The 506,323-nt window shown below is 43.3% G+C and overlaps 13 protein-coding genes, 1 long non-coding RNA gene, 2 other non-coding genes and 8 pseudogenes across 69 annotated transcripts; 10 read left to right on the top strand and 14 right to left on the bottom strand.

The window, feature by feature from the left end:
- Positions 1–5,332: 5,332 nt before the first annotated feature.
- CUNH20orf173 (chromosome unknown C20orf173 homolog) lies at positions 5,333–12,670 on the bottom strand. The gene is made up of 4 exons (XM_036229487.1): positions 11,798–12,670; positions 6,789–6,964; positions 6,321–6,372; positions 5,333–5,691 (listed from the first exon to the last, which is right to left on the bottom strand). Exons 2-4 carry the CDS (start codon positions 6,947–6,949, stop codon positions 5,545–5,547), a joined length of 360 nt encoding a protein of 119 aa, XP_036085380.1. The 5' UTR covers positions 6,950–6,964; positions 11,798–12,670; the 3' UTR covers positions 5,333–5,544.
- Positions 12,671–12,770: 100 nt separating this feature from the next.
- ERGIC3 (ERGIC and golgi 3) lies at positions 12,771–25,946 on the top strand. 4 transcript variants are annotated; one of them, XM_016126439.2, is made up of 14 exons: positions 12,771–12,916; positions 13,054–13,124; positions 13,227–13,314; positions 13,535–13,654; positions 17,838–17,931; positions 18,751–18,916; positions 19,060–19,117; positions 22,773–22,787; positions 23,498–23,529; positions 24,352–24,448; positions 24,526–24,590; positions 25,267–25,403; positions 25,481–25,536; positions 25,732–25,946. In XM_016126439.2, exons 1-14 carry the CDS (start codon positions 12,829–12,831, stop codon positions 25,809–25,811), a joined length of 1,167 nt encoding a protein of 388 aa, XP_015981925.1. In that variant the 5' UTR covers positions 12,771–12,828; the 3' UTR covers positions 25,812–25,946. The 4 variants fall into 4 exon arrangements, with proteins under 4 accessions (XP_015981925.1, XP_015981924.1, XP_015981926.1 ...); XM_016126438.2 differs by having other exon boundaries at positions 13,535–13,663; XM_016126440.2 differs by lacking the exon at positions 22,773–22,787 and having other exon boundaries at positions 13,535–13,663.
- Positions 19,638–19,754, top strand: LOC118610494 (annotated as a pseudogene).
- Positions 25,947–27,317: 1,371 nt separating the features above from the next.
- LOC107500781 (fer-1-like protein 4) lies at positions 27,318–54,664 on the bottom strand. Its single transcript, XM_036229832.1, is given in 46 exon segments — positions 27,318–27,924; positions 28,045–28,145; positions 28,236–28,274; positions 28,276–28,517; positions 28,978–29,172; positions 29,175–29,218; positions 29,454–29,552; positions 30,751–30,836; positions 31,361–31,521; positions 32,101–32,193; positions 32,196–32,254; positions 32,670–32,840; positions 33,029–33,156; positions 39,101–39,217; positions 39,320–39,454; positions 39,531–39,631; positions 39,723–39,765; positions 40,409–40,540; positions 40,629–40,680; positions 40,722–40,891; positions 41,333–41,506; positions 41,631–41,765; positions 42,195–42,319; positions 42,473–42,626; positions 43,427–43,579; positions 44,269–44,385; positions 44,463–44,550; positions 46,642–46,742; positions 47,158–47,278; positions 47,374–47,542; positions 47,734–47,842; positions 48,268–48,626; positions 49,384–49,570; positions 49,658–49,841; positions 49,959–50,118; positions 50,361–50,445; positions 50,526–50,588; positions 50,860–50,991; positions 51,096–51,156; positions 51,697–51,861; positions 52,158–52,199; positions 52,383–52,474; positions 53,594–53,693; positions 53,791–53,879; positions 54,248–54,312; positions 54,586–54,664. Coding segments are annotated over 46 exon segments (5,676 nt in total). The 3' UTR covers positions 27,318–27,725.
- LOC118610231 lies at positions 45,362–45,480 on the top strand (annotated as a pseudogene).
- Positions 54,665–57,342: 2,678 nt separating the features above from the next.
- SPAG4 (sperm associated antigen 4) lies at positions 57,343–61,835 on the top strand. Of its 2 annotated transcripts, none has more exons than XM_016126436.2 (12): positions 57,343–57,746; positions 58,237–58,341; positions 58,604–58,670; positions 58,865–58,926; positions 59,151–59,194; positions 59,493–59,518; positions 59,657–59,765; positions 60,006–60,081; positions 60,255–60,370; positions 60,777–60,944; positions 61,467–61,556; positions 61,669–61,835. In XM_016126436.2, the coding sequence occupies exons 1-12, from the start codon at positions 57,437–57,439 to the stop codon at positions 61,816–61,818; spliced, it is 1,323 nt and encodes a 440-aa protein (XP_015981922.1). In that variant the 5' UTR covers positions 57,343–57,436; the 3' UTR covers positions 61,819–61,835. The 2 variants fall into 2 exon arrangements, with proteins under 2 accessions (XP_015981922.1, XP_015981923.1); XM_016126437.2 differs by having other exon boundaries at positions 57,655–57,727.
- A 2,527-nt stretch (positions 61,836–64,362) lies between these two features.
- On the bottom strand, positions 64,363–97,712 carry CPNE1 (copine 1). 9 transcript variants are annotated; one of them, XM_036229462.1, is made up of 18 exons: positions 97,548–97,702; positions 92,245–92,297; positions 89,438–89,580; positions 69,624–69,752; positions 69,347–69,526; positions 69,130–69,204; positions 68,966–69,037; positions 68,746–68,826; positions 68,487–68,576; positions 68,279–68,365; positions 68,050–68,136; positions 67,898–67,957; positions 67,685–67,818; positions 67,528–67,582; positions 67,227–67,278; positions 65,246–65,379; positions 64,864–65,100; positions 64,364–64,684 (listed from the first exon to the last, which is right to left on the bottom strand). In XM_036229462.1, the coding sequence occupies exons 4-18, from the start codon at positions 69,750–69,752 to the stop codon at positions 64,544–64,546; spliced, it is 1,614 nt and encodes a 537-aa protein (XP_036085355.1). In that variant the 5' UTR covers positions 89,438–89,580; positions 92,245–92,297; positions 97,548–97,702; the 3' UTR covers positions 64,364–64,543. The 9 variants fall into 9 exon arrangements, with proteins under 9 accessions (XP_036085353.1, XP_036085356.1, XP_036085354.1 ...); XM_036229460.1 differs by lacking the exon at positions 89,438–89,580 and having other exon boundaries at positions 64,363–64,684; positions 92,245–92,329; positions 97,548–97,705; XM_036229463.1 differs by lacking the exon at positions 89,438–89,580 and having other exon boundaries at positions 64,363–64,684.
- Positions 97,713–98,456: 744 nt separating this feature from the next.
- On the bottom strand, positions 98,457–114,295 carry NFS1 (NFS1 cysteine desulfurase). Of its 2 annotated transcripts, none has more exons than XM_016127265.2 (13): positions 114,141–114,295; positions 113,414–113,523; positions 112,625–112,741; positions 112,039–112,122; positions 109,148–109,300; positions 105,355–105,448; positions 104,807–104,941; positions 102,507–102,664; positions 101,982–102,087; positions 101,820–101,901; positions 101,088–101,171; positions 100,584–100,673; positions 98,457–100,188 (listed from the first exon to the last, which is right to left on the bottom strand). In XM_016127265.2, the coding sequence occupies exons 1-13, from the start codon at positions 114,235–114,237 to the stop codon at positions 100,125–100,127; spliced, it is 1,374 nt and encodes a 457-aa protein (XP_015982751.2). In that variant the 5' UTR covers positions 114,238–114,295; the 3' UTR covers positions 98,457–100,124. The 2 variants fall into 2 exon arrangements, with proteins under 2 accessions (XP_015982751.2, XP_036085368.1); XM_036229475.1 differs by having other exon boundaries at positions 114,156–114,280.
- On the top strand, positions 114,261–115,670 carry ROMO1 (reactive oxygen species modulator 1). Its single transcript, XM_016127266.2, has 3 exons — positions 114,261–114,401; positions 114,587–114,717; positions 115,484–115,670. The coding sequence occupies exons 2-3, from the start codon at positions 114,587–114,589 to the stop codon at positions 115,590–115,592; spliced, it is 240 nt and encodes a 79-aa protein (XP_015982752.1). The 5' UTR covers positions 114,261–114,401; the 3' UTR covers positions 115,593–115,670.
- Positions 115,671–117,338: 1,668 nt separating this feature from the next.
- On the bottom strand, positions 117,339–143,305 carry RBM39 (RNA binding motif protein 39). Of its 14 annotated transcripts, XM_036229470.1 has the most exons (19): positions 142,987–143,304; positions 142,320–142,383; positions 142,021–142,093; positions 140,505–140,554; positions 137,182–137,253; positions 135,930–136,124; positions 133,476–133,541; positions 133,326–133,379; positions 131,542–131,659; positions 131,016–131,168; positions 129,179–129,316; positions 127,809–127,874; positions 125,820–126,024; positions 125,338–125,415; positions 121,839–121,889; positions 119,727–119,808; positions 118,861–118,966; positions 118,385–118,463; positions 117,339–118,292 (listed from the first exon to the last, which is right to left on the bottom strand). In XM_036229470.1, the coding sequence occupies exons 9-19, from the start codon at positions 131,602–131,604 to the stop codon at positions 118,192–118,194; spliced, it is 1,122 nt and encodes a 373-aa protein (XP_036085363.1). In that variant the 5' UTR covers positions 131,605–131,659; positions 133,326–133,379; positions 133,476–133,541; positions 135,930–136,124; positions 137,182–137,253; positions 140,505–140,554; positions 142,021–142,093; positions 142,320–142,383; positions 142,987–143,304; the 3' UTR covers positions 117,339–118,191. The 14 variants fall into 14 exon arrangements, with proteins under 14 accessions (XP_036085363.1, XP_036085362.1, XP_036085360.1 ...); XM_036229469.1 differs by having other exon boundaries at positions 140,505–142,093; XM_036229467.1 differs by lacking the exon at positions 137,182–137,253 and having other exon boundaries at positions 140,505–141,077.
- On the bottom strand, positions 126,443–126,561 carry LOC118610325 (annotated as a pseudogene).
- An 11,970-nt stretch (positions 143,306–155,275) lies between the features above and the next one.
- On the bottom strand, positions 155,276–155,381 carry LOC118610150. The gene has a single exon (XR_004953808.1). It is a non-coding gene; the product is annotated as a U6 spliceosomal RNA (small nuclear RNA).
- Positions 155,382–156,775: 1,394 nt separating this feature from the next.
- PHF20 (PHD finger protein 20) lies at positions 156,776–261,633 on the top strand. Of its 5 annotated transcripts, none has more exons than XM_036229452.1 (19): positions 156,776–156,895; positions 172,600–172,714; positions 190,766–190,937; positions 192,093–192,177; positions 199,683–199,762; positions 202,872–203,259; positions 206,753–206,866; positions 207,551–207,736; positions 208,276–208,455; positions 229,989–230,267; positions 236,188–236,286; positions 237,018–237,182; positions 238,124–238,299; positions 239,899–239,964; positions 244,378–244,477; positions 247,350–247,545; positions 252,597–252,990; positions 254,718–254,901; positions 259,102–261,633. In XM_036229452.1, exons 2-19 carry the CDS (start codon positions 172,632–172,634, stop codon positions 259,242–259,244), a joined length of 3,090 nt encoding a protein of 1,029 aa, XP_036085345.1. In that variant the 5' UTR covers positions 156,776–156,895; positions 172,600–172,631; the 3' UTR covers positions 259,245–261,633. The 5 variants fall into 5 exon arrangements, with proteins under 5 accessions (XP_036085345.1, XP_036085343.1, XP_015982732.1 ...); XM_036229450.1 differs by having other exon boundaries at positions 238,121–238,299; XM_036229451.1 differs by having other exon boundaries at positions 156,846–156,945; positions 238,121–238,299.
- LOC118610259 lies at positions 193,298–193,416 on the bottom strand (annotated as a pseudogene).
- Positions 212,697–212,815, bottom strand: LOC118610117 (annotated as a pseudogene).
- LOC118610529 lies at positions 217,444–217,563 on the bottom strand (annotated as a pseudogene).
- LOC118610142 lies at positions 244,863–244,968 on the bottom strand. Its single transcript, XR_004953801.1, has one exon. It is a non-coding gene; the product is annotated as a U6 spliceosomal RNA (small nuclear RNA).
- A 987-nt stretch (positions 261,634–262,620) lies between the features above and the next one.
- On the bottom strand, positions 262,621–263,677 carry SCAND1 (SCAN domain containing 1). Its single transcript, XM_016127256.2, has 2 exons — positions 263,553–263,677; positions 262,621–263,442 (listed from the first exon to the last, which is right to left on the bottom strand). The coding sequence occupies exon 2, from the start codon at positions 263,385–263,387 to the stop codon at positions 262,866–262,868; it is 522 nt and encodes a 173-aa protein (XP_015982742.2). The 5' UTR covers positions 263,388–263,442; positions 263,553–263,677; the 3' UTR covers positions 262,621–262,865.
- Positions 263,678–266,335: 2,658 nt separating this feature from the next.
- CNBD2 (cyclic nucleotide binding domain containing 2) lies at positions 266,336–326,423 on the top strand. Of its 4 annotated transcripts, none has more exons than XM_016127254.2 (12): positions 266,336–266,423; positions 275,957–276,094; positions 278,427–278,480; positions 282,384–282,547; positions 286,419–286,575; positions 287,098–287,252; positions 289,109–289,247; positions 295,867–295,981; positions 303,551–303,728; positions 305,589–305,709; positions 312,245–312,408; positions 317,610–326,423. In XM_016127254.2, the coding sequence occupies exons 2-12, from the start codon at positions 275,972–275,974 to the stop codon at positions 317,926–317,928; spliced, it is 1,689 nt and encodes a 562-aa protein (XP_015982740.1). In that variant the 5' UTR covers positions 266,336–266,423; positions 275,957–275,971; the 3' UTR covers positions 317,929–326,423. The 4 variants fall into 4 exon arrangements, with proteins under 4 accessions (XP_015982740.1, XP_036085347.1, XP_036085348.1 ...); XM_036229454.1 differs by having other exon boundaries at positions 275,957–278,326; XM_016127255.2 differs by lacking the exon at positions 266,336–266,423 and adding an exon at positions 267,369–273,261 and having other exon boundaries at positions 287,101–287,252.
- On the bottom strand, positions 319,086–333,969 carry LOC118609991. Of its 3 annotated transcripts, none has more exons than XR_004953620.1 (3): positions 328,713–333,969; positions 324,581–324,888; positions 319,086–319,351 (listed from the first exon to the last, which is right to left on the bottom strand). It is a non-coding gene; the product is annotated as an uncharacterized LOC118609991 (long non-coding RNA). The 3 variants fall into 3 exon arrangements; XR_004953621.1 differs by having other exon boundaries at positions 324,712–324,888; XR_004953619.1 differs by lacking the exon at positions 319,086–319,351 and having other exon boundaries at positions 323,969–324,888.
- A 23,495-nt stretch (positions 333,970–357,464) lies between these two features.
- EPB41L1 (erythrocyte membrane protein band 4.1 like 1) lies at positions 357,465–474,805 on the top strand. 17 transcript variants are annotated; one of them, XM_016148356.2, is made up of 25 exons: positions 357,465–357,610; positions 423,005–423,195; positions 424,113–424,277; positions 426,315–426,419; positions 426,988–427,030; positions 430,183–430,258; positions 432,678–432,896; positions 435,527–435,614; positions 436,126–436,278; positions 437,522–437,619; positions 437,899–438,074; positions 440,760–440,908; positions 441,706–441,741; positions 444,100–444,282; positions 446,989–447,093; positions 450,407–452,389; positions 452,898–453,005; positions 454,063–454,473; positions 456,287–456,388; positions 457,978–458,061; positions 462,588–462,674; positions 463,526–463,609; positions 465,623–465,703; positions 465,999–466,115; positions 471,436–474,805. In XM_016148356.2, exons 2-25 carry the CDS (start codon positions 423,019–423,021, stop codon positions 471,442–471,444), a joined length of 4,839 nt encoding a protein of 1,612 aa, XP_016003842.2. In that variant the 5' UTR covers positions 357,465–357,610; positions 423,005–423,018; the 3' UTR covers positions 471,445–474,805. The 17 variants fall into 17 exon arrangements, with proteins under 17 accessions (XP_016003842.2, XP_016003844.2, XP_016003841.2 ...); XM_016148358.2 differs by lacking the exon at positions 357,465–357,610 and adding an exon at positions 376,249–379,381; XM_016148355.2 differs by lacking the exon at positions 357,465–357,610 and adding an exon at positions 406,841–407,428.
- LOC118610267 lies at positions 424,747–424,864 on the bottom strand (annotated as a pseudogene).
- Positions 474,806–477,957: 3,152 nt separating the features above from the next.
- On the top strand, positions 477,958–493,980 carry AAR2 (AAR2 splicing factor). Of its 3 annotated transcripts, none has more exons than XM_016148347.2 (5): positions 477,965–478,027; positions 478,302–478,368; positions 480,684–481,492; positions 484,776–485,005; positions 493,645–493,980. In XM_016148347.2, exons 3-5 carry the CDS (start codon positions 480,736–480,738, stop codon positions 493,810–493,812), a joined length of 1,155 nt encoding a protein of 384 aa, XP_016003833.2. In that variant the 5' UTR covers positions 477,965–478,027; positions 478,302–478,368; positions 480,684–480,735; the 3' UTR covers positions 493,813–493,980. The 3 variants fall into 3 exon arrangements, with proteins under 3 accessions (XP_016003834.2, XP_016003833.2, XP_016003832.2); XM_016148346.2 differs by having other exon boundaries at positions 478,213–478,368; XM_016148348.2 differs by having other exon boundaries at positions 477,958–478,368; positions 493,668–493,826.
- On the top strand, positions 492,924–493,042 carry LOC118610115 (annotated as a pseudogene).
- Positions 493,981–506,323: the final 12,343 nt, after the last annotated feature.

Raw genomic sequence — 506,323 nt, 5'->3', positions numbered from 1 at the left:
GTGGTCTTCATCAGTGGTTATCGTGTATTCCAAAGACTTCAGGTTCCCCGCAATCCCCACTACATAGCAAGGGACTGGCATGGCTGTGTCTCAAGGTCTGGCTGTAGCCCGGGAACAACTGGAATAGCTCCTCCCTGGTCAGCTGGAATCGGGTTGCTTCCTCGCATCAGTGCCTTTGGAAAGGTGCACAGAGCACTTATCACTTCACTCCCGTGTTCTAGCACAGAGAGGAGGCTGGGCCTCATTACTGTAGAGAAAGGGGTCAGGTTCAGGAGCAATGTACAGACCTAGCTTGCGTTGAAAGCTGCCTTGTTGCTTTTGTGGGTCTGCTTACCGGGCGCCACATCTCTATAGCCTTGCCTCCACCAGCAGGGTGTCTACCTGGTTTTACCAGCACTTCTAGTTGGGCCCTGGAGCTCCTGATGGAGTTGGAAGCCCCCCTGTCTCCAGAGGTCCCAGACACTGTGAGAAGTAGGAAGCTATGGTCACAGACTCCACCAGAGCTCCACTGCCCTGGCGGCCTCCATCGCTCCCTCAACCCTTGTCACCACACCTCCTGCCAACACTTCTCTTACCTCCACAGCCTCCTGGTGAGCCCTACAGGGTGCTTGTTGGAGGCTGAGAGGAGGCAGTGGTGGGGTGACATCTGGTGTGTCCTGTGACCTTCCTGGAGAAGGGGGTTGATGCCCAGTGGGTTCCTTCATGCCAGCACAGTTACATCAGGGAACCCACCACACAAATCACAGTGTGAGTTCCTGCATGTAGGCCTTGTGGATAAAACTACCTTCACCTTGGCATTCAGCCCAGGGTCCAGCTGGTAAGGGAGAGCTTGGAAATCAAGAGTAATGGAGACGGAAATAAAAAGAGCAACAATATGTGTCAAGGCTGGTGCTGGGCATCTCTGGGAGGGTGCCGCCTCTTCCCAATGAGCGGATATTAAGTATGAGGCAAAGAGGGCAAGGGAAGAGCCTTTTGTCCCCTCTTGAGAAAAGAATATGCAGGAAAATTTTGTAATGTGGTTAAAAGTAAATTTGTATCCAACCAAACTTTGTTTTTGATAGATTTTCATTTAAAGTGAAAACTACATGCACAAAGTTAAAACAATTAAATAGAAAAGAAGCCATCAATTTCCCACTCCATTCTTTTTCAGCTTCTCTCTGGGGGCAACCAACTTTTTTACAGTCTATTTTTGTAGTGGTTAACTTTCTCTAAATCATATGTGTATGTGAAGCCATAACTGTTTCAGTATCTGGAATGTGATGGTGACGGGTAGTTGCACTGGCCACACCTTTGGGGATTCTTGGACCCTGGCTCCAAGCCAGACACCCAGCATACCTCAGTGCCCTTGGAAGGCGGTAAACGTGTTCTCACTCATATGAGTGATATTGCATTTTTTGTTATGTTGCATGTGTTTGTTGGACGTAGATATTTGAGTTTCAGAGTCATTGACACAGCAACCCCAAGCTTAGGTAACAACAGGGGGCCCCAATATCCAGCAATAGTCTCTTTAGTCCCCACTGTCACCCACTACAATGCCCCACCTCACTGCCATGCCCGGGGTTTCTCAGCTTCCAGATGGCATCCTGCTCATGCAGTGCTTTTATGAACCACTTCAGACCAGATGCACTTAAAGGAAGCAGCAGCAGTTGGGGGTGCCAGGATCCTGAGTAATGGCTATCTCGGGGTACATAGCGTGCAGATGGTGGTCATGTTCTCCACGTGTCTTAAAGCCTTGGGCAGAGGCCTGGTTCATCCTGGAAAGTGGGGCAGGATGGACTTAGGGAGAGGAGGAGGAGTTGGCCTCACCTTCCTGGTCTACACCTCCTATCGTGCACCCACCTGAGGACTGTGTCATGTTGTTTAATCCTGAAGCCAAAGCCAGAGCCTCATAGGAGCCTTGAGTTTCTAACCACTGGACAGGTCAGGCAGCTGGACCTTAACATGGCCCAGTGGGTGGCTGGGAGACATTTTAATTGGCTGTTGCTTCTAATTCTCAAACTTCTCCAACTTGATGCCCTGGAGTTCATAGCATAGAAGGGGGGAATTTAGGGCCTCATCCCAGACTCTCACTACCCATGGAAGGTTAAGCCAGGGGCCATGGAAGGAGAGATGGCCAGGGCCTGGGGCTGGGTATGGGGACTGGGCAGAGACCAAGATTGTGTACTGACCAACCACAGTATCCAAGCCTCAGAGGACATGGGTTCTTCTGACTTTTGCAGGGTTCAGTGGCCCTTTTGAAGCGTTCATCAAACTAGTCAGAGTCTCCGGGTATGTGGAGGCAGCCAGAGCACTCACAGATGCCACATAAACACATACCCTTTCTGAAAGTGTTCCTGCGGCAGTGGCAAGTCCTTAAGCATATTCTGTCCTTCTTATTGAGGTCATTCTGACTGTACTCCTGGTCTAGGAAGAAGGCCATCAACCACAACATAAGCATACAGGCAGCTTACCAGACCCAGCTTTGAGACTTCCATCTCTGAGCCCGATGATGGTGCCTCACCAGACAATACATTAGCTTTGATATCTGGTACTGGGAAGGAGGAGGGACTGCAGCCAACAGACATCTCCAGTGGCCCCCGTCCTGTGGCTTCCATTTCTCCCCCAACCCTTCACCCCACACCTCCTCCCAATACCTCACCTCTGACCTTCCTAGCCACCTGCTAACCACTAAAAAAGACCTCTGCCAAGCCCTGGAGCTAGAAGCTGTGCCCTGTCCTCTTCCAGAGGAGACTGATGCCCAATGAGGTCTTTCATGCCAGCCCAGCTGTATCAGGGATCTCATCATAAAGACCTCCTCTATGTAGGCTTATTGGCAAGGCCCCTTCCACTTTGGCATTCAGCCCAGAGTCCAGCAGACAAGGGAGGCTTGGAAGTCAAGTATCAAAGAGACAGGAGGGTAAGGAGGGAGTATATGTGCCAAGTCTGGTATGGACGAGCAGGAGACAGAAAGGAGAAAGGAGGGCCACTTGGAACCTCCTGGGCCAGAGAATTTATCGTATTAATAAAAATTAATAAAAAGTGAATATGTGACATAATCTACTCTTAAAACCTCTCAGAGGTTGAATTTCTTTTTGAAAATTGTTACCAAGTAAATAGATGTAAATTGTTTTTTCAAAAAACCCACATAGTCCAGAAAGGCTTTTAACGAGGAACATCAGTCTCCTGCTCTTCCTCACTCTTTACTTTAAGGCTCCCATTCTCACTATTCTTCTGGCATTTGCTTCCATATCTCTAAGCAATATGCTTATACCACTATATCATGACGTTATATATAGACTACCTGCTATATATATAATCATATCATTATACTTAGTGATAGCCACTTGGTCATTTTGTAACTTTACATAATGGACCTTAACCTCTATTTCTTATCCTGTCACTTCAAGCAAGGTTTCATGAAGCCCTTTCTCTAAGATGAGAATAGTGTGTCTATACAGTTCTGTCTGCCAGTTATTTTCCCTTTACACTTCCCCATATGGATACTTTGAACTTTTATGTAATCACAGATAACATGTACATTCTGTTATGTAAGCGTTCTGCTGCATCATTAAGTTTCACATGCTTCGTTTATAGCAACACTATCCACAAGAAATCTGTGAGCCACGTATATAATTTTCTAGTAGCCAAAGTTTTAAAAAAGGAAAAAGTAACAGAGGAAATTAATTTTAATAATATATTTAACCCAGTATGTCTAAATATTACCATTGTAACATATATTTGGTATAAAAATATTACTGAGATATTTTGCATTCTTTTTTGAAACTAAGCCTTCTAAATCTGAATTGTATTTTACACTCACAATATATCTAAATTTGGACATGTAGTTTTCATCAGAAATACATGATCTATAGATTTTATAAAATTTTACAATCTAAAAAGTAGATTTATATATCCAAGTTGTCATCAGAATACTTAAAGGTTTCCAATAACTACATCATGCTTATTTAAAAATACAGATTAAAATTAAATTAAAATTTCAGTTCCTCACTTGCACTAGCTACTTTTCACAGACTCATCTACCATATTGGATGGCTGACTCTAAAAGTAAAAAATCTATTACAAGTGTCTACATTATTGTGACTAGATAAATATTGTTTCCTGTGGAATCTAGTACTGAACAAGGACCACTTTCCTTTTATCATTCATTATAATTTCCAAAGAAAAAGTATTTAGGAGATAAACTTTCTGAATCTCCTGTCTTTAGAGGGTAGAATTCTGTCCTCCAAAATACATTCAAGTCCTGACCTCTGGTACCTTTTCTAGAAACAGGGTCTTTACAGATGTAAAATGAGATTGTACTCAATTAGGATGGGCCCTGATCCATTAGCTGGTATTCTTATAAGATAAGGCTAATTTAGGAATAGAAGACAAGAGGGAGAGTGCCATGTAAAGATGGAGGCAGAGATTGGAATGATGTGTCCACAAGCCAAAATATGGCAGAACTTGCTAGCAACAAGCAAAAGCTAGGAGAGAGGGATGGAACAGATTTTCTCTCAGAATCTACAGAAAACACCAACCCGAATTTTGGACTTCTAGCCTCCAAAACTATGATAGAGTAAATTTCTGTTGCTTTAAAGCTACCTATTAGTAACTTGTTATGGCAACCCTAGGAAACTAACACACTGCCCTTGGGCTTGACCGATAGTTTGGTTAGATATACGGATTCTAGGTTGAGAAAATAGCTCCAGAGCTTGAAGACATGTTCCATCATCTTCTAGCCATCAGTGCTGTTAACAAGAATGTGACTTTTAATCCATATTAACTGTGGTGATTAGAATTCTTGGTCACAGAAACATCTCTGGTAAAGTACTTCTAGCTGGCCTGGAATGTCACCCCTGATGCCACCACCACTAGACCTGTAACACTATGGAATACTAAGGGGGTTTAAATTTGGCCACGAATTCTTTTCAGCTCCTTCCATTAGGAAGAGGAATCTATATCCTCACTTTTTGAATATGGGATTATTTTGTTACTTGATCTAACCAGTATGCTACAGAAGTGAAACCATGTGACTTCAAAGCCTTGGCCTTAAGAGAGGCCTTGTAGCTTCCACTCTCACTCTCTTGTAATATTTCCCCCATCACATGAAGAAATCCAGGATAAAGGATTACACGGAGAGAGAGCCCTAGCTGTCTAGCAATTCCAGCCATGCCAGCTGAGGCCTAGACAGGTAAGCAAGGCAATGTTAGAGCATTCAGCCTCAACTAAGCCGCCAGCTATCAGCAGTCACATAAGTAAACTCAGGCAGAGAAAGTAATGTAAATTTGTCCCCAAGATCTGGATAGCAAGTCTGGCCCTTCCTCCCCTGACACTGTCTTTGCAAGTAAGAGAATCAGTTCAGGATTTTATTCAGTACGCAAATGATGTCCACACAATATCTCTTGCCCTTTACCCCCAAAAGTCCTCGGAGTCCTGCTGCTGCTGCTGCTGCTGCTGCTGCTGCTGCTGCTGCTGCTGCTGCTGCTACAATTCCAAGACTCCCCTGCTTTCAGACCCAAAGGGCTAGAATTTGTGTGGACTTGCCAGGGTGTCACGTGTGGATGGTTAGCTTGCCCACACACTCTCTCTGACTTCTACTTCCGCTTCTGTGGTAGGCATGGACAGAATCTCCTTAGAGCCATTCTGATTTGCATCCTCCCAGTCATGGGACAACTTTCCTTGCTTCTCTGATCCAAATCCAAAGCTGGCATCCTGAGGAATGACAGGGAGGTATGTGTCAGCAGACGGAATCCTGTCCTTGATCAACATCAAGTGTGGCAGGCTGCCTCCTAGAGCTGGGAGGAAAATGGAGCTCACCTCCTCCAGGGAAGACAGGATCTGAACACACAGTGTGACCCAGAAGCCTGGAAAAGAGACCATCAACTAGCTTCTCCTCCTCATATTGGAGAAAGAGAGATGATTCCCCAAGGAGACAAGAGAAGGGCATTTTAGGCAGAGGGAGCAGTGTGTGAGAAGGCACCAGATAGCTGGTGTGTTTGGGGGATGCCAAGAAGCCTAGTGCGTGAGCCTGGGAGACGGGAGGAGAGGGGAAGGGTCAGGGTATTGAAAACCAGGCAGAAATTTTTAGACTTTTTGATGAAGGCATAGGGGAGAGAAGTTTTAAGTGAGTAAGGGATAAGAATCTTAACTGGGTCACAAATGGACAAGGCACAGAACAGAGCCACGAGCCCCAGGGCTGGTACTCACCCTGGTTATCCAGCCTGTTGCCCTGGTTGTACCTGAGGAAGGTTGGGCTGATCCCTAGGATCTGGGGGAGAAGGGGAAGGAGCCTACATGGTGCCCCTCCCACAGCCACATCTTACTCCCATCCGTCCCCTTACCTGGTCTTTGCTATCTTCCATTCCAATAGGGAACTGGATCATGTTCCAAAATCTGAGAAAAATTAGGAGGTGGGGGCATTTCAGTAGCCCCTGAGACCCGGGAAGGTCCTGTAGGTTCCCCCAGTAGGCCAGTAAAGGGTCTCTCTGGAGTCCCCTGTCTTCTCCTGCAGTGACCACCTCTCACTCTCATACTAAGAATGTCTGGGTTCCCAGACCATCACCTCCTCACTCAGAGTCTCCGAAGTCCATGACAGACCAGAAAGCTTCAGCAAGAGTAGCAGGAGCTGTCTCCAGGAACCCCAGGCCCCAGCATTCCTGTGGCAGATGAAGTGTCCTGTGGTTTGGTTCCCCACCATCTTGAAGCTATGAACAGGGGCCTGGTTCATCTTTGGAAGGAGAGCAGAAACTGACAGAGCTCTGGGGACAGGTCTGTATCTTCCTGCTCCCTGCCCTCTTCTCAATGCTTACCTGAAGACGGCGGTATGTTGAGTGATGTTGTCAAGGCTGGAGGCCCGCAGGATCTTCAAGTTCCCCACCAGTGCATAAGTCCCACAGCAGAGGTCAAAATGTCTCACCGAGGGTCTGTGAATCACCGTTAACAGCTTCTCCCACACTTTGCCCAGTTCCATTGCTGAGTTTTTGCCCTGGAAACAGCCAGAGGGAAGAGTAGGGGCTGGGACCCAAGCATCAACTCCCAGTGGAAGGAAAACAGACCTGGGTCGATAAGAGGGCTGAGGCTGTGAAGACGGGAGGTACACTAAGCCAGGGCCAAGGGCAGGGGTTTGGGCTGGAAAGTGGGAGGTGGGCTAGGCCTGGGAAGAGCAGAAGATGGGGTTGGGCCCAGTGATGACCACTGACCAACTATCAGAGCACAGCATTGGGGGGCATGGACTCTGTTGCCCCCATTAGGAGTCCCATCGTCTTCTCATAGTATGCATCAAACCAGTTCTGTTCTCTGACTGTGTGGTTGCGGAGGGAGTAGTTGAGGGTCCCAGATGGGCAGCCACACTTCCTAAATTTGAACCAAATGCAGCTACAACACCTCGGTACCAAGTATATCAGTTTTCCCTGGGGTTCCATTTCTGGTTTCTGATCTAGGCGGGGGCCATCAGCCACAAGATGAAAACCCAGAGTACCCACAGGACAAAAATCTGCCATACGCGCTTCATGTCTGCTCTAGGCAGTGGCTTCTGTGGCAGGCAGCAGACTGGTTTCTTTACCCAGGACTGGGAAAGAAGAGGAACAAGGCCACAAACAACCCCACAATGCTCTGTCCCGCTGGCCTCCATGGCTCCCCAACCCTCCATACCACACCTCCTCCCAAATCCTCATCTCCTGCCTCCCTATCCATTTACTTACCTCCATAGAGGAATCTAGCTGGGCCTTGAATGGAGGTGCAAGAGCAGAAAAATAATACATGGGGTATCCTGTACCCTCCCCATAAGAGGAAAGCTAGGCCCTTAGTGCCGCCCAGTTATATCATAGTTCTCATCACAAAGTACACATTGTGACCTCCTTCCTTTAGCCTGCCTGGACAATGCCACCACCCTTATCCTGTCTATAATATACAAGCTGCTACACTGAATGTAAGATCCATGAGAACAGGGACTGACCTTGTATGTCTTCTTTACTCCTGCATCCCTGAGACTTAGGATCACTTAACAAATATTTACAGGATACATGAATAGAATTGAGAGGGAATTTAAATACTATTTATGTGTGACATCTCCTCTCTAATTGTGTAACTTTGGCTCAGACCTCTCTTCTATTCTCTGGACTCCCTATCCGACAGCCTATCAAACTTTCACTAAGATGTCTCAGAGACTTCTCATGCTGAACAAGCGTGAGACTGAACTCACAATGTTTCCTTTAAACCAATTCCTTTCTAAGACTTCTCTATCTCAATAAATGGTCCTGCCATCCACCGAGTTGTAGAAGCCAGAAGCCCATGTGTTATCCGTGATTTCTCTCTCTCCTATGATTTCCAAATCTACTTTTTAATCCACTTGGTTCTATTTCCAAACCACCTTCTCTTCGTCTCCACTCTCATCACTTTAACTCAATCCTAGCATGTGGAAGATATTAAAAAACAAAACGAAAAACCTTGAGTTATCATTAATATTTCAGGAAAAAAAGAGAGACCATTTTTTTTTTTTAAATCAAAATGTTTTCTTCCATGGGATGAGAATGGTAAAATAGTTCAACTTAACTAGTGGAAATCTGCACTGGCTATTTCATAGCTTTTAAAATAACTCACCAGGGCAGGTATATGGGGTAAAAGGGGTCAAATATGTGGTGAGAGGAAGACATCTAACTATGGGAGGTGAACACACAATGTAAATATATATATATATGTCTTACCGTTAAAATGTACAGCTAAAACCAGATTTCGTTAACCAATGTCACCATAAAAAATTAATTAATTTAAAACATAAGAAAATAAAATAACTCATCAAAAAAATCTGAGTAAGGTCTGTAGTCCAGTCAATCGTATTGTACCGATGTCAACATCCTGGTTTGGATGAAGTATTATTGGTACTATATGGTAAAATGCTACCATTTAGAGAAACTGGGTGATTGGTACACAGGACTTCTCTTTATTATTTTTGAAATTTCTTACGTGCCTGTAGTTATTTCAAAATAAAAAAGGTTTTAAAAATCATCTAGTAAAAAAATGCACAGTAAGCTTTATTGCTATTTTATTTATATCAACTGGTATAATCATTTTTATTGTTATAAAACACTCAAAAACTTTACCATTTTAACCATTTTAAAGTGTACAATTCAGTGACACTTTATACATTCACAATGTAATGCACCCATCACACTATCTAGTTCTGGAACATATTTATCATCTCAAAAGAAACCCCATACTCACTAAGTACTCATTCCCTATTTTTCTTTTCTCTAGCCCTTGGAAAGATGTGATCTTTTTAAAAGTTAAAACTGTTAAAAAAAAAAAAAACATTAAAGATGTGATCTTTAAAAATGTTAGAAAGTTTAAATGTTTGTTTTGCTTTATCAAGGCACAATTCACATACCATAACATTGACACGTTTTAAGTGTATGATTCAATAATTTTTAGTAAATTTAAACAGTTGTGCAAACATCACCACGATTCAGTTTTAGAACTTTTCCATCAGAAAAGTTCCCTCATTCACATTTGCAATCAATCCCACTCCTCATTTTAGGCACCTACGAACCTATTTTCTCTGTAGATTTGCCTTGTTTGATCATTTTGTAAACGAAGTGATTTCATTTGATCATTTGGTAAATGGAGTTATACAGGAGCATTTGAGATCTTGCTCCCTGGCATGTTCAGTTTGGCTCAAATAAACTCTTGTAAAAAATTTTTAAAAAGTAAATAAATAGATGGAATTATACAGTATGATTTTGATGTCTCGTGTGCTCACTTCGGCAGCACATATACTAAAATTGGAGTGATTATGATGTCTCGGTAATGTTTTATTTTTGTTTTTGTCTTCCCGTCCAGTACACAAGTTAAGACAATCTCAAGCATTCTTTCTCTTCCTGTATAATTTTTTTCTAGCCTACTTTTTTCAACAGGTCTAGTTCTGTCAAGATTCCATCTTTTTGTTGAAGCCTCAAAATATCATCTCTTCTTCCTAATAGGCATTAATATTCGATACCCAAAAAAGAACCACCACCCTCATCTATTTTGACAGTGATGATAAGGCAAGTACAATACGATTATGGGGGAGTTTAGGTTATACTAATTAAAAAATACTTTGTGAAACCATTTTCTTCCCATCTATTTGATTCCAATAAAAAAGTCACTTCCTTCCAAAGCCTTTCTAAACTAATATAACATCTTACTAAATTACAGCTCCTAACGTGTATTACCCTCTAATAGACAAAGTTATTTACATGAAAGTGCTTTGTAAACTGTAAATATCTGTTAATATGAATTATTATTGTGCTCAAAAAAAAAAAAAGAAAGAAAGAAACACCCTTGCTAACACATCAGCTCTGTTAGCCACCACTCCCTGCCCCAACCTCAGAGCCACAAAGTCGGCTCACAAGTTCACTGTTTTAACTAACTCCTTTACCTTTAGCTCCTGGGAATTTCTCTTTTTTTCATAAGTCAGCTATATGTTCAAAGGGAAATTTGTTATTCGGCATTTCAAGATGCTTTTCAGCAGGAAGGTTAAGTCTGCATATTACTGGAACTAGAATCTTTATAATTAAATTTTTCACTGGTCATTGTTTTATGATTTGTGCTATTACTTAAATAATGTTCTACAAATATAAAAAGAAGTTTCTTCCTGAGGTGGATTGTACCCTAGTGCAAATAAAAAGTATTTGCCTGAGACTTTTCTTAGCTAAATGCTTCTTCAACTTGAGTATGCTTTGGAATCACCAGGAAGGCTTAATAAAAACAAAGTACTGGGCCTCATCCTCAGAGTTTCTGATTCCGTTTTCTGAGGCGGAGCCTGAGAATTTGCATTTCTAGCAAGTTTCCAAGTGATGCCAGTGCTGCTGGTTCAGGGACCACACCTTGAGAACCATTGCCTTGGCCTCACCTATCTAGCCAGCAAAGTATTTTACACAGAAAAACTGATTCCTTTATTAAAAATGAAAGCTCATATTCTATTTTTCCTTTCAAAAGAGGTGTTTATAATGTTTTCCTTCCACAACAAGAAGCCTGCAACAACTTCCTAATCAGTATTTTTGCTTCTGTTCTGTCTATTCTTCATCCATTCTTCACCCAGCAACTAGCATGACCTTAAACTAATTTCCTGCTTGGATCATTAAAATGGCATCCTGTTGCACTCAGAATAAAATCCTAAGTCCTCACTCATCTCACATATTTTCCAGCCATTCTGGCCTTTTCCTGTTCCTAGAACTTTCCAAGTTCCATCTTGCGTCAGAACCTTTGCACATGCAGTTCCTCTTCCTGGAATAAATGACTCTCTCCCACTCCTACCCTCAGCATTTCACCTCCTAGTTCCTTCCCTTTCTTCAAATTTCATTTTAAATGTCACTCATTATGGGGTTCCTTTCCCGACCTTCTGTATTATTGAAGTCCCTAAGGAACTCTCCTCATTGGGCCCTGAGGCCCCATGACACGCTTTTATTCGTCATGGTATTCCCCAAACCCAGAGAGACCTGGGAAATAGGAGGAGCTTGAATAATATGTGTTTAAGGAGTGAGTCATTTAATCTGGAGCCACAGGAAGGAGGGCTTGGAAGTCAAACATGGTTGGACACAGAATAAACACAGTCCAGAGAGGAGAGGACAATTCCTGTTTAGTTTCTGGGCATGGATCTGAGAATAGATGCCTTTCGCACTTGGTGGTGGAAGCTAATGCATAGAAAAGATCCAGGCTCCAGATTCTGAAAAAACAGGCCTCAAATCAGCAGCTTTGTCCCATTAATTACCCCTGCAAATTTGGGCAAAGTCAATTCACCTCTTGGCTTCCTCATCTATAAAACGGGGTTTGAAATAGCACCTACCTCTCAGGGTTGTTCTGATAGAATGGATTACAGCAGTTGGCATATTGTCAGTTTTCAGCTAATGAATTCGTTCTTTCCTTCTCCCCTTTCCTAGCAAACTGCAACCTGAGGGCAGAAGGGGCACTCTGGCATTGTTCAGCTTCTCCTGAGTCAGAGTGTCATAAGGCACCCAGCTCCAGTGTTCATCCTTCTCTTCCTGGAAACCTTCTCTAATCCAGCATGTCAGTCACTTTCTCCTGTAGACTCCCAGTCCCCTGAACCACCACTTATTAAATTTCTGGTCTTACATCACTGAAATGATTTGAGTCATGCACTGCGATGAGCCATGCGCAGCATTAATGAAACGCTGTTTGAGTAAAACCGACCCAAAGGCCCTGGCTCCCAGAGTCCTTTGAGGTCCAGAAGAAATAGGTTGGAATCAGGCCCCGCCATTAACTGGCTTAGCAAGTTACCTAGCTTCTCCTGGCCAGTTCCTCCGACAGGAAATGGGAGATAAAAGGTCACCCCTAATTCATACAGCTGTGATTTTCAAACTGTAGCTGCAGAGAAATCAATCACCTGGGAGCCACTCCCAGAGTTTCTGATTCGAGTCTGTGGTGGGGCCCGACGATTTGCATTTCTAACCAGTTCTCAGATGACAATAAGGCTGCTGGTTGGGGACACTGAAAACCATTGTTTCAAATTGTTCCAAGAGTCTGATGTGAAACTCTTGGCGCAATTCCTAGCATAAGCTAGGCTAGCGAAAGCTACTATTACTGTTTCTATCCCGCAGAGACCTCCTCTGGGCATCCTAGTCCACACAGAACCACCGCTACTGAAAGAACCCTTGTCCGCAGTCGGTTTCCAGACAAAGACGTAGGAAGCACCCGTATGCTGGGAAACCAGCGTGAGAACACGGGTGAGAGGTGGGGCCAAGCGTGCGCGCTGCTGCGCCTGCGTGCGGAAGAGGCGGGGGCGTGGCTCAAGCTCTGGGCCGGAAGCGGGAGGCTGCAGGGGCGGGCCGGCTGGCATCCCCTTTCCGGCCGGTCCCCATGGAGGCTCTGGGGAAGCTGAAGCAGTTCGATGCCTACCCTAAGACTCTGGAGGACTTCCGGGTCAAGACCTGCGGGGGCGCCACGGGTAGGCGGTGGCGGGGCCGGGGTCTCGGGGAGAGGGGTGCCCAGGAACTTGCCCGGGGCTTCTACACTCTGTCTGGCCTGCCAGGGGCTGAATGAGCTGAACAGAGGCCATTCTGACCCTCGCTCCCTGCCCTGCAGTGACCATTGTCAGTGGCCTTCTCATGCTGCTACTGTTCCTGTCCGAGTTGCAGTATTACCTAACCACAGAGGTAAGGGGCGGGGCTTGACTTTCTAGGAATAAGATCTTTAGGGATGGGAGTAGGGGCAAAAGAGGCATGAAGCCAAATATTACAGAAGTAGTGCTGCCCCAGGTGCATCCTGAACTCTACGTGGACAAGTCACGGGGAGATAAACTGAAGATCAACATCGATGTGTTCTTTCCACACATGCCTTGTGCCTGTGAGTACCTCACTGTGGGTGGGAGTTGCAAGTCCCAGGGTTCTCAGGTGGGCTTCCAGATTCACACCTCCAGCCTTAGGTTCTGGACTGGTTTACAGGACAGCCTCTTTCCCCTAACCCACTGCTGCCCCAGGACAGGCCGAGCATCCCCTTACCCTCCAAAACACCTATTCCCTTGCCCCTAGGATCCCAGTACCTTATCCTGACTTCCTGCTTCCAGATCTGAGCATCGATGCCATGGATGTGGCTGGGGAACAGCAGCTGGATGTGGAACACAACCTGTTCAAACAGCGGCTAGATAAAGATGGCATCCCCGTGAGCTCAGAGGCTGAGCGTCATGGTAACTGGGGTAGGGGACCAGATCTCAGATCCCAGAGCTGGACATACCCAAGCCCTACATTCTGGCAAGTCGGCTGTGGCTGGCCCAATGACCAATGAAGAACTAAGACCCAGAGAATTCGGGTGGCTTACCTAGGATCTCCCAGCTATTAGAGTGAGCTTCTAACCTCTATACATTGAGTAGAGTACTCCACCTGGCTATCATTTGCAAAGGTCCCCAGCCCTTGCCTATCATGGTTTCAGTAACAGAAGTTTGAGGATGGGTTCTTTGTGCTGTTGCCTTGACAGAACTCCTCTAGATGGACCCAAGCTTCTCTGGATGTTTGTTTTTCCATTCACATATAATTGTAGGATCAAATGAGGTAATATGTGTGCAATGCCTAATACAGAGTGGCTGTTCATTTTGAGCTTCTGCCTAGGCAGCCTCCCAGTGCCTCTATTAACTCAGTCTCCCACCATACAAAACCCTCTTTAAAGCTGTGATTTTTCATACATTAGGGATTGTTCTGTTGATGAGCTTTATCATTCATTTTTTTCAACGTATGAATGTTGAACACTAGTAAAACCAATAGAATTTGCTGTAGCATTGGATGTGGGGTGTAAGAGCAGAGTCAAGGCGTTAATTCCAAGGCTTTTGGCCTGAGAAAATGAATGACTTACTGTAGGAATGACCAGTGAGGAGGAAGAGGATTTGGGGGTGGGGGGATATTAGATGTATCAGTGGCTTAATAGAACAAACATTTGTTTTTTTCAGTTCTGTGAGTTCAGGAATTCAAGAGTGGCTTGATTGGGTGATTCCGGCTTAGGGTCTTATGAGATTGCAGTCAAGCTGTTGGCTGGGGCTGTAATCATCGGAAGACTTGACTGGGGCTGGAGTGTCTGAATTTAAAAGGACTCACTCACACATACGGCCGTTGGCAAGATGCCTCAGTGCCGTCACCACATGGGCTTCTCAGTAGGGTTGCTTGAGTGTCCTCACAATACTGCAGCTGGCTTTCCCCTGTGCAAATAATTCAGGAGAGAGGTGGAAACCACAACTTCTTTTATGACCTAGCCTCAGTAGTTGCACACCATCATTTCTGTATTATACTAGTGGATATACAAGTCAGCCCTATTCATTGTGGAAGGGCTGGATAATATTCCACTTATATATATACCAGATTCTCTTTCCCATTCATCAGTTAACAGTCACAAGGATGTGACTACCAGGAGTTGGGCATCATTGGGAACATCTTGGAGAGTGGTCCCACAGGGGAAGATCAGGATTTGAGGAGAGATTTCAGGCTTGAGGCATGTTCAATTTGGGTTGCCCATTTTATACCCTAGTGGTGTTAAGGAGTCAACTAAATGTACTCATCTAGACTTTGGATGAGGGCTGGAGAAATAAATGTAGCTGTTATCAACATGTAGGTGGTATTTAAAACCATTGGACTAAATGACAAAACCTAGGGAGTGAATGTAGGTAGAGGAGAGGTGGAGGGACGGTACCCAGAGGCCCTCCAATATTTAGAAGTCAGGAAATGAGAACCCAGGAAGGAAGATTGAAGGGGATTAGCCATTGAGGTAGAAGAAAATCCAGAGATTCACTGAAGGCCAGGTGTAGGAAGAGTTTCAAGAAGAGAGAGTGAGCAACTGTGTCAAAAGCTACTGATAGTCCAGTAAAAGGAGGAGCGAAAATGACCTTTGCAATTGGCAACACTGAGGTCACTGCGGACTTCAAAAGGAATAATTTTGATATTGTTGGAGATGAAAATCTAATCAAAGAGCAAAAAAAAAAAAAAATGGTGACATCAAGTACAGATGACCCTTTCAGGAGTCTTGCTCTAAGAGAGCAGGGAAGTGGGGTGGGGGCTGGAGGAGAGGACAGAAGTGGGGGTAGGTTTAGTGGTGAAATTAAGTGAGGTTCTGTTGCTTCTCTTTTCTTAGTGGAAATTGAAAGCAAGGTCATTAACTAAGAGTGATGAAAGAGGAAGGGATTTTGGAAGCCTAAGGAGAAAGGAAAAGATATAAATTAGTCATCTCAGAATGGGAGAGTGAACTAATTAGTGAAATGAAGTAGGGTGACCAGAAGTCTTAAGGGAGGCACAGGCAAGAAGTAGTCGAATTTAACTAGGGTTTGGGTTTTGTTGGGCTTGTCCAATGAAGGGAGAAAGGAACTAATGAATTGTGGTTGTTTGTGTGCAAGAAAATAATTAACAACAATGGACCATGGAATTTATTTTCCAGCTTTGTTGAGATATAGTTGCAATATAACATTGTATAAGCTTAACGTGTGATTTGATATATGTATATATTATGAGATGATCACCACAATTAGGTTAGCTAACACACTTATCACTTCACGTAGCTAACATTTTTGTGTGTGTGATGAGAACATTTAAGACCTTTTGGCAACTTTCAATACAAATATACAATAGAGTATTGTTAACTATAGTTACCAATAGATCCCCAGAACTCACTTATAACTGAAAGTTTCTAACCTGTTTCCCCACCCCCCAGCTCCAGGCAGCCACCACCCTACTCTCTGTTTCTATGAGTTTGGCTCTTTTGGAATCTACATATAAGTGAGATCATTCAGTATTTGTCTTTCTCTGACTTACTTCACTTAAAGGTTTATCCATGTTGCAGATGGCAGGATTTCCTTCTTTTTAATGGCTGGATCACACACACACACACACACACACACGATTTTCTTTACCCATTCATCTGTTGACAGGTTGTTTCAAGGTCTTGGCTATTTTGATAATGCTGCAATGAATATGGCACTGCAGAAATCTCTTTGAGATACTGATTTAATCCTTTTGGATATATACTCAGGACCTTCAGTACTGTTTTCCATAATTGCTTTACTAATTTACATTCCCACCAACGGTGCACAGGGTTCCCTTTTCTCCACCTCCTCTCCCATGCTTATCTTTTTTTGGTTTGTTTGTTTATTAATAGCCATTCCGACAGGTGTGAGGTGATAGCTCCTGGTTTTGGTTTGCATTTCCCTGATGATTAATGATGTTAAGCACCCTTTCATGTACCTGTTGACCATTTGGATGTCTTCTTTTTAAAAAATGTCTTTTCAGGTCCTTTACCTGTTTTTAATTAGGTTTTTGGCTTGGGTTTTTACTATTGAGTTAAATATTTTAAATCTTAACCCCTTATCAGGTATATCATGCACAAATATATTCTCCCGTTCTATAGGTTACCTTTTCATTTTGTCATGCAGAAACTTTATTTCGATGTAATCCCACTTGTTTATTTTTGCTTTTGTTGCCTGTACTTTTGGTGTCATATCCAAAAATCCATTGTCAAATAGCTCTTTCCTTTTGTCTTCTTCTAGGAGTTTTATGGTATCAAGTCTTATATTTAAGTCGTTAATCCATTTTGAGTTAATGATGTAAGATAAGAGTCTTATTTTGTTTTTTTTGTTTTGTTTTGTTTTGCATGTAAATATCCAGTTTTCCCAGCATCATCTATTGAAGAGACTGTCCTCTCCCCATTTGGACCATAGAATTTAAGTAGGGAAGTGAGGACATGAGGGGTACGAGTGTCAGTGATCTCAGAGAATTGATGGATTCTGTGTACCAGAATAGGAACTAAGAAAATAAAGATAAGTGGTTGAAGATTGGGATACTTGAAAGTGAATTTTGGAAAATTTGCAGTAATTGGTAATGACAAGGTCTAGGTATGAGCATGGAAATTGGTGGCTGAGGTGGGATGACAAAATAAAAAGACTGTGGGAGGACAGGTCAGGGTAATAAATGCTGAAATTGCCAATTATGATGTATTAGTTAGAGAGGCAGGGAGCCGGTGCAGAGAGAGAGGTCTGAGAAGTACCATGGCAAAGTGGTTAAGGGCATGTGCTTTGGAATTAGAGCTGAAATCTGCACTTACTATGTTGCGTTGCGCAGTCACTTATATCTGAGCCTCAGGTAACCTCACCTTCACAGAGTCATTGTGGGAATGAAATGAAATGATGCATGTAAAGTACAGTGACCTGTACCCAGCTGACATTTAATATTTGTATAGAAGTGCTTAGTGCTTGACACATAGTATGCGGTATGTAAACATTAGTTGTTATTATAACTTTTATTATTACCAAGTCACAGTCCAGAGGGCTTGTGCAGAGCTTGAGAATACAGATTTCATTGTGTCTGCCCTCAACCGATGCCCCACCTCTGCCCTCTCCTTAGAACTTGGGAAAGTTGAGGCGAAGGTGTTTGACCCTGACTCCCTGGACCCTGATCGCTGTGAAAGCTGCTATGGTGCTGAGACAGAAGACATCAAGTGAGCCAGACCCCTGGGGCTAGGGACTCAGGGAAGTGGGGTGAGCAGGACTCCCATCAGGCACTGTTTGTCAGCCATCCTCAGTCTCTTTGGCAGGCGGGGAGGTTGGACCAAGAATGTAGAGGGGATGAAGTGTGTGCCTCAGTCACTGATCCAGGTGTGAGTGACTGATGCTCCTTGCCCAGGCCCTGTCTTGGGCCTGCAGACCTGAGGACGAGGCTGAAGTGGTCCCTGCTCTGGTTCAGAGGTGGTCTCTGGAGTCCAACAGCCAGGTTCCACCCATGTGTCCTTGGGCCAAGCCACAAAACCTCTTTTGTGAAGGGGGATGATGATAACACCTTTTTTGTAAGAATCACATGTATGTTGTATGTAGAGCACTGAGATGGAAGGCTCAGTTCAGACTATTAAGCTTTCTGTATATGGCACCTGCTATTTTGTTGCCCAGGCCCTGACCCCTGAGAGGCTGATTCAGCAGGTCTGGAGTGAATCCTGGGAATATGTATTTGAAAATATATGTGACATAAAATTCGCCATTTTAAAAACCATTTTAAAGTGTACAATTCAGTGGCATTAACTACATTAATAGCGTTGTGTAATCATCACCACTATCTGTTCTAAAACTTCATCACCCAGACAGAATGGGATGTATTTTTAATAGTTCTGCTGCTCCTGAGGAAACATGCTTTGAGAACATTCGCTGGTCAGAGATGAAGTTGGCAGAGGCTTCATTAGTGAGCAGATCTCAGGCTTTATTTCTTAAGGTGCCAGCACTGTTTTCGGGACTCTTCTCCTCTGTCACCCCGCTCCCCTCTCCTATAGGTGCTGTAACACTTGTGAGGATGTACGGGAGGCATATCGACGTCGAGGTTGGGCCTTCAAGAACCCAGACACTATTGAGCAGTGCCGGCGAGAGGGCTTCACCCAGAAGATGCAGGAGCAGAAGAATGAAGGCTGCCAGGTGTATGGCTTCCTGGAAGTCAACAAGGTACAGGAGGAACTAAGGCCGGGCAGGGCCAGCTGGGCTGTGGGTTGACCCTGCTGCACTGTGAATCAAGGGCCCACTCAGCCCTCAGGAGACAAAGGGAAGGGAGGAAACAGCCAGATACTAAGAGGGACTGTTCCCTACAGGTGGCTGGAAACTTCCACTTTGCCCCGGGGAAGAGCTTCCAGCAGTCCCACGTGCACGGTGAGTGATCCTCCATCAGCCGGGGAAGCTTTGACCCTGGGCACCTTGGCAAGTTTGAGTGCCTCTTCACCTGCCTATTGTTCTTTTATCTTTGACACAGAATAGACCTTCCTCTCAGTTTGGTACAGTAGTTGAGAGCTCAGGCTGCGGAGCCAGACATCTGGGTTCAGATTTCAGTTTCAGATCTTACTGGCTGTGTAAAACGTTGAGGAAGTTTCTTAACCTTTTTGAGCTTAGGTTTCCTACTTTATAAAATGGTGATGATAGTCCTTATCTCCTGGGGTGTCCATGCAGGTTAAAGAGTATGGCTTGTGGTAGACACTTGTTTTAAAGCTCCCCCCACCCAATCTCAGATGACCTGTGTGTGAGGCTTTGAGAGAAGCAGGGTTGGGACAAAGGTTCTGCCACTCCTGAGCTATGTCAAATTTCGGAAGCAGTGAGCCCTACTCAGTTTTTCTTCTGGGGCTGAAGATACTAGAAGCTACCTCATAGCATTGTTCACAGGGAAGAAAAGTGAGATTTCTACAGCCATGCCACCCTGAACATCCCCGATCTCATCTAATCTCGGAAGCTGAGCAGGGTCAGGCCTGGTTAGTACTTGGATGGGAGACCACCTAGGAATACCAGGTGTTAGAAAAAAAAAGTGGAAAAATGAGATTTATGCTCGCTCATTTATTCATTCATGCATTCACTAGGTATTTAGTAATCACCTACTGTGTGCCATGTGCTAGTCTAGGTGCTAAAGACACAGCAGTGAACAAAATGAAGTTCCTGCCCTCAGAACATTCTAATAAATAGACAATAAACAAGTATATAAAATATATGTTGTATTAGATGCTATTAAGTTAAGTAATATGAACCAAAAAAGGCAGGATAGGTGATGGAGGTGAGGGCTAGGGTGAGATGACGTGTGTGTGCTATTTTACATAGGTGGTCAGGGAAAGGCTCTCTGACAGGGTATTCTAAGTAAAGACTTGAAGAAAGTGAAGGAGCCGGCCCTGTGGATGTCTGAGGGAAAGTGTTTTGAGCAGAGAGAACAGTACATGCAAATCCCTAAGACGGGAATGTGCTTGTAGAATTCAAGGTACGGTAAGGAAGCTAGGCTGGCTGGAGCAGAGTGAGCGGAGCAGTGTGGTTAGAAGATGAGAGAGGTAACGGGGCCATGTCGTGTCGGGCTTGGAGGGGCACTCTAGGGTCTTGGGCTTTTACTCTGTGTGAGATGGGAAGCCCTTGCAGCGTTCAAGAAGCGGTATGTGCTCCGACGTAACTTTGACAAGATAGGCAGCACTCTGCTCTAGTCTTCACTGTAGGAGGAAGGACAGAACCAGAGAGGCCAGTTAGGATTGCAGTGATCGGGCCAGGCACAGGTGATGGGGCTGGGCCAGAGTGGTGGTAGATGTGGTGAGCAGTGACTACATGTATTTTGCAGGTAGAGCTCAGAGGAGTTGCAGGTGGATGTGAAGGGTCAGGGAAAGAGGAGTCAAGGTTTTGAGTAGCAAGGAGGATGAAGTTGCCATTTAGTGAGAGGGGGAAGACCCAGAGGAACAGGTTTAGATGGTTGGAGGCAAGGGGTGTAAAGCAAATACTCAGCTTTTGACAGGTACAGATCATTGGCATTTGGGTGTCCTTTTAGACACCCCAGATGTCAAGTAAGCAGTTGGCTATTCAAGTCTGGAGTTCATGGGAAGAGGTCTGGCCTGGAGATACAAATGTTGGAGTCATCAGCATATTTAAACCCATGAGACAAGATGAGATCTCCATGGAGGTGAGGGTAGATGGAGACAAGCACACAGAGGACTGAGTGCTGGACCTCCACTCTTAGAGGACAAGGGCATCATGAGGAAGCAGCAGGGGAGACTGGGCAGACACACTGGTAGGTGAGAATGCAAACCAAGAGTTTCGTCCTGACAGCCACGGGATGAAAGTGTTTCCAGAACGTATCAGATGCTTCCGGGCATCAAGCAGTAATTGCCCATGGATATATAACTTTGCAGTGGTCTCTGTGACCTTGACAGAGCAGTTCGGCTGGAGTGGTTGGGAGCACCTGTAGGAGGGAATGGGAGAGGAGTTGGAGCCCGTGAGTATAGACAGCTCCTTTGTAGAGTTGGCTCTAATGGAAACAAAGCGGGCTGTAGCTGGAGGGAAATGCAAAATCAAGGGAAGGTTTTGTCAGATGCGTGATGTTAATATGCCATCAGAAATTATCTGCTAAGGAGAAAAAGTGATGCTCCAGAGATGAGAGAGACAATTATTGGAGTGAGGACCTTAAGAAGGAAAAAGAAAACAGAGTCTAGTGCCTCTGAAGTGTAGAACACTCAAACCTGCAACAGGAGGAAAGGCAGACTGCGCAGGTTTGGGATCACAAGAATCATGGGAATCACCAGAAATTGTGACAGGGTCACATGAGAGTGACTGATGGCCAGTGGCTAGAAACTTTGAGAAACAGTGTGGGAGGAATGACCTGGGGGTTCTACGTGGAGCTCTCGGTGACTAAAACAAGTAGGGCTAATTAGTGGTAGAGTTTGCCATGAGCTGCAAGTCTGGGGATTTTTAGGGAAGATCAAAGGACAGTGATCTGTAAGTGGCATCTAGGAGCAGGCAGGCCCTCTCTTTAAACCAAGGAGGAGGATGGGTATGGGAAAGTAGTCACCACTTGGGAACCGTGAGAGAAATAGTACCTTCAAGGGAGGGCCAGGCTGTGGTTGGAGCAAAAAGGTGAGGGAGCGTTTGGAGGTTGAAAACGTCCGATTGTGCCGATGAGTGACAAGATCCATGGGAGGTCTGGGAGGGATAGGAGTCAGGACCATATTAGGGTATGTACAGAGCCACGTGGTGACAAGAGTTAGGGCATGAAAATGACCTGGCAGTCCCGAGCTCTGCCCAGTGACTAAGGTGAGCAGGAGTAACAGGCCCAATGCAGATAGCCCTGCTGGTCTTTAAGGCAGTTTGTAGGGGTGAGGCCAAGTGTTGTGGAGGGTCACGTAGGGTCTAGAGCCCCCTTTTTACTCAGGAGGGTGCCGGGCGAGGGTGGATTCACTGGGATTGTGGGAAACCGATCAGTGTTGAGCTGTTGGCACAGGGACAGCAGGCACTCAGTAGAAAGTGATGCCAGAGGTGACTGCAGCATCTCTGCCTCTCTGGGCTGTTGTCAGAATCAGGGAGCCCAGGACAAAGGATATTCTATACCCTGTAAGGATGTTCAAAGCACGATGCTGCTGTTACCCAAAGCCAGAAATCTGGCTGAGTTGAAGGCCAGGGAGCTAGTTCCTGGCATCCTTGTTGACTTGGATTGGGGAGGAGGAGAGATTGTAAAGTTTACCAAGTAATTTTCCATCTTAGATCTTAACCTGGTCCTTGGGGCAGCCCTGTGCAGAGATCACAGAGGCCCAGAGAAGGCAAGTGATTTGCCCAAGGTCACACAACTAGAAAAGTGGCTGTTTGGGCTCTAGGTCTTTTGTTCTTCCTAGTCCCTCTTGCACTCTTCCCTGCCAGGGAATGGCTCCTGTGGACCAGGAGGAGGCTTGTTAGCTAGGTCCAGATCCTGCTGCAGGAGGAAGAAGATGCCAGCCTTCTACCACCTATTCTGCTCCATAGTTCTCATTGTGAAGCTCTGAATCTTTTTTCTCTTTCTCCCCTTCCCTCCTCCATGCTGCAGTACATGCTGTGGAGAGTAAGTGGCTCTGTTCCCCCGGGAGGCCAAGCCTTACTTCTGGGGCAGCCTACCCTCCCAGGTTGGGGGAGATTTGGATGGACCTGGGATTGGGACCTTCTCTGGCCTGGCTGCTGAGTGACTATAAAAAGCACTGGGACATACTTTGAGTTGGGGTTCCGTGCAACAAGAGGGATCAGGGTCAGAGGGCTGGAACAACTTATTCTGGAAAAGGTGGTACAGGGTACTCATATAATTTCCTTTTTGGGGGCTCTGCAAGTAGGGTCAGGAATCAGGGAAAGAGCTTAGCATTCACAGGTTCCACCTTACTTTGGGGTTCAGTGATTGGTCATTGGCTCTAGTTAATAACAGACCAAGTTGATGAGTTTTGTTTCCTAAGATGCACACAGAGCCTTGGTGGGAATGAAGGCCTGGAGTGATGTCCATAAAAGGGCACCCTATATATGTCAGAGAAGAACTGGGGCCCGTGTTTTTAAGACCCTTGAGGAGGGTATGGCCTCTTCCCACGGGTCCAAGGCAGGCCTTTTCTGGCTTCCCTTAAGCAAGGCCAGCCTGGAAGGGAGGGGGCAAGGGGCTGCTGAGGAGGTCAAAGAAGAACGGGGCAGGTCACATTCTAGAGGGAGGAGTGAGGAGGCCTGAGCAAGGACTCTGGGGGAGCCAGGTGGCCGGTTCTGCTCCGCCTGGTGACACCTTCCCTCTTCTCTCCCCAGTCCACGACCTCCAGAGCTTCGGCCTCGACAATGTACGTACCGGGTGGAAACCATGGAGGGCGGGTGGGGTAGGAGCCAGTTGCTACATTCATTTCTTTGTAGAGACATGCTGGGGTTGGGGAACATAAAGGAAAATATGCCACATCTGACAGGGGATCCAGTCTTGAGGGTCGAGGAACTGGGAGTGACTTTTTAACAGATCTGTACAGGCTAGAGACAAGATGAGATTGGACAACAGCATTTCTGGCAGAGAGGATCTTGGGCAAAGTCCGGAAGGACTGGCATTTTTCAAGAGCCACAAGGGCCCATGTGGATGGATGAGGCTGGGAAGGTTGGTGGGCACCAGACTGCAGGACTTGGGGGCCATGCTGAAGAGTCAGGCCTTTGTCCTGAAAGCAGTGGTAGGCTGTTGGCCTACTTTAACCAAGGTCATGGCACAATTTGTATATTTTTTATGATCTCTCTAGTGGCTGTTTGATATAGACTGGAGCAGGACAGGAGCAGGAGCTGGGCAATCTGGGGCCACTCCAGCCTATGCTTCCCTAGCATGAGACCTCAAGGAAAGCTAGCACCTGCCAAAAAGGGCCCTTGCCCAGTCCGTTTGCCTAATGTATGGATGCAGCCCCAGGAGGCTGCGGACCCTGTGAAGAAAGAGTTCCTAGGTGGGGAGTAGGGGCGACTAGCTCGGTCAGATTTTCCCAAGCAGGGCCCTTCCCTCCCTCCTCCATCTCCACACACCCACTCCCCAGACCCAGGCATCTCTGTCTGCCTCTGTACTGCAGAGCTTTTGATGGGGTAGGGCCTGCTGGGGCTTCGAGTGCTATGAGAGGCCCAGGGACTGGTGTTGCTTGCAGATCAACATGACTCACTACATCCGGCACCTGTCATTTGGGGAGGACTACCCGGGCATTGTTAACCCCCTGGACCGTACCAACGTCACTGCACCTCAAGGTACCAACCTGGGAGGTAGCCCTCAGCTACCAAAGCCCTGCCTGGCACCCATGCCCAGTGCTCTCTTCTCCCTGCAGCCTCCATGATGTTCCAGTACTTTGTGAAGGTGGTACCCACAGTGTACATGAAGCTAGACGGGGAGGTGAGTCTGCGGGAGCTTAGGTATCAGAGTCCCTCTCGGTACCAAGCACTTGAGTCCCTTCAACCTGGGAAGCGAAGTGCTGCTCTTATTCCCTTGTGATAGGCGATAAACTAAGGGTCAGAGAGGGTAGGTGATTTGCCCTCACAGCCCCAGGCAGGCCTCGGGCTGTCACATTTCAAAGCATTTGCTCTTCCTACTTACTCTAACTGCGACCATCTGTTCCTCCAGTGCCCACTATCTGTTGGCCTCACTGTTTCCCATGGTCTGACCTGGGCTGGGGGTGACTCTTCCTGGTTACTCCCTTTTCTGCTGTGGCCTGTGGAACATCTCAGCAGACTGGTAGATGCATGGGACTGAGGGGCAGAGGAAATCAGGCCCTGCCTTGCCAGGAGCTCATGGTACAGACTTGGAAAGTTGCTTCTCATCCATGGACCCCCATTGACAGGATCCACCAAACGTAGCTGGGATTGGTAAACTATAAAGAGCTGGGGTGGTTAGGCTAGGAGAGGGCATTTAGGTGGTCCCCAGATCTTGCAGTGTTCATTACCAGTGTGGGGACTCATTCTCTCCTCCACGACACTCCAGGCAGTATAAGACATAGGACAGGAACAGGGGTGAAGGGGTGGTTGGGAGTCAGGTCGTAGACTTGGCTCTGGGCCTTCCCCTCCTGTTCCAGGTGCTGAGGACAAATCAGTTTTCTGTGACCAGACATGAGAAGGTCGCCAATGGGCTGCTGGGCGACCAGGGGCTTCCTGGCGTCTTTGTGCTCTACGAGCTTTCGCCCATGATGGTGAAGCTGACAGAGAAGCACAGGTGAGGGCGGGGAGAGGGAGGGGCCTGGGCCTGGTGGGAGTAGGGTGAGCCTGCTGATCCCCCTGCCCCTCTGCCAGGTCCTTCACACACTTCCTGACGGGCGTGTGCGCCATCATCGGGGGCATGTTCACAGGTTAGAAGCCGGAGGGCATCTATTTGGGGTTGGGGTGTGGTGGGGAGTGTGAAGCCTGTGCCCCACCCCAGGTTTTGGTCGTGGGAGGGGAGACACCTCGAGGGCCAAGGGGAGATGCTGGCCTGGCCGGTAAGGCCCTGGAATTCAAGCCAAGGGCCAAACTGGACTGGCGCCACCCCTCATCTCTCTCCCCAGTGGCCGGACTCATTGATTCACTCATCTACCACTCAGCACGAGCCATCCAGAAGAAAATCGATCTAGGGAAGACAACGTAGTTGTCCCCTTTCCCCCTGTCGTTCCCTCTTTCTCCTGTTTCTCTGGCTTTGTGGTCATTTTCCCAGTCTCCCCCTATTCCCTACTCGGAGAGGCCAGTAGAGCCCAGGTTAATAAATCTGTTGGTTGTGATAGTAGTTGCTGTTTTCTGTGCGGTTTTGAGTCTGGCTGGAGCTTGGGAACAACCCATCATCACAGCTACTCATTGAAGGCAATCAGAACTGACATCAGGCCACATGCCCCCTGGGAGCCCCACTTGGACATCTCCTGGTTAATAAATTGGTCTTTATTCAAACCAGACTATCCTCAGTACTTTCTCCACTGTGGGCCTTCTGGTTTCAGGCCCAGGACTGAGACAGACCTTTTCAGGATATGTCCTGGAGCCACCTTTGCCCCAGGTTTATGTGTGCCCAACCCCAGTGATAATTGGGCCCTGGGTGTAGGCTAGGGCTTGTCTCCTCTGCAGTGACAGCTAAAGCTGGGGCCCCTGCCACTCTGGACTCAGTCACCTGGATCTCTGACTTTGCTCTGTGCCAAGCCCTTGTTGCCTCTTGGTGCCGAGAGGGGTTCAGCCAGTCTCCTAAGTAGAGGAATAACTGAAGAATAGGGAGAGAAGGTAGCAGTGACCATTCTAGAGCAAGGCTAGCATCAGACCCCAGCTCTAGACTTAAGACTTTCCATTTTAGTCCTTAATAGATGCGGAGAACCAGGCCCCAAGACCTCACCATTCCCCAGCCCAGGGAACCAGGGATGTCACCAGCTGGTCAGTTCATAGTAGGGTCATTTCTCGGGGAGTCGCAGTGTAATGCAGTAATAGGAGAGAAACGGAGAGAGGACAAACAGCAAAGCAAGGCAGTGATAGCAAAACATCTGGAGGCAGACCTGAGATCTGGCTCTGATGTAATCACTAACAAGCTGTTATTTAATCTCTGTGGGCACCAGTCTCGTCCATAAATTGTGGGTAATGGCTGTAGTGAGCCTCGTTTTTTTGGTTACCCAGGAACCATTCCCACAAAAGAGTATCCTGAATTTCCTCTGAGAACCTCCTCATCCATCCTCTCAGCTTAGTGGTTTGGGAGGAAAGTCAGTTTCCTACCCTGAGCTCCAGTAGAAGCCCCATCAACACATCTCATCACCCTGACCTCAGTGACCCAGTGCAAGCCAGGCCGTCAGGACTAGGAAAGCTTTTCTTACAGATGTGAATATGGGGAGACTTGCTGCAGCCATCCTGCAGTCTCGAGGGAAGACCCTGTTGGCAAATGAGCTGCCCCCTGAGGACAGCAGAGCTGAGCCCAGAGGCAGAGAATGGGCCTTAGTGTCATCGTTTAAACCCTGTGACAAGCTGCACCTGAAGCCAGCCAGTTAAACCCTGGGAATTATAGCTGTGCAAGCCTAATACCCCTTCTTGCTTAGCCAGTTCAGGTTGGAATTTCTATTCCTTGCAAACCAAAGTGTCCTGACTGATATGCCTGCTCTCGGGGTTGGTAAAAGATAAGCAAGTTAATGAAATTTGTAAAGTGCTTAGCTGCCATCGAATGGCAGAAGCTATAAGCACGTTAGGTGAGAGGGACCCCGCCACTGGCAAGAGCAACAGGTGGGCTGCTCAGAGGGCTTGACACCTCTGCGGCCATGTCTCCTTGGCCCTGAACCTCCTGCCAGGTCCTGCTCTTAGCAGTGGGGCCATGTGGGCAGCCTTTCATCCCTGTGTATTCATTTGTCCAGTGAGTCCCTAGCACCTGATGTCACCCAAGAACATCTGTTCTCTGCTCCCCGTATTATGCAGCATGTATTCAGGCATCAGCGTGGGGGCATGCTAAGGTTTATTCAAAGAAAGCAGTGAACTCAAATAGCTCATAATGGTGGGAAGGACTTCCAAGAACTGGGGGGCTGAGGCTGGGCACTATGATGGAGGTCAGTTAGGGTCGGGATTGGTGGAGGGGACGGAAGATGACTTCGCTGATCTGGCCGGGTATGGTGTAGAAGACGAGGAGGAGGAAGACGGTGATCAAGACCAGCAGCAGCAGCAGCACGAGGATGCGCCAGTACCGGCGCCAGATGAAGAAGATGAAGGTCTTCAGCGGGTTCACAAACCAGTCGAAGGAGGTTTTGGGGCGGCTGCGGGAGGGATGGGTGGGAAGGTGGTGTGAGAATGATCAGGAAGCCCTGGGCAGCCACACCTCCCTCCCTTCTGGCTCTGACTGCTTCCCCCCCCCCCCCCCGCGCCCACCCACTCACTTGGGCTTCTCCAAGGGCTCAGGCTCCTTACGCCCCTTCCCCACTGGCTGTTTCTGGGCCTCCTCCGCGGTCAGCAGTTCAAACTCTGCCTCCACCTTCCCCTAGAAAAAGGGGAAACAAGCTCAGCTCTTCCGTGGCTCAGTCCTGGCTCCACACACGCGGGGTCCCTATCCTATCCTGGCCACACCCACCGTGAGGCGGTAGACCTTGCCTCCCGGGTCTGTGAACTCTTAAGTCCTCAGGCCGTCCCTTCCTCCGTCTCCTCTGCCTCTTCTTGGCAGCCTGAGCCTCCCGCTGCTCCCGCTCCTCGTCCTCAGGCTTCCGCAGCTTCACTACAGGCCACCAGCCCCGCAAGCGGCGGCAGCGAAACAGGTTGCACCTCGGCCCTGCGCCATCGCGGGCCAGCCGCACCGAGCAGAACTTGGGGTCCCGGGCCCCCCGCACCATGTCCGGTAGCTGCAGCTCCAGGGATCCTGCAAGTCCAGAACTCTCTGGGTTAGGCAGGAGATCAAGATCTATCTGGGCGAGGTGGAGGGGGTGCAGCAGAGCTGGGCTGTAAGTCAGGGCATCAGAAGTTAGAATGTGGTGGTCAGGCCACAGCTATGGACCACACATGAGTCCCGGATGAAACAGGGCCAAGAGCTGGACCAGACTGTCAAAGCAAGGACTAAAGGCCATGCACTTAGTCCACAGCGACCTGAGCTGGGGTCAGATCAGAGGGCTGAGTCAGAGACTTTGAGTAGGAATGGAGGTCATGGAGCTCAGGACTAAGTAAGTTCAGTAATTAGGCCAGAGAGCAAAGGTTAGTGACCTAAGGTCTGAAACCCAGGATCCAGGGCTGGGTTAGAGAAGGGAACCAAGGTGGGGCAGGGAGCTGAGTAAAGAGGGCAGAAATCGGGACTAGGCTGAGGTAGGAAGAAGGCTATGCAGTACCGAGGAAGTCGTTGGCAGAGATGTGGTCATAGTCCCAGACCTGCAGGACCAGCACTGCCGGCTGCTGAAACTCGGCCTCCTCCAGGGCGAAGGGTCCAGGCCGGCACCTGACGCTCACCTCCCGCTCAGTAGGAAGGTAGTCGAAATGGAACACGAAGCGCCAGTTGAAGTTCCCCTCCCCAGTCAGAGAGTTGAATGCACATCTGTCTCCTGCTTGTCATGCTCCAGCCCCTTCACCCAGCTGGAGTCATGGGAAAGGTGCAGGCCAAAGGGGCATCAGCTGAGGCCAAGCCCAGAACATGGTTCCTTACCCAGCTTGCCCCTTGGCTCACCCACCAGGCCACTCCCTCCACCCAGCTCCAGGCACCTTATATGGCTTAGGGGACAGGGCTCTGGCTCAACCCGAGGACCCAAGCCCCTGTTTGCAATATCACCTCAGTATACAGCCATTTGTCCGGCCTGGTCAGCAGACCTACCTCTTCACATAGTTGCCACTCGACATCTCTCCTGTGAGTGGGTTCACATCATCCAGAACCACATCCTCCGTGTTCCAGATGATGACTCTGAGTTCATAGCTGGGGAATATATTGGAGGAGAGTTTTCAGACCCTTGAGAGGAGTCCTGGGAGGGGCTACAGGAAGCAGGATCTGGGCCAGGGTCACTGACATTCACTGAGCACCTGATGGTGATCGGGAGGTCCATAGTCCCTTGAAAGGTAAGTACCCCTGACCACACCAACCACAGTGGATGATACCAGGAATGGTCTGTTGACCCCACTGGGCCAGTGAGGTTCCCCCTGCCACAAATTCGGAATCAGAACCTTGAAAGGTTGAGTCATGTAGCATCAGATACAGAGTTGGAGTCACTGTAAGCCAAAGTGACATGCAAGCTGAAGTTTGGGGGTACAGAGGAGAGGCAGGTGAGCAGAGAAAGCCAGTCTGCAGAAAGAAGTGGGAGGAGAGAGACAGAGCGGCGATGACAGTATACAGTACCTAAGGGACAACAAGGAGCAGCAATGTACTTGAACCTACTCAAATAGCCTTGTCCTTGGTTGTCATAGTATTTCCTGGATATCTGTTTTCTCTTGCCCAGTATCAGTTTCCCCTCATTAACTGACAGCACCCTGAGTTTCTGTTGGTGACCCCCACTCCCATCCCCACTACTGTCAATCCGAGTGATTCTGGTAGGGCAGACCAACCCCTACCTGGCTCTAGCAATGTGTACATCACCCAGAACATCACGCAGAACTGGCCAATCAACATACTACAGTCCCCTGACCATACCGATTGGTTCAGGGATCAGCATTTGACACAAGCTGATCCAATGAGAGTTGGCTCTAACTGAGAAAGAGGTATTTTTCTGCTCAAGTAGTCTAGTTGGTCAAATGTAAACCTGGCACTATTAGAAGCCATCTTGCCCCCAGACTGTGAAAGTCTCTCTGAGAGTGACACCAAAAAAAGCAAAATCCAGAGGTGGAAAGTGATAGATCGTTGACATCTGAAATGAATTAACCCTACTCAGAACTCCACTCTCACTAGCTCAGTGCCGAAGGGGGCTTATTGGTATTTGAACTCTTTCAGTTGCAAGTGACAGACACTCAACCCACAAAGACTTTTGAAAAAGGGGGGATTTAATGGCTCACTTAACTGAAAAGCCTGACTGAGTCAGAAGCCTCTGCCTTCTTCACTGGCGGCCCAGGTTTTCAGAGGGCCCTTGCGTGGCAGTCCAAGATATGCCCGCCTCATGGGAGGCGGGGCGAGGACTCTCTCTCACCTGATTGGCTGCCGAGGCTTGATGGCCACTGGGGGTGGTGCAGGCACATTGCGGGGGAAGATGTCAATCCACATGTGAAGAGATCCCTGGGGACACTTGCAAAATAGAACCAGACTGAATGGTCTTGCTGGGGTTCCCACCTCCCCTAACAGCCCTGTGGCCAAAGGCTGCGCATTTCCCCCAGGTGGATAGAAGGGCTGAGGTCAAGAGGGCATGTTCGGAGGTATCCAGAGGAATGAGGACGAAGGTGGAGTCTGAAGTGGAGCTTCCAGGGTTGAGGTTAGGTTAGGTTAAGGGTTCAAGGATGAAGGTTCAAAAATGAAAGTTGAGAGCAAAATTTAAGATCTGGTGTTCCTGAGTTCCACATCCTAGGGACCTGGGGTCAGGTTGGGAATGCCAAGTCTGAGCCTTGGAAGCCCAGAGATGGGACTCCTGCAGGACCAGAGTCAAGGGAGGGGGTATGAGGTCCAGGATGGAGGTCCAAGACTGGAGCAGGGTTGCTGAGGACTAGAATCAGGAGCCAGAATCAGAAGCAGCGGTGCAGTGCTCAGTGGAAGTCTTGGGGAATGGGTATCCTGGGGTTTTGGAGTTGGATGCTGAGTTCCCTCACCTGCAGCAGCCCGGGGCTGTGGGGATGGTAGAGGGGTCGCGTTTCTACATGCTCAGGTACCAGCTGGATCCCAAGACCTGGCATCTCCTGCCAGCGCCGCAGCACCAGCAATGCCTGGGCCTCCTCAGGGACCTCACTTGCCACCTTGGGACCACCTCCACCTGCAATAAGAGGTGTATGAGCCTGGGTTCCACACAGCTCCCAACCCTCCTGCCTTCCTCCCCGCATCCTTCAAGAGAAGCTTTAACCTGAGGCAACTGCTGTTGCCTCATGGGGTGGGAGAGCAAGTCCACGATGCACAGAAAGTGGGGGAATGCTGCTATAACAACCTTCACTGGTAAAAAGCCAGCAGTCTGGGGGACAGTGGGATTGGAGGGGCTGTGGCTTTTGCTCAGATCCTGTTTAGAGACAGATCACCAGCCATTTATGAGGCCTGAGCTCAATTCTGCAACCACATTCTGTTGTATGAAATCCCCTACGGGCCACCCTGTGTTCTGGGAACTCAATTAGCTATGGCTCTGAGGGGTCCACTTTAGCTTTTTGGGAGTCTCATGCTCACCAACAAAGACCACTTTCTCCTCACCATCCAAGAACCTCATCCTTACTCAGCCACACTCACCTCCTCTGTTTTCAGGAGGTAGGCTTTTGGGGGGACACACCAGACTGGGCACCAGGGGCCCCCTGTACCTCGTCCTACCATCTTGCTCTCTCTGGACTGTTTGGCAGAGAGGGTTCGGTACCTGGAGGCAGGGTCTCAGGCGATGTCAGAAAGACTTTGCTGCCCACCTTGACAGCCCCGTCTCGGTATTCAGGGGCGGGGAGGCCACAGCGTTGCACAGCCCTGCCAGGATCTGTGAAGGACAGAATGCATCGTGCCAAGCATTGTACCCATTCCTGCAGGCAGAAAAGGAAAATGCCTCAGTCAGGGACACAGCTGGGCACAGGGGCATGGATGAGAACCCTTGAAGACCTGGCATCCAGGTTTATAACTCCAATGGAAGACAGCCTAGTCATCACTTACGGTAACCGTGAAATCCAAAGATGTACACCAGGTACTCCTATGAAGGAGATGGTGATATTGTTACCTCCATTTTGCATAAGGAAACTGAGGCTCAGAGAGGTCAAGTGACTCATGAGTTAACAGAATCCCAACTCCCAAGCCTAGGTCTTGATCACTAAACTCTAACGTCTCAGTCATGTGGAGATCCCCTTCTATGAACTCAAAGGATCTGGATACATCCATGGGAATGTGAACTCGAATGTCTTTGGTCAGAGTCAGAATGGCTCCTGAGGGCCCTATCAGACTCACACATCATACTGAGAGGCCAACCCACAGTTTGCCCTGTGGTGGCTATAGAATCGGTTTTCCAGATCAATGTGGGTCTCCCCGATGAGGTCATCAGAACCCACGAGGTCATGATCAAACACAGCCACGGTCAGCTCCGGTTCAGCAGGGAGAGAGATGGTCAGCTCCAGGACCCTGGCCAAGAGGGAGAATAGCTGAAGACGCTCCATGCCCTAGCAGGTGATCTTGTGGGGGTCTGGATTTCAGGAGTCTCAGCAGCCTCTGTTCATTCCCCACTATCAGTATGCCTGCTGAGTCTCCTTGGGCCAAGGGCCAGATGGCAAAGTTGCCCCTCATTTCCAAACCCTGGGGCCCAGCCTCACTCTCCAAAGATGGGGTTTAGCTGCTTGGGGATGTAGCGCTCCTTGGTGTCCTGCCGCTCCCGGCCAGCGCTCACCACCACATAGGGGTCTGCTTTGCCATTGGGGTCTGCAGGAGCCAGGTTGGTAGCCTAGAGGGAGGATATGGAGTGGAAATGAGAGAAGTGTCATTGTCATAACCCAAGGTTCCCCTTGCTGGACTTAATTTCAGACTGTGGAAGCAGGAGATTACCAAGGAGATCTCCCACTGCAAGGAGTTAACTGAGAGGTTAAACAAGACGACTTTTCTTTTAAATTACTTGTGACATACTTAAGACATACAAATAGGTATAATGAAAAATATAATGAAACGGAAAGTATGTGGAAAGATGTGTAAGGGCCTTATGATTCAATTTATAACTTTCCATATTGTTTGACTTATTTTTTACAAGCATATTTTACTTTTTAAATTAAGAATATTTTAACTAGATAAAAGAATAATACAATGAACATATGTGCCCAGTTTAATGAATAAAACACTACCAACAAATGGAAACACTGAGTGCCCTTACCTGATTAAATTCCCATTCCATCCCTGAAGTAGAACTTTCTTTACTTGGGATTTATCCCTTACACACACACAAAAAGTAAAAGTACTTCTACTGCATATATATATATATATATATATATATATATATATATATATATGTATCTCTAAGCAATATAGGGCACCATTTTGCATGTTTTTAAACTGTATGTATTACACTTACTTTTTCTATTTTAATCAGTATATAATTGGCTAAGTATGTAACTTATGCTTAAGTTATTGATATGTAATTTATATACAGCAATATACTTTTAGTGTTTTTTACTCTCCTATCTGCAAGGTATGGGAGTTCCAGATGCTCCACATCTTCATCAACACTTGGTATTGTCAATCTTACTTTAGCTGTTCTAGTGTATGTGAAATTGCAGCTCATTGTAGTTTTAATTTGCATTTCCCTGATGACTAAGAATGTTGACCATCTTTGCATGTTCTTGTTGGCCTTATGCAATTTTCTTTTGTGAAATGACTGTTCACATCTTTTGCTCTACCACTAAGTTTTTCATTTCAAATATTAAACTTTTAATTTCTAAAAATTCTATCTGGTCCTTCAAATTGGCTATTTATTTTAAATAGTCTTCTGTTCCTTGTTTATATTACATTCATACTTTTATTTCTCTAAACATTTCATATATAGTTATTTTATATTCTCTGTCTAGTCATTCCAATATTAATGACCCTGGAGGTCTGAATCTGTTATCTTAGCTAATTTTTATTCATGATGGTTTGCTTCTTGGTAGTTTGGTATTTTTGATCGGGACTCATATTTGGTTGAACTCATCCTAAATTGCAGGTTGCTTTCACTTCCACCAGTTTCCCGGGCAAACTACCAACCTGCAAACACTTTAAATTAAATCCTCCAGTTGAGGTTCTGGGGATCACTCAAAAGGTGGGAACTCAGGCCCAGACTTGCATTAGAGTCAGTTTGCAGACATGAATGCTTAATGGAGATTTTTTCCCTCTCTTATCAGTGCCAAGGTTAAGACAGGCAAGTTTCCTTGGTATCCCCTTCTGCCTTGCAGGTTCGTGTTTTTGCTCATCTTTATGCTGAGGGTATTGCTCTTGGGGCTGCACTTCAAATGACGCCTTTTGGTCAAACTCCTCCCCTGGGTCTCGAGGGTCAGCAGTAACTGTTGAGTGAAAGCCAGCTTTAGCACTCACTTCTACCCCTAGGTCTCTGTATTAACTCTATTTTCTTATTGTCTATATTCTCAATTTTTTGGTATCTGGAGCCTTACTGATCCTGGAGAGACTCCTCCCCACCCCAGGGCTAGGTAATTCCTGGAGCTAGCAAACGAGGCACCTGCTAGAACACTTTCATCTGAAAACCAGCCAATCCAGAGCCCATGCTCTGACCCACCTCTATTATCTGGCTCTTATACTTCAGGAAATAATATTTCTCTGCCTTCATCATCCATAGGGCCAGGTACCAGAAAACCAGAGATGGCGAGACAGACTCTGTATCCCAAAACCTATAGGAATTATTTAAACTACTCAATCCTAAACTAGTTTACCCTGCCTTGCCTTGCCCATCCTGCACAAACCACAATAAAGGCTCTTGTCCTGGCAACTCCCCTCACTCCTGCCTGCAGACTGACCTTGATGTTCCCCATGTCACCCTGCCTGGGTGCAGCATGCTCCCTCCTCTCGTGAACTGAAACAAACAACAGGCTAGTTTCTCAGTGTCAACCATCTCCTGATCTACTGGCCTCACCATACATATATAAACAAAATCCTCTGTAGATTTTCAAACAGTTCCTGCTTTTACTTTTTTATTTTTCCCTCTAAAATACCTTACTGTCTTAGAAGCTCTGCACTGCATCTAAGAGTGTTTTAAAATTTTTTTATCCAGCATTTTTAGCGTTCGCGAGCAATGCAGGCTTTAACCCTCGGGGTGTGCCCTTCTCCTTTGAGACACAGGCTCTGCAACCCCCTCAAGCTCTGCTGAGTGATGTCCTCTCCCCCATACCTCAGCACAGACTTCATCTGCACAGCTCTTGGAAGCTCTTCCAGCCTTCCTGGTGGTTTGCAATTTTAATGAACATCCTGATTTCACCATAATTGGAAGCTGGTTTTTTTGTTTGTTCTTCTGTTTGGGGATGATTTTCAAGATGAGAAAAGGGAAGTGTCGCGTTGGTGCCATCTTCCACAACGGAAAACTCTCCAACTTGCTTACTTCATCCAAAGTTATTTTGGGATATTTATCCTTATTGATACATGTTACTACTGTCGTTTGTTCAGTTTCACTGTAGTGTCTGTCATATGACTGACACTCCTCTGTCTCCCTCATTATATACATTCTCGTACTCAGCAACATTTAATTTATTTCTAAGTTTTTGTCATTACAAATAATGCTAGAATGAGCAGTTCTTATCTGTTTCTTTGTACACATATGTAAGAAATTCTCTAGGATTATATCTAGAAGTGTAATTACGAGATTGGCTGCGAAAATCTTCAATTTCACTAAATATTGCCAAATTGTTCTCCAAAGTTGTTCTAGCAATTTACATTCTGTGACAGCCAGAATAATGACTCTCCCAAAGACATCCACATATGAATCCCCTAAACCTATCAATGTGTTACCTTACATGGCACAAGGGAATTTGCAGATGTGATTAAATTAAGGATCGCAAGATGGAGAGATTATCCTAGTTTATCCAGGTAAAGCTAATGTAATCACAAATGTCCTTATTAGTGAAAGAGGGAAAGAGGAGAGTCAGAAAGATTTAAAGATGCTACTCTGCTGGCTTTGACGACGAAGAGGCCATGAGTCAAGATACACAGGCAGCTTCTAGAAGGTAAAAAAGACATGGAAACGATTCTCCCCAAGAGCCCCTAGAAGGAATGCAACGCTGCCAGGACTGTGATTTTACCCCAGTAAGATCTATTTCAGACTTCTTCAGCTCTTCAGAACTGCAAGATAATAAATTTGTGTTTAAGTCACCAATCTCGTGGTAATTGGTTACAGCCGCAAGAGGAAACTAACACATTCCCACCAGCACCGTGGCGGCTTCCACAGCCTCCCTGGTCCCAGTCTGGTAGCGCTTCTAAGCTTGCCATTCGAAGGAAAGAAGGAGGACCTAGTTTCTCATGGTTCCAATTATTTGCATATTCTGATTGCTATTAAGATTTAGGATTTTTAAAATATGTTTATTAGCCATTAGAATTTCTTATTTGGTCAATTTTCATGTTTTTCTCAATTTTTTTTTCTTTTTTGTCTGCTTCATATAGATTTGCCAAAGTTACTTATACATACTGTGGATATTAACCCTTTAAAGACTGCGGATAAGGTAGGCCCTTTACTCCCATGTGCGGCCAGTCCTATCACATATTTTAAAGTGTTTGTGGATGGCCAGAAACTTAATCTGAACTTGCGCTATTTGTATATCAATCACTAGTCTTTTATATATTAATAAAACTTCCCCCAATCCAAGATCACAAAGATATGTTAATATTTCCTTGGAGTTTTGCTCTTCATAATTGAATATTTGATTTAGCAAGATCTTTTGTGGATGCTATACGTTAGGAATCTAATTTGAGTTTTTTCATATGGATAATAAGGTTTCACTGGGTCGCTTATAGAACAGTTCCATTTCCTCCCCCCACTGATCAGCAGTGCCAGCTCTGGTATGTTTCTATCTGTGTCTGGGTCTGTTTTGTGAAATCTCCACTGTCTCAGTGGCCTAGTTACCTGTTCCCATGCCAGAACCACATTGTCTTAATTGCTATAGCTTTATCATAATTCTTGTCTCTCTACATTGTTCTTCAAAATTGTCTTGGCTATACTTAGCACTTTGTTCTTACATAGAAATTTCAGAATTATGTAGATTCCAGAGTAGCAGCTATTAGCCTCATGCCTGGCTTGTGGATGACATTATACTATTTGAATGCTACCCTGATCCCATTCTCCCTTTCTTTCCATCCCTATACCATTCACCCTTTTATAGGGAACCAGTCTCTTGAGTTTCTAGTTTTTCTTTTCAGCATTTCTGGTGTACAAAGGAGCAAATGTGTATCTTCTTGTATCTTCTTCCTTACGACAAGAGTGGCATACTAAGGGCACTGAAATCACTCCATATCCGTTCATGGAGATCTTCTTCATTCTTTTTTACAGCTGCATAGTATTCTGTTGTGTGGACATACCATTCTGCTCTGCACGAGCATTTAATAAGATTTTATATTTAATGGTCTTCCGCTCTTAGAAATTTTATTTGATTATTTTCAAAACTTCCAATCACTTTTGATAGCCTTTTGTTCCCTGCTTGTGAAATAGTTTAAACAGTTGTTTTACAGTTCTAATATTTAATAGTTCCAACCTCAAAGCCCTTAACAGTCTAATTCTTTGTGTTTTTTCTTTTCCGGAGAATTTTTCCCTATAGATTGTTTTCTTATATGTTTTATAATTTGGGAGTTTGTGAACTTGGTTATCTACAGCTATGGAACCAGTCTCTCAGCTTTGAATTTTCTGGACTAAGCAGATAATATCAATTCAGGTCTTAAATCCATGTGAAGGCAAAACCTAATAATAAATTCTCAGGGAAGACTTTTTTTTTTCTATTTCTCCCAATTAGAACGGAGGCTGAGATAGACCATCTACCCTACAGACTCCTCTCCTAGGGGGTAGGCTTCCTGTTGCCCACCTTCACTGAGAGCAGAGCCCTTTCCGAGTGCTGCTTCTTCTGAGGGTCTTGCTTGTGGCTCCCACCTTGAATCAGCTATAAGAACCCAAGGTTTGGGGTCCAGTTATGAACAAAACCTCTCAAGACAACCTGAGCTTCAGGGCTTATCTTGGACTTCCTGCTGACTCATAGTCTTGGGCCCATTGAGAATTTGCTTTCCTATAAGCTTAGCATTCATTTAAAAGATTGTTGATCTAGCATTTCTAGGTGTATTACCTCAGGAAGTAATTTCAGTCCATCTGGTCTGCAGGAAGCAGAAGGTCAAGATGACTCCTCCTATGTAATTATGCACTAGGATTCTTGAATTTGGGTAGAATAGTGCCACAGAATGTTTCTTTAAATTACATCTTAGTCAGAATTCCTATATTTAAACCAGATATAAGTACAGCATCTGTTCTGGTGCTAGGAGTGAAGGGGCAGAGCAACCCACTCATTCCTCTCACTCCCTGAGATGCCTTTAAGGAAACTTCAGGGCCCCCACAAAGTGCTGCGTGGAAACTGAAGCAATGGAAGGACCTGTACAAAGACTTGTGACAACAAGCCATCATGAAGCTCTTTCTGGGATTCTACTTCCCACTCTATGAGACTAGAACTATGAACGAAGGAGTCAGGAGACAGCTCTAAATTCTGGTGCTGCCATGAGCAAGCTTTATAACTCTGGGGAGTCCCTTAATTTTGTGCCAAAAATTTCCCACCTGAAAATGAAGAAGGTGGACCTCGATCCCTGAGTTCCTTCCAAATTTGTCAGTCTATAGGTTTCACATATGTTACCTTTGCTGGAGATGGAGGTGGGCTAGGGTGATGGATGCTCACCTTTACAACATATACTCTGACCAGGAGCTTGATGGGCCGGTTCTGTGGGATCCCCCGGGAGATTTGGGGCTCAGAGAATGACACTGCCTCTGATTCAGGGTAAATGAGGAAGGAGCCCTGGAGTTGAGGGAGGACAGACAAGGCCCTGGTAAAAGAGTCTTCCTCCTGCATCTCCACCTGTGTTCCCTCATCCTCCCTTTCTTCCTTCCCCAAACACACCTTGAACTTGCCCACAAGGTGCCCAGACCCTTCCTCTGCATCTCCATTCTGACCCCGATGCCCTCGGTACAGGGGAAACACATTCAGCCAATCTTCAAAGTGATTAAATTCTTCCTCCAGGGTGCTGTTGTAGATCTGAAAGGCAAGGTCCTCAGTGGCAGCCCAATGTCCAGAATCCAAACAGAATCCCCTCTCCCTGACACCCAGTCACCTTCAGAGTGGTGATTGCTTTTTTCTGGGACACAGACCCTTTGACTTCAGCCTCAACCTGGTCTTGGGCTTCACCATTCATGGAAGTAAGGTTGGCCCCATCTGGGAACAGCAGAAACGTTCTAGTTAGAAATACTGGCGTGTGGGGAAGAGGGAAGACAGAAAGCAAGAGCAAAAAATCCAAATCTCTTACCTGAATCCCCAGGATCATCCATTTCATCCTCTTCAAAGTTGGGCTGAAATCAAAGGTCAGGTCAGAGATTCCTCTTGCCCCTCACTTCCTTTACCCTCTTTTCAGGATAAGGAGCTGGGAAACTTCAGTTCAAGTTCCAGCTGGGTAAGCCACTTGCATTTTCAAAGCTTCAGTTTATCATCTAGTTCTGCGTTGACCAAGACAGTAACCTCTGGCTACATGTGTCTGCCTAACACCTGAAATGTGGTTAGTCCAAACTGAGCTGTGCTATAAGTGTAAAATACACATTTGAAAGACTTAGTATAAAATATAAATGTAAAATATCTCATATTAAGTTTTATAATGGTTACTCATGGAAACAACTTTTCAGATATATAATAAGATATATTTTTAGATCTATTAAGTTAAATAAAATATATTTAAATTAATTTTGTTTCATTCCCTTTTCTAAAGGTGGCTACTACAAATGTTAATTACACATGTGGCTCAAGGAAATTTCTGTTGGACAACACAGCTCTAGATCATAGACTTAATAATCCCCCGCTTTTAGAATTATCACAAAGAAAAGAAAAGATGACCGTAATGAAGAGCTCTCAAAAAGCTATAGAGTTCCACAGTCAAAGAGATAGATCCTTCTGCTTGCCATTTACCCTCCTCTGCCCCCCGGGGACCCTCCTCTCCCCGACCTGCCCCTGGAGCCCCTGCAGCAATGCATGGTATTTGGACCACCAGTCGAGCTCTCCAGGATCTGGGATGTCCTCCTCCAGCTCTGGGCCCCGATTCAGAAGGCCTCTCAGGGGAAGCTTCTTCAGAGGAGCCTGAGGCAGTGAGAACTCAGCACCCCTAACCCAGCACCGTCCTCAGCCCTGCCAGCCCCTCCTCCACGCATCTCCCATACCCTATCACCTTTAGGAGCCGTCTGGGCATCCCTGCTTCAGCCAATAAGGGATCCAGGGACCTAGGGTCAGGAAGTAGGAGATTGAGGGGCCTGCAACTTACAGAGGGGCACTCAGTTGTGGGGAAAAAAGAAGTATCTGGGTGCCCAGTGTTACCTCAACACGGAACTCCCTGAGGACCGGGCGCACATTGGGTGGCAGGGATAGGTGTCTGGAGAGGGGGTCAACCAGAGGTGTCAGGTCCTGGGGCTCCACATCACTGGGCACTGAGGGCTGCAGAAGTCAGAGGTCAAAGGGGAATCAGACCGAAGAAGGAAAATTCTGGGCTCAGAAAAAAAGGAAGAGCCACTAGTGAAATATAAATCCAGAGGACCTGGGCAAGGCTAAATTGGCAGGAAGGGTTTGCCTAGGAAACAGCCATGTACAAGAAGGGTGGGTGTCTGAGGCATGAGGATCAACTCACAGCCTGCATTCTCTAGGGCTGGAGGCCTGGCAAGGTGAACCTAGGGTATGTCTACTTCTAATGCTACCTGGAGTCAGGAGATCCAATGAGGTGACCCCAGGTCAGATATGCAGCCCGCATTCTCTGGGGATAAGGCCTTGGAGGGATAACCTTGGAACATGTCCATGTTCTATATTCCCTGGGGCTGGACAACCTGCTAGAACAACAGGAGGAATCCACAGCCTATGCCAGCTAGGCTACCACGCTCTGACCTCAAGCTGGCCACTGTAGTCCAGTTCAATGAGTTCGAAGGTGGCGATGAGCTCTCCAACTGCCCGAGGCCCCTTCCTCAGGGTGAAGAACTGCAGCTCAGGGCTTTGGTAAGGGTCTTCCATCAGCTTTACCCTCGGGGCAGCCAGCGCCCTGCCTAGAAACACAGGGGGACCCTGCAGGGAGCAGAACAGTGAAGACAAAAGTGAAAGAGGCTCAGGAGCCAGGGGAGGGGGCATCAAGACAAGGAGTGGGGGACACTTGAGGTCAGGAACCAGATGGGGACCAAGTCGCACTCACAAATTTATTATGGTCTAAGACATTGACGACCACTAATGGAGGCTCTTGCTGTAGGAGCTCCCTCCTCCCGTCCACAATCAACTGATCGAACACCAGGAGCTCATCCCACAGTGGGCTCAGCGTCTGCTCCAGGACCTTGAGGGCCATGCAGGGAAGGAAGCAATGGCAGGCCTCAGAAGAAGGCTCCCAACACACATCCCAGGTGAGCACCACTCCCCTAAAGTAATACTTTAAATAACTTTATCAACGAAAGAAGCAAGAACGTGAAGAAGATGAAAGCACCTTCCAGACTGGTGCTGGAGCCCGCCATCCCAGCCTTGGCCTTTCCTCACTGCAATCTGCCACCCTCAGAACTAGTCTTAAAGTCAATCCCAGAAAACAATTTCTCACCCTTAAGGCCCCCGGGTTCTACCTTACCCCCTAACTCAGGGCAGTTCGATCTAATATCCTGTCCTGAAAATCCAAGGCAGGAAGAGAGACATAGGGCCTGGGGGAAAAAAGCTCAGCGCCCACCCTACCTTATCTCCCAGCACCCCTCCGCCCACGTCCCAGCCCAACCCTTACCCTTGTGGTCTGGCACTGGGTAGAAATGAGGACTTGAGCAAAGGGGTCCGAGAGCCCACTGTCATCTGCTGCCAACACACCTCGGGCCTGGTACAAGTGAGCCCGGAGCTGGAAGTAGCTGAAGTCTGGGGCGGGGGAAGAAAGGGTCCATGTTTGCTTAGTAGACTCCTTGAGTCCCTGACCCAGACCCTACTGAACCCCCAGCTGAGCATCTAACCCCACATCTTGGGCAAACAGGGAGCTGGGCACAGTGATCGCTGGCCCCACCCCATACTCACCATCCTGGTGCAGGCTGTGGGGCAGCCCGACTGAGGGCTCAGGCAGCAGGTCCAAGGGGAGCTCTGAGGTGCAGGCCCTGGCTTGCTTGCCCAGCCCCAGCCACAGGAAGAGCTCCAATTTGGCAGAGACCTCACCGGGGGCTGCCCCAGGTGCCTGTTGTGGGGAAAAGTGTAGGGCCCACTTCTTATCACCCCAGCTAGACCAACAGCCTTGCTCCCCAGGGGTGTGCCCTATACTCTGTACCACCAGACTATACCCCAGCACCCTAATCCTAATAGCATAGCCTGTACCTTACCCTTATACCCCACTTCAGCCCTCCACTCAATATCCCCATTACCCTCCTACCCAACATTGCCACTTCCTATATTCCAAACTCCATACCCCAAAACTACACCCTGAGCTCCACATCCATACCCTACCCTCCACCCCCCCCCCCTCATCCTCAGCACAGATTCCCTATCCCTTATTCCACTGGCCACAGCTTCTCACTAAGCACAGCTTCTTACCACTGGGGAACCCTGTTGGTATCTTTTCCAGCGATATCTCATTTAGAAAGATTTTGTCCCATACTGGCTGTACTTACAAGGAACTAAATAATCACTCTCCCATTTTCATTGCCTTGCCCATTTGTCAGCCTAGTCAGCAAAAGGGCCAGTACAGGGCTAGAAGTGACAAAATTTGGTGTTTATCTCATGTCAAAGCTGACCTGGGTACATGCATAATTTCCTTTTGGCTTCTGGATAATTGAAAAGACTTTGGGTACACTTTTAAAAATAATAATTTAAAAATAATTAAAATTTGTAAAAAAAAAAAGTGTTAATATTTTTAAATGAAAGCAAAGGAGTTTGGGGACCCCCAGTTAGGAACCACAGGCCTCTAGCTCATGACCCCCTTCCCTACGAGCTTCCCCCCAACTCCAGTCCCCAGCACCCTCACCCCCAGGCCCCACTCACTGTGAGCAGCAAACTCTGAATCTTCCCACAGTCCTGGCCTCGTTCCTCCTCGACCACAGAGAACAGCACATCCTGGGCTGGGATCCGGGCCCAGGCCACACGGCGCTGCCCACTGAGCATCCACACCAACACGTCTGGGAGGGGACACTGGGGCTGCAGACAAAGAACTGGGTCACTGAGGTGGATTTGCAGCTGAGACCACCTGTTCCCACAGCTTCTACCGGATGGACAAACCAAATATCCGTCTCCTGCTCAAATTACCCATCTTTTAACTCTGTGTACTTCCCCCACTAGATCTTTGTGGCTTGGAGGTAGCAAAATTTTCTTAGACAGATAACAGAAAGTAATAAACAAAGGAAAAATCAGATAAGTTAGATTTGAGGCAGAACTGGTTTTAAATTCCAGCTCTTCCACTTAACTGGCTAAGCCTCAGTTCCTGTACTTGTCAAATGGGGTAACATCTTCCCAAGGTTGTTGGAAGGATCACACAAGATGACATATGCAGACGCTTAGCAGAGGAAGCACTTCAAAAAATGCGAATTCCCTTCACCCTTCACACAGGTAGTGGTCAGAGCTTCAGACCAGAGAAGTCAACGCCAAGGAAACGTACTCTCCTGTCTTTATCCAAAGATATCCCACATGTTTCTAGATCCCTCCTGGGCCCCAGAACGCTCTGCATGCTCAGCTGCTCCAAATGGAGCTTGGTCCTACATCCAGAGCAACGGGTCCCATGGCCTGGCTTCGACCCACAGGACAAATGTTAGGTCTCCCCTGCCCAGAGGCCTCTGGAAAGCTTAGAGTAAGAGTATTCGGGGTGGGGAAATCAGTGGGTGAGTCATTACCTCCTGGGCCAGGAAGCGCAGTTTTGCCAGGAGCTTCTTGGCCAGTGCCACCTTCTCTTGCACGTTGTCCCGTCTCAGACCTCGTAGAAGGCGCAGTCCTTGCTTTGCCAACAAATTCTGGAGGGGCATGAAGAGAGGATGAGTGGAAGGGCCCTGCTGGGTGCCCCTGATCTCCCTTCCCCGGCGGCCCATACCAGGCTATGCACCAGCAATTTCCCTCTGCATCGATCCAGAGCATTGGGCCGGCTCATTGTCCTGCGCTCAGCACCTTGGCAAAACTGTCTGCAACATCAGGGTTGGGCATGACAGGTGGAAATCAAAGGAGGGAACACTGACCCTTAGGACTACCTCCCTCAGAGAAGGCCTCCCACACCCAGACTCCCACATAGTCCTTCTCAGTCTTGTTCTCAAAGGGGCACTCTTCCTCAGCCAAGGATGATCTATATTTGGACCACTCCTAAATTCACTGAGGCCTCACCTTTGAGCCTCAGGACTCTTTAGTATAGAACTATCTATTACCCTGGCTACTCAAAGTGTGGCCCAGGACCCACAGAAGGGTATCACCTACTTAAAAATGCAGAATCTCAGCTCCACCTCAGACCTGCTGCCAGAACCTGCAGGTTTATACCCTGGGAGATTCATATGCATGTTAAAGGCTCTAATGGGCTGTTTTTGACATTTCCAACAAATTGACAAAAATAGCTCAAACAGTTACCTGCCGAAATCAAGTGCATAACTTCCAATGACTGACCCACTTCCCAAAAAAATCAACCTGCCAAAACCTCATAATCATTCTTCACTGATCTTTCTTTCTCTCACATTCTATATCAATCCATCGACATGTTATTTAGGCTCTACCTTCTGACCACTTTTCTCCTTTCCCTGGACCGCGCTAGTCCAAGCCATCATTTTTCACCTACGACTATTGCAATGACCTCCTAGCTGCCCTCCTTACTCCTACTCTTACTCCCTCTCCTACAGAATATTCTCAATACAGCAACCACAGTGATCTTTTCAGTGCTTCCCAGATCATTCCACTCTTTCCAGAGGTTTTTATCTCAGAATAAAAACCAAAGCTTTAAAACGAACCTGAGTCTACCACCATGCCACCCTGAACATGCCCGATCCCATCTGATCTCAGAAGCTAAGCAGGGTTGGGCCTGGTTAGTACTTGGATGGGAGACCACCTAGGAATACTGAGTGCTGTAGGCGTATTAAAAAACAAACAAACAAACAAACAAATAAATAAATAAATAAAACAAACCTGAAAGGCCCTACATGATCTGGCTCCCTTTATCTCTCTGCCCTCATTAACATTATCTCTGCTCACGAACAACCCTACAGTCACACTGGCCTTTTTGCTCCTCCATGAATAAATACACCAGATCCATTACCACCTCATGGCCTTTGCACATGTTGTCTCTGCTGCCTGGAACACCCTTACAGACATGGCTTCCTCCTTCTTCTTCTTCATGTAACCTTCGCTGTGGCCTCCCCTCGCCACCCTTTCTAAAATTGCAAGACCTCTCTCTAATACTTCCTTGCTTTATTCTCTCCTTGACATTTATCCTTATCATGCTTCTTAAATTTATACCTTTTTGTTTACCTGTTTTTTTGTGTGTCCCCATCCAGTCCCTATGACCAGAATGTAAGTTTTAGGAACTTTTGTGGGCAAGATTCTTTTCACTGCTACTTCTGTGCCTAAAACAGTGTCTGGCACAATAAGTGTCATAAATATTTATCAAATAAATAGATTAATAACTCTTTGGAGAAGAGGATCAGAAAGACGCTGAAGGAACTGGAGCAAGTATGGAATTCAGGTCACCGAAGGTCAAAGATGGACATGTCTAGAAGTGTGTGGTTACATAATGACCTTTACCTAGGGACCAGTTAATACTGCAGAACGGAAAGTGCCCAATTGCAGAGGTAATTCCTCCAGTAGGTAAGAAGAGATGACATCAAGGTCATAGCTGTGGCTATAGGAGCAAGGACACTTCTTGTGCTGTAGCAGGAAGGAGATTAGATGGATGCAGAAATTGGCAAAGGTGGTAGACTGGGTAGAGGAAAGTAGGCTTCTATTTTCTCCATGAAGTAGGAGAGGAGGTCATAAGCTGAAACAGGAAAGGGTAAGGGGAGATTTGAAGAGAAGGGAAAAGGCATAAGATTCTAGGAGCGCAGGAAAGGGATTTTTTTGGAAGGGACTGGCCTAACCCCAAATAATTTCCATTAAGCTTCCTCCATATGAACAATCACCTCCTTCTCATTCTTACGTTAAAGCTAAGTAAATGAAGATTCCATTTGCCCTTGGAACCAAACTGGCACCACGAATCTCCCTCACCCTGGAGTCAGCGCAGAGATAGGCTCTCAGCTTACCTGCTCCCAGCCACCAGCTCTTCTAGCGCCTGCTTAAGCCTTGGGCAGGCGCCTGGCCCCGGCCTGCGCTGCAGAGTCTCAATCTCCTGGAGCCCCTGGTCCTGAACAACGAAGCGAGAGAGTCAGAGTCGTAAGAGGACCAGGCTCCGACCTTTTTTAGACCATACCCTCACCCAGGGCCCCGCCCTTCTTTGCCTCCAACGGGTCTGGAGATCCTTTTTTCTAGCACCCCACTGTGTCCACCCCTCTGGGGCCAGACCGCCAATAGCTTTACCCATATCCTTCCGCAACCTCTTCACGCGTCCAACAATTCTGGATCCCTGTTCTTCCACGATTCTAGCTTCCTCAGGGCTCCCAGGAGCTGTGCTCTTTGGCCCTCGAACCTTGCACCAGCCACGCGTTGACTCCCTGGTGCTCTACCCATTAGCCGCACTCCCGAGCTCCTTTCAAAGGCCTCAGTCTCCCGGATGCCCCAATGTCCCAGCCCCTCCCCGCGGGCGCCCGCCACATTCTCACCAGCCTCTCAGCCACTTTCCGCACACAGTTACTGCTCTGCAGGCGCCACGTGTGATCCTCCCAGCGGCTCCACACGCACACGCATGGCTTTCGGTGACGCAGGGACAAGCAGAAGTATGGCCTGCCCCGGGCGGAAAGGAGCAGAGGCTGCGAGGAGCAGTCCTGGACTCCTGGGGATCCCCCAATGCCCTCCTTTGATCCACCAGGAACACTCACCCGCTGCCATCCATGGGCTCAGGCCGCTGGGCAGGGGTCCCCAGCTCCCCCACAGGCCTGACTCCCAAGTCCGACTCCAGCAGAGGCTGCGTCTCCCCTGTCGCACCCTCCATTCTCTCCCCAGCCCTGGACCCTTTGCTCAATTGCTCCTCCTTGCGGCCAGCGCTACCTGCCCGAAACAGCAAGGATCAGCAGGCACCAGGCTGAGCGTCTGACCCCTCCTTCAACCTCCTCTGCCTCAATAGAAGTCTGAGGCCGTCCCTTCCTGAGGGTCAACTGTCCCTTCCGAGGGCCTAAGTCCAGAACAAGAGTGACCACCCTCAAACCCATGACCCTCAGGGATTCAGCTAGGCCACACACCAATGGAGATCTCCAAGCTGATAGGCTGGGAAGCCACGGTGGGGTCAATCATGGTGGCCTGGAAAAGCACACCAAAAAGCAGGAAATCTTCGCAGGGTGCCAGGGAGTTCTGGGGAAGGTGGGTCAAGCTGGAGTCAGCCCTCGCCCTCCCAGCTGCAGCCCAGACTATGCTTGGCCACAATGCCCACAGAAAGACATTGCAACCAAGGCCTAGAAGAGTCGTTGTAGATATCCTACTTCCTACCTCTCTGCCCCTTGCAGCACCAACCCACTGGACCCAAGGCTTAGTCCTCTCTGTCCCACTTCTGATTGGCCAGCCCCCTTCCCCTCACATGTGTAAATACGCAAGAACACATGTACACACACTGCAGTCTTCCCCCAAGCCCCTAAGTTGAGACACATAACACACACACACACACACACACACACACACACACACACACACACCCCACTCCTGTGTTTAATGCCTCGGAGCCAGTTACACACTCCGGAGCTGAGAGTGATCCTGCTCCTTTGCTGAACCTCAGCCCCCACCTCTGGCAGGGGCAGCAACTCTTCCACCTCCACCTCCATCGCACTAGGAATCTCAGGCCCATCAGTGCTGGAGCTGGCATCCGGATGCTGCTGAATCCCTGTTGGAGTCTGGCTTTGTCTGGTTTTCTTCTTCTTTTTCGTGAGCCGGGACAACCTGGACCCCTGTGGGGCCTGGATAGGCTCAGCTTCAGCTCTCCCTTCCAACACTTCCATGGACACAGCCATGAGCAGGCGGCCACGGAACCAAATGCCTTGGCCAATGCCTTCGTTGAGACTTTGAAGACCATCCCGGAGCCCCCCACTGGGGAGTGAGCCATAGAGAGGCACCCAGGCTGGACCGAAGGTGGGATTAAACCCCGCTGTGGGGGACAAGAATAGTGTTTTCAAACGGAACATGGGGCAAGTGAGTACGAGGTCAGTCTATACACTACACCCTTATTTCTTGCCAGTTTGAAGAGCAAGGATGTCAGATTGAGCACCCGCTGCTCTGGGAGGGAAGTCTGCATACAGCTGCGGACAGACAGCTATGGACCAGGCCCTGGGGGCACTTCTAAACCCCTTTTCAAAGTCCAACTCAGTGGTTTTTAGCATATACACAGTCGTGCAACCATCATTACTATCTAATTCTAGAACGGTTTCACTATCCAAAAACAAAAACTAAACCCAAAACACCCCATCCCCATCAGCGGTCACCCGCATGCCCCTACCCAGCCCCTGACATCCACGAATTCAGCTCGGCTCCAAAGGTGCCTTGCACCCCTGGCGTCAAGACTCTAGGGGCGGAGCCAGGGACGGGGAGGTGGAGTCAGGGTTAGGGCAGAGCTACAGGTGATCTCGCTACAGGGCTGAGGTAAATAGATAACGTGGGCTTGTTTCTGTACGTGTAAACCTGTACGGAGTGCAGGGTGGAGTGGTTACTGAATATGCAGCTGTGGTTAGAATTCTGTCAACTGAGTCAAGCCAAGGGTGGTGTTTTATAGCCTGACACAGCAGGTGAAGTTCCGAACGGGCCGGCTTCGAGCGCGGTTTGTCCTGGGGGCCGGACCTCACTTTCTAAGCGGAGCTGTGTGGCTAGGATGCGGTTTGCCGTTGGGGGCGTCGGCCAGATGAGCTCACCCGCGCGGCCCGAGTGTGAGATCTGCCTCAGGTCCAGCACGTGCGTGGCGAGGGCCGCGTCGACCAGGGGCGCGTCGTCCCGCAGCTGCAAACGCAGGCCGCGCGTCAGCGGCGGGAAGAGCTCCACGAAGCCCCGCTGCTCGTTCCACTCCGGCGCCGCTGCCTCTTCCCGCACCGACGTCTCGCCCTGAGAGCGGCGGCAAGGACAGACGGACAGGGGTCAGCGGCGGATCAGGGCCTGAGCCTGGGCCGAGTGAGGACCGGAGGGACCTACTTGCTGCCCCAGAAAAGACACCCGCACATAGGAGTCCAAGAGGACGCGCTGGTCGTTCGGGGCGCGGGCCAGACTGCCCAGCAGCCCGGGGCGCAGCGCGGGGAGCCCCTCCGCGCGGTACAGCCGCACTCGCAGCCGCGCCCACGGCCTCTCGGCTGGCACCCCGCGCGGCAGCAGCAGGTTCCTACGCGAGTGAGGCTCTGAGCGGCTGAGAAGCTCCACTCCCGGTGCTTCCCCATCTCTGTGCCCCGGAGGCCACACCCCATCCTACTCTCCCCTTCTCCACCGCACCCCAGCTCACTTCTCAATGTCCGAACTGTGTCTCGGGGCCGGGGGTGTCAGCGGAGGTGGCAGGTCCCCGCGCGCCCTCGCGGACAAAGTGACCTTGACGAAGCCTTTGGTCCCGGCGCGCGTGTCCCGGGGGTCGTGCAGAGGAGCCCATTTCTGGTAGAAGTGGCCATCTGAGGGCGGAGGGGCGGGCCGGAGGTCAGGGGAGATCGCGAGGCGGTCGTGGGCTATGATCCGAGAGGCGGGCAATGGCCGGGACTCATCACGTCCGGTTCAGAAGGGAGCAGCGGGAGTGCATGGAGGTTAGCCTTCGGAACAGGTTGCTGTCTCACAAGTTAGTACATTGGGATCGGTGCGCAAAGAGTCATTTTCCTTGTCCATGCAGATGAGTCTCAGTGAGGGGTGGGTTCGGTACCTGGCTGGTCGAAGATAAGGCCCAGGTCCATCCTGAAGGTGCCGATCCGGGTGGCCATAAAGGGGAGGGTCTGCGAATGGAAAGCCTGATGAAGGTGGCGTTAGTCCTGAAGTTTCGGCATCTCTCCTTCTCTGACAGAAACCTCTTCCCCACAACCCTCCTCACCGTGATCTCCGGCAGCAAATCTTGGAGGTGAAGCCGGGTCTCATGAAATTCGAACAAGAAGTACTGGATTGAAGTGGGGAAATGAGAGGTGAGAGGTTATATGCGAAGGGTTCACACCAGCCGACCCCTGCCTCTTGCAACGAAAATGTCCTTCTCCTCGCTCCCCACCGCCCCCTCATGGCGCCTTTTTACACCTTTCCCTCCAAGAGGCCCTCTTAGCCTCAGACCTCAGACTTGGCTCCAGTCCACCTAGGCCACGCCCCCATCGCGGACAGTTCTTATTCTGGGTCGCGCCCATTCTCTTAGGCCTCCCTCAATTTGGGTCATTTCGTACCTCGTTGTAGAAGGGGCAGTTGGTCCCACGCTGCGTGGAAGTCATTCGGCGCTGCTCCCCAACACGCACAGCCACATAAGGGTTAATGTTGACTCCCACCAACTTCTGAGCCTCCAGCACTGTGACCCCCACCTGAAGGGTGCAGAAGGAGAAGAAAAGGAAGCCAAGCCTGCCAAGGTATGTGGCGGAGAACAGGTGGTATTCCCAAGGGTTAGGGCCTAGAGGGAGAGAGGTACCTGGAAGTCCTGGGCTCTGGGCAACTGGAAGGGATCACGGGAGTCCAGGCCCCGGGCTCGGTTGTGTGAAGAGTTAAGATCATCTCTCACTTTATTTTCTCCCTTCATCACACACACACACACACACACACACACACACACACACACACACTTGTTTGGTGCTGGGGATAAGTTCTCTCCCTCTGAGTCCTTCCAATCTTATCTTGCCTCCATCTCAACCCTACACCCAGAATTCGACTCATTCCTGGAGCCCTAAAACCATTAAATCATGCAACAAAGATTTATTGAGCACCTGTGTGCCTACATCTTCTAGGCACTCGGCCACTGCAGTGAACAAAAGAGACAAAATTCCTTGCCTTCATTAAGTTTTCATCGCCTGCATGCGTTCCATAAACTGTGTATGAGCCATTGTAATTGTATGTAGCAGTGTGGCAGTGTCTGCCTAGGCGTGAGTGATCCTTGACCCCAGGATATCCAGTCCTCACCCATATCCTGGGACCATGTACTTGTGAGGGTGGTTAGACATTGGGCCTGCGTGTGAGTGAGTGAGGTTGACACACTGGTGGGGTATGGGAGAGGGTGTTCGATGGGTACTAGTTACCTCTTGAGGGGGCTGAACACAACACCAGAAAGCTCCTCGTCAGGTTCATCCTCCAGCTCCAGGTCCAGCTCCAACTCATTGTCCTCATCATCCTGGTGAGCTAGGCCTTGAGCTAGCCTGTGGCCCAATGCCACTGCCCGCCGCTCCAGCTGGGCTTCCCAGGGCCTGATAGGAAAGGCCCTCAAGGAACATGTCTGGGACCTATCACCCATCTCTGGACACCCTTTGAGTTCTCTGACCCTAGGACTGACCTCTGATCCACCCTTGGACTGACCACTGATTCCAGGACTGACCTATAACCTAGGACTCCTCTAATTTCAGAATTGTTTCCTGATTCTAGGACTGACTTGTAACCCTAGAATTGATTTAGTACTGATCCCAAACCCTGGTACTGACCCCACATCACTGGTTCTTAATCTAAAGACTGACCCAGTGACCCAAGGTCATCTCCACATACTTACTCCAGCTCCTGGAAGCCCACATTGGATACGATTAGCTCTGAGCTAGGGAGGAATAAAAATAAAAAGAATGAGAAGACCCAGCCTGACTACAGAGCTGCAAGCGGGGCAGCGTGGGTCTGAGGGTCATCATATCCAACAGACACAGGGTACTACTTCTCGCTTCCCAAGACCTGCCTGGGCTGGGACCTCCAGGCTTTGTTTAGGTTGAGGACAGGGAGTGATTACCTATCCCGGATGGGTGCCCCAAAGTCCTCCTCTGCCCAGGTTCCAGTTGCACCCTCTGGGAGCTGGTACTTCAGGTCAAGCTCCACCTGGATCTGAAACCAGATACACAGTGTGTCCAAGGGCTCCTCAAACTGCCCTGGGGCTAAGAGAAGCCCAGGGAAAATGCCTTTTATTCTACCTATAATGAGAGACCCTCTTGGCCTGTATCTGTGTGACTTGTTGTTCCTCTCTGATCTCTAATAATATTGACTACTCACAATCTATTAAGAACTTACCATGTGTAGGTTACCTCTTGATGGGGCCAAACAGGACTCTGAAATTCTCTTATTGCTCTTGGAAATCCATTACTGTGGCCTTCACAGCTCTGCATGGTCTGGCCCCTGCCAACCTTTTCGGCCCCATCCCCTATGGGATCTGCTCCTGTCCTGTACCCCAGTGATGCTCTCTCAGGGCACATAGGCTTTTGCCTATGCTGATTCTTCTGCCTGGAATATTCTTCCTTCCTATTTAATTCACTCTTATCATCCTTCAGTTATGAATCTCAAGCACTAATTCCTCAGGGAAACTTTTCCGACCCCCCAAATAGTTCACATCTCACCCACTGTTACTCTCCCATCCTCCTACCAGCTCTTTTGTAAGACCCAGGAATGGCAATTTTACATTTATTTGTGTGAGTGTTTAATGTTTGCCTCTCTCTTTAGATATGAAGCTCTAAGAGAGCAAATCCTTATCTGGCTTTGCTCATCCCTCAATCCTCATTGCTCAGCATAGCACTTGGCTTATAATGAGAGTTCAACAAATGATGATACTGAATGAAAAGATCACGTTGTATGACTCCACACAATATAAATGAGGGAACAACCTAGAGAAGCTAAATAACTTGTCCAAGTTCTTAGCTGGGAAATGGTGGATCTGAGATTTTTAAACCAGGTCCATTTCTACCAGGCTATACCGACCCTCCATAACACGTCAGGAAATCTAGCCAGTTACAGGGTCAGGGAGCAGCATGAAACTTCTTATCTTCCAACATTGCCACACCCCTTACACTCAGAGCTGAACCTGGTTCTTGGCCTGTGTGATACTTCAGCAAGGGCTGCAATGAAAAGTGCCCTGGCTGGGAAGCCTTGTTGTCACTTCTGTCTGGGACTTGGATTTTCCCTCTGAGAAATGGAATCCTCTATTTAGAGGTGGCAGCCTGGGGTGGGTCTCACCGGGGATACCCGCAGATTCTCATCCACTAGGGCCTCCCGCAGCACCAAATGCCCAGTACTCTGTAGCTGCTGCAGGGAGATCACCAGAGTCCCAAGAGACCTAGGGTTGTGGCATGGAGCAGAAGAGTGACCCAGGGGAATGGTCCCAAGCCACCCCTAACCCCACCTACATCCTTGGCTCCCCCAGGCCCACTCACCTGGGGCTGAACACACGGCTGCAGTTGACCACCTGCACAGACAGACACTCCTGGGCCAGCGGAGCCCCATAGTGTGGCCAGCGGAACAGCTAGGGATAGAAGGAACCTTGTGACATGCAATGCTGGGCTGACCTTGATCTTCAGTCCAGAGCCTCTTCCCAGTGCTGAAACAGGAGTCAACCCTCCAAACTTGGAGGTAACTCTGTGACTAATCATTCAAACCTAGAACCAACCCCCCAGCATGAGTTTAACACCAAACTAGGGCTGATCTGGGATAACTACTGATCAAGAACTAATCTTCCATCTTGATTCTGACTTACCCCAAACTGTGTCTGACCTCCCAAGCCTGAGACTGACCCCACCTCCTGAGACTATACCTCTTAAAACCCAGGAATGAGACTCCTAATCCCAGGATGGACTTAGATGGGGCACAGATCAGCTTTTCCCTGCCCAGGACCCCACTGAGCTCATTGATATCTGCTTCTTGTCCACAGTGAATTCTCCTCGTTTTCTGGGTAAATCCTGCTCAGAATTGAATCTAGTCATTTATCAGCCCCTCCCCACACACAAAATATCATTTCCCCCAATCCTTGGCCCAGAGCTCAGTCCCCCTGGACTCATCCTTAAAGAAAGGTAGATGGGGAGGGAAGGAGTTAGAGAGTTGGGGATACTGAGCTGGAGGAGAAAGGGAACAGGCTGTAGAGATGCCTAGAGATGAAGTTGGGGACTTTGGGAATGGAGGAACTGAAACTCTCCCCATTCCAAAAATCCTTAGAGCACTCCTGCAAGCCTTACCCCGAAAGCTGAGCCTCACTTGTCGGTCATGGGTGCCCGGGAGACCTATCAGTTGCCGCACACATACGGTCAGAGCCATTGTCACAGGGCCAATGTCTCTACCTCTGCCCACTTGCCTTCCTGCTCACCTGCCCGCACACCTGAATCACCTCTGACGCACTGGACTCACCTAGCAGGTTCAGCAATCCCTGTCCTTTAGTCAAACACACAGGCCTGGGGGGTCATAGGTGGAGAAGGAGCCAGAGGACTGAGATAGGGTAAGATTTCCTATGGTCAGCTCGGTCCTCCCTGCCTGCACCAGCTTCAGCCTCTATCCTGCATCCTTGTGCAGTAGGAGCTGGGACAGGCTGGGGATGGAGAGAATGGGAGAGGACAGCACCCCAGTCTGGTCCAGCTAGCTTATGGGGCCTCATGTTGTTCCTTGTTCACCTCTCTGTCCTCAATGCCAAGCTCGGGGTCTGCTTACATTGTAAACTGTCAAAAACACTGGCTGAATAAATAGATGAATCCCTTAGCCCCCAAAATTAGTGCTGTAGGCACTCAATATATTTATTGAATTAGTGGGTGATTGAATGTGTGTCCCTAGCTGGCACTTAACAGGTGTTCAAAATACTTCTTAAATAGAAGCCAGAGGTCCTTAACTTGGGCTTTACTAGTGGAACCAGAGATGGGCTCCCAGGAGTCAGCAAACCCTTGAAATTCTCTATAAAATATTGAGTACATATGCATTTTTCTGTACATAGAACTCCTGGCTAAAGTTAATAACCCTTAAACAGATGTGCAGTACTTTTACTGAATGTATGTAGGAATGAATGTATCTAGCAGTCTGAACCCATAGGTGCCAGTAACTATGTGTTGAGTGCATTTCACAGCCATCTACTTAATTATTCTACTTAATGACACCTCCTGTGCAGGCCTTGCACTGTGCCATTTTGGGGGAAGCAGGGCGCAGCCACACAGATGAATCAGACATGTTCTCCATCTTCCAGTAGCTTCATGAACTCTAACATCAAACAAAACTTAGTAAGACCACAATCCCCATCAGAACAAGCAAAAGTCAGGCTGGGTTGCTCAGAGGAAGGAGGCTAGAGGGACTTCCCTGAGGAGGGAGTGTTTAGAATGGGCTTTGAGGACAGGAGTTGGGCAGAGATGGACACCCAGTCAGTGGGGAAGAATGCAGAGCGTGTTTCCGGGACCTGTGATTTGTTCAGTTTGGCCTGTGTGCAAGGAATGTATTGAACGGAGCAGCGGATAAGATTAGACCGTCAAAGGAGCTGGTCCTTGCTGTGTGGCCTTGAGACAGACGTGGTCCCTACCTGTGCTTCAGCTTTTTCATTTCAGTACTGGGGCTGGCCCTATTCTACTTATTTCGCAGGTGTTAGGTGCTCAAATGTGTTTTGAAGTCTATAAAACACCTGACAAGAGGCATAGGTTGTTCTTTTTCTAAGCAAGGCCCAGGTTAGACTTCAAGGCCTCCAGTTGTTGGGGGAGGGCTTCATTTCCCCATTTGACAGATGAGGACACTGGCACCCAAAGAAAGGCAGATGGGGGACCAGAATTCTATGCTTGCAGTGACTTGGCCTTTTCCTCCCTCCCTAGAGCTCTGTGGTATCTAATTAAGCAAGATATTGATGCTGCCTCTCTGGAACCTAATGCTGGCACCTCCTCTCTGGATTGGAACACAGCCTGACTCATTCTCTCTGGGCCTCAACCCCTCCAAATGCTGCCACTATGATGGTATGTAGAGGAAAGAGTGCTGGGTTCAAGGGCAGGATTTTGGAATTCTAATCTCTATCACACAGTGTGGTTTTAGAAACATTTCCCCTCTCTAGACTTGTTTGCCTAGTGTGCAATGTGCACATGATGTTCTCCATTGCCTTTCAAAGTGTGGTCTTTAATTGGGATCCCATCCGTGGTTGTTAAAAAGGCACATTCTTGTACCCACTCCAGAACTGCTGAAGTAGAATCTCAAAGGTGTGCCTGGGAACCTGAGTTTCTAACAGCTGCATTGGTATGCTGTTGCACAGCAGGAGTCTGTGAACCTCTGATCTCTTGTCTGTGACCAACTGTGATGCTTTATTCTCTTCTTGGTGACTCAGGCAGTTGGTCTGAGTGTGGGTATGGTGGTTGGTGAGTACTGAATTCTCACCCCACAGACCCTTGGTGAATGTGGATCTGGGAGAGGGACCCACAGGTCAGAGTTCTTGGCCCCTCTGACTAAGAGGGGCCTGAAGTGTTTACAGAGTAAAAGAAACTAAATGCTTTTTAGAAGTGCCATGGATGATCCCCTGCGCCTGCTTAATATTCATTCATTCACAAATATTTAAAAATCTATTACATGCTAGGTCTATCTCGCCCAGGTCTATCTCGACGCAGCAATGGACAAAACAAAAATCCCTGTCTTCATAAAGTTTACATTCTAGTGGGGGTGACAGGCAATAAAGAAATAAATAAGTAAAATGTATAGCATGTTAGTATAAGTACTGAAGAGAAAAAGCAGGAAGGGGAATAGAAATTCGTTTAAGCCGAGTGCAAGTGTTCTACGAAGTGCTGTGATGTCGTTGCTTGCTTTAACCTGGGAAAGAAAAAGAGAGACCGCCATGGCTCCTAGTGACGTCACGACTAGCTCTGTGACACCGCGTCAGGATGTTCCGTAGTGACCTGGTCTCCTCTATGACGTCTGCAGACAAGCCCAGAAACAGGGGAAAGGGTTGGGTCCCGCCACGGGGCCTGCCGGCTGCATTCAGGTTCCGCGTGGTCCCAGCAGCGCGCACCGGCTGAGGGAGGGCCGAGAGCCTGGACCGCTGCGGAGGCGACTTTGGCGTCCGTGAGGGGCCCGCCGGGAGTCAGGATGCGGCGGAGCTCCCGCCCGGGCTCGACCACGTCCCCGCACAAGCACACGCCTAACTTCTACAGCGACAACAGCAACAGCTCAGTGAGCGTCACCTCGGGGGACAGCAGCGGCCACCGGTCAATTGGGCCGGGGCCCGGGGAGCCTGAGGGCAGAAGAACCCGGGGCTCGAGCTGTGGTGAGCCCGCCTTGAACTCAGAAGTGCCCGGAGGAACCACATGGGCTGGAAGCTCTCGGCAGAAGCCGGCGCCTCGGAGCCACAATGGGCAGACCGCCCGTGGCGCGGCAACCGTGAGGGGCGGGGCCTCGGGTGCGGGCGGGGTCGAACCCGGGTAAGCTGAGGGAGGGGGCGGGGCTGGGCACCGAATCGGGATGAAACTATAGCAGGGCACCTCCTAGGGGGCGGGGCCTATAGGGTAAAGAGAGGCGGTACTAAATGCGATGTCTTAAGGGGCGGGGCCTAAGTGTGATGGACGATCCTGGGAAGGGAGGAGAAAATCCTGTGATTGGGCACCACCGAGGAGGCTCGGCCTCGATGTTAGCATGAGTGGCTACCTGGAACTCCCGGCCGCACCAAGACCTGAGGCTGGGGGCGGGGCCTTCTCTTGGGTTTGGGAGTAGTCTTGAGAGCATCCCCGAGGGGCGGGGCCTTAGAATGCTGAGAGACCTGGGATGCGGATGCAGTGGACCAAAGGCTGAGAGGGTGCCCGCTTCTGGGCTCGAAAACCTGAGGCCGGGTCCGGGGGAAAGAGTGCGCCTGCTGTGAGCAAGGCCCCAATGGAGCCCTTGGGCGCCTGCAGAACCGGCTGGCTCTCCTGTTGTCTCTGAGGAGCAGTTCGACCTTCTCTCGACCCTGGACCTGAGGCAGGAGATGCCTACCCCGCGAGTGTCCAAGAGCTTCCTGAGTATGCGCCAGGCCAGCCTGAATCCCCTCTGACCCTCCAGCTTCCTTCCCCGAATTCCAGTCCTCACCTCTGAGACCCTGTTCTCCAGTCTCAGACCCTCGCCTATGCCTGAATCTCCAGGCCCTTCCCTGAGCCAGATCCACCACCTCTGAGCTTCAACTCATTTTCCTTGCCCCCATCTAATTCTCCTAGCCCACTCCTCTCCATCACTCCCCCTCTCTGAGCCGTATTCCCATTTCTGAGACCCCTCTCCTCTCCTCAGGCCTACTTTTCCAGGTGCTTAGCGTGTTGTTATCCCTCCTAGGAGACATGCTGGTCAGTGTGTACAGGTCAGAGGGGGGGGAAGTGGAAAACTCAGGGTCTGCTCTTTGGAGGAGGTGGGGGGCAGGGCCAGACCTGGCTGAGGCTTGAGCCGATTCAGACCTGGTTGAATTGTGTTCACAAGAGCTGGGTCTAGGAGCCTGGGGTGGCGGCTGTGGGTTCACTAGGGTCCTGGGGCCTCAGCCTCCCTCTGGTTCTTCAGGGAGGTCTGTTCCATCCGCTTCTTGCTCACCGCTGTGTCACTGCTGAGCCTCTTTCTGACAGGTGAGGGGGTGGTGAATTCCCTGGGGCCCCAGCCCTGGATGCTTTGGAGCCAAACTGGGCGCATTTTCACCTATGTCCCTCAAGGCACTCTGCCTTTTCAGTCCCCCATAGTCTACTTCAGGGCACTAATCCACCCCCTCAGGCCTCTTCTCCCTCACTATTGGTTTATACCAGGGAAACCCTCCCCGCTCCCTCTCCTTGAGACCACCCTCCTCTTTCTCCAGCACTCTGGTGGGGGCTCCTGTGTCTGGTCCCTCCTTTGGAGAATGTGAGTCACGGAGACTATGTCCCAGGGTGGATGGTTGGCAAGCTATGAACTTGGAGATTGTGGGGGATCCCCTGGGCTGCTGGGAGTGGGCAGTGCTGGAAGGGCTGAATATAAAGAGATTTCTGCGAGATTGTGTCCAGAGATGCTTGAGGGTCTCTGAGGGGTTCTGAAGGTCAGGGGGAAGGCAGTCCTCAAAAAGGAGATCCTTTGAGTCTGACTGCTCCCAGACTGAAGTCGGACAAGGAGATGGGTGGGAGCTGAGCAGCCCTTGTACTTTGTCCCTCTCTCCCTCCAATAGGAACCTAAGGAGATGCTGACTCTAAGGTGAAAGATGACACTTGGGGTGGGGAATGGGGGGTGCTCAAAGGTACCTCTGTGGGGGCCTTATGGGAAGTGTGTGGGGGACTGGGAGCCAACCACATGGTGCCAACCCCCCCCAACTCCCCCCCCCCTCGCCTGCAGCGAGTACCACGAGCGCGTGCGCTCCCAGGGACAGCAGCTGCAGCAGCTCCAGGCTGAGCTGGATAAACTCCACAAGGAGGTATCCAGCGTTCGCGCAGCCAACAGCGAGGTGAGATCGGTAGCTGTGTCCTGCTCTCACAGCAGGACCCCAGGGGTGTACAGGAGCCACGCCCGCTGCACAGTCCTCAACCACCTTGGATACCCCTTGCAGAGCCTTGCTCCCCGGGTCCTGAGCCCCAATGTCGGGATTTCTCTCAGGGCCCACAAAGTTCGTCCCAGAAATCTAGTTCCCAGAGAACTCTGTCTCCATATAGGACCAGCGCGCAAGCCCCGCCCTCCCTCTTTTTAGAGAGTAGCCAAGCTCGTATTCCAGAGGTTGAATGAGGACTTTGTGCGGAAACCCGACTATGCGCTGAGCTCTGTAGGTAAGACCCAGGACACTGAGAGCGTGAGACTCAGAGACATGGAAAAAGACAGAGACACTCACACAGACAGACCTGTTCACATGACCAGCCCAAGGAGTCCCACCTCAGACAGACCCTGCCTCAGCTGTCGGTCAGGCATCGGTGCCACTAAGTGATTGTTTCTCCCTCTCTAGGAGCGTCCATCGACCTAGAGAAGACGTCCCATGACTACGAGGACGCGACCACTGCCTACTTCTGGAATCGCTTCAGCTTCTGGAACTACGCGCGGCCACCCACGGTTATCCTGGAGGTGGGCTTGAAACCTGGATCCTGGAACAGGACCGGGGGCAGTGGGATGCTGGGGAAATGACTCAACAGCTCCTTGGAGGTGGGACCTAGCTGAGCTGAGGGTGTGGCGCTAGGCGGGGGTCCTGCTGGACAGAAAATGGGCCAAGTTAGAGGTGAGGCCTGGCTTGGTTGGAATGAGACTCTAGGCGAGGCCTAGGACCGCATTAAGCTGTAGGAGAAACCTGGCAGTGCTAGAGACTGGGGCCCTGGACGGAATCTGGTTAGGTTGGACCTGGGTTAGGGGTGGAGGACTGAGTGGGACCAATATTGAGGTCGAACTAGGGGCCTACCTAAATCAATGCTCAGATTGGGGAAGGGCCAGAGTCACTCAGTGTCCAGGTTCTGACGGTCTATCCATCTGCCTGCAGCCAGATGTGTTCCCTGGGAATTGCTGGGCCTTTGAGGGAGACCACGGCCAGGTGGTGATCCGGCTGCCAGGTCGCGTGCAGTTGAGCGACATCACCCTTCAGCATCCACCACCCAGTGTGGCGCACACCGGGAAAGCCAACAGCGCCCCCCGCGATTTCGCAGTCTACGTGAGTAGGACTACGGCCTAGGTGAGGGATTTTGCCTAGACAGTACCAGGCAGTCATGAAAACTGATGCCACTACCTGAGCTTTACTTGCTCATCTATAAAATGGAGACACTACCACTTGCCTCTCAGAGCTGCTGTAGGTTATAATTATAACCATATCCAAATATTAGTTATGGTTTATTGAGTGCTTACTCTGTGCAGAGTATTTAACATGGATCATTTACATGGATTATCTCCTTGTGGCCACAATTCCGACATGCTATTAACTCCCCTTCACAGATAAGGGAAGTAATCGTCAGAAGGGGGGCTTTACTTGCCCAAGGTCTCACAGCTAACAACTGGCCAGACTCAAAGTTGCAGCTTGGTTTCATTGAGCCCACATTCCATACTACATCAAATACAACACCAAAAAATAAATGAGAGCATGAATATAGCTACTGAACACAGTAGGTCCTCAACAAAGTTGCTTTCTCTCTCCTTCACCTGTGTCTCACTGTTTGTCTATTCACTTTTCACCTACCAGGGCCTCCAAGTTGATGACAAGACTGAAGTATTTTTGGGGAAATTTACCTTCGACGTGGAGAAATCTGAGATTCAGACTTTCCACCTACAGGTGTGTTTTTCTCTGGGAGTTAGAGTGCTAATGGGGTGGGACGGTGAGGGAAGATCGGGGAGGAGGGAGCCCTTGGGAGAGTGGACTTGGCATGATCCATTTGTCTCCCCAGAATGACCCCCCAATGGCCTTTCCCAAGGTGAAGATCCAGATTCTAAGCAACTGGGGCCACCCCCATTTCACGTGCTTGTATAGAGTACGAGCCCATGGCACAAGAACCTCAGATGGGGCAGGGGACAGTGCCACAGGGGGGCCCCATTAAACATGCTGATTGTTGGAGTAGAGTGGAGGTCTGTACTGAAAGAAGCTGGATCAATGCTGAAGGATCTGTTGGGGGATGCTCTGACTGCCTTTGGTATGTAAGTATGGTGATGGCTGCACCCTCTTAAGTAGCAGCAGCTCATGTTTACGCAGTACTTCATCATGTACTCTGGACGTTATACGCATTACCTAACTAATCCTCATGATCACAGAGGGGGAAACCACACAGGTCAAAAAACTTGTTCAAAGTCACACGGTTAGTGAAGAACTGTCACAGCAGGACCCAAGCCCACCTTCCTCCAGAGGCCACCCTCTTTAACTGCAGAGCTGCCAGTCAGCCTGAAGCCGAGCTTGTGTATCTCAATTCCCACCCCCAAATTCTGGGAAAGTCACCCAACTCCTACTAGGTGCAGCTGGAGGGAGAATTACCCCTCTTCCTTATATAAACACTCAAACTAAGCAAACTTGAGAACTCTAGGAACTATCTGAGTCACAGCTGATGTAGGCCTGATAGTCCCTGCTCAGGTTGTCTTTACTGAGACCAGAGTGCCTGACTCTATGCTAGGCACAGTACAGATAGTCTAGTGTTCATCAGTCCCTGCCCTCAAGGAGCCTGACAGGATAGAGAGGATGCTCTAGGAAACAGGACAATTCATTCACTGATCTAAGAATTCTTCACTCAAAAGTAGATGGAGGAATAAAAGACGAAGGAGATAGTTATCAAAGGAGTCATGAGTTCTACCTGGGCAGAGTAGAAAAGAGGGACCAGCATGAACAAAAAAACTTGCAACATTTTGGCTGCTAAGATCCTTCCCCAGTGTGTTCATGTTTTGGGAGCATATACACACTATTCACAGTGGGTATACCTGTAGGAAGTTGAAACTGAGTGTGTCAGGATGGGCGATGGGCATGTATCTATTTGTTTAAATTTTGGGGATATTACACTTTTGTAATTTGAAGACAAAGGAATAATATTCTCTCATGTGGTCTCAAAACCTAAGGTTATAAATGTGAACAAATACATCTTTTTTAGGAACCCAAAGCCTTAAAACTATTTATAGTCTTTGATCACAGCAATTCCATTTCTAAGAATGGATCCAAAGAATACATGGATGTAATCAAACATAATACTTTTAAGATTATACATCACATTTTTAAAAAAACTGGAAATAGTATCTAAGAAGATAAATTATGCTACAAAAATAATATGAAGCCAATAGAAATGGTAATATAAAAGCAAGTTTAATGTCATAGAAAGTAATTAATGTATATGGATAATTTCTTTAAAAGTAAGCTAGACTGGTATACATAAAAAATTTAAACTTCCATATGAAAAGAGTTCTATAGACAAAAAGATACTATATATGAAAGGACAATGGCCTGGGAGTAAATATTTTCAATATGCATAAGAAATAACTGAATAACTGTAACAGAATAAAGGCTATAACAATGGTAAAAACCTATAAATCAGCTATTTATAGAAATAAAATTCACAAACACATGAAGTGATAACTAGCTTTCATAATTAAATAAATTCAACGAAAAATGATATTCTTTCTTTTTTTGCCTGTCAGATTAACAAAAGGGTTAAAAAACTGTTATAAAGGGCAATTCACAATATCTATTAAAATTTTAAATATTTATACCCTTTGATTTAACATTTTTACTTCAAGGAACAAATCCTTCAGAAACATTCCTGTAAATGCACAGATAATGTAGAAGGATATTCATTACAGCACTGTATATAACAGAAGAAAATTGGAAGGGGCCCAAATCTCAGTAAGTAAGAAATTGGCTAAATAAAGTATAGTGCACTTATATGCATACTAATATATAGGTATTAAAAAGAATGAGGTCAGCAACTAAGTTCTAATGGGTAAGACACCCAAAATATAAAACCATGGTGTAAATAGTACGTATACTATCCTATTTAGAAAAAAAAACTCAGACTTAGGAAAGACTGGGGTTCTTACCTGCTCCATTATCTATTTTAAAGCATGCTAAAATAGTGTATATAAAATGATCTCACTTTTATAGAAAAACATGTATAGACTATAAATACTATGGATAAAGAACTAAAAAATATGCACCTAATATTTTATTGAGATATGGAAGTTTAGGTGATATTTCTCCTGTATTCCTACAATGCATATACATATTAATTTTCTAGCAAGAAAAAAAAACAACTTAAAAATTCAAGCCTGTAGCCTATTTTTAGGACTAGAACTACCACTGCTCCCTCCCCAAGAAGTCTAACATAGCCCCTACTCCAACTTAAAACTTATCCCTCCCCTAGCACTCTCCATCTTGTCCTGTGTTTGCAGCTCTGCCCAGCTGAGTGTCTGGCTTACATTTAATCTTTGTATTTTCAAAATAAAGTCAGCATCTCCAGATATATGGCCTGGAATACATAATTTCTTTGAGTGGGGCTATTCTGTCAGAAGCATCCTTCGCTCAACAACTCCCAAGGTCAATAAATAGGCTTGGAGAAAAGTAAACATGGCTAACAGCAGATTCCTATCCAAAAACAGAGTGGTGGCAAAGCAGTGGTCATCATTGGTCTTTATTGAATGAAGGGCTCCAGGGGGCAAGCAGATGGGATCAGGAACAGCAACAGCAGGAGCAAGTATAAAAGTATAAAATGTATAACGTGCTAGACTGGGGAGCGTGGTCAGAGGCAGGGACACCGGGCTGAGGATTGGCCATAACCTACGCTCCAAGGGAATCTAAGCCTGAGGAGCCTGTGCAGGGCCCTTGGCTGGAAGTGGAAGAGGCTTGAATGGGGCCCAACCTTGGGCCTTGAAGTAGGAGACCAGTTGCATGGGTACCTCTGCGAGCACAGTCTGCGCCAATGCCTCCCGCGGGGCCTGCCAGGAGAAGAGGAGCAAGGTCAATGGGGGCCTGCAATAGCTTCAAGGGATATGAAATCTAACACCTAACCCTGCCCCAGACTTAGGTAAAAGGGTGAGTATCCCCACTCCCATCAGGTAGAGGTGGAAGGGTGAACTCCCAGATCTGGTCTGCCCCCACACTTGTCCCCACTCACATTCTGAAAGCGGCGGTAGGGCACAAATTGAACTATGTCACGGGCAGCTCCCTCCCCGGAGCGTGTACGCAGGGGTCCACCATCAGCATCCAGCTGCTCCATGGCCTCGAAATCAGCACTGCCCACACCCACGATGATCACTGACATAGGCAGGTGGGAGGCACGAACCACAGCCTCACGTGTGGCCTCCACATCTGTCACAGCACCGTCGGTTAGCAGCAACAGCACAAAGTATTGCTGGGGGCAAGTCATTCACATACTGAGGTAGACCCTCTAAACATCCCAGCTACATAGTCCCACATTGACAAGAAGTCCCTTGTTACATAGCCCTCAAGGCAGCCCTGGACTGAGACCACCCCACTACCACCTCCCATACCCTTACCGAGGCAGTCCTCTGTTGTGCAGCCTGGGCTGCAAACCTGGCCACATGATTGATGATAGGTGCAAAATTTGTGGGGCCATAGAGGCGAACTTGGGGCAGGGCCTGGCGGTAGGCATCCACAATACCCTGGATGCCTAGAGAAAAAGGGCAAAAACACCGTAAAACACTGAGTCTATTGGAATTGAGCCAGTCCTGACATCACCCCACCTTAAAAGAGGAGATTTGGGAAGCTGGGTGCATTTCATTCAATCACCCCTGTAACCCAAGGTACTTGACCTTATTCTACAGATGAGGAAATTAAGGCCAAAGACAGGAGGGACACCTGTCCTAAATCACAGCTTGAATAAAAACCCAGATTAGGGGATATCCTGAAGAACCTAGGACAGTTGGGCACCAGATAACCCATTCAATAAGATAATGAATTATAATCCATTTAATAAAATAAGAATCCATAGAGCTATGAAAGCTCTTCCTTAATATACAAAGAAGGAGGAATTACAAAATCAGTCAACAATCACAGAGATAAATGATTCAGGCAAGGATCATCAATGGATGCTAAAACTAGGGGTTAAAAGATGAGCAATTAGATAATTATATAGCCTCAAAGTATCTTCCTAAAAGATATTTATTAATTACAAAGAGAAAAACAGTACTTGCATAGTACTGCATAGAAACCTGATAGGCTCTACCTTAACCAATGATCAAAGTTAACATGGCTGGTAATAGGATAAATCAATGTCATGTGACTCCTAATACAATGCACTGAGAAGAAAACAGCATCATGTCTGTGGTATTCCCACCAAAAATGCATAATCTCAACCTAAAGGTAAAACCAAAGGTAAAACCAAACTGTGAAACATTCTATAAATTATCTGGCCTGTAATTTTAAACAATGTCAATATCATGAAAGAATGAAGAACTACGGAAGACAATAACTGAAGGCAACATGTGATCCAAGGTATCCTTTTGCTGTAAAAGAACGGTTGGTAAGATTTGAATAAAATCTATAGATTGGATAATAGTATTGTACTGATGTTAATTTCCTCACTTTGATTTTAGGAAACACACATTGAGGTATTTAGGGATAAAGGGCCACACGAATGATAATAGGTGCAAAGTTGGTAGGCCACAGAGGCAAACTTGGGGCAAGGCTTATTCAGTACAATTTTCAAACATTTCAGAAAAAAAAAAGTGTGTGTGTGTGTGTGTGTGTGTGTGTGTGTGTAGAGAGAGAGAGAGAGAGAGAGAGAGAGAGAGAGAGAGAAAGACATAGAGAGACAGAGACAGCGATGGGGCAGGGCGGGGAGAACTTGAGAGAATAATGAAGCAAATGTGGCAAAACGTTCATGTTTGAAGAATCTGGTTGAAGATAAACACCAGTGCCTGTGACCCAGGCCCTGACTCCTGAGCGCCAATGACCTGAACACCTATAACTAACTATTCCTGCAACTTTCCTCTTAGTCTGAACCCGTATCAAAATAAAAACCCAGGTCAGGTAGGGTCAAGTTTTCCACTTCAGCTTATTGCCCATGTGGGGGTGGCTGGAAAGACAGGAGGTTTTGCCCTCTCTAAACGAAAGAGCACAGGGCAAAAGTACCCTGAAAAGAGATGATGCCCAAATTAAGTACTTGTGAGCTTCTCAACAGAGATAATAATAACAGCTACCATTTTTTAGAGAGCACTTAGTATGTACCAGGCTTACTGTTTCAAACTTTATACACATCTTCTCCTACAATATCAATATTCAATATCCTACAATACTATAATCCTACAAGCACATAGAAGCAGAGCAACTTTACAAATCACATTGTTAGAAAATGGCAGGATGAAAATTTGACTCCAGAGGCCTAGCTTTAAAATCCATTCTTCTGAACAATGGAGTCAGGAATCTGTTCCCCCATCCCCACTCTCTCTTGCCAGCATAGGTTTGGCCCTCTAGGTATGAAGAGATCTGCCTTATGCTGGAGGATGGGAGACTTACCTGAACAGTAGGGGTTACTGGGATTGAAGTTCAAAGCAAATTCATGGGAGACCTGAAAACAAGAATGAAAATGAGTTTCTTCCCTCATGGCCACCTTCGTATTAAGAAAGAGGGCACCATGGTATGTACCAAGCATCTTATAGGAGCTATTTAGTCGTGAGCACTTGCTGTAACCTGCCTATAGGGAGGCATCCCTGCCTCTCCCCACAAAGCTGAATGCCAGGCAGTGAGTCCACTGCATTTGCCAAATCAGGACTCTGAAACTGGAAACACGAGTATAGGAAGGGAAGAGTGCGCTCACCTGCCAGTCAGGGGGCACCTGGGCCCCAAATCCAAATGCTGGGAACAGCTTGTCCCTGTGGGAGGACAGTGAGTTGGGGAAAAGGCAGTGAGGGAACTGTGAGCCCAGAGGCTGAGGCATCTGCAGGGAGTGGGGATGGCCAAGAGAAGTTACTTACGAATCATAGTCTTGAACCACGCTGCCCACACTCCACAGTGCTGCCAGGTACTCATTGATCCCTGTTGGGCTCAGGTAGTGCAGGGAGTCTGGTGAGGAGGGGTCTCCATTGGAGCCTGTGAAGTCCACACCTACCTAGAAAGATAGGAAGAAGGAAGCTGAAGGTCCCCTTGAGCCCCAAATCTGTTCTCTTGCCCCTGGTAAAGCAACTTACAGTAAAGTTGATTTGACAGCCTCCCATCACATAGTCGAGGAATGAATACTCTGTTTCTACCTGCAGATGAGACCAGGGTCATGTCTAGGGTGAAGGGATTGGGGTCATGGAGCTCAGGGATCAGAGCCTGGTCACATGGGCTACTGTCTCACCTGGCAAATCTTGACACGAATAGTTCCAGAGTTCTTGTAGCTTTTCTTTTTCTGCTGTTTCTCAGGGTGGATGCATTCAAACTCAGCCTGGTGAGGAAAGAAAAATTTGGGTAGGAAATTCCCACGGCATCAGTCAGGACTGGAGTGTAGCTGCCCTGCTCTCCTCCTCTCCCTGAAGCTACAGCACTCTAGGCCCACCACAACACCCCTAAGCAGGGCCAGCACTCACTGGGGCTGCTTGCAGCTGGGCCAAACTGGTGTGGAAGGTACCAATGAGATCATGTGAACCATCACTGTCATAGTCTGAGCATCGTACCTGGGAGGGAAGGTGTATGAGCATGATATAAAGGTCAGGAGGAGGCAGGTTGCAAGTGAGAAAAAAATCCTTCCCCAGGTTTCTACCCCCATTCAGTCTACTCAGGAGGCAAACACCTTACCTGGATAGGGGTGCTAGGGTCTCCCCCACAGAAATGCTGAAGGGGAACAGAGAAGCGCTTCCACGTAGGGTTCAGGTTGTTCTTGATTACCTGAAGGTAGAGGGCAAGGTGTCCAGTGAGTTCTGGGCTGGTGTGTGGGGAGCTGCCGTCCTTTCCCTACCCATATGTAGTCTCTTTCTCTGTATTTCAAACCTGGGTAGTCATGAGTCCTAGGAGATTCCCTCCTACCCCACCTACTCAATCCCAGGGAGTCTCACACCTCAGATCTGTATGCCAGGTGCCATTTCCCATCGCCCTGGCGGAAGAACTCCAAGAATGGATCAGATTTCCCCAGGAAGTCCTGTCAATGCCACAGAAACCTGTTATAAAACTCAGGTAGAAACAACTACTATGTCAGACATCTGTCCCCACCCCTGCCCCCAACACACAATTCCAGTCCCCTTAATTCTTGAACCCCAAGAGCCCCCTTCTACACCTACCTTCTTATCTAGGTTTCTGGCTTCCACCTCCATGGTCACTACACGACTATCCTTCAATTCCTGAGATGAGACCTAGGTAAGGGTAGCAGGAGACTGTATCATCTCATGAATTCCTCAATGATCCATAGGGCCCTCCACCCCACCCATACAGAGTTCTTCCTTACCGTGATGGTCCCCTGCCCAGCAGGTTTTCCAGGCTTCAGCATCAAGGGCAGAGTTATTATCTGGCTGGACACAATCTGGGGCAGAGCAGTAGGGGTGGGGTGTCAAGATCTCAGGCAGGGTTAGATTCTGCTTGACCCTCACCCTCCAACTCCAGGCAGGCTGGGTTGTCTGACAGGGCTCTTACTGAACCTGTGTCTAATCCCTGGTACTACATACCTGTCCTAGGGAACACTCAGCCCCACCTAGGAAGTCATCATCCCCCAGCTCAGGTGTCTTATTGTCTATGTCATAGATGCCAAATCGGAGCTTCTGGACTGTTTCAAAGTGATATTCAAGCTGCAGAGTCTTGGAGAACTCAGGGCTCGAGCAGTTCCGTACTCGCTCAGTTCGGCCAAGCTATGGACAGAGGCCGATAGCATTACAGTCACGCACTCACTACCCCAAAACAGTCCAAGGCTGCCTCCACAACCCTAACCCCGACGTTCCCTCTCACCTCAACCCAGTTGCCCCCTCCCACATCCTGTAAAAGGACACAGAGTGGGTCAGACTTGGAGCCGATGTCCTTATCAATGAGGTGGTCACAGGAAATGGACAGTTGAACCAAGGTCACGCAGTGGGCCATCTGGGGAAAAAGGTACAAGTCAAACACAGAGGGAGCGTCTCTACCCTTCCCTGACTGTATTTCTCAGCTTGGGAAGGCCAGCAGGCTTCACCCAGGCAGGGCTGAGCCTGTGTCCACCCCAATGACACCTAAGGAAGAGAAGGACCTATAGCCTCCATACTCCTTCAATGCCCTTGGGTGAGCTCAATGGAACAGGAGGTGGTGATTACAAACAACCTTGGTCCAGCACTATAATGGGAAGACCCAGACTCTAATCCTGATCTATTCAGAGACTAATGACACACCTCCGACCCCCTTACTGGCTCCAGATCAGACCCTAATGCAAATTCCAATCTCAACACTTACCTAAACACAACCACGATCCAGAAAGTGCTCCCCTAAAAATATCTTGCTTCAATGATTTTCCACTAACCCTGGGGCCCTGCATCTTGAGGAAGAGTTGCGGTCCTCCTGATGACTCTCATAACCTCTAATCAGCTGCTTATGTCTCACTCCTGACTATTCTCACTGCCACTACCCAGTCCGAGAAAGCATTTTTCACCAAGCTTATCACATTAGCCTCTTTAATTGATCTCCCTTATCTTACGCCACCCCCACCTCCATTTCTCCATCCTCACATCTATAGACTATTTTCAATACAGCAATTAGGGTGATCCTGTTAAAACATGTCAGGTCATGTCACACCTCTGCTCTAACACTCTAATGATTACCCATTGCTTAGAAAAAAATCCAACTCTACCATGCATAGGTCTTCAAAAACCTAGATCTAACTTGATCTCATAACATCTTTTCTCTTGCTCACTACATTCTGGCCACACAGGTCTGCTTGCTTACCATTCCTCAAAAAAACCTTGTTTGTACTTCAAAACATGAAATGTTCTTCCCTCATATTATCCACATGGCTTGCTCCCACTAGGGCTTTATTCAAAATCATCTTTCTCCATTATGACAGAAAAGGCTCTTTTCTAGTCACTCTAAAATTTTAACCCGAAACGCTGCTGACACATTACATACCTCTTTCCTCTTTTTACTCTTTAGCATTAGTCACCCTCTAATATTGCTATTTATATAATTTGTCTTCCCCACTAGAATGTAAACTCCATGAGGGAAGGGTTATTTGCCTGTTCTGTTCATCGCTCTATCCCAAGCATGTACACAGTATCTGTTGAATGAAATCCAAAAGGCTACATGCAGCCTGAGCTCCCAGCCTGCCATCTCCAAACTGATTGGCAACCAAGTAGCACCAAGCTTTTCCAATTCATCCACTTCCTCTTTTGGAAAAACTATCTTCTTACATGGATCACCATGACTCCATGTAACCCCTCCTCCTGCAGTCACCATAACAATTATCCTCAGACCCCTTGCTATCCCTATGTCTGTCCCCCTGACCCATACACCTACAAACTATCTGTACTAGGAGTATAAGCGAGATTGGATCTCTCACCTAGCTTCCCACCCAGCATGCCAGGTTTCCCAGCATTATACCCCTGGATGCCTCCAGCCTCAGCATCCCCTAAACTCATCCTCAGTCAATCCTTCCCCCAACCCAGCTGAGTTAGTGCTGTTGCCATCTTGGTGCTTCATGGTCTCCATCTGGAAGGCTATCAACCAAAGTTGGAGTAATTCCTAGGGTTCCACTTGTTTCACATACTGCCCCTCCATAGCACCTAAGCAAGCCTCTGCTTGAATGCATCCAAGGATGGAAAACCTACCACTCTTACAATCCATTCATCAGAAAGTCCTGCTTCATATAGTCCTACCCAAATCAACCCAAGTCTATTGAATTCTCACTTCTACACATTAATCCTTTTTCTTCACAGTCTAAAATTCCACAGAAAAGCCTTATTCTATCTCCTTGAGAACCCATCTGATATTGGAGGTGGTGAACATTCCAACTAAAATCGGGAGAAACGGCTCCAGTCCTTTTGAATGTTGCCCCTAGAATGTGGCATGTAGACTTTTAACCAGCCTGATCATCCCTGTAGAGGTTCCACAAGGAGAGATCCAGAGCAAACACATATTCCTGAGGGAGTGGGTCTGAACTTCCCCCAAGTCACAATCTGACTCCTGCTTCTCACCTCACATGTTCTCTGACGCAGTGTTTGCACAGTACAGAGACAAATGAAGAATGCTCATTTCACTAAAACTAAGTGAAACACCTTAAATGTCTATCAATTAGGTGGTGACTAAATTATGGTACACTGAAACAAGAGAATCTGAGTAGCAGGTAAAAAAAAAAAAGGCAGGACTATATTGCATCAGTAGTATGTGAAATAACAAAGTTGCAAAACATAGAGCACGATTCCACTTTAAACTTCAATTGTATGTGTATATACAATAGAATTGAATACATACACAAAATAAATACACTAGAAAAAATGGAAGACGCAACTTTTATGTATACCTCAGAGGAGTGGAATTAAGGTAAGACTTCTACATACTCTGTACACTTCTATATTGTTTCAATATTTTATAGTTTATTTAATATTTTTAAAGGGCCTCATTAGCTTTTTTCCTCAATCCACACCTGAAGTCCTCTTGACTATTCATTTTAAACCCAAAGCCTCTAACTCTAGTTCAGCAACCCCCACCTAACCTCAGACTTCACTGTCTCTTGCTCCCTGGTTTCTCCTCCTTAACACTGAGAATCAACCCTGATGCTGGCTTCCAGGGAGTCAATACCCTAATTAGAAGCTCTGGATAGCTGCCTGCAGCCCTTAGATTCACAGCCAAACTCTCTAGTAGGGCCACCTGTGGCACAACAACGGAGGGCACATCTACAAAGAATTCAGTAGTTGTATAATACTATGACCCTAATTCAACCTTCAAAGCCTTTTTCAGTCTCCTCTATCTCCTGCCATTCTACCACCCACCCAACTAGTCATCCAGAGCTATTTCTGGTTACTCAAAAATATCTACATGCTGATACCTCTAATTTTCCTGCCTAGTAAATGCCTTGTCATCCAAGGTTCTGCTGACATTATTCCTTTATGAAACCTTGCCCACCTTCCCCAGGATTCTCTCTCCTCTGAACTGGAACTGTTTATCAGTTTTTCTGTAATCAATCTCTCTCTCGGAAACCAAATCATACCATTTCTCTGCTTAAACCTCTGAAATGGCTTCCTAAAACTTGAAATAAAATCCATATTTATCATGGTCTACAAGGCCCTGCCAAGACCTGACCCCTGCCTAACTAATCGTCTAGTCACACGAGTATGTTCTAGCTGGATTTCATTTCTGATCCACATACACACATCAATCTCATTCTTGATCTTAGGACCTCTGTGCTGTCTTCCCTATTTATACTCCAAATAATAAGTTGCATTAGAGTAGGAACTATGTCTGGTTTGCTTATCTCTATCTCCTGTACTTACAGTAGTATCTATTCTATAGTAGATACTAAATAAATAGTGACTTAATGTTGAAACCACTACATCCAAATTTTGACTTTTGTCTGTCTACCCTCATAATCTATGGGCTCCTTGGATTTAGGGCTGGCTATTATTTCTCTATCCTTAATACTAGTGCTTAGTATATAGATTGTACTCATAACCATTTGCTGAATAAACAGTAAATGTGCTTTTGCTCAATTCAAACCTTCAGGCTTTTTTCATTTAAACTAATGTCCAGTAGTAAATCTTTCCTATCCTGATCTTGTACAACTAAGCTTTAAAATTTAAATGCAGGACTCCTAGAACTCAATATTAAATGACAGTCAACTAAAAAACTGGCAAAAAAAAAAAATCAGATAATAAAATATATGAAACAAAAATAAACAAAGGAAAAAGTGATCAACAGCACTTAGTCATCAGGGAAATGTAAATTAAAAGCACAATGAGATACTATTACATACCCACCACAATGGCTAAAAGTAAAAAAACCCACAATGCCAAATGTCAAAGACATGGAACTCTCACAAGTTGTTAGTGAAAACATTAAATGTACCACTTTGGGAATGGTCTGGTGGCTTATTAGAAAACCAACAATACATTCAGTCTGAGCAATTCTACTCCTGAATTTTTATCCAAAAGAAATGAAAGCATTATGTCCACAAAAACATTTGTACAGGAATGTTCATAGCAGCTTTATTCATAATAGCCAGAAATTTCAAACAGCCCAGGTGTCCATCAACATGAGAATGGATAAACAAACCATTAATATGTTTTTATATGACATAGAACACTACTCAGCAACAAAGAAACTATTAATATCTGCAACATGGATGAATATGAAGCATAAATACACAGATTACACTTATAAAGGGCAAAACTAATCTAAGGCAAAAAATTTCAGAATAGTGGTTGTTCTTCCCCTGTCCCACAGGGGAGGGGAAGGTATTAACTGAAGAGGGAGATAACTCTAGAGCCAATAGAAATTTTCTTTACCTTCATAGGCATGTGAGTCACAGGTGCACCCGTTTTTATCTAATGGTACACTTAAGGTATATATATATATGTAAATTCACCCCCTCAAAAAAAAAGCCATAAACAAATTCTGAACTCACCCAAGTTTATGGGTGAAGTATACTGATGCTTGCAACTTCTTTGAAATGCACCAAAAAATAAAATATTTTGGTGTATTGATATATGGTATAATAAATACAGGAAAAATTCAAATGATAGAATCTAAATAGTGGATATGTGGGTATTCACTGTACAATATTTTTCAACGTTTCTGTATGTTGAAGGTTTCCATTATAAAATGTTGGGGAAAATTTTAAATGAATTATAGGTTCACCCCTGATAGACTTTTATTGTGAACTACAAAAGTATTAGCAATATTTATCTGTGGTGGCGAGATTACAGGCAACAACTGAAGCTGCTGCCTCTTTCCTCATTCCATGACTTCTGTCAATGATCACAAAGAGGCTTTTGCTCTGGACCAAACACATGCAGTATGCTAGGAGCTTTTTCCTGTGCTAGGCCTCAATTTCTGATAAGACCATAGCATTCTTTTCTATTAACATTTGTATTTCTTTTACCATTTCCACTACTTTCTCCACAGCTGGTTCTATTCTATCCTTTTTCAGTTTCTTCTCTAGCTAGACTAGAACCCAAATCAGAATGCTGATGGGCCCATGTGTGTCTCAGTAGCATACGGAGTTGGATTCCATTCTGAGAAATCAGAGCTTCCTGTATAACCTGTTTTGTTTTCTCACTGGATTAGCAACTCTTTATAAGTAAATCTTTATAATAATCTGTAGTTTTCTATCCTTTGAGTCATATTCTCTTTAAATAATCTAATGCATGAGATTATCAAATCCTATTTATCTCCTTTACAATCTACCTCCTATCTTACCTGTTTGGAAATCTTCAATTAAAACTGGTGTAAGTCACTCTTCTGTCCCATATCCCTTGAACAACTACATACTTTAAACCAGACTTCTTATTTTTCGTCTAGTTGTTAATTTTAAGGGACATGAAGCCTCCTTTACAGGACTGGAATTTCACAAAACCATATTAAATATCACATTTGGGTCAATGAAAAAGAAGTCAGCAATTCTCTTTTATTTTTTAAGAGAGGTCTGGCTAACACTTGCCAGCTCTTTGTGCACTCTCCTCTCAACCAGCATATCCTGCCTGGATGTCTATAACAGTCTCCTAACTGGTCTCCTCATTTCTACTCTGTCCCCTCCGATCTGTTCTCTATGTTGAAGTCAAGAGACTTCCCTTGATTCCAACCCAACAAAACCCAGCTTCTCACAAACCTATGAAAATATATAACTTCTTTACTTGCATATTATCTATTTCCCCTACTAGACTATAAATTCCACAAAGTGAGGAACCAATTAGTCTTGCTCCCATTCATACATGGGCAGGTACTTTATAAATATCTGTTGAATTAACACTAGAAAATGAGTGATTATCTAAGCATCCTCAGGACATGACTCAAATCTAGTCCTGGCCTGCTGCTGAAGCCATAAAGGGAGAAGTGAGCTTTCTAGGAAAATGGAACATAAAAAACTAGTTTGCTATCTGTGTCCCCTCACTACCTTCACCTTTCCATTTGGTGCTACTCAGGAATTGCCAATGAAAACAACTGAATATATAGCACCAACCTTTTCTGCTTTTGTTTTCTATCAGTTGGAGTCTCATTACCCTTGTAAGTTGCTTTCCAAGCCCCATACCCTAAAAGGGCACTTTTCTGCACTGTTCCTTAAAGAAGCATGCTCATTAATTTAAAATTCACAAAATGTCAAAAATAAAAAGGAACGGAGTGATCACTTAATCCAAGTCCTTCAATTTAAGGCAGAGGGAAATGTGATTTGGCTAAAGCCACATACATAATTAAGTAAAATGAAGACTAGAACTCAAATACTCTGATTCCTATCTGGTCTGGACCTTTGGACTGTAGTTATACCCTTCTCTCCTGAAAGAACATTCCTTCTTATATTCAAGCACAATCTCATGCAGTGGGCAAGAGTATGGGTTCTGCAGTGAAGTGGCCAGGCTCTAAATACTGGCCTTACTCTTTCCCAGCAACAATAGGATACTACTACACACCTAGAATGATGCCTTACCTATGGAGGTTGGCCAAAATGCTTATTAAGCCAAGGTTACAAAGGTGTAATGTGTGTGTGTGTGGGGGGGTATTATCTAGTTCTGAAGATTTATATAAATAATGTATGCAAAGTGCTTAGTACAGAGTCTGGTATTAGTATTACCAGTGTTAACTATTAAATTATTATCCTTCATGCCTAGCTTTCGTACGCTCCCCTTTTCATGACCTCTCCAGCACTCAACAACCTCTTACTCTGGACTACTCAATTCACACCACAATTGTATTGTCAATATTTCCAGCTCCTTGCCTATCAATGAAATAACAAATTTAAAACAAATGCTGCTTCAGTATCTCGTGTCGCACAGCACAGACCTGAGCACAGGAGAATTCTAAACACTCTAGGGAGGCTGGCAGCAATGTACTGAAATAGACTTGTATGGTTTGCAGCAGACGACTGTTAAATATTAAGGAAATTTGTAAGCAGCTTGGCCTCGCTAAGTTTTACACCTTAGAAATAGTGCAAACGGTAAAATCGGGGCTTCTTTTCCTCCAACTAGTCAGTTTACCAACATACAACTGTTGATAAGGAACCCACTCTCTGCCAATAGAGAGTAACTTGCTCTTCATTTTCTATGGCATCTCCTCCCCTGCCTCGAGAGATTCCAAGATGTTTATGGTGTTCATAAATCCAAGAATAGATCTTTTCTCCTAGATCCATTTGAATCCAATTCAGTGCCAGTTGAGCTGAAACTTATCAGTCCTTCACACTCAGGAGTTAACAGTGCCCTCTTCTATTCCCAAAAGCCTAAGATGGAAAGAGGTACCAGCTTTCAATCCCATTTCTAGGCTGTGAGGAGGATGAACAGAGCACCAGTGTCTGGCTGGCAAGATCACACTTTCAAAAAACCAAAGCCATACTCACACTCCTGTAGCCTACCTTGGCATGCTGAAGCAGCTCTGATGCTGAATCAAATCCTGAAAGCTAATCAGGAAATTCTCCATAGGCTCACAACACCGCCCATGAACAGTCTTTTCCCATAAGATTGAAAGACAAACTACTCTCACCATCATTCCCCCTTTCCTTCTGTCTCCTCAACCGACATGGAGAGTTTTTTTCACTCCTGCTTCTCCCTCTACAACTCAGGGATTCCCCAAATTTAAATTGGTACCCCTCACAGGTCAAAGTGACAGTCCTCAAAGGTCACAAACTGAAGCAAATAGGCAAATACTACAAAACTACAATTCTTTATTCATACATATGACTAATAGCTACTAAAATTGTTTATAGACTAAAATTTTAAACAATAATTTGGTTTAGAACTATATAATACTAAGAAGTCCAGCTGCCACACCATTATTTGGGCAATGCTATAAAGCTTAAAATATGCATATTCACATAAAAAGTGAAAAATGGGAAAATATGATAAACTGTCATAGAGTTTCGCATCCTGTTATATTCTGTGAAGGTCAAAAAAAGTTTGGAAGTTAGTGAGCCGAATCCACTGCCCCCAAAAGACTTCTCTAAAGTCAAACAAATCCAACCTGTGTCCAACTCTTCAAAGAGAACCTAACTCAAGGAGAGAATTGGATATGCAGAAGCAAACCAACCAAGGACAAATACATGGCCTTCACGCAAGACAGGACAATATTGGAATGGAGTTTATTTCCGCCCTATGACTGAATGTGCTCGCACAAGGTCTCCACCTGCCTACCTCAAAACAAACACTGGAGCACTAGCAAGGCTAGAGATTCAACAGAAAAGTACTGCCAGTGGCCTCCCACATCTTCCCCCAAAAGTCAGGGAGCAGCAGGGAACAGTTGAGGGAAGGGCCCTGCTTCTTAAGTCATGCAGGCAGCCTATGACTGATCTGTTCATCCCTTCCCATAAGAGACCTTGGGTAAGTTACTTTGCTATGCTTTGCCTTTATTTCCCCATATGTAAATTGGGGATGACAATAACAATGCCGACTTTACACAGTTATTGTGAGGATTAAAAGAGCTCAACCATGGAAAGTGCCCCTTGCCTAACACAAAGTACCCAATGTGTGTTAACTGCTATACTTTTATGGTGCTCATAGACGGATCCTTTTGTGATATCATTATCTACTTGTCAGTTCATAGGACACACAGGAGGAATAGCTCTGGTCTACCTGCTCCAGAGGACCTAACTGGCAGAAAACAGACAGACTCCCAAAGAGGAAGACTCTTCCCCTTTTTCTCTCGTAATGAAATTCTCAAGCTACAAAGTGGGACTATCGCACTTAGAAGAAGCAGTAGAGCAGTAGTAAAACCAAAATTTTAAGTTCCACTGGCTAGTGAGTGATGAACCACAACCTGATTCCCTGAGAACGTGATTTCTATATTCACTCATTTTAGGGTCAGCTCAAACCTTATAATCCAGTCCAATATGGCCTGACCACTAAAAGAACAGCGAGGCTCACGTGGCTTTTTCTCATGACCTATATATACTAACTAGTTTTGCACAAAGATGGAAAATACTTCTGCATCCACCACACATTCTCCCTACTTGATTGCCAGGGCAGGAGTGGACAAATTGCTGGACTCCACATTTATAGGATTTTAGCAAAGGAATAAGCTTTAAATAACAAGCGCAAATACTGCAAATAAAGTAGAATTCACCTCAAGAAAGTGTGATTTTTACTAAACAATTTCAAGAAACATCTACTAGACAATCGATTCTACCCCTGCCCTGCTTTGCTGGGACCTATTCTTTCAATCTGGCTTCTTTTAATGAGACCTCTGCCTCTGTTGCCTGCAGTGTCCAAGCCAACAGTACTGGACCACCTTCCTGAACATCTATCTCCACAGCATGGGCATCAACAAGAACTTATGCATCTTCAGTGTGCATTGTGACCTATGACACAAAAGGCGCTCAGTGAATAAACAAAAGCAGCAGACCAGAGCTGTTAGAAAAGAAACCTACCTACTGTTCATAATGCCAGCCACCCTCACTAGAGTACGTATTCTTGGGACACATGGGAGATCTTAAGAAGGATTGCTCTTTAGCATTTGTATATTCGGAAGCCCAGAAATAAAAAAGGCAGGGTTTCAACAGGGCAACTGTATTATAGACACACTTATTTGTCCACTTGCCATTGTGGATGGGGTGTGGGGTGGTGAGGAGAGGTTCTGGTTCTGCTACTTCTAGTGCAGGATTAATAACTTTACAATATAAAACTGGCACCTAGTTAACCTCCAGTATGGCCCATGGAAAAGGTAACTGAGTTAAGTTCTCCAAAGCACTGCAAATATATCAGGAGGAATGCAACAAAATCTAAATACTCAAAAGTAAAGAAATAGCTAAAAAGATGCAGCAGAAATAAAGAAGAAACGACAGGGAATAACTTTAAATATCTGTGCTGTCCAAAAAGGATAACTCCTATCCACTTGAAATGTGATTAGTTCAAATCACAATGTGCTATAAAATATGTATACTTTGAAAACTTAGTGCAAAAAAAATGTAAGCCATCTCATTTTATATTGAGTATATGTTGGAAAGGCTATACTTCAGATCTACTGGGTTAAATAAAATATATTATTAATTTCATGTTTCATTTTACCTTTTTAATACAGCTACTAGAAAAATATGACTTCAAGTGACTCTTATTTCTATTCGACAGTGTTGCTTAACAGAAAACTCCAAATTGTCCAGACAAGGAAAATTTTCTGTTGCTGTTAAATACAGTAGCCACTACCCACACGTGGCTAAATTTGATAGTAGCTGCATGTAATTACTGTATTAGTGTATGTAAGAACATTTCCATTGAAGAAAATTCTTCAATTTTCTAGACAGTGTTGGTCTAGAACAAGAACCAAGAGATTGACATTTCATAAAGAAAAGCTAAAACTCTATATCAGATTGATCCCAAACTAGAAAGGAATTTCAGGTTGTCAACTATGCATATAACTGGTTAAACTGATAAGGAAATTCACATAATTCTGAAGAATTTATATCTTAGAGAGTTTATAAGTGGCATCTGGAAGCTACTCAACAGATTATTAAAAAGATGAAATGTCCTATCCCTCTGCTTGGCCAGGACACCCCTAGAATCAACCCTTGCCTGCCTTCCCTACTGACCATTCGGCTTAGTCATGACACTCAGGCTGTGGGAACCTCAGGCTATGCTCTCATATGCACTTTCAAGAGCTTCCAGGACAAGTACCATTTAGAGAGTGCCACTATGTTCCCTCACACTATTAATCATTTTGTTTTACTAAATTAACATATTGCTTCCCCAAGAACCTTGGTTAGAGATCACACTTTCCATCGGGTTACACACAAGGTTCTTATTACACTTGTTTCTGACCATTTAGAAATTGGCCAGGAATCCTTTATCCAGTTTCGTGTGGAATATTAAGTGTATCTTGTATGTGTAAAAGTACAACCATGCGTTTGTGTTAAGATCTTAGTCTTGAAAAACAGGCATCTTATTTTGCTTCCTTTTCTACCAGTGTGTAAGTGCTAGGTGAACAACATTGCTCAACAAATTTAGTTAACAAGGGTCACGGCTATGGCTAAGCTGCATATCCATGTGAAATTGTCTTAAAACCTTGGAAGCAACAGATGTTTCCAATTCTGACCTGTCAATTCAATGGTCATAGAAGCAAAGGTAATTGGCAGGATCTACTTCAGCAGAAAGTGGTGCTTTAGTTTTCCCACCACTTTAGCCAGACCCATAGCATTAGAGACCCTGTTGGTCCCATAGGCCCACACAACAGGAGTTATGTATAAAGGACATGATCCTCTCTGTACTGCATCCCAATGTATGGGGGAGTGTAGTGGGGGATGGTATTAACTTACTTCCAAGTGGAACAAAAGGAAAATGAGAAAATCAGCAACGGCACCAGTTGGTATGATTTAAGACACCTTAAGTAGCTGAATTCCATTACCTTTCTTAAACGTTTTCCCCCCACTCTGCGAGGACTTGTTATAACAATGTGGTTGTTACAGCTGATATATAGCACAAATGTGTGACAAATCTTATTCACTAATCAAGAGATGTAAGTGAATTCATGCCCCCGTGACCCGTTAGGAAGTTACAGAGATAGCAGCGAGGGGGGCTTCAGTCTAAGTAAAACTCATAGTCTTGGTTAGCAGCAGACTTACTATAGCAAGTGAAAGGGGGAAGCTGGAAGCATCAGAATGGAGAAGGAATGAAACACCAATGGGCAGCCTGTTTTAATTCAAGATAGCTCACTCCTGGGATGTTACACTTATTCAACATCTTTGACTCCGCCCATATTGTTCTCTTGCTGGTCATGGTCTATTTTCCACAAAATTGTCAACAACTCTCAACACGAAATGGCAAGCTGTCAGTTGGTCAGGAAAAATGACTCAAAACTGTTATGACAGAAGTCTGGAACAGTTGGGATGCCAACTCCGGTGCTCTGCTGTGCCGTTTAACCACTCCTCTACAATCGGTGTTTGCTTAGTCTCTATGACCTGTTAACATTTTCACTGGGGCGGGAGTGGAGGGAGGTCCCTGGGCCTCTGGACAAAATTCAGGGAATATGGTTAATGAGACTTTCCCCAGCACTATTTCTTACCCCCAGATTTTTAGAGTGCTGCCCTTCTATCCTCGGGGCTAGAAAGCTTGCATCTGGTGGCGTCTGGCCCCTTCTAAACTCTTAGTAGAGCAGTATGCAGAAAAGCAGTGCCACCTTAGTTGCTTGTTGTTGGTTATGTTGATCCAGAAAAGGAGCCAACTCTAGGATGCTTATGAGTTCTCTGGCACAAAGTATCAAGGAACCAAGAACAAAACCAGGAATGGCACAGTAAAGAATTAACATTTACGTGAGCAGGCACTAAGAGTTGAACTTGCTTATGTTGTTACAAATAGAAGAATTTTCTCAGAAAAGTCACTAGAGAATTGTGCCACCACCAGAGTACTCTTTCCAGAACATCTTACAATAAATCAATGTGACCTATCAGTTTTGCTAAAAAGATGAAACTGAAATCGAGCAATTTTTTTTAATTAAAAAGAATAGCTGTAAGTTTAGATTCTTCCATATCTCAAAAAAGCTCTACTTTTTGGGAATAAGGAGAATGATGGTGATGGTAAATTGATAAATTATTTCTTGCTGTAAAATGTTGAAAAGACAACAATGAATTGTAGGAGTGATCTCTCCTGAGCAAAAAAATGACTTATTAGCATACAGTCCACCTCTTTAAGATGGTAAAGGCCATTCTGGATCTCTGCAGGCAGCTGATTTCACTCTGTGATTTTTCAAATGCTTAGTAAAATCTTCATAATTTTAAAACAGAAATTAAGTATGTCTAGTCTAAATTTCTCAAATACGAGCTTAGTATTCAAATTCAAATATAGGCTAAAACTCTTTCATGATAAAGAGTTATATTTTTCAAGAGCTTTGGTTAAAATACCCCCACTAATTTCTCTGCAACTCCAATCCAGATTTTTTTTAAAGGACTCTGTGGAGTATATCGAAACTTTCATTTGCTAATTTTTTCAGAAGACGAACAAATGTGGAAGGAACAAACCAGAGCATCAATGTCAGAAAGCAGTAATATTTTTGACTCCTCTCCCCTCTTCCCCACATCAAATACCTCACATACTAATGCACAAATAAGTAAACAAAAAAGACAAAGCTTTAGAGGTACGTGCAACTGATAATGTATTCTGAAGATATATCTTTTCCCATTTCTTAATCAGTTTAAAAAGACAATTCACGGACCCCTTTACGGCTCCTGGGAAAAGGAGCATCGGGTTTCCAGTTCTTTCTGAGTCCATGTACTGAAGTGGCTTACTAGCAAAACACATATAATAAAAGTCTTAGAGGGTGAATACCAGATTTCACCTAGAATCAAAATTCCTCCCTGCCGTTCCAGGTATCCTCTTCTTTCCACACTTCAGCATTTGTGGACAAAAATAAGCAACAATTGTTACCTCCAAGATCAACAAATCCACCTTTCCAAAGGCAAGTATTTTCAGTTTAAAAAAGAAATACTTGATTGTATAGCTCAGTAGAGTACTCTTGTGCAGTTAAAGCATTAAAAGCATCAGCCTGTTTTATTTTGTGACATGTTTATTGAAAAGTATCCAAGACTTCATCTTTATAAACAAAATCCTCTGCCGAGGCAGTATTTGCTGGCAATTTCTGGCCATATTGGCAACGAATCACTTTACTGTGTTTGGTTTCTAAAGTTTGGACTACTGTAGAACTGCCAGTAAAACAATTTAAAAGTGATCACTGCCAGAAATTCTTTCCAGAAGATTTGACTAGCAGCAATTTCACATTTTCTTTACTCATTTTTAAGTGTCTTCAAAATTGATAAGTGGATTTAATTTTAAATACTTGACCCATAACTCTACACAATGACAGAATCCAATAAAAGGGACCAAGAGTTTGATTAAGGCTTTCATGCATCCTTATTTTTATCCAAGGTACTTGCACCCAAAATGTATGTTTGCTTACTTCCATGCACAACCCTATATGTTCATCCAGTGGGTTAAGACTGATCTAATTACACTGAATATTACTCTGAAATTCTGAATAAAGTTTCCTAATGAAATTTTCACTGTTGTTGCTTTCAACTTGGAGCACAAAGCTAGCAACATTCCACTTAACAGTGTTGCATTTAAAAAGCCACTAATAATTGTATACCCAAACTACAGTGTAAATACAGAACATACCTCCAAATTTTGCTTGTGAGCTAAATGTTTCACTAAAGTTCTGAAAAAGTTTACAACCTTGCTTACTTATAAAACACATTTTGTAGAGTTCTCTAATCCTTTAAACTAAAAAATAAAATAAAATAAAAAAATAACCGCAGCAGGGAAAAAGAAGAAAAAATTAATGGAAAAGATTCTCTTCCATTAATGTCAGTCGCCAAAAACACACAATAAAATTTACACATAAAATTGAAAATATCATGATAGCATTTACAAATGCACACAACTTTGAGCAAAGCTTTACAAATCCTTCATACCATACAAAGCAAATAAGAAAATAATGTAAATTTATTATCACCCAAAACCTAGTTCTTATGAGAAAATTTGTAGGAAAAGAGGTATGAATAGTTTCACAGAACTTATTTTCAAGAACTTTTTAAAAACTCAAACTCCAGTGCCCAGAGCAAGATGAACAGTATGCTTAACAGCACTATGTAATGTGTAATAAGTCTCAGATACACAAAAATCAAGTTCCAGAGGGCAAAGCATTTAATTACATTTCACAACAAGAAAAGCACTGTTGTGATTCAACCAAATATGAAACACAGTCCTCTCCAATTTCTACACAACCACTATTTTCTTAATTTATTTAATTTGATGAACAATGAAATCAAGTTTTCCTGTTCAGCGTTTACCTAAGATGTAGAAATAACAAAATTGTTGCAATAAAGTAGATAAAATATTTAATAAGAATGTACGAACACATAAACAAAATAAATTGTGAAAAGATAAGACTTCCATCTTCAAATAACCCATTTTTCTAAAATAAAAAATCAGCTTTCCAATAGGGAAAATAATCTGCAGTTGAAATAAGACTCCCAAACAGCGCTGAAGTTTTTTGCACTCTGTCCTTGGAATGAGAAATTATTACTTAACAGAAAACTTAAATTGAACAGCATATACAAACATCATATTGCTTTTTTAGTTGAGGAGGCAATTTCTAGTGATGTCAAGGCAAATTTGTATTCGTGAATTATCAACAGACCCACAACACAGCCATATCTTTTTTGAAAGTCTATCCAATCTTTTCCCTAAACAATAAATCCTGTACTTTCGATCCTCTATAATGATGAAAAGACTTTCCAAAATAACACAAAAATGAAACTGTTGCCACTCTTAACTCTAAATTGCACGACACATGACTCTGTATTTCAGTGTTCCACTGACTTGCAACACCAAAAAGGCACTATTTTTTTTTAAAACAGGAAATACTTATCTTAAAAGGCTGACCTCTTTGTAAGTACATTTGTAGGAAATGTTGGGGATGTTTCAAACTAAGACAGCGGTCCATGTAAAAGACAAATTTTTTTTCATAGTTATCTCACCAATCTCCCATTTCATATGTTTATAATATGTGAAACATCTTTAGGGCATTTTAACTAAGAAGGAGAGTAGCCATACGTAGAGCCTTTTGTGGCAGTGAGCAGGACATTGTAAGGCAAATGTTTTCATGACAAGGACACTTACCAACCAGAACCCATGTGGTCCTCCTGCTTTAGTGTCCTGAATGCCAAAGAAAAGAGTATGAAAGGGCAAGGAATCTCAATTCTCCCCCCTCTGGCAGTTGCATTTTTACTCTGTATGAAGAATTTTTGTAAACAGGCTCCTGATCATACAACTAGACCAAAAGCCTCCAAGGATTAAATGCACATCAATCTACAAACCAGCTTATGGATTTTTTTTAATTCTACGACACTATTGCTAACAAAGCTAACAATTTCAACTTGTTTTAAAAACCTCGATATAATGCTCTTTCATGAGTGGACCCTCTTTGTTTACAGGCCAAAATTTCACACAGATTTGGGACAGAAGGAAACTGCCAAAACATTAGTCCATCGTGGACAGGACTTCAAATCAAGCAACTTAAACAATGATTATTAAAAGTAGTTTCTGGTTTTCTATGCCATTCAAACAACATGAACAATATTTTAATGGTCTGAACTAAAAAACTTGGCGGTCAAACCAAAAAGGCTCTGGTAAGTAGAGAACTCCATATTTTATTTTCGTGGCAAGGTCTTATTCCACACAGTAGTAAGTGTGACATCAGAAATTAAAGTTCGAGGTTATAGCACAAACCAAGTGTGGAGTTTTATATTTAAAAAAAAAAAAAAACAAAACAGTTCTGCTCATTTACAAATGAGTTAATTAGGCAAACAAAGCAGCAACTTCAGAAGCAAAACTGTCTATACAGCAAGAACCCTCAAGAAGCAATAAAGGTACATACAGTGAATCTGTATACAGAGATTTTATTCAATTTTAAAAGAAAATGAGGACTTCAGACAAAGGCTTTGACCCTATAACAAAGCAAATCTGTCCAGCTTTAAACCAAATTCCAAGAGTAGCCAACTTCTATTTCTCAGCAGCTGGCAAGAGCACCCTTAATGAGCTCTATTTAAACATTTCTATTTTCTTCATCCCATATAGTATAAAACAAAACCAATCTAGACTCCTTGATAAGCTTTATGTCATCATTTGAGTATTACAAATCATTTCTCTAATGGTATGCCAAAATCATTTTTGTGTTCTCTCCAGACAGCTTTACTGTAACATACAGCAATGTTTATCCTGATAGTGAGTCTTCTTGTAAACAGTCAACCAATACTCTATGTTATGAAAACCAATCTATATGCAATTGAAACAATCCACAGGTTCTAACCTGGAAATACTAGGAAAACGATCTGGACGCATTAATCACAGCACTATGAAGATCTATCCTATAAAGAATTAATGTGAACAGCTATCCTAATACAAGCTTTACTTTCCTTGAGCCTATAGGTCTGTCATTTAAGTCAATGACAGCAGCCGTGGCTTCATCCCGAGATTCAAAGGCCACCATGGCTTCCCCTGTGGGCATACCTTTTTCATTATATTTTAAACAAACTGAGCCTGGGATCACTTGATAGCCATAAAAGAAATCTAAAATCTCATCAATAGACACAGTGAAGGGCATGTTCTGCACTTTAATTACTGTTGGTCCTGGTTTTCCAGAACTAGACCCAAAGCCAGGCGGACCACCAATGTGGATTGGACCAGGCCCAGGCCCTGGCCCAAAGGCTGGTGGCCCACTCAAATGGCCAGGGGCATTTCCAAGACCAGGAGGGCCACTTCCAAAGCCAGGAGGGCCACCTAAGCCACCAGGGCCATTTCCAAAATTCTGAGGTCCCCCTCCAAATCCTGGCCCACCTAAATTATTTGGTCCACCTCCAAAACCTGGAACATCCAGTCCTAGACCAGGCAAACCACTATTTCCAACTGAAGGCATACCAGGCCTAACATCACCAAAGGCCCCTCCTAATCCTGGAGGAGGCAGTGGTGGCCCAAAGGCATTCGGCCCACCAAAATTACCAGGAAAGTTAAATGGAGGCCCATTATTGGCTTCCTTAGCGCCTACAGTCAGGAAGGCATGCTCTTCACCTCCTGCACTAGGCATTCCCGCATTGGGCATTCCTGCATTGGGCATTCCTACACTGGGCATTCCAGCATTGGGCATTCCCACACTGGGCATTCCGGCACTGGGCATTCCAGCACTGGGCATTCCAGCACCGGGCATTCCGGCACCAGGCATTCCAGCACCGGGCATTCCGGCACCGGGCATTCCGGCACCGGGCATTCCGGCACTGGGCATTCCAGCACTGGGCATTCCTGGAACTGCAGGATTACCTGGCGCAGGCATCTTTAACCCCTTTTTTCCTTGGGCAGGGGGATTTTTCTCAATCTCTCTCATATCTTCTAGAGTAACTACATGAACAAAAGCTTCTCTCCCATTAAGTTTTTTGCGGTGTAAGCGTTCAGACTTACGTGCATCATCTTCATTTTTAAACTGAACCAATGCCTGTCCTAGACCTTGCCCATTGTTATCAACAAGAACATGTACAGCATTTTCATCCACTGGGATTCCTTCTAGGAACTGAAGAACATCCATCTTGGTAATGCTGAATGGAATATTTGTTATGTGGGCACAGACTTTGGTAGAGCTGACATCTCCCTCTGTATTTAAAATCATTTCTCTCTGGTCATAGCTGAAGTTCTGTAGTCTTTTTCTAATCATATCTATCTTTTCTAGCATACCTTTCTTAGTAATTGGATGAACTTGAATAAAGCGATTACCCATGTATTGTTTATGACGACACAGAGCAGCCTTATAGTCAGCCTCATTCCTGAACTCTACGAAGCCTTCACCAGTTGCTTTCCCATTGGGTCCATAAGCAATATAAATACTATCTTCCACAATATCCAACTTTTTAAAAAAATCAATCACATGTTTGTTTTCAGCTTCAAATGGTAGCCCTTTCAAGTAAACACAAAATCCGGCCTCATGTGGTGATCTTGACCTTGACCTTTTCTGCCCACTGGGCGATTTTGACCTGGGAAGTGTTTGAGGAGGGGGATGGGTTTGTCCCGAGGGTCCTATACTTTGCTTAAAAGTGATATGGCCTCCAGCAGCTACCCATTGTCTCTCTGTTGCAGGGCTAACTTCCACATAGCGTTGAATCATCAGCATTCTGTTTCGTTTCAAAGCTTCAAATGTATCTTGAGGGGAGAGAAATTTAACCAATCCATTCCCATTATTTCGACCTACATGATCTTTCAACAAATGCACTGCATCAACACGGAGCCCATGGAAAAAATCTCGAACATCATTTTCCATTGCAGAAAAGGGCATTCCATGTACACTGACATACAGATCATCAGGGTTGATGGGAAGTGGTTTCACACTGCTTTGAGAGTTCACCTGGATAGGATTAACAGGATTCAACGGACCCAGAAACACAGGGTTCAGATTATTGTTCAGATTCATAGGTGCTCCAGAGCCATTCATTCCAGCAGGTAGAGGTGCCACTGGTGGTGGGTTCAAGGGTGGCATGCCTGACATGGGTGGCAGTGGGGTCATGGGTGGCACAGAAGGGACTGGTGGTATTGGGGGCACAGGAGGCACAGGAGGCAATGTAGGTACCGGAGGAGGAACTGGTATTGGGGGAATGGACGGCATTGGTGGCAAAGATGGCATCGCTGGGATTGGAGGAATTGGTGGCGGTGGGACTGTGTTCATTGGAGAGGCTGTGCTCGAAATGGTTGAGCTAAACGTTGGGCTCCCAAAGGAAGTCCCCATATTTGGAGGAGCCGTTCCTATGCTGGCTGTGGAAAATGTCTGTATGTTTTTGTTGCTTTCATGAACAGAAGTGGCAGCAGTAACTACACTGGGTGAAGGATTATTAAAGTTGGGTACTGTTGTAGGCAAGTTAACCCTGCCACTCATTCCTGAGCTAGGTGTTGGTCCTGATCTACTAGCATTTGCTGGTGGTATATCTAAGTTGGCAGTTTCAAAACGCCTGCGACTCAGTTCAATCATATTCTGCATTTCTGTTTTACTACTCAACAATAGTGTTACTTTTGACCCTTTAATTGTACCACCTGTGCGCATCATACCAAGCCTTGCATCTTCATCAGTGGCAAAAACGATGAAAGCCTCACCCAGTTCACCCCCTACAATATGTACGCCCCCATCAGGAATGGTCAATCCAGAGAAGAAGTGGCGAATGTCCATGGTCCCCGCCACAATTGGGAGACCTTGCAAACGGATGACCACAGCCATGCTGCGCTGAAACCACACACACCTGCAGATGAGAAAAGGCAACGGCCAGGTCAGACTCCTGTTTATCACACGAAGAATTTTAGCTACAAGAACGACCAGATAACCATATTAGGCCCTCAAATAGTTCCTCAAACTATCACGAGCGATGTTGTTTTTAAATTTGGATATTTTAAAGACTGAATATCATATGCCATTTACAATGTAAAACCTAGACAATTTCAACTTCCAAAAGGAATTAATTCTGGAAACAATTAGAAGTTCAGCCCCAGGACTCAAAAGTTTCAGGAAAAATACAACCATAGGACAGTAAAATCACTAATACATCATTCAGACCACCATTCAGCTAGATTTAAGATGAAAAGAAATGTGCAAGTCAAATCAGGAAACAAAGTTTAACAATTTATAGGGGAAAACATGCAAAAGATACATCAAGTATTTAAAACTGACTTAGCATCTTCCTTATAAACCTGACAACTTCATAGAATTTTGTGTCATTTCATATGGCTCAATCTCAAAAATCCAACAGAAACAGAACTAATTACAAATAGTACCTAACACCAAAGTAGATTCAAGCCTCAAATGAGAACTGATTCCATATTTCACACTAAAACTCTTCGATCTGCCTTATGGCTTTATTTATTTTAAAAAAAAAAAAGATATAAAAATTATTTATTACAACGTTAATACATACTAAGAATCCAAAAGAAATACTGACTAAATTTGCCAAAATTTTAGTTAACCTATACTCATCACTCCAAAAAGTAGACCCTGGTTAAAGTGCCATTCATCACAGCTGTTTTAATTAAAATTCATGTCTCATAACTCATTCTCAAACCCTCCATTGGAAAAAAAAAAAGTCTTGTTTTCCTCATAGGGAATGAAACAGAGGTATTTCTTTTTACTTTTGTTTTAAAAGAGGTAGAATATGAACTTTATTCAGTGACTATTATATTCTCTGGTCCAACATAAACTCCTGTGGAATTTCTGGGTGCTCACTCATCTCCTTAGATAATGTCCATTTAGATCTAATAAAAAAGTTTCTCCTAGATTTAAGTAAAATTTCAGTATTTCGATTCTTACAGATTCTAAGAGTAAATGCAAGGACAACCTTTTGGAAAGAGATAAAAAACAAATTCCTGGCACTGGGAAAAAAACAATTTGAATCTTATGTGGTCAACAACATAGGGTGTTTCCCAAGACATCTTAAAAATCAACTTTTAAATATAAACCTATTAAACTGGCTCTGTGTCCTTGGGGAAATTATAAATGACTTGAGCTTTGGTTTTATCTTATCAAATAAGAACATCCGAAGAGCAAAGTTTCCTGGAGCAAGCTCTAAGAATTCCATAACTCCATGAAAGCAGTTTTATGTTAATGAATACTAATTCAAAACAACGAAATCTGTAATCAGAGCTCAGTGTTATGATTGCTTTACCCAACAAAGAAATGTTGTTTGTCTTTGACAGTTTCTCTCTCTCACACACATACACACACACAACACTAAAAGCCACCTTCAAATTTAATTCTGAAAAATGGACTAGTAAACAAAATGCTTTGTGTGACCTTATAAAAATACCAGAAACTGGGCAGAGGGAGGACATTTTTAGTTTACAAGAATGAACAAGAAAAATTAATACTGAAAGATAATCACATCAATAGACTCTTTTTCTCCTTATCTACTATTTAGCAGTCTATCACAGAAAGTTTATCAAGAAGGTTCCAAATCATTAAATCAAATTCTCATTCCTCACTGGCTCTAGAATACTGGCTATATACAAAATTGAGATAGCATTCCTCTTCAACTTCAAAAAATGCGTAATCATTTAATCACAATGTGGGGGAAACATCATCATGGGTAATCTACGTACCCAAACAACAACCTGAGATGTTAGTTTCATTGGGACAATTAAAAGGGGAACATGATATGGTCCCAAGAACGTGAAAATTAAACACAGGGCTAAAGTGATATACACAGTGAGTCTTCAAATCACCTGCTGCTAAAAGAAGGGATTTAGTTAAAGTCTGTGCAAGGTACACATGGAAACACGATACTGAAGTTCTGCCCAGATTATCAGGTAGAAAAGGGTTTAGGATTAAACCGAAGTAGAGCACAAGATTTATTCATAAAACCATCTAAATAGGAAAAGATTTTAGGTTCTGAAAAATATGAAGATCTGTTATTCTGCTGCTAAGTACCTGTTTGACAGATAAATCATTTCAACCTATCTTGAGACTACCTTAGTTACTTAACAAGAGGGTTAGATTCCAATCACTGAGGTACCACTAAAGCCAAAGTTCGTATTTTAAAACATCTGACTCATTATCTCTACCTATATTTCTAAGGAATATTAAAAAACCATACCAATAACAAGCACCTGCATTTGTAATTAGTCTAGAATGCTACTGAGGAAAATAACAGCTACTTATTGCCTAATAATCAAGAATTCAGCAGGAGACATGCATCCATATAAAACTGACCCCCAAAGAAAGCAACAACTGTTCATCTATGATGGTACCCAGTCTATTCCACCCCCATCCCTCAAATAAGCTTGTGAAAAAGCAACAACAACAACAAAAAAGAAACAAAAACCCCCACAATTTAGTTACTACACATATTTTCATGTTACTTAATAGCTATCTCATTTTATTTTGTGTAAAAACAAACCCTCTATTCAAAATCTCTTACCTGATAAAACAAGAGATGTATTTTCTTAACAAGAAGTAGAGGTCAAGTCAATCCTGTGGGCAACCAATTAAAACCAACTTTTAGACTGCAATAGAGAATAAACGGAGGCAAAAATCAATGCAGGAAACACAAAACACGCACAGGCCACACTGAACTGTACATTACGAAGGCGAGTCTGAAACCACCAGAGTACTTCATTAGAATGCGTATCAAAAAAAAAAAAAAAAAAAAAAGAAGAAGAAAAAGACATGTATCAAAATCCCACACAGGCTTATTACTTGGCATTGCTTTCAAATATGCCAAGTACAGAGGTATGTCTCAAAACATTACATATTTACATACACCAAGAATATGTCATAAATAATCCAAGAATGAATCAATTGAAAACTAAAAGTCATAAAGCTCTCAGCTTCACAGCTGGTAACTGCCTTTATCACTTGATGATTAAATCAGTCCAGAAAATTCCATAACACAAGTCCAACTATATTACCTACTTCTTCAGGTTCCCACATTTTTGATGAAAAAGCACAAATTCTCGCAATAACAGTTCCTGGACAAATTAAGTCATCAATTCAAGGGTATTTATGAAAATTATTAATCATTCTTTCAAAATATTCTCCTTTGTACCAAAATACCATCAAACATCAAAAAAATATATATGAAGAGAAAGTTCTGGCTATAAGGGCTAATTTCTAGTTCACACCACTGAGGTTCAAAATATTAAGGCAAAGTACTTTTTCTCCTAAATCTGTAACAGTCCCAAGAAACATATATATATTTTTTAAATCCCTAAAAACATTTGCATATTAAGAATATTTCTCAATGTAAATATGGGGCACTCATCTTTTACTGGAATTTCTCCCAAACTGGTGAAGTTAAAATAAAGAATTCACAAGCAACATATATGACCAAATGATTAGACAACTATACTCAAAAGGTTATTTTTTAATTCAGAGAAACAGAATTGTCACTGTTAGGTAATAAGACTGCCAATAGAAGACTATTAGAAAGATGTTCATTTTCAACTATCTTTCAAGATCAAGATACGGTGAGCTTAATATCACCAAAAAGTAAAACATTTAAAAATTTCAGTGTTACTCCAAACTTTTCTGAAGGACAAGCTAAATATCTTCTAGACAACTACTCAAATTACTCAAGAACAGTGAAACTGTTTTGCCACAAAAGCTATGCAAATGTCATGAAAATCGCTTTCAAAAGCCCAGAGCATAGTGTTAATCTTTTATGTTGTACAAATTGATCCTAATAGAGTCTAAAGAGTTTCGAACTCATTTTAAAGCTACATCTCATAGTTTTAAACGGATCACGAAGATAAACCATGAAACAGAAAAAAAGCTTGTTTTATGTAAAGGCTATGGTCAATGAAGAAGAGCATGGATTTTTGCAATATTTCTAAATGTACAGGTCTGACTCTATGAGCCAAGAATCAAGGTAATTTTCTAGTTAAGCACTTGTGATAAACAGAAGATCCCCTACTAGAGATTCCAAGTCATACTATCTGGCGGGGGCCAGGACATGTACCCTAAAAGTAAGATTCTTTAGGCTCTTCCCTTCCAGACCCGAAAAGGACCCTCATATTCATCTGGAGAGGAACAAGTTTCAGGTCAGCCTGTTAAGCCCAAAGGGAATATATACTAGATCACCTGTCAGAAATTTCTACAGGATTGCCAGAAATGACCATAACAAGGAATAATATCTCATTCTACAAGGAAAAACTGAAAGGCCCAGCTGAATTTGGCAAAAGCCTACTTCAAGATTTACGTGTTCGATTTAAAGTACAGAAATCAATCTAGATATAATTTTGTGAATTTGTATTTCAGCAAAGGAAAACCCCATCTCACCCCATACCAAAGAAAAGTACACAGAAAGTTCAGTCTAGAAGCCAGAACTTCACAACTCTAATTGTTACACCGCTTCCTTCAAATAAGCAAAGTAAATAGAAACTGAGAACTGAAGTACTTTTGTTTTCAACACCTCATTTTGTAAAGAGCACAATAATTTAATAAATGCATCACTGTTTTCCAGGAAACAATGCAGGATACCAAAATGAAAAGCCACTCCAATCACCTTCAGCTTTAGTGAACTTTAGGATAAGACTGAAACAATTCTGTGCAACGTAACATCTAAAATACATGTTTTACCTTATACATAAAGCATAAAGGTAGAGGAGAAAATGAGCCTGATTCACCATTAAGTCCACCAATACATTTCAGAAAATCTAAAGAAGTCTGCTTTAGTATATTCCTCCATTTTATGTTAGGAATTAGTCTTAACATAGAGGTCTTAGTTCAGCTTTACAAACACCACATACATACATGTGTAAATTACAAATATCTGCTACCAAAATTTAGCATATTATTATGACAAGACAAATTTTCTTATTTACTAGCCATTCCAATCACTTGGAATTTCAGAATAAAATGTCTGACGACAATCCTCTTTTATCAGGAAACCAAGGCACAAACCAGAACCTGTTTCCATTCTTCATCTGGTAATAAACATCCAAAAGTAAACTTGAATTTTATTCTGTAATGTTTTTAATCAACAAGAACCAGGGTACAGCAGAGCTAAGTTCTTCAGATTCAAAGGAAATAAAAATCACCCCTCAAATGTCTGCCTCAACAGATGAGCAACAGAGAATAAATCATAATGGGTTCAACACTATAAGCAGCATAATCACATTACGGTAGGCTTTACGAAAAAAAGAACACAGCTTCATCCACTTGGTTTTGTCACCATCCCCCAAATGGATCACATTTCAGATTCTGGAATCATTCTTAATGAAACAATTCTGACACTGAGGGAGATGTGTCCCTTTGATAGCAAATAACTCAACTTTCCCATTAACCTCTAGTCAGTACTCGACAGCAAATCAAAAGGTATTTCTTCCTGCCAAAAAAACTGTATTATTTTCCAATCCCCCCAAATGCCAACGAAAAATGTTCATTATCTTGATTTAAACTTTAAATTAACAATACTTCAACCTAGCTGACAACATTCACCCTTACTACTGGTATTAAGACTTAAAAGCTGGCTTTAAACTTAATGAATTAAACTCTATGCAAACCAAAAGATGCATGGGTGGTGGTAGTAAAATCTGATAAACTATAACTTAGGTGAAGTTATATTTCTGCTTAGTTGACCTAAAACTTTTAACAGTATTCATTTATTCCATGAACATTTATTAAGCACTTGTGAGCCAGGTAGGAAATACAGAAATGGAGAACAGTCCCTGAATTTGGGGGAGGGATATCTAAAAGTATCTTCTGTGCAAACAATTACTGATACTTAGAAGTTCTTCCTATATCATCTACAGAATATTCATCTAAACTGAATGATGGTGTGGCTCTCTACAAAATGGAATCGTCACTGGATTCCAGCACCTGGAACACACTGGCACACAAAATCAAGTTTCACATCTAAAAATTGTATCAAAACCCCCCAAACTCTCAATATGCAACAATCAAAACATTTGGCATGTCAAAGAAAATAAAAGAAGGCTGAAATATACTGGTATCATTAGCACATAACAACATGTTCCAAGTAACTACCACAATGGTTTCTAAAGCTTCATATTTTTCACCCTAAGAGATATAAACATAAGAAAAATTGAAATCATGCATAATCCACAAAATAATCAAATATATGATCGAGCATATAAAGGTTATATAAAAATGCATTCCATTTCATTAGAAAAAATTTTCCAATACTAAACACATCCTCACTTTATATAAATACACCATTTTCTTCAAAATTTACCATAAAATTATTTTAACTACCTGTAAAAGTTCCAACTTTTAAATATTCTTAGAAAATGCCTAAACACAATTACTTTCCACAAAGTCCAGAAATCTTCCATTCTATCAAAACTACCAAATTTCAAAATCAAGTACAACCAGTCTTTCGTTATATTTCTATAATTAAAAAACAAAACAAGATCGACCTACATGTTTTTTCAACTGCAAATGCTCTGAAATGCATTAACAATTAAACTAGATAACAAGGTCCAAGGCAATTCATGTTGCTAATACTGCATTTTACAAAGAAGATACCATTTTAAACCATTCAAACAAGAAGCTCTAAGAGAAATACTCCCGTCACAAGTCTCAACAAACCTGCAGTAGTAATCACGTTTCGTTTTTTGGTTTTTTTTTTCAGTATGTTACACTGACTGGCACTACCCTAACCTTGATTTAAACTTTAAATTAACAGACTAGTTCCTGCCAACTACTCAATTTACATCAGATCATCTCTGAGAATTCAGGAGTCAAGGAGGATTTTAGGGTCCATAAATCTCCTACGGAGCCTTCAACTCTCAGTATACAACTCCAGGCCTACATTTGTACTTTTGAAAAACCCAGAGTAACCCTCACTGGAGACCCTCCGATTTTCTACTATAAAGCACACTTGGGTGGCACGCATAACGCCCACATCATCATCTAGCAGCTATTCCTCGGCACTCGTGCCCATCGCCGTTACTAACCTGTAGATCCGCAAAGCTCCTCCCACCCATTTCACGTGGCTGCAAACTAGCATTGCCAACCTTCAGGAAAACAAACTCAATTCATTCTCCATCAAACGCACCCAACGTCCACATCCTACTGGACCACCTCCTTCTTCAGTGCTGAAGGCTGTCTCCCAAGGGATACCTACGAGGGTAAGCCCCGCCCCAACGTTGGGCCTCGGAAGCTTTTCACAGCAATCCCTCCACCTTCAGGCCGCGCAAGCGGCTGGTTCTGAGACTTCCTAGCCTCATAGGAGTGTACCGACTACAGCCTCCTCCTCACAGGTGTCTTAATTATAGTTCCTCTTCTCCAGCTGGCCACAGTCTCCCTTCCACTTCGGGTGGAGGGTCCTCACTACGATTATCTCCCTTCGAGGCACAGACGTGTACTTATAATCTCTGCCCCATTTGGAGGCACAGAAAATCTTGCTCACTCGAGATGTAGGTGCTGTTTTCACTGCAGCCCCCGTGAGTTTGCAGGCCGCTGGCCACCCAGCTATGGCCTCCTCCCTCTCAGACCACGGGGGCGTCCTCGCTAAAGCCTCGTCCCCACTGCGGTATGCAGGCTCATCTTCTCGTGCGTTCTTGCACATTCTCAGGACTCAGAGGCGAAAGTGGCGCCCCAGGCCCTCCGCAGCCATACCCCGACCCTTTTGTGTGGGGCGTTCGCTGCGGCGGGCGCAGAGGCCTGCGGAGGCCTCCGAAGGCCCCGCCCCAGGCCACTAAGGGGCGGCTCGAGCCCCGCACAGCCCCGCCCGTTCCGGGGCTGCGGGAGTCTTACCGGGGAGAGCTGCGCGGTACCTGAACCCAGACCCGAGTTACCCCCCGCGCGAGTGCCTTCGCCCCGCGGCCGACAGCCCCTGCGCGAACGGCTTCCCGGAGCCCACAGGAGCCACCACCTCCTCCGCCGCTTCACAAAATGGCCGCCGGCCCGCTCTGCAGCTCCAGGTTCCAGAAGGGGCGGGATAAAGTGGTTTACGTCATGGGCGGGACGGCGCAAGCGCACTGAGGTTTTCGGGCATATCCCGGAAATTGCCGGTGTTTGGGGCGAGAGAAGCTTAGGGTACTTTGCATGCGACTTTTGCGTACGAGCCCCGCCTTACGGGAGTGACGCTGAGCGGCAAAGTGGATACAGTACCTGGCTCGGCCCCTTTCTGCAAGACTGTGCAAATTGCTTCATTTCCTCAAGCTTTTGCAATAAGAGGAAAATAGTACCTACCTCGCATAATTGTTTTGAAGATTAAAAGGACTACAGTGTTGCCTAGTCCTATTGATGATTCCCTGATAGAACCGAAAGCTGATGCTTTTTTTCATTTACAATTTTCAATCCAGGGAGCCTTATCCATCAGTCTTCATTAACCCCTCCACAGCTGCACGTGGAGTATTATTATAGAAAATATTTTATTATAGAAAATCTTATAGGAAATATTTTATTATAGAAGAATTATTCTGATGCTGCTTTGGTCCAAACCTCCCAACTGCACTGCCCCTACCTATACCCTATATCTTGATGACCGTCACCATAATTGAACTAATCTTCCAAATCAGAAAGCCAGGAGGAGTCAACTAACAAAATAAAGGACTAAATTCTCACAACTCTATGAACTACAACTTTTGAGGAAATTTGTGTAGCAGACTTGCCTGGTGCTAGCCCAATGTGCCAAAACCAGCAAATAACAAAACAAGGCTATACTTTAAACCAAACCCATACTTTATTAAATATACTCTTTGTAAGTATAATATGTAGTTCATTAAAAGCAAAAACTACTAAATGCAATGTAGTATGCAGGATTGGATCCTGGAACAGAAAAAGGACATTAGTGGGAAAACTTGTGAAATCTGAAAAAAAATCTTTAATATTAATGTCTAGATGTTGATCTTAGTTTTGACAAATATACCATAGTTTCACATAAGATGTTAAAATCAAAGGAAATTGAGTGATGGACATTTTGCAGCCTTTTTATAAATCTATTCAAATAAAAAAATTTTAAGAATTTCTATAATTTCCTCTCTTCCTTCCCCTGTTCATCTGCATGTACCATACTTTGGCCTATCTTTCAAACTGTTTTAACTATCATCCACATAAATACATTTACAACTTGGCAATACATTCAAATATATAATCAAAATAAAACACTTTAAATATGTATGTGTGTATGTGTGTGCTGATAATTACCCAACTATAGTTTCAGATCTATAAATGGAAAAAAAAACTACTGTAGTTGCACGGGCCTTCTGTTGGTTTCTCAAGCACACCATGATTTTTCATACTTCAGGCTCTTTGCTTTTGCTGCTCCTTCTCATCCCTCACTCATCTTTCCATGGCTCGAAATTATGTTTTTACATAACACATCCTCAAAAAGCTTTCCTAGTACACTCGTTATTTCTTCTTACCACTCTACTTTTTCCATAGTACCCATCACAATCTATAATAGCCTTATTTGTTTACTTGTTATTTTCTGTGTTGTTACCAGAATGAAAGCTCAATGAGTGCAGGGTCCTTTTTAGTCCTGTTAACCAGTGTATCTTTAATACCCAGTACAATGTCAGGCTCCTGACAGGCACTCAACTGCTGAATAAAGAAATATGCGAGCAGAATGAGTCATCTGCAGAAATCAAGTAGAGTAGTAGTGTGCTCTACGATTCTCAAGCACAGCTTGGAATTTTCCTTGAGCCTCTCATAAAGTCACAGAGTAAACAGAAGAAGGTGATTTTATTTCTATTATCTGCAAATTAACAAAAATTTTAAAAGAAATGAATTAGAATAATGTGTAGAGTCATAATTCTCACTCCACTAGGCCAAAAGAAAGAAAGGAGGACAAGAACAGAAAGGAGACAAGCTTTCTAAGAAGTTTTTTGTTCGATCTACAGTCAATATGAAGAGGTGGCCTTTGGAGCCAAAAAAAAAAGATTAAGTCATAGTTGATTATGCTCGTTTCTGAAGGGAGTCAGTCTTGCTGAGCAGCAATAAGCAACAAAAACGACCATGTACAGCATCAGGATCCCCGAATGGTGTTCTTTCAGTTCCTCTGGCCTTCTCCACCGAGGATACAGACACATCCAGCAGCAATACCATAACAATGTCCCTCCTGTTTCAGAGTGAGACACCCACTCACTGTAAGACTTGAGAAGGACTCTTGGAGAAAAACGGGGAGTGTTCTCCACCAAAGAAGCTGAGGCTGGGGAAAGAGTTTTCTTGTGTTTCTGTCTTGGAGGTGGGCTGATGCTGAAGTCAACTGGGCTCTACTAATTCTGGTTTGAACATGGAGCATCCACTGGGTATAACAAGGTACCAGGCTTTGCATGGGTTGATGAGGCAAGAGCTGCCAGACCAACACAAAGTCAGAGGACCATATTGCTAGTGTTGGGTCCACTTGATACTCTTAAGGTCAATGCCATCCTGCACCATCTCCCAGAGAGGGCTGCCAAAGAAAAGAGGTATTGGATGAGTGAGGGCTTAGGAAGCTAACATTGTCTCCTACGCCAAGGATCCTATCTAAAAGGAAATTTTCCTATATTTAATCTATAAATAACTAATTTTGTATTGATATTGCTGCAATGACAACTATTAATAATATCAGCAACAACAGAAAAACATCTGATTTTATGTAGTTCTTCAGTTTTTAAAAATACTCTTTCCTAGTCTAAAAATAAGTAGCTAAGGAGATCTACTTTCTTTCTTTGTAGAACTTGTAAGTCTTAAAATCCAAGTATTCCCAAACTTTGGTTTGTGGCTGTGCGAACACGGAGCCTGAGGACAAGAGAAAAGTCAGCACTGCAATTTCTTCCAAAGAGTCTCTGGTACAACAGTGCATACCTCATTTCTCGAAGACGTTTCACATGATGAATGCACTTCTCTACTGTGTAGTCCACTTCCTCCTCTGTAGTGAAACGGCCAATGCCAAACCTGAAAAATGCACAGGACAAGAACTTTGCATCAGAGCTCTAGCACTGGGGAAAATTCATTTGGCAAATACTCAATGAGGATTTATTCCGCAAAAGACCTGAAGCGAAAATGGTCCCTCCCTTCTAGATCAGAGTTTCTCAGAATATGGTTTGTGCACCAGCCACATTAGAATCATCTGAGAAGAAATTTCCTCCTCATCCAGACCGAATGAATTAGAATCTCTGAGTGTGGAACTCAGAAATCATCTTGTACAAACTTTGTAGGTGGTATTCAATGAAGTCCAAGAACCACTGCTCTAGAAACTTTCATGAATTCAGAAGGGACAAGGAAATACAGATTGAGGGATACCACAACAGGAGGTGAAAAATACAAAAGAGGATGCCTTTCATAAATGTTGCAGCTCAAAGGACTAACCTGATAGAAGAGTGAGCTAAATCCTCATCAGTGCCAATTGCTCGAAGGACATAAGAGGGCTCCAGGGATGCAGAGGTGCAGGCACTGAGAAAAAAGATACAGAGCCTTGCTCAGTTCATCATCAACATCTGTTTTTAGCACCAAACCCCGATCTTGCTCCCACCCCTCAGGTCTTTAGAGTCATGCCATGGAGACAAGACACATTCTAATCTGGCAGAGCTATAGGGCCTGATGCTGCCTGCATTTTCAGGATGTAAACCCAGCACCTCTGGCCTCTATGGAGGATAAATTCCTTGAGCAAGGACACTACCAAAGCATGACATCTCATGAGCTGGTCTGACAATAAAAGGCAGCAGAATATGTGCTCACTCACCTATGACTGAATGCACCATCTTGTACTAGCCTGAATGACCGCTAAACCCTTAGTGGCCTTCGAAGCATACTTTAATTCTGAAGGCCTGCAACAGAACTGCTAATATAGTACTAGAACAAATACAGGCATTTCCTGGGACAAAAAAGGCACAAAATTCCACCCTAGGAAGCCCTCCTAGGGTGGCAAACTTCAGCCTGTGCCCAGCCAGCTAAAGAAAGGCACTTACAAAATGACCCTTACTCTTAACCAAGAGCTCTTGTGCCTGTTATCTCCACACTGAGAAGCTTAATAATCTGTTATAACTTAAAAGCCGAGTTAATCGTTCCCGCCACAGTCCCTGGCTATCCAGTCCAACTTACCTCCCTGAAGATAAGGCAACATCTTTGAGTGCCATCAGCAGACTCTCCCCTTCCACATATGCAAAGGAGAGGTTGATACAGCCTGGAAGAAAGAATCAGTATAAGAAGAATCTCGGAGTCTCAGGCTTTTTTAGAATGGTGATAGAAAGGGCATTTTCATACCTGGATAATGGTGCTCAGGGTCCCCATTCATCACCACATCTGGAAGGTTCTTCATTATCTTCTGTATTAGCCGCTCCGCTAACTTTGAAATTCGCTTATGGTCATACTAAGGAGCAGGCAAGGCAGAACTAAGCACAGTGACTATCAACAGCTCAGAAACACAGGACATGGAGCCCTTCTGTGCCCAGAAGTGACTGCATCAGACCCACCTATCGTCCCGTGTTACTCACAGAGACCACTGTATCCCCGGTACTGAGCATAGTGCCTGACATGCAAACGTGCTCAATAACTAGACACATGGTTCCAATCACCCAGAAATAAACAAGCTGATAATTCCTGAAAGGGCCTGAATTTTAGAGCCCATAACACCTCCCTCAGAACAAGATGTTAGTGGCACTGGGTCAAGGACAGTGTTCTTAAAACCTCCTCTTCTGGCAGAGATCTGATCCAATCATGCCGAGAAGCCTCCAATAAGAGACCCAGTACAAGGGAAGAAGTTGAGGGAGGGAAATGCTCTCTCCATACCTCCATCTCTTGCTGTGCCACCTCACACGCAGCCCCCAGGCCCACCGCCAAGGGTGTGGGCACCGTCCCAGACCGTATACCCCGCTCCTGTCCCCCTCCACTCTGCAGGGCCTCTACACGCACGCGGGGCCGGCGACGAATGTAGATGGCACCAACCCCTGGGAAACAAAGTTTGTTACAAAAAAGAGAAAAAGAAAAATGCATATGAAACACAATATCACTTTCTGAAAAGGTGAAAATATTCTTTAAACTTTTCTGTAAGCTTAAAATTTTTCAAAATAAAAAAAGTTGGAAGAAAAGAAAAAACAGCAGTTAAAGCATAATACTTACCAAAATTATTTAACATCAGGGGGGTAACTACCAGAAGTAATGACCTTATGGTCATTTTAAGTTTAAAGTAGCTCCTTATGTTAAATGACATCAATGCAGCATTATTCATAATATCAAAAAAAGAGGAAATGACTTAGACGCCCATCATTAGGGGAAAGGGCAAATAAACTACAGTACATCCATACGATGAAATATAAAGCAGGTGGGTAAAAGAATGAAGAAGCTCCTATACTGCCACTGTAAAATCTCCAAGATACATTGTTAGAAAACTGGTGAAATCTTAATAAAGTCTATATATCAGTTGTTTTTAAAAGAAAATGTACGTGTAGGTTAAAAAAAAAAACACGACAGAGAACAATGGGTATAGTATGCTATCTTTGGAGTAAAAAAGCAGAGGGGGAGGAGAGGAAGTATATATGTGTTTGCATATAGAATAATTCTGGAAAAATACTCAAGAAACTGCCTCCCCAAAGGGAAAACTACATGGTTGGGAGACGGAAGTGAAAGACTTTCTATCCTGTGCCTTTTTGTAGCTTTTGAATTTGGAACCATGTGAATACGTTACCTTGTCTAAATAGAATAAAAATGGAAGTAAAAAAATAGCACAATCTCCCAGGGTCTATCAAAACTTAAAAATACATATGGCCTGTGATTTAGCAAACCTACCTACTGGAATTTCATACCAAAATATGAGCATGAATGTGCAAAGATATTCACTAAGCAATCAAGGGTTTCGAATAGAGTGAGTCCTTGATGAAGTTCATCCTCTCTCACACAGAACAACTATTTAGGCAGAGATTAATAATAATTAAGGCAGTGGTTCGTAAATTTATTATGAAGGATCTGAGTTTTAAAATAATTTATGTTCATTTTCTCATTAAAAAGAATCAAATTCAAGCATCCTATCTGAATCTCTGCAGTTCCCAAATTCAGAGAGCAAGTGCTCAGATTCCATGTCTAGATAATGAAGGAAAAAAATGTTACCTAAATCTACTTAGATCCTGAGTTCAGAAAGCAAGAGTTTGGATAATCAATGATACCTGTACACATTTAGGCACAGATTAGAACTCTGCTCAGTATGAGTTAATTGATTTTATCAAAATAGATAGATCTTCAATTAGAGCCAATAAAGGCAACATTTTAGTTAAATATAGCATTGCTCTTGAGCTTTTTAAAATAACAGTTCACAAAAACACTTTCTGCAACCTCTGGGAACCTTTAGAAAAAGCCATCTTACATACTTCCAGGTGATATCATACCTTTTTCCACAGGGTGTACATATACCCAGATGACACACCCTTCAGACACAGAAAGTGTACTGGCATACCAACCAACCACCACAGGCCCTCACCCCAAAGACAGAAGAGTAGTTGTTTGTTTTTTTATGGATACCTCCATAAAATAGAGAACAGTATCATCACAAAGGTTGAGGCGAAGAGGCAGAATTCTAGCTAGAAAACATCCCTAGGCCAATAGGACCATAGAGAATGGACAAGTATTCTTGGGAGACTAACAGGAGCATGGACTACAAGTCTAGGAACAAACACCAAGAGATGTAAAAACCCACACGATCTTCCCGTAGGTTAAAGTAAGATACTGGAGGGTGTAGGTAGGGGGTTTAAAGGACTAAAAAAATATTGCTCTACATATTACAGGGGCAGACAAGGCAGCTGGACTTATGTAGCTAAATTTGATGTGACAAAACCCCCTGTTCCTAAACTAAATGTCTACATGCTTTCTAAGGATTTTCTAAAGAGAACAAGGTAGAATGGTCTGCTACATAGTAACCACAAGGATCTTCAAATAGGCACGTATCCCTGGCTATTGCTAAATGACATCTGGATTCTGCAAAGTACTCTGAATTTACGACTTCCTCTGAGAACAATGGCAGTCCCAAATGAGTTGAAGGAACATGTGTCAAAGGGTTTACAGGGAGTACAGAGCAGAGGTACTCTAGGAGGGCTTGGTACCTTTTGGACCATAGATTTTGTGACCACTGATACTCATGAGATCAATTTTCATGTTGTTGACATCAAGTGGAATTTTTCCAACAGCCTGGGCTGCATCCGTATGGAAATATATCTTTCTGGAACTGCAAATCTGCCCTGAGGAAACGACAGAGGGAAAGAACCATAGCTCAGTGTTGGGAAGTCAGCTGGCAGTGATCTCACAAGGTACCATGAGTTCTAAGACAAAACTGCATCTGGCATTAGCATCTAGTCATATAGTAAATTACTCTCTCAGCTCTAGCTTCCTTGACTAGAATAAATGAGAGCAAGTTCAAAGAACCAAATTGAAACACCCCTGATGTAGGGATGCACAACTCTTCTTACCTGGCCTTTCAATAAATCAGATTAATTTATAGATCTTTTTTGATTTAAAAGAGGAAGATTAACAGATTTGCTAATGTGACTAAGAGGTTACATGGTGAGTCTCTTGCTCTAATTGAGCATAATAAAGAGATGTTCTGATGAATCCCAGTGCTGGGTAAGCCTCAGGGTCCACCCATGATACTCACCTATTTCCGCAATGGGCTGCTTCACTCCAATCTCATTGTTCACAGTCATGACAGAAACCAGGCTGGTATCAGGCTGGATGGCAGCCTCTAGTTCCTAAAAATATCAGGAGTAAGAAGACTATAGTACCATCAAGTTCCCCTTGACTTAGAATATAGGCAAGCTTAGTCTTTGAAAGGGGTCTTTTGCTATACACCTATCAGAATGTTTTAAATAAAAATAGTGACAACACAAAATATTGGCAAAGATGCATTCATTTATGGGAATATAAAATTATATAGTAAACTGGAAAACACTGACAGTTTTTGTTCTTTATAAAAGTTGTGAACAAAATAGGACTGCTGTAATAAATAAGTGTCCAAAAGTAACCTCACAGGGTGATCTGATCATAATTCCTAACTGAGTAGGTCATGGTGGGTAATCACAGTTTCAGGCCTAAAACTTTATTTATTTATTTATTTTAATTAGTTTAAAGTATACAGTACATTGGTTAGACATTTACATAGTTTATAAAAACCATCCTCCTAATTGTTCCTCTCCTCTGTGTTAGCTCTGCGGGAAGCTGCCTGGAGGCTTCCCAGCTTGACATCGGGTGCCACCGCCCTAATCCGCCACCACCCTAATCCAGATGCTCAACTGACATTCCCCATTCTATACCCTACCCCCACATAACCCTATAAAAACTACGCTCTCCTGTCCCAGGGTGTGACTTCTATGGCCCCCTTTCCTCTCGAGACCAGAGAACCTCGCCCAGAAGCCCTCTCCCAATAAAGACTTCCTTTTAAAACTTCTCTTGGCATGTCACGCATTTTTACCTTACACTCTGGTTTTCCACCTAGCCATAAATTTTTTTTTTTAAATTAAGTTTATTGGGGTAACATTGGTTAATACAGTTATATAATTTTCAGGTGTACATTATAATTTGACATCTGTATATTCTATTGCCTGTCTACCACCCAAAGCATAAATTTTTTTTTTTTTAGTAAAAGGTTTATCTTCTCCTTAAGCAAGCCCTGCCCATTGTTCTTGTGCATCTGGGTTATCACACCTTTGAAATGCCAGAGTAATCATCTTTTTCGGAAATCTTCAAAGGCCTTCAAGGGAACGCATAATCTTGTTTCCTATCCCGTAATCCAATTAGAGAGCTCCGTGCTTTAAGCTTTCTCTCTTCTTCATGTAATCTGCTGTAGTTCCCCCCTTAATTCCAAATGTTTAAAAGAAAATGAAAAAGTGTCACTCTCCAGAGCATTTCAGATCTTGCTTCCTGGCATGTCATCAGTTTGGCTCAAATAAACTTATATAAATTCTCTATAGGTTTGGATGTTCTTACATCGACAAACTAAGTATGATACGAAATCACCAGATGACCCAGTAACTGCACTCTGTGGCATTTATTTATATTAGGGAAGTGAAAACTTATAAATTCACACCAAAAAAACTATACATAAACATTCATGGTATCTTTATTCGTAATAGCCAAAATCTAGAAAGAACCCAAATATACTTCAACATGTGAATGGTTAAACAAATTGTGGTACATCCACATATGGAATACTAGTCAGCAATTAAAAGGAACAAACAACTGAGACACACAACAATGTAAATGACTTATCAAAGACTTAGGCTAAGTGAAAAAAGCCAACCCCCAAAGGTTACATGGTATATGATTCCATTTATGTAATATTATTGAAATGATAAAATTAAAAAAATGAAGATAAAATTAGTGGTTTAAAAGAACAACATGAAGCATCATTGTAGTGATGAAATTGTATTTTGACTGTGGTAGTGGTTACTTAAAACAACACCTGATGAAATTGCATGGAACTAAATACACACACAAGTGTATCCAAGTAAAACTGGAGAAATCAGAGGATGATTGGTAGATTGTATCAATGTGAATATCCCAGTTGTGATATTGTACTACATTTTTGTAAAATGTTATTATTGAGAGAAACTAAGGGGTACATGAACTCTTTCTGTGTTATTTCTTACAATTGCATGTGAACCTACAATTATTTAAAAATTAAAAGTTTAGTTTAAAAAAGAGGAGGAGCCTTTCCTACATTAGGTTGTCAAGAGTAAGCTGCAAAGAACAAAGTAAGTAGCAAAAAACAAGGTTACTATTTGTAATACCTAGGTAGGGACCACATCTAAAACATTTATCTTAAAGGAATTATTAATCACCTCCCAACATCAATGTTTACCCTGACACTGGTCTAATGTAGGTTCTCAATGTTGTTTCTCTCAGTTTCTTGTTTGCTTTCTTAGAGCATTTATCTCAATTCATAATTATTTCATTTCTGTGTTTGTTTACATGTTAACTGTCCCCTTCACTAAAATGTAAGCTCCCTGAACATGGGCTCTAGGCTTGTCTTGTTCATCCCTCTATCCCCAGTGCCTAGAACTATGGCACAAGAAATACTATGAAGTGAAAGACACTATGTTAAGTATTATGAAAAATAAAAATACAGAAAATATGTGCTTCTAGCATTCAAGAAACAACCTAGTAGAGAGATAGACATATGCATACAACAGAGCATAGAAGTAATAATAAGCCTTTAAGTAACTGAGAGAATTTTGAAAAGAGATTAAAAAGGGTTGGAACAGCCAAGGAGATTTTATGAAGGGGGGAGGGGCTCAAGTTTTTAAAAGAGGAATATTAAGGTAAGTGCAAAGAAAAGGAGAATAGATCAAAGGTGAGGGGATATGTAAGATCAGGCCCAAAATAGGACTGGCCGGGGCACATGAGAGAGATGTGAAGGTAGTTTGGCTGACATGGAGGGTTTTGTGAAGGGTGCAGTGGTCAGTAAAACTGAAACAGCAGGTTACAACCATGTCTACTCTGAGACAAATGTTACCCTGATAGCAAAACCAAGCAAAGATATCACAGGAAAACTACAGATCAATATATCCAGCAACACATAGAAAGGATCACACACCTTGATCAAGTAGAATTCAATCCAGGAATAAAAATTCAATATACACAAAAAAATCGATCAGTATATATACCATATTAACAGAATAGAGAACAAAAACACATTATCATCTCAATAGACACAATAAAAGGCAACTGATAAAAATCCAATAGCCTTTCTTGATTAAAAATAATTTAAGAAAAGAGAACTTCCTGATAAAAGACATCTATGAAAGAGCAGCTATGTAAAATCCACAACTAACATCATACTTAATGGTGAAAGCTTTTGTCTAACATGTAACATCAGGAACAACCACAAGTTTTTGCCAGGACTTTAAGCAAAAAAAGGAAATAAAAGGTTTCCAGGCTGGAAAGGAAGAAGTAAAAATACCTCTATTTGCATATGACAGTGTTCTGTCTACAAATTGCATCTTAGGATATGCCTAGGAATGCTTATATCCAAAATCTGGTAGATAAGATGCTTGGACTTACTACCCAAAATGGACAAATAATGATATGGGCCCAAAAGGGAAATTCTTTTAAAAAACTATACCACTTTAGAGGGAAGAGAGATATCAGTGTAGGGGAGGCAGAAGCTAAAGCATTGCCATGGTGAGTATGAGCTCCTGGCATCCTGCACACATGCCTGATGACTCCCATACAAACCAGTAAGCACCAACAAAGCTGAGAAACACACCTTCCAGAGAAAAGGAAGATGATACATATTCAACAGGAACATACTTTTGGTTTCTCTGCCAGGCCTATTTCTCTAAGTCCCCACCCTCACCATTAGATCTAATCCTTCCAGCTCGAAGAGAAAGATTTACAGGGTAAAGCCAAGCTCCTCTAATTTTAACCCTCTTGCCAAGATCCACTCCTACCTTAAGGTCAATGATCCCACTCTTCTTCACTGGGAGGTAGGTGACCTGAAAGCCCTCAGCTTCCAATGAACGGCAAGAGTCCAAGACACATTTGTGTTCTGTCTGGGTGGTGATCAAGTGCTTTTTCCGTGACCTGTAGAATCTAGCCACCCCCTAGAAATTGGTGGTGATGGAAGGAAGAATACATTCAGAGAGATAACAATAATTTTCATCCCAATTTTCTAACACCAATTGGGTGTCCTACAAATCGATTTAATTCTAATGCTAATTACCTAGAGTTAGTGCAAATCCCACAAATTAAGGGTCTCCACAAGACTGACCCCACTTTAAATGCCAGCCTGGGTGGCACAAACCACCCACCCATACTTCTGGCCAGATGGCTACAAATTCAGGGCTTCCCACAGCCCCCTAAAGTTCAATCATTCACAAGAACAACTCAAAGAACTCACTGAAAGCACTGTACTTATGGTTAGAATTTTAGTATAATGTATACAACCCAGGAATGGCCAAGTGGAAGAGATGCATAGGAAGAGGGGCACAGAGCTTTCATGCCCTCTCCTCATAAAATCTAGGCACACCACCTTCTCACACCAACCTGGAAGCTCCTCTGAGCCTCGGTGTCCAGAGTTTTTATGGGGGTTTCATTACATAGGCACAACTGATTATATCATTGGCCACAGGACTGAACTCAATATCCAGCCCCACTTTCCTCCCCAGAGGGCAGCAGAGCTCTAATCACATGTTTGATCTTTCTGGAGTGCAGCCTGTCCCTTGAAACTGAGGGCCCACCATGAATCACCTCGTTACCATAAACCCAAGCATGGTCCAAAGGGGTTTGTTTTGAATAACAAAAGACAATCTCATTATTTAGGAAACTCCAAGGGTTTTTGAAGCTCTGTACCAGGAACAGAGGACAAAGACCAAATACATAGAAAATAGGGAACATGCCTAGGACCCTTGCATCCCAAGCAAAAGCCACTCTCTTTTATTTCTATTTAACAGTAAAACATGCAAATATGGTAATACTGACACACAAAGCTGGCACTGTAGAAATAAAACTCAGAGACACTTATACCTTGCTAATGCCAATATTTATGCTATAACTCTTTAGAGATGAATTTAGAAAGATGTCTTAAAAGCTATATTCACATTCTTTAACTGTGATTCCTCTTTTGGGAGTTTATCTTAGAGAAATATTTCAAAAGCTAGATAAAGCCACAGAGACAAAATATATTGTAGTTATACTTACGATCCTTAAAAAATGGAAAGATGAAATATAACCAATAAGAGAAATGAATAAAACAATGACTATTGTGATAACAATTCCACAAAAAAGAATGTAGTTATCTTAATAATGGAATTTTAAATGGAAGAATATAGGATATGTTATAAATGGTTACAGAAAAATAACTATAGCATGCTACAATTTGTGAAAATATTAAAAACAAATTTGTATATATGGATAATTTTTCTGGAACAATTTTAAGAAGCAATTTAGAATTGACGGAATTAACTTTGCAGAGCAAGAACAGGGTCAAAATAGGAGAGGAAGAAGAAGAAGACTTATACTTTGTTTCAGACTTTTCTATAGTGTTAAAAAATCTTAACACAAATGTATGAATTACTTTTTAAAAATTAAAAGAAATAAAATGTGTAACCCCAGCCCCCTAGAGCATGTAATACTCACTTTAGAAGCAGAATGTAAAACTAATTAGGCCAAAATTATAACTACATAAAAACTGTATGTTCTCACGGATGAAAAAAATAAAAGGAAAATTTTTAAAAGTTGCCTCCCCCTCTAATCTCACTTACCCAAAGTGCAGAATGCTCTAATAGTAGAATGACATTTACTCTACTCATCAGGAAACTAAAGAAAACACCATCACAACTATTTTTAGCAATCCCTGCCCTCTAGGTTTGGGATCTGTGGAGACTTTAAAAACAAACATTTTCATAGTTTTGAAACCATCTCCATCTTTCAAGGGACCTCCACCCTGGCTCTGTGGTTTCTGCAGTCCCAAGGAAGGACACTTTCCTGCTAACAGGACCAGGAAGAATGTTGATGATTCTGGAGCTTCTCCCAGGCCTCTTATAGTCAGGCCAGGGTCAGAAAAAAACCAACACTGGAAGCACAATTGAAAGACAATGGTGGGAGAAGATGAAGCCAGAATTGAACATTTAGCAGCCCACAATTTATCAGAGCCTGGGCATTTACATAGATGATCCTAGCAACCAGGCCCAAACAAAGATGATTATGTTCTGTGAAACACCAACATGACTACTAAGGGTGGAATTTTAATTTTTTAAGTGCCAAAGTTCTGTATGTCCCATGGACACTGTGACTGATCTCAGAATGGGTGACCAAGTGATGCTGGCAAAAGGCACCACAGCAATGAGTACTTGAAAATGGGGACATCTTAAGAAAAAGGAGGAAGTTGGTGCAAACATATCTGAAAAGAAAAAAAAGGTATGGCTGACAGGAAGGTAGCCCTGAAATCATATATATAATGGTGAAGCTGAGAAACATGCCAATTACAAGTGCATTCTGGACTTCATGGTGACTAGATCAAAAGCATAGGGAAAAGGGTTGAGTCACCATAAGCCACTCTCTGAAGTAGCTGCCATCCAAAACACCAAATGGTTAATGGTTCAAGAGCCACCTCCTTTCCTATCTAACTCCTTACTATACTCAGTTCAATAGGAGCAAAGACTTAAGTTAGATTGCAAAGGGTTGAAGAAAGACGCAAATCAGAAAGAGTGTGTTGTGTCTTCTCTTCACAACAGGGCGGGGAGTGAGTGGCTGGGAGATCATATATGAGCCCAAATGATGGAAGGACATCATCTCCCAAGTCAGGAAAGCCCAAATAAGCCCTCTAGTTCCCTTCTCTTACCTTAATTGCTATATTGTTGGACTCAGTAGCACCGCTAGTGAAAATGATCTCACGAGGATCAGCCCCAATGAGAGATGCTACTTGCTGCAAGCCAAGAAAGAGATAGGTAACATCAGTTCCCTAGGCAAGTACTTGGCTCTAACCAGGACAGGGCTTCTAAGCAAGAAGAGCTCCACCGCATTCTATCAACTGCCCAAAGAAGCTTACAGCCCAGATCCCAGGCTCTTTTCCAGTCCAATATAAAATAATGATGATGATGGTGATGTTTTTAAGAAAACACATCACTAGCACTGTCTCATTTAATCTACTCAGTAACCATAAGGAGTAGAAACTATTACAATCTCACCTGCAATGTGAGGAAACTGAGGTCTAAAGAAATTAAATAACTTGCCAAAGGTCATTTAGCTAGGAAATGTGGGAGACTAATCACATGCCTTCGGAGGGACTCCAAGGCCTGCTCTCTTAATCTCTTTCTGAAAGAGCCCCAAACCATTTCTATTTCCACCCACACCTATAAGGAAGGAGACACCTCCCACAGGCCACTGAATCCCTGACATCAGTGCCTCCTAAACTCTTCTGTACTAACCTGGCGAGCATGTTCCATGGCTGCTTCACTCTCCCAGCCGTAAGCATGTGTCCGGGAGTGTGGATTCCCATAGTAGTTAACTAGGTAAGGGAGCATGGCATCAAGCACCCGAGGGTCCTGAGCACGACAGAACAGATCAGTTTCCTTGAGCCCATAGTTAACTCAAGACCCACTCCTTCCCTCAGATCTGTCTCAACACACTTCCCTTAGACACTGCCTAGATCAGGCCTCAAACATTCTTCCAGATCCTCAGGTACTAACCAAATAAAGCCTAATATACTCTCAGTCCCAATCTATCCTAAATTAGACTATTCTACCATCTCTCCAGGTAATCTACAAACATGGCCTTGTCCTGATAGCCATTTCTGCAAGTGTTCCCATTCCAATCCGGAAATGTGATCTACAAGGGGCCAGGACATGACAGAATCCATGATGGTGAAACCTTGCATTAATATCATGTGCCAAGCTGCTAAGAGCTGCTTTATGTCTTTTAATTAATTTACTATTTGCCCAAATTCACATAACTACTAAGTAGCAGTTTGGCTAATTCCAGAGCCCAAGGTTTTAAATACTACTACAGTGCCTGCTCTGAAGTGATTTGAACAAGATCAACAGCTGGTATGTAATTGGGCCATTTCTAGTGGTCTACAACTTCTGGTTCATTGCTTTTCCCAGTACACACTTCTAAATGGCTTAGTCCAACAAGGACCCAGACATTTCTGTACACTGTCACTTCTACAATATAATTCCTACAAACAGCATTGGGAAAAGCTGTCCTTCCATCCTTACCAGAGGAGTTGTAGCTTGCACATCCATATACAAAGGTCGCAGCACCGACTCCACCTCCGGAGCAGTAGCTGTATCTGAGGGAACAGCAGACTGGGGAACATGGTCTGCAACTGACAAAAGAAAAAAAATAAAATAAAAAAGAAAGAAAAAGAAACCTAGTGGCCAAGTGAAAGTTGGGATGCAACTACGGACACGGTATCCAAGAGAGCAGAGGGTAAAAGTTGGTGGAAATGAAGTAAGTTTAAGGCATGCTGGAGTTGAATCTCAATGAAAAGAGCAAAAAAAGAATTTGAGCAAACTGTAAAAGGAAGGCATAGAGACAGGGTTCTTGGAAGGAATGTTGGGACAATATTCATATTGCATCGTTGGGAGTGGGGAGAACTCTGAAAGGGCAAAGGCATTTAGAAGGAATGGGAAGACAGAGTAGGCAAGATCATCAAAGGTTACTGGCTGGACGACTAGCATCTCTAAAAGTTGGCCGCAGACGTCTGAAGGCCATGACTCAACGGCTGAGGGTCTGCAGGACAGGATCTGAGGCGCAAGCGGCGAAGTCAGCCGCTCTGAAGGCCAGCCTGAGAAAATGTTAGGGGTACAGACTCGGGGAAGGGTGAGAGGGTCTGGGAAGCGAGCGGAAGAGGGAGGCTCGAGAATATCAAGGTGCGTAGCAGCGCAGAGGAGAAGGGTCAATGTCTTCAGAAGGGTGGCAGTAAGCGTAACCGAGGCATACCGCGCAGGCACAGACCTCGAGCGAGCGCCACGGGTTTCGGCCCAGGAGCCGAGAGCAGGGGCTCGGCCACCCGCCTCCAAGCTGATCGCAGCAGCATGATCCCGGTGGCACAGCCCCTCGCCACAAGCGGCTGCAGTCCCCAGTTACGGACTCCCGGAAGTATTGCTCAGCGCCCCGGAAGCGATTCCTCAGGCCACGAGCGGCGCTCCGCGTTGCGTTCCTTGTGAGACGTGGAACTAAGCGACCCAGACAGCAAGCGAGGTGAGGTCGGGGCTCGGGGGTCCGAACTCTAAGAGGGTGATGGAATCGGGCTACTGCTGATTTTCCTTCCCGGACTTCCCCGAACCCTTGGGCCCGCCCCGCCCCCCACCCCGCTTCCTCTGGCCCCCGCCCGATTCTCGGGATTGCGGCTAGGCCTCCATTTCCCTAACCCTCGAACCCCGCAGATGCCGGTGGCCGTGGGTCCCTATGGACAGTCCCAGCCTAGCTGCTTCGACCGTGTGAAGATGGGCTTTGTGATGGGTTGCGCCGTGGGCATGGCGGCCGGGGCGCTCTTCGGCACCTTTTCTTGTCTCAGGTGAGGGGCGGGGGTGGTAACCTATGGGCGGGACTACCGGACTTTCCCCCTCGCTCCACTAAGGCCTGCGCCCGAATAGTCTGCCTTGTTCCCGTTCCCTCGCTGTCCCCTAAGGAGCGAGACTGAGTTCCTTAACCACCTTCAGTGTGAAAGGACAAGTTGGAAGCTTCAGTACTTAATAATATGAACCCTGACTCAACTTCCTCTGGCCTTTACTCGTTCTGTAACCTTAGGCAATTTGAGCCTGGGTTACCTAAAGTTTAGAATGAGGTCAGTAACATCACCTTAAATGTCATTTTCACATGTAATAGACTATTTCCATTTTTTCATTTAAATTACCATTTACTGAGCACTTACTGTGGCAATCATTGTCGAATGTTGTTAGCACAACCTGTGAATGTTATGATCCTCATTTTACACTTGACACAACCTGTACAGATTCATCATTGAACACTAAGAAAAACCGTCAAGAAAACAGCTGTCTTTGTTGAATCACATATACCCTGGAAGTAAACCCAGCACAAAAACTGGTTTCCTTGTCCATGTACTTTACACTCTATTTGGTGCCTCCCACAAACTGAAGGCAGTTGTCTTCTAGTCTTCTATGGATCCTTTTTAACTTGCCCTAACCCCAGGTGGGAAAGGATCATGTACTGCAAGCCTTTTGGAGCATGTAATTCATTAACACATTGGAAAAGGAGAGTTAAGGTTATCTCCCCGTGTAGTACTTTTGTTCACAATTGGCCCCATCTTGGTTTCCTCTCAGGATCGGAATGCGGGGTCGGGAGCTGATGGGCGGCATCGGGAAAACCATGATGCAGAGTGGCGGCACCTTTGGCACATTCATGGCTATCGGGATGGGCATCCGATGCTAATCAGGGCAGTGGATACCCTCATCAACCCCCTCCCATCAGTCTCAGCCCATGTACTATAATAAAAAGACTTTAAGTAGTCTGAGTGTGTTGGAGGCATTTTTTCTTACAGCCTATTAGCTTGGTTAGAGATTTTCTAAGATGGGCTAAGTAGGTTTGTAAGATGTTAAATTCAAAGTTAGAAAAAATTTGCATGCCTAGCACTTTTCATAGATCCTAGTAAACCCATGTTACTCAACCTTTTAACACTGATGCTTTTAAACCATTTTGAAGTTGAAAACAAGCTATGAAGTCTAGATTTCCTTAAGCTTACAAGTGCAAAAGGGTTTTAACCCCTAAGTTTTATTTCCAATGATATGTTGTTCATCCAAAAATTGTCCAGCAGTAGCTGTTGGTTTGATCAAAGAACAAATTATCCATGAAACAATCAAACCATTACTTTTGTAGCTTCTCAACTGAATCCATCCCAGATATTCTAGCCAGTCGGCAATGAAGATGTAAATTGTATAAACTGATTCCTCCGTCCCTACCCCCACCCCACATCCCCCACAAAATTTAGTTGGCTTGATTAGGCAGGTTCAAAGAACCTGCCTAATCAAGCCAACTAAAGTGCCCCTCACCTGCTCAGGCCACACAGCGCCCTTGACAGATGGTGGTTTAAAGTGCACTACCTGTTACCTAAAAGTGGTATAGACGCAGCCAAAATCCAGGACACCATCATAATTCTAACAGCATCTACAGATTTCCCAACGACTAGAAGCTGTCTTAAGATTTTAATTACTTGAAAGATGTCAATCAGAATAGCAATTTGAACTATTTTCTATGGATCACATCATTGGTTACCAAACTTTCTTACATTTGCATTAATCATTTACAACCCAATTGTCAATCTGTGATGACTGGCCACCTCTGTTGACCCAATTCAATTCCCTAGAAAAGAATGACCACCTGACTGGACTTGATTCAAGAATTAGAAAGTTTAATTATGGAGATACTTTGGAAAGAGAACATTGTCAGGATAAGTCAGCTCTAAGAAACTGCTGCCCAGTGTTGAAAACTCATTTTTAATTTTAAAATTGTTCAAATTAACTGAAGTAATTAATTTTGGATTTAATGTCAAAATGGTTGGTGGAAAACTGATGCCACCATACTCAAATTGATTAAATATCTGAATAAACCTATAAAACTTAAGCCTCAGTGCTATCAATACAATAGAAAGAAGGTGAGGAAATCAGTATTTGAAAGTAATCATTCTATTTAGGAGCAACATTGCACACTCCAAGTTTCAATGTAGAACTGGAAGCAGAGTGCAGAGTATAAATGGTGAAGACTCACTACCCAAATTAAAGATCAAAATTGCATAATAAAATAAGATGCAATTAAATTTGGGAAACCAGTTTGAACCTGGAACATTTTTTGTTCACTATTTAAATAGTAAAGCATTTTTATTTTTTTCACCAAGATGCCCAGATAACACAGGAGACTTTAAGTACACCCAGGTTTAAGGCCTGGGTGAATTCTTTTTATTTTTGGTAAATTCCTAAGTTTTTATCCATTGCCCTAAGATAACTATAGTATTATAATATAGTGATATGGAGCAATTTACAGGGACAACTTGAGGGCAAATTTATCCACACTGTGCATGCTAAGGATTTTCCCAAAGAGGCAAATACCGAGTCAAAGAAACGAGTATTCTATTTTCAAGTTTCTATGACTTTAAAACATTTCAAAAATGAAGATTTTCTTATGGCCTTTTTAAGAGAATTTTATTTGAGTGGTTCTTACAAAGATTGTTGCAATATGAAAGTCATTTGTTTGATAGAAATATCAAGCTGTCTTGTCAAACACACTGAAGTAACCCAAAAATATATTTCAGAGCTCACAGAGCTTAAAAAGAGCAAAGATATGCAACCAGACAAAACCTATTTCTGCATTTCCTATTTCTTTGCTTACCAGACTGTCACTAAACATCTTGAGGAAATGCAGGGATCATTTTGTTTGGAATCTTAGACACACCAGAACACATATTTACAAAGAAACTTTTACAGATACATTAATTGAAAAGATACCATCCAGAAATGTTAATTTTGAAATCTCCTTTTCTTGCCAATTGATCAGAATGCAAGATGAGATGTTAATCAACAGCCCTTTAGCTGTCTTGAATTTCCATTCACTAAAAGTGTATTCCAAAAACCTCTCTAAACCATTAGCCAAATATCAACATTAGTGAATGAGAAATGTAACTGCTGTGTAAAAAGTTAGGCTTCTGAAACATTAAAAACATCATTACATCCCTGTCTGCCTTTTTACATTAAGCACATTTGTTCCCCTAGAGCTAATTCTATAGATCCTTAATGTAATTTTCTACATGTACATTTAAAAGGCAGAACTAGAGAACAGCTTTGTATACAGTGGGAATTGCTAGTTAGGGAGAATGAGCACACTGCATTCCTGTTAACATTTTTATTTTTTCAAGATAACAGGAATTGTATACAAATGACAGTAGACCCTTGCCTCTTTATTTTTATCTAAATAAAAGATAACTCAAGATGAATTCTCAAGAAAGAAAAAAAGCTATGTACATAAGGGACTATATCTTCCTTCATCGTCTACTTGGAACCAGTAGTTGTGTTGCTGTCATGGAATCAGGAAAGAGGTTGTGATAAGTTGGAAGAGGTACATATGCTGCTGTTATCATTTTACCTGTTGAAAGAAACAGATGTGTAGTTTAACATTCTCACTTAGATTCATTACACTCTTAATAATCATCACTCAGAAAAAAAGATCAAACTCACCAGCAAACCACCTGCCATGCAATGCATTGACAGCAGCAATGGCTGCAGCAATTGATGGGCACTTCACATACACGTTGCCCTAAAGTATAACGGGGGGAAAAAAAGGCATTGTGATACACTCCATGGAATCAAATAGTTGTATTCGAATTGCCTATAGCAAACCTCACTGCTCTATAAACACATAATTGTTTCACCAGCTAATATGCACAGCTAGAATTTTACTGAATATATTTTATTCTCCCAAAGACTTTAAAGTTGAAGAATGAATCAAGAGGCCAGGATTTCATGACAAGATTTCAACACTAACCAGCAACACTGCTACACAATGGCCTGCTCTAATAATTATATTGAAACTGTCTTTGTTTTAGAGGGTATGTATTTAGTTGGTATGTTAAAGCGAATTCTTCAACGAAAAAACACTCAAGACGAAAAGAGTAACAACTGCCTATCTTTGCTTATTAAAAAGATCACAATACCTGAGCTGAATTTTTGTCAACATAAATATGAATAACTCCTCCATGTTTATTACATTCTTCAATCACATCATCCTTAATCTCTGTATCCCATCCAACTTCTTCTTCTCTGTAAGAATTAAAACTTTATTAGATACTACTCAAACTTAAAAACATGTTACATACATTCTTATCCATATAAAAAATTTTTAATATGCATCCTTTCAATTAAAATTTTTAACACTAATATTTAATTTATTGGCATTTTTCAAATGATACTCATATCAACAGTTTTATCATCATCATTTCATAGACACAAAGCTAACAGAATACAAGAATCCAATGTTGTCTATGATAAACCACAAGTATGAATGCAAATTATTCAGGTATATTATTAGGAATTGTACGAAACATGTTTTATCAAATATGGTTGATTTATCAAATTAACTGAACAAAAAATCCTATATATATATTAGAATACATTATAAACATGACTTAGAAAACCAACAAGATGTTAGACTGATTAAATGAATGGTATTCTAATCACTAGCTAAACAGTAGAAAAGAATTATTTCTGATTCACAGCAAGCACTAATCAAAAGAAAATTTGAATACTCTTCCGCTATCATATTGAAATAAGCTTAAAGTTTCAAAGTGAAAATCTGACGAACTGGTAATCAAAATAAATACTGATACAAACTTCACAAATATAAATGGAAAACAGAATCTGGAAATCATTAGCAATGTGCATAAAAATTGTGCTAAGACAATTAAAATGTTTGCACTGTTTGAATTAAGTATATCAGAATATCCTGAGTTAATTTAGAAAAGTTAAACATTAAAGCTTTTACAGTATACCTTTCTAAACTTGACCAAAGTATATTACTTACGTTTGAGGGTTAAACATGTTAGAGAGTTGAAAACACTGTGTTGCAAGAGGTTGAACAGAGGCAGCTGCAGCTAAAGCTGAAGCTAAAAAAAAAAAGAGAGAGAAATTAGTTTCATGGAAAATGCATCAGTATAAAATAAAACCAAAACCCACTGACCCAAAACATTAAATTAGGGTAGTCAAGTCAGCCACATTACTAATTTATCTTACTTAATAATGCAATTGAAGTATATAACTACTCCATTTTAGTTGCCAGAAAACCAAGGCAATGTATATTTAAAGTAGCCAATCTTGAGAAAGTAGGGAGTTTTGTTTTTAGAGGGGTAAGCTCTACATGCAATCAAAATTCAATTACACAAATATCAATATAAATCAATCCCCAGAAAGGCAAAGTATGAAATGGAAAAAATGATTTTGCAGGACTGCTGAGTTTATACCAGGAGAAGCAGGGGATGACAAAAACATGATCTTTACATGCCAAATAATCTATACCCTACTTTATTTCTTAGGTTCCTGCCCATGAACAAATAAGTTACATATTTTTAATTTTAAATTTTATAAAATAATTAAGTTTTAAAACTAAGATGTATTAAATAACTGATGCATTTAAGATTTAATATCCTATGATTATAAATCCTATTATAAAATCAAATTAATAAATGATTAGGTCTGTTTGAGCACAAGTAACACTAAAAAGATGACTACATCTATAATAGTCATTTTTTGTTAAAAAACTACTACAGACTTTAATGTTTAGGAGCAACATTTAAAACCCATATTGATTTTAAGTTTGAAGAGCATTTTCCAAAACAGTTGCTCCATTGTTTTTATGTGATTTATAAAACATTAGCAGTAGCTGTTATATAACTCACCGTAATCTTAACATTTGATCAAATTTCATTCCAATACATAACAACAACAAACAAAGCTAAGGATAAAACAGTGCATTAGAAATTATGGTAATTAAACATTCACCTGAGGAAATATCAGAAATATTCTACTGAATTAAAATTATGGCTGTGCATGAAATACATCATTAAAAAAATGACTTTGATAGAATTACAAGTGCTTTGTTTTTACTTTCATAAAATTTTATATTAAAATAAAAACGCTAAGTTAACATGTCAGATTCTATTGGGGAAAGTTAACAATGCAACCATACCTGTATTACAATTAAAAACTGAAACCTGCTTATGTACTTTATCACAAACAAATGAAGTATGCTTGAAACAACCCTAGATAAATTATACATCAACTGAGAACTTTATTTTTCCACTTTCTCAACTATGATAATGTACTATGAATACTGAAAAATATTAAGAAAATGTATGATAGAAATATTTTGGCTCAACCTAGATGAATTCAGAACACAATGAATTCAGCACAGAAATGTAGTTAATACAAAACACACTAGTTCTACTTTTTAAAATGTCAGAGAAAAATGATCGAGTACAATTGTCCCATTTGCTGGGAAAATTATACATTTAACTCCTGACTATCAAGGAATGTGGAAGACCTCTCTCATGTAGAATAATTTTGCTAAATGACTTTAAATTATACTCTATAAAATTGATCATTTGCTCCATGGCAAATTGCTCTAAATAAATGACAGATATTCACATAGTAATTAAAAACAAAGAAAAAATTACATACTTTAAAAGTTGTTGCAATATCAGAAACCTGCATGCAGTTTAGTCTAATTTTCTCATTACTTGGTACTGCTTAAACAAACCACTGCAATTAAGAGTCAGTTTTTCCAAATTTTAAATTAAGTTCACAGACTCTGTTTTGAAAGTTGTCTACTAAAACAACAAATTTCATTTTCTGACTTCTATATAAAACTTACTAACAATCAGAACACAAAAATAAGTATACAGGGCTGAAAATAATTCTAAGCAAGCTAAAGCAAAAAAAGCACACTTATCTATGCAACTGTAATAATTCTGATTAGGCCTTCTGACACATACATTACACCAGATAGCTTACTGTATATACACACTGTATCTCACTCTTCCAAACTGGGTTCAAAATAAAAACTACCATAATAAATATAAACAACTATGTCTTGCTACATTTACATCTACTTGAAAGACAAATAAAGAGCTCAACTCACCTTCAGTCTGTTGGGAAAGTCTTGTTTGCAAATCTATAACAAAAGAGAATTCTACAGCTCAGTGCAGGAACAATGAAGAGCCTCAACTAACAGGGTAAATGTCAGGAAAGCATTAATAAAAGAGGACTACAGTAGCAGGGTTTATGAAAATGAACTTATAGTAAAACCTGGCAGCCAAACCTCCTTCCCCATTCCTCATTGACAAGGCTTTGGGGCCTTATTTCCTCCTATCCTATGAAACTTACTTATGCCTCTCTCATCCTATTCCTAGTACTCTTCCACATCTCTAGTATTCCACTATACTACTCTGCACATGGGAATAATGGGAAATGGGGAAAGGGAAGCACACCGGTCAGAAAATACATGAAAACCCTGATCTTGAGAATTCAATTCCAAGTACTTGGGATAGTAACTATTTATTGCTTGAAGTATCAGTGGCAATAAGCATTTTAAACTCTCAAAGTTTATTAAAAAACAGTAATCCTTGCAATAGTACACATCAAACAGCTGTAAACACTTTTACTAATCTACCAATTCAGTAGCAGGAATATCTCCCAGCGGGAAAGACACCATTCTAACTGTATGTATTCACAATTTTTTAAAGTGCTTTTAAGATTTAAACAGTCCAAATGGACTAGTGGTTACCAGAGGGTAGGGGGTAGGGGAGGGGGAGGAGGGGAGAAGTAGATGGAAATTAAGGGAGTAAAAAATATGGGGGTGGGGGAGGGTGAAGTGGGTATAGGGGATCAAATATTTGGGATCTGAAGGAAACTGGACTTTGGGTGGCAATCATACAATAGAATATATAAATGTCAAACTATAATGCACACATGAAAATTATAATTGTATTAATCAATGTTCCCCCAATAAACTTAATAAAAAATATTAAAAAAAAAAAAAAAAGATTTAAACAGTGCAGTCCAGCCCAGATGTGAGTTTTATTTGGGTCTGGTTTCATGGCCTAGTCTGGAAATTTATTAAGGCAGGAAAAATCTAATTGGGTTTACCACAATCTGTGAAGGACAAGAAAATTTAAGCCATCTATAGTCAGTACTAAAAATAAACAGGATGGAGATTTTTACCAATATGTTTTGTCATATAAACACTTCTATATTGAAAGGCAAATTAAGGGTAAACTGCTAGTAAATGAAACAGCAGTAAGTCTGAATAGTAAAGGATATGCCAGTGTTGAAAAGCTATCTTAAAATTCAAGTTACAGAAATATAAAACATAGAAATTTAGATTCAGTATCTAATTTTCATTAACATGTAATTCAACTGCAACACTTTAATGCAATTTTGGTTTCTTGCTGAGTAGAGAAAATGATCATAAATCATGGGTGAAAATGAAAAGGGATCTACACCCCAAGTAATGTTGGGATATAAGTATACCTGGGTCCTAGGTGCTCAAAATTGGCATCTCAAGGATTTGAAGAAATTTAACTGGTATGTATTGAAGGAACTTGAAGATATGACCATAGGAACATTGTCAATAAACTTTAAATTATAACACAATTTGTCCTTTCTATTCCTAAAATGGGAAAAAATGTATAGGTATCAGAAATCCATGCTTTTTTAACTGTAAATAAATCCCTATCAAAATTTCAAAAATGATTTTTCAGGTCATTTGTGACAAGTTAGAAAACAAAGCATGGGTTTCATAAAGGTAAGGATCCTATCTTAGAAAGGTGCTATAACTTACAGATTAAAGACATGTGGTTATAGTGATGACCCACACTTGGTTTCAAAAAATTGCTTTAAAAGACTCGGGGGATAAGGGCCTCAACCACATTAACCCTCAGCAATTTATTTAATTTTAACAAGGATGGTTTTACCAATGACTATGTGGAGGAAAACACCCATTACATAAACATTTTACCTAAAAATTGAGTGGTTATTAACTCAGTAGCAATCAATTTATGGGAAGTACAAAAAAACATGTCAACAAATCATGTCAACAAACACTGAAAAGGGGTAATGATATGTAAATGGCTATTTTCAGAACCCATGTAGACCTCTAGAATTTTAGTTGATCACAATAAGCTACACAATTGAGTGTGCCTAGAGAGATGTTGTCATATATCATGAATCATAGGAGAAATGGCTAAGGATAAAAATGTCTAACATTGAAAAATCTTCAATTAGGTGAATGTATTGTTTACGAAGACGACCATACCAATATATTTGATACAGCAAATTGGGATATAACCCAAGATTGCTTAGAAACCAATAATCATTAAGTCACTGCGAAACATCACTGAAGGCAGGTAACCAATCTTGTTCACTAGGCCTTTCGTGAATTACCTATAACATAGTACACATTCAGACATTTTCTAAATCATTGAAAGAATGACCTGAACAATGGGAAGCAATATTATCACAGCTTTCAGATTAAATAATTTTTGTAATTTTCAAACTACAGACTAAGGTGTATTTCCTTTAATACCTTCAATTATACCAAGTGACATCTATGACTACTTGTTCACTATATAGAAATTAGATCTCTAGTACTTGTTTAAAAAGTCAAAATAAATAGTGGTTATAATTTTTCTTCTCATAAGGATACACTTGGCATAGTTTTGTTAAGAAATTTTAGAGAATAACTACCTATCAGATTTCAAAATAAATTGTTCAATTTGACAGAAGTACAACTAAAGGCAAGTTTTCTAAAGGTACTCAGAAACTCGAGTGCCCACTAAAAAAAAAAATTAACACACACACACACAATCCATCATATCTATTTTTTACAGTCTCACTTTATAGATAAAATCAAAGAACCAATTCATAATATAAACTGCCATATTTTCTTTTCTGTCAAATTTGGTCCACGACACAGTGCTTAGATGTTCTAAAAGCAAGTCTTCAACATTTCAAAATTAAACGTTATTCTAGCCTGTAGATATGGACTATCATAAAGGTTTATAAACAAAAATTCACAAAATTAAGCTGTAAAAAAGAAAAACAATGCGTTTCAGAAACCAAACCCCGTTATATAACCGTAATAAATTCCATTCTCTCCAACCTTCCTGCCCTCTCCAGGAACTTTATCCTGTAACTTCAACATCTCAAAATAACAGATACCATTTAGGAAAGCAGTTCACTCTGCACTGTTGATTCTACACTTCAATAAAGCTTGATTTAAAGGCCTCTGGGTAGGTTTGTGAACTTAAAACATTACGAAAAATTTTTTTCCTTAGAAGCAATATAAACTCCTTGGGTTTCAGTAAAACTGATGTATTTTGAAATGTCTAATTTACTGCAATTTCAACTAAAAACTGGTGTGCAGGGTTCAAGAGCAATACCCTGACAGCTTATGATTACTGGTTCATTCTGTCCTGTATCTCCACTTCCTTACATGAACTCTTGCAATTTATAGGCTAAGAAAAGTACTTGATGAATTGAATTCTCAGTTAAGTCCTTTTAAATGCAAAAAATTTGGCAAATTTTCGAATTAGGTGAAAAAAACAATGATTTCAAATTAGAAAAGATTCAATTCCTACCTGCCACAGCACCAAATGCCAAAGAGCCACTCATCTGTAGAGCTTGCTGTGCTGCTGGTGGGATCTGCAAACCTGTACCTGTAAAAAAAACCAGGTCTCAAAGTCCTTACTATGTTAAGAGCAGAAAAGCCTATTTTTCTGGGTGATTACTACAAAAGCTGCTTCACTAAATTAAACTTCAAGCAGCACATGCTATTAGAGCTACAACAAAACTTATTCTGAAGTGTAAAGATATAATATAAAAGATATAATTCTTACAGAAAGCAAAATAAATGCTGCAATATATGTTGTAGTTCTCAAAATGCACCACCATAGATTCCATTAAAACTTTAAGGCAAGGAACTCCATTAACTACACATAAGTGCTGCCCAAGGACATTGTCAACTCCAAAATAAGAAATCACTTTCCATTTAGTAGTCCACATGGTTACCTTTCTCATTACCATACCCACTCCTCCCCCCAAATCACTAAGAAAAACTCACCCTCTGCCAGTCTTGCCATTAATTGGAGACGACCAGTTGTTCCCAGGTCAATTCCAGTCCTTTCCAATTCATCACTGTCCAAAAATGAGCTAGCACTGGAAGCATCAGTACGTTCAGTAACATGTCCAACTTTCATTGGCCTTCCTGCCAGCTCAAATCCATTAAGTTGTTCCAAAGCCTTCTTAGCACATTCTGAATCAGAAAACTGTATAATTGAGAGGAAAAAAAAAAAAAAAAGTCCAGTATATTTATTAACTTACATATTTAACCAAGATAAGGAAATACATACTTGTTAAGTCTAGAATATTCAATAATTATCGCTGGGTGGATGACAAAATAGAAATTGCAAGCTATACATAATATAACCAACCTGGCCAGACCATTAAGTCCATGCAAATAGTTACTGATGTAGTTTAGAATGAAAAGATGTTAAGTAATAACATCTATAATTAAAAATAAGGAATCTTAGTAACAAAATGTGAAAAGTAATTTTTTTCAAACATCAAAACCCCTTTCGATGTGCTGGGATAAAGCAGTGGTTTTTCCCTCATAAATATTAACTATTCAGAAAAAAATTAAAAATTCATTGATGTTATTTTTATTTTTACTATTATTGTTTTTAATGCCTACAGCACTTGGTATTCCTAGGTGGTCTCCCATTCAAGTACTAACCAGGCCCAACCCTGCTTTGCTTCTGAGATCAAACAAGATCGGGCACATTTAGGGTGGCATGGCTATAGACCACATGTTATTTATAACACAAAATCCTGGACCATGTTTCCTTGACAATGAAATTGTGAAAATTCTTAATTCCAAGATGCAGATAAAATCAGACTCGAATTCACATGCTCTGGTTTTAACAGAAGAAACCTATACCCATCGATTAATCTGTCAACAGAATGTTCACTGTTAAAAAATATAAAATTTCTGTTACTGAAATTGAAACAATTAGTTATAAAACAGGAAACATTTACACAGCACCATGTATATTTACATAACCTAGCTTTGTATACAGATCACTAAATCACAGTAAATAGTTAATACTTAGCGAATACTAAAGAATTAAAACAAAATGCTCTGCACGGTACACCTTTATTGTGCATGTGATGTTTAATATTATAGTTGACCAAATATTTAAGCGCTAAACCACATATAAAACACTAAATACTTTTAGCTATTAGTCTGCAAACCTTGATTTAATGTTACATGTAAAATCCCCTTTAAAAATCCCACACATCTTTTTATAGGGGGACAACCACACCGTTATCAGAAACGAAATAAAATGGTTAAGTTTTCTAAGTTTTCCCCTTTACTAGCACATTCTAGGTACATAAAAATCCCTAGATGACCTAAAAAGTATTCTCTAACACTACAGAACACGTTTACACTTTATGAAAAATTTAGATATAAAATTATAATTTGATTAAAATTGGGACCTATCTGAATTTTAAAGTAAAAATGTTCCAGAATCTTCCAAGGTTATTAAGAGCATACATTTGGAAAACTGCTATGTAACTGGAATGTACCATGAAGTAATGCAGAAAATGTATTTTCTGTTAAAAGGACACTTCCATTTGCAATTTATCCAGCTGCCACCTTATACCCTAAATCAGGGACTGGTCTTTAATAATTAGCCAGAAACACTTTTAAGTAAGCATTCCTGATCATTGTGGCAAGGTATATACATATAAAAAGAATTTTAAGTAAAAATAGAATTGCAAATCTTCAACTGAAATCATATAAAGGAGTCAGACTTCAATTACATAAAGAGTTGGCTACGCAAATTCACCACATACAGGATAATGGTAAACTAGTTAAATTTTCACATTTGGGGGACACATGTATGACTATACTCAGTAGCTACTAATGGCAAGTTAATTTAAATATTAATAATGCCTCCTTCCCCACTATCAATAACTAATGAAGTTTTACTATACTACTTAGATAAACAACTTTTAAGTCATAATGTTATTCATAGTAATTGTTTACCGTAATAAATCCATATCCCTTAGATCGACCTGTTTCGCTATCCATCATGAGCTGGATACTTTCAATCTAAAAATAAAAAACATTGTCATGTAAGTGAAAAGGATAGGGAAAATTTTATTCCTGGAAACATGATGGAAACATCTCCTCTCCCTAAATAATAATTGAAAACACCCCCAAAATCATCTTAAAGCCTAGAATCTTTCCAAACAAAAAGTCATGCAATAGGGAGTAGGAAACAGTCAACCATGTTAGTTTTTGCCTCAGAAGCAAATCACAAAATGACAGTCCTTTGTAAAGTACAATCTGGAGTGAGAAATGAAATCACTATCTTTGCTTCCATTATGCTGAAAACACCAAAAATTATTTCAATACCAGACATGACAAATTGCCCCAAACAATGGAATATTTATAAACAAGACTGGATGTCGCTGATTACACAACTCTGTAAATATAAAAAGCAATCATCTATTCACTTTAAACTGGGTGAATTGTATGGGTTGTGAATCACACCACACTAACTCAATAAAGCTATCCATACATGGAAAGCATGAAAAATTACAATACAGCACCCAAGTATCGTATTTCTTCATATTCTGGTGGTTTCCAGAATGCATTCATTTTGTAATGACTGACCAACCCACACAATGAAGACCTGTGTACCATTTGTATGTGTATTATTGCCAATAAACACCTATATAATCAACACTCTACATTTAACAATATTGAAAAAATAGTCTAACGAAGTGAAAAAAAGCAAATAAAAGTGAAAGAAGTGGGGGGAAAAAGCACTAAAAAGTATATCTAAGGGCAATGAACATTAGTAGTGAATAAGGTACAGCAGGAACCAAGATTTTATTTATGGCCATACAATGAACCTTTTAAACCAGAGCACAGTCTATTAACATTTATTTTAAAATAAAACGTCTATTCTGAAAGTGAAGACCAACTAGATAAAAATAAGAGTCTAGCTAATTACTTTTTAATTTAGTAGAGAAGCTTCTCTACATATCCCTAAATTTTCAGGAAGCAGAAAGCATCACACGCACACACACAAAAACTACCAGAAGGACAAAAAAATTCTCTTGCTCCAAACACATGGTACATTTTTATCATTCACATTGAGTTTTAAAAAATGATTCTAACATTCATTATGCATTTCACTGCAGCATTACAAATAAAAACATGTTAATAGTCTATCTTCAAATATTTTTTAGGGAAATTATCAATCTGTCACAAAAACCTTACAGAACCACCCTCCTCCATCCTAAAATTAATCTTATAGAAACGTGACAAAACGATATAAAAAAATTATTATGCAGTTTTATTGGTTTAAGAACTACTAGGGATCCACTGAATAAATTGAGACTTACCCTGCCAAAAGGTTCAAAGATCCCCCGAAGCATATCTTCAGTTATGTTAAAGTGCAAGGAGCCCACATAAAGCCTCATAGGTCCAGCACTTCCCTTTTGTAGATTGTTTGCCATTGCTGCAGCTCTGTTTTTTTCCGCCTACATAAAACAAAATGCACATCACACAGCAATAACACAAATCATTTAGAGTAGTGAATTCCATTCACACCTTAGGTTTGCTAAGAACTGACGCCAAAAGCTAGTGACAAAATTATGCTGAGTTTAACAGTCATCCACAAAAGGACAAATATTGTATAATTCCACTTACATGTGACCGTGATTAATGGCACTGAATTATACAATTAAATGGTTAAACTGTCAAATTTTAAAATAAAAATTGTTATATTAATTTACAATAATTTTTTTTTAAATTTTAAGAGCATGCACAAGTCATAAAGAGCCATCAAACACCGCATTTCATATATAAAATGAAATCATAAAACTACAGTATGCCATCTGATGCATATCAGACACGCTAATGTAGAAAAAAAGACTGATTCTTGGAATTGTTAAATACTTTCAATATTCATTAAAATGTACTCTTAAGATCACTGTTACTCAAAGTAAAGTTCACCAAACACTATCATTAAGGGGTTTATGACACTATAAACCAAATCAAATCTTCAGCTCAGCTGTAATTTTTCCCAAAGCCAAGTTATCAAAATTGATAGTTCTCAATTCCCATTCTAACGCAAATTCTTTTTCTTGTAACAGACTTGCATACCTTGAGTAGTACAGCTCAACAGATTAAAGTTACATGAATTCAAAATCACATGCATTTGATGGTTCTCAGCCCTGTGTCAGGTCAAACTACACACTATTAGGCTTGTCTTCCTTCATCACAAAAAGTGAACTGAGTAATGATTTCCCATTTCCTAACAATTATTTTCCTATTATTTATATTAAATAAAGTGATAAATAGCCAATATTAAGTACTCCTAAAATATTAAATAGGACCTCTGATCACCTTTTAGAGGTGATAGAGCTAGTAAGTAATCTCATCATAATTACATAAATGTTAGCAGTGAAAACAGAATTTCGAGTTTCATCTGGCTATAAAGATTATGCATAACTAATGTTAAAATTAAGTTTCATGAAGTAACCAGAATATCTGGTAAGTTATGGGGTGTTTATTTCGGCAGTTTCAAAAGCAACCAATATGACTATTCAGATATTGATGATGAATTATAAGAGTATATACTTTCAAGTTATATACTCAATATATTGATACATCCCTATTTTTTCACATCTAAATGAACTAAAATATTGTCAATTCTGTAATCAGCAAAGAATAAATCACAATTTATCTTAAAATATTCTCAGAACTAGTTTGAAATCTTTTTTTAATTCCTTTTTTTAATGGTGACACTGGTTAACACTGTTCACCTTTGAATTATCTTATTTTCAAGAAATGTTAGAACTGATAGCTGTTCAAACTACTCATAAAATCCTGTGAATAAATTTATCAAAAATGACAAAATCATTCCATTTTAAAGATTGGAAAAGGAAAACATGTTCTGAGACGCTTATATCCCCAACAAATCACAAATTAATAAAATTCTAGATTAAGTTCTCAAGTTCTTTTTCGTGAAAGTTATTTACAACTTATACTAAAATGGAACAGGATAGGATTGAAAATACACTATCAAAGCATTCGAAGTTAAAAATTAAAAAAAAAACTATCCTAAAAACATCTGACTTCAGGTCCTTAATGTAAAGCACAAGACACTGTACAGCACAACACTAAGCAACAGCAAGTTTCCAGTATGTTAATGATCGAATTCTTAATAAAAATTACCTGTGATGCCTGTACTATGATTGGCACTCCTAAAACACGTTGGCCAGTTAATCCTATTGCTAGAGGCACTGAGCTAACATCGACAAACTCCACATAAGCAATGCCCTTGGAACGTCTTGAATTTCTATCAGATATCATCCTTACATCTCGAACCTAAAAAGAGAACACACACTTAATACAAGATTGTTTATTTATGCAACCATCAGCATAAACCATTATATTTTCAAGGAGACAAGCAGCACATTAATGATGCAGCGAAGGTAGAAACCATTATAATTTTTAAAAAATAAGTAAACTTTTAAGCCCACATTTCTATCTTTTGACAAATACATGGTAAAATTTATCAACTCCAACATAATTAACTTCCAAGTGAGGCAAAATAGAAACGTCACCGAAAATAAAATCCCTAAATTCTACTAAATCAAGAGGTTTGATGTCCAGATGTCTTATTTTACCTGCTGTATTATTATTAAAATATTGTTTGCTATTTCCACTTATTTGAGCTCTCTAAATAGACTAAGATTACCTTCCCAACTGTAGAGAAAAACTCTTCCAAATCCCTTGGCCGAATTCTTGCTGCCAGCTGCATGCAGAAAACTGTCCTTGCATCTCTTTCCTCAGGAGTTAGATTATCAATTGGTTCCCTAGCAAGAGTAAAAAAATATATGATTTTATAAGTTATTCTTTTTAAAGTGTATTTTTTAGTAAACAAAGTTTTCTGAAACTAGTTTGTCACTATTCCCAAACCAGGTTTATGCAAAATGTCAATGAATTTAATGTGACTCAATTCCTTGAACAGGATGACAGTTTACCAAATGTTTCTTCTGATATTTTACATGGTGTTAGAACAAAAGTCCAGTGGCCTCTCAAACAGTAATTCCCCAGGATAATAAAGGGCCAATTAGAAGCCTGAGAGTTTAACAGTAAGAGGAAATAACCTGACTACCTACAAATCAGACTGGTACGAATTTAGTAGAAAGGAGGATTTCCCACAACAAAACCATAAAACCATAAAGTGAAATTAGTTTGATAATCAGAAATGGTAAACTTGAAAGTAAAATACCAAATGAAAAAACTATTTTGTTTTATTTATCAAATTGAGATGAACATATTAAAATAGTAAGCTGGCTATTAGAATAATTTTTACTAATACTGCAAAATAGTAAGCAAAGAAATGTTTCTTAATGGATAAAAAAGACAGTATCCACAAGCAAATCAAAACTGAAAAGAAATTATCTAGACAAGTATCAGTAAGGGATTCAATTTATTCATTTTTTAAAATAACCTAGCATTTCCTCCTAAATTTACAGAGGGAACTAAAGTGCCCTTAAGAGAGAAAAGCACAAAAGCAAAATAGATTAAATTTAACCACAAAAATTACAAGGAAAAGTAATAATATTATTTCAAAATATCACTAAGGTTAAGGTTCTAAGTGAATCTTTAAAGATACAAGCATAAACATGCTCTTATCCATATTCTAGACATTGTCTGGAAGTATTTTTGAAATACACTATCTGTAATACTGTAGTACATCCCCTTAAGAAATGAGCCAGTGATTTTCAACATATTACTGTAAAACAGAGGTATATAAAGCTGAACTAGATCCAGAGAATGAGAATTAAAAGGGGATTTTCTTATGAAAGCTAAATATTAGAACAAAAACCTCAATATGTTGCAAGGAGAGGAGTTTTTAAAATCATTAAGGTTTTTACCAAATCCTAGAATAATTAGAACATACCAAGGAACAGGACAAACTCAAACTTAAAAGTGCCCTTTAAGGAAGTCAGAATCTAAGTAAAGATCAATGCTAACAAATGTTGCTTGACCAAAATAAGTCTTACGTTTATTTAAGTGGAAAATAATTCAAGCACTAAAGAAAAAGTACCACTTAAAGACCAGTCAATTTGGTTAAGACTTAAAAAATTTAATAAATACTTTTTCTCAGGAAAGAGCAAAATGAGAAAACTCAGGATTGTTATTACTACTTTACCACATGAAGCCATTTCAATAACTCAAATTGACTAATTCCAAAAGTCAATGAGTGAAGCCTATTTAAAAAATTTCTAGTTACCATTTAAAAAAGGTAGTTTATATAAGAGAAATAAGTATTAAAATGGTAATCATTGCTCCACTTTGTTACATGAAATCAAAATGAAAGCTAAAAATTTAGAAATACACTAGTACTACACAAAAGGAAGATTGGTTAAGTATAGTCCAAATTAATTGATGTCATTAAACAGCGGTAGCATAAACTGCAAAAGCTTTATAAATGCTAAAAGCTCTAAAGAAATAAACAGGGACAACAGCTACCTCACAGGACTCTTGTCTTTTCTGAATGGACTTTTGCTTCGGGAGCGTCGTCTGCTGCAAAGTTAAAAAGTTTCAGAAGTTACCCAAACAAGTACATCACATTAGTTCCTTGAAAAACAATTTAAACAATTCAGAAGTATGTTTAAAAACCTTAATTTGATGCTATGAGGCAACCCAATCTTTCCTCGGATGGCACTGTTAAATTTTGGTCCGGAGCTAAAAAGGAAACACAAAATTACACTAGTTACAGGTTTAGGGTCTTGCTAAGATCACGTTCATGTGCTCTCCAGCAAGTTTAACATTGTTTAGGCTGCTTCTTTTCCACCTCAATTATGAAGAGGAAACAGATATTTTCTCTTAATTCTATCCCAGGCAAAACTGCTCTTAAGAGTTATCCATACTGGACCACTGAGAGGTGCCAAGACCAAAGGTTATTTACACAGCCTCGAATTTTTTTAAATTCTAAAAATGTTCACTTGTTTAGTTCATAGTCTTTAATAAAAAATTACACATTCATGAATGCATTCCTCAGGTTAAAAAAGTGAAAATAAATCACCCAGAACTTCTTTCACACTGGCAGTATCTATAGTTAACAATTTGGTGTGCATCTTCACACACTCTTTCTCAGGAACACATTTACACATGTTATGTTTTGTTTGAAGGACTTCTTTTAAAAAATAAGGACTAATTATTTACATAATCATGAAACTCCAACTTTTCTGTTTAATAAGTCTCAGGGATTACCTTTAGCACATCATACTTCATTTTCTTATGGCAAAACATTCCATATTTACGACATAAAGTTGTTCACCAATTGTTCAAAAATTGTTTTGACGATCTAACATACTAAAGTGTTTTCAAAGAAGACCAAAAAGCCAACTACTGTAAAAGTTTTATTCCATAGTCTAAAAAATTCTTCCAAGCCCCAACAGTTTTGGAGCCTTTTATTTTAAAAGACCAAATTAACATAGGACAGTCCTATGTCCCTTAGTGCTCATCCTGTTATATTTTTTCCAGTAGCAAAATGAAATAAATATCTATCCAAATGTGGTCTGTGACCCACATTTGGATTCACTTACATGAACTCTACATGTACCTTACAACACCCAAACAGTTCCAAATAAATTGTTTTGTATTGTGTCCTTTGCACTTCAAACTAAGTGATAATTAAGAATGTACATTTACTGGACAAATTAAAGTTCACATAAGAATCTATAAATACTTTCTTTCTCCTTTAATTATTAAAATCCCAATTTTTGCCTTCATAGTTAAAAATCACCTAAAACCAAATGTAAAAACCAAATCATCATTAATCAGATGGGATCACAGGTTGACATTAAGTATTCCTCATTCAACAGAGAAAATAGTATTCAGAATTAAGGTAAACCTTTTTCCTATTTATTTCATTCTAGTAAAAAAGGATGCAGTAAATTTTGATAAAAAGGACAAAGTACTTTCTAACAGCATTCAGAATTTAGAGAACATTGTGGTCCCTTTAAGCTCTTAAAAAGTTTATGAAATAAGCAGCTAGGAGGAACAAAGTAAAAAGGGAATTGAATTCTTTTCACTTTAAAGATTTAAAAACCAGAATCAACTCAAAAGTGATACTAACTTTAGTGGTTTCAAATACCAAAACATTTCATGAATAACAGTAAGTGTGGTGGGTGTTTTATTTACATTTTCTTCTCATTCAATGCTCATTAAGTTTATCTGTCAATTGTTAACACTTCCTTAAAAGTTGAGAAAACAAAAGGGTAGGGTGGTTAACTTGTCCAAGTGAAAAGAGCCAAGGCTCTCTGATTTAGCCATTTGTCTTTGAATTACATCTTGAACCATTCAAGTTTTAGACAATTATATCTCAGTTTACAATAACATATTAAAAGAAAAGAACATCATAAAGCTCTAAGGACTACTACATTTAATCCTTAAGAATTATAGGTAGTCTCACCAATTACTAACACAGTTGAAGGTTTTAATGACTACAAGGAAACTTATTTGCAACTGAAAACCACCAAATCCAACTTTCCATGGCGATTTAACTTTCAAAGCACCATTTAGTGCTTGATTAAAAATCCTTAAATACAAATAATGTATGAGCCCGCAAAATGATCATTATCCAAGAGCACATACCAAATTCATAAAAGGTCTGTCATTTCAGCTGAAAACGGCCACAAATAAGACTCTTAACTAATTACACATTTGGCTAATTCTACTTATTTATAACGTATCTGTCTGAGCTTTAAAATTTTAAATAAATTTATGTTCAATAACTATCAGCTGATGTACCTTTAACATTTCCAAGTATTTGGCACTACATAGGAAGTTTTTTTTTTTTTTTTTTAAAGCACTCTAGTGCTTCAATATAAATATAGTTTGGACTGGCATACAAAATTTTTAGATGAGATAAAGTATCTGTATGCCTAGTATTAGTACGTTAAGAGGAAAGTTTTCCATTTTACTAGTCTTTTCAATGCCAATATCCTTAACATCTTTACGTAATCACATTAAAAAATAGAATTTCACCATTCAAATCACTCAGGTTAAATTCCTTTCTGGATATTCAGAGAATGACCCTCAAACCAAATCATAATTATAGTTACATACTAAGGACTTCTGTAGCGGCCTCTGAATCTGCGATCTCGACTTCTTGAGCGGCTCCGTCTCCTTTCTTTGCTTCTACTTCGCTTCCTTTCACGACTTTTGCTCTTTTTCCTTTCTCTATCCCTGCTTCGCTTCCGTTCCTTACTTTTGCTTCTTTTTCGTTCATGACTACGACTTCTGCTCTTGCTTTTTTTCCTCCTGAGAAGAAAAAAGAAATCACCATTATCTTGCTGGTTTTTAAGAATCTGCCAAAATACACTTCCTTTTATGGTCAGAAATTTGATCTTTTTGTAAATTTACTTCACTATTTTTACTATCTTACAATGATACATAAGCTTACTTATGGACAATTCTTAGGTAAGGTAAATAACACCCAACCTTTGCCTTCTACTACTGAAAATCAGCAGTCTGCTTACAAAGAATTATTTTAGAGAGCAGGGACGAATCTCCTGGGAGGTAGCTAGTTTTAACAAAGAAAGGACTTGCTGGTAGGTACTGATCAAAACTTGAACTTTTAAATAAAGTTTGGTCATCATACAACTGGCCAACAGGTATCATCGTAATCCACAAAATAGTAATAAAATCAAAATTATAACAATGTTAGCATTTGTGGTATTAGTGCTGGATTATACATACACATACTTTCATTAAATACTTATTTCCCTTCAGCTAATTTTGACCCAATTTATACATATAAATATACTTTCAACAAGCCTTTATACAAACATCATTATTTTAGTTTTCATGGGCAAAACTACAAGTAATGGCAAAGGACAGTAAACTAATGCAGTGAAATGCATTCTGTCACTCCCAGACTTTATTGTGACCCTTTCAGTTACTGCTATTTAATGAGTACACCAGAAAATGGAATATGCCACTTTTTATGGTTTATACAAGCCTGTGGGGGCAATCAAAAACAAGAATCAATGTCTATATAAATCTTTATAAAATCTCAAACTCTGAAAGGTAAAAAAGCCAGTCAGTCATATTTTCTGTTCATTTCTATATTCTTCACAGTATACAACCCATTCATTTCAATATTAAATCTTACAATCTATACCTCTGTGTCATCACCCAAAATTTAGAGGTGCCTTCAGATATTAACATTTGACAACTCTACATCATTTGGATACTTAATTAACTGTTTAGTCCTTATCAAAGCAAAGTTAGCACAAGAGCAACTGAAGTCTGCCTCAGAGAACCTGTAAGCAGGTCATCTTAGAGTGCATTGAAAATAGAAAATGAAGACACCCACCTTCTGGAATCTTGAAACCCACACTCCAATCACAAGGAGATGTAGAGCTTTCCAAGGAGGCAGAAACTTTGTCTAAAATTTCAAGATAATCCACCTGACTGTCAGAAATGTATATGCTAGGTAGCACATGACAGAAAATTAGGCTACACTCATTATTTATATAGAAGTCATCAAAGCAATGCCCAGAAGGGCAACAGATAACATTCCAACTTTGTTGCCTGCAAAACCTGACAGTTATCTTAGACTGAAGAATTGTGTGATATCTATAATCCAAAGTCTTAATCAGGGGAAAAGTGAAAAAGTAACTCCATCTCCCACAAAAAAGACAAAGTTTTGTTCTGCTCATAGATGGCCCATAGCAGAGAGGTAGCCAAACTCCCTATTTACCTCTTTTTAGGCCCAAAACTTATTTCACCAAAGGAAAGGACTCAAAAATTAGAGAGCTAATTACAATTTGAGGTCCCCACCCACATCTGAAGGCAACCCCAGACAGGTAAAAAGACAGCAACATACTATAACATTCAGAATATAAAATCCTCTGCATAAAAGCTCAGACAAAAATTTAAGGGTGCAAGAAAGCAGTATACTTTTCTAACAAATTACAGCTTCGAAGAACATTAAGTTAACTAAGTAAGGGTTATCGAAATCCGTATTAAAATAGTCAAATCCTGTTACAACTTAAAAGGGACTTTTCCAAAGTCTTTTTGTACTGTGGAATTTTGTACTGAACATCATTGAAGTAAATGGTCCACTGGGCTGGGCCTTTGGACTTTTTGGTTATATGGCCTCTGCTGTAAAGGTGTTTTGCTATAACTGGATTTGACCTCTTCCATGTAAGAAGATCTAAATTTTAAATGCAAAGTACTCTGGAAAATAAGAAAAAAAATAGAAAAGTCATTTATTCCAAAATTTATAGATAATCCACACCACAGTAGCCAATATATTTCAACTGTGTCATTTTATTGTTATCCTTTTTTGAGTAATAAGAGCTTAACTGAATGGATGCTGGTTTAGATTTTGCAAAACTGGTTACACTAACAAATAACATTCCCAAAAGGCAAGCTCAGGCACTTAAAAGATATACACTTAGATGTCTTGCCAAACTCAGGGTTATATAATAATATGTAACTCTTGAAAGTAAACTAATTGGTAACCAATTTGTGTTATCTTAAACTTAGTTCCTTTCACTAGCAGAATACAATTGAGTAGATGTATTGAGAGAATCAGAATTACTACTTTTGGGGAAAGAAAACATTTACTAGTCACTCTCAATTCCTCAGAATGTAAATTTTCTTATGACCTTAAAACTACATCCCAACACTCAATAGCTTTTAAGACAATGAAGTTTTAAGATGAAAAAATGCAACATGAGACTTTCCTTTGGTTAAGAGAATTCATACTAAAGACTAAAGCACAGAACACTTTACTTGTTTTATAGTATATTTATCGTTCAACACCAAAATTTTCTTCTATATAAGTTTGGAATTTAAATAATAATTTCCTTTAAAAAGTAGGTGAAAAGTTCCCAATTCAACAAGGGAGCCATTTGTTTAATCAGCTATAATTGAGGGTGAAGGGTTTGACAGAAAAATAATTTGTGTATTTTAAAAGATACTAGGTAGTAACTGGGAATGTTTCGAAGAAAAGTTCTTCCCTTAAACAAAGGACCCTACGATCAAAGAAAATTTTCTATTCTTCTATTTAGCCCCGTAAGACCCTACATTAGATAAACAAAGACCACTGAGCATCAGTCACTGAGAGCTGGATGCTAAATTTTCTTGTGAAAACTTGGTAGCCTTTAATGAGCTTAGATGCAGGATGAAAACAAGTATAAATTGGAGATGGTATTAATAGCAAGGAACGACATCTGAGAATGGTACCAAAAAGGTCTGTGCCCAAAAGTGTGTGTTCTTATCCTTTTGGCACTTAGGCTGAGATCTTTTTCATCCTCTAGCCCTCATACCTAGATTAGACCACTTCAGTCACTTTATATGAATACTCCCTTCCCAGGTTTTCTTTGGATTACAGAATTAAAAATTAGAACCATTAATTAGAAAACAGTTACCATGGTAAACGTCTAAAACCAGGTAACATTAAACCATGCGGTGACTGGTTGGTTGCCTCACACCACCACAAAACTAAACTCATAATCTGTTGGGATGAGTGAGGAACTGTTAACAGATTCCCACCCAAGCTTGTATCAGAAAAAATGTAGAACATTTTCTACAAATTATCATCATTTTTATCCACTACTACTACATTATTTTAGGGGAATTACAATAAAAAAAAGTTGGGGTAGCAAAGCCTGAATAATCCAATCCAATCTGACAATTTTCTCTTTTTACAAATTATCTACCTAAGTTGTGAGGATGCTGAAGTAATGTACTAGGAAGCACTGTGAACTCTCGAAGGAAAACAGCCAAAAAGAACCAAGTTAAATGGCTATTTTACCACCATTTTTCTATATGAATTATAGGGTCACAAACATGAGAAAATGTTTTACTATGTCATCAAAAATATATGCTAATAAAACGACTTAATGTTTATAACGTGACTATTTGATATTAAGAATCACTAACTTTAGAACTGAAAGGAAACTCCAAGAATAGGATCCAATCTTATAGATTTGATTCATACTGTTCCTTTAGATTTTTGCATACTATAGTCTATACACAAGTCTGTAACACTAAGTTCCTATTTTGGTTTACTCATTTCAAATAACTCCATTACTTAATTTTTAAAAATTCCATTCTCACTATTAAGTCTGTTAGAGTTTAAAAAGCTTAAGACAACAAAAGCCAGGAAGAGAAACACAAGTAGTACTTAAGTATGCCATAGCATTACAACAAAAAGGGTCTTTAAGCAGCAAGGAGCTTCAATAACTTACAGCTCTGACTTGGTGATTTGGAACAATACTTTCCACTGCCTAATTATTCACTACCTTTTCTCCTTCCTAAGCTATCTTCAGCGGATATGATAGTTTAACTGCTAACATCACATGACTAAACCTTAAGCCTAAGTTAATAAACTTAAGACAAAAGACAAGCTCTAACACAGTAACTCTTAGCCAGATTGTTACGGACTTCGAGGGGAAGGTGTCCGAAAGGTCCCTGAAACCATATCCTAAAATCTAGGGAAAGAGTCCATAGTTTTTCATACTCAAATAGTTTCTTGTCCCAAAAGGTAAAGAACCATTTTTCTAAAAGAGGCAAAGAAAAGTCAGAAGAGCACCTTAGTTTGATGCTTTAGCCACAGGAACACAACTTTAAAATGTACCAATCACATAAAGTTCCCCCCACCCCAGGTCCCTTCTTAAAACTTACTTTTTGCTACGTTCTTCATGGCCATTAGCACTGCTCAACTTGTTCTCATCCTAAGCAGGGTTGATAGAAGAACATCATGAGGACGAAGTGGTAACATTTCAAGTTGTCAAAGGGTAAAGGGAACAGGAATAAGAAAATACAAAACAATTTTAAAACTAATTACTTATTTATGGTTTAACATGGAAGGCTATAAAAAAATTTAGATGGGTATGTGTTGTTTAACCACTTTGTTGCTTACATTTAAGTCATCAAAATACAAAAATAAAAATGCGTATTAACATGTTAAATTTTACTTTCTTATATAGATATTAAGTAATCCAGATTCAGTGTTGAAGTGGTTAAATAGAATTTCTTTAAAACATGAATGAAGTCCTGTTTTGAGTTTTATTCCATGTGCTATCGTCCCTTTGGTCAGTACCATGGCTCTATTTCTGCCTAAGCCCCAAGTGGCCATGCTAGCAGCCAGCCACTATCGATTTCCTGTGACCGATGCCATTCCTGAGATCTTCGCCCATTTCCGTTGGAGGGTTGGGACTGTAAGAGCTTGATGCCACCTCTGTCACACATCTCGCCCTGAAGCAAACAGGGATTCACACTGCTTTAGTAATGTTGACTCCCAAGAACCCAAGAAAGTCAATTAATAATCCACCAGTCCAGCCTAAACATTTCCTACTTCCATACCTGTTTACATGGAATTACATCCACGTTAAACTAAGACACAAGAATCTTAACATTAAAATAGAAAAGTAGCTCTTCAAGAGTCTAAGCATTACAAATCTATGTACACTATTTAAAGCTACAAAGAATTCATCCAAATTGGTACCACATGGTCGTGCTATACACTCCAAAACAAATGTATTATTTTTAAAAGGTTTAGCGCAATGTTTATTAAAGTTTGATCACATCAGTTACAGGAGTATAACTGCTAACTTACAAAGCTTAGTTTGTGACACCAGTGACAATGCATGCATACTGCTATTTTCACCACCAACTGGTGAAAGAATGAAAAGACACTTTACTTTTACTGTGATACTGAAATGGGTCAAAGGCTATATTAGCCAAAATAATTCCTTTGTAGTTTCTAGTGTGAAATATTATGGCAGGGACTAACTAAAAATAAAACAATATGGAGAACAGTAAAACAGTCATCAAGTGACTATAAATTGTGATACTGCCTTTTTTGTTTAAATTTTTTCTTCTTTTCAGGGATCCAAGAATTTCAGTAATTTTTAACTTAACAGCAGATCTTCACCTGCCTGTTTTAATATTTTACTATCACCAGTCTTTCATAGATAGAGAAAAAATTTTAAATCTCACCCATTTCTTCTTGTAAGACTTATCTTATTTAAAGATTTGCTTGCCACAGACTGGTTGTGCTTTGTTATTCTTGGACCCCTGCTATTTTCCCAAACCACTACATTCACCTTTTTGCTATACCAAACTGGAGCTGGTAATTCTTAGTTGAGTCATTTTACCTAGGGGACCACGGTACAGCGATAAGTCACTCAATTACTACCTTATGATTGACAGTTCACACTGGAATCAAAGGTGAATTCATGGGAGTAGAGGTGAGATATCGTTAGGCAAGTCTACAAAGAGAGATAGATGGGCATTTATTCATCACGCTGAAGTGAAACTACTGCACAATATTATTACATCAATAGCATATATTTACTTTTGTAAGTTATACGTAATGCATCTGTGATAAGATAAATCAAGAGGGCTCCGGGGAGGTTAGTTTACATTTCAGCAGTAGTTTCGTGAATAATGCTAAATTAAGAAATAAATAAACCTCACCGACATGTTTTTTCTCACCTTCTTGTAAGGAGCCTCAAGCATTGCTTCAATATCAATATCGTCTGCCATTTTCTCTAAACGCCTATGAAAATAAGAAAGGTAATTCTATTGAGTAAACGTTTCAATTCTGCTCAATTTTACTTGAATATCCAAAACTTCAGAAAAACCTCCAAAAACGCTGGATGACTAAAGTGGCGCACTTTACCAAGCTTCACAATTAAATCTGAAATGCCTCTGAGACCGCGCACACGAAAGTAGATTAAATGTTCGATTTTAAAAAGCCTGCGATGAACTCAAAAGACAGAACTCGGGCAGGCTGGAGCGAGCGCGCCTCTTTCCGCGCAAAACCCGCGCTGCCATTTTAGGGGTAAGGGAAACTCCCTCGGTCGGGAGGGGTTGTGTGCCATGGCAGCGTTCGGCTGGCGCCATGTTGGGAGGTCGCGGCCGGCCCAGGCCTCGAAGGAACAGGTCTCCATCTGACCGCGGCTCCCCTGAGGTTCATACCACCCAAGAACCCTGAAACCTAGCCGACCGGAAAATAAGGGCGCGGTCGCCGAAATAGGGCCGATTTCTCGAAAACCACCCCCTCATCGCTAAAGACCGCTTAAAGAGTGCCCCTCAAACCAAAAAACAAAACTGAACCTCAGAAAAGCTGACAATACACAGGTCCGCGATGCTTCCTTACCTGTGCGGGCTTCCGGGCCCCTGTGATGCTCGTATTCAGAAAGGATGAGGGGCGGCTGCTGCTGCTGCTGCTGCTGCCGCCGCTGTTGCTACTGTTAAGCCGCTAGGCCCGGGCCGCGGTACCACCCAGCCCGAATTTCGGGCTCCGAGGGCGGATAGGCCCGAGCGAATCTAAAAGAAACAATGGGATTAGAGAAGCCCGCGCGGGAATGCAGGACAGCGGCTTCGGCAGCTCAGGATCAAACCCTGCGACAGCGTCCGCAGACTCCCTGAAATGGCGGCCGCTGCTTCCCCGTACTCACATTCACTAACACATATACACACACACAAACACACGGGGCCTCACAGAGCCCGCAGCACGGGCTCTCGCGAGAAGCTACCCTTGGTTCCAGACCGGAGCACCTGAAGTATCGCGAGATTCAAGTATGGGGGGGCGGGGGGCCCCCAGCGACCAAGGCCCAATCTCGCGCAATGATTGCGCCACAGATATTCCCATCCCCCATTCAGAGAGGCGCCTTTAGACTCCTCCCTCTAGTAGGTATCCCAATCTCGCGAGACCGCCCCCGTTGCTAGAGCAGAGACAGTTGGTACACTTCCTGTCAATCTCTTAGAAAACTCAACGCTGAGTGGAGCTCCGTTGTAGCCACCTCCTCGTGGCGTCTCCTCACAGCTATCTGAAGGTTTTATCATCAGAACCGACCGCCCCTACCATCCCCCGGACCTCCCACTTACATGTCTGTCAAGGTCGCAATAAGGCAACCTAGTCTATATGGCGATAGAGTAAAACGAAAACGGTCATATGTAGATTATCCGCCAAGGGTGAAGACGAAGTGAAAAGCATTCATAAGAGAGAACGCGGGAGAGAACGTACAGGCGTAGGGGGATAGACCTGTAGAATAAAAATGAGAGGTTTCAGCCGTTTGGAGTTAGTGAACTGTCCAGCTTCAAAACACCCTTGGAAGTAGCGGAGAAAGGCAAAAAAGGAAAAAACAAACTGCTTGCTTGGGCAGTGCATCAGTTTTGTGCCCTTTAATTTATAGTCTAGCCTTGTCTACGGCCATACCACCCTGCACACACCGTGTCGCCTCTGTGATAGTCTGGCCTTGTATCAGGGTTGCTATTGTTTCTTCAAAAATGTCCCCATTCCTCCTGGGACTTGGCTCCCCGCCCCTGAAGTCTCCCAGAAGCGTAGCAGTTAAGTATAAATTCACCACTCGCTCTTTGGTCAATACTGTGAAAAAGAAGGGAGCGGAGAGGTCATTAACTATAAAGCTCTTCCTCCGAGAGAAATATGTTTGAAAAAAATTAGAAAATTAACCTATAAGCAAAAGTCTTTAAAAGTCTATTAACAGCTTCATGATTGAGGGCAAAGATTTGAAACGAGATGCCTTGGTTTGTGTCGCTATTCCAACACTGCGTGACCTTGGACAAGTAATTTAACCTCATAGAGCCTATCCTCCATTTTCTCCTATAAAGAAGAAGGTAATATAATTACTAAGCTAAGCTTCTTGAGACAGAGAAGGCGAATGATGCTCACTACTGAATTCTCAGCGCTTAGCGGGGGGTGCCCAGCCAAGTGGACACTAAATAGGTGAATGAATGAAGACCTAGTAGTATCTTGAGGATTAACTGAGACAGTGATTAGGTGGGTCTGTGGTGCAATGGATAGAGCGTTGGACTTCTAAATGAGACAGTGTTGGAACATGCCCAGCAAATATTTAATTCTCAAAAAAGTTAACTTCTGTTATTGCTAAACAAAAACAAAATTACTTAGAGAATATGTAAATGTAAAGAGGCTTTCCATTTTGGTTAACTTTCCACATAGTTTTTTCTTAGAGGCTTAACAGATTTTTTCATAGTAATGTTCCCTTACTCCTTTTCTTGAAAATTTAGATCCTCTCTTGTTTTTTTTTTAAGGGTTTAAAATCATCAGAGAATACTGAATTGAAACATACATGTTAAAAAAAAAAAAAAAGCTAACCTTTGCCTTCTCTTTTCCCCTCTTTAATTTCAGTGTCGTGACTTGTTAATGTGCAAATATCACAACATAAAGATGGCCCTTTATTTTGTCTGGGAACATGACAGTGCAGAATTTGATCTTAACCTCTAGACTTCTTTTTTGGGAAGAGGAAGGTTTTAAGCTCTAAGTCACTTGATGATTGAACGGTCCTTAAATTGTTTTCTGCTCAAGTATCATCACAGTGAACCTGGCAATTTAGCACACAATCAAGAAATGCCAGCTGGAAAATTGTCTCTAAAACAAAGTTTTTTTATATTAAAAAATTATGTAAAGCAAAATATGCTTTTCATTCACTTTGCAAAACCTCTCTGAGTACCTAAGTCGTGGAGTTTCTTTGTAAATTAATTTCCTTTTATCATTTTGTTCTCAAGCTATTTACAGCAAAATAGATGTCTAATAGATGAGTTTTGACGAATGCATATAAATTGAGTAATATTAATTCTATTTAAAGTGAAGGAATGTTCGAGCCCACCCAGAAGTGCCAAAAATAAATAAATAAAAATAAGTGAAGAAGAGCGGCAGAAGCAGGAATAGAGGGCTAGAGAAAGCAACATATTTTATTACAAAATATCCTGATTTGACAACCAGAGAGATGGATAAAACATTGCAAATTAGGAGGCAGAGTATTGTTTAAAAACATCTGCTAATGGAAGCAAAAAGAAATGCAATCAAACATAATATTGCAAAAGATTTGGGATTTAAGCAAATCTAGCCACAGAGAGGAAGATCCTGTTGACAAGGCATTACAAGATGGAGATATATCTTGAAAATGATGAATGGAAAACAAAAGAAACATCAAGCCACAGTGATGGGGTTAATGCGATTCCATGATAAAAACCATATGATTTAATGGTATGAGTGAATGACCCTGTACAACGAAGAATAGCCCAGAAAGATAGTATCTCTAAATGTTTGTGGCTAAATAGACTCAGTTGTTTAGGGAGCTGGGAAGAAAAATAAGTTCTTTAACAATAATTTTCTGGAGGAAACACAAAAAAAATATGACTTATGCAAACATCCCTAAATAACCAGGTTCTACATCAATATATAAATGAAGCATCAGAGTTGAAATATGTGCAACACGAACATGACTTGCACGCAGTGGTTGTAAAAGAAACAAGATGTTGCCAGCAATGTGGAGAAAGTGGAAGCCTCGGACATTGCTAGTGAACATAAAATGGTGCAACTGCATTGGCAAACAGTTTATTGATTCCTCAAAAAGTTAGATATAAAATTACCACATTTCTAAATATAGATAAAACAATTGGAAACATGTTTCAAACAAATACATGTACCTGAATGTTCATAGCAGCACTATTCAAAATAGCCACACGCAAAAAAGGACACCACCCAAATATCCATCAACTAATGAATGAATAAACTAAATGTGGTATAAACATACAATGGAATATTACTGGGCCATATAAAGGAATGAAGTACTGCTACAAACCAGACACAAAAGGTTGCACATTGTGTGATTCTTTTTATCTGAAACATTCAGAAGAGGTAAACCCATAGAAATGCAAAGCAGATGAGTGGTTGCCAGTGGGTTAGGGGAGATGACTACTCACTCAATGGGTATGAGATTTCCTTTTGGGGTGATGAAAGTGCTCTGGAATTAGTGGTGATGGTTGCACAATGTTGTGAATGTTTTAAATGCCAAAAATTGTACACTTTAGCATAGTTAATGGTTAATTTTATTTCGTATTATATGAATTCTGCCTCAATAAATAAAGAAAAAAGAAACAAGGAACTTTCTAAGGACTTCCAGAATCCTAGAGCAAAATGAAACGAGAAGCCTCCAAATTCTTGTTTTTAAATAGAGCTCTCTTCTTATATCATGGCTTCATTCCTTATTTTCAGGGTATCGAAATAATTCTTTAAACAAATACATATTGAATTTATATTATGTTGCAGCCACTAAACTAAACACTGGGAAAGTTAACAATGGAGTATAAAAACAGTCATGGCCCCTGCCCTCCTGTTGAAGAAGGCAGGTATTAATCAAAACACCATATCAATAAATAAAGATGTACAACTGCAACAAGTGCTACAAAAGAGGTTAATGGTATTATTCAAACATATAAAAGGGAGACTTGGTGTAAGGAAGAGCATTTAAAAGGTGAAGAACATCCCAGTCAAAGAATAAAATGTGCAGGAGGCCTTGTAGTAGGAGGAAGTATGGTGTCTTTAAGAACCTGCAAGAAAGCCATGTGGCTGTAACAAAGAAGCAGAAGCTTCTAAACCATGTATCACAAGGTGAGTCAGTTATTGTCTCAGCTCCAGATCTATCCTTCTGCTTTATAATTTGGGGGCTGGGACCCTACAAACAATATTTTTCTGTTGAATAGCAGCTCTCTGCTAAGTTCTAACAGAGACTTCTAGGGTATACTGCAAGGCTGGAGGAGGAAGGATGGAAGTCTTTTTCCTATTTGCTTCCTGTTCCTACCAGTGGCATCCTGGCAAAGCTTCTTAATTTTGGCAGTGGCAGTATCTTCCCAATACAGCAGCTGAGTCAGTTTGCTGTCGCCCAACACTTACAGAACCCATCTTACTATCCCTTCTTCAGAAACACCAGCACCAATCTGTCCAGTGTTCCCTACTCACAGGTATGGGTCCCCAATTCATTGGGCTGTTCCTCTGAGTTCAGAGACCCAAACACCTGCCAAGCAGCAACCCCTCTTCAGAGGTCTGAGTTTCAGCTCTGTTTAGCCCCTCCCCTAAGTTTCTGTGTTCTAATCATTTCAGCCTCTTTCCTTTGTTCCTTCAGCCCTAGGGTCATAACTGTTTCTGCAATTAGGACTTCCATATCTTCTATTTCTCCTTTTACTCCTTCAGTTACGTGGTTAAAAATCCATTATATTAAATTCTCTCTTCAAGTAACGTGGTTTCTACCTCCTTGCCTGACCTTGACTGATATATAAAGATCTAATATTAACTCTTAAGATTCAGTTTGAATTGAATGTGATCTCTGCATGTTTTCCCATTACTCTCAGTCAAGATTATCCCTCCAGTTAATTCCTAATGTCTTTCTTAAGGACCACAGGTTGATGTTTTCATAATCATATGCAAAATCACATCCAGATGCCTACAATTACACTGAAAATCCTTCAATCCCCTTTCATACTTTATTTTTCTCAGTAACACTTGTCATCATTTGAAATGCCAGCTATTTTATTTATTTATTAATTTCATTGACCATCTCTCACCATTGTTATAGCCTCATAGCCTATGATAATATCTAAGACTATCAATGGTCTGCTGATAAACTTGCTCTCAAAAAAAAGTCTGATATGTAGTGTTTGTTAATATACTTAGTATAAATACTCCCACATTTCTACTATGGCCTTTTTTAAGCAACCAACTCAATATTTAATAATCGGTACTTACAAGCCAGTACAAGCTGGCTCCAGCACTCCATTGTATGTGTGAGTGAGTTATTTAACCTGTTTTAAATCTCGGTTTTCTCATCTGTGAAATATCTGTAGGATAATAATAGAATCTAATTTACAAAATTTTGGCGAAAGTGAAAGCTGTGGCTGACACATAATGTTAATTTTATTTATTTGTATATTTGTATATTTATATATTCATCATGTTTACTTTTCTACACGAGATGTAGAAAATTGCTTTGTCATTTGCAATGATTTTTGCTACATTTTCTGATGTTTATACTGATTGAAACAGGTCTCTCAAGTTCTGTGGCATTCTTTGATCTATCAACAGAATACCTAGTTTGCTGGCCATGATTTGCTGATAACCAGTAGGTATAAAATTTTGGCATTCTCAAGATGTTGACTGGTTGTTGTATTTCCCTCTTGTTTGTTTGTGATCTATTCATTGATTTTTACCACTTTCCTATGGGAGATTCTGCTATAATGGAGTTTAGTAGAGTGTCCTACTGAGAGTTTGGGGAGCACAGAGGTGTCTAGGAAGCTCTATTATGTCTTACCCCACTTTCTTAATCTGTTTCAGATTACCTTTATGTCCCTACCTAGAGTATGTCTGTTAAAGATATTTCTGTTTTACTTCCTCTGGGAAGTTGGCCTTAATTCTGCTCACCCTTGTTAAACTCAACAAAGCTCTCATTATTGGTCTTCTAGGTCATAATTCAACTTCGTTTCTTACACATTTACCTTCACTACCAGATTGTAAAGCAGAACATCAACTTTACTTTCTCCTTTATCTTTATTCCCTCAGCGCCTAGCATACTGCCTGGAATGTGCTAGTTGTTTAACAACTATTTGTTGAATTGGTTGGGGTTACTTTGGAGATGCATCAGTACAGAGGCAGACTGAAGAACAATGAAAGAACTCCTTAGAAATAGAGCACATTGTCTAGAGACAATTGACTATACACAAGCAGGGGAAAGTCTCACATAGACAGGAATTCCCTGTGATTTGAAAGTGGGTTGTGTAGGTGAGCATTAAAGGAGATTCCATTGGAAAGATAGATAAGGGCTGATTTGTGAGAGGTTATCTATGCTTTGCAGTAGCAGTGGTGTGCTGAGGTGAGCTCATACCAGCTCAAGAAATGATTAGCAAATATTCAGGAATTTTGTAAGCCAGTTGATCTCACATTGATAGTTTAAAATCAGCCACAAGTGAGTATTTACACCACAGATATCTGCAAATGCTACAAATCACCTTTTCCTTTTTTCTCAGCAAGTTGTTGATAGGCCACAGAAAAGTTTTGGACATCACATAGAAAGGGTTAAATCTCATAAGTTTGTTATAAAGATTAAATAAGAAAATAAATATCTAAAGTACTTGGAGTGCTGGGCAAAATGAAAGCACTCCAAAAATATTGTTTGATATTATCATTCATATAAAATATAAATCTCCCAATTTACATTAGACATCATTCCATGCACTGAAGATATAGCAGTGAATAAAATGAAATTCCTGTCCCTTAAGAATTTTAAATTCTAAGGGTATGAAACAGATAATTAACAGAAAAAGTTTTGATATATCAGGCTGTGATAAGTGCTCTGAAGAAAAATAAATGAGGATAAGGGAGATAGAGAAGGACAGGACACTTTAATTTAGGGTGGCAGGGAGAAGAACTTCTATGATAAAATGACATTTTAAAAAGAGACCAGAGGAAATTAAGTGGTTGCTCTTGTGATTATCTAGGGGTAGATCTTTCCTGGCAGAGGAACAGCACATACAAAACCCTAGGTAGAAGTATGTTCAAGGAAAAGCAAGGAATTCTGTGAACCTGGAGTGAGCAAAGCAAAGAGTGGAGAATTCAAAGTCAGAGCACCAGGGAATACAAGAGGCAGATCAAGAAGGGCATGTAGGTAAAATTTTGGATTTGGTTTCGGTTAGGAAGGAGACAACTTTAGAGGGTTTTGTGCACAAGAGTAGATGGATCTGATATGTTTTAGAAGATTACTTTGCTTATGATTACTATTATATTAGAATGGGAACTTGAATATTTGGGCAAATAGGCCAGATCAGAGAGTTTGAGAGCAGACTCTATTGAGAATTTGGTTAATTTAGAATTAAAAAGCTTGAAATCTAGAGTAAAACTGTCTTGCTTAAATTATTCTTAGCAATGTGAAATGTGACCTCAGACAAGCAACTTAACTTCTCTGGGTCTCCATATCTTCAGCTGCAAAATGATGATAATAAATAAGACCTCTCAACAGGGGTTATTGTGAATATTACATAATTCATGCAAAGTGGTTAGCATAGTGCCTGGCAAACAGTGAATGTTCAGTAAATATATTTTTTTTTTCTAAAAGGGGTAAATTTTGAAGTAGAATATGAAGGAGAGACAGGCAAAGGTGAGTGCCTAGGAGTAAAAGGAAAACTTGGTAAATCCAGAGAGACTATATAACTCCCCCCTCAACACCTATCTTGTCTCTGATAAGTCAGAGGTCTGACACTAAGGCATGTGGTGGGAGGACAGAAGCCCTCTGGGAAAGGGAAACTTAAATGTGGGCAGGATCTAGCTCTTTCATGTATTTATGTATTTATTATGTTTCAACATTTGGGCTTTTATGGTACCCTTAGTGTATAATTTAGCTAGGGACGCACAGGTCTCTGCATCTATTTTACCTCCTGCAATAAAAAGGCTTCCCTGAAAATAAAAGGATATGAGTGGGAGAAGGGGTGATGAGTTCGTAACTAGGATAAGTAAACCTTTGAAAAGCATAAGGACCTGAAAAGTGCTTGTAAAGTAGTAAGGGGGGCAGGGAAAGAGAATGATTTAGGAAAGAAAAGGAGGGAAAATGGAATTAGGTGTGAAAATGCCTGTGACTGTTTCTCTATAACTGTCACCCAGTGAATTTCTTTGGTGGTGCTATTTAGAGTCTGGGATTTGGAATCTAGAGTAGACTTCAGATACTGTTTTAGGATCCAAGGAACTGTGGGCTAGGCTGGATAGTCAATGAGGCGAGATCTCAAACCCACAAAGATGGGACAACAGAAAAGGGGGAGATAGTTTTTGGGTCTATGGGTGAATAAGCAGGTGAGAAGGAGTCCAGTGGGGTTTGGACTGCAGGAGATTGATTATCAATGTTCTTCACCAGCACCACCTACTTTTTAAAAAAAATCCCGAATGCACATAATTACGCTGATACACTCAATCACACATTTGTTTCTTGGGCTACAGTTTCCATTAAGCCAGACACAGCCCCACTTTTTCTCTCTTTTTCCTTTTTTGACTGTAGGAGGCTTTTTATTGAAGCATTGCTTATAACCATTGTAAATGTTGTGAATGACCAACGATAAGGGAATTATTGCAACATTGTTTATAAACATTGGGAAGAAAGTGAATGGTCTCTCCTTGTTTAGTTACTCCTCTTCAGCTTCCTTCCATTACCTGTTTCATTTGCTTGCCTTCCTGAGATCACCCATGTATATATGTACAGCCACGGATAGAATATTTTTTTATGTTGTTGAATATGTATTTTCCTTAATGGCTTGTCCTTTCCATATCTTAAGGATATTTTGCTCTACATCAATATCATCAAGATAATCTCCAATATATCTCTTTTAAAGACACATGGGGATGCCATTGACATGTGTGACATGCATGGTTGTGCAGTGGGTTATAAACATGCCTCAGCAGAAAAATTACTCAGTTTTCTTCCTATCAGGAATTCAAGTTAGTGAAAATAACAAATGGGAATAATATTGAAACCACTTCTATTTCTTTTTTTCCCTTTTTTTTTTTTTTTTTTTTTTGCAGTAGAAAAGAAAATTTTATTAGAAGAGAAAGTACACACTTCCAGAAGTGGAAGCAGGCCTGAGCAAGAGAAAGGCTCACTTCTATTTCTTAAACTATAAATAAATGGCTGGATTTTAATTGTTACAAGTAACAGATTACTTGTGACACATTTTGCAACTGTGGAGTTACATCTTTGGGAAATCTATATAGGATATTTACAACTTCTATCAAAATTATAAGTGCATGTACCCTAGTGGCTCAGAACTCCCTTTTCTGAGAATTTAGACTACAGTTTTGTCTGCACATGTGTGCTGTACTATTTGTAAATGGAACATTGCTTTTTTTTTTTTTTTTAATTGCAAAGATTGAAATAACCTAAATGTCCTTCAGTACGGGACTGATTAAGCAAATTATAGTACATCCACACAAGAAATACTATGCAGCAGTAAACTAAAACAAGATGATGAGGAAGTTATTTTTATACCATTGTACAAAATATATTATAGGGTGTCCAAAACATGTTGTTTAGTGATAAAAATAAGGTAGAAAACTATATATAAATGCTTCCTTTTTTTTGTGAAAGGATCAAAATATTTATAAACTTGCATTCAAATTTGCTTACATATGCATAAAGATATACTGAAAGAATTCATAAGAAAGTAAGGGTAGTAGTTACCAATGGAAACAGGACCAATAAGGGAGAAGACTTTGAGGGAGATTTTGTACTGTATACCTTTTATATAGTTTCTGTCATTTGAACTCTGTGACAGCAGTAACTATTTAAAATTAAATTACAAGAAGTTTGGGGAGCAAAGTAAAGTACCAGTAGATTTAGAGACTGTTTATTAAACTGACTTCTTTATAACTTCCATTCCCTTAGTCCCTGGGGCTAAACACCTCCCCCTTTCTCTTTATAATTGGGCTGGCATAAGTTTTAACCCACAAGAAACATGTATTAGTATACCTAAATTACAGGGAACAGTGCTAGGTACTAGGGCTCCCAAGGGACAAAGGAGAACAAAGCATAGTCCCTGCCCTTGAAGTTGTCCAGGTGGACTTTATCATTCTTTTTAGCAGCTAGAACAAGAATAAAAACTGTTCTCTCCTCTCCTTTTTTTTCCTCCCTTCTTATAATCTTGCAAAATGCTGGAAACATATTAGAATTCCTCCTTAATTCTCCTCCCCTTCATTTGGGGAGTACTATAGCTTGGGGAGCTCAGGAACTTTCCATCAGGTTCAGACTGGAAGATTTCAAGCCAAGGCCAAGGCTCAAGTGGCTTCCCTTGGGCCCCTGATGCCTTGTAGGGGTTCTTGGACCTCTCAGATACTGCTGTGACTGTGGTTTCCGGCTTCCTGAGTTCTCACACTCAGCTTTGTGCTGCAGATATAATACTTCAGTTCCTGCTTTGGAAACTGACATGCTCAAGCTTGATGATATTCTGAGTACGTGGAGTCTGTGGGTCACAGCTAAGAGGCTTGCTTTTCTGTTTTAGTTTTTCTCCCTTCCCTTGACTCATTATAAAAGCCTTGGGGTTACATAAGGACAGAATATAAAGTTTGCTGGGTAGAAGCTGAGAAAGATCACTTTCTAATTGAATATCCTATCTCATGTTAGGTCTTTAGTTCTGCTTCTCTGTAGCTAGGGACATTTTGAACACTCTCGATGACAAATCTAGCATGAAAGCAATCAGAAAATCATTTACACAAAACTTCGCAGTTTATGTTATTTAACTTCGCAGTATCATGTTATTTAACTTATATGTGGTAGTTCTGTGAGTGAGGGTAGATATTTCAGAGTTGACAAAAAGTGATGCTTAGAAAGGGAAAAGATTCTTCCATGCAAGTATTGAATGCCTCTCATACTACTGTATACCTTGTGTGTATACAGGGTTTTATTGTGGAGCTATCTTTTAATGTAATGAGACCATAGTTCTAAAATTGCTGGATACTTAGCAAGAGATATTCTACTCTCTGTAGTCAAGGCTGCTATATAGTCCTTCTTTCACTCATTCACACAATCAGAACTATTAGTTGAATGCCTACCCTGTACAAAGAAAGCCTCTAAGTAAGAAAGAATGGAGACATTGAGACTCACTACTAGTGTGAGATGCTGGGGAGGATCTTAATTAAGGCAGAAAGGTGGATGCTGCTAGGAGGCAGTGGTAAGACCTGGGCTTTAGACCAGAACTTTGCAAACTGGACATCTGCAGGTAACAGTCAGTGAATGTCCAGTTTAGAAAAGCTAGAAAGCCCAGTTTCTGCAGTTTTTTTTTTTTTTTTTTTTTTAAATCAGAAAGAGCTTAACTCCGAAGGTACTTTATTCATATCTGTATCAAGTTATTTTTGCCTGGCCAGCATCAATTCTTCCTTCTTTTCCCATTTGGGGGAATATCTGTAGGTGTTCCTTTTTTCTTCCCCTGGCAGCCTGGACTAATCCATGTGACCTGAGATTGACCAATCAACAGTGTCTCCTGGCCAAGATTTTTGCCTCTTGAGTGAGTGACTCAAAGACAAAGGGATGTTAGGATTGAATCTCGGCTGGGGTGTGTGCTGCTGCTGGCAGCAGCAGCTGCTGCTTCTTGCTTTCTTCTTGGAGTCGCTGTTGTGCCCGATTATTTTCCAAGCTTGCCCTCTTGTCAGTGCTCTGGGCCCCCAATATCCTTATATTTCTGTTTTGCTTGTACTTGCAACAGTGTCAGTGCTTGTATTTGCAATAAGTAACACAATTTTTTACTTACAAATTGTGATGATTTATTTACCAGGCTATGAGCTCTTTGAGAGCAGGGCCTAAATTTCATTCTGCTCTGTTTTTGTTGCCCAGCTCAACCTGGGTCTTAAGACATGCAGGTCGAATAAATGAAGAAACATGTTATATTTATATGGAGCTATTGAGTCTAGGATTCTTGGCATTACTGTGGTCGTGGGGCAAAAAAATCTGTATATTCTACAAAAGCCACTAACATCTGAGCAACTTCATGTTAATAAATGTAAACTGAGAGGATCCTGCAAAGGTCCTTTCTTCCTGTGTTTGAGCACTTAGCTAGGTTTATGTAGGTGGTTCTGGTCCTCAAGTTTCTGAAGTTTTCATTTTTTTTATACGGAGCGTTTCTCTAATTTGCATGTCATCCTTGGGCAGGGGCCATACGAATCTTCTCTGTATGTTACAATTTTTGTGTATGTGCTGCCAAAGTGAGCGCAGCTGAAACTTTTGTCCCTGGTTTCCCAGAACCTCTTCCTAAGCACTGTCCTCTGTCTTACTTCAGCCGAGATAAGTCTCCAGCCCTGAGCACCTCTCCTATGGTCTCAGGACATAAAGAAAAATATACCAATATTCTCTTTCCTTTCATTACTTCCCCAGATACAAACTGAGTATATATCAGGTTCTGACAATTCAGTAGGTATAAAGAGCCCCTAACTCAAATTCCAGAAATAGACAAATACAACCAAGAGAAATAATAACAAACTATGTTAAGTGCTCCGTTGAAAACTGAAGTGATAAGGTAGAGAGTAATTGCCATGGGAGAGGCATGTGATCTAGGGAAGCACTTCTAGGTGATGTAGCCAAAGAAAGTCTCAATGAGAAGACAGAGACCTGCATGATGAAGAATCACCTTTGCAAGTCTATTTAATAGCCAAGCAGCCGGAGAGAGCTTGAAAAGAACCACAGGAACTGACAGAAAATCATTGTGGCTAGAGGATGAGCAAGAGTGGAGAATGCAGATAGAGAGATTGGTTATTTTAAGCTGGGCAGTGACATGATTACATTTATGTTTTAAGAAGTGTAATCTGGCTGCTGTGTCACCTTTCCAATGTAAAATAAAGTTGTTATTGTCCTCATAAATTACTAACATTTAACATTTCTCCTCGGGAATTTCCAAGTCTCATTGGGAAAACATCTCAGAACCTTCCGAGGTGGCTGCAACTCCGATCATGGCCCCTGGGAAATCACAGGGGCAATTGGAATCCTGGGAGTTAATGAGGCAAAGTGGAGGAGGGGTAAATACAAAGGCCCTGAGGGAGAAGGAACCTGGCTTGTTTGAAAGAGGCTGAGAACTGGGGAAGCTGGTTGTGTTAGAATTTGAGAGAGGTAGGTTAGTTCCAGACTTTCAAGAGCCTAGTAGTTAAACTTACAGCAAAGATTTAGATCTTAATCCGAAGAACAGTGGGAAACAGGCTTTGAGCTGAGGATGCCTGTGATTTTATTTGCGTTTTGAAAAGCTCCCACTGTCTGTGTGTTAAGAATGTACTGGAAGGTGGAAGAGTAACGGGCTGCTCGAGACCACCATCATTTAGGAGAGAGGTGATGGTGGCTTAGACCCGGGTGTTGGCAGTGGGATGGAGAGAAGTGGGAGGTTCGAGATGCATTTGGGAGGCAAAATTAACAGGTGATGGATGGTGTTTAGTCATGGACTTCGTGTGATCTCAGTGGTTGCGGGTGAGTGGTGCTTCGAGCTCTGGATCAGGGCGCCCGCGGGTTCCCGCGCGTCAGGGCAGTGGGCGTAGCCCTCAGGAGCCGTCGCCTCGGTGATCGGGTTGGGCGGGGCCGAGGGCGGGGCAGCTGGGGAGCTGCGTCACTCGGTGGTGGCGAGGGTGCGTGTGTGTGGGGGGCGGGGGATACGCTGGGCGCGTCCCGAGGGTCACGTGGTGCGCAGCACGCAGAGTCCTTCTGTCGGTTGGTCCTGGAGCGGCGCAGCCGGAGCGGGGCTGTGAGGTGAGCTCGCGGTGAGGCGCGGCAAGGCGAAGCCGGCTGGCCGAAGCCGGGTAGGGGCGGGCCGGCGTCGGGCGCGCGCTGTGCGGGCGGGGACGGTGGCGGACGCTACCGCTGCTCCGGTCCCCTGCCCGGCCCCGCTCCCCGCCTGGCCGGTCTCGCCCAGCCCGGAGGGAGGCCCGGGGACCGCTGCTGAGAGCGTGGCGGGCGTGCGAGTGATGTCCAATCCCCAGTGCCGCCCTCAGGAGTGACGGCGGCCGCGGCCAATCAGCTCCGCCCGAGGGGGCTGGGCCGGGGGTGCGGGCCCGGGGCGCGGAGCTGGCGGTGTTGGGGGTGGGGGTAAGCGCTAGGGCCAGATCCTTATCTGTGTGGCCCCTGAGAACTCTACCACCAGCCCTTGCTGTTGGCTTGTGGTATGGGAACGCGTTTTTTAAAATTGACTCTTTTATCCTATTCTGGGGAGCACACCCCTTTCTTAAGACCCCGACTGTGGGAGTGTCCCCTTTCTCTAGTTTTGAAAATATGGGTGGCGGACCTTCTTTCTTAAGTTCCAGTTCTGAGATTTTATCTGTTTCCAAAGCCACCCCCAGGCAGGAGGTACCCCTTTCCCAAGCCCCCCAAACTGGGAGGACACTTCCTTTTTCCAGCCTTCAATCTGAGCAAGCACTCCCTTTCAAATTTGGTGTCCGCCCCATTAACGAGCCTCTCACATCTGGGATGCAGTAACTAAAGTTTTGGGGTACTTATATTTCTACAAATCCAAGGAAGAATCTCTTTTCTAGGCCTCAAATCTGGCAGCATGCTTTCCAGAATTTCTTAAATTTTCGAGCCCCACTTCCTTTCCCCCAACCCTTCAAATCTGGGGTGCACCTCATATCCAGAGACAACTGAAAATGAGATCCAAATCCTGAAGTTTAAGGGTACATATTTGCCATGACACAAATAAAGGAATACACTGCTTTTTCCAGTCACCTTTTTCATGAATTCTCCAAATCGATCTACCTTATTTCCTGGGGGAGACTCATTTTCATGTCCGAGAGTATATTTGTACACCTAAATGTACAGAATGCACCCCTTTTGGTTATACAGTTCTCAGGGTGCAACCACTTTCCTGAAGCTTCTTAAATCTGAGAGGACACACCTTTTTTCTGAGTCCTCTCATTCCCAGAGGATGGTGCGTGGTTCTTGAGTTTTTCTGCCATCCAAGACATTTTCTTTCCTCAGTTTCCTTCCCTTTTTGGAACCCCATTTCCCTTTAGATGCTCTCCCTGTTTGGTCAGTGCACCCATTTCCTCCTCTTCCTTTGATGAATGGATATTTTTAGCACAGCACTTTCTCTGCTTCTTTGGCCTTTTTTTCTGAGCACACTTTCCTCCAGTCAGTCACACCTGAATTCCCTTCCTAAAGGGGTGCCTGCATGTTTTCTGTCCTCTATCTACTTTATCTTATATTTTTCTGCTAGCTGGAATTCTCTCTTGTCTTGCCCTATCCCCAGGCATTTTTCTGGTTTCGAACTCTATTTGGACACTGCTCTACTTGGTGGCGATAGATATTTTCCTCTTTCCTTCCCCTGGTGCCCGAGGTGGCTTCAAGTCCAGGACTGCCCGATGCCTCAAGCGCTGGATTTAAACTGGAAAGGAATCAATCCCCTCTCTTTCTTTGGTTATTCACAGAACTCAATCCTCTTGGTAGTTGGCTTCCTATAACATTCTGCTTAGATGGGTACTGTTTTCTCCTTTACTTTATTTCCCTCAAGATTCTTCCAGTCTTTTATCAAGAAAAGAGGTCATTTGGAGAAATCTCTTAGTCACTCCTTTTGTTCTTGTCCATGGGATGCAGGTGGGGGAAGGATGCTTATCTATCACCCCCTCACATGTATCTTCCAAGCCTTGCTCCCAACCCCCATCTTAAAATCCACAAATATCTGGCCCCTCTTCTCTCTTAAGAGCCTCTCAGTAGGTTCTTTTGTATTTGCCTCTGCCTTTTGAGATCTTACTCAGGGCTGCTCAGCCTGAACCCCTAACTAGATTAATTTCTCCACAGCTGGAATCCCAAGTGCTTACGGGATAGTGACACCTCTGACCTTTCTTCCTTTTGGGAAATACTGGAGTGTGCAGCTGTATGAGGCCTCAGTGGGGGAGAGAGTTTGGGCCTGAGAAGCTACATTGGCAGGACAAGGCAGGGAAATACTGCATTTTTAGGACCACGTCCTTCTCACTGTCATTTGGAGATTGGGTGTTTGCCAAGCACCTGCTTCTAAGAGATGCTGGGGGATTTAATGATACTCCCAGGAACCTGTAGGAATTAATGGGGCTTGTGGAGAAGTGTTCTGAACCCAGTGTTGGCACTTGAATAAAATTAACCATTATTGTATTTTCAGGACAACTAAACTGTTTTATATTTCGTGTTCAAGAAAGCCCTAGAGCTAAGTTGTGTTATTTCAGGAAGTGAAATAGATCCCACATTTAGATCGTTTGGTCATTAGTAAGTACCAAATTCATTAAAAAACATTGGAAGTCTGTCTAAGAAGGACCTAATAAAATGTGGTATACAGAAAGTGAACAGGTACTTTGTCTCTTTATTTGCCTGTTTGCTACTTTATCTGTGTACTGCTATGTACAGTGCACTCTTAAAGTATTCTACACCACTGCTTCTCAAACTTAAATGTGCATATAAATCATTTTGGGGGAAGTCTTGCTCAAATGCTGATTCTGATCCAGTAAGTGTAGAGCGGGGCCCAAGCATCTGCATTTCTAACTTTCAGGTGATGCTAATGTTATTGATGCTAATGTTATTGAAACGTACTTTGAATAGTGAGGTTCTATATACAAAACCAAAGCTTTCTCGGTGAAAATAGGAAAGTGGTGGTTAGCTTTAGGCTGGGGTATTATTTTCCATTTTCTTTCTATCCAGACACATCCCTTAAAGTTTGTACAAGGCCATCCCCTTTCTGAAGACTATTAGTTGTACTCGATTACAGTTATTCTAGCATTTAGCTTTTAAAATTATGGCTAAAACTTCTCCACGAGTTTGATTTGATTCATTCAAATTTAAATGCCTAAATATTTCTTGCTTAAATAAGAACATAATTCTTGACATAGAATCATTCTAGTAAATACTTCATAGCTGATAATAATAATCAGCCAACTTGTCTTGCTGCTTCCTCACCTGTCATCCTACCATGGTTAAAGAGTCTGACATACCCTAAGTCAGGAGTGTCACAGGTGTTGGATTTTCCAAGGAGTCCTTGGTTTTCTAGGTCCTGGAAATGGGCCAGGGAAAGGCAGGTGCCTGGACCTTGAACGGAAGCTGCTGGCTTATATCTGTATGGGAGCTTCATGAAGGTGAATGCTGGTGGGAAGATGATGAAGATTGTGCCTTATGATGATGCTTTCTTTCCCTCGTACCCACATCTCTAATCTCTAAGTCTCGGTGGGTTTTTCCTTGCTAAATGTCTTAGGTCATCTGTACCTATTTCCCTGGCTGTTACCTATCACGGCCCTTTTCCATGATCTTATTCTGGACCCTAATCAGGATAAACCTGAATGACTAGACTATTTTGTGTCCTTGCCCTCCCTCCTCCCTCCCCCATCCCTCACATGAATGTCAGATTCTCTTCAATAACGGATTTGATCTGCATTTGGCTCTACTCCCACCTCTTCCACTCACTGTGAGACCTCAGACAAGTCATTTAATGCTACTGGGCCTCATTCTCCCCATTTGTAAAGTGTGGGGCTGATTATCTCCAAGGTCTGCGCTGCTCTGGGTCTTTGTCATTACCTTGCTTAGAAACCCAGTGTCTGGGAGCTTGTAGCAGATCTGATTTCCTTCACGTGCTCTGTTGGGCAGGCTGCCAGTCATTCTCTTGTCCGAGTCACTTCTGCCACTGTCTTTTTCTAGCCGAGGCAGCCAGCTTGTCTTTACACCCAACTTCAGCATTCTTCTGCCTCCATGTCCTCTGCCAGTTACATGCTTTATTTCATTCAAAACAATCTAAATTTCTCAAGGAAGTCTTTCTTGAATTCTCCAAACGTTAGCTCCTTCCCTGAATCACTAAGAGGGAATCCGTATCTACATACATGTTTATTTGTAAGTTTTCTTATCTGATGTATATTTAAAAAATGTTTTCTTCCTCACCCCAGCTTACTTTTTTGCTTCGAAGTAGCAGGGTGGGTAGAATGAAATTTAAGAAGAAGCAGGTAATTTGTCTTTGGCTGGAGTTGGGGAAAGTGATATGTAATGCTTTTAGCCCTCTTCTCCTAAGGTCTTCCATATCTGTGGGGAGTCAACTTCCTGGTACTTCTTCCTGGATTTTAAAGGTGCTTAAATTTTCTATCTGAAATTTGAAAGTATATTCTAAGTGAAAAAATCATTTAAAAATTACTTCCAAGTGCTTTTCCTCTTAGGAACATACTCAGCCACAAATATGTCATTGCTAAGGACAGTGATAAGAAATCTAAATTTTGAGAAATCTCATCAATGAGTAAAAGTAAGTCATTTGAGCACATCTGATTATACTCAAAGGCAGTTGCTGATGCTGCCCAGAAACTGAGGCTTAAAGGCATATATAACCTCCAACCTCCCTCGGTCATCTTTCTAGGATGTAATGGGGGGAGTTTACATTTTTCTTGATAACCATTATTTAAACCAAACTGAGTACTTAGAACCTCCTTGGTTAGATTGTAAACTTAGAGATAAAAGGGAGGATGCTGTCCTTGCTCATCACTCTCAGCAACTGTGCCTTTCAGATTGTTGACTAACCTTGGGGTAACCTGTGGAAAATTGAGACCCTGATTTGTAATGATGCTGTGATAACTTTGCTAGATCTTGGGCTAGGTATCCAGCTGTGCTTTGCCTTCTTTGGCCCAATATTGGAAGCAATGAGCTTGCAGAAATCTTATAAAATTTTAGGAGCCTGGTATGAGTCACCAAGCATAAATAGTGCAGTTGTGTGCAAGGGATGTGGTGCCTGAATCAGTGGACTTTGGGAAAGGAGGGAGAGTAGGGGCCTGTGGAAGCATTTAAAATGACGGTTTTATTCGATGAGAGCTTATCCCATGTCAGAGACATAATCCTGGGATTTAAAAGGTGGACTGCAGGCATCTTAGATGACTATTTGGGTTCTCTTTGTCCTAGTAGAGACCAGATTTTCAAGAGGTCTCTTTTCCACGTGGAAAAAGTACATGGCTAGGTGGATTGATATGCCTTCTCTTGCTTCCACAAGTGCCGGAATTTATACGTGGTGGAAACCTGGTCTAGAAATGTGGGCATTTTACAATAATAACTATAGCCAGCCGTTTTAGGAGTACTCTATTGGATTTTATTGAATCTTTACAATTTATCTATTATCCTGTAATGGCCGAGGGAACTGAGATTAAGTAACTTGTTCAAGGTCATTTGGCTAATAAATAAGAGTCTAGGTTTCTTTGGCTGCAGTCCTGCTCACACATCTTCCTTTCTACAGCTGCCTTAACAATCCCCTCCCCCAGGTTTGAAAAAGTCACTTTAATCACAATATCAAGCAGGCAGCAGCCTGAAACCCGGGACTGAGGCACTGCTGAGAGAAGCAGTGGCCTTTCCCCCTCACCCCAGATTTCATTCCTTACTATGCAAACATCTTTTAATTGTAGAAGCCCCTCTCCTAGCTCAGGCTGCCTTGCCTTTCTCCCTTTCTTGAGACTCCTGGGCATGGATGGTTTGGGCTGCTTGACTGTTCCTTTGTCCCATGGAGTGGTGAATGTTCTCCAATATGCTCTGATGAATAGGAAATCGGTCATGCTGTGATCTCTATGAGAATTATACATCTGCAGTTCAGAAAGGCAAGATAGTTAAAGAGGCCACCTTTTGTGTCCAGACTGCATGGTATGTGGTGGTTAGAACCAGAACTGGAGGCAGAATGCCTGAGTTTGAATTCCAGCATCTGCCACTCTCTCGAGGGTTACATGTAGCTTGGGTATGTGGCTTAAACCTCTTAGGCCTCTCACTGTGGTGTGGACATTGGAGGTAGATATTCAGTGTGCCAAGTTACTTAACCTGTTTGGACCTATGCACACACTCAGGTGTCATCGAATCTGCCTCTCATAGATCATTTGAAGTGTCAGTAAATGTTAGCCTTTTCCTACATTTTTTAGTCTATAAAATGAGAATAAGAAAACCTAACTCAAAAGGTTAACAAAACTTGGTGAATTGTGAAGAGTTGAGATATGTTACTATTATTTTTGTTTTTTTCTTACAAAGTGTTTGGAAAATCTCTTCATGGCTCTTGTTAGTTTGTATTTCATCTGTAACTATATTAGTAGTGTTTATAAGACAGAAAGGCACTTACATTTTTCCCCCTCATTTTCACACTTAACAACTTAATAGTACTCTTTTCATATCATTAGTGTTTAGATATACCAAAGGTGTTATTTTTTAAAGCAGTATAAGTATAGTGGGTTTTGGAGGAGGTCCTATTTCTCAAATATTAGCTCCTCCACCTAGCTGGTGACTATGGGCAAATTACTTGCTCTAAGTCTCCTTACCCTTTTCGGTAAAGTGGGATAATATTGCCAATTTCTCCACATTGTTTGGAATGAGATATTGTCAAGGATTTAGTGTGTGGTGAAGACCCAGTAAATGTTAGCCATTTCCTGGTGTTAATAATAAAGGCCAGGATAAAAGTTAATACTTAAGAATAAGGTTACAGCTGAAACTTAATGGATTTCATTAACCAATGTCACCATAAAAAAAAGCAAAAAAAGAGAATAAAGTAATTAATGTATTGACTATTAAATAATTTATCTTTAATATCCCATATGCAGTGAAAGGGTTTTAAAGATAAGTAAAGGCAATTCAGGAAAATGTCTTTGGAGGCCCCATGGAGTAATGACTACATCTCCAGATTGTTTTCCTTTGTAATATAGTGATACCTCAATTAAAGAATCCTGTAAGAACAGCTTAGTCAGATATGTTTTAAAAAAGACACCCTTTCCTAAAAGGAACCCACACAAACCCACTCCAGAGCTACTGACATTTATAGACTAGATCCTTTCTGTGACTGAAAAAGCGACTGAAAAAAATGAATATAGATCTTCTTCGGCCCTAAGGGTAAAATTATGGCCTGTCTCCAGGTGCCTAATTCTCTGTGCTTTGCCTTCTGCCCCCTGTCTCCAAGGAGTTATAACAGTTCCTATGAAAGAGCTTCTACATGAGTGTCTCCTGGCGTCCCTACATCTCTCCAGGGGTGGTCTCTTTCCTGTTTTTATTTCGATTTTGCCAGTGAGGAAGCTGAGGTTATCACTAACAAGCATCTGACTGCCATGGGCACTACTTATTAGATGATGGGGTGCCTATAAGGAGTATAGTGCCTAGGGAGAGATGGGCTCAAAAACACAATTTCAGCATAGAGTGCTGAGTGCCGTGGCCCAGAGGGCAGGCCATAGGAGAATATTGGAGTGGCCCGTAACCTACTGAGCCCTTCAGGGAGGTGCTGACTGTTGAGACCAATCCTGAAGGACCAGAGGAAAGCAGCTTGTTTGAGCAAAGGTCTGGAGGTTGGAACTGTGAGGAGTCTAGATATGAGGGCTGTAAGAGCAGTAATAACCTTGAGAGTTTATTGTGTGCTAGATTCTGTGCTAAGTAATTTTTATCTTCACAATGCCTATATGAAGGTATGAAGTAGGTACTGATACTTGCCTTGTTTCACAAATCAGGAGCCTGAGGCTCAGAGAGGAAATGACTTGTATAAAGCTATTTGGAAAATGATGGAGCCAGAGTTCTGGCTCATAACCACTGCGTGCCACTGCCCCTCTGCTGAGCTTCCCTGCTTCCTGCCTTTTAAGCTCCCATTGAGTTTGGTTTGGTCATAATGGCTGACTCACTGATGCCACACTGCATAGCTTGAATTTGGTTCTGTAGGGAAACTATTGAACTTTTTTTTTTTTTAATTGAGATATCATTAACATATAACCTGAACTGTTTTAAACAGAGGCAACTTATAATCAAATTTGTGTTTTAGAAATATTATAGTAGTAGTGAGGAAGATTAGCAACAGTAGTAATTGACCAGAGTCAGACTACCTAGATTTAATTCCTTGCCCCAATCAATACTTGCTAACTTTATCGTTTGGGAAGCTTACTTTTTGAACTTTAGTTTTCTCATCTGTAAAATAGGAATAATTATAATCCTCATTACAAACCTATGAGGTACACACTAAATGAGATGATATATGTATAAAGTCCTTAGAATAGTGTCTGTCATAAAATAGGCAGTCAGAAAATGTCGGCTTAAAAGACAATATCGATTTGGATCTGGAGGGTATGGCTGGAGGCTTTGAGTTCCATGAGAGCTGTTACAGTAATTGGATTAGAACTGATTGGGGTGGGGAGTTGCTGAACCTGGCAAACCACTCAGCAATAAGAGACATCTAGAAGTAGTAGGTGTTAGGAAGAGAAGCAAGAGCAGTGCCCTTGTTTCTAGTTTGGCACATTGGCCAGTCTTGGGGCTTTAAACTGTGATGGGGAGAAAAGGAGAAGGAAGTTGTAAGGGTAAGATGATCAGCTTAGTGAGATTGAGCAATGTGCCAAAGGTCATTCAGCAAATATATTCTGGAGCCAAGCCTGGGCCCTAGGCTCTTTCTGCTGCTTCTGGGACTATTCACTGACTTAACCAACTCATTCTCATTATTTTGAAATGAGTAAACTCAATCTCTGCTGTCTGTCTGAATTTTAATTTGGAAGGAAAAGCTGGGTTCTTGGAGAAAGCATTTCAAGTATCTGGGAAGAGGGTAAAGGAAATTTTTTTTTTGCCTGTTTCCTCCCTTCCTCCTTCCCTGACTCTCCTCTCTCCTTTGCTTCCTTCCTTAGCCCCTCAAGTAAAAGAGGCTAATTTGGCTCTTCTAGTGTGACCCGGGAAAGGTCCTGAAGGAATGCAAATGGTCTTTGCTTTGGACCCTAGTCTTCTAAGTCCTTGAAACTTGAAGATGATGGTGGAGAGGTTCATGTACCTACTTAAATCAACTTATTGCTTCGCTAGGATTGAATATGTGCTCTTTATGTTCTTTAGTGTATTGGATAATATGTGTTAGTATTTCATAATAATAATGACTAATCATTTGTGTCTGATGTCCTTTTTGCTAGTACTACTACTATTACACAATCATTTGTTCACCAATACTAAATATTTAGTGTTTACTGTTCTAAGCACTTGACATCCATTATCGGACTCATTCCTCACAATAACCCCAGGAGATAGGAGTTATTAATCTCATTTTACAGGTGGACAAACAGAGGGCCACTCAGTGATTTTTCTCATCTTTACTCATCCACCGATGAGTGGAGCCAGGATTGGCCAGAATCTGAGTCTAAAACCCATCTGTACTCCCTTCTCTGTACTCCCTGGCCTTCCTCCAAGACAACTTTGGCAGAGTCCCCTTGGAAGCTTCCTCTTGTGAGACTTAGGTGTCACTGGACCTGCTGATATTGTTTATGCTTTTCTGGGACAGCAGGGAGAATCTCCACCTCCTAGGCTCAGGGCATTGGAGGAAAGGGGAGCCCATTCCCTTCTGAGGCACTATGCCTCTAGGACTTCGCTTCTGCCTAGAATTCTCTTCCCCTAGATCTTCACATCGTTGTCTCCTTGTCATTTAGATCTTTGCTGAGACCTCAGCTCCTGAGTTCTTTTTATCAGCCTTATCTAAAATAGTCCCCCCACTTCACTGTTTTAAATTATTATTATTATTATTTTTCCTCAGTACTTGTTCTGCCAGAAGTTAGCTTCTTTGTGTATGTATTTATTTTGTGTTTGCTTACCTTCCTTACTAGAGAGCAGAGTTGGGGTTGTCTCATTTTCTGGTATCTATCTATAGCACATAGCAGGCACTCAGTAACTATTGGATGAAGGAGGCCTAAAGATTTAAACAGGTCCTTCACTTAAAGTGTCCCTCAACTGAAAGGGGGTTGCATTAAGTTTAAAAGGCACCATCACCCTTTAATGGAGGTTGAATGCAATCCTGGTAGTAAGCATTATTAGGTTATTATAAAGCCTGCTCTGTAGTTTCTAGTGATTGACATTCTTTTTTTGTGTCCCAGAGTTTGTTTTCCCCTAACTTGGTCCCAGAGCTGAAATGTCTTGTTTCATACCCATCTATCACTTCAATTCTTTATTACTTCGAGCCCTCAGTCCCTTCTCCCAGAGCACAATAGGGTTGCTGAGGGCTGGACCTCCAGTTACCATGGCTACAGTATTCTTTCACCTCTCCCAAAATAAAACCCAAGAGTTCTTATTGGTATATCATTAACTGTAAATGTATTATGAATTCAGAAAATTCTGCCATTTTTGAGTACCTGTTTTATGCTAGAAAAATAGGGGCTTTGCAGATTTTTTCTCAATGAATCTTTATAATAAGCTCCCAAGGGCCATTAATCCTCATTTGATGAGTTAGGAAGGAGAAGTCAAAGATGTTTACCATGCTATGGTAAACACGTGGTTAAGAATAAGGAGCTTGGAGCCTATGGGTCTAGATTCAAATACTGGCTCAAGCCCTTACCACATAGGTGTCCTGGGGCAGAGGTCCCCACCCCCAGGCTGCAGATGCAGTAAGATCTATGTGGGGACTAGCTAGCTAAGCTTCATCTATATTTACAGCTGTTGAGCTAGCATCACCGCCTCAGCTCCACCTCAGATTATCAGGCGTTAGATTCTCATAGGAACGCCGGTCCCTGGTGCCAAAAAGATTGGGGACCACTGTCCTGGGGTATCCTTAATTTTTATTTGTTCCTCTGTTTTCTAATCTTTACAACGAAGATTAATAATAGTACTTACCTCTGTGGTTGTAAGGATTACATGACTTAATATATATATAGTTAGCTATTATCATTATAAATTTCTTTTTGTAGATCTTGTTAGTCTGCATAGGGTATTTGATATCTACTCTCCTTTTGTAAGGTTAGTTCACATCCTTGTCATTTTAGTAGCTTTCTTAATTTCATTTATTAAGCATCTGTTGAGCACCATTCCTTTCCCTAATGGAGCTTATAGTGTAGTCCCACTTACATTAAGTTTTGCTTAAATATTTTCTTGTTCTTAAACATGTGAACTATATCTAATTTCCTCAGAATTATATGTAAATAGCCATTGCTTTTTCCATTTCACAAATGATAGATTTATTTTTAAACTTATTTATTTAAATTAGTTTCAAGTATACAGTACATTGGTTAGACAGCTATATAATTTTTAAAAATTTATTTAAATTAGTTTCAAGTATACAAATGATTTATTTGTATCCTGGGCTGTATTCTGCAGATTGAAATTGCTGAGTCCAAGTGTATAAGCAGTTTTACAGCTTGTTCCTTGTTTCTAGATTGAGATGTAAAAAAATGGCCGTAGTTAGGGCTCCAGGCAGTGATTCAAGTATTCTAGTTTCTCCACAGCTGGACCAGTCTTAGGTTTTGTCTTTTCTGAAAAATTAAATATTTCTGCTTGTTATATAATGGTGTGATAATTCTGACACAACATTTGAAAAGTGCCCAATTGCTTAATCTTCTTGTATTCAAATTGTATTTATCTCTAAAGGCATGAGTATAAGCATAGCAACGACTTGGGTAGGGGAAGGAAGGGCCTTCGAGAAATGGTTTGTCTGCCTCTCTGGGAAAATCCTATTACTTACAGTAAGAGGTTATGTCTCCTGCCTTGGAGGACCTTGAAAGCTGCGAGCTCCTCTGTACCTCAGTTTCCTTTCTTTACCATGGGGGCATCACATTTGGTCTTAATACATCATTTAGTGGTTGTGAAGATCCAGTAAGATGGTATAAGAATGAAAGGACTTTTGCATGTTTATTTTTAAGTAATTAATTAATTTTTATTTTTAATTTTTTTTTAGTTTTACAAATCTGATGAAGGCCCAGTGGGATATGCATTTGGGAAGATGCTCCAAATCTGGCCTGGAAGGCTCTTCCTGAGAGAGGCCACTTCTTAGCTGGGACTTTTGCATGTTTAAATAATGTTTTTTAAAAATATAAAGAAATAATCCAAAATTAAAATCTTACCAAACTACATAATTCTCAGAAGTGCATTCTTAAGTTTAGAAAATGGTAATAATACAGAAAGATAAAAAATGGAAAAGTCAAATTTTCATGCTCTGTTTCTCTCATTTAGAGGAACTACTTAAGACAGTTTCTTCCACGAAATAATTTTATGTATATGTTATAATAGATCTGCCTATATTTATGTCTCTTTGTTTATGAGAAAAGGATAATACCATACACGTGCCTCTACACCATGCCTTTTTTACCTGACAGTATATTTTGCAGATGGCTTCATATCTGCATCTGCAGATTGCCATTATTTCCTTTAATAGCTGTATAGCATTCTGTTGTATAGATGAACCCTTATTCATTTAACTAGGTCTCTTTTGGTGGACAGTTTAGCTGCAGAAATTGCAAAGTTAGATTGATTATCCTTACAGGCATTTTGGCACACTCTGGGGGGATATATCTGTAGGATGAGATACTGGCAGTGAGACTGCTGAGTGGCAGGTATGTGCATTTTTGTGAATAGTTTTAAGTTTCCTCTAGAAAAGCTTTTCCAGTTTATGCTTCTACCAATAGCATATAAGCAGGCTCTTTTCTCCTCATCTCTGGAAACACTGGATGTCCTACCTGAGAAGGGAAAAATTGTTATTTTGATTTTCTTTAATTTAGTGCAAGGTATGTGGATATAATATCACATGCTTATTAGGCCTTTGTCTTATCCCGCCCCCCCCCCCCCGGGGTAATCTGCCGGTTCTTATATTTGGCCCATTTTTAAGTGAGTTGTTTGGCTTTTTTGTTCTTGATTTGTATGAACTCTTTGTTAATAAAGGAAGTTAGCTCTTTGTCATATGTGTTGCAGTTATTTTCTCCTAGTTTGTCATTTGTTAAAGTACCCTTTAAACTGTGTTACACAGTGTACAGTTAAAGCTTTCATTATCATTGATACAGGGGCATTGACTGCAAATACTGTATTTAAAGAAATAAACTAGGCTCCCTGTCTCCTGTGTAGCAGTGGGGTCCCATTGTAGGGAAATTTGAATGTAAAAGAGCAATTTGAAGTCCTGCCAAGGTCTTTAAAATGGAATCCTATATAAAAACGGAGTGCATCAGATTTTTCTTAGTTTTTCTCAATGTCCTTATTGAACATTTTCCCTTTTCCTCTTATTCTGGAAGCTGGAGATTTTTTGAAGAAAAGCTAAAGCCCTAAAGAATGGATAAGTTTAAAGCTATAGAATGTTAGACCTCTTGTATCTTTAGAAAAATTTGTGTTTAAAATTAAATATGAGTAGTACAAATGTACTTCTTATGTAATTTTTTTTTTTTTTAAATTCCTGCTTCTGTCTTGAACTCTTTTTTTCCTTAGCAAATGTTGTCAAAATAAATTGAGACTTTCAGATGATTTCTTGGTGTCCTTCTTCTTGTCCTTTGTTAGAGTTCGTTCATCTCTTCTCAGTATTTGTGTTTGTATTCCTGGGTGGACCGGAGTTGGATATTTTATTCCCAGAACAATGTTTTACTGAAACTACTCACTAATGGTTTGTTGAATGAATTAATGTGAAATTAAAAAAAAAAAAACCCAAAACCTACCATCCCAGGGGAGTGGAGGGAGGATTGGGGATGGCACATGAAAGCTAGATTAGTCTTTAGTCTTGTTCTGTGTAATACCCGAGAATGAAACTTCAAACAAGTGGGTCAGAGTTAAAAATGAAACAGGTTTTAGTTCATGATAAGGAAAACTTTCTGACGGTTCAGCCTCAAAAGGAATTGGTTCTGTTGAACCAGTGGGAATAATTTGCTCATCTTCATTCATTCAATGCCTTGCTCCCACACTCCTATATTTTAATGGAAAGTTTCCTGGGGTACCCCAGGGGGAAGTCGTGCAGTGAAAGTATTAATTTGGAAATCAAGGAGATCTGGGCTTTTGTTCTGGGGCCTGACATTTAGCACCTGCACCTTAGCCAAATTACTTTAAGCCTAATTTCTTCACTTGTGATAGTACAATTATTAATTGTTACTAACTATATAGTCCTTGCTTTATACTAGCCCTGTGCTCCTTAACTGGATTATCTCATTTAATCCTCTCACACCCACTGCTGGCAGATAGGTACTATTATTATCACCAAACCCATTTTCTAGCAGCTTAGTGAGTGTTCAGTGCCACTCTGCTTTTCTTCTTGTTTGACACCACCTTTTTGTATAATCTGGGAGGCCAACTATTAATCTTAATATTACTTGATGTACATGAAGTCAGAGATAAAAAGACAATTCGATGTGGTATTTTGGGCATGCCAGAATGAAGACTTTTCTACTGATTGGATTTACTTTTATCAGATTTGATGTCTTATTTTTCTGTAGAGTTAGGTAAAGCCAGTCATACCTCTGACTTCCTCCCTAGGGTCCGTATGAAAACCCCTGCTTTAACGTACCTTTTCAGTTTATTGGGTTTCAGCTTCCTTAATTACAGCTGTCAACCATTCCTGCCTTAGTTTGATTTGCTTTGTACATTCCCCAATATCAGCCCTTTGGAATGGGTTGTTTAATGACTAGCTCATCCTTCACATTACATATTATTTTTGTTATGGAAAATTTCTGTTGTGAAAAACTTTATAAATTTAGGAAACTGTTTAAGAGGAAAAGGACAATCGTCTACAACCTGTTTTTTTCTTTTATTCTTTTTTAAGTGCACATGAGTTTTAATGTGAGCTCAAAGTGGTGTAATTTTGCATCCTATCTTTTCATGTAATATATTGTAAACAAATTCTTCCTAAGATGTGATGGTATTACACATAAGATATGAGGACCCACTTCTGTGTTTTCCACTTTCATCCACTGCCAGGATTGTGTTCCTAGTATGAGGCAGATGTTGCCCTGGCAGTGTTTTGGCATTGCTTGGGCATTAGAGGCTGTTAAGATCCAAAGTTTGGTGGGAGAGAAGTTAGTGAGGGGTAGCCTGCTGTATGGAGGTGGCCTGCTCCAATGCCTTGAGAACTCAAGAGTGGCTCCATCTCCATCAAAACCACCAGTAGCTCCTAATGATAGAATTTACTCATGTAGAAAATGACCAACAGTCCTAGTACCCAAAGGCTCGATAAAGAATTAGGAAAGAATAGAATTTCTGAATGGACTTGGGAAGTAGAAAATATAAATAGATCAAAGAAAGTGTAACTACATCTTTTTTGTCCAGTCTTCTAAAAGTTGGGCCAGAAAATCAGTGTCTCAGCTTTTGTTTGCTTCCTTTGTAGCACTTAACATTCATAGCAGTTACAGCTTGCAATTATTTATCTGTTTACTGGCTACAATTTTTGTCTTCCCCGATGGACTAGAGGCTTCATGAGGGCAGGAACTGTATCTTGGTCTTGACTTTCTTAAATAGTCTCTTTGTAGGTATTTGTTGACTGTGTCAGCAAATGATTAAATTTAACCCTGAGAATAATTGTTCTCTTGGAGTTCTGAGGGGGGCCCCTTAGAGGTGAGTCCTTTCTCATAGTTCCAGGGACTACAGGATGCTGCATAATAGTGGAGGAACCAGTGGAAGGCACACCTGTGTTAGGATGAAGGCAGGAGTGAAAGGGCACAGACAGGGTTTCCTGGAGCTTTGTGTTTTGAATAATGCCTGTTTGTCTTTTATGTGTAGTGAATGCTGCTACACTCTGGGCACACTTTGCCTAAATTTCATAAATATTTAATTGGCTTTTTCAGGAGAATAAAGGCAGCCCCGTTGATGACTGAAAATGACAAAGCATCCACCTAACAGACGAGGAATCAGCTTTGAAGTGGGAGCCCAGTTGGAAGCCCGGGACCGATTAAAAAACTGGTACTTTTTCATTCTTCTGTTAATTAAATCCCTTCAGTAAAGGACTTTTGCCCGCACTGATAAAGAGGGGTAGCCTGGGCTTTTCTGTAGTGTTTTCCTTCTCCCTGACTCTTGGAAAGTGGAAGTTTCCAGCTGTGGGAATGTCCTTTCTCTTTGGTGCAAGGGTCCCTTTGTCAAGGGGACCATTCTGTGACCCCTTGTTCACAGTCATTTTCCCTTCTGCCTTTTCGTCTGAAGGAGTTAGGAGAAAAAGATGTGCAAGTGGCTACAGGGAAGGGAAGAGTTAATAGTGGCAGCTCTTGTGCTTTTGGCTGCCTGTCTGGAAGAAGAGAGTGAAAGACAAGGATGGAAGAGTGAAGGAGAGGAGTTGGATCAAACAGTTCAAGGGTTGTGGAAAACCCCTTCTGTTTTCTGGGTGTGTTGTGTGGTTGAAATTTAGTCATATTGTAGGGGTGATTAAATTCGGAAGCTGAGGGATCGTAGACTTTGTCATTGACTTGTGACCTCACTGGTAATTAGCCACTTTGAACATCAGCTTTATCTATAAATACAGGTAATAGTAATATCGATCTCAGACTTTTTTTTCTGAGAATCAAGTTATAGATGATGTGGAGAAAGGCCCTAGAAAACTTTAAAATGATGGTGGTGGTTCAGGATATTCTAGAATTCGGTTATTTGTTAATGCTTAAGGTGAATTGGGGCTTTCAGAACTCAAACCTTTCTAAGTTTTCCTAAGAACAGTATTGCTCTTTGGCGGGGCAGTTATCTCAATAGGCACTTTGAACATCTAGTTGTTTTTAGGTTGTTTGTATTATCTATAATAATTATTATTTTTTGATTTTCCTTAGTACTTTTAAAGGCAGCTTTAATAAAGGGAAAATTCTTTTTAAATTTGGAAAAAAATTAAAATATAGAAAAAGTAAAAAGTACAACTCATGATAAACTTTGTACTTATCACTCAGAATTAATATTAACATTTTTGTTTTGTTTATATTTTTAAATATAAAGGACATAAAACATTTTTGATATAGTGGAAGTACCTTTTATATGCTTCTTAAATCAGTTCTTCTCCTGCGTTCCTTAGAGGCAACAAGCATCCCGAATTTAGTTATCTCCTTTCTGTCCTTTCTGTCCATGTTTTTACATTTTTACTATATATGTGTTTCTATAAAGAATTTCTTTTGGGTGTTTCTAAAAAAATTCATATAAATGATTTCATATTGTTTTTTTTCTGTACCTCATGTTTTTCTGATTTACCCATATTGATATATAAGATATTCATCCTAACTTTAGTACAAAGTCCACCATATGACTGTACCATATTTTGTTTATCCAGTCTCCTACTGATGGACATTTAGATTTTAATTTTTACTTATGCATGGTACGACTGTGAATATCTCTGTAAATGTTTCTTTGTGCACATGTGCCAAGAATGTTTCTTGGGCAGTGGCTTTCAAATGTTTTTGGCCACAACCTATATAATAAGAAATATATTTTAAGTTCAGTGTGGCATCTGCCCATATATACATATAAGTTTAACTGAAGCAAAGATCTTATGGAACCGTTCTTAATCTTATTACATGTATTACACTCTGATATTTTTCTTCTATGTTGTGTGTATATTTCTTTAACATACAAAAATGCTGGTCAAGAAGAATTAATTTGATTTTAAAGTCTACTAATGGCTGAATTGCAGTTTGATAAGCCCTGCTCCAGTGAATTTGTTGAATAATGGTATATACATTTTCAATTTTACTGGAAACTGCCAAGTTGATTTCCAAAATGCTTCTGCTAAATTATATTCCCACCAGTAGTACATAAAACTTCCACATCCTTACCAACCTTTGCCTTTGACAGACTCTGGTTTTGCCAATCTTTGTTGTTGGTTGTGAAACTTTCACAATTAGTATAGTAATTGATCAGACAAGGATTATTAATGGATGCTAAAATCATTACCTAAATGATGTGGGTAATGATTTTAAGTAATTTATGGGAGTACTTTGGTATATATGTCACGGGGAATAATATACCTTTAAAATGGTGAGTGGTGATGGTCTTTACCTTATCCAGGTGATAAAAGAAACAGTGGGATGACCTAGCTTTGTGTTCTGGATGTGATGCAGTGTGAAGCACAGTGTTACCTTTGAAACATTCTGTAAAAAAAAAAAAAGTTTAATTGAAATGTAGACCTAACTTCCAGTTTATAGGAAATATAAGAGAATATAAGAAACAAGTGAAACTCACCATGAGAAAACAATGTGACCAAACAGAAAATGGAATGTTTTACAGAACAACTGTTCAGAACTCTTAGAAATAAAAAATGCCATGAAGAGGGAAAGAGTGAGGAGGAGAAAATTTTCATGGAATAAAAGCAACTAAAGAGACATAAAAACAAAAATGTAATGTTCAAACCTTTGGTTGAGTGTCAATTTTGGAAAAAGACATTCTTGGGACAGCAGGAAAATCTGAATATGGTCTGGATATTAGATATTATGGAATTATTGCTAATTAGGATTGGTTATATTACGATAAATATATAAAGCAAAAGAATAGTGATTTTCTAACTCTCATTCTGTTTTATTAGCTGACGTTCGTCTGTGAGAAGAGTTTTTTTTTTCCTTTTTAAGGATCACTAAGGACTCAGATTATTCAGAGTGGTATTGTAGTCAATTACATTTATTATTCTCTTTAGTTTTAAAATTATCCCAAATTTGGCCAGTGGGAGGTCCTTTAAATCATCTCCTTTGTTTTTTTTTTGACATGCTCATATTAGTCCTTGAGCATTTTCTTGTTTTCTGGCACTACTAGAAGTCCCAGATTTATCTTGCGCATGTCCTACTCCAGACCCTGGAGTCCTCCATTTCTTCAAAGAGGCCTGGTTCTTTTTAGTTGCAAGTGGTATATAGAAATTAGGCTCTGGCCACTGGATGTGTTTATTGCTTTGAGAATCTTTTCTTTTATCCCTTTTTCAGTGAATGAACTAATAAATTATTTGAAATATTGTGAGTTCATTTCGATATTTCCAACTTAAATGTTTTGTAATTTATATTTTTGCCTTTTATATTGAAAATCTTTGTTCCTAATCACACTATTAACCAGTTTTACTGTCCATTGTACACAAAATAATTTCAAAGTTACAGTACCAAAATTACTACTAACAAATCTGCTGAGTGAAGTTTAAGATTTTTCTCGACATTGAAAAAAGTATACATGTGTCTAAGGATAAATTATAACAAATTTGTATATTTAATTTATGTTAAAAATTAAATAAGAGTCCAAATTAAATAATGATGAATTCCTTTTTAATACTCTTATAGTATAATTTTATTTCTACATTTAAAATTATTTTCTAATATATATACAGTAAAATTCCCCCTTTTTTGCTGTATGTACCTATGAGTTTTAACACATGCATAGATTCTTGTAAGCATCACCAATAACAGGATACAGAGCACTTCAAAGAATTCTCTCATGCTACACCTTTGCCAGTCTATAATTTATTTGCTTTGATCATTTTGTGTATTTGTTTATCTGTCTTCCCCACTAGAATACAATCTTAGTTAGACTGGATTCCCCAAGAAGCAATGCAATTTATTTATTTTGAAACCACCTGTAGGTGGAAATGGGGAGTGAGGTGAAGAGGCTAAGAGAGCTATCAGACTGCCTTGCAAGTCTGACCCCTGTGGAGAAGAGAAAAGGAATGCAGTAAGTATCGGACTACAGTGCAGTTCTCTAAAAGTTTTAGCAAAGGAGATTGAGAGTCCCTCAAGCCACAGTTGTTGTCAGAAGAGTCTTGTCTCCTAGAAGAGCTTTGTCTTAGTATCCCTACTTACTCAGTCATTGGCTGGGAGTAGTGTTGAGATGGCACAGAGGTGGTGATGGGTTTAAAGCTGCTTCAGCTGCGGTCAGTTACTAGCCACTCATAAGGATGTGGTAGGTGTATTTTCAAGGTAGCCGCTGTGTCAGGACAAATCTAATTGCTTTAATTGCGTTACTTGGGCTATTTTGTTCACTGATATATCTCGTGCCTTAAAATTGCACGTGGTATATAATAAGTACTCAAAAAGAATATTTGTGGATTGAGTTTCAAGTGATTGTAGGAAAACACTTTCTAGGTTGTTTTGATTACTTACATCTTAAGCCTGAGGGGAAAAATTTTTTTTTTAATATTGCAGATTCAATAACAGTTATGTAAAGGACTGACTCTATGTCAGGTTCTCCCATATGCAGTTCTCCATTAAATCTTCTCAACAAGCTATTAGGTTGTTTACTTTTAGATAAATGAGAGAAGAAACTAAGGCTCACATAAATGAAAGTCCTTTGTCCCAAATTTTATAGCTAGTGGGCGATAGAGCTGGGATTTGCACTTCTGTTGATTTGACTCCAAAGGCTGCCATGCCTCCCAATTAAGTGATTCCTTTCCCTGGTGATATTTTTTGGGGTGCTCTTCCATATTTTCTTGATTTGCTGCTAGTTGCAAAAACAAACAAACAAACAAATGAACAAAAACAAAACCCAAAAGCATGAAAAGGGTTAAAGTATTTTTAAAACCCAAATGGCAGTAGAAGTGTATGGACACAAATGTGACCCAGATTGGGTGAGTGGGTTTATAATAGGTCTGTGTTTTAATTTATTTTGTCCGTGTTGCTTGTAGAGAAGCCTAGTTTGTTCCTCAGTAACAGGATACAGAACACCTAATATACTCCTGTTTAACTACAATAGCAGTCACAGTTAACATTTATCAGAGATTTGCTGTGTCAGGACAAATCTAATTGCTTTAATTGCGTTACTTGGGCGATCTCATTTAATCCCCATTGCAAGTCTATTTGGACCTGAAGCTCAGAAGAAAGGTGACTTGCCCAAGGCGCAAATTAATCATTGATGAATTTGAGACTTAGTTCTGTTTGATGACAGTGTTCTGTGTACCTTACCAGAATTTATTTGTGAATCATTCAAGCCAGTTTTTCTTCAAGAGTCCCAAAGAAATCATGCAATTAGGATTTTAATTTTTTGAGCAGGGAGTTTGTAAAATACAGATTTGGATTTTCTGTGGCAATCGTTAGTTCTTAAAGTATCTCACCAAATAGACTGGAATAGTGGTAAGAATCCATGTTCTAATTTTGGACCTACCACTTTGGGGCAAACTTTCCACATAGCCTTTTCTTACTCCATAGACAAACCTACCTTCCCTCTTTACCTCTAGAGTTGTGTAGATGAACTGACTTGTAACAACATGGGAAGAGAGGCTGCAGTTTCCCTAGTAATACTTGGTGGATAGAATGGAAGCTGCTCTGCTGCCTTTGCCTTCTTGTCATCTGTCAGGAGAGCACCATCTGTCCTGAACAGTAGGCCTGGCCTTTCCTGTTCTTGCTCTGAACACAGTGAAAAAAAGCTCCTTCTGTTTGTTGCTTTCCTGACTCTTTGGCACATTTTCACTACTTTGTTTCTATTTAAGTTGATCACAGTCTCCTTCCATTTCTTTTACAGAGGATTTTAAAACCTGAGTTTCATAGTGTCCTTGGCGTCTTTTCTGTTTTTTTTTGTTTTTTTTTTTTTTTTTTAAATTAGGATCGTGTACACTGATGAAGTCTGAGTTCCTGGTTCATACTTCTTCACTTCTTGTATCATCATTTTTTTCCCCCAGTAATATTTCATTTCTGAGCTTTCTGCATTCATGTATTCAGCTGAGTGTCTTCTGTGATCAGGTGTTATGCTAGGCACTGTGGAATGAAGAAAAATTATATAGGTCTCTTAAAAAATTTAGAGGCTGGTGGGATATTTGGCTTTGGCTTTTAGCATTGCCAGCCAAGGATTGTTAATCATATATTCTTATGCTTATGTCTTTGCCAAAAGCTCCCATTTACTGAGTGATTTACTCTGAGACAGGCACAAATCTAAAGGCTTTACATGTTATACCCCATTTAATCCTCACAATACTTTAAGATTGTTATGCCCATTTTATTCATTAGCAAACAGAGGCACAGAACAGTTAAGTTGCCCAAAGAAGCACAGCTAGTAAGTGGTTTGGGATTTGAATTCAGGTAGTCTAGCTTTTGATCATGACAAGGTATGGCTTTGATCCCCATGTTGTATTCTGTACCTAGGAAGGAGAATAAAGTCCATGAAATTAATTATATCATGAGATGATATTTACACATGTACAAACTCCTCGGGGAGAACAATTAATTTTACGTGTGGGAATTTCAGAAGGCATCACAAAGATGACTTGATGCCAAGTCATTCGTTCAGTGCCAGATGCTGGAGATAGAATAGTGACTAGAACAGACATAGTCTTCGATCTTTAGGAGCTGACATTCCAATGGATGTGGATAGGCCATAAATAGATCAATACCTGTAAAGTTAGGTGTTGATATATGCTGAGAAAAGGAGTAGGTCTTAGTGAGTAGATAGGGAGTGACACTGTATGTATATGAGGGATGCTTTTTTATTTAGAGGGTGCTTAGGGAAGGTCTGTCTGGCAAGGAGACATTTGAGTAGAGATCTGAAGTGAGGGAGTGATCCAGGTGAATATCCACGGGAAGAGGGTTCCAGGCAGAGGCAGCCAAGGCACAGAGTGCTGGACATATTCAAGCCATAGAAGATGGGTAAAGAGTGAGGGGTCGGAGGTAGGAAAGGAGTCCACAAATGTCAGCAGGAGGTTTGGACTTTATTCTAAGTGTAATAGGAAGTCATTGAAAGATTTTAAACAGGGAAGTGACATCTAATTTCAGGTATTAAAAGTGGCTGTGGTTATTGTGTGTAGAATGTACTGTAGGCAAGCATAGGCAGAAAAAGGAAGAATCACAAGGAGTCTTTTGTAGTAGTCTGGATTAAAGGTTGCTTGAACTAAAAAGCAGCGGTGGAGATGATGAGAAGTGATCAGTCAGGGAATTTTTTGAAGTTGCAGCTGACAGATTACTGATGATGTTATGAGAGACAGAGAAGAGTCAAGGAAGACTCCAGGAGCTTTTGGTCTAGGAACTAATAAAATAAAAATGTAAGGTATATTTGTTACAATTAATGAACCAAATATTGGTATTTTATTATTAACTAAAAATTCATACTTTATTCATATTTCCCTAGTTTTCCCCTAATGTCCTTTTTTTTTGTTCCAGGGTTCCATCCAGGACGCAACATTACATTTAGTAGTCATGGCTGTCTCCTTAGGCTGCTTTTGGCTGTGCCAGTTTCTAGATTTTTCTTGTTTTTGATGATCTTTTATTTATTTCAGTATGGACTCATATTTATTTTAGACTTTGAATACTACTTTATTTATATTTTGCTCCTGTTTCATTGGGAGCGTTTTCAGTTGGCTCTTGTATCCTTTTGACAAACTCTAATCATTTTGTGTGTGTAACACTTCCTTATTTCTGGCATTGCAAAATATTCCAGGCTCATCTTGTATATTTCCTGCCTTAGTCCTAGATTCAACCATTTCTCCACAGAGCCCTGGTTCCTTTATTTTTAAATTTATTTTAAAATTATAGTTGACATACAATATTATATTAATTTCAGGCATATAACATAGTGATTAGACATTTATATGCCTTACAAAGTGATTGCCATGGTAAGTCTAATAACCATCTGTCATCACATATAGTTATTACATTACTATTGAATATATTCCCTATGCTATATATTTATATCCTGTGACTAATTCTATAAACTGGCATTTTACACTTCTTAGTCACCTTCAACTTTTCACCCTCCTCACCCGATCTGGTTCCTTTTATTGGAAAATGATATTAGACCCTAGGATCTGGAGGCTGGGTCTGCACCTTGCTACTGAGGTATGGTTGTTTCTAGACACTGGATTGATTATTATTTATTTGGAAAAGATGACATCTGTATTGTTTTCCCATTACAGTAGTGATATGTACTCATTTTAAAAAACAACTAAGGGAGGTGAATACACAGTGTAATTATATATATGCCTTACTGTTAAAACGTACAGCCGAAACTTATTGGATTAAAAAAAAAATTTAAAATAACAACAACAACAACAAAATAGTCAAGTGTCACAGAACTCAACAGGCCAGAACCTTTGGAGCCCCCTTTGAGCTTTATTAGCTCCTCTCTTCCACCCCATCATATTGTCCATCAGCTAATCTGTCAGATCTACCTGAAGAATCCATCTTGACTCCAAGACTGGTTGTCACCCCCACCCTACCTCCTTGGCCCAAGTCCCCATCATGGATCTTCTGGACCCTGGAAATAGCCACCTAACTGGTTTCCTGCATCCTTCTGGACTGTGCCTCTTCCTCAGGCTCTTTTATACTCAGCAGCCACTGTTAGTCCCTGGATTTTTTTTAAAAAACTTTTTGATATTTTCATGGCTGTTTACAGTTTTAAGGCATTGAATTAAGAAAGCAAAGATGTTACTCTTCGTTAAATTTTATTTTTGAAAAATCTTTTATTGAGGTATAATTTATATCAGAGTGCAGAAATCTTATGTAGCTTGAACTTTTTATATATGTATACACGTGAGTAACCACCACCCAAATCAGGATATAGACATTTTGGGTACCTCCGAAGACCAATTTTTCTATACCCAGTCACAAAGCTCCCTCCAAGTCCAAGGGAACCACTGTTTGTGGTCATGCATTTAAAGTGAGACCCGTTAGCATGTTGAATGTATTTACCAGCTATAATCAGCTGTCTGGATGCAGAAGTGGAGAATATCTACAATTTGATTTACATAGGATTAGTGTTAACCCAGGAAGGTGTGTGATCGAGGGGCCAGGGTGAGAGTGCGAGTGAGAGCCGGCAGAGGGAACAATGTCAGCAAAAGTATTCAGGGCTCAAAAAACATGTGTTTTTAGAATCTGGAGAGGGGATGGCTTAAGAGTAGTGGGATATTGGGCTAAAAGGGGAGATTTTAAGCAGGAGAGATATGTGGTCAGATCCCTCTTAGGAACAGAAAAGTTGTGTTCATTCAGTCACCAAATATTTACTGACTGTATCAGGTTGCTGGTACTGATAGAGGAGTATAGAGGTCGCCTGATGTAATGACAGTCGTTGCTGATGAGAAATGATCAGGTTAGAGAGGAGAGATGAATTCAAGATATTTTATGAGTTAGAAGTGTCAGATGTTGATGAATGGAAGTGATGAAGGAGTAGGGAAAGAGTTAAGGCATCCAAAACAGCAAGTTTTTCTGCAGCTTAATAGCCCTTTGTTTTTCATTAAATGCAACTTCCATCTCCATCCCCTCTGGAGCAAAGGCTGGGGATGGCTTAGAATGTTACTTTTGTGCATAGAAGTCTTTTGCTTCTGGTGTGTGCCCTGAGCCAAGAATAGAGAGGCACACTCTGATTCTTGAAGTAAATGAGTGCATGTATTTGCAGAAAGACTGTTCAAATAGGGAAGAATCTGGAAGCAGCCTGAATGCCCAACCCCTGGGGGTAAGTTTAAGCAAATTTGTGGTTAAGGCACCTCTGTGGATCTGCGTCGCTACAAGGATATTTACTCGAGAAGTCGAATTAAGAGGAGCAGACTCTTCCCTGGGTTTAGTCAGATTTGGATACTGATTTTGGTCTACCTCTTCCTAGGCGTTTTATTTGAGACTCTATGTCCACAAATGTAAAATAGTTGCAGTGATAATACCAAGTCCTTAAGTCCTCACAGGATTGGGTAAAGATCCAGTGAGATACCTTATGTAAAGGCAGTTTATAACTCCTAGAGTAAGCTTACACACATTAGTTATTAATAGCCACATTAGTGAAAGCTGACAGGTCAGAGTGGGAAATCAGGGAAATTGTTATCCTCTCTGGTTCTTTTTTTTTTTTTTTTTCCGTGTCACATTTCTTCAGTTTGTATTTCTGTGGTGTGTGTGGGGACCCAACAGACACCTGCCAGGCACTGTCTAGGTGCTCTAATTTAATCCTGTGCACAGTGTATATTGGGCAGCTTCATTTTACTCAGAAGCGGCCAAGACTCTGAGCAGCAAGCCTTCCTGGGACTTGAGGTCATGTGCTATGGACGAACAACATTGTATCCTTGTGTTAGACCTGTTGTGTTCTCTGCCTTCCTGAATATGTGTGTGGAGTTAGCTTCTCTGGCCCACAGTCCTCTCCTTTCCTTGGTGGAGCTTTAGGGTATGTTGGCTTATCTGGTGTATCAGAGCAGTGTTTCTCAAAAACATGAGGAATTGTGCCTCCAGCCTATATACTATCTTTGGATCCTACTTTTAGTAGCATCAGAGCAAAATGCTCTTATGTTAGTTACTCATTGCTGTGTAACGACTTTTCTCAAAATTTAGTGGCCTAAAACAATACTAACCATTTATTATCCTCTCAGTGTTTGTGAGTCAGGAATTTAGGAGCAACTGAACTGAAGGATTCTGGCCCCAGATCTCATGAGGGTTACCATCCGAGGTGGCTTCCTCATGACCCTGGCAAGTTGGTGCTGGTTGCTGGCAGGAGACCTTAGTTCCTTGCCATGTGGATCTCTCCACAGGGCTTCTAGAATGTTCTCATGACATAGCACCTGGCTTCCCTCAGAATGGGGAATCTAATAAGTAGCAATGCTCTGTGTGTGTGTGTTAAAATATACATAACATAAAGTTTACCATTTTAACCATTTTAAGTGTACAGTTCAGTGACATTAGGTACATTCATATTGTACAATCATCATCACCAGAGCTTTTTTATCTTTCCAGACTGAAACCCTGTACCCTTTAAACAGTCACTCCCTAGTCTTCCTTTCCTCAGCCCCTATTCTGGATGTTTCTTATGTGTGGAATCGTATAGTACTTGTCTTTTCTTGACTGTCTTATTTCACTTAGTATAATATTTTTAAGATTCACCTATATGGTATAGCATATTTCATAATTTCATTTCAAGGCTGAGTAATAAATATCTCATTGTTTGGTTTTATCACATTTTGTTTATCCATTCATCTGTCAATGGACACCGGGTTACTTCTACTTTTTGACTATTGTAGATAATGCTGCTATGACCATTGGTGTACAGATATCTGTTCGAGTCTCTGCTTTCAGTTCTTCTGGGTATACACCCAGAAGTAGAATTACAGCAGTGTTTTTTATAACCCAGCATTGCAATCCAATACAGTCATTTCCACCACATTTTATTTGTTAGAAAGGAGGCCTCATTCAAGAGGATGATTAGGCTCCACCTTTTAAAGGAAGGGGTGTCAATTGCAGACATAGTTTAAAGCTACTATAACTGCCTTTTTGAGAGTGATCATATAATGCTAGGTTAATTGCAAATACACACACACTAAAATTCTTTAGTAGTACTTGATTATATGGTTTTCATCTTGATCAATACATCCCAACCTTTTTCATGTCATTGCTCACTTGTAATCCATTTGTATCCTCTGGGCTGGGAAGCTCTGATACGGATGGTCCAGATTATGGAAAGGCACAATAAAACGTTCTTCATGGAAACCTGATGGACCATCAGCTCTGTGCTCAGCAACACCCAGTGGTCCATGAAACTGCTACTGGGAAACACTCATTTAGGGCATTTGTACAGTAGCTGTGGAATCCATAAGGTTCCTGTACAGCTCTCGGCGCAGAGTTACTGTTTCCTTTCTCACCTTCGGTTTCCCGCACTTCCTTGTCTTTTTTTGTGCTTTCTTTCCTCTACCTATGCTGATTTACTCATATTGCACACTTTCCCAGGAATAGTCTCCAGCCTCACTGCCTCCTGGATCACCTGGAAAATGCCTATTCATCTTCCAGAATTGGATTATTGCCCTAGAACTAGCCTCTGGTTCCTCTGTACCCTACTCTGACTTTGTCTGTTGTCGTATGTGTAATACTTTATTAAGATTATTTGTGCATGTAGACATGTTTATTCTCCCTGAGAATACTGAAGATACACATGTCTTTAGGGGATGTCTGTTGTCTCCTACGGAAGCAAGATAGAAACATTAGCAAGTAAACAGAAACAAGTGAAATAATTGCAGATTGGAGTAAATGCTATGAAGGAAGCAAGTGGGAAACTGACACAGACTGGAAGGAAATGGGAGCTACTTGAGACAGTGTAGTCAGGGATCCTGAGGCTGCAGGAGGGGAAGGCTGTTGCCTGGGAAGAGTGGGCAGGGGAAGTGTTGCAGGTAAAGTGAGGAGACTAGGTGTGGTAAGCTGTATGGTATGTCTGAGGAAATACGTCTTGTAACAGTCTGTCTCCTTCTGCCAGCTGCTGTGGTCACACATCTTATATATACTTCCTGGCCCATACACTTCCTGGCACAGATTAGGTACTCAGAAAATGTCTGAAATTGATGAATTTCTCTTCTAATTTTTGTCTATTCTACTTTTCTCTTTATGTTTGATTGGCTACACGGGCCATCTGTGGCTTTTTGGTTGGCTTAATGACCATTTATACCACTTGCTTAAAGTGTTACCATAGTAACTGAATTTGCTGTGAAGTTGAGATTATCTGACCTTTCCAAGTTGAACTTTGGATAAATATGAGTTCTTGATACTTTTTGGGCTTTGAAAGAAAGCTCTTTTGTTACTAATTTAATTTTATCATGGGGATCTCAGCGCATGTGCATATAACCCTTCCAATTTGACAGTTTTCTTACTGGGATCTGTTTGTTTGACATCTACAACATGGATATCATTGGTTATTTTGATGATTCACCTTGGTTTGTGTGTGTATTCCTATTGCTCTTTTGTGGCTCTAGGTAATCATAATCATATCTTCTTAAAAATTACATCTGATGAACATTTATTGAATGCAGAACACTGGAAAAAATTTAAACATTTAGCAAACACCTGTCTTTGTCAGGTTCACCACAAGTGCTAAGTCATTTTCTCTAAAGCCACTTTCCCATTTCTCCTCCAGTACCTTATGAAAAAATTTAAAGCAAGTTTCCACTAAATTGCTGCCTCTGAGGAAGGCGAGCATAGGAATTATATTTGGATAATTAAGGAAGAGATTAGGAAGTGAGTTGTAGGAAATGTACTTTAAAAAGAGAAGAGTCCATTCAGGTGCTTTAGAGGGGCTGGGGGAGAACATGCAGAAACGTAGACTGTCCAGGCCAGGTGTGCTGTGGAAAGACAATACCTCTCTCCCATCTGATCCTGGTTATGGAGTATAGGCAGGCCAGATATTTCCAGGGCTATACTCATTTACTCTTTTCTCTTCAGAGATGGAGTGTTCTTGGTCTCTTTACTTGCCGAGAGGGGTGGGGAAATTCTGAGGATTCCACTAAACTTCTCTTGGGCTCTTGCCACTCTAGATGTCCTGATGTTTGGTCATCTATTTTGTATCTCTAGCAGTTTGTCTCAGAAAGCAAACTTAGGAATGTTTGTTGAATAATGGAATCAATAGGGTGTAGATTCTGCCCCATAAAGTGCTTAGCAATCTAGTATTTTATTTGTATTTGCCATTTAGTCCTGTTTGTGACTTGAGTTTGAAATGTTTTTGAGTCTTAAGCTCTTTTCTTCAAAGGAGAACTATTGATTTTAAATACTTAAATTATATCTGATGATCATTTCAAACTCTTGCTAGTTTAGGCAAAATTAACTCAAGAATAGGTAGAAAAGTTGACCAGAGTAGTAACCATAGAAGTAATGGAAAAGGTAGATAAAGAGAGCTAACTTATGAAAAGGGCCCAGAGTAAGTTGTTTCACAGAAAATGAAATAAAACTTCTTAGTCTATTCTATGAGGTTAGCATAGCCTAACACTAAAACTGGGCAGGATGGGCATAATACAAGTCTTACTTATAAAAGAGACAGCAAAACTTGTCAATAATATACTAGAACCCAAGACAGACACATGTTAATGAATGACACACACAACCAAATATGACTTATTTTAGCAGGGTAATGATAACAAATTTAGGAAATCTGTTATTTTCGTATAGGATAAGAGAGAAAAGCTCTGTAATTATCTTGACAAAGTCTCAAAACCTATTCTTGATGAAACCTTGGTAAATTAGGTATAGAGGATAACTTCACAAACTTTATTAAAGTTCTTACACTTAACGATGAAATACTGGAGACATTTTCATTAAAGAGAAGGATGCTGATGATCTGCTAATTTTGAGCATCATCTTAGAAGCAATAATCAATATGATAACACAAGAAAAATAAATGGCAAGTATCAATATTGAAAATGAGAGAGTATCATAATTTGAATATATGATAGTGTATGTGGACAGTGCAAAGGAATTAACTGTTAAAACACTGGATAGAGTTTGAATTGTTTAAAAAATAGTGTAACAAGGTATACAATGAGAATGATTGATTCCATTTTTTTAATCTATCCTATACCCATTCTACCCCCTATAGTAACCAGTTTTATTAGCTTCCATCCTACCAGTGTTTCTTTATTTAAATACAAGCGAAAACATATACTTTTATTTTCTTCTTTTGTAACATAAAAGGTATAATAAGATATGCACTTTCTGTAGCTTGCCTTTTTAAACTTAATAAATTTATCTTAGGAATCTTTATCAATTCATAGCGTTCTCATTTTTTTTAAGGCCACATCATATTCTATTTTGTGGGCATGGCATATAGTGTATAAACCCAATAACCATTTAGCTATTGATTGATATCTGCCCATTAAATACTTTTCAAAACTTTAAATTTAGAAGTATTTACTTTTACTTAGAAGTATTATTAACTAATTCCATTCTTGTTAACCTTGCCACATCTTCTCAAGCTCCATTTATAGTTGTCCGAGTATTAAGTTGAATCAATAAAATAGTTTTAAAACTTAATTTATGTGTCTTGTTTTCCTCAAAGGCAGGGGGCAGAACACATATGTCTTATAATTCCTTGTAAGACCTGGAAAGTCACTTCATAAAGTTCTGTTGACTGATGAAGTTGAGCTGTTCCCAAGGCAACTAGCAGTTGTGATCCACCATGTCTTAATTGGGTTGATTTCTAAGATCAGCTGTGTCTGTTTTCCGAAATGCAGTTGAGTTTCTCCATCCTCTATGAGTGACTTGCATCCTTGTCATACTTTAGGGAAGTAGGAAGAACCACCTTCTTAGAAAACCTTGTTGGCCCTTGGTTACTGTTGATCCTCCTGGAGAGTTTTGTGTAGTCTGCAGGTAGTGGGATGCCTATGCCCTGTGGATTTTTTTGAGCAAGGGAGAAGCTTTAGGGTACCGAGGGCCCAAAGGTCCTTCAAATTCCGAGTGTGTGCAGTAGAGTTGCTAGCTTAGGAATTTGGAATTGATTCTGTGGATCCAGACTTACCAGACTTTTAAAAGGCACTGGCAAGTGCAAGCTCAAAAGAATTTTGGGTTTATCCTGAGGTTGCCAACTTTTTATTTTGCCCAAGTAAGGATATTTAAAATAAGTATATAATTATATACATTTTATAGTTAATACATGCTCATGGTACGGCATTCAAAACATACAAAAGGATATACATTGAATAAAATAAGTCTCATACTTCCTCTCCAGTTTCTTAACTATCCAGTTCCCCTCCCAAGAGGCAAACCGGTTGCTTGATCATCCTTCCAGAGATAGCCCACGCATATAAAAACAGGTACGAATGTATTGGCTCTCTCCCCTCCCCCAAATAAATAATAGTGCATTCAGTACTGTTTTGCATCTTGCATCTTGAGTTGTTGGTCCCCACCCCCACCACACTTTTCTTATAATTAAAAAAAAACAAAACAGTATATGGAGAGCCACCTCATTGTTTTTTTAATGGCTACATAAATTTAGTAAGGGTATTAAAAATAAACAATTACCATTGTTTTAATTAAAAAGTACATTTAAGTACCAAAAGTTAGAAAGAATGTGAATTTTGTATAAAGAAGAGTTCTGTAAATTAAATAAATTTAATTTTGTGAAAAGTTAATTTTGTGCATTGGTCCAAAGGCCTGTTTTTGAAAACTATTACTAGAGATAGTGAATCATTAAAGAAAGGGCTTTGAATAGGAGTGTTTTAGGGCAGGTCGTGTTATCTTTAGGGAGGCTCACCAGTCTCTGGTAGGCTGAATGATAGGGCCTGAGGAATATAATTAAGATATCCATGTCCTTCTCTCCATTTTACAGAGGAATCTCTTTTGTCTCCTGCAATGGTACTGTTCAGTTCATCAGATCGTACAATTAGCCATTCTGCTGTCAAGACATCCTGTATTTATAGCAACTGTATGTCAGTTGGTTTAGAGTAGGGAGACTAGTTTCAGGGCTGTTTATTCCTTCTGTTGATATTTTTGAGCAATGAATGCATGCATAATACAATTAGGAATATTGAAAAGCATATCTTATCTGTCCTATGTGAGAAATACCAACATGAAGTGATGGAGGCCTAAACTCAGAGAGTGACTGAAATTGGAATGGATAGCTAGAGTTTGAGAGCCTTGGGATTGAAGAATTTTTAGGACATGTAACCTTTGGGAAGACTAGGAAGAGTGGAATTTATATGCTGAACATTTATTGAATGCCCAGTATCTGCAGACTACTGTGATTAACACCAAGCAAACTGCCTTAGAGGATACTAGGGTAGGATTGAAGAGGACACAGTATACAGACACAAGGAGCAGGCCTATTCATGTAGGTGGGACATATTTATTATGCAGGGTACTAGGTGCTAGATACAAGAAAGGAAGGAAATGTGCAAAATCCAAGTTGTAGGGAGAAAATATTGGTAGGATCTAAATTTTCTCAGTCTAGAATAACAGTCTAATTAATATAAGAGAACCCTTGCATGCAATATATATTTTTCTTTACTTTTAACCTTTTATTTATTTTTGGAATAAGCAATATATTTCTGTGATTGAAAAATGAAGACGTATTGAAAGATATACTGCAAAAAGTCTCCCTCTCACTTTTGTCCCTCCCTGCCCCCATACCCACTTCCGCTCTTGTACCAGTCTAGTTTACAAATGCTGGAAACAGAAACCACTCTGGGTACTTGAACCACAAAATGATTTAACCCAAGAAATTGGATACTTAAAAAATTGTTGGAAGAGGTGGAGGAATGGAGCTCAAAGGGACTGCTCTTAGAGTATCAGTTTGGAGAACCTACCCCTGAAGCTGTGAATTGGAGGTCAGGAAGCCACTACTGCCACTGCCACCTCCACCACTGCTGCTTAATACTCAGGAAGCCAGTGACTAGACATTATCCCCTTGCTACTGCAGACCAGCACATCAGTGTTACTTGAAGTGTGTTTAGAGTTCTTCAGCTCTAGCTTCACCTACTGAATCAGAATCTGCATTTTAAGATGTCTTGATGATTTGTATTACATGAAAGTTTGAGAGGCCTTGCACTGGAGCTTTGGGTTTCGCCATTACAGTTGCCTCCAAACCCACAAGTCTGTGTGACCTTGACTACCATTTGTAAAGGAGTTAGGGAAATGTAGTTGTTGGTTTCTTCAGCTGTCAGTCCAGAAGGAGGGTAGAATGGAGATTGAAAGAGCCCATCTTCTGAACTGACCATACTTCCACAAGTAACCGTTGTTAAGTTTCTTGTGCATCTTTCTAGATATTTTATGCATATTTGCACAGATACAAATATATATTTTTCATTAAAAAAACACAATAGCCTACCATATTCATTGTTCTTTACCTTGCTCTTTTCATTTAATAATTCATCTTGGGAGAACTTCCCATATCATGACATAGAACCATCTTGTTCTTTTTAACAACTGCATGGTTTTCCGCCTTATGGAATACAACATTCTTAAAATGAGACTGTCTAATACAATCTGGTTGCATGATCATTCTGATTTATTGGCACATGTAAAATATAATGTTTACTTCCTGTCTCCTTTGTGCTCAGGTCTTATGTGTTTTGTCATCTTGTTTAACTTGCACTACAGCTGAATGTGCTGGGTGTCCTTCCTCCACTTCTCATGAGAGAACTTTGTAAGGTTAACTTAATAATTCATAAACTAAGGAATAATAGCAAGGCTGAGATTTGTACCCCATGTCTGTTAGCCTTCATAATTTATGATTTTACCCAGTTATGCAGAGCTTCTAAATGGTATTGTTTATTTAGTACTTTGTTAACCTACTCCTTTGGGAAGAGGTTTGGAAGGGTACTGTTTTAGATATTTTGAGTGGATATTAAAGGCATTTCAATTTTTTTTTTTCCTGACTCAGGTATCCAGCTCACATAGAAGATATTGATTACGAAGAAGGAAAAGTACTCATCCATTTCAAGCGTTGGAACCATCGCTACGATGAGTGGTTCTGCTGGGACAGTCCTTATTTACGCCCGTTAGAGAAAATACAGCTAAGGAAAGAGGGCTTACATGAAGAGGAAGGACCTTCTGTGAGTAACTGATCTGGGAAGTTCTGTAATGAGCTGGATCAGTCATTGGGTACTTTATGTTTTAGCCTTTGATGTTGAGTGTGAAAGTCAGTAGCAGCTGGGGACTGATCTTTATTTAGGCCTTTCGTTGTAACCCTGAGATCTCTAGGGCACCTGGGGCTCTTAAAGAATCTCAGTTGTCATCTGCTTATATGATGTTATTGATGTGACAACTGATAAACTAATTTGGTTAAGACTGCATTGATGCTGAACAGGGACCTTATATCTGTCTTTGATACCACTGTGTCCCTTTAGGTCATTGATTAAGCTGATCTGCTCTTTGATCATTGATTAAACAATCATTCCACATGGAGTACTGTACCAGTTTTATATCAAGGTCTTTTATAAGCCCTTGAAAAACTTGAAAGCGATTGGACTCTGTTCCTGTTTTCTAAATTTCATCAGTATGCTTGGAACTTTTATTGACTTCAGAATAAAGGATGAAGTATTAGTTTTGAGTTTTCTAAACAGACATTGAGACATCTGTAGAGATCCTGCTGCCTTTGGATCTGACTCAGCCCTGGATTCTGTTTTCCATTATAAGTCTGACCAGGGAACTTGAACTCTTGCTAGTTCCCCCTCCCCCCCTCCCCCCCTTCCCACATTTAGGATTATTCACTGTTGTCCAGTTTGATTACACAATATTTATTCTTCAAAATATATCAATGCAAACTGTGTACTGGGAAAACAGTATGAAATATTAAAGATGAATGGATGCCAATGGGTTCTTTGGCAAAAGACCCTTTCAAAGTGTGGGTGGCTTAAATGGCATGAATGCTACTTTCCTCAAAATGAAGTAGCCTCATTCCTTCCAGCTTATATACCGAGTTTGTTCCTGGGTTGTCCTGGGCCCTTAGACTCATATTCATGGACAGGGTAGGATTATCATCAGTGCTGTGCTGCACTGCCCACCCCTCCTAGATGACGTCTCCTAGGAAGAGTCTTATGTCCAGCCCTTTTGTTTTGACGTCTAGTACTGAAATGCAGAAATGTCTGTCTTCATCCCAGTAGCCATCTCCCTTTCCCACTCTTGTGAATCCCAGTCTCTTTTATGAATTCTGGTACCGTGTGTGCCGTGCGAAATTGAATTGGTAACAGGATCTTTTTTTTTTTTAGGGATTTCAGATAAATGAGCAGGTCCTTGCTTGCTGGTCTGATTGTCGTTTTTATCCAGCCAAAGTCACTGCTGTTAACAAGGATGGTAAGGCATTTGAGTTGTAATTATTTTTACTCATGACTTGGGGAGTTTGTATTAGAGTTTGGTAGTATATTTTCAGTATGTATGTATTGCCAGGGAATCCTCTTTAAGTTAATCATTGTGTCAGGAGTTAGGAAGAAATTACAAATGGAGAGACAGCTGGGTTAAATATGGTATTTTTAAGGCTTTGCCTCCTAAATTTTAGTCATATTTTTCTAAAATAGTCATGGTTCATCTGTCACTCTGCTGGGAAATGTGTAGGTTCTTGCTGTCTAGGAGTTCCTAATGTAATTGACAAAGTAAGCCCCAAATATTTCTTTTACTTATTTGTGAATAGCCTATATTTTAAGCCGTTTCTATCAGTATGATTATAGTATATTCATGATCTCTGTAGTGAATATTTAGGTTAATCAGGCCTCTTAGTTCTAATCTTAGGAGTGACTGTAAGGCCAGAATGGCTTTTTATTCAGTGAAGTCGTTCAAGCACTTATTCACCACTCTGCTAAATTCCAGACCTTGGCCTGACTAAGAAGTTTTGTCTGAGAATATATTAAAATGGTCAGAGATGAAAATACATTAGCATGTAGCAGAAATTTCAGTTTCTCTGTTGCTACATTCACCCCTACCCGCTCCCCACCAGCCGTTAGACCAGTGTGGGTTAATAGATGTGGGCTAACTCGTGTACCAGATGTTGGTTATCCTTCAAGCACAGCCCTCTTGCTTTTAGGCCTCTAAAGCAAGGTTGTATCTTCTAAGTTATCTAAGCTGTTACTACTCTTTCAGTTCATGGTTGAGTAAATCTTTGGATAGTAAGTCTTTTTGTTTCCTTAAATTACTTTTATAAGCTTGTGTTCAAAGTAGAATCCTGTTACTACTATTCCTATGTATCATATTAACCTCAAAACTTATTTAGAGAAAAGCTTATATGTTATTAAACTGCCTCAAATCATTTTAGTAAAAGACATAGTTTACTTTTTTAAAAAAATTTTTTTAATCTTATTTTTTATTTTTTTAGGCGAGGCAACTCTTGGTTGACCTCACAGATTGCAAAGACCTTGTCAGCTTACAATTCCTTATCTATCTATCTATCTACCTACCTACCTACCTACCTATTTATTTTACATGCCTACAGCACTTGGTCTTCCTAGGTGGTCTCCCATCCAAGTTCTAACCAGGCCCAACCCTGCTTAGCTTCCAAGATCAGACGGGATCAGGCTTGTTCAGGGTAGCATGGCTGTAGACCATAGTTTACTTTTTCAGTCTCATTTTCAAGATTAATAATTTTTTCTGCTCTTAGTGGATTTAAATTATATAATATGAAATACGGGTGTTCTTCGCACACATAGGTGTGTTTCTGAAAGTCTATTAAGTTGATTTATTCTGATCAAGTCATGTTTCCTTTCCAGTAGAATCCACTGGAGGTGTGCCCCCTTAAGAAAATGGCTGCCCCTTAGAGCAAATGGAAGTTGTGGTTAGTAAATGGGTGACACTGTAAGACAAAGGAGGTAGCAGAAAGGAAGCAACATTTCTCTTTTGTTCCAGTGATGTTCCAGAGTCACATGGAGGACAGATAAGAGGAAGGGAATTGGATGAGGGTGTGACAGAGGGGGCAGATTGAGGAAGGAGGTGTTGGAGGACCCCTGGGAGCTGTGTCACATGGGGAGGGGAGTATCTTGGTGGAGGCAGTAAAGGCTTAGGAACCTACTGTTTGTATCTGATATCTGCAGAGCCCAGAGGTTAGCATCATAGATTAAAAAACAACAACAAATCTAGTTCAAGGCAGAATGAAGTAGATATTGAGATAGAGCCACCAGTAGGAGGCAGGGCAGGAGCAGATGGTGCCGATAAATAATAAGGGGAGTAGGGAGGGACCCCTGTCTTCAGTTAATGGCTTTTTTTGTGTAGGTGAGTCTGAAATCTTTTGAAATAATCATTTAAGGACTAACAGTCATTGGCTACATTATTAGCCATAGTTATTTAAGATTTTTAAATGTCTTTTAAACTAGGCAACTAGAGCTGTACCGTTGTTTAAAGAACTCTTTTCAGATTATTTCCTCCATGAGCTAAAATTATAGGAGGAAGAGGCTTGAGGTAATCCTCCTTCCTAAAAGGTCATTTGCTGCCCTAATGTGTGGGTTCTGTAAGCTCTGAATTCTGTCTGGTGAATTTTGGTTAATTGAAGTGAGTGGAGATTTCTGTTAAGACCTGTTTTCTTGCATTCTTGACTCTGAAGTTCGATATTATGCTCTAACCCCTTACTGGTTCTTGAGACTAATTGGAATGGGGGAGGAGAGGAAGAACTAGGGAAGGGGAAGTTCTAAAGGTTAGTGGACTTGTGAGGGAAAGCTTGTCTTTGTGGGAGCTCAGATATTTTGAGATGAGATAATGACCCTTAGGTGCTGCTTTTGGGTTAGATTCTATCTATGAGAGCTGGCAGACAGTTTCTAATTCATCATGATTTATTCTAGCAATTGCAGGATTGGGAAGGACAGTGTTGGGCTCTCTTTTCACTCTTTCCCTGGTATTTTCTGCCCTACCTCAGTGTCATCTGTAGCAGGAGCCACCACAGCTTAAAGGCGCTGTGAGTAGAAGCTCTGCTGGCAAGGTACCCCTTTATTTCTTGTAAAAGTCATTCTGTCTTGTTAGTGCTGCCAGGATAGTGAAGCCACATTCTGTAGATTCATCTTTGGAAGGCTTGGTCTGGTTTTCTTGCCACTCTGAACCTCTTTGGTGGTTTTGCTGAGGCTGAGCGTTCACTGAGCAGGTTGGTGGGTGGTGGCTCCAGCTGGAGTGGAGAACAGTAGCTGCTGGTATCAGGAGCCTGGCATGATTGAATTACAACTGAATAGCAAACTTAGAGTTTTTTTTTTTTTCTCCTTAGAGATTTTTAAGGGGATTATTTAGCACTTGGAAACTGAGGAAGGCAATGCCATGTTATTTAGCTCTTTTCACCTGGAATGGCTCTTTGGCGGTGGTAATTAAGCATCATTTAGTGGGAAGGCAGCCACACCTAGTAGACCCTCAGTCTGTGTCGGAGTAAAAGACGGGCTTCTGCTTCCAGGGAATCTTTATTTGGAAACCACCTCTGGTGAGTTCACCTCAGCTCTTTGCTGGGGCTACTCAGTTCCCACTTTTTACAATGGGGATAGCCAAGTCACTTTTCTCTCAGGGCGTTGTGCCCCCAGCTGTGGATGACGCTGCTTTGCAAGGCATTCTCTCTGGGGGAAACTGAAAGTAGGTTCCCATTTACAGCAAAATGAGGAATTTGTTCCTTCCTGTTGATCTGTGGTTCTTTATCTCTAGTGAGCAGGCTAATCAGGTCCCTCTTCCTTCAAGTTATGCATATTCTTAGATTATGTGTCCCTTACCCCCAGATCAGTCTCTTTGAATCAGTGCCTAAAGTCTATGTTTAAGGAGATTATATGGAAATGGGCTTATTTCTAGGGTCTCAGGTTGAAGCTGCTACTATTTTTTGTTTTCTCCATGCTATAACTGATCCTGCATTTGAAATGTGGGGATGTTGGGACTATGTGAACAGCTTTGCACAGAGATAAAAGGAAGATTCAGGCCCCCACATATAAAAAGCCAAGTGCTAGCTTGGCTTTTCTGTGGGGGGCAGGGATTGGTGCTTCTGTTTTAAAGTGAATTGGTAGATGATGGTAGTTAGAACCACTTATTGAACCCTTTGCTCTGTGACAGTCCCTTTGCTATTAATATCCATATCTGATTTTGTTTAGTTCTTCACATAAACATGGAAAGTTTGTTGCCATCAACTCTGTCCTCATTTTAGATGAAGAACTAAGCTCACAGGAGAAAATGCTTGAGGGTACAGAGCACATGCGTAAATGGCAGAGCTAAAATCTGAATGGAGGTCCATGGGACTTTAGAGTTTCCGAACCACTGTTCCCATAGTACCAGGCTGCCTCTCTGGAGCAGGGTTTTTCTAAACCGCAGTAGTCATCAGAGCAGATGTTCACTGAGGGAATGTTAGTGTGTGCACACACTCATGCGTCAGAGATGATGGTAGGGTGGGTGTAGATGGTCTGTACTTTCTGGAGTTGGCAGCGCCTTAATAACCCTTGATTCGTAGACAGTCTCTGGTCCCAGTCCCTGGTTGGTGATTATGGATAGTTCACTGCTATTGCTCTGGACTCATTTGAGTTAGAAATTGAAGAAGTTGGAATAAATGAACATTTTTGGAAATTGTCCACAGAACCTAAGCCTATTATGTAAAAACTGCTAAGAAGAAAAGACTAAGAGGGAAAGGGAGGCATGCCTGTAGATATGTGGGTATCCCTCTGCCCACCCCTTGAGACACATCTGTGGAAACCTCAGGACTTTGAGAAGCCATATTTGAAAACTTTTTCAAGTCTTCTATTTATGGCATTCTGGAATTCTCTGACTGCTGGAGAATGAGTGGGATAGAGAAAAGGCCCTAGAGTCACAGTTATGGTAGATTTAAAGAGCAACAGAAATCTATCCTATTCAGAGTGACCTGTGTATCTCTTTCTTCTTGGTCCTAGAGAAGATGAGCTTTCTGTGGATCTCTAGTTTGGCTCCTACCTCCCTTCTGCTGTTATTGGCTGCTGTAAGGTTGTCGGATATGCTGAGTTCTTAACTCCCAAGAGGAGAAGGCCAGGAAGCTTTGTTTCACCTGGCAGTATAAGGACAGGGGCTTCTTACGGGAGCCTGAGCTAGGAGGTCTTTGTGTTGAGGATGCGCTTATTTTGAATTCTGTCATTTACATGTTATTGGTTAGATGTTGTCTGTGGCTGTGGGAGAGCTTTATTGTCAGCTACCCATGGGAGAATTCAATGGGAAGATACTGTTATATGTGAAACCATTAAAGAAGATTTGGGAAGTCTATCTAGGCCACTGTTGTCCATGAGATGTATTTTGTTCCCACTGATTTATTGAAGTCCAAGTTAGGGTGTGTACATGATCAAGGGAGGAAGTTTCAAGATCATCCCTTGTAATCCTTTGGAAGTAAGAAGGGTCAGGGCCAGGATATTGATTGCAATCTAAGGACAGTGGCCCCTGAGCACCTTTGGCTGTCCTTTGGGTCTTTTCAGGATGGCCGGTTGTGCTCTGCACCTATGGTTTGAACTTTAGGCTAAGGAACTTGGGGAATAGGCAGTGTGGGATGATAGGATAAGACTTGGTCAGAGGTCAGCAGACAACTCGGGTTCTAATCCTAGCTTTGTTTTAAAATTATCATGGAACTCAGGGCACAGCCCTTCATCTGAGGCATCCAATTGAGCTTGTCATCAGGGGTAAGGTTCAAAATTGACCTCAAATAGCTGAAAATGTACTGTTGGTTATATTAACATTGTCCTTCAGGATGTTTGAAATGTCTATAAAAATGGACAGTTTTCATTTTGATGTAACTGATGCTGAACTTTCTTTGTCGAAAAACTATTGAAAGTGTAGGTTTGGGTGGCTAGTCAGCACTCTTAATATTAATGATTTCATGGGAATTGGGTCCTTAAAGTCCCCTTCCCCAACCCTCATCCTTAGGCTGGCTACAGCTGCCCCATAGTTGCTTGAAGAGGGGTGATTGGGAGTTCACAGCATTGCTTATCATTGCTCTATTGCTTGTCAACACTCTCACAATGGAGGCAGGAATACAGGAACCCAGAGCTTTGTTGTCAGTGCTCATCAGTCATTACTGAGCTGCCCTGTGTAGAATCCTTTACCATAGTCTGTCATCTAATTGCTTGTTTTAACCATCCAAGCATCATTATATATCCTTTTATCTAGCTTGTGTGCCAGCCATTTTCTTTCTGTGTTGATGACACTTGTGATAAATAATCACCTTTATAATTACCAGGAGTGTAGATCAGTGAGTAATTACTAATCGTTTACACTAGTGGTTTCAGGCTTTAGTGTGTACTAGAACATCTGAAGGACTTGTTAAAACACACATTTCTGTGTCACACTCCTAGACTCTGATTCAGCATATTGTGGGTGGGTAACTTGCATTTCTAATAAGTTACAGGAGTTGCTGATGCTGGTGGTCTGGGGACCGCACTTTGAGAAGCACTGGTCTACAGTGAGCCAGGTGCTCTGTGAGAGAGCAACTGGTTTGAGATATGGTCTGTGGCCTTGGAGAGCCTACCTTTGCTTTGAGATCTGCCTTCTATATTAAGGTAGACCTAAGTGTGCAACTCTGCAGGCCAGGAGCCAAATGAGTCTTTGAGAAATTCAGAGCAGGGAGAAATCTCCAGTAGCCAGAAGTCAGGAAGCTTTACAGAACTATTGTGGTCATTTGGGTGGGGGGGCTTAAGGATCAATGAGTGGCACATTCCAGGCAGTAAGTAAAATATTTGAATAAGACGTGGCGGTAAATATGTCACAAGGCAGTTTCAGTGGGTGGCAAGTAGCTAGTAACTTTGAGTTGGTAGGTATTGTATGCAGGAAATGAGAAATAAGATTTGGCAAGTAACTGGGCTCAGACCACATTGGACTTTGAACATTAGAGAGGAAGGCTTTCAACAGAGGTGGCTAGCCATTGATAGGGCCCTTTTTAGGACTGGAAGAGCAATGGGGTGGGGTGAGACAGAATGTGTAAGAAGGAAGTAACCAGCCAGAAAGTTTTAACGTCCTTGTTGGATTCTGCCGTTTTCATCAGCCTTCGTGTTTTTTTTTCTTTTTCCCTTCCATGTTAAGTGGGAAATTGGTCCTGACAATTGACCTTGTTTACCAGTGGTAAACCATTACGTGATTACCAGTGGTTCACTGGTAATCTTGACAAGATTAACTATGATTATTTTTTTAATCCCTGGGAAAATTAAAAAAAAAAAATGAACACGAGTGGGTTATAAGATGCAGAAGTTGGAAAGTGTTGGTTTGGGTGCAGCTAATGAGAACTTTTATGGTCAGATAACTTATTTGAGAAGATAAGATTATTTGGATTTCCAGCTTCATCATTTTTCAGCAGAGAGTGATTTTTGGTGGATATTTTTTTTCTAATGAAATAAAACTGGTAATGTATCAGGCACCATTTAGTGTTTTGGCTAAGTCTTCTATTTTTAAATATTGTAACATGAAGGTAATTCAGATGGATTTTGATATTAATGTGAACTCTAGAAACATTATACCTTTAGTAGATAGTCATGTTTCTTTTAAAGTCGAAAAGCTATTACTGTACCTAAGCCCATAAAATAAAGATTAAATGATAAAATTTAATTTACCCAGAAATAAGTCTGCGTTTTCTTTACATTCTTGTTTTACTGCTCTTTGTTCTAGGTTTAAATTCAGTGTAAGTTTTTACTTTAATGAAACTTCATAAAAATGAGGGTTTTTAAAAATGGATTTTGATCTGTATAGATAAAAAGAAAGGCAAAAATATTATTTTAGACATAAGTAAGACTTAAGACATAATTCTTAATCAATTTTTAATTACCATAAATTTATTATTGTGGTTGGTCTCCCTTGTTTTTATGCTTTGAAAAGTTTTGTCATTTTCATAAAACTGCAACTTAAAATGATATCTTTTTGAATTCTAGGTACTTACACTGTGAAATTTTATGATGGAGTAGTTCAGACTGTCAAACATATTCATGTCAAACCTTTTTCCAAAGATCAGGTGAGAAATGTGGTTTTGTGCTTTGTGGTACAAATAATGCTAACATCGTAGTTTTGTTACTCAAAGACATTACATTTATTGATGATGGCAAATCTTTGTTTCCTCCATCTGACAAAATTTCACCAGAAAATAGTACCCAGATATTTGGAAATTGTAAATATTTGTTTCTCTCGCCATTTCCTTTTAACACAGATTCTTCTTTTCAAAAGCACTGCATACTTGGCTACCATTGCTTGTTTCTGTTTTTCTCATTTTTTCTCGAAAGCGTCAGGTTATTTTTATTTCTCCATGTGCCCTGCTGCCAGAGCTGTTTATCCGTCACGGGGAATTTGCTGAACTGCTTGAGGAGATCTAATTATATTTTCTCCTCATCTGACTTTGTCTTTAAGCTCAGGACTATGACATGGTGGTTACGGAGCTGCAGTTTGGGATTTGGCGATCACTTGCGCTAGATGTGCTTGGTTAGAAAATTTTGTTTCCTTTTGTCCCAGGCATATATTTACCTGAGCATGGAGCCTGAGTTTTGATACTGGAAATAATGATGCACACAGATGCAGGCCATCTAGAATATTGCTTACTTTCTTCATGATTTTTTCCCCCTTTAGTTTTTTTTCATATTTGCATCTTAATGAAGTAGTTGAGGGGAAAGAGCAAAATTTGGATATTGATGTTTTTAAAAACTCTATTTCTAATTGTTACTCATCTCTTTGGTGTTTATTGAGGTGACCGTATTTGGTAATGCTGGAGCCTGTTGCATCTTTCCTTGTGATCAAATGCTTTTACTTATCACAGATTTTTGTAAATTTTTCTGTAAATATATATTTAGCAATGTCAAAGGATCATGATATTTTTGAAGATAACTTCAAGATATTTTTGCTTTTTACTGGTTTTCTTCAGAAAATTGACAAAATTATAAAGCTTTAGCCCCAGTGATGTTTCTCTTTGATCATTTGTCTGTCAGGAATCTAAGGAGGTACACAGTACTCTAAAATGTTATTTTGGTGTTCAATTTGGCGTTTTTTTCTTTTCTTTCTTTCTTTTTTTTGTGTGTTCAGTTCGTGGAATGAGTTAGTGTAGATAGAGGACCATATTAAGAACTTGTCCAGAATTGTCACATAGTATCCAGAACCTCTCCAAATGGAAGTCCAGGGCTCCAGATAACACATAGTTGAACTGTTTATTCTGTTGCCCTCAATAAACTGATTGATGGCACTCATGGTGCTGTAGGTTGGAGCTGGGCACCTTACTCAGTGTGGATTTGGGGGTGCTTCAGTTCTCAATTCCCAAATGCCTCCAAGTTTCTTACTTTATTTCAGACCTGGCACATGGTCAAGCACAGGCCCATGGTGCTTGTTTTTCTTTTCCAAGAAGATGTACTAGTTTAAATAAATGACTTTTCAGCTCTTTTCAGTCCTAATAATCTAGGATTTTGTAACAGCCACTTACAAAGCAAAAATTAAAAAAAAAAAAATCAGACAATTTTTAAAGCTTTTTTCATGTAGTATTAGAATAGATTGAGTTTTTTTTCTATGGAACCATGCTGTCCTCGATGTTTTGGTAAACTATATTTTAGGAACATTTATCTTTTTTTGAAGTTATAAAAACTACATGTTTGCTGTAGAAAATTAGGAAAGTACAGAAAAGCACAAAAAGTAAACTGTAATTTTATCATCTAGATACAATTGCTGCTAACTGTTAACATTTTGATGTATATCCTTCTCTTTTTGTTAAATATTTATGTATATACACATTTCTTTTCAAAATTAGGGTAATGTAGTAAATTACTGTACTATAGCTTGCTCTTTTAAAGAAATAACATTTTCCCAAGTTCCTTAATACTTTATGAGAATACAGCTTTTAATGGTTATGTAGTATTCTATAATACGTATGTAATCCTACTTTGTGTATCTGGCTCCCTAATGGTCATTTAAGGATATTTATAAATCTCGGTTCATAAGTCTGATTATTCTTATAGCAGATTCTGTTTCTAGGAATTTATTTTAGTTCAAAAGTATAAACTTAAGTCTTTTGACCCAAACTGCCACCACCACCTCATTCCCAGCTACCCACCCCCAGCTGGTTGCAATTTATACTTCTGCCAGCAGTTACTGAGGAAAGCTTGTTCTCAAACCTGGCTGCTTTCGGAAAAATTTTGACACTGGCAAAATATTTTCTTCCAGGCTATAATCACAAGGATTCTCCTTGTTTATTATTTTTCCCTATGGGACAAATTAAACTTTCATTCAGTGAGTTTATAGGCACTCCTTCCTGCTTTGAGCAAAGATCTGTGTGCCTAGTATGTGCTAGGTCTTAGGGATCTTATATAAATGTGATATGATGGACGTCAAGGTCTTGAAAGAGAGATACGTATACAAATAAAGTAATTGTAGTTTTGGAAATTCCAGAGCTTTTTGAGAATTGGCTTTATTATGAAACAGTCATCTAGGACACAAGATTTTTAAAATGAATTTTAAAGACAGTAATTGTGGATGAGGGTAACCAAGAAGCAGTATTTCTTCCTGATGGACAAAAACTCAGTAGCTCAAGAACACAGTAGGTGGTTTGTTCGATTGACTGAGCACAGCCATTACCAGGTAGGGGAAGCAAAGAGCTTGATTTTAGGTTGGAAAATCTTTATAGCTTTCCTTTTCCGCCTCCAGTTAAATCAGTTGAGGTCTTTTCTACACAGGGAATTAGTGTCCCCTGGCAAACTGAGCCAGGTCTCTGAAGGGCCCTAAGTCAGTATAATCATGCTTGGGATGAGAAGGACAGGACGTGAAGGCATTTTCTTAGAACACCTCTGTCAGAAAGATTGCTTTCCATAAGAGGTCCCTGGGTAGTTGTCTGTCCCTTAATTATTTTCTACTAACTTATTTTCTACTCATAAGGGAGATAGCCCTGTTTCAGAAGTAATTGAACATGACTGTTGTTTTCTTTAAATTTAGGATTGGTTCTCAAGTCTCAGAGTATGGGTGGATATTTTCAGTGGTGTTTTCTGTTTTGTGACCTGGCATATGTCCTCTTCATAAGATTGCAAAAAAAAAAAAAAATGATTTTATATTTGCAAGTAATCACAAAATGTGTTTAATTGCTATTTTGCTCATTTTAGAATATTGTGGGTAATGCTAGGCCTAAAGAAACAGATCACAAAAGGCTTTCATCATCTCCTGATAAACGAGAGAAGTTTAAAGAGCAGAGAAAAGCCACGGTCAATGTGAAGAAAGACAAAGAGGACAAAGCCTTAAAGATAGAAAAGCGACCCAAGCAGCCTGATAAAGAAGGAAAGTTAATCTGTGCTGAAAAGGGGAAGGTGTCAGAAAAAGGCCTTCCCAAGAACGAGAAAGAGGATAAGGAGAACATTTCAGAAAATGACAGAGAGTATTCTGGAGATGCTCAAGTGGATAAGAAACCGGAAAATGACATTGTGAAGAGTCCACAAGAAAACTTGAGGGAGCCAAAAAGAAAACGAGGGAGACCGCCTTCCATAGCTCCTACGGGTGAGTTTCTCAAGCGCAATGGGCAGAGTGTTCTTCTGTGGCCTTTGTGGTTCTTTTTCATTTCGTTTTTATGGCTGACTTTGAATGGTCCTATGATCTGAAACATGTCTGTGAGTCAGCTTCTGGGATAGTTGATAATTGTCCATTAGATACTTCAGCTTATATGATACAACCTAATAAGCTAAGGCCTTTCCTTGCATCTATTTAAATGATCTCAGTTTAAGTAAGTTTAGTAGAATCTGGGGTCAGGAAATACGATTTTTATGAGAGACATGAAAGAGTAAAGGAGAAGTAAAATAGGTATGGGTGTCTGAAGGGGGCCCACTGAAGGAAGTGGGGCTAAAAAACACTGAACCTAAAAAAGGCACGGGTGCATTTGAAATTGAGCTTTCTGGAGAGTGGTTATTGACTGGAAATTTCCAGTCTACATAAAAAGCTAAGATAGCTAATTGGTAAGAGTCAAGGTTAGAGTGTACAGATTTAGGTGGGAATTCACCATTCTTAAAAAGAAGTTGAAATTTGAAATTCTTTTAGAGTAACCGAGAATGAAACACACCCTGAATATCTTTCTCAACCAAACATTCCTTCTCTAGATTGAGTCAGTGGCGGAAAGAGCCCCCAGCATCTCTAGGCTGAATGCTGCCTGTGATTATCTGGCAGTGGTCTTTCAAACATTATTGCTTGTATAGTCTCAGCAAGAATTTTGAAAAACTATGACTTTCCTTGCACATATTAAAGTATATCTTTTTTTTTCTCATAAGCTTAAGTAGTCACTATATATGTAAAATATAAAATTTATTTTTTATCAAAACTACAGAGTTAGCTCTTTCATTGTTTCCATATGGTATAGAATACAAAGCTAGTCCTTTAAATCCAAACAGCTACATCAGTCCATCAGACTTAATTTCTATGGCAAAAAAAGTCTACCTAATTTACTTCAGATAAATGTATTAGTACTCATTCCCAGTAGATAGCCTTCTCACATCCGAGTTCTAATTTTAAGATAGGAAATTGGATAGATTGATTTCTTCCCAGATGAAATAAGGCACCTCCCAGTTCAGTGGTTGTAACTGGGTTTCTTCCTCAAGAGCTAATCATGCTGAAATTGTTCCTAGATGAATCTAAGGCCTAGACCTGTGCTGTCCAGTATGTGGTAGCCGGTAGCCACATGTGGCTATTGAGCACTTGAAATGTGGCTAATCTGAATTGAGATGTGCTATAAGTGTAGAATACACACCTGATTTCAGACACTTAGAACAAAAATTTGTAAAGTATCTCAATAATTTTTTATATTGATTGCATGTTGAAATATCCTTGGATGTACTGGGTTAAATGGAATATATTCTTAAAATTAATTTCACTTTTTTTAAAACTTCTTAATGTGACGACTAAAATTTTAAAAATTACATACATGACTTGTGTTTGTGGCTCTTATTTTTTTTTTTTTTTTGTTGGATAGCACTGGCCTAAGTTTACTCACTGGCTTTCTCAGTAGGGTTCTGAGAGAGAATCAAAGCCTAATGTCCAAGGCATCTATGATCTATAATGAACTGACTTATCTCCTGAGCGTTGAGAATGGTGCCAGTTATAATCTACCGTTTGGAGAATTGAGAAAATAGCCTATGTGTTTGGTGTGTTCAAATGAGGAACCCTCAGTTGAGAAAGTATAGGGGTTTTAGAACTCTGGAAAACACTACTGAACTGGGAGGTGCCTTATTTCATCTGGGAAGAAATCAATCTATCCAATTTCCTATCTTAAACATATTAAGATGTGGGATGAGTGAGAGGCAGGCCTTTTTATATAAGTGGGAGAAGGACAGTTATGCAAGGACAGGTGGAAAATGTGAACTGGCAGAAATCTAATGTGTCCCTATCCCAGTTTAGGAAAGAGTATATGTAGAAATTCAGTGTTCTGAAACTCATTCCTCTTTAGCTATTCATGCTCTGGCTGTACCCTCTGGAAAGTGTGAACTAGGGCAGTCACACTGCTCCAGTGAAGCCACGTGACTTCACTCAGATAAAATACAGGCCATTCAGTTTATTGCTTTTATTTTGTAAGTGTAAGATTTTATACTAGGGTGGATCAGTTTAATAGAGAAATGGTGTTTTCCTAGCTTACTGTTGCTGCTTGCTTGAGGCTTTCTTTCCTAGTCAGAATCTCTGGAGCAGGGTTTGAGAATGTGAATTGTTTAAACAACCTTCCCGGATGAGTCTTACTGTAAGAAGAGTTTGGGAAACACTGAATTTCTCTACAGGGCGCCCTAGTTTGTATCAGAGTGAAGAAGGCTTGCCAGATAGCTTATATATAGTTCAGATCTCCTTTAAATAGTGCTAAGAATAGGTTCATTGACTCAGTGGAGCCTTGAGCTCTCTAGATTTTACAGACTTTATTGGAACAGGATATGAGTTATTTAAGGAGGGTTGTTTGTCTTTGTGTTTAATTTGGAGTGTGTGTGATCTCCCAAGTTTCCACCACTTGGAACAAAATAATGTTGGCACATTGGGACAAGTAAATACAGGAAGAGCTGAGGAGTTCAGCACTCTCATCAGGTTTGCCTTCTCAGAGCTCAGCCCTGTCTCTTGTTTGGCCATTTATAGTGGCAAATCTGAAGGTGTTAGATAAGTCTATTTTCCCCCACCCCTCTCTGCCTTTCCTCTTGTGCCATTTCCCTCCTCTCCTTCCTCTTCTTTTCTCTCCTCCCCCCTTCAACCTTCATCACATACCTTTCCCCCAAGTTTCCCAATGTTTCTTGTTTGTTTTTTCTTCTGCATGCCTTTTGGATTCTCATCTTTACTGATCAGGGGAGAGCTTCTTAAGTATTAGATTTAAAAATAATGGATGCTGTCCAAGGTTTTAGCATAGGCACCGCTATATTATTCCAGAGCTGGATTTGCTAGTGATCAGCAGCCTTGCCTGGAACACTAACTGTCAAATAGCATAGTCTCCTGAGATTTTTCTGGAATTGTTTTTGAGAGGTTATAAATGTTGACATCCTTTTTGGTAACTAATTTAACAAGAGATTGAAAACAGTAATCAAGCTGTAGTTCCATGGTATACATTTTAAGAATTAGCCTGCATGGTGTGGATTTCTTGAGTATTGGATATATCAAATTTTGATGAAAAAATTTGATGGTGATAAAAATGAGTTTTCTATTGCTCTTGTACCTTCATATTTTAAAACAGTCACGCTGAGGTAGAGTGTTTTTAAAGAGAGGGTTTTAGGAGAGAAGTATATGATGAGAGGTGGGTCATAGGTGAGATCAAAAAAAGAGAATCAGGATATCAGTCTCAAAGGTTTCAGTATCTCCCAAAAGGAAGTAATTTTTTTCATTTTTTTTTTCCTTTTAGCTTAAGAGTGCCTCTTGGTCTCTATCATGCAAGGGGTGTGTGTGTGTGTGTGTGTGTGTGTGTGTGTGTGTGTGTGTGTGTGTAATGAAGATTAGACACTAAGAAATTACATACTTTTTTGGTGTGGTTTTATTTACATTGTAGCTGTGGATTCAAACTCTCAAACTTTGCAACCAATTACATTGGAATTGAGAAGACGGAAAATATCAAAAGGAAGTGAAGTTCCATTAAAACGTCCTCGGCTTGACAAAAATTCATGTGAGTCTTCAGTTTGTGTATGTCTGGCTAGAACTTGACTTTGGTTGGGTTAGTCTCCCTGACATCCATGTTTCCCCCTAATCCCTATAGACTCTGAGGCTTGTCCTTGATTGCAAGGAGCTAAAGTCAGTAGCATTTGGTTGGATTAGAAGTTTTGCTAGAATAAAAATAAATCTCAAAGCATAAAATCCATAATGTTAGATTCAGTGGTATCATCTACATACCATAAATTACATTTGATTTGGATTCCACTGGAAATTTAATGGCTTAGAAAGGGATGGATTTCATATGTTGAATGGAACTTTAAAAATACTGTTTATAGATTTTAAAAAAATATCCCATTGGCTCCAAAAAGGATCTATGATGGATTTAAGGCCCTATAAACCTTATTGACTTTGAAAGTTAGTACATAGACTTTTATGTTGGGAAACCCTAACGTAGAACTTAGTTGTTAAGATTGGGACATAACCTTGGCATGTATTTTCAGATCATAAATCCTTAAATAAAATTCTGTTCTGGCAGAGGGACTGTGTCTTAACTTAAAACTATAAACAAGGAAAGGATATGTCCTTTTATCACTGGTCTAGAAGTCTCTGTAAAACTCTTAGGACAGCGAGTGCAGAAATCTGTAGTAGCAATTATTTCTTCTGGTGTCTTGACTACAACTCTCTTAATGGTTTATAGCCCAGGAAAAATCAAAAAACTACTCGGAAAATACTGACAAAGACTTATCGAGGAGACGGTCCTCCCGGCTGTCCACTAATGGGACCCATGAGATCCTAGATCCTGACTTGGTTGTATCAGATTTGGTTGATACAGTTAATACTGATTCTTTGCAAAACACAGCATCCAGTACTAAGCAATCTGAAGGTGAGTCAAAGTCTATTCTGGAATCGTCTTGCCATCCTGATGCCTATCTGGCGATAACCAATCTAAATTTTTGTGTACCGCCTTCTGCAAGTTTTAGATGGTCTTGAAATCAAGTTATGAATGGGCCTCAGTGTTCCTTATATTGTTCTTCACTGATGATTCAATAGACCAGTTTTCTGTATACAGTCGAGATTCCTTTTGCTTATATATGTCTGAATGTTGAGTGGGAGATAAAATGCTTGATGCTTGAAGAGCTCTGCCCCTCTCTCTTTTTCTGGTGCTATTTCATTCCAGTGCCTATGCTTCTTTGTTAATGCTTTTGGCAAGTCTTCCCTTAACTTTGGCCTCTTATTAGCCTCTTTCTTTAGGATGCTCACAGCCCTGGCTATATGTGCTGCAACCTGTGGATATATTCTTGTATGCTGCGACATGAATGGCTTCCTCTAAAAAGTCCCTGGCTTTCTTAGTCTGTTGAGGTGGTTTTGTTCCTAGATTATATATGTGTGTATGTTTCCCAAGTTTTCTTTTTTTTCTTCTAGGTCAGTTGAAATCTCCTTTGGAAGCAGGCCAGGTCTCATCTGCACTAACTTGCCACTCCTTTGGGCATGGATTGGGGGCTACAGGCTCTGCGTTAAACTGCAAGTCAATGGGAGAAAACACTATGAAAACGGAACCAGCTTCTCCCCTTGCTGAGTTACAAGAGATTTCTACTGTGGCAGGTTCATATTTAGAGTTAACATAATTCTCTTCTAATATATACTTTTGCTTCTGCTTTGATTGTGAACTACAAATAATGGACTTTTCTAATGATGTTTTTCACCTTTTATTAATAATACTCCCTTATTTTAATGTTAGAATCTTTTCACATGTTGCTAACTCTGTTTTCTCTTTTTCTTGATTAGTATTGCTAGAGATTTAACATTTTTGTTGATAGCTTCAAAGAACCAAACTATTTAATTTTCCCTATTTCTCTTTTTTAAAACGTCATTGATTTCTATTTGACCTTAATTGTTTTCTTTCTTTAAACTTTTCTAGACACTGAGGTTATTGATTTTAGATCTTTCTTCTTTTTCAGTATGAACATTTAAAGTTATAAATTTCCTACTAAGCATGGCTTTAGCTACATCCTACAAATTTTGAGATGCTGTATTTTCATTTTCATTCAATTCAAATATCTTGTGACTTATTTTTTGACTATGGGTTATTAAGGAAGTGTGTTTCATTTCTAAGTATTGGGATTTATGGATACCTTACTGTTATTGATTTCTAATGTAATTCCATTGTGGTCAGAAAATGTACTCTGTAGGATTTCAGTCTTTTAAAATTTGTTGAGATTTATTTGTGGCACTGCATATGATCTGTCTTGGTAAATTTTCCATATGCACTTGATTAAAATGTGTATTCTGCCATTGTTGTATATCTGTTCTATTTCTGTCAATTAGGTCAAGGTGTTTGATGGTATTTTTCTGATATATATCTCCATTGATTTTTTTTGTTTATTCATTTAGTTCTGTCAGTTACCAAGAGATGGGTTGTGGATTTGTCTATTTCTCTTTTTAATTCTGCCAGTTTTGCTTCATGTATTTTGAAGTTCTGTTATTAGGTGCATGTCTATTTATAATTGTTATGTCCTCCTGATAAATTGCCTTTTTTTGTAATATGAAATATCACTCTGTCTTTGGTAATAGTATGTGATTCGAAGTCTACTTTATTTGATAATAGTACAGGTACTCAGGCTTTTTTTTACTTAATGTACGCATGGTGTATCTATTTCTGTCACTTTCTGTCAACATAAATATGTCTTTAAATTCAAAATGTGTCTTTTATAGATAGCATATAGTTAGGTTTTGCTTTTAAGTACAATGTTCAGTCTAGTTACATTAAGTGTAATTATTGATACAGTTGCTTTTAGGTACACCATTTGCTTTTCTCTATCCTCTCTATGTTTAGTTCTTTTCCTCCTTTCCTATTTTTTAGGTTAATTGAATATTTTTTTTAGAATTCCATTTTAATTTACCTTTTAGCTTTTAGCTATACTTCTTAGCATTTGTTTTAGATGTTGTTGTAGGGATTATATATTTTAAACTTTTCACAATTTAATTAATATTGAATCACTTTATGTAAAATGTATATTTCCATTAACTCCTCCCTTTATGCTCTAGTTGTTACTATTATACCTACATATGGTATGAAATCCACAATAGAATTTATAATTTTTGCTGTAAACAATTATATATTTTAAGATAAGACCAAAGAGGTAGTCTTATTTATGTGCATATTTACATTTTCAGTGTTCTTCATTTCTTCCTTAAGATTTCTTTCCAGCTTGAAAAATTTCCTTTAGTTTTTCTTGTAATACAGGTTTCCTGGTGACAGATTCTTTTGGTTTTTGTTTATCCGAACATGACTTTGTTTAACTTAATTCTTGAAGGATGTTTTCACTGGATGTGGGATTGTGGGTTTATAGTTTTTTTCTTTTAAGTATTTTAAAGATATTATTCATGGTCCTCTGGCATCTGTTATTTCTGAACGGAAGTTAGTGATCATTTATATTATTGTTTCCTTGTTTGTAATGTGTTGTTTTCTTTTTTGGTTACTTTAAAAATTTTTCTCTTTGATTTTAGCAGTTTGCCTATGATGTGTTTAGGTTTGTTTTATTTTTGCATTTAACCTTGAGTTTTACTTAATTGACTATGAAAATTGATATCTTTCATCAAATTTCAGCTATTATATCTTTGAATATTTTTCTTCTGTGCCATTCTCTCTGTCTTCTAATTTTGGGGATTTACATTAAACTTCTGTTAGACCTTTTGATAATTGTCTCACAGGTCACTGGGACTCTGTTCACTTTTTTTTTTTTTCCTGTCTCCCCCACTTTTTCAGATTGAATAATTTCTTCGATGTTTTCAGATTCTTCTTCTTTCAACTCCAGTCTACTTTTAAGCACATCTACTGAATTTTTTATTTTGATGCTTTTTAGTTCTAGATTTCCTATTTTTTTCTGGATACTGTACTGAGATTTTGAATCTCAGTTTATTATTCATTATGAGCATAGTTTTAATAGCAATTTTAAAGTTCTTGTCTTATCAGGTCCAACATCTAGATTTTTTTGAGGTTAATTCCCATTGTTTGACTTTTGACCATAGGCTACATTTTCCCCGTTTCTTCATGCCTAACATCTTTGGATCATATCATATCCTGGGCATTGTGACGGATTTGTTGTAGAGTTTGGATTATGTTTGATTCCTTGGAAAAATACTGATTTCTTTGTTTTCAAGGGCAATTAATTTGACCAAACTCAAACTCCAAATTCTTTCCCTCTGCAACGGGCAGCAATTGAAACCTCTGTTCAGTTCTTTTAGCGTTAGTTGGGCTGCTTGGAACTCTGTACATTCAGAGATCAGCCAGACATTTAGGTAGAGTTTTATTTTTATTATTTTTTTTATTTTATTATATTTTTAAAATTAAGTTTATTGGAGTAACATTGGTTAATACAATTATATAATTTCAGGTGTACATTATAATTTGACATCTGTAGATTCTATTGTTTACCACCCAAAGTCCAGTTTCCTTCAGCTACCATATATTTGATCCCCTTTACCCACTTTTCCCTGCCCCTACCTATATTTTACTCTCTTTACCTCATCTCCCTCTCCCCTCCTCCCCCATCCCCTCCCTCTGGTAACCACTAGTCTATAGTCCATTTCCATGAGTCTCTATTTGTCCTGTTCATTTGTTGCTTTTAGGTTTATATCCCACATATAAATGATATCATGTGATTTTCAACTTTTTCTGTCTGGTTTATTTCACTTAGTATGATTATTTCAGGGTCCAAGTTGTTACAAATGGCAGTATTTCATCTCTTCTTATGGCTGGGCAATATTCCATTGTATATATGTTTAGGTAGTGTTTTAATGCAGAAATTGGGGTCACCCTTTTGTGGCTCTTCCTTCCTGGATTTTCTCCCTCATTTTCCAGTAGTTGCACTGAACTCTTCTGTTTTTTCAACGCGTAAGACTGAAAGCTTTAAAAATGAGAAACTCACCTAGTGCCCTTCTCTCATTCCAAGTGCCTGACTCCTGTTTCTGCCTGCTTTCTGTTGCTCTCCAATGCCTTTAGATATTTGTTTTTAAAAATATTTTTTTCTAGAGTTTATAAGGGTTGTATACAAAAAAGGGTTGTTTCAATATGAGCTATGCTACCATATTGAAAGAGAAAACCCTATCTTATGTTAATAGCTTTAGGAAGTTGTGCATTCATGACCACATAGGGATTTTTTTCTCTCAAGTAGTGATTGATTATTACATTAATAGTTATTTGGATATAATTGGTAATGTACACTCTTAGTTTTGCTAATGTTTGTGGTAAATGGCCAGAGTCCAGAATGGTGCTGACCATGATTGGACTTATCAAGTGAAGAACATCTGGGCCACTTTTTTTTATGTGTATGTGTATTTATTTTTAAAAAGCAGTCTTTTCAAAAAGCAATCTGAAGTAATATATACAGATCTTAAAAAAGGCAAATAGTATGGAGGCATTAGGAGGAAAAGTGAAAAGCCGCCTCTGTCTTGCTCCTTTCCCCTGGGGTTAGCTTTTGATTTTTTCCCATATCCTTTTTTATACTTTTACATAGGTTGGGAAGCAATTAAGATTTTAGTATTTTAAAATGTACTGGGTTCTTTTAGTTGGGTTAATTCTAGGCTTACTGTTCTCTGATTTATTTTTATTTCTTGAGATCTATCTGTGTCAGTATACCTGTCTCATTCTTTTTGATAATTGAGTATTTGTATTTCATAACAATATGACATCATATACTTAACCATTTCCTTTTTGACAGACATTTAGAATATTTCTAAGAAGTGAGTATTTTAAAACAATGATGCAGTGGTATTCTTTGAACCACTTGGTGAATAGCCCTATAAGATAAGTTTTAAATGAATACAACTGCTGGTTTCAAAGGTACCTACAGCACCTGGTATTCCTAGGTGGTCTCCCATCCAAGTACTAGCCAGGCCCGACCCTGCTTAGCTTCTGAGCTCAGACGGGATTGGGCACGTTCAGGGTGGCATGGCCACAGACTGGGAATGCACATTTTAAATTGTATTGACAAGTCACCTCCAAAAAGACCATTTCACTTTATAATTTGATCAAGAATATGGCAGAGTACATTTTCCCTTACATCCTTGCCATATATGGATATTACTCATCTTTTAAATTTTCTCTAATTTATGTTAGCATTGGAAACAAGCTTATTTTTTCAGTTCTTCGGTTTTTTTTTTTCTTACGATGTCAAACTTTTTTCATGTGTTTATTGAATATTTTAATCTATTTTTCTGTGAATTGTTTCTTTTTCTTTGCCTACTTTTTGTCGGGTTGTTTATGCTGTTGATTTTCTTTGTATATTACTGATACTGATCTTTTATCTACATTGTACTGTATTTTCTCTTGGTCTGTCACTTGTCTTTTACTATTGTATTTCACCTTAGTGAAATTAAAAATTTTAAATCTACTTTCTCTTTTTCTCAGTATTTAAAAAAGAGTTATAATCATAATATGTACCATAGATATTAGTACGTATTTTTCCATACTATAAACTTCAAATTTAAAAAAAAAATCATTTTAATTCTAGTATGACACTCTAAATATTTTGATGAGATCAAAATATGTCTCCTACCCATATAGCTCATGACTCAAGGTGCATGATCAACATTAATCTTTAAAAAGTTTTGTAAAGTATGACATCATAAATTGAGCGGAGTAGGGTCAGGGAGCAGGGAATTAGTGTAGGTAAATTCTGGCATTTCCTAAATATCTATGAAGTCTTAAGGGCTTTTAGGATAGCCCTCTTCTAGACTCATCTGTATTTTGGACTAAGGCCGATTTAACTGGGGGAAGACATGGCCTTATTGGAGTTTAGTCCAAAGCAATCATGGAATCAAATCTCATGAGATTTTATTAATTACATGGTTCTAGGCCTGGCAAGTACTTCTTTGGTAAACATGGATGGTCTGTCACTTTTTTTCTTCCCTGTGTATAGAGAGCTTCTTGGGTACATAAAAGCCCAGAGGGAAAATGAAACAGCTTGTGGAGATTTTTATGGGTTGCTCCTTGTTCCCTGGGGAAGAATATACTGACAAGTTGTTTTACAGAGTAACTCGGGGGAATAGTAAAGGTTAAATGAAATTGTCTTCCTGCAGCTAGGGCATCAAATATGAGAGGAGATGCTGTAAATGTGGATGTGGAGGCTGTAGTTGCATATCTTTTTTTGCTCAGAGCATCCTGTGGACTTGCTAAGTACCAGGCCCTGTGCTAATAAGCACCATTGATATGAGATCATTCAGATTTAGTGCCCACCTAAAGATATGTTAATTTGGGAAATAGGACATTTAAGCTAAATCTTGATGGGTGAATAGCACTGTCCCACGAGTAACAGATGGCACTAGGTATTCCAGCAGAGGAACAATAGGAGCAAAGGTGTAGTACATCTCCTATGAGACTATTTCAAATGGAGAGAAGGTAGTTTAATATGTAGTGATTCTGTGTTTTGACACTACATACTTGTGGCTTTATTTGATATTAGCTGTCATGAATTCTGTACATTTATATCCTCATTTGAGTTATACAAATGTAAATCTAATTTATGTATTTAACGTCTGTGAGATTTGAAATTCTTTGTCTTCTGGAAAGGCAAATTGTAAATATAAGAGTAAATTATAAATAGAAAATCTTACATCGTTAAACAGTTGGTGACATTTTTTAATTTTTAAAGATTAATGACATTTAAATAGTTTTGTTTTTAATATGACCATTTATAAGACTTTTAGACCATAATGTGTGTATGTCTACACAATTGTTTACTTCTTTTTGGATATAATTTCAATTTTGAGGGGGGGAGGTAGATTTTTTTTTCTTTTTTTCTTTTTCTTGACAAGATGCTATATAGTTATCATAAATACTGTAGTAGAGCAGATCTTTGAAAATAGCAAACAGGAAGTTCTTAAATATTCACTCCTAGCTCATCCATGGTGCCATTAGGTTGGTCTTCTGTTCCACTGGGTCCAGAGAGTTGTACCTCAGCCTCATAGGCTTGTGAGTATAAGTGATGCCCCTTTTCCTGCTGAGCCTCCGCCCAGTGGCAGGGCTCCTTGCCTCCCAGGCTGCTTTTCTGTCACGTGGGGATAATTAGTAGCGTTGATGTACAGATGAGGTGGAAATTTATTCTCAGAACTCAGTTGTGTGTTTTGGCAGGGAGAGCTGTAGATGACAGCCATGTCCCTTACAACACCACAGACTAAGCTCTTAAGTATGTTGTCTTAAGGCTGGTGTTATGTTAGACATCACTCGAAAAAGGCTATGAATTATTCCTACATCACTAGGAAATACGGTGTGCAGATGAGATGAATGAAGTGACTAGGTTAGAGGCTAAATCCAATGCCATTTAAAAGTTTACATATTTTGTGTTGTCTTGGGCTACCTCTTTCTGAAATACACACACACACACACACATTCAATCTCTCTTGGTTAATTAAGCGGTGTCTCTGGTTAGTATAGAGGACACAAAAGATGAAGTGAGGAGGGTGGGACAGCCTTGGGAAAGGGTGATCGTAAGATTTTCTTTCTTTTGCTTTTTTAGGTTACACAGAGGATTTTCTAGGGAATAATACCGAAACCACTACAACTAACTGAAGCACTGCCCATTTTCCAAAAGAGATTTTAGTAATGGTAGAGGTTAGAGTACTTTGAGCTTGAAAAAATGCAGCATGGAACCCATTATTGTACTTTTTAATGTGCTCTACGCTATTTGCTTTGATGATTTAGAAGCTAGAGAAGAATACAGTTGAAATTGTTTTATTTGTGTAGGCATTTGTTTATGCTGTAAAACAAATTAGAGTTGATGCCCTTAGATGTTCAGAGGTCTCAGATTATTCTGTAAATCTGGGCTGCAGTCCATGCATTAATTTTAATCAACAAATTTTAGTGCCTACTAAGTGCTAGGCTCTATTCTAAGCTGTCTCATTCATGAATACTCTACATGAAATGCAGAATGAATAAGAGAGAAGACCTAACATAAGTATAGGCTTAGTGGGCTTTTTTTTTTTTTTTTTTAAAACTAAGTACGCATTAGAAATGGGACACTTTGCCACGTTGTCTAGATTAGTGATTCTAACCCATGGAGTATTGACGTGTTTTCAGTTATAAAATGAATAGGAAGTTATTTGTCAAAGTATCAAAAGTTTACAAGTGATTTACTTTAAAATTAACCAGATTAGTTTCAGAGTAGTGTCTATAATAGTTTATTATGAACAATTTATTTTTAAAGTAACCAGGTCAGATTTAGTGTAATGCCGCAATGGTTTAGCTTTCATGTACTTGTGTTCTCTGTGCTTTCTTGAGGAAGAGAGTCATAGGGTTATAGCCATTGTAGTTTGGGAGGATGTGTTGTCTGTGGTCTGCCATCTGGTACGTGCTATGGTGGAAAATTGGGTGAGAGTTTATTGTTCTAGGAGTTAGATGAATGAGAAATGCCTTCCTAGGTCTTTCTGTTCAGGGGAATGAATAAGAATACCTGTACCTGTAACGTGAGAGTGAATGAAAGATGGTATCATGAGAAATACTTAGAACAGAATTATGGAAGAGAATATTGACATTGATAATGGGTGCCTGCTGCATGGAACTTGAACTCAGGACTCACTTGTTTTTATATTCCCAGGAGCTCTGCTACCTGTTGAGTAGAAAAGGATGAATGAGGCTCTTTTGGTCCTGGTATTCATTAAATGCTATTTGGATCTAACTTTGCGAGAGAGGTGATATTTAGGTCAATAGTTTGGGGGCAGGAGTGGGAGAGGATGGTACTCGCACAGGGCCTTTAAGGGTGAGTAGTAGTTAGGCATTAGGAGATGGACACTGAGCAGCATCAACAGCATAATCATAGGGTCTTTTCTAAGACTGTTAGATGTGCTTTCTGATTTACTTGTAAGTTTTCTGAAATGGGTTAAGGCTGAGCAGGTACATTGCTGCCAAACTGAGATCAGTTGCTTTGAGGAATTCATAGAGCTGCTGAAAATGCTTTGTCTGCAGGATAGGGGAATAGATATGAAATGTTTGCTTGGCTCTCTGTGTTGGTAAGGTTGCTTTCCTCCTACTTATCTCTTTTGTGGCTTTAAAATATATTAAAGTATTTTTTTAAATTGCTTGAAAATAAGTTGCAGACTTTTACCCTTAAATACTTCAATGTATATTTCCTAGAAACGAGGACATTCTCTTACATTACCACAATATAATTACCAAAATCAGGACCTTATTTAAACTTTACCAGGGATTTTTTTGGTACCTTTTACCTCAATTATGGAAGTATTCTTTTCTTCATTCATTTACCTCTTTCGGTAACTTCCTTTTTTATATTCATAAATTTGAAAAGAAATCCAGAAAAGTACAAGAATAATTAAACTAATATTTATGTCTCCTACTTCCCAGAACTTTTGGTATTTGATTATGAGTACCCCAGGTCCTTACACCAGGCTACAGTGGGCCTGCTTCTTCTGGCTGCCTGCTACCTCTCCAACTTAATTTTTCCTCATTCTCTCTCCTTTCTTGCTGACTCTGCTCTAGCCACATAGCCTCTTTGCACAGCAGATTAACTCTCACCTCTGGGCTTTCATTTCGTACACTTTTATCGAATACCTTTATTTATTTATTTATTTTTTAAATGCCTATAAATACCTGGTATTCCAGGGTGGTCTCCCATCCAAGTACTAACCAGGACTGACCCTGCTTAGCTACTGAGATCAGACGAGATCGGGCACATTCAGGGTGGCATAGCCGTAGACTTATTGAATACCTTTTATTCCCAACCAGAGGAAGTAGATTTATTGGAAAAGTTATTATTTCATCAGTTAGATTGTAAGTAACATATAATTCATTGGGTTATTCATTCAACAATTATTTGGACATTTTTTATGTAACACAACTGGAGGGGGTTAGGAAAACACACAAAGATGAATAACTTATCTCCTTGACCTCAGGGAGGTACTTACTTATAAGAATGGATTGTCCATGATACTTCCAACTGATAATGGTGAATAACATTATTGATCGATCATTTCCCAATTTAACTATTTCTAGATCTTTCATAATGTTGACAACTATTTTTTTCCAAACAATTTCAAGTGAGTCCTATTTTTTGATGCAGTGATTCTTTTTCCAAGATTCCTGTTGGATATGGGGATTAAAAAACTCAACACATTTGGCCAGATAAAGAGTGTTTTGAAAATTAGTGTGAAAAGGTATTTTTAATATGTTTTCTAAGGTATTAAAAGTTAAACCATATCAGTTGCTCATTAATTTTCTTCATTGAAAAACATAACATGGCAGAATTTAAAGTCATCCCAGACTTTGTAGACTTATAAAGTCTACATTTGGTCATCATTTTTGAGTCATGAACAGATGGAAATGAAAGGTTTTGTTTAATGTGATTTTTAAATGAAATTTGATTTTTCATAATCTGAAAACTAAGGAATACTAAGTATTAGTTTTTGATGAATTTTCACAACTATTCTCTAAATTAAGGCATCTGGGACCCCTATTTTAAAAAGTATTTCATAAGGAGTCATGTTGGTATTTTTAATTTTTTTAATAAATTTCAAAACCAATACATGCTAGGAAAAATTAAACCAAGTAAAAGAAAAAAATGTGAAAAGTTGTCCTTTTATTGTCTTTTTTTTTGTTTTCTCACTCTTGAAAGAACCATGGTACAATTTGGTGTGTGGCTTTCCATCCTTCCAGACATGGTTCTCTGCATATACAAACATAACATATATACATAGAGCTTTATAAAAACATAATAATGAAATCATAGTCTCGTATTATTCAGTGGCTTGCCATTTTAATTTATGGTGTTTTTCCACATCAGTTCATATTTCCTTTCACAGTTGCATATAATTTATTTCATTGTATGCGTATTCCATAATTTATTTAACTCTTCTCTGCTTAAGTTATTTTTAAATTTTCACTATTCTCCCTGTTTTATAGACAAAGAACCTGATATTTGGCTAAAGAAGGAGCGACTTAGAGCTGTATACTTCCTCATAGCTGGTGATGCAGGGTCTGTGACTCCCATCTACCAAAGGAGTGCCTAATGCCATCTTTTGAGATGCTGGGTGCTATGTAAATCAAGTGAAGTGAACACAGTCCCTGCCTTTAAGGAAGTTGTACAGTATGTAATGCAAAACTCCCACTGCTCTTGAGGGCACTTATTAAAGCATTGTGTACACTCTGAGTAAGAGGCTTATTGGTAGGGTGGCCAGGCCTGAAGAGCAGTGTGTGGTATAAGTGATGTCAGTACTCCGGAGACGACGGTGCCTTTGGAATTCTTTAATTTGATTTGGAAACTGGTGTTCCTGGTGTTCCTTTTGGAATAGGGCTTAGTGTTGAGTACAGGATGATCCGGAAAGATTCCTGGGAGAAAGGGGGGTTGTTGAGAACTCATTCATCAGGAATGTGTTACGTAAGTAAGCAGGAAGAAGGGTGGTATTATCAGAAACATCCAGCAAGGCCCCTGGAGGATAGGATGCTTTTGTGTTAGTCATTGTTCAGTAAGTGCTGTCCTGATCTGGTGCCAGTCTTGGAATTTCTAACCTGGAATGGAGTCATGATCTGAGGAATCAGTGTGAAGGAGGCTCTTGGACAGCAGGAGGAGGAGCAGGGGAAGGCAGCATGTTTGTTCCAGAGCAGAGGAGAGGAATAGCTGCTCTAAACCCAGCTCTGGCATTTGGGGAAGCTCTGCCATCTTGTGGAATAAATGCTCAGCAATTTTTGTGAGGGCCGAGTGCCAAGATTTGCCATCTAGGGGATAGCTGTGGCAGGGTTGCTTTCCTCGTACTTGAATATTCTGTGGCCTCCAAGTATTTTTTCCTGCATATATATTTTTTCCTGCAGATACTTTAAAGAAGTTTTTATTTTGAAATAATTTCAGACTTATAAAAAAGCTGCAAAATAATACAAAGAACTTCTGTACAGACATACCTCAGAGATATTGTGGGTTCAGTTAAAGTAAATAAAGCAAGTATCACAATAAAGTGAGTCGTAATCCTTTGGTTTGTGGAAGATCTTGCCTTCAGGTTGTAAAAAGTGCAACATCTGTGAAGTACAATAAAGCGAAATGCAATAAAATGAGGTATGCGTGTATATCGTCAACCAGATTCCTCACTTGTTAGCCGTTTACCATGTTTGCTTTGTTGTCCTGTTTTTAAAAGTATTTTTTTCAGAATTGTTTGTAAATAAGTTGTAGACCTTTACCCTGAAGTACTTCAGTGCATATTTCCTAAAAACAGGACATTCTCTTATATTACCACAATATAATTATCAAATTCAGAATTCCATTCAAACTTTATCAGTTATTGTAATAATGTTCTTTAAAGCAAAAGTGGGAAAAGCATTTTTCTGTTTGTATCCTGGTTGACACGTTGGATTTAATTGTCATGTTTCTTTAGTCTCCTTTTTAGTCTTTTTAGTCTTTTTTTAGTCTTTTGTGACCTTGACATTTCTGAAGAATATGATGTTCCTCAATTTGAGGTTTTCTGATATATCCTTATGATTAACTTGAGGTTAGCAGAAATACCATGTAAGTGGTGTGTCCTTTTCATGTACATTATATTAGGAGGCACATGATTTCTGTTTGTCTCATTTATTGGTGGTGTTAACTTTGATCACTTGGTTTAGATAGTATTTACTAGGTTTCTCTACTGTAAAGCTATTATTTTTCCCTTTATAATTAAAAAATTTCTTGTGAGAGGATACTTTGAAACCATATAAATATTTTGTTTCTTTATTAAACTTTCACCTACAGTTTTAGCATCCGTTGATATATCTTGACTGAAACAACTTTACCTATGATGGCTGCCAAATGGTGATTTCTAATTCTCATCATTCCTTCTACATTTATTAGTTTGTGTTGTAATGTAAGGAAGAGCTTTCTCCTCTTTTTTTATTTATTGTATTTATAGCCACATGAACTCAGGGATTCTGCTTCATTTAATTGGTTATAATCTGTTTCTGTCATTACTTCTTTTAATATCCTTTTGTCCCAGATTCGGCAAGTGAGAACCCTTCACACTGGTTCCTATGTCTTCATCATTCTTTGAGCACTTATTTACTTTGGCACAAGATGTTCTAAGTTCATTTTACACTTACCCAACCCTGGAGTCAGCTCTTTCTCCAAGAAGCCCTATTTCTTTTAAGTGGAGAATTGTATTTAGAAACCAAGATCTGGATGCTAGGTGTATTCATTGTTTTTGGTGTATACAGAGAAAATGTGAAAGTTTCTCTGTACCACCTGTCTTCCTCGCCCAGGCCCTTCTCCAGAGGTAACCACTGTCAACAGATTGATTTCTATCCTCTGGGTTCCTTTCTGTGCATTTTTATAATATCTTATCCCTCCCCCCCATAACTATGTAGGTAGTGGGCAGATTCCTGTTTTCACTTAGCAAATTATTCATATCAGTAAGTACAGAGCTACTCTAAGTGGCTGATTAGAATTACATAACACAGACTTCCCATAATTTTTAAAATTGTTCCTCTATGGACATTTCGATTCTTTATTTTTTTATTCTAAGCATGTGGCTGGACTTGCTGTGAATATTTCACTCTGTTCATGTTTCTCTTTGATTGCTTTTGTTGCTTCAAACCTGAGAAAGTTATTCTTTCACAAACCTGAAAAATGTTTTATTTATTATATATAGTATTTGAAGTACATGTCAAAAAAGTATTAAACTATTAGGTTCCCATGATGTCATTGCTTGACTAGAATATTGACTGCATTAGGGGCTGGTGCTGAGGGAACACAAGACAATGCGAAGTGGCCCTTCTCTTCTAGCTGGAGAAGTGACAAATAACAGGATCCAGGAGTAGATCCAAAGTGCTAAAGATGGTGTGCAGCAGATAGTCATTTGTGCCAGGAGTTGATGGCTTGTGGTCTCGAGAGCCAGGGCCATCTGGATACCGTCCTGCATGTGGTGTGAGATGGGTTTGGATGGAAGTAAAGACTTGGCGAGCGCGGGAGGAATGGCAGGGAGGGCCGAAGTGTGATCTATGGAAACATGAAGCACTTGCTGGGGCCAGCAGAAGGCTGGGAAGATGCTGAGGCCTCACTGTAGATTAATGGGAGATGAGTTTGGAAAGATGGTACTTAAACTGAAATGGGCTAAAAATGCAACACTGAGTATTGCCAATCAGACTGAATATCACTATCATAGTCATTGAACTGTGAGGTTTTGAGGTACTGGCAATGGATATACAAAAAAAGGGGGGGTGGAGTTTAAGAGGACATTTATTTTCTAAGCCAAGTTTCAGAAAACGTAGTTGAGAACCCTTTTTTAGTATAAAGTAATGTATGCTTATTGTAAAAGAAAGTATAAAACATTACTCAAGTATATAGAAAATGAGAAGCCTTCTGATCCCACACTATATTATCTATTGCTGTGTAACAATATCACCACAAACATAGTGGCTTCAACCAACACATTTATTTTCTCATCATTTCTGTGGGTGAGGAGTCCAGGCACAACTTAACTGGGTCTTCTGTAAGGCTGCAATCAAGGAGTTCGTCAGGGCTGTGTTTTTGTTTGAAAACTACTGGGGAAGGATCCACTCTAGGCTCATGTGATTGTTGGCAGCATTCAATTCCTTACCGGAAGTCAGAGTGAGGGCCAGTTTTTTTTGTTGGCACCCTCAGTTCCTTGCCACATGGACCTCTCCATAGAATAGCTCACAACTAGCAGCTTGTTTCATAAAGCCAGCAAGGGAGTGTGCCTTCTAGTAAGGTGGACATTGACAATCTTATATAACATAATCATGAAAGTGATAATGCTCTCTGTCACCTTTGCCATAGTCTATTAGAACCAAGTTACTGATCCTGCCCACACTCAAGGGGATGGGATTTATATATGAGTGTGAATACCAGAAGGCAGGGTTTATTAGGAGACATTCTGTAGTCTATACCCGGCCCCCCCACCTTTATTCCCCCGCCCCCCCCCAATAGAGAAAACATTCCTTAGAGTTACCATTATTAAAAGCAAATTCAAATTCTGTGGACTATTTTTCTCTATACAGTAGTAATTTGGGAGAGGCAAGGGCAAAGGGAGACTTTTGGGAGCCAGGGGAAAGCTCTATGCTTTGCCTTGTTTCCTCCAAACAAAAGTCTGTTAAACAGGAGGAAGAGCACAGAGCATTTAAATGGTAATACCAGTAACTATTTGCAAACATTGGTTTCCATTCTGCTTTCTAAACCAGGAATAAGTTAATTTCTACGCCTGGGTTAAGTTGATACTCCTAGCTTTTGAACCAGGCTCCCACAAGGATTTTATGTATGTATTTTCTGCCTTCTCTGTCCTAGTTACTGCTCCTATGTTGACAAGGACTGTAGAGTATCCCAGGAGTGGATGATGTCACTTAGCTGATGCCATCGGTGACATATGTTCCAAATGACCTGTCCTCCCCTTGGGAAATACATATCTGTGTGTGAGACTTGGAATTTATGTAGACAGTGGCCAGCAGGCTTTTTTTGGCAATCAGTGGCTCTCCTAGTTTCTTGACTGTGCTCCCATCACCATGTTTCTTTTGTGACATATAAACACCTTTCCAAGGGGGGTATAATGTGAAAATATACAAAATTTTTTTTTCTACTGTGAAAATAATATTATAAACCTATTAGAAAACATGGAAAAGTTGAGAAAATGGATTTTTAAAAATTTCTCATAGGTTTGTCTTTATTTTTTAATTTTTAGTGGTTAGAAATTTATATAATTTATGACTTGATCTCCCAAATAAGTCTACTACCCACCTGACAACACACATAGTTATTACAATATTATTGACCATATTCTCTATGCTGTACATTATATCCCCCTCATTGTTTTGTAACTGTCAGTTCATACTTTTTTTTTTTTAAAGCTCACAGTACCTGATATTCCTAGGTGGTCTCCCATCCAAGTACTAACCGGGCCCAACCCTGCTTCCTTTTGAAATCAGACAAGATCCGGCACGTTCGGAGTGGCACGGCTATAGCAATTTATACTTAATCCCTTCACGTTTTTCACCTAGGCCCCCAACACCCCTCCCAACAGGACATTGTGAAACTGATTCTTTTAAACATGAAATCCTGTAACTAAAAGATGGCCATTGTTTACATTCTTACAATTCTAAAAAATAACATATACTATTATATATTATTCTTATACATATTCTTATGCTTTGCTCATAACATAATTTGTGGATATTCTTGAGCATAGTTATTCTGTGCATATTTTATTTTTAATTCTTTTTAAAATGTAAAACATTTTTTCTGGTTACTGTTCCTATTGTGCTTTTATTAATTACCATTAATATAGCAGTTTTTTCTTAATAAGTCAGGTGTTTAGATGTTAACATTTTGCAGGTAATACCACTGATACATGGACCCCTGGCTGGGGATTATGCATAATTTTGATTGTTTTAAGTAAATTACTGTGAGGTCAGTGACAACCAAGATGACAGCTAATGTTCAAATAACCTATTGCAGTTAATAAGAAATTTTCTCTTCTATTACCTCATGGAAACATGTAGGAGCCTTGTGAAATAAGTATTTTTATTCCTTCTTAATGATGAGAAAGCAGTCTTGGAGAGGATCTTTTGTTTGATGTAGTAGTACAGTAAGATAAGTGCTATAAGAGAAAAGAAAGGAACACATTTCCTATTTCAGTGTTTTGGAATAAGGAGTGAACAGAACCAACCAACTGTAATACAAATAGAAAGGGATGGATACTGCAAGATTTATTTTCCATTAAGTACTTACGGAAATTCAGAGAAGGCAGGACAGAATCTTTACTGCTGAGAAACCAAGGAGAAAGCATTGTGCAAGGAGGTGCCATTTGAAGGACGAGTAGCAGTTGGTTTTCATATGGGAGTAAGTGCCAGAAGGAACCACACTGACTATCCTGGCTGAACTGGCAGCTTTCATTGTGCATAGAGAGTTTGTGGTGGCTGTAAGGGAAAAATAGGATAAAATTTTAAAGTCTGGAAAATTTGTCATACCTCTAAAAATTTGTTGGGTTCAAAATCAGTGCAGTTTGCAAGTTCTTCATGAAAAAGGAACAAATACTTAAGTCTTGGGTTGTATATATATATCTTTTATTTTGCTGTTTCATTTTAATTTAACAATTCTCATCATTAAAAAGTTAGCATAAACAATTTTGTTACTATAGAATTTTTTTAATCTTGATCAGTGAGTTATACTGCACTGAGCTGAATTTGTGGGTCAGAAATTATAGCTAATAGTTTAATCTATCAGATTTTGTCACAGGCTATTATTCATAGCTGATATATACCCTATTTGCTGCTTTTGTTACCGTGATGCTTATATTGATTGCTTTTTCCCAACAAGATTACCAACAGGCTTATACTCAGAAGGGCTTGCACATTAGTGAGTTATACTGCACTGAGCTGAATTTGTGGGGCTTTTACTTCTTGAACTTCATGGTTGAAGATTCATAATTCTCAAATCTTTCTTCTTTTAATGTTTACTTTTTCAGACAAAAACCAGTGACTCAGTTTTATCTTACCAATGTTGCCATCTTGAAAGGGACTCTTGGTTTGGCCAGGGGCTTCATGGCAGTGATATCTGGGAGTGTCCTCTCCTGGGCAATTTATCTGTTCACTTGATCCTCTGTGATCCTAGTACCACCTCTCAGAGGCAGGTGGCCTACCTGCGTGCCGAGATTGTTCATCTTTGGAGGGCCAGCTCGTCTCATCTTCTGCTTAGCTGTGAGGAATCAAGGGTTTTTGCTTTAGTGGGGAGGACTTTTTATCCTTCCAAATTAAACTCATTTCCTTTTGAGAGGCTTATGAAATTGATAGATTATCTGTCTTAGTCCATTTGGGCTGTTACAACAATACCATAGACTGGGTGGCTTATGAACAACAGAAATTTATTTCTCACAGTTGTGGAGACTGGGATGTCAGAGATCAAGGCTCCAGCAGATTCAGTTCGTATAGTTCTCACTGTAAGCTCATATGGTGGAAGGGGCAAGGGAGCTCTATCTGGGGTTTCTTTTGTAAGGACACTAGTCTCATTCATAGCCTAATTACTTCTCAAAAAGCCCTACCTCCAAATACTATCAAATTGGGGATTGGGGTTCAGCATATGAATTTTGGGGTCTATAGCACTATTAGATTATTTTAGCAGAAAGTTTGACCACATCTCTTTTGAAATAGATCTTTGTCCATGGAGGAGATAGATATATGAGCATGTTGGTAATCTGCATAGATGAAGTTGAATCTGTTCAGGCAGCTCTAGCCAGAGTGCATAGATTAATTGATTGGTGTCAGCCCGAAGACTATTCCAGAGACTGTCCTCAGCTCTCTCTTACTGGACCTTATCGATGACCTGGAAAAAGATCTAAGAATATAGAGGATTATAGAATCGAGAGTTCTAAAATTCTCGAGTTAAAAAATCAGATGGAGTTTAAGGTTCAATGTAACTTCTCATATATAGTTTGATAAAACTATTTGGGGAAAATGTAACTGCAAAGACAAACAATACAAAATGCAGGATTTTGTTGGCCTAAGCTTGGTATAGTGTAATTATTTTTTTTAAAAAAAATCTTTGGCTGCATTAGTAAAAGTAAGATGGCCTAAAAGGTGGGTGTAGTAATCCCACTGGATAACCATACTAGAAATTTTGTGATTGGTTTTGGATTTCACACTTTCGAAGGATGTAGACAAAACTGAGTGCTTACAGAGTGCTGTGTCTCTCAGCAAGAGCTTGAGGGCTGGCGAAAGGGTGTTTCACCGTGGTTGATAATTATAACAGCTGTCTCCAGCTACACTCCATCAATGACATAAGCCTATTTACTAAGATATACTTTATATTCAAAATGGCCTGCTTTGTGCCATGTACATATGTTATCTATAGCCCTCTTTTCAACTCTTTGAAACAGATAGTATTATTCCTTTTTATAGATGAGAAACTGGATAATCAGAATAGTTAAAAAATATGCACAGCTTATTTATACAACTAAGGAAGGGTAGAGCTGGCATTTAAAGTTGGGCCATTTCCATTATAGCATACTGCCTCTGGCATGAGCATCTAGTGAAGCTGGGAGTGGTGGGGACTTCTGTTTTCCTGCTAACGAGCAGGTTAATTCCTGAAAGGTTGTTCATAAGTCCCATTTGTTCATAAGCCCAAAATGATACTGTATAGTAAGACACATGCCAGACACTTTCCTAGGATCTTTGCATGTAATTTATTTAATTCTCACAACTCAGTGAAGAAGTTATCTCTACCCTGCATATGAGGAAACAGGTAGGAGAAGCAGAAAGCCAGGATTTGAATTAGGCTGTCCAGCTGTGGGTTTTGTTGTTTTAGATTTCATACATAAGTGAAACCATACGATATTTATCTTTCTCTTTTTGACTTACTTCACTTGGCATAATACCCTCTAGGTCTTTTGATGTTGTTGGAAATGGCAAGATTTCATTCTTTGTTTTTTATTGCTGAGTAATACAACATTGTATATAAATGCCACGTTTTTATCCATTCATCTATCAAATGGACACCTAGGTTGCTCCATATCCTGGCTATTGCAAATAAAGCTACAGTGAGCCTAGGGTGTATATCTTTTCAAATTAATATTTTCATTTTCTTTTGATAAATACCCAGAAGTGGAATTGCCGAGTTGTATGGTAGATTTATTTTTTATTTTTATTTTTATTTTTTCGAGGAATCGCCATACTGTTTTCTATAGTGGCAACACCAGTGCACAAGGGTTCCCTTTTCTTCACATCCTTACCAACATATATTATTTGTTGACTGATAATAGCCATTCTGACTGGTGTGAAATAGTATCTCATTTTGGTTTTGATTTGCATTTCCCTAATAATCAGGGATATTGAGCATCTTTTTATATGTCTGTTGGCTATCTGTATGTCTTCTTTGGAAAAGTGTCTTTTCATGTTCTCTGCTCATTTTTGATTGGATTATCTTTGTTATTGAGTTGTGTGAGATCTTTACATATTTTTGATATCAACTCCTTATAGATATGTCATTCGCAAATATATTCTCCCATTCAATCTTTTGGTTTCGTTGATGGTTTCCCTTACTGTGCAGAAGTTTTTTGGTTTGATGAAATCCCATTTGTTTATTTTTGCTTTGTTTACCTTGCTAGAGGGGTCATATCCAAAAAGGTATTACTTAGGCTGATATCAGATAGTTTACCTATGCTTTCTTCTAGGAGTTTTATGGTTTCAGGCCTTATTTTTCAGTCTTTAATCCATTTGAATTTATTTTTGTATATGGCTTAAGAGTGTAGTCTAGTTTTTTTTGTTGTTGTTGCATATGTCTGTCCAGTTTTCTCAACACCAGTTGTTGAAGATCATTTTCAATTCTTAATATTTTTTAAAAATTCAAAGATGTTTGTATTTTAGCATTTTTCTTTTGCATTATAAATAACTTTATCAAAAATCCGGACTTCACATGCATCAAAGGATGGCTGAGTTTACTTGAACTTGACTATTGTAGTTAGGTGGTGGCAGGCATTGATACTCTTTGATCTCAGACCTTAGCTTTGTTCACGTGGTGGTCAGTGGAGCTGTGTTCAGTGATTTTTGCAAGAAATTGTATGGAAAAGGAATTATTAAGTTGAACTATATGAAATGGCCAATATTTTACCCTTTTAACCTGCAAAAAATGGCAGATCCATTTGGTTTAACCTAATAAGTCCAAGAGGATGAAATTCCAGAGAAACTATTTGTATTTGGTTTTAAGCAAGAATTTTAGGAGATTAGAGTTTTGAATTTCTCCATGATATGCTCGTCTTATATAGCCATTACTTTATGTTACTTTTTCTTCTCTTAACTTCATCTAACTGATTTGAGCTCTTACATCTCATTATGGATAGAAAGTGATTTTGAAGCATTCTGCTCTGTGTGTGAGTGTAGAATATTTTATTTGTTTAAATTAATTGCCTATATAACAGCATTCACCAGATCATCAAGCCTACCAGTTAGTTTTACAACTATACCCTGTGCTGCATTTGAAATAGAGTATGATTTAGATTGAGTTTAAGAATTTTTAAAATTCCTTTTGGTTATGAAATGGTTCTTGAAAAAGTAATCATACTATTTATCAGAGGTTCAGCACACTATCTGCTTCTAATGGAACTTGTATCATTGCATTTAGGAAAAATTTGATTCACTCATAAGAGTATATTCTTGGGTGACCTGTTCTGTAGAGTAGGCGAACTTGAGTTTAAGGTAATTGCTCTGATTGAGGTGAGGGCATTGTGAAGGGAGTCTTCAGTAAATTGGTATAAAACATTTTTTTTTCAATTACAGTTGACATACAGTATTATATTAGTTTCAGGTATACAGCATAGTGATTTAGACATTTATATATACCTTACAAAATGATCACCTTGCCAAGTCTATTACCCATTTGACACCATATATAATTATCACAATATTATTGACTATAAACTGATATTCTAACAGGAAAGCTTTGTAACAGTTTTACTTTTTGTCATTGATGCATGACAGACCATTGCCTTCTGTTTATTTGGTTTTAGGGAGTGTTTAGACTTTTTTGTCTCTTGAGTTTCATCATTGAGTCCTCCAAGTCATTGAGTCCTCCAAGTTCTCCTCATGCCTTCAGCTCCATTTGCTTGGTTGACTTTTTTTTTTTCCCTTTATAGTCTGTGAGTCCTTTTGATCAAACAAAGTACATGGAAGTGAAGTCTCAAAAACCTCAATACTAAAATCTTTGTGACAGTTAACACTCTCTGTGCAGTAACTATTGTAGGATCTCTTGGGTTTAATAAAGAGATCCCACCAGAATGATCCCTAGTTCTGTCCGTACAGAGAGGGACTAGAAAGGTGGTGAGTCTGAATCTCATGAGTAACAAGTGCCGGATTGGGATCCTTGTTTTTGTTTTTAGTATTTTCACTTTTTCTTTCCTCTAAGTCTTAAACCCTGAAAACTTGTATGGCTACTTTAAACAAACATGTTGATTCCTTCTTTCAGTATGTGAATAGCAGGTGAGTCTCTTTTTTTCTCCTGAAGTCATAGCCATTCTTCCTAAAGGGTAATCTTGGGAGGTAATGGCAGTCTGATTGATGTCTCCAGCTATATCTGCATGCTACTCTTGCACTTTTATTGCCATGTGTTAATGTATGTATTGTAATAACTAGGATAAACACAAGGGATTTTTGTATTTTTGTTTTTCAGTGACAAATACCTTTAAGAAAACAGATGATTTCGTGACATCTAAAGCACCAGCTGTCGACCTAGACCACAAATTTAGGTGCAAGGTTGTGGATTGTTTAAAATTTTTCCGCAAAGCCAAACTGTTGCACTATCACATGAAGTATTTCCACGGAATGGAGAAGTCTCCAGAGCCAGAGGAGAGCCCAGGGAAGAGGCATGTCCAAACGAGGGGCTCTTCAGCTTCAGACAAGGCCAGTCAGGAGAACCTGACCAGGAAGCGCGTCTCTGCCAGTTCCCCATGTAAGTATTTTCATTTCATGTTGTGTCTGTATCATGGGGGGCTCTGTTGCTCAGGTCATAGTACTTGCATTTCCGACACAGAAAACCAGTGTTAGGTTGGTCTGGTCCAGTTGAATCCCTAAAGATTGAAAATGACAAGTGATTCTCAGGGGTTGTATCTCGGAGTTGTGGCCCTCCTGGAGGAAGCAGAGATACCTCACTCTTGTTCTCACCTCAGCCTCTTGCTGCCCAAGTTACCTTGAGAGAGTCACTTAGCCTCTGAAGGCCTTGGCACTTCCAGCATGAAGTGGGAACAGTTTAGGAAAGGGAGCTCTTTCCACAGCCAGCAGGAGAACACATGCTCAGAGCAGCATGGGTGCAGTCATCCCATTCCCCGTCCCTGCCAGCAGGACAAAACAACAGAGCTAAAAAGTGATATATGATTTTCTGGTGAGGTCCACATTTGAGTCTAATTTCATCATTATTGTAACTGAAGATATTTCCCTACAGCACTGTTTATTTTTTATAGAGACTACAATGATGTTAGTAAGGATTACCTTAAAATCTCATGTTAACATTTTATTACAGAGAAACTTTAGGGAGATTTCTTTGAAACTTAATAGACATTTGAGGGAGTTCAGTTGGGGAGATGTTTCAAGGTGAGACTCTGACAGCTGGTTTACCGGCAGTGTGAATTTGACATGCTTAAGTGGAAGACAGAATATTATAGGATTTGTGTTAGTTGGGGATAATTACTGTAAAAAGTACCCCCTTTATGCTGAGTCCTCTGATTATGGTAAATGGAAACTTGGGTTCTAATGGAGATTCCTGGAGCTTCTAGTCCATCCATCAGGACCAGAAAAAGCTCTCCAGAGATTTTTTTGGTTCCTTCAATTTTCCTGCCAATAACATTGAGCAGGAGAAGCAATTCCGGTCTTACAGGCCATTGACCAAATATTAGTAGCAGTCCTGCTACTGTCTGTCTGTGATCTGAGCTCTTCACAGATCTGATTTCCTCATTTCTAAAGTGATGATATAGGATGAGGTATGAATGAGACAAGGCCCTTTCCTGTAGGTAGAAAAGCACATAAACAGATACAGTGAAAAGGGCTAAGTCCTTATATTAGGGACATATAAAGTGCTGTGGGAACAGATTCAGATTTTGCCTGTAGAGCAGGGGTGGGATGTTGAGAGAAGGTGACATTTGAGTTAGGCCTAAAAGGGTGAGGATCGGACCAGAATGCAGGGGAATAGGAAAGGCACTTCTCTACTGGAAACAAGCAGAGCAAAGGTATTGACAACAGACTGCCATGATCACTCGCCCGTAAGGTGTTCTTCTGATTCTGGCCTTCACATATTTTCTCTTCCCTCAGCCAGGCCTATAGTCCCATAAGTGAATTTGGAAGGTCAATTTAGATTTGCTTTTCCAAATGAGGTTTCTCACAATACCAGAATCCATTTAATAAATTCTCTTTAGGGGCAAGTTCAGGCTTCCTGGGTATTTGGGTATTTTTCTGCGTAGGTGAGTTTAGTTCTAAATAGAGATTTGGCCCAGAAAGAATATTCTAGGATCAAAGGGGCCCTCATCTGTGCATATTACCTATTTTCACATCCATTTGATTCATATTCTAGCTCTGTATAAACCTTGGCTTTAGGCCAAAGTGAGCCTTGGGGCACAGGATTGGGCACTTTTTTGTTGCCGTCTGCACCTTTCTTGTACTTCTCACGGGAATGTGCCCTCTTTCGTAAAGGGAGGACAGCCATATGAGCTAATTAGAGTATAGGTTATGATGTCAAAGTAGCTGGCTTAAAGAAGACAGAGATTTATTTCTCAGATCAGACCATAAGCTCTTCACTTAAAGTCACAGAACCTGTCAGCTGTGGCTCTATGAAGTTGTCCAGGGCCAGCCTTCTCCTCACTGTTCCACCAGGCCTAAGGTGTTGCTTTCTCCTGCATGGTCCAAAATTGTTCACTGCCTTGTCTGTCTTTCAGCTGCTGGGAAGAGAAAGGGAGGGCATGCCTCTTCCTTTTAAGGGCACAACCCAGAAGTAATACACATCACTTCTGTTTATGCCCTGAACATCTGTACTTGGGTATACCTTGGTCAGGGGAAGCTGGAAAATATACTTTTTTCCTGTGCAAGAAGTGGAGAAATGGGTATTGACTAATGCATAACAGTCCCTGCCATATGAGCTAAGGCAGAAAACTGCAGGGCTTGAGAGAGGGGTTTATTGGAGGACCCTTTTAGGTTGACATGTGGGCGGGATCCATGGTAGGGGACTGATGGCATATGAGACTGGGAAGGTAAACATAGTGAAATGATGGCGTTAGGCTGTGAACATCAGTTTTTCTGATGAGCAGTGAGACTCCCATCAAGAACATACCTGCCCTGCCCTTGAATGCCTATTCTCTTGCCGGTCACAGCTTATCCCAGCTGTGTGGCCATGCTCTGTGGTATACAAGTAGTTCTCCCATAGATGAGGGTGATATTATTTTCTCTTCCCTCCTGGAAGCAGCAGTCTGATGTCTTATGTGTTCATAACTCAGTGACGATCTGATGGAGAAATAGGGAGCAGGCTACACAGGGGGAGCAAGAAGGGCTCTAGTATGTCTCCCGATGGGTGCCTGTAGCCTGAGAAAAGGGCAAGTGGCCATCCTGGAAAAAGCCTCACACTCCTTAGGTGACAAGTTGCTCTTTGATCCAGAGCCCTGGCAGGAAGTTCCTCATTGTCCAGCTGAGTCTGGGCATTCAGAAAGAAGCTCTGCAGCCAGGTACATGTTCTGTGGGTCACAAAACAGTTGGTCAGGCTGTTTATGGAGACCACTGACAGCAGACCAGGACCACTTTTTTGGCAGAGAGTATCGCAAGTCAGATAACAGCAGCTAACATTTGAATACTTGCTGTGTGCTGGGCACTGTTCCAGTTTTTTACTTGTGTTGTCTTATTTAATCCTCAAAACAAACCCTATGAAGTGGGTACTATTATTTCCACTTTATAGATTGGAAACTGAGGTGCAAATGAGATGGATTAATCTGAAGCTAGCTCTACACATCTAGCGGGTGGTGGAGCCAGGATTTGAATCTAGTTACAGAGCCCATACTCTCACCTCTAGGCTCTGCTGTATTTTAGGACTCCAGAGAAGGATGCTCTTCTCTGGGCTTTGGGGTGGGAAATAGCAGTACCTCTCTGCAGGAGACTTCCTGTCCACACGTGCCGTCCGAATGAGCTTTGTCTATTGTCACCTGTCGTTCCCTGTTCCTTAGAGTCTCAGTTGGGTTAGGTTAGTCCCTGCTGAGCAATTCTCCCTGTGAGTTCTGCCTTCTAAGGCCACATATGACTTCACAGCCTTCAGCCAGAAGCCAGGGTGAGCTTCTGAGGGTTTCTTTCTTCCCTATTCAGAGAACATGTGCTTCTTTAGAACAATTCCTAGAATCTCTCTTCTTCTTATCCTCATTGTTTACTCCTCTAATTGAAGTTTCAGGAGGGGGCTCTTTAAAGCTTAATGTGACTGTATTTCCGACCAGCTGCAATTCTTGGGATGATTTTAGTTAGAAGTAACAGGAAACCCAATTTGAATTGACTCTGCAACAAAGGGGATGTGTTGGTTTACGTAATAGGGAAGTCCAGGGGAGGTACTACTCCAGGACTGTTGGTTGAGGACCCAGTGTCTTACCATTTTCACTGCTGTTTTCAGGTTAAATACCCTTGTCATAAGATGGTAGCCAGTATCATTTAAGGCTTCATGCTGCTACATTCAAATCTAACAAGATTCTATATATGTTGGGCCAGAGTCCTAAGTTTGGGTTGGATTAGTTCATTTCTGTTCCTGCCTCTGAACCAGTTGGCCCAGGCTCAGATTGTCTAAGTCTGTCACTGAGACAAGTGGCATGGGATTATTCTTGTTGGTTTAATGAGTGTGGCATCAGTGCTGTCCAAACCCTTTAGATGTTGCCCAGCGAGGCAGGGGGTTGGAAAGTGAGACATTCTGGGAGATATCCACAATGTGTACTATATAGGCAAGTACATAGTGAACGGAGAAACCTGCACAACCAGGGAAGGGGCGGCGGCTGTGTTGAACTAGAGAGCAGATCTATGCCCTGTGCTCATTTTCTGTTACGGAACCCAGGAGTTGGAGGCCCAAGTCCTCTAGTAGGTCTGAGTTCACCTTTTCTGTACACCAATACATGTGATCTTGCAGATTCTCTGAATTTCACTTCTGTTCTATAAAGGGGTAATAATGTTAAGATAAAGCTGTATTTTATGCAAATTTACCAGTCTGAAGTTGTGTGATATAAAAAGTCTTATGTAGAAAATTTGAATTAATGCAGATCCCATGAAATTGAGAAAAATTCATCAACTGCATGATCTCAAAGCTTGTAGGCCAATGACTGTGTTCATTATACTTTCAATTTATGAGAATATTATTAGTCATGAATTATGTGAATTCAAATAATGTGGAGTTTTTAGGAATCCCTTGTATGGAATGAACTCCCCCTTCTCCTGCTGCCTGTTGGGTTCCCTAAAGGATGTGATGCTGTTTTATAAAATGTGAAGTGCAAAAAAGGTTGTTCTTAAGAGAAGCCCAAAATAACTCCCATACTTAGGTGCTAATTGGGTATGCCTGGCTTTTGGCAATTTTTGTGCTACATCTTTATCTGTCCTATCTCAAGAATCCCAGGACCTAAATGATACCTCTTTTTCAGCCAGTTCTACTGACTGGGTTAATGCTGTTCACATTTCACTAAGCTAATGGGTATAGTTTCTTTAGTTTGGAGGTCATTAAGACCTGAATTTACATATTAAAAACGAGCGGGCAACAGTTTCTATATATGTGTGGGTAAAGGTCCATCAATTCACATTCCTTTTTAACTCATATCCTTTCATTAGCCCCCTAAGTAATCATAATAAAGGCCAACTTCCTTATAAGGCCCTACGTGATCTGCCTCTAGCCCGCACCATCTTCTTTCCTTCAACCTAACTCTAATTTCAATTCCAGTGGAGATATATGAGCCTTCTTGCTATTTATTGATTTCAAATTCCAATCATTCATTGTTAATATACGGGAAAGTAATGGACTTTTGTATGTTAATCTTATATCTTGCAACCTTGCTATAGTCACTGTTCAGTTTTTGTTTTTGTTATTTCTTTGGGATTTTCTACAATAATGTCTCTGCAGTTTTATTACTTTCCTTTCTAATCTGTATTTTCCTTTTCTTATTGTACTAGCTAAGATGTCTAGTGTGATATCAACTAGAAATGTTGAGTGGGGACAAAAAGTTTGGATGGGAGTATCAATAACTTGAATTTTGCTGTGTATAATAACAGAAAATGAAGTTATGGTATTTGGAAGGTTTGAATTGGTCATTTTGTAAAGCATAATTTTATGTTTTGTGAATTGTATCATTGTAAAAGAAAAAAAAAAATCAAACAGAATCCACATACCCAGGTCTCACCTTAAGCCAATTAAAGCGAATCTTTGTGGGTGGAACGTGGGTATTTGCTTTTTAAAAATCTCCCCCAGTGATTGCAGTATGCAATATGCCAGTGTGGAAGAGCATTGATTGAAGTAAAGGCCTTTCTGTAAAGGGCCAGACCATAAATTTTTCAGCTTTGAGGACCAGCTCTCTGTCCGGACTACTCAGCTCTGTGGTTGAAGCATGAAAACAGCCGTAGTCAACATGTAACAAATGAACATGATATGTTTCAACAAGCAGTGGGCTAGAATTTGCCAACTCCAGGTTTAAAGGCTAATTGATGGAGTAGGGGCTTCAGAACTCTGAGGGGAACAGAAGATGACATCCCAGGGGGAATAGACCGGAAACTCTTCACCACCAATTTTAGTTCTTCACATTGGATATGCCTGCTTAGTTAAGAGTAAACACCCAGAGTTGAAAACAAAACGTTAGAATGCCAGTACTTACACCTGTATTTAATTCTAGCTGCAAAAGACAAGGAAAAGAATAAAGAGAAGAAATTCAAAGAGTTTGTGAGAGTGAAGCCAAAGAAGAAAAAGAAAAAGAAAAAGAAAACCAAACCTGGTAATTTTTCCTGTGGGGTGTTTACTTGGTTTCCTGACCATGAGTGGGCCAGGGGGTTGCTTTCTCCTCAGTGCTGGCCTTTGAGCCTGAACTGAGGAGAGGAAGGGCCAGCAGGCCTTTGCTGGAATTTGTGGGCTCAGCCTGGCATGGGCCCTGGCAGGGGAGGAGCCCATTCACCCTGGGAGTTACAAGGTCACATTGGCATTTAGAAAAGCCCTCCCGTGCGCTGCATTGGCCACTGTGCCCTGTCACAGGACAGTGCATACGAGAGTACCATAGTAGCAGAGGATATGCAGATGAGGGACTGTATTTGTCCTTCAACTCAAACTCTTAACACACGTGTTTGAACCCTTTCAGGAAAGGATTCACTTCTTGAAAAATGTATATCTAGCCCTCACAAAAATGTTGTTTTTTTAAGAAAATCAGTGTTCAAACTTTGGGAGCTAAAGGGACACCATGTTTTTTTCTCAGTGTGCCTTCTGGCTGAGAAAAACAATGTTATCAGAAAAGGGGGAAGAAAGGTGATAAGGAGGAAGCTTTTGGTTTTGAGGTTCTCAGAGGTAGCCGGAAGAATTAATCTCTGAATCTCTCCTCCGCACGCCTTTCTACTTGAATCACTCCCAAACCTTTGAGCTCTTCGAACAGCGGAGCTGTTGGTTGGCCGGGATGGATTCTGGAATGCCCTGATGCTGTCTGTGGGTGCTAATTCCTCCCTGATCTTGTTCTTCCAGAATGCCCGTGCAGTGAGGAGATCAGTGATGCCTCCCAGGAACCTTCTCCACCCAAGGCATTTGCTGTCACCAGGTGTGGGTCCTCACACAAGCCCGGGGTCCGCATGACCCCACAGCTCCATGGCTCAGAATCTGGAAACCACAAAGGGAAAGTGAAAGTATCTGGTAAGGAGGCTCTCTGCTGGCTTGATCATTTGTGTGGCACTATGATCTGAGAAGGCTGGATTTATGTTGCTATTATAGTCTACTCTCCAGACCCTCTGCAAGTATAATCTGTTATATTTTTTAAAATAAGAAGTACATCAGATAAAACAAAGGCCATTATCTGTACCTTCCCTTAACTTGTCTTCTTTCCAACTTTGTTCTTGGTCGAATGTCTCTTAGGTACTTCTAAGCCAGTGTGTCTATAACCAAATCCATTATCCCCCATCCCCTTGCACACCAACCCTCCCATTCCTGCATTTCTTGTGTGATGGCTTTTGCAACTAACCTGGTTGCTCAGGGAAATCTGAGTCAACCTCGAAGCTTCCCCTTCTCCAGCAACTTGTAGGGTGATTATGAATTTAAAAGGAGTTAATAGTATATATAAAATACTTAGAACAGCGTCTGGTACAGAATACGTGATTAGTAAAGGTTAGCTGTAACTATAATCAGACCCCAAGACCTAGTGATTCTGGTGCTGGTTATTCTTGCCTTTCCTCATTCCTTCACCTTCTACAGAGTTTTAAAGGTGGCTCTGGATACAGACTTGACTGTAAGCCAGGTCCTGGCTGGATGGGGTGAGGTTGAAGAACACATTTGAGTCATTAGGGATGATGAGTTCATGGGGGAGTTGCAGCTTCATTGTGACCTTGAGCAGCCACTTACCTTGGGCTTTTCAGTAAAATGAAGAAGTGGAGTTCAGTTTGCTGCTAGGTGGCATTCATCATTTGGGCTGTTACTAGATGACAGACCCAAGGAACAGATTGGAGTCCCCATTTCCCAGCTTTGTGAAAGTTCATAGACTGAATCTGTAAGGTCATTTCCACTGTTGATGATCTAGGATTTTAAAAATTTTATAATATAATTTAAAATAGTGGCTATTGTTTTCCCTTTTCTCTCAGAAGAGGATAATTTGAGTGAGTCCTCTTCTGAGAGCTTTCTTTGGAGCGATGAGGAGTATGGCCAAGATGTCGATGTGACCACCAACCCTGACGAGGAACTCGATGGGGATGACCGCTATGACTTTGAAGTGGTCCGCTGCATCTGTGAGGTTCAGGAGGAAAATGACTTCATGATTCAGGTAGGTAGCACTTCCAGGAGACAGGTATAGAGAAGTTCAAGCTGGTCTTTGGAGGGAGTTTTGAGGGACTACAGTTTGAGGTGAACAAAAGCAAGTCACGTCAGAAGCCCCAGATAGGAAGCATTATCAGCAGCAGATCAAGGTTTGCTTTTTGGTTCAGCTTCCTCTGAATCTCAGGCTGGTGTAAATAGCTTATTAACAGAAGATGAGAGGACTTGAGGGATCATTGAGTCTAAACCTCTCATGCTTTGCTTGGGGCAGCTGGGACCCACAAATGGGAAGGGCCTTGCCTGTGGTCACACAGTTAGGAGGTGAACAGCAGGGCCTCAGGTCTCTGGAATGGCAGTTTAATCTTCCTATGGGCCCATTCCTTCTCTCTGAAGTACATTTTCTTTATGGCCTAAAGAATGGAGGCCAGTTTTATAACTTGTCTGTTTCTTGTTCTTTATTTTTCTGACATTTGTATCTATCATTTCTATCTTTGGGATGTGCCTGCGAGGTCGCCTCCCTTCCTGCCTTGGGGAGACCACTGGCCAGCACCTGCTTGCCTCTAGCCCTTCTCTTACTCTTAATCACAGCTCTGGTGGAGGTGGCTCCCATCTGGCTGACTCCAAGGGCTGTCATAAATAGCATGTGTGTCTCGGCAGTTGCCTGGCTGTTCAGGGAACCTGAGTTTTTTAAGTAAGCCATGGCTACATTGGTTAGGATTCTTTGGGAATTTCTTTCCTTTTGAATAGCCTATGAAGTAACCTCTGGGAATTCAGGGTACATGAATGGTCTCAAATACTACCTGATATTTATGACCTTATGTATGCTTTAGGTCAGTGGTTTTCAGACTTTTTCAACTGGTAAAAGCAGTAGTTTTGAAAGTTCAAAATGGATAATCTTTACTTCTAAGTTCAGAAATGTGAATGGAGGGCCTAGTCCCATGAAGTCTGATATGCAGTCAGGGTAATGAGTGACAATGGCCAACTTGGAGCATTTCAGCCGCTCAGTTCTTTTTCTCTTTTTGTGAGATAAGCCTAAAGCACACAGCCTTTGTACAGGTGACTTTTCCTAAACAGCATGCTGTGTAGTCACTTTAATTAATCAGAGATGGAAGGAAAAGCTTTGTTTGAAGGACAGCATAACACTTAGCTAGCCTAGCAGTGCAGAATTGTGTGTACTAGTGGGCCCTGTTGTCTTAACATTAAGCCTGGAACATACTTGAATATGCATTTTTATTTTTATTTAAGTTTGGTTTTTAAAAGTATGTTGAAGAGTGTTAGTTTTCATCCTGCCTCTCTGGGCATGTGTTCTGTTCCAGGCCTTGGGAGCCTGATTTAGCCCTCTGTCCGTAGTGATCTTTAGTAGCTGAGTAATGAAGGGCCCTCTGCCAAGGCTTTTCCGGCTAATCAGTGTGAGACCCCATGCCGATCTACTCTGGTCCTTTCTCAACTGACTTTCTGTAATTAGCAAGGATCATGAGGTGTTTGTGGGGTAGAGCTTGATGTTCCATTCTGTGCTATCTGAAGAAACTAAGTTTGGAACTATTGAGGCCACACCAGCCATTACATGACAGAGTCAGGCACTGACTTCTATCTATCTCCTGCTCCTCAGGCTCCACATGGCCTTCCCCTCAGCTCAGCTCAACACTGTGGCTTCCTGTCTGGCATTGTGGTGATGGTGAGCTCACTTCAGAACACTTTGGGTTTTGCTGTAGAAAATTTTTCTACTGTCTACTTACTTCCAGCTGGTTTCGTGTTATGGAGGGATGGTTTCTGGCTTTTCCCTGAGCAATGACTACTCAGTAACTTTTACCAAAAGGCATAAATTTAGAGGGAGTTAATACATTTAAAACTTTAAAAATTCATTCTAGTTTTAAATATGTATTCATCATCTAGGAAGGTTTGAGTAATTTTTTCTTAAAATAGATTTTCAACTTACATTGATAATTTGTATAACCCTAGAATATATTTAGTTTGTTTTCTAGAAGATACGTACATTAATTTTAATTGCTGTAGGGCAGGTTTTGGCAAACTTTTTCTTAAAAGACCAGATAATAAATATTTTAGGCCTTGAGGGCCTCGGGTCTCTGTTGGAACTACTTTGCTCTGTCCCAAGCAGCCATAGGCAATATGTAAAATGAGTGAGCATGACTGGGTATGTTCATATAATACATTATTTACCAAAAAACAAAACAAAACAAAACAGGACTATAGCTGAATTTGACGTATGGGCTCTAGGTTACTGACCTTTGCCTTAGAGCAACAAATGTGTTTTAGATGCCAAACTCCAGTAAAAACTGTGTAGCAATTTTAGCAAGAAGCCCATTTAAAAGTTTTTATTTATTTTAAAATTTATATTATTCGTTGCTAGATAATGCATTCACATAGTTCAGTGTTTAAAAGGTATACAGAGGTATGCAGAGAAACATCTTACCCCTACCTGTGCCCCCTAACTACCTTCCCTGGAGTGAGCTCTTATCACCTTCTTTGTGTATCATTCCCAAAACATTGTGGCTAGGTAAGCAATAACAAATACCTTCTCTCCATTCTTTTTTTTTCCTTCTTTTTTTTTTTTCTTTTGGTGATAAAATGTATGTAACATAAAATTTACCATTTTAAGCACTTTTAAGTGTACCATTTAAGTGAATTGGTATTGAGTACATTCACATAGCCCTGCAACCATCTTTTTCTTAAAAACACAAATGTTATTTTAAATGTAATATTTTCAGTATTTTTTTTCCATATAACAATATATATGTTAAAGACCATTCCATTTTCAAATTTAAAAAAGCTTCCTCATTCTTTTTTATGGCTGCATAATGAATGGATGGATGGATGATCATTTAGTTAGCCCTTCCCCTATTGATGGACATGTAGATTGTTTTTAATCTTAACAGTGATGTAATGAATACTTTTGTGTAAGTATACCTTTTGGACTGCATTTTGGGAGTAGAATTCCTGGGCTAAAGGGCATATGAATTTATAATTTTGACAAATATTGCTATTCGTCATAACAGTATTGTATAAACCCTCTCTGGAGGCAGTACCAAGGAACAGTCTTGGCAGCACCCTTATTATAGGGCAGTATTAAACTTTTTATCTTTGTTTTCCAGAGGAGTGGAAAAAATAGTCTATTAATATAGTCTCTTTTTTTAAGTATAGTCTTTTATAATTTATTTTTAAATAAATTTTAAAAAATTTATAATTGCTGCATTTGGAAAATAGAAAATCTCAGAGAAAACAAATGTTACCCAGATTATTTTTTCCCAGGGATAACCACAGTGAATATCTTGGAATACACACATACACATGCATATGTAAATGAAAATTATGCTCTATAGACAGTTTTTCATGAGAATAAATTACACTTTCATGATGAAAGTAATAAATGTTTATTATAAAAATTTCAGATAGTCTATAAAAATATAAAAGATTGATTGATATTTATACATAATCCTCAAACTTAGAAATACCGTGTATGCATTATTATTAGTCTGGTTTTATTTCACATTAATTTATATTAATTTAGGTTAGTTTACATTAATTTGTTCTTGATTTGCGAACATCTTTTTATTTAAGAATTAATTTTTGTTTTTCTGACCCATCTGTTCATGTCCTTTATCCAGTTTTCTGTTGAATAGTTGGTGATTTTATTTTTGATTCGTATAGGCTTTTTGCAGATACTTTTTTGTATAGGCCATGAGAACAGTTAGAAATATTTGTACTTACTTTGTCATCTGTTTTTTGACTTGTCTTACAGATATTTTGTTTTTATGAGGTCAAATATATCAAACTTTTCTTTAGCGGCTTCTGAGATTTGACTAATAGTTGCTTCCTCTTTGGAAGTTTATACAAGTTTATAGAAAAGTCAGTAAAAAGAATTTTCTCATGCTTTTTTCTGGTACTTTTGAGGTTTCATTTGTTTTTTAAAAATCATAAAAATATTTGATCCATTCGGAATTTATGCTGGTATAACAAAGTGAGGGCTGTGGCTAACAAGTTACTCCAACACTATACCCCACCATTGAAATGCCACCTTTGTTTACTCTTATTTCTGCCTTTACTTACTGTATTTCTACCTGTATTTGGATCTCTTTCTGGATTCTTTTTTTCCATTGATCCATCTGTCTACATATTTGCTTATACAATTCTATTTTAATTATGTATCTTTATAATTTTTAAATACTTGGTAGTACCCTTTTGCTCTTTTTTTTCCCCCCAAATTTCCTGGCTATTAATCTATAAAAGTAGCTTTTATCTAGTTCCATAGCTATTTATTCATTTATCATTTTATTAGCACTGCATTATTTCTCCCAAGGAGAAATGACATTCTTATCATAATGACTTGCTATCCAAGACTGAGGTATACCTTACCATTGACTTAAGTCTCTGTGTCCTTCAAATAGTATTTAAAATTTTTCTTCATAAGATCTTGCTTGTTTTATTCTTAGATAGTTTATCTTTTCTGTTATTCTTGTTAATTCTAAATTTAAACTTTTTAAAAATGAGTGACATATTTTAGCCAGACCCACATGAAGAAAGATATTTTGAAATTTTCAACTTGGCTGTATTTGATTCAGTTGTGGTGCATCTTAGTTCTCAAGACACTTATAAAGTCATTGGTGAGAGATTTATCATTCTTATTATGTTTTGTGCTACTAACTGCCTTTGTTGTTATGCCCTCTACTTTTCCATTGAGCCTTAATTTCCTCATTGGAATTTGAAGAATCTCAGTCAGAGCTTATATGAAGTCTCTCTTCCCTATTGATTCTAATATGAATGATCAGCTTTCTAGAGGGTGTGTATCTGCCCACGAAAGCACTCTTGATGCCAAGGCACTATCTGACTCTAAGTGGCTGAAGACTGTCTTAGCTTTGGACTTTTAGTCCCTTTTGGCCAGTCTGTGGCCAATTCACCTAATGCCACATACACTTAAAAATGGTTAAAATGGTAAATTTTATATTAGATATGTTTTACCTTCAGCCCATGTCAGGAAGCTCTGAGCTGTTCACTTTCCAGAGTTCTCCGTTTGGTTGGGTACTTCAAGCTTTAGCGCCCTCCTTTGGAATTGCTTCAGTTTTCTTACTATCTCTTGCCATCTGCTTTTCTTTCCATTTCCTCCTCTGGGCCCTTAGCCATCAGACTTACTATCCTTAGGTCTCCCAATGCTGCCCTCATCGTCTGCTCCTTTCTTTCCCTCTGTACCTCCTGTCCTTCTCTTCCCTCTCCCCCTTCTTTCTTCCCCAAGTAAGGCGATGAAGTTTAGAGATTAAAAGAACTAGCCTTGCAAGTTCCTGGTTTGTGTTCTCATCCACCTTTGCCTCTCTTCAGCTGTGTGACCTTTGGTAAGGTTTAGAGAGAATCAAAGCAATGTGTAGCACAGGGATACTCCAGGAGGTATCAGAGTTAGTTTACCCATTAGTAGTAGGCGGCCCTTAATACATTAAAGTTATGTTCTGGGCTCTGCGATAGGAGCTTTTACACATGACCCCTTAATTCCTCATAAACAGCCCCCCGTGGTCAGTAGAAATAGTATCCCATTTGGCAGATGGGGAAACTGAATCCCAGGATAGAGAAGTGACCTGTGCAAGGTTACACAGCTAATGGATGTCTGAGCCAGAATTCAAACTCAGGTTTTTGTCATTCTAAGTTAACCTGCCTCTAAGAACTTGAATAGTTTTTGTCCTCATAAAGTGATCAGAAAAATGAAAGCTTCTAGAAATGGGTGTGAAAACAGAGACCAGCACTGCTTAATCTAAATGTTCTTCTGTGCTATCCAGTACAGTAGCCACTAGCCTCATATGGTTTTTGAACACTTACGATATGTCCAGTGGGACTAAGGAACTGACTGAATTTTTAACTTAATTTGTTAATGTAAATATAAAGAGCCACAGGTGGCTAGTGGCTGCCATACTGGTGAGTGCAGTTCTGGATGAGTGGTTGTAGCCCAGCTCCTGTGTCAGTCAGTTGGGAGTGCTCTCTCTCATTTCTCCTTCTACCTCCCCTGCTACTTCCCCCCACAGGTGGGTCTTATTTTTGGATGGAGGATACCTTCTGAGTTTAATTTTTATTGCTTCTTTAATTCTAACAGTGTGAAGAGTGCCAGTGCTGGCAGCATGGGGTCTGCATGGGATTACTGGAAGAAAATGTGCCTGAGAAATACACCTGTTATGTTTGCCAAGACCCTCCAGGTAGAGATATTTGGAGTCAGGGATAATAACAGTATTTAGCCTTTTCCTTAGCACAGCACCTGTTTAGCAGCCTAAGTGTCTATGATCTTGAGACTCTTCTTCAGCATCGGCTGGACTCTGACTCCTCCTCGCCTTTGTTGCTCACTCACTTGGTGGCCAGTTGTCCTGAATTTAGCAGGAAGAGACCATGTGTGAAGAGGTTCATCTAGTAGAAGGCCTGGCCTTGAGCTAGGATTTTTTTAAATTGTAGTATAAATCATGTAATACAAGATCTATCCTCTTAACAGATTTTTAAGTGTGTAGTACAGTATTGTTTGTAAACTGAGCACAGTGGTATACAGCAGATCTTTAGAACTTTTTCATCTCGTGTGACTGAAACACTATAAAAACTACGGAACGCTTTACAGATTTGCGTGTCATCCTTGTGTAGGGGCCATGCTAATCTTCTCTGTATTGTTCCCGTTTTAGAATGTGGGCTGCCAGAGCAGCACCTTTTCCTTTTCTTGAGAGTTTGTGAGGGTGTGGGCTCTGTCCTTGGCTTTTCAGGACTGTCGAAAGGTTAGAAATGTGCCTCTGCTCCCTCTGGTGGCATTTGTGCTTCATTGCCATCAGGAAGGGAGATATGCCTTAGAGGGGAGGAGGTAAAGTGTGCTTTCCAAGAGCCTGTCACCCAGAACAATGAATAATTCCTTAACAGGATCCCTTAGTTTCATTGTTCCATGGCCACAGGGCTGGCCTGTGGCTCTGGGGTGCCCCTTTCCAAGAGTCTCAGGGATGGATTATATATCTGTGGTTCTTGTCTTGCTATCAGTAGGGTGGTGACATCTTCTCCCTTTACCAGTTGTAAGGTCTCCCCTCAGCTCTCTAGTCCCATGATCTCCTTACAGCTAGATAGTGCTTGAGAGTCTCTGCTTCTGTTGTTCCTTTTAGTCCTCTAAGCGGCCCGATAGGAACTCCTATTCTCATTTTTGCTTTTGAGAAAGAAATCAATGCTCAGGGATATGATTAACTTTCCTAATCTCATGAAGCAAATTAGAATTGGAACTGGCTTGTGAAGCCAAATCTCTTGATTTTGCTGGTTGTATAGGGAAGGATTGGCTACCATAGTTCATTTTCCAGCAGGTTGGTTCCCCTCAGGCATGATAACTTCTGTTGTGACACTGTCTCCTTGTGGTAAATTAGTCCATAGACAGAAAGGAATATGCCTCTGTTTTTCCCTTTATTTCAAGGAGAGAATATGGTAAGAAGATTAGTCTATGAATCATAGACTATTATTGATAGGCAGTATCTCAGAGACCACTTAATTCAGCGCTGATAATTGACAAGTGAGCAAATACAGGTCTAGCCGCGACATGACAGAAGAAGAGAACCAGTGTCTCTGACCTTTGTCTTGTAAAACAGGGAGTGTGGCTCTGAATCTTGCTGCTCAGGCCACTCCTGCAGCAGCTGCCTCTGAGATTCCACGCATATCCCAAGGGCTCATTAGGGCACTGTTTAAAAATCTCTTTTGTCTACTTTATTGTTTTTCATTCTTTCCCTCAACTTTCCCCTTTTTAGAAATCACACACACAATCTTCATTAAGTCCAGCACACTTTCTGAACTTTTTAAACTGTAATTGCCAAGACTGTGAATAGATTTCTCCTTGAATTGAACACTCAATGTCTGTCACATTTATAGATTGTGTTTGACACTGCAGTGTCTTGGGCCAGAAGTTTAACCTAACAGATTTATTCTTTAAAGGTTACCTAAAGATATTTTTGACAAAATCAAGGTACGTCCTCACTTCATGTCTTGGTAAAGCCAGAAAGAGCCCAAGGACCTTGATAGGGATTACCCAGGTTATTTCAGGTTTTTTAGGTATTGGGAGGTGAACAATAGTCTGGTTGAAAGCTATTCTCTGGGATTTTGAGGCAGGAAGCACTGCCAAGTCACACGTGTTTTCAGCCCTTCTCAAGTGTCCCTGTAATGAACAAGACCACTGAAGCTGTCCAGTTCATCTGTTGTTGTAACAGATGGGAAACGATGGTCCAGAGAAGGGAGGGGACAAGATCATTATTTAGTTTGGTGGTAGGTGACAGCTGGAGGGGAATTTGGGGCTTTTTTCCATTTGAGAAATCCATGTGAGATGCCTTTTGCCAGGCACTGTGAACAAGATGGTTTCTACTCTTCTGGATCTTAGTGGAGTTGGGGCCAGAAACCGATGTCACAAGAAGTCAAATAAATAAGAACTTGTTAGATAGGGATAAATGCTGTGAGGGGGCGAAGTGAGCAGATAGGAAACGACTAGGAAGCACTGAAGAGGCTCTCTTACTTTGGGAGGTGACAAAAGGCGTCTCTGAGGAGAGATGGTAAGGAGCCAGTCCTACAAAGGGCTTAGGGAATAGTGTTCCAGACAGAGGGGGGTGCTAGAGCAGAGACCCTACAACCAGAAAAAGCTTGATGTGTTCCAGCAACTGAAGGAGGCCAATATAAGGGTGGGGCCAAGATGGCAGAAAGGAGCTGGGTCCTGTAGGTCTTACTAGGCTTGAGTTAGAGCTTTAGCCTTCTGTGTGTGTGGGAGGGCGTCTTTGCAGGTCTTACATAGGATAGAGGATGATGTGATTTAAATTGAAGGAGGTATCCAGGTTCCCACCACACCTCTGGCCATTTCCAGGGATCAGGAAATTTACATTCCTTACTACCTTGTCCCCAACACCTAGTAGGGAGCCTCACGTATAGTAGATGCCAAGTAAATGTATGTTGGATGAATAAATGAGTAAAATGAACATACCAGTCCGTCCTTCCAATAGTTTGTATGATAACTGTACAATGATGAAATGGCCTGGGTTTCTTTCAGGCCGAGTATTAACTCTCTCATTATCACTGTTTTAGGTCAGAGGCCTGGTTTCAAGTACTGGTATGACAAGGAATGGTTGACCAGGGGACATATGCATGGTCTGGCATTTTTAGAAGAGAACTACTCCCAACAGAATGCGAAGAAGATTGTGGCCACCCACCAACTTCTCGGTGATGTGCAGAGAGTGATTGAGGTTCTACATGGCCTGCAGCTGAAGATGAGCATCTTGCAGTAAGTATGGCACCATAGCTTTGGGGAAACATCCGATTGACATGGTCTGGGGGTAAATGGGGGATAAATTTAAGAAATTGGAACACCTCAGAATCAACGATAACAGATAAGTTTGAGACCTTTACTAAAAATTCTTTGTTATATTTGTTATATTTGCATAAATTAAGTTCACCCATTTTACGTGTTCATTGAGTTTTGACAAATGTATACACCCGTGCAGCCACCACTATAATTAAGATATAGTGTATGTATTTATAGTTGAGTTTGTTTTTTGTTTTAGTATACAGTTGCGAGTTTTTTTGTTTTTGTTCTTAAAATTGTGGTAAGATATTGATCATACAGAAATGACCATCTTAACTGTTTTTAAGTGTACAGTTTAATAGTGTTAGGTTCATAAACTTTGTTGTGTAACCAATCCCTAGAACTCTTCATCTTGTAAAACTGAAACTCTGTACCCATTAAACAACTCTTCTCCATTTCTTCTCTCCCCAGCCCCTGGCAACATCCTTCTACTTTCTGTCTCTATGAATTTGACTATTCTTGGTACCTTATATAAATGGAATCCTACAGTATTTGTCTTTTTATGACTGGCTCATTTCACTTGGCATAATATTCTCAAGGTTCATGTATTTGTTGCCTGTATTGAATTTCTTTTTAAGGCTGAACAATATTCCATTGTATGTAATACCACCTTCTGTTTATCTATTTATCCTAAACATTCTTGATTGGTAAGCAAAGTAAAATCGAAAACTATTGGAAGAGGTGTTGGCCAGCCTGCTCTTTAGAATAGAGGTTGCTCACTAAACATGTCTCTTGACGGTTTGCTCATAACAGAAAAGTTTTAAGCCTTTTGGAGCTGGACTTCTAGCTTTTAGTGGCCAGAGTTTGGGGTAAATTTGAGTGTGAGTTCTCTTCTGTGGTTGTATTCTGTATGTCAGGTGATCCAAGTTCCGGTAAGCTCTGAGAAAGACATGCGCCTTTTAATTAGGGTCTGTTGCATTTTATAACCTATCCCCACTTTAGGGTCTGTTGCATTTTATAACCTATCCCCACTTTACCGTATTGGGTAACTGGACCTTGAGTAGGGCAGCCACTCTCCCACGGTTTCCAGGGGTAGATCCAGTCCTGGCTTCTGGCAAGTACTTGTCGCTAACCTTTCTAACTGCCTCTCCTCAGCGGTTCCATGAGTTTTCTTTTGAGTATTAGCATAGTCTGTGGTGGGGACAGCTCCTCTTCAGTAACAATCTCTTCATAAGTTCTCTCATGAACCTGCCCATAGGGTGCCATTTTAATTAAGTCACCAACAATGACAAACTAGTGCCCCGAGTGAATCAGATGTGACAGGACACTCCCTGACAAGGTTTTCTTTGTGCTGATTAGTCCTGGAGGCCCCTTGTTGTCAGGCAGAGTGTCAGAGCCCTGAAATGGCAGAATGCGGATCTGTTTTCTCTTACAATCTGGCATACAGAGGCCTGCCTTAAAGTACTGGCATGACAAAGAGTGGTTGACCAGGGCACATTCAGCAAGGGTATATATCGGCTTGGGTAAAAGCTAAGCTGTTATAGCAAAGACCCTAAAAATAGAGGCTAAAACAAAATAGAATTTTCTTTCTCATGTAACATGGTTCAGGGGTAGGCAGGGGTCCAGGCTAGGTAGGTGACTTTTCTCCAGGATTCCATCTGGGGACTTGGCACCTTGGGTTCCTTCTGTCTTAATGCTCTGGCATTCCATTGGGATTATCCTCATCTGCGTGGTTGAAGCAGTCTCATCTGTACCTCCACTCTGCTCCAACCCCCAGGAGGGGGAAAGAAAAAAAGGAGGGAGCAAGTAGTTTCTTGGACACACCTAACTGCAGGTGGCCATGTGCTCTGCTGAAACTCAGGAGTGAGGGTGGAGGTAGGTATAAGAGGAGGGGAGGGTGGTTGCTGGGGGGCAGTTAGCCATTACTGTGACAGTATCTGTTGAGGGAAACTGAATGAAGTGACAGCCCTGGATATGATGTCAGAGACTAGCTATTTTCTCACATTTTATAAAATTGGAAAACTTTACTGCATTTTAACCAAATGAATTAATGAGATGCCAGAAATTAACTGGTAGGTAGAAGGTAGTTCATGTGAGGGCCTAAAAAAGCTCAGGTGATGCTTTGGATTGTGAACTTTGCTATATATCTTTTCATTTGAGGATTCAGTCAGCTGGTGTTCCCTTTCTTCTCACAGTCAATGTTCCATATTCAGGAACCTTGTCCCTTTTGAGTCCCCATTTAGATCCTTCATCTTTACAGAAGTGGTTTTGTACTGGAATGAAATGTGACTTCTCTGAGCAATTCAGAAGAGGATCTGGGTTTTTTTTTTCTCAGCCATTTTTTGTGGAAGACAGATCCTGGGAGAGGGGAGGTGGTCCCATTATGTGGAGGTAGTCTCTGCTTTCATAGTCTCTGGGTCTTCATTCTCAAGTATTGTTCCTAAATGACCTGGCCGATTTATTTTCAAAGGCAAACAATAAAACTGGGAATAACTTCAGAACATCTGTTGTCATTTAAAAAGTAGCATGCATGGCTGTGCATACCTTCTTCATGATTGGCAGGACTTACAAGGAAAGACCAGGGTTGTCCTTGTGTAGAGAAGTAGCAGTTGGGGCTTCAGATCTTATCTGGGAGAATGAAACTTATAGGAAGGAGGGATCAAAGACTTTTGTGATTCTTATGCAAGAGGAGGTCTATACTGGGGCTTATATATATGTTTTTTATTAAAAGATTTCAGACTACAGTGGACCTGAAAGTTAACAGTGACTCCCATTTGCCCTGATGCAGTTATGATTTCAGAGGTGTGTCTGGGGCCTGGGGTTCCTGGTATAGGTTGTGATACCCTGTTAGAAGTGGCCCAGGGGCCCAGGCTGCCATGATGCTCCTTCCCCAGTGGATAGGAGTTGTATTGGTACTGGGGACTGCTGGAGTGAGAGAGCTGATAGTCGGTGGATAGTTGTAGCCACCTTGGGTGGAGAATTTTAGGTTCTGTAAGGTCACTCCTTGCCTTCATATTTATGGCCTATTCCACTTTTGCAGGAAGGCTTCAGTATAGTACATTAGGGGTACCCATATGTGGGAGTTGCTAGTGAATTAAGCTTGTGGTTTCCTGCTTATCTGGTTTCAGTGTTTCTCAGCTGGGGCTAGGAAGGTACTGTTGACAGTTATCCCATGGGATAATTCTCTGTGTGAGATTGTCCCGGGCATTACAGGATGTTTAACATTCTTGGATTCTATGGACTGAATGCCAGTAGTAGCCCTCATCACTGTGACAGTCTGAAAGGCCCCACATGTTTCTACACATCTGTGAACCAAATGTGAGCAGCACCTGTCTGTCTTCCCACTTGTTTCCCAGCACTCCCTGGAGGACACTGCCCTCCCAGCTTGGAACTGCTGGTAGCAATGGACCTTCCCTGAGAAGCCCAGTTTTTCTTTCTCCTGCATCTCCATCATCTTTCCCTCTCTTCTTTACTTTCTTTCTTTTAGCGATCAAAGGATTGGAAGCTCTAGGTGGTAAAGAAGACTTAAAAGGTGAAGTTTATCTATAGTAGTAGCTTTAACCTGTTTCCCATTTGCCCCGAGAATACCTGCTGGCAGTGCTTGTGGCTGCAACAATTACCCCAAGATAACTCGCAGATTATAGTCCTAACCTTGTCCCCAAGTTTGCCATGAAATAGCTCACCTTTATTATTATTTTCGCATCGCTTTAGTATGTCGATAATCTTTGGAAACAAATGACATCATTCTATTTATAGCATTCTATTTTTAGTAGTGGTATTTCCATTTACAAAATACAGTTATTCTCTATTGCTGAAAATGTCAAATCCTAGATGTTCCACTTTGTGTTGTTCCGTGCTTTGAAATTTACCACACGAAGGAAAATTATTAAATACTGATCATATATATTTCTGTTACATTAGAATTAGAGACAAATTCTGTTTAGAAATAACTTCAAGAACAGTTTTTATGCTTTATTTTGACATTGAAAACCAGTCAGATTCGCTTCAGCCTCAGAGAGCATGTTTATATAAAATTAACACTGGCAATGAGCTGCACTTTTTTTTTCTAAATGGGAAATGGGTTAAAACTTAAATATATATCTATCCCACAGTAAGAAATACATTTTATATCACTCACATGTATAAAACTGAAACTAAAATTTCACAAAACACCTACTCTGACTTTTATGTTTTCTATTCTATAGTCTATTTTCCCCTTTTTACAATTGATTCTCAATAAGTTAATTTAGGGACCTTCTATTGGGTTAAAACTCAAACAGTGAATGAATCTGGGAAACTCTAAAGTCATACACAGTTTTATGTGCATATACATGTTAGGCAGTGCTTTCAGCAGATTCTCAGAAGAGTTTATGGCTCAAAAGATCAGAATCCTTGTTCTTTAGTAAACTTTTCTAAATTTAGAAGATTTAGAAAATTTAGAAGATTTAGAAGATTTTAGAAGAATTTTTATTATTAATGGCCTATAGATAGATGACTTTTGATTTTCTTTTTCTCCCCTCTTTGGATCATCATTGCATTATTGTAATTGAGTGTCATTGCATGTCAGGGTTATTGTGACTTGTTTATTACTAAATTATGGTTATTTTTAGTAAGTCATATTTGAAAAACATTTTACTGCCAACAAAGTACTTCTATTCAAATTAATTCACTTAATCTTTATTAAACTCAATGGTTGATGGCAGACAGATGGTTAGCCCAGTTTTACAGAGGAGGAATCAAGAACAAGGCTGGCTGAATGACTCATCCCAGTTGCACTGCTAATCAGTAGTAGCTGAGTTGAAATGCAGTCAGGCCTTCTGACTGTAGGTGTGTGTGCACAGTGGGAGCTTGCCTGGGGGTGGTCTCAGAGACCCTAAATTTTATTTCCCTCTTTGCTTGGCAAAGGGTGATTTGTGATCACGTGGCCCAGATGGGAGCTCTTCTCCCTATGGAGAGAGTGTTGGGAACTGAAAGCCCCTGAGGTGGTTCCAGTTACTCCAGAGCCCTTTCTGTGTTTGCCCTCCCCACAGGAGCAAGGAGCATCCTGACCTGCAGCTGTGGTGTCAGCCTTGGAAACAGCACTCAGGGGACGAGAAATCTCATTCCAAACACATCCATGTTGCTGAGGCCAAGAGCAAGGAGGAAGCCCCAAGCTATAGAACTTTGAACGGGGCGGTGGAGAAGCCCCTGCCCCGATCTGTGGAGGAGTCCTACATCACCAGCGAGCACTGCTACCAGAAGCCCCGCACCTATTACCCTGCTGTGGAGCAGAAGCTGGTGGTGGAGACCCGGGGCTCTGCCCTTGATGACGCAGTCAACTCCCTCCATGAGAACGGTGACGATTCCCTCTCCCCGCGCCTGGGCTGGCCTCTAGACCAAGACAGGAGCAGGGGCGACAGTGACCCCAAACCCAGCTCCCCAAAGGTATGTGTCTCGCTTGTACTTGTTCTTAATTCCGTGCTTGTTCAGTGGAATGTTCTGTGGAAGATGATTATTATAAAATTGTATTTATTGTAAAACTGTATTTAAATTTGCTTATGATGGGTGTTTCGTGGTCTGTTAAAATGGGTGCAAAATCAGGAGAGCCCACTTAAACTAAAGATCTTGGTTCTGGGAAGCACCCACAAAGTGGCATAGTCAATAGGGGTAGGGGTGGGCATATGGGAACTAGCAAGGAGAAAAGGGTTGCATGGGACTTGATAAATGGAACTAAGTTAAGAAAATGAGTTTTTCCTGTAATGCAGCTTACATTATAATTGCACCTAGGTGTTAATTCTTAGCTTGAGCAAAGGGTGTCAAGTGTTCTGTTAGGCATAAGTTTTTCAGTATAATTCTATGACAGCTTTACTGTGACTTTTAACTTCCCAGACCTGACATAAGAAATAGTCTGTTTTATCAAAATATTTGCAGGTTTACCAGTTTTCTCAAGTTTTCCCAAGAGTCTCAGTTTGTCTGTCTCTATCTGTCTCTGTCTGTCTCTCTGTCTCTCAGGTCATTCTCTTCTGGAACCTGCTGTGTCACCTCTTGCCAAAGTTGTCATTTTTAACTATTCACTGGTCTCATTCAGCCGTGTTCTCAGGTGTCAGGCTGTGTGATTTGAGAGTTTCTCTACCCTTGTTGTCCTTACTTTCACAGATTTTATTCTGTGGGTTGGTATCACCATCATTAGATACAATGCTGCGTATTGCTAAGAGAGAGCATTCTAGATTATAAGCCCCTCAAGGGTGGGCATCGTACCTCATTCAGCCTGTGCCCTTGCCAGTATCTAAACAGTACTGGGCAAGGCTGGTAAGGACAGTCTTTGCAGAGAGACCCAATTTCAAGTCTCAACTCAGGCATTTACTGTGTGATTCTGAGTGGGTCACTTTACCTCCTCAGATATGTCTCCTCACCCAAATGACAGTGCCATTTTAGTTATTGTGCAGTGTATCTGTGAAAAGCTCGCAGCACATGGCTTTGTACATAGTAAATTCTAAAATATTAGCTAGAATCTGTTTCATTTCAAATGAACAAGTCAAAGATTGAGATCACAAACCCCAGAAAAGGTTTGTCCTAGGCATATTTCCTAGCAGCATCTGGCATATAATAACAAGGCAGCCAGAATTAAAAATTTCTTTCATTGATGGCAGGTTGGCTATAGGCTGGCACTGTATTTTGTAAACCTTACCCCATTTCATCATCACGAACCTTTAAAGTAGATTTTACTATTTCCATCTTTCCTGTGAGGGAACTGAGGCTCAGAAAGGTTCACATACTCAACAAGACACGGAACTAGGACTTAAAGCTAATTTGTCTGACTTTCATATACGAATATTTATCTGTACTTGCCCTGGTCTACTCTGGTCTCAGGGCTCTGGAAGCCATTCCAAGGCCTATTTCAGGCTGCAGGCATTGGACCAGTTACTGGAAAGCAGCTGTGGGGCCCTCTGAGCCAGATGTCTGTGCTGTCCTCAGGGGGTTGCAGTTGGTATAGCAGGCACGCTTCCGCCCAGTGCACAAGAGAGATGGAGGAAATGGGAGAGATGGAGGAAAGTGAGGTAGAGATTTGGAATGTTCAAATCGCAACTGGTTTTTCAGATGGTTGCAAACACTGGGTGGTTGGAGAAGGGAATGGAAGCTACTAAGTGACTTAAATATTGTTGCATCCCCAGGTGAGGGACTATGTCTCCAAAAAAGTCCTACCAGAGGAAGCCCCTGCTCGGAAGCTGCTGGACAGAGGTGGAGAGGGGCTGTTGAGCTCCCAGCACCAGTGGCAGTTTAACCTGCTGACCCACGTGGAATCTCTTCAGGATGAAGTCACGCATAGGATGGACTCCATTGAGAAGGAGCTGGATGGTAGGGCTCCTTCCCTGGCTCTCTGCCTGTTGGCAGGCACTGTAAGCCCACTAGGATGGGATGCTTTCTGAACCCCCCGAATCTGGTTCTCCAGGGACAGCCGTATTCTTGCCTTTTCTTCTTTTCAGTCTCACCCACTTCCATTCTCCCCCGAAGATGGGGAGACCTTACTTGGAGTATTTATTGGATACTTCTGAGGTCTGCGTGATGTCAGGGGTCCTGCCTCACATCTGCAAAGGAGAGTGTGCAGAAGACTAGCTGGTCTCTGCAGGCAGTGCGCAAGCTGAGCAAATCTTTACCAACCAAGTTCTTAGTTGAGTTTTTAGGATATCTGAGGATTAATCTGAAAAAACAAACAAACAAACAAACAAAAACCCTTTTATTTCAACCTTTGATAAAATCTAAAATGAAGCCTTCTCCTCAGTAGGGATGTAAGAACTCGACTGAGTCATCTGTGTAGCCCCTGGGTACTTCTCCCAGATATCACTGGTAACAGATGGGCTTGGAGGACAGAATGCATGATGATGTAGTTCATGTTCAGTTTCTTTTGATCCCCAGGAAGTTGCCAGTTTGATTTTTGAAGACAAAATTCCTTCTTGATTATTCACTTATTTCCTAATAATTTGTTTTCATCCTTAAAATGGAGACTGATTAAGAAATGTTCTGTTTAAGGACTCCGAGTGCAGTCAAGCTGTTAATTATTTTTATTGAGGATATAACATACTGAACATGAACTAATTCAGAAAAATGCTATTTGTTACACAAGCTAGGGTCACGAGGACTTGCGAATGGCTGAGGCCATGCCAGGGGAGAACTGTGAGGGAAGCAATAACAGGGAGGTCTCCTGGAACTGCTGGGACTGAAGCAGAGCCTTGAGGAGAGAATTTTCTGCTGGAGAGGGGGTGACTCAGAGTGGACGATATGAAGACTGGTTGTACTGGAAAAGGGATTGCTCTGTTGGAGGACAGAAAGAGAAAGAGACCTACATACCCTCATGCATGTGTCCTGCCCCTCAGGCAAACCTGAGGCAATGGGAATAGAGGGCTAATCTAGGGACTGTTGTGAGGGCATTTCTGGAAGGGTGAGTGTTTCTTTTGCTTCTAAAAGGTTTGCTTGGTCTCCTTAGAATTGTAACTGATGCCACTGTCTGTGAAAACCCTATTAGATTGCTAAAAGAGGATCAAATGCCTGACTGAAAATTGTAGGTTTTGAGAGAATGGCAGGAGGAGTGGCTCTGGGTCCCTAAGAGGAGGATTATCACCATGGAAACAAGATTTACATTTCAGAGCCTAGCTGCTTACTCACTGCCTTACTCTTCCTGCCCTGCTTGGGCTGCCCCAGTCCTGGACTCACCCAGCGTGGTAAGGATCATAAACCTGGGCTCACCCAGTGTGGCAAGGATCATAAACCTCATAAACCTGGGCTCACCCAGTGTGGCAAGGATCATAAACCTGGGCTTCCCCTCTGTGGCCTTCCAGAGGACCCGCTCTGTGTCCTGCCGGTTTGGGGCCACATACTCTGTTCATGTTCTCATACCTAAGAGGTACCAAGGAAGCATGAAAATCAATTATAAAAGTTTAAAGGTTTTTCGTTAAACAGACTTTTGCATTGTATTTAATCGATTCATTAGAATCTCATTTTATTTCTACTACAGTAGAGAGTGAACTCTTTAGTTCATCTAAATACCATCAAGATAAGCAAAGTTGATATAGGAATTTGGGTACAATATTGTTTTTTAAGAAGCCGAGTAAGCTGTTATATTGACTGATATATATTTTAAAATGTCATTGTTTTAATATTAATCATTATTTAATAATTTATGTAGTTGTATGAACAGTATTATAAAACTAAAAGACAAAAGGTGTTTAATGACCATGAAAATACTGAATCTTTTAGCATTAAAAATAGTATTTTAAGAAAATACATTACTTTATAGAGCGCTGGTCTCTATCCAGATGGTCTGGGAGAGTACATTTGAAATGAAACCTTCTGCCTTGCTTGCTGTCATTTTATTGCTGAGAAGCTGTTGAGCTTCCTTAAAAAAGAAAAACAGGGCGGGGGTCCAGCATATGTCATGGAAAAAAGGCTGGCCTGCTGAATGCTGGGGTCCAGAAGAGATGCAGTTGGTTCCCACAGTTCTGGGTCTGGTCTTCAGCCCTACAAACTAGAAATGGTTTCCAGCTTAGAGACTCCAAACAGTGCTCTGAACCATGCTCAGACTCTTCTAGTTTCCACACTGGTGCTCTTTCTCCCTACGCATGCCTCTTGGGTCACCACAGTGTTGGGAAATGTCTTTGGCGACATTCTGGAACCACATCTATGGTAGTCATGGTGACCTTAAGAGAGGGGCCTCTCAGCAATTGTAGGAGCATCTCACCAGGGATTGATTGGCTGACATTCTTTCTCTGTGTTGGAAGCAGCCCAGCCAGCCCCAACTGTGTCTTCTTTAGAGTCACCCAGATGGGCTCTTCTGGCATTGACTTTTCTTTGTTTATTCTTGTGCCCTTTTGCCGAGCACTGCCCTGTCTCCTTCTAGTTTTTTCCTCCCTCCCTCCCTCCTTCCCTCTCTCCCCTTTCTTCCCTTCCTCCCTCCCTCCCTTACCAATGTATTGGAACTGATCACTGGCAGTTTCCTTGCTCAGGTCCACTAATCACTCTCATGTGACATTGATTCTTTACTCTTGGCTTTCAAGTTCAAGTCTGAGAAGGCAGTGTTATTTTTCTTATTCTCAGATCCTTGTACTTGTTGGGATGATGAGGAGGGAAGGTTCCTCCTCCTTGGAACCCCCCAAATACCAGCAAGAAATCTGATAGAGGGAGGAAGGTGAGCTCTGTGGAGCCTGAGCAGTCGGGGCATTCGGCCGGGCTCTTCCTGCATTCTCTCACTGCCTTGGTTGAATGCTATGTTCTAGGCACAGCTGAGTGTTAGGGAATTAATGGTGAGCAAGGCAGACTCGGCCTCTGCCTTCATGGAGCTTGATCTCATAGTAGAGATGGATATTAATTAAATCATCCCATTATGTATGGTTACAAACTATGGTCAGTGCTCTAAAGGAGAAGAACATGTGATAGCACAGCACCCATAACATAGGGACCAGATTCAATGTGGAGTTGGGGAAGGCTTCTCTGAGAAGTAACTTGCAGAAAACAGTGGGTTTAGAAAAGTAGGAAATATGGCGGAGGGCTGGGTCTGAGGAGGGGAGAGGAGTGTGAGACTGCAAGCTGCTTGGGGAACAGACATGGGGTGGGTCTTCCTCTTTCCGTACAGACATGGGGTGGGTCTTCCTCTTTCCGTACAGACATGGGGTGGGTCTTCCTCTTTCCGTACCTCTGGCTCCAGGGTCCAGAAGGCGCTCAGTATAGGTTGGAGAATGGATTTAAAAAGCTACAGGCAGGCTGGGGCAAACACAGGGCCTACCTGGGGGGGCCGGCTTTTGTCAGAGATGCAGAGTTCCTGGATGGCCTCTCCTCAGATGCCAGCGCTTCAGGGAGTAGCCTGGGGAAGAACAAACATCCTCTAGAGAAATCCCTGCTCTCAGAAGCATGACAGCTTTTTAGATATTGAACCAATTATAATTAAGTGTGTTAGTACCAGGACATCTTACGCTAAATATTTAAAGAAAAACTAAAATCAGAGTATTCTGTGCTACCAATGATAGCAATATGAAGCAAATCAGAATTTATGGTGAAAAAAATAGACCTTTTTGAGTTCCTTTAGATTCTAATTTTTCTTAACAGGAGCCTAAAATACCAGGCTCTCTGTTTTCCATCATGGGAAACCCTTATAAAGATTGGGCAGTAACACTGAGAAAGCCTTTCTAGACTCTAGAGCCGCACTAATACAGTAGTCACTAGCTATGTGTGGCTGTTCAATTCAAATTGAACGCAGTTCAAATTCAGTTCCTCATTTGCACTAGCCACTGTTTTAAGTGCTCAGTAGCCACATACAGCTAGTGGCTCCTGTATTAGACAACACAGACAGACCATTTCCATTGTCACAGAAAGTTCTTTTGGATTGTGCTGCTCTAAAGCGTTCGAGTTTTGTCCTAGGGGTAATACTTTGTAGAGAGGGTGATGAGTCATTGTTGCCTCCCTTCCTGCCTCCCATTGGTCAGATAGGATATGGTGCTGAAATTTTTGTTGACAGTTTTACAAATCAAGTGTTGGAAACTCACTGGGTTGTCTCTCTTCTTCCCACAGTGTTGGAGAGCTGGCTAGACTACACTGGGGAACTGGAGCCCCCGGAGCCACTGGCCAGGCTTCCGCAACTCAAGCATTGCATCAAGCAGCTGCTGACGGACCTGGGCAAGGTGCAGCAGATCGCGCTGTGCTGCTCAACATGAAACTGGGCACCCAGAACTAATGGGGACACAATCCTGGGGCGCATGCAGGAGGAACTTCGCATATTTAAATAAATAAACCTAGCATGCTGAATGCACGTGACACCGACTGACTTCAGGGATCTGGGCAGGGGGTGTGATGGACATTGGACAAAGAGGCCATTTTGGTTGCTGGAGGGCAGGGCACTCTGATCTTGAAGCTACCAAGAGGGTAGCAAATAGACTCTTGGGATTCCCTTCTTCTGTGCACATCGTTGGATGGAGTGAGTCTTTTTGCACAAACTTCACTTGAAATCGTGCCACCGATGATAAATGGAATGAGAGCCAAAAAGTTTCGTTGGAAACAGTTGTAAATTCGACTTGCAGCTTATTTAATTGACTTTTCTGTCAGGTTGGGGCACATGTCAAGCCTTTGGTTTCTGCCTGGCATGGATTTAGGTAGCAGGCGTCATTTTAATTTTTCCAGCTTCTTGGGAATGTCGTGATTTCACCATTCTGTGAAGGTTGGTAAAGAGCAGAGGCCTTGGCTGCCCTGCCTTCTCTTTAGGACTCTTCACTTTTCTCACATCTCTTGCATGACTTCATGGTACCAGGACAAGTTTTGTATGCTTTCATCCCAGAGTTGGCCAGGTTGTGTCTTTTGTAGCAGAGCCCATACAGCCTGTGGAGGAACTAGAATCTCACTGTAGTAAGAATCTAGGAGGAATGCTAACCTGAAGCAGGTGAGGTCTGGAATCCAAAGGACAGCGTTTTCTACCCACTTCTTAATATTGATAGCTTCCCAGGTCTATTTCATGTCCAAAAAATGTTTCCCCAAATTTTGAACTCTTTCACTGTAAAGATTTGTTACAAAGAATGTGGTTTGGGGAATTACCTTATTTTATATTGTAAACAAACAAGATTCTACATGTGCCGCGTTCCTCCTTCTCTGAAGGGTGTATGTTCAGTAGTGGCATTTTCAGAAAGGTTTTAATATACTTTAACACTTTACATTTCCTCTTTGTATTATTTTGTGAGATCAAGGTGATTATGCTGCTTAAGGTCCAGGTACAGTTTGTATCTTTAGAGACAATATTTGTTACTCTCATAGGTTACGGTTCCACGTGTAATTGCTATATTGGTGTTTTTCTTTACTAGGCAAAGGTAAAGAAAATGTTCCATGCTTTGAGGAGTGATCCGTTCACCATTTACTCTTCTTATCACTAAAGGCAAAAAAGCACAGTTGTCCATTAACACTCACAAGTTAATTATGGGTTTATGAATCTGTAATGTTTTATGCTGCAAATATTTACTATGTAAACGTGAAGTAGCCAATATCGCAATAGCAATGACAGTATCTCCAGCAATCTGTGGAATGGTTAGGTTTTTAAGGCATAGGTCATTGTGGTCATGAAGGCCTCTGTACCAAGGTCTGTTTCAGGGAATGCTGTCTAGTGCTTTGTTCACCATGTGATTATAAAACGAATTTAGGACAAGTTTACCTGCTGTAGCGTATCCATCAGAAGGAATACATGTAGTTATGACATTCATAGAAAAGCTGACACAATTCTACAAGAGGCTCTTTCCCATTGCTAATAGCGTTTCTGGTCTGGAAAGAAACACTCAAGGAGTGTGCATGGCATCTGTTTTGCATAATTTGTCAGACAGCCTCATTATAAGAATTGTGTGATGTTTGTCTGAAAAGGGAAGAAACAGGATGGTTTTTTTGTAGCCACAGCTGTGAGGTATGACAACTCATTATTACCGATTTTTTCCCCTAAAAATAAGTTTGAGCGTCACATCTGGGGAAGCTGTAGCTTTAAGGTAGTCAATCTCATGTCTTTTTTAAAGATGGACGCAGAAAGTGAATTACTCTAATTTTGCCCATTATTGGGTTTATTGTTTAAGTTTTATAAAGAAATAATCTTTCACTCATTGTGACTTTTGTCCTTAGGGAAGCAGGGATAACTCCAATTTCTGATAACCTCAGTGTGCTTCCCTAATTTAAAGCCATGTTGAGGGGCTCCATCCTCATTGCTGGGTCAAGTTGAATTAACCCCAAGTTGGAGCACTGGAAATTGTTATTTGCAAATGTTACTGTTACCATTTAGAAATACGTACACTACCTAAGTTTTCTTTTGAGAAAAACTATTCACCTTAAAAAAAAATTGCCTTGACAAAAACATTTCTGGTTTGACTAATCATTTTGTTTCTTTAAGTCATGAGTATATGCAAGGTGGACCCTTGATGAGCCAACATTGCACTGTGGATACATATCTATGTTTACGCGCTATTAGAACAGAAGGCGCTGTATATAGAAATGTTGCTTTGAAGCAATATTTGCAAAACATGCAAACTTCTGTATATGTATTTGGAAAAAAATAAAACAGGTTTTTGTTGCTATGTTATGCTATTAAGTTCCCAATTAATGTGTATTGCTTTTCTATAAACATCTTTTAAAGAAGTCTAAACATTTTTACATTCTAAACATTTATCTTCTGCAAGGAGGCAGATGGATGCAAGCTCAAGATCCTAAATCCCAAGAAAATATGCAAAATACTTTTGAATTAATTTGTCTGTCTGTAATGTGCAAAAGTAAAATGTCCCACACTGGCCTCCAACCCAGTCTGGCTCATGCTTTGTAGTGTCAGCTGCAGGCTTACTTGACTATTGAAAGCAGTGCTGGGGAAGACAGGTTTGGCCTTCCTTGTTATTATTGAGATGGCACCCACTACAGATAGTACCCTTCTGAGACTAATCCAAACTGCCTACGGTGGAAGATTCAAGGAAGAGAGTAGGTTCTAGATTTTATGGCAGCACTTCCCTATTCCCAAATTCCTTCTTCCTTTTCTAAACAATTTTTAAAAAATGCAGGTAGTTGGATAAATAAAAATGCGTAGCTCCAGCAATATAAAAAATCCATCAGTTCACCCCAGCTCTGCATAAGCCCTTATAGAGGCCTAAAATTTGGCAAGGAAGGTGAGTCTGGAGGTTTAAACCAGAGCTCACAAGAATCAGCGTATCTCTAAGGACTTGCACAGAACCTTATTAAAATAGCTCTATAGTTTGGGCTTTGGGGGAAGCCTGTGCCCAGAGGGCCGGCTCCTGGAATAAGTTGGTGGCAGCGTTGGTATGGAGCCATTATTTGCCTGCATGATCCTACAACCACCTAAAAGGCAAGACGTACCAATTTTTTTTTTTTTTTTTTTTGAGGTACAAAAACCAGCTCAAGTTCTAGTGAGAGATAGGGGCAAACATGGAACCCTCATTACACAGACTCAATAAAGGACACCCAAGTGGGGTCTTTGGGAGTGCGCGAAGAAAACAAATTTCCCAGATGTATTGAAGACCCAGGCCTAGGCAACACATAATGACCCAGTGAAAGCCAACGAAGGCCAAGTGATCAGAAAACGAAGATTTTATTCTCATGAGACCAATTTGGTTTCACAACTAGCCAGAAAAGAGGTTCGAAATATGCTTGGAAAAATAAACCCAGTAAAGAACGAATGAAAGAGACACACTAGACTACAATAGGTGCCAAAACTCATTCATTAATGCGGAGTGGGGAGCCAGGCTCAGGCCCCCGGCCCCAACATCCCTCCAGTCCAGGGAGCGCCCGGACCAGGCAACCCGCAGCTGCGCTGCTCAGCCAGTGATGCGCACATCCGTTCGACGGCGAAGCCGTCGGGCCCGCGCCGCTTCGGGCAGGATGGCAAGCAGCTGCTCTTGCACCAGCATCTCCACGATCTGCTCCTTCGTACGGATGTCGGGTCGCAGCCACTGGCGGGAGAGCTCCCGCAGCTGCCGGAACGCCTCCCGTGGCCCCGCTGCGTCCTGGTAGCGGAACTGTCGGAAACGCTGGCGGAACGTCTCTGGGCCGAGCCGGGAGCCGCCAGGGGCGGGGCGCGGAGCGATTTCGGCAAGCGGCGCGGGGCCCACGGATGAGGGCCCGAGAGGTAGCTCCAGTGCCGCGGAGGCCGCCGCGGGAGGTGGAGAGACTGCTTTAGGGACCGCGGCGTTTTCGGGGACAGGCGGTGGAGCCTCAGGAGTCGATGAAGAACCCGCAGAGTTACGCTCCGGGTCTGAGCTCGGGCCAGCTTCTTCCTCTTTGTCCTGCGGCGGCGCGGGGCTCTCAGAAGCCGCCAATACCGGCTCGGTCGCCACCATGACTCCGGTTCTGGGCGTCACTCTTTGTCCTGCGGCTGCGGCCTCGGCACTGCGTCTGCGTGGGGGGGGGGGGGTGAGGAGGGGTACGTTTCCAGCTAAAGGGCAGAGCGCGCGCCAACCGGACTGAGGCGGATGAGGGGCGGACCGAGAGCGCCTACAGCTCACCTACACCAGCGAAGCGCCTGGGGCCGACGGAAGTGGAAGTCTTCGCAGGCAGCTCTATGATGAGGTCGGCGCGCGAGCGCCCGGAAGCTGAGTCCCAGCTCGAGGAAGTGGCGCCCCCTCGCGTTCGAAAGTCGCGTGAGGAGGAGACTGCGAGCACGCTGTCCCGGTTTAAAGTAAGGGTGAAATATCTTTGGGATGGTGGCGTCACGGTGCACGAATTTGAGCCGGAGTCGGAGTCAGAGTGGGAGTCTCAGGAGGAGCTGGAAGAGCCAGAACCCAAAGTGGTTCTTACCCGCAGTGATCGCTTCAGCTTGCAGGTGACCAATGCGTGCGTAACCTTGCGCGCGCACCTGCTTGATCCAGATTAGGATGTTAGCGAGCCACAGGCTCGTGGTGGCTGACGCTCGGCAGGTGGCGGGCGCGGTACAGCGGAGCGCCAGTCGGGCCCTTGAGAGTGGGCACTCGAGAAACTTTTCTTGCTCCGTCAAAAGGAGAGGGCATTCCCGCCTTATTGAGAATAAGACAAAATATAACGTGTGTGTAAAATCCTCAACAAACAGTGAAACTTGCCCTTCTTTTGTATGTCACAAAGAAAATGCTCACGAACTTTGTCATTATTATTTCTTGCGTGTCCTCTGAAAACAAGGGACAGGCGGCTCGTAGGTTTGGCTCTTAAACGTCAGGATTAGTAAATACACTAAATGCGTTGCTCCTTTTGGTGGCCACTAGCCACGTGTGCTTATTGAACCCTTAAAAGGTGGCTATTTGGAGTTGAGATGTGCCGTAATCTAAAATACACACGAGATTTAGTATGAAAAAGTAATGCAAAATAGCTCTCACAGAAGTTATGAGAATTCAGTGAGATGATGCAGGTATAAGCAGGTACCTCTGACAGCTCTTCAGTAAGTGATATATTCTGTTGGACAGGGAAATCAAGGCCCAGAGACAGACAGGGGCCCCATATGAAAAATTTTGTATGGCTCCTGCAGTCCCTTTGAGCTCTTTGTGGAATGAGTAGGCCTGTTTAACAACCATCAATATACCAATGGCCCTGATATAAAATTTGCTTCCCCCATAGGATGTGCTCTCTTCCAGAGTCTGAAAACCTTGAAAGTCATCGCAATGGTTCTTTAATGTTTTTTATCTACTGCCATGTAAAAACTGGGAGATTTCACTTGCAATCTAGGTTTCCAGATTCTCTTGAAGAAATGAATGAGCTGGCTAACTGCAAGCTGGACAGGGGAGTGGGTGGGGCATGGGGAAGGGATGAGAGCTGAAGTTGGAAGGCCAGTTGGAAGTTAAATCATAAAGAGCCTAGAATTCCATGTTGAAAAATTGAATTGTCTTCTTAGACAGGGAATGTATTCTTGTGGTATTTGGAATCATGGAAGAAATGGACCGGAGACATTTTATAATTCCAAGTACCACAAGAGTTCATTACCTGTCCTGAGAGGTTTCCCTCTCTGTTGGAATCATAGAATATAGAGATGGAAGGAGAGATCTTGTAGATCTATTAGATCTATTAGAATTGTGGAATGTTAGCATGGAAGGGGCCTTAGAGATTAAATCCAAAATTCAGATTCAGTTATTCTAAACTCTTTATGGGTCAATAAGCCCCCAGAATCTGGAAAAAACAACAATGAAAGAAGTATGTAAGTGATTTACTTACATACTTCTGCATACAATTTAAGGTAATTTCCAGATATTCCTGAACCCAGGTTAAGTTTAAAATATATATTTATATGTATTCCATTTTCCTGAATTTTACAGGATAAGTCAAGACACGAAAAGGCAAAGGATTGGTCCAAAATCAAAAAGCTAGTAAGTGACTCCATAAGAACAGAATTCTTTTTACTTCCTGTCCAATGCTCTTATAGTATTAAGCCTTTTTATTAGCACTAGGTTGGGAACTCACTTGGGGTCATAAGTCATTTATCTTGTATCACAGCTTTCAACACAAGGCCTCTCAGTTGACACTCAGTAAATGTTGATTAAAGGAAAGAGGACAAGCAGTGGATTACATTCCATCCCTGTGAAGGGAGAGCTCTAATATGGGTCCCAGACTCTTTCAGACAGAGACTTTAGTGTCTTTTGATGGCACACTGTTGAGGGCTGTGGAACAGAAGCCTGGATACTTTTTTTTTTTAAATGCTTTTTATTAGTACACGTAACTTCATAAAAAGTTGGGGAAATAGTGCAGAGAGTTGGTCTCATGCACCCTTCATCCAGTTTTCCCCAAAGGTAACATCTTGCATTTACTATTGTACAATACCCAAACCAGGAAGTTTACATTGATACAATTTATAATTATTAAGATTTCGCCACATTTGCACTCATTTGTGCATGTGTGTAGACCTGTGCAATTTTATCATATGCAGATTCATGCAACTACCACTAAATCAATATCTAGAAATGTTTGATCACCACAAAGATCTCTTGTGCTGGTTCATAATTATATCCATTTCTCTCCTCTATCCCCCATCTCTAATAAGTGACAGGCAACTAGTAGTAATTTTGTCATTTCAAAAGTGTTATATAATTGGAACCGATCCTTTTGGGATTGGCTGTTTTCACTCAGAATAGTCTCCTGGAGGTTCATCCAGGTTGTTGCATGTATCAATAGTTTGTTCATTTTATTTCTGAGTAGTGGTCCATGGTGTGGATGTACCACGGCTTGTTTAACCAGTGACCCATTGAAGGATGTTTGAATTATTTCCAATCTGGGGCTATTACAAAGAAAGCTGTTACAAATTATTTTATTATATGGCTTTAGGTAAGTCATACACTCTTTGTGAACCTGGGAATAATAACTACCACACTGAATGGCTTTGAAGAGTCAAGGAGGAAATATAAGTCAAGGAACTGTACCAGGTATGATACAGAGTATACACTATTAATTTTTTTAAATGGTGATAGTTACAAAGGGGTAACACTGGAAGTTCTAGCATATGGTATTGAAGAGTCGCAGGCATTGCTATTACCATTATTAGTCATTTTTGGACCTCTGTATGTATGTGACACTACTTACAGATGAGAAATTCAGGTCTAGAGTGAGCGATTGCCTTGCCTAGGTTTAGCTAATGTGTAGGAGGATTGAGATTCAAACCCAAGTTTGACCTAGAGCTACTTTAAGCAGGGAGGCATGTGTTCAGATTATGTTTTAGAAGACTCATTCTGGATACACTGTAAAGAGTATTTCTTTCTTGCTGAATACTTGGATTTTTGCTGATTTTTCACTATTAAATAATAATCACCCAGTATTGAAAGTACTTTCTTTATTTTGGATTATAAGTGCCTGTTTGCTATAAAATCTATTTGGTTTCTGAGTTCGAAAAGCAAAAGTTTGGATAGAAAGGGAGACCTGGACTTCCTTAAGCCATATTCCCAGTAGGGAAATGACGAAATTCAGTTTTTTGCTAGATATTGCCAGCTTTCTGTCCATAGAGGTGTGTTTGATTCATAGAGCTTTAGAACAGCCCCTTTACTTCACAGATATACACACTAAAGTTCAGAGAGGATAAAGTATAGCCAGGGTAGATCCAGGGCCCAGCGATGAATGAAGGTTTTAGTTGCTGTGCATTCCCACCAGCACTTGGTATTGTTGGATTTCAAAAATCGTTTCAAATTGGTGTTTAGTCATAGTTCGTTGTGGTTTTAATTTGAATTTTCCTAATAACTAACTAATGATGTTGAGCATCTTTTCATCTTTTAACTTTTTTTGGTAAAACGTTTGTTCTAATCTTTTACACATTTGAAATTTTTTGTCTTTTGTTGAGGGTTCTCGAATTTTGTTTTGTGTTTTACTTATTCTAATGCAGTTTTTAAAAATTGTGGTAAAATGTACATAACATAAAAATTTACCATTTTAATCATTTCTAAGTACATAGTTCGGTGGCATTAAGTATGTTTATATTATTGTACCACCAACATCACCGTCCATCTCCAGACGTTTCTCATTTTCCCAAACCAAAAGAAACTGTATACTCTTTAAATAACTCCCCATTCTGCCCCTACCGCTAGTCTCAGGTAACTACTGTTCTACTTTCTGTCTCTTTGAATTTGGCTCTTCTAGGTCTCTCATTAAGTGGAATCATGCAATAATTGCCCTTTGGTTTCTGGCTTATTTCACTTAGCATAATGTCTTCAAGTTTATTCATGTATTGTGTATCAGGTGGACTAATATATATGGTATTACATAGTCATTGTCTGTAATACCACATTTTGTTTATTCATTTACTGATGGACATTTGGGCTGTTTCTACCTTTCTGCTACTGTGAATAATGCTGCTGTGAACATTGGTTTGCAGATATCTCTTTGGGTCTCTGCTGTCCATGCTTTTAGGTATATACCCAGACACGGAATTGCTGGATTATATGACAATTCTCTGTTTACCTTTTTGAGGAACTGCATACTGTTTTCCACAGCATCTCCACTGTTTTACATTCCCACCAGCAAAGCAAAGGGGTCCCAGTTTCTCCACATCCTCGCCAACCCTTGTTATGTTGCCTTATTTTTTTAATGTGAGATATTAAATAGGGAACTTTAAGTTACCAGTGGACAAGAAATTCAGATTTTCAACATATTTAGTTATCCTATAATTTCATTTACATACATCACATAGTACATACATCGTTCCAGGAGGCCAGCTCATGGTGGAGAGGAAGCAGGTTCTGCTAATGAGGTGGTTTAGATAAAAAGCCTCCAGGATGTTCCATTTTCTGCATTTAAAAATTTTATATGTAGTCTAAGAAGCTTGATCTGGTCTCTCTTCTTCTTTTGGATAACCTATTTTATCAAATGTGTTTGATCTTGGGCTGAAGATCTGTTTTGTCTTTTGATGTTTTGATGAGGTACAGATAACAGGTCTAGGGTACTTAATCTAGTTAGACTATGTTTGTAATTAACTCAGTTATTAGTAATTCTCTTTCCTGATAAACCATTGTAAATTCAGAAGCCGAGATACTTAATAATCCATTTGCCTTTCCCTTCTTTCACTGAATTCTCTTCAGTTGCAATCCTGCAAGTTCTCAGTTTTCCATGAACATGTTTTTACGTGGCACTCTACCAGTAGCTCTGTGTTCCGTATTGCACTACACTGATTTTGTTTCATTACTTAAAAATCAATTCATTCATTTTGAATAGGTGATATATGCCTAGTACAAAATTCAAAAGTCAAAGAGTAATTGTTATACTTTTTTTAATCCTTTTCTTTCCAGCCTTATTATTGTTAGTTCCCTTTATATATTTAAATATGCGTATACATCCATTTTTGGTTTATTAGGTTTCAAAGATGTCTTAAGATTTATAGTTCTTATGGCTTCAAAGATACCATTTGTTCTTCCAATATTTATAATGCCCGTTATTTATAAATGTGTGCCTTGAGCTAAGAACAAACTAGTTTTTATCAAAAATGGAAATAGATGCAATTATTACAAAAAAAAAGATTTACAGTTCTTAAAAGTTCTCATCACAAGAAAAAAATTATAACCAAGGTGATGGATGTTAAGTAAACTTATTGTGGCAATCATTTCACGGTATATACGTGTATCAAGTAATTATGTTGTATACCTTAAACCAATACAATGTCACATGTCAATTATATCCCAGTAAAACCAGAAAAAAAGATTTACAGCTACAAAAGTTAAAGAAACCCATGTACATATGTTACCTCACATCCCTCTATCTCCATACTTGTTACCTATATTTTTCGTTCATTTCCAACTCCTTGTTTTTTTTTTGCAATCCTATCCTCTGTATTCAGCAGGGCTGGCTCCCTTTTTGCTATTTTTAAAAATTACTTTCACTTCTGAGATGGTTTTTTTAGAAAACACTTCCCAATGCCATCTCCTCCTGTTGTCTCAGTCATCTCTTCTTTGAACTAAGGCATCTTTGTTTTGATCTCATGTTTTAAAATTCACCCAGCCCTCTGAGTTCTTTGTTGTGCATGATTATCATCTGTTTCTTGTTAATTTTCTTCTGGTGAGTCTCTTTCATCTGCCATTTGTTTCTCTTGTTCTCCGCCTCCCTCTCCTACTTTTGAAGCAATCTATTTATATAGGTCTGGTGCTATTTATTTTTTACTGTACTCTCCTTTAAACGAAGTGAGTTCTTCCTGGACCAGCTATTTGTTGGAGTTGTGTGTGGGGAAGGGACTAGCACAGAGTTCCAGGCTGGCAGGAAATCTCTTAGGTTCATAGCGAAGCTCCTTTTAACAAGGGTTTTGTGCGAGGGAAATGGTTTTGCACTTTCTCTTTCTGGAAGATGGTACTTGGGTGCTGCAGGGCTGCAAAAACGGCCTTTCTGTGTGTTTCCTTGGTCAGCCCACATGCCCCGCTTTTCCTTGGTGCCAGTGGTACCAGGAGAGCTCCCAGAGCCAGCCCTGACATTGCGATCCCCATGTTGTACAGAAGGTGCTATTGGTTCTGCCTTCAAGGTGCATGGCCTTCTTTGGAGAGCTCCAGACTCTGCCAGCTTTCCCTGAGACCTGCAGCCCCAGGCATTCTCTGTTGGCTTAAACCCTCTGAGTCTTCTCAGAACATGACGTTTTTGTACAGGCCTATGTGATGGCCTCCTACTCTGAACTTTCTCTGGCCACTGTATTGCTGAGCCCAGAAAAGCTGGTGAGCGAATGTGTCCAGGAGCAGCCCCCAGCCAGTGGGACAGCACTAAGGCATGCTCTATGCAATCTTACTAAAGTCCCAGCACATTGGAGCCCACAAAAGTGACAAGTTCATTCATGTGCCTTTGTCAAAAATATTTTTTTAATGTATGAAGGTCAGATCATTTTTCTGCTAGTATAACAGATCGTATTTATGGATTCTCTATTAATCATTTTTGCATTCCTGGGATAATATATTATTTTTAAGTATGCTACTGAATTCTCTTTGCTTATATTTGATTTATGATCTTAAAAACAATATTCATAAATGAGATGAACCTCTAGCTTTCTCTTTTTATGCACTCTTTGTTAGATTTTTAAGTGTCAATATTCTTACTTCATAAAAAGAATTTACTATTTTCCTTCTATTTATGCTCCGGGTCAGTTTGAGAAACATCTAGATTATTTGAAGTTGCCTGTTAAAACTTTAGGACCTGGTACTTTTTTCATTTTTGATGGTGGTGATAGTGGTGAGAGACCTTTTCCTTTTCTTTTTTAAAAAATAATTTTCTCGATTCCCTCTATGAAAACTATTTATATGACTTCTATTGGGATTACTTTGGTAAATTATGATTTCTTAGAAAATGATCCATAAAATCTCAGTATTTAAATGTCACATTTAAGGATTCTAGAAGGAAGGGAGGAACCAGAATCTGAGAATCTAGTATTTATTGAACACTCAGATAATGGAAGCCACTTCACATTTTAAAAAAAGCTGTCGAAATATACCAGCAGGCTAAATATGGCCTGTAGACCCCCATTTTGCAACCAATGATTATAGTCAAAGGATTTTAGACCCAAAAGGAGTCATATAGATTCTATACTGAGGGTTGCAAATGATATGCCTGACAGGTAACACAGTTTCGTGAGGTGAGGACTTGGTAAATTAGAGAGCCCTTGCCCCAACTAAAGATAAGCAAGTTTAAACCAAAACATACAGGTCAAATAAAGCAGTCTGCCAGCTCAGTTTGGCCCATGGGTAGCTAGTTCATGGCTTTGCCAGCCCAAGGTCACGTTCTGCCACGCCTTCTGGGCATCTCACTTTCCAGCCCTGTCTCGTGCTCCCTGTGCAATCTCTATGCATTTTTCATATATGTTTATAACTTTATTATAGTGAGAATTTCTTTCATGGTGGCAGAAGCATTTTTCCTCCCCATTGTGTCGTGAACTTGTGAGCAGAGACCGTGTCTTATACACCCTTTCATGCTTTGTCTGTAGTTGGAGCTCTATACATTTTTGTTACATAACTTTTATAATTAGCAAAACAATAAAAGATCTTATGTTAAAAATACCTCATTTGTGGAATTGACAAGTCTTGACTCCATTTTATGAGGAAAATGAGGTCCCACGTGGTTAATGATCATACACGAGTAGGACCGGTGCTCTTTCTGAAATTCTACTCTGTAACAATTCAGTTGTAAGAGTAGGAACTAGAACAGAAATGCCACTTCCTTAATTTCTAGAACTGACTTTACTGTCTGACTTTGAGTCCCCAGCCTGTCTCCTAGCAGACAACTTAATTTACATGTCTTCAGGTAAATGGAGTTCCAATCCAGTAATTTTGAGGGGATATAATTTCAGGCTATTGATTTACCTTAGGTTAGTTCAGAGCTCCCCAAACTTTCTGTCTTTACCTACCCAACACTGATCTAATTCCCAGGGCAATTATATACAACTACAGCTGGCAGAAGTGAGGTTGGAAGTGTCTGCTTTGGGGTCTCTTCAGGTTCTTGGTCCTACTTACTGGCATCCTTGTTGGCCCTTGATAGTCTGGGTCCTCTCCATGTCACTTGGATCCTCAGGCAACTCAGAGGACTGATGGGACAGTCCCCCGCCCCCAGTCCATAGCCACCTTCCACAATTTCTCTTGTCTTCCCATGCCCAGTAGTTTATTCTCAGAAACCCCCAACTTTTGTAGAATATCCTCTTTTATTTCCTTCCTCAAGATCAGGTCTGTGGTAAAGGGGGCAAAAACTCCACACTGCTTCCCTCTTCTCTGTCTCTCTCTGTCTCTGTCTCTATTTCTGAAACTATCTCTTCCTCTCTGTCTGAGTCCTTTGCATCTTTTCTTCAGGTAAGGGGGAAAAAACCCCAGCTCTGTCTCTGCTTGCTTCTGTAAGTGGTTAGCATCTCATCCCAAGAGTGGTGGCTTTTTAATCTAGTAATTCAGAGCCTGAGTCTTTGTTCCCTGCTGTCTGGCTGTCTTAACTGTGTTCAGTCCCCTTCCATTTGGTGGTCAGTTGGGGAAGAGTTGGGAGATAGGCCTAGCTAGATTGGAAAGGTGAATCTGGCAGTACTTGGAGTCATAGTTTTTTGCTGATGCTTCTTATACAGCAAATTGGGATTATCAAATTGACATCTTTAGTAGGAAAAGATACTTAGATCCTATATTCTTGACTTTTGGAAGGACCTCAGAGTCATTGAGTTCCAGTCACAAAGTTCCTTTCGACATTTGGCATCCCATTTGGTTCAGGACTTCTGATTTGCTTAGTGTCCCTGATTTACTGATTTAACAAGATTTATAGGACAGTGGCTTAAACCTACATTCCAGGGTCTCCAAGTTCTCAGAGTGGTCCCCAGGCTGAGGTGTTGGATGCCCCCAGCCCAGCCCTGGAGCCTCCTGCTTTTTTTAAGATGGCCCCGTGGTTTTGGCAGTCATTGAGCCACTTTGAGTCTTAGTCTCTTCATGTATGGAGTGCTTGTGAGGTCCCTCACCTTGTGGAGGTTTTGAGGATTAACTAAGATAATGCTTCCATTATTTGAGTGTTCAATACATATTAGATTCTCAGATTCTGGTTCCTCCCTTCCTTCTAGAATCCTTAATTGTGACATAAGGATGAGATTCTCTTAGCTGTTGGGTATGAGGAGCAGAGAGGAACATTGACCTTGCCACCGAGGGAAGCTATTCATTTCTATATCACTGGATTCTGGGGAAAGATACGTGGTCCTACCACTGAAAGGCAAAGGAGCTTGTTGTAACATTTGCTAGCTTGGGAACCATGAGGAGATATATGGTATCTCATTCCTGGCAGATCCTGAAGAAGGAACTGGTGAGGATTTTCAAGGGCCCTGGGAGGGAAGAGTGGAAGCTTGAACAGACAGGTGTTTTGAGGAAGGGAGAGGCAGGTGTAGGAGGGGGCCTCAGGTAAATGTGGCCACCCTGTACCTTTGGAGTCACAGCATGGGTACAAAGGAAAGAGTTCCAGTTTTGGCTTCAAAAAGACTTAATTCTGAGTGCTGTCCTGTAACCTCCACATCCCTTACCTCCTTCTGGAAACTGGGCAAGTCATAGGCTATACTCTGAGCTCCTGAGTCCTGCTCTGTAGGTACCCTTCTTGCTATTGTGCGGTCCAGAGAGAATGAGGCCCAGCCACAGAGTAAGGTAATAGGTTAAACTTTTGGACTCTGGAGCCAGCCTGCCTTGGTTCAAATCCCTATCGCCTATCAGTCATGTAGCTAATGTTAGTATTAGGCAAGTTATTTGATTTGCTGTTTTTTCCTCTGTAAAGGATGATGATCATACTAATACCTATTGCATAGATTTATTGAGGATTAAATTAGTCAATACTTATAACGGCCTTAGCATAGTAGCAAATTGTTTTATTAATAAAGCCTTTCCCCATATTTCCTTTAGGTATATAATTTTTAAAGAAAATTTATTTAGAGTTTTAAAATCTAAAGTGACAGGTGAAACTCCTCACCATTCCACTCCCATTTTCCTCACTGGTAACCACTTTCCTGAGGTTGATGTAGACCCTTCCTACCCATATCTTTAAATTTTATTACACATGTATGTATATATAGCAACAATAAGTATCCACAAGCAACTGTGTAGTATACAGCACATTTTAAAAAATGGTATCATAAATGACATCATATTTCACCTTTTTCTACTCAAAATCATACGTGAGCTGTACCCACATTGACATACACAGCTCTAGTGCACTGTTCAATCCTGCGACCGCGCTGTAACATTCTGATGCATTCCCCTCCTCATGGGCACTTCCCACTGCTATAGTGTTCCATGATCATCCTCCTTGGTGTATGTGTAAGTTTCTCTAAAGCACAAGGGTGCATATAATTCCTTTCATTGTAAAGGACACAGCCTCAACTTTTAAAAAATTCTTAATCTGTTAAGTATAAAATGATATTTTGCTACTTTAAATTTCCATTTCCATTATTTCTAGTGGTATTCAGAATCTTTTCATTATTCATAGGTGGTTCAAGTTTTCCTTTGAATTACCTGTTCATATCCTTCACTCGCTTTTCTATTGGGTATTTCTATTTTTTTTCTTTTGATTTGTAGAATTAAAAAAAATTCCAGGTGGTAATCGTTTGTAATCCTGGATAGTAATCCTTTGTTGATTATATATATGCATGGCAAATATATTCTTCCATTCTTCAGTTTGTCTTTTTCATTTCATTTATGATGTCCTTATTATCAGAAGTTAAAAGGTTTTAGTTTTTGCATTTTTTAAATTATGGATAATTTCAAACATAAAAGGTAAAATTTATATAATAATCATCCCTTAGATCTAACAATCAACATTTTGCCATATTGGCTTTCTGTATTTGTGTGTGTGCATTGGTGTGTGTTTACTGAGTCATTTGAAAGTTGCATACTTTATAACACTCTCTTAAAAATGAGAACACAACCATGATATCACCATAATACTAAGAAAATTAAAGCTATTTCCCTATAACATCTAATATATAGTCATATTCAATTTCCTTATTTGTTCCTAAAATGTATTTTATATCTTGTTATGATGAATTAGGATCCAGTCAAGGTTCATATTTTGAATTTGCTTGTATGTCTCTTGAATCTTAATCTAGAATAGTCCCCATGCTTTGTTCATTTTCCTCAGGAAACTGACTTTTTGAAGAAACTGGGTTAGGTGACTTTTAGATTCTTTCACATTCTGGATTTTTCTCTTTGGTGTTGAACTTGCTTCCTTATCCCCTGTATCTTCTTGGCAAGTAGATGACTGCCCTTACCTAAATTCATATTAGGAATTTGTTCTCAGTTCCAATTCCAAATTCCCAGGGAAAATACTGGATGGGCCATCGCGGATTAGGTGTTATGTTAGTTTTCTATTGCTGCTCTAACATATTGCCTCAATTTAGTGACTTAAAACAATACAAATTTATTATCTTGTGCGGTCTGGCATGAGTCTCTCTGGGCTAAAATCAAGGTGTTAGCAGAGCTGCCTTTCTTTCTCAAGGTTCTAGGAAAAAATCCATTTCCTTGACTTTTATAGTTTCTAGAGACCACCCACATTCCTTGGCTCTTGGCTTCCTTCCTCTGTCTTTACAGCCAGCAATGTTGCATTTGCTAACTGTTCTTCCTTCAGATCCATCTGATTCCCAAGTTCGGGCTCTCTGCATCATCCCTTGCCTCCTGCCACTATTTGTGCTCTTTATTTTCTGGACCAAAGTGAAAGAGTCCACATTGAACTAGAACTAGGCTGCTAAATGTTTTAACTACTGGTTCCTGGAGAAGGGGATGCCCCCATTTGCAAGAGCTGCCAATATTTATGTAGCATAAACATTCCCACTGTGGGCAATTTCAAGCTATCAACGTGATTTCAACAGTCTTGAAAACCTCCTGAAAATGTAACCATCGTTCTAGCACACCATTGCATTTAATCCTGTTCCATTTCACCTAGCTTGGCACCATCCGGCCTGCTGCTAACGGCTGAGAACAGACGGTTTCCACTGCTCTTGTTTGTTTTGTTTCCACAGGGGCTGTACCAGCTCATGCTGGATATCATCGTAATGATCCGAGTGTGTAAAATGTTCCGCCAAGGCCTCAGGGGATTCCGGGAATATCAGATCATTGAGAATCCTCACAGAAGGCACCCTGTCTTCTCCTTTTGGGATGTAAGCAGCCAGGCTCAGCAGGATTTGGAGGTTTAAGGGGTTCCTATAATTAACACCCCACTTTCTAGCCCAAGTTCTGTACCAACTGAGAGAGAAGACAAAGGATAAAGCAGATGGGAGACCCAACTGTTACTTTTACTAATGATGAGATTTATATTGGAGAATGTGACTCGTATCATCAAGCAAGAGGGTTACCTAATACCGAATCCCAGCGTTAGACAGCCTTGCACACACAGTCACAGGCAGTGCTGGACCATGGCAGCCTCCACTGTAGCAGCAGGGCCTTCTGCCCTAAACTTCCAGCAGAGAGGGCAGAGTGGAATGTAGTCTCAGAGGAAAGGAGGAGGGGGTGATCATGCCTAGTGTTTCCTTCCAAATCTACTAAGGAGTTTAAGTCACTCCTCAGTGTAGAAGGAGAGGGACTAGTAGTGTTCGATGAGTACAACTCCCTCCATATGGAAAGGGAGAGGGGAAGAAATCATCACCATTCCAGAGGTGATCAAAAGAGCCTGAAGAAGCCCACTTGGGGTTTTATGAATGCCCAACTGTTCTCCTTCTCTATCTTCTTTCCTGTCCCCTCACTTAAACAAGAAGGGAACATTTGCAGGGCCTGTGCAACTCTGGTGACTATGGTTTCTAGATTTTCTCGAGGGTCCCAGTTTCAAATATTTTATCCCAGTGGTAGACTACGAGCCCATTTTTGGTTCAGAAAAGTTGATCACCATTCTGTTAGCTTGTTCTGGTTCCCCAAAGTTAGGTTCATTACTGTCCAGGGCTCCAAAGTTTCCCCAGCCAATACCCGGACAAACCCTGCCTTATTTTTCTGTTATGCCAGTGGTGACTAGATGCTGCCTCTGCCTCCCTGCTACATCCAGCAGCTCACTCCAAAATATTTTCCAAAATGGTTTCTGAAGTATAGTAGCCAAGGAAAGAGGTGCATGTGTGTGTGTGTGTGGGGGGGGGGGCGGTGGTAATGGGAGAAAGGAAGGTGGTCTTGGATTGCTTTTGGAGAGGTGAGCAGGTAATGTAACTGTGTGTATGGCTGTGTTTAAGATGTAGCAGGGAGGAGGGGCCTGTGGGCCAGCTAAGAGAGAAAAAGCATGCCCCATCTGAAGACATCCAGATAGATTTTGAAGACACTACACTGGTCAAACCAAACAAGTCTCCAACCATGTTCTGCCCTGTAGTTGGGCCATGAGATGGGAAGGGATGAATTAGAAGAATTGTGACCTGTGAGACAAGGAGAGCTGTCAGTAAGGACATTCTGATTCAGGGTGTCATGCACTGGAAAAGTGAAGGCTCCTGGAGACCAAGAGTCTTTGGTTACCAGCAGACCTGGGCTGATGCCTGGTCAGCTGGAAGCTGAAGACCAGTGCTAGGCTTGTCATTGGGAGGATGGCCTTGAGTAGAGCAGAAGCCTTTCAAGGGCAGCTTATGGGGATCATATGGGTGCTGCGCAGAGAGCAAGGGGGCCTGGGACTTAGCGTTGGGTGGAGAGATTCATAGACTGGTTTTCAGTAGAGTGTGTGAATCCATATCTTTCTGAATACCACCTCTTTCTTTCATTGGTTCCCCTGAGAAGAACCACATGGATGCCCAAACTCTGGAGAAGGATATGAGATATGTCTCGAGAGATGAATGGGGGTCCTGGTTGGCCCAAAATTGTGGTCAGGACCTTGTTTGTCCCTTTTCTTCCCCCTCACCTTCCCCTACATGTTTTCCCTCCCTCTCTGCCCCCTTCTCTACTCTTGCCACATCTTTTCTGCATCTTTGAGGAGGTAGGGGTGGATTAATTCATCCGTAAGACCTCTCATATCTCCTCCTGGCCACCCTCTAGATGACCATTTACCTGCTGTGTGACCTTAGGCAAGTTCCTTCTCTCCCCTCAAGTCTAAAACAGGGCTTATAATACCTGCTTTGTCCTGAAGATGAAATGGAATAGATAAGGAAGATGTACTGTGCCTGGCTTGTTATAGGCATGCAGTGAAGGTTGGCTTCATTTGTTCCATTTTAATCCCTCCTTTTTTTGTTTTTTCCCCCCTCTACATTTTCCTATTTGTTTGCTTCTTTTCCTTCTTCCTTTCTTTTTCCATTCTTCTTCTTTTTCTCTTCTTTTCCCTCTCCCCTCCCTCATCTTTCTCTCCCCTCACACTAGTATGTTGTCAATGCTGCATCCAAATCTTGTGCTGAGTTGGGGCATTTGAGAGGAAGTGGCCATGGGAAGCCCAGCTGGTAGGTGGTTTCCCAGGGCTCCCTGCCTCCTATGGGAATTATAGACCCTGTCTTGCTGATCTTCCTTTCTATCCCTTACTTTTTTTTTTTTTTTTTCCAGAAAAGGAAACAAGGCCGGATCACATTTGATACGATGGACTTCGTTGCAGAGTCGGTATGCATAGCTCTGACCTTGATGCTGGGAATTTTCTTTCAGCATCATAGGCTGGAAGAAGCACCAGGCTGGGCATCAGGACAGCTGGGTTTGGTCCAGGTTCTGTCACCAACCCCGTCTGTCACCCTGAGCTAGCCACTTAGTTTCATCATCTATAAAATAGCTGATCTCGGTGATCCCTTCTAGTCCTGGCACTTTAAGACTGTGAAGTCCCCCCCACCCTGCCCCTGAACTCATTGTTGCTTTATAGCTTGAGCAGAACCAGCAGGGGAGAGCTCCTACTTGGATCTGTGGGAAAACAGCAGAAGGCAAAGCACAGGATTTGAGAGGTTGAGACAGAGAAGAAAAAATCAGGGTGGTAGGAAAAGCCCTAGGAAAAGCCCTGGCCTGTGTGAGAATTCTGTCTCTGTCCCAAACTCTTTGAGAGACACTGAGCACACTTGTCTCCACCTAGGTGTAGGATGGCCATTCTGATGAGGAAATGCCACATCTGGATGAGGCTTTGGACTGTGTGACTTGTTCTCTGAATTTCAAGGATCGTGGTTATGTTCTCGGCTTCTCCCTACCAAATCCTGGATGTTAATTAAAATTTAAAATTACATTTAATATTTCAAGGGACCTACCTATTTTTAGGAAAGCTCTGAAATTCTTACCAGTGTAGACCTGACTCAACCCTGGCCTGAAGTGCTATACTGGTTTTTCTGTCAGGGAAAGGGGGCAGGACAAAGCTTTACAACTGTTACCAGGACCACTTGGCACCCTGTCCCGCCTCTTTCTCCCCTTGAAGCCTATGTGTGACTTCTGTTGCCTGTCTCTCCTGGACATTATCTAATTTCTCATGCCTCATGATGTACAAAGCATAATTAAGTCATCCAAATTCTGGGTTTCTTTAACATTCCAGACTGGCCAGTGTCTGACACTGGGCCTAAAGTTTACCTAAATTTTGCCCTTCAGATAGGAGAAACTGGGGGCTTCTCTGAGAGCCACAGAACTCTAGAGATGAAGGCAATTTTGTACATAGCAGTAGAGGGAGAGAAGAGGGTACAGAGGAAAAATCCATTATATAAGCAAGGCCTCTCAGCCTCTTGAATGAACTGTGTCTGACTCTGGCTCCAATAGGGAGTTGAAGAGTAGAGACTCAATTTAAAAACTTGTCTTTTGAGTGAGTAATGGGTACTGGTTTCTTTTTAGAGTGATGAAAAAGTTCAAAGACTATTGTGATTGTTGCACAATTCTGTGAATACACTAAAAATTCATTGTATTGTACAATTTAAATAGTGAATCATATGGTATATGAATTATATCTCAATCAAGCTAATACACACCCCCACACACATTTATGCATGTATAACCTGCTGCTCAGGAAGCATTTGGATTGTGACTGGATTGTGACAAAACTTCAGTATAGCCATATTGGGACTCTGCTAAAACTAAACTTCTCAAGAAGAATCCTTGGAATTATAGAGATTTAGAATTTAGATTCATTTATTATAGCAATTGTGAGACTTTGGAAACAAGGGGTACATTTCACATAACAGTTTAAAAAAGAACATGGAGTGCAAAGCAAGTTGCATAAATGATGTCTGCAGTCTGACACATAAATAAAATGAAAACAATTCTATACATATTTTGCGGGCACAAGTATAAGTATATAATAATGTATAAAAATGGTAAACTCTGGTGGTGGAGAGCAAATCCAGATTGGACATGATATGGTACAAAAGGATTTTAACCATCCATATTCTGATTTTTAATGGAAAATATAGTCATGTATTACTTGTGTTATTTTCAAAGAATTTATTTATACATTAGAAAAGGAGAAGAAACAAGTATGCCAGATGTTAACAGCTCGCTCGCTCTGGGTGGTGGGATTAAGGGCGGTCCCTCTTATTTTCCTTTATCCTTCCTGTGTGCTAGAGGGACACAGCGAAGGGATGGCTGGCATGAAGCTCCTGAGTGTGAGCGCGCTGAGAAATGGTGTTCAGGAAGCAGGCTGGGGCCAGGTCTTCCAGGCCCTGCTTGAATTATATTCCCTCCTTTTTTTTTTTTTTTTTTTTTTGAGTCCCTAAGGTAGGCCTAGATCTGTCTCCCCGAATGAGCCTGAAGAATCAGTTTGGTTCATAGAAGCCAGGGAAATCAGGATTTTGTTTAAATGGATCCTGTGATAGAAATCCCAATGGATTATTGATAGCAAAAGATTTAGAAAGGAGAAGGATTGGATTTAGACCATGAAAACAGCCAACAACACTTCTGTAGCCCTTGCCGTGTGCCAGGCACATTGGAAACCTACTATTTATACATATGGCTTCTGCTATTATCAGATAGGGGAACTGAGCCTCAGGGAGAAGTGACTTGTTCCAGGACACACAGCTAGGAAGTAGGAGGCCAAAGTTCAAATCCCGGCACCTGGCATCAGAACCCATGAGCTTTTAATCACTGAGCCACACAGCCTTTCTGAGTGAATCTGCAAGGCTTTGGATTTGTTGTTCTAATGTCCAGAATTCCTTATCATGTCCACTTTCATTTTGTTTCTGTGACAGTTCCTATTCTCCAGCACTGCCAGCATTCATTCTTCCCATAAATGTTATCTTGAGCACCCACTACATGTGAGACGTTATTCAAGAGTGGTAGACAAGATAGATGAGGCCACCACCATGTGTACATTGGGGCTTATATTCTTGCCTACCTTTGTCCCACCGACCTTTCTGAGATAATGGAAATATTCCATAGTCTGTGGTGTCCAGTGTAGTAGCAGATACCGGTAGCTATTGAGCTCTTGTGTGACTGACGAACTTATCTTTTGTCTAATTTAAATTAAATAGCCACATGTGGCTGTTGGCTGCCATATTGGACAATGCATTCTAGATTGTGTGTTTATGTGTGGGAGGATAGGAAAATGACAAATATACACATTAACAAAAAGGAATAAATAATTTCAGAAAGTATTAAATCCTTCGAAGGAAAGGATTCAGGGCTTATAGGGTGCTAGGAAGGGGGCCCTGCTATTTTAGCTTAGATAATCCAGTAGGGACTCCTGGAGGACATAGGAGCTGAGAACAGAATAGGAAGGAGGGAGCAGTCATATTCATGGGAAAATCCAGAGGAAGAACATTCCAGGCAGAGGAAACAACCCAAAAGTACTGCAAGACAGAAGTGAGCTTGGCACCTGTAAGAGTCAGAAGGCTAGAGAGTAGAGAAGGAAGAGGTGAAGCAGGAGGTAAGGATGGAAGGGTGTAGAGAGGTAGGGAGTCAAACCACGTGGGCTCCTAGGCTGTGGTATGGAATTAGGATTTTACTTAAGTGCAATGGGCAGCCAGTGAGGGTGTTAACCTCTTAAGTACCATTTCTCCAGCAGATGTGAGTGGTGGGTGAATGGGTAGATCTGCTTGACCACTGGTTCAGGAGTTCTGGTTCATGAGAATTAGCTGATAGTCTCTATAGGTTCTCTGATTCTTAGTCTTCCATAGCATGCAGAGGTACAGGCTGAGGCAAGGGAGGTGTCCCTTGACTGCAGTGTGCATGTGCTAAGGGACCCCTGGAGCCCAGGGAGCCCACGTTGCCTGGTGCAGGGAGTCAGTGAATGGCAGTGGCACTATGGTTAGTAGCTGGGGTTATAGGTTGTAGCATGTAGCAGATCTAGGTTCTAATCCTGCCTGGGTGTCTTTATCTGTCATTAGGAAATAATAATAGTGCTTTACTTCTTGAGCTGGGTGAAGATACAGTGAGATGGTGTGTGTTAAGATGCATATGCCAGTGTGTGGCACACAGTGAGCACTTATTCCATGTCAACCACTATCATGTGGGGAGTGGGAAAGTATAAAAGCAGGAGTGTGAGGAGTTGCCCCTCCTGCCCATGGGGGAAACTGCTGGGTTCAATGTGTCACTCTAGCTCTCTCTTTCCAGGGTTACTTCCCTCCAAAGGCCATTGAGATAGCACAGAAGAAACCTTCCTGGAGGACAGAGCAGGAGATCCAGCTCCTCTGTAACACCTTGCAGGTTATAGGGAGCTACCGGAACTACTCTCAGTCCCTGCAGCTGCTCCTGGCCAAAGTCATGCGCTTTGAACGGTCAGTGAGGGGTACGCCCTTTGGCTCCTGGGCTGGGGCTGGGCTGGGCAGAAAGAGTCAGGCTGAGAAGGCCATGGCAGGTCTGCCAGCCTCTCCGTGGAGTGTCAGCCATGGAAAGCTGTCTGCCAGTTCACCTGAGTGCTCACTGTTATGAGTTTATTTCATGTATTTATTGAGAGTCTACTCAGAATAAAGGAACCACTGAATCTGGAGAGGATCTGGTAGGAACCTCAAAAAGGATCTGGTCCAATTCCCTGATTTTTAGATGAGAAAACCGAAGCTCAGAAGGGGAAAATGATTCATCCTAGGTCACTCAAATAAGTAGCAGAGCTGGTACTCAAATCCAGGTTCTAAAAGCCAGAATAGATCACAGGTGATTATACTACATCCAGATAGGAACCAGGACAAGGGTCTTGAACTTGGATAAGAAAAAAAAATTTACCTGTATTTTCATTAACCTCTGAATGAAATTTATCATTTCCTTCAATCCTGGGTGTAAGCAACAAACTACTGTAGTGTTAGATATTCTTGTGATTTTTTCACTAAAAGAAAAATCATGGATATTTTCACATCATATTCATGTTCCTGTGGATTTCTTGAAAAACAGTTTATGTTCGTTCTATCTTTGAAAATATGGTAGTTATTAGATATGCTGCTAGATCTTATTATTTGATGCTTTAATAAAAATGCCCATTTATTACTATATTGCAAATTTGGGTTTTCGTTAACTGTAATTCTGATGCATTTCATTTTATACATTTAAAATGTTATTCTGTGAAGGCTTCATCAGCTTGTCAAAAGGCCCATGTCACAAAAAGTGCCATGTAAGTTCCTTGTATTAGAGAAGTTTAAGAAGTGCATGTGGAAATATTACTATTTCCAGGACATTTCACTGGCTTATAGGGGAACAGCCTAGCAGAGTATTTGAGGTAAGGCCTGTCTTGAAAATCCAGGATGTAAAGTTTGTGCCCTGATATCTTCCTTCATGGAGGACATAATCACAACTAAGTACAGATTATGACCCTTTATGAACCATTCAGGATCCATTCTGCAGGTAATAAGCCATGGGGGGAGGCAACTCTTTAGCTGGCTTGACCAAGGGAGTTTCACAGCAGAGGTGGCATTTGAACAAGTAGATCTGACAGGTGGAAGCATAGACAAGGACATTCCAGGCAGAGGGAACCATTTGCTATGTCCTAGCCCAGTGAAGAAGAGCAAGTCATTGCTATCTTAAAGTAAGATTCCATGGCAGGCAGAATGGTGTCATGGAAAGAAAAATAATCATGGAGCTAGAAGCTCTGGAATTTAATGCCATGTCTGCCCCGGCTGTGACCTCAAGCAAGCCACTTAACCTTTCTGAGCTTAGTATCCTTATCAGTGAAATGAAGGTAATAATATCGATTTTATATAGATCAAAAGGCATGGTTGTTAAAGCCAGTTATTGATTATTGCCTGGACTGGGAATTAGCAGATTAGATAGGATCCTTCCAGTGGCAAGTTGCAAGACAGAAAATGTAGCCCAAGGGAATGCCTCAGTGACTCATGTATCTGAAAAAATCCCAGGATAGTCCTCCAGCTTCAGGCTCAGCTCACCTCAAAGTCACCAGGACTCAATGTCTGTTTGTCTGTCTGTCTCCATCTCTTGGTTCTTCATAGCATAAGCCAACTTCTCAGCTAGACTCTTTTCTCATGGTGGCAAGATGACTGCTCCAGCCACAGCTCCAAATTTCCCTCCTTCTGGTTTCAGTTCATTGGGAAAGAGAGACTATCTTAGTCTCTCGGGTCAGAGCCTTGGGATCAGTTTTTTTTTTTTTTTTTTTCTGAACCAGATTGGCTCTGCTTGAATTATCAGTGGGTAGTGATGCTCTGATTGTCTTAAGAGTCAAGAAAAGGTGTTTTTCCCAAAGCAAAATCAGGGTGCAGTTGGTTGAAAAAGGTGACCAGATGCTTGGCACAAAAGCAATAGATGTCTGCTCTAGGAGATTCAGGTTTTAGTGCTGACTAAAGTATGACCTTCAGCAAGCCATGGGCTTTGCAGGCTCCACTTTCCTCATCCCCAAAATATAGATTGAGCTCGATGACCTCTGAGGGTCTTTCTGGCTCCAGCTCTAGGAGCCTACACTTGAATGAACACATGCTCTTTCATCTCCAAAGCCTTATTTCCTGGCTGAATGTGCCTGCCTTCTCCCATCTAGTCATTGTCATCTGGGCCATCTCCTCTTTCCTACATTGACAGAGCCTCTGGTTTGTTTCCCAACAAACCTGGCTCCCATCTGGTTTGTATCTGAACAAAGTTACTCACTCCAGCTACTGGCTCTAGCCTAATGTAGTTCTTAGTCCATCTGTCCTCTGTTCCCTGCCCCCAGAAGTTTGCCGCGGGGTCATAAGGTCAGGGGCTGCTCTGGAAGCTCAGAAGAAGAGATGCTGCTATGGGTTGAGTCAGGGAGGGCTTCCTGGAGGAGGCTGATCTAAGCTGGACCTTGAGTTCCTTTAAGGACTTTGAATAGGTGGATAAGAGAGGAAAGGCCATTCCAAGCATTGGAGCAGTGTGAACAAATTGACGGAACAAATTGATTAACACTTGGCCTGTGCAGAGGGTTGGCTCTCCCGCTGCTGGTAACTTAGTAAAGAGAGGAAGGAGATAGAGGAGGATCTGCTGAGAGAAGTGCAGAGACAGTGGAGTTATGGGAAATGGCAGCAGTCTGGAAAACACTGAATCCTGCCATTGGGGCACTTCTACAAAGGCCACTGACTCATCATATCGTGGCAGAGACTAAAGGGCAGACTTTGGGCTCCCCGTTGCCTTCTTGGTAAAGTCCAATTTAGCCCAGCTTTTGAAGTCCTTTTTTGAAGCCAAATTTCTCTCCCGCTACTCCCCTGACTACCTCCTTGTCTCCCATTTTCCTCTCTAATGGAGCTTATGGTCATTCCTTTGAATGTGCCATGCTTCCAGCCACCTCTGTGCCTTTGGATGTTGTGGTCCCTCTGCCTGGGATGCACTTCCATCTCTCTCTCTACTTGGATGACTCCGGAAACCATCCTAGCACTTTCTCTGGCCTTCCTAAGCTGGGTTAAATGTCCTTTCTCTGCATCTGAATTAGCCTGTGCTTACCTATTGTAAAGCATTTTTAAATTTCATTAATCTCTTGTACTTGACCATAATTTTGAGAATGAAATCTGTGTCCTTTACTACTGTGTCTGACAGACACAGTTGGAATTTATTTAACTTATTGAATGAATGAAGGAAATGAATGAATATTGAAAGAAGTGAGATTCGAGCTTGCATTTGAAATACAGAAACTTCCCTCTGAGTTTGAGCACTAACTCCCAGTTTGCTTTGGACCTGTGTACTTTTACCCTAAAGGTTCCCAGTTGGGTAGTGAGTTCTTGGGGACCATAATAAGACCATTTATCCATCTCTTTCTGGGCATACTCATCTGCATTTTACATACAAGAGAATCTGAAGCTCAGAAAGGGGATATGAGTTGTCCAGTGGCAAAAGCTAGGGGCAGATCCTGGTCTGGCTCTGAAGTCAATGCTCTTAATCAATTAGCTACTCATTCATTGCTTTCAGCATTCATTTATTCATTTATTCCATGACTGTTCATTGAACATTTACTATGTACCTAAGCAGACTGACAGAGGCTTCACTCTCAGGAAGCTTCTAACAGAGGCAGGCAGGATACTAGATAAAATGTTAGTGAAGAAGTCCAACTTGATGGGGCTGGGACTGGGTTCTTCTGAAGTCCCTTCTGGTTCCAGTCTGTGCTTTTGTACTCCAGAACAAAGAGCACAACCAGTCCAGATCTCCTCCCAGCGTGGACTGGGCTCTGAATTGCTACCAGATCAACTGGCCATGGTCTTTCCCCAGGTTTGGTCGCAGGCGTGTGATCATAAAGAAGGGGCAGAAGAGCAACAGCTTTTATTTCATCTATCTGGGCAAAGTCGCAGTGACAGAGGATGAGGATGGCAGCAGTGCCTTTCTAGACCCTCACCCATTGTTGTTGCACAAGGGTGACTGTTTTGGGGTAAGCATGGGGGAAGGGCCTGGCTTCCTGGGGTGGGGTTGGGGTTGGGGTGTGAGAAGATTCCTGCTAGAACCTCTCAGCCAGTTCCAGTCCTATCTTATACTCTGTCCTGCCTTATACTCCTGTGCAAGTCACTGCCCAGAGCCCTAACCTGTCAAATGCCGTTTGAGGCGGACCAAGTGATGGCCAAGGACAGCCTCTTCATTTGTGATGTTTAAGGGGTATGTTCCCAAGTAACAATATAGTGACTCCTCAGTGAGGTGTCTCCAGCTTCCTTTCTCTGGCCTGGTCAAGCCCGTTGCCTCTTTTTCCACGGGCAGCGTATTAAGAGGGAGGAGTGGGCCCACAGAAGTAGGGAGTGAGCAGGACCACAGGGTGGGCTGGGAAACCCACAGCCTGGGGAGGAGAGATTTCCAAGGGTGGAGGGATAGGGGTGGACATGGAAGCAGGAGAGAGAGGTGCAAGGCTGCAAGCAGGAAGCCAGAGGTGTTCTCTCACTTGTCTTTGCCTCTGCCTACCCAGCAGGAAGTGAGTCTTCTCAGTTCTTCAGTAAGGAAGGCCACCGTGGTCTGTATGGAAGAAACAGAATTCTTGGTTGTTGACAAAGAGGATTTCATTGCTAATAAGCTGGAACAGGAACTTAAAAAGAATGCTAATCATCAGTTTGAATTTTTTAGGTAACTCCATCATGAGTCAGCACCTTCCCCCTGGATGTTTATTAGATGCATAACTTTGTCTCAGGCCTGGTGGGAAACTCTGGGTGCTGTTCTCTCTGCCTGGCATGTTCTTCAGTGCCCGTTTCCCACACAGCTTCTCTGTCTAGCAAACTCCTCCTATACCTTCAGATCTCAGCTCAAATATCCCTTCCTTGTGGGATAGTGATATTAGAATGGCTAACATTTACCGAACACGTGCTGGGCCAGGCAAGACGCTAAGCCCCTTTGTACCACCAGCCTTATCTAATCTCACATTCAGGCCTGTGAGGATGTTTCATTCTCTCTAGTCTATGGGTTAGGGAACCAAGTCTCATGATGAGGATGTCCTAGAATGTCTGATTCAGAAGTCCCTGGCCCTCACTGCCCCACTTCACTAAGCAACCCCCCTACCTTCACCCCAGAATAGAGAGTGGCCCCTCAATACTTTTATCGCACCATATTTCCTTAAAACCCCATCCAAACTGTAATTCTTGGTTGCATACTACTGTCTTTATAGTTTATTTGCCCCATCAGACAGTATGGTGGCAAGGGCAGATCTACCCTGTTCCCACTGTAATCCTCATCTTGTCACAGTGCCAGACACACGTGGGCACTTATGTTTAGTTACTTACCCTTAGGAAAAGAGTGAAAGTCAAATGAAGCATCTGCACTGGACTGAAAATACAAGTTGTAGGTGGCAGGCTACAGAGAAGCATGAGAGACAGAGGGCCCCTGTGGACTAGAGCTGAGAGAGCTTCATAAAGGAGCTGGAGCCTGAAAAGGGGTGGATTTATTCCCCAAGAGCGGAGTAGTTCATTTGTTCATACAGTGAAAAAATAGAGCTGGGTTCCTTCCAGTCTCAGCTCTTAGGCTTATTGGCCACATGACCCTAGAGAGGTCATTTCACTTCTCCAAGCTTTACTCTTCTGCTCTGTGAAATAGGGATAACAGTTCCTTTCTTTCAAGGTCATTGTAAGGATCAAATAAGATCACAGGAAGTGTGTGGCCCAGTGCTTGGCACATACTAGGTGCTTCTTTTGTGGTGGCCCCACTTTCCTTCCAGGGTCTCCAGACCCTCTCCTTGTCTGGATGTGGCACCATCCTGTTCCCCTTTGGTGCCCTGGATAAAACTCAGTGCCCTCAGTGCCCCTAGTAATGCCTGAGTCACTAAGTTCTGAGCTCGTAATCTGTTGGGGAAGAGAAAAATCTAAGACGATTGGTAGTAGCCCCATGAGGGCACGCATAAGGAAAGCCAAACTCGTGTATGTGGTATGTGAGGTCAGGGGAAGGGGCAGTCACTGCAGTGGGCCTTTGACCACAGGGAACAATTTGACAGAAGAGAGTCCAGACACTTCCCCAAGACTCAATATTTGGAGCCAATAGGCCAGAGGAAATGAGCAGGAATGAGCTGTCTAAACCAAAGGTAGGGCCAGGAGTGCTGGGCTGAGGGGCAGAATAGCTGGTGAGCTTAAGCGAGGCACTCTTGGGGTGTTCTTAGAACGGGAATGGCTTAGCAAGCCACAGGGTTGAAGGGGATGGAGCTGGAGAAAGTTTTGAGGAACAGAAATGAGAGATCACAGCTGGTGGGTTACACAGGTGTATCTGAGGAGCAGCAGAGGGGCACAGCTGGAGGGGAGGGCCTGGAGAAGAGGGCAGAGGGAGCCAAAGTGGGGGGTGACAGGAAACTGGCTACAGGCTAGGGGATGGGAAGGCATGTGAAATATACCTCAGGCATTTGCAAGAACAGAAGAAGAACATGCTTCCTTTTTGGAAATTGCTAAGAGCTGTGCAACTTCTGTGGTGGAGGGCGATGGGTTCTAACAGGCCTTTCCCTTCAGGAAGATGGATCTGTTTGAGTCGTGGTCTGATGAGAAGGTCTGGGAGCTCGTGATCCTGGGGAAGAAAGAGAAGTTCTCGTATGGGCAGCTGATCTCAAAAGACTTTGTCAATTTATCCTCCATCGTGTTTATCTGCAAAGTAAGAGGTCTGGGTTGGGGGTGTGAAACTGGGAAGGGTGTACCTAGTATGACATCTTGTGGCCAGAAAGATGAGGTCTGAGCCCTATTCTGCAATTCACGGCCTTTTCTGAGTTCCCATTTTCTAGCTACGAAAGGCAAGTGACACACCGCCTCCCTCAGCTGGTTGCTGTGAACTTTAAGATACATTGCTGTTATATTAGAAAGAGGGTCAATGGGGTGCCCACATCCTGAGCTCATAGACGTATTTATTTGCATACAGATACATATTTAAATTATGCATTTGGCTCTCGAGTCTTAAGGATGCCAGATCACTTTTTAAAATTATAATCTTTAAATTGTAAAAGTGATTATGAGCATATTATAAAACTTTCTGGAAAGAGGAAAGAAATCACCCATAAGTTAATCACCTCAGAGTAGATTTTAAAAGGTAGAATTGTGTGCTGTCATCATTTTTATGGCTCGTTCATGCTTTCCAAAAGGAAGGGTCCACTATATCTAGCTCACAGCAATGTCATCTTCGCCAGTGCCACCTTACCTCTGCCAGGCTTGCCAGTCACTTTCACTAGTTTTCCAATTTAATAGATAGCAGTTGCTGCCTCTTTGAGGATTTATATTTTTTCTGATTACTAGCGAGATTAATCCTGTTTGTTTATAATCTATACTTTGCCTTGGCAAATTGCTTTATGTCCTTTGCCAACTTCTCCGTTGGTTGATAATGAAAACCTCACATTTCTTGAGCGCTTACCGTATACCAGACTGTGTGCTTCACTTGCTTTATTGCATTTCTGTCTCTCGGCAGTGAGACTTGAAGGAGGTTGGTATTATCATTATTGCCATTTACAGAGGAGGAAACTGAGGCACAGAAAAGTTAAGTGGCTCGTGCAAGGTCACACAGTTGCTGAGGGAAAGGGGCAGGGTTCAACCCAGGTCTGTCTGACTTCAAATATTTTACACATGCTCCTGCCCCCCAGCCTATGTCCATCCTGTCACCTAGCCAGTCTCCTGTCACCCCCCACTTTGGCTCCCTCAGCCCTCTTCTCCAGGCCCTCCCCTCTAGCCACGCCCCCCTGCTGCTCCTCAGATACACCTGTGTAACCCACCAACCGTGATCTCTCACCTCTGTTCCTCCAGGAACTTCTCTATGCCCCCGAACTTTGTGCCTCACTAAGCTATTACCATTCCAAGGAACATTCCAAGAGTTCCTTACTTCAGCTCTCTGGTTATTCTGTCTCCTAGCCCTTCGGTCCTGGCCCTGCCTTTGGTTTGGGCTTTTCTGTCAATTATTGACTCTGCTCAACCCTAAGTAGTGGTGCTTCTCCTCCTCCTCGTCCTCCTCCTCCTCCTCCCCCTCCTCTTCCTCCTCCCTTCACCACCACCACCACCACCACCAAAAGGATTAAAAGAGTGATGAATCGCCCTTTTTCCTCTTTCCTATGTCTGTCCTGCATATATACCCTCTGCATATATAGGCAAATGCATGTGGAAATTTTTTTTTCCTTTTTTTCATGAATGATGTCATATTACACAGACTGTTTTGCACCTTGCTGTTTCATTTAAGAATATCTTTGTTCCACATTAGTACATAAAGAACGCGTTCCTTATTTTTTCCCACTTGCATAGTATTTTACTGTGTGGTTGTGCTTTAGTTTATTTAACCAGCTTCCTAGTGATGGATATTTAGATTATCTTAATCTTTTTGAGATTTTAAATAGTGTTTTGATGAATAACCATGTACATAGTACCATTTCACCATAAATCTTCGCCATAGCTCTACAAAGAAGATATTATTATTCCAAGTTTACAGATAAGGCAGTTGAAGCTAACACACCTTAAAAAATGCCACCCAGCTAAGGGGCAGAGCCAGAATTCTGCCTGCAAACTTTTAGCATCTCCCATATATCTGTCGTTTACATGTTAAGCCACCACAGACATGTTATAAGAATTCAGGAGGGAGAGTGCTCAAAAGGTAGAGACTTTAAGGAAGGCTTCCTGGAAGAGGTGAGATGGGAGATGAACCTTGAAATATTGGACCATTAGACAAAAGGAAGAGGTAAAATTGATTGTGTGCTGAAGCTGGCTCATAGTGGCCTTCAAGAGCTGAGTAAGTTTTCAGGAATTCTGTGAGTCAGTAAACACTACAATTATTAAAAATTAAATTATATAAGCCTACAATTAAATACATTAGAAACAAGAGTAATAAATGCCAAAAACTCATCATTTTTTAATGATGTTACTGCATTTTACTCTTACCTTTGCTCTTGAGGTTATTTATGTCTACTGCATCTGTATGGCAGAGATACTATACAATTGTGTCCATCTCTTCTCAACTCCATGTTCAATGACTTCACATTGGTAGCTTAAAATCAGCCATGGGGGCAGTGTTTACACAATGGAAATTGGCAGGCACACTGTATCAGGTCTTGATTTATGGCTTTGCTGATTGTCTTAAGAAAGTTATAGAGAAAATGTTTATAATGCAGATTAAATTTAATAATAAGCAGGGTCTGTAGCCATTACACTGTTAAGAGAAGTAGGTTGAGAAAATATTCTTCTAGTGTTTAAAAAGTATTATCTGATTCATCATAAAAATTACTCATATCATAGATTACCAGTGGAATTCTGATATATACAGTGATAAAGCCAAAAGAGGTTTCAATTTAATGAATATAATTTATATGAGAGTGAGATATAGTTTACTGGTGGATTACAAATCAGATTTAATAATATTTAATTAATTGGGAAAAGAGTGGGGTGGTATACAAATTTGTTTGTCAAATCATGGTCGAACTGTGACTACAGTTTAGCCATGGACACAAGAGTTCAGCCAAGGTCAACAAAGGCATTCTGTGATAATCGGTTGTCTATATGAAATTTCTAAAAAAAGTATAGTGTATTTTGTTACTGTTTATAAATTGTGTATAATGCACCCTTTATAACAGTAAAATTTATAGACTTGCATACATTGCATACAACTAGAGAGCCAGTTGTTAAACTTAGCAGCACCACCAGGGGAGTGTTTGTGTTATTATTCTGGGTTTGATCCCAGAGAACAGAGTCAAGTCTAGCTAATATACACAGAAAGGGTTTTTTTTTTTGCAGGATGTTAAATGGCTAACAGGTTTACTGGAGGGGGAATGGGGGAGGCCTGAAGAAACAGACCTAGACTGAAAATGACTCCCAACAACTCCAGATCAGAGAGTCCCGAACTGGACTGCCATAAATGCTGCTTCTCCTGCCACGTTCAGGAAGCCAGTTGTATAGCCACTAACAAAGTGGATGTCCGGCGGTTCCAAAACCAAGCCTTGCCCAAGTGCGTTGGATTGGCAGAACCCAAATCATCCAGAGCCTTAGCTACAAGAAAGCTTAGGAAATGTACTGTTTGGCTTCCAGCCTTTACTCACAGGGGGATTCAGATGCACAGGATCTGACCCAGAGGAGGGTGGGGATGAGCATGAGATCCTTGCCAGCTGAGGGGAATATTGGGAAGCAAAACACAGTAGGGATGTGCCTGGAGTTTGTTTAAGTTTGGAGAATCTTGATGGTCATGTGAGAAGAGGTGGGAGAGAGCCTAAAAGAGGAACTGGTAGTAAAGAGCCCTGATGGCCAACATGAATAATTTGCAATCCCACTCCCCCACCTCCACATATCTGCTTCCTCTTTCCTAAAATTTTTTTCCTTAAAATTCGTTAACTCTGGAAATCTACATTTGAATAAGTGTCACAGGTGATTGTAATGCAAGGGTGCTTGAACTTCATTCTGAGAAAAATAATACAGATGTCACAAAGTGACAGCAGGTAGGAGGCCTCCTGGCCAGCAGATGAGTTTATTTCTTACAGTGTTTTATTAAACGCTGATTTAATCGTTAATGTGAAGATTGTAGATAAAACTATTGAGTTCTGGCTTCTTTGGTATATTCAGAAGATCAGACAACACCAGGCTGTGTTCTGGTGCGGCCCCGTCTGGCTGGAGTTGAAGAGCGCCTGCCAGCTCTAAAGGGACTGCTCTTTTTTCTCATTTTTATGTCTTGACTGGCCAGCTAAGGAGACCAGGCTGTCCTGACTCCTGTCGTTTACTCATATTGCCACTAGAGGGCGAAATCAGCTGCAGGTAACCAGGACCTAAGAAAGAGAACCTGATTTCCTGCTGGCATCACAAACATAATTAATGCCTATAATCAACGCATTTTGAACAGTTTATCATTTGGGGAACACATGATAAAGTTGTTTTCGCTATAGATACAGATGCAATTAAAGACCCAGGAGAGACTTTCCAAGAGGAAACTGTTGGAGTTTAGCACCTATAGTTCCTGATTAATAAATGTTTGTTGAATGAATGTTGAATAAAGCACCAAGCACAATACCTGGCATATAATAAGGTTTTATTAAATGTTTGATCCCTTCTTCTCCATCCTCTTGAACAGTAATCTGTCTTGAAACATAACCCTTTATAATATATCTCTTAGTATTCCTACTAAAAAAAGGTAAACTATTATAAGCTATGAAACATAAGAAAAATGACATCTCCTTTCCTATCAGATTAGGAAAGATAAAAGGATTGTGCATATGTTGTCAATGCAATACAAAGATGTATTAAAAAGGGTTCTGTTATGCATTAACATTTCTGAAAGACAGTTTGGCAATGTGTATTTAAAACATGCATACCTTTAGGAATTAATCCCAGGCAGATAATCAAACATGAGTATTCTATTAGGTAAACTAGATTCTGCTGCAATTATAAAAAAAAAAATCCTGAAATCTCTAAAAAAGATTTATTCCTTTATCCCACTACTTAATCATAGCAGGCCAGCAGGTCTTGCTCCTTACGGTTACTCAGGGACTCAGGCCACTGGAGATTCTGTCTTGACCCATGCTCCCATGATCGAAGGGCAGGGGAAGGGAATGCCGAGAATCAAGCACTGGCTTCTAAAGTTCCTACTGAAGAGTATCACGAGTCACTTTGCTAATGGAAATTGACCAAAGCACGTAAGAAGGCCATGCCTAATTCAAACGGTGGAAAAGTATCATCCTGCCATGTGCCTGGGAGGAGAACTCAAGTATTTGTAAACTGCCTTAATGACCACTCTAGACATTAAGAAGTATGTACAAGATTGTCAGTTAAAGTTGCTACCTGCTCCAAGTCACAGAAATCCATCTGCAGTGGCTTAATAAATAGTAATTTATTTTTTTCATGCAGTAGAGTCTAGAATTAAGCAATCCGGAACCAGACGAGCTGTTCTAGGAAGTCTTCCAGAACCCAGGCTTCTTCTAGTTTCTCCCTTTATCATCTTCAGTTTATGAGTTTCATCCTAATGGCCACCTCCAGCCATCATATCTGAGTTTCAGGCAGTGGGAAGGGGGAATGACAACCATAGCTTTCCTTGGAGTTTTAGTCATCAGTCAGTCTTCCACACATTTTTAACTGGAGATTTTGCTGTCCTGAACACAGAGTTATATACAATACTGACAAGTTAGAAACAACTACTTATTAATCTTCAAAAATATTTATAATATACATGTACTAAAGAACTCAAATATAAACTTTATAGCTTGACGAATTTTTATGTATGTATTCATCTGTGTAAGCATCACTCAAATCAAGATAGAGCACATTTTTAGCACCTCAGAAGGTTCTCTGTGCCTTTTCCCAGACAACCTCCCACCCCAGGAAGGTAATCACTCTTCTCATTTCTGTCATTGCAGATTAGTTATGTCTATTCTTGAACTTCATGTAAATGGAATCATGCAGTCTGCACTTTTTGTGTCTGACTTCTTTTGCTCAACTGAATATTTGTTATTTTCATTAAAAACAATAATGTAGAACAATATTGTTTGGTATGAAAAGACGTCCTTGATATATTACTGAGTTTTTATAAAGAGTACAAAAATCTTTTACATAAGTGGACTAATTTATGAAAAATTGTATATGTACATCTTATATGCGCATAGAGAAAAGTTTGTAATAATAATGTACCAGAATGTTATTACTTGTTATTTCTGAGTGTTAGGATTAACATTGTTTTAACTTTCTCCATGTTCTCTTGTTTGTTTTGAATATTTTTAAAGTTTTAATTTGGAATCATTTTAAATTTATAGAAAATTTGTAAGAACAGTACAAAGAACTATAGAATCTTAACCTGGATTCACCAATTGTTAACAATTATTTTAAGATATATATATATTTTTCCTGCCTGAATTATTCGAGAGTTAAGTATCATTTATCACACTCATTCACCCCCGTACACTTAAGTGATTATTTTCTAAGATCAGAAATTAATCACAGAATAATTATCAAAATCTAGGAGTTTAACGTTGCTGTAATATATATTTTATAGTCCACGATCTATTTCACCAATTGTCCCAATATCATACTCAGTGATTATTTTCCCAGTGCCAGCATTGTATTTGGTTCTAGTGCCTCTTTAGCTATTTGAATGTTTTGTAAGTAGATAACATTTTAATTTTATTTTTTTTTGGAAAAAGGGACTCAAAACCACTTTTATTGAGCAAGTAAAACAAAATAGGGTAAGATGCAATACGGAAAAGAGCATATCTTCAAAGCCTGGCCTACCTAGAATCTCAGAGGTTAAGTCTTTTGTTTGTGTCCCTTGATGTGTCCAGGGCAGCTGTGAAGTCCTGCGGCTGATAGACCTTGGGGCCTCGCCTTCCTACTACAAGTGGATCTGGCAGCATCTGGAGCTGGTGTATGACACACCTATGCAGACCCACTTCAAAGGTTAGCCGTTATCCACATCTGGCAGCTGACAGCACAGCAGGAGGCTTCCGATCCCTTCCTGTGTCCAGTTCCCAGTGCATACATAGTCTTAGAAATCTAGTGCTAGAAGTGCCTGGCAGGACATCTGGTTTGATCCCGTCTACCAGCTGTGGAAATCTGGTCCACAGGGCCGGGCCAGGTTAGGCTTTGGCCCACCTCTCCTACACCTCCTTTTCAGCCTTTCTCCTTTGCTTTAGGTTCTCCCAGGGAGAGGGTGGGAAAAAGAGAACTTGAAACTAGACAGCTGGGTTTGAATCCCACTGATTAGCTGGGCGACTTCGGTGAGTAGTTAAGCCTCTGGGCCTGGTCTCTTTGCATCTGTCACAGTAGTGTTATGCTTAAGAGCACAGACCCAGGAATCAAACTGCTTGTGTTTGGTTCAAATCCAGGGTTTGTCACTTATCAGCTGGTTGATTCTGGACAAGTCACTCTGTGTCCTTGTGCATTAGCGCCCTCAGAGTTTGTAAAATGTGAATTGTGGTCCCTACCTCACATACTTGTTATGAAATTAAGCAGATGAATATGTAAAGCTCTCAGAACACTACCTGGGTGCATTGGTGAATAGCAGATGTTCACCGACATCACACAGATTGCTAGGAAAGCTGAATGAGATCATGTATGCACAGGGCCCGGTAGGTGCTCAGTAAATAAATGCCAATTCTCACGTCACTTCTTTTTCCCCTCTTTTCAACTGCCAATCCACCAGAGAAAAAGCTACATCCTATGAATTTTTTCTGCAGTTTTTAAAAATTGTGGCACAATACACACAACAAAATTTACTGTCTTAGCCATTTTTAAGCATGCAGTTCAGTGGTATTAAATATATTCATCTCGTGCAACCGTCACCACCATTCATTCCCATAACTCTCTTCATTTTGTAAAACTGAAACTCTACACCCATTAAACAGTAACTCCCTCTTTTTCCTCCCCCTAGCCTCCGGCAGATACCATTCTACTGTTTTTATCTCTTTGCTTTTGACTACTCTAAGTACCTCATAGAAATGGAATCCTATAGTACTTATCTTTTTATGGCTGGGTTATTCCATTTAGCATAATGTCCTCGAATTCTATATATGTTGTGTTGTAGGTCAGAATTTCCTTCCTTTTTAAGGCTGAATAATTCTATTGTAATGCATATTATACATTTTGCTTATCCATTCATCTGTCAATAGACACTTGCATTGCTTCCACATTTTAGTTATAGTGAGTAATGCTGCTATGAACATGGGCGTACAAATATATTTTTGAGACCCTTTTTTTTTCTTTTGAATATATACCCGGAAGTAGAATTGCTGGATCATATGGTAATTCTATTTTTAGTCTTTTGAGGAATTGCCATACTGTTTTCCATAGTGGCTGTTACTATTTCACATTACCACTAAATAGTGCACAAGGTCCAGTTTCTCCAAATCCTCATCAACGCTTGTTTTTTCTTTAAGTGGTATCCATTCTAATGGATATGAGGTGGTATCTCATTGTGGTTTTGACTTGCATTTCCCTAATTATTAGTGATGTGTGGAGCATCTTTCCACATGCATGTTGGTCATTTTTATGTCTTTTTTGGATGAATGTCTATTCAAGAAATGTCTATTCCTTTACCCATTTTAAAATCTGTTTTTTGTTAAGTTTTAGGACTTCACTCTGTGTTCTAGACATTAATCTTTTATCAGACTTAGGATTTACAAATATTTTATCCCATTTTGTGGTTTGCCTTTTTACTCTACTGAGTTTGTCTTTTGATGCGCAAAATTTTTAAATTTTCATGAAGTCTATTTGGCTATTTTTTCTTTGGTTACCTGTACCTTTGGTTTATATCCAAGAAGTCGTTGCCAATCTAATGTCTTGAAGCTTTTGCCTTATATTTTAAGAGTTTTATAGTTTCAGATCTTACATTTAGGTCTTTGATGCATTTTGAGTTAATTTTTATATATGGCATGAGATAAGGATCCAACTTCATTCTTTTGCATGTGGATATCTAGTTTTTCCAGCACATTTGTTGAAAAGACTGTCCTTTCCCCATTGAATAGTCTTGGCTCCCTTGTCAAAAATCATTTGACCTTATATGTGAGGGTTTATTTCTGGCCTCTATTGTGTTCCATTGGCTATATATCTATCTTTATGCCAGGACATGCTATTTTGATTATTGTAGCTTGTTTTGAGATCAGGAAGTGAGTCCCCCAGCTTTGCTCTTCTTTTTCAAGATTGTTTTAGCTATTTGGGGTCCTTTGAGATTCCTTATGAATTTTAGGATGGGTTTTTGTGTTTCTACAAAAAAGTCACTGGGATTTTGATAGGAATTTAGTTGAAGCTGTAGATTGTTTTGGGTAGTATTGACATCTTAACAATTTTGTCTTCCAGTTCATGAGCATGAGATGTGTCTCCCTTTATTATGTCATCTTTATCAGCAATGTTTTCTAGTTTTCATTGAACAAGTCTTTCACATCCTTGATTAAGTTAATTCCTAAGTATTTTATTCTTTTGACATTATCGTAAATGGAATTGTTTTTGTAATTTCCTTTTCAGATTGTTTATTGTTAGTATGTAGAAATGCAGCTGATTTTTGTATCCTAATACTTTGCTGAATTCATTTGTTAGCTGCAAAAGTTTTATCATGGAATTTTTAGGGTGTTCTACACAAATTTTGATATGTTATGTTTTCATAGTCTTTAGTTCAAAATGCTTTTAAATTTCCCTTTTAATTTCTTCTTGAAAGAAGAGAACCCATTGACCTATTTAATGTTTAGGATAGTTTTATTTATTTAATTTCTAAACATTTGGGGATTATCCAGCTATCTTTCTGTTATTGATTTCTAAGAGAACATACTTTGTATGATTCGAATCCTCCAGAATGTATTCAAACTTGTTTTATGGCTCAGAATATCATCTTGCTTGGTAAATGTTCCATTTACATTTGGAAATGGGTTCAGTGTTTTATTAATGTTGGTTAGGTCAAGTTGCTTGTGTTCAAGTCATCTATATCCTTACTGATTTTCTGTCTACTTTTTAAAAATCAGTTATTAATAGAGAGTTGTTAAAATTTCCAACTGTAATTGTAGATATGTTTTCCTCTTTGCATTTCTACCCAGTTTTGCTTCATGTGTTTTGAAGTTCTCTTTATTAGATATATAAATGTTTAGGATTGAGTTCTTACTCATTATGATCTTTAATCCTGGGCAATATATTTTTTCTTTAAAACCCACTTTTTCTGTATTAATTTAGTTACTCCTTTTGATGAGTGTTAGTTTGGTATATCTTTTTCCACTCTTTATTTTTAATAAATATCTATCTGTATACTTAAAGTGAGTTTTATAAAGGCAGCATATAGTTGGGTCTTGCTTTTTTTAAAATTCAATTGGACAACCTCTGCCTTTTATCGAGATTTCTAAACCATTTATATTTAATGTTATTACTGATTATGACTGGGTTTAAATCTATGATCCTATTATTTGTTTTCTATTTGTCCTATCTATTCTCCTCTGTTCTTTATTTCTCTTTTCCTTTTCTGCTTCCTTTTAAACTAATCATTTTACATGATTCTGTGTTATTTTCTTTGTTGGCTCATTAACTATAACTCTTTGTTGTGTTATTTTAGTGGTTGCTTTATAATTTATTGTATATATCTTCAATTTATCACAGTCTACCTTCAAGTGATGTTATACTGCTTTGTAGAATCAGAACTTTAGAAAAGTATATTTCCATTTCTCCCTTCCCAGATTTTGTGCTATTGTGATATATTCTACTTTCATATATTAAAAACCTTACATGTTATTACTTTTGCTTTAAACAGTCAATTAACTTTTAAATATACTTAAATCATAAGAACAAAGTCTTTTATATTTACGTATGTAGTCATCATTTCTGATGTTCTTCATTCCTTTCTTTAGATCCAGATTTCCATAGTACCATTCCTTCTGCCTGAAGTACTTCCTTTAACATTTTTTTTTTATAGTTCAGAACATCTGGTGATAAATTCTTTCAGCTTTTCTATGTCTGAAAATGATTCTGTTTACACTTTTGAAAGAAATTTTCACTGGGTATAGAACTCTAAGTTAACAGATTTTTTTTTTAATTTAGTACTTTAATGATGTATTAAAGTCTATCTTCTGGTTTGCATTGTTTTCAATAAGAAGTCTGCCAACATTCTTATCTTTGTATAACCTCTTTGCATAATTTTGTATATCCTCTGTGTATAATGTGCCTTTTTATTCTGGCTGGTTTAAAATTTTTCTTTTTATCAGTAGTTTTAAGCAATTTGATTATGCTGTGCCTTGGCATAATTTTCATCATGTTTCTGTGCTGGAGGTTAATTTAGTTTCTTGGATCTTTGGGTTTATATTTTTCATCAGATTTGGAATTCTGGGGCCATTAATTTTCAGAAGTTTTTTTGTATTTCCCTTTCTTTCCTACACTTCGGGGACTCTAATTACATGTATATTGGATTGCTTGAAGTTGTTTCACTGATGCTCTGTTAATTTTTTTTTTTTTCAGTCTTTTTTCTCTCTGTCATTTTGGATAGTTTTTATTGCTATCTTCACTAATCTTCTGCATTGTTTAATCTTCTGTTAATCCCATCCAGTATATTTTTCACTTCAGATCTTATAGTTTTCATATCTAGAAGATTGATTTGGGTCTCTTTTATATAACTTCCATGTCTCTGCTTAATCTATACAAAATTTCTTCTTTGGAATACAATTATAATTACTATTTTATTTTCTTCTCTACTAATTCTATCTTCTGTGTCATTTCTGGGTCAGTTTCAATTCATTGTTTTTTCTCTTTATATGGTTCATACATTCCTATTTCTTTGCATACCTGGTAATCATTCATAAGATGCTATAAACTAAATTTTGGATGCTACATATTTTTTTACTTCTGTAAATATTACTGAGCTTTGTTCTGGGTTGTAACTAAATTACGTGGAAATATTTTGATCGTTTGGAGACTAGCTTTTAAGCTTTGTTAGGCAGGGTCAGAGCATTGTTCAATCTAGAGAAAATTTTGCCCCATTCATGAGGCAAAACCATTCTGAATATTTCACAGTGCCCCATGATTTATGAGGTTTTCTATTCTGGCTTTTGGGAACAGGAACTACTTCTGGCCCTGTGTAAACTCTGATGATTTTTCCCTCTAATTACTTTGGATGGTTCTTTCCCCAGCGTTGTGTACTGTATTAGAATCTATTATCGTGTAACAAATTATCACAAAACTTACTGAATTAAAACAACAAACATTTATTATCTCTGTTTCTGTGGGTAAGAAATTGGAGCCTGGCTGAAATTGGAGCATAGCTTAGCAGATGGCTTTGACTCAAGTTCTCTCATGGGTTTGCAGCTATCTGCCAGGGTTATGGTCTCATCTGAAGCCTCAGTTAGGAGGGAGCCTCTTCCAACCTCACTCATATGGCTATTTGCAAATGTTAGGCCCTTGCCTCATGGATATCTCTACAGGGCTGTTTTATGACACGGCAGCTTCCTTCCCCAGGAGTAAGAGAGAGCAACATAGAGTATGCCCAAGGCGGAAGCTCTGGTCTTTTAAACCTAATCAAAAGTGACATCCCATCATTTCTACTATATTCTCTTTGTTAGAATCAAGTCCAACCCACACTTAATGGAAGGGTTTTACACAATGCGTGAATACCAGGAGGTGTGGAGATCATTGGGCCACCTTAGAGGCCGCCTATTGCTGGCAGTTTCCTAACATCAATCATGTACTGCTCAGCACTCAGCTGAGACTAAAGGGAGAGCCTAGGAGATCTTTAGAGTTCTTTTGCAGCTCTCTCTTCCCCATACTCTGCTCTGTGAACTCTAGCTGCTTTGTTCTCCCTGGGAATCTCAATTCTGTCTCATCAATTCAGAGAGATCACTACTGGGTTTCCCTTCCCTGCACTGTGTCCCAGGAAATCTCCAGGCTGTAAGCTGGGGCAATAGGAAGACTCATCCCCCTTGTTTTCTATTTTGTGAGGATCGCTGTTCTTTGTGGCTCGATGACCAATATCTTAAAAAGCACTTTTTCATACTTTTAGCCTGATATTATAGTAGTTTCAGGTGGGAGAATGTATCTGCTTATTCCATTTGGCTGGAATTAGAAGTCTAGATCTATGTTTCTTAATGGCCAAATTTTATTCTACTATATGGATATACCATAATTAATTAAACCAATTACCTTTTATAGATATTTAGAGTTATTTCCATTTTTTCACTATTACTTTTCTGTGGTGAATTTCCCGCTGTGTTTCTCTCTGCATACTTGGGCTAGGAGACATGTTGGATAAATTCTTAGAATTACTGGATCAAATAATCTACTGTGTGCTGGCTATGCATATTTTAAATATTGATAGATATTGCCAAATGCCTTCCAAATAGGTTATCCTCAGGCCTTTTTATGTGTGCTTTATTAATCCAGGCACTAGTGCTTGTGCAGTTTGGACTTATTAATGTTAATTTTGATAGCTGATTCTAACACTTGGAGATCTATTTTTAAAGTCATTATTAAGGTTTAATTTTCATACAATAAAATGCATACATTTAAAATGTGTAGTTCAGTGACTTTAGACAAACATATCTGTTGTAACCACCAGAATAAAATTATAGGATCCATCCTCCAGAAAAGTTTCCTTGTGCCCCTTTTCAGCCAATTGCTACCATTTACCCCTGGCCCTAGGCAACCACCAATCTGCTTTCTATTAGTATAAGTTACATTTGTCTTTCCTAGGACTTTCTGTAAATGGAATCATATAGTATATATTCTTTTGAATCTGGCTCCTTTCACTCAGCATGTTTTTGAGTAGATGGTTTATTCCTTTTTATTTCTCAGTAGTATTCTCTTGGAGAACTTGTTGATAACGCTCATGGATGGTCTCTTATGTGCTGGACACTGTGCCAGGCTCATGGCACATATTTTTATTTGCAATTCTTACAATAGTCCTATGAGAGTTCCAAGAGATTATATGACTTGTTCAATGTTCTGTGGCTGGTCATCCATTTCTCTTTCTTTTCTTTTCTTTTTTTTTACTTTTAATTAAACTTTTATGATAATTGTAGAATCATGTGGAGCTGTAAGAAATAATGCAGAGAGATCCCATGTACCCATATCAATGGTAACAATCTTGTAAAACTATATTAAAATATTGCAACCAGGAAGTTGGCATTGATACAATCTATTTATCTTTTATTGCAGCTCCTACCCCTAGTCCCAGTTTAAAACACATGAGCTTTGAATCAAATAGACCTGAGTTCATAGCCATGCCTCAGCCTCTTCCTGGGTAACTTAAGCTCTCTGTTGCTCATTTTCTCTCTTAAATGAGGCTGATGACACTTATCTGGATATAATGGATGTAAAGGCTCTAGCTCAGGGCCTGACACAGGGGGACAATACACGGAAGCCACAGTGTTTTTCTTTTCTATTTTTCTTAATTTCCCCATGCACCGGATCAGCTAGGCAGATGACTATGATATACCTCCATTCACCACCACCACATCCCTTGTGAATGCAAAGACCCACTAATGTGTTTTCTTGTGCTTTCTTCATCAGAACCTTCTCCTGTGGAGAGATTTAAGAAATTCCAGATAAAATCATATCCTGTACAGGACTTTAGCACTCTGAAACTTCAGCATCTCCAGAAAGCCTGGGAGCAACAGGGAACCAGCTTCAGTAGGAAGATTAATACCTCAGAAAATAGTCTCCCAAAGACTTTGGGCCCAAAGATCAAGTAAGCTTAGTTCTTGGAAGATAGAAGGGTCCAGATTCTGGTTGAAAATTGCCATGTAACTCACAGGGCAGAATGTCAAGGATGCTGGGGAAGGAGCAGAGGTAGCAGGCACAGCTCCACCCCAAAAGTTGGGGTATTTGGGGGGAGGCAGCCTAGAGAGGTGGTGAGTTGTATAACCAGGAGCTGCATGCTCTGCCTCTAACTCACAGGCTCACTTTACGTGGTAGGCTACTTCTCTTCTCAGAAAACCCATTTGAGGAAGAAGGGGCAGGAGAGATTTTCCTGTCTGTGTGTCACTGGGCCTTTTTGACTCTGAGCCTCTTCAGAAAATTCTACCCATCTCAGGGAGGCAATAGATAAGAGCCTGGGTTTTGGAGTCCAACTCAGGTTTTGATCCTGGCTTGGCCACTTATTTTAGCTCTGTGTCCCTGGGCAAGGGACTTGACCTCTGTAAGTCTTAGTTTCCTTGTCTATAGATAATAGTGTTTAAGTCTTGAGGTTGTCACAAGCCAGAAATTAAACAAGATAATGATAATGGTTGTTAACACTCATGGAATACTGTGCCTAGACCTGGATTATCTAATTTAATCCTCACAAAAACCCTATGAGGTAAGTGTAAGTACTGCTATTATCACTCCCATTTTTCAGGTGAGAAAACCAAGGTCCATAGAGAGATTATTACTTGTTCAAAGTCACACAGGTCTAAAGTGGCAGAGCCAGGATTCAAGCCCAGGCAGCTTGTTAGAGCCCAGTCTTATTAACTGGTACGATTGTCACAATGGGAACCAGGAGGGCTGCACATTTGCCTCAGCCCAGAGAGGCTGAGGAGTAGGGAAGGGAACTACTCAGTGGGCACTGGCATAGAGGCAGTTCAATGCTGGGCCCAGAGCAACACAACAGCCCTGTCCTCCATTAAAGATGAAATGAAAATATTGCAATGATATTGATAATAGCATCAGTGTTGCAATCTCCATATTGCCATAATGCTACTCACTAGAGTCCTTTGCCTATTAACATTCTAACCTGCTTGACTCCATAATGAGCATCCCCTAACATCTGAGTTGTTTTTCCCTCTGATGGATATTCTTTCTAGGGGATCCAGTACTTGAAATCCCAATCTCCGTTCTACTGAAGGTAGAGGGAGAACAGAGGCAGTTTCTCTGCTATAAATCAGTAAGAGAGAAGGGACAGGTTAGACCCAGAAGGGAAAATTAAGGACATACTGGGCATGTGCCACTGATATACATGTCGTGGGGGGTGTGGGAGGGTAAGAATAGAAGCCTGCTTTATTTATGTGTTGAGTGAGTTCAGCTATATTCTCAGCTGATAAATAACCTTTTCTCTGCCTCTAATCCACATGTCTCTTCCTTCTACATGGTCTGAGACCAAAGAAAGCACAACAGGATTGCTTGTGTAACATTATCCCCGACATGAACAAAGGACAGAGTCTCCAGGCCACCCAGGGAAACAAACACAAACAAACAAACAAACAATTCATCTTTTCTTTGCCTTCTTGTCAAGAAGAGCCCCAGCTTCTTTTGTGTTTCCAGGGGCACAGAACGTACTTTTTGACAAACAGTCTGCTCCATTTTCAGACAGCTCTGACTTAGAAATTCCATGTAATAGGCTTTAGGTGTTTAAAGTGGTCCTATTTTCTTCTCTTCCAAGTCTCTCCTCTATTTAAACTTCTCTAATTCCTGGTATAGCCAGTCTCTCCCAGGGCTTAATTTTGAGTTTCCTCCCCTTCTAGGGGAATGGAGGGGAGATCTCCGTATGCAGTGCGGTTGGGGTTGATTATCTGTGGCCTCATGAGTGGCTGTGTTACAAATGAGTTCTTTTTAAAAATTTATCAAATTTCAGATCCAGGCGTCCTTGTATGATCAAGTGCCCCATGATACATACCAAGCATGGTGAGCTCCCCAAGGAGGCTGCAGTGGGGGCCTACATGAAGATCCACACTGTGGAGGAAGGAGAAATCATCGTAAGTGTGCACAGAGCCTCGTACACGATATAGTGTGTAACATGCTGGGCTGGGAGTGTTAATGAGAGTAACGAGTTAAAAACATCCTGCTCTACATGTGGCGATATAGGAATATTATTGATATTTTTAGATATGATAATTTAAAAATTTTCATATCATAGTTATGTTTTTTTTTTAAGAGTCCTTACATCTAGGACATACATGCCAAAATATTTACAGATAAAATGCTCTGACATCTGGGACTTGATTTGAAATAATTCGGGAACAAGGCAAGGATGGTCCCCTCTCACCACTCTTATTCAGCATTGTACTGGAAGTCCTAGCTAGTGCACTGAGACAAGAAGAGGAAATAAAATGTATACAGATTGGGAAGGAAGAAATAAAGCTGTCTTTGTTTGCAAATAACATGAATGTAGACAATCCAAAGAATAAAAATAAAAACAAAAACAAACTCCCCCCGCCCCAAACTCCTGATTATAGCAAGGTCACAGGGATAAGGCAATGAACAATTGGAATTTGAAATTAAAAACACAATACTGTTTACCATAGCACCAAAAAAATGAAATACTTGGGTATAAATGTAACAAAATATGTGCAAGATCCATATTCAGAAAACTATTAACTATAATGAAAGACTTCAAAGAAGATTTAAATAAATGGAGAAATAGTCTATGTTCTTGGATTGTATGATTCCAATTCTGTGACATTCTGGAACAGGCAAAACTGTAGAGATAGTAAATGATCAGTGGTCACCAGAGGTTTGGAGTTCAGGGGAAGGGATGAATAATAGGTAAAGCACACAGGATTTTTAGGACAGTAAAATTATTCTGAAAAATTCAAAAAAAAAATTTAAAATTATTCTGTATGATAATGTTATGGTGAATTTAAAACATTAAGCATTGTCAAAACCCATAGAACTTTACAGCACAGAGTGCACCTTAGAGTATGTAATTTGTAAAAATGAAAGAGGTCAGGGGGATCCCAGGAAGGAATAGACTATGATAAGAGAACCTAATAATATTACAGATGCATAAAATGACCTCCATGAAGTAGGCAGGAGAAAAGTGTGCTGACCTAAGTGTTTGGAGATGCCCAGAGTCTGTAAGACGAAAAGCAAAAGGAACTGCACATGGGCACTGTACTCTAGTTGACAAAATTGTTTCCCATGAGTGTATGAATCAGCAATTCTGCTATATGTATGTACTGAAACGAATCAATTAAATAAATGAATGGCAGATGGTAGGAGCCAACTTTCACTATTGGAGTGGGAATTTACAGATAAACAAGGGCAGGAGGCTAGAATGATACAGGTGGTAATGGATTAGAGTTGAAGACATCAGTGTGCACTCACGTTTCGCTTAATATTGATGCAGATGGTTACCTAGAAAGATTTATAAATAAATGTATAAACATGTATCCTCTGCCGTGCCAGCTGATGGGGCCTAAAAGAAATGATACCCCTATGACAATGAGCACACTTAGCACCTGGATCTTGATTTCTAATACCATTCTTCGATAGGAGGAACAAAGGTTCCTTGGGAAATGATTGATGCTAGGACTAGGGCAGGAAGTATTCTGTAGTGCCAGGAAGTAAGGAAGTGTTGGCGGGGGGTGGGGGGGGCGGGTGGAAAGCCACACTAATGGGGGCATAGCAAATAGACACAGGGGCTAATTGAAAGAGCTCCAGATGGCCAAAGCTGGAACAATATGAGCAGCAAAATAAAGTAGTATTGGATTATAATCTAGATTATAAAATAAACATGCATGAGTATATGCTGAAACAATGCATAAATTAATAAATAGAGAAGAAACAAATCTCCCATGCAGAAGAATTACAAATGATTTATATAGATACTCTGCCCTAAAGGAAAGGACATGTAGAACTCCCTTTTCCTTAGGTGTGGGCTGCACGTGGTGACTTCCTTCCAAAGGGTACAGTGTGGAAATGAGAAAAAATAAATAACTCTACAGTAGGGAAACCTGAGAAACACTACTATAGCCAGTGATAAAAATGGGATATGTGATGAAAATGGCACTTTATCTATGTGGTCCTCTTTCCTATAACCAATAAGCCCGGTCTACTCGTGAGAATAAAATAAGACAGATTCTAATAGTGAGCATCCTGCAGAAATACCTGGCCAGTACTCCTCAAACCTGTTAAGGTCATCATAAGCAAGGTAAGCCTGAGAAACTGCCACAGCCAAGAGGAGCCTAAAGACCCATGACAATGTAATGTAATGTAACCCTAGTGGATAAGTTTGTGGAACATAAAAAGAACTTTAGGTAAAAACAGGAAATCTAAATAACTCATTGGCTTCAGTTATTAATGTATCAACACTGGTTCATTAATTGTAAGATATGCTAATGTAAGATGTTAACGGGAAACTGGGTACAGGATGTATGGGAACTCTGTACTGTCTTTTCAATTTTTTTTGTAAGTGAAAAATTGTTCTAAAACATATAGTCTATTTAAAAAATAATTATCCAGTAGTGAAGGAGACGTATGGATGAAACGAGTGTGGCCGAGAGTTGATTGTTGTAAGAGCTGGGTGATAGGCGCCAGAGCTGGGTGACAGGGTAAGCAGCGTGGAGAAGGCCATGGGGGCTTTCTGCAAAGTAGCACTGGGGCTCGGTCCATCCGGGGGAGGGCTGTCTCCTGGAGCCCTGTGTGTGGTCACTGTAGTTGGGGAAGCTGCTCCCTCGCCATGCCCGTTCCACTGCTCCTCAGTTACAGCATCTCCAGGAGCCTCTTTCTCCCCTCTCACCCATGTTGTGGTGGGCTCCTAAAGCTCCCGCCCTGCTGGATTGTGTGTCTTTGGAGGCAAGGTCATCAGCCCAGTGCTGTCCGGAGCCCCAGGCCCTAGCATGGCCCTCAGTCAATGCCAATTGAATATTTTCCAGCTCTTGGGAAGTAGTTCCTTTTCTTCAGTAAAACTCTGCCTGCTAGCTCCTCCCCTTACCCTACCCGCCTCCACCCCCAAACAAAACAGAAGAAGTCAGCTTCCTTGCCATGTGATGGCTCCTAGGTATTTAAAGAATGCTGTTTTGTTTTTCATTGAACATTTATAGAGCCAGGCACAGTGCCAAAGCCCTGTTGCTCATTTTCTTACTCAGGCAAAACGTCCTCCATTCCTTCAGTTAGTCTTCATGCGATGTAGTTTCCAGCCTTTTCACTGTCCACTTCACTGTAGCTTGTCAGTGGTCCTGAGTGAGAAGTTTAGGACTGAACACAGGCCACCTGAGGCCAGGTGCCTGGGCCCGTGAATGCAGCCTGGCACATTGCAAGGTAGAAGAGCTGGGATGCTTGGCACCCTGGGTAGAATGGAGGCCCCGGAGGGCAGAGAAGGTGTTGCCCAGTTTGGTGGGTGGTGAGAAGAATGGGAGGCTGTGTAAAATGGAACAATGGGATTCATACTGTAGAGAGCCGGCAATGCCAGAATAGGGAGTTTGGATTTGATTTTCTAGGAAGACCTCGCAGGCTTTGGGGTGGAACTCAGGGCAAAGACCTCACTGCCTCATTCACCACACAGGGCCCAGTGCATAGAAGCCTCCCACCCCAAATAGTTGTTAACATGACCCTTTTTAAATGCTCGTGGATGTCTCATGATGTGCCTTTGGTAAGACCCTGCTTTCCCTGCTTTCAAGGCCCTGGCTTCATTTGTAGGAGAATAAGTGGTAACAGTTGTTACTGTATTCACCTGCCAGAAGGTAGGAGACCACATTTTCCTTGTCTTGGGAGCAGGAGGTGAAGCTGGGTCAGCCCTGGAAAAAGCAGAAGTCGGGTCCCAGAATAGAGAGACACAGGTTTTAAGCGAGTAGACATTAGGGAAACCAGCCTCTCTAGGCAGCATTCAAGCTGAGGCCTCAGAGATGGTCTAGACTGGGCAGGCCAGCGCCATGGGCAGAGCAGAAAAAAATGATATATTGGTGTGGTATAAGCTGATATATCATATTTTACTTGTAACTAGCTAGCTGTATGGCCTTGGACAGATCACTTTATCTCTCTGAATCTGTCCTTATCAGAAAATGAGGACATTCACCTGGATGAGTTGCTCGCTCTAATATTCTGTGATTCCATTTGAGCATTCATTCAGCAGATATTTTTTGAGCATCTACCATGCTTTAAATTTTGTACAAGGTACCAGTGTGGGCAAATAAACTGACATTATTCCTGCCCTCATGGAGCTTACAGTCTACTTTGGGGATAGACAAGAAACAGGTAAATTAGCAAACACTTAGAAAGTTACATCCTGCCGTTAGGAACAGAATAGAAAGCTGGGTTTTGGGGGCAGGGGCATTGGGCTTTTTAAATGGGCTTGTCAAGGAAGGTGCTCTGAGAAGGTGATGTTTAAGCTGAGACCCGAATGATGAAAAGAACAAGCTATGGATAACCTGAGGGGAGAATGTTCCAGATGGAGGAATAGCAAGTTCATTGCCTGAGGTGGGAAGGAGATTGGCATGTTGAGAGTACTGGAAGGAAGGGTGATGTGGCTGGAACAGAGTAAATAAAGCAGGGGCAACAAGAGGCCAGGCTGGAAAGCCAGGCATGGAGAGATAACCCAGGCTTTGGTGACTACAATGAATTTTAGTTTATCCTTGGTGCTTCGGGAAGCTATTTGAAGTGTCTAGTCAGAGAAGGGACCTGATCACAGCTGGGGTGTTAGGGATGGATTGGAGGTAGATAGAAGTGCTGATGGCGCTGCCTTTAGTGAAGCCCTGAACATATCACTGGGTTCAAATCCTGCCTCCAGCACTTTCTGTCCTTGGTCAAGTTACTTAACCTCTTTATGCCTCAGTTTCCTCATAGTATAGTGGTTAAAAGCATGGACTCTGAAGACAGACAATCTGGGTTCAAATCCTGGCTTTACTAATTCCATGCTGTGTTGTGTTGGACAAGTTTCTTAACCTCTGCAGCATCCTCTGTACAATGAGGTAACAACAGGACTCACCTCATAGGATTATCATGAGGGTTACATGAGTTAATATACACGAAAGTTACAAGAGGGGCTGGAATGTAGTGAATGCTCAATAAAGGTTAGATGGTGCTATCATCATCATCATCATCGTCACCATCACCTTCTGTTCACCGTTACTGTACTTATAAGATGTATGACCTTTGACAAGTAAATTTCCTTTTCTGAGCCTTATTTTCTACATCTGAAGGCGATGATCCTTATATCCTAGGATGGCCGTAAGGATTAAATTTATATGTAGTGTATATTTCCACCACACAGTAGGAGCTGGCTAAAGGGAAGCTATTCTGGTTTCTGTGCAAGACCTGGCACTGGTTAGAAGGACCTTCCTGCTTACCATACTGAGCTTAACTGACGCGTAAGGTGCTTTGTGTCTCTTCACGCATATCATCTTATTTGGACCTTTAACAACTTCATAGGAAAGATAACACATCTTCGTTCTAGTCTTACAAGGGAGAGACAAGGCCAGGGTTCAGAGCACCGAAGAGTTTGCAGATGGTCATACTTCAAGGTGTAGAACCCAAATGGTGATGGGGGTGTGAGGGTTGTTCCAAATCCCATTTTACATCTTTCCAATTCAGAATCCTTCTGAGATGTCCAGTTCACAGATGAGCAAACAATGGCCCAGGGAGGTATAACTTCTCCAGAGTCACATAACAAGTAAACAATTGGGTCTTCCTTCTGAAGCTAGGGATATTCCCAATGCAACGTGGCTTCCACAGAGCAGACCTCTTGGTTTATGGCCTTTGTGCTTTTTAAGCCCAAGACAATGGGGCACTATGAGTTTTGGGGCCATTGTCCTCTACTTCCTTCCTTGCCTGAGTCTTAATAGCTGAGAGGCTGAGGAGTGAGCACTGGATTGGGAGTTCAGCAATAAGGGTGCTAGTCTTTGCTTTGCCTCTTCTCAGGGTGTCTCCTTAAAAAGGGGTTGTGCTGTCTGTAAAACAAGCAGGTCTGCCTGTTAATCTCCATCCCCCTTCCAGTTATAACTAAATAGGGGTCCGTGTCAAGGAGGCAAAGGAGCATCGTAAGGTGCAGAGAGGCCAGTGGTCCCCAAAGTCTATACTGGGTGGAGAAAGAACTGAAACTCAACAGGAACATGCACTTATGAGCAAAGACCTGCAGAAAAGGATGGGGGAGGGTCTGGTGGCTGCAAAAAGGAAGATCGAGGAGGAATAGCTCTAGCTGTTGGTTTTTGTCGTGGTCCTAAGGAAGAGAAAATGGGCTTACTTGGCACAAGGAAAAGTTGAGATTGGATGCTAGGAAAAACTTGTAAAATACTGTCCCCTGGAGAGTGACAGTATGAGTGAGTGTGATTCTTGGAGAGCCTACTTCTTGGAGGTAGAACATGGACAAAGGGCCTTATGGGCTCTTCTAATTTGAAGAGTCAGCGGATTCAATGTCATGTAGCAAAAAGAGCCTTGGGCTTTTCCCCGTCACTTGCTGAATGACCCCAGATGGGTTCACCTACTGTTAGGGGCCTTGTTTTTCCCATCTCAAAAGTCTGCTGGTAGAAATGTATAGTCTCTGAGGTCAAATTTCTTGGGACTTCTTTTCTCTAGGGCCTTCACCAGATCCTCCTCCCAGACAACCAGCAAGACAGGCGACCCTTGATCCTCATGAGCCTGGGAACTGAGGTGATAAGGATGAGAAAAGAAAAATTCTGTGAACTAATTGACAGCGAGGTAGCAGAAAAGTTATCCAAGTTCAAGATCGAGTACCCCAGGTCAGTGCCGGGTATGTGTGTACACCCCACCAGATCAAATGAACACATTTTTACCTGTTATTTTAGTAAAAGGAGAAAATGAGAAGACCTAATGCAGACAAGGGTGGAATGAAACTGGTAGTTGTTGCTACACTCTAAACTGGCTCAATCCTTTTGACGATAATTTTAGCATTATGTTTCAAGGGCCATAAAACTGTTTCTGCCCTTTGAAGCAATGGCCCACCTGTAAACTTATTATTATATAACTAAATTATGAGGAAAGCTATGTGCATTAGGATGTTCATAGCAGCCATATTTATAATGAAAAAACAACCACGACTACCCACGTGTGTCACACTAAGGAGATAGCTTAGAAAATTATGGTCCATTCCCTTGATAGACTATAACTATTTTATTAAAAATCATAAGTTTATTAGTTCTATAGCAAGAGGTTGAAGTGGGTGACATAATGATAATGAGAAGGATGGGGCATGAAATCGTGTATATACTGTGGCTACATTTTGTAAAACACGCGAAAAATATCTAGAAGGAAATAAGCAAAAACGATAATTGTGATATTGCCAAATTTGTAATAGCCATTCTCTCTGGAAGGTGGCACTAAAAAGGACTTTCTAGTTATGCTTATATATTTCTGTCACATTTGTTTTTGCAATGAGTATGCATTGCTTTTATAACGAGGAAAAATAGATATACTCTGTAGAAGCTGTGTCAGGGTAATGACATTAGAAGTGGATTTTTTTTTCTTCTCCAAATTTTTGGTAAGGAGGCTATGTTCTTTTTGTAAGTTTTAACAACTAAATATCTATCTTGAAAGATTCAATAAAAGCTTTTTTTACTTTTCCCTAGTTTTCAAAATTTCCAGAATAGTCTTATAATGGGAAAAAAACTTTATTTTTTATGTAAAAATTGATCTGTTGTGTACACCAGTGGTCACAAAATGGCTTTGATTACACACCATTACTAAAAAGTATTTGAGTGTGTTTTCTCTAAAATATATATGTAATATAAATAAATGTTTTTTATTATATGCATATATTGCTGTACTAATGTATCACATACATTATAAAAACATACAAAAATAGGTCTTTAAAAAGAATAAGACAAAGAGAAATATAAATGAAGTGCCGCTATTTTCTTTATATACCGCTACTACCTTCTTCATCTTATCTACCTCCCTGAGTGACATGCTCCCCACCCCAATTTGGAACCTCCTTTGTAGACACCTGTGACAGTCTTACCACTGGTTCCCCTGCCTCAGTCTCCCTTTTGCCAGATCCATACTACATGCTGCGCTCTTGCCAAAACCCAAATCTGGCATGTTACACTCCTGCTCCAAGCCTTTTAGTGGTATCTCACTGCCTACAGGATACGGTGCAGACGCAATGCCACATAAATGGCCCTTCATAGTCTGACCCCTCAACTCTCCTCCTGCCACCTCTGACCCGCTGCAGCAGCCCAGACAGATCACCTCCTGGACCCTGCACATGCTCACTTTTGCCAGTGCAGGCCCCTTTCCCAATCCTGCCCCGCTTTTTCTGATAAATTTCTGCTCATTCTTTAAGATTCATCTCCTGCAGAAAACTTTTCCTGACTGACCTCCGGTTGGGGTAAATGCCCTTTCTATACACTCATCATGCTCTCTCCACAGCTCTTTTATTGACCGTACACATTGTATTATAGCTGTTGAGAATTATGTGTTTTGTACAGTTCTTTCCCTACCATTTGGTTAATTGCTCCATGAAGGGCTTTATCCACCTCTCATTTTTAGCCCTTGTGCAGTACCTGGTAGGTGCTCAATAAATGTTGAATGAATAGGGCATACTCATTGCAGAGAACTAGAAAATGCTGAACATTTAAAAAGGTGAAAACCAAAATCATTTGCATTTCTCCAACAGTCCCAATTAGCAATTTGTGTATTTCTTTTTAGAATTTTTTTTTTTTTAACCACACGGATATGTGCCAAATACGCATTTATCATTCAGGCACACACAGTTTCATAATGGGGATCATACTGATTATACAGTTTTACATCCTCCTCTTTTTTCTTGTGCTGATGTTGTAATCAGACTTGGTTTTGCTGGCAGATGTGGGAAGCAAGTGATTCTAGCAGTAGAGAAACAGGAGGTGTAAAGGCAAGCAGCCCTGTAGAGTTACTGCTGCCCTGTCCCATAAGCACATGAAAGGATTTGATGTCGGATCTGTATGACGCTGGATAAGTCATTTCCCCTCTTCTAGGCTTCAGACTCCAATCTGCGAAGCAAGAAAATTGAACTAGATCAGTGTTTCCCAAAGTGTGGAACATATTCACTGAAAGTTTACGAGGTATTTTAGGTGGACCCCGGTTTGACACTGTTAAGTTTAATAGCCATGTATTTATTCTAATGTGAATTAGAAAAAATAACACAACTAGCTCACTAAACCCATGATCCGAGAGATCTTATTGCTTAGAATAAAGCCAAAGTAAATATTTAAGTAAAAGTAGATTTAAGAAAAAGAATTAGTAAATTAAAGAACACATAGTATGTAGATATAGCCCAAATTGGGGCAGTTTTGTGAGAAAAATGAGTTGAGGAACACTAGGATTCCTTGCAGTTCAAAGATGCCACAATCTCTCGTTTATCTGTAATATCAATATAGAAGATGGAAAATTAGAGCCACCTACCCAAGGAAAGATTTAAGGAGTCTCAGTGCCTCTCATGATGCCTGGCACGTGGTGGGTAGCAGTTAATGTCTGTGGAATTGAAATTCAGAAAAGGTTTACATAGACTTGAGGGTGGCAGATGTTTGGGCGCTCTGCGTCTGTGCTGCCCAAGTCAGCACTTTGCCGCAATCATCTATATAATGCTGACAGATTGAATTCTGGCTCATTCATTAATTGTGGAAGTCATGGTTTTCTAGACTGCTAAAGCAGGCAGAAATCATATCCATTATCTAGCTCAAATCCTCCATGTTTTAATTGAGGACCGTGAGGCTCAGGAAAGGGGCTGTGACATCCTGAAGATCACATAGTCAGTAGCTGAGACACCTGTCCTGTGAATGCCATGGGCTAGATAACCTGAAACCTGTCCCCCTACATAACACAGGGAGACCGTGGAGAATATAATCAATAGCTCAATATGCAAAAAAAAGGGAAGTCTCCAAGGGCCAAAATGAAAAGGAGTCTAAAAAATGAAAGCACGGAGTGGGATCCAGTGCTGGGATTACTCGGCATGGATAGAGCTTAAGGGCGTCTTGGGTTGAAGTTGTGCAGCCTGCAAGGACAGTCCAAGTGAGGCAGGGATCAGAACTAAAACACCTGTGTGAAGCTGAGGCCTTTGGAAGAGCCACCCTGTTCAGGAAAAACTACACTGGAAATCAGTATGCCCATCAGCATCAGGAGGTGACACGGAATCTCGTCTGTTTTAGGGAAAAAATGACCCCCTAAGAATTTGTAATGAATGGCCCGCTTGCCCCCCTTAGGCTTTATTGAGTCCCGTAGCCCCAGTTTCTATGTTTGTGAAATGAGGTGATTGTGAGGATTAAGTGAGTTAACAAATGTAAAATGCATTGGCACATGGTAAGTGCTAAGTCAGTTAGTATTATTATGTAAGAAATTGGGAGTTAATGGAACTGTTTAAGTGGAGACTCTCCAGAGTTGTGCTGGTGAATGTTTAACAACCAGCTCTCTGGGAGGTGGACGGTAACCCGGATTTGAATTGTTTGCCAATTTTTGTGGCATGCACACTCCCACCATGGCCACTTTTGAGCTACCAACCTGATGTCACTGAACATGGAGTTGAAAAGAGATGCACACAGTCAGCTCTTGTGGGCTGGTAGGAGCTAACTTTGGCACACCACCGAGACCAACAGGACTAGCTTGTAGCCCACTCTGACCTCTGGATTTTTATTAAGTTGATCTCTGTGGATGAAAGTTGACTCCGTCCTGGTCAATAAAATCTAGCCGGAAGAATGTTCTAATCTGTTAGTGATTTATTAGGCTTGCTTCCTCAGGTAAGAATACAGGTGAGTCAGTGGAAGTTGAACTTGTCATCCCCTTGCTGTTGTCTCAGAAGGAAATAAACCGATGAGTGCTGAGCGCGGGCCACCCTCCTTCACTCTCCCACCGCGCATGCCGTTAGGGCAGGGGCAGAGCAGTGCCCGGGCACCAAGGCCAGTCCAAGGCAGCTACTAGTCTGCTTTCTGTCACTATAGATTTGCTTGTTCTGGCTATTTCATGTAAGTGGAATCATACCATATGTGTCCTTTGATGACTGGCTTCTTAGCATAATATTTTCTAGGTTCATCCATGAAGCAGCATGTATCAATACTTCATTCCTTTTTATTATCAAATAACATTACATGGCATGTTTATACCACACTTGATTTATCCATTCATCAGATGATGGACATTTGGGTTGTTTCTACTTTTTGGCTATTGCGAATAATGCTGCCGTGAACATTCTTGTGCAAGTTTTTGTGTGGACATATGTTTCCATTTTTCTTGGGTATATAACTAGGAATAGGCTTGCTGAGTCATAACTTAACTCCGTTTAACCTTTTGAGGAATTGCCAGACTGTTTCCAAAGTGGCTGCATCCGTTTTCATTCCCATCAGTAGTGTATTGGAACGGTCGTTCCAATAGTTTCACATCCTCATCAACACTTGTTATCTGTCGTTTTAATGATAGCAGGCCTAGTAAGCACAAGTGGTATTTCATTGTGGCTTTGATTTACATTTCCTTGATGGCTAATGGTCACATATGTAACTTAAAATTTTCAGTAGCCACATTAAAGATGTAAAAAAAAAAATGGGTGAAATTCATTTTAATAATTTATTAAATTTATTATATCTAAAATATTATCATTATAACGCATCATCAACATAAAACTTGTTAATGGGATAGTCTACCTTCTTTTTTTGTTCTAAGTCTTTGAAATCAGATGTGTATTTTACACTCACAGCACATCTCTAATTCAGACTGGACACTTCAGGTACTAAGTAGCCACATGTGGCTCATGGCTACCACATGGAACAGCACAGGCCTAGGGGAAGAAAGTGTGGAAAGGTAAAGGAGGTGGAGAGAAGAGTCTCGGGACAGGCACGGAAGTGGGATGGAGCACATTGTGTTTAGTGGTTGCAAAGAGTGGTAGGAGGCAAGGCCGAGGGCAAAGGGACAGGGGGGAGCTGGTGTGCGAGCCTCAGCATCTATACCTTACCTTCAGCGATGAAGATATGTGCCAGAAGTTCCTCATGGAGAACAGCTGGAATATCTTTCGGAAGGACCTGGTGCAGCTGCTGGTGCGGTCTCGCCAAATTCCACCATTCACCCCAATCCGGCACAAGAAGAAAGGAGTTTACAACCCCAATTCTCTGACACTGGATTTGTGTAGGCTCGACAAGAAGACTAAACCTCATTATCCCATTTTTGTGGCACCCCAGAAATGCCTCCCCCCGCTGAGGGTTGTCCAAGCCATCACAGCACCCCGGTACAAAATCCAAGAACTCCTGCCTCAGTACAAGAATGCGGGGGTCCTTATTTAGACCTAATAAAGGATGCCCACCATGGTTCCTGAATGACCGCCATGGGAATTCGGTGGCTTGGAGTGGGGGGTCCTGGGAGCTGAGCTGTAGGTCGGCAGAGATGTTTGGGGGGCAGCACCTGGGGCACTGTCTCCCTCGACACGGTGGGGCTGAGTGAGTGGCGGCTTGGACCAAAGTGAGCAAGTCTGGGGTTGCAAATTCAAATGCCTTCCGAGGCCAGACAGGTCATCTAAAGGAGTATAGCAGGAGGACTGGGGAAGCAACAGGAAATGGTAGGGACTGGTGCACACATTCCCATCCAGATGGAGTAGCTGCTCCTTAGCCCCAGTCAACTGATGCCTTGCCAGGAAATAAGGCAGGCCCAGTACTGCTAGTCTGTTTTTCAAGAGAACCAAGAAACCCAATGTTTACAGTGATTCCTACCGGTTTTTAAATGTGAGCAACTAATTCAAGTTGTTTTTATGATACTGTGTTAGACAAAGAAAACACATACGTGGGCTGCATTGGGCCTACAGGCTGCTGTTTTGCCAATGCTCATCAAGCACCTCTGTCAGATTGGCAGGGCGTTGCCTTCAACTAGAGTGAGGCGTGACTGTGGGGGGAGGTGTAAGGAGCTAGAGACAGACAGAGGGGCAGCATGGCAGGAATGGCATCCTAGGTCAAGGATAAGGAGCCAGCAGCCTGGGAGAGGAGACAGGCCAGAGACAGGAGGTGGTTGGTTGGACTTAAAGAGGGCGCCTCAATCCCTCTGGGGGTGGTGCGTCTCCAGCTGCCTCTCACTGACCTGGGCTGGCTCTCCTTGTTGGTAGCCCTGGGCCTCGAATTCAAGGTTCCTGTCTCCCTCTAGCCTCAGCACCACAGACCCAGCACGCAATCACCTTTCTCCCTTGGGAGACCCATAGTTTAGCTTTGAGCTCCAAAGGACCTGGTAGAGGCAATGACAGCACAAGAACCCAGCTGGGGGCTGCCAGGGGAGAGGGGAGCCCCCCTCCCCCACCCCACGCACTCACACACCGGGCAGTGAGTGGAGTCTGAGGGACACCTGAGCGCTGAGCTGGGCATCGGGAGCTCTGGAGAGCCTCACTCTGTTTTCATTGCACTGGATCCCCCTTGAACACCTCGAGTCCTTACTCCAGTTTTCCCAGTGGCAAAATGAGCAAGTTGGACAAGATCAATAATTTTAATGAGTGAAGGGTGAGTATAATTTGAAAAGCATATTCAACATTATAATTTTGTTGAATTTAAAAGAAAACCATTTTTATGTTGTACGGCAAACAAGAGTATGGACTCTTTCTGTCAGAAGGGAGTATGGATGTAAAAGGGTAGAGAAGCTGTGGACTTGATCGTCTCAACTTCCCTGAAAGCTCCAGAGGGTCCAGGAGTCTGAGATGTCTGCAGGAGTCCTGGAAGGGCTGTCTCCGACCTGCGAGGATGTATGGCACTGTTTTAGAACCAGGTAAGTTGGGGTGTCTAATTTTATTTGGGATCTCTTTGCATTTAGGGCTGTGGTTCCACAATGATGGTGTGGACATCTTTTCATTTATTTATTAAAGCACTTGCTCCATAGTAGATCCAAAGGAAGATAAGAGGCAGTCTCTGTCCCCTTTTATTCTCTAGGCCAGGGGTCAGCAAACCCTTTCTGTAAAGAGCCAAATAATAAATATTTTAGGTTTTGCCGACCATACAGTGTTGTAACTACTCAACTCTGTATGATGAAAACGGCTTTAGTGTTCCAATAAAACTTTATTTGCAAAACAGGTGGCATGCCAGATTCTGCCTGCAGGACATGGTTTGCTTATCACTGCTCCAGGCAATAGGGAGCCCTTGAAGGTTCTTGAGCAGATACGACATAACCAGTGAAGGGGAGAGAAGCTTATTATTGAGTACTTATTCTATGACAGCCATTATGCTAAGCATCTTACTGGAATCCGATGACCTTTAGGCTAAGGTCTCAGCTCTGTGACTTAATGGCTGTTGATTACTAAAAGAGGTGCCACATGTACAGCAAGGTGGAGGAGTTTACTCACCAAGAACCCTAGGTCCCACTTCCTGGGAAGTGAGAGAAAAACTTCCAGAAAGGAGGCAGATCATAGTTCATAGAGGAGTGATGGGTGAGAAAATAGACTAGATGAGTAACATGGGAGGGAGGGTACTGTGTGGGGAGACAGATTGTGCGGGCTGGGCTTCGGGAAGTCTGGAGGGAAGCAGAGAGAGCAGAGCTTTTTCTGAAATTACTATGTAACAGAAGAACCTGAGAACTATCTAAAGAGGAATTCAAAGAGCTTCTCTGTGCATGGTTTCTCCTTTGGCATTTTCTTGAGAAACCAAGTAAACATTTGAATAGCACTTAATTAGGTTTTATTCAGTACTGCTATTTCTTTGAATTTAGTTACCAACCAGAAAGAAAGTGGGCAGCACAGGGCCCCAGTTGTATTTGGGCAACACATGTAAAGTCCTTGGTATATAGGAAGTGCTCAATGCACGTTAGACGTAACTAACACCTTTTTGACAAGAGATCAATTTGGTCATCTGGAGACTCTCTTTCCTTTCAATGGAATAGGGATCCAAGGCTTTGGAAGGCTCGCTTTCCTAATCAGTGATGAAGGTTATCTCCAAGAGATTTGGAGTTGGTGGGTCCTGGCTGTCATCTCGCCCAACTGCCATACTCTTCACTAAGTGAAATAGTTATGTCAACAGTAAGGGGCAGCCTTGGTGGGGGAGAGCAGAAGGCAGGTCACCAAAGCATTACCATGCACTGTGGGCACATGAGGGTGCTGTTGAGAGGAGGATGGGTGGGTCAGTGTGGGGAGGGCTTGTGGTCGCTTGTAAGTGTGTGAGGGCCTCCTGGCTTCCAGGCTGTGAGCTTCAGCATGAGCAGTGGTTCTCAAGGCTCTGCCTCTTCCCCCACATGCAACATGGAGCAGGAATTGGAATCAAGCAGGGGAGGACAAGTTAGGACTTATTTGGGAGAGAAGCTCATTCAGAAGGAGCAAATATGACACCCCTTGCTTGGCACAAGTGTTAGCAACGAACTATGTTTTCAGTGTGACGGGCGCCCTCACTGCCCACCTGGTCACAGATCCAGGGGTCAGGAAGCTCACAGTGATCTGCCATGAGGGAGAAAAGCCTGGGCTCAAGTACCGAATGCCCAGCATGTGTCAGACATCATGTGAAGCACTCAACAGAGGCCATTATTTATCTTGAAAACATTTCCTGCCAACTAACTAGGTGGCATTATCCCATTTGACAGATGAAGAGCCTGAGGCCCAGAGAGGCAAAAGCCTTGTCTAAGCTCTCTTGGCTACCAAGAAATCCACGTGCTTTCCCCACGCCCCAGTGCCCTCCTAGGCAATCAGCATTACAGTGTACATACTGTTATACCATGTTACTCATCTATCCCAAATGAGCCACCTGTTTTCAAAAAAGAAATTTTGCACACACAGTCCGTAACTGGTGGAAAGAGTATAATCACCCACTGGAATGATTTTCCATATGTAAATAAGCACAGTCATACTTGGAGAGGCACACCCAGGCCACTTGAGCCAAAAATATAGCCCCCAGCACTAACAGCTTCCATGGTTTGGAGAAAATGAAAAACCCATTTGAAAAACAAACATGGAGATATTGCCAGTGTTTGTTATAGGAAGTGTTTAAGATCCCATCTTGGGGTTGGAAGCAAAAGCATTCTTTAAAATCCTCTATTCCTTTTATATAGCTCATGGAAAAATCTTACCTTCCAGTTAGGGAAGTCTAAGGGGTGAGGTGGATCCCTTTGCAACTTCCGTAGTACCACCAGAGGCCATTTTGCTGTCCTGCCTTTCTGCTATTTGGGGACTTAATGGGCTTAGCCAAAAGGTGCTGAGCCACAGAATCTGTAATCACTGGTTCAGGGCTGACAATGAGGACGACTAGTTTCTAGATGGCTGAGAAACCCCAGAGAACTGGAATAAGGGTTTTCATGGCTGCCGAAAACTGTGGGCTTTAGCTCTAGGGACAGAGCGGGGGCAGTGGGAGAGTGGCATGTCCAGACGTGTGCTGTGTGACTTTTAGCCAGGCTCCTTCCCTTTCTGGAGGTTCACTACTATCATCTGTAAAATTCGAGGGGTCCAGTAGGTGTTCTTCTAGCCTCCCCAAACCCCAGATGTGTGTAGGGCCCCTGAACCGCTCTCGTTTTAACCCCACCTGTTCTACTTAGAAGACTCTCCAAACCCAACAGAAAATTGGAGTCAAGAAAATGGATTATTGAGAACCTTGGTGAAGGTGAAAATAACTGTGGATGAGATAATAATTGTATTAATGTTAAATGTCCTGATGTGGGTGATCGTACTGTGGTTATGTAGGAGAATCTCCTTGTTCTTAAGAAATACAAAGATAAATACTTGGCAGTTAAGGGAGATTATTTCAATTTATTTTCAAATGATATAGAAATATATAATGTGTGTGTTTAGAATGGCAAAGCAAATACAGCAAAATGATAACAATTTGTGAATCTGGGTGAAAGTTACTTAGTTCTTTGAACTATTCTTCTTAAAAATTATTTTTAATTGTATAGTACATGTAAAATTTACCCTCAGCCATTTTTAAATGTACAGTTCAGTGGCATTAAGCATATTTACTGTTGTGTGACCATCACCACCATCCATCTCCAGATCTCTTTTCATCTTGTCAAACTGAACCGCTGTTCTCATTAAATAATAACTCTTAATTTCCCTCTCCTAGCCCCCAGCAACCATGGAATCATATTCAGCCTTAAAAAGCCTTACTCAATTTACTGTGTGCTTCCTTCTTTGGGAATACCTTAAATACGGGGTCTGCCTGCTTCTACTTGGCTTTAAACGTCTCAGCCTCAGGTCCCAGAGTTGGTATGTAGAGTCATTGGCTGTGGGTGAGAACTGTCCCCCGCTCACTTCCTTATCAAAGGTTTAATCACATGGAAGAAGGCAGTGGACTCAACGGCCTTTAAGCCTTAACTAACAACAGTAATCATCTATGATTTTAATGCGTAGAAACAGAGACCATATCTTTTCCTGAGAGCAAGTTTTTATCTTGAAAGATACTGTCAGAAAATCCTTCTTCCTGTCATAACTTAAAACTCATGCTACTGTTGAAGACTTTCTCTTGTTTTGTGTAAGGTGGAGATGGAGAAGAATTAATTGCTCATCGCTCTTCTGGAAGCCTTCTTTAAGTTAAACCAGCCCTTTTCCTGTCTGTCTGATTTTACTGACATCACAGAGCAGGAGGAGCAGGATTATAGTAGACCAGCTGTGTGCCATTAGTTAAGTGACTGCTTTTTGACTCAATTTCCCTACCTGTAATGTGGGAATAATAGAAGCATTGGTCTCATAAAGTCATGAAGATTAGGTTGTCCGTGTAAAGCAGTGCCTAGGGTAGAAGAAAAAAGGGGCATCCAGGGACAAAATGGCACAGATAGTAGGCCCATAAACCCTGCAGACTAATAGGGAAGACAGCCCTGCCCACAGAGGTGCAACTGAAGTGTCCTCCGTATGGGTATTTCTCAGTTTAACATCACAGCAGCTGGGGGATTTGCATACATAAAGAGCTCTCATCAGGGACTCATTCTGCATTTACACATTCCATTATCATACAGTGATTACCAGTGCAAGGGGTCCTCTGCCTCTCAGAGAAGGTCTCTGGAGTTTCTCTGCTGGCTGCCTACCTCCTCCTACTCCCTTTATGCCAGTCCTTGTCTTCTGTCCCTTAACTTCCAGGCTTTTGGGCATCTCCATTAGATAGGGAGGCTCATAGGACTGAACTAAACTCTGGATGAATTTAAGCAACATATCTCCAATCAGCAGATGTGCTCTGGGGAGATTCGCAAGTATGATCAGGGTTTGGAGATACAGCACCAAACTAAATAAAGTCCTTGGCATCAAGGAGCTTAGATTTCTGGGTAAGTGATTAAAGAACATAAAAAATGTACAAGAAATCAGAGTAAGTGGGGGATGGAGGAGGGGAGAGGTTACTACTTTGTAAAGGGTAGTCAGAGAAAGCTTCTCCAAGACTATGATACTGGTGAGTACACGAAGTGAGGGAATGCACCATGCAGACATCTGGGGGAAGGACGTTCTAGGCACAGAGCGCGCATGTGTAGCATGGCAAAGTAAGTCAGAAGGCTGGTGTGGCTAGAATGGAGTCAGAGGAGAGCGAAATGAGAGACAAGGGCAGAGGGGCACTAGGGCCAGCTCATGATCATGTGAAGTGAGAATCTGGAAGGCTACCAGGGGCATAATGTGATCTGTACAGACTTGAGGTTTAAACACGAGGGTGGAAGAGGGAAGTTGGTTTGGAGGCGCAAGGGCCAGTTGAGAAACCAGTGCCATAATCCAAGTAAGAGATTATTATGATGGCAGGGATCAGAGTGGCTGGGGTGGAGGTGTGAGCCTGGACATATTTTGGTGGTAGAACTGATGAGGCTTTGCTGATGGTCTGAATGTGAGGAAAGAGAGAGCAGTTAGGTGACTCCAAACATTTTTAAGCCAGTGGAAAGTAGAGTAGCCATTTCCTGAGATAGAGAAGGGTGTAGGAGAAGCACGTATAGGGGTGAATATCAGTAGTGTGGTTTTTAAAAGTTTAAAGAAAAAGGACTTAAGGATGAAGTGACTTAATACTTTTAAAGCAGCTAGAAAAGTACCTGACACTTCATGCACACTCATGCAAGGTTGATCTTATCCCCATTTTTAGAACAAGAAGATTGAAGTTCAAGGGTCAAGTAACTCATCCACTGTCACACTGCTGGTTTGGCAGAAAAGCCAGGATTCAAACCTGGGTCTCTTTGGCTCCAAACTTGGACTTGCTTCTCTTTTTAAACATCCTCAGTCCTTCGTGATCTCTTGTCCTTATAGTTACATGTTGATAATGTCAAAAATTTCTTCCTCATGTTTAACAGCAGTCTGCCCTGTTGCAGTAAGAGCCTGATTCTTTGTTTGGGATTCTTGGGTTCTGTCAAGTGAGGAGAGCAAGATCTTGTTTTGGGGTGGTGAAGCAGGCAGCAGCCCATGAGCTCCTTGCCTCTTAAAGCATTATTGGTAAAGCTATGAAATTTAAATTCCCTTTTTAAGGTCCCCATCACAAGAAAGATCATTCAGAATTTCGCTGACATCAGGTAATCCCTAAAACATACTTAAAAAAATATAGACAGGTAGTAGGTAGGGATATTCACCTAGGGATAGGTGAATATAGATTTATAGATGTATAAATATTAGAAAATTTCTAAAAATTCTTTTACAGTCCCAAATTTTAAATATATATAATGAGATTGAAAATTTTCCACTACCTCACCCATCTAATCTCATCTCCTAAGGATAACCCAATTAACAATTTGGTACTTACCCTTTCCAAAGGTCACATAGTCATACTTCTCTATATATTTATTATTTTTACCCCCAACCCCCCAAAATGGAATTATGCTGTACCAGCACTGTCCAATAGAATTTTCTGCAATGCTGGCAATGTTCTGTCCTATGCCTGCATGTCCACCAGTCACAAATGTGGCTAGTATGACTGAGGATTGAGTTTTTAAATTTAAATAGCTACATGTAGCTAGTAGCTACCATAATGGAGAGTACATTTTGGTTTTCCACTTTAGAGTGTCATGGACTTTTTTCATATAATTTTGTAAATTTTTAAATCATCTCACAGAAGAGTTGCAGTTACAGTATAAAAAAGTTTTTCCCCTGAGCCATTTGAAAGTAAGTCAGGACCCGATACATCATCACACCCAAATAATTTAGTGCTTATTTCTTTCAAACAAGGACATTCTCTTATAAGCCACAATGCAAACATCAAAATCAGGAAGTTATCATTGATACATTACAATCATTAATCCTCAGAGCTCATTGTCCCAATAATGTCTTTTATAGCAAAGGATCCAGTTCATAATTGTATATTGGACTTAATTCTCATGCTTCTGTTTTCCTTCTCTCTGACATAGTTCTCAGCCTTTCTTTGATATTTATGACCTTGAGACTTTCTAAGATTATAGACCAGTTATTTTGTAGAATGTCCTTCGATTCAGGTTTGTTTAATGTTTTCTCATTATTGGATTTATGCATCTTTGGCAGGAAATCACAGAAGTGATGCCGTGTTCTCATTGGATGCTATCAGGTGGTGTAAAATTTCAATTTGTCTCATTACTGGTGATAAATTTGATTATTGGGTTAAAATGGTATCTCTATTGTATTCTTGTTACTTTTCCCTTTTTATTTTAAAAATTATATATGTGTGCATGTATATATGTTGTGAAAAAAACATATAATTTACTATCTTAACCATTTTTAGGTGTATAGTTCAGTAGCGTTAAGTATATTCACGTTGTTGTGAAACATATCTTCAGAACTTTTTCATCTTGCAAAATTTGAAACTCAGTACCAATTAAACAACTTACCCTTTTCCCTTCCCACCATTCCCTGGTAACCACCATTCTACTTTGTGAGTTGACTACTTTAAATACGTCATATAAATGGAACCATAGAGTATTTGTCTTTTTGTGACTGGCTTATTTCACTTAGCACAATATCATCAGGGTTCATCCATGTTATAGCATGTAACAGGATTCCCTTCCTTTTTAAGGCTGAATAATATCCCATTGTGTATATACCACATTTTTAAAATCCATTTATCTGTTGATGGAAATTTGTCTTGTTTCCACCTCTTGGCTTTTGTGGATAGTGCTACTATGAACATGGGTGTGTAAATATCCCTTTGAGACCCTGCTTTCAATTTGTTTTGGATATATATCCAGAGGTTAGGATTGCTAGATCATCTGGTAGTTCTAGTTTTGATTTTTGAGAATCAAAAAATCATCTGTTTTCTATAACAGATACACCATTTTATGATCCCGCCAACAGTGCACGAGGATTCCAGTTTCTCCACATCCTTGTCAACACTTGTTATTCTCTATTTTTTGTTAGTAGCCATCCTAATGGGTATAAACTGATATCTCACTGTGGTTTTGATTTGTATTTCCCTAATTATTAGTGAGGTTGAGCATCTTTTCATGTTTGGTGGCCATTTGTGTATCATCTTTGGAAAAAATGTCTATTCAAGTCCTCCATTTTGAAATCAGGTTGATTTTTTTGTTGTTAAGAGTTCTTTATATATTCTGGATATTAAACCCTTATCAGATACATGATTTGCAGATATTTCCTCCCAATCCATAGGTTTCCTTTTCACTCTGTTGGTTGTGTCTTATTCCTTTTAATAAGTATTTTATGAGGAGGTACTTTAAATATCCCTTTCCTTATACTTTCCATTTATTCATTATTTATATCATCATTGGACTCATGGCTTCTTATTCAATGTTATTATCATTCTATATTTTTATGTACACATTGTCACCGATTTGGTCAGTGGGAACTGGCTTCTAGTGTGCTTTTGACATGTTCCATTCTATGAGGACTCTGTTTTCTGCCACAACATGATATTCCAGGATCACCTTGTAATTACTCTGCAGCAGCCCTAGAATAAGCCATTTCTCCAAGGACTCTGGTCCCTTTTCATAGAGAATGGTATTTAGAAGCTTCTGGCCCTGGCTCTGTCACTGATGAAATTTGTGGCTTTGAAAGGCCCAGTATCTCATCTGGAGAGGCATACCTCGTCAACCAGCCAAAACAAACCCCTTATTACAAATGAGACTGAGCCCCACATGGGATCATTTGGCCAATGTTTCCCAGTTAGAGAGCTCAGATAAAAGCTGAGGCCTCTACCTGTCCTGGCAATACATATTGCTAGCTATGAGGTGATCATACCTCACTTTCCTCTTCTGTCCACTGAGGATCAGCTGTGTCCTGGGGGATCAGGACAGCTTTTCTGGGAGCTAACCTCATCCCTTAGTTCTGAGCCTTACCCGACTGGAGACCTTTATGAGTGAATCCACCTTAAATTGCAGATGAGAGCTTCAGCTTTTATCTCCAACGCTGGTGGATTTGGGGCTCACAGACTGCTCCCAGCCTGGGATGAGTTGTCCAAGTGCAACTAGTTCTCCTGCTCCAGGCCAGGGATTCAACACATATGTGCCTCTGTGAAGTCCATCTCAGTCAGTTGACATCCGTCTCAGAGGGGCATTAGCAGGAGAGATGGGGTACAGGCCTGATCCTGGGTTGGAAAGGCCTGCCTCTACCTGACCTCACTGACTCCCAGCCCACCCAGATTATACCAATAGCACCCAGGGCATCGCTAGAAATGCTACCTCCCCACATCTGGAGGTTATCTTTTGAGCTTCATCTCAAAGTTGGGAGTAAGAACCCCTGTGGTATTCTATTAGAGGTGCCTGACCTGGGTGTGGGTGGTGCCGCATCTGACCTACAACCTTTGTTTGGTCAGCTATGAAATCAGCTTCCAGCCTGGGAAGCCCAGACTATTCAATGAGTGCCTGCAGTAGCAATGCCAAACAAGTCCAAAATGCTGAGCTTTTGTCTGCTTTGTATTAAAGACATTTCCTAAGCACACTATGTGTCAGGCATTATGTTGCATCCTGTGGTGCAGAGATGATTTAAGCCTGAGCTCAATGCAGTACTTTCAAATAACAATAATACTGTGAGTGGGTTTCATATATAAAAGGCACAAGTAGGAGCTGCAAAGAGCAAAACTTCTGACATTTGGTTTTGGCATTTTAATTCTTAGATGTCAGGTTCTCACAGACAAGATGGCATACAAATTAAAGTTTTGAGTTGAGCAATTTGAGTTGCTAAGTGAAAAATGTAGAAAGGACACTACAGGCAGAAAGAAGTTTGAGCAAAGGTGGTATCACCAAAGTGCAAGGTTACCTTGAAGAACAGCAGAGCTTCCAGGGGAGCTAACATCTAAGTGATGGAGGAAGGTCTCATAAGATGTGAAATTTCAGATACCTCAGGATCTAAGCAGGAAAAATGTGGACACCGCGCTTCCATGGAGTATGCTAACTTTACAAGCAATGGAGATTTCATGTAGGTTTTTAAAATAACATTTATTTTTTAAAAGTTAACATGTGCATATAATAGGAAACTTAAAAACACAAGAAGCAAAGAACAAAGTTATTCATAATCACAAGCAGTTTACAGTTTGACATGTCCTTCTAGGTCCCCTGTGTGTATCTATGTAACTAAACTCCCATTTTCATGTAATTAAGATCATAAAGTTATGCATCAAGCTTTTTCACACTTCATGAATATTTACCATTTCAAAGTCCCAAAACTATGAGTATTTTGATAACCAAAAATACACTACACCAACTCAATCTGGAAGAAAAAAATGTAAATCCTGTCTTTCTTGGCAATAAAAATTTCATGAAGGACAAAAATGGCAACAGTCCTCTAGATAAAGATATTGGCAGAATTACAATTAAAATACTGCATTCCCTTAAAGTTCAATTAAAAACGAGACATAAAGCAACAGAGTACACAAAGTATAATGCTTCTAACAGTATTCATTATGATCTATAAAGTAGTAGCAAGGAGGCAAGTTTCCACTGAAATACTTAATGTATTCCTATAGTACAGCCAAAAGATGCACATACCTCAATGGTTATCATCACAATGTAAATACGAACGCACCTGCACACTTCCCTCTCTCTCTAGCCTTCTGCTTCTCTGCTGCCAATCTAATGAACAAGTCTTGACATCCATTTCTCAGAGATGGTTTAACAATTCCAAGTCCAAGATGTCTCTTTTCTATCAATTATAACAAAAAGATATTTACAAATTGGTTAATTCACTAACTCTACTTTTTACCATACATTATCACCTCAGGACATCTAAAAAACTCAGATGTTCCAGAATAATGAACCTTGTCCACAATAATAAACACAGGTACTTTACAAAAATGCACACATAGACCTATAGTTATAACCTAAAACTGTCTTCTACATATGGAGATACTAGCAAAGAGCCCTTCCCTACACCCTTCCTCTTCTCCCTCCTCCACCAATGACTAAGCACAGGACCACAACTAGCTCCAAGAGGTGGATTAACAAAGACACTCCCTGAAGATAGTTCTTCCTAAAAAGGAACAAAAGGGCATTTATAAAGAGATTATTTTACTACCTCTACTTTTCATATACTTTGGGCATTAGGACTTTTTTTTTTTAATCTTTGAATACATAGCAATATTAACTAAAATGCACACATGTAATAATGGTTAGAAAATCTGAACTTGTCTAAAGACTCGTGGCACAGAATCCATCTCTCTGCACTTCCTTCCCTCTGCACCCTCCACCCCACCCCAACCCACCTCCCTATGAATAGTCAGCATACTCTCCAGGACATCAGGTTTAACAGTTGCATTCCCAAAATACAACCATCCCTAGGAATTAACAGAAAAAATACTTAAAGGGTGTTACTTTAACCTGTCTACTTTTAATGTATGTTGTATACTTTGAAACATCTAGAAAGACTAGATGTTTCAAATAAGGATTTAAGTTTGGCCACTATACACATAGTAGCATTGAATTAACTGCACACAGGCTCTAATCCAAAAATGTCTTCCAAATAGGAAGGGACATTCTGGCCTAGAACTCTTCCCCTTCTCATCTCTGTCAACCCAATGGACAAGTACAAGCATCTGTAATGCTCAGAGGGGATTTTAACAATTTTACTTCATGTTTTCAGAACAGTTTTTCCTAGGAATTTTAACACAAACTGTACAGAGTGAATTTGTTTACTAATTCTACTTCTGTCATACACTGGCAACCTCTTTAACATCTAGAATGAGTAGATGTTTAAATTAGGACGTTTGTCCTTTTATATACACTATATACACAGCTAAGTAAAACAAAATGTGCAGACATACGGGACAATGGTTAATTTTGCCTAACTATAAACATACTAGTTTGAAGCTCTTCGCACTTTCTTTTCCTTCCTCTCCGAACCAGCACAAATATAACAACACGTAATACGTAATGCTCAGAGAGGTTGATCATTTTGATCATCCTATTTCCAAAACACAATATTTCATATGAATTTTAACAAAAGGATATCTACAAAATTTTACTACCTCTACTTTTAACATACTTTGTGCACTTCTAAACATCTAGAAAGACTAGATGTTTCAAATAAGGACTTAAGTTTGTCCACTATATACACAGTAGTGTTGAATAAACTACACACATGTAACAATGGTTATATCTGAAAGTGTCTTCTCCACAGGAACATTCTAGTCTAGAACCCTTCATTTCTCCCAATTCCTCCTGTCCACCATCAACCCAGTGGGAGTTGAGTATACACACATGTCGCTTAGATGTGATTTCACAATTCCATTTTCAAAAGTCCTTTTCAGAAGACAGCCTTTCAATGAAATTTTAACACAAAGTGTACAAGATGTGTTAGTTTACTAACTCTACTTTTGTCATACATTGGCAACCTCTTTAATATCTAGAGACTAGATATTATAAAATTAGGACCCATTTGTCCAGTATATATACAATATATACAATAAAGTTAAATGAAATGCATGTAATATAAGGGCAATGAATAAGCTAAAATTTTCTAGTACACACTAACAAAATACCTTTTGCAATTTGTTTCCACCTCCCTCAATCCAATGAACCAAGTACAGTACACTGTTCAGAGAGGTGGTTTAACAATTCCATTTCCAAAAACAGTATTTCCCATCAGTTTGTAAAAGCTATTTACAAGTGTTATACGACTTTTAAACACATCAAGCACTTCTAAATATCTAGAAAGACTAGATATTTCACATAAGAACTTACTTGCCTACTATGTATAAAGCATTGTTAAAATTGCACACTCACAACAATGGTTATAATCTGAGGTATCTTCTAAATGTTGTCTTGAACCATTCCCTCTCTCACTCACTTTTCTCCACCATCAATCCAGTGAACAAGTACAAGCATGTGTTACATTTAGAGGTGGCTGAACAAATTGATATCCAAGTCATTAACAAAAGACAAGCTTTCCTATGAATTTCAACACAAAGTGTACAAAATGTGCTAATTTTACTACTTTGTCATACACTGGCAACCTCTTTAACACCTAGAGACTAGATGTTGCAAAATTAGGACATATTTGTCCATTATATATATACTATATACACAGCAAAACAAAATGCACATAACATACAAGAATAGTGTTATCTAAAAATATCCAAATATGAATACACTAGCACATTACCTTTTGCAATTCTTTCCCTCTCATGTCCTCCAAACTACTGAACAAGTATAGACTACAGTATACTGTTCACAGAGATGGTTTACCAATTCCATTCCCAAAATAGTATTTCCTGTGAATTTTAGCAAAAAGATATTTACAAAGTGTTATTTTACTACCGCTACATTTAACATACGTTGGGCACTTCTAAACATCTAGATGGTCTAGATGTTTCAAATAAGGACTTGATTTGTCCATTATATACATAGCAGTGTTGAATAAACTGCACGGATGTTATAATCTGGTTAAGTGTCTTCGAAATATGAACATTCTAGCCTAAGGCTGACCCTTCCCTTCTCCCCCTCCTCCACCAAGTGGGCTATAATGCTCAAATTTTCAAGACAATCTTTCCTAGGAATTTTAACACAAAATGTACAAAATGTATTAATTTACTATTTTTGTCATACACTGGCAACCTCTTAACATCTAGAAAGACTAGATGTTGTAAATTAGGACTCATCTATTATATACACTATATACATGCCAAAGTAAAACAAAATGCATGAATATAGGGAACAATGGTTAATCTTGCCTCACTAGAAACACACTGGCATAGAGCTCTTTGTACTTCCTCCTCCCTCCTCTCTTGAACCAGTGCACAAATACACTGTGTACTGTTCTAAGAGGTGGTTTGGCCATTCCAAAAATAATAAGATTTCATATGAATTTTAACAGGGTACTTACTAACATGTCTTTTTACTACCTCTACTTTTATCAGGCACTTCAGAACATCTAGATAGATAGATATTTCAAAAAAGCACTTAGCATGGTCAACTATTATACAGCAGCAAGGAAGAACACACACAAAAAATTGTTATAATATGAAATGTCTTCTAAATATGACTAGTCTGGCACAGAACCTTTTCTTCCTCCTTAAGGTCTTCTACTCCATGTCCTCTAACCCCGTAAACAAACGTGGACGTGTCGCTCCTGATGTCGCTTCTAGAAGCAGTCTAACAATTCCATTTCGAAAAGTCATTTCCAGAAAGCATTTAAAACAGTCATTTGCAAGACGTGTGATTTTCTATCATACGTTGGCAACCTCTTCACATCTAGAAGGCCTAGATGTTGCAGTTTTCTTTTGAAAGGTTGGGGGGGAATTTGAGAGCAGCTTTTTCATATTATATACACAGGCCTTCTACAAATGGCCAGTAAATCTTCCAAAAGGGTGGTGGGCACTTCCTATTGGTCAAATGTAGCATAATATTCTGACATTTCTCTCTTCCAAAATCAAGGTCTAGTAGACCGAAGACCAACCTCCCGATGGTCCGCTAACCGTTCCACCCGTCATCTACTGGGGCTCCGCTAACCTTCTGGGCCCTTAAGGCCTTTGTCCGTTGTCCCAACGAGGTGAGGTCTCGTCCAGTTGGGACAGAGGCGTTAATCCAAGTCCCGCATCTGCGCGACTCCAAAGCCTAAGGGTTGGCGAGCCTGCGTCCACGTAGGCCCTTCTCCGGCCCTTGAAGGCCATAACGGCCCTCCGCGGTGTTCGAGTGGCGGCCATTCTTCTCGCCCCGCCACACCCGACACTCAAAAGCGTGCATCCTCCGCGCCTTGGCGGGGCTTCGCCTAGGCCTGGCAGGGTTGGGCCAGGAGACCGGGTGGTCGGTGGGATGCCGTCTCAGAGAGGCCGCCGCCATCAGGTTGCGGAGGTGGGGGGGGGGGCGAGGTTCGCTGCTGCTTCAAGGCCTGGGACCAGCCAGCGGGCAACCGTGGGGAGCGCTCTAGGTCTCCGCAGGACAGAGCCCACGGCCTGTCCCCGGGCCCCCCCAGGTCACCCGCCGGCCCGAGGCCAGAGGGCCTAGAGGGGCCCGGGGTAGAAAAGTGCGCTGCGCTTTTCACCGCGCTCTCTGCCGGAACTGACTTGGCACTTCTCTACGCTGGTGAGAGAGGAGGGGTACCGGAAGTGCCCTGCGCTGCGGTCTGCGAGCTAAGGTTCCGGGACTGAAACGTTCCGGAGTGGGGAGGGGGAGAGTGGAGTCCCAAGGGGTCCGGACGCTCTTTTGGCTTGTCCTTATGTTAATAGTTACTGGCCTCAGGATACCCAGAATATTAGTATTTCTCTATTCCTTCACTTCCAACTGTTGTACGTGGAGTCTTTTTCCAATCTTTCATTCATTTATTCAGTCACCACCTGTTTATTGAACACCTACTATGTGCCACATAAGCACTGGGGAATGCAGCAGTGAAGGAAGAAAACACGAAAAATTTTGCCCTCCTGAATTTTACATTCTAGTAGGGAAGACAATCCTTAAAATGTATAAAAGGGAAGGTAGCAAAAGTGCTATGGAAAAATAAAAAAGTAGAGAAGGGGAATATGAAATGTGAATGTGGATTGTTTTAGATGGGAGCCAGGTGACTTTCGAGCAGATATTTGAAGGAAGTGAGCAAATGAGCCATACATGGTGATGTCGGGGGGAACAGCCAGTGCACAGGCCCTAAAGCTGAAGCCTGTGGGCCAGGCCTGTTCCAGGAGCAGCAAAGAGGCTGGAGCAGAGTGAGCAGGCAAGAGTGTGAAGGATGGAATAGGAATTTGGTTTTTTTGTTTTTTGTTTTTTTTGTTTTTTTTTTCCTGAGTGAAACAGGAGCTGCCGAATGACTTTGCAGCATGGAGAAGAGCTGAAGTGGGGCTAGAGGGAGCAGCAGGGAGACCTGCTAGTAGGCTGTTGCGATCGACCAGGATGATGGCAGCAAAGGTGGCAAAAAGTGGTTGAATTCAATATAAAATATAAGATCAAGTCTGCAGGATTTGCTGATAGACCAGACGTGACGTGTAAGAGATAGGAACTGAGGATGACTCCAAGGCTTTTGGCCTGAGCAAATGAAGGAGAGAATTGCCATTAACTGAGATGGGAGAGACCATGGGATGAGAAAGTTTTGGGAAGAATATTAGGAGTTCTGTTTCAGACATGATAAATTTGAGATGCCTGTTTGATATTCAAGTGGAGGTGTCAAACAGACAGTTGGATTTATGATTGGCATTCAGAGAAGAGTCTGAGCTGGAGATATACATTTGGGAGTCATCAGCACATGGATGTCTTTAAAGCTATGAAGCTGCATGAGAAAACCAAGAAAGTACAGAGAAAGATAGAGAGAGGTAGGTAGGTAAATATCTGCGGCCCAAATGCTGGGGAACATGTAAAGGATAGGGTGATGAGAAGGAACTAGCGAAAGAGACTGAGGAATGACCAGGGCGGTAGAAGAATAACCACAAGAGTGTGGTGTCCTAGAAGTAAATGTAGAAAGTGTTTCAAAGGAGAGTTATCAATAGTGTCAAACATTCCTGATAGGTCACATAAGATACGGTTGAGAATTACTATACTTCTAGCTTTTGTAAGTAATGCTGTGATGAACCTTCTTGTGAATGTTCATCTGTGGAGGCTTCTGGTTTCCTTTGGATACAATTCTAGAAATGTAAAGAAAGATCAAAGGGTTGATCAAGGCTTAAGACTATTGATGAAGACTCAGATGGGTTTCTCAGGAGGAAAGTCTCACAATTAGAAAGACCCCCTCTGCTGGAAGGCAGAAGGGGAGTGGTGAGAAGGCTAGAGAGTGTGGGTGCTGGGCATCTAGTCCACGATGAGATGGCAAAGTCCTAAGCTGTGGGAGTGGCTACAGGAGTAGAGAACAGGTGAGGTGAGGGTTTCTAGCTTTGCAAATAAGAAGTCACTGTGCTTAATACCTGGAGAGAAGAGGGTGGAGGAGTAGGAGAAGCCGCAGATTGCACAAGGTTTCAAACACTAGGACTGGCTGGCTAAGTGGGTGGTTGACACATTAACCAAGACAGGGAGATGGAAAGTCTCAGTGTGGAGTTCCTAGTCTCCTTTCTGAGCTCCCTACCTCCTAGGCAGACAGAGGTCTGGTATCCCTCAAACTGAAGATGACAATGATGACAAACATGTATACATCTTGCATTCTACTTGATATCTCTACTTGAATGTTCCAACAGTATCTTAAACTTCTCTTATACAAAACAAAACTCTTGAGATCTCCCCATAGCCTGTTCTTCCCCAAATCAGTAGATGGTAGTATCATCCACCCATTTCTCAAATAAAAACACTAGGCATTCTTTGATTCCACACTTTCTCTCCCCATTGCCCAATCATCGCAAGTCCTATCTTTCTCCTCAATATATTTAAAATACAGCCAATTTCTTGTGTTGTCCAATATAGTAGCCATTAGCTATAAGAAGCTATTTAAATTTTAATTAATTAAAATAACATAAGATTAAAAATTCAATTCTTTATCTGTACTAGCCACACTGTGCTCAAGAGCCACAGGTGATATTGGCTGCCATATGAGCACAGATATAGAAAATTGCCATCATCCCAGAAAATCACAGGACAGTGCTGATCTATAATCTAATCCAAAACAGCAACATCTCTAGGCTGGATGACTCTAATAGTCTCTTAGTTGTTGTTCTGTTTCTATTACTCTTCTCTTCTAATCCATTCTCCCTACAGAAGCCAGAGTTAACTTTTCATCAGAAAATCAGATCTCATTACTCTCTTATTTAAGTCTTCATTGGCTTTTCATCACACTTTGAAGAAAATGCAAACTTCTTACCGTGTCCTTCTGCCTTCTGTTATTCTATCCCAGCCACACTGGCCTCCTTGCTATTTCTTCCAGTCTCCAAGCTCTTTCAACCTCAGGGCCTTTATACATGTTGTTTTCTCTGTTGGAAGGCTCTTTATCTGGCTCTTGGCAAGGCTAAGTTTCTTCTCATCTTAGGTCTCAGTTCCAATATTATATGTTTAGAGGGCATTTCCTGACCTCCTGGTCTCAAGGAGGTTTCTCCCATTTATTATCACATCGCCCTATTTAATTTCTTTTTTCATCACAATATTTCATTATTTTATTGGTAATGAAAATTTATTTGCTGCTTATGTGCAAAGCACTGTACAAAAGGATTACTTCATATTTATTAGTTTTCTCATTTCTTCTTTTCCCTTATGTCATAGTGCCTGGGGGTACATCAGACATTAATAATTGTTCAACAAATTCATGGTATATTGAATACTTAATGTGGGCCAGGCACTGTGCTTAACATTTTATATATATATTATCTTATTTAATTTGCACAGCGATTCTGTGATGTGGGTACTATTACTATCTTCTTTTTATAGATGAGAGGCTTTATAACTTGTGAACTATCTAGTTCACAAGAAGAACTAGGATTCTAATCCAGGTCATCTGACCAAAGAGCTCCCTGGGAAGGCACTATAGAGAGTTTAGAGGCCTGAGCACACACCAGCCTGTAGCTACCCACAGTTCAAACTAAAAGCAGGGAAACTAAAAGATTTCTTTCTTGAAGGACTTTCCATTTCAGATCAGAGCAGAGATTCTGGGGTGTCACAGTTCAACTGGGAGGCAACCCTGGGTCAGGTCTCAGGATTGTACAGAGTGAGGTGAGCTAACTGCTCCAGTTCAATTCTGAGCATCCTCAATGGGGCTGGGGACTTAGCCTGGAGACCCCAGACAAGACTCTGAGTCAGGGGTATATCCAGTCTGACCACTGGCGCCACCGTGTCTTTCTGCCTGTCTCACATCAAGGATGAGACAAGGAAAAAAAAGCAAAAATACAAGACTTCCTGGCACTTCTCCTTGGGAAACATCACATGTTAAGCCTGTGACATGGAACGGTGTTTGTTAGGCCAAGTGCTCCAAGCTCATTAGTGGGAACGGTGCTGAGCAGAAAGCCACCCACGCAGCTTGCTTAGGAAACAAACAACGCACCATCCATCCCTCTCAGGCTTGGGCACGCGCAGTCCCAGCAGTCCCATCGTTAGCGACATCAGCATTCATCTGCAACAAGGCAGGTCTGGTTGGCAACAAGGCCCTGGAAATGGATTGCGTGTGGCGATGTCATAGAGAGCCTGCTTATAATCCTCATCATTATCATCATTGCTTGAATTTGGGACTCAGTTCTGCCCTACCTAGTACAGGGATTCTCAAATTTGAATAGTTCCCAATTCAGCTTAACAACTTCCTCTATATCTATGCACCACTAATACCAGGTTTTACTTAATACCTCTTTGTGAATTGACTCACTTAGCACAGCCATCACTACATTAGCCTTGTCCTCAACAGTATTAATGAGATCCCCAATGTGAGATGCTGGTTATATGTTTTCCTAATGTCTATTAAAATAAATACACAACTATTAAAAAATATTTTCCTCTGAGTTCCACTTGAAGTCATCTAGGTACCGCCAAGGTGCAAAACAATTGGTGTCACAAGGACACAAGAGACAACCTGACAGTGCTCCTGATGGCCGAAGCTGGGACAATTTGAGCAATAAAAAAAAAATATATATATATATAACATATGGTTACATTATAACCTGAAGTATAAGTGAAATATCCATGAGTCCAAACTGATATAAATAAGAAACTGAATAAATAAGTGGGGGATAAGGGACTAATCTTTCTTAAAGAAGAAGTCCAAATTATTTATTCCCCCCAGAATATAAATTTTGATTCCTTCTTTGAGTGTGGGCTGCACTTAGTGACTTGTTTCCAAATAGTAGAAAGGGGGGAAAAGCAGGTAACTTCACAGAGCAGAAACCTGGCAAATACTACCTTGGCCAGGTATTAAAGGTGATCAAGTCATGTTGATAGCATGTACCCCTGATCTGATGTCATCAGAATGGCACTTACCTCTGAGGTTTCTTTTACCAGAACCTATAACCCCTGACTAACCATGAAAAAAGATTAGAGAACCCCAAATTGAGGGACATTCTATAAAATACCTGATGTGTGGTCAGCGCTTGAAACTGACAAGGTCATGAAAAACAAGGAAAGTCTGAGAAACTGTCTCAGGCCAGAGGAGACTGAGGACACATGATGACTAAGTGTAATGTAACACCTTGGGTTGGACGTTGGACACTGGAACAGAAAATGGATGTTAGTGGAAAAACTAGTGAAAGCAAAATAAAGTATGGGGTTTAGTTAATAGGAATGTACCAAGGTTGGTTTTATAGTTGTGACAAATGCACCACAGCCATGTAAGATGTTAACTAAAGGGACCCTGTGGGAAGGTGGGTGTATGGGAACTGTCTGTACTCTGGGAAATCTCTGTAGTTTTTAAATCAAAGATTTATACCTATTTTATGAAAATATAGAATTATTTTAAAATGCTACTTTTTTTTAAAGAGAGGAGGGTATATACTAGTGGTTTAAAGCATGAATTTTGAAACTATATAAACCTATGTATTTGTTTCCTGTGGCTGCAAAGAAAATTGCCACAAACCTAGTAGTTTAAAACAACAGAAAATTATTTTCTCATTGTTCTGGAGGTCAGAAGTAAAATATTAGTTTTAATGGGCTGAAATCAAGGTATTGATAGGGCCACGTTCCCTCCCGAAGCTCTAAGGAAGAACCCATCCTTGTGTCTTCCAACCTGCAGTGGCTGCCGGCATTCTTTGGCTGTGGCCACATTACTGCAATATGTTTCTGTGGTCACATAGCTTCCTTCTATTCTCTGAGTGTCTGGCTAACATTCCTCTGCCTCTTTCTTATGAGGATATTTGTGACGGCATTTAGTGCCCACTCAGATAATCCTGGATGAGCTCTTCATCTCAACACCCTTGACTTAAATCGCATCAGCAAAGATCTTTTTCCCAAATAAGGTAACAGCTACAGGTTCCAGGGATTAGGTCTCTGTATCTTCGAATAGCCATTATACAGTCTACCAGTGTAAAATTTAGTATTTTGGTAGTTTTGATAAGCCTCCTCTAAAATTAAAAATGAGAAAAACTATAACTATTAAAAAATATTCATCTGGCCTTCACCTGAAATCATTTTGGTGCGACCAGTGGGACCCAAGCCACACTTTGAAAAACAGTTAGTGCAAGAGACTGGTCTTAGAAGTCAGATGATCCTAAATTTCAAGTCAGGGTCCAGCTCACACAAACCTGTGACCTTGGATAAGTCAACACGTTCCTCGAAGGGCATTCTGTCCTGTACAGATGCTAAGCCCTGCCTCAGAGGGACACTGTCTGAACTCATAGACTATGTAACAAACATTCCCTTCTTTTCCCCTCCACTTTATAGAGTATGTTACAGCTCAGAAAATATTTTCGACATTCAATAACATGTTTGATAAAGCCTGTGAGATAAAGCCAAATTTTCCTTCCCATTATGCAGATGGAGAAACTGAGACTCAATGTTAATTAACTTAGACAATGTCACCCAACTAGAAGATTAGAGACAGGGGGTGTCTGAGAACACAATGGGCAGGAGTTAAGAGGCAAATGACCCCTTTAGGTGGGGCAATCTTGCCAATCTGATTGCTTGGCTTATTTTCATGACTTTCATTACCTTTCTGGCCCCTGTAGGCATTTGAGTTTATGACCCATGATATATTTCTAATTCTAGGTTTACATTGTTAGAATTGGATCACAGATCTTAGGATCTGAAGCCATGCTCATGAGGTTCCCCGGTGACAGCTTTCAGTGGCCTTCTCCAAACCCTGTGAGACAGACCAATGGTTTGTTCTCTGTAGCAGGGGTCCCCAAACCCCAGGCCATGGATTGGTACTTGCCCGTTGCCTGTTAGGAACCAGGCCGCACAGCGGGAGGTGAGTGGAGGTCAAGACATTGAAGCTTCATCTGTGTTTGGAGCAGCTCCACCTCAGACCCTCAGGCATTAGATTTTCATAGGAGCACTGGTCCCTGGGGCCGAAAAGGTTGGAGACCAATGCTCTATAGTTTGCCAGCTTCCTGGTTTTGATAGCTTCTTATTCTGAGTTCTTGAAGCAGAGATTATAACAGGGCCCTCACACTGCAGGGCCTATCATAGACTGGGTGTTTTGAAGCAGACCAGGGAGGCCTGCTGAAGGGGATTCATGCTCTGCCTTAGGGGGTCACAGAGAGGAACAGAAGATATGTTGAAGGTCCATGGGCCAATGTCAGGAGTTAGACTGCCTGGGCTTGGATCCTGGCTCCCCACCTCACAGCCTTCTGACCCTGGACAAGTCACCAAACCCTTTTGTGCTCTGGTTTCCTCATATGTAAAAAGAAGGTAATTATAGAACCTCAAAGGAAAATTGTGAGGTTCAAGTGAATTGCTGTACATGAAGCTTTTATTACAGTGCTTGGTGCAAGGTAAGTTCTATCCCTAGTCGTTACTAAGCCCAGAGACCCACCCCCCCCAAACATGGGCTGTCCTTTCTTTCTGAAGTGGCCCCTCTGCCTAGAGAAATTTGATTACTTCTGAGATGAGGAACACCGGATCTGGAGGTTCTGGGTCGCTGCCACTGTCTTGCTGTATTGCCTGATGTGAGTCATTCCCAGTCTCCCAGTCATCTATATCTGTACCAGTCGATGACAAAAGTACCAAGGTCGCAGCAGGAACTCTGCTGCTGTGCAGAGCGAGGCCTGCCTAATGCAGCCGCCCATTCATTCCAGGGGGCACCCGGGGGGCTGGGAAGGGAGCCCTGGGGCGGGCCGTAGTTGCCACAGCAACACCCAGAGGCTGCTGGGAATGGAGAGGCGGGGCTGGCCCTCTGAGGCCCCACCCCCAGCCAAGGCTCCGCCCAGAACAAGGCCCGGGCCTCAGTCTGGCGGTTGCCGGGCAACTGGGGCGTTTTTTTACTGAGCCTGTGAGTCCCTGACAGGCTGCATCTGACCCACTGACTGTGACTGACCACACATGCCATCACCACCTGATAATCTCAGTCTGTCTAGCTCTGCCTGACTGAACACAGATTTCATGGGTGCCTGATGGACCAAGAATGGTGATCCATCCATCTGCCTGACCAGTTGACTGACTGCCCGAATCTGGCTGAGGGCATCTGGGCCTGACAGAGAGTGTCTGACTGAGTGGCTCTAACTGCATCCGACTGACCAGATTCCATCTGTACTTGACAAGCTGTATCTGACTGACGGAGAGTCTCTGTGTCTGGCTATTTTAATGACTGATTCCTCTCCACCAAGAGCTGGACCACATTTCTGTTGAATGGGTGTAGCCGACTGAGACTGACTGGCCAGCTGCTTCTGGCTACACCTGGGACTGAGCACATCTGCCTGAGTACCCTGACTGACTGACTGAATCTGGCTGGCTTGCTGAGACTTGCTGACCACTCTAGCTAATTGGCCTCACTACAGCCTCTCTGCCTGGTGGGGTCCACTTGACTGGGCATCTGAAAGGTGGATCAGCCTGCCTGATGTGTGGACTGACCATATCTGCCAGGCTAATGACAGAGTCTGCATGGCTCGCTGATTCTGGGTGACCATCTGAGTCAAAACCATCTCAGGGACTGGGTTTCTGAATGATTGAGTGTTTCTCCCTGACCAGCAGCCCTGGCTGACTCAGCTTGACCAACAGCCTCTGTGTCTGACTAGGCCTGTCTGACTGCTGTGATGGTCAAGCACCTCTGCATTCAATAACTGTTGGTTGAAAAATAATAACTGTTTGTCGAAAAATAATAACTGTTGGTTGAATCGGATTGTGTGCCTGAAATGTAGCTGAGCAACTGAATCTGACTAACTTGGCCTCTGAAATTCTGTCCCTAATGGCCTTTTTCATTCCAGCTGCTCAACAAATGACTTCTGAGGTATTCCTTGTCTAGAGATCTGCGGCCTGAGCATCTTCAGCTACAAGTTTCATGCTGGAGTTGGCGGGACAGGGGGGAGGGGCGTCCAAAATAAGGGTACCAACAGGAAAGGAGCCCAGGACAGAGGCCCAGGGTGAGGCAGGCAGCAGGTACAGGACTCGAGGCTAGAGGGGGAGCACCTAGAAGCAGCTGTGGGGTTCCTTAAGGCCCCTGAGCTCAGGAGTATAAGTCTGTAACAAAGTCAACACCTTGAGGAGTTGGGTTGGTGTGTGGGTGCCTCAGGACAAGAATGCATGACTCTGAAAACTGTTCCTCCATGTTTGTGGGAAATCTCTGTCAGTGCCTTACTGCTCTGCAGAAGGGGCATCCCACAGACCTTCGATCTCTTGAATTTAAATCTTTCCCATAGTTTTACGTGTGTGCATGTGTGGACCAGTCACATCAACTGCATTAAATGACCTACCCTCAGAAAAGAGAGGCTGTGTACTAGAAAAAGGAGAAGGAAATACTGATTAGGGGGGGGAAATTTTTTTTTAAAAAAGTAAGCATGTCAATTGAATGAGTATGCTATGAATTATAGCTATGCTATTAATAATAATAAACGAGAGCCTTGGAGTAACTTATCTCGATCTAGCTCTAGCATTTTGAGATGCTGTCTCTCCATTAATAACAGAGGCCTGGCTGCCTCATTGATTTCATTATAAGCCAAGGGAGGAATGGGAGGAAATAAACAGCTTCGCTCCCAAGGGCTCTGTCTTAGTCAGCTTGGGCTGCTCTAGCAAAATACCGTAGACTGGGGGACTTAAAAAGACATTTATTTCTCAAAGTTCTGAAGACTGGGAAGTCCAAGATCAAGGTACAGGCCAATTTGGTTTCTGGCGAGGCCTTCTTCCTGACCTGCGGACAATTGCCTTCTCACCATATCCTCACATAGTGGAGAGATCTCTGGTCTCTTCCTCTTCTTATAAGGACACTAATCCCATCATGGGGCCTCACCCTCATAACCTCTTCTAATTACCTCCCAAAGGCCCTACCTCCAAATACCATCACATTGTGGGATTAGGGCTTCAACATATAAATTTTGGGGGGAATACAAATATTCAGTCTGTAGCGGGCTCTTAAAATATAACGTTGACTTTCAGCCGATGTGTGCAGTGTGGCTTTCCCAGGGCAGGAGACCCCAGGGGGCTGGGGAAAAAGGCAGTACTAACCTGCGTGGCACATTTATACCTCATTTATTTTTTCATTCATCCAATAAGCATTTATTGAGTACAATGTGCCAGGTTCTGTGCTGGGATCTCACCCTACCTTCATGGAGCTTAGATTTATGAGCTCCAGGAAGCCTTTCCTGGTGCCCCTCAACTCTGGTCCTGTCAAAGCCAGGAGCTAAGGAGCAACAGCTTTCTTTCTGGACGAACTGCACAACTGAAGGTGGGAAAACTAGTATAGTGCAGTAGTTCTCACAGGGCGATCACCTGGGAACTAGTTAGAGATGCAAATTCTTGGGCCCCACCATAGATGAACTGAATAGCTGTAGAAACTTTTACGGTAGGGCATAGCAACCTACGTTTTAACAAGCTCTCCAGGTGATGTGGATGTGTGCTAAATTTCAAGAACCACTTAAGAACCACAGTGTGTTGGCTGCGGTTTCTCGCTATCCATACTAGAATCTCAACTCTACTACATAAAAGTTGTTTGACTATGAGCAGGTCAATGAATCTTTCTGTGCTTCAATTTTCTCATTTGCATAATCAGTATAATTATGATTGCTTTAGACTTTGTGAATATTAAGTCATATAAAGAACTTAGCACATAATTTCAATTCTGCAAATGTATCCTGTGGACCTATTTACTCCAGCATGTGCTGAATGGATATTGATGCATTGTTTATAATAGAAAAGAAACACCCTAAATATCTATCCATAGGGAACTGATTTAATAAGTCATGGTCCTGCCATACAAAGAATGAGGCAGCTCTTTATATGCTCACATGAAAAGATCTCCAGAATTTCCAAGTTAAAAAAAAACAATGCAAAAACAGTGTGTCTAGTATGCTCCCATTTGTGTAAAAAAAAAATAATCTTTCTAGAATCTTTATATATGTATAGGTTATCTCTGAAAGGACACTCAGGAAATTGGTAACAGTAGGAGAAGAAATAGGCTGGAAATAAGAGAAGGAGGGAAATTTATTTTTACCGTACATATGTCTTTTCATGATTTAAAGTTTTCAGTATGTATTTGTACTTCCTATTCAAGAAAATCAAGTTTCATAAAAGGGGGGAGTACTTAGCATAGTGCCTCCTGGTGGCAGTAGTGACAATGGCCATTCCACAGCTCTAAGCAGATGATTCAGTGTAGAAATGCAGCCTAGAGATAATCTGGGATGTGGACACCACCCCTTGCCTCCTCCCTTTATCATCCTATAGGGTCCCCATTGCCCCATCAGAGAATCCTTGCATTTTAGAGATGGGAAAGGGCTTAGAGATTATCTGGCGTAACCCTTTTAAAGTTGAAGAAACCAAGCCCCAGAGATAGGCCATAACCAGACCAATGTTATCCAGAGCTTTGGGGCTGAATTTAAGGCCCCTCACTGTTCTGCTCAGAAACTGTAATGACCCCTCAACCCAGCTGTTAAGAGTAGTTGTGGTTTAACTCCCAACCAAACTGTCGCCTTATTTTCTATTTTCTCCTATGTGAATTCTCTACCCTATACAGGTAGGTCTCTTTGTTGACCCCAAATGCTCCTGCTTTTCAGATGCTACAACTTGGTAGTGATGGGCTCTTTGTCTGAGATGCATTTCTCCTTCCTGTTCATTTGTGGAGATTCTGCCTAAACATGAAGATCACACTTAGATCACACTTCTTCCTGGAGGTCTTCCCTGATTACTCAAGCTCACAGAGCTCTTTCCTTCCTCTGCACAAATTAAAAAATTTCTTATAAAACTTTTGCTCCTTTGGAGAGGGGATAGGATGGTTCTCTGCTCCTTGAGCAATGGGAAGTAGAGTAGGATAGAGCCAGTTTCTCATCCTGACTCCATTTCTGGAGAAAATTGGGCAAATGACCTTGGCCCTTCCTATTGTATCAGGGTGAGGATGCCACTGAGCTTGTTTGGTGGAGTCAGGAGCCTGTCTGCAGAAACTGCTGGGCCTGTTCCTCCCCTGATGTTTACTTGGCCTGGAGGCCCAATGTGATGAAACCTGGCCCTGTGGCCAAGCACCTTGGGAGGCCTCCCTCCAGGGTCCCTCTGTGCTCAGACAGTGGCCCTTTGTGCAGCAGAGTAGCGGGACTGAAAGTGGAGCTGCCGGAAACCCTTCCCTCCCCCCTGCCTCCAGCCGCCTCCTCCACCGGCAGCCACGGACCATCCTGTGCCTGGGTGGCCTCTTGTTGTAAGTCCATGGCTGGAGGCTGGCAGCTGGCAGAGTGAGAGAAGGCCTCCAGGCAGCCAGCTGGGCTGGGAGGGTGAGGAGGGGTCCTGCCAAGATGGCCTGCTGAAACTGATGGAGCTTTCCGAAGAGAAGACTGGTCCCCCTACAGGCCAGACGAACCATTTTACCATCTCACCACCACCAAATATGCCTCTAGGATTTAGGGCTGGAACTTCTGATGTGGTTTGTTCCTTCTGCCTCTATTTCACTGTACCCTACACTCACTCGTGGTGGAAGGGTATTGGAATCCTTAGATGTAATCTCAAGCCAGATGGGGTAGGAATCAGGGGGAGGGACAAGTGACTAAAGGACGGTAGGCATTGTGGTATAGGTAAGAGGGCACTCACTGGTCTGGGGGGTCAGGAGGCTTAGGATTCCAGTTCCTGCTGAGCCACTGAGCTGGGCGACATTAGCTAGTTCCTTCCCTTTTATGTGCCTCTGTTTCCTTAGCTGTGCCTCGCTTTCCCATTTGCAAAATTATGGAGGCAGAGATGAATGTGAAGGATTTTTGCAATTCTGATTTTTCATAATTCTGCAATCACAGGGAGGAAAGGGAAGAGCTGGGGGCGGGTTGGAGGTATGTAACTGACACGATGCTCTCTGTTGATTCACCAGCCTCTAGACAGTCGCTAGGCAGCCTCTTCTCTGCCTCCAGGATCCCCCCCCACCTTTGGTTCTCCCCCTCTCCTTTCCACCCCACTTTGAGGGCTTCTTGTGATGAGATATAGAAGCTGTTTCACTTAGGTCTTATCCCACATTTTTCCCACAGTGGGAGAGACTGAGCAGAGAGCAGGAAGAGGGTCAGGAAAGAAAAGAAAAATCGAGGGGTGGGTGGAATGGAGGGAAGTGTTCAAAAACAACTCAGGGAGAGTGAAGAGGGAGGAAAGGGAAGGGAGAAATGGCGAAAGAAAGAGAAGAAGGGAGAGGAGGAAAAGCAGGGTAAAATGAGAGGAAGAAAGAGGAAGGTGTAAATGAGAGAGAAAAACAGGAAGAGAGATTGTGGGAGGAGACCACAGCCTGGGAAAACATGCACAGGTGGGAACATCTCGGGGTATTCTAGGGCGATGAACAGCTCAGTTTGGTTGGAGGTAAGAGCATGCGTAGGGGAGACAAAATTTGAACCAGATTATGGCAGGTCTCGAATGCCAGGCTAACAACTTTGGACTTTCTAGCTACCATTTTCTGCTGCTCAAATCCCCTGTGATTAGCTGGGGGAGGCCCAGAAGAGCATTTTTATTCATCCGTCCATTCGGCAAGGGACTACGTTTTATCCAGCATCACATCCCCAGAGCAAAACAGTGTCTGGAAATGTCTGTTAAAATTGAGCACTTGGAAAAAAAAAAAAAAAAAGACTGCTTGGAAAAAGCAGGAGCTGAGACAATTGTACAGAGAAGATAAGAACAACTGTAGTATGTGCTAGAAAGCACTAGGTACACTAAGAGAAGTCCAGATTAGAGGGATGGAAGATCAGGGAAGTGAGACAGCCCTCCCTGCTACCTAGAGCAGGAAAGTCCCAGAGAAGATTGTAATGGGGTCAGTTTAGGTCACATACCCAACCTTAAATTAATCCATGTGTCCGGGACGATAGATCTTATTGGCGGGTACGGGGTTCTGCATGTACGTGAAGAACAAAGAGTTTTTCAAAGAAAGACGTGGAGGAGGATTATTACCAGAGAAGGGAAATTAGAACCAGGTGTGGCTGCCACAGTCCACTCTAGTGGGAAAAAGTGAGACATATATGGGGAGCAGTGAGGAGGTTGGGATCTGTACAAGATTGATAGGAGCTGGAAATGCAGAGACGCACCACAGAGGCCTCAAATACCAAGCTAAAGATTTTGGGCTTGTGTCTTGAGCTGGAGAGGGCCCTTGTTGAAGCTGTGCTTTGGGAGAATTGATCAAGCCACTGAGGCAGAAAATGGATTGGAGACCAAGCTCTGATGAGGAATTATTCCAGCATGTTCTCTGATAAAACCCATGCACAAGATTCTTTAAAAAATAATAAAAATTTTAAAAATTAAAAAAACAAAACAAGATTCTTCACCCACATTCATGTGCTTTACATTGTAACTTGGTTTGTTTTTTGTTCTGCCCATTTTAGATCAGGAAAGGACGTAGAGTCATGCCTCTACCAAAAGGGGTTCCTATTCCTTCTCCCAGGGCTGCAAACACCTCCCCTGAAAATGGGTGCTCCAGTGATTCCCAAGGGCAGTTGGACACTTATAAAGTGTTCAATCTTTGAAACTTCTTGGGCAGTTTCTAGCCAAACTTCTGGGCAGTGACAGTATCGACTCCTCCCTGACAAAAAGAGAAGCAGCTCCAAGGGATCTTAAGAGGTGGCTTCAGGCTCCTGCTTTTGAGCAAGGGGGTGGCTCTAGCCTGAACCCCAGAGTCAACACTCTCCCTGCTCCAAGTATCTCCACAGAGAAAGATCTATCACATGGCCTAGTGGGGAACATAAGACTTTGGAGTCAGACATCCTGGTCTTGGCCCTCAGCTGTGCTACCTCCTAACTCTGGGACTTTGAGTAAGTTATGTAAGTTATCTAAGCTCTTATTTCTTGGTCTGAAAATAGGGGTTGTAACACCAACCACATAGAGTTGTTATGAGGGTTGAATAAGCTAAAGCTAAAAAAGTACTTGGCACAGTGCCACACAAGCCACAGGCACCGGGCAAATGTGAATTCCTATTTATTTTTTAGAAACAGAGCTATGTACTGTTAGAGCTGGAGGGGGTCTTAGAAATTACTGGACCAATCCTCTCATTCTACAGTAATGAGAGGACTCCCAATCGCTAATCTCTAAGTCTCTCCTGTTGCAATATCTGCTGATCGTGTCCTCATGAGAATGTTCTCAGGTTCCTTCTCTTCTGCTTTTAGTAGCTACACAAATCCTCTATGGGATCTAAACCCATCTATACAAGGATATTTTGACTCCTCCATTTTTTTCGCCAAAAAAATTTGCCCATCATTTGCTCTTTGCTCTGCCAAATATGTGATCGATTAGTGTACCATGCCCAAAGTGATCAGAAATATGTGGGAAGATATAGGCAAATCCTAAATGAATCCAGCAATCCTGGAATATCTGAAGGAAATTGGTCATAATTACTCTTGGATAAACTAAAAAATATAATTATGCATCCTTCTTTTTCCTCCACTTATATTTTATTATTACAAATTCTTATTTTGATTGTGGCAAAATATACGTGACATAAAATTTACTGTAATTCAGTGGCATTAAGTCCATTCACAATGTTATATAATCATCACTATTTCTAGAACTTTTTCATTATCCCAAACAGAAATTCTGTAGCCGCTAAACAATAACTATCTCCCTCCCAGCTCCTGATAACCTTCTACTTTTTGTCTCTATTAATTTGTCTATTTTAGAGACTTCATATAAGTGAAATTCCACAATATTTGTCCTTTTGTGTCTGGCTTTTGTGTCTGTTTTCAAGGCTCATCATGTTGTAGCATATATCAGAATTTCATCATTCTAATGGTTGAATGATATTCCATTGTTTGGATATACACATTTTGTTTATCCATTCATCTATTGCTGGACACTTGGGTCATTTCCATCTTTTGCTTATTGTGAGTAATTTTGCTAAGAACATTAGGATACAAGTAACTATAGGTATTTTAGCCAATCTATACTGCCCTCCACCCAAGATATCAGGTTCTTATCTCTGGAATCTCTTAATTTATATGGTATTTTCCAGATGTGATTAAGGATCTTGGAATGGAGAGGTTCTTTTGGATTAGGAGGGCAGACCCTAAATAGAATTCTTGTAAGAGGAAGACAGAAGGAGATTTTACTATCACAGAAAAGAAGGCAATGGGACCATGGAGGCAGAGATTAGAGTGATGCAATCACAAGCCAAGGAATGCCAACAGCCACCAGAAGCTGGAAGAGACAAGGGACAGATTCTCCTCTACAGCCTGTGGAGGAATGTGGCCCAGTGATACTGATTTAGGATTTCAGGCCTGCAGAAATGCAAGAGAATAAATGTTATGTTGCTTTAAGTCACCACATTTGTGGTAATTTGTTACAACAGCCACAGTTCTCTTTAAAAGATACACCAAGTTACAATTCCACCATCAGAGTGTGAGAGTATTCAGTTTGCTACATTTTCAGCAATATCTGGCATTGTAAAATGTTGTCTTTGCTGACTAAACTGGTATTTCTCTGTGGTTTTAATTTGTGTTTCCCTGATTACCAGTGAGGTGGAGCACTGTCATATGTTTATTAGCCATTAATATTTCTTCTGTGAATTTCCTATTCATATTCTTTGTGCATTTTTCCAATATAGATTGTTATGACTTCTTTATATATTTGAGATTCTCATACTTCATCAGCCAAAAGCATTGCAGAGATTTTCTCCCAGGGAGTAGCTTCTCTTTTTTCTTTCTTTATAGCATCTTTTGACACAGAAGTTCTGCACTTAATGTAATTAACTCTATCAGTGCTTTTCATTTTTTTGGAATTTGCATGATGGTTAATTTTAATCATCAATTTGACAGGACCATGGAGTGCTAAGATATTTGGTTAAGCATTATTTTAGGTGTGTCTGTGAGAGTGTTCCTGAGTGAGATTAACATTTGAATTGGTGAATGAAAGCATATGGTCTACTCCAATGTGAACAGGCCTCATCCAATCCTTTGAAGGCCTGAATGGAACAAACAGGTGGAGTAAGGAAGAATTTGCTCACTGCCCGTCCTCCAGTTCGGACATAGGTCTTTTCCTGCCATCGGACTCAGAACTGGACTGGCTTACACCGTCAGCTCTCCTGAATCTCTAGCTTGCCAGCTGCAGATCTTGGGACTTCCCAACCTCCATAAACACGTGAGCCAATTCCTTATAATAAATCTATGTATTTATGTAGTTATCCTATCGGTTCTGTTTTTCTGGAGAACCCAGACTAATACAGTTTGTGATTTTTGTGTCTCATTGAAAGAATCCTTCCCTACCCTGAGGTTCTAAAGATGATCTTCAATTACTTCGAAAGATTTCAAAGTTTTGCTTTTGAATTTTGGTCTTTAATCCAACTGAAGGTTATTTTTCTGTGTGCTATGAGGTTGGAATCTAATTTTATTTTTTTCCAAATGAATAAACGATTGTTCAGTATCATTTTTAAAAGTAATCCATCTGTATTAGTTTCCTAGGGCTGTCATAACAAATTACCACAAACTGAGTGGCTTAAAACAACAGAAATTTATTCTGTCACAGTTATGGAGACCAGAAATCCAAAATCAAGGTGTTGGCCAAAGACTCTGAAGGGGAAACTGTCCCATGCCTCTCTCCTAGCTTCTGGTGGTTGCCAGTAATCCCTGGAGTTCTCTGGCTTGTAGACACATCATTCTAGTCTTTGCCTCCATCTTTACATTACCTTCTTCTCTGTGTATCTCTGTGCATGTTCTCTTTTTCTTACAAGGACACCAGTCATTGGATGTAGAGCCCATTCTAACATCCAGGATGAGTTAATCTGAAGATTCTTGACTAATTATATCTACAAAGACCCTATGTCCAAATAAGGTCATATTCTGAGATTTTAGGTAGACATGCATCTTTGGGAGGATACTATTCAACCCACTACACCATCCTTTGCTACTCCTTTGCAAATGTCATTTCTGTCATATATCAAATTTCCATATATGTGTGGGCAGAGTGATCATTTTATAATGCGAATCCCTGATGAAATGGTTATACACTTTTCATGAGATAATTTTTAATCCTTGCAACAGTTCTATGAGGTAGGTAGTACTAAAATCACTAAGTTATGCTAAATTATGATGTGATAATAAACAACCCTCAACTCTCAATGGCTTACAACAACAATTTTTCCCCCCTCATATTATACATCAATTGCTGTGGGATGGCTGTAGATTAGCTGTAGCTTTGTTCCGGGTGTCTTTTCATGCCAGGATCCAGACTGAAGGCATAGCCCCTGTCCAGGACATGCCATTCCAGTGGCAGAGATAAAAGCGTATGATTTTAGACTGAAATATGCAATGGCACCTCAGGTTTCTGCTTAGAACTGGCGTATCTCTCTCTGGCCCAAATTTCATTGGCCAAAGTCAGTCATATGCTTAAGCCTAACACTGGGCTGGGGAAGTACACTCCTTCCTCTGGAGGGTACTCAAGTCACATGGCAATTGGATGGAATGTATAAACTTACTGGGAATGGGGATTGCAAATAATGGAGAATTATAGCTCTATCACAGGGGTTAAATAACTTGCCCAAGGTCAAACAGCTGGGAAAAGATGGAGCCAAGATTCAAACTCAGACAGTGTTTCTCCAAAGCCATAGTGTACTCCATGGCTCCCTATCGCCTGCTAAATGGAGTCCAAATATATTTAAGCTTTAGGACTTCTGCATGTTCTTTCCTGCAGCCTGGAGTGCCCCTCTGTTGCTTTTGGATGCTCAACTCACTCCATTCTGATCTCAACTCCTTCATGACCTTCTCAGAATTAATCACTATGTGCCTCTGTCATTCTTCTGAGCATATATATTACTTTGTACTCACTGTCTTATTCCTTCTGGAGAGTGGGGACACACTCTTATTTGTCAAGTGTCCTCTCTGCCCCCAAAACCTTGCACAGTGTTTCCTAAATAGTTGCAGAATTTGAGATTGAAATAGGTAGGAGGCATGAGGTACAACTGGGCTGTCCTCCTGTGGATGAGGACTTTTGGCCTACTTATCCACCCCTCTAAACTAAGCTTAGCACCTGGTGCTCCTGTGACTGGCAGGTCAGCTTCCTGTGACTCACTCTGTAAGCCTTTAGCACCTTCACCTCAAGGCCTTGGGCTGGGGTGTATGTGTTTATGGTGGCGGTGGTGGGAGGGAGGTGGAAATGAATTTTTAACTTCAGAAACCCTTTCCTTACTCTGTCCCAGAAAAAGTAAAAGTCCTTCTCTTAAGTGGGTTGGGCATCAGACTGAGGAGGACTGGGGAGTCCCTGGAAGGTGAGGGGAAGGAGGAAAAAGCCCTGCTACGTCATAGGAGAGCAACAGAGAACTGGAAACAGCATTGAACTGCACATCGATAGACTTTACTAAATTGTCCAAGTGATTTGATTTGACCTCTCTGAGCTTCGGTTTCCCCAGTGGTAAATTAGAAACCATACTGATCTTGCCCTCCTCTCTAAGTTGTTGCAAAAATACATAGTACAATGCCGGAAGCCTTGGGAATGCAGCCTTGAAAGAACACAGACTTGTATTGGAATCCCCCTCATAAGCTATGTGACTGTGGGAAAATTGTGCATTTCCATGAGCCATGGTGTTCTTGTCTAGAAAATGGGGATAATAATTATAGCTACCTCCCAGGGTGAAAAAAATCCCGTAAGTAAAGGGCTTAGGACATACTGCTCAATGATATTGGCTATTTTCATGTGAGATGATGATACTTATTACTTAAGGAACGGACAACGCCAGGTGTCGTTTGTGAACATTAAAAGGAGAGGGAAAGAGGAATTAGACATGGATCCTTCCCTCAGTGAGCATGGCTTAGGGGCTCACAGAATTTTTTGTTTTATTTATTAGGTCTAAATAATAAACAAATGTAGTGGTGGGAGTACAGGTCAAGGACCTCTGATCTTTTGGGAGGGTCAGCTAGCCTCTCTACCCCTCCCCCAACATCTGTGAAGACAAATGTGTTCTGTGTGTGTCACCTCCATGAACTGCTTCCTCATTCCTTTGAGCCACACCCCATATTTGGCTAAAGGAGGCAACCAGTTCTAGGGAAAGTTAGGCTCTTTCCCTCTCCTTCTTGTCCCCTCCTACCAATCTAGTCACCAAGTCCTAGGAAGGCTGCCTTTGTAATAATAGTAACATGATATTGTTACTTTGAAGCTTATAAAGTCTAATACATTATCCTAGGTATCCTTCACAGTCTCCCTCCTATAAGCAGAACCCAGAATTAGAAGAGACATGGAGATTATTCTGCATTTCACCAATAGGGAAACTGAAATGCAGAGAAGGTAAGGGATTTCTCTGAGACCACACAATAAGTTACTGGCAGAAGCAGGACTAGAACTTGTAGCTCCTGACTCCTTGCTCAATAGCAGTGCTCCTGTCGCCACAAAACTGTCCTTGGTTTTTCATTCTCACTGCCACCCAGCCTATTCTTTTATTGCTGGACCTCTGCAGTGGTTCCTAACTGGTCCACCCTGCCTCTGGTCCCTCCACATCAATTTGTTCTATACATAATGCCAGGTAATTGTCTGGAAGCACAGCCTTAATCTTGTTTCCCCTCACAATAGAACTAGCCCATTTTTCAACTTGAAAGGTCATCTGGTTCCTGGTTTGGCCTCTAAGTGGAGACCAATCTTTCTTTAAATACATTCATTGGCAGGGAGCTCATCACTCCCCAGGTGGTCCATTCCATTCTCAGATAGCTTTGACTATTAGACAGTTCTTTTACTGTAAGCTGAAACTGTCCTCTCGGAAGTCCACCCCCTGGAGCTGAGTGGAATTCTTTCACATCCATTTGTCAGCAAATTTGTAGTCAGTGTTTAATAGGGGCCGGGTCCTGGGTGGACTAGGTGCTGAGGAAAACAGAAAGAGGAATTAGACATGGATCCTACCCTCAGTGAGCATGGCTTAGGGGCTCACAGAATTTTTTGTTTTATTTATTAGATCTAAATAATAAACAAATCAAATCCGCTTTCTGTATGACGAGGCCTTCAGATGTTTGGAGACACTCGCTATAGCCTCCTGTGCTTTCCCTTTTCCAGCCAGTTTAAATCATTCGCCATATAGCATGGCATCCAGGTCCTTAGCATTCTGGTCTCCTCTTCTGGACCTGCTCCACTGTGACAGCGTTCCTCTCAGATTGTGGGGCCCAGAGCTGAACCCTGTGGTCCAGCTGTGCTCAGCCCAGGGCAGCACAGAGCCTCTAGCAGAGGCTAACCATAGAAGCCTGACCCATGGTTTCTGTTGATACAGCATATCATGTTCACTTTTTCCTATCTTCCTTCCTTTTTTCCTTTCCTCTTTGCCTCCCTCCCTTCCTTTTTTTTTTCAGCCACATTGCGTCGTTGAAGTCAACTCAAACCTTTAAGTCATTTTCACTGAAACTGCTCGTAATCTAGATTCTTTCTAGCCTGTATTTTGAGCACTTGATCTTTTGGAACTATGCTGTCCAATATGGCAGCCACTGGCTTCATGTGGTAATTTACATTTAAAGTCCTTAAAAATGAAATTAAGCAAAAGTTTTAGTTTCTCAGTTATATTAGCTGCATTTCAAGTGCTCAATAGCCACAGGAGACCAATGGCTACTATATTAGACAATGCAGATTCAGGACTTTTCCAGCATCACGGGAAGTTCTAAGGGATCACTCTGGTATGGACAGAAAGACAGGAGTTTACATTTATTCTGTGTGGCACTTTATCTTGTTAGTTCCAGCTCGGCCTCAAAGCTGCCAATCTTTTGGAAATGAATTTTGGTTTCCGGAGTGTTTGCTGTCCTTCCCAACTTCATGACAGCTATAGATTTGATTAGTGTTTCATGCTTTCCTCTGCTTCATCTAAAACCACTGATAAAAGTGCCCAGCAGAGCCTTGCACGTGGCACTCCGGCCTCATGTGGCAGTCATGCTGTAGTTTAACCCACTAGGCTGCATCCCAGGCCTTGTGTGCTGGGCACCAGGCACATACAAGGAGACAGAAGACAGCAAGTAAACAGTCCTGCTGTAGTGGGTGCTCTGATCATTCAAATGTGTCTCAAATTCAGGGCTGCTTCTGTCTTGCCTGTGGTAGTTAAAAATACAGGCTTGAGAATCAGCTTCCTGGGTTTGGATCCTGGTTCTGCCACTTTACCAGCTATGTAACGTCTTTGTGTTTCAGTTTCTTAATGTTTAAAGTAGTGATAAGAATAACCTCTTGCCCACAGTGTTATTTATTGCGGGATTAAATGGGTTAGTGCAATAAAGCTCTTACATCAGTGCCTGGAATATAGTAAGTGCTCCAAACACATTAGTTATCATTAGTTCTTATTAGTTATAATTCCCCCTTCCCCTGACATCCATGCGCAATCTTGCTTTGGGACCTCAGCTTCTTCAGTTTTGTCCTCTCTTAGTTTGTGGAAGTCCTTTGAGGCCAATTTAAGCCTCCCCTTCTAGATTTCTCATGTTCTCAGCTGCTTGCTTGGCACTTAGTATCCTATAAGGTAGTGGGGAGTGCAGTGAACTTCGATAATTGTTGAGCTTTATCTTGGCTCTATGCTGCCTAGTGGAGAGACCTAAGACAAGTTTCTCATCTGTAAAGTGGGGACAATCACAGCCGCTACATAGGACTGTGGTCAGTTCTAAGTGGGACAAAGTAGATGAAAGCTCCTGCATTTAGTAGGCCTTTTTTTTTTTTTTCCCACCTCCTTACTTCCAGTAAAACCCTTGAAAATGCAGGACACTCTGAGCTTTATTCGGTGCCTAACAAAGGAGACCAGGTTCATTACTTCCTGCACTTTGGAGGGCCCTGCACTTTCCAGGAGCCCTGAGGCAGGAATTCCCTCTGTTTCTTCATCTGTGGAATGGGGACACCCAATCCGTGCCCCACCTTCTCCCTGCTACTATCTGAGGCTCGCTGGACTTGGATTAGTTCCTCTCTTCCTGAACGAGCGCCTGTAAGGGCCGTGGTGGTTATAACGCAAATTTAGAAAGGCTTTTTCATTGAGTGTGCCTGCGCCTGTGGAGGGTGGGCGTCAGGGTCCAGGAGCCAGGGGCCAGCCCTTGGAGAGCCCGCAGAGTCCAGAGGTATTACCACCTGAGAGGGGCAGGAATGCGCGGCGCGGTTTTCCGCGAGCTCCCGCCGCGGGAACAATGGGAGGGCGGCTGGGAAGCTGGTGGGCGTCGGCCAGGTCCGACTAGAGGTGGAGGAGGCCGGCGAGCTGGACGCCGGGCCACGGGGTTAGCCCGGGGCACCCGGCCGCGAGCCGAGGCGTCCTCGCCAGAGAAAACCGAGGTCGACGCTGGCGGGGACCCGGGAGGAGGCGGGGGCGGGGCCCGAGCCCACCCGGCTGGGCCCCGGAGGGCGAGGAGGCCCGGGGTGGGGTCTCCTCTTCTTTGCCCCGCCGCTCGCCCCCGGCCTCTGAGCTGCGCGGCGGCTCAGGTAGGCGCCGGGCGCGGGGCCCACGTGGGGAAGCGGGCGGCGGGCCCGGAGCGCCGGGCGGGCTCGCGGGGCTTAGCCCCCTCCCCTCGTCCCCTCCCCGGGGCGACGCGGCTCCTCCCGACGCGCGGCTCCGGCGCTGCCCCGGCTCCTCGCGGCTCGCCGCCGCTGCCACTCGCTCGCCCGCCCGCAGCTGCCTGGGCGGCCGGGATCGCCGCCGCCGCCTTGGAGGAGCCGGCCGGGGCGGAGCGGAGTCGGGGGGAGCCCGGCGTGGGGGGGCGGGCGGGGAGGGGGCCGAGCGCCGTGGGAGGGAGAGAGGCAGCGAGCGAGCAAGCGGGGCGTTTGTGCGCAGCTCGAGCGCGCCTCGGAGCCGGCCAGGGCTGCCGCCGGACGCACGGACCCAGGACCGACAGCGCCCGGAAGCCGCGTCGCCGCCGCCAGGTTAGCCGTCTGCGCCGCCCTGCCCCGGGCCCCCAGGACCCCGCTGCGTGCGAGCGCGCGCGCGCGCGCGCGTGTGTGCGTGTGTGTGAGTGTGTGCGTGTGAGTGTGTGGCGGGGGGTGGGGCGCGAGGTCGATCACCGAGGGCTCCGGGCTCGGTCCCTGGTCCTCGAGCACTGACAGACCGGCGGGCAGGCTCCGGGGGCCGGACACCATCGGGACCCCGGGCGGGCGCCCGAGCTGGGAAACCCGGGCCTCGGTTCGTTCGACTCCATACTGGCGCGGGTGTGTGTCGGGGTCCACGTAGATGGGTGTGTGTTGGGCGTGAGCGCGCGAGTGCCCGTGGGGCTGTGCAAGTGGATGCTCGGTGTGTGCGCGCGTGCGTGTGTGCGCCGGGTTTGCTTCTGTGTGTGAGTGTGTGAGGGTCCGTGCCCTGTATGTCTTCGTGCGACTGGACTGGGCGGTGTGTGTGTTTCTGGGTGAGGGTGCGTGTGTCTGCGTGTGTCAGTCTGTGAATGTCTATGAGAGGGTGTGTCCGATGTGTAGCTGAGTGTACATCTGGATGAGGGTGTGTGCCACCGGCTTCCCTTGTGGCTGGAGCCTGAGGCGGGGTGTGTGTGTGTGTGTGTGTGTGTGTGTGTGTGTGTGTCGCCGTGTGAGAGCCAATGTGACTCCCCGTGTGTGCGCGTGCGAGGGCGGGTGTGCACTCGCGTAGCCCCGCGTAGCCCCGGTGTGCGTGTGCGCGGCTTTGTCTCTGCACTGCCGGGAGGAAGGGGTGGGGGCGGTGGCCGAGGCGCTGCTGTCGCCAGGAGCCGGGCACCTGGCCGGGGCAGTGGGCGGGGGCAGCGACGGGAGTGTCTCCGCGGGGCAGAGGCGCCCTGCTGGCAGGTGGGCGGCCACACCCCGGGGGCCTGAGGGAGCTGGGCTGACAGCGGAGCCCAGGTACCCGGCCCAGCTAGAGTGGAGGGCGTGTCCTGCCTGAAGCCGGGCGTGTAGGGAGGTTTGTGGGTGTGGGTGTGGGTGTGGGGTGGTGGTGGCAGCAGCGGCGACATCGTTCCCCGGGCTGGTGACCCAGTCATTTTAGGGATCCATTTCCTGTCGCGGCGCTGGGACTGTCGTCCAGAGCCAGACCGGGCCTGGCCAGGTCAGCTGCACTCCCACCCTCACCCCTGCACTGAGAGTAGGCTCACATCTTAGGCGCCCTGAAAGGAGGATGGAGAAACAGTCTCTTAAAGGGCCAGTCCCTCCCCGCAACCACTCCCCCCTCAGGAGACCTTTACTTTGAGAGAGGTCTCAGGTGTGTCTGTACCCCTTTCCCCAATTATTGGTGCAGTGCATGCATTTCTAGATCTGTAATCTATGTGCATGTGTGTGTCCTCCATGTGTATTTCTTGTGCATTTAGGTGCATACTTAAGTTTTATCAGTGAACAGTGAGTGATGTATGTCTTGAGGTATATGTATTTTCATAAGTTCTGGTATATTTGTTTTTATGTACAAATAGCTGATTATATTTTATTGAGACTGTGAATGTGAGTTTGCAAGAGAAGTGGTATCTTGCTGCCAATTGGAAAAGGACAGAAAAATTTTGTCTAGGGCTACGCTCTTTTAGAAAAACTGGGCGAAAAAGTAGTTTGGATATTTTGCCCTGCCTTTGTGGGTTTCAGATGCTGGTACTGAAATGTAGGTAGGTTAGGGTATGACTGGCTACAAGGATAAAGAAGAAACAGATTTACAGGAGGAATGCGTTGTTTTGGAAGAAGTATGTCCAAGTGCAAGAATTCTTCCACTTCCAGTTCTTTTTCCCCATAACTTCACCTCCCCCTCTGCTGCCTGCCTTGCCAGGATAAAGTACACAGGATTTGGAGTGTAAAGGGAGGGAGCCGGGAGTGTGAGAGGAAGGAGGGTGGATGGATGACAGGATTGGAGGCCAACAGCAGATTTCTGCAATTCTTAAAATGTTTCCCTGCCCAAGGCAGCAGAGCTGGGAAAAGCTGAGCTTGCTGTCCCCTTGTCTGAATTCCTTTCCCAGGATAGGAAAGGCTCAGGAGCCCTGAAATCTGGTCTAGGGGTCTCCTTTTAACTTAAGTCGAACTCTTTATGTGTTCACCTATTCACTCAACACATTTTTATTAGCTTCCCTTATGTCAGAGTCTGAACCCCCTAAGCCTCAGTTTCCCTGGCTGAGTGGCTAGTAGGCTGGATTCTGGAACCTTGAAGCCCCTTCCTTTTGTCAGAGTGCTAGAGTTTGTCTCATTGTTACCGATTCAGGTATCTACCTTTCTAGTCTGCTAGGATCCTGCCCATGGTCTCCACTCACAATTCTCCCTAGCCCCCATATATTCTAGTCTAGAGCAGTGGTTCTCAAAGCGTGGTCACTCTACCAGCAGCAGGGTCACCTGGGATCTTGTTAGAAATGCAGATTCTTGGGCCTCTCGCCAGACTTACTAAATCAATAACTTTGGGGGTGGAGCCCAGCAGTCTGTATTTTAACAAACACTGGTGATTCTGATGCACTGTAGACCTCAAGAAAAGTGCAGACAGGGAGCCAGAACCTCCGATAGGTCGAAACACCTGCAAAGCCTCTCCTGTTCCCTCCTACACACGTACCTGAAGCAATCTGCAGCCCTAGCCTGGCAGATAGTGGTTCTGGTTTCAAATCCCAAGTCTTCCTTGTGATCTTGGACAAATCACTCCTTCACTGAACGATGCAATGACTCATTGACAGCATCCACTCCGGGCCCGGTTCTGAACAAGGGGTTTCCCATTCTGCTCAGTTTCTGCACTCTTTACCTTGACTACAAGATACAAGACCTGTAGGAGGGAGTCCCTGCCCACCTCTCTGGAAGCCAGCCACTCTGGCATTCTTTTAGCTCACTCAGGCAGTCGGAGCTCTTTTGCCTCTGGGATTTCGCACATGCTGTTCCCTTTGTCTAGCAGACTCTTACCGAGCTTCTTATCTTGGTTAACTCCCATTCATCAGATTTCAGCTCAAGTCACTTTCTTGCAGTGGGGGACCTTCACCAACTCCCTAGGCTGTCAGTTTTTTCTGTTATACGTGCTTAGAGCTCTCCGTATTTCATAGTACTTATGAGAATTTGTAATTATACATGAACTTGATAGTTGTTTGTCTCTCCTCACTGAATTGCAAATACCATCTGGGCAGGAGCTTGCTTATCATTCTTCCTAGTGCTCCTACTCAGTGTCTGGCTTTTATGATTGGTGTTCAATAAATTTCTTGAATAGATAACTTTATAAAATGAGAGATGGTACTAAGTGATACCCAATTTCCTCTCCTGTCCTGACATTGTAATATCTAAGCAGGCCTCAGACATTTTTTTGAAGTAGATTTATCTTTTTTATTGCTGCATCTCCTGGTCATGAATTTGAGCCCCCACTGTGCCCCAGGCCCATGCTGGGCTCTGCTCTAGGGGAGGCAGGAGAAAGCTCTTCAGGAGACACAGCCTAGTTTATTTTCTGTGTCCTCCTAAATTAGGATCTTGCAAGAATGAGAAGAGGAAGAGCATTGAGTAAGAAATCTCCAGATTGGAGTCCACGCCTTGTTATTGACTGGGCAAGTCACTTTCCCTTTCTTGCTGTTTCCTCTTTTGTAAAAGGAGGGTATTAAGATGGGCTGTATACCTCGTATTGGTTACTAGCACTGGCTCTAGAGTCTTTTGGGTAAGCGTTTCATATCTTCATTTCCTTGCCTGTAAAATAGGACCAATGAGAATATCTGTTTTGTAGGATTGTTTTGAGCACGAAATGAGGTAAGATACATGGAATGCTTTGCACAGTGCTGAGCACAGAATAAACATTTGGTAAATGTTAGCAACTATTACTATTATGGCCAGACCACAATTCAATTCAACATTTTCAAATGCCTTTTGCCAACTCAAAGCCTACAGAAATAGAAATGAATATAACAGTGTTCACAGGCTGGACTTAGGGGCAGACGTGTAAAGATGTACAATGTACAAGGTGCTAAGGTGTGGTTGTTCGTGGAAGAAAAGCTTCATGGAGAAAGATGGTGTTTGGGCTGGATTCGATCTTCCAGGTAGCTGGAGCAGCACGTGCAAAGGCACTATGGCTTGTTAGGGGAACTCCAAACCAGTTCCATATGGTTGCGGCAGAAGGTGTTGAGTGGTAGAGATGAGTAGGGTGAGTGGCTGGAGGTAAGGCCTGAGAAGAAGGTTGGGGCCAGATCTGTCACAGGTTGAAAATCTTGACCTGAGACCTACAGGTGGTGGGGAACAAGGGAAGAGGATTAGCTTGGAAGAATCAGATTTGCATTTCAAAAACACAGCTCTCCAGGTGGCCTTAGAGGATGGCCTGGGTGGAGGGGGAGGATTGTTGGTGAGGAGGCTGGGTTCAGAGGGTGCTTGTTTGCACTCATGGAAGGGCCCAGTGATGGATAGAGACCTAGAATATGGAAGAAGCACAGTGGATGGATTCAGGCCAGCCTCGGCCAGGGAGGTGAAGGACAGATGAGCATGACTTCTCACAGGCCCCGGACCCCCTATTAATCTCCAAGGCTAATGAGTAGAATCTGAAAATTAGGATTTGAGTCCCAGGTCTGCTACTAATGATGTCAAAGAGTGTATGAATTTCCTAGGGCTACTTAACGAAATACCACAATCTGGGTGGCTTAAAAACGTAGAGCTATATCTCTCACAGTTCTGGAGCTAAAAGCCAGAAATCAAGGTATTGGCACGGTTGGTTCCTTCTGAAGGCTCCAGGTGGGGAAGTCTGTTCCGCACCTCTCTCCTAGCTTCTGGTGGTTGCCAGCAATCCTTGCTTCTCCTTATCTTGCAGCTGCATCTGCCTCTGTTGCTACATGGCTCTTTCCCCTTTCTCCCTGTGAGTCTCTCTGTGTTATCTCTTCGTCTTATAAAGACACCAGTCATATTGGATTTGGATCCACCCCAATCCAGTATGACCTCATTTTATTTTAACTAATTACATCTGCAAAGACTCTATTTCCAAATAAAACCACACTTTGAAGTTTCAGATAGACATGAATTGGGTCGGGAGAGGACACCGTTCAACCTGGTACATACAGGAAGATGAAAGAGTTCAGATCTTGGAATCCCACAAGCCCAGGTTCAAATCCAGGCTTTGCAATGGAACAGCCATGAGCCTTCGAGTAAAGCAGTTATTTTTTCTTAGCCTCAGTTTCCTCTTCTATGACATGAGAACAGCAGCACCTACAATGCTGTGTTGTGATGGTGAGCCTCAGTCAAGATAACAGGAGCAAGCCTAGTGAGGTGGCACACAGTAGGCACGCAATATTTATTACATCCTCTTTGGCTCCCCTTTCTCTGCACTTAGTAGCTGGGACAAGCCGCTTTGATCTTGTTTTACTTTCCTCATCTGCCAAAAGTAAATAATCATCATCCACCTCTACCTCTCTCACCAGATTGTGAATCCTGGGGGATAATGAGAAAGCCCTTTGTCAAGTGCTTAAGAGTTTGTTGCTGTAATTTTTAATTATAATTCTCATCATCATCATAACCCTTGGCCATTGCCACATCTACTGCCTTCTCAGCAGGGCCTAGCCCAGCCCACTTCTCTCTGAGGCAAGTCCTCTTTGTCCTTGTGCTCAGAGATATCTTTTAGAAGCATCATTGCCGTTAGAATTGGAAGAACCTCAGAGACGGCCCTTGCCCTCCATTGCCCTCATTCACCAGAGGAGAGACACGTGCTCTGAGAGAAACGGCACCCCAAAAGCCACCCAGTTCGTCAGTAGCAATTGGAACACCTTGTCTGTGGTTTCTGTTTACAGTCTGCCAGTGCTTTCCCCGCAACGTGCAACTTTAGCCTCAGAAACAGGAGCTTGGGGCAGGTAGAGAGGCCTGGAGAGGGCTCTGCACTGGGCCTGGAGGTTGGGACCCAGAGGGGAAGAGGCCTGCTGAGTCAGGATCAGAATTCCCAGCAAGAGGGTCCTTGAGTCCTCAGTGAGCAGGCAGGGCCTCTACAGGCTGGATGGGCAGGTGGTTTTGTTCTCAGCCTGGCTGAGGCCCCCTCTGCCTGCTCCAGATGGAGGAGGCCACCCTGGACAGCTTGGGGATGCAGAGCCTGGAGGTAACCCAAGGCTTCAGTATCCCTGCTGACAGCCAGGGCAGTGCTCTCAGTGGTGGGTGTCCGTCTAAGCCTTGCCTTGGCGCGCCTAGGGAAGGTTCTGGAAGGGAGAGAAGGCTTTTTCTGTCTTGACAGTTTCCCGGAAGTCATCTCCCTTTCCCCAAGTTGGAGGACCCAGGTCCTTTCTTACCCCTTAATTTTTCTTTGATCCTCCTTGTTCCTCTTCTCGGTTTTCTCTCACTCCCTTTTCCTGCCTTTCGCCCTTCCCTCTCCCCATCTTCTGTCCAGATTAAAGTTCTAAAGATAAAGCCTCTGGACCGAGTTGAGGTGGGTGTTTTCGGGGTTTCCTAGGGCCACCTAGGAATCAGAAAGCCTAGGCTTCCTCATCAGAGGCTCACGCCGCTGACTGATAAACAACTGCTTACGGTTATTGGCTTACCATGTGCTGGGCCCCGTGCTAAGCACTTTTCATGCCTATGTCTTTTAATCCTTGCACCTATGCAGGGAGGCAGAGATTACAATCCCCATTTTATTAAAGGAGGCTAAGTAACTCACCCAGGAATACCCAGTCCTTAGCCACCAGGCAGCACAGCTGGGATTGACATCTAGATCCATCTAAAGTTAGCAGGTGCTCTTGAGTCTTTCCTATACTGCCCTGGGTGGGGCCTATGAGAACGTCAGGGGGTCCACAGAGGGATGTGCTCAGATTCGGAGAACAAATTCTTGGCTTAGAGAGCAGGGTATCTAATCCAGGCCTCCTGTCTCCCAGGCCTGTGCTATCACCACCTCAGAGACTGGCCTTCCTTCGGAGTCAGCCGCAGGGCTGGCCAAGGCTCTGAGCCCATCTGGTTCCGGCGAGCTGCCCACCTGTGGGAGAGACACTGCAGCTGGGGCAGGCGACAGGGCTGGTCTGATGACATTTAACTTTCTTCGTAAATGTTATTTTATTACTGGCCACCTCAGTTTTTCATAGATCATCTTGAGTCTTCCAGTTAAATAAGCTTATCATCTACAGAGAGTAATAGTTTTGTCTCCTCAGAAGAGTGCTTGGGAGCTTGAGGGCTTGGAGATCCTCTTTCAGGCTCAGTGATGGGGCAAGGCAGAGGGAGGCAGAGGCTGGAGCCAGGAGACCCAGGCTCAGGAGTGCAGTTGTGCTAGAAAGAAAAAAAGAAGGAAACCAGAGCTGGCTGAGGACCAGAGTGAGTCTGTAGAGAGGAAAGGAGCCTTGAGGTTGGGGTTGATTAGAAGCCTCCTCTCTCAAGTTTAGCTCAGGAGTCCTGACTCCCTCCCAGGCAGGGCTACCAGTCTCAGAATCGGGCAGCTGTGGTAGGCTTGCCGGCCCTCCACCCACTCCCACCATGGCCACAGCCATGGTCAGCTTGAGTAGTTGGCCCAACCAGAAAGGACCTTGATTAGTGAGCAGTGGCTTTAAAACTTTTAGGGAGAGTCCTCTCTTCGTAGGCAAGGAAATGGAAATTCTATATGTGAAAACAGCTAAAAGGAACGTGCTCAGCACACCCCCTTACCTCTGAGGGTTCCCTAAGGCAGGGCTTCTTAAACTTTACTCCCCCAAGAGCAGCAGAGAAGAGCTTGCTAAAAAATCCTCTCTTCTGGGACTCACCCCAAAGATTCAAACTCAGCTGCTCTCTGGGAAGGTGAGGCCCGTGGTAGGGCCCTGGAATCAGCCCATTTGAACAGGTTTCCTGTTGAGGTGACTGGGAGAAAGGCGTTCTCAGATTGCCCTTGGAAAATGCTGGTCTCGCATGTTCATGAACTTCTGAAACAGCGTGCACACCTTTGAGAGCGTGCTTTGGCTTCAGGACGGGATCCACAGGCACCCTCTGAGTCTTTGGGTCACTACCCATAAAAGTTTGGAACCACCGTCTTCGAGGTGGTTTTGTAGAGTGGGAGCCTGATGACCAGAGAAGGGTCACCCAGGAACTAATGGCGGAGTTAGGCGTCGAGGGCAGATCGCTCCTACTTCTCAGCACATGGCTGGTTTTAAGTAAAGGTGCTGAGGGGCTGTGGACCAGTCCCTTCCCTGGTCGGGCCTTTGTCTTCCCAGTTGTAAATGGGGGCTGGACAGGGTAAACCCAAGGTCCCCGTAGCTTTGATCTGTGGTTTTGGAAGCCAGCTCTCCTGCTGCCCAGTTCACATATTTTGCCCCTTTTTTCGCTGCCTCCCAGCTTCACTCACCTCCAGCGGGACTAGCCCTTCCTTCGAGTGTCTCCCATTTTCAGAGATTTTCAGAGATTATAGAGCCTGGATCTAGCTCCTTGAGTCCCTTCTGTGAAACCACATGCCCAGGCACTGAGCCTTTTCTCTCTTTTGTGCCCACTCACCATAAACGAACCAGGTGCCTGTGAGTCTGGGGACACCTGGGGCCAGTGCCAAGAGGAGGGGCTTGGAGAATGTTTCCTGAGGTTCCCGGGACATGCCCAGTGCTTACCTGTGTCTTTGCCCCTGATCCCTGGGTTCTCCCTGCCAGGAGTGCCACCCCCTTCCCCAATCACTTTTGAAATTCTGTCTGCCCTTTCAAGACTCAGCTTGGATGCCATCCTCTGTCCCCCAAAGCCTCATGAGTCCTCCCATTCCTATCCCCACAACAAGAATTTGTCTTTCCCTCTTCTGCATTCTCTTAGCACCTTATCTGTTCTTCTCTGGGGGCAAGTTCTGCTTAGTCTTCACTTTATCCTGGGATGTGGCTTGTCTCTCTTGCTAGATTCGTGAACCCTACCTTAGGATGCCTCAATATCATCCTTGCTTCCCCAGCACCTAGGACAGGGCTTTGCATGGAGCAGGCGCTTAATAGAAGGTTAAGTTCTATTATAGAATCTACCTCTGGCCTTGGGCTGGGCAAGTTTCTCCAGAACTCCTGTGGCCCGATCACTGGCAGGCCACAGCTTCTCACATATCCTCCCCTTTCTTTGACGGTTGGAGGAGGCCAAGTTTGGCAGTGGGTAAGAACTTAAATTCCAGTCTTGATTCTGCCATTTCCTGGCTTTGTGACCTTGAGAAAGTCAGTTCTCCTCTCAGCCTCAGTTTCCTCAGCTTAAAACAAAGGGGTAGGAATGACAAGTCTGTTGGGGGCTCGGCAGGATTAACTGAAATGGCATGTGTAAATACAGAGATCTGACCTTTGTAAAGAATAAATGGTCAATAAATGATTACAATTCATTATTTTTTAGTTAATGGGTATTATCATTGGTGTTTTGGTAGACTCCTACTGTGTTTCGAGCATCATGCTGGAGGTGGGGTGAGAGAGAGAGAGGCAGACAGACAGACAGACAGATGACAGACAGAGACAGACAGAAAAATCATTGCAGGAGTTCCTTGGTCTCCGGGGTCTTAAGGCCAAGTAGGGGCTGTAAGACTCTACTAGGAGCAGTGGCATCTGGCAGAGACATGGCTAAGTGAGTTGAGGCAGGGAGACAGGCGTTTGTTTTGTAGGTAAAGGAGGTGAGTTCCAGCCTAGAGATGGGGAAGTGGGGCATGTAGTTGGAGAGTTGAAGGAAGGATGCAGGAAAGCAGAGAGAAAGCAGAGACAGCTCCAGTATCTCCACACGGCATGGGCTTTAGGGTCAGCACCCCAAAAGGAGGGGGAGCTTCAAGCTTTGTTTTGCTAAGAAGAATCTGGATGGCTCATGATGCCACTACTGAGAACCAGAGGGGCAGGGGTGGGGAGGGAGGACTGGAAAGGTAGGGCTTTATGGTGGAGGTAGTGGGGACCAGTGAGCAAGGAGGGCCTTTGTCCCTCTCTGCCCAGGCTTGAGCTGAGAATGGTCAGGGGTGGGCTGCAGCTCGAGGCCTCTGCAGGCTTACCACAGAGTTTATCCCATAATAATAGGGCCACCTGTTTACCTGGCTAGGGTTGACTTGAACTCTGCTCTGTCTGAAGTGACAGTGCCAGATTGATCTCAGAAATGTCAGAATCTTTAACTATCAGAGGCAGCCAGCAGGAGAAGCCATCTCCTGATCCACCCTCCTCATACCGCCCCCCACCCCCGCCACAACATCACACAACTGGGAAATAGGCCCAGAAGGGGGAACCCCCACCCCCACCCTCTTGCCCAGGAACACCAGTGAACTGGCCACATTGAATTCAACTCCATCCCCCAGCAAGCTGTGGACCTACGCCTGTGTTAGGGGTTGGGGGAAAAGGGTGGGGAGGGGGCCCGGGAACCCTAGGAGGAATGTAAATGACAAGCAAATGTCAGATTGGGAGCAGTCAGTTACAAGGGTGTAGTGTGTGTGATCCCAGGTGAGTGGCATGTGAGTGGGCTGGAGCCATTATCATTCTAGGCTTTCCTTCCCAGAAAGGAGAAAGGGCCACATAGGTGGGAGCCAGGGGAATACTGGGATGCGAGGAAGTTCAGGGGCCTGAGAAGAGGAGGGTGTTGCTGAGCAGCCGGAGACACAACGGTATTACAGTGGCACAGAGCATCCCAGCATCTGCGAGCCTGGCTCTGTGTAGCCTTGTAGAGGCTACCATAGTGGTGTCACCCCCATTTTATGGGGGAAGAATGAAGGCTCCAAAGATCACAGCTGGAAAGGGCAGACCCAGGATGGGTGACTTCAAAGCCATGTTCCTGGCATGCCCTGGGTGGCTGCCGTCCCAGTCCTCAGCCCAGCTAGGTCTCTGTGAAGACTTGGGGTCAAAGGGGTCAAGGAAGTAGGTACCCAGCCCAGGGCAAGCCACCTTGTGCCTTCCTGCACTCTTCATCAATCTGTCCATCTATTTGACCTGTTTTCACCCTGCCTCCTTGTTCGTTAATAACAAATATTTACTGAGTACCTACTATGTGACTGCCCTTGGCCTTTTGGAGCTTATGTCTTAGCATGAGGGCTGTCCCTCATTGGTGGCATATGCTGAGAAGAAGCAAGTGAGGGGTTTCACTAGCTACCTCTTTCTTCCTTCACACGTTTTATCTCTTTCTCTTTCTGCCCCCTTCCAAGTCCCCTTCCCCTCTGATGGGGCTTTTTTTCTGGGACTGCCTCCTGCTGAAATGGAAATCAGAGTTAATTGTTAAACCTAATGGGTGGTGAGAGTTTCACCCTGCCAGCTGTGGGCTAGCTCTGTTCCCCGGGAGAGGGGTGGAGCCACCCAGGTTTTCTGGCTTGTACCTGCCACCTTTTCCCTACTCTGTAGTTGGCCTCTAGAACAGCTCCGCCCCTCCTTCTAGCAGTAGGGCTGCCTCTTGGATCCTTTCCCTGGACTCCAGCTGAGGTGACCCTGGGAGGTGAGTCCTGGCTCTGGCCCTAGTCCAAGGGCCTCTGAGTGCTTTTGGGGGAGGTGCCAGGGAGGGCATGGTGCCTAGCTCCAGGACCCACCCAGAGGGCGAGCAGCCAGTAGACCTTGCTGGCTTTGCCTCCTGCTGGGTAGGAGTGTGGGGGGTGGTGGGGAATGGCGCCACAGTGGCCTGAGCCACCTGGTGCAGGCTATGCTATGTCTTTTTCCTGCTCTCTATTTTACCCTCTTCATTGGGTGTTCTTTTCTAGGCCATTCTCTGCCACTGGCTTGGAGGAAATGGGGTCCCAGAGAATAGTGGCAAAGGCTCATCTCTTCTTGTAGAAGGCAGAGCCTTAGGTGGCACCTCTATCAAGCTTTAGGGACAGAGCTCAGGCTTCCTAGTCAAATAGGTCCAGAGTCAAAGCTGGGTGACCTTGGGCAGGTGGCCCACCTCTATGAGCCACAGTCATCCTCTAAACAGTGGATACTCTGATCACTTTGTTACCATGACTGTGAATATAATAGGCCTCAGATGTAAATATTAATATTAGGCTTAGTATATAAGTTTTTAGGCTGTAAATAGATATAGATATTAATATTAGGTTCAGCAGAGGCTTGTTGAATGAATAGATGGCATTCTATTCAGATTCGACTTTACCTTGGGAGGCCTAGCTCTGGCTTAGGGCCTTGGAGGCCACCCCCCCCCCCCCTAGGACTTGATTGTCTATAGCAGCGGTCCCCAACCTTTTTGGCACCAGGGACTGGTACTCCTATGAGAATCTATGCCTGATGATCTGAGGTGGAGCTGAGGCAGTGATGCTAGCGCTGGGGAGTGGCTGCAAATACAGATGAAGCATTGCTGGCCTGCTGCCACTCACCTCCTGCTGTGTGGCCACGTTCAGGCCACAGAACAGTACCGGTCCACAGCCCGGGGGTTGGGACCCCTGGTCTAGAGCTACACGGCCCCATACAGTAGCCATCAACTACATGTGGCTATTGAGCACTTGAAATGTGGTTAATGTCACTGAAGAACTGAAATTTATTTGATTAAGTTAACATTTAAAAAATACTCCATTCAGTTATTGAAAAACTTATATGTATGTTTGGGAACTTAGATTTATGAATATACTTTTTCCATCATAAAGGCTAAGTCTAAATATCCAATGAAAATTTAGTGTCAGAACTGAGATGTGCTCTAAATGTAAGCACCAGATTCAGAAGGCTCAGTGTGAAAAAAATCATGTAAAGTACCTCAATAATATTTTCATATCAATTTTGTGTTGAAATGGACAAATTGGGTTAAATAAACACACTGTTAAAATTAATTTTATCCATTCCTTTGTATTCTTTAAAATGCTGCCACTGGAAAATTTTACATTGCTGATGTGACTTGAATTGTGTTTCTATTGGACAGCACTTTCTAGCCAGAGAGTTGAGAAAGACACATTTGAATAATAATACAAGACTATAAAGACTAGTTATTTAGGGAGGTGATGATCAGTTATCTGCCAACTCACTGTCCCCCTAGATCCGGGCCATGCCCCATGGTGGAATGTTACCCTGGAAATTCCAGAGCCTCAAGTATAAGATGAAAACTTCTGAGGTCAAATAAAGAGCCGGCTCCTGGCTGGCCACGCCACTCACTTGCTGTGTGTGTGACCTTGGACAAGTCACTTTACTTTGGTCTATCATGTGTATATCTAGACTAAATGGTAGAGTTTACTTGATCGATTGAGGGGGTTACCTGAGATAAAGTCCAAGTGTAGCACCTACCACAGTGCCTGGGCCATGAGAGTATTTAGGTGTTAGCTGTGGTGGTGGTTGCTACTGCTGTTAATTATGGGGGTTGTTGCTACTGCTGTTGTATCTGTCACCTTGGATTCTCTTATTCCATGTGTCTGAAAGTGACTTGGACCAGAGTGAAAGGAGGAGAAGTTAAAAGAGCTTGAGGGTGTATTTGGGATGGGGACTTGGGAGATGCTTTGTTTGTTACCTCAGAGGATTTCTTGTCCTTGTAGCTCCTTGGATCGTCCTATTCTGTAGGTTATCGGGCACAGATATGTACCCATTTCACAGGTGAGGAAGCCGAGGCCTGTTGAGGGGAAGTGACCTGGAGATTTGGCCAGAGCCTCAATGCAGGACTTCCCAACCCTACTGTAGTAATTTTGGAGGCAGCGTTAAGAGGCCACCTTTTGGGGTTGTAGGAGCAGGGTCCAATCAGGAGTTGGGAGCTTGTGAGGAATGGTTATTATTAGCCTCCGATAACTGGAAGGGATCTCAACACCATTCAGTAGAACCATCTCATTCTTGAGTTGAAGAGACTGAGAACTGTGTGTGTGTGTGTGTGTGTGTGTGTGTGTGTGTGTGTGTGTGTGTGTGTCCTGCCTAGGATCACACAGCAGTTTGGTGGCCAAGCTGGAACCATTTCTGTTTGTTTAGATCCAGCCCTCAGCTCAGCCCTGGCAGGGTGGATGGCCCTGCTTGTCAGCCCCCTCCTCTCCCACCCAGGCCCCAGGGAGGACTTCTGAGAAAGACTCTTTTGTTTCACCAGCTCCTTCTGGTTTTCTCTCAAGGTAGCTCCCTCCTGCCCCATATCTGCCCACATTTGCATTTGTCCCTGTTCCAAGTTTAAAGGACCTCGAAATTTGGTCTCCATATACATCTACTTTCTGGATGCACATGGGCTTTTTCTGGAGACCCTGGGCTTTTTCATGGAGGAGGCCTGGGATCAAATTTCTCTTTTACTGTTAATTCTCTCTATAGCCTTAGTCAAATCACTTGTCATTTTTCAGTCTCAGTTTCCTCATCCGAAAAGCAGGAACCAAAATGCTGCACATACAACCTACGTGGTTAAGAACCCGAGTTCTGGGTCTCCCCTCTGCACTGCTTTGCTCTACTGGTCTTCAGTGTGCCGCTCACCTTTCTGGGTCTTAGTTTCCACATCTGTATTGGATGCCACTGCTTCCTGGATTGTTGTGATTAAGCACTGTGCTGAACTCTTCACGTGCATCATCTCATTTAATCCTCTCACCGGTCCTGGAAGCAGACACTGTATTATTCCTATTTTCTAAATGAGGTAACTAGCACTCAGAGAAGTTTGGTGACTTGACCCAAGACATATAGCTATAGAGTGGTGGAGCCAGAATTCAAAACAGGTCTATAACCGCTGTACTGCACTTCCTCTCAGACATGCTTACTACCTGGCCTCCCGGGGTTAGCTTGGGTGCTAGGAAACAGTGAATGGGGAAGCAGGTTGCAGGGTGACTGATGTTATTATAGCTGGAGTGGCAGTGTCCTGAGGCCCATGCCTACCTCCAGAGCTGGGGCAGGAAGAAGGTACCTGGGCACACAATTTCTCCTCCTGTTGTTCCAACCTAGCCCAAGTGACCTTTCTATTTGCCTGATTCTTGTATCCTCTGTGAAGTAGAAACACCTCAGCCTGGAAATATACTGTTCTGAGTGTGTGAGTCCAGGGCACCTGAGGTTTCTTCCTCCAACAGTCTTGCCCCATGTGTATCATGCCAGGCCTGCAGGTGATTGAAAAGGGGCTTAAATACTCTGTGAGTGGATTAGACCAGAACAGAATGTTAATGCTAAAAATACCTTAGGGACCACTGAGTCCAACCATATTTATTATACAGATGGAGAGACTGAGGCAAAGATAGGCTGGGTTGAGAAAGTGATGGTACGTTTTTTCCTGGGTGCTGGAGACCATGGGACTGACGAGGCAGGAAGCGCCTGAGGGTAGGCGGGCCTTGGCCCTCCCACGACCACGTTCTGTGGGTATTGCCGCTTAAATATCTCTTGACTCCACCTGCTTTTTCTAGCTCTACTGAGGCCACTGAGTCTGGGCCCTTGTCACATGCCCCCTAGACACCCACAGCGACCTTCTAACTCATACACTTTGCCTATTTCCAGTTCATTCTGTACCCTACAAATCAATGATTTCCCACTACTCTTAGAACCAAGGCTGAACTCCGAAGGCCCCTCACGGCCTGAGCCGGCTGCTCCAGCTTCATATTTGTTACTTTCCCTTTTACTCTCTGCATAGTCACACAGGCTTTTCTGTTTAACAGGTTCAGCAACTTCCCCAAGGTTCCTCAGAGAGTCAAATGCCAGCCTCTCAATTTCCAGCTTCATGCTGGGTCCATCAACTCAGTTCAGAGCAGCTAACACCATTTCCCCCTTCTAGGTGCCTGACTGACGTCCTTATCCCCAGGAAGCTGGTGTGGACGGAGGACTGGTGAGTGTTAGACTGGTACAGCCTAAATTTCCTTCTTCTGCTCAGGTAGAACAAATTGGTCTTCCAGGCCCTCAGGCTCTCTGGGTATTTTACTGCTGGGGAGGCATGAGAGTTTGTCCAGGCCACCGAGTCTGGGCCCTTGTCACATGCCCCCTCTGGTGGGTTTGAAAAAGCGGGGCAGTGCTGCTGGTCCTCTCTGCTTCTCTGGTTTTGGCTTATTTTGAGGTAGGGACTGAAATACATATCCCTTTGGCAACTCTGTGTTGGCTAACGTGCTTCGCCTATATTGCTTATCCGTGGCTGGTGATGGATGGCCTTGGACCTGGAAGTCAGATTAGCTGACCCTGAAGCCCTTGTTTTCTCGTGCTTAACCGCTCCTAGGTTGTAGATTGGATTCGCAGGGTGTTTTCATTCTGGTTCTGCCACTGATGACTAAGTGACCTTAGGTCACTACCTTCCTTTCTGTTGGCCTCAGGGTCATATATATATATATATACACACACACACACACACATTGTTGGGGTAGGGGGTGAGGGGAAGGTGGGGTCAGAGTAAATGAGTTGTTTTCAGACTTTCTAGCAGGGAAATTTCCTTCTCAATGAACCTGAAAGGATTTTAACGTACAAAACAGCTACAGGGGTTGCGAAAGTCGCCGAAATTAGGGTAGGGCAGAGGGACTCTAATTGGTCAATTCTTCAGCCCCCAGTAGTCCCTAGACAATGGCATGGAACCCTTCCTTGGCTCTGTGCAGGTACTTTGCAAACTACTGGTCTGAGGCATGTCAAAGCTCCCTTCTAATTTGGAGGTTCTGTGACTCTGGCAGGGCGAGGGTGTGAAGAGGGAACCCAGCCAATGAAGTTAACACTGATGGGGAAATTGTGAAGTAATATATAAATGTCATTGTAGCCTTATTAGTAAGGCGTAACTGCCAGGGATATGATGTTGTCACGCTAGAATCCTCTGGTTTTTATTTTTGATTAGATGTGAGGAACTCTTTGGGGTGTGTGTGTGCACGTGTGCGTGCGAGTGTGTGTGTGTGTGTGTGTGTGTGTGTGTGTGTGTGTGTGTGTGTCTAAAGAGCAGGGGCTGTGGGGGATGGGGTGGGGCTGAGCCAGGCTGGGGCAGGTAGAATAAATGCCAAAGAGAGCAGGAAGCATGTTGCTCCTGGGGGTGGTGGGGGTAGAGGGTGACTTTAGCTCCAGTTAAAAGTAGCAGTTTGGCTCCTTCTTGCCAGTGCATGGGCCCCATGGAGATCTCTGGGCAGGAAGCACTGGGAACAAGGGATCCTCTGTCCACAGCCACAGCACAGCTAGGACAGAAGAGGTGGATTAGGAGTTCCCGGGAGGGGGCCTGCTGGTCTGTCCCCGACATTTGGGCAAATTTGATGAGAACGGGGGCTAAGTTATGTGTGCGTGGTATGTGTGGTCAGGGGAGGTAGAGGTTGGTTCGTACATTTATTCCACAAGTTCCTCAAGCTTCCGGAAGCCCTCTAAGAAGCCAGGAGACTCTGTAGGGGTCAGAGTCAAGAAAGATGAGACTCTAGGTATTAACCACCATCAGTTTACTGGAGGAGACAGGAAATGTGAGAGACAGATTTTCACAAACAGCCCGGGACCCTGGAAGTCATCTGGACTGCAAGTCCAGAGGCCCACATTCAAGTCCTTGCTCTGACCCTGACTGGCTCTGTGGCCTTGGCCTCATCACGTCCCCTTTCTAGGCCTTAGTTTCCTCTTCTGTAGAATGGGGATAGACACATCAGCCCTGGCTACTTCTTACTGTCTCAAGTATCCATTAGAATAGGGTATTTCAAATCTTTCAGGGCAGCAGAATTTCAGTAGGAAGCATTTGTAAAAGAACCGCTGTGGTTGAACTGGCAGCAGTTTACTCAGGATCTCACTGGCCCTTTACTGCCCATTGTGTTCCATGGATGTTTTTGGAGGCGCCTCTGCAGATTCCCGGGGCTCTAGGAAGCAGTGTCTGAAGACCACTGGGTCAGGATCATTCTTGAGAACATGCTTTGTCCCTTGCAGCCCAGATGATAGGGACTGTGTTGGAATGCACAGGAGCCATTATAATGCAGGCTTCTGCCTGGCCTTGCCTGTGGCCAGCACTGACCTTATCTCGGTTTTAGGGCTTGTATGATTGGGCATGGCTTTTTCAGAAACAAATGACAAAAAGTTAACTGAAAGTGGCTTAAACCGGAAACAGACCTTAATAGCTCTTGGAACAGTTATTGGGATTGAAAGATGAGGAATCAAGTTGACTCTCCACCTCTCTCATCACTGCTTGTCTCTCCTCTATGCCTTTATTAGGAACTGGCTACTCACTGCCCCAGCTTAGCAGCCCAGCAGAAAGAGGGAACTATTTTTCTGTTAGGATCTATATATCAATCTAAGGGAAGGACTGTGGTTGGTTCAATTATTATTGCTGTGAGGGATAGAGACATTCTGAGTGGCTAGTCCTGGGTCTTGTGCTTACCCATATAGCTAAAGGAGGAGCAGGGCTGTCACCAGGAGAAGGGGGAGTGGAAGGCTGCTGTGCAGACAGAACCATAGAACATATTAGGATGTCAGCGGAGTCTTGGGTTATAGGAAGATGAACAACTCATAGGCCTGGAAGGGACTATAACTTCCCTCTTCAGTGATAGTAATACAAATAGCAACGATGATGATAACAGGTAATGTTTATTGAATTATTCTCCCTGTGCTAAGCACGTTCTATTGCTTTATGTGTATCAGTTCATTTAGTCCTCATGACAGTTCTTTGGGTAAGTACTATTACTGTCTCCATTTTTATAGGTGGGGAAACCAAGGCATAGCTAGTGAAGGTCACACATTGAATAAGAGGAGGAGCTAGGGTTCAAGTCCCAGGAGTCTGGCTTCAGAGTGCATGCTCTGATCACTGTGTCTGCTGCCTCTTGTTGGTAGTTCAAGCGGCTGTCTTGCATGCTGCTCCGTGACATGGAGATCACTACCTGCAGAGCTAGCCCAAGCCTGGGTTACACTGCTCTGCCTGTTGGAAGGGGCTTCTTTTTATAAAAAAATTTATTTTATTAGTTTCAAGTATACACTACATTGGTTAGACATTTATATAGTTTATAAAATGATCCCCCTAATTGCTCTTTCTCTCCTCTGGCTCTCTGCCTAGCCAATACATTAATGCTAACTGCATTCCCTATGCAGTGCCCCCCATTCCCATGGCCACATATCATCTACTAATTTATACTTCTTTAACCCTTCACCCCTTCTTCTAGCCCCCCAGTCCCTCTGCCCTCTGTCCGTCATCTCTGTATTTGTGAGTCTGTTTTTGATTAGTTTGTTCTTTTTGTTCCTTATGGGAAGGGCTTCTTTATGTTGCGCACAGATCTGCCTCTATATAAATCCATCCATCATCCGGTGTATATCTTTGCGGTCAGTGTTTCAGGAAATACAAAGAAAAGTCATCCATGAACCTGCCTGAAAGGTCGCCATAACGAATAAGTCACACGTTACTGAGCTCTCACTTCGTGCCAGGCTCTGAGCTGAACCGTAATGTGCATTAACTTCAACAACAACTGTGGACTAGGCACTATTGATTTTTGCCCCCATTTTCCAGAGGAAGCTGCAGCTCAGAGAGGATAAGAGACCTAACTATGGTCAGATGGCTAATAAGTGGCAAAGCTGGAGTTTGAGTTCAGGTCTGTCCAGCTCCAGAGCCTGTGCTAGAAACCACTGCAATCGCCTGTGTCCCCCAGAGGGGAAATGGGTGCAGTTATGGCTGTGACACAGTCAACAGTACAAACCTCCATTGGAGAGGGACAGGAAAAGTGCAACTGTCCTTCCGAGGAGAGAGCTCAGGGAAAGGGGTCAAGGGAGCATGGGGCACAGCGGAAAAAATGTGCTTCTGGGAGGAGGGGACATTTGATCTGGGCCTTAAAGGGGCTAGGATTTGGCATTTGATTCAGGAGGGCTCTCCTAGAGGAGGGAGCTGCCTGGGAAAAGGCATGGAAGGGAGAAGCAGAAGCAGTTCAGTTTGGCTAGGGCTAAAGAGCTGGGTGTGGAGGGAGTACGGCTACTTGTCTTTCAGCTTCACAGAATGAATTTCTTCCTTCCATATTATTCGGAGATGTGAAGAGGTTTGATAGTCTCCAGCAGCACGTAGGTGCCTAGTTCCTTCACCTTTTCTCCCCCAGTGTCAGGAGGGCAGGCCCCAGCTAAATGGAGAACAAGGGCACCTGGGCACTGACAGGTGTCAGTCCTCATTCACCTCCTCCTGACGGTGAATGGGAGGAAAAGTTCCCCTGTGGTCCATGGCCCAGGGGTCAGCCCTTCCTCTGGACAGCATGGAGCTCAAGGAACCAGGATGGTTTCTAGCAGCCTTGGTGAGTCATAGGATTCTCCATCCATCTTTGGGAAGCAGGCTGAAGGGTATGCCTCTAATCTACAAGAGACTCCCTTTACTTCCCCCTCCCCACTCCACATACAGCTAATCTTATCCATTTGGTCAGACGATAGGTCATTCCCTCAGATCCTGGGCTCTGTCCTGAAAGTATCTTCTGATTTTCTTCAAATAGCTCAGGAGGAAAATTGGGGGGAGAGTATGATGTTAGTGCTGAATGCCTCCTTGGTTTCAAAGGATGGAAGAATGGCATTCATATTTATTGAACTGGACTCAAAATGTGTCAGAAGAGGCTTTCACCCCATTTTACAGTTGAGGAAGCCGAGAGTCAAAGGACGAAAAGGACACAGGTGCTGTTGTCACATGAAAGGTGGCTGGATCATTGTCCCTTGTAGGGAGATGTAAGCCAGGGAGACTCAACGAGGATAACTGCCCCTCCCTCCTCTGCGCTTGCCCACCCACTCCTCCTCAGCAGCAGTGGCTCCGAAATGCAGACTCTGGCTGCCTCGCTTCTCCCCAGCCACCCCCCTCCGTGGGTACAGAGCATGCCCCTGGCGTGCTACCTGCCTGAGAGCAAGAGGGGCTGTCCCTGCGGGGCCCAGGCTTCACGAATGTCACCCAGACAAGACCCAGCTGTCCAAGATTCCTTCCATGACCCCCGTTGTCTCTGAGATCCCTGGATTTCTCTGATCCTTCTTGGAGAGATTCCAGCATCTTTGTTGGGGGTTAAAGAGGTAGAGAAGGGTAGGGGAATTTTTTCACTGGAGGGTTCTTCATCTCCATGGCCCTTATCACCTGGCTCATACCTGGACTAGAATCTAAGTTCCTTACATTTTTCTACAAAGGGCTTTTCTATTCATCATCTCATCGGATTTTCCCCATACTCCCTGAGAGGTAAGGCAGGGAGGGTATAATAATTCCCATTTCGTGAGTGGGTTAATTGAGGCTCAGAGAAGGTAAGTGACCTCTCCAAGGTCACACAGCTAATGAGTGGCAGAGCAAGAAGATAGAAGCCAGTGTCCAGGAAACTTGATTTTCCTTCCCATCGCCCAGAGCCGACGGCTATTGGGACAACCTCTGCGACTCTGTCTTTGGTCCAGCCCAGTATATGGGGGCCATGTGCCCAGTTCAAGCCTTCCCAAACTTCCTAAGGTCTGGAGAATAAAGCCTCATTCACCAGTTCTGAATCTGAGGGTTCCCCAGTCCAGCTCCAATCTACTGTTCTGTCAATCTTGGCTGACTAAAAGGTTGGCCTTTTTCTTCTGACAAGGTGGATGAGATTAGCCATTTGCTGGGGGAGGATCTCTCTGTGAGATGTTGGAGGCACGTGCTGCCCAGGGAGCAGATGGGGAAACTGAGGCCAGGGTCAGCACAATCATTGCATTCAGAGCAGCCAGAGAAACAAGACTGGGGGAAAGGGCTTGGTTTGGACTAGGCCAATATGGTGGGCCTCTTTCCCAGAAAATCCACAAGTTTGTTTCACTGGTTGGAACACATTGTCTACTAAGTGTTTACATTTTGCTCAACTCCTGCCCCAGAGAAATTCTTCCTACGGGTGCCTTGCGCTTTCCCAGAAAAGTGGCATCTGGGTCAAACCAGGGAGGAGCCCCGGGTTCCTAAGGAGCATTGAGAGCTGCAGTTCCGCGCTTGCTAATAACACTTAGGATTCTGAAATTAGTGGTGATGGTTGCACAACTCTGTGGACATAGCGTTGTTCTGTTTTTTTACCCCCAGACATCCCTGGAGTTAGGGGCAGCAGCGAGCGAAGGTGCTGAGACTGGTCTCCTGGGCCTCATGTTGGTCTGTGGAAGCAGTGTTGGCTTCTGGAACTTGTTGCTGAACAAGGTTAGTTTCCCCATCTGGTATCTAGGGAAACTAAGACCCGGACTAAGAAAGAAGTTGGCATCAGTCACCAGCTGAAGCCAGCTGTGGGTGCAAAGGGGGAAGCTGGCGACGGCGTGGGGGCAGCATTATCAAAGTAAAATAGCAAACACTCCCTCCTTATGTGTGCTCCTGAGAAGGTCTCAGGAAAGGTCTGAGTGAATGACCGAGGCAGGTTCCTTTCCTTCGCTGGGCCTCAGTTTCCCCTTCTGGATCCACTCTCTATCGTCCTTGGTATTCCTGGTGTTCTTCCATCAGTGAGCCCCTTTTCCGAGGGGCTCAGTGGCCTCATTCGTCAAACAGGAACAACAAAATCATCCAGTCCTACCTACCTCAAGGGTTACTACTGCAAGGCCAGTGAAGTGACCACCTCACTTCAAGGCCACACGAGGCTCCAGCAAATAGGGAGTCTCTAACAAGATGACGTGCTCCTGCCCTGTCGGTGGAATGAAGCTGAAGAGAGCTTGAGCTGCAGATTCAGACAGACTTGGGTGTAAACCCTCGCTCTGCCACCTACTGTGTGGATCGGAACAAGATGACTTCATTTTTCTGTGCCTCAGTTTTACCATCTGTGAAATGGAAACAATCAGAGTTCTTCCTTCAGAGGTTATGGAGCCCAAATGAGAATGCCGGAGAAGTGCATCCTGCATCACACCGTGCCCGGCACACAGGTGATTCGTTAGTAACTGGCAGGCGTCACTGTGTGGTTGATAACCACAATGATGATGATAATCGACATCGAGAGATTGGGATTCTATGGGCACCAGCTAGGCTGGCAATTCTGTTATTCTTATTAATAATCTCTTACATCTGTTTGGCACTTTACAAAGCACGTTCACATCCATCACTGTGTGCGGCCTTCAGAGCACTCCTTAAGGGAGGCGGGACGGCATCAGCATTTCCATTTTACAAATGTCATCGTCTTAAGAGAGGAGAAGGGACTTGTCCACAATTTCGGCTCAGGTCTTCATGCTTTGGGAGCTTCCACTCTTGGCTAAAGGTGCTTTGGGAATTAGCCTCTGAGAAGGCAGCACTGACAGGGAAGTGGTGACGATCGCCACTCACACTGATATTCACTGTAAGTTTTGGAGAGTGAGCGAGTGGGTGACTGAATTAATAACAGAGCGACTGGCTCAGAGGCCCGGGCTAGTCACAGACGCACGCACAGGCCTGGAAGTCCATGCATTCAGTGCGATTGGGGGCAAACTGTCTTTCAGTTCGGGCCTCAGGATTTCTGAAGCTCTGGGCTAGCAGTGTTCTTGCTTGTTCAGTGCAGCCTGGCTGGATCCTGAGCCCCGGAAAGCCAGAATTGTGTTTCCTCTCTACTGTTTCCTGATCCCCCACCCCAACCCCAGTGTTTGGGTCTAGAAGTCGATGCTTCCTCCATTCATTCCTCTACTGAGTCTTGATGTAGTTGGCCTAGTTTTTCCGAATTCCTGCCATATACCAGGCACTGTCCCACGTGCCAGGAGAGAGGTGAACACAGCAGGTAAACGCATGATTGGTGTTGAACAGCAGAACTTTGTGTCAGTCTCCCATAGTTCCCAAAGAGTGGTGAGGACAGTGTCTCAGTTCCTTTGTGGAAGGCATGATTTCGCATTCGAAACAGTGTCTTTGCTGTGGGAGGTGGCATGTGCTGGGAGCCCCGGGCCAGGGGTCAGGCCTGAGCAGTGGTTCCACCTCTGCCGTGGCCTTGCTGTGTGACCTTAGCTGGTCCCTGCCTCTCTCTGGGCTTCCTCTTTCCCATCTACCAAAGGCGAGGATTGATCGAGATATGAGAATAGTCTCTGATGTTTGCGAGGCACTTGCCTGGTCTACGTGTCCCATGCTCACAGGATCCCAGGCCGATGCCGGCATCCCTTCTTGCCCTGGGAGTAGTTTCTGAACTGGGGTCTGAGCTCTGGGAAGAACTGATAGGATCATCAGCTCTCCAGTAATCTGGCCTGAGAGGCCTCCTGCCTGGCCTGTGGGCCCAGCTTCCTCAGTTGGCACCCAAGTCAGGTTCCAGCAAGGCAGCTCCTGACATGTAAGCCAGCCCTGTCCGGCAGGGGCCCTGCACACTGGTGGGTGTACCTGCTTATGCTTTCCTTTCTGGGAGGTGGTGAGAGATGGGGGGAGGAGATGGGGTGAGAGCAGACCTTCAAGGCCCCCTGAAAATATGGAATTGACCCAGCCCCTCCACAGAGGGGTGGTGAAGTTGAAGAGCAGAAGGGCAGGTTTTCCCACATCTCTGCGGAGTGGAGTCGCAGGGCTGCCACAGAGCTACCTGCGAACACAGATTCCTGACCCCCTCCGCCGACAATTGCATCTTGCGCTTAGCTGTTTCCTAGGTTTTGGTCATTGAAGTGGGGGGAGTGCAAGGGACAGAGCATGTGTACCCAGCAAGGCAGAGGGGTGGTGGGGCTTCATCCTGGTGGCTGTGGTTGGGAGGGGGAGGTATATCCATGTGTCATTTTGGTCATATTTTCCTGCCTCCTGTCACGTTTCCTAGATAAGCTCCTTGTTCTCTTGGCCTAGTATCATTGACAGCTGGCATGTTGAGTGTCCAGAGGAGGAAAGGAAGCAGTGGGCAGACCCTGGTGCCCAATGGGGTCAGGAGGCTTGGTGAGTCCTGGCTGTGCCTGGTTCCGGGTGAAGCAGTGGTTCAACTGTGAGCCCCCACCCTGGCCCTGGGGCAGTGTCCTTGTGGCCTGGCTGGCAGGCCAAGGAAGAGCCTCTCTGTGTCCTCCCTGCCTCCTCAGCTCTTGGTGTCTGCAACAGATCTAGTCCCTTGTAACTTTGGGTTCTGCCACCCACACCCCTGCGACTCTAGACTCTGTCAGGCACCCGGACTGGTTTGACAGGTTTCACCACACCCATGAGCAGCTGGGACTAGGGCAGGGCAGGCCTGAGGAGGCAGTGGTGCCCTGTCCTTTCCTCCCCACCCCCAATCTCAGCCTCACCTCTACCCCCTTTCCCACCTGTCTCTAGGGAAGCTGCTGGGGAGCTGCAAAGCAGAAGCCACTCAGACTCCTGGTCCTGGCTCTGCCACTTAGAATGTGACCGTGAGCAAGTCCCTCTCCCTTCTTGGACCTCAGTGTCTTCACCTGTACAGTGGGGCTTTGGGCTGAGTAAGCCTCAAACAGCCACATACTATGATTCTAGTTAAAGCTCTGCCATTTTCCCTCCGTCCCTGGGCAAGTCGCAGCACACTGAGTGCCTCAGGTTCTCAATGCGTAAAGTGAGGGCCGTGACCCTTGCTTGTTTCCTGGGGATGGTGATAGTATCAGCTAACATCCTAGCAAGTCTCCACTGAAATTGTTTTCTTTCTGTCTGTCTGGGCTGCCCTTATCTTCCCAAGCAGAAAGAGAGAGTGTACCTAGAGGTGGGGCTTACTCTAGTTTCCCCTTCCTTCCTTATCCTGAGCCCATAGTTGTATGAGAACCAGGCTTTCCAAGCTTCTCGTGAAGCAGTTAGGGGAGAGTGAGACCCCAGACGGAAGACCTTAGCATCTGCTCTTGACTTTCAAATCAATGTAGGGTCCAGTTCAGGGGAAGGAGAGAAGGCAGGAAGGTTCTACCACGACCATAGCCCTGCAGTTAGATGGGGACCACAGTTCCCCTATCTACAGTGAAGAGCATACAAATCATACGTCCTCAGAAAATCTGAGTTCTGACAATGTAGATAGATCAGCAGAAGGAAGAGTTAGAGGACAGTCCTAGCCTGGGATGAAGATAGAGAGAGAAGGAAAAGGGAATTCATATTTATTGAGCACCTACTATGTGCTAGTGCTATGCCAGTTTCTTTGCATACATACCTGCACACATACACATATATAAGATCTATATTCTCAAGTCTCTTTTCCCAAGTGCAGCCAGAATGATCTTAGGTCATGTCACGCGGTCTCTTTCCTCTGCCCTTAGAATAAACTCTAAACTCCTGACCATGGCCTAGAGAGCCCTCAATAAGCTGGTCCCTGCCTCCCCCTCTCCAGTTATGTATCTCCCCGTTGGTCGTTTACTCCAGTTACAAGGATATTCTACTCAACAAATTCTTCCTCGCCTCAGGACCTTTACATATGCTGTTTGCTCTACTTGGAATTTTGTTTCCCTGGCTCTTTGCAGCCTTGGGTTCTTATTATCTTTTACAATTCAGCTTAATTAGACACCTTCTTCCCCTGCCCCACTGCACTGTTCCCTGTCTCCACCTCTGATTCCTCATAATGCTTATCACAATTTGTTACCATTTTTTCTTTTATTTTAATGTCATATTCACTCTTGACTCTACATTGCGTGGCACAGAGTCGGTATTCAATGAGTACTTGTTGGATGAATGAATGACGAAGTTGTAGGGAAATGAGAGTGCTCGTGGAGTGCCTGGTTTAGGGCATAGCTCTCAGTAGGTGCTCAGTAAATGGCAGCTTTTAGTGAGAACCAACATGGGTGGTAAATACCAACCCATTAATTGGGGCTAGAGCATACACGCATTGGGGCAGGGGATGCAGAGGGCAATTAGGCTAGAAAAGATGAGCTGGTAACAGATCCTAGCAGTCCTGTGCTGCTTAGCCAGAGAGTTTAGACTTTAGAAAGACTTTGGTGGGAGTCTCTGCTGGGGCAGTAATTATAATTATAGAGCCTTGCTTCCGAGGCATGGGCTCAGACACTTTGTGTACGCAGGGAGGCCATGCTATGTGATTGGAGGAACTGCAGGGTGAGGGACACACTCAGAAAGGCTGGGCCCTCTCCAGAGGCTCTTTCTGAGGCCAGTGATTCCCAAGGCCCAGAAGGAAAGGGTGCTGTTGAGAGCACGCTGTTTTGTGATTCCACGTTGCCACCTTACTATTCCTGATGGGGCAGAGAATCGGGGACACCTAAGAGTCAGATGCTTGGATTTCTATTCTGGCTCCTTCCCTTATCAACCATGTGACTTCTTCTAGGTTCATTCACATCTCTGATGCTTTTTTTTTTTTTTTTTTTCTGTAAACAGGCTGCATTTGGTACCTGTCGCATAGGGTCTTGTTGACAATAAATGAAATATTGTAGGGAATGCAAAGGGCTTAGCAGAGCGCCTGGTACATACAGTAACGGTGAGCTGTTATCTTTATTCGACATTGGAGGAGGGGTTCAGAAAGGGCATTTCAGCCTGAGGAAACCACAAGTGCAAAGGCGTGACACAAAGGCATGACACAGGAGGGTGCCTTGGAGTGGCGAGAGTTTGCTGTGCATGTTGGGGACAGCATAAAAAGGAAGTGGAGTGGCAGGCAGGCCCAGCTCCTGTGGGAGACGTATATTGGGCCAGGGGCTGGGACTTTGGGGAAGGAGGCGATGAGAGCCACTGTAGCGTGTCAGGTTGGCAGTGGGAGAATGGGCTGGAGGGGCAAGGCTGGAGGCCCGGAGCCCCACGGACAAGCTGTCGGTTTGGCCCCGGTGAGAAGCGATGGGCCTAAACTCAGGCATGTGGCAGTGGAAAGGAGGGAACAGATCAGAGAATGGGTGATGAGAGAGAGTGGACAGAGCCTGGGGCCTGATGAGTGTGGGGGAATGAAGGGGGAGGGAACGCAGCCCAAGGGATGGCTGCTGGGTTTCTATACAGGGTGGCCGAGGGATTATAGAACTGAAAGCGTGGCGAGCACATGTGGATTTTGATGTCAGTAGTTTGACTTTTCTGGGAATTTAGAAGCTCCCTGAGAGGTCTCTCTTTTTGTTCTGCCCCTCAGCATGGAAAGTCTTTCCAAAATCTTTGAGTAACAAGAGAGCCCGCCCCCATGAGGACACTGCACACCTTCTCCCTGTCAGGCTAGGGACTGGCGGGGGTGGGAGAGGTGGGTGGGGGTGGGTGTGGGGGTGGCTTGGCTTGTAAGTTTCCAAAACTGGGAATTTTATTTGGAAGCTGTTTTTGAGTCCATCGGTTTTCTTGTGATTTTCTTCCTTCCCCTTAAAGTGTGTAGAATGAGGCAGTGTCAGTTAGTGACAAGACTGGGACCAGGGCTAGGCAAACTTTCAAAAGTGGCATAAAGTAAGCTCTTACTTGTCCCTCTCCCCATTTTTCTTTTGGTGAGCGTGGATGAGGAGCTGTTATTTTAGAGAACTCTAGGTCTTAGAGTTACACTTTATAGATGGGGGAAATGAGGCCCCAAGAGAAAGCAGTCGAGACTTGCTTAGGTCCAGTTGTGAATTAATGCCAGAGCTGGCCTGAGGCCAAGTGCCTCCCTTCCAGCTCCGGGCTCTACTGTGGTCCTGCCTTTTAGAGGAATGTGAGGGTGATAAATGGACATACAGCCACGCAGGTCCCCATCCCAAGTCCAAGGTACACACCTGGTGACCGCAGACCCCCAGATTAGGCAGGACATGACTATTGTCCTAAGCCCCCACTCAGAAGCCCATCCATATCCCTTCTGATTACAGAAGCATGGCTGGAAGTTGGGGGCTAAAACCGGAAGGATTAGGTTGGTTCCCTCCTGGGGAGAAAAGGAGAGGAGCGCCTGTCTGGGTGGAGTGGAGTACAGTCAGTCCCGTCTCTACTCCAGCTGATTGCTGTGCTGAGGAAGGCCTTTGTCTGCGTTGCCAGGGGAACTAAAGTTTCTGCCCCCTTCCAGGGCTGTGATTGGCTCCTGGTGGAGCTCCAGCTTTGGTGAATGGAAGGGCCTCTCTTCTGCCTACATCTTCCACAGGTTGAGAGACTGGAGCCAGGTTGGGGTGCCCATGGAAGCACCACGTAGGTTTCTGTGCTTCACCCCTTCAGCTCTAGAGGTTATAGGACCCCTTGTTCATTCACTCATTCATTTATCTCAGGCATCATTCGCTCCAGGCCCTTCATTCTTCTAGGTCCAGGAAAGCTAACCTAAGAGTCAGAGGACCTGCCTCTGAATCCAGGCACAGCCACAGACTCACTCTTGGCCTTGGGCAGGTCCTTGCTCCTCCTTGGACCTCAATTTCCCTACCTGTAGAAACAAAGGCATTGGGCTAAACTTTCTGGTCCTTCCAGCTCTGACTTTCCTCACTGCACCACCCACATCCTCTCCCTTTTGATCTCCCATACTCCCGTGTAGCCTCTCACTGGGCTCTGACTATGTTCTCTCGTGTAGGTGCCCCCGGAAGATACAAAACAGAACAGAGAGTTGCAGCCAGCTCTCAGCGGTTTTTTTTTTTTTTTTTTTTTTGGGTCCCTAGGAAAGTTGTGTTCTCCAGAGCCTCTCCTAGAAGCCCCAGATCCTGCAGCCTCTCTTGCCTCAGCCCTTCCACCTGGACCCAGGCTCAGGGTAATAAGCCAAAGATAGAGAATGATGGATGCCACCATCCCTGCTCACGGCGGGGTTGGGCAGCGTGCAGAACAAAGTTCGCTGGGATGGATGGGGCAGTTGGAAGAGCCCTGGAGCTCAGCAGTCCTGGGTTCCAGGCCTGACTCGGCTACATGCTGGCTGGGCGACCTTGGCAGGGCCACTCAGCTTCAGTGTCTGCATCTATGCCACAGGAATTAAAATGCCACCTCATGGGATTGTTGTAAAAGTTGAACAAGATGATAAGCCTGCTGTGTGGGAGGCACCAAGTCTTCTTCCCTGGTCTCCCCCCTAAAAATGCCAGCTGGAGAAGGGTTTGAGGTGGCAGGACCTTTGGTGCAACGTGACAGACTGTAAGACACTGCTCATTCCTGGCAGTGCCAAAAAGCAGGGAGAGAAAAAATGTTGTCTTGGGTGGGTGATGTCTGAGTGGGGGAGGCGTGTGTCAGAGTTAATGTTTGAATAACACTTTTAAGATCCTCCAGGGGCCTCAAATGAGGATTTTTCAGATGAGCTGAAAATGGAGCAAAGTAATGAGGCTGAGCTCACTGGCAGGAAAGGGGGCGGCCTAATTGGTACTGGCCCTGACTTGGCCTCGCCACACTCATTACTACAAGCTGACCGGGGAGGGTGGCCCCACATTTGGGCAGTGTATTGAAGTGAAGCGATGTCAGTTTTCTTAGAATGGGGGTGTAATGGGGGCATGTGGTAGTGACTTGGCCCTGCTTCTTGTTGACTCACTAGACCGAGGGTCAGAAGTGGCTTCTTAGGTCATTGGCCTTCAGAGCCTGGTTTAGCTTTTAGTTCTGTGACTCTGCCTCCCTCCACCTCTGGGCTGTAGAAGCAGCAGTCCAGATTAGGCCACTACCTACCATAGGTGTGGCAAGAGGCAGGGATGGGACAGTGAAGTAGAATGTCAATTGCTGGGGGACCTTCCCTCCTGTGCTCAATCTATCTGGGGTCTAGGATGAGGAAGGTGGAGAGTGGGAGTAAGGGGTTTCTCAGGAGAAGAAAGCAGGCCGGTGGGTTTCCAAGGGTGGGGGAATAAGGGTGAGCGGGGATGCTTGTGTATCTGCTTACATCAAGGAGGCACACAATCCAAAGGACATGTCTCCAAGGGCCCAAAAGTGAGAGAGGGAGGGGAAGAGAGTGAGGGAGGGGAAGAGAGAGCGAGCGAGATCGAGCACGTGCGTGTGTGCATGCGGGTCCCTGTGGTGGTAGAATTGGTGAGTGGCCCTGTACCAGGAGAGCCTTGTCCTGGAGACGTGAGAAAATCCTGACCACACTGTTCCACAGGAGGCCACCTCTGTGTTGCTTGGGCTGGGACAGGAGTGGATGGCTGCAGGGGTGGTGTGTCATTGCTTCTCCCGGGTGCCTGGTTTGCATTGGAAATGCTGCTCCTGAGGACACGGGTCGCGGCAGGGGCACTCTGAGGCTCCTCGGTATGGGGTGTGTGGGGTCATCATCACAGCCTTCTTGGCACCTGGGTTGCCTCGTGAATGCACGTAGGGACATGGGGCCGAGTCAGGTCACCAGTCCTCCCAGGCCACACCGACCCCGGGGATCCCCGATCCCTTCTCCTTCCTCGGTCTCTGTGGTGCCTTCGTTCTAGCTCTTCCTCTAGCTCCGTGGCCAGCTCTCATTCGCCTGTTCTCCCTTCGCTCCTTGACTGCTCAGTGTGTGGGTTCCTCGGGGCTCCATTGTGGTCGTTGTTTTTTTATAATAACACTGTGGGTTTTTAAAATTATGAACGCAATAACAGTACAGATTTCGGAAAATGGGAAGAGGAAACAATACGACTCCCAAGAACCATCGGGGGGTGGTGTGCTCCCTTCCGCCCTCGCTCCTTTGCTCTCCTCGCAGGTGGCCGTAGTCCTCCCTGGGGCATCTTCAGTGCTGTTCCGCATTTTCCACTGAGCGGTGTATGCGACGCCTCTTTCTGTGTCATTATAGAAGATCCCATCAAATACATGATGCGCTCACCCCTTTTCCTGTTGATAGACATTTGGGTTGTTTGCAGTTTTTGCTGTTATAAATAACACTGCCATGAATATTGCATAAAGTGCTTTTTCTGTATTTCAGACGATGTCTCTTAGGGAAGGGTCCCAGGAGGGGAATTCTGGGTCAAAGACACTTGGTACATCTTGCCAGACTGCTGCACCGCTTTGAAGCCCCAGTGCCCAGGGCTAAGGCGCAGGAACTGTTTCTGATTCCTCTCAGGTCTGAAGAGCTGTTTCCTTGTGTGTAGGTGCTGCTCCGACTGTCCTCTGTCCAGCCCCTCTTTCACTCTAAGATGGGGGGCAGAGTAGGCTGTGTAGTGAAGCTGCCTAGGTTCAAACTAGACTCCCCTCTCCACGCTCTGAGTCTGATGAGGGTGACTGCCCCACAGGGTCGTCATGAGGCTCTATCACCCACGTGAAGCATGGAAGCACACAGCTTGGCACTTAACAGATGCTGAGCCGTGGTGACAATGGTGAGGCCCAGAGAGAGGAAGCCACTTAGTGACTTAGGCCAGTCTGAAGCCGGAACTCAGGCTTCCTGCCTTATGAATGGTCTCTTTCCTTGAAGCCAGCCTACCCCTGGGGATACATGGCTTACAGGGATCAGTGTCCCTATGTTGTTGGAGAATGTGGTAGGAGGACTGAGTCTCTGGAGGGGAGCTCTAAGATGGGGCCTCTCCCTTTCCTCACAGAACTATCCTCTTTTTCTGGGGTGCTGTTTCCTCTGAAGGTATCTCTGGGTTAGAGTTTGGGCACCTGGTGCAAGCCTGTTTCCTGGAGATGCATTCAGGGTATGTTCTGGCCCTTGAGGAAAGAATGTCATCCAGGGCTTCAATCCTGGAAGGAGAGGTGGGCTCTAAGGATCTCTCCTTAGCTGACTGTATTCGTTTGCTATTGTAACAAATTACCACACGCTCAGTGACTTAAAACAACCTAAACGTATTACCTTATAGTTATGAAGGTCAGAAGTCTGAAAGTTGGCCTTATGGGGCTGAAATCAAAGTGTTGGCTGGTGTTCCTTCTAGAAGCTCCAGGGGAGAATCCGTACCTTGCCCCTCCAGCTTCTAGAGGCCGCCCACATTCCTTGGTCGGTGGTCCTCTTCCAGCAGTGGCATCACTCCAGCCTCTGCTTGCATTGTCACACCTCCTTCTCTGACTTTTGTTCCCTGTTTCCCTCTTTCACTTATAAGGACCTTGTGACTGATTACATTAGGCCCATTTCGATAATCCAGGATAATCTCCCCATCTCAAAATTCTTAACCTAATCACCTGTGCAAAGTCCCTTCTGCCATGCGAAGTAACATATTCAGATTCTAAGGATTAGGACACAGACATCGTTGGGGGACCATTTGTCTGCCTCCCACAGTGGCCAGTACCAGGGGTCTCTCTGGATTTGTGAACCCGCAGGCACTGCTGGAATTGTACCACCAAACTCCATGATGGAGGAAGGGCCGGGGAACCCAGGTCTAATATGTTGTCACTGGGGAGTGGCATCAGACTGTACCATCAGATTCTCCATGATGAAGAGCCTTGAAGGGAGGCAGTGTATCCTGTTTGACAGTGTGACCAAAGTGTTCCATGAGGCAGATGTTAGAGAATGTAGCCCCTGGCCTCCAGAGTTGGGACTGGTAGGTGAGGCATGTCATGGGAGGCCAGGCAGCCCCGCGCATCCACCGCTTTCACGGCCGCGTGTATATGTGTTTGTGTGTGTGTTCACTCATCTGAGTCTCTGCAGCAATACTCTTGGGAGGGGCCAAGGAACGACTCTTTAAAAAGGCCTTTTCTGTTCTTGTTCTAAGCAAAATAATTACACAAGTGACTAATTTTATCCTTAATCCCATAATTACTTTATTATGTAGCTAGTGAGAGGGCCCCGAGCTGTGCCTATGGCGCCACTTTGGCTGCTGGCCCAGTTGGCCTGCTCTTGTCAGCACGGAGCCCGCCTTGCTTCTGGCCTTGGCCGGCCATCATGGCAAGGTTGCTCCGGTTCCATTTTGGCTGGGACCAGTTGCACTTGGTATTTGGGGTCTGAAAGATTATCTCCCCTTCCCCTCAAATTTATGCATAAATGCAGCTGCCTGGAGAGTAAGAGGTCGTTCTTATGGAATTGAGTCAGTAAAAGTTAAGAGATCTGGGTTCTAGTTCAACTCTCTCATTAACTTGCTCCTTGAGAAAGTCATTTCCCTCTGGGTTTCAATGCTGTTGTCTCTAAAATGGGGCCCTTGCCAGTTTTACAACTACATGATCCTGTGACAGGAAGTAAGAGAACAAAAGCTCTGAGACTGAGCTAACTTCTTGCTACTTGCTGGCAATATACTCCAATCATAGTATTAAAGGTAATAGTCCTACAATAGATATCATTTATTGGGTACTTACTCCATAGCAAGCATTGTACCAGGTCCTTTATATTTTTCTCATTCTATACTCAAATGATTATGTCAGGCAGGCTTTGCAGAAGAGGAAACTGTGATTGGTAAAGTGACTTGTCCACAGGCAAGTGGCAGAGCTAGGAGTGTAATCTATGCTCTTAGCTGCTGCTGTCCATTGTCTTTTTCTAATATATAAATAAATGAATGGCCACTCAGCTAGGAAATGGTAGAGCTTGGATTTGAACCCAAGTCTGTCTGTCCCCAAAGTTGTTGCCTTTCCCATTAAATGGTCTCCCAAGGCCTTCCTGGTGTTGACGCTCTGTGATTGTAGGTCAACAGGTTCCAGAAGGTGCTGTGGCGGTGTGTAGGGCAGGGGTTTCAGTCAATGGTGGACGCCAGTGGGTAGGTGAGTTGGTGGCCTTGTTGTTTCTTATGTTCACCCCCATGTGGATGGAGACCACTTAGACTGTGTCCTACCGAGTGTCTGCAGAACAACTTTCCTGGGCCATGGAGTTGAGAACAGAGAGTGAAGGAGGTCATTTCCAGGATGTTCCTGCTGCTCCTGCAAGATTGTTGCCCAGCTTGGGCTCTTACCTCTCTCAGGGGTTGGATCTGGGTTCTGTCTTACTCCAAAGAGAGCACCTGACTCAGCCAGGGACAAGCAGTGGCCGCAGGTGTGTCTGTGGAGGCCTGGGAATACCTAGCGGCCTAAAGCATAATGAATAATAAAAGCTACTTTTTGTTTCCCAGCATTATCACATGCAATACACTTTTCTGGCGATATTCCATTTCTCTTAAAACTATATGAGGTAAGTGCTATGATCATTCCCACTTACAGCTGAGAAAACTGACCCTCGAAAGGTCAGGTAATTTTCTCCAGATCACACAGCTAGTGAGGGATAGAGTGGGATTTGGGGTTCTGACTCCAGAGGCCACAGTGTGGCCTTAGGTACTGATACACTATGGGCTAAAAGAATAAGCATGAGATTAGGAGACAGCCGGGTTTCAAATCTCTACTCACTACTTACCATCTGTATTTCCTCAGGCAGGTTACTTAATCTATCTGAATCTTCATTTCATTTCTTTCCCCACAAAACAGGTACATCAATATCAGACTGTTAAGATTATTTTAAAGATTGCTGAGATGACGATATGGGCCAGTGTCCAACATGTGGCAGGTGGTCAATAAAGGCCTTTCACCATTGTCCCCCGCCCCTCCTTCCCACCTCCCTCTACATACCCGAAGTTGCTGCCACCCGGGAGTGTTCCCTGCACGTAGCTCATAGCTCAGGGCCTTTGCACATGCTGCTCTGCTGTCTGGAAGTCGCTGTCTCTACCTGCTGTTCTTCATTACCTTTTGGGCTGTGATCCTTCCCTGTTCCCCTGAGCACTCCAGGAAGAAGAGACGTGAGGCTAGATTCCCCTACAGGCCTGTGCCTCAGTGATTATTAGAGCAGCCCCACGGTGGAGGTAGGGCTGAGAATAGGGAGCAGACCCTGAGCACCCTGGAAATGCAAATCCCTGGTGAAAATGTTCTCCTTTTGTGCCTGATGGCCTGGCACGGGTATGTATGCGAAGTGTGCTTCTCCCCTTCGGATCACTCCATTTCAGTCTTACTATGGTCTCATTTTTTCAGTTCTTCCTATTCCTCCAGCTTCATCTCTTAGTCCTGGATTCTCTTTTTCGTTTTTGTCTGACACTTTTTTTTTTAATTAAAAAATATTTTAACGTGGTAAAACTATGCATAACATAAAATTTACGATCCTAACCATTTTTAAGTGTACAGTTCAGTGGCATCATGTACATTCACATTGTTGGGTGGCCATCACCACATCCACCTCCAGAACATTTTCGTCTTATAAAACTGAAACTCTGCACCTGTTAAACAATAACTGTATTCCCCTCTCCCCTCAGCCCTAGGGAACCACCATTCTGCTTTCTGTACTAAGAATTGGACTAATCTAGGTACCTAATATAAGTGGAATCATAGTATTTGTTTTTGGCTTATTTCACTTAGCATAATGTCCTCAAGGTTCATCCGTGTCGTTGCGTGTGTCAGAATTTCTTTCCTTTTTAAGACTGAATAATATTCCATTGTATGTATAGATCATATTTTGTTTATCTGTTCGTCTGTCATTGGACACTTGTGTTGCTTCCACTTCTTGGCCATTGTGAATAATCTTGTAGACATGGATGTACAAATATCTCTTCAAAACCCTGGCTTTCAACTCTTTTGGGTGTATACGCCCAAGTGGAATTGCTGGAGCATATGTTTAGGACTTTTTTTAAGCCACTGTTTATTTATTTAGCAAGTGTTTTAATTTAATTTTATTTTCAGTTTCAAGTATACAGTGCATTGGTTAGACATTCGTATAGTTTATAAAACGATTCTCTTAATTGCTCTTTCTCTCCTCTGGCTCTCCACCTAGCCATTACATTAATGCCCACAGCATTCCCTATACCGTGCTCTCTATCCCCGTGACCATCTATCAACTACTAATTTGTACTTCTTTAACCCTTCACCCCATTCTCCCAGCCCTCCCATCCACGCCCCACGCCCCCTCCCCTTTACCCGCCTCTCCCGCCCCGCCGGTCATCACAAGATTGTCCTCTATATTTGAAGCCACTATTTATTGTATACTTACTATGTTCCAGAAACTGGGTTAAGCACATGCTATATATTGACTCATTCAATACCTTCATCCACTCTGTATCATAGGTAGAATTATCCCCAATTTACAGCCGAGAAAATAAAGACTCAGAGAGGTGAAGTTAATTTTGCTCCAAATCTCTCTGCCTGGAAGCTTTGGAGCAGTGATTAGAGCTTTGATCTGCTGCTGAAGTCCTTGACGATCATGCTGTACTGCCTCCCAGTGGCCTTTCTCTACCGTCTCTCAAAATTTCTGCTTCTGTTATGCTGTTTCCCTCTCATTCATGCTCACGTTGTCATTCTTCCTCCTGCCTTGCATGTGTTCGCTCTCTCTGGAAACCGTGCTTGCCCTCTCTGGAAACTTTAAGCTGCTTGAGTAAAGGCCCTCTGTCTGCTAGGAAGTTTTCTTGAGTTGGAAACCTACAGATGGAGGCTAATTTGCTTTCTAATGATAGTTCTCTGCATCTATAGCTGCCTCTTCCAGCAGCTAATGAGATCTCATTCTGTTGTCATGTGGCTTGTGGATCTAAAGAGAGCCCACCCAATAGAGTCAGCTCCTGCCAGAGGGGCCGTGTGGGAAGGGAGAGGGCCTAGCCAGCCAGACTGGGGTTCTCCTGGCTCACCAGTTTCCTAGCAACAACACAGAGGCAGAAAATTTTATAGAAGGATGGAGAAAGAGAGGTTGCTAAGTGGGTTCCAGCACGCTTGCCTCTTCCTGACCTTCAAAACAATCAGAACATAATATCCCTAAGTTGGGGCGATTTTACTGATTTTCTCAGTTCAAGCCAAAATTAAAATGTACATGCTCATCCGCCATCTTTCTGTTGTCCTTTTTCCTTTCACTTTTTTTTCTTTTATTGCGGAAAATTTCAAGCATGTAGAAAAGTAGAGAGACTACTATAAAGAACCTCCATGAACCCATTGCTCAGTTTTGAAATGATCAATATGTAGTCACTGCCTATCTATCTATCTATCTATCGGACAACATGGAAGTGGAAACATCTGATCATTCACAGCACTAGCTCCGTGCATCACACAGGTTGCTCAGTGAATAAAACAGATGCTGGCTGATTACAAATCCTTTCTCCTCTCTGAGTCTCAGTTTCTCCAACCATGTGGTAAGGGGGTAGGATCGGATCTCTGAGAGGTTCAGTGTGGTCCAGTGGTCAGAGCAGACGCTTTGGTGTCAGATACGCTTGTTCAGATTCTTGTGCTGCCATTCATTAGCTAGGTGTCTTCAGGCGCGTTACGTTTCAGTTTTCTCATCTGTAAAATGGAGATACTAGCTCTTGCTTTTTAGGGGAGGTTGTGAGTACTGAATAAAGATAAGGTAGCTGTTTTGTTGCCAGTACTTTTATTATTGCCATTTTTAATATTAATATTTTGGTGTAAAGATTTCACGTATTGCAAAAATACAAAAGTAAGTTGGAATTGACTAGCATTCAAGCCCTAGGATTCAGCTTCTTTTTTTGTCCCAGTCAGCAGATAGTCAGAGGCCCAAGAAGAACAGTGCAGCCAAAGCCAGTGCCCCAAATATGGAGCTGGGAGCAGGCCCAGAGTGGGGCCATGCAAGCTGATTCCATTTCCCCTCCTCCCTTCCCTCACTCCATGTGGGTGCTATAACCCCCAAGAGAGGAGCCTGCTGACTGTTCCCTCCCTCTGTGAGACAGGCCTCAGCTGGGAGAGCTCAGAGGTGAGAGAGTGGTGCTGTAGGATGTCTTGTTGCTAGGAGACCCCAGGAGGCAGCAAGGACCCACTGCCAGAGTTGGGAGGAAATGATGGGCTTATGTGGAGATGCAGAGCACATGGACCCAGATGGGCTTTCGTGGGATTCTGGGCAGGGAATGGTGATTTAGCAACTGTGAGCTCATCTGGGAGGAGGGGCTTTGTTGAAGAGGGTTCCTGAGAATGTGGGCTCAGGATAACCTGTTTAGTTCTTCCGTTTAATTCCTTACATGTCAAAGTGAGACCTGCATTTGAATCCTTATTCACTGTGTGAATTTTGGCCAGTGTTGTGCTTCTGTAGTTGCTGGGCCTCAGTTTCTTCATCTGTACAATGGGTATAATAATGCCCTCCTTCCAAGCTATTGTGAGGGTTAAGCGACGTGTATATAATGTGTTCTAGAAAAGGAAAGAGAAAGTATAAATTTAGAGATTTACTATCCCTCTTTATTATAAAAAATATTTTTCTTACAGTAAAATGAGGGGATTGGACTCTGTCTGGGTGAGATTCATGGACAGGGAGCCATGGAGGAGGAGGCTTCCGCTGTGGAGGCTGTGTGTCAGGGGCCGTGGGCACTGGCTGATCGGGCCCTCAATCAGTGGAACTCCAGGGGGCAACTGAGAAGGGCAGCAAAGTTCAAAGCCAGAGGGAGACTTGGTAAGACTTGGTGGCTGAAGGGGCGGGGCACTCTAGTGAGACTGCTGGAAGGGCTTTGAATGGTTCAGGCCAGAAGCTGTGAGATGAGGGTTACGGGCCTTTCTTGTTGCCTTTCTTATGTAAATAATATATGTGTGTATATATGTATACACACACACACACTCATACACACAGAAAATAGGTGAAACAAAGCAAACCCCAAAGAAGCAAAAGAAAAAATTCCACTATTATAAAACAACCACTGGGAACATTTTTGGGGAATATATCCTTCCTGTTGACTTTTTTCTATGTATGCTCATACATATACATATTTTATAGCAATTGGATTTTATGTTACATGCCATTTTTTACCTGCTTTTTTCACTCTGTATTTTGCTGTGACCATTATTGCATAGAAACAGAGATCCATGACATTGTATTTTAACAGCTGCATAGTATATCAGGACATCTATGTATCACTATAATGTAGCCGCTATTTTTAGATGTTTATATTAATTCTATTTCAGTCTGGTATGCAAGACTCTTGATTACAACAGACAAATGTTCTTATAGCTATCTCTTTGTGTATATCTGTTATTCCCGCTGGTTAAATTTGTAGAGGAGGGATTGCTGGGTTAGCAAGTTTATCTACTTTTAAGGCTCATCATGTGCTTTTCCAAAGTGCCTTCCAAAACGAGGAAACTGGTGGATAGCTGCATTGACCCTGTCCAAGTCAGCCTGATTTACTGGGTGCTCATCGCCTTGATTACCCGACTGTGGGGGCAGGGAGAGGCAACAATAGCCACTATAAAAGGACTTTTGCAGAGAGAAGCGCCTAGGTGGCCTGGTGGAGGGGCTTACCTGGCATCGGGCTGTGCTGGTCTGGCCTGTGATTGTCAGGGGAGGCTATGGTGGTGTGGTCTGGGCTATTGGTCTGGGTAGGCTGTACTGGCGCAGGCAGGGCGGTCTTGCCCCTGGTGTGATCCTGGACTCAGCCTGGTGTGATCAGCATGGTCACCAATCTAAGACATTCATTCTTGAAGCCGGCACAGCCTCTCTAGCTGTGCCGACAGACGTGTACATTCACATAGTGGGTAGTGATTCATCAGAGCCGGTGGTGGCAGCAGTAGCTCTGACAGAGTGGAACCGCTCTCACCCATCCTGTCACTCAGCCTCTAAAAATAACTCCTGCCTGTTCTGAATGACCGCACCACCAAGTGTCTGGAGGCATAGTCCTCTGGCTATGGCTAAGTGAGGGAGGGCAAGCACACGGGTGTGTGTGTGTGTGTGTGTGTGTGTGTGTGTGTGTGTGTTGGATGTGAGGGGTAGCATCTGGGAGCCTCTTTATTGGTTGGCATCTGAAACAGGGATTCGGGGTGGGGCAATAAGAGGCAGTCTAGGCTTCTCTTCTTCTACCCTCTGTTGGCTGGGGACAATCTGTCTATTCTTTGGGAAATGGCAGAGACAGCTGGTGGGGGCAGGGGTATCTTTCAGGACTACGTGCTCGCTCCCTGCTGAACAGGGGGAGAGCAGGAAGGGGAGAGAGACTGTCAAAGCAATATGACAGTGTTGGGGGGGACAGGCTCTGGGAGGAATGCATAGCATTTAGCTGATCAACAGTGAAATTCCAGGAAAGCCCATTTAAAATCTTATCTTTAGGAGTTTTTAAAAAATTGGATACAAATACAGTTGACTTCTTATCACGAGTGATTAGAGACCATCTAGCCAAGTTTTCTTAACCAAGTGTTCATGGACCCAGGGGATGATCTGCATAGGGGCTTTGTGACACCTCTTCATGCCTGAAATTATAATAAGGTTGTGTGTGTGTGTGTGTGTGTGTGTGTGTGTGTGTGTGTGTGAGAAATGTATGCCCATGTGCATTTTTTCTGATGAGAAACTCTGTAGTTTTCAAAGGAGGCCACGACTCATAAAAGTTTAAGAACCGCTCTAGTCCAACCCCCTCACATTATAGGTAAGGACATTGAATCCAGAGAGGGAAATGCCTGTCTGAGACCTCACAGCCAAAATCAAAGTTCAAGTTTCGTGACATTACCCTTTCCTGGCTGGTTTCCTGAATCAGGATCCAGCTCCTGCAGTAGGTAGGAGCCCAGGTACCGTTTCCCATAGATTCTCCTGAACAGGCTTGAGGCTTTCAAGGACAGTGGGGAGCAGAGCGCTCACCTCCAGACACTCCTATTTCCAGGTTGTCTTGTAGGGAAAGACTCACAGGGCATCTCCTGACTCACTCCCTTAGAGGGCATGTTAGCCCAAGACGTGAAGTCTACCTCTTTTGCCTTGCCATCGTCCCCCGGTAGGAATGCCCCCTTGACACAAGAAGTGCCCCTGCCCCTTCTGATACTGCGCCTAGAGAAAAGTAAATGGTGCTTTTGGGGGAGTGGACATAGGAAAATTACATGATGGACAAGCAGGAGGTCATAGACAATGGTAAGAGACAGATGCTCGTCCACTGTCTTTGGGAAGAATTCAACTTTGTACCATTGGAGTTTAGATGAAATGACACCTGAGGTTTAAAAATGATAACTGACATTCATTGAGCACTTCCCATATGCCAGGTACTCCTCTAAGAAATGTATATGTATTAATTGCTTTAATCTTTATAATAACCACATAGAGTCGTTATAAGGAAAATAAGGCACAACGAGATTAAGCACAGCTAGTAAATGTCTGACCCCAGCGTGAAGTCCTGGTGATCTGAGCCTCTGTGCTGGCAGATCTTACCCTTGAGTGTGCAGCAGAATCATCAGAGGGCTGATGACAGTCCAGGTTGCTGCTCCGAATCCCCGGTTTCTCATCAGTAGGTCCGGGGTGGGGTCCGAGGATTTGCACACCGAGGAGTTCCCAGGTGAGCTTGCTGTACCAGGGACTGTACTTTGAAAACTGTTGCTCTCTGCTTTCCTGCTTGCTGAGAGGAAGAGTTAGTTGAACAGAGGGAAGAGAAGCAGTTATTGATCTTGCCTGTATTATTGCAATGTTCCCTCTGGGTCCAGGGCTCACCCACCCTCCTGTCACCTACTCTTCACTGGGGACAGATTAATCTTCCTAAAACCCAGCTCTGATCATGTCACGCCTCTGCCCAGTCTTCTGGATTCTCTGCCGTGCGTGCCGGCGCTGTCAAGTAGAACTGTCTGCGGTGATGGAAATGTTCTATATCTGCACTGTCCACCAGCCTCGTGTGGCTATGAATGTTGCCTTTTTTCAATTTAAATTAATGTAACTTTAAATAGTCATATGCAGCCAGTTGCTAGACAGTGCAGGAAACCACTTGCTATGTTATCCGAAGCTCTCATTGGCGCTGTACGCCTTTCCAGGCCCAGCCTCAGCCTCATTCCCGGCTCCGGGCCATTCGAGGTGTTTCCTGAACCTGCCCTGTGCTTCCTAACCCTTGTTTTATGCCATCTCCTGTGTCTAGACTGCTGCGCGCCCCGCCTTTCATGTTCCACACAAATGCTGCCTCTGCCTTGGAACCTTCTTTGACAGCTGCTCTCCTCTATTCTTTTCCTCCTCTGAACTCCTAAAGCACTTTATCCTTCTCTTGCCACCTTTAGTACTTCTTGCCTTCCATTGCGGTTGGCTGGTGTGCGTGTTTTATTTCTTCTCCTAAACTCTGAGCTTTCGGAGAGCGTGACTGTGTTTTCCAGTGAGCCCTTGCTCCCTAGCACAGGTCCTTCCAGGCATGCAGGGGAGCTCACTAAATCCCACAAATCTTTGCCCTGGTGCATTGGGGAAACAAAGATGGATAACATGCCCTTCCTGTCCTCAAGCTGCCACCGGCTCTCACGAGAGTTGTCTAATTCATGCCCAGAGAATCATTGAAGCCGATGGTTATTTTGGGCAGACAGATAAAAGCCACAGAGGGCCCAGTTGGCGAGGGGAGTCCAACAGGCAGAAAGCTATGTTTACACTCACAGACGGCTTCTCTGCCCAGCATGGCCTGGTGCGAGGAGATGGGAACATCCAGACATTGCTGTCTGGCCACCTCCTCAAGTAGGGGATTAACTGGTAATGCAGTGACTGGTCTAGCTGTCTGGTCCTTACAGATGGATGGAGGAGGAGAAGGTGGCCAGCTTCTGGAAATGATGTTTTGGCTAGGCGGCACGTGGGCTGGAAATGCAACTACAAAAAAAAAAAAAAAAGTTTCTGATATGAACACTGGACAGACCGCAGGTAAAATTTTGCTGGGTCTGGCTTGGGGGTTTATGAGTTCTTCAGAACAGTCTCTGTTGACATGGAAAGACAATTGAAAAGAAAAAATAAAGAGTTTTCTGGCTTCAGACTCTAATGCTAAGAATATTTCTCACCCCAAAATTCTCTATCATAGATTCATCTCTGGGACCAAAACATAAAAAAAAAAAACAAACAAAAAAAACACTTTATTAAAGTTATAGAAATGCAGAAAAGTACACAGATTGTAAGTTTACACATACCTGTGTAACTACCCCCCAGACAAGAACTAAAACGTGGTCAGCATCTCCACAGGAAATTTGTGTTAAAGCAGATGTAGCCACGATTAATGGTGGAAAACTCAGGCTCTGGAGTCAGGCGTGCCTGGGATTAAATCCTGCTCCCTTCCTACCCACTAGCAGTGTGAACTTAGAGTAGTGACTTAATTGTTCTGAGCTTCAGTTTCCTCCCCTGTAAAATCAAGGCGGAATACAGAGCAGTAAGAAATTTTAAAAACTGAAAATGTATGCAAATTTCTAGCTGTGTGCTCTAGCACGTAGTGAGGTCTCAAATGCTCTCTGTGATGATGATAATGATTGATGGTGTTGCTGCAGCATCTTCTGGCACACAGGACCACAGACATACACGCAGAGCTTTTCTCCCGTTGCCTCTCACTGCTCCTGGCCTCTGTATGATGCTCTCTAAGGTCTCTTCTGACTGCACGGAATCTGTGATGCTGTGATGATGCAAATCTCAGCTGACACTCCAGGCACCTGATGGGAGGCTGCAGAGACGTCTGTATCCAGTGGGAACGTGGCCAGATCTTTCATGTTCAGGCTCCAGGAGTGTGGCTCCCAGATTTCCTAGGGGAGGGCTGGTTTCCCAGGGGCAGCCGGAGCATGGGGATCCATTGAGCAGTATAGCAGAGGTGGAGTCAGCATCAGCAGAACGCAGCTTTAAGAGTGTCCTGGCATCCTGGTGACCTTCTGACTCCGGCTTGCTCCCTGGCCTCTGGCTCTGGGAGCATAGATGTGTCCCAAGGAACTCACACCATACACACATTTTGAGCTGGGCACTGAGCTTGGCAGTTCACACACCCCAGGGCTGGAGGGCAGAGGGCAGGAGGGATGAGGAAGGACCTCCTGGCAGAAGACTGGAAGAATGACCATGAGAAAGGGAAAGAGGGTCTGGTCTCCCACGCAGAGGAAAGAACTTGTGCAAAAGCAGAGAGGCAGAGCCATGTTGTGCCCTTGGGGGCCCAGAACCTTCCAGTTTGACAGCACTAATAAACACGAGGCCTAAGGATGAGGCTGAAGAGCTTGGTGAGACCAGGCTGTGAACATTCTGCAGAGTCAGGCCAAAGTGTTTGACTTGCTTTATCAGAGGATGGGGACACACACAAGGTTCTTCTATTGAGAAAGCAGAGCAGGACCAGCTCCTTTAGATTTGCTCAGTGCAGACCCACAAGTGCATAGTCATCCAGACCCACCATGTTTCTGGCCAAAGATGGTGGTCAACTGTCCAAGCCACTGGAATGGGCTGTGAGAGCCTCTGGGATGCCCAGACCTGTGCAGGGCGTGGGGGTAGGTGTGTGGGGGTGGGGGTGGCTGGCTGAGGTCACAGAAGAGAAGAGGGAGAGGGAGGAGGAAGAGAAGTGGAAGGGGAAGGGGAAGGTAGGGGAGAAGGGGCGGGTAGAAGGGAAGGCAAGGTTCCTATCTTTGAGAAACCATAGTCTTGTTGGAGAAGCCAGAGAGCCTCATGATGACTGAGCCCCAAATTCAGAAGTGTAAATGAGATGTGAGGTCCAGCAGGCCAGAGGAGGAGCAGGGTAGTTGGAGTGTGGGTAAAGGAAGCAGAAAGGTGAACTCCTCAGAGGGGAGGCTTTGGGGAGACCAAGGGCCCCAAGGGGGCACACTAAGCCCTTTGCGGGTATTGTTTCATGTCATCCTCCTAGGAGGTCCGAAAGGTGGTGCAGATATTATACCCATTCTACAGAGGTGGGAACTGAGGCTCAGAGAGGTTAAAGCCTTGTGCGAGGTCTTGCAGCTCCGTACTAATTAATGAACTTCCTCCATCCCTGCCTGTGGCCCCTCCCCGGAGGTAAATGTTGACCTCAGGCTCTTCAACAGTACCACACTAGATACAGAAAAGTGCTTTGTACTGTGTAACCCACTGTGCAGCTTCGTCACCACTCCACACTAGAATATGACCTAATGCAGGAGCGTGTAGTTCCCACAGTCTGGGCTGGAAGGTCCCTGGGGATTGCAGTGCTCTAGGATGCTTCCTGGAGGAGACTGAAGGTGAGGAGGTAGGGGCAGCTGGAGGGGAGAGGTCCCTGCCAGGTGGCTGTTATCACCTGTCTACCCTGCCTCCTCCCTTCACACAGACACAGCTGCCCTGCAGTGTCTTCCAGAGAGTCAAGGATTAGTAAGAATAGCCTTGCCTGGCAGAACTTCCCAGGCTTATGGGTCATGCTGCTCTGGGAAGTTTGGCTCTGATAGCTTCCTCTGGAGGCTGGCCCAGCCTTCAGCTGCCTGGGGCTGCAGCTCAGCCCACCCAGGCCCTGCAGCCATTGGGGCCAAAACCAGATGCCCCACGGCTCTCTTGCCCTGGAATACCCTCCTCTCATGATCTTGCCATTATCCCAGCTCAGTTTGGGGGTCCCCTCCTCCAGGGAATCTTTTCTGAGCCTGTGGGCTGGGTTAGGACCTCAGAGTATCTAAACCTATGCTGAGCAAAAGAAATACAATGTGAGCTATATGTGCAAGCTACATATGTAATTTAAAATTTTGTAGTAGCCATATCAAAAAAAAAAAAGCAAAAAGAAACAGATGAAATTATTCTAATGATTTATGTAACCCAACATATCTAAAATAGCATTTAAATACAAAAATTATTAATGAAATATATTTCTTTCACTAAATCTTCAAAGTCTAGTAAGAATTTTACACTTTCAGCACACCTCAATTTGCAGGTGCCATATTACAAGTGTTCAGTATCCACACGTGGCATTTGGCTACTGTCACGGTCAATTCTAGTGGCAGGGAGGACAGAAGGGTTGAAGCTTGGGTTTTGGCATCAGACAGACTTGGCCCTGCCGTTTATTAGCTGGGTGAACTTTGGGAAGTCATTAACCCCTCTGAGCCTCCATTTCTTCAACCGTGAAAGGAGTTAATAATTTCCATGCTGGAGAATTTTTGTAAGGATTAAACAAATGAATGTGTGTTTAGTGCCAGGTGCAGAATAAGTGCTCAGAAAATGATGGCGATTCATTTTACAGTAGCCTCCCATGTACTGGTTTATGGGCCATGCTTTCCAATTGGACTGATTGTGAATTCAAGGGCAGAGGCTACCCAATTCCTCCCCCTTTCCCCAGTGTTCATGTTCAGCATGATTGTCACTACTTGCTGAGTAAGAGATTGAATCCTAGAGCTAGGAGTGCTCGCCACCCACCCTGACCACCCAGAAATCAAGGGGCCCCTGGTGGCTGTTATTCGGAGACCATCGATACCTGGGATGACCTTGGCAGAGACCACTGGTCCCATGGAAATGACCATGGAAGTTCTCTGCTTTGTTTAGGGTTTTCAGTTTTCTCATTCAAAAGACAAAAACGGGGTGGGAGGGGCATTGCTTGAAGTGTTAGGTTTAGTTTCTGCCTCACCAATGGCTTTGGGGGGCTGTGGCTCATAGGCTTTGGGGAGCTGTGGCTCATACTATGTGCTTTGCCTTCCCAACCAATGGAGTGAATCATTTCTGTCCTTTTCCTGGATTTCCTGTATCCTGGCACTTTTGCACATGGTTCCCTCCAGTTAAAATTTAAGAGGAAAGAATTTCTCCTACCTCTTAGGCAGACCAGAAAGGGGATGAGGGGCCCTTCTCTTCCGCCAGCACTTGCTGACATCCCATCATAGCAATCCAGTAATGGAAATAGGGCAGGAGGAATTTCTCCCATTTTCTAGGTGAGGCTCAGAGAGGTCAAAAATCTGCCCAAGTAACGCAGAAGTGATAGAGCTAGGGCTGGAAGCAAAATTCAGAACTAAGGGGACTGAAGAGACCTTCTTCGCTGAGGACTTTCTCTTTGCCCAGCATTTTTCCATGGTCGCTTTCATGAGATAGGGCCCTGAGCTGGGTCCTGTCCCCATGCCTCAGTTTCCCCACCTGGGGCATGAAGGCACCCAAGTAACTGGGGTCATGAATTCAACTGATGCCTATAGGGGCTATGTGTTCTTCAGAGAGTGCCCCCAGCACCCCCTGCCCCCAACCAAATTTCTCTAGAAAAAGTTATTGTAGGGTAAAGTGGAAAGTGTCTGGCCCAGAGAGCCAGTGTTACTGTGCAAGCGTAACCTCGGACAAGTCATTCGCCACTCAGGCCTCAGCCTGCCTCTTTATAAAATGGGAGGTGATTGTATCTCACCAGATGTGAAGACTGCACATGAAAGTACTTTGCACACTGGAAAGTGCTACTAGAAATGTTAGTCAATAATAATAATAATAATAATAATAATAATAATAATAATAATAACAATAATAATAATACTAACAGCAACAACAACAAGATAGATATAGAAATAATGATCATAGAAGAAGCTCAATTTTTCCTTGTGGTCCACTGATCTGAAGTGAATTGGGTCCTTTGGGTATAAATCTAGACTGATGTCTGGGAACGTCCTCGTCCTCGCTTGGTCTTTGGAATGTAGCCTAGATTTGTCTGGGAAAGTGAGAGGCTCCATCCAGCTGGGGAGGGTGGGAAAGTGGCTCTGCCCCAGGGGAAGAGGGGGAGGGCTCTTGCCTGGGGTAAGGAAGGCAGAGGAGGAGGGTCTAGGGAAGGAGAGTTGAACTTGGAGGAACTGAGGAGTTTGGCTATGCAGGTCTGTCCTGCCACTGGAGCTCAGGGTTGGGAAGGCCAGCAAACAGAGGAGGCCAAGAGTCAATTTGGAATAAAAATACTTAAAGGTGGGCAATCACGAATCTCTTAGCAGATATGTATTTGAAACCACAAGTTTATCTGGTGTAACTCCTGAGTTTTCTGATCGTTTTTACTCATTCATTTGAATACATGTATAGTGGACTGAACTCAGAGAACCCCCATTGGCAGAGTCACTAGCTTGAAGCCACACCCCTGAAGACCTAGGGAGTTCCAGGAAAGAACTGAATTCGGGAGGCAGAGGAATAAAAAGTCCAAAGTCACAGGAGGAAATCTGTAAGGAAGTCTCCCAGCAGGACTCTAGTCCTTCTGTGAATTGGCCCTGAACTGATTTGTCCATTTTCTGGTCCTCTGGCTGCAGGGAGGATGTGTTCTCTGGGACTAGGAGGAGCTGGCTTCCTTCTGCTCTCTGCCTACTACTGAGCCTGGTGGCAGCAGGGAGAGTGAAGGGACTAGAAGCTGTGTCTTGGGAACATCTGGTGAAGAAGTTTGTCACGTTCAAATTGGAGATGAGCAGTCTTGGTTTGGGGGTGGGGAGGAGGAACACAGTTGCCATCTTGGGTTCTTGGATGGGTGCTGGGGAGAGGGCATAGTCTCGTTCTGTGGAGGCCCAAGGGTTGGTAGTAGGACCTGGGGTGGAAGGTCACCATGATGGAGCAGCCGTCTTGGGAGGGGGTTGTGAGGGAAGGAGTTGTCTGTCCCTGGAGCGTGGGAGTAGAGACAGATACTGGTGTGGTTGACACTGAGGGACACAGCCCATTGGTGGGGTTGGCGCTGAGGGAATTGCAACATGGCGGGGGGCGGGCAGCTCTGCTCACATCTGGGCTGCTTCCCAGCTTTGGGCCTCTGTGGTTTTGAGTGTGGTGGATTCTGTGGTGCCTAGAATTGCGTGGCTGGCACATACTAGGAATTATTTAAAGAATTGAAGGAATAGATGTGTATGCCAGAAAGTGGGGGCGATTAGGGAATCGGGATCATGTGGGCTGCAAATGTGGACCAATGGCCAGAAATCTTCAGAGAGCATGTTGTGGATTACCCACCATCTTCTCTAAGGCTTTCCCCAAGACCTGTGACACCTAGAGATGGCTACATCCAACCTTTCTTTCAGTGTATGCAAACCGAGGCCTAGAGCGGGGGAGCAACTTTCCCAAATGTACTGGCAGAGCCGGACAGAACCCAGGCCCGCTGCCTCCCCGAGTCCTCTGCCGTTTGAGGTCCTGGCCTGTTGTTGATGATTAAGGTGGAGGTGCAATGGTCTGTACCAGCTTTTTGAGTTAGTGCTTCTGGAGGGGAGGAATACAGCTTCACTTGGTTTCGAGCCATGACCCTGGTGCCCTAGGCTTCTTGGCCCCTAACACCACCTTCCAGAAGCCTGGGTGCACACTCAGCATGTGCTCATACCTATCCAGAAGAGAAACACATTTGCACACGGGCTCAGTCCTCACTGTTACAAATATGGTCATTGTCACCAAAGTACATATGGACAAATATACACGTACACTCAGAGACTCACAGGATCCCAGGAGACATTTGCACATACCTCCTCCCTGATGTGGGAGGAGCCCAGAGTCCCAGGGAGATTCTGCCCCGCTGTGCTGCCGGGGAGGTGAGAGTATCCGGCTAGGTGGGCTGGGAGGCCCATTGAGGCTTAGTCACCCCTTCTGAGTCAGGGATCCTCCTTCCTTCTCTTCCTCTCTCCTCTCTCCCTGCTGAGCCCCCAAGAGGGGCTGGCTCAGCCAGGAGGGTCAAGCCTGGCCTGGGCTGGTGGGGGAAGTGGGGCGGGCGGGTAGCGGAAGCCTAAGAGTTGACTTCTGATGCACCGTCTGCAGCGGTCCGGGAGCTGCCTCTGTGGCAGCCCTGGGAGGAGGTGGCCTGGGAGCCTGAGCGATAGAGAAAGAGAGAGGGAGAGAGAGACAGGCAGAGAGGAGGTGGAGGCAGGGGCAGGGCAGCCCCAGGGAGCAGGCAGGCGCGCGGCAGCCGCCTCTGGGCTGGGCGCGGTGGCCGGGCGGGGGCGGGGGCTGGCCGCGCGTCGGGCGCAGGGCCCGGGGCTGTGGGCACAGTGCCCAGCCCCCGGCGCACTCCGAGCCGCCGCCGCCGCCGCCGCCGCTGCTGCAGTCGGCATCCATCAGCGGGCGGGGGTGTCGCGGAACAAGCCGCTCCGCAGAGCCCGCCGCTGCCCCGCGCGCCTGCCCTGCCCCGTGGCCTGCCACCCGCAGGAGCAGAGGGGGCGACCCCCACCCAGCCTACCCGAGATGGGAACTCCCAGGCCCAGGTAGGCATGTGGGGGAGATCAGCTGGCACGGGGGCTGGGGGCTCCTTACGTGTAGGCCCAGACTCCAGCCCTGCGGGGGAGGACTGGGGGTGAGACTGGGAATAACCGAGTTGGCAGGCTGTTGCCCCCTGGCCAGCCTGGGGGTGGTCCTTGCTGTTGCTACCAACCTCCCTGCTCTGCAGCCTCCGCAAGGACTGGAGAGACAGGCTGGGAGGTGGTGGGCTGGTGCTTGCTTTAGGGATGAAAGGTTGCTGGGTGCTGGCCTCTTCCGGCTGGTCCACTCTGTTCTCGGAGACCACTTTCGCTGCCTCTGTGATGGTCGAGGGCTCTCTGGGTCTCTCCACCCCCACTCGAGATGCTGCAGGACAGTTCTTTGGCTTGGCTGGAGGGTGGGATGCCGGGGAACTTCACCTCTCATACTCACCCCCTGGTTGACAGACCTTTCTTTACGCCAGGCTCCCTTCCCACCCTGCTCCCCTTCCAAGTCTCCTAAAGCTGGGGGATGGGCCTTTGCCCCAGAACCTTTGTGGTTCTGGCTTGGCGTTGTTTTGACAGCTGTTCACCCCACTGATTAGAGGGACTTGTGGGCCCCAGTAGTGTCTGGCACCTTCATACTTGGGGATGTTTAGGGACCTAAGAGGCTGGGGTCTTGGGGATAGACAGGGGCCCAATGACTATATCGACCAGGGTACTCACCAGGTGCCCAGGCCACTGCATGGTGTAGCTATGGCCCAGAGTGATCCATGGACCTCGAGGGGCTGGACAAGGAGGTCTGAGGATGCCAGTCTCCCTCCACTGCCGGCCATGGTCCTTGCTTTCCCCCTCCCAGAGCTCCAAGGATGCATTGGTGGGGGAGAGATGCTACCACGTGTTCCTGCCTTCACTTCTGGATCTGCATAGCACCTCCTCTGCACCCAAAGGTGGGAGTATAAGAGGACCGGATTTAGGACCTCTCTGAGGCCGCGTGAGGTCCAGCTGCTCCATCTCCTCAATACCCTCCAGCATTATAAGTCTCCCAGAATCAGCAGCAGTTGGGCCAGGTTGAGAGTCGGGGACTGCGATAGTGCCCTCAGAAGCTCCTAGAAGATTTAGTGCTTCCTGTCCTGGGCAGGGGTGTGGAGAATAGAGGTGGCTGTGTGCCCACTTGCCCACCCATTCTTCCAGATGGAGCCTGCGGCAGAGGCAGCCTGTGCCAGCCTCCTCTCGGAGCCACTGTGGTCCAGGGAGGCTCTGCCAGCTCCTTGCAGGGATGGAGCTGACTTCTGCTGGCCAGCCTGAGGTCATGCCCACCGGGTGACACTAGGCACAGTATTCGTGATGTGTAGAGTATGGTTCCTTGAGGGGCATCTCAAGGCACTCGTAGAGGAGATTAGTGAAGGGGGCATTGTTCCTATTAAAACCCTTCCTGGGCCACCTGGCAGTTCCCTGGGCTAAGCTCTTTGAGCTTCATGGAGGGTTGCTCATATGAGAACAATGTTTGGTCCTATAGTGCTCACTTGGTAAATGTCGAAAGGTTGAATGAGGCCTGGAGAGGAAGAGTGATGTATCCAAGGTCACATAGCAACTGAGTGGGAGAGGCAGTGCTAATGTACCGGGTCTTCTGTCTCTTGGTTTGGGATTCTTGCAGCCCGAATGCCACCCTCCCTTTTGCTGCAGCTGTCCCAAACCCAGCACACTGACAGGGGCTGGCCCTTATAACCTGGAGCCTGAGGCTACCCCTTATAAGGGACTTTACATTGGCCTCCTAATCCTTGCCCCAAAAAAGTGAAGAAGAGAGGCCAGCCTGCCTCACAGATAATGGACCACGGCTAGGGCAACAGGCAAGCGGCAGCACTGGACCTTCTTGGGAGTGTACAGAGCCGAGAGGACTCTGGGTGTCCAGGGATGTTCTGGGCCTGAGCCTCCAGGCGTGGCGGAGAGGATCTCTTGATTAGACGGACTAAGGTGAGAAGTACCTCTGTAGCTCCAGCATAGACATTGCTGTGGGCCTCTCTGGGCTTGTGTGCCCCACTTATTAAAAGAGAGTAATAATCTCTATGTGGACTAATAGCAATATTAAACAGAACGGCAGCACTTATTAAGCACTTACTGTATGCCATGCAGTGTGGTAAGTGCTTTATATCAAGTCACATCAACCCTGTCAGGTAGGTGCTATTATTATCTACTTTTTACAGATGGGAAACAGGCTCAGAGAGGTTGTGGCACTTGCCTGAGGTTACATAGCTGGAAAGGGTGCGGCTGTCTGAGTTCAGAGCCCCTCTTTCTACCATGACATTATGCCTGGGGCAGTGTCTGGGAGTACCGAGTTGGTGTCCAGCAGAGCCAGATGACTGATATGCCAAAACTCGCCCAGGTGAAGAGGTCTGAGGGTCAGCTCTGTGAGGGAAGGGTGGTTCTGTGGCCCAAGTGCTCCGGTGGTCCTGAGGGGTAAGGGCGGAGAGGTACTGGTTGGGAGGCTTGAGAGAGAGGTCGGCAATGACCTTCTGCTTCTTGGCCAGGTTCCCTTAGAGGTGGGGGTGCTCCGGAATCTCTGCTCCCCTTGGCTATCAGGGAAGACTGACTAGCCCTGACGCTCACTCCCTGCTGCGTCTGGTAGGGCCCTAATGACCAGGAAACAGAAGGGTGGGAATGCAGAGTACCAGCTAGGACTGGGTGGAAGTGGCCATGTCGGGAGGAGACCTAAGCCTGGACAGATGGCTTAGGAGTGGGAGCAGTGGGAGCTTGTGCATAAAAATAGTAACAGCCAGCATTTATCGAGCACTTATTACATTCCAGGCACTTTTTCAAGGGCTTACCTGTGTAACTCATACAGTCTTCACAAAACCCTGTGAGATAAAAATTCTTCTTCACATTTTGCACATTGAGTGAACTGAGGCTTAGTGAGGGGAAAGACAGTTTCTCAAGGTCACACAGCTAGGTTGTGGGGGAGCCAGGATTCCAATCCAGGCAGTGTGGGTCAGAGCCATGTTCCTGAAAGGGGCTTGTGGTCTAGCCAGGAGACATAGACACAACCCGCAAAAGGGAAAGGGTGAGCTGTTGCATTTGCTAAACCCGGGTTCCTGTTTTGGTGATCAGAGAAGGCTTCTGGGCACCAAAGGCCAAGTGGAATTTTGATAGTTTTGGGGGAAAGGCACCCACTCCCCCAAGTCAGAGGGGAAGGAAATAGGGATGCTTTTGAAGAAGAGCAGGTGATCTAGTGTGCATGGAGCAGATGGTGCAGGGGGCTGGGGGCTCTGGGAGGTGACTCAGAAAGTCAGCTTGTGTTTGCGTCTTTGGCGAAGCTCTGAAATCCACCAAACCTAGGCTCTAGTCACAGCTCTGCTTTGTAGCTGTTTTCTAGCTACGTGGCCTTTGGCACATCACTTAGCTGGTCTGAGCCTGTTTTCTCATCTGTAAACTGTGGATTAACACACCGATTTCATAGAGACCACATTTGGTTGTTGTTATGTAGAGGACTTAACAGTGCAGTGCTGGTGTATCACAGAGAGTCAGTAAACATTACTTCTTTCCGCCCCTCCATCTCTCATAAATGTCAGGCAAAGGTGTTTCACTTGACAGGAGCCTGGAGGCTTTGGGAACCTTTGCAGGTGTTTGGTCTGCACGGGGCATGCACTGGGGCATGACGGAACTGTGTTTGGAAAGGTCCCTTTGGCAATAGTAAGAACCACAAGGAGGAGGTGGACCAGCCCTCTGGACTCGGAGTTCTGGGGCGGGAAGAAGGTTGAAACTGCAGTAAGATGTCCGCTCCACTGGTGGGCGGCTCTGCTGGGTCAGGGAGGAGCAGCTTGGGGTTGGGGAGGCCACCAGGGTCATGACTTCATTTTGAGGCCTCGTGAGTTTAAGATGAAGGACTTGTCTTCCTTTAGTCATTTGAAGGTTGTATAGCATCTTTTTTGTGTATCTGTTTCTTTTCCTCTTTTGAATAATTTTCTCTGGATGAACGAATCCCCATCCGAGCTTTCTGTATAATAGCAGCAAATTGGGACTAAGTGCCTGACAATAGGAAGATGATTGAGAACATTTTGGAACATCCAGTGGAAAAAATAATATGCAGCCATGAACAGCCACAGAAATACTTATCTTGCAGCATTGGAGCTGTGCGCTTGTGAAGCTCCTTTGTATCCTTTATTCATTTCATTTCATGTGCCTGTGACAGAGGCAGGGTAGGGGTTAGATCTTTCCTGTGCATGAAGAGATTGAGGCTAGGCTCTAATTTCCTTGCGGGCAGAGTTCATATTTTATTCATTATTCTATCCTCAGCATGTAGCTCAATGATTTGCAAATGCTTGTCTGGTGAAAGAATTGTTTGAGTGAACAAAGCAGGAGGGAAGTGACTTGTCCAAGGTCATGAGAATAGTGAGACCCGGGACCTGAGTCTCCTCATCTTACTTGCCAGATTCTTCTCACTCGCCACTCATTATCTGTGAGGGGAGGAGGGGGGAGGGGACTTAGGATGCACACAGACCAGGGCTCAAGTCTAGTTTTTGTCCTTACTAATGGTAGGGTATTGGCAAATCAATTTATCTTTTTAAGCTTTAATTTCCCCATCTAAATGCGAATAGTCCAAGTACTTCCTTTTAGGATTGTCATCAAGACTAAATGATTTAAGGCATGTAAACTCTTAGCATTGTGACTAACACATTAGTGTAGCAGCCATGAATATTAGCTATGATGATAATGATGATATAAAAATATGGAAATATTTCTGATACAGTTAATATTAAATGGAAAAAAAAACCCATAAAATTTTGAGAACTGAGATTAAAGTGCTGTAAAATTAGATATGATGATAGAGATTGGAAGAGAACAGGCAGAAATAGAGTTACAGCAGGTACTGTGGGAAGTAAGTAAGACTGACCAAAAGAAATCTTTAAAAATATTATATTTCTTTATTTATTTTAGTTTTAATTACAGAAGAAATATGTGAAAAATCCTAATTCAGAAGTGTATTTTCTCCTTGGTTCCCCACCCAAAATCTTTTGTCTAGAAGTGGCCAACGATAACAGTGTGGTGTGTATCCTTTCAGAATATTTTCTATGACTACATAAGCATACATACCAGAACAGGTTCATAAATTGTATTATTGTTTTACAACCTGCATTGCTTCATTTAATGATATATCGATATCTTTTCATGTCAGTATATATAAAGTCTGTCTCAAAAAATGTTCACAATAGGTATGCAATAATTTTATAAGTAAGGTAATATATAAATCCCCATTAATTTGGCCAGCCCCCTGTTGATGGACATTGGAAGTTGTTTCCAATTTGACTCTAATCTAAAAAAAGCTGACAGTGAACTCTAATAGTGTTTAAACAATTAAAGAAAATCAAGTGAGAGAAAGAGTCAGAAACTGGGAGCTCATGACAGGTGCCGGGGAAGGTCTGCTTCTTCTCCCTCTCCTTTTCCCTCCTCTCCTCCCTTCTCAGTGGCACCTGAGGGGCAAGGATGTGGAGGGCTGGCCTGCTGGGAGGTCTCCCTGTCTCTGTCACCCTCGGAGGGTGCCAAGGTCTGAGAGAAACCCCTCTTACTCTCCCCCAGTATAAAGCTCACCTCTGAAATTTCAAATTCTCTTCGGATACTCTAAGTGGCCGCCTAGGCCCTTCTGCTGGTTACACTCTGAGTATCCTTGGATAAGTTTTTTTTTTTTTTTTTTAAGTTTATTGGGGTAACATTGGTTAATACAATCCTGTAATTTTCAGGTGTACATTATCATTTGACATCTGTATATTCTATTGTGTGTTCACCACCCAAAGTCCAGTTTCCTTCAGCTACCGTATATTTGATCCCCTTTATCTACTTCGCCCTCCCTCTACCCCCTGTATTTGACCCCCTTTACCTCGTCTACCTCCCCTCTCCTCCCCTACCCCACTGGTAACCACTACTCTATAGTCCTCTGATAACTACTAGTCTATAGTCCATGTCCATGAGTCTCTGATTTTTGTCCTGCTCATTTGTTGCTTTTAGGTTTATATCCCACATATAAGTGATATCATGTGATTTTCAGCTTTTTCTGTCTGGCTTATTTCGCTTAGCATGATTATCTCGAGTTCCATTCATGTTGTAGCAAATGGCAGTATTTCATCTCTTCTTATAGCTGAGTAATATTCCATTGTATATATGTACCACAGCTCCTTAGTCAATCATTGATCATAGGGTACTTTGGATGCTTCCATGTCCTGGCCACAGTGAATGATGCTGCTATGAACATCGGTGTGCAAATATCTTTATAGATATGAATTTTCAAGTCTTTGGGGTAAATACCCAGTAGAGGGATTGTTGGATCATATGGTAGATCAATTCTTAGATCTCTGAGGAACGTCCATACTGTTTTCCATAGTGGCTGTACCAATTTGCAGTCCCACCAGCAGTGTACGAGGGTTCCTATTTCTCCACATCCTCTCCAACATTTGTTATTGGTTGTCCTGTTGATTATAGCCATTCTAACAGGTGTGAGATGGTATCTCATTGTGGTTTTGATTTGTATTTCCCTAATAGCTAGCGATGTTGAGCATCTTTTCATATATTTGTTGGAAATTTGTATGTCCTCTGGGGAGAAGTGTCTGTTCAGGTCCTCTGCCCATTTTTTGATTGGATCCTTTTTTTTTTGTTCTTACTGAGTCATTTGAATTCTTTGTATATTTCGGCTATTAGGCCCTTATCGGACGTGTTGCTTGCAAATATATTTTCCCATTTGGATGGTTGTCTCTTTATCTTGTCGATGGTTTCTTTTGCTGAGCAGAAGCTTTAGTTTGATGTAGTCCCATTCGTTTATTTTTGCTTTTACTTCCTTTGCCGTTGAGGTCAAATTCATAAAATCCTCTTTGAGATTTGACAAGTTCTTTACCTTCTCCAGACCTCAGTTTTTTCATCTATATGGTTGTGACAGCCTTACTGATGGGAGCCATCACTCCCACTTGAGCAAACACAGCAGCAGATTGACCTTTGTGTGCATTTTCTCATTTAATTCTCACTAAATGGCCTTTGAGGTGTAGGGGGTGTTATTCTTATTTTACATGCTCAAACTAGCTCTCAGAAAGGTTGAATAACTTGCCCAAGGTCCCCAAGCCACTGGAGCTAGGATTCGAACTCTGATCCAGAGCCCATGTTTGTAACTGTCGTTCAGTGCTCCCCCTCACCAACTGCCGATCAGTGAGGCCCATGTGAAATCATGATTATAAAAGGATCCTTTAAATTGTCAAGCGCCTTGCATGTGGGAGGGGTTGATACTGCTGTTATTATTTCTACATCCAGAGCAACGGTAACTTTGGTTACATGGTTGACAGCAAGTTGAAGGTCGTGGGATGTAGCAGGTTTGAGGGGGAAAAACATGGGACCATGAGCCAGCAGACCTGGGTGGTAGTCCTGGCTGTACCTAATCTTACTAGCTGGGTGACCTTGGCCAGCCAATCTGGCCGGGGTCGGGGCCGGAACAAGCCCACCTACCCCATTTGTTTCTTGCATGGCTCAAATGAGACAACGCCTGGAAGAGAGCCAGCTCATAGCCTGGCTCTCAGAAGCTGCCCGGCTATAGGGCAGTCTCTGTCTGTCTCTGCAATCATCAGTGTGGTCCAAACGGGAGGCATTTCTCCTCTCTGATGCTGTTACTCTGCAGTTCTGGGCATGTCACGTGGTCCCCAGCCCACAACTGCACATCAGTATGTGGCTCTGTGGTGGCATGTGAAACCTTTGGGCAATAAGCCAGTGCTCATGGGTGGCAGGCTTTCCACGTTGCTTGATTTTATTTAATGAGGTGCCCATGGGTACCACAAGCCTCTGACAAATTGCCATCTCCCCACTGCTGTGTCGGACCTGACAGGCAGTAAGAGCCACTACGCGCCCAGCTCCCATTTCAACCCCTTCGCATCCATCGAGGGCTCCCACGCCTGGCTGGGAGAGTGGCACAGGGCCCCAGAAGCAGCTCTGTTAGCCTGCATCTCTCCTCCTCATCATAGGCAGTCATTTCATTCACATCCACCTGGATATTGTCACTTGAGGAAGTAAATGTTCTGTATTGGGGAAATCCCAATGGAAAGTAACATCATCTCCAGAGGGAAAGATAAGTCTTAATAGTCAGAGTCAGTCTCTCTCTCTCTCTCTCTCTCTCTTTCTCTCTCTCTCTCTTCCTTCTCCCTCTCTCCCTCTCTTTCTCTCTCTCAGTCTTTTCTTTTCTCTCCTTTTTTTTTCTGACTCCAAAAGTAACATGTGTTCATAGTAGAAATATGGCAAAACACAGAGAACTCCATAAAAAGGAAAATAAGATTGGTAATTCTTTCTCCAAGGGAATACTGTTGTTAACATTTCAGCCTTTAGACTTAATACCGAAGGTGAAAATACCTAATATTTCTTGAGCATAAATATGGGTTTGGGCAAATGTTAAGTGCTTCATAGGCATGATCCGATTCAATTTCCCAGTAAACCTGTGAGGTAGGCAAGGTCATCGTTACGATTTTACAGATGAAGACACAGGCACAGAGAGGTTAAAGGACTTGTTCAAGGTCTCCTTGTCTCCCGTTTATCCTTGACCTCTAGATTATACTGCTTCTTCCCAGATTTCTCCTTCCCTCCTTCTTTAATTCATGTTGTATTAAGTCTCAGGAGGTGTATCTGTCAGATTTTAGCAGAAAATGGAGTTCCACTCTGATGCTTCAACTGAGTTAGTTAGCAATAAAGGTGTGGGAAGGGTTAAAGGACCCTACAGGGGGTACCCACAAACTAATAGTGACAGAAGCTGTTACTTCTTCTCTGCCTGAATGAACAGAGGGAGGGGACAGCATTCCCAGAATTCAGTGATGGGTGGGCTTGTGCACGGAACTTTCACAGAGGAGCTAAGCCACTGTCAGGACCACAGGGAGGGAAGTTGGGAAAACATCCCCTGACCTCTCTCTCCTTCCACCCTCTGACCTCCTGCTAGTGCCTCCCAATGGCCAAACCCAGCCAGAAGTCAGCAGGCAAGGAAGCTCAAGGGACATTTCAAGGGGTTAGCTTTTCACTTCTTTGAACAGGACATGGATCTGGGGCTGCAAACGGAGACGAACAGCCCAGAATGAATGGTTATAGGGGGATGGGGAAGATGTGTCCCCTGACTCCCCAGAAAGAATAGTTATCTTGGTACCCATGATTATCAAAACATCATTCAAAGCGGAAGAGTCGCACTTTCTGCCTCACATTCTCGGTGTTTTGGTGTCTTCTGCACCTTGGCCATTTCTCTCTCTGTCAGCTCTTTCCTACCATTAATTTCTGTCCGGTTCATAATTTCTAAAAATGCTTGGGCAAACGGCATCAGTGTCCAAGCTTTAGAAGAGACAGCCTTGCTGTCTAGGGAGTGATTGTTCACGGCCATGGACATACGTGGCTGCATGTGCCCTCATGTTGTGCCACCGTGATGCACGTGCATGCAAAGACATGCTTCTGGTATAAACGTCTATAACATATTCTCCCTGCATTTACTGTGACTTTAACTTTTGCATTTCAAAGTGCTTTCCTTCTCTGTAGCATCCTTTATCTATATGGCCCATCTCTATAGTGGGAGGACAGGGTCTGTCATCCCTGTTTCGCAGATGAGGAAACTGATGATGCTTAGGAAGGGGAAGTGGCTAGCCCAAGACCCATCAGATAGGAAGTAGAACAAGCAATGATCCTGATCTGAGTTCAGCTTTTCGCAGTGTATTTACCTTTCAATCTTGGGAAGTTTTTCCATAGCCAGCCTCACCCCTGGCAGAAATTAGTACAGGACTGACCCGTTTGCAGCTGCTGAAATGCTATGTGGTGAGATGGACTTGGGAGTCAAAGAGACTTGGCAGAACCTTGTGACTGTGGGTAAACTGGTATGCCTCTGTGGGCCTGCATGTCCTCATCAGTAAAATAAGGATAATAATATCAGGAGTTTGGATGGAAAAATCCGGTGCTTAAGAGCTAAGTCATCAGGGCAGATTGGTTGGCTGGTAGCCAGAAAGGCTCCTGAGGTGAATGCAGTCTGGGTCTCTGGCCCCTAGTTGAGAAAACTTAAAAATTGTCTCATTGGTATTCCATCCACCCATTACCCCTGTGTTCGTCCATTTGTCCATCAACCCATCTATCTGACACCAGACCCCTGGGTTTAAATTCTGGCACTGCTATATACTATCTGTATGATCTTGTGCAAGTTACCTAACTTCTCAGTGCTTCAGTTTCTTCTTTTGTGAAGTAGAGATTATTATCTCTAAGAGTATCTATTATAGGTTATTATGAAGATTAAATGAGTTAATTGATATAAAGTGCTTAGATCAGTGCCTGGCAAATAGCAAACTCTATAAATGTTAGCTTCGTTGTTTTTTATTGAAACTGCACTAAGCCCTGGGAGTAATGGTGAATGAGACAAATAAATTTTTGCCTTTATGGGTTTACATTCTAGAGGAGGAAGAGAAACAAATAGGTAAATCAATCAATAAATATAAATTCTGTTTGTGATAGTTACTATGGGTACAGAGTTTCTGTTCGGAGTGGTAAAAAATTTTGTAAATAGGTAGTGGTGACTGTTATACAACATCGCAAATGTAATTAGTGTCCCTGAATTATTATACTTAAAAATGGTTATAATGGCAAAAAAAAAAAAAAATCAGCATTCTGTAACCAAAAAAAAACTAAGGGGGAGAGTCCCATTTTAGACAGAGCGGCCAGGGGTGCATAGACTGAGATCTGAGGTGTATGAGCTGTGACGGCAGAGACATGGGAGATAAGCAAGCCCATTGTCCATGCAGGGCGCCATTTAAAGGCAAAGCCCCATGGCAGGGACAAACTTGGGATGGTTGAGAAGCAGACAGAAAGCCGGCGTGACAGGCTCACGGTAATGGTGGCAGTAAGGTACAGGTAGTGGTGGGAGCTGATGCAGGGGCCATGTGCACAGACCTGTAGCTTTGATAAGGAATTTGTGTTTTCTTTTGACGGGAAGTCATTGGAGGTTTTTAAGAGGGCACCCAATTGGAGTTTTGAAAAGGTCCTGTGGTTCCTCTGTGAAGAATAAACCCGAGGAGGGCCCAAGTAGCCACAGGGAGTCCATGGAGAAGGCTGATGCCCCATGCGGGGACGAGCTGAGAGTGGCTCAGACCTGAGCAGTGGCTGTGGGAATAGAGAAAAAAAAAAACAAATCTAAGTTACTGGACCCAGGGATGCCGACTCATGCTAACCCATGCTGGAAGGCCTGCTATAGAAACCTGTCCACTCATTTTTAATGAGTGGTACAGCAGCAGGCCAAGTGGATATTGCCTCAGCTGGGCTAGGACCCCTCTCCTGGCAGGCCACCCAGATCGGAAGCCACAGTGTGCGAAGGCTTCTTAGTGCCCTGGAGGGCAAGCCAGCAGGTGGTTGCAATGTTTAAGAGCATCAGATGCAGACAGCCTGTGGGGCTGGCCCCCATTTGGCCAAGTGAGCATGCTGGGCCTCACTGGGCCCTCCTCCTCCAGACAGGGCTGGCATAGGCACTGTCAGCATTGACTTCTCTGGCTGACCTCTCTCTTTGCTAATCTTGTGCATTCTGGTTTTCATATATTAGTGTCATCAGTCAGGCCTTGCTGGCCTCTGTCTCTTAGAGCATCTCTTTCTCCATCTGTTCTGGGCGGGCACTTCTGAATTCCTCATTCTCAGGCCACTCCCCACTGCGGCTTCCCATTACTGCTTATAATTACAGACCTTCTCAGGGTTGTTTTATGGGGTGCAAGTCATGCTAAGCCCTCTCTCAATGTTATTTTCCTCAGTCTCCATCATCACTCTGAGAGGGAGGGAAACATATCTCTGTTTTCTCGACAAGGCAACCTAAACTCAGAGAAGTGAAGTCACTTGACCAAGGTCACAGAGTGAGCTAATGGCAAAGCCAGGCTTTAGGTCTGGGTCTGCCTGACTTAGATCTGCCCCTGTCCTGCTGCCCTTCAAGGGGTCCATGAGATGACCAGGAAGTCCCTGACAGTGGCACGCAGTAATGGGAGTCCTGCCCTTTCCATCAGAGTCACGCTTCTGACTCCCGCAAGACTACCTGCACCACCCCCAGCTCCTTTACTTGTCAGGATATAAAGGTTTCCTGTCCGTCCTTGGCACAGCACTACCTGTTACATTTGCTCTCATGATCACTGAGCCCAAATGCCCTCCCTCCCATCTCCTGTCTAAATTCTCTTTTTTAAAAAACCTGACTCTATCTCATCTTCTACTTTCTACCCTTCTTTGAGAACTCCAGGTTGTGTTCTCTATTACTGGGTCTCCAAAATCTTCGAGGGCCTGAAAGGAAGATATACTAGCAAATCAAAGTCATGTCATTCCCAGTGTTTAATCATTCCCTGGGTGATCATCATCATCCCATATTGCAGTGAGTTCCATGGGAATCGGCACATGCTTCTCTCTGGGTCCCCTGTAGTGTTTGGCCATTCTGGCTGCCCAGCGGGCTCCATCAGTCTGCTCTGACCTGGGCTTGGACAGAGCTGTGCCCACGTGACTGGCTGTAGCAGAAGTCACAGCCAGGTTCTTGGCTTGCTTTCTGTGGCCTAGTGGGAAAACTATGCTATTATCCCTGGACTTATGAAATAAAGAAGGATCTCATCCTAGGTTTTAAAATATAATAATGCTATTTTTATTTTTAATTAGTAAAATAATATTTTTAAGTTAAGCAGACTTTCTTTTTCTTATCCTGTCATACCAAGCCATGTGCATTAGAAAATTTTATTTTTTAACCTCTAATATTTTAAATCAAGAAGTCTCCAAGTACAGTAGAAAAATTGAGAACAGAAAGGAGAAAAAATAATCTTTACTCTTGCTATCTAGAAACAACCTTAGTTAATACTTTGCTGAATTTTCTGTATCTTTGTATATATATATATATCAATCAAAATAGGGTCAATCTCTACAAACTGTTGTGTATTATGCTTTTTTATTCATATATTTTCGTGATTTTTTTCCATCATATATATATATATTTTTTAACTCTCTAGAGTGGATGAGCCATCCTTTATAAGTAGCCCCGGCTCTGGTACTTGTTGATGGTTTATGCCACCTCCTTGGACCTTTGAGGAGGTTCTGTTGACGTTTGCTTGAGGCAGCAAGTACAGTGGAAAGAAGAATGGACCCGGAGCTAGGATCCGGGGAGTCAAGTCAGGAGGCTGGGTGGGGAGGGCTGTGGGGAGGAGGGGCCAGAGAAAACCTATCTGAGGACAAATGACTGTCATTCTAGTCTCTTTTACTCTTTGGGTTTCACCTGTAAAAGAAGAAGACATCAAATTATCTTAAAAGACTTCCGGCCCCTCCTCTCATCTGTGGTTTTTCTAACACCAGGCCTTCACTGCCAGCAGGCTCTGTGGAGACCTGGGCAGTGGAAGACTGGAATATTTATTTAAGATTGCAAGAAGATGCAGACCCAGGAAGGTTCAGAGAATATGGGCTGAAACCAGACTGAAGCAGAGAGGAAGAGTAGATACAGCAGAGCCTCTGAGCTGTCTGAGCCCATGAGGGTCATGTGGATTCTGCTTCTTGCAGCAAAAACATACAGATTAGTCTGTGGTCTTTTCTTTGTTTCTTCCTTTTTGAAGCAAAATTAAGTAGGCATTTATTTTAAGGGTTCTTCCCTATAGGACATACCTAGCACAATGGCCGGTTTCCTCCAGTGCAGGCTAAGAAGAGATTCTTAGCCAGGTAGACAAATCTCGGTTTGACTACAAGGCTGTGAGCTCCCCTGGAGCAGCTCTTGTCACTTTGTGTCCTGGCACAGAGTCAGCAGAGAGCCTTTATTTAACTCTGGCTTTAAGTTATCCCCGTAAAGCCCAGGGTAATGACACGAGTGGCAAGCATTTCTGGGTGGGAATGAGGCAGTGTGGACCAGGGCCTTCCCTTCCTCCTCATCTCACATCTTAAGAGCAGCATCATTAACAACAAAACCCTTCACTTGTGCTACGAGCTCCAGTTTCCAAAGCGTCCAACTTAGCATCTACGCAGTGGAGTTTAAGGATGCTGGTGATCTGCCCAGTGCTCCAGAGCTCTCATGTGTCTTATTGGGGTGCTCAGTGCCCCTGACTTTCTGCCTAGTGTTTTTACTTTGAGCCATGCCGGTACTCCCCCCGCCTCCCTCCGAATGCAGGGAGAGAAACTGAATAACAAAAAGGAAGTGAGGGACAGTGGCATGTGCCCCTTGAAGGGTGGACCCAGTGTCGGTTCGTCTGCCCATCAGAGGCCTTCCATGGTGGATGGCGTCAGGGAAGGACCTACCAGGTCTAGTCTTGACCTGACTCATTTATGTCCTGGCACAGCGTCAGCACTGGGTCCTGTAAGTTACAGATGGATTTGGGGGAAGTCGCTAGACTCAGGGATGAGGGTTCCTGCCCATTTCTCTGTTCTCCGGGTTTTAGTTCAAAACTTTTTTTGAAGATCCACTGATTGGGGTCAAAATGGGTGCTTTCACCCTCTTAAAAAAAACCCAACTTGCGAGTTAAAAAAAAATTTATATATGTATATTTAAAATTATACCAGTAATTTCAAAGTGTTTAAAGAGATCAAGTTCCCTCTCTTATCCTACCCCAGGGAACTCTCTCATTTTTTTTTTTTTATCCACTTTTGAATTATTAACCCCTCTTAAACAGTTTGGTGAGTGTCCTTTTAGATCTTTTACTACGTGTGTACAAACACAAAGACGTATTGTCGATGTTATTATTATTATTTTTTTTAATACGAAAGTGGGACCATACCATTCTCTCTCCTTTTCTCATTGAAGTTTGCTTATTCCAGAGAATAGTTGGTCAATAGGTTCTAGATTCTGTGACATCTCATTTCCTGCTCCAAGGGAGAAATGATAAGAATAACCTGTCCCAGAGATAACTTCTCTAAGTCCTTTGCTTGTTGGATGAGTCCTAGAGAGGTGAAGTGACTGCTTCATTTGTGGTTGACTTGAGGCCTGAACCCAGTTTTCCTGACCTCTATCGACGTCGTTAGGGCTACTTGTTTGTTAAGACTGCCTTCCTGTCTTACTCTTTGGATCCGTCCTGACAACATCCCTATGAAGTCAGTGGAGCAGGGAATATTAAAGCTTGGAGCATGAGGAGCCTGCCCAAGTCAGTTCTGGGAGGGCCTGGAGCCCCGGGCTCTTTTGGCTGAGTTCAGTTCGTCTGTCCTTTATTGAGGGCCTACTTTGTGCCAGTAGCCGAGTGGGGCCCTGCTGTGTGGTTGGACAGACAGGCTGGCCGAGGCCCTACCGGGAGGTAATCACTGACTTTCCCTTGTGCTCTTGGCAGAGTGGAGCTCTTCGGAGAGACTCACATTGTCCCTAGGAAGGGCCCACATTCCAGACCTGGGACAAGAGATTGGAGGAACTATAAAGACACAAAGTTAGGAGGGAGGAGTCTGTGACCTCAGCTGCCATGACTAACCCCTCACTTCTCATGACTCTTTCCCCATGCCTACTTCCTCTGCCCCTCCCTCCCTTCCTCCCTCCTTCCTTCTCTCTGTGGTTCTTTGTCCATTTGTCTCCATCTGTCTCTCTCTGCACGTGGTTCCTGCCCCTCTCGCTCTGTTCTGTCACAACACTGCTGCCCCTTTCCCTATCACATGTTCTCCTTCATGCCAATGCAGGCGTGCTGGTCACCATGACAACAGAGACAGGCCCTGATTCTGAGGTGAAGAAGGCTCAGGAGGAGGCTCCGCAGCAGCCTGAGGCTGCTGCTGCCACAACCACCCCTGTGACTCCTGCAGGCCACAGCCACCCGGAGGCCAACTCCAATGAGAAGCATCTGCCCCAACAGGATACTCGGCCTGCTGAACAGGTGTGTGCCCGAGTGCATGGGCCTCCCGCCTCCTGCCTAGCCGGTCCTCCTGGGCCAGTTCTTAGGAAGGAGGAAAGGAGGAAGTGAACATTTCTTACTGGCCCGTTATAGGCCAAGCATTGTGCCAGGGGCATTGTGTTCATTTTTATAGTTAATTCTCCTAAACTTAAGAGAGTAGCTATTTATTTCCCTACTTTACATTTGGGGAAACTGAGGCTGAGCAGGATGAAATGAGTTATCCAAAGTCACATTGCTATACAGTGACAGAGGTGAAAGTTGAATCTAGATCTGTTCGAAAACCCATGTTCTTTCAACCTTATTTTCCTTCCCTTTGAGCCTGTCCAGTCTAGCTTGGTAAGCCCAATGTGACCCCAGAACAAAATTCATCACACTAAAGCTACAAGGGACTCAAGGAATCACCTATCCATTGAATTCACACCTCCCTTAACTCCGATAGGCTCAGAAAGAGCAGGGACTTGGCCAGGGTCGAGTGTGCCAGTGGTAGAGTTAAGACTAGATGGCAGGGCTCTGACCTCCCTTCCCTCTATGAGATCAGTCCACAAGTCCCCAGCCTCATGCTAGACTCAGTTACAGACCAAGAAGGAGGAACCAGATGGACGCCCCGATAACGTAAGCACTATTCTAGGGAGACAGACAGCTCTGGCCACCGGATGGGATGCTCCCACCTGCAGAGGCTGTCCACAGCAGCAGGAGCCACCCCACTGCACACAGAAGCTCTGGCTCTCCTCTTGCACACACCCACCATAGACCCCGATCACCCCAGGGACCTTAGAGGGCAGCGATTCTCATTTTGGGGGCCATCTTAGCCTCAGCTGCCTCCTTATTACATCTCATTTGGATGAAAGGCTATGGTTTCAAGTCCACTGACCAAATTGTTCCCCTGGTTGGACCTACAGAGCCTAGACATGGAGGAGAAGGACTACGGGGAGGCCGATGGCCTCTCAGAGAGGACCACGCCCAGCAAGGCCCAGAAGTCGCCCCAGAAGATTGCCAAGAAATACAAGAGTGCCATCTGCCGAGTCACTCTGCTCGATGCCTCTGAGTATGAGTGTGAAGTGGAGGTAGGGAGCACCCACCACCATGTTCCCCATCCCTAGCCAGCTGGCCTCAAAGCCGGCTAGCCATCTTCTGTGTGCACTTGGCCTGGGCCAAGCCAGAGGGCATCCATTCTTCATGGAGTCCTAGACCTACTGCAGCATCCCAGAGAGATGACCTGACAAGCTCTCTTTTGTACAGATGGTGGCACCAAGGCCCAGAGAGGGCTGTTATGATTGCAAATAGAATTAGACAAGGCACCAGGCTGGCGCCAGGAAAAGGTTTTTCAGGGTAGCTGTACTTTGGCAAGGAGCCACCATAGAAGGGCTAATCTGTAGCCCTGTAGGCCTAGGAACTGGGCTCTTCAGTCTCACCCAACAGATACCTATGTTTCAACTAGAATCATTTTTATGTATTTATTGGGTGGAGAGAAGGGTCTTACCTTGTGGATCTCCCTATCCAGGGCACACCACCTCTAGTATTTTTTTTTTTTTACGTCTACATCACCTGGTATTCCTAGGTGGTCTCCCATCCAAGTACTAACCAAGCCTGACCCTGCTTAGCTTCTGAGATCAGACGGGATCGGGCATATTCAGGGTGGCATGGCATAGACCCATGTGAGTTTTTCATGGTAAGGCTGTCCCCCAGACATAGGGAGGCAGCCCATTGGAAGGACACACTCATCCAGGCCACATATAAACCCTGTGGCTTGGTCCTGTCCCATGGTGGGTGTCAGGGCAGGTGCCCCCTCTCTGGGGTCATTCCTTCTCTACCCACATTTAGCATCTCCCTTTTCTATGTAGGTTCAGACTCCCAACCTAATTCTGAACTCTCACTCACCCCCTTAGAGGTCCTCTCCCAGTCTAGACACCATTTCTGGCCCTCTCTGTGTGTATGGAAGAGTCTAGAGGGTGGCCTTACTGCTGAAAGTTAGAGTTACAGAAGCCACCTGCCTTTCTCCCCCTCACCCTGGTCTTTAGGGACACGTCTTACTTCTGAGCCCTGGGAGGCTAAGTCCCTCTTTGCAGGGGTTAATTTTTTTTTAATGTTTATTTCTTCTGTAGGAAGATTTCAGGATGAACACCTTGCCTGCTTCTGGGCAAAAGGAAGGGGATTCTTCTATCTCTTGTCTACTACCTACACTGGCCCCAAGATGCAGTTTCAGCCTGTCACGGAAGAGAGTAGAGGGTGTGTCTGAGGCCAGGCCCACTCTCTCTGAAGGGCTCCTCCAAGCTCAGGGAGATCCTGGCTTCCCAGAGCCACTCTCCACAGTCAGACCTGGCCCCGGCCTCTGTGACCTAGCCAGACCTTGCAGGGACTTCATCCTCTCTGGAGACCTCTGCCTTTTTGAGTAGTGGCTGCTTCTCACTGCCCCTGTCCTGTGATCCCTTTATTGGTGGTTTTCTTCACCCCCGTGGGGTGTCCAGCCAGGTTCTGGGCTTTGTCCTTCTGAACCCTCAGGCCCGGTTGATGTTCAGGGAGGTACCAAGCCTGGGTGTGTGGGAGTGGGAAGAAAAGGTGGCTCAAACAGTGCTGCTTCCAGTGGAGGCCAATTTAAGCCCCACGAGCCCCTGTGAAACCTCACTTGCTTCCCAGGTTGGGGGGATGCTGGGCTGGGCTATGCTAGATTTCACTCAGACTTAGTATAAAGGAAGGCCCAGGGAAGGGCAGTCACGCTGTGACCCTGAGTCCCGGGACCATGTGGCATTTCAGGAGGCTCTTCTGTCCTCATACCCAAAGCTTTGACTTTTTATTGTCTGCTCCTTGGGTCCAAGTTAGCCTCCTCGTAATTGTCGTAAAGGAAGGAGAAGTCAGCCTCCCCACATATACCCACTCCAACTCCCTGCCTCCACCCATAGCAGGTCTGAGGTCTAGGAGGACCCCAACATGACTTAGAAGAAGGCAGTTGATGCCCTGGGCATTAGGGTCAGGCAGAAGTGCTGTCATCCAGATGCTGGAAGGCTCTTTGGGGGTTTTAAGTTGTTGCGGTGGAGCTGGGGGTGTCTTTTCACCCCATCCTAAGGGATGTTCTGGCCTCACGGCAGCTTTGCTCTCCTCTTCAGAAACATGGCCGGGGCCAGGTGCTTTTTGACCTGGTCTGTGAGCACCTCAACCTCCTGGAGAAGGACTACTTTGGCTTGACCTTCTGTGACGCTGACAGCCAGAAGGTACCTGGGCTGGGGAGCACGGCTGGCAGGGGAAGCCTGCTGTTGGGGAGACCTCTCACCATAGGCCCACGTAGTCTTGGTGGCATCCCGTCAGTGCGCAAATCTTTGTTAAGCGCCTTTGGTTTGGGCACAGATCTTCATCAGGCACCAAAGTTTAGCCGTTTGTCCTCGGTTCTCTGTCTCCAACCCACCCCCCAGCCCTTTCTTGGAGACCTGCAAGTTGCCTCCAGATGGCTATCTGGAGAGCCATGGTATGGCTCCCTGGGGAAACTGAGGCACTTCCCCCCACCTGCAGGAGGCTCCTGTCTGAGTTTCCTCCTTCCCACCAGTCCCACCACAGCTGTACCAGCTGTTCTCTGTGCTCTCTCGAGGCAATGCCAGCCCCAGGGCCCCGGGTCCCAAGCCTGGTGGTGAGTCTAGGCCTTGTTCCCTCCCTTCTCAGTCCCAGAGAAAAGGGCCCAAAACTTTAGTCATGGGTTGTCAGTGGGCCATTTCAAAATGTTTGTCCTAGCCCCATCCGGGTCCTCTTTTCCACCTTTCCTCTAAAGAACTCTGTCTTCTCTTGCAGAACTGGCTGGACCCGTCCAAGGAAATCAAGAAGCAGATCCGGAGTGAGTGGGTGCGGTGGCTGGGACCGTGGTGGAGGGTGGGCAGGTGCTCCAGGAAATGAGGGCTGCAGCCGAGTGGCTCCCTCCTACTTTGGGACGCGCATCGGACCCATGAGTTCATTTGTTTCTCTTTGAAGACCTTGAGGGAAGGCAGGGCATTGTTTTATAGCAGATGAGCTTCAGGCCCGGACTGTCTGGAGTCACGGAGCAGGTTAGCAGAGGGAACACAGATGTCTTCAGGATGTAGCACAAGGAAGGACCTGCAGGGTTGTCTAGGGTAAGGGGGCAAACTGATGGCCTGAAAACAGCCACCCTCCTGCCAGGGCTGGTGAAGGCTTCAGTGATCAGTGACCCTTGACTCAGCTTAGAATAGTTGCCCACACAACACTCCAGGCCACTTCCAACTGATAGGCGTTAACGTGTCAGCAGAAAGTTAGGCCCACCCCTGATCCTGGCCATCTCCTATATTTAACAATGAGTGACCGAGGTCCAGAGAGAGGCAGTTATTTGCCCAAGGTCACAAAGCAAGGAATTGGCTGAGGCAGGTCTTCAGTCCTGGTTTCCCAGCACCGTCCTGCAAGGCCTGAGGTGAAGGCACATGAGCAGGCTGACAACCTGTCCTTTGTGTTGGGGAGAGGTTAGGGCAGCCTTCAAATGCCGAAGGTGGAGGTAGGTGGCCTTAGCCAGGAGCCAAGCAGTAGGTGAAGACCTGGAGCCTAGGCAACCCTTCCTCTTGCTTGGACTCTCTGGTCCCAGGGCTTGAAAGCTATTGTGGAGCCTGTTGCCATGACAGCAGGCAGCTGGGCCCAGGGATGCCTGCTGACTCTGTGGGATGGGGGGAGGGGGCTCGAGGAATTTTCCTGTAGCTCCTGTCAGTTGGAGACAAAGGCAGGCACGTGAATGGAGCACACGGCTCTAGAGCTGACAGGGTCCGATGCCTGGGCTTCAGGCTGTCTCTAGGAGCCCCAGCCTGGCTGGGAGGCCTGGTTCTCATGCCTGAAAGGATCAGAACATATGCAATGCATTGTGTTTGAGAAGGACCAGGAGCTTGGTAAGGAGAGAAGCAGCTGTCAGCATTATGGAGTCTCAGCTCCTTCCTCAGGGAAGGGAGTCGGGAGCAGTGCTACCTCCTTCAGTAGAGCCACAGTCTGTGTCCCCACCGCTGTAACTTTCACCCTTTCATTCCAGCTCTGTTTTCTGGAACCCCCATGGAGAAATTTTTTTCTCTCTCTTTCTTTGAGACAGTCCCACAGCCTTTTTGAAGGAGACACCACAAATCCTTGTGTCTTGGTCTTCAGAGTTGGCTATGCTTCCTCCCAAATCTCTGTGCCCATCACCTAGGGCACTGGGGGCAACTCCCCCACCTCTCTGCACTCCTGCTTCTCCTTGGCAAGTGGATTAGTGATTCCTGCCTTACAAGGTGGAGGTGGCAGTTAAATGACGTATCTGTGGACAGTAGCTGGCACATAGTCGTGGCTTCCCTTAAGCAGTATGGCGTGGTGGTTAAAAGGAGAGACAGTGAGACCAGCCTGTCTGGATTTGATTCCTGACTCCATTACTACTTCTTGTATAATTTAACTGTCCTGTGCTTCAGTCTCATCTGTAAAGTGGGAGTAATGACAATACTTACTGTTAGGGTTATTGGAAGGATTAAATGAGTTATCATATATACAACACCTAAAACGATACCTTCACAAGTAGTATCCAGTATGTATTAGTTGTTGCTGTTATTTATTATTGTTGTTATTTCTGAGACAGGGACTGTTTCCCCTTGAGGCTGCTTTTTCCGAGGAGTCAGCTGTGGTCAGGAGCCTGGGTTCTGAGATCAGATGACCAGAGAGGTTAGACCCCTGTTTTCTACTGCTGACTAGCTGAGTGACCCTGGGAGATGGCTTAACCTCTCAAAATCTTCATCTGTATAAAGGAAAGTCAACCTCAGGATCATTATGAAGGTTAAATTCCTCTACATACATGCAACGTTCTTAGCAAACCAAGAGACCAGCACTTAGTAAGTGTTGGAGACATGACACCTCTATGGTGAAGATCATGATGACCACAGGGACAAGGATGGTAGTGACCGCGTGGCCTCTGGCCCTTCATGACCATTGCTTAGCCCTGGATGGGCCTTGCTTTCTCACTTTGTCGGGGGCCTTTTTAGAGCATGAAGCTGGAAAGATCCCGGCCGTGGTCTCACCGTGGTTCTGGATTGTAGCCTTTCGTCAACACCTCCTCTCTATCTCTTTCCCCGTCTCCCCACCACCAACAGTTTCTCCCTTTCCTAAGTGGTCATCTCTTCTCTGGGCTTGCAGAGCTTATTTCTAGCTAAAACCCCAGCCTTTATTTCTCTCTACCTTCTATATAGGTACCATTAATTTTTCACATCTAAATATGGAGGTTAACATCCCTATGAAATGTTCTTTGTTGCTTTTAATCCATCATATTTGCCTTTTAGGTCTTATTTATTATCCAATTCTGCCATCTGAGATGGAGTTAAAATGATATAGGGCAGAGTTTTTCAGAGTGTTTTGGGGAACATTAATCTGCTTTATAAAAAATGGATACAGCAGGTCAAATAAGTTTTGGAAACTCTTGATCACATGTCCCTTTTAAAGAAGTACAATTTACAATGGCAGAGTCAGGGCTGTGAGAAGTCCGAAACCTGTTCAATGTGATACTTTCTAGATTTCTTGTCTTCCCATTAACATCTTATGGCATAGACTTTGGTGTAGAGGAGTGAACACGGGCTCTAGAGCCAGGTGACCTGGGTCTGAACACCAGCATCGCCTCTTCCTAGCTAGGTGATCTCGGGTTGGCCGCTTGACTGCCTGGGCCTCAGTGTCCTCATATGCAAAGTGGGGATAATCACAGGATTTACTCATAGGGTTGTTGTTGCAAGGTGTAATGAAGCTATGCTTGTAAAGTAATTAATGGTGAGTATGGCGTACACCATGGTTTCCTTTCTATCTTGTTCACAAGTTTCTTAACCTGGGCCTCAGTTTTCTCAGCTGTCAAGGGGGAATAATGTTCCATACTCCCTGATTGGATTGTCTTGAGATTATAGATATGAGAAGACTTTGAAAATTGCTAATAGGATGGTTCATAGCCCACTGGGGCGATGGAGCCTTTCTGATCTTTCCTCTATCTTCTTCTCTCAGGCAGCCCTTGGAATTTTGCCTTCACAGTCAAGTTCTACCCCCCTGATCCTGCTCAGCTGACAGAAGACATCACAAGGTGAGGGCTGTGGAGAGAAGGGGCAGGTGTGCTGGCCGTGGGAGACATGGAGTGGTATGTGATGGAAGTTGCAAACTTAGGTGCCTACTGAGGCCAGGCAGATGACATAAACGAAGGAGGCTGGCTCAGTGTAAGAGAAAGTGATGCCGACACAGTGGTCGATGGCAACTGGTTCTTGACTTCAGAGGGGCGGTGTTACAGGGATCAGTGGGGGCCAATGTGAATTCAAGAGGACAGATGCCATCTAAAGCAGTTCAGCTTGGGCAATCACGGCCATATGGGAATTGGGCCTGATTGTTGAAGTGGAGCTAGAGTTTTGAAAGTAAAAAAACCATAATTTTTAAATGTTAGCAATTCAGACTTTAAAAAAAAATATATATGGTATGGGTCGTCTCTGGGTGGACCAGCCAAATACATCTGAAGATCTGATGTGCTGGGTGGACCACCAGTTTTCAACTTTGGGGATAAGGTGAGAGTTGAATGCAGATGCCTTTACATGCAGGAATTTGGTCAGTTCTGTGTGCGCATCAGGTGTGTGGGGATCAGATGAGGCATGTGACCCCCTCCATGGAGGCAAGCCCAGCTGCTAGGGTGCACATGGATTACATGTGCAGTCTCACTGTGCCTCAAGGCCAGTAAACAATGTGCCTTGAAGATTGGAAGGAAGTGCAAAGCACCCTTTAGGATAGGGAGAGGCCTTTTTCTTTATCCAAATCCCTTCCAAAGAGGTAGTCTCACTTCATGATATCCTGGGACTGTATCATTCAAGTACTATCCTCTTCATACCCACCAACAATAAGTGGGCTTGGGGTTATTCCTACAGGAGGGGAGGTGCTGAGCCAGCCCCCCTCTCTCCCATTGGGTCCCTCCTTAATTCAGCTTCCCATTTGCCAGGCAAGGGTCCAAGGTCAAGATGCCAACTTTGGCCTTGAGAGATAAGACAGTTGTCTCTGGAATAGATTGGGCAAAGGCCTTGGCCTCATTAGCCCTGAGGTCGGCTTGGAGCGAGGATTCAGCAGCAGGATCTGAGCTCCATTTCCAAGAGGGCTGAGAGCTTCAGACTAGCTCAGCCCCTGTCCCTCTGGTTTTGCTCACTGGTGTCTCTCTTTGTTCCAGTCCCTGGGCCTCAGGCTTCCAGGGACCCCAGGAGGGAAGTTAGCCTTACCCAGCATGGATGGCCCCAGGGGATGGGGTGATACGGTCAAAAATATTCAGGCCCCAAATAAACTGGTCGAAATGACAAATGGATTGAAATACGATATTAGTTGGAGTGTTTGGCAGTGATTTCCGAATTTTTAGACTTGAACACAATGCCCATGTGTCTACCCTCGGTGCCTGCGATGTTTGGGTTGCCTGTGCCTCGGCCCCCAGCACACACTGAGGCTGCATGCACTTTTTTACCAGAGCTTCATTTCAGACTGCAAAATAATATCACGAGCAGTAAATATTATATTAAGTAAAAGCCACTTAAAAGAAAAAGAAACAGACAATTGAAAGAAAAATGGCGTAGTACAGCAAAATGGGCAAGGAGGCATCACTGGTAGAGAATGGACTGAAAAAAAATAATTTTAATACAGTATAAGTAAAAACGCAATAAAAATGGTTTTAAGTGGTTCTAAAAATTGTAAAATCATCCAAGTGTGCATAAAAGCCTAGTGGTCGGAAACTTTTTTTTTTTTTTTAAACCAATTTATTTTTAGACAATTCACTTAGACCTAGAGGCAAAATAAAAAGTGTTGAGAAAACACTGGCAGACGGGTCCGTCCGGGCTGTGGACGTGCTGTCCAGAGGTTAAAATGAATGAGGTCAGGTCCCCTGTGCTAACCTGGGAAGGGCTCCAAGGCGCATAGTTGGGTGTGAAAGAGCAGGCTGTAGAATCGGATGCAGGATTTGATACCGTGCACATGTCAGAAACACCCGTGAATCAAAACCACATGCATTGCTGTATGTCCGTGGAGGAAAGTGGTCTAGAAAGCCACGGATAACAGGGATGACCTCCTGGGGAGGGTGGACATCAAGAGGAAATTTAGAGTTACCTCTAAAGTTTACATTTTTTTTCTACAATAAGAATACATTAATTGTATAAACAAAAATACATGACATGTGGGGAAAAAAAACAGCCAAAGTCATCCTATTTAGCTTGAAAATGAATTAGGAATTGAAAATGCTCCCACAGTAGGAAAAAGCCCTCAAACTTAGACAGGAGCAAAGATGCTTAAAGTCATATGAAATGGTGCAAAACCGTCTCACCGGACACACTCAAATTATTAATATGTGAAATGCCAGTGTCGAGCATCGTGCCTTTTCTACTGAGCTGAGGGTCGATCAGCTTGGTTCTGATGGATCGGTGAGCAGCCGTGCCTCGGGGCACCTGCTAGGGGGAGTCCCTGTGCCCATGCCCACTCTTTCCTTTCTCCAGATACTACCTGTGCCTGCAGCTGCGGGCGGACATCATCACAGGCCGGCTGCCCTGCTCCTTTGTCACGCACGCCCTGCTGGGCTCCTACGCTGTGCAGGCCGAGCTGGGCGACTATGATGCTGAGGAGCATGTGGGCAACTATGTCAGCGAGCTCCGCTTCGCCCCTAACCAGACCCGAGAGCTAGAGGAGAGGATCATGGAGCTGCACAAGACGTACAGGTGAGAGTCTCCGCCTGCGGCCTTCCCAGGATCCTGGGACCTTTCCCACTAGGCCCCCAAGATGCTGTGCTGTAAGTCCCCCCACCTGGCTCTGCTGCTAATTTGAGGTGCAAATCTGAGGGCAAATCATCTTATCAGATGGGAGTGATGGTAGCTAGTTGTGTGACCTTAAATGACCTCTTGGGACCTCAGGTTCTAAGCTCCTAAATAAGCGTGATAATTCCCCATCCCTGGCCTCTGAGAATCAGTCTCTTTATCTGCCTACTGGAAATAATAATAATTATTATGTGTCGCTGAGTAGGTGTCCTGATGTCTTGATTGTGGCATAAAGTTCAAAAGCATAAAGTTCTGAAACTGGACTGCCTGGGTTCACCTTCTAGATATGTTATTTTTTAAGCAGGAGATCTTGGACAGGCCGTTGCACTTCCTTCTCCTTTGGTTTCCTCATCTGTTCAATGTGGGCAGTAATAAAACCCATCGCAGAGGGTTTTGGGGAGGATTAAATGGCATATATTAAGGACACTCTGTGTCTTGGCTATTATGGTTGCTTTCTGTGACTTCAGTGGTTGAACAGCTGATCATGCAGAGGAAAGCACCTTGTTCCAGGTATTACAAGATAATTAACTAGATGTGCCGTTATGGGTTGGCTATTTAACCTGTCGGCCCTGTGTTTCATTGGTACATGTGAGGACTTCGATTATCAGGGTTTCTCAGCCACTGGTATTTAGGGCAAGGAATTCATTGTGCAAGATGTTTGGCATCCCTAGGCCCACAACACCCCCCAGTCACTAACAACCAAAATGCCCTGCCCCAATTCCAAATGCCCACCACTCCCTGGGGGGGAAAACCTGGAACTAAATGGTCTCTAGGGTTCTGTCTAGCTAGAAGAGCTTTGGGCTCCAAGTCCAGGTTTGTTATGGGACCCTAATGTGGTCAACGACGTGAAAGTGCATTATAAACTATAAAGTGCTGTGCATATGGGAGGGGGTGTGGTGATGTTATCTCATTGCTAATGAGGATAGAAGGAATGAGGATGGTTGTGTCCTGGGGGCTGCATCAGGAGAGGAGACCCAGAGCCAGATATGGAGGGATTGTATATGTGGGGAAGCAAGTCTGCTGGGGTGTGATGGGTGCTAGGTCAGGGTGGCAAATGTGTCTCCCTGAGACTTGCACGCCAACTCTTATTGGTTAGCAGTGGCTTTTGTTGTGTCGTGTTGAGTAGGATATTAAAGCCGTACAGTTAGACAGCAGTGTCAGGCTTCCTCGCTCAGGACTAGGGAGTGATGCCCCGCTTGCCATCCCTTTGTCATCCCTTTTGTAGGTAGTAAGACGTGTTAGGGATTTGCGTGAGTCAAAGTACAGGCAGACCTCATTTTATTGCGCGTCACAGATACTGCATTTTTTTTTATAAACTGAAGGTTAGACTCTCCACCAGCAAGATTATGACTTGCTGAAGGCTCAGATGATGGTTAGTATTTTTGTAGCAATACAGTATTTTTAATTAAGTTACATTTTTTTAAGGCATAATGGTATTTCACACTTAGTAGACTACAATATAGTGTAACCATAACTTTCATATGCATTGGAAAAACAAAAAAATGTGTGTGACTCGCTTTATTTTGATATTTGCTTCATTGCAGTGGCCTGGAACTGAATCTGTAATATCTTGGAGGCAGCCTATGATTTAGAGAAAGGTTCAGATCCATGTGGGCTGAAGAAATGCTAATGGCCATCCCTTTAGCTTTGACAGCTCTTTTGACTTAGAGCCCATTGAGAGCTAGTGTCCAGATGTCCCACATGATAGCTCACTGAGGTGGACAGAGCAGAGATAGATATAAGTGTAACAGTTGGGAATACAAACTCTGGAGCCACATTGTCTGGATTCAAATCCTGACTTTGCTACTTAATAGCTGTATGTTCTTAGGCAAGTTATTCAACCTCTCTGTGACATAGCTTCTTATCTGTAAAATGGGAATAATGATGCTTACTTTATAGAATTGTTTTGCGGATTCAATGAGTTCAGATGTAAAGTGCTTGGAATGGTAACCACGCATAGGACTCAATAAATGTTAGCCGCAACTAAGTGTACAATGTATGGTTTCTTGACAGCCAAAGCAAAGAAAGAACTTGGATTACATAACTCTTATTTTCAGAAAGAAGAATGTACACCTGTTCCTCAGGGGAGATTAAATGGCTTCTGATATAATAATTTGAGATAAATATCTTATGTAGGTAGTAATTTAGAAGCCCCTGGGTGTTATAATGAACAAAGTCATCCATAGTGGCTTTGCAGTCATGGAGGAGAAGAATTTATAGCTCACAATTAACTCAGTGGCAGAATGAGGAAAAAATCCTGACTCCCGATTCAGCCCTTGAGTGCTTCCTGGAGGAAACAAGATTGGACTTGAGCCTTGGCAGGAGATGGGGGTTTGGTGGACTGAAGTGAGGTGTGAGGGTGCACCATCCTGTACTGAGAGCAGAGGTCAGGCACTGGGTGAGGCCCAGCCATATACCCACTCCAGAACGTTTCCCTTCCCAGAATCACAGTTCTGATTGTGGCCACCTTCAGGTAGCAAGACTCAGGCCTGGGCCTTTCCCACAGACACCTGTGATCACTTTCTTTCCCTTAGGGGAATGACCCCAGGAGAAGCAGAAATTCACTTCCTGGAGAATGCCAAGAAGCTTTCCATGTACGGAGTAGACCTGCACCATGCCAAGGTACCACTGGGTCCAGAGGTCCCTCTAGCCTCTGGGGGTGCCCCCAATGATCTATCTACCAGGTCTTTCTTGAGGGCTCAGTATGCCAGACCCTCTGTTTCTGACAACCTGAAGCCTTTTTATTCTCATTTCTCATTCCTTGAAGTTCCATAACCCTTTATTTTCCTATGATCTTTATCTTTTTCTCTTTGTATTATATTTATGCATGTGGCACATGGTGTAACACCAAATATGTACCATTAAATGTTTGCTGAGTGAATAAGTTCTTGAGTGATTAACAGAGAGGATGATAGAACAAATGGATGGGTGAATAAATGACAAAATGAAAGGGTGAATGACTGAATGACTATGTGAGGGGTTAGTCAGTGGGACTCCAGCATGGAGGCTCTAAGTCTCCCTGCTCCTGAAGGCTCATTTATAAGCAGAGGTCAGGGAGGGATTTGGGGTGGGTGACAGGCTGCCTCCAGGTGCGGCAACCAGGCCTTCTGTTCCACGGTCCCTTCTCATGCAGGACTCTGAGGGCATTGACATTATGTTAGGAGTCTGTGCCAATGGCCTGCTTATCTACCGGGACCGGCTGAGAATCAACCGCTTTGCTTGGCCCAAGATTCTCAAGATCTCCTACAAGAGGAGTAACTTCTACATCAAGATCCGGCCTGGGGAGGTGAGTGCCTTAGGAACCCCTCCTCCTCACTGGAATTGATTAGAATGGAGAGGACCCTGGCAGCTGGGCCTGGGATACAGGGACAGGGATGCTGGGGTGCTGGGAAGGGGGACATCCCTCTTCTGCTGGGGCCGTCTCCACAAACTTGACACCTTAGGTATGTGCCTGTGTGCACACACACACACACACACACACACACACACACGAGCACACATGTAAAGATAACCAAATGCATTTAGGTTACACAGATTGATGAATACATGTCCATGTCCTTATATTTGCTTACATGTAGCATTCAAGTATGTACACATGCTAAGATACACATAGACATACCCGTGCGAACATGTATATCCAGCCTCCGCATCTCACCCACCAAAAGGTCGATTTGGTTCTATCTCTAGAATAAATGCAAACCCATCTGCTTCTTCCCTTTCCACTGCACCAGCTATCAGCTCTCATCTACATCTCTACAATATTCTTCGGGCTGGTCGGTCTCTCTGCCTCCATTGTCACTCCAGGCCATTTTCCTCATAGCTACTTAAGAGCTTACAAGTCCTTTTCATCAGATCATGTCAGATATACACCCCACCCCTACTCCTTGCTTAAATCTTTTAAGTGCTCTCTTTAGCCTTTGGGCTAAAGTCCAAACTCCTTCTGGCCACCTGCCTCTCTCACATATCTCTGCCCAACTGCCCCGAGCCCCTTTGGCCTTCTCTAAAATCTTTGAATAAGCAAGCTCTTTCTTGCCCTGGGCCCTTTGCTTTTGATCTTCCCCATACCTGAAATTCTCTTCCCTACCTTCTTAGATAGCTGCTGGTTCCTTCCGCATCCTTCAGATCTCTGCTCAAAAATCACCTGTTTAGAGGGCATTCATTCCCCAATCACCCTTTCTAAAGTAGTAGCCGACCGCTCGCTTACACAGGTGTTCTCAGTCACATCACACATCTCGATTCATTCCCTTCATGACCTTTTCAGTATCTGAAGTGATCTTGTTTACTTATTATCAGAGCACCCCCTCTCCCTACAATCCTCTGTCTTGGTCACCATGGTGTCTCTGTTGCTTAGTACCAGACCTGTCACAGATGAAGAGCTCAATCCACCTTACTGAGTAAATGAATGACTAAATGAATGAATAGGCCGGAGTCACATATGCCAGAGAAGGGATTCAGGAAGGAAGAAAAGATGGATGGGCGGTAGAGTGCGCCCAAGTCTTGCTTCTAACCTGCCCTACTTGGTCTTGTAGTATGAGCAGTTTGAGAGCACGATTGGCTTTAAGCTCCCAAACCACCGGTCGGCCAAGAGACTGTGGAAGGTCTGCATCGAGCACCACACGTTCTTCCGGTGAGCCTGACCCTGGGCTACGGTAACTGGGGATGAGACGAAAGCCGTGAGTGTATGTGTGGGTGATGTCTGTGTTTTGTGAGTGGGGAGAGCAGGAGGAGGAACTTGTAGGGACCCTAAAAAAGGCCCTCCTCCTGTTTCCCAAGCCTCTCCCCTCCTGGACCACTCAGAGTTGTCATAGCTGGTGGAGCAGTGGAATGAAAGGCCGACAGCGGTCCAGCCTTTGACCTGGCAATGCAGGTCTGATCCCCGCTCCTCACTTTCATCCCTCTGCTGCAGGCTGGTATCCCCAGAGCCCCCACCCAAGGGCTTCCTGGTGATGGGCTCCAAGTTCCGGTATAGTGGGAGGACCCAGGCACAGACTCGCCAGGCCAGCGCCCTCATTGACCGGCCTGCACCCTTCTTTGAGCGTTCCTCCAGCAAACGGTACACCATGTCCCGCAGCCTTGATGGAGGTATGCCCCAAACTGGAGGTGGAGGCAAGAGTGGTGTTCAGAGAGAAGTAGTGGGTGGTGGTAGGGGGCGGGGAGCATGCCAGGCTCTGCAGAATGAGCCGTGAAGGTGGTAGACACATCACAGGTTGATTTGCACCAGGCATGGCGCCCCAAGAGCACTGCTGCCCTTGGGCAGCTCTCGGCGGGTTAGCTCCAACCTATGGCATTAGCCCTGCTGTGATACTGTGGCACTGCCACTCCCTGGACTTCCCGAGACTTCCCTGAGGCTTGTTGAGGTCCCAGGTTCAGGCATATGGTTTTCTGGGCCCCCTGCCTGAGATGCTTAGTAATTCACAATTTGTCATATCAGGAGAATGACGTATTGTGACTTTAATATGGGCCTTACCTGACCAGAAGTGGAGGTGTTGTTCCCAGTCGTTCTTTTGGTTCCATTGAACTGATTGCCATCTAACCACATGGCACTTACCCCTGCCCCTATTCTTCTCAGGCTGACAAGTGCACTTAACATCAATGAGAATTGGCCCTACATTGTCCTTTATCAAGCAGACCAGGGCTTCTCATAAATGAGGTCCATGGACCACCTGCAACAGAATCACCCGTGAGTTGTTAAACACAAAGGTTCCCAGGCCCTGGCCCAGACCTACTAACTTAATTGGTGCCTCTCAGGGCCCCAGGACTCTCCCTAGAGCCCTATAACCTGGAATTTGTAGGAGAGGCTCAGAAGCCACACAGAACACTGGGAGATTCAGAGTTCAGCAGATCTGATTTCAAATCGCAGCCTTGACACTCACCAGCTGCCCATGGACACAGGAAGTAGTCCACAAATAAATGAGTGAATGCATGGGAGGCCTTGAGCAACTTAACTCCCCCGGACCTATTTCTTCTTCTGCAGAATAAAGAATCCCTAACTTCACTATGTTATGGGGATAACTGAATGAGATAATGCCTCTATGACACCCAAAACAATTCATGGCACATAGTAGGGCCTTAATAAATCATACCCAATAATAAATTATTGTTTATTGTAGCAATAATAAATTATTATTTTTAAGCTTATAGAGGGTGACTTAAAGGTAGAAGGTGGGGATTTGGGTGGCGTAACAGTGGATACTCCCATTGGGGCAGGCCTCTAGGCAACTTAGTTCTGCTTAACAAATATTTTCCAAATGTTATAATAAATTTAGCCCTTTTCTTTGAGGAGCTCATAGCATAGTATGTTTGTAAGCATTCAATGTGATTCAAGCAATAAGAGAAATATGTAAAGAATACAGAGTAGCCTTGAGGCAAGAGAGATTCATTCCGTCTAGGAGGGGCAGACAGGTCTTTGCAAAGAGGGCAGCAACTAGATAGGGTTTTGAAAGATACCTAAGAGTTTCCCAGGTGGTGATGAAGAGTCGGGTTTGGTATTTTTCTGAAGTATAAAGATGAGACCTGTTCCAGGATTTCCTGGCCATGTTCAAAAGACATGCTGTTTTGCTGGAGTCCATTTGGGGCGGAGGAAGCTCCATATTCTCCTTTAGTGGGCACAGAGCTGAGCACTAAGGGAAAGGAGGGTATGTACTGTTCCTCTGTTCTCCTGTGCAGCTTTCATTACTGTGCTGGGGGATAAATGAAGCCCAGATTGTGCAGGGCAGCAAAGATTGGCCCAGAGCTGGTGAGGCTCATCAAAATGGGACCAGAAGCTTGGACTCTAAGGCAGTAGGCCTGAGTCCTTGTCCTGACTCACTGAAAGATCTCAGAGTTTCAATTTATCCTTATAAAATAAGGATAATAATTCCCATTCTAGCCATCAGCACAGACCATTGTGTGACTCATATGAAATAATGTGCATGAATGGGCAATTTGGAGAGTGAATATATATGAGTAAAAGGGATAATTATTCTCCCTTTTTTCATCTAGGCCAATCCCAAGGATAATCTGTGCTCTGGTCATTGTAATTCAGTGTTTTCCAGCCATTTTTTTTTCCCCACGAAGACACAATTCATGGGCATAGTATGAGTTATGCCCAGTGCCTGGTGTAAAGTCTATAATTCCACATTTTAATTTTTTATTCAGAAAAGTACTTTGGGATGCCAATGAGTGAGAAACATGTTATTGTAGGAGTCCCCTTGAATTTTCCCTAATTATAAAGAACTAAATCATTTGCAAACATCAGGACTTTGGCTTTCATTAGTAAAAGCTAACCTCACAATATTTGTGTATTGCTAAATAATGGTCAAGTGAGTATTCTGCCACAATGCCGCCATAAAAAAAATCAACATTTGTAGGCCAACATTGATTGAGTTGTTTCACTCTGTGCCAGCTACTTTTCTAAATACTTACATACATTATCTTATTTGTTCCTCCGCTCGGCTGTCTGAAGTAGGTACTGTTTATAGGTGAGAAAACTGAGGCCCAGAGAGGTTATGTAACTTACACAAGGTCACACAGCCAAGAAGAGATAGATTTGAGATTTGAACCTGGGCTATAGAAATCAGGAGGAGGTCTGGGTCAGGGAGGCAGTCCGCATGACCTAGGGAAGCCTGCTTCATAACTCTGGGCACTGGCTTCTTATCCCCAGTATGCTGGGGGTGCAGAAGTGTCTGTTCTGTTCCAAGCATGGCTGAGCAAGTGTCAGGGCTGGCCCCCTGTCCACACACCTGGGAGATGTCTCACATGGCCACCAGCTGTTTCTGCCTATTTTAGCAGAGTTCTCCCGCCCAGCCTCTGTCAGTGAGAACCATGATGCAGGACCTGATGGTGACAAACAGGAAGAGGATGGCGAGTCTGGGGGACGGCGGTCAGAGGCTGAGGAAGGAGAGGTCAGGACCCCCACTAAGATCAAAGAGCTAAAGGTAGGAACCTGGCTTTCTCATACCTGGGGATCAGGTGGCTAGCCCCAGCCTTGGCCTTCAGGTGCCCCTAGCTGTAGCCAAGCACCCTTGCTAAGTGATGCACCATGCTCAGGGCCTTGCCCACAGTGGGGTGGGGTCACGCTGCCCACCCTATACCCTCCCCTCCTGTTGCCCTGCTTTCCCAGAGGGACACTCTGTCCCCTAGGGGTCTCTGGCCTCCTCTTGCCCACTCCTAATTTTCCCCTTGGACTGTAAGTTGGATCTGCAGGGCCCCTTCCTGCTCAGCGCATGATGGGGTGTCACTGCAGCCTCTCACAAGTGTGTCCCCTTCTGCCGCCCAGCCCATTCCCACATACCCATGCATTCACTCACACATGTGTACTCCTCACCCGCAGAGTTATACACCCAGATGTGCAAACACACACACATGCACGCACATGGGCCTATGCACGCGCAGGTATAGTGTGTTTCCATCATGCAGTCCCACTTGGGAGCAGAGGTCCCTGAACACACATGCTGACCGCAAGACAAAGGAATACCCAGAAGCCCTCATGTCCCACCTGAGTGTGCCTGCTCACTCAGCCTTCTTCTTTGCCTGCCTGGGCCAGCTCCCTGCTCGAGGCCACACAGTTTCTGACTACTCAGTGCCCCACGGGTGGCCCAGCCAGCTTCCTTGGCCTCTGCCACTTGGGTGAGAGGGCTCTGGGCTACCCGCTGGACTGGGCTGGTTGCAGTGTCTCTAATCTATTGGCTCTAATTACCCTGCTGGTTCCTTTCCCTTCTCTCATGTCCGCTAGCCGGAGCAAGAAACCACGCCAAGACACAAACAGGAGGTACTGCATGTCACATGTCCCTACCTACCTAGCCATTCACATCCTCAGCTCATTTGTCACCATCCCACAGTCTACCCCAGGCTCATATCTGGTACCATCTCACCTTTAGCTTCACCTTTGCCCCCTGGCCATCCTCCCTCCTTCCCCCTACGCCTTTCCTCCTTCCCCCTCCCATTCTCTACCCAGCTTCACACTCTGCCTGTCCGGACCACTGACGCTCCCTCCCTGCCTATCATCCCACTTGGGTTCCCCAGCTCTCGTAGGCCATTCTGTACTTTGATTGAGCTCATCTCTTCTACCTCCGCCCCCCCCGGCCTCCAACCCTTCCCTTGACTCATCTCCTCCCCATACCACTGTTTTGGTCATACCTCTACTTCAGCTGTGTCCCCTCTATCCTCACCCCAAGCTTCTTTTCGTATCTATTGGCAACCAGATTGGGAGGGGGGAGTGGAGAGGGAGGAGCCTGGGAGCACATCCGCATCTTCGCAGACTGCAGACTCCGTTGCACCTCCCTGCGGTGGGGCCTGCTGCTTCTCCGGCTCCGTCAGGGAAGCCTCCTCTCTCCTCTTCTCCCTGCCTTTCCTCTTCCTCTTCCCATTTTCATTTCCTCCACCTTATCCCTCCTGTGTTAACCACATCTTCTTCCCTTTCACACAGTCTCCAACTCTTCATTTAAACCTTCATTGTGACAGAAGTGGGTTTATTCTTGGGCCTGAAGAAAAGAGCCAGAGCCTGAGGTATAAGAAGGGCCTGGCCTTGGAGTCCTGGTGTGTGGGTTTCAGCCCTAGTTTTGCCACTGACTCTTGAAGGGTTTGGGGAAAGTCGCCCGAGGCCCCAGTCTCCCATGAGCACAGCAAGGCATTTGGGCTAGGTTTCTCTGAGGCCCTTTAAGGCCCTCCGGGCTCCACCACTTCTTCTAACCCTCAGAAACACTACGTGCCCACAGAGCCAGAGTGGCAGGTGCAGGATAGAAGGTCACAAGCCACATCTTGGATCCATTGCAGCCCAAACCCACCTTCCATACAAACTATGTTAGATTTGATTTCTCAGACAGACATTGTCCTGAGGCAGCTCAGCTTGGGAGGGGATGCTGGAGGTACAGACACGTTTGGAGCGAAAGTGGAAGCCTCAGTAGCACTGGTTTCCTTCATGAGGTCACCTAGGAGTCAATCAGAGTGGATCCTTGGATGCTAAAGATGAGCCCAGGGGAAGAGTCCGGCTTATCCAAGGGCAAGCTTACCTTCCAGGTAGTACTTACAATCACCTGATCTGACCTGTTAATAAGCTCAGATTGTCCACTTCTTGCCATGAATTGAGTTGATGTAAATCCTCAAACAGCCTGGCAGATCGGTGTCCTTGGGCTGCCAGCCTACCCATCCTGCCCCCAGAAGTAGGCAGAAAGCAGCTTTGGCAAGTCATTGCTGTCTCCTGTGCAAAGGACAGACCTCGCTTGACCTAGAGGCAGATTACTCTGTCATGCTGCATTGACCAGAGCTCAAACTTGGCAGTTTAAAGGGGGACACACCTATGACTTCAGCTATACCTGGCTCAGTTCTTATGTCCATCCTTGGGACTTTCCTGTCTTCCTTCTAGCCTCTAATTCTCTTAATCCTCCTGAACACTCCCACAGCATCCTAGTTTCTCTTTCTATCTGTATCTCACCCTGTCTGCTATTGAGGAGTCAGTACCCACAGGTATCTGGAAGATCCTGGGTGGTTGGGAAAGGCAGTGGCTCACAGTGACAGAATTCTGAACACAATTTTTTCCTGGTCCCTGGTGTGGGAACAGGGCCCGTTTTTCTGGACATTCCTAGCCTTAGAAGGTCCCCGAAGAGCCTGAGCAATTGTGCATCTTGGGCTGGGAGCGGCCTAGATAGGACATCCTGATAAGCACAGTGGTTTGGGTCTCAATCAGAGGTACCTGGGTCTGGGAGGCTAGGGAGTAGGCCAGGGCTGCCTAGTGAACAAGGTTGGCGAGTCCTCACTATGCCTTCATTGCGAGCAAAGGGAAGTCATCTCTGTGGCTAAGACTGGATCACGGCACCAAAGGGAACTCACCCAGACCTGTGGGATTTGGGTTGAATTGGGTGTTCCGAGGCCAGGAGCCAGGTGGTAGAGAAGAAAAGGTGGTGCCTGACCAGAAATCTCCTCTTTTTCGTCTTTAAGTGCTTTGTGCACTTCTTGGGGCTACCATCCTTGCCATGCTTTGCCATGGGGTGCTGTAAGGGTGACACAGGGCCATGGAGGGGAATCGCTTTGCTGATGTCGTGATCGTGACCATTGCCATCTTCACCACACCCTGTATCCCATCTTGGAGCTGTTCCTCTAATGCCTGGCTGTCCTTTCTGTCCACCCCTAGTTCTTAGACAAGCCAGAGGATGTCTTACTAAAGCACCAGGCCAGCATCAACGAGCTCAAGAGGACCCTGAAGGAACCCAACAGCAAACTGATCCACCGGGATCGAGACTGGGAGCGGGAGCGCAGGCTGCCGTCCTCGCCCGCCTCCCCCTCTCCCAAGGGCACCCCTGAGAAAGCCAACGAGGTAGGTCTCACCCCAAGCCCCTCAAGAGAGGCTTTGGATAAAGAAGGTAGAGAAGGCTGCTATGTACTGACTTACTCTCACCCTCTACACCTGTATACGCCACCCCCTCCCCCCCATTGCTGCATAAGGTGATGACGGGGGTAGAGGAGCCAGTTAAGCTGAAAAACACAGTCACTGCATCTTGGATTCTGGGGCCCCAAAAGACTCATGGTGGCTTGGTGCAATCCCCTATCTTAGTCAGAGTGTAATGGGGAAGCGGGGTGCTTGTTAGAAATGTAGGTTCTGGGGCCCCACCTCAGACCTCTTGAATCAAAATATAGGAGGTAGAGCCCTGGAATCAGCATTTGCAACAGGTACCCAGGTGGTTCTCATGTCCACTGAACTTTAAGAATGGGGTAGCTCTATCCGGTAACCAGACCCTTTCATGCCTATTGTGAAGGCACAGATTGGGGAATGCTCCTCCCAAAGGTTCCTCGGAGCCCAGGGATGGATCCTCCAGGAAAGTCAGAGCTGCTCCTGTTGCTTCAGGAAAGGATTCCACACGACCTACCTTTCAGATTGGGGTGTTTCTCAGTTGAAAAGGGGAAAGATAGGATCTTGAGAATTCATTAATTTATAATCCCAAACTGTTATTGTTAGCACTGCTAAATCTTGGCAATATTTACCCCTGTTTGTACTTAGATGTTTTCTCTCTAGCGCTGCTGTTTACTGAACTCAAACCAACTGGGGTCTAGACTCACAACACCTGGGTTTGAATTCTGGCTCTGCTGCCTGCTGGCTGGATGATCTGGGGCTTGTTACTTAACCTCTCTGAGCCTCTGTTAGGTAGAGGTAATAAAAGAACCTGCTTCTCAGGAATGTCATGAGAATCAAACGAGGTAAAGCACAGAGGGCTCAGCAGAGTACCTAAATGAGGTACTTATATTTTGAGAGTCCCGGGACTCTCACGTAGAAGGTTAACTTCAAACCTCTTTCAAAGGTAGAACCTGCTTGGTTCAGGTCATTGTTTTACAGACGAGCCCTGAAGCCCAGAAGGGCAAGGACTTGTTCAGTGTCACAGCTGATAGAAGAGGAGCCAGGACCTGATTTTATGGTGTCGCAGGCATTGTATTTGCTGTTAAATCACAGCTGCCTGGGAGCAAAACCAAATCATGTGAAGACCAGGTATAGAGTCAGCAGTGAGTGTGCTGTCCTCTGATGCTCAGACCATTGCTGATGCAGCCATGATCTAATAAGCAGAGCATTTGATGGCCTCAGCATGCTGGAAAACAGAGGGCCTCATCCAGTGTGGCTGCTGTTGTAGCTCCCTGGCTGGAGATTCACAAAGTTAGGGGATGCTTCGGGGACCTTTAAGGCTGGTGCCATGGAGAAAGGCAAATTTCTTCCCCCCACTAAGGCCTTCTGGGGTCACCCTTGGCACTAACAAGACCCTGAAGACTCTGGAGCTGGCCATGGGGGCTGGTCTAGTGATGCAGTTACATACTCTGCTCCTCCTGCCTGGGAAGAGACTTGACCAAAGTGGCCTCTGTTGAGTCCTGAAGTGGGTGAGGTGGGAAGCAGAGGCTTCTGAAAGGGTCAGACTCCCGCAGAGAAGGGCAGGATGAGCCCTGGGGAGCTGGACTCTGGAGCTTAGGCGTGCCTCTGAGCAACCTGACGTAGGGGTGTGCCCCACCTGCTGGTGACAGCCGGGACTGCTAGAAGATGAATCATGAAAGGTGGAGTCTGTTCCACCTCCTGTTTCCCTACCTCTGCCCCAGCAAGTGTAGCCCACTGCTAGAAAGGAGCTCACCTTGGGGTGATGGATCATCTCACTGACTTAGAGGCCCCCTTGGCATTTAGAAGCCCTTGAAGATTTGGAAATGGGGTGGAACCATAGCCAGGGACTGGACTGGATCCTTGGGCAAATGACCTTACCTCTTGGAGCCTCACGGGCTAGTCAGTCCCATCTAAAGAGGACCAAAATTGCCGCTCTATAGGGTTGTTGGGAAAGTTGAACAAAATTATGGATATAAATGTACCTTATAAACTGGAAAGTATGGCTGGCTAGTCATGGGGCTGTTGCTAATGGTGGCTAGAAGCCCTGATCCAAATATGGGCTTTGTGGGGGGATATCCTGCAGGGGTGTTTCATCCAGAGTTCGTAGTAGATTCCTCATAAATTCTTGGGCCTTATCTGGGCCAAAGGGGAATGTTAAGAACTTAAACCAAAATAGGGACTCCAAACTATGAACTATAAAATAGGGACCCCAAACTATAAAGAAGAGTTCCCTTTGGCCAAGCCCAGGTTTTCAATCGAAGATAACTTTTTAAATTGGGCTGAGAGCCAAATACAGGATCGAACCATCACCTAAACTAAAGACACCCAGAGAAGATTCGGAACTGGAGTGCGAATGGTACAGCTCCAAAACCTCTTGAATGAGAGTGGGCAGGTGATGAGGAAAGGCCCAAAGCCACGGCATTGGCTGGTCCAGCAGCTGACCGTGGGCCTTCCTCCCTTGAATGGCTTGGAGGGACAATTCCTTTCTATCCCGCCACATGGTATGGCTCCTTCCTGACCTAATCTATAAACCCCGAGGATGTGGGATTTACAAAGCTGGGCTATTTACAGACTCTGTGTGTGTCTCTCCTGCTTTTTCTCTCTCCCTCTCTGTCTCTCCTTCCCTTTCTCCCCCTTTCCCTTTCCTCTGGCCCTGGGCCTCCCCTGCAGTCCCAGAGGACCCGGGACATCTCTCAGCAGAACTTGGCACCTGAGCCTGGGACGGCCACAGGCTTGGAAGTGTTCACTCAGAAAAGCCTCGCAGCATCTCCTGAGGTTACTGTTGTTACCTCCCCACCCACCCAGGACCCCCCTGGTGGTCTTAAGATAATCCTTTCTCTGGGGTAAAGGGGGAGGACCAGACTCTGCCACACAGATGGGGGCAGTGGGTAGCCCATATTATCCCCATGCTGTGACAAGTGAGCATCCCTGTTCCAAGGATCCATCAAGGGCAGATCCCTCCCTCATTTATTGTTTCCCAGGAATCAGGACTGAAACCATTCAGTGAAGACAGAATCACCTGAGTCACCTCTGGCTTCAAAGAGAGGTAGAAATGATCTCCTCCCCTCAGGCCCTGCTTTCTAAGCTTGAAATGAGGAGTCATGGCACCTAAATTCTTCCCTGAGGTCTTGTCTCTGTTCAGAAGTCTGAGTAGGGTCTAGCGGTGGCTAGTGAGGGAATGGCATCCCATCCATACCCCTCCTCCTCTAAACTTGGGAATTGAGATCTGTCAGGGTCTCCCGGCAGGCGAGGTGGGCATCTTGCTCCAAGTAGTAGTATCTTTGGGGTTGTAGAGATGTTGTCAGGCAAGTGTTCTAAGAGAGGAGGGCATTGCCTCTGTGCCCAGGACAGAGAGCTTTGGAACTTCCCGTGGACCTGTATGGATGCCAGGTGGAACCCAGGCCCAGAGTTCCTCTCTGCTGGGACTTCATAGACTGTCAGGATTGAAAGGTACTGATTGTTCATCTGGGCGAAACTTCTTTCTCCTTGGTATCTGAACCCGCTCTGTTGGCACAGTGTGTATGAGGGCATATACCTTTCTCAACCCTCAGAGAAAATTTTCGTAGCTGCTGAAGACAGGCTAGAACTGTAAAAGAGACATGAGTCAGCTACATAAGTGATAAAACATAAATCGTAGTTCTACTCTGAAATTTTCTTCAACGTAAAAGTAAAAACTTCTCTTGAGAGAAGTTGGACAGAAGTCAACAGCATCCCAAGGTCAGGGAAACAGTGATGCTCTGGAGCACGGAGATGCTCCTAGAGCCAAGGACAGGTGTCCATACTGGGGCAAGAGGGGGACGTGTGCCCTTCATCGGCATTCATGAAAATGGTCCATCCAGCCCCTACCACAAAGGGGGCTCTCGCTGTTTTAACAGTAGTTCGTTTTGTCTTCAGTCATCATTGGAAAGTTTTCATATTGAATTATCTGCCCTTCCGAATCACCTGCCTGTGGGCCTCACTCTGTCCCCAGGCCCCTTAGATCTGCTCTGCATCCTCCTCCAGGAAGGAAGGCCCTTCAGAGTTGAACGCCAACCTCCCATCATTCTTCAAGTTTCTTCCAGGGCCTGGCTTCTAGGGGGCTCCTCATCCTGGATCCTCATCCTGGGAATGTCCTATAAAGAGCAGAGCCCAGAATGTGACAGAGCTCGAGGTGGGGCCTGAACAGCCCAGAGTCAGCAGAACTGCCTGGCTGGAGATTTTCTCCCTGACAGTGGTTCGTGTGGGCACAGAGTTGGCTGTACTTTCGCTCCCAGCTCATTTTTTTGGCCTGTCTTGTCCCAGTGTCTCCATATGATAGCAGGGGCGCTCTGAGCAGGCACTGCGGGTCTCCTGGCTCAGTGGGGAGAATGGCTGTTGGGCCACTCTGACATCATCCCCATCTTGTAATCTGGCCAGAACAACTTTTGGACTGATCTCCAGGGCCAGGTGTAGCTCTGCCAATGTCTTGGTGCCAGTGAGCTTTTTTCATTTTTCATTTAGTCTTTTTTTTTTTTCTCTTTAAGAGCTTACATATCTTTCACTTGTTACGAGCAGAGCTTCTTTTTCCCTCAGTGCTCACTCTGTCATTTTGTGCAAGTCCCCTCCCCTCTGGGAGCCTCAGTTTCTCATTCTGAAATAAGAGTACCAGTACCTGCTTCACAGGTTGCCATTTAGATTGAATTTAATAAGTTAGACAAAGGCTGACATTGCCTGGCACAAAGTAACTAATGTGAGTATGTGTTTCCATTTTTTTCCCTACACAATCTTTCTATTGGGTGCCACTGCCCACTTCGCTCAGCCTACTTTCTAAACTTCTAGTTTCTAAGCTTCTAGTTTCTAAAAACTAGTTTCTAGTTAGATTTGGGGCAGGAATGTTCCAGAAAGAGTCTCATGGACCATCTTTGGCCATCATTGCTAGGCTGATGTCAGTATAAACTGAAATGGCCTCAGTTTCCACATCTGTACCGTGAGGGGCAGTGATTTCAAAGGAGGGGAGTACCTCAGGGCACTAGGACAGCCCGGGTCCCCAACTTCAACAGGAAAGCCCCATATTTGTGTTACATATTGGACTTCCATTAAGATTGTGTGTGAATAACGTATTCTGTGGCTGTAAGTTCAAAATCCCAACGGCCTTCTTGCTTTTCGAATGATTCTAGAAGTCCATCATTTTTCTCCTAAGCATTGTCCAGAGGACTCCAGGGGCGGTGGAGGGCTGTTTTGCTGACGATTTGACAGCGCTTTGCTCTCGGTGGTGCTTCTGACCTTCTGTGATGTGTTCTGGTCAGTCTTTTCACTATTGTGGATTTTGTTAGAATTCCTCAAGAATAAGCCTTCGTGTCTCTTTCTTTGGGAATGAACACCACAAAATTCAAGCTGTTCAAGCCATTGTGATGACTGGCACTAACCTCTCTAGAAGCTGGCCATTTGGTATTTTTTTGTCCTAATCTCTTTCCGGAAGCTCTTGCAGAAAGGTCAGATTTTAGGCTGTGATCCGTGGAACTTAACTCAATGCTTCCCCTCAACTTGATATTAGATCGCAGTTGGGACCCATGTTCCATATTTTGTGAGATAAGACAGCTAGGATCTCAGGCGTCAAAGATCAGGCACTCTTTTCCTGACTCTACTATAAGCTTACTGTGACTTTGGGTAAGTCACTGACTTTCTCTAGGCCTCAGTTTACCCATTTGCACAATGAGGAAATTAGACAGGAAGTGTCTTTGGTGTTCTTTTGGCTCTGACATTCAAAGATTCCATGCGATGTCAGCTACTTTCCCCTCTGACAGTGGCAGTTCTATTGTTAAAAGAGGCTCATCCATGGATCTCCATTTCCCCATGGTTAACACGGAGAGGGCAGGAGACCCTATCCCATTTTACCAAGTTGGGGCGGTGGTTGAGGGGAGTTGGTAAATAACTTGTCGAGTGTTTTGATGGGAAGAGGAGCCTTGATGAGGCTGGCTGGCATTGTCATACCTTCCTCTCCCCAGCCAGTTCTGGGGATGTGTTGACCTCTCAGTGGTAGATGAATCCCTCCTTGCAGAGGGAAAAGGTGACCCGCTCTTCAGGTGCCTGATATTTCATGTTAACTCTCCTTGCTCTGATTGAAACACAGGGTTCAGAGCATTGGGTACTTATTGAAAGAAAGTACAGTAGGCCAGAAGAACTCAGACTCCTAAAAGTGGCCGCCACGCAGCAGGACGAAAGTGAGGCAGGCCTCGCAGATATCCTTGCTGATGGCAGACTCTCCAAGGTAGACGTCCTGGTAGACAAGTTCAAAGTTGAAGTGGCCACAGAAGAAATGGTGGGGGCCAGAAGAGCGAACACTCAGCAAAAAGGAAGAATGATCGCAAGTCCTGAAGACTTCGAGTCAGTGTGGAAGGAAGGCCCCTCGGTCGGAGAAGGCCCAGGAGGATGCACACAAGCAGAAAAGCTCCTTGAGAGCTCCCAGTTCAGGGCGAGCACTGGGGAGGCAACCATCAGAAAGCTCTGTGTCTCAGGTGGTCAGCTGGAGGGCCAGATGGAGCTGAGGAAGCCGCTGGAGGAGTTCCAGACTTGTGGAAGAACCACTGTCCCGGGGGCCAGGCCAGCAGAGGCGGATGTCCCCTCTCCAGCCTCTGACAAGGGAGGACTCAAGTCATTTCTGCTGGACCCAGCCCATGTGGAAGCCACAGCCGACTCAAGCGATGAAACAGATACTTCCTTGGCAGAGAGGAGCTTCTATTTAAACTACGGGGAGAAAGATTTTGAAGACCAAATCCTCCCTCCACCACTGGAGAAGAGAGAAGAGCACCTGGAAGCCCCTCCTGGAGGCGAGACAAGGCCGGAGCTCTCAGAGGAGCTTGCGGTGAGCTCTGAGCTGAGTTCCTTGGACCTGGGAGGCTCTGCTGCAGCCTCCAGCAGGAACAAGGATGAAGGCAGCGAAGCCCACACAGCTTCCTTGGAGGAAGGGATGGGACCCCGCAGGAACCGCCAAAGACCGAATGACCTGGAGATCTTTTTCGAGCACTTCAGTAAGAGACCTTCCGCAGGGCAGACATGTTCTGAGGACTGGGAAGAGGCTGGGCGGGGGGTGGAAGGAGAATTTACCCACCCAGCATCCATGATCGCCACAGAGGAAGAGGGCACTAGCAGTGGAGATTTGATGGGACAGGCTGAGAAAAGTCCCCTGGCAGGATGGAAGAACCACTCACCTCACAGAGCAGGTAGTGTGCACCCAGACCTCCCGCCTTGTGCCCTTCCATGGAAGCCAGCCAAACCAGACAGAGGAAACTTCCTGCCCAAAGACAGGGGACTTCACACCCAAACAGGAGAACCTGCGACGGAGGACAGCAAGGTTCAGATGGCGTTTCTTCAGATGGAGGTGATCAACCCACTCCCAACCTCCTCCGGTCCCTTTCAGGCACAGGCACCTCCAGAGGAAGCTTCTCCAAGCCCAGCCCCTCGTGGGTTAGGGGAACCTTTGCAGCTCAGGGAACCCTTTGGAGAAGAATCCCCTATGTTTCTCAAACATACCCATCCTCCTAAAGAGAGCTCGGAGCCCAAGGACCAAGTAGAGCCAGTGGCAACTCTGGACAGAGGTGAGCGCAGAGCACCTCCCGTCACCAGCAGAAAGCCTAGAGTTGTCCTTGAAGAAATCGAGGGGGCTGTGCCCCTGAGGTTAGGGTTCCCTGCAGGGAAGCAAAAGGAGATGACTCCTTTCCAGACTGGGGGCCAAGAGGGCTCCCTGGAAGATATTAGCAAGACCTCGGTGGCCAACAAAATTCGGATCTTTGAGACCCATGGAGCCGAAACTCGCCGAGTGAGTCACGGCGAAACAAGGCTCCTTCCAAGTGAGTTGTCTTCGGAGGCCTCCCTAGGGCAGGTAGAGCAACAGCGCACTCAGCTTTTGGACCTGGGCTTCGTCCAACTCCAGCCCCCAGGGGACATTGCCAGCCCCAAGGCCGCACATTTCTCAGTGATGCCACCTGCTACCAGATACTTCAGGGAGGGCACGTCTGCCACAAGCCACCACGAAGGATGCATGGAGCCCGAACTCATCTCCCCAGATTCGGGCTGTGAAACTACGCTGGAGGAAGCTACTGGGGCAACTGGCCACGTGAGCCCCTGCCCCTGATGCTGCCCCCAGCAGGGGGAGCTGACCGCATGCCGCGTAGCTCTTTAGAAGCATGTTTTATTAGCCCCTCGCCGTTAGTGCAATCGTAGGCTGCTTGTTCTTCCCTATGAGTTCTTTTCCCTAAATGGGCCTGAGTGTAGCCCAGGCAGAATGACGGGTTCATCCGCTTGGCCTATGTTAGCTTCGCCATAGAGACCCTCAGCTTTTGGTGACCTGGTGCCCAGAGGGTCACACAGCCCCAGTAGAGAAGGCGGTACCACTGCCAGCAAACTACATACTTGCTTTGCCTTGCTGCCCCTCCCCTGCCAGGTTTCTACCTGTTTTGCTTGGCTTGTCCAGTGACCTTCCTTCATCCTTTCCCTTCCCTGGTTCTCCTGCCTTGGAGAAGCTGACAGTCTAGCAGTTTCCATCCTTCACTTCTGGTTCCCGCTCCATCCCAGTGCCAAGTTCTCTCCTGCCTCCTTAAGACTAACTATCTTCTCTAATCCAGAACAAATCCGGAGACGCGGTCAGGGAAGAGAAGCACGTCACCAGTTTAGCAGCAAACCCCCCTGGGAAAGGGGGGCGTCTGAGATTCGCCAGTCCCTCAGGCCCTCAGGTCTCTGTAGCCCCTTGGTGCCCGGATCACCCGGTCGTCTTCGTCTGGCCTGGGTGCATCTCTGCCTTAGATTCCCACCTGCTCTGGCAGCGCTTCATGTGGAAGCTCAACTCTGGCTTGTCTGCAGTGTGTCCTCACACCTCTCAACCTTCCAGAAACTGGCTCAGTGGACGCTTGTTAAGCAAGTGACTTTCTAAGTGCACTGAATCTCTAGAACCTGAAGCCAAATACTTACAAAAATATTTGGTGGGTGTTAGATTGGTCTTAAAAAGGAATGTCATGAACCAGCCCCAAATGTGTATGGTGTTTAATCCCTGACAGTTGAGAGGTATGTATGTCAGACAAGAGTTGCTGGTTCCCCTCCGGCATTTCCTTGGCCTGCTGTTGTCAATTACACTGATGGGACCAGAACCTCTACCCCGTGGTCTGCCCATCCACCTACTCGTGGAGCTCAGGGTTGAACCGATATAGCACCCAGCTCCCCGGAATTACCCCATATTGTTCCTCCCTCAAGACGATGCCGACCCCTCCCATGGAGACTCAGTGGAATTGACAAACCGTGCTGGCTTCCTCTTTGTTCTTGAAAGCACTTGGCTCCAGCCCCTCTGCCTCCCCAGCCTGGGCGTCCCTGATCCCTGGGTTTCCCTCTGTGGTTCTCTCTCGATGTCAGCCTGCACGGATGGTCCTGGGACCCAGGCTCCCATCCCTGCCTTGTGCGCAATGCTGCTTCCGATTAGCTCCCAGATCCAAATGTTGGATGGAGCCTCCTGTCCAGGACAACTGGCAGGATGTTTGCTTTGTACTTGCTTTGCCATCAGCAGGAGACCCTCGGAAAGGAGCATTCCCACTCCCGTGGAGTTTTCAGTTTTTTAAAGCTTGTTATGATGTCAGAGAACCTTTCCCTGGGGGTGTTTTTTTGTTTCCTGACCTTCTCTTCCATTTGGGACATCAACGTGGCCCCAAGATTTCTTCTGTCATTCACCATCTTGATTTCTCTCTTTCTCTTTCTCTCCCTCTCGCCCCGCACCCCTGTTCCTTTGATTTTATCTGGCCGTAGAGAGCAGGGCTGAGGGAGGGCTCGGAAGAGAAAGTCAAACCACCACGCCCCAGGGCCCCAGAGAGTGACACAGGAGACGAGGACCAGGACCAGGAGAGGGACGCAGTGTTCCTGAAGGACAACCACCTGGCCATTGAGCGTAAGTGCTCCAGCATCACAGTCAGCTCCACATCCAGCCTGGAGGCTGAGGTCGACTTCACGGTCATTGGTGACTACCATGGCAGCGCCTTCGAAGACTTCTCCCGCAGTCTACCTGAGCTCGACCGAGACAAAAGCGACTCAGAAACCGAGGGCCTGGTGTTCTCCCGGGATCTCAGCAAGAGGGGCCCCAGCCAGGATGATGAGTCCGGGGGCATCGAGGACAGCCCGGATCGAGGGGCCTGCTCCACCCCGGATATGCCCCAGTTTGAGGTACTGTGGAGCATCATCGAGACTGGGCCCATGGGGCACTGCATGTTCAGAGGGCCCTGGGCCATCTGTGAGAAGACTAAGCCACCAGCCTGCAGCCCAGAGTCCCTCAACCTGGAGCTCTCTCATGTTGCATGACTGTCCCTCCACAGACCAGCATGGTTCTGTGCGCGCATGTTTGCCATCTCGGGTTACCCCTAACATGCACTCCTTGGCGTTTTAACCCTGTCGCCCCATCGCTTCAAGCGGCGATAGGCAGTCTGGTCTTAGTCGGCTGCTCCTCTCCTGCCTGTGTTGCATGGCACTGCAGAGAGCATGTGCTCGTGGACTCGTGGGGCCTCCCCCGGCCTGGTCTGCAAGTCGATGGTTTCTGCTGATCCTGCCCTGGCCTCCTCTCCCTGGAGCCTGGGCTTCCCAGGGAAGGGGAAGCAGTCTCAATCCAACTGGCCCTGGGGCAGCAGTGGAAACTCCTAGAGAAGAGAAAACATCGTCACCGAGGGGGCACAGGGGTAGATTGTGTCTGGGCCTCTTTGCTTTGCGTCTTCCCTCCAGAAGGTCTTTGTCACATTATTCCTTTGCTCCCTCATCTCTTCCAGCCCCAGCCTGCCTCCTACCACACTCCCATGTCCCTATCCTCTAGGCATTGAAAGATAAGCTGGGCTTTTACTCTATACTGTATCTTCTGGATAAAAGGGTTTTCCTTCCTTTCTCTGCCTTGCAAACTTCTCATATTCCAGAATAGCGTTTAGATGTCAATTTCCTAGTAAACACTTTCCTGACCACCCTGGGCAGAAGTATTGTCCCCTCCACAACCCCCTTGCTTGGTAATGCTTATCTCCTGGCAGTATCCCAAGTAGTCAGGTTAGTGACCAGCAGGTCTGCTTTCCTACCAGGTGGCAGTTTCTCTAAGCCTTCACACGCCAGGCACTAATAGATGATTGAGTGAATGGATAGATCTCCAGGTTACGAACATCTCTAAGAATCTCCTCTCACCACCCTCCCAGCCAGATGACAAGCTAGCTTTCATTCATTCATTCATTCAGCTCACGTATGTTAATACCTGCTGTATATATTGCCATGAACTAGACCCAGTGGAAGACTCAGAAGAAACTGATCCTTTAACTTCAAACTTTTAGAGTAGAGGTTGTAAACTGGTGGCTCTGGGCCAGATCTGGCTAGCAGATGTGTTTTCTTTGACCTTGATTCAAAAACCAGGATATTGAATATAAAATCCAGGAGTTCTTTCATATCATTAAAAAAGGTCAGATGATCCAGTCATTCAGAAGCCATGGCCACAGTCGGCCGAACCTGAGCGGAACCGCATGTGCTCTCCAGTTCACCCCAGTCCTCAACAAGCCCGCCTGTTTATATCTCCTGCGTGGCCCCCGTGGGCCTCCAGGGGTGTGACTCCTGCTCTAAAGAACAGTTCAAATGAAGCAGCTAGGAGGTGGTGGCATAACCACTGCAGTCGTTCCGGATTCAGCGACGTTACCTATGTAGAGAAAATACTTAGTGTGGGGTTTGGCATAGAGCATTTGACTGAATAGTAGATATTCACTCAATGGTCGCCTAAAGCGCAGCACGTAGTCACCACCAGGTTGTGTGGCCGCAGGCCTGTCTGGGTGCTGCCGGCCGTTCTGGCTCTTCTTTTGAGCTGTTAGTCTGTGATGTCACGCCAACCCTCTTTTGGCTTGATCGGCATACCCTTCTGGAGACTTGGCCAGCTGCAGGGGTGGGAGATAATCCTATACCACAGCTGCCTGTGAGTGGGACTCATGCCTGGGCTTGAGTTACGGAATGTCTCGTCTCCCTACAGCCTGTGAAAACAGAAACCATGACAGTCAGCAGCCTGGCCATCAGGAAGAAGATCGAGCCGGAGGCTGTACTGCAGACCAGAGCCACCACTGTGGACACCCAGGTAACCGGTGTCTTCCAGCGTATCCTGAACACAAGTATAAGGAGGCATTTGGGGCTGGGATCCCCACCATGGACAGCCCTTTGGCCAACCCTTGCCACCTTGGCTTCCCCAGAGCCCCCATTTTAACTCTGATGCTCTTCAGAGCTTTCTTGTCCTCTCTGAGCTCTGGGAATGGGCAGTGGAATGGGTTCCTGTCCCGGGCAGACTATACCTCTTAAAATGTCAACTTCTCCATCTGTAAAATCAGAACGGTCATGTTTCCGCTGTCCTTCTGGGAGTTTTATAGGGACTAGTGGCTAGTGGATTAGGATCGTGGCTTCAGACTGTTTGAAGGAGTTGGAGAGGTTTCCTGTACCCCAGGTATCCCGCAGGCTGCTTGGGGAGAGAAGGGGTCAGACCCAATCCAGCTCGAGTCAGAATGGCTCACACTGGGTTGTTTTTTTATGAATAAGGGTTCTATATCAGATTGACAAACCGAACAAACTGAAAGAAAAATTTGTTTTAGCAAGATGAAATGTACTTAATACCCTGCAGAAAGTTACTGTCATGAATCGACACAAGCACACTACTTAGAGTGCATTTCCTAAGTTCCTTTTGTGGTTTTTAAGCTTCGAGATTGTGGGTTTTGGTTCTTCTTGGCCAGAAGAACTGCCGCCCCGAGGGCTTTTTTGCCCTGGAGACCAGTGTTTGTCTCAAAAACTAAAATTAAATTTAAACCAACACAGCATGGGCAACTCTGTCGTTTCCAGAATGTTTTCCTCCCACTTTTATAACAGACATAGGGGTTTATGAGGCTGCTAGCACAGCGGTCGAGACTGTGGATTTGTTTTCACACAGAGAAAGATAAAGAAAACTAAAAATGGGTCCAAATTCCACAGCTCAGTAATTCTTACTGGCATCAAAACAAAACAACAACAAAATATTCACAGTAACAAAATTCAAACAGAACAAATTGAAATTTTTCTTGTGATTCCCAGAGAAATATGTATGCATATACCAACATATATACTTACATCTCTAGATATTTAAATTTTTTACTGAAAAGAGATTGTTCTCTTTTACACTTACTTTTAAAAAATAATTTTCTTGGAGATCACTCCTTGCTGGCATGTGTGAACCCACCTTACTCTTCCTTATCCCACTCAGGAGTGGACCCTAATTTTTCACGCAGTCTCCCATCAGTGGATCTGTGCTTGTTTTTGTCTTTTGCAGCATCTGTGAGTGCTGCAGTGAACTTCCTTGTTCACACTTCTTGGCAAAATTTCAAAGTTTATATCCAAAGGGTGAATTCCTAGCAATGGGATCACCAAATCAAAAAGTACATGCATTGAAATTTGACTAGAATTGGTCAAATTGTCAAGGATTATTTTCCTTTCATCAAATAAGACCATTGAAATGAACTGGAGGACCTATGAGACCCCTCTGTAATTTGGTCTCTGTGTGGCCACCACCTCCACCAAGTGCATGTTCATTCACTCAGCCTGTCACTTTGTAACTGGGAATGCTGTGAGCCCAGGTGACAGATGCTACAGGTGTATTTGATTCTCCCTCTTGCTTGCTCTCTCTCTCATGACTCCTCCTCTGGCCAGCAGGTTGATGGGACTGCCCCAGGGGGTAAGGAGTTCATAACAACTGCTCCCTCCATCACCACGGAGACCATATCGACTACCATGGTAAGTAAGACCCAGGAGGTTTTCCTCTCTGACCAGCGCCCTTGCCCCCCGAAACAGCCAGATAACAAGCCAACACCACCGGCTGCGGTGGGAAGTCCTCATCTGCCCTCCTGTGTCGGGCCTGGGACATAGGTTTAGTCGTAGTTGCCAAAGGGCATCCGGCCAGACCTCAGTTTTCCAAATTGAATAATGTGGGAGGTGGAATCTGTGGGTCTCAGTTATCTGGGCCATCTCAGTTATAGCAGGGGTAAAGGAAAGATAGTACTATTTGATTATTTGATTATTGGCGAAGCCCAAGGATTTTGCCTGAAAGTCTTTCTGGAGGACCCATCCTCCTGGAGGATATCCATTTTCTCAAGTCTCAGGTACTTCCTCGCCTTGGTCAGTAGATGTCAGTACTTCAGTAGTACTGGTCAGTAGGTGTGTGGTGAACCTAATTTAGAGGCTCAGGATTTTGGACCTTCTTCCGAGAGACTCTGTGGTTCTGCTGCTTATTTGCTGTCTGACCTATGGAGGGGAGGTCCTTGGCTTCAGGTCTCCTCATCTGTAAAATGGGAATAATCCGATTCTGCCTGGTTCACAAGTTCTTAAGAGAGTCCAGTAACATCCTTTAATGATGACATAGAACAGATAGCATTTAGTACACAGGTTTTAGTGCTGAGCAATGATCTCATTGGTCCTCACAAAAACTGTGAGGTGGATGCTCTTTTTCATCTCCATCCTTTACAGATGAGGAAACTGAAGTTCAGAGAGGTTAAGTGACTTATCTAAGGTCACACAACCAATTAGTAGTAGAACCAGGTCAAACCCAGGCATTCTGACTCTGAAAGCCCTACTGTCCACCTCAATCATTCTACTCTGTTCCCTCATCCCGATTATTGTGGAAACTGGATGCATGTGTCTGGGGCTAGGGTAGGAGCTTGGGCTGGAGCTGGGGCATGTATCAGTGCCTGGGTCAGAGCTGTCTTGAGCTGTCAGGAAGTTATCAAATACTTTCTCTTGCCAAACCCCAGATGTACACATAGGAAGAGAATTACATTAATTTAGACTACCTCGCCAGGTAGGTTTTGAGTAAACAAAGATTTTAAGATAAATAAACCCAAACCAGTTACCAGCTCGCACAATTTTCTCCCTGGTCTCTCAGTTCCTCCTCTCCCCTCAACCCTTCCCCACAAGGCATCAGGTTGCCTATAGGGCTAAATTTAATTCAGTTCATGCTATGATGCGTAGGCAGTTACATCATTCATTTACTCATCCATCCATTGCCCATTCATTTGTTACCAAAACATTTATTAATTAGTCTCTATGTGCCAGTACGGGGACACAGAGTTGAAGAGAAGATACTGCCTGCTAGAATTCGTTTGTCCACATAACAATCATGGGCAGATTTGATGTGCTGTGCCCCAGTGTTTTGGTCCTGGGCACACAGTGGTGAACAAGGCCCAGCTCTCCCACTTCCTGGCTGGATGACCTTGGGCAAGTTACCTGAACCTCTCCAAACCTCACTTTCCACTTCTGTAAAGTGGGGTGAGGGGCAATAATCGCACATCTGTGGAATGGTCGATGCGAGGATGAGCTAGGGGAATCGGTGTGAAGCCCTCGGGAGAGAGCTCAGTACCACAGTACACGGTCTGCGATGTGAGTGGCCCTCATTTCTTTGCTGTCTTCATCATTATGCTTTCCCAGGGAGCATGGGGAGAAGAGGTGTGGGCGATACCATAGGAGCCAGGGGCGGCTTTATCCAAACAGTGACATCCGAGCTATGCTTGAAGGATAAAATTAAAGTGCAGTCCAGGCTGTGGGAACAGCAGGCGCCAAGGCAAGGGTGTGAAGGGGCTTAGTATTTGGTCAGCGAAGTGAGATGTCAGGTATGCGGGGGAAGGGAAGGGGGAGAAGAGGCTGGAAAGGAGGGCTGGGCCAGGGCTTGAAGGGTCTCAAATGTCATGTGCGACGTTAAATTCCATCCCGGAGACCATGGAGAATCACTTGAACTTTTTACGTAGGGGCGTGAGGTCAACAAAATGTGAATTTCTGTGCTTTAGAAAGGTTACTCTGGCAACCTTTGTGGAACATGACTGAAGCAAAAATTCCTTGGGGTGTGCGTTCCTTTTTTTTCTTTCTCCTTCTCTCCTTTCCTTCCTCCTTTCTTCAGCAAATATTTACTGAACACCCACGCTGTGTGAAGTACTGTGCCAGGCAATGTGAATCCAGCACTGAAGGAGACAGACAGTATCCCTGAGCCCACGTGCTATTAGGGGCGACTGAAAGAGAAGGCAGGGAACTGGTGTAGGGGCTGGTGCAGAGCCAGAGTGTGAGGAGGTAGATGCCGAGGAGAGGGGCGGGCTTAAGGGAGGCCTGGAGGAGGAAAGCGCAGGATTCGCTCATTGATAGAGCGTTCAGGTGACAGAAGAAAAGATGGGCTGGTGATGTTGCTCACCAGCCCACTCATTCTCAAACTGCAGTCCTGGGAACCTGTTAGAAAGGCGAATTCTCGGGCCTCGCCCCAGATGTATTGACTCAGAAACTCTGACATGGGGCCCAGCAGTCTTTGCCTTCACATGTCTTCCATGTGATGCCCCTTAAGTCCGAGAAGCACTGATGTAAACACAGAGCACTGGACAGAGTGCCCTTTCAGCTCAGCTACGTGTCAGGGGCGAGAGGAGGTAGCACATTCCATCTTGGATCTGATGAGTCCAAGTGCCTATGGGACATTTCCGGGGGAAAATGTCTAGGACACAAGTGGGCTACAGCTAAAGAGATAAGGAATGGTGGCCTTGATGAGGAAGCCTTGAGTGGCTCAGGGGGCCCAGAGAGAGGATGGCGAGGAGGAGAGGAGCTCAGAGTGCATGGGAGGAAGGGTCCAGAGCAGAGATGGTGCCATCGCCCTGGTCAGGAGAGAAGCTGCTCCTCCTCGAGGTAGGAGAGAGGATTGATTGTTCAAGATACAGGAGAGACAAGCAGAACAGATGATGATGCCTTGTTTTGAATGACCCATGTCCCCGTTTGTGGCCTCTGTTTTCGGTGTGAAGGTGGAGGTGAGGCTTTGCCCAAGAAAGAGAAAGCAGTGGCAGAAGAGGTTTTAGGGGAGAATGGCCTGGACTGACAAAGTGCCTAGTGGCTGTTTCCTAAGCCGAGAGAAAGGAAGCATTGAGCCTGGAAGGCTGTCCTTTTAAGGACTGCTGCTGATGCCACATTTTGGGGCTCCATCTGAATAAGTGCTTGTGAATGGTGTACCAGGTGACCAGGTCACTGACAGGCATGGGGAGCAGGCAGGGCAAAGGCTGAGGGTTTCTGTCCTCACCCACCCCCCCAGCAGGCAGAAGTCCAGATCTAGTTGCAGGCACAGACCAGGACCAGGATCCGGCCGCTGGGCAGCTGCAGAATGGACACAGCTCTGGGCCTCTGGACAGTCAAGGCTGAGCCCTGAGATGGTGCAGAAAGTGGGAGGTAGAGTCTGGCTGCTGGCTGGGCCCCTTGCTCGATGTGGGCCAGTAAGGCCAGGGCCAATTCCACGATTATCTGGCAGCCAGAATCCAACATAAGACCAGGAGAGCTGGCTCAAGGGTAAGAATTCCAAGGGCAGAGGGGCGTTGCAGAAGGAGCGTGTTGGACTTGGAGTCTGACAAATGTGGATGTGACTCTGGGGTCTTTCACTAATTTGCTGGGGAACTTGAACAAGCCACTTAATATTCTCTGGCCCTGCAGTTTCTCAACTACAAAACAGGAATTTTAAAATGATTTGTTCTGAGGATTAAATGAGATAATGCATCCTCACGATAATACCTAGTACATAGCAAGTAGTCAGAAAACAATAGCTGTTATTGTTACTAATAGCTGGCCTATACACCTATATTAATCCTATTGCTTTCTCCTCTGTTAGCCTCCTAACATCTCTGTGAGAGTGGGGCAGATGTTCCTTTTAAAAAAATAATTTTAAGATAATTTTTTCAGAGCAGTTTTAGATTCATAGCAAAATTGAGAGGGAGGTACAGAGATTTCCCATATATTCCCTGTCCCCACTTTTACACAGCTTCCCCCGTGATCAACATCCCCCACCAGAATGGGACATTTGTTATCACTGATAAACCTATATTGCAGGGGTCCCTCTTTATAGGTAAATCCATGAGGCCCATAGAGGAGAAGTAGCTCTGCCCCAGGTCATGCGGCTAGAATGTGGCAAGGCCAGGATGAGAACCTCACTGACTCAGCCCCTTGGTTAGTGCTTACAGAGAGCAATACCATGTCTTGTTCACCACAGTGTCCCTAATGCTAGCCGCTCTTTAAATGTTTGTTGAAGGACCGAGTGTGTGTATTAGTACGTAAGCATACGAGTGAGTGAGTGTATGAATAAGTGAGTGAGTGCGTGAGAAATGAGAGGAGGCCGAACTGAAGGATGCCTTCCGCTCTCTGCTTCTAATGTCACTACTCGACCTTGTGGCCGTGAGAGCTACGGGGCCATGTATTCCGGCCACCCTTGGGGCCCACCCACCTGAGACCTGGCCATCTGAGCACTATTGTTTCCCCAGGAGAACAGTCTCAAGTCCGGGAAGGGGGCAGCTGCCATGATCCCAGGCCCACAGACGGTGGCCACGGAAATCCGTTCTCTTTCTCCGGTAAGTGGGCAGGGCCAGCTCAGGCTAGGGGACTCCACACTGAGAATGTGGACCCGGGTCCACAGGTGGCCCAAGCAAGTACAGCACAGAGTCCAGGAGGCTCCTCTTTTAAGTGCAGCACCAGGAAGCCGCATCATTTTCAGAGGCCCACAGAGATTTTGGAGCCCACCAGAGTCTCGTCCATTGCCCTCCAACCCTCATACACACACACGCACACATGCATGCACACGTACACACACACGCAGGCAGGGCATTGGCAGTGTGAAGGTGAAGTGGCCCCTCCCCTCGGTGGTACCTGTGATGTGACAGCTCTATTGCATCTGCTCTCCTTACTGACCAGGAGGAGCGATGGACTGGGAGTCCAGAGGCTTGGACACTTGATCCGGCTCTGTTGGTGGCTGCCCCGTGAGCCTGGGTCTGACCTGTGAAGTCTCCTGCACCTCCTGCATTCTCCAGATCTGTCCTTCTCATCATCTAGCCCCAGAGCGAGCATGTTCGTGGTTCTGAGAGGGTGGGGGATCAAGAGGCCTTTCTCTGCCTTGGATCCCTCTGTTTATTCTTCCAAGATGCCAGGATTCTTAAATTTTAGGCTCTTGTTAGGATTCTGAGCCTCAGGAATCTCAGGTTCTAGGAATTTTAGATTCCAGAGTTTGAGAATTTCGTGAGTCTAACACTCTGAAGATTCCAGTATTTCCGAATTCTTAAGATTCAGTGGTTCGTAGCATCTTGGCTTCCAAACTTCACCTCGATGGGACCCCTGCTTGTCCCTCGGTTTACCCCACCCCTGTCCCCACCCTGCAGAGCCCAGAGTCTTCACCTGACCCCAGGGTGGGGGTGGTTATATTCTGCAGATCATCGGGAAAGATGTCCTCACCAGCACCTACGGCGCCACTGCGGAAACCCTCTCCACCTCCACCACCACCCATGTTACCAAAGTGAGTAGCAGCAGGGTGCCATATGCCCCCAGTCTGGCTGTGGGGCTCGGGAAGGTCATTGCCTTTGCTCTGCCTTATAACATGGACAGAGAAGACCTGTGGTGGTTCCAGTCTCTGGAGTGCTGTGTGCTTTGTTCTGTGTTATGGGTTATCATAGTCATAGACCTGCCTTTCAACGCTGACAGCCAGGCTTGGGGGACAAGACCATCTCCTTGGAAGTAATAGTGAACCATGGCATTTGCGCCTTATAGACCTTAAGTGCTGGAGAGATTTAGAGAGAGGCGATATAAAGAAGGCTCAATGAGTGAGGAAGGGTCTTCTGGAAAAAAGTGGTGTTTGTGAAGGGTCTTAGAAAGCCAGGTAGGACTTGTGAGGGAGAAGAAGGCAGAGACAGACACTCTACACAATGTGGAATATCGAAGCAGAAGCTGTGTGTTTGCTTGTTCTTTCACTGAGCAGATGTTAGTGTGCATCAAACTTATACTGGCCTCTGTGCGAGGGGCTACTTGAGGGGCCGTAAGCAATACATGTTGTGGGAAACAGGAGCTGTGGTCTCTGCCAGGAATAAGCAGCATGTGGAGGCATAACTGTGGGAAATTAGGTTGGACTGGGGCCAGGGAAAGCAGAATAGAGACAAATAAGACATATTCCAGGACAAATATGATGACAGAGGGCCTGAGTCTGAGAGCCTTTGGAAAGCTGTCAGGGTTTCTTAACTAGAGAGTGACCCAGTGAAAAGGGGTTTAAGGAAAGGAGATTAGACCCACCAGGATGTGTAGGTAGATGGGAGAAAGAAGAGAGTGAATTATGTAAAGACTAGGGATGGAGGGCCTGGACCAGGGTGGGAGTCAAAGCGAGGGAGGGAAGAGGAAGGGCCGAGAAGGGAGGCATTCCTGATGTGTCAGCCATGACTCAGCCAGTGAAGACACAGGGCTGAGGACAGGCTGGCACATCCATGCCTGAGTGGCCAGGAGGAAGGCAGAAGGGTGGAACCCTGAAAGAGAGAGGTCAGGGAGCCCGGTTGAGTTGCAGGTTCTGCCAGGCCATCCAAAGAAGTCTGGAAGGTGGCACTGGCCCTTTATACACACACACTGTCTCAGCTCTGCCCCCTGCTATGTAGGACTCGGCATCTCTGCACAGTCCCCAGAAAGCGCCCACTCTCACCAAAGCATTAGTGTGCAATGTTGACTTCACTGGAAGCTTTATGGGAAGGTTTTCCATCACATACCCCACTGCAAACAACTCAGAAAACTCTTCTTCCCGAAGTTCCTCCTGGCACTGCCAGTTGGGAGCCTCCTCTTCTGTCTGTCCATTCCTGACTCCAGCTGGGACTTCCTTCAGCCACCACCCTCCTTTAATATGTCAAGCAATTAGGTCCTGCCCCATTTCTACTTCTAAACTCACACCCAAACCTGGCCCTTTGGAAAACAGTGGTGGTTGTCAGTTTCATCAACAAAATTTCTCTTGTAGTGTTGTTTAAAGTCATTTAAGGTAGAACCTTGTCACCATTCACATTTCATTCATGTGTTCATTCAACAAATCTGCGTTTAGCACCTGCCCTGGTCAGATTGGACAGGGTGGTGGGGGAGGAAGGGATACAGAGATGAACAAAAGATAGCCGCTGCCTTCAAGAGCTCCAGCCTAGTGAGCAATGCCAGGTCCCATACAAAAAGTCAGCATAGAACCATGAGAGATACAAACTTGGTGCTCAGGAAGTGCCGAGGAAGGAATGTGGAAGGGTCACCCACCAGGGTCAGGGAGGCTGAGACAGCATTTGACCAGAGCTTGGAAGACCTAGAGCAGGCAGTTTGGTAGCTGGGGGAGTGGTGGCTATCAGGCAAGATCTGTCCTTTGAAGTCCCAAAACCAGAAAAGGAAAAAACTGAGGGAGCCAGGAGAGAAGGTGACTGCTGGTTCCAGCCATGCCCTTGAGAGATACTTTGGATAGGTCCCCTTTTGCGGCTATTGTCCCAGCAGGACTCAAAGTTGACCTTGGCTCCCTCTCCCCCTGCAGACTGTGAAAGGAGGGTTTTCTGAGACGAGGATCGAGAAGCGAATCATTATTACTGGGGACGAAGATGTTGATCAAGACCAGGTATGAGGATAAGGAATGTTATTCCCAGTGGCACTGGCCAGTCCCCAGTCCCTGCCATATTGGGTTACCCATGAATGGCTGCCCTTGTGGGCTGAGAAGATGTCCACTTCTGCTGACCCTGTTCAGACAAGGGGCCAGCAAGGAAGGGCTATTGAATGGGAACCAGAAGGAGCCAGACGACGACCCTTTCATTCCTCTGTTTCCCCAGCTGTGCACTAAGCAGCTTGTCGGTCTCCGTGGTCTCTCCCATATTTGATATTCAACGTTTCCTCACTTTGCTGTTCTTCTCCACCAGGCCCTGGCTTTGGCCATCAAGGAAGCCAAACTGCAGCATCCTGACATGCTGGTAACCAAAGCTGTCGTATACAGAGAAACAGACCCATCCCCGGAGGAGAGGGACAAGAAGCCACAGGTAAGGCTCATGAGGCTCAGCAGCCATGAGAGGGAGGAAGGAACTGTGGTAAGATCCTCTGAGGTCATTTCCATCTGAGAACCCATCACGTGACTTGGTCCCTGGCACAGCTTTGACCCCTCCACCAATACAGTGAATCAGAATGGGGAAGAAGCCCGGTTCTTTGGCTTCTTTGAGGTTTCAGGCCCCAGACCCAGAAAAGTGAGTTTAGAAATGGTAAGAAAAGGACAGAGACGATTGACTGGGTTCTTAGGTGGGCCAGATGGAGGCCAGTGGAAACTTGTTGGCCATGGCCTATGAGCTGGAAATCTGAAAAAGTCCTACCAGGCCTAGTGCCACATTCCCGTCCCAGAGTTTCTGTCTCCATCACAGGTCACCAGATACTGCTCAGAGGAAGTGTGCTGACCAAAGCCCTTGATCCCATCGGTCTTGCTAGGTTGTAAACCCCTGACTTCTCAGGCACCTAGGGCCAGGGTCTCAGGTGCCGCAATATTTTTCTATTTCCTCGCGGACTATCAATACCTTGGTGAATAAAAGGAATGAGATGGTGTACAGCAGACAGGGCTTTCCTTGGTCCAAACTGAAGAAGGAGTTCTTCTGGTCTCTCTGGAACTTTACTGAAATTCGTCAGACTTATAACAAAATCTCACAGACACTGAGTTGAGTGAAATAAGTCAGACATACAAGGTACAAACTGAGTCCATTCATAGGAAGTTCAAAAACAGGCAAAACTAATCAATGATGATAAAAATCGGAATAGTAGTTATTTCTGGGATATGATATTAACAGTGCAGAGTCACGAGGGGGCTTTCTGGGGTGCTGGAAATGGCAGCCTCTTGAATTGGGTGGGTTGAACAGGTTTATCCATATATAAACATTTGTCGAGCTCTACACTTAGATTTGTGCTCGTGACACATTTCACATGTTATATCACAATGAAAAAAAAAGCCCATCTCAAAGACCCTCCCAAACAGCCGGTCTCCTTTTGCCTTCTTCTCTGATAAATGAAAACAATGCCTTCTAGAAAGATACAAGAGTTTCTTTCTCTTCCTTTGATTACCACCTGCTTTGTGTCTGAAGAAAAAACACTGAAACATTTTCCTGCCACTTTGAAAGATTGCCAGACTCTCATCTGGACTGTGTTGTCCAATAGAACTTTCTGCAATGATGGAAATGGTTTTCCTTTTCTTACAATGTAGGTGTCACTAGCCTCCCAGGGCTGTCGAGCACTTGAAATTGGCTAATCTGAAATGAGAGGTGCTTTAAGAGTAAAATAAATATAGAGTTTTGAAGATTTAATATGAAAAAAAAAAGAATGTAAAATATCTCGATAATTTTCCTATTGATTACATGTCAAAATGATAATGTTTGGATATATTGGGTTAAGTAAAATATATGATTAAAATTAATTTCTCCTTTTACTGTTTTTAATAAAAATTAAACTTTGGAATTTTAATTTGGAAATTAACATTTTCTATTTAAAAAATTTAGAAAATTAGAAATCTTTGGAAAATAGATTGTCTAGAAAATCTATAATCTAGAAAATTAAAAATTCCGTATGTGTCTCTCACTCTTACCTTCTGTCAGATAGTGCTGGTCTAGAAGTGTATACGGACCATGGGTGGAGCCTAACTTCCAGCTTTCCTCAGACTTTCATGCACGCGACTGTCACTTCTTTCCCTTCAGTTGTTTAATTATTCTTGATTTTTCTTGCCCAGATCTCAGAGTGGTAGAGCGCCATGCCGGTGCTGAGCTGGCAGTATCACCTGGGGAACATAGATGATAGAGGACCGTTGCCGTAAAGTCTGGTTTAGAAGCACTGGGCCAGGACCTGGGAATCTTTACTTACACCTTGGTCCTTAGGAAGTCCACGTGCAGCCAGGTGTTTGGAGCCACAGATGCAAAGAACTCTGTGCTGGAAATCCAGGGGCCTGACGCCCATCCCTGCCATTCCACTGACCGGGTGTGTGGCCGCGGGTCATTTTCTTCCCTCATGGGGACTCAGTTTCCTCGTTTGCAAAATGAAGAGATGGGGCAAGCCCCCATCCATTTATTGTCCGCTGGCTGTTTGTTTGCTTTCCTAGAGTGTCTGTTGTGTGTCTGTCATATCTTCTCTATTCCCTGTCTCATTCCTCCTCATCTTTCCTGGAGCATCCTCAGCCAGTCCCCCAGGCTCCTGCCTTCCCATTTTCCCTGGCCATTCAGAGCTCTTGTCCCAGTCTCCACACCTGCCCACCCCACCACCATGTCATCTTTCACGTCTGCCTACCTCGCTGCTCCCTCGGCTGTCTCCTTCCCACCTTCTTGCTCCTCTTTTAGTTATTTCTTTGATGCCATTGTCCCATGCACCATCATACACCCTCCGTCTTTCTCTTTTGGATCCTTCTGTAAAGGTCACCCTTTTTATGTTGTCCTGGAGAGGCGGATGTTTCTCCCTTGCCTTTTCCTCCCACATTCTTTACTATTCATTATCACCAAGTAGGAACCACCTCTGACTTTTAATATAGTCAGACTCACTAATTCTGGGGGAGAGATCTCTGAATGAGAAAACTCCCTTTTAAAGTGCTTGGAGAATGTTGGTTTAATGGATGGACGTGTCTTGGTACCCTAAGGAAGAGCTCTGTTGTCCTGAAGACCTGGATTCAAATTTCAGTCCTGCCTGTTATTAGCTGCATGACGTGGAACAAGTTATTTAACCTTCTCAAACATGCCTCCTCCTCAGCCAGGTGGTGATGATAATCATAGTAGTAACAAACTGCTTTAATTATGGAGTTCTTACTCTGTTTCAGGCACCTGGCTATACAATTGACATACCTACTGTTATCTGCTCATTCATTTTATATTTGAGGGCACTTGAGACTCTGAGACATTAGGTGACTTACTTACAGTCATAGAGTTGGGAGCATGATGGATTAGAGAGTCAGATTTCATCTGTTAGACTCTACATCTGCTCTATAGTAGAAAAGTCATGACACTGACTTTTCATACTCTCTATCACACAGGTTTACTGAGGTCATATGTATGTAGTAGTTAGCACTGTCCCTGGCACATAGTAAGTGCTCAATAAAACGAATTATGACTATTATTACTATTGACTCAATGTAGGCTAATAAAATGCTACATGTTTGGACTGCCGTAATAAACTAAGAAGAATAAATTATAAAACTATATTCTTTAGATGTCCCTAGTACCTCTAAGGTGTCTATGGGCTGTTGAAGATATCCCATGTACCCAGAATCCTTTTTCCACTGAGTTATAGGGCAGGGACTTTATGGGTCAATGAGCAAAGTTAAAGGGCAGACAGAAATCCTCAGGAAGTAGCAGAATTGAATATACTCAGGCTTTGGAGCCAGGAACACCATGATAGTGGTGTGCTCAGAGGAACCTCCCTGGGCCTCAGTCTTCTCGTCTGAGTTAATAGCGTGAATCTATAAATTGGAGCTGTGATCATAAACAAAGACCTGTGACCGTCTCAGGTCAGGCTGCTGTAATAGAATACCATAGGCCGGGTGGCTTAAACAATGCACATTTGTTTCTCAGAGTTATAGAGGCTAGGAAGTCCAAGATCAAGATGTCAGTCATTTCATTTCCTGGTGAGAGCCCACTTCCTGGTTTGCAGACAGCCATCCTCTGTATATGTCCTCCCATGGCCAGGAGCAGAGAAAGAGACAATCTCTCTCATGTCTCTTTATATAAGGGCACTAATCCCATTTGTGAGGGCGCCACCCTTTGACCTAAGGTCCCAACTCCAAATACAATTGCCTTGAGTATTAGGGTTTCAACACATGAACTTCGGGAGGTCGGGGTGGGGAACATAAACAAGAAGTCCATAGCAGTGACTACCAGAGTGGTGTCTCACAGAAGGTGCTCAGCAGTGTGAACTTGCTTCCTGTCCTTCAGGGTTTTCCCATGTTGAGGGATGATGAGAGTCCTTAGTAAGTCAGTCTTAAACTTCCACCACCAGCCTGGTACACAAGGTCCTGTTTCCATGTGGGGTGGCCATCTTGCTGGTCTTCATCTTCTCTTCTCTCCCTGAGTCCTCCGGAAACATCTGTCCCTATTCCAGTTGATTCGGCCTTCCTTCTGGAAGTTCTTTCTCCTTGAAGTTCTTGCTGTGAGTGTAGAAAGCACACTCATCTCACAGTCTCTTCTCTGCAACCTCGCAGGCCAGATGTGTGGCTTCTGCTCCATCATCTCCCACTGGCCTGCCGCCTTCAAACAGGACCTGTCTCCTAAACCCTGTCAACCAAGAGGATGACATTCACCTAGCTACCTAGATTCTGAGAGCTTTCTTACTTAAAAATTTTTGATTAAATGGGGAAAAAAATAATTGACCTGTTCCAAAGTGGGAGCCTTAGGTTCTAACTAACTTTCTTAGTCATTGAATCTGGGCCTCAGTTTTCTCATCTATCAAATAAGCCAGGATCACATTTATATGATTGTATTAGTACTTGACCATATGTGAGTGATAAAAGGTAGGAATGATATGCACCTGTTAATAGTAGTTGCTATTTGCTGACATAGTGTTGATCACTGGAAAGACAACAATAAGTAAACAACAGCCCTTGTTCTCAAGATCAGAACAGCATGTGGTTAAATCAACAACTGTAGTAATAACAAGAACAGCCAGCATTTATTTAGCACTTAACTGTATGCCGATCCTTGTTTCGAATGCAGTAGTACCCAGTTTACAGAGGGAGCAACTGAGGTCTAAAGAGGTTAGGAAACTTGCCCAAGATTACAGAGCTGGTATGCTATGGAGTGGGATTTGAACTCAGGATTCAGGTTTGCAGAGCCCATCCCTTTAACCACTAAGTTTTGGAGTCAAACTTGTGTTGGGATCCAGGCTTCAGTTTCTTTTTCTAAACAATGCTTTCTGGGTTTAATCTCCAGGACATGGCAGCCCCATTGGGGAACAGAGAAGAAAAACAAACAACTTCTGCAATCATGACTAAATGTTTCTTAGAACTGAGAGATGATAGGAAGAAAAAGTGAAACGAGTGTAATCCTAGCTTCTCAGTGTTAAAGGAAACTTGGACAGATTTTCAGGCCAAAGGAAGATACACCACCTCCCTGGAAACAAACAAGCAAATACACTTGGGCTTTGGCAGCAGACAGATGGGAGTTCAGTTCTCAGCTATCACTTACAAGCTGTGTGGCCTTAGACAAGTCACCGTATCTTCCTAAGCCATAAGCAAAGACACAGGGTAAAGGCTAGCTAAAAGAGCCTCTTGCCATGTATTTAAATCTAGGTGACAAATGTTACTAACTTTTCTTTGTCTTCCTCCTTCCTTTGTGTCCCCCACAACTCTGGGTCCAGGAATCCTGACCTCCGTGAAGAGATGCTGGCATTTCTGGTCCAACCCAAGCCAGAGAACCATTAAGAAGGGGCCTTCATTCTGGATTCTCCGACTCAACACCAACGTCCCAGCTGCAACGTACTGTCACTGATGAGAGACTGGGAAAGGAAAAGCATATATATATAGATATATATATATATAGATATAGATATATATACAGGAAACACTGCGTCCTTGCACTGCTGCCAGGGCTGGCCGAGCATTGGCCAACAGCAACAACCAACATCTGAACACCTACGTTTCCTTTGCAGATAAATTGAAGAATTGGTGGGATTTTTCAGGGAAAAAAAATTATGATGACAATAATCCCTTGCTCTCTCCTTCGAAGCCCTGCGGAACGGCAAAAGCAAGCCAGACCACGAAGATCGTAGAAGTACAGTACAACCCTGGTTCTGCACATTACATCTAGTGGACGAACATTCCATTTGTTCTCCAGCGTCTGTTGCCCACTTACTCAAGTGCAAAGGAAAACCCTTTTGCAGCAAAGCAAGATAAGTCGCAGCAGCAAGACATGCACTGTCAACCGTTTTCCAAGAAAGAAAGGAAATTCCCCACTTGGAAAGGAGGAGGAGGAACACTGGATTATTATTTTTTGGGTCTTGACACTGGGCTGCAAAATCCTTCCTTTCTTCCACCTCCTCTCCCTCTCACAAGTCTCGTCATCATTTTCTGTCTGGGCTCTCTCCTCCCTCTCTCTCCCAACCCTGCACCCTTCGCCCTCTGTGTCCTGGTCCTGCTGAGGGCCACTGCAGATGACTCTCACTTGAAATGAGAAAGAGAGAAAGCAAGAACAGAAAACCAAGCCACAGGAAGGGAAGTAGACATTGTGTGTTTATGGGTTCTCATTATGAAGGTGCAGCTTGTAGGAGATTTGTATGGATGTGCTTTTAAGTTATGTATATTACATATAACGGGAAACCAATATTAAAATAAACAGTGCTGGTAAGTATAAAGCTGACATTTAAAATTTATAATTATCTGACTGTGATTGATGTATTCCAAGGTTCCTAGATCTCACTGAACTGGCCCAGCCAAGGAGACCCAAACTCTGGCTCTGGGTTGCTCACAGTAGGAGCTGACAGTTCAGTGTAGTAATACAGTGTGTGGTGTTTGTCATTGGTTGCTTGGTGGGGAGGGGCAGGGTCCCCAAAAGGAGAGACAGGGGTTTGGCAAGAAGGAAGAAACACGGATGTAGTCCAAGATGCCTTTTCCCCTGGGCAGCAGCAGCCAGGGCCTTGTTTATGCTCAGGCATGGGGTCCAGAGTTAGGATCTTGCTGCAGAATGTCCCCTAGCTCCCTAGTTAAGGGGCTTGCCTCAGTTTTCACTCCACTGGTTTCTTTTTTCTTTTTTCTTTTTTCTTTTTTGCCAAGTCTTGCCTTTCCCTGATTGAGTTGTCATAACTAACTCCCCATCCCACGGGAGGCGATGCCCCTAGTCACTGCAGTAGATGGTGGCTTTGACCTGGCTTTTTGAAAATTCCCAACTCTTTTTCTTTACCACTCCTGTATTCTGTCTGAATTATTCTCTTCTTCCTGGGCCAAAGCAGCCAGGGTAGAGACCATGAACACAAGAGCGTCCTGGTAGGTCAAAAGTGCATTCCAGAAGGCTTTGCCTACAACAGAACCAGCTGAGGATGGAAGTTGGTGCTGCTCAAAGTCTCTGTCGATGTATAAGACCCCGGCTTTGGAGACCTCCCCTTGAGTCAGCATCTGTACCTGTGCCCTCAGAGTCCCCAAAATTGCCTTGAGACCGCAGAAGCCCTTGGGAAAACCTGATCAAAAGCTTAGCATACAGGGGCTTTCCCAGGCTTTCCTGCCACAAGCTTCTTCTCTGAGCCCAATGAGTCCCCTTCTGAGGGAGTCTGTCTCCACTGCACTTTAATTTCTGAGTCCCCCCCTCACCTCTTCAGTCTTGCTTCTAAAGCAGTTGATAAAAGTCATTCAACACGTATTTATTGAGTATCTACTGGTGCCAGGCTCTATTCTTGGACTGAAGGAGAGAGTGGGGGTAGGGGGAGGGTTGGAACCTGGGAAGCCCACTGAATGAGCATTACACTTCCAACTGTGGCTGGCCCCTCAGAGCATTTCCGCATTCCCTCCAGTTATTGGACATTGCCCAGGGAGGCCTTCCAGAGAGCCCGGGCTTGCTTCTCCGTTACCCTGAGGATATATATGCTTAGCTGCTTACCTGGTGCTGACCTGAGGCAGGACAAGAAACCAGAATAGTCTGCCTCTGTGGGCAAAAATGGGATGGAGAGAGGGCAGGGAGCTCTGAACCTGGAGCTCAGATAGCAGAGTCCTCCAGAGCAGGCCCCGTCATCTGCTCCAACTCCCTGAGTGTGACAGCACACTTTCCTTGCACCAGGTTCATTTTACAACCCTTCCAGCCCTTCTCAACCTGAGAACTCCCACTCTTTCTGGGCCAAGAGCTGGAGTGGCTCTTCTCTGGGCCATCTGGAATTTGGCTCAGGCACTCCTGTCTTTGCTAGAACCAGGCATCCTGAACATACTGGACACACTTCAGAGGGAGAATATTTTCTCTGGGTTCTACACCTGCCTACGGACCTGGGCATGTGGCTTCAGTCAGGAATGAAGTGACCAGGCTTAGCTCGTGGGCCAGCCAGGGTTTGTGGAGATCTCTGTCCCACAGATGCTCTGACCTTCCTCCACAGAGAGGCAGGCAGTGCCACCAGGGAGAAGGGGAGCTGCAAAGCTGAAATCTAGGGCACTGTTTCCTCCACATCCTTTTCTTCATAGAGAATATAGATGTTTGTCTTGTCTGTCTTCAACTTACTTTCCCTTTTTTCTTTTTAATATTTGTCATCCTTTCTGTGCTGCGTCTCCACCCAGGAGACGATGTAGCATAGTAAAAAAAGTCCCAGATGGCAGTCAGGAGTTCTGGGTGGCCATCCTGAGTTAGTCCTGTGCCCCCTTTGGGGCCTCAGTTTCCCTACTTATAAAATGAGGAGGATAAATTATATGCTCTCCAGGATCTTTTTCTGCTCTGCCATCCTATAAATTTTCATTTTGTTTTGCTTTCTCGGGATCTTTTCCATCTGAGGGTACAGGAAGTGCCAGGACCTGTTTCAGTTTTTGAATCCTGCGAGCACATTCCAAGACTGGCCTGAAATTGCATGAGCAACATCACTTTAATTTTTTTTTTTTAAGCACCTTACCAACCAACTGCAATGCTGTCCTGTTCCTTTTTACTCACACCCCTCTCTCCTCTCTGGTCCCTGCGCTCCTGCACCTCAGTGCTCTGTGCTGTATGCGTGTGCTCTCTGTTCTTGTATACTCAATAAAAGTGAAATAAATGTGTTTGATGCTGAACCACAACTGTCTTAGCGCCTTTCTCTCTCCCTCCCTCCTTCTTCTTCCTCCTCCTCCTCCTCCTTCTTCTTCTTCTTTTTCTTCTTCTTCTTCTTCTTCTTCTTCTTCTTCTTCTTCTTCTTCTTCTTCTTCTTCTTCTTCTTCTTCTTCTTCTTCTTCTTCTTCTCTCTCTCTCTCTCTCTCTCTCTCTCTCTCTCTCTCTCTCTCTCTCTCTCTCTCTCACTAGTACACGTAGGCATTTCGAGAAAGATTAAAACCGTTGTGGAGAGATCTCAACATAGAACACTTTCATTCAACGAATATTTGCAGCTCCCAATGTGGTCCAGATCTTGCATTAGGCTTTCCAGGTGCAACAGCAAACAAGACTAAGTCCCTGCCCTCCAGGAACTCACAGGGTAGTGGAGGAAACAGACAACAAAATAGACAAGCAGTCAGAGACAATTCCTGAGTAATTAGCACGAGGAAGGAAATGCATGGTGGGATGGGGCGAATGGTCACTGAAGACCACCTTAAATAAAGTGGCCAGTTATGGCCTCCCTGAGGGAGGTTATTTTTGAGCTGAATGAAGAGAAATATCCAGTAAGGTGAAAAACTTGGGCAAGAGCATTCTAGGCAGCAGGAGCAGCAGGCACATGGATACTAGGACACAGGACTTTGGTATATGGAGGAACAGCCTGGTCCTTCCTCTTTGTGAAAGAAGAGCAGCTACAATGGGGGCTCTTCCTGCAACCCCATCCGTGGGAGCCTAGTGGATAATATACACAGCGATCCCCAACTCAGCCTTTTTCCGCCCCCTTCACATATGTTGCCATATTCCTGTACATGCCACCTGTCTTGTTATTGATTTATCATTTTTCTTTAAATTGACTTGGTTTTTAAAAAAACGTTTATTTAAAAAAGAAAACTATATTACTTCTGCAAACGGAAAACTAGTGTCACTTGCCAAAGAAAGGAGGGCTTCATAAAAATGCAAAAATATTTAAATTAAAATCTCATAATTCATGTAGAACTTAAATCACCTCTTGGACCTCCTGAGATGCATGTACCAGCACTTTTCTTTTTATTCGACTAAGCGACTCACCCCAGGTCATCTTTCTTTATTGCCCAAAATCTCACAAGCAAGAACCACTGATAATCATTTAGTGCATTATCTTCCAGACTCTTTCCACATATATGTATTTTTCCCAGAGTTGAAGTTACCTTGTACATAGCAGTCTAAATACTTTTTTAAACTTAAATATGGAGTACTTCTCTATAATTTCAAATACTAATACTATTTTTTTTAAAAAAACTAATTCATTAAATTATACAAAATGCTATGTAGTAAAAAGCAATTCTTTAACCCTCTCCAGAGGCAATTGCTTCCAGGAGCTTTGTGACTCCTTACTTGAATTTTCCCAGTAGGTTTGCTTTAGCTATATGTCACCCTTGGGGTTCTACAATAGGACTTGGTTTGCAAACATTGGGTCCCCACACACCCTGGATCTGTATCTCCATCTCTCACTAATATAGGGTCAGCCTCTGCTGCTTGGGAATAACCTGAGGTTGTTTCATCTATATCAGTGGTTCTTAGCATTGGAGGTGGGAGTGGGGTAGAGTTATTTTGCCCCTTAAGGAACATTTAGCAATGTCTGGAGGCATTTTTGGTTGTCACAACTGAGGGGTACTACTGGCATCTAGTGGATAGAGGTCAGGGACTCTGCTGAACATCCTGCAATGCACAGGCCAGTCCCCATAACAAAGAATTTTCTGGCCCTATATGTCAATAGTACCAGGATTAAGAAACCTGATCTGGATGAACATGCAACCTATAAGGTGGATTCCCAGGCCACCATCTACAGCTTCCATGCCTGTAACACAGTGCCCTAGAGCCTCTGAGAAGATGGTGAGGTGGCTGGAAAAGGGAGCTGTGAGACCAGACCACAGAGCTCAGCACCTAAGACTGGAAATATGGAGGCGTTAGGAAGGAGCCGAGCTTATTCATGCAGGAAATGGAACTGACACAACAGGCTGAGATTGACACACATGACCGTGACTGATGGAGGCCATCTCTGGTTAATCCTGGAGTAGCTCATTGTGATTAACCATGACTGCAGGGCGCAGTCTTGTCTGTAACCACTAAAAGATGAATTTTGACAGAGACAGATTGGCGTGTCCAGCTGTCACTGAGGAATTGTAACAGACAAGCTAGAAACAACAGCACAGAGACAATAACAGGCAGTCAGACCTTGGTTTGCTTCCTAGCTCTGCCACTTTCTGGCTGTGTAAACTCACTGAGCCTCAGTGTTCTCTTCTGAAAGTTGGGAATGCTAAAACTACTTACTAGGGTAGCATAAGGTTTAGAAGTCAGATATGAATGGTCTGCCCTATGGAGTTAGGACTTACATAGATAGGGCCAGCCCTCACAATCACGTAAGCCAATTCTTTGCAATAAATCTCTTACTATATAGCTTCTATTAGTTCTGCTTCTTTGGTTGGACCCTGACTGATACAACCACCCAGCACAGGGCCAGGACCCCAAATAGAAAACATTTATTAATACCAAATTACTGTCATTAATTAAATACATAATATATGTACTGAGCTGAGCCTTTGTGCCTGGTTTTGTATCAGGTTTCAAGGAAACAGAGAACAAGACAGGCAGGTTCCCACCCTCAGGGTACTTTTACAACCTGACCGAAATATCGGATTAGGCCTGCCCTGCCAGAGGACACAGGGTGACACTGGGAGAGACTGATGTGGTGACTACTGCTGCTGAGACTGGTTCTCTCTTAGCTGGGAGCTGGGTTTCTAAGGCTGTCTCGTAGGCCTGAGTGAGGTTAGAGGCTGAGACTGAGGGCTTATGAACAGCTGTGACACACACTCTGGTAGAGAATGGCTGACCAGGACCATGGAGCATCTGATTCTACTAAGCGGCCATGACTTTGACCCCAGCTTCAGTGACCATGACTGACTGAGACCAAAGGTCCCATGGTTAGTGGATGTGTTTCTAGATTAGGATATAAAATGCATAGTTTGACAAAAGTTATCCACGGTTCAGGAGCGAAAAGGAGTAACCCGATGCAAAAGAGTTTATGGGGAGGAACCTGCAGGCGCGGACCGTTCCTCTCGCGACCGAGAGCTCTGCCGGACCGCTTTTCCTGTAGCTCTTGTTCGGCACCAAAGCGGTAACACTTCCGGTGTGTTCCCGCGGTGCGTGAGAGTGGGGCGAGATTGAAGGTGGTGAGTGCGGCCTTTTGGCCCGTTTTAACTCCTCTGCTTTGGCTGGGCCACTCCTCGTCTTTTTGGCTGGGCCACTCCTCGTCCCAGCTCGGGATCGCGGAGTGCCCTGAAGTAGGGCACCTCGCTTAGACGGCCGCGCCCAGATAGATCTGTGGGCTAGCGGTGGGACCCTCCTGTCTTTGCAGGCCTTTCTCCCTAGGAAACCGTCACCAAAGACACCGTCGCCAGTACTTCCTGGGCACCCAGAGTAACTTCGCTTTTTTCCTAAGTTTAGAACTTGGGGGCCGGAGACCTTGGCTGCGCCGTACCTGGTTCTTTCCTACTCTCTATAGAAACTTCGGGTAAGTTCTTTCTCCACACTGAACCTTTATTAACTACAAAATGGGTTTCACAGTTTTATTAAATAATGTTTATCAAGCGTCTGATATGTGCCAGAGGTACAAAAATACTCAAGTCTTGTGGTGGTGACAGCTCTCTATTAAACATTGGCAAAATTGCAGCCTTGGTAAGTGAAATGAAATGGTACAAGGCGCTGTGAGACTTGACCCAGCTTGCAGTCAAGGGCGCTTTACTGAGGAGGGAATATTGAGCCGAGATCAGAAAAATGACAAAGAGGGGTTTTCTATCCAAGAGTCTCTTGTTTGAGGGTCTGAAAGAGGCCAGTGTGACTGGAACAGAGCTTGGGGTTGGGGAAAGCATGGTATGAAACAAGCTGGAGGTGTTGCCAGAGGCCAGACCATGCAGATGTTGTAGGTTATGGTAAGAATTTTGGTTTTCCAAGAGCCACATGGGATGCCACTCAGAGGGTATGAAGTGTAAGTGGTGACATGCTTAGATTGGCATTTTGAAAAAGTCACTCTGGTTTTTGGATGAAGAATGGACTGGAGGGGCAAGCACTCTGGGTGAGGGATATGGCAACTTGGATTAAGGAGGTGATGGAGAGAAGTTGGGTGGACGTGACTTTCTGCATTCCAGGGCATCTTCTCTGTGCCAGGCCTCGTGCCAGCTGCTGAAGATATAATGAATAGAATGACAGGCTGGTGGAATTAGAATGAAAGAAATGTCATTATCAAGAAGGAACACACAGATGCCAAGGGAAAGTGGCTAATTGATGAGCAATTCTAAATGCAATAGCTGTTCATTTAGCAAATATTTATTAAGTACCTTCTGAATTCAGGATTGAGAATAGGAAGATGATGATAAAAATTATTTAGAGCAGTGACTTTCAGACTTTTTTGACTGTGACCTACAGTAACAAATATATTTTACATCACAACCAAGAATGCATACAGACACACAAAACTTCAGAAACAATATTATTTATTCTACTCCTGATGTATTCTGATTGTTTTTATTTTGTTCTTTTCATTTAAAAAATTAATGCTGGTTGAGACTCTAAATTGATTTTTTAAGCCATTAACAAGTTGTGATATGAAGTTTGAAAAAAAATGCTGACTTAGAGTGAGAGTCATTTGTAGTGGGTTTTTTTTTATTATGATGGTAAACTATGCCCTTAACATTTTGGGGAAAGGGCTGGTCTTCCATTTTTCACTGTTTGTTCAAAATAAAAAGAGTAAAAAGAATTAAACAGGCAGCTGTTTCTCTTTGTGAAATTTTGGAGTCCTGTTCATATGTCTGGCTAGATTGGAAGTGCCTAGAGGGCAGTGACTGTCTTACTTTGTGGATATTTTATTTAGTGCCTGGTAAAGATCCTGGCACAGTGCAGGGATTCAGTGAGTATTTGCTGAATTGAATGGGTAGACGTCTTAGGACTGGAAGGTTAGATAATTGTTTGGTTTAAATTAGTTCATGTTGGAACCATTCTTCATAAATATTATAGAGGCAGAGTCTGTCTGCCTACAGAAGTTTTATAGTATGTCCTCACAGATAGTTCAGAGGTAGGTAAAATAAATGTTCTGAGCTCCTTCTTTTCTAAACACTGGTCCTAGGCCAGCCATGCCACCTGAATCCATTCTGGGCAAGTGGTCTGGAGCTGCCACTGACTGGGCTCTTTAGGAAGTTGTTTCACTCCTTGGACTTTAGATTTTAGGTAAAAAAGAGGTTTGTGGTTGACACACTCTTCACTTCCCAGATCTATTGTGAATTTTAGATGTTGAACATCTGCTTTCCAACTCTGTTCATTTCTGGGTCTTCCCTGAGGCTTATGGGAAACTGGGTCTGTGCTCGATTTAATCATCTTTCCCAGCTCTTCTGGGACTCTCCAACAATAGGTTTTAGGCAGAGTTATAGTTTAGAGTGGCCCATCTGGGTTTCTTCATCTTCATCCTCTGTTGTGTGAGAGACAGGTCTGAGAGTAGGTCCCAAGTGGACAGTACAAAGAACACTGGTCTAGAGGGTAGGGTACCCAGGTTCTAATTTGTGTGACCTGCGTGTCCTTGTGTGACCTTGAACATGTCACTTCTCTTTGATGTCTTTCCAGCTGTGAAGTGAGTGTTCTTGCTCATTCAATCAAAACTCAAAAAACCTCTTCTCTGTCTCATTTTTCTCATCTATAAAATGGATACAGGGTTGTGGTGAGGATTAAGGGAGATAATTATGTCAAGGGTGTGATTCAATATCTGGCACATCGAGGATGCTCAGCAAGTGAAACATTCCTCCCCAAGTTCTGACAAACTCTGTTTTCTTTCTTTTTCAGCTGTTCTGAAAGACAAGAGGAGTTGTCCTTTTGGTCACCCACCACTGGTCCCATGGCTGCCATGCATATGGATCCTGAGCTTGCCAAGCGCCTCTTTTTTGAAGGGGCCACTGTGGTCATCCTGAATATGCCCAAGGGGACAGAATTTGGCATTGACTACAACTCCTGGGAGGTGGGGCCCAAGTTCCGGGGTGTGAAGATGATCCCACCAGGCATCCACTTCCTCCACTACAGCTCTGTGGACAAGGCCAATCCCAGGGATGTGGGCCCTCGTATGGGCTTCTTCCTTAGCCTGCAGCAGCGGGGGCTGATCGTCCTGCGCTGGAATGCAGTCCAGGAAGAGGTAGACTTATCCCCAGCCCCAGAGGATGAAGTGGAGGCTATGAGGGCCAACCTCCAGGAGCTGGACCAGTTCCTGGGACCTTACCCATATGCCACACTCAAGAAGTGGATCTCACTCACCAACTTCATCACTGAGGCCACAATGGAAAAGCTGCAGCCTGAGAGCCGGCAGATCTGCGCCTTCTCAGAGGTGTTGCCTGTGCTCCCCATGAAGCATACCAAGGACCGGATGGGGCAGAATCTACCCTGCTGTGGCACTGAGTGCAAAAGCTACCAGGAAGGCCTGGCCCGTCTGCCTGAGATGAAGCCCAAAGCTGGGACAGAGATCCGCTTCTCAGAGCTGCCCACACAGATGTTCCCAGCAGGTGCCACGCCAGCAGAGATTACCAGGCACAGCATGGACCTAAGCTATGCCCTGGAGACTGTGCTCAGCAAGCAGTTCCCTAGCAGCCCCCAGGATGTGCTTGGTGAGAAGGAACAGAGCTCTTTGGGAGTGGGCTAAGGGAAGGGTATGTAGTAGGGGTACATCTTGAGTTATCTAGTCCAGTGGGTCGTAAACCTGCCTAGGAAGCAGTCATGCCCAATACACTCATTAAAGATACAGATGTCCCGGCCTTGCTCCTGGAGACTGCCTCAAGAGATCTGGAGCAAGGCCCCAGCAATTTAGCTGTCTGCCTATTTATGTAATAAACACTACCCCTGGGTGAACCTATTTAGATAATCCTGTGTTCAGGAACCATGGCTGTTATCCAGGCTCTCATTTTATAGGTTGAGGTCCATAGAGGGAAAAGATTTGGCTAAGTGGTGGAAGTGAGACCAGAGCCCAGGGTTTCTTTTTCCCAGGCTTCCCACCTCCCTCCTCAGTTCGTTCCTGTCTCTCTCAAGGTGTTGGTCTCTCTGCTGGCTTAGACCAGGACAGTGATGTCTAAAAAATCATAGTTTTCATTGTTGTTTTTCCACCTTATTAGAAAAATAATATATATTCATAATAGAAAAAAAATAAAATTCACTCTAATTCCCACAACCTGGAAATAATCATGTTTTACATAATTATTTTAATGTATTTACTTTCCATCTTTTTTATATAGATATTGATATATACATACATAAACCATATATATATATTTTGTCTTTATATATTTCTTTGTATTTCCTTTTAGTCCTTTTAAAATACAATTATATGTGTTTGTGTGTATGTTACTTTTTACAAAAACAGAATTACAGTATATTATAACCTACTTTAATATAAACATTTTTCCGTGTTACTAAAGCAGTTACTTTTCTTTAGTGGCTGCTTAAGTCTCATAGTTATTGAACCAGCCTTCTGCTAATGAATCATTAAGATGTTCCTCTTTTTCCTATTGCAAGTGTCATCTAACGAACATCCTTCTATGTATTTCTTCATATGTTTAGGGTTGAAATTGTTGGATCAGAGTATGCAACCAACTAGGTGAAGGTTGTACATCCTCACCAGCAGGTGGGAGGCTGTTGCCCATCACCTTTAACAAGGCAATTTTGTAAAGGCCTCTCCCAGCTGGATGGTCGGAGAATGATGTCTTATTTCAATTTACAGTTGACCCTTGAACTACACAGGTTTGCATTGTGTGTGTCCACTTATATGTGGATTTTTTTCAGTAAATACCTGTACTGCTCTCAATCCTTAGTTAGGGGTCTGTAGATGCAGAGGGCCGATTGGAGCATTGATCTGTGCCATTTTATATGAATGATTTGAGCATCTGCTGAATTTGGTATCTGCAGGGAGTTCATGGAACCAATCCCCTGCAGATGAACAACTTGGTTTTGGGGGAGTCAAAACTTATACACGGATTTTTGACTACATAGGGGGTCAGTGCCCCAACCCCTGCATTGTCCAAGGGTCAACTATATTTTTCAATTACTAGTGACAGAAAACATCATATCTTTAACAACTATTTATATTTTTTCTCTTACAGGTTAGATATTTGCATGTTTTTCTGTTTGAAGATCAGTGAGAAATTTGAATATAAGGCCTTTTATATCATTGGCTCAGCTGATAAAAAAGGACATTTTTAAGGTTGCTTCTTAATGCATCACACAGTATTTTCATTTAATAAGTAACACTTGAAATTCTGGCTTAAAAATGAACTGAAATCATGTTTTCTACCTCTTAAACATTTTCAGTTCTTCAGAGTAATCTTATGCAAAGGTCTGTTGCAGGGATCACTTTGTATCTTCATGACAGCTCTTTGAAATTATTTCTGATCTCAATTTAATTTTAGACTAGGCTAGAAATGCAAGAATTTAAATAAATGCCCTAAATTCGGAGCATAAGCTCATATTTTCACACTAACCAGGAAAAGCTGACTGAAGAAACACATCATTAAGATCGATCATATGAAGGAAATTTGACAGTACGTATTTTGAAAATATCAGTCAAATGTCCAGCATATCTAGACCCAAGAGCTAGCTAGTCACACAAATAAAACTTAGTTATACAGGCCTAGGGACAGGAACTAGTTTTCCCAGGTCTCTGGAGGTGACAGAGATCAAACACCAAGCATTAGAAGAGGTATTTGGTGTTGAGTGCCTCTGTTATTTTTATGGCTCACATGTAGGCCCACAGAAACCCTCATTAAATTTTAAGCCAGAGAATTAAAAAAATAAAAATAAAAAAATTTAAAGCTAGAGAGAACACTTCTGATTGGCAATAGTATATCTTGGCAACAAGAGACTCAGTTGCTTGTCCAAAGACAATGGCTTCTGGATCATTGGGTCTTTTTGTTTGAGACAGGCTTCCAGTGGAAATATGGGAACAATAACTAATGTTTCTTGAGTGCTAGTTTGTGCTGTATATTATTCTAAATGCTTTATATGTACTATATTGATTCATTTAATCATCACTACAACCTTCAACTAAGGAAATTAAGGCATAAGCAGATTAAGTAACTTGCCCAAGGTCACACATTTGCTAAGTGGTGTAGTTTGGCTCCAGAGCCTATGCTCTTAGCCACCAACACACTCATAGAGATTAAATCACAGAGCCCTGTGATTAAGCAAAAGTGATCTGGCTGGCAGGCTAACCCTGAAATGAGTACTCACGAATTTTTCTGTTTGGGAGGCTCTAGGATGGTTCCTACCCAATAAGAAATCTGTTTTATCTTTCCGTTGTTCATATCACCAAATATTACATGTGTGACCTTGGAAAAGTCTCTTGACCTCATCTATAAAACGAGGCAAATACCACCTTCCCTGACTGCCTTGAGGAGTTAGGTCAAGGATTACATGGTGTAATACAGCATTTTCCTGACCTGGAGTAGACCATCTGAATCAGAATTAGAGCCACAAATACTGAGGCCCTATCATCTATCCTCAGCCAGGATCCCTGGGAGTGAGATTTGGGCAGCTTTATTTTAAGCAAACTCTCCTAGTAATTCTGATAGGCAGCCAGGTTTGGGATCCACTTAGAATAATATCCATGGGCACATTTTGTAAACTCTTTAAACACCAAGCTAATACTAAGTATATTTCTTCTCTTATAGTCTGATTTTACAGAAATCCAAAACCACAGTTTGATTTCCTGAGGCTTGAATGTATAGCAGTTCAGCAAACTTTGATTGAGCACCTGCTTGATGCAGGACCCCATGCTAGGCTCTGCAAGAGAGACAAGGAGAAAAGACCACCCTTTGCTGAGATCCAGTGGAACTGACTGCCTTGTAGAGTCAGCTGGAACTCCTTTCCCTCAGGATCATGTCTCCTCTCTTTACCTTTCAGGTGAACTTCAGTTTGCTTTTGTGTGCTTCCTGCTGGGGAATGTGTACGAGGCATTTGAGCACTGGAAGCGGCTCCTAAACCTCCTGTGCCGGTCAGAGGAAGCCATGGTGAAGCACCACAGCCTCTACATCAACCTCATCTCCATCCTGTACCACCAGCTCGGCGAGATCCCTGCCGACTTCTTTGTGGACATTGTCTCCCAGAACAACTTCCTCACCAGCACCTTACAGGTAAGAAGTCTTTCGCACCCTCAAGAGGGTTACCTTTTGTTTCTGCTTTTCTTTCATAACCCAAAGTTTTCTTAATTTCAGTTTCTGAATCTCCAGCAGCTTACTAGTTCTCTCTCTTCTACTCGATCAAAAGCTACTTGATGCCAGAGACTGTTCCTCTGTACCACCCTCTCCCTGTCTCACCCCCAGAGTGCCTTGCACTGGGGTACATGGAATTTTAATCACTCCACCCCTTTGAGCTACTCAGTTCAAAACAGTTTTTCTTCCTCCCTGTAGCCATAGCAGCAACCCAGTAGGACAGAGTTTGGAAGCTTGTTGCTCCCAGGGAAACATCTGCAGCTCCTTAGATCTCATTTAAGCATTAAAGTAACTTTGATTTCCTGTTCAAACAAAATGTGCTGGTTTTTGCAGAGATTCTCTGACAGAAAAAGTGAAATTTGCTTTTAACTTGGCAATTAAATTTTTATTATGAGTGGTAATTAGGGAAGAAGCTTCAAACAACTTACAATCTTCATCCTGTGCTATTTCCTCCCTTTGCAAACAGATTAACTTCCTTTATGTTCTTGGGACAGCCTCTGTCACTCACATTTTGTAACTTTCTCAAGTATAGAAGAGGCAAAGCTGCAAGCTGTCAGTTTCCATATTTTGTGTTCCATGAGCTGCTTTCTTTTCCCTGTGTGTGAAACTCCCACAAGGCCTTACACAGTGACTGGCTATTCACTGACCTCCCACTCCCACACAGGGTAAGGAAAGGAATGAACATTCATTAAGTGTCTGTTGAGTATCAGGTACCATGTTTACCATTTTACATGTGTTTCCTCATTTAACCTCTATGAAGCACTGTAAGGGAAGATTATTCCCATTTTACAAATGAGAAAGAACACTGAGACTCAGAAAGGTTAAGTCATCTTTGAAAGGTCTCATAGCTGGGAAGTGGCAGAGTCAGGATTTATACCCAGGCCTGAGTCTTGGTTTAGGGCCAGTGCTTACGCCCCCATGTACTGAATACAGTATAGATCTCCTCAAAAGGATTCTCTATGGATAGTAGTGGAGACACCATCATGCCTATTTCTAAGAGGTACGGAACACGTTTCTAAAACCAACATACTGTTGGAAGAGTCCCCGTGAGCAGGCAACTCATTTAAAACTCTGGCAACTGGAGGGCTTGTGGGTATGAGTCAGTCAAGCTGATGGCTTAAGCCTGGTGTATTTCACTTCAGAAGAGGTATAAAAGTTCCCTTTTATTGGTTCTTAATATAATAGAGAAATTAAATCTCTTTATTCTTCCTCTGCAGGAAAAATCCTCCCCAAAGTTACTGGGTTGTGGGTAGCAGAGGAGTAGGAGGCATCAGCTTGCTAACTCACCTCTGGCGGTGGCTGCAGTCTCACAGGAATGTGTGCAGTTCTCATGATGTACATTAACTTTGCCGCACAAACATAGGAAGGCCACACTGTTGCTGGCTGTCCCGACCATTGTCAGGAAAACCAACAGCTGAGCTCTAATTGCTGAAGCATTATGGCCAGCAATAATTTATGAAGCAGAAAGGGTCCAGCTTGATTGCTAGATGCCCAGGTGGGGTGTGCAAAGCTGATGGTTGGAAGAATTCTATCTTTGGACTTTTCACCAAGAAAATTTATTGTTGTTCTTTGGAAAATTCCATGACATGTGCCTTTAAAAAATTAATCACATGTTTTTAAGCATCCTTTCTTTAAATACAACATCCTCCTGAAAGTGATGAGGAGTACATATATGAATTGGCCAGGGTTTCTGCCCTTAAGAGATTTGTTCATTGATTTAGCAGGTATTTGCTGAGCACCTGCTGTATACAAAGCCCTGTTCTAAGACTGGATATACGGCTGTGAGCACAACAGAGTCCCTGACTTGTAGCTTCTATTTTGGTGGGAAAGTAAACAAATGAATTAACCAAATAACTCCAGAGAGCATGAAGCGTTTTAGAAGGCAGTCTTGCTGTGGTACCATTTCCGTAAACTAAGCCTTTGGTCTCATCTAGACTACGTCAGAGTTTGTCAGCTTCCATCCCTACCCCTGTCAGTCCATCTGTCTCCCATGCTGCCACCTGAGTTGCTGCTCTAAAAGTGCACATCTGATTCTATTTCTCTGCAGCCCTAACATGGATCACAGGGCCTACTCTGTTCTGGCTCCTAACATGTTCTCTGGCTTCTCTTTCCTTTCTCTGCTTTCTTCTAACGATAGTGGTCTCTTTGCAAGTCCCCAGACATGCATGCTGCTCTATGCCTTCTTTATTTTTTGTTTTTAATTGTGGTAAACACATAATGTGAAGTCTACCCTTTTAGCATTTTTAAAAAGTATCCAGTACAATATTAACTGTAAGCACAGTAGGTCTCTAGAACTTTCCATTTGGCATGACTGATAGAAACATTGGTGTGAAGTTTCATGCCTTCTTAACTGTTTCATGCCTTCTTAATTGAACTCGATTTTCCCTCTGCCTGGAACATACTTGTTCGTCCTAAGGCATCCCTCTCTGCAAAGCCATCCCTGATCTCTCTCCTTTCCATACTATTAATCTGCTTTGTACTTGTCACTATTATATTGCATAGGCTGTACTTGCTGAAATTTATATATTGTCTGCCTGACTTCCCCACTGAGCCATGAGCTTTTACTTAAAGTTTTTTTTTTGTTCATCTGGTTATTTTCAACACCGAGTTGAGGCCTAGCACTTATTTCACTTTATGTTATTGGATGTTTTTAGATGAATAGAGTACGTAATTCCTGTGGTAATATTGATAGATGACCCTAATATGATCGGTATAAACAGTGAAGTCTGATCAAAGGACATTAGGAACACCAAAGAGGGATTGGTTAATTCAGACTGGAGTTGAGATATGAAGGGACAGAAGATCAGGAACAGCTTTTTGCAGCGGGGGCATTTGACCAAGAGTTTGAAGGATAATTGAGATTTCAACGGCACAACGTAAGAAAGGATATTACAAAGCTTTTTTTTTTTTTTTTTTTTTTTTTTTAATGGAGAATTACATTGATGCCATCTTGGCAGTGAGAATCATCCCCCCACATGGATGCACTCATTCAGGGTGTTTATGAGTGAGTGAATCAGTCCATAAAAGCCTTCCTCAGTCAGCCGCCTGCTCTCCCCTCAGGTAGTCAAGTAAGTAGAACTAGCTTTCTTATTTAGGAGCTTAAATGGCTACTACCCATGGAGAGGAACTGGTGTTTGTATGTGTAAGCACTTAAAGGCAGCCACATTAGCTTGTATAAAATCAGCCATGTAATGGCCTCTGCCATTAAAGGCCCTTTTGAATAGATGCCACTGGTTTTTACAAATCCCATGGATTTAGCTTGAATAAAAATTATTTTACAAAAATAGATACAGTTTTTTCTTTTATTTAAAACAACTGGAGTCACCACAATTTGTTTAAAACCATTGAAAGAATAATCTGAATTTAATAGTGTGTTAGTAAGTTATGTTCAAAATAAAGATTCTTATTGCTGATTGCATATCATTTAGGCATATAATCACGTAACCTGCTTTTGAAAATACTTTTAGTTAACAATAGGCTATGTATGCTTTCCAGCTTCTTTTCTTGCTAGTATTCTAAATGCTGGTGTCCATTTTTAACTCAAGAGAAACATGGGCTCTGATATATTTTTGTCATAATAGTATTTTTATGTATTTTTGTCGTAATACTAGCTATGATCAATTTCACCTACCTCTACCTCCTGCCATAAGCAGTCTAATACTTTTGCACACTTACTGTGCAGTTTATAGATGAGGAAACATGATCAGAGAGATCAAACAATTTTGCCCAACATCACCAGAGCTAGAGGATGGCAAGGCTGAGCTTCAATTCTAAAGCTTGTGGTGGGCTCTCATATATTAGAACCCCAGATGAAACATCCCGAATTCTTTAAACTGACCTCAGAAGATAAGATTCCTCCTGCTTTTCACTTTTCTGGTAATCATTATGAAGTGATAGTCTTGCTTTTAACACTTTTCTTCTGCAAGCTGAAATAAAATGTTCTACCTCTGGCTAGTTTCATTCTAAGTTGAATAATCATTTGGGAATTGAAAAAATTAGGAAATTACATCTTTTTTGTCTAGCCAAAAAGTAGGATAAGACGGTGACTCAGCTACCTACCTTGATACTTTAAATTTCTCAAGGTGACCTGACTGAACTCTTTTTAACTTGGGTTTAAAAGAAAGCTTTTACGTTTCTGACTAAAGTAATTTACAATTTAAGAATACACAGACTTAATGATAAAAGTAGTAATACCTTTTTTTGTATAAAAAAAATTACTCAATTAGTATGCTTTTAGTAAGTTATTGCTTGAAAACTAGGTATTGTCTAAACATCTGTTTTTCTGAATTGTGAGTTTTTAAAATATCAAGTTCATAAGCTATAGGGACAAAAATAAGATAGATCAGTGACTGACTGTCAGGGGCAAGGGATAAGGGGAGAGTTTGACCACTAAGGGGCAGCACTAGGGCATTTTTTAGAGTGATGGAACTGTTCAGTATCACGATTTTGATAGTATATGGTCCTTCAAACTCATAAAACTAGATACCAAAAGAAGAAACTACAAGGATATCTATTTTGATTATATCATAGTGGTTGCAGGGTGTATGCATTTGTCAAAATGAATCGAACACTTAAATGGGTGAATTTAATTGTATGTGAATTATATCTCAATAAAGTTGTTAAAAAAAAAAAAAAAAAGTTAACCTGGGCTGTGTCCTCAATCCTGGAGGCCTACAGAGAGGACATTTCCAGAAGCACCTGGTCTCCAAGCCCCTTGGGTCCCCACAGGGCAATGCTGAAAATATGAAGGATGCATTAAATCTTTGTCAACACAAGAAAGTCTTAATAGTGGAAAAGGATTGAGATTTCTCTTCTTGGACTGGATGCTGCTCAACATTTATCACTTGCTCAGCATTCGTCACTCTTCTCATCTGTAAAATGGGAATAGTAATTTCCTATCCTCCTACATCCCATGTTTGTAATAAAGATTAGAGTGACAAATTCTTTAAAAAGGACAAAGCACTTTTCAAATTAGAAGCCTTATTTTTTAGACTGAAGGCTTCTATTGTACTTGCTTCTAACTGAGTTTATTACCAGGTACTGTTTGAGAGATTGATGGGAAGGATGAGTGATGATTATGAGTCCAGCCCGTTCCAGCTTCTCACTGCTGGCCATTGCCAAATGCAAGGCAATCCCTACATCTCATTCTTATCCTTTCAGTGAATATCATATGGGCCCTAACTCTCTGCCAGGCACTAGATGATATACTGTGTGGGACACCTTGATAATTCGGATTCATTCCCTATTTTTAAGGAGTGCAGGTCACTGTAATGCAAGCACAGTGTGAGTGAGAAATGCCATAAGGGAAGGCATTTCAGGCACAATGCTAGGGGTACAGAGGTTAGAGCAGCTCATTTCAGCTTGGGCTTTTATAAGAGGCATGTCACAAGGAGGTGGCTTGTGAACTGATGGTATGCAGGGGCCTGGTAAATAAGCCACTTCTCCCCAAGATAAGCCCCTTACTCTGTCCAGCATCATCACATAATTATCGAGCACTTTGATACTATGCACTGTAGAAAAGTGAACCAAAATAGATTTTCCTAGAACCTATGGTCCTTATTCTTTTAATCATTAAATATCTATGGGTCCTTTTTATATGTCAGACTCTGTGCCAGGAATGTAGGATGCAGGTGTGAAAAAGACTTATACTTTGGAGTTGCTCCTCATCTCTTGGGAGAGCTCAACTGTAAATGGACTGTTACTTAGTTGAGATTGAGGCTGTGATCAAGGTAACCCTGGGTACTGGGGGAGCATAGAAGAGCACCTCTTCCATCCTTGGTCTGGGAAGGCATCGTAAAGGAAGTGATGTCTGAGCTGAGCCTGACTTACTAGCAGAAATTAGCTAGGTGAAAGAGGTAAAACGGGTGGATGGGTATTATAAACAGGGAAAAGCATGCGTGTGTACAGGCACAGAAGAGGCAGTAGCGCATTGGGCAGCTGTTCAACATGGCTATAAAGGAGGGGCTGTGCAGAGAGTAGTACAATTTACCAGCTGAAGAAGGAGAACTGGAAGAGGCTTTTGCTAATTCGACCGGGTTCCCCAGGCCCTTTGGGGACAGACTTGTGGGTGTGCAGGGCCTCCAGAACTAATGCTGTTTGAAAAAAGGCTTCTGTGCTTCCCTCACCAGAGTTCAGCTGGGCTCTGTATCCAGGGCAAGCTCCATTAGACAGGCCGCCAGCTTCCCCACTGTTCTCGCTACCACGCTCACACAGCCCCTCTAATTAGTTATTGATCTGATACTTTGTTGTGGCTATGCTTCCCACTCCTGTATTTAGTCGATTCCCAGGTTAATGAAGCCAAATTCTGTAATCCCCCTTCTGCTTCCACCTCCTTCCCCCCATCACTTCCATCCTTCCTACCACTATAACAAAATGGCTCCACAGACCACTGAAAATGAGCCTCGGTTCTGCTCACAGAAAGACAGTGGAGAAACAGGTGGGAGGGATGTTGCCCAAAGAATCAGCCACAGAGTACACACCTGTTGTTACCTTTGTTAGGTCAAGGCCCCTGGAATGCGGTTTCTTTCCATGGTGGTCTGTGGGCCAGCTACGGCATGAAGGTGGATCAAAGAGCTTTTTCCACCCCCATGCTCCTGTGTCTGTGCAATGTCCTGCTGGGAGCTGATAGGTAGTGTAGGAAAAACTACTTCCTTTCTAGATAGCTTCGGTCCTGTCATTTAATTTCTATCAGGCTCCGTTTCTAAAAAGTGGGCATTCTGGTATGTCTTCCCAGGGCATTTTGAGGGTCCATTGAGATACTCTGCGAAACTTCTTTGAAAATAGTATAAAATAGTATGAGAAGGAGTAATGGGTTTGCTGTTATTTTTAGAAAGGGTTGGGATCTAGAACAATCTAGATTGAACAATCCAGATGGAGTTTCAGATGTAGAAAAAATTACTGTTCTTTCCCCTGCCCATGTGTATCTTAGATGAAACTGAAGTAAAAAGGACATCAAAACAGGATATTAATATCCAGGATATATAAAGAACTCTGATAACAACAACAAAAAAAGAAAACCTGATTAAAAATGGGCAAAGACAGTTCTCCAAAGCAGATATACAAATGGCCAACCAATACATGAAAAGATGTTCAACATTAGTAATCATTAGGGAAATGCAAACCAAAACCACAGTGAGATACCACTCCATACCCATTAGGATAGCTATTATCCACCCCACCCCACCCCCAAACCCAGAGAATAACAGCTATTGACAAGGATGTGGAGAAATTAGAACCCTTTTTCACTGCCGATGGGAATGTAAGATGGCGCAGCCACTGCAGATGACAGTATGGTGATTCCTCAGAACATCAAACAATTATTTTATGATCCAGCAACCCCACCTCTGGGTAAATACTTACAAGAATTGAAAGTGGGTACTCTAAGAGATATTTTTACATCCATGTTCATAGCAGTATTGCTTATAATAGCCAAAAAGTAGAAACAACCCAAATGGCCATTGACAGACGAATGGAAAACAAAATGTGTAGACATACAATGGAATATCATTCAGCCTTGAGAAGAAGGAAATTCTGACACCGGCTACAACAAAAAAGAGGATTGAGGACATTATGTTTAGTGAAATAAGCCAGACACAAAAGAACAAGAACTGTATGATCCTACTTCTATGAGGTGCCTAGAGTAGTCAGACTCAGAGAGACAGAAAGTAAAATAGTGGCTGCCAGGGGCTAGGGAAATGGGGAATTATTATTTAATGGGTGTAGAGTTTCAGTTTGTAAAGATGGAAAAAGTTCTGGAAAGGGGCGGTGGTGGTGGTTGTATAACAGTGTGAATATTCTTAATGCCCCTGAACACTTAAAAATGGTTAATATTATAAATATTGTCTGTGGCCATGCCCCCCTGAACGTGCCTGATCCTGCCTGATCTCGGAAGTTAAGCAGGGCTGGGCCCGGTTAGTACTTGGATGGGAGACCACCTAGGAAGACCAGGTGCTGTAGGTGTTAAAAAAAAAAATGGTAAATATTGCGTTATGTATATTTAATAGTGTTTTAAATGATAATGTAAAAAATTGATTAAAATGATAGATTTTGTGTTATGTATATGTTACCATAATTTTTTTTAAAAAAGAACATCAAAGACAGCTTTTAGGGGGAATAGAAACCTCAAATTGGCAGCCTGTGGGCCATTTAGTTTAGAGCAGCAGTTCAGCTCATTGGCTTAGAGCCTGGGACTTTATGGAATCCAGAGGCTTCTACGCCCCCCAAGCTTTTTTAGTACCAGCTGGTGTAGCTACTACCTCTTACTCTGAGTTACGGTGCCAAGTAGATCTCCTCAGAAGGCAGGGCCAGAGTGATGGCCCCACTGGCCTTACCCAGTGGGGTACCTCTGCCCAAGATAGTAATTTTCCCTTCTAGTCTTGCCCCAGCTTCTCAGCTGGGTGTGGACCTTTTTTCTTGGTTTGGGGAGAGCACAGCGGGTGTCCTGGGCCTGTGCCACCAGCAGCTGATCTACCCGCCCCAGAGAGCTGAACACCGTGAGTAAATTTCCACAGCTTTCTCGGCTCCTGTGTTCTCAGGAGTGACTTATCTTCTGTTCTCTGTAGGTTTTCTTTTCCTCCGCCCGCAGCGTTGCCGTTGATGCCACCCTGAGGCAGAAAGCTGAAAAGTTCCAAGCTCACTTGACCAAGAAGTTTCGGTGGGATTTCGAAGCAGAGCCGGAGGACTGCGCCCCAGTGGTGGTGGAGCTCCCTGAGGGTGTGGAGACTGGCTAACCGGGAATGCTGTCAGCCAGGGAAGACCCCTTCCCACAGCTGCAGTCCCGGCCTTTCCATTCTATCCCGTCCTACTGGGACCTGCCAGCGCAGCGGCCCCACCAGGTTCTGCAAAGATGGAGCCAGAATTCTCTCCTTCACCAATAAATAAGTTCCTTCAGTGCCAAAGAGACTGTACTATCTTGAAGGTACATTCGTAGGTTCCCCATCAGCTAGGCCTTGGTGCTAACTGGACTGAATTCCGCATGGGTTCTTACAGAGGTCTTGGGAGAGACTAGCCTCCACAGCAACCTACTTCCTTCTGAATGAGAAGAATTTGAGCCAAAACCCCAAGAGAACTGATGGCTTATTTCACAGGATGGTTAGAAAACAAACCCTGGACTGCTGAGAGGTCTGAGTGTCAGGTGACTTTTTAAAAGTTAAACAGTGTAGTAGAGAAATGAGGCAGAATTTCTGTCTGCTGCTTGTTGAATGGGGATACATCACAGAAAACACGGGCATGTGACAACTCAGGAGCCCCAGATTGGGAAGGGTGTGACACAGAAGACAGTTAAGTTCAGTCTGACAAGTTATCAGCTCTTGCTTTCTCCAGCTAAGTCCCTTTCTTCTATCTAGAGGTCCCAGTGAGTAATCTTCCAAGGTGGTTGTGGCCCCTGACCCCAGGGCCTTACTGGTGCCACGCCTCTCCCATCTTTTTCATTGTGAAGCCTCAGACCCAGAAGTGGGACTTGGTAGCACTTCTGTATGTCCCCATTCCTCACCGGAGCCACCATGACTATTTCTGAAGACCTGGAGATTCAAAAACAAAGAACAATTGTTGGTCTGGATAGGCTTCGTTGGCCCTGTTGGAATCCTGGGCCTTTATTCAGAGCTCTGAGGATAACCAGTAAGTCTAGGTCTTTACAGTCCTGCTGTGGAGCTGTCAGCCACAGGAGGAATGATGCTCCAGTCTCCTGGGAGTCCTAAGGGCATGCCCGTCCTGCACACAGGCCCTGCCACCCTGACTTTGAGCTGTCGTACTATGATCAAAGTCCTTGTGTTGTTCTTTTCCAAGGCTGTGGCTCATGCCAGGTTTCTGAATGAGAATTCCTGCTGGTTAAGACTTTTGGTTCCACTTGTTTCCTTGGAGATGTTTTTTCAAGAGCGTAATGTACATTAAAGTCTTTGAGTTGAGACTAAATCCCCTTGTGTGAATCTCTCACAGTTAATCTGCCCAGTTCCCAGAGCAGCCAGGCCACTGTCCACAGACATATCTCCCTACGGAGCACTAGGAGACCCTGCCCAACCTCTTCAGTCTCTGGAGGAAGCAAGCAGCCAGCATGGCCTCCTGTTACCAGTGGGGCTTCCGAGACAGACACACCTGACAGGAGGATTGAGGCCCTGTACCTGTATGATAACCAAACTTTCATTTTGTGTGAATTCGCCATTCTTTTCCTCCCAAAAGTCCACTCATCGGAACTACCAGGGGAGCTCATTAGAAGTGTAGATTCCGAAAGAATGAAGTCCTGATCCATGCTACACCATAGATAGACCTTGAAAACATTGTGCTGCGTGAAAGAAGCAAGATACATATTATCTGATTCCATTCATATAAATTGCCCAGAACAGGCAAATTGGAGACAGGTTAGTAGTTGGCAGGAATGGGAGAGTGGGCAATGGAGAATGCTAATGGATACGGGGTTTCTTTTTGGGGTGATGAAAGGGTCTGGAATTTGATAGTGGTCATGGTTGCACAGCCTTATGAATATACTAAAAACCACTAAAAGTGTATACTTAGAAATGGTGAATTTTATGATATGTAACTATATCTCAATAATAAATTTTAGAAGTGCAGATTCCCAGGTCCCACCCTGCATCAATTGAGAGGCAGTGAATCTGGATACGGTCTGGGTTTTGAGGTACCCTCAGTTTTGAGTAACTACCTAGAAGTGATAGCATTGCAGTTTAGTACCCAGAACTCCATTGGAACAGAATTTATCTTCCACTGGCATTGTCAGGGTAGCACCTGGAAGTTGGGTCGTGTGACCTTGTTCTCCAAATTTGTCAATCTTAGGTCTGTCTACACAGACCACTCCCCACCTGCACCATTCACACAAACTGGAGTTAAGGAGAAGCTGATTACTAAGAGCTCGCTCTGTTGCTTAATCCTCACAACGATATGTGGTAAGTACTATTATCCCATTCTACTGATACAAAAATGGGCTCTGCGCTTTAGACATTTGCCGGGGTCCCACAGCTGGTAAGAATCGAGAACAAGAGTTAAGCCCAAGCCTGTCGGTGTCCATAGCCCACACTCAGCCTTCACATGTGCTGCTGTGACTTACTCCTTCCCTGCCCTTGCAGTCTCTTCCCCAATCTCTGGGTCTGGCCTTGGCCCTGTTGACAGCCAGCTATGTATCCTGGGGCAAGCCACTTAGGTTCACTGGGCCTCAGGTAGAAGAGTTTGCCTGGATTTGGAGTTTCTGGTGTAGATTCTCCAGGTTCCCTCAGGTATTTCAAAGTGGGCCCTTGTGTTATTTTAAATGTTTTCGAAAGAGAACATATACATGGGCTAATATAGCTGAGCTGTCAAAAAAACAATAGGTCTCTTGATTGGGGCTGGAGTGACATCAATCCTGTGTCTATTCCTGCTTGTCCCAGCTGGCAGTCCTCTATGTGTCTTTAATGAATAAAAAATATGAAAACAAATTAATTATTACTTAATATTTGCAGTATTTTTAGAAGGCAGAAATCTTTCAAACTGCGAACCAGTGGTGGTGCCCATCTCTGAGCCCCCTTCCAGTTCTAACACCTAAAAGTGAAGCTATTGGCAGGATCTGGCCTGATTTTTAAATCCCCTCAAATGCAGGCCTCCTGGGGTATGGCTCTTATTTGCAAGGCTGCTTTATCCTATCAACAGGATCAGCAGAGGTAGTGACTTCCCAAACCCTTTCGATGTCCCCGTGACAAACCCTCCGCTGCTCTGAGCCCTGTTCTGTCTAATTTTTCACCACTTGAGCAGTGGAGGAGTTCCCTGCCGCTGATTGCCTCTTACCACCAGTAATTATTTTCCCAACGTCATTCCCTTGTAAATATTATTTAATATTCCCAGAGTGCTGTGACATGGTCTCTCCAACTAATCAGACTTTGGCTTGATGGAGATGCTGTACCCTGCTGAGATGGGGGGCTGGAAATGCAGAGCGTATGTCATCAGCAAGGCCATCACTGAATCACATCTGCCAGATTTAAAGTAGAGCAGAGCAGGGAAGCTCACCTGAGCCACCTGCTAATCCTGGGGGTAGTATGGCCCTGTGATTCTGCAGATCTTTTTCTCTTTAGTCCCCTGCTGACCACAGTACTTCTCATAGTTCACCACATCTGGTCCAAGCATGCTTTGTTTTTGTTAAAATCCTTCTAGACCCTTCTATGTCCAGAGTATCTAAGAGCTCCGTCTCCCCTGGGCTCCTGCTATGGACTGGCATCCCTCCTGAAATGGTGGGATGAGAGCGGGAGATCCTGTCAGCTATTCCCTGCGGAAAGGGGAGGAGTGTCCGGCCCCTCCCACACCCACCTGTGTCCTGGATCTGGTGCTCACCTAGGTAGACTCACTGGATTTCTCTGGAAAAGAGGGATGCTGAAGGTTGTCAGGCTGTCAGTTAAAATGCGTGGTGGGAGGAAGGTAGGAGAGGTAGGGGCTCCCCACTGGAGTGGTCCAACGTCAGACGGCCTGTACGAAAGTAACTCCTCAGGTCTCCCTTCCCTGGATCTTGTCTTGCTTCTTCCCTCTCCAGATTGCTCCACTTTCCCTCTGTCGCTCTCCAAACATTTGTACCTGCCGCTAGTGCCTCTAGTCCGGATTCTACACTTCTGGGGAGATGCTGACGGATGGAGTTACATCGAGAGGTGAGGGAGCTGTCACGTGAGAAGCAGTTGGAGAAAACTGCAGGGCTTTCACCGAAGAGCAGAGAGGCTAAGAGAGCTGGAGAAGCAGGAGGAGGTGTCTGCATCCTTCCGTGCAGAGTAAGGCCCCATAGGGTAAGTTACAGGGAGGCAGAGGTAGGTCTGTTCCTTTATCCGACCAGTATTTACCGAATACCAGCCCCTGTGAGCTCACATTGTAGGTGGGGGGGGGGGGATTGGGGAGTAGACAGTGAGCACAATAAATAGATTATAGAGTGTGTTAGTTATCAGAAATATTCTGGGGGGAGGGGAATATAGAGCAGGATAAGGGAAATCAGGAGTCCTGGCAGGGTGAGGGGAGATTTTGCAACTTAAAAATGGAATGACATTTGGGCAAAGATTTGAAGGAGGTAAGCAAGTGAGCCATGTGTTTGTCTTAGAGAAGAATGTTCCATGCAGAATGAACAGTGGGTGCAAAGGCCCTGGGACAGGGTGTTGGGTGTGTTGGAGGAACACCTGTGGTCAGTGTGCCGAGAGTAGAGTGACCGAAGGGGAAAATGGCAGGAGAGGAAATCTGGGAGGTTACAGAGGGATCAGATTGTCCAGGGTTTAAGGGCTATTGTAAAAATATCGCTTTTCACTCAGTATAATGGGGACCCATTAGAGGGTTTTAAGCAGAAGAGTTACATGATCTGACCTTTGTTTTAACAGGATCATAGGCTGCATGGTGATGGGTGGAAACAGGGAGACTAGTAAGGAGGCTAGCGCAATAATCCAGGCGAGAGAAGGCGGTGATTCGCGGCAGAGCAGTGTCAGGTACACGCCTCACGCCGTGTTCATGATTGAGATGAGGGATGGACTGGATGTCTTTCAAGGGCCTTTCCACCCTGACAACTCCTGCTTCTCTTAAGTCTCAGAATACTGACTCGCTGGGGTCCTCCCCACCCAGGAGTCCCCTCTCTACTGTCACATTATGACCTCTGTCAGCCCTTCCTATTCCCAAATGTCCGCAGTACATTTGGATAGGTGGGGCAAAGATGAAGGATTGTGGAGTCCTGTCCCAGGGATTCTGGGCAGTGGGGTGGAGGTGGGGACTTGAGAAGGCTCTGCTTAGTGGTGAGTGAGTCAGAGGCTGTGGCCACACTGCCAGGACCTGTGTGGGTGTTCTTGCTGCCAGTGGTGACGAGGAGGGTTCCACTTGATGTTCAGGTGTTCTTGTGATTAATAGAGAGTTGAGGGCGTGTGAAGCCTCCGTTGGTACTAATTTGTCCTGGTCAAGAATCATTCATGCACCCACTTCCACTGTAGAATTTTTGTGAACTTTGAGGTGATTAATCTGAGCTAGCATGTAGTGGGGACCGTGTCCTCTCTGCTGGGTCCTTTCCTTCCCTTATTCAGGTGGAGCACCAGGTCCTCAGGTAAGGCCTTATCATTCCTCCTCATATATACAAGGAAATCGAAGCTCAGAGAGGTGAGGCACAGGCTAGCGAATTTCAGAGCCAGAATTCCCGCCCACCTGTCTGAGTCGGGCACTGCCCTGCCCCCGCACAGCACTCCTTAATAAGGACAGTTATATAATCTGTGATAATTACCAGTGGATCCAAGGCCGCCAGCTGACAACTGGCAATGTCAGCCACTTACAAGAGTAGTGGGCAGGCCCCACTGGCCTCTTGGTTTGTGACAACTTGCTGATGTTCCTGCCCAGACCCTTTGTGTCCATACCTGGCCTGCGAGCACACTGGACCCACCCAGTGTGGTGTGAGGTGGCATCTGGTCCAGAAGGAAGCTGCTCCTGCTCTCTTGTGGACCACTGAGAGGCTGCTCGGTCTTAGGTACACCTGAATGGAGGCCTCTCCCACTGTATCCTACCAGAATTCCTGTTCAGTTAGCAAAGGTGTTTGCTTTAGAGAAAGATGCTGCCAGATGTGGGGCCTCTGAGGGGCTGATCTAATGTCCACACATCCTCTGGGCGAGCCTGTGGCTCAGCTACCCTCAGAGGATCAGTAAGCTGTTTTATTCTTAGTCTAGCAGCCAGAAGGTAGAGAAAGGGATGTGGAGGTTTAGGGGAGGGCGTCTCTGTGGTACGTTTAAAATAAGGCTACACCATTGTTCATTTCTCTTTTGGAAATTCTTCATGTCCTCTGCTCTTTTTTCTGTTCTCTCTGTGTTTTTTTAAAATATACATTTATCTTATCACAATGTAGCTTAATATTAGAAATATTTTCTCTAATTTGCTTTTTAATTTTGTTTCAAAATGTATGCATTACTTTTTGTGTTCCCCTTAATTTGATTTATGTCATTGCTTTAATGCTTACATGTCCATTTCCATATCAAGATGAACATATATATATGAACCTATATTTTTCTCTGTTTTTCCCCAATGTGTTATGCTTTTTTATTTTGCATTTTGCCACAGTCAAAACCATGTTTCCTCAGCCTCACATAATCCGTCCCAACTCCTGCCTTTCACATCTTTTCTCAATCTTTTCTTTCCAGATTTTAAGCCCTAACACACTATCTCATGGTTCCACCCTTGTCCTTTCCTCAGCCGCCTAGGGCTTCTCACAAGCCTTCCTGATCCCCATGGCATCCACAGCTAGAACTACAGACATAGCTGCCCCTTGATATCACAGTCCAGTGGTGGCTCTCTTTGCACTAAAGGTCCTTAGAATGGCACTGGTCACTATTACTGTAGACTGCACAACTCATTTATGTTCACCTCTCTTCTGCTATCAGGCCTCCTTTTTGTCATCCTTAGCAGGAGTACCAGTTACAGTACCTCACCCCATCCTTCTACCCACAAGGATAGACACACAACTCCAGCTAGGCCACTTGGCATCTTTCCTGGGATGCTTCTTCTAGAAGATGTAGAAGGATACCCCTGCTTTTGGAGTTATGGTATTAGAGGACTCTTCAGTTGGACCTATTAGGGCTCATCATCCCCATAAAAAAAAATCCCTTGCACCAGAGATGAGGATGAGACCAACGCAGAAGGAAGCTGAGCTGAGAGCGAGAATGCCAACATCACTGGAGCACCTGGATCCAGCCCTGCCTACAGCCCATAATCCCCAGGCTTCTTCCTACATGAGCCAATCCTTTTTTTTTTTTAATTTTTAGATTTTACTTTATTGTGTTAAGTTCATCGAACATGAGAGCTACCCTCAACGGATTTTTAAGTGTACAATACAGTAGTGTTGGCTGCAAGTAATATGTCATACATCAGATCTCTAGAACGGATTTGTCTTGCTTGACTGAAACTTTGTATCTGTTGATTAGTAAGTCCTCATTTTCCCCTCCCCCAGCCCCTGGCAACCACCATTCTATTCTTTGATTCTATGAATCTAAGTAGTTTAGATACCTCATACTATTCACAATAGTCATGATATAGAAACAACCAAAATGTCCATTGACAGATGACTGAATAAAGAAAATGCAGTCTATCCATACAATGGAATGTTATTCAGCCTTTAAAAAAAAGGATATTCTGCAATATATGACAAAGTGGATGAACTTTGAGGACATTATGCTGAGTGAAATAAACCAGTTACAGGAGGACAAATACAGCACCTTTTCCTTTAAGCCCCTTTGCCACAGGTTTCTGCCCTTGTAGCCAAAAGACTCCTGATTAATTCACTCCCCCAGTGTGAGGCACTGGCCTTCATTGCCTGCCCATCTGCAAAACTCCTAAGATGTCTGAGTTCGAGGGAGCCTCAGCAACCACAGGCTCATCCCTCAGTCGGTGAAACCAAGATCCCAGGAGGGAAAAAGATCTCGTCCAAGGTCACATGGTAAGTTGTTTAATGCCCAAAGGAGGAAAATAAGCTTGAATTCACTGGCCAGTAGCCTGAATGGTGCTATGGGCCTCAGTGATGACATTGAAGTGCTGAGTAGCTATCGATCTGTTGTTTTTGGATGCATTACCCAGACAGGAATGCCTCCCACCCCCCACCACCCCCAAAGTGAGTGTGCAGCCAAGGGAGAGCTCCAGGACAGGCCAGAGCAAGGTGGGGAGAGCATGGAACGCTACTGTCGCTGCTGCTCCTGACTTCTCGGCCTCTGTCAGGAGAGGGTAGTGGTGGTCACGACCATGGCTGCCATTTCCTGAGCGCTCACTATGTGCCAGGCAGCAGGTTAAACCACGGCAGTAGCTTTACATACATTTGCTCTTTGAAGCCTCACAGCAGCCATATGAAGGAGGTACAACGGGAATCTCCTTTTATCAGCGAGGAAGCAGGCTCAGAAAAGTTAGGAACTTTCCAGTGGTCGGTCACACTGTAGTCGAGCCAAGTGCTTCAGCTAGCCTGGGTGGCCTGACTTCAGAGCGTAAGATCTAGGGGACGCAAACTCTGATTCTGACGGGGACAGGCAGGTTAAGTGGCTGAGTGGACAGAGAGTATGTCTCTGTTGCCCAGCTGCCACCTAGGGCGGCCAATTCAAGGCAGACTTGTCAGCGCTTCCAGTTTTTCAAGAGAAGCCAAAAATCTGGATTTTTAAGTGAAACTTTATTTTTAAATGTTGGCGACAAATTCAGATTTTTAAAAAACGACCCTGTGCAAGCCAACCAAAAGCACGTTTACAAGCCAGTGGGTTGCAACTTTTCTGCTTTACTATATTCTTGTGTGGCTGGAGAATGATATTCTAATCCACGGTGGTCTCTGTCTACCCCCCAGTAGGAGAATTGACCCACCGGGATGAGAGGTGCGATGTTGTTAGACCCTGGTCCCACACTTTCATTCTTGACTGTGTCTCAAAGGTGAGGCACCAAAAGTGGGGACAGAGTGGGGTACCCCAGGATAGCAGAAATTTGTCACCCAGTTTTATTGGTGGGGAAATTGAGACCAAGTGAGGCAATGTAAATGGTCAATATCCCACAGTAACTCAGTAAAGGGGCTGCTGGACTTAGAGGACTTTATGAGCCACAGGTGTAGTGCTCCTGTCACTATATTACCCAGCTGATGGCCATTTAGCAAAGACGAGGAAACACCTGGATTCTGGAACGTGCCAGAATTCCAGCCTTGCCCGGACAACGGTAATATTAGGGAAGTGACTGAACCTCTGTGAGGCTCATTTTCCTCATCTGTTAAGTGCGGGTCGTAGCTATGTCTCAGATAAGAGTGAAGAGCAAATGAGATAAGAATGTGCAAGCGCCCGGCACACAGCAGGTCAGTGATGCCTTCAGTTTCTTCCCTCTGTGTCTGGGACGCAGGATTGGGGGGCGAGGTGGGGAGAGACCGCTTTCATGCCCATCACTCATAGCGCAGTCCTTCATGCCGTCACTCGGACTCTTTACTCTTATTCGGTCCACACTGACCCAAGCTTGGTCAGTCCACTAGAGGGGAAGGTGACGGGGAGCTGGCAGGGCACAGCGCATGACAGGGGCTCAACGTGTTTCACGCCTCTGGTAGGGCAAGGTGGGACCCTGAAGGACACTCGAGTCACAAGAGGAAGATGCGGGGGCGGGAGGGGGGTAGCTAATGATTCTCTGATCGGGTAGGGCGTGTCCTGGCACAGGCGCTGCCAGTCCTGTCCCTCACTTGGGGGAGAAGATGATTGTAACACCCTGCCCTTCTCAATGAGGTGCCTCAGGCAGCCTTGGTGCACTGTGGAGGGCTGGCAATGGGAGAAAACCTGTGTCTCCTCATCCAGCTCAAGTGCCCTCATCTTAGAGCAGGGGGAAACAGGTCCAGAGAGAGCAGACTTTATCTAAGGTCACCTAGCATGTTCGTATCAGGGCTAGCATCCAAGCTGTCCCTACAGAGTCCAGCCTTGAGTGTGGACTCTGTAGGGATAAAGCCACACAGTAGGGCAGGTGTCCCTTTGGCCTCGCCTTCTGCCCCAAGCTCAAGAGCTGCATGCAGGGTCTAAACACCTCACCTGGTTCCCGACCAGGAAGCCGCAGCTCTGCAAGCGTGTTTGGAGTTTTGAGCCGGTCATGATCATTAGATAAGTCCTTGAGCTTCTCTGGGGCTCAGTTTTCTCCTCTGTAAAATAGTAGCATTGGCTCTGCCCCAGAATCCTGTGAAACCTTAGTGTCCAGTCCCTGAAGGGTAGGGTGCTACGTGCTCCCCGCCTCCAGGAACAGGGGACTGAGCTGAAGACACTTGCAGGTCCTTCTGTGTGCTGCATCTGGAGCCAGGATCTGTGTGCCAGGCATGCGCTGAGTTACAACAACATGCCAGAGCTGAATGTGTACTTCCTTCTGCCTGGTCCTTCCAGGGCAGGGGATGGGGACAGGAGTCGGGGGCTGCACCTGCTTCATCTCTGGTCACCAGCCCTCCACCCTGGGCCTGACACAGAGGTGGAGAGCGAGTGAAATTGGGTAGGTAGATGAATAATATCATAACAGCAGTGTTTGCCAAGCCCCCTCCGCGTGCCAAACTCCCTGCACACGTCATTGTTCATCCTAGTGGCAGTCTTGTGCTGTGGAGGAAGCCACAGCCCCTCCCTATCATCTGTTCACTGTGTACACACACCCTTCTCTCCAGGCCGTGGTTCCCAAATCTCCCCAGCGCTGTCCCCAAGACCCTGACCTCGGCTCAGCCAGGGCAGCCACCCCTAAGCTGCTCTCAGGCATCAGTGGCCTCACCCCGCATCCTTGGCCTGGCAGCACTGGGATTGTCATCTCCCCAGCCACGAGATCTGCCCCCAGCAGAATGATCACACCTCAGTCTCCCTGTGTCTGTTCAGCCTGGGTTCTTTGAGGGGCCTTGACCCTTCACCTCGCCTAAGAACAGCCATTTGGCCTGAGGGTCCCAGTAAGACTTTTTACTGACTCTCCCCACCCACTTCAGCAGATACGGTTAAAGCTGAACCTCATGGGCCCCAGAGGGCAGGGGTGAGAGTAGTCAGGTGAAGCTCTGAGAAGCAACTCTAAAAACTCAGCATGAGATAGGACTTATAATTGAAGCTGCCCGGGATGGAATGGGCTGTTTGGAAGTAGTGAGTTCTCTATTCCCAGAGGTATGCAAGTAAAACCGAAGCAGTTTAATGCGGCTAACACATCCACCACGAGAGTAGCTTCACTACGTGACTGTGATGTTCCCTTGCAGTTTTTACACCACAAATCTCTTTATTTCAAGGGCTTTCTTCCCAAGCCTCCCCCTAAGACAGACACTGGCAGTAGCAGACCTGATTCAGGGCAGAGGGAGGGGGAGTCCAGTGGCTAAAGAATAGTTGTTTATAAACACACAGCTGGGTTCAGGACCTTTTTGCAGGGGCTTCATTGGTCCTCCACGGATCAAGGCCAAGGCTGATACAAGACTCTAATCTGGCCTAAAAGTTTCCCACAATGGTATTGGGTGGTACATCCAGCCACCAGGCGGTATGGGAGTCAGGGAAAGCAATGGGTGGGCGCGGGGCTCTGGGTTTAAATTAACAAAATGTGGAGATACCTGGGGGACAGGCAGCTTTTTAGGGGCCCAAGGCCATGAAACTATGGAGGTCTATACACCCGACCCTCCAAGGAAGGCGGGAAGGAGCAGGCACTGGAAGCCTCCCACACCCTGCTTTCCTCTCACACACTTCTGTCTCTCTCACATGCTCCAGGATAGACACAGCAGCACACACACAAGCAGACACAACCAGCTCCCACATCCGAACCTCTCCTACACATCAGATGCACACACATGTCGTGCACAGGGACACCCACGCAGAGACATGGAGACACACCCTCCCAGAGGCACGCAGACATCCACGTACATGCAGGCATGGGCACAGTTCCACCTGCTTCATGAAGCCTCTGCCCAGCCACTCTGGCTGGGAAAGGTGGGCACGGTGGGGTATGAGTGTCGGGTCCTTGGTCTGGAAGCCTGATTGTACGGAAACCATTTCCTGTCTGTCCTCGTGGCTGATCCTGCTCGTTGAGGGTCAGCATGGCCTGGATATGCAAGGAGGTGGCAGAGCAGTTCAGCTGGGCTCAGTCAGCTAACCAGGGATCAGGAGTTAGTTCTGTGACTTCAGCAAGTCATTGGATGAGCCTTAGCTTCCTCATCTGGAAAGTGGGCAGAAACATAGTACCTCTTAGATCCAATAATTTCTGTATCCCCCAGGCCTGGCCCATAGTGGGTTCTGAGTAAACAGAAACTGTTGCTGTTGGCTTGGGACAGAGGCTCAGATCACAAATGGCCATTCACTCATTGCACCTTATGGTGAGGGCAGCATATTCATGAGCTGTCATTTCCACACCTACTTCAGAAGGCTACCTGGAGTCTGAATCCACATGTCCCACTTGTAAGGACCAAGACTGCATCCAGGTTGGTGAAGACAGCCACTAACTCCCCAGTGAATGCTGGGGTGGGGTAGGGGGTCTTTGATATTGAACAGTGAGTAGCCCCTCAGCTAGAATTTAGACTAGAATCTTAGCAATTTAATACCATTGCATTCTAGAACCATGGAAGGCAAAATCTAGAGGCTCTTGCCAGCACATTTTAGACTCTCAAGGATCTCAAAGCACAAATCTCAGAATCTTGGAGCTTAAAGAGGCGTTAGAGACATGTGGTCCAGCTGCCTTGCTCCTGAGATGGAATCCCAGAAGCATAGAGCTTCAGAGTGGGAGCAGAACGCTGAGTCCATTCCAGTCCAATTTGACAGGAGAGGAAACCGAGGCCCAGAGAAGGTGAGCAACTGGTGCAAG

The sequence above is a fragment of the Rousettus aegyptiacus genome, unplaced genomic scaffold, assembly GCF_014176215.1.
Source record: "Rousettus aegyptiacus isolate mRouAeg1 unplaced genomic scaffold, mRouAeg1.p scaffold_m13_p_12, whole genome shotgun sequence".
Taxonomy (NCBI): domain Eukaryota; kingdom Metazoa; phylum Chordata; class Mammalia; order Chiroptera; family Pteropodidae; genus Rousettus; species Rousettus aegyptiacus.
This window is presented reverse-complemented; position numbering and strand designations above follow the sequence as displayed.

Bases quoted from the DNA above. Each gene is read 5' to 3' on its own strand.
- EPB41L1 (XM_016148356.2), top strand. From the start codon at position 423,019: ATGACAACAGAGACAGGCCCTGATTCTGAGGTGAAGAAGGCTCAGGAG. The intron at 427,031-430,182 runs GTGAGTGGGTGC...TTCTTCTCTCAG, and splicing joins AATCAAGAAGCAGATCCGGA to GCAGCCCTTGGAATTTTGCC. The intron at 447,094-450,406 runs GTTACTGTTGTT...ATTGAAACACAG, and splicing joins GCCTCGCAGCATCTCCTGAG to GGTTCAGAGCATTGGGTACT.
- CPNE1 (XM_036229457.1), bottom strand. From the start codon at position 89,558: ATGGCTGTGGTCATCCGTTTGCAAGGTCTCCCAATTGTGGCGGGGACC.
- SPAG4 (XM_016126436.2), top strand. From the start codon at position 57,437: ATGCGGCGGAGCTCCCGCCCGGGCTCGACCACGTCCCCGCACAAGCAC. The intron at 59,766-60,005 runs GTGAGATCGGTA...CCCTCTTTTTAG, and splicing joins TTCGCGCAGCCAACAGCGAG to AGAGTAGCCAAGCTCGTATT. The intron at 60,082-60,254 runs GTAAGACCCAGG...CTCCCTCTCTAG, and splicing joins CTATGCGCTGAGCTCTGTAG to GAGCGTCCATCGACCTAGAG.
- NFS1 (XM_016127265.2), bottom strand. From the start codon at position 114,237: ATGCTGCTGCGATCAGCTTGGAGGCGGGTGGCCGAGCCCCTGCTCTCG. The intron at 105,449-109,147 runs GTAGGAGTGGAT...TGATATTTTTAG, and splicing joins GTGGGATCATTGACCTTAAG to GAACTAGAGGCTGCCATCCA. The intron at 100,674-101,087 runs GTTAGTCCTTTG...TGCATTTTTCAG, and splicing joins TTAGCTCACTCTTCTATCAG to GTTTGGCATTGGCCGTTTCA.
- AAR2 (XM_016148347.2), top strand. From the start codon at position 480,736: ATGGCTGCCATGCATATGGATCCTGAGCTTGCCAAGCGCCTCTTTTTT. The intron at 481,493-484,775 runs GTGAGAAGGAAC...TTTACCTTTCAG, and splicing joins CAGCCCCCAGGATGTGCTTG to GTGAACTTCAGTTTGCTTTT. The intron at 485,006-493,644 runs GTAAGAAGTCTT...TGTTCTCTGTAG, and splicing joins TCCTCACCAGCACCTTACAG to GTTTTCTTTTCCTCCGCCCG.
- ROMO1 (XM_016127266.2), top strand. From the start codon at position 114,587: ATGCCGGTGGCCGTGGGTCCCTATGGACAGTCCCAGCCTAGCTGCTTC. The intron at 114,718-115,483 runs GTGAGGGGCGGG...GTTTCCTCTCAG, and splicing joins GGCACCTTTTCTTGTCTCAG to GATCGGAATGCGGGGTCGGG.
- CUNH20orf173 (XM_036229487.1), bottom strand. From the start codon at position 6,949: ATGGAACTGGGCAAAGTGTGGGAGAAGCTGTTAACGGTGATTCACAGA. The intron at 6,373-6,788 runs GTAAGCATTGAG...AATTTTTCTCAG, and splicing joins CAACATACCGCCGTCTTCAG to ATTTTGGAACATGATCCAGT. The intron at 5,692-6,320 runs GTAAGGGGACGG...GTCATTCCTCAG, and splicing joins TGGAAGATAGCAAAGACCAG to GATGCCAGCTTTGGATTTGG.
- RBM39 (XM_016127267.2), bottom strand. From the start codon at position 142,370: ATGGCAGACGATATTGATATTGAAGCAATGCTTGAGGCTCCTTACAAG. The intron at 140,555-142,319 runs GTGAGAAAAAAC...AACCCTGCTTAG, and splicing joins TTGAGGCTCCTTACAAGAAG to GATGAGAACAAGTTGAGCAG. The intron at 131,169-131,541 runs GTAATCTTAGTC...TTCTCTTTTTAG, and splicing joins TTTTCTCTACAGTTGGGAAG to GTTCGAGATGTAAGGATGAT.
- CNBD2 (XM_016127255.2), top strand. From the start codon at position 273,211: ATGAGGAGATATATGGTATCTCATTCCTGGCAGATCCTGAAGAAGGAA. The intron at 278,481-282,383 runs GTATGCATAGCT...CTCTCTTTCCAG, and splicing joins TGGACTTCGTTGCAGAGTCG to GGTTACTTCCCTCCAAAGGC. The intron at 289,248-295,866 runs GTAAGAGGTCTG...TGATGTGTCCAG, and splicing joins CCATCGTGTTTATCTGCAAA to GGCAGCTGTGAAGTCCTGCG.
- ERGIC3 (XM_016126438.2), top strand. From the start codon at position 12,829: ATGGAGGCTCTGGGGAAGCTGAAGCAGTTCGATGCCTACCCTAAGACT. The intron at 24,591-25,266 runs GTGAGTCTGCGG...CTCCTGTTCCAG, and splicing joins ACATGAAGCTAGACGGGGAG to GTGCTGAGGACAAATCAGTT. The intron at 25,404-25,480 runs GTGAGGGCGGGG...CCCCTCTGCCAG, and splicing joins AAGCTGACAGAGAAGCACAG to GTCCTTCACACACTTCCTGA.
- SCAND1 (XM_016127256.2), bottom strand. From the start codon at position 263,387: ATGGTGGCGACCGAGCCGGTATTGGCGGCTTCTGAGAGCCCCGCGCCG.
- PHF20 (XM_036229450.1), top strand. From the start codon at position 172,632: ATGACAAAGCATCCACCTAACAGACGAGGAATCAGCTTTGAAGTGGGA. The intron at 192,178-199,682 runs GTAAGGCATTTG...TTTGAATTCTAG, and splicing joins CACTGCTGTTAACAAGGATG to GTACTTACACTGTGAAATTT. The intron at 239,965-244,377 runs GTGAGCTCACTT...TAATTCTAACAG, and splicing joins TGTCTGGCATTGTGGTGATG to TGTGAAGAGTGCCAGTGCTG.